This window comes from Amphiura filiformis, chromosome 12, assembly GCF_039555335.1.
Source record: "Amphiura filiformis chromosome 12, Afil_fr2py, whole genome shotgun sequence".
Lineage (NCBI taxonomy): Eukaryota > Metazoa > Echinodermata > Ophiuroidea > Amphilepidida > Amphiuridae > Amphiura > Amphiura filiformis.
In genome coordinates, this window is record NC_092639.1 from 17,655,078 (window position 1) to 18,231,793 (window position 576,716).

The 576,716-nt window shown below is 37.1% G+C and overlaps 10 protein-coding genes and 1 non-coding gene across 12 annotated transcripts; 6 read left to right on the forward strand and 5 right to left on the reverse strand.

Annotated features, from left to right (window-relative positions):
• The first annotated feature begins 2,360 nt into the window (after positions 1 to 2,360).
• On the forward strand, positions 2,361 to 6,094 carry LOC140166677 (uncharacterized). The gene is made up of 3 exons (XM_072190175.1): positions 2,361 to 2,486; positions 4,182 to 4,306; positions 5,095 to 6,094. Exons 1-3 carry the CDS (start codon positions 2,361 to 2,363, stop codon positions 6,092 to 6,094), a joined length of 1,251 nt encoding a protein of 416 aa, XP_072046276.1.
• Positions 6,095 to 20,261: 14,167 nt separating this feature from the next.
• LOC140165328 (uncharacterized) lies at positions 20,262 to 50,449 on the reverse strand. Its single transcript, XM_072188661.1, has 12 exons — positions 50,338 to 50,449; positions 49,282 to 49,404; positions 47,150 to 47,386; positions 43,366 to 43,665; positions 37,110 to 37,204; positions 35,810 to 35,908; positions 34,198 to 34,299; positions 27,715 to 27,780; positions 25,051 to 25,158; positions 24,553 to 24,602; positions 21,310 to 21,373; positions 20,262 to 20,617 (listed from the first exon to the last, which is right to left on the reverse strand). Exons 1-12 carry the CDS (start codon positions 50,393 to 50,395, stop codon positions 20,498 to 20,500), a joined length of 1,422 nt encoding a protein of 473 aa, XP_072044762.1. The 5' UTR covers positions 50,396 to 50,449; the 3' UTR covers positions 20,262 to 20,497.
• A 14,105-nt stretch (positions 50,450 to 64,554) lies between these two features.
• On the forward strand, positions 64,555 to 64,626 carry Trnav-gac (transfer RNA valine (anticodon GAC)). Its single transcript has one exon. It is a non-coding gene; the product is annotated as a tRNA-Val (tRNA).
• A 12,682-nt stretch (positions 64,627 to 77,308) lies between these two features.
• Positions 77,309 to 81,244, reverse strand: LOC140165884 (zinc finger protein 593-like). The gene is made up of 3 exons (XM_072189228.1): positions 80,943 to 81,244; positions 78,605 to 78,667; positions 77,309 to 77,725 (listed from the first exon to the last, which is right to left on the reverse strand). Exons 1-3 carry the CDS (start codon positions 81,134 to 81,136, stop codon positions 77,581 to 77,583), a joined length of 402 nt encoding a protein of 133 aa, XP_072045329.1. The 5' UTR covers positions 81,137 to 81,244; the 3' UTR covers positions 77,309 to 77,580.
• Positions 81,245 to 84,754: 3,510 nt separating this feature from the next.
• Positions 84,755 to 258,875, forward strand: LOC140166678 (fibronectin-like). Its single transcript, XM_072190176.1, has 11 exons — positions 84,755 to 84,994; positions 128,774 to 128,816; positions 168,433 to 169,410; positions 177,808 to 178,200; positions 178,594 to 178,857; positions 195,628 to 195,903; positions 234,558 to 234,854; positions 244,686 to 244,949; positions 247,677 to 247,958; positions 252,441 to 252,716; positions 258,865 to 258,875. The coding sequence occupies exons 1-11, from the start codon at positions 84,950 to 84,952 to the stop codon at positions 258,873 to 258,875; spliced, it is 3,129 nt and encodes a 1,042-aa protein (XP_072046277.1). The 5' UTR covers positions 84,755 to 84,949.
• On the forward strand, positions 258,873 to 345,216 carry LOC140165895 (tyrosine-protein phosphatase 10D-like). The gene is made up of 21 exons (XM_072189240.1): positions 258,873 to 259,131; positions 270,653 to 270,955; positions 275,826 to 275,968; positions 279,437 to 279,569; positions 285,033 to 285,166; positions 285,826 to 285,924; positions 288,749 to 288,815; positions 290,086 to 290,232; positions 291,793 to 291,930; positions 296,530 to 296,683; positions 297,651 to 297,718; positions 299,939 to 300,047; positions 303,315 to 303,416; positions 309,144 to 309,225; positions 320,007 to 320,097; positions 321,905 to 321,981; positions 323,673 to 323,807; positions 325,318 to 325,440; positions 339,650 to 339,798; positions 340,663 to 340,798; positions 343,796 to 345,216. Exons 1-21 carry the CDS (start codon positions 259,029 to 259,031, stop codon positions 343,913 to 343,915), a joined length of 2,613 nt encoding a protein of 870 aa, XP_072045341.1. The 5' UTR covers positions 258,873 to 259,028; the 3' UTR covers positions 343,916 to 345,216.
• Positions 345,217 to 359,271: 14,055 nt separating this feature from the next.
• On the reverse strand, positions 359,272 to 367,107 carry LOC140166679 (arrestin domain-containing protein 17-like). The gene is made up of 6 exons (XM_072190177.1): positions 366,936 to 367,107; positions 365,248 to 365,412; positions 363,882 to 364,123; positions 362,489 to 362,689; positions 361,403 to 361,615; positions 359,272 to 359,460 (listed from the first exon to the last, which is right to left on the reverse strand). The coding sequence occupies exons 1-6, from the start codon at positions 367,105 to 367,107 to the stop codon at positions 359,272 to 359,274; spliced, it is 1,182 nt and encodes a 393-aa protein (XP_072046278.1).
• A 33,580-nt stretch (positions 367,108 to 400,687) lies between these two features.
• On the forward strand, positions 400,688 to 428,503 carry LOC140165885 (uncharacterized). The gene is made up of 22 exons (XM_072189229.1): positions 400,688 to 400,818; positions 402,547 to 402,713; positions 405,851 to 406,051; positions 408,347 to 408,543; positions 408,685 to 408,958; positions 410,713 to 410,913; positions 411,013 to 411,212; positions 412,207 to 412,477; positions 412,876 to 413,079; positions 413,744 to 413,940; positions 415,122 to 415,395; positions 416,619 to 416,735; positions 417,452 to 417,549; positions 418,124 to 418,273; positions 419,399 to 419,548; positions 420,023 to 420,245; positions 421,062 to 421,246; positions 421,884 to 422,021; positions 422,477 to 422,604; positions 425,242 to 425,486; positions 425,706 to 425,772; positions 426,333 to 428,503. The coding sequence occupies exons 2-22, from the start codon at positions 402,608 to 402,610 to the stop codon at positions 426,820 to 426,822; spliced, it is 4,116 nt and encodes a 1,371-aa protein (XP_072045330.1). The 5' UTR covers positions 400,688 to 400,818; positions 402,547 to 402,607; the 3' UTR covers positions 426,823 to 428,503.
• Positions 428,504 to 442,192: 13,689 nt separating this feature from the next.
• LOC140165886 (uncharacterized) lies at positions 442,193 to 476,982 on the reverse strand. Of its 2 annotated transcripts, XM_072189230.1 has the most exons (8): positions 476,613 to 476,981; positions 473,407 to 473,488; positions 472,631 to 472,683; positions 468,463 to 468,591; positions 464,424 to 464,623; positions 459,039 to 459,113; positions 457,349 to 457,559; positions 442,193 to 442,961 (listed from the first exon to the last, which is right to left on the reverse strand). In XM_072189230.1, exons 1-8 carry the CDS (start codon positions 476,797 to 476,799, stop codon positions 442,915 to 442,917), a joined length of 984 nt encoding a protein of 327 aa, XP_072045331.1. In that variant the 5' UTR covers positions 476,800 to 476,981; the 3' UTR covers positions 442,193 to 442,914. The 2 variants fall into 2 exon arrangements, with proteins under 2 accessions (XP_072045331.1, XP_072045332.1); XM_072189231.1 differs by lacking the exon at positions 468,463 to 468,591 and having other exon boundaries at positions 476,613 to 476,982.
• Positions 476,983 to 478,650: 1,668 nt separating this feature from the next.
• LOC140166680 (uncharacterized) lies at positions 478,651 to 534,519 on the forward strand. Its single transcript, XM_072190178.1, has 10 exons — positions 478,651 to 478,747; positions 483,156 to 483,237; positions 484,306 to 484,358; positions 502,561 to 502,689; positions 506,983 to 507,182; positions 508,510 to 508,566; positions 526,010 to 526,084; positions 527,104 to 527,140; positions 527,731 to 527,919; positions 531,030 to 534,519. Exons 1-10 carry the CDS (start codon positions 478,651 to 478,653, stop codon positions 531,074 to 531,076), a joined length of 966 nt encoding a protein of 321 aa, XP_072046279.1. The 3' UTR covers positions 531,077 to 534,519.
• A 104-nt stretch (positions 534,520 to 534,623) lies between these two features.
• On the reverse strand, positions 534,624 to 557,989 carry LOC140166681 (plexin-A2-like). The gene is made up of 26 exons (XM_072190179.1): positions 557,981 to 557,989; positions 557,243 to 557,383; positions 554,209 to 554,324; positions 553,370 to 553,502; positions 551,361 to 551,523; positions 550,952 to 551,048; positions 550,095 to 550,215; positions 549,156 to 549,287; positions 548,004 to 548,099; positions 547,369 to 547,462; positions 546,731 to 546,924; positions 546,478 to 546,632; positions 545,965 to 546,082; positions 545,314 to 545,447; positions 544,530 to 544,700; positions 543,533 to 543,626; positions 542,867 to 543,136; positions 541,273 to 541,449; positions 540,962 to 541,166; positions 540,629 to 540,769; positions 540,008 to 540,088; positions 539,467 to 539,648; positions 538,796 to 538,911; positions 538,178 to 538,340; positions 537,608 to 537,744; positions 534,624 to 535,851 (listed from the first exon to the last, which is right to left on the reverse strand). Exons 1-26 carry the CDS (start codon positions 557,987 to 557,989, stop codon positions 535,395 to 535,397), a joined length of 3,897 nt encoding a protein of 1,298 aa, XP_072046280.1. The 3' UTR covers positions 534,624 to 535,394.
• Positions 557,990 to 576,716: the final 18,727 nt, after the last annotated feature.

A 576,716-nucleotide genomic window follows, 5' to 3' on the forward strand; every position in this document is an offset into this window, starting at 1 on the left:
CTTCCACAACTGGAGTGAGTATTTCAACTGTCTATTCTATTTGAAACTCATACTCCCCCTGTCGAAGATTTTAGCTAAATCTTCCACAGGGGTAGTGTGGATTTCAACTGGAATAGCCTATTATAGCATCATATTGCAGTTATATGCTAAAATTAAGTTTGAGGCTAAGCACTCTTAAGGTATTTGCATTCCTTGCCATGTTTTGATTGGTAATGGCTGAGCATATATAAACAGAACCTACAATAATACAGGTGACTTGTGAATGTTTAAATAAACATTTAATTATACTATTGTACTTTATTCAAATGTTGCATTTGTATCAAATGAGCTTGCAACCAAGACTTGCGCATGATAAGCTTGATTCCTGATAAGACCAGATACCAACCAAAGACCAACTTCTCACTTGTCACAACCTTTTTCCTGTTCTTCTTAAAGTCAAAGTAACATTTGAATCCTTTGGTGATTTCTACCTACTGGGCTTCTGATCAGTTTTTCAGTTCTGTGACATGCACATTATTGCTAATTACAGACCTTACAAAGTCTCCACAGAAAGGATTTATACTTGATGTACTTCTAGGGAGGATGTTTTTGTGGATACTCAGTCTTGTATGCATGCAGGTGCATATTAAAGTAAGTCGATTTATTGTTTCTCATCCATTTATTTTGACATCAGTGGTATTCGCAGGGTCGAGGTATTAGGAATTTCCCTTTTATAACCCCCTGTCAAAACTAAAGCAAAACAATATTGGATCATTCTACTACTTTGGGCAAAGATTTTTACCCCATCCCCTGGAATCTACTGCATTAACTTTGATGCCTTCCACCTAATCCAAGATGTTAAAATGACAGGCATGACACATCTTGTAAGTTGAAATCACATCGTGTTGCATATTTAACCTTTATTAAATGGAATGCATTACATGGACATGTCCTTAAAAATTGTACTCAAATTTTACCCCAATAGCCAGTAAAAAGGGCTAATAAATTTTCTTTCTCCATCCTTATTTTCACATCCTGTCAGCAGGGGAGAAGAGCAATTAAGGCTTATTACACATGGCTTGGTTAGTGTTCCCCTCTGCTGACAGTGGTATGTGAAAATAAAATCAGGGAAAGAAAATGTATTACCCCCTTTTACTGGATATTCAGGGGTAAAATTTGAGTACATGTCCATGACAGAATTGACTTTTTAAAAGAGTTAATATTTACATAATTATAAATAATTCTAAGTTTGTTCTACATTTCTCTCATTCACCTGAGGAGCCTTCGGGCGAAACGAATCGTAGTGAAAATGGAGTAAATTTGTTTCTTTTAATGTTATGTACACGCTCTCCTTCACAGGATCGAGCACTCTATTTAATGAAAGAAGAAACACAACTTTATGTACATAATTATATATATATATATAATTCTATTTAACTAGAGAAAGGTGCTAAAATCAGGAAATTCACACACTTCTGACCAACATAATTCTGAAAATTGTATTAAAGACACTCACTGTAAAGAGTTTACATTCCTCACAACTTCCGAAAGTTTTAAACTGACTTTCAGCACAACAAATTCAACAAAAGGGCAAGCCCAACACTACATCATAGGACTTGCTAAAGAAAGATGTGTGTCACACTTAAAATAATAGGTTAGTTGATTTTGTTGTGATGTTCAGAGCTACATGGAAAAGAATAATACTGTAAAAGCAGAAATGTTCGCACTACATTTATTTTCACGATTTTGGCGTTCCAAGCTGTCACCGTGAAAATAACAACATGCGAATATATTCCTTTTGTGTTTTAGGTCAATACAAGGAAACATAGAATCACAAATTTAAAAACAAGGGAAACAGTTGAAAATTGGCAAAGCGCAAACAATTAATCGCGTGAAAATGTCCAGAATTTAACAAACATTACAAATTTCTTAATCTATTGTAGACCAAAATGCATGACAGTTTTAGTCGCTATTCCGTGGTCTACTTTATGGGTGTGAATGGAAAAGGTCTTATATGAAAGATAAAATTATTTGTTTGGGCCAGACATAAATCCCTAAGAAAATAAGTAGCCAATTATGACCAAAAAAACCCAAAAAAATCAGTGCATTTAGTTGCACATTGAATATGTGTGAAAAAGGACATAAACTTAATCCTTGTAATTGGATAACTGTAGGCAGTGCATACATGCCTATATACTTTCACACGAGGGCAGCAAAACATAGGCTATTGTCATTGACAACAAGATGGCTGCCCCCACAGCAGCCAGCAGTGATTCTGAAACTAAACATGTTTGTGCTATGCATGTTGTTCCTGGCACAACAAGTGATTTTCTGAGGTTTTCGGAAAAATGTTGGAGCAAGTATATCTCTTGTGCTGAACGATGGGTGAAGCTGGTGGACCGGGAAGAGCACAAAGTAGCTCAAAATGCTGGGGAAGTCCTGGGTGTCGAATTCGACTCCAGTGCTGTCAGAACTGTAGACTACAGATTTCGGATGCAGAATCCAAGGTAAGCATATTTTTATTGTCATAATTTATATACTATAAAAATATAAGCTTACAATATATAAGTGTTGCCACACAATCATGACAATCAAGTCTGTTTAGTGTGGCATCATGTATTCACACCCCCGGTTCACACCCCACAGTGCATCCATGGACCATGGCTCGTACTTGTACATTTGCGAGAAGGCATCATCAATATTATCATGTACACTGATAATCATAATACTTCCGAGGCCTGTGGTGAAAGTGCAGACTACTGGGCCAACGCTATCGCGTGATCACTCACATACATAGCGGGTAAACGTGCGCGCCTAATCGCGCATTTTACGCGATAAGAACAAAGGCCCTGTAACCTGCACTTTCACCACAAGCCTCGGAAGTATTATGATTATGGGTACGGTACATACAATCATGTCAATGGAATGGTTGCATGAATGTGACGTGTGGATACGGGACAGGTAATGAGTCAGTATGTAGCAATTAGTTATCACTGTACCCAAGTTATGTGCCAGGGTGGATTTGATTCACATGGGGTAGGCACATTAGTGTTGCATGTTGTTTTATTACACATTTGACACTACCGTTTGAACAATTATCAGTGCTCACTGCTCAGTCAGTGGCAGTGCAACTCGTAGATGCAGTAATTACAACACCCATACCCAGGGGGTACACTTGACATGGCCCTAATATGTGTGAGTATTACCAAATCATAATTGTTCAGAATTCCCAACATGAATATGCCACTGATAGCTGACATCCTGACAAATTTGCTGTTAGAGCAAAATTGTAATGTATCATATCATTGCTTTGTAGTACGGTACCTGTGTGTAATGTGACGGAGTGTCCACCGTGACACAGCGTCCGTAACAATGAAATTCTATTCATTGCTATTCATGCACGGAATAAGCCGCAATCAATATGATCAATGATTCATGAACATATGAATAGATTCTCTTTGTTTATAGGACACTGTAACACTAGGACAATTTATGTTATGATACTGATTACTGGCGGTACACATGCATAGTTTGCTACGTGTTTATGAATACTAACTCGTTCCATCCCCCGATCATCACAGCTGTCGATGCCTGGTTTGTGGACAGATATTTCGATCAACAGTCCGATTAAACCCCTGGATAAAACCGTTGCCAAACAATTCAAAACAAGAATTTTTGTAATAAAAAAATGGGTCAATTTATAAGAATATTTCGTTATTAGGATTAGGAAATTAAACTAAAGCAGATTGTCAACAACAAAAATTATTGACAGGTTCACGTAAGCAATGTGCCCAATTCAAATAGTGCTAGAAAACCCATGAAACAAGCAATTGCCAAGATTTGCGATTTTCAAATTAAATGTTTGATCTATAAATTTGTAATATCTTTCTTAAATCAAAATGTTTTGAAATAATAACTAGGGTGTGCTGACTTGCACAATGCCCATGTGCAATTCATCACCTGAATACGGTGTCTTAATTGTCAAATTAAGAAAATACCGGCATATGCTTTTTATTCTTCATAATCAAGATTCTTATTCTTAATTCTAACGTTTTACCAGTCGATTGACCGGAGGTCACTGACTGGTTCTTTTTCTCTAACTTCAAGTTGAAATGGTTCTGTCAGGCAATTATCATATCAGTTGTCTTCTTGCTATTAATAGTACCCTTTACATTTGATTTCTCTTGTGTTGTTTATTTTAGAATATGCATATTGGCTTTCATTCTGATTGCCGAGAAGATTCTGCGATGTGTCCAAGATTGATTTGGCAGAGCAGGGGTAGAGAGAGCAGCCCAGAAACGCACAGCCACCGCAAGTACAAGTACAGGTACAAAACAAATTGTCTGTAGTAGTAGTACGTTTACTCTACATTCATGTTAGTTTAATATCATTTTAACTCATAATATTTTTAATCTAGTCAACCACACAACATAAATGACAGCCATTGAAAAAATCACTGACCATCCAGGATTCAAACCTGGGATCTCCGCTTTAGTAGTGCGACGCCTATGAACTGGATTGTCAATAATTTTTCACTGGCTGTCATTATGTAATGTGTGGTTGACTAGATTAAAAATATTATTTCATGTTTATTTACCCACACGTTTGAGCTTTCTCTCTGTGTAATGTTAACTCAATTATTCTGAAATGTATTAAAGGAACATCACAACTTTGACCAGGTGTTTTTCATCAGGGGAAAAAAATGTTTCTGCTGACATCGAAAATGAAAATAACTTCCACTTACAGGAATCGAACCTGTCCGAACTATTGGGATTGAAGTCACAACAGCTGGAACCACTACTAGTACTACATTGCAATATTGATTACTTGTCATGTATAATTAACACATGTTTTTCAGATCAATCTAAATTTGATTTTTCTGCTGTATGCATATTGAGCTGATGATGACAGAAATGTTTTGTGCAAATACCATCACATCTTGAGATATTGAACATATAATGTACCTAGATATTTTACAAAAAATATTGCACCAGAAAGTATTTCTACCAGGACATAACACTCATTTTATGCACCATACCAAATATTATTATTTTCAAAAGAATTTTTCCTCCATTTGTTTATCTATTTCTGCAGATGTTCAAAATCTTGGTGAAGGCTCGGGAGGCAGCACAAAGCCCAAGGTAAGAAGGCTGCGTTCTTCAAGTTCATTTCCATCTTCCTCTACTGTAATAGCACACATACTCCCCCAATCTGTATAATTTGCTGCAAGAAAGATAAATGGCTGAAGCATCAAGGTAAGACAGCACGTGACAAATATTCTAAGTGTGAAACTTACTCTGCTGGTAGACTGCTTGAGGCTGCAAGACAGAAAGAGGATGAACGAATACTACTACATGTTGAAGGTAAAGATCTCATTGCAATTGAAGTACGATACCATCAGTCATGTTACAAGGACTATGTCCGCTTTCTAACACATGAAGAGAGAAAAGATGATGGAGAATCTCCTTTCTACAACAAAGCATACAATGTGCTATGTGAAGAGGTTATCAAGAAGAGGCTCATCAAGGGAAAACAAATGATGCTGCTAAGAAATATCAAAGCTAAGTTCATCAAATTGGTCAAGTCATTGGAAGGAAAAGAGTGTGGAACTAGTTCAAGCAGACTAAAGCAAAGACTAAAGAAAACCTTTCCTCAGTTGGTATTTCAAACACCCCACATGCGCAATATGAGTGATATTGTATACTGCGAGACATTAGCCACTGCAGACGTGGCAGAAGATGCTGTTGACTCTGATACAGACACAACTGGAACTGATGACACAGATACAGATACAGATGCAAATGAAAGAGAAGATCAGCAACCAAGACATCTGGCTAGTAAGCAACCAAACCTACACACTTTGTACACTACTGCCTTGGACCTCAAAACCATCATGAAGCAACCAAATACAGCTAAACTTCCATGGCCTCCATCTACCAGTGATGTGACATTGAGCAGAAGTGAAGAAATTGTGCCAACACCATTGTATAATTTCTTGGCATGGTCAACTGGTCTCTCTGATGATCCAACAAGGGGACTTTCGAGTGGAAGTAGATCCAGATGGCCACAGAAAACTTCTTTCCGTAAGCCAGGACTTGCTCTATTTATCAAGTAGAGGTAAGTTTGTCACCCCCAAGCATGCTTCCTTGACAATGGCAGTCCGGCACCTAACTGGCTCAGCACAGCTTATTGGGATTCTGAATGGTTTGGGTCACTGCACATCAAATTCATCTGTTCTTGAACATGACACAGCCTTGGCAAAACAGCAACTCAAATTAGGAGACCACCCTATTCCACCAGACATTCATCCATCTACATTCACAACTCTGGTATGGGACAACATAGACTTTGGGGAGGAAACATTATCAGGGAAGGGCACAACTCACAGCACATCTGGAATCATCATTCAGCGTAGTAGATATGACTCGTCCCATTCACAACCTTCACCTGGCAATCCTACATCACAGAAGAAGACTAGAGAGCGCACTCTTGAAGCACCACCATCTAACATAGTTCCATACTTTGGAGGCAGAAATCAAGGACCTAGAGTACCATTGGGTAATGTCAACATTGAGAATATGCATTACAGACAGCAGCAGAAACCAGCATCGAGAATAGATTCGCGTATTTCATGCTAAGAGGAAATCAGTTACCAGTAGCAGGATGGACAGGGTTCAATACCCAATTAGACACCATGTTCCCTCCACAGTCTGTTGTCAAGTATTTGCCCTTGATTGATGCAAGTCCTACTGATTATGACACAGTGTATACAGTCCTTCTGAGAAGCTTGGAATATGCAAACAGGTTAGAGCTTGAAGAGATTGTGGTAGTATTTGACCAAGCCATATATGCGAAGGCACAGCAAATCAGATGGCGAGAGGATGTTTTTCTCAAGAGGATTGTTATTAGGCTGGGTAGCTTCCACATGTGCATGTCTTTCCTTGGGACCATAGGAAAGCGTTTCCAGGAGTCTGGTTTGAATGATATATTCATAGAATCTGGTCTAGTTGCACAGGGTTCCATAAATGGTGTTATGAGTGGCCATCAATATAATAGGTCAGTACGGGCTCACAAAATAATGTGTGAAACATTGAGACGACTGCAGTGGGAGTGCTTCATTGGTACAATTTCTGATGAGAGTGAAAGGAGCAGTATCAAAGTTTTACTTCAGCAAATGCATGACAAATTTCCAGGTGATGGTTTCAAAGAGATACTGAAGAAAGAGAGGTTTGCCAAACTAGAAGCATCATTCCAAGCTTTCATTGATGATGCTTGTGCCAAGAGCAAGACCTTTGCCTTCTGGAACTCCTACATATCTATGGTCCAACTCATGTTACTGTACATAAGAGCTACTAGAGAAGGAGATTGGGAACTTCATCTATCCACTGTTAGAAGTATGTTGCCATGGTTCTTTGCTTATGATAGGGTGAACTATGCACGCTATGGATCAGTCTATTGGCTTGAAATGTGTTGTCTTCCAGAAGCACACCCCTCTGTGTACCAGCATTTTTTGTTGGGAGAATTTGCAGTACAAAGACAAGAAGATCATGGGTTTGCACAGATACCATGTGATCAGACTATTGAGGAAACATGCAACAAGGATTCCAAGTCAAAGGGAGGGCTCACAGGATTTACAAGAAAGAAAGGTGCAGTTCAACGGTGGCTTCTTTCCCAGCATGAAAGGGCTGGTATCACAAATGAATGTAAGAAGATGGCTGGAAAATCTGACAAAACAAGACCACGAAAGGATCTTGACAAGACCCGTACTAATAGAGATGAACAAGACACCCAGCATGTCATGGAGACAATAAACAACATGATCAATCCTTTCGAAATTGAGGAATCGGAACTCCTTCATATAACAGCAGGTTTGGTTGCGCCTTCAGATGTTCAGGCAGATCTTGAACAAGCTGAACAGATGGGAGATGATGCCTTTGTTAGTTTCTGCAATGAGAGGCTTTTGAAGACTGACATAGACCTATTCGATGCTCTCAAGAGAAAGAAGCTAAAAACATTTGCCAATATGGGGAAGAAGGTCAACTGCCGAGTAAAGGAGAAAGAGGTTGTCCTCAAAGCCAACAGAGACCTGTTTGCCCGCCTAATTCTGTTGGGCAAAGTGAGAAATGCGGATATGAAAGAAGTCCTTTCATATTGCTTAGGACCCGAACCGCTACCCATAGCAACAGAGAATGGCACTTTGTATAAGAGCAACAAGGCATCATTGATGCATCATTTGGAGGCACTACCAGACACATCACCAGTCCTTAAGAGTATCCCTCACAACTCAATTTGGGTTGTGGATGGAATGGCTATGTTCCAACAGTTGCGGGCTAATGAACGTCCATCCAAATTTGGTCTACTGGCTGAATGGCTTCTGAAGAAACTGGTGTCCTTGGCACAACGTACACAATCCAAGCAGATCCACTTTGTCACTGACCAGTATCCCTCATTAGTATCAAAAATACAGAACGGAACAGACGGGCTTCGAGTGGAACTCAAGTGATCAAGATATGTGGAGATGAACAACGTGTTCCAATTCAATGGAAGAAATTTCTGAGCTGCAGTGCCAACAAGGAGAACCTGGTAGAGTACCTGTTCAATCACTGGAAGAAGCAACCTACAAGCATACTTCAAGATGTGAAAGTGTACATAGCCCACAAACAAGAGTGCCATGCAATCTTTGCTTCAGATGGAGTAGTCATGTGTGAGGAAATAGATGACCTACACTGCGACCATGAGGAAGCAGATACCAGGATGCTACTACACTGTAAGTATATAGCAGCTACATCAGTGGAACAAAACCAAGATATCATCATAAAAAGCCCTGACACTGATGTATTTGTCTTAGCCATATATTTCAGCAGCGTATTTGAAGAAATGGGGGGACGTGTGCTTTTTCATACAGGGAGGGGGAAGAATTTGAGAACTATTGATGCCTCATGTGTGAACCGCTTCCTTGGGCAGGAAAAATGCAATTGCCTCATAGGTCTCCACTGCTTGACAGGATGCGATGCTGTTAGTAGCTTCAGAGGAAAGGGGAAAGTTAAACCAGCCAAGCTACTCTTCAAAGATGTTGCTGAATTTCCAGTCTTCTCCTCTCTTGGTGACAGCTTTGAAATTGATGAAGACCAGGCTACTCAAGTGGAGAAGTTTGTTTGTCGACTCTATGGGCAGCACGACGGTGATGATGTAAATACTGTCAGGTGAGTAAATTGAAAGTTCTGCAGCTTGGCTGGTTTAACTTTCCCTTTTTCTTTGAAGCTACTAACAGCATCACATCCTGTCAAGCAGTGGAGACCTATAAGGCAGTTGGGTTTTTTTCTTGCCCAAGGTTCACACATGAGGCATCTATAGTGGAAATTAAATTTTAATAAAAAATCGAATCCATCCAAATTCAATTCTTGCCTCAGGGAGCAGTTCACATACAAGTGAATAACTATGTGCAACGGAGAACAAGAAATCATGTGTATAAGCAACAGACTGTAAAAGGAGCCTTGATCACTTTCAAACTGGAAAAAATGGACACTTAAGTTCAGATTGAAATCCTTGTTGTATCAGTTTTTTCGAGGTACGGTATGCAAAATGTTTTATTTTCAGATTTTTACTTTCTATTCTTTCAGGTATACCAAGTTCAAGATGGGCAAGCACAGAGAAGAGGCCATGCCACCAAACCAAGACTCCCTAAAGCAGCACATTATGCGAGCTAATTACCAGGCAGCAGTGTATAAATCAGCCCTTGACCAGTTCCCTGACATTCCATCACCCCATGGAAGAGGATGGATAGTAGACGGTGAGAGTATTGCTATACATTGGACTGACCTAGCACCAGCACCTGATAGCATACTAGAATTTGTGCATTGTGACTGTAAGAAGACAAAATGCATACAAGGTGGATGCTCTTGTTTGGAAAAAGGACTCCCATGCACTGATCTGTGCAAGTGTGTGTCATGTGAGAACACTCCTCAAGAATGTCTAACAAATGATGGGGATGACAATGATGAAGATGATGACAGTGATAGTGAAAGTGAAGACTGAAACCCTTTAAAGTGCCTTGATTTCAGGAGAATTGGCCAGTTTTGTCCTACAGACAAGTACAATTTCAAGTTATGCATTAACAGTAATGCATAGTCATCACATCCAACTAGTTGCATTTCGATTTAAAATCAGTTTATTGTGATGCTGCAATGTGAATGTGGTGTATCATGATCAGAGCTATAGGTCTCTAATGCATAGTCATCACATACAACTAGTTGCATTTTGATTTAAAATCAGTTTATTGTGATGCTGCAATGTGAATGTGGTGTATCATGATCAGAGCAGTCTCTAATGCATAGTCATCACATCCAACTAGTTGCATTTCGATTTAAAATCAGTTTATTGTGATGCTGCAATGTGAATGTGGTGTAAAAATACATCATGATCAGAGCTATGGACCATGTCATGCATGAAGATCTATCAAAGTCACTTTTAGGTATAAAAAAATCAAGACATGTCTGGATAAATGTGTAAGTTATGGTATCTGTATGATATGGCAATATCTGAATCAGAGGAACCTCTTTGACACAACTTATGGGGCACACATTTTAGTTTGTGTTTTCAGATTCAGAGGTAGAGGTGGTTGAGCGGTCTTGCGCACTGTACCGTCGGCCGGGTGTTTCAAAAAATCGTGGGTTCGAGCCTCAATCGAAACCAGGATTCTTTGCTACCCCAAAAGGTTCCTATCTAGCTCAGAAATGCTGTAATTATATCATACAAAATTCAGTTGGGATACAAAGATTTTTTTCTGAGGCTTTGGGCTATAAATTTGATATAATTACAGAATTTCTCCTCTACCCCATCCACTGTGTGTAATGTACAGGCTAGTACATGCAGTGAATGACCGGTCGCCGTGGTTCGGGAAGTCACGTTAAGCTGTTGGACCCGTGTATTTGGCAGTTGCCTTGAACATGTTTAAAGTTACTGGCCTTCGTCAGTAGGGAGTTATCCCAGATCAGTTACCTGTACAAGTACCCGCAATTCTAGGCTCAGGATCGTGCATAGGTAAACTTTCCACATAAAGCCTAGGTTGCAACTAAAGCTCATCACCAGGAAGGAAGGATTGTGTGTTATCATTATCCACTTATTACATACAAACTCAGTGCCAAGGATTTGAAAAACAAATCATTGTAATCAAATGTTTTGTGTTCACAAGGTTCCACTGTATTCTCAAACAAAAGTGTTTTCAAAAACATAAAAATGATGTTCAATGCTGTGAAACTTTGATTTGGTGCAAAGAAGATCAAAATGATAAAGAAGAAGCAAAAATAAAAACAACATAAAGTGCAAAGTAAGATATTGTTGCCTCTGTATGTCTCATTTTATTATATACTGTATGGTAAGTGTTAAACATATACCAATTGCTTGGAAAAATGGTGAGCTTGAGTGGTATGTTGTATTTAACTGCCTGTAATCCTACCACAGCCCCCCTCCTCCCACACATACCACCACCACCAAAATACTCTATTAAGATAACAAAAATACTGTAATTATTGATAAAATATATTATAAAGAACAATAATTTATTTTTTTCTATGTTTTTTGTAGAAGCAGTAATATTTAGTAATATTTTTAATACCGGTGCTCCTTGAAAAAAGGAATTTCCAACATATTATTAAAAAGCCCGATATCGTTCGAATTGGCCGTTTTTTTCTTTAGGGATTTTTACACTGCTAATTGTACTCATTTTGTCCATTGATTAATGTGGTTTCCAAGTACACCCAGCAAGTGGACCACGGAATTCATTTTCTGGACATATATAAATACCATGCATTTTGGTCTATTTTGCACATTCAATATTTTCTTCTTTTTTCAGTTGTAATACCAAACGTTTAATGATGTTACGCCGACCCATCCTACCACCAATAGCTCCTGATGACCGGGATGTAACATTTGTATGCATCCCTGGCCCCAAAAGAGTATGAAAACTTGGAACTCCTCAAAGAAAGGTTCACATCATGTGTTATTCTCAGACAACGTAGAACAGAAATATCAAAATAGAGAAGACGACAAGTTGCTGCTGCAACAGAAGATGAGCCAGTACATTTGCTGCAAACAGAAACCTGAAGATGATGTCGCAGAATTATCTCAGCGTCTAACCTCCAAATATCATCTTGAGGAGCGATATCCCACCGCCAGAAATGAGTATGCGACAAATGCCAACATGAGGAAACTAAACTATTCAAGCAAGCAATGTCCACCTGAGCACAATTACAACAGACTCAAGCCAACTTTTCTATCCAGTGATGGTGATGCACTGTTGGGACATAAGGAAATCGCCAACTTTCCAGAGAGGACCATAATTCAAAGGACCACTCAGAATGAGATGTTGAAGAGGATGTTTCCATGAATTCCCAATATTCGTCATGGCGATTCATGTCCAACTCAACTTTATAATAGATTTAGGAATCTGGATCCTGAGCAATTTAATGGTTTAATTCAGTTCGATCATCACCTTCAGCATCAGAAACAAATTGTTCCTTTGAGTCAAGTCAAGCGTGTGAAGAAAAGAAAATATAAATCTGGGAAAAGCAGTAACAGATTAGATGAACAAGCTGGGCAACTGTCTGTGCCTCCAAATTCTGCAGTTACTTCACACCTACAAGAATCGGAATAGAGTTGAATTCTGCAGCATATGGTAATAATTCTATAAAAGTTTTAAAAATATATTTGTGGGAAAAGATATATAATGTAATTGTCAAAGGCACTAGGGGTGAGCGCCAAAGGTACAAAAAGTGCCGAAAGCGTTATCAGATGGCGAAGCCCGGCAGTGAGGGTGTTAGCATGCTATATATACTCCTCCACATGTTTGTTGCTCATGGTAGTAATCAGTTTCCCTGTTTGTTCATGCAATATGAAAAATATCACTGGTTTGAGGTCATATCACACGAGGCTGCAGGCCCTGTGTGATATGACCTTAGGACTTGTGTGATACGACCTCAAACCAGTGATATTTTTGTATTGCATGAACACACAGGTGGTAACAAATTTATCATTCAGTAGACATGAATTTAATATAAACAAATAAAATAAATAAATAATACCACAATCCTAAAATAATCAAGCTATACTCCAAACTCCATGCATGTTTCTGTCATGTGACTATACAGCCATCCACATGTAATTGCCATCTCTACCGCATACACGATCAGCACGGTTACAATACGCCGCAAGTATGCAGGCCCTGATTGCCGGTGCTGAATTAAGAGCTAATTAATACTGCTATATATTGCACGGTAATTTATGAAAGGTGAACGATACGGAATTATATTATTTAGCTATTAACCAATGGAATGTTGTTATTCATGTCTACTGAATGATCATAAGTACTATCATAGTTCCTTGTCCAGGAGCTTTACAATTTAATTTTGCTCAATGAGAACAGATAACGATAATGTGGGCTCAAAATTGTACAGTCACACACCAGAGTCTTAGGGCCCAACCAATTGTGCCAACTTGATCATTTCCAGTCAATGTAAACTAAGCAGTCACAAACATTGCAGGGACATTTTGTGATCCATATCCTCATTAGTCCCCCACTTTTCTCAAAAAAAGGTGAGATTTTTATACCACCAGAAACCTCTGGCTACATACATAATATTTGTCAAATTTCTATAATGTTCTGTTAACAGAACAAAATTACAGCACATGCAGTGGCCCATGGAGCAATGTACATGTAATACATATCTACCAAAAAAACGTTGACAACGTAAAGAAATCAGCAAGTTCAAAAAAACCCACCTCGGCTCACTTTTTGAAACTTGGTCCCATTTGTAAAACTTACTGATTTAAACTTTATCATATTTATATAAATTTAAAACATTTCCAGAAGTGTTAGGTATCTTTAATGTGCAGATGCGATATTAATTTGTAAGCTTTCTGGAACGACCTGAAAGGTTATTATCTTGTTTTTGCATGGTAAGCCAATATCCTATTGTGTTTTGTTTTATAATAATCATGATTAATGATTGAATTAAACAAATAGCACGTAGGCTTGTAATCTTGTTGGAAACGCTGTGTTCTGTTGAAATAAAATAAAACACTGATTTGCTGTTGGTGTTTAAAATGGGACCAAGTTTCAAAAAGTGAGCCGAGGTGGGTTTTTTTAAACTTGCTGATTGTGGTTCTTTATAGCCCTGCGGGCAATCTAGTTGGATATCAATATTGAGCGGCAGTTGTTGTTGTTGTTGATCTTTTCGCGGTTTGTGGTCTTAATTTGTTGGATATCCATATTTCGCGGATTGTGGTTCTTTATAATCGATAGGCCTGTGGGAAATCTGGTTGGATATCCAAATTGCACGGTTTGTGGTTCTTTGTAGCCCTGCGGGGCAATCTAGTTGGATATCCCTATTAAGCGGCGGTTGTCGGCGATCTTTCGCGGTTTGTGATTTTAATTTCCCTTATCAAGCCCTGCCTTCTATCGGGAGCTAATTTATAGTTTAAGCTTGTTGGATATCCATATTTCGTGGTGTGTGATTCTTTATAGCCCTGCAGGGCAATCTAGTATATATCCAAATTTCGCGGTTTGTGGTTCTTTATAGCCCTGTGGGGAAATCTAGTTGGATAACAATATTCAGCGGCAGTTGTTGGCGATCTTTCGCTGTTTGTGATTTTAACTTGTGACAATTTATAATATTTATTCCAAATATAATTTCAGTCTGAGCTGTGAACAGAGCCACTGATAAATGTGTTTTAAAATGACGAAGATATCATGATAGTCAGGCATGGTGAAAGCATCTGGATGGTGAAAGTAGGCCCTAGGCCTAGGCCTAAATGTGAATAAAAAATCAAACATGTTTGTTTGATGAAAAAAAAATAATATCACAATAGCAATGGATGTTCGAAATGGTGTTATTCTTGATTTATGACAATAAATTGGTTAATAAAACATAAATAAAAAAAGGTGGTGGGAAGTTTCGAACTTGGGCAAAACTTCATAAGTGGATTAGAAGTCCATGGCCTTAACCACTTCGCCATGGGGACGTCCCGATATAACGACGTATGAAAGTGGAGTATTTATTAATATGAATGTATGCTGTGGTCCGGAAAGAATAAAAGAATTGTGAAAAACTTGATTTTTTTGGCGAATGGGATCCAGAATTTGTATGTATGGTATCCAGGAAAATGCTAGGGTATATTTTGAAAGTGAATCTCAAAAAGTAGTGCGACAGTGACAGCCATGTATGGCTGTAGCAGTGACGAAAGATTCTGGATATCAGTATGATTAGCTATGATTTTACACTAATTTTGGCTATGAAATACCGCATGAAATAATACAAGAATGTTTGTTTATTATCAAACAATCGGATTGACTGTAAGATTGGTGTAACTTTTTGAATTAATGAGTTTATTACACTTTGGACAGTAAATAAGATTTAGCATGGTTTTAGATATATTTTGTACCCAGCGAAAAATATCACAGAACAATAGCGTTTTGTTTCGTGTAAATATAGTCCGCGGTGCATCTGTTTATTCTTCTTTATCAGTCGTTTTTTTTAAACTTGCTGGTCATGCTACCGCTTGACTCTAATAATCATACATATCTCGCAAACGCAAAATCATAATCAACTGACATTTCAGGAATAAACTTTTCCCTGGATATCTACTAAAACATAACATGAAAACATACCATCAATTGTCAGTAGTGCCCTTTCTATAGGACTTGCTATATTGTGGTATGCAAATATTGACTGCTATGAGGGGCATGGTTAAAATTATAGGCCCGCGGTGATCTCAAAACCATGCTTTGACCCAAGGCACAGCCAAGGGTCAAAACATGGTTTTGAGATGATTTTAACCATGTCCCGGAAATACAACAGTCAATATTTGTTTTATGTACCGAATGGATGTATGTGGATGTTGCGCACACCAGTCAATAATAGTTCATTTCCATGACCAGGTAAAGTTCATTTTGAGGGCATAGCTGATTCAATGACCGCACTTTTAACCAATCAGATGACAGGAATCGATATATAAATAAGGTATATAATAAAATATATTAATTTCCAGCTTGACCTGCAATAAGGTATGACTCATGGTAAAGTTTCAACATCTATGGTAAGTGGTGACACATTTCAAATTGTCAATTTCGTAAAGAGTGTTTACCTTTAACATGCATTGTATGTTTGTAAGCATTTATATCAGGAACCCATCATATAGTTACAAGAAGTTAAGAGTACTTGTGACTTTACAAAAGTTTCTTATAAATATTTGGAAAAAGGCTGACTTCAAGGAATTATCAGAGATTTAACAAGGCGGTTCTCGAACCACGAGTCTCGCCTGCTTTCGCAACCGCCTGCTTTTGTGATTACTTTTGGTAGAGGTAAATGAAATTGGCGGTTATCGGCTAGGCACGATTATCTGGCTGATGGTGACTGTGCCCACCAAGTTTCATACCCATGAAACAGTTTTTACTAATTTGACCCCTGGTGACCCTGAAATGACCTTCCAAAACTTTGGCTCTAAATGTTGACTGTATCCAATAAGTTTCATACCCACACCACAGTTTTTACTAATTTGACCTCAGATGACCCCCGGTGGCCTCGAAATGATCTTCCAAAGATTTGGCTTTAAATGTTGACTGTACCCACCAAGTTTCATGTCCATCGACAGTTTTTACTAATTTGACCTCAGATGACCCCTGGTGACCTCGAAATGACCTTCCAAAAATTTGGCTTTAAATGTTGACTGTACCCACCAAGTTTCATGCACACCCGATAGTATTTACTAATTTGTCCTCAGATGACCCCTGGTGACCCCGAAATGACCTTCCAAAAATTTGGCTTTAAATGTTGACTGTACCCACCAAGTTTCATGCCCATCCGACAGTTTTTACTAATTTGATCTCAGAAGACCCCGAAATGACCTTCCAAAAATTTGGCTTGAAATGTTGACTGTACCTACCAAGTTTCATGCCCATACGACAGGTTTTACTAATTTGACCTCAGATGACCTCTAGAGGTCCTCAGTGACCTTGACCCACTAACCAATACAAACTGGTTTTGTCTCGGGTCAAGATGCACCCACCCACCAAGTTTGAGAATCGTGCGACTCCTAGTCTCCGAGAAAATAGGCGAAAACCAAAACTTTAATCAAATTTGTCACACACGCACACACCCCCACACGCACCCCCCTACATACGGAAAAGTGATTATATAGTCTCCTGCCTTATCAGGCGAGCAGACAAAAATAACATGAATAAGTGCAGTTGTAGTACATGTATACTACAAATTTCGAATGTTGAGGACTTGTTCTCAAGTTGTAGAATCTTCTGTGCAAGTGACTATGGGATTTATTATTGCATTAGTAATCTAGTAAAATATTACTATTGACAACCTGTATGACCCCCATCCATACATCATGTGACATTGCTTACCTACATGTTCATATCATATTTTGAGGTGAAAAATGATAACAAATGTGTTATTTGCAATCATTTGTAGAGCAAAGATTTCTTCGTTCCACCGCTAAGTACAGTATGAATGCACACTAAACGCGGTGACACATACACAGCACTTCTTGAACTCCCGGTCGGAGCTGTGAGTTTATTGGAATTATTGGAACTGGAATAAAGCATTTATATCAGGAACCCATCATATAGTTACAAGAAGTTAAGAGTACTTGTGACTTTACAAAAGTTTCTTATAAATATATTTGGAAAAAGGCTGACTTCAAGGAATTATCAGAGATTTAAAAATAACATGAATAAGTGCAGTTGTAGTACATGTATACTACAAATTTCGAATGTTGAGGACTTGTTCTCAAGTTGTAGAATCTTCTGTGCAAGTGACTATGGGATTTATTATTGCATTAGTAATCTAGTAAAATATTACTATTGACAACCTGTATGACCCCCATCCATACATCATGTGACATTGTTTACCTACATGTTCATATCATATTTTGAGGTGAAAAATGATTTCGAATGTTGAGGACTTGTTCTCAAGTTGTAGAATCTTCTGTGCAAGTGACTATGGGATTTATTATTGCATTAGTACACTGCAAGATTCTCATCTGTGTGACGCCGATGTCACCACAATGTCACTCCATCGGAAACTACACCTCGGTTTTCCATATCGCCGGTCCGAAATAGCCGGGTAGCCAGCCTCCTAGGTTTCTCCAGAGTGACTTCGCGGCGCGATGACTTCGCAGGAGAGTCACACCGGTGTGACTACGCGACTGGGCCTGGGTGCTCAGTACCGGGGTTCTGGGTTGCCGGTTTTGCTTTTATTGCCATATTGTTTATATTCTCTTGATTTATTCAATTAATATTCTTTATTTCTTGCTTTTTTTAAGGGATTAGGGAGGGGGAAATTGCAAACTGAACTTTCAAAATAAGGGAAATATTAGATGAATAAAATAAATTTGTTAGTAAAAGAAATAAACATGATAAGTAAACAAAGTATAATTCATAAGATACATTTTTGTTAATTGGTGGTTATTTGAATAACTAAATAAATTAAAAATTAAGAAATAAATAAACATGAAGAAACCAATAAACATGCAAAGAATGGAAGAAACAAAGAAACACTTCGAAAGAAAACAACTTGAGAAAAATTGCAAATAAAGAAGTTAAAGTAGGAATATTATAAGAAGAAGCAAATGTAGGCCTATTGATGAATTAAAATATTAAATGTGTAAAATAAAATAAATTAATAATTATAACAAGCATTAATATTTGCGTGATAAAAAATAAGACACAATTTCAAACAAACACTGCAATTAGGCCTATTTTAAAATTTAGTGAAATATATTTAAGCGAATATCAAACTCAAGCAACAAAAACAAGTTAGCTATTTAAAAAAAGTGCACGCATCAAGTTTACAAAAATACACAGCAAAACAAAAGTTTACCTACGAGTCGCCAGTCGACAAAATAGCAACAAAATACAAATAAAAAAATTCCCCTATTTATAGGCATAATTTGATAACGTAAAAAAATCAACATGAAAAAGAAATCAAACTAATAGGCCTATAAAAAACACCATTTTGAAAAACGGAAAAAGAAAATAACATACGCCAAAGTTTTGCATGAACTTACGGCAGTAAAAGTATAAATTGTAGTAGGCCTATAATATTCAGGAAAGTGACAAGAAGTAAAACAAAATGCATGCTAGGCCTATAAATCAATTTAAAATATAACAGAAAAATTCTTGCTTCAACATAAGTGAAGCTTTGGCAAATCACTAGGCCTATAGGCATAGGCCTACTTTGCGAACTTCGGCTGAAAATAAAATTAATATCGCTTTTAAAACATTTAAAAAGACAATTTATTTTAAATAAAAAAAGTGTCAATAGGCCTATAACGTTATCATGCAAAATATGAAAAATATGCCTAATTTGATTGCAAAACATGCCATCTAGGCCTAACCACTGAAGTAAACAAAGCAATGATATAAGTTTTGTGGGAAAACAAGCAAACAAAAGATAAAAACGTTTGAAATGAAACAAACAAATAAACCAAGAACAAGCTTGAACTGCAAATAAAACACACACAGTTGATGAGATTATTAAACAGACAGCACGAAAAGAATTAAAATATATAAAAGAGAACAATAAATAAACGAAACAAAATTAATCGTAAGTCTCACAGTTGAAATATAAATGATAAAGAATGCAAAAGCACGATAAAAAACACAAAGACGGCAGTACAGCAAGTCACGGACCCAGTGTACAGCATGCATCAATCAATTAATTATAAAACCAACTCATTCCATTCATGAGCGTATGCAAGCAGTAAACAAGCATGATACGCGTATTTTGTCATCATCAGCGAGTATTTTGTGGATATACGCGCGCGTCCCCAGAGTGTTCGAACTCATAACAGGGTTCGGTCAACGACCTTTTGGCAGTGTAGTCACCTTGAAGTTCACCGACTGGGCACCGAGCAGGCGACGCATGGGGCACTGACTACGGAAGTCACTTTGATGTGACTACAAGATGTGGACCACTGTCGGAATCTAGTCAGTGGTGTACAACATGAGTCGCCGATGCGGCATCGAGCAGGTAACACATCGGAGGCTAGCAGTTGTAGTCACTGCGTGATGACACTGTTGCATAGTACCCTACTGCCTTGTTTCCGATGTTGTCACTCTCCTGTAGTGACTCCGTCGGCCACCATAAGGTAGGTTATTCTGGAGTGACGGCGGTAGTGACTTTAGAGTTCCAGTGCGATATAGTCACTATGTCGCCAGGAATTTTGCAGTGTAATCTAGTAAAATATTACTATTGACAACCTGTATGACCCCCATCCATACATCATGTGACATTGCTTACCTACATGTTCATATCATATTTTGAGGTGAAAAATGATAACAAATGTGTTATTTGCAATCATTTGTAGAGCAAAGATTTCTTCGTTCCACCGGCTAAGTACAGTATGAATGCACACTAAACCGCGGTGACACATACACAGCACTTCTTCGAACTCCCGGTCGGAGCTGTGAGTTTATTGGAATTATTGGAACTGGAATAAGTGCACATATTCAATGATTTATTGAAGTTCTTCTTTTGACATGCACACTCGATTTCTTCTTCACCAGCTTCTGTTGGTTTCCTTTCATCAATTCCTCTTCATCGAAAGATAACTTCCTTTTTTGAGGACCCTGGACAGTTAAAGAGATTATTTATCCCAAGTTAAAAACTACTGAGAGAATACAAATCAACAATACATGTGTGTTGAGATTTGAGATGTATGAGCTTGCAGGGGCAAGTGCACTGCACAAGCTTCAAGTTTTAACAGTCAGGGCTAAAATATGTTCCACATCTGCCCCCCCCCCCTTATAGAGGTGAAGTTGATATTCTGAGCAAACCTGGAAATTAGAAGATAACAATTCTCCATTTTCAAGAACATTGCTTGTTATCTTATGTAAAGTGAATAAAGAGTGCTGCTGAATGTGTTGTTTATGTCAGTCAGTAGGCCCAATCTGTTTACTTATTCATGGCCTTAGGGGCTATCATTTTCTTCCAAAGGGGGGCCCCAAATTCACAAAAAGTCGGCATCAATAAAATTGCTACCCCTCTATTTTGGCAACAAAAATTTTATGACCCCCACCACCAATACACCTTACCCCCTAAACAAGCTCAAATTGTATTGAAATCAGTCTTTTTGAATAAAATAAACACGCTATCTGTGGTCATCTTGGGACTCCCTACATTTTGGTCATTCAAAAATTTTATGACCCCTTAGTATATTTGGGACCCCCCCCCCATCTGAAGAAAATGATAACCCCTGTGAATTGGACATTAATCACAGGGAGAATATTTCTACATGAAATATTAGGCTACCTAAACCTACCATTTTGGGGATTTTTTCTGGCTGTTCTTGATATCCCATTCCAAGCTGAAGCACTCTGATAGAGCTATAGTAAAACAGACATTACAGAAACATGGAATAATGTTACCTAAATCACAGAGTTTGTAAATCAAATTGTGCAATATTTTGTTATATTTAATTGTATTTTTATTTGCCTGTAGAAAAGTAGACTGCAAGCAAATTTTTCGGCAATTTTCCTATGGGATTTTCTCAATTTTCATTGATTAAGAGGGGATGTGCCCCCCCCCGTCTCCCTATGATGATACGCCACTGGCCATACATTTTCTCATTTGAAATTTGTTTGTCTTAATGTTTGTTTGCACATATTTTGAGATATTGAAATGGCAATGCATGAAGCTGGTTAACTGTGTAATTTTGTCATTGCTATCAGCAATAGATAGCAAAAAATGATACCATGTAAATTAGCTTATATATCTATCTATCTATCTATACTACTAAAATAATAAGCGGTCTCTGTCTGTCTGTCTGTCCGGCTATGCGTTCCGCCGCGCTGCGACGCATCAATCCGATATTTGGGACATGGGTAGGTGCGGGGAAAAGCATGTTGACCGCGTGGTTTTGAAGGTCATCGGAGGTCAAGGTCAAAGGTCAAATTCTCAAACTTTGTCCGATCGGGTCCAAACTTGGTGGGTGGGATCCTTGATACGAGGGGAATATATGGGCGAAATAAAATCGAGGTCAACCGAGGTCAAAGGTCATTACGGAGGGGTCAAATTTCAAACTTTGTCCGATCTGGCTCAAACTTGGTGGGTGGAATCCTTGATACGGGGGGAATATGCGCAAAGGTCACTAATAGCTACAGGGCCATTACAGCTGCAGGTGCACTAGTACTAATAAAATAATAAGCGGGCTGTATCTGTCTATCTGTCTATCTATCTGTCTGTCCGGCTATGCGTTCATTGCGTGCTTCGGACGCATCGCGCTGAAATTTCGCATATAGATAGGTATCGGGAAAAGCATGTTGGCCATGTGGTTTTGAAGGTCATCGGAGGTCAAGGTCAAAGGTCAAAATTTCAAACTTTGTCCGATCGGGCCCAAATTTGGTGGGTGCAATCCTTGATAGGAGGGGAATATAATGCGCGAAATAAAATCGAGGTCACCCGAGGTCAAAGGTCATTATGGAGGGGTCAAATTTCAAACTTTGTCCGATCGGGCTCAAACTTGGTGGGTCAAAACCTTCGTATGAGGGGAGCATGAAAAACATTATATGGAGGTCATCCGAGGTCAAAGGTCAAGGCCAAATTTGGTGGGTGCAATCCTTGATACGAGGGGAATATATGCGCAAAACAAAATTGAGGTCAACAGAGGTCAAAGGTCATGTAGGGGCTAAATTTAAACTTTGCCCTATTGGGCTTAAACTTGATAGGTGGAAGCCTTGTATGACTGAGGGGAGCATGAAAACATTGCACCAAGGTCATCCGAGTTCAAAGGTCATCTGGGGTCAAACAGTATCGCTATCATGCCAGTGCTCTCACAGCATCTGGGCTCTCACAAGCCGCATAGGTGCACTAGTACTACTAAAATAATAAGCGGTCTCTGTCTATCTGTCTGTCTGTCTGTCCGGCTATGCGTTTTCGCCGCCGCCGCAGATCGAACCGAAATTTGGGATATTGATAGGTATTGGGAAAAGCATGTTGCCCATGTGGTTTTAAAGGTCATCGGAGGTCAAGGTCAAAGGTCAAAATTTCAAACTTTGTCCGATCGAGCGAAACTTGGTGGGTGGGATCCTTGATACGCTGGGAATATATGCCCGAAATAAAATCGAGGTCGATCGAGGTCAAAGGTCATTACTGAGGGGTCAAATTTCAAACTTTGTCCGATCGGGCTCAAACTTGGTGGGTGGAATCCTTCGTATGAGGGGAGCATGAAAAACATTATATGGAGGTCATCCTAGGTCAAAGGTCAAAGGTCATGGATTTCAAACTTTGTCCTATCGGGCTCAAACTTGGTGGGTGGGATCCTTGATACGAGTGGAATATATCGCAAAACAAAATTGAGGTCAACCAAGGTCAAAGGTCATGTAGGGGCTAATTTCAACTTTGCCCTATTGGGCTTAAACTTGATAGGTGGAATCCTTCGTATGAGGGGAGCATGAAAAAAATTGCACGCAGGTCATAGGTCATCTGGGGTCAAACAGTATTGCTATCATGTCAGGGCTCTCACAGCTGCAGGTGCACTAGTTATATAAACATGTAAACATAAAAATTCTCTAGAGTGCACACCAGTAAATAGGATCATATACCCTTTGGAGGAAAAATCAGTGTTTCAAACAAGGAAAAGTGGCATGGAACTTTATTTAAAACATTAGAAGATTAGAAAAGGCTTAAAACCCAAATATTAGGTCCTGATTCATATTTAATCCTCATTTAGGCCTGGAATTAGATTGTCTATGAAAAATGAGTAGGATCAGACTTTTTATGAAGATTTGGCTAAGCTTTCAAAATGTGTTACATTTCAGAAATACCAAGCTATTTTCATGCTAACGTAAGCTGTATGGCATATAGAGTGATCTAGTCGGCAACTTCCTGCGAAAAGTCACTGGATTCTGTATGTTTTCTCTGCACTGGCTGTCTTTATCTGAGTGTAAGTTTAAGTTTTAAAGAGTTGCTCTCATGTCAAGAAAATTATATTTTCCTGGTTAGTCCTTCATTATGAAGGAACATAGGGTTAGGGTTAGGGGTCAGATATTATATTTGCATGTTCCTTCATAACGAAGGATATACCATTTTCCTGGACCCTGTTTGCACCCTTAGAGTTGTAGATATAATCATTTTGGTGATCATGACATGCATTTTTCTCATTTTGCACACAATAAACATTAATTTTTTTCTGCATTAATTCAACTTTTACAAGTTACTGTTTGCTTTTATATTCATGTTTCATATCTTATTTATGGGCTCACACAACAGGAATTAAGCACGAAATGACTTGTGTATTCCATTGTTTGAGTGTTTAAAAACATTTTGTTACATAACAGCAGATGTCATGCCAATAATAATTACCAGAAGTGAGTGAAGTTGCCGGCATACTTAAATACGCAATGTAATACTTAAAATTAAAGCCACACTTGTTTCAAAATATGCAAAATTGCACAAGACATATACAAAAATTTAAAAAAATATATCTCAACTAAAAAAACATATCCATTGCATTTTCTGGAATACATTATTGAAAAATAATCTATACAGAAAGTTATACATGTACCTGGAACTGGCATATGAATAATAGCATATTTCCGTCTCTGCTGCGAGATCCTTAAACATAAACAAAGTAACAAAATACATCAAACTCGTTATTATAATATTGAAATATTGAGGAAGTTCTACTTTGGCAAAAAAATATCTTTTGTTGAAAATCTGATATACAGTCTTTTTTTACCATTGAACTTCAATTGCAGTAATTTCTACTAAGCCTGGCATTCTTGGGTAATTTTTGTATCCTGGTACCCAACACATTTTTCAGGCGGGATATCGGGTACCTGAAATTACATAATCTCGGACGGGTACCCCAAAAACCTGCCAGAGAATGCCAAGCTTAATTTAAGCTTTTTGACCGCCCCTCGTAATTCCAACCAAAATTCTACCCAAAACCTGCCATAACCTTAAAGGCTCATTGTCCGATCAGGTTCAAGTTCAAAATATTTATGGATCGCATCATATTTTTGAATGGATCACATGCCACAAATACTTCTTTGGGACATACCTGTTCCATCTTTTTCATTGATGCATCTTTTATCTTGTCAGCAAGACACTTTTTTTTCTTCATTCTGCATTCAAACTCCTGTTTTTTCATTCTAATTTCTTCAAAGACCTGGAAAATAAACAAAAATTTTGTCTGGATTAAATTATAGCATAGTTCAGTATAATGTGACAATAACCAGAACTTATGAAGTGAAAATAGCCCTGGAAAAATAGTTGCCAGGCTGCCTTAAAGTACCTGCACAGAAGCTGCATCCATGGTGTACTCACTACTCATTATGTCAGCAGTGAAGTACCAGTAAAGGTGCTCTTCCGCATACATTCTCTGTCACCAAAAGCCTTTGATCGTTAAGTTCATTGTCTCACATGCCCATGGTTCAACTACGCAGACTGACCAAGCTGACTACACGTTCATCAAGACTTGCACACAAAGGCGTTCACATGGAATTATTCAATTTGTTATGATGGATGCAATTACTCAATGAGATTTTATGACACCCACACCCTTAATTTGGTTGGAGTCCAAGACATTAATGTCCAAACACAGAGTACTAACAATACATCTCTTATTTTCAATTTTATAGATTTGTGTCCATAAAATCTTGCTGGTATGCTCTCTGAGTAATCAACCTATTCAAATAAAGCAAAAAATTTCTCACTTCATTTCCCTGCAAAATCTCTCAGAGCCTCTTGAAGGTATCAAACTGAATTCATTTAGGGATTCAATCATGTTTCGCCGTTGTTCATCACTAATCAACAACGATGCGTCCATGTCGTCTGCGTGGTTTACTTAGCGAGCAAAGTAAACCATGAAGACGCGCCGAAAGCGAGTTGTTAATCGGTGATGAACAACAGTAAAACATGATCAAATCCCCCCGGTACCCCAGGTCAACATAAAAAGTGGTAACCATGTGTGTTCTAAATTTCGCGGAAAAGGGCTATTTTGTTGACTGAAATCGCGGACCCTAAATCGCGAAAAAAGGGGTATTCTGAGCATTGTCTCCGCGAAATTGAAAAAAAAAAAGGGTATTTCACAGGTTCGATTCGATCGATGTCTTCAGCCCGAGTCTTCAGCCTCCATCCTCTGGCATTTCATTGATTCCGCCCTCAATCGTCACAGCGAGAGCGTCAGAAGGCAGCTTTTTTACTATTGGCACGGCGGTTTCCCGATATAGTTGTCTAGTGGGTGTTGCACGTATGCTCCCGCACGTTTTGAAGAGAGCTGAATGAGCGACGCGAACATCGACGGTGTCAGATGTAACCGTTTTGGCTGCCGTATACACTTTTCCATGTGGTGAATTGAAAACATTGCGGGAAACATTGGCAGTGATTGGAGCGAATTCTACGACCGACCGAGTGATATTTTTCCTTGGTTTTTAATTCTGTTCGAATTATTTTATTTTGTATCGTTGTTTCTCTTCCCTGTTGCACTTGAAGTTTGGCGTCGGCCGGTTCGTTCGTGAAGTAAATAAATCAAAGTAAGCTTACCGGGGCATTTTCAATTAAAATCAGTATACAGGCATTGTAATTACCCCAGTTAATAACACAGGATCATCTGGGAGTACAACAGACACAAAGTAATGTTCATACTTGCACATTTTGTACTTAATATATTAAAATATTTGGAGTCATTGAAAAGGGGTGTCTGGAAATCTTCTCATTGAAAACCTTGAAAAGGGGTATTTTTTACCCTGATTTTGTCAGTGATTTGGCAAAAAAAGGGGGGTAAAATCAATGAAAAATCAGTGAAAAGGGGGGTTTTGAAAAAAGGAAGAACACACATGGTTACCACTTTTTATGTTGACCTGGGGTACCGGGCAAATCCCTTTGAACAACAAAAATAAGCTAAAAAGATTGTCTAATTCACATGATTCTTTTATTCGGAATTTCTGTTTGTCATTGCCACTCAACCGTACAAGAAGATCAGTGATTTCTCTGTTGATATCAGCAATAAAACTAAAGATAATGCGATCAATAAAACTAAAGAATAAAGCAGTAATGATTTAGCTGCTGCCTCCAACATAAGAGAGTTTTGACGCATAAGTTCCACGCATGACAAATTTTACGGGCCCATTCATTACGTGTACGCGTAACCTTGCGTTCGCGTATTTTGCTCCTGTACAAAGGTATAGGAAGAGTTGTTGAAAGGCAAATGAATAATGATATTAAATGCTGAAAACATTGGTTTTGTAAGTCCATTATGTAAACTTCTAGCTTGATGTATAGCTTTTACATAAGTACACATTGGACTTACAAAATGTGTCCATCTTATTTTTTTAATTGCATTTAAGGAAAGCTCTTCCAAATTTTTATATTCATCAGCTTCCAGGAGTATGACCCCAAACCATTAGATAACATTATATATTTATCTACAGCTATACAAGCCTCGAAATAAGCAGGCACCCAGGAGCCATTTACCCAATGGTCATGACATTTTGGCTCCTGGTCCACACCAAAATCATGTGAACCAGGCTCTACTTTTTTTTTTAAAGAGAGCCTGGTAGTTAAATTGGTTTTTGTATTTAACATGTACAATTAACAATTAAATGACTCCTAGCTCTTTAAAAATGGCTCCTGGTTCACTAGATAATCACAGGACCAGGAGCCACTTTTTCCAAATGTGTGGCTCCTGGTCCATATCTGCTTATTTCGAGGCTTGCAGCTATACCTTAAATAATTTGATTATTTCTTCATGACCTTCTCCTCTTGCTATAGTCACTGGAGTCATTTGTTCCTATAAAATAGAAGGAACAAAATGATTAATACATGAAACATTGTTGTTGTTGTTATTATATATTATTATTACTAATACTATTAATAATAATAATAATTTAGGTAGCAATTAAAACAAAGCAAGTGGTACAGTGCTCAACCATGAAGCTGAATTTATACTTGATCGCCGAGCGATTGCGATGTACCACTTTTGCAAAGCGTTGGGTAATCGCTAAATTTTTTTTTATATTAAAGTTATCGCTTTTGCATTTATATTTATCACAGTGATAGCGATTACAGACGACAATTAAAATGTTCTAAATGTCACAAAATGCATTTTTAGAACATCCATTGCTGTCAATAATTATTGCTTTGAATTAATTCATTACTGAAAGTTAATAATCAAGAAAGAGAAATTAATTAGCAAAATCGGTGTTGATCCGGGGTAAATCCCACCCAATATTTTGCCAAGGGAGTGATTCATTCAATCATCCCCCCAATGTTGACTGCTGTATGTGGGTTTCTAACCAAATTAACCTCATATTTGGCCATTTTAGCCCCCAAAGTGCAAATTTATACACGCTTCGCACAAATTGATTCCACTTTTGTACCATAAACTTGTTCTGTCACCAAAAGGTGCTGGATTTACTATACTTTAAGAAATTTTTTCCAACCCCCCCAATGTCAAAAAGAAATCTACGCCCACTGGATCCAGTTGGTTGGAAATGATTGGTTGATGCATTTAGGTCACTGAGGTTAGTGTCACATGTCAAGTGACATCGCTGGGAAGTGAGATTTCTTCAACTCACAAAAGTGACATTGTTTTTGCATAATAATAGTAAGATTAAACAAAATTTCAAACTCAGCGGATACTACATGATGTTATTGTGCAGTACTTTGGGCCTTACAAAACAGTACTTTAAAGGACCATTGAAAGAAAAACATATTTGGTATTAAAATAAAGCTAATAACACGAGAGGTGCTCGCGCCGCGCCGTAACCGGCACATCATCAGGAATTTATGTGTTGCGGTCAATCTTGGCGATATCCCCTTCGTCATCGTCACTATCATATCATAATCATAATTAGTTTTATGTAATGGTTTCATACATGTCATGTATAGGGCCTAAATAAAGTCATTGGAATCATATCTTGGTCATGTTGACCGGGGGTTGAATTTATGAATAAGTAAAATAAGATCTGCATGCTTGATGATGATAAAAAATAACAATTGATCGTCCCCCGCCCACTTCCTTTTGCAGGGCATTGCCATTGAGGGATTCTGAAATTTTCTTGCTATTTTCTTTATTTAAGGGGAAAAGTTAATAATATTGTCAATTGATTAGATTTGCTTCTGTCCAGTTAGCATTTCAATTTACAGGATTTGTTTTAAGGCAGCTGTGTACTCTCAGACATGCATGTAGTAAAAGTGCAATAACTTTGTAATTATTCGCGCAAGACATATAAAAGTATACATTTTTAAAAAGGCAAGACATCAATGAATCTTAATATAGATATAGATTTGGTGTAAAATCAACAGTTATGAAGAAAATCACAAAAAAGTGAGTTTTTGGCAATATTTGTTTGGTACATCATAACAAAAATACACTCTTTCCAAAATATTTTATTTTGTTTTTATCTCAATCTTGAGGCTCCATTCCAAAAACGGTTTATTTAGTTTTTTGATATTGGCCTTATTTTTTGAGATATTGACCATATGTGAGTGGACGCGGCGAATCAGCCGTAAACTCGGCAAATTGTATTCTGAGTAAAAGTGTAAAATGTATGTGAAGGTCGTATTCATAGGTGTATCAATTCGTCAAACGCTGTTTAAATCAATCAATAATACTACTGCTGAAGAGGATAATAAGCTTCTACCTATTTCTATAGAATAGTTCTTGTCTTTGTTTGCTTTGGCTAAATCCTGTTTAAGTGGTAGATAACAAAGCATTGTATTTTGTCTAGGTATGTATAATCACCAATGAACAATGAGAGGATATTTCTGAACCTCGTTGACTTGGGGATGATTTGAAATGACCGCCAATTATGACTGTTGGATATTTATTACCAGAAATGTAGAAAAAGAGACACACGTAGAACCGATAAAAAATACAATTTTGTCGAAGGAACATAGTTCAACAAATCATAACCCCGCTTTTGGATATCGTTTGAAGTCAAATGATATACCATTTTAAAGCTTATGGTATATATTTTCTAAACACGAAATAAAACTAAATTGACGGGGCCGACTTTTACGGCTGATTCGCGCGTCAGTCACATATAAGGCATCAAAATGAACTTTTAAAATTCACAAACGCCTATTTGCACAAAATGATGCCTAAAATCGGAAATAGACCAAAATATAAAAAAATGGGAAAACCGTTTTCGAAGTCGGTCATGCTTCTTACGATGATCATATTTGCTTACATATAGATGCTGTATTTATTGAGTTATCGTGTACCTAAATCGTCATTTTACCGAGAAAATGAACATTGAAATAATGGCAGTTGAAGTTTAAAGTGGTCACATTTTGCACTTTCATCGAATCTCACAGGAGAATGCGGCAGTTTTCGTTTTTCTACCTTACATTACATGAACATCGCGTAAATCCACGGCCCCTTGAGAAGTTTGAGCGAAATCCATTCATAGCTTGATATTTAAATCGGGGAAAGAACTTGAAAAACCCCACATTTTATCAGCTAAAACGGAGCGGTTTGACCACTAGGTTTTTGTGAAATCAGTGTGGAATCAGCGTTAACAAATTGCGCGATACGCAACGCGATGCGTTGTTGCGCGCGTGTACCCTGCTGGTACAACAAAGATTTTCTTTCCTTTTCAATTTCAAACACGAGTGGAATAGTGAAATAAAATCATTAAAATATTGCAGTTGGAGTTTACAAATATGGATTTTCATTTGTTGTATTTATAAAAAACATAACAAAGTACAAACATATCAAAAAAACTCAATTTCGCGAAAGAAACAATGTCTAGAGTACACAGCCGCGTTAAATCATCCTCTCAGACAACCATCAAATAACAAGAGCCTCGATCCTATCATCTTCCTCTACAAGTTACATGTCCGGGAATAATATAAAATGATCGATTTGCATTGTACAAAAAATAATAAATGATAAATAAAAATGCCCTCCACTTCCTCTTGTGGACAATCAACTGGTATTTTGACCTTAAAATATATAAGTCCCGGCAAAAAGGCCAACACAACACAAAACAAGTAACCACAATGACGTCATCAGGGAAAGCGCTCAATTTTCTATTTTTGATAAACGATGCACGATGTAGCGTCGGAAGGGGGTAAATCAAGTACTTTGATTTCATTGTATTTTATTTCTAAAATAGTTAGTTCTTCAATTGTTTTAGATATTGATTCTATATTTTAAGGGCTTTATTTTGATACCAAATAATATTTTCTTTCAATGGTCCCTTTAAAACAACATATCGTCAGCCTGCTACGCTAAATGCCTAAGTCATTCTTACATGTTTCTCATTTGCAATTTTGATTTTCTGAGTAATAAGGGGCTGTGCAATAATTATGAGCCCCCCCGGGGGGTAAAATTTCCAAACGGCTCGCCAAAAATCGCTTGCCCCCCCCTCACGGCTTGCCAAAAATCGCTTGCCCCCCCCCTCTCAGCCTGCCAAATTTAAAAATTCTTTGCCCCCCCCCCTTGCGCATGTCAAATTTTTGGGATCCCAATTTACAAACCTTAAATGGTCTACATACCTGTTGCGAGCGCAGCGAGCAGGAAAATTTGCATATTTAAGCGTTTCCGTACTGTCTTCCTAAGCCTTTTTAGAGCGTTTTATTAAAAAGGCGCCCCATGAATGTGTGCCAAAAATCGCTTGCCCCCCTCTCGGCTTACCAAAAATTGCTTGCCCCCCCTTTTGGCTCGCCAAAATTTCTTGCCCCCCCAATTTTACCCTCCCCAGGGCTCATAATTATTGCACAGCCCCTAAACCCATAATCTATCAAATTTCCAGCAGCGTTTTTCATTAACTTGTGGAATACATCTCTTTTGATGTATTCCACAAGTTTCAAAAGAGAGCTCTCAGAATAATCTCAAACAGTTCTTATTTGAGTCATACAAAACCATTATTTGAAAAGTATAACGCATTGAACATTTTTGAGATGTATGACAAAGAAGTGGGTATTTTTATGTACAAGTATAAGAACACCCTTACCATAAATGAAGGCCTTCAGTTAGCTGTTTGAAAGCCTTCACTGAACAGGTAATTTAGCCTTCAGATAGCAGCTGTTATCTAGCATGTACTAAGCCTTCAAAATGATGAATTATGTAAATAAGGTACACTAAGTGACAGCCTTCACTAGCTGTTCAATAACAGCTATCAATGGCTTTTCAGTAACAGCCTCCACTAGCTGTTCGATGATTATAGCCTTCATTTAGCATGTACTAAGCCTTCAAAATGATGAATTATGTAAATTAGGTACAGCTAGTGCAATAAGAGCTATCACTAGTTGTTCAGTAACAGCCTTCACTAGCAGTTTCATGATTATAGCCTTCATTTAGCATGTACTAAGTCGGCAAAATGAAAAATTATGTAAATTAGGTACAGCTAGTGCAAGCCTTCACAAGCTGTTTCTAACCAATCTACATCATCATATTATTTTTAAGCTTACCTTTACCTTGTACATGCATGTACATCCATACCTGGCCTTGCACAGGATTACAATTAGCTCCATGGATCACATATATTGTAACAGTCCAAGTATATATAAGTTACAGTCCAATAGTGAAATCCAAAATATAAATAAAGTTGAAAACTTCAAAGAAACAAGGAGTCCACATTTATCTCTGCATTAGCAGAATTCAAAATGGCAGGTAGAAATATATCCCATCATGCACCTGAAGCAGTTTAAAAAGTATAGCTGTTCAAAAATGTGAAGGCTAAATTATAGCTGTTCAAAATGTGAAGGCTGAGTATAGCTGTTCAAAAATGTGAAGGCTAAGTTATAGCTGTCCCAAGCATGTAATAATTAAGCTATACTGGCTGTTCAAACTTAAACTGCTAAGTAACAGCCTAGAGAAGGCTTAATTAGCTTTTCAATTTGGTAAGGGCAGTTTACTTCCACAATCATTTAATCATGTATTCACTGATTTAGAAAGCGTCCATAACTATGATACAAGATATAAAACAAATTACCGACCTGAAATTCACAAAATGAAAACTGTCCTCACCACAGGACCAAAGATTTGGAATAATTACCTGAATTCGTTAAAACAGCTGTCAGTGTAAATTCTTTCAAAAAAATTATTTCATCTCTCCTTCAGAAAAAATGAAAAATGATACCAGTTTAAATTAATCTAATTAAAAGTATTAGTAATACATTCATTTTTATTACTTTGTCACTTCAATATTTGCAGGGTTTTTCTTCCTCTTCTAATTTGGGCTCTTTGACGCTGGTGGCTCTGGGGCCATTTGCCTTCTTGTGAGGTACATGGCCTACCTGTCCGAACCAACTGGCGTTCCGGAGTTCGGATTTGAATGAGTTAATTGATCAAATGTCTGTAATGTAAATGTAGGGGAGCGTGGCCGAGTGGTTAACTTGAAGGCGTTGGACTGTGAATCCAAGGGTCACAGGTTCAAATCCGAGGTCCGCCTTAGCTCGGCTGGCTCTTTGTGTCCTTGAGCAAAGGCACTTCACTCTACTTGCTTAGTGCTTCGGAGGGCACTTTAAGCCGTCGGTCCCGCGTACATGTATTTCTCACATTAATGCAGTGTGCACGTAAAGAATGTCACAGGCTATTCGAAAAGAGCAGGGGATCATCCCGGTACTGTTGACTGTACTTCAAAAATACACTAATCTACTCTAGGTTCCAGAGTAAACATAAGTACAGCTTGTCTGTACGCAGTGCGCTAATACTCATACATATGAGGCCAGCACTAATAAGGAAGAAGAAGAAGATTCTTTTCTCATATATTTATATTTTTGCTTTGTGTTTGTGTTTGTGTTTGTGTTTGTGTGTGTGTTCAATGCCACCGCTCTTGTCATGTCTTGTTTGTATGTCTGTTTGGTTTTTGATTGTTTAATTTAATTGTCAGGTGGTGCAACGGTTTCTCAGGCTTTTGCTTTTAGTTGCACCTCCTCTATCTTGGTTTTTTTTAAAATAAAGTTGTTGGTGTTATTATGTATGTGATTTTTGATGGAAATAAATTGAATATGAATATGAATAACTTTTTATTTTTCAGGAAATTGGACCGTTTTAATTTTTACGATTATTACACTAAAAAATCAGAACAAATCTGATTAATTTGGAACGGTTGGCAGGTTTGTTTTAGGGCACACACTTATCGATCACCCCTGGTAGTGCAATGTATCATTTATTGAATGATACATGACCTATATTCCTCAGATGAAATGACAAAGATCTACTAACAGGTGTTATATAATAAATAATCCTTACCTTATCCTCTGGAAAACGATGTACTCCTTCGGTGAGAAGAAGCGTCTTGCAGAGTTTTGGTAAGGCTAAGAAAGCTACCTTGTGTAGAATGGTGCAGCCCATCTATTCAGAAAATAATTACATGTTGTTAAGGTGACACAACAATACAATACAAAACAAAATTTAAATATCTTATTTTACTGCTTCATTTTTAACAGACCATAGATTGAACATACAATTGATTTTCTGATGTGGAAAATATGACCAATTCAGGAAGAAAATTGTGTTTTTTGTATTGGGGCTGCTATATACACACACAGACATTTTTTATTAACTCATGATGTATATTGATCATTTTTAATTTATAGGCATGTAGCTAGGCCTATATAAATAAAATAAAATACTACTTGAAAATTATTATTAGGGGGTAGTCTTGTTGATCCCTTTACAATTTTTTGGCTTATAATAGGCAAAAAAATGAATATTCATAACATCATGTATTGATATAGAATGGCATGCACAGTTGGGTGCAACACTTAAACTAGTTACATGTAATGTTGGGACTTTATTGACTCACCCAGTAATGAAAACAAAATAATTTTCACCTATTATAAGCTGAAAAATCTTTAGCCCCCCCCCCCCCCCTTTAACATATATTCACAGGGCACGGTGGCTCAGTGGTTACGACCTTGGACTCATAATCTGAGAGCTTGCTCGACGTGCATGGGTTCGATTCCCCATCCCACCACCGTGTTGCGCCCTTGGGCAAGGCGCTTTGCCTCGCTTGCCTCACCCCACCCAGGTGCAATGGGAAACTGTTAGAGGTAGTCACAGTCGTTGTACTGATGGACCCTGTGCCACTTGTAGGCTGCAAACGTGGTTCCAACTTATTCTAATGACAGCAGAATAAATGTAAAGCGCTTTGAGGCTGTTTACGGCATAAAGCACTATATAAATATCTACATTTATTTTTTTATTTAATATGGCTATGTACTCTAAGCATTGTTTCTTTCAAGGAATTGAACTTTCTTGATATGCATGCACTTTGTAATGCTTTTTATAAATACATTTTTTGATGAATTTTATTTTAATGTTTCACTCATCTTTGCAATTAAAATTGACCTTTGTTGAACTAGCGGGGCATAATCGACTCTCATCTGCATGCTTGGCGCAACCTAATGGAAGCACTGATCTCACAAGAACATTGTGGTCGATTGGCTCTATTTTAGCTGATACAATGTGTTTTTTTCCCAAGTTCCATTTTAATATCAATTTATTAATGGATTTTGATCAAACTTCTCATGAAGGGGCTGTGGAGTTACTCGATGTTCATGTAAGGTGCGCTTCGATCAAAGTTCAAAATGTGACCACTTTTAACTTCAACAGCAATTATTTCCATGTTCATTTTCTCTGTGAAATGACTATTAAGATACACGCTAACTCAATAAACACAGCATTTATAGGTCTTGGGAAAATATATAGTAAGCTCATGGTCTCCAGTTCACCACAGGGACCAATAGATTCCACCAGATCCCTCATGAGCAGTAACTATTTGTATACTATATATTTAAAGGTCCAAACAAAATCATGAGATGTCTACATCAGAACAGCTAATAGTAGCTCCGCAACTCACCTCATCAGTTTTATTTACATCAGCACCGTGATCTATGAGGTACTCCACCCACTTCGTCTTATTCCGTTCACATGCCCAATGTAGAAATGGCTTCCCACCCTGAAATATACAAAACAATGATGGCTTTTAATAAATTATTCATAAAATACATTGTATATCATAGTTGGATTAAGCATAACAAGTTAGTTCTCCGACCAAAAGTTTCACATGTTTGCTTGAGGGGTTTTTCCTCTACAACATCTTGGTGATTATGAAATTGTAAACAAAGAATTTTCTAGATTGCGTGAAAGGGACTTCCCAGCTCACACCGAAACAATTTAAAATGCCAATTAACCAAAATGAATGAACAAATTAAAATACTATAAGACCTAATGAACTGAAACCTTGGACATTTGGAGTTTGTTGTGGATGATTGCATGGGTGCGTTCCTGGGAGATACCCAGCTTGGTAATGTAATGATCTCCTACTTATCAATCTGCCATGACGAGGTCAAGAATCTTGGCAATCAAGCATAGTTGAACTAGCAGAGCGGTAATGAAGAGCTCCAACATGTTGCCGCCTATTTTCATCCTTGATTGTAACACTGTTCTTGAGGAATCACATTATTACTTTATATTACATGTTCTATTATCGTCACAATCCACAATCGCACACTGTGATTTGTTAAGCACATCACATGAGAGCCCTTTATTCGGCAATAATGGGTCAAGTGCCATAACACATTCTTCACATAGCATTACACTTGGTTAAAGCCATGTTATAACATTTCCATAAAAAAATAAATTAGTATTTCTTTTCCATAAAATGTTAGCTTTTACTGTCAGATATGATCCCTTTTAATTTTGAGCCGGACAACTGAGGCAAAGCAAAGAAAACTACCATGCAGTCGCCAATGCGTGTCACTCCTTCAGTTGTGCTACTGCACAGGCCTTTGATGTGTGTGTATGCACTGTGATGTAAACATCGTGTTTGACTAATATTTTCATAATAATAATAAAACGACGGTTCCTGCGTTTTATTCGAAATCGTGAATTTTGACAAAACTACAGCACCTAAAGTCTTGATTTTTGCAGGGGATGTTAGTTTGATAAAGTATATTACAATCGTGTAAAAAAACAGAATTTTGAAATAACATGAGGGTGTTCTCCTCAGCAAATGTTATAATATGGCTTTAAGCATACAAGATTTTAGCATGTATACACTCCATCTTGAAGCGCCTCACCAATTATTTATGTTTTAACATAAAATGTGGGTTTTTTTCTTAGGTGCTCACAACAAAATATGAGACATGCAAACTTACCACAGCAGAGTTGACTAGATCCTTGCTTGGCATATCTTCTTTGTCTCTCGGTTCACGGGTCAAAATGCTCAACAGCAACTGCACACGATCTTGAGCTTTTATAGAAAAGAGTTTAAGTTTAAAAGGAATTTATTAAAATGACTGAAAAGTATCATATAGCAGAAAAGAGTTTAAGTTTGAAAGGAAATTATTGAAATGACCGAAAAGTATCATTGTTTGATACAATATAATGAATTATGAACCTCCTAATTATCAATGATACCACACATGGCAGCTATAAATGATCGATCATAGTATTAAATCTTGTTGAAATTACTTAAGGTGGGTTTAGATGGGTTAAATATGCCCAGGTTCTTGTGAGATTTATTTGTGTTTTTGTGATATAAAGTGATGAAACATTAAAGCTATCATTTGACACAAAAAAGTGAAAAAGGTTGATTCATGCTAGTTTGACTGATTGGTTGAGCGATTGAATACATGATTAATGGATTGGAATGATTAATAGATTGGATTCATTATCTCATTGGACAATTGGTTGATTGGTTGATTAATTGACCTTATTGAGTAATATGCTTTTATATTGATGATTGGATAGTTGATTGATTGATTAACCCATTGACTAATTGATTGAATAATTGAGTATTTCATTGATTGATTGAAGAAATTATTGCTTGATTAATGATTGATTACTTGATAGATTGATAAACTGATTGGGTAATTGGTTGATTGTCTTGAGACAGCAGGAAAAACATACAACGCAATAATTAAACTCCACAAACCGCATTGTACCACGATCATGAGGACCATTTAATACGTGCAAAATATTTATAACAATTCCACATTTTCATAAGACTATATTGAAATTATTAACAATCGATTTCATATAAATTAATACAAATATATAAATTGAAATCAATAATTGGAGCAAGCATTTTAAATTATTTATCTCCATATAAATAAATAAATACAAGAATTATTGGAAAAATGTGTACAAGTCAACCATACAGGACACAAAAGTTGACTTCTGAATCACATTTGTGAGTGGACACTACGAATGAGTCGTAAACTCGGCAAATTGTATTCTGAGATACAGTGCAAAATGTGCCGCAAGTCGTATTCATAGCTAGGTGTCTCAATTAGGCGCGACATGTCTCTCATTTGATAGCGTTTAAACCAATCAATAATCCTATTGCTGAAGAGGGTAATAATCTTCTACATATAAAATCATTAAATAGCTCTAGTCTTTGTTTGCTTTGGCTAAATCCTGTTCAAGTGGTGCGTTACAATTGCATTGTGTTTTAACAATGAGAGGACATTCCTGCACCTTGTTGACTCGGGGATGATTTGAAATGACCGCCAATTATGACTTTATTACCAGCAAAGTGGAAAAAGAGACACATATAGAACCGTAAAGGGTACAATTTTGTTGAAGGAGCAGAGTTCAACAAACCATAACCCCGCTTCTTGATATCGTTTGAAGTCAAATGATATACTATTTTAAAGCTTATGATATATACCGTATTTCGTCAAATAAACGCCCCTGGGGGTGTTACATTTTCCCAAGGGGGGCGTTTATTAGAGGTCATTTTTAGCACGACAATTCCCGTTAAAATCATTAGGTAAGCTTAAAAGTCACGCTAAAATGACGAACTATGAACTTTTGACACTGACTTTTGGTTCACTTCCGGGTTTCTGATGCAGATTTTCGCCATTTATTGCTGCTATTACCGACCATGTGAGCAACTTGGTAAGCTTACTACACAAGATAGCATGGAAATATCGGAATTTTTGAAACATCTTGGTTGAAAAAAAAAGTGGTGGGGGCGTTTATTTGAGGGGGGGCGACTATTTGACGAAATACAGTGTTTTATAAACACTAAATAAAACAAAATTGACTAGTTTACGGCTGATTCGTAGTGTCCAGTCACATTTAACCAAATTTCCTCTTTAGCAAAACGGATACATCTTTGGATGAAACAGAGGATTGGATTGGAAACAACATTTTATACTCGCAATTAAGGGATCTAAAATGAGCGTTTATTGCGTTTCGATAGTATTTTTTGTGGGACATGAGAGCACCTCAGACCTATCGAATTTCATTCTGAATACGAAGCATGTCTTTCTGATATCAAATCATTTTCATTTTTGAAAATCACAATATAATACAAATTTTATGACAAATTATAAAAATGTGATATTTTTCAAATTTTGATATATAACAGTCCTCGAAGTAAATTATATAAATCTAATGATATATTCTTAAAGTGTATGTAGCAGGGAGGAAAAGCCGACGGTCAATTGAAATTTTGACCTTTCATATTGAAGATATGGATTTTTTCCCAAAAAGACCTAATTTGTTTTGGTGTTTTGGGAAAAAAATCCATATCTTCAATCTGAAAGGTCAAAATTTTCAATTGATCGTCGGCTTTTCATCCCACCTACATACACTTTAAGTATAAATCATCAGATTTATAAAGTTTACTTCAAGTACTGTTAAATATAAAAATATCAATTTTTAATGATTTGCCATAAAATGTGTATTACATTCTTAATTTCAAAAATTCAAAATTATTTGATATCAGAATGACATTCTTCGTATTCAGAATGCAATTCGATATGTCTGATGTGCTCTAATGTCCCAAAATAAATACTGTCTAAACGTTCATACCCCTTCCCTTAAATAATTAGAAATCTCCAAACGAAGAAAAAATGCCAGCAATTAAATTTTTGTATCCAACAAGAGCCAGCAGTTATGTATACACTATTAATGATATATAGATATTATTAAAACCACCGATATTTATAGTCAATTAACTAAAGATACTCCAAACAAGCAATTATTAGCTACATAAAGCATTCAATCACACTCTGTAAAACGCAGTAGAAAGTGGAGACAATCTACTGACGAGATTCTTCAGGTTTTGAAGAAACTCCATACCAAGCCTTTATTTTCGAAGCATTGAAGAAAAGCCTGTTTTACTTAAATTATATTTACCTTCATTTAAATATTTATGACACTTTCATCAAAACAAATATTCAAACGATGATAATGTGTAGTAATATAATAAACGTGAAATTTTAGTATTTTAAGAGTTTTTGTATATTTTAGATGTCCTATGACTTTTGTTTGCTGTGTAGAGGCTGAATTGCACATGCGTACTCTGACCATTGAGGCCAGTGACCCGTCAGTGATAGTCATGGGCAAATTGATATCGACATTTTTCTTACTGCTGATTGGTTATACACATTTTGGACTCTTCGATTAATGTAGGTATTAGGGGTGTTTGAGGTTAATACGGTGTACCATTAGGGACATGCACACTTAAACATTAACCAATGATCCTAAAGAGCCGTGTATAGTCGTGCGATATGTCAAACTTTTCCTCTAATCATCAGATATAGTCACTTTTTTCTACTTTGTGCATTTAAAGCCTTAATGTACAATCTTTTTAAATTTTTAGATTTTTCTTTTTTTCTTCTAAAATGATAATATGCAATCATTATGAAAGTTCCCAATACATTTGGACGCGCAAAACATTGGGAATTTGCAAAGAAACAACATCATAAACTTCACCTCTATCACTCGAAACATCTCGCACGATTTTGATTAGGACAGCGAGTGCGGCCTCAGAGTTAGTCTCCCACGCTGCCAGTTTGGTTACGTTCCTCCACATGTGGAGGGGCGTAACTCAAGCTAGTTTTGTAGGAGACTACGGTTTATGATCGTGGCCGACATAAAGTCATAATCTAAAATTATGACTTTATGTCGGACCAACAGAAAATCGTCCCGTTTTACTACAAATAGGACGAATTTGACAGTTTGCTCATAGATTTAAATTAGAACATGTGTAAGTATTACAAACATGCCAAAAAATCGGTTTTGAAAAAAATAAAGGTAAATTCTGAAAAAAGATCGTACATTATGACTTTAACCCTCTATCTTGTTAACCAAATTATGCACCACAGAGTCGTGCGATATGTTAAACTTTTCCTCTGGTCATAAGGAACAAAAAAGTCAGCGTCGCATATCTGTAGGATCATTGGTTAATGAGATATAGTCACTTTTTTTCTACTTTGTGCATTTAACCCTCTATCTTGTTAACCAAATATACCACAGAGTTGTGCGATATGTCAAACTTTTCCTCTGGTCATAAGGAACAAAAAAGTCAGTGGTCGCATATCTGTAGGATCATTGGTTAATGAGATATAGTCACTTTTTTCTACTTTGTGTCAGTGATGCCAACGCCGCGCCTTAGGCGCACAATTGGGCTACTTGGCAATCACTTGCCGCTACTCAAAAAAGCATGCTGCTACTTGTCTAAAATTGGGCTACTTTTGCCAGTCTCAAGCCGATTTATACAGGTTTTGAGTCTTTGAAGCTCCAAATTGAAATTACAATGGGTTTTGTGACCATTTATTGATCGGTCAGTAACTTCCCAATAAGTACCGGAAGTTTCAAAGTCAAGTGCTTTTCCGCCCAATTGGGTGTTTTGCGTTCTAAATTCGGGTAAATCCGCCCAAATATCCTTTTTCGAAGCTTAAAAAATTGGGCTTCTTGATAATCCTTTACCGCGGCCTGGCGAGTCAATGCGCCGCGCCTTGACACTGAAAAGTTTTGGCAACACTGCTTTGTGCATTTAACCCTCTATCTTGTTAACCAAATATACCACAGAATTGTGCGATATGTCAAACTTTTCCTCTGGTCATAAGAAACAAAAAGTCAGTGGTCGCATATCTGTAGGATCATTGGTTAATGAGATATAGTCACTTTTTTCTACTTTGTGCATTTAACCCTCTATCTTGTTAACCAATTATACCACAGAGTCGTGCGATATGTCAAACTTTTCCTCTGGTCATAAGGAACAAAAAAGTCAGTGGTCGCATATCTGTAGGATCATTGGTTAATGAGATATAGTAACTTTTTTCTAATTTTTGCATTTTACCCTCTATCTTGTTAACCAAATATACCACAGAGTCGTGCGATATGTCAAACTTTTCCTCTGGTCATAAGGAACAAAAATGTCAGTGGTCGCGCATCTGTATGATCATTGGTTTATGAGATATAGTTACTTTTTTGTACTTTATGCACTTAACCCTCTATCTTTTTAACCAAATATCCCCGAGTCGTGCGATATGTCAAACTTTACCTCTGGTACATGAAGACGGCCCGATTGGCGCGAGGTTCATATTGGTGCGTATGCACCAAATATGTATCTTGTTAGAGTATCTTTGACAATATTTAGTTAACTGAGTTACCCTTCCCACTATTGGGAGGGTGGTGGGATTTTTTGGTCCATCATGATCGCAGAGACATTTGTAAGTGCATCACTAAGAGAACTATGGCCATAACAAAGGAATGAAAATATAAAACGGAAAACCTGATTGGATGCACACCACTAAAGGGACAGCTGACTGATGGGCAGGAAAGATGAGCTTGTTGCTATAACAACATAACAACAACCCCTAAACTAAAACTGAATTGACTGGTGACCAAAAACTTTTAAGTGTGCTTGAGATGACTCAAGTGGGAATGAGAAGATAAGCCTCTGCACTTAGATGCACATGACAGCCCATGCTCGCCTGCTGCTGAGACAATCTGGTTTTTAAAAGATTTACAACTTTAAAAAATGGAATTATTTGAATAATTGGTTCATTAATTGATTGCTTGACAGGTTAATGCGGCTGTGCACTCTAGACATTGTTTCTTTCGAGAAATTAAGCTTTTTTGACATACTTTGTGATGTATTTATTTTATAAATACAAGCAAAGCAAATCCAGATTTGTAAACCCCAACAGCATTTTTTATGAATTTCACTATTTCGCTTGTGTTCGTAATTCAAAACAAAACAAAATCTTTGTTGAACCAGAGGGTTACATGTACACGAGCAACAACCCATCATGTTACGTAATCATGCACTTTGTTAACACGAACAAGACATACTGGCTTGTAATCTATCAGAACTGAAAATGAAGCTATGGCCGTGTTTAACGTGTGACTTGTTCATAGGGGTAAAGTAGTACCAGAGCCCTCAAAACACTCTTGGATAAACATACCAGATGGTCCTCTCCTTTCGGTGAACATTTAGTCACACTTCAACATGACATTGACTGGGAGGGTTTTTAACACAACATTGACTGAAAGGCTGTACCAGTAGTTTGAGAGATTCACGGACTGACACAGGGGCACAAAGAGTATGTAGCCATAAGGTCTCCCTGATTAAAATTTGATAAATAAATACCTGCTTATTTAGCTTACCTGGAGAAGGTCCTGGTTGCACAATTTTGGGAAGGTTTATAGGTTCCTCTCCATCAACACAAACTTGAAAAATACCATTGCTAGTTAGCCATTCTGCATTATTTCTGGCATCCTTCAGAAGCACAGCTTTGCTGCTTGATGGTATTTGAAATGACAGCTTCACACACCCATTATTGATACCTGTTAAGTTGGTGTACTTAACCATGTTTCCACAGTTTTCTGAGAGAATTTGTCTGTATGCTTCAACATCTATATTTAGAAAATGCTCAATATCACCTGCTACTTTGAGCTGAACAGCTCCTGCATGCAAAGAACAATATAGTGATGAAATTAAAAAGTGATCATTAACAACTTCTTTCTGTGCAATAGGCCTGATGCAGGTGCGTAGCTGGGGGGGGTAAAGGAGGGATGAGGGTCATTCAAAAAGTTCCACCTCCTTTGTCATGTCTCTATTATCTTATGTGCCAGAATATCAAAATTAATCATGCCTATACTCTTAAATCTTAGCTACAAAATTTGATGAAAATGTTATTTTTGGTTGTTTAGATATGTTAGTTAAAGCAAATGCGAATTTGGTAACAGTTTAGTAAGCATGATCATACTGTTGCTTTGGATAAAACATGCATAAAAAATGTTTTTAAGATACAGTTGTCCAACTGCTTACTCAGGATAAATATTTTGTTCCTATTTGAGCTCCCAGACATGCATCTGGACTTCAAAACAAAATAAGATGAGATGAGAAAACATTGAAGGGTTCAACAGACACACATAATAATGTTAGTGACATTGGACAGATTTGGGCTAAACCACATCTTACTATAAATAGGGGAATGTTGTATGTATCTATCTATCTATATATGTGTATAAAGGCTCCGTCAGTTTTGATCCAAATGTCGCCAAATTCATACGAGAGATCGAGGAATATACCGAGACAGTAATGCAAAAATTTGGTTGAAAACGGGCAAGAATTGGCTGCAAAAAGAGGGAAAATATGGGTAAAAACAGGGTTTTTGTTATAAAAATCGGTTGCCAGACTACGCGTCACTGCAGCTGGCGTAAACGGCGCAGAGCCACATGACTTGCGAGCCAGAGACCAGTGGACATGATAATACGAAAAGAAGGAAATATAAAAGGACAAAAAGGTACATGGACGGGTCACGGGATACGGGGTGAACACGGCCGCAGACACGATACGAGAGGACGTAATAAATACGGGAAAAAGATGTGTGTTGTATAAACAACATGAAGCGGTACTATAAAGAAAAATTTAATTAAATTGAGGACAAAAAAGGTACAAGTAATAACGGGTTAAAGTAACTAAATGAAACGGGAACGAAACAAAGGAAAGAAACTAATCAGGAAATTTTATAAAAAAGGAAGCTAAAATAATGAGAACAGAATTAAATAAAAAACATGGAAACGGAAAATCACAAGCTAAGCAGAAGAAACTAAAAAAGAAAATGTAAGAAGAGACAGATTTAGATAAATAAAATGTACCTTTTCAATTATTCTACCTGTTCAGAAATTCTTCCTGTTATAGTGAACGCCCCCATTTACTCATCTAGCGGGTATTCCGCTAGTTAAGGGTAATTCGTAATTACGTTCTTAGTTTTTCTAATGGATGCATCATGACATGGAAATATGATAAACAGTTTGTTAAGGGATCCAAAATGGCGTTTATTGCGTTTCGACAGTATTTTTTGTGGGACATGAGAGCACCTCAGACCTATCGAATTGCATTCTGAATACGAAGCATGTCTTTCTGATATCAAATAATTTTAATTTTTTTAAATCACAATATAATACAAATTTTATGACAAATTATAAAAATTTGATATTTTTCAAATTTTGATATATAACAGTCCTCGAAGTAAATTATATAAATCTAATGATATATTCTTAAAGTGTATGTAGCAGGGAGGAAAAGCCGACGGTCAATTGAAAATTTTGACCTTTCATATTGAAGATATGGATTTTTTTTCCAAAAAGACCTAATTTTTTTTGGTGTTTTGGGAAAAAAATCCATATCTTCAATCTGAAAAGGTCAAAATTTTCAATTGATCGTCGGGCTTTTCATCCCACCTACATACACTTTAAGTATAAATCATCAGATTTATAAAGTTTAGTTCAAGTACTGTTAAATATCAAAAATATCAATTTTTAATGATTTGCCATAAAATGTGTATTAAATTGCGAATTTCAAAAAATCCAAATTATTTGATATCAGAATGACATTCTTCGTATTCAGAATGCAATTCGATATGTGACTGGACGCGGCGAATCAGCAGTAAAGTCGGCCCGGTCAATTTTGTTTTATTTCGTGTTTAGAAAATATACCATAAGCTTTAAAATGGTATATCATTTGACTTCAAACGATATCCAAAAGCGGGGTTATGATTTGTTGAACTCTGTTCCTTCGACAAAATTGTATTTTTTATCGGTTCTACATGTGTCTCTTTTTCTACATTTCTGGTAATAAATATCCAACAGTCATAATTGGCAGTCATTTCAAATCATCCCCAAGTCAACGAGGTTCAGAAATATGCTCTCATTGTTCATTGTTGATTATACATACCTAGACAAAATACAATGCTTTGTTATCTACCACTTGAACAGGATTTAGCCAAAGCAAACAAAGACAAGAACTATTCTATAGAAATAGGTAGAAGCTTATTACCCTCTTCAGCAGTAGTATTATTGATTGATTTAAACAGCGTTTGATAAGATACTTGTCCCAGCGAATTGATACACCTATGAATCGACCTTCACATACATTTTACACTTTAACTCAGAATACAATTTGCCGAGTTCACGGCTGATTCGCCGCGTCCACTCACATATGTCTGATGTGCTCTAATATCCCAAAATAAATACTGTCCAAACGTTCATACCCCAGCCCTTAATAACCTTGTATAATGTATATACTTACAAAATACAAAAACCGTACATATGACTTATTTTAACTTAAGGAAAAGGGTCAATGTGAAGGACATTTTGAACATGTATAGGTTTTGTTGCACAAAAGACACAATGCCCAATAAAACTATACTATATGCAAGCATTATATGTTCATTAAATTATTTGAACAAATTTTAAAAATAAAGCAGTTTTATCAATTTTATCATAGGTTTTGTTATGCAAAAGACACAGTACCCAGTAAAATTATACTATATGCAAGCATTAGATATTGATTAAATTATTAAAAATAAAACAATTTTATCATTTTTAGAAATAAAGCTGTAATGCATTAGATGTAAGATGTAGGTGACCATTTAATCAAAATTAGCCTTTCTTTTCACACCGTTTCTGACGTACCAAATTTGTATTCGCTCTAACCAATTATAGGTTAATAAATGCACACCAGTTATTTGGAGGGCATTATGAAAAATCTAAATATTTTGCCTTTGGAATCGAGGAATATCCCGAGGAGCGCAGCCAGGAGGGATATTCCGAGGTCCAAAGCAAAATGTTTAGATTTTTCACAATGCCTGATATAGAACTGATGCAAAGTTATAAACCACATTCATAACCGTTAATTTTAACTCATCAGAGTGCATAGTTCATTGTATTTTCCAAATACAGTAGACCCCTTTTTTTCTCCGTGGTGCGGTTCTCGAGGGACAGTGGTTTTCAGAGTGGGCCACCATAGCTAAAAATTTATAGCTGTTAGATCAGATCATCAGAGGGAATACATGGATGATAAATTAAAAGGGTCTACTAAAGTAGACTACATTCTTTCACAAAAGAAGTTAATATTTAACTTGTGGCCTTCCAATCTTCTCACCTCTTAGTTCAAGTGGTTCATAAACGCAAACTGGGTGTTCTGCTGTCATGCGTTCAACCATGAAGTCTAAGGTTTCTTTGTATATTTTCTTGTTTCTGGCACAAAATACAAGAAACTGCAGGAACCATGTATTATTCACACTCAAAAGTTTGTTGTCCTGTAAGCAATCCAAAAGGTGTTCATTTGTCTTTATGCCATTTACTTGATCTCTAGAAATTCCAAATCCAGTATCAGTATCTGTGGAATAGATGACAAATGTAAGCAAGATATGCCATGATCTGGTTCAATACGGCCAAATGCGGCAATTGTAAATTTGTAATACAGGCTAAAATAAGAAGCAAATAAAAATGCCTTTAAAAAAGAAATTGGGCGCCCAATGGGAGCTTTGATATGATATGCTGAAATGTAACTGTTTGGATGAATTTTTCTTCTTTAAAACAACTGTAACATTAGCAAAGTAATCAATATAGATTAGGAAATGTACATGTAAAGCATATCTATTGCAGTAGGACAGGTGTAAAATCATACAGCATAGGATGCAACAAGATGATTGGTTTCAAGTAAAAAGAAATAAAGCTCAGGTTACCATTTCGGTTAATATTGTCAGGCAATGATATAACATGTTGGGGGGGGGTTGTTGGAGCAGAATTATTCTATTCAGAATATAACTTTGCATATTTAATTCTTATGGATTGATTTCCAAACAGGCCCTTTATTTTATATCTTATGATTGACTGCATTGGTAAAGACAAGAATAAACAAGAATAAACAATCTGAACTAGTTAGTGTTATTTAGTACTGATATCGAAAAAAAGGAAACAAAATATATTTTCCAGTGCAATATGTACATATTCAAATTCATTTTTTGTCAACCATCCTGAGTGGTGGAATGAGGAGTGTAAGGCGCTTCAAACACCCGAGTCTCGCCTTGAGTATAATCAGGCATGGAACACCTACACCTCTATTTCCCAAAAGGCTATATCCTCCTATAAAATACAGGTGCGAGAAAAGATGACTACTGAACTGAAAACAGGGTCAAAGAGCTGGTGGTGGACAGCACGTAGACTAGCTGGGAAGAAATCTATCCTGCCACTACGAATTGCACTAGCCATATATAGCAGTCTCCTCAGCAGCAGCTCTCTCCAATGTTTGGGTGGAGGGAACGGAACCAAACTAGCTGCTGTGTTGTTTTAATGTCAGATATTGTATAAATTTCATATGTTGCTATTTTTTAACACATTATGATTGATCCAAAAAATGCCAAAATCTAATTTTTAACGAATTTGAAGCTCTGGTTTAGCAAAAAATCACTGAACGTTATTTTAATCATTTCTTGCATCTAAATGTGTTAAATTTTTTTTTTAAAGCGCAGTGATTTATAGTGCGCTACGCACAGGCACAACGCATAGATGTTGATCCACAAGCCTCAGCACACTTTATAGGTTGTCGCTGACATCATTCCATAAACAGCATTTCAGGGACTTTGCTGCTTCAAGAGCGCACATCCTAGACATTCCACAAATAACCTTCGCAACCAGGATCAGCTCCCCGAGTTTCGTATGGGTTACAACGAGACAAATCAGCAGTGAGTTCCTTGTCTAGGGGAATTTCAAGCTAACTCAATTTTTCCACGAGAGCGTACTTAACTAGGCACCGCCAGGGTTCGAACCCGCAACCTCTCGCACCATAGTCGAATGCCTTATCGATTGTGCTAACTTGACTGTTTTGACTATCTATGTATATTTTATCCACAGACAGATCATTTACCAACCAGGCAAAGTCCTTGTGCTTTGTATGCTGTGAATTCTTGCATATTCATAAGGGCCAATCATTCTATTGTACATATGTAACAAATCACATGCATGCCATTTGTGCGTATCACTGTGTTGTATTTGATGTTTACAGCTCTAAGGTCCCCATACGTATGCATGAAAGATGTCAAGACTGTGTGTTGAAAAAATTTGTAGTACACTGTAACATCAGGCGCAGAATGGGGGTAGCATTTTTGTGAGTGTGCTTCATGAAACAATTGGCCCTCATTAACAGATGATGCTGGACTTTCCCATTTGGTGAATAGTCTGTATATTTTATGGTCTGTGATTTTATCACTTTTAAAACATCACATTACTCACCCTTGCGCAAAAGTATTTTGATGTGAAAGAGCTGCTGATCAGTTAAATATCTTGCTAAACACCACAGCACTCTTTCATTGAAGTGTACATGTGGGTAACTTGCTTTTACTTCTTTATTTCTAGCTGGAAATGATTCAAAAGAGAACACATCCGGTATCAAAGACGGAATATATTTAACAATAGATGAAACCTCATAACATGAGAACAGGCAGCAGAAAATAGAAAGATTTTTAAATCAACACATTTTAGGTTAACAAGTTTGAATCCTATGATATATTTTGTAAGCAGAGAGAGGGGAGAGGGAGAGAGCGAGAAAGAGGGAGAGAAAGAGCATCTAGAAATTTCCTTGTGAATCTTTAGCTTGAGCTTGAGCAGTGGATGAGAAGTTAATTCTATATTCTGTATGCTTCCTGGAAAATATCTGATGCTGCCTGATGCATTAATAGAGTATGTAGGATATCAGTATGATGGCAACTTTGCTCACTTCTGGTAATTTTTACCGGCGTGATCTCTGCTGTTACGTAACAAAATGTTGAAAATAAGATGACAAATAGCGTGTTTATACTGAGCACCTCGCATTACCGCGCTTTCACATTCACCTGCATTTTAATCCTGTCACCTTCATCGGGTTGTTTCTACTGCGCTGTAAATGCAGGGTAACAATTCACTACCCACATATAGTCCAGCAAATAGTTTTTGTGACCTTTCAAGGTCAGATTTTGAATGTTCACACTACATTATAATAGGCTAACTTCCGGTGTCACCCGCAAAATCGTCACCCGAACTGTTTCTACTGCGAGCGTTACCGCGTATTCACCACTATTAACCACCTCAATAGGTGGTTGACGGATTCACTCGCATTACCGCGCATTCACCTTCACCCAATCTGTTTCTGCTGGGGCTGTTACCGCGTATTCCTCGCATCACCCCAAATTTGCTCGAATTCACCCGCAACCGTCTGCTCAGTAGAAACATGCTAAAAGACAGTATTTTGGAAAACACTCAAAAATGGAATATGCACTCTGATGCTTTGATTCATTGTGTTTATGTTCTTACCTGGTACTGGTTCTACAGCTTCTTTGGGTCTAGAAGGCGAGGTTTCGGGATGCACCATTATGTTAATAATGTTGGCCTTTTGTCCTGCTGTGGTGATGATATTTTCATTTCCAACAGCCTGTATGAATAAAGTGTTATCAGGTCTGTTATTTCAATTTTGTTTTTAGCTTTTTTTACTGCAGGGTTGGGAAGCTATATTGGCATATATAAAATAAGATAAGATAAGATAAGATAAGATAAGATAAGATAAGATAAGATAAGATAAGATAAGATAAGATAAGATAAGATAAGATAAGATAAGATAAGATAAGATAAGATAAGATAAGATAACGTAACAGGTATTTGGGTAGTGCTTTACCAAGAAGCTGAACAAGGCAAATACAAATAATCAGAAGTATGGAAATAATGCCCTATTCCACCAAGTACTTTCCCCAGGGAATGTGGAGATATGATGAGACTTGTAATCCTAAATCTTCAGACTAATGACATCTAAATACTTCCCTGACCCATTTCTACCATTGCCAAGGGTAAGGAAATTACATGTTACAAAGTGCTGACATCCCACCCCTGGGGTGCACTAACCAGTTAATCCCTAAATAATCCCAGCCTACAATTCCCACAAGTGCCCCACATTTGCACTGGGGGATAGGGGAAGTCTTGTTCATTCTGGTTCATCCCCATTCATTCTGGTTCATCCCAGTTCATCTTGGTTCATCCTGAGCTATCCAGATTCATCCCTGTTCATCCTGGAACTTGAATAGTGCATACTGTTGGTCAATGCCTACCAACCTCCAAGTCCAAGGGCATGTTCACACTATGCCTGTTTGCCCTGAGCCCGGGTTGATAATAAGTGTGAAACCTCAAAAAAATTGATCAATTAAACCTGGGTCTGACCCGGTCAATTGTAGTGTGAACAGAAATTCACTGTTTGACCCACATTACTAGAACTTCTAAAAGTAAAAACAACCATTATCACTCCCTTTCTATCATTTCTATCTGCACTGGGAAAAGAATGATTCAGTTCTTTGGCAATAAAATCAATAAACATCCATTCCTGAGATAAGAAAGTTATTTTCATAAAAACATGTGAGTTTTTAACCCAAAACTAGATAAGATTACATTTATAAGTGGAATCAGAAAATAAAATAAACTAGAATTACGCAGTTTGTAATTAAGGTGGCCCCCACACAAAGGTGTAATAACATTGAAGGTTATATGCAAATAAGTTCATTTATATTCAGAAATATGCAAATAACACAACACAAAACTATACAGCACATCAGGCCACCATATCCAATCACTGTCATAGTTTGAAGTTGATCGGTTATTGCGTTTGAGCTGCAGATTGGATTAATGAATTTGTTTCCGCCCGGACAGGCAGGCAGCCAGGCAGCCAAACAAACAACCAGACAGGCAACCATCTGGTTGATAACATAAGCCCCACATATGTGTGGGGGCCAAAAATTAGCATAATTAGGCCACGAGCCTGTTATATACCAGTAATAGTCAATGACAGAATATATGGTCATAAGCAAGATTAGACCAACCAATTGCATTATGTACACACCCCTGATCTTTTAATTGGTAGAATTCAGTCTAAACTATTATTAACATCAATTAATTGTTTCTATTTATGAATAAGATACTAAGGTATATATTTCAGCAAAAAAAACAAAAAACAAAAAACAAAGTTCTTAATTAACTGCTTAATTAGCACTTAATTTCTTAACGAGGCGCTCATATTAGCCTGTAATGTGTAACAACCGAGCTCATGTAGCCTCGCTTATTTTCAATTTTCTAAGAGAATTTGAAGATAATTCCTAACAAATAGGGTATCACAGAAAAGCTAAGACTCTAAGCAATGTCCCAAAGGCAATGATTAAGTTATGCAAGGATCTATTTTTTGTGAATGACGTTTTTGTTGTTGAGTAATGTTATGTAATGGTTTCCAAAGAAAGTGAATGAAAGTTTGTTAAACTCAACCCTGGATGTGAAAAGTGGGAAAAATTCAGCTAAAACCATATCCTATGAAATGAACAAATGATATAGGTCAAAATAAACATCTCTAGGATGACAAAAAAATGGACCAGGAGTTCAAAGGAGATGATTTTCATGATCTGTCCACTTCTCAAGATTGACTACAACAGTGATTACAAGCTAAGTTTCTGCTTAAATTAACTCTGGTAGCAGCAGTATAATTAAATTGTTGTTCTTAACACTTTAACATATTAATGAACATGTAAGTGGCAGTACGTACTGAAAAAACAAAGTAGATAGCTCTTTCCAATTTTTTTTGACACCATTTTTTACCAGATCAGTCCATTTTCCAAGATGTTTGTTCAGAGATATTTAACAATGGACCAATAGACAAAGCATGTAATGCCCTTTGATTTCTATAGTTAACATGGTTAACATGTATAGTATTATAGGCCTACGTTATATTTCATCAGATTTCTTATGTTAAATGCTGTCATTATGATTTTCTTAAATGACATTTAAGTTTCAATATCAATTCTAAGGTTTCATGTTAGCAAAAACATAGATTTTTCAATATAGATATAGATGGAAAAGCTAAAATTGCAGTGCGCTTCTTAGTGCATCTGCACACAAGGTCACACTTGCACAATAGGCATACACAAAAGAATTTGGTCATTTCTTTTAAGTGCTTACATACACACAAGCAGTGTGTGCTATTTCTTGTTACTTCTGGTTGTTACACATTTGGTAGGTCTGATCCAGACAGGGTCTAATTCTGCATAAAACCGGCAAGCGTTATTTCTATAGATCTGCTGCGCATTCAAATTGCATTGTATTGCATCGTAATTTCATTTGTGTCTATGCTAATTATGTTTATACAACATGAACTCACGTGTTTTCAAGCAAATTCGCCGATAATAGGTGATCAAAAGCGATCGGAATGTTACAAAAGTACAGATCGCATTCAGCTTACTTCATATGAGATGATCTGCGGAAAAATACGGCATAATTTGTCTTGGTGTTTGCGGAATGCCATGCAGTAAAATATTTTAATATTAAAATATGTTGCGGCAATTCATGATTGACAACTAACAATCGGCGTGTCCTTCGTATCCTCCACTGTCAATTTCTTATCCACTCACTAATCCTCACAAAAGCTTTGTGTTGATTACGTAATGTGTGGAGGCAAATTGCAATAAGTACAATGAAATAATGAGTAGGGCGGGCTCCGAGGCGGGTTTCTTCTTCATCTTACGTAACAGTATTGTTCTCCAAAAAACCCAGAAGCTTGTCGTTTGGAGCTCTAGCTGAAATACAGCAAGATAATGTAAGATAGTAAATGTAAACCTGTATTTTAGCTAGAGTATCTCGAGCTAGTCTGATCTTGCCTGCATAGCTTAGCCAAAATAATCAACCCGGGTCGATTTTCTTCATGAGAGTGGCTATAGTGTGAACACAAATGTTTTCAACCCGGGACCTGGGTACAACCTGGATTAACTCAGGTCCCAGGTAAATAATTTATATGTGAACATGACCCAAGTGTCCCTTTATGGATAACTTTTCATAATACTGAATGTCATTTAACGATGCTAACTGGAGTAAAATATCACTGTGAATAGAATTTTTAGCAGACAATAATGCTTTATCACACTCTTTCTTTCCTTGCCATTCATGTAGGATTGTAGGGTGCATGGACATCTTTTTTCATGTGCAATGTATGCAGTGAGATTTAATGATACATTGTACATAATTATGATTTGTTTTGTCTATTTCCATATCATTGTTTCTCATTTTAAGAACCAAAATTTAGTACCCATAAATATAAAGATTCACACTTACAGTTGCACATGCACCCTCATTGGAGTTTTCATATTCATTCTCATTCCGTACAATAGCTATAAGAGATTAAAAACATTAAAGAGACAGAATTAAAGTAGGAAATACTATAGAGATACATTGTACACATACCCTGGCCATGATTATTTGAGGTAGATTTTTACAAACTCTACAATTAATATGACCAATATGAAACAGTTGAATTTTATTTCAGTACATTATCTACCTTCCAACTGGTTGCTTGGAAATCAAGGTGATTGGTGACCTTGCCAAAAGCATGGGGTAACACTTACCTCCATTGCTACTCTTGGCTGTTGCAGCATTGACAAGCGCCACAGCTTGGGACGTAAACTGCTTGGCTGAATTAGCCACTGTACATGCTTGTTTAACAGGTGACTTGCTCTTGTCATCTGATGGATCCATTCTACCCAAAGGTCAATCTCAATAGCAACAGCACCTGTAAAAATAGGAATGGTGGTCAAAAATAGGTCATCACAATGGGTAATGAGCACCACAAATAGTGCAGCTATGACCAATAGTCTAGTTGCAAACTATTGTTTTATCAGATTAGAGGATTTTACCAGTTAAAGTGTTTTTCTTTGCTGATTATTTTTTTATGGGGCTGCAGAATTGTTACCTCAGGGGAAATTCAAGATTTAAAGGTCAAAGTTTAAACAAGGGTTAAAATTCAAAACTGCTCAAATGTTGATTAAAAAAACCCATACCAAAACGCTCCTCTAATCATAAGGATTCAGAAAATGTTTACTTCGACCTACCTATGACTTATCGTTCTGGAGTTATAAGCCAAAAGGTCAAAGGTATCAATTTGAAGATCCACAGGGCTAAAATTTTGATGAAAATGGTCTCAAATTGTTAGCTTGAACTACCTGTAATGACTCCTTACCGATGTAAACGTTCAGGGAACTACACTGGCTATGTTGCCTATAAGTAAGGAGTCATTCTAGGTGGTCCAAACTATTCTCTATTAGAGCTAGCTGTTACACAGAAACTGAAGAACAATCTAAGACCATTTTCATCAACATTGTTTTCTGTTTTAACCCCTGTGGAGTTCACTACCTTTGACCTTTTTGCTAATAACTCCACAACAATCAGCATTTTCTGAATCCTTCATAACAGCTTAGTTAGGACAATACTTTTCAAGTATTAGCCCCATGTCATGGAACTTAATGGTATATGGCAACTCAATTCATTACATTGATTTCCGGATTCAGTGATTAAAATTTCCACATTTCCACATATATAGATACAATACAATACAATACAACTGAAATTTATATAGCGCCTAAAACCAAACAATTGTACTAAGGCGCTGATAAACACTTAAACCAAATAAAATTACAGTCCATAGGCAACATTAAACAAATGGCATTTCAAGAGTCTTTTGAAAATGAGAAGAGAGTTTGCATTTCTGATATGTTTTGGTAGCGGTTCCATTGACGAGGTGCGTAGCATGTAAAAGCACGGTCTGCAAATGTTCGGTGGTGAGTTCTGGGTTGAATAATAGTGGTGCAGAGGAGGAACGAACGGCCTGCGGTCAGTCTGTATCTGGAGCATGCTTGAAAGATATTCAGGAGCCTGTTGGTGGAGAGATTTGTATGTAAGAACCATGATCTTAAAGTCAATTCTTTGCTTAACAGGCAACCAATGCAAGTTGATGAGATCGTCAGAGATGGGGTCGTATTTTCGCTTTCTGGTGATGTGGGCAACCCCTACCTCTCTAACCCGGAATAGCGTTATCATAAGCCGCGCTTTAAACAATAAACCCTGCCATAAACAAAACAGATATATTTGCATAGCGACACCCATTCATCTCTACGTCACAGCGAATGTCGCATGATCAATTTGTGTTTCTATAACCTGATGGAAATCGTGAATAAAAACCCCCAGCATATAACATAAGAAACAAATAAAAAACAAGGAAATGGAAGATAACAGATGCTTTTACAGTCAGTCGTGAGCAGGGTCGCTAATGAGCTGAATCGTCTAGTTGTGAAATGAGGATCTCGAAGAATCTCATGGTTTCTCGCTCGCAATCCGTGTACAATAATTTAGACAAAAACACGCTGAGCACTGGCTGACCCGAAAGATAAGGTGTATACTGGCAGCTGTTTTCTGAAAAACATTTCAAAATTGCTTCCAAATTGCTAAGGAGGCATGTACATTTAATTCTGTGATAAAAAACGAGACCAAGTTTGCTTTATTTTTGTTGTTTTTGATCATTTAAATGACACTAACTTTTTGTTGAATTTTTCCAAATTGAAAACCTTAGGCGACATTCGTCTACCTCCTCTCCGATTTACCTAATCATGAACTTTTTTGACGTCATTTTCATGTAGTTCACATGATTCCGCTTCGTTTGGTATATTTATAGGTATGTGTTATTTAGATTAATTGTCTAAATTGTTCTTCAAAAATGATGGGAAAATGCGAATTTTACCGAATTGCAGGCCTTTCTCGTGACATTTTTTGCGTCACCTATCAATCAACATTCGGATTGTCCGCGCTCTAACGCAAATACCGCACCGGTGCGCGGTTAACTTTGCGTGACGCTCGCGCTATGCAAGTGGTGTGCAGTGTGATACGCGTTTCAATTCGTCATGGCATAAAAAAGTAAACAAAAAGTGTTAAAAAACCTGAATATTTTCAAAGCTCATTTCATCTTCACCAATAACTGTCTACCTCCCGGTTGATTTATGTCAATTTGTACAACATTTTCGTGGCATTTGTGTACAAAACCGTTTTATCTTTCATATTTGTGATTTTTAAGATTGTGTTATTTAAATTACATATACAAAATTAAGTTTAAATATGGTGCTTTTTCCCAACTTTTTACTGAAATTGTTTAGTTTAAAACACACATTTATTTTTCATCTAAATAATTTTTGATTTCCTTCTTTTTTTTTTGTGACATGCAAGTTCACTAGTTTGGTATGATAATTTGAGAGAGTGATAATTTTTCGGGTTAAAAAAAAAAGAAATTAGAGCTCTTCAAACAGGGAAATATCATGGGCTGATTGTTCTCGAACCTCATTTGACCTTCGCAAAAAAGTGTCTACCTCCTGTCGATTTACGCCAATTCGTATGGATTCTTCGAGGTATTTGTATTAAAAACCTTTGTATCGGTTATATTTTTGAATTATAAGAATGTGTTATTTGAATTAGCACCGAAAAATGGAATTTAATACTGTGTTTTTTTCGACTTTTGAACTGAAATTTACTAGTTCGAAACACACGCTATTTATCCATCCAAATAAAATTAGATCTACTTCTTTTTTTGCAAAGTGCAAGTTTACTGGGTTGGCATGATAATTTGAGAGAGTTTCGTAATTTTTTGTGTTTAAACAAAGAAATTAGAGTTCTTCAAACAGGGGAATGTCATGAGCTAATTAGTATGCATAATTGGTCACGGAGCATTACGCGCACTGGTTGTTATGCATATTTACTTTCACACAGAGCAGCGTTTGAGCATGCTCACGACTGACTGTTTAATATGAAAGTAAGTCGATTCTTGCATTAATTTAGACAACAGTGAAAAAAGGAGAAGCAAATCAACCGATAATCACGCACGCTGTATGTGCACGATGAATGGTGATGGTATCCATGAATGGTGATGGTATCTACTAACTAAGGTAATTCGATCAGGATAATCATTTACATATGACGTCCTTATATATTCCCACCATCCAATCGTATTTCTTTTTCATATTCCATATAAGGATATAGTGGGCGTGCCTGAAGAAAAATCCCAGGGATGTAGGTCAAGGCATTATCAAGGCATTATCTTTCCACATCCTGATGAATATAGCAGTACTTTGGGGCAAATTATATGTGCAATTCCAGAGGAGGCTTAAAGGCATTCCTACAATACACTATGATTGGGAAATTTGATCAATATAACCTAAAAGGCAAAGTCCCCATTGACACACACACAAAATGGTAATTTTAAAACTTCAGCCAACAAGCTCATAGTTGAGGCTTATAACTTATATTTGACTTTCTTACAGAAAACAATCATATTGCCCCACTGCATTCATTTTATTCATAAGTCTCAATGTTTTGAATGTTAAATAAAAGGATGAAAACACCAGATATTTGCACACAATCCCAATGCAAGGTATGGTCAACTGTGCCAATGTGTACAAAAGCCAGACATAGGTCAGAAACTCCACTGCTGGTTATGGGAATGTCTTTAAACATCCTCTGGTGCAATTCAAACACTTTTCTGAGATTGATTGTTTTGACATCGTCTCATAAATGTAAACCTTCCCTATTCTTCTGAATAATATTTTTTTATGAAAATTACAGGTGTCTTAGAATAGTATATTTCCTAGATTATTTGAGAATCCCAGTTAATTTGAGCATAAAGTTTTCCAATGACGACGTTAACTTGAAACTCCCCTATTCTGGTCCCCCCTCCATGCAAAAAATAATTCTGATAAATGCAAATTTATATTAAGAGGGGTGGTGTCTTTACCTCAAATAGGAAAGAATCCCCTTCCAGTAAGTCTCAGACCATTCAAGCATATTTTATATTCATAATACCATTTTTAGCTCATTATTTTTCTTAGTATAATTTTGTTATTGAAAATGCTCCTTCTCAATATGTGCATCTTTTGTAATCCTAGCTGGCCTAGGTATTTAAATGTATTTTTACATAGTGTTTTTATTAAGTATATTGTATGTGCAATTCTATGTTATTATCTGTATTTTTCATATTCTTATTTTATTGTACCTGTACTGTTTTAAAAGTATTTTAATGTATTTTGTTTTGACCCCTGGGCACCCCTGGAAAACAGTGCTTGCACTGGTGGGGTTTCCTCAGGCGAAATAAGATCTAAATAAAAATAATAAAATAAAATAAAATAATAATAATAATAATAATAATAATAATAATAATAATGGAGCGTATTTCTACCGCGCAAATTCATCAAACAGATCTCAGGGCGCGAAAACAAAAAACAAGGACACACAGTGAAACACAAAAAACCTTAAGAATCAGGGAAAGCATGTTGGAAAAAATGAGTTTTAAGACTACATTTGAATTGAGCGAGAGAAGTGATATTGCGGATGGTGTTGGGAAGGAATTCCAAGCTACAGGGCAGCATAACGAAAGGAACGATACCGGCAGATGATAAATTAACACGCTGGGTCCTGAGAAGTTTTTCAGATGATGAGCGGAGGGGTCGTTGAGGAACATAAGTACAGAGAACTGAGGAGAGGTAAGATGGAAGGGTACCCTCAAAGTGCCGGTAAGCAAACACACATAATTTAAACTGAATCCGGAATTTTATGGGTAGCCAATGAAGCTCATAAAGTATGGGGGTGATATGATCATATTTACGTTTTTTAACAATGAGCCGGGCAGCAGAGTTTTGGATCATCTGGAGGCGAAGAATTTGATCAGAAGTGATACCAGCCAAAGCGGAATTACAGAAATCAAGGCGAGACGTAATAAGAGAATTAACAAGACACGACGTTGCTCTCTCAGACAAATATGGACGGATTGTGCCAATTTGTCTCAAGGATAAAAATAGAGAGCGACATATATCACTTATATGGTCAGACATGGACAGTGTTTGGTCCAGCCGAACACCCAGGTATTTAACAGATTGTTGGAAAGATATATCAGAATTCAAAATCTGGATGGTATCATCTTCTGTTCTGTCAACTTGTTTGATGCGAGAGGACGTTCCAACGGTTAAGATCTCAGTCTTGTCAGTGTTTAACATAAGTTTGTTGCTATTCATCCAACTCAAGATGGAACTAATGCAGTTTTGAATTGAAGATATGGTAAGCTCAAAGTTCATGGGAGAGTCAGATTGCGAGACTTCCGTGTCGTCAGCGTACTTGTGGAAATCACTTTTGTGCATGATAATATACCTATAACACATAGAGCTACTCAGTGTAAAAGTCACGCTCTATTGTGTGGGCCATGTGTATTAAGTATTGAAAAATGGACACTAGCTGCACAATGAAGCAATAGAGGTAGTCATTGTGACGTCAACGCCGCCATCTTGTGGGTACGGAGTGCCTTGTTGCTAAGATCACCGCGTTGACGCTTGACTGAAGAGGGTGCGTCACGCGCTGCGACTTCCGCATAATCGGGGGCGTAATGACTAACGCATGACATGCAGAACGGCAGTACCCATAAGATGGCGGATCGCGTGGAAAAGGCTGACGGCCTCTATTGAACTTTTTCACAGCTAGTTTTTCATGAACCTGACAGTCCATGGTGCAGCGCACATGCAGTGCATTGTTTGTCATCCAGCAAAACCCGCCAAATCATGGATCAATATTAACTACGCAAGCACTCTAGTACATTTGGTGTCAGTTTTATTCACTTTTTTTCAGAGTCTATCGGGGTCAATAATCGGGGGCGTAATGACTAACGCATGACATGCAGAACGGCAGTACCCATAAGATGGCGGATCGCATGGAAAAGGCTGACGGCCTCTATTGAACTTTTTCACAGCTAGTTTTTCATGAACCTGACAGTCCATGGTGCAGTGCACATGCAGTGCATTGTTTGTCATCCAGCAAAACCCGCCAAATCATGGATCAATATTAACTACGCAAGCACTCTAGTACATTTGGTGTCAGTTTTATTCACTTTTTTTTCAGAGTGTATGGTTTATTAGTTGTTTGTTATATACACATAAAAAAACAGCAGTAAAAATTCTATTTATATAAAGAGAAAATATGCACAAGTTTTATACTTAACCAAAAGCTACACTCCACCGATTCCAAATGGCTGCAAACGAACGTGTAAATAAAATAAAAATTCCCAGTTCTATTTTTAGTGCCATCATGGAAGTACATATACACAGTGTTGCCACACTTTTTCAGTGCCAAGGTGCAGTGAACATGCCAAGCCATGATGAACGACTCAGAAGTAAGCACCCAATGCACCGAATATTTGGCCGGTTTCACCCAAATTTAGAACATAAATCACCCAATTGAATGATAACATTTTCAGTAGTTACCAACTGATCAATAAATGGTCACAAACCCCACTGTTATTGCAATTTAGAATTTCAGAGACTCAAATCCCTTGATAATTCAGCTAAAAGAAAAGAAAATACATCAAAATTACTGTCAAAAAAGTAGCCTATAGCACAATTTTCTGAGGTGTGGCAATAAGGGATCTTCTAGTCCAATTTGGCTCAAAGTTGCAACATTGGCATCACCGGTCATACATCCTTATCTTGTCATAAGGTGTGTTTAAACTGTGTGTGAACCATAAATAATCATAATACAGTATACAAATATTGAATGGTTATGAATACAATATGGTAAGAATATTTTCATGTGGTGATTTCATGGAGGCTTTATAATAACGTTTTGAACCACTTGGTTAAAAACTAGTTTTGACCCCTGCAGAAATAATGGTTTGGTCCCGTTAGTTTATTGTTATAAGATCAATAGGAGGTGATACATGTGTACAGTATATGTTTATCATGGGCACCATCAGCGATCGTTGGGCCAATCAGCGATCACCTTTAACAAGGCTTGATCTTGTGCGTGTTCTTTAGGCATTTTGCTGAAGGGGTATTTTCAAATTTTTTTTACCCTTTCAATTGTGAATTTTTCCTCTGAAGGAGTCAAAAACATTGAAGGGGTATTTTTATAATATTATTTTGGAAGACATTTTTAACAATATGTGTGTTTTTGGAGCCATAGGCGTAGATCCGGAGGGGGGTGGGGGAATCTCCCTAATATATTGCCAGGGGATGGTCCATACAATCATCCCCAATGTTGATGCCTGTATGTGGGTTTCTGACCAAATTAACCTCATATTTGGCCATTTTAGCCCCCAAAGTGCAAGTATTTTTCCGCACTTCGCGCGAATTTATTCTACTTTTGCACCATATTTTAAACTTATTCTTTCTCCAAAAGGTGCTGGATTCACTATACTTCAAGACATTTTTTTCAACACCCCGAGTCAAAAAGAAATCTACGGCACTGTTTGGAGCAGTGGCGGATCTAGAGCAGTCAGAAGGGGGTGGGGGCAATTTTAGAAGAAAATAATAATATTTAAAAATGCCCCCTGAGAAGTAAGAAACTTTTGCAAAATGAAGACCTAATTGAAGCAATTTGGTGGATCATTTTGGCACTAGTATTAATGTGTAAAATTAAAAGCCGAACATTTGTGAAATGAGCAGTCCATGGAGTCTTTCGTGGACGGCAAGTTTTCCCTATTATGGTAGGCCTATAAATTGTGTTAAACATAAATTGGCAAATGTCGAAAGCAGAAGTGAAAGTGGCCATTTGTTTATCAACTATGCAGGGTGATGTTCCCCCCTTAGAACTTGGAAAATTTTGCAAAATGAAGACCTAATTGAAGTGATTTGGTGGACCATTTTGGCACTATTACTGTGTAAAATTTAAGTTTGAACAGTTGAAAAGCCGAAAATTGTGATATGACGGTCCATAAAGCCTTTCGTTGTCACATTTTCCCCATTATACCTATAAATTGTGTTAAACATAGGGCCTAAATTGGCAAATGTCGAAAGCAGAAGCGAAAATGGTCACTTGTTTATCCACTATCACTATTCTTCACTTGTTTATCTGAGGGGGATGTTCCCCCCTGAGAGGGAAAATTTTGCAAAATTAAAGTCCAATTGAAGACATATTTGGTGCATCATTTAAACAAAAAAAAGGACCCGAACCCAATTTGCAAGATTTCAAACTGACACTATACAATTTTAGAGACTCGCAATCACTAAAACATACATGGATCGATGCTGACAAAATGTGATGGGCCCTACATATTGGGAGTAGGTCCTAAATGCCAAAAGCCGAGAACAAATGCACAATATCGGGTGTTTCGCTATTCAAATCTGGCAATATCTGAACGCGTACGATTTTGTACGCATTGGACTTTTGGAACTATGGATTTGAAGGAGTCAGAAAAGTGCCTGAACGCGTAAATATGCGTGTTTTGTGTGTTAAAGTAAACCCTGGTACCACCATTATTCTGATTCTGTCAACATTCATGCAGACAAGTCATATGAAGTAATGGGACAGTTCATATTTCACCAAATGAAAATATTCTTTCCATTGAATGAATAAAAACATTCAGTATTTGCTTTATATAACTCATATATAAATTCCTTTTCTTACACATAATTTTATAAATCATAACGAAAACAAACTTAATTAAAATATAAACTATATTTATTTTAGAATCGAGTTGAGGTGGCCACCACGCGCTATACGCTCACATTTGTCAGCGTTGCGTGTGGGTGCAATGGAAAATTGACTATTCACTGCCGTAGAACACATTAGTAACCATTGGTTACTGGTTCCGAAGTTCCGATTTTGATATGCCATAGCCTTTGTGTTGTGATCATTTCGATCAGTGGTTCGTAACAAAGAAAGCGTGAGCCAGTTGACCTAGCAACAGTTTTTACTAATTTGACCTCAGATGACCTTGACCCACTAAACTTGTTCTGTATGGGGTCAAGATGCACCCACTCACCAAGTTTGAGCAACGTGCGACCCCTAGTCTCTGAGAAAATAGGCGACGACAGTTTTTACTAATTTGACCTCAGATAACCCCTGGATGACCTCGGGTGACAGGTATAGAATTAAATGTAGAAAAACAGGTTCACTTCAAATTGTATGCATATTAATGAGCTAATTTGCATATTCAACAAGTAGACCGCCTAACGTGTCGTACGCTATTTTGTGCGGTTTGTATTGCAAGGAGATCACTGGCTTGTGCAACGTTATTTTGTGTGGTTTTCATAATTCATTGACCTACAATTTACTCATAGACTAATTTGCAGTTGTTTATAATTTTCTCCAGCCAGGGTCAACATGATTTTTACTGTTTTTTGTTGTTTTTTAAAGGAATTTTTTTATTCTATAATGATAACGACACAATGCCATAAAGGATACTAAATTGATTGAAAAAATGATACCCCCTTGCCCCCCCCCCCCAATTTGACATTGCAAAGGGCAAAATGTACAGAATATGGGGTCACTGGTTGAGAGAGTAGATCCGTTGTTATTTCAAAGTCTTTGGGTGATAGATCTAAAGGAAAAATATGGGGTCTTTGGGTTACACAGCATGTACTGGTAATGGGGTCTTTTGGTGACAGCGATGGTGAAAAAGGGGGTCTTAACAGCCCTACATACGCGTCACCTCCAAAGTGGGAGTGCCCTCCCCCCTCGGAATGGCATAATATAAAGGATACTAAATTGATTGAAAAAATGATACCCCTTGTCCCCCCAATTTGACATTGCATGTATAATGTTCTAGAAGGCCAACCCAAATATCTGGAATTTTACCATTTTAATGGCCATTATCTATCTGTTTACCCCGCATGACTGCTCATATCCATAAGTACCAGACTTGAGTCCTGTTTATCAGGGACAGTCTGTGTAGCTCAGTGGTAGAGCGCTCGCCCGACAAGCGAGAGGTCTGGGGTTCGAGTCCCCGCACAGGCAGGTATGTCCGGAGTTTTTACTCTGGTATATCTGCCTATGCATGTAATATTTCCATTTGTAATTTCATGTTTAATTGTGCTAGTGTGCGATGCGTAATTCTTCTTTCCCCTGTATAATGGTATTAGTTTTATGAGCATAGATTAGTGGCTAGACATGAGATTGATGGCACCATATCCCACAATGCAAATTGATTAAAGTGACTTTCTGGTGCAGGTGGTGATTACATAATTTGGTAAAATATCATGAAAACTCCCACTGCACGATGGGTAGGTGTATTATAAATTACAATTTCCCTAACAAATTTGCCTGGCCTAATTGAGTGTATTTAGCTCTCATTAGGCTTGTTCAGACGATCGCTTGTAAAGTCGCTTGTAACTACATTCAAATGTAAACTTGTATGTAGTGCCCGTCTAAACGCACTCGCATGTAGCTACATACAAGTTACAAGTGACAATTTTACATGTAAGATATCTCACATGTAGCGAGTAACATTCAAATGTAAGGCCAGTGTGAACAAGACTTGCATGTTTAGCTCACTTGTAAGCATGACCTTGATGACCCAATCCTATTCTGATTGTGCATAATCATGGCATAATTTACCAGTGAAGGTTACTCTTACAAGTGAGTTGGCTTACAAGTAAGTCCCGTGTGGACACACACTCGCTTTTAGCATAATTTAATTGCTGGCTCGCTTGTAAGTAACATTCAAATGTAGGCTACCGTCTAAACACACCTATTGTATTTACTCAGGGTATATTAGTCAAAGACATAACAATAGGTGCTAATAACCTGTACACACAGAGTGTGTACTCAATTGAAAAATCAGGAACAATTATATACAGTGTTTCTAAATTAATGGTATAGTTTTACAGTTTCTCTCTACTAAAAGAAACTTTAACCATTAAAACCAATTAACAAACATATACATGTATAACATCAAAAGTAAAACATAATCCGATATAATTTTTCTGTTGAACAAACTTTAACAAAAACGTCACACAATGATACCAACTCTATTACATTTATTCCTGTTTATAATAGTGACTACAAACACAATTTGAGAATGTGGATAGGCCTATAATTTTTCACAAGGAAGGACGGACGGACGGATCTTCAGACGGAAGCGTTCTTATAATCTTTACTCTATTCCATGGCGTACGACAATTAGCAAATATCAGCTGTTTAAAAAACAAGAGCACCAATGGTGCTGTAGCTCATTTTCCCTAATTAAATATGCAAATTAGTTAATTAATATGCTTAACATTTGAGTATTTTTTGTTTATATCAATTACTTTGTACCAAGTTTTAAATTTCTATGATCTTCACACAAAAACCGATTACACCCGTCTCACCTTAATATAAAGCAGGGCCAAATTTTTACGAGCGGCATAGTCAATAAGATAACAATAATGTCAATTGGACCACTAAGTACTTATCTTGGAGACAAACAACTGGGTGAGAAGGAAAACAAGAAACAATTATATTGAGGGTTTAGGACCATACACTGCAAACCCAAAGTGCCTATATTTCAGCAGATCCTCTAAAATTGGTTTGGCAGTAACAATGAGGGGATTAATTACTAAATATAGGCACAAATTTAGACCACTATTTGGGGAGTATACAATCCAGAAGATCAGACCTCAAATGTAGTCTGATAAATAGACTCAAAATTAGACACTATAAGCCCAAAACAGCATAGGGTGCATTTTACACATGGGTGGTTCTGGAATAAGAAGCAAACATGGGTAACATTATGGGCTCTTATAAATCATTGCAAAGGAGCAATTTCCAGTTCAGTGAATTGCTAGCAAACAATAAGCATGGATTTCAATGGTGATGTTATTAATAGTATTATTTGAGCAGTAATTTTACATATAGTTGTACAACAATCAACATTGAATAATAGTGTATAACAAACCAATTGGGAGGGAGCTAGCAGACCATGAATGTGTCTATAATAATTGTTTCCATAAGTAATTTTGTCCAGTATCAGTTTAAGGGATCTAAAATGAGCGTTTATTGCGTTTCGACAGTATTTTTTGTGGGACATGAGAGCACCTCAGACCTATCAAATTGCATTCTGAATACGAAGCATGTCTTTCTGATATCAAATAATTTTCATTTCTTGAAAATCACAATATAATACAAATTTTATGACAAATTATAAAAATTTGATATTTTTCAAATTGTTGATATATAACAGTCCTCGAAGTAAATTATATAAATCTAATGATATATTCTTAAAGTGTATGTAGCAGGGAGGAAAAGCGGCGGTCAATTGAAAATTTGACCTTTCATATTGAAGATATAGATTTTTTCCCAAAAGACCTAATTTTTTTGGTGTTTTGGGAAAAAAATCCATATCTTCAATACGAAAGGTCAAAATTTTCAATTGATCGTCGGCATTTCATCCCACCTACATACACGTTAAGTATAAATCATCAGATTTATAAAGTTTACTTCGAGTACTGTTAAATATCAAAAATATCAATTTTAATGATTTGCCATAAAATGTGTATTAAATTGCTAATTTCAAAAACCAAAATTATTTGATATCAGAATGACATTCTTCGTATTCAGAATGCAATTCGATATGTCTGATGTGCTCTAATGTCCCAAAATAAATACTGTCCAAACGTTCATACCCCAGCCCTTAACAAAGGCTAATACTCTAGATTCATATCTAATCTCCAATACTAGAAGTGTTGCTGAATTAAGACGTTCTGGGTTTGCAGTGATAGCTGCTCCATAGACATTTGGGTAATTTCTGCATTCTATATTGGGTTTTTTTTACGACATGGCATAACTGGGCATTAACAGCAGAGACAAATAAATCATTTAGAAGCTGCTGACGAGGATGCACCCAGAAAGCGATTAACCTCCCTGCTAAAGCTGGCCCTCGATCTAATGGCTGGAATTTGGCAGCTATTGCAGATAGGGTTTTCTTGCCCTAAACCCCTAATGTGTACTTTATCTCTTATATACTTAAGTCCTTTGGCGTCCATAGTTAGAGAATGTAAAATTCATGGAAGCTTTGCCACATCTTCTAAAAATTTCAAAAGTTATTCTTTCGAAATAATTATTTACCATCATAACTTTGTACAAATTTATTTGACATTTGAATTGTTGAGGCCAGATAGTGGACTTTCTTATCTTACTTGACTCCAGGCATACTGTGCACTGCAGGGGTAGTGTTTAAGCAAAATGCCCACCACGCCCACCCCACAAGGCACACTTCCTCCCTTAGTAGCTCATGTTGCCAGCGCCAAGGACTTGTAGAGTTGGTAATTGATTACATAATACACCATAGGAGGCTTTCAGTTATTTTTTCAAAATATGGGAAAGTCCATTTATTTTAGTTGGGTTGTACTGCAAATTATACACAAAATGTAAAAAGAAATATATAATATTTATACAAATAATGTCACTTCATTTGTGATGGGTAAGCTTGATTTCCCAGGCTATAGTTCTTCCTTGTTGAACATTTCATAACAAAAGCATTATTTTTTTTTAAATGAAATTCAAAGTTGGTCCTTTTTTAAAGTTATGATTCCCAAATAGCAGTGACTTAAACAGGGTAAGCCTGTGATCGGGTGCTTCAGAACTGTGTTGCAGAATATTTGCTATCCCATTCGTTTGTGTAGGGCCAGATTTAATCCAATTACAAACCCATCAAGGCTTTCGTCCTTCACAAAAAATCTGACCTGACTAAAAATTTTAGAGAGTCCAGTATATGATAGGCCTACTTCTACCACTGATTATACATGGGTCCTATGAAGAGCATGAATAGAGAAAAAGTAAGGAGGAAGCCTTGATTAAGGCTACTATATACAAAATTGTAAAAACACATCTAGGTAGGGTTTATGCAATAGCTGTCAAGTGCTTTATTTTTAAGATTATGTATAGGGTAGCTATTGCAGATACGACCTTCTCGATATAATTACTTTCACAACATGTTTGCCTGACCTAATTAAGTGTATTTAATTAGCTCTCAGTTTATTTGCTCAGTATTTTATGACTGCTAAGCCTTTATAGTTGTTTACTGGTCCCCCAAAAACCTCCCAATTGGAAAGATTACACATTATTAGCACATAGCAGCACCATTGAGTTATTAGTTAGCCTTGGTGCAATATCTATGGACTTGCAAAATGTATGGCAAGCAACACTGAAAAGCAAACATTGAAGCCGCACGGAAGCAACAAAATTCAACATCTCTTTTACAAAATCGCCAGATCAAGGAGTTTGAACAGTGTTTGTAATATGATCAGCACCACAAACAGTCTGCAAAGGAGACTATTCTATGAAATTTGGTAAAAATTTTCGTAACAAAATGCTCCAAAAATCACACTTTCCGTCCGAATTTTCCTTGCTAAATAAGTAACAATCATGAACGATCATGCAAAGATCGCTCCCTCAAATTACCAGATCCATTGCTAAAACGATGTAGCAAGAGAAAGTAAAAAACATACAGAAATCCGGACTATGCCTATAGTTCATTGCTTATGCAATGAGCTAAAAGTAGCTTCACTATACAATGCCCTATCAAGACACTTGAGGTGTCAAAATAAAGCTCTTGCAAAGATATAGTGCATGAGCCTATTTCAAGTAACATCATTGGGGGTAGGAGGTGTAGCACCTATGATTTTGGGATAAAATGACATCTTGTGTGTACCAATTTAGGCATATTTGGTCATCTGATTTTATCAATATCCATGAAACATTTCAAATTAGGTTCTTGCACTAGAAAATGGTTTAAAGCAGGCCTTCTCAACTAGTTTAATCAAAGTGCCAACTGGAAAATTTTAGTGAGCTTGAAGTGCCAACATGTCATTAAGGGAGGACTTTGCGAGGTAGTGCATATGCATAGCGGGTAAGGTGTAGTGGTGCTTTATCGGGGATTCTGGGGGAAGCGCCCCGGAAGCTCCTGGAGTTTATTGTTTTTTAAAGGCCCAGATTGGGTACTTTCAATGTGATTTTGTTCAAGATTTATGTGAAAAAACTATTAAAATTACCATGTGCCACTTCGACTGACTCCAAGCGCCACAAGTGGCGCGCATCACCAGTTGAGAAGGCCTGCTCTAAAGAACATAAATGCCAACTTTCAGGTCTATATGGGGTATACTTTAGGAGCTGCATTTTTTTCAAATGTCGACTTTTGGTCAAAAAATGAAATGTGTGAAAAACGTCATGGCAATGGATTCAAAAACAAAGAAAATAATAAGATTCTTGTTGTAATTAGCACGTTTTTTTATACAATTTGCATAATTTATCTGGATTTTTTTATGTTATGAAAACTACATACATTAATAATGTGTCTAAAAATGATAAAAACTAATTTTTGATGAAATGATGATTTTGGCTTAATTACACCTGTCCCACCTTTTTATACACTGTGTACTGATAGGCCCTTCACATTAAATTCTTAGTTTACTGTTCAAGTTAAGATCTTTAAAAAGGCACATGGTAATTTTTAATTAGTAATTACTTATACTAGGCAGTTACCCGTATTTGGCGGTTCTCGGCTGGGCGCGATTACCTGGCTGATGGTGACTGTACCCACCATGTTTCATGCCCATCCGACAGTTTTACTAATTTGACCTCAGATGACCCCTGGTGACCCCAAAATTACCTTCCAAACATTTTACATTATGGCTTTAAATGACGACCGCATCCGAAGTATATGCCCTATGGACCCCTACCAGGAGCACTATGGTACGAAAGTGGGCCCTTGCACATTAAACTACAAGGCGCCTTGAACTGCACTTTTCGCTACATTACTCGCACATCACCAGTCAATTAGCTAATTCTGAATTCTAAATTTTCATCTCCCGCTTTTTACAAAATATCTGCAACACTGACCTGTATTTAAGTAATAGAGTGAGGGATGTCAAATATTTCAAGCTGCAAATTGAGTAAATTCATGTACTTACATCTATGCATGCTTTCCACATCAGCAGTTTCACAATGTCCTATCACAGATCCTGGGCTGGCCATCATCCTCTGAACCAGTCTGAATTCCTTCTTGACCATGTTACACTTCCACTGTGGTCCTAAAAGCCAAAGCAATATAATTGAATTAAACAAGTAGATAAGTAATTATGTGACACGTAAATAAAAATAAGAAAAAGTGAAGAATTTCCTACATTGATCCAATTTGGATTACAATTGCTTAACCCCTTGAGCACTACCTGCCGATCTAACATAGCCTCTGATTGGTGAATTACACAATATTTTCACTTTAATCACCAATCAGAATGGAACTTTGCAAATAATTCACCTCAATTTTTTTTGGTGGTGAAATTATTTTAACAAGGTTGCTGATTGGGCCAATTGATAATGAAAACTTCTTTTTGGCCAATCAGCAGGTAGCTCTCATGTGGTTAAGAGGCTGAAGAGGAAATAGCTCTCTATTTTTCATAAATCAGTATCACACCATAGAATATCACATTCAGATGATGGATTCCAAAAGTACTGTTGCCCACCAAGAGTCGCCTTTGCTGACATTTAAGTTTACAAATTCAAAGGAAACATTCCATGTCAATTAACTTGCTTTTAACCAGAATATAAATGCATATCCATAGAAGAAATTTTAATCAATGTATCATGGTTATTTATGCTGTAATAAATGATAAAGTAGTAATAGTTCATAAAACATTTCAAAGTACACATACTTGATATCTTTTTGAAGTCTTTGTGTTCCTGCCTGGTTCCTTGATCATATAGGATCCTTGATCAACTGCCTTTGTCCACTGCTTCTATAAGTTGCGTGTTTAACTGCTCTAGCCTCTTAGTCAAATGGTTATCAGCAAGGATTTTGATTTGATTTGCTCAGGTTCTGACAACTCTGGATAACCCAAGAAACCTCTATTTCCATTGGGGTCCATTTGAACACCGGGACAGGTTGGGAACAGTCAGGGGTTAACATCCTACTCTTTTCTAAACTGGCTACGAGATACATGTACAGGTATGGCTCTCTGTACATAGGGCCGACAGCTTAACATCCCCTCCAAAGGACGGAGTACTTTCATGATTCATTTACCCAATTCTAAATGAACCATGGGGAGTGTGGAAGTCTGAATTTAATCTACAGAGGTTGCCAATTATTTTCAGACATTTTTCCCCCAAGTCAATATCCCAGCGAATCTCCACCGCCGGAAATTGAACCCGGGACCTCATGTACTAAAGGCAAGTACCCTAACCATTAGGCCATGCTCTCCCCTCTTGATGAATCTCCATGCTGTTATCTTGATCCTACATTTAGGATGGAGACCACTTGCTTCTCGTTCACAAAAAGCCACAAAGTAGACTCAATGAAGCAAATACGTTATTACGTACTGCAACCTTACATCAAATATCATCACATGAACACACTCAGAGTTAATTATACTGTAGTGTATAAATAGTTAGATAATAAAGGTATTGTTTTTAGCTGCTGTCGTGCATCTATCATCTCATATAACACGGGCGACATCATTAAAGTAAAACAACAAGGGGAAGCCGAGTTGTTTATACCAAAAATAATGATGTCGCCTGTGTTATATGAGACAATAGATGCACGACAGTGACTAAAAACAATACCTTTATTCTCACTCTTCGACACTTCAATTCAAATAAAAAAATACGACTCATTATGTCTGGAGTGGTACATGGGAGTGCTACATGGGTTTTGACTCCACTCTAGACAGAGTGGTACTAGGCAGTAAAATCACCAAGTATGGTACAATAATAAATAGGCCTATACCAAATTTTAATCAAATTAAATCCTACATTTTACAAGGAATTACCTAGAGGGCTTTGAATCTATCAGTCCCGTTGTTGCTATGCACCTGATTGGTTCAAATAGCGTGTACAAGTATTGCGTCCACTCGCATGTGCTGAAGCGTGTTATAGCGTGTCATATCACACAGCTAAGAACCAATAAGATTGCAGGAACTTTCTAAAGTGTTTAAAAATTGATACTTATTTCACCTGTATTGTAACTTACCTACCTATGGTTTTTTTCACCTTTCCTAATTATGAAGCATCTTTGCCCTTTCGAGTCTACACCTAATTTGCAAAACCTTTCACACTGCCTGATTTGGCACAGTTTAAGGTGTATAATGAAGTTGGGTTCCTAATTGAATCACGTCATCATCATATCAGCTCCTCGTTTACCACACAATATGCATAGCATCTCGTAACACAAAAGTGATCTAGTTCTTTTTACGCAATCGGTCGGCCATTGCGAAAGGTCTTTGAAAAATAGTGTAGCAAGTGGTATTTCCTTGTGAAAACATGGCCCAGGATGGTTACAAACTGATCTACTTAAAGTGTATGGAGCTATTGAAAATATTTAGCTTTCATATTGAAGATATAGATGTTTTATCCCCAAAAGACCTAAAACATTTTTGGTGTTTTGGGGAAAAAATCTTCAATACGAAAGGTCAACATTTTCATATGATGGACAGCTTTTCATCCCAGCTACATACACTTTAAGTACATATCATTAGATTTAAATACTTTACTTTGAGGACTGTTAAATTTCACAATTTCAAAAAATCAAAATTATTGATACCAGAAGGACATTCCTCATATTCAAAATGCAATTCGATATGTCTGATGTGCTCTTGGGTCCCATTAAAAATACGTGAAAATGTCGCTATCCCAGCCCTTAAACATATAAATTTGAGTCATTTTCAATGGCATGTATAAACAATAGAGTATACACTATTATGCAAGTGTCCTCAATCATGCTAACAGACAGCTTCAAGAATGCAGACTGAAATTTTCAGTAGACTGAAATTTTCGGCAGCTTTCTAGTTTCTTTGACATAGGAAGTTCCAATTGTTTTCTTTTTACCTCTACTGATGGTTTATGGTTATTACGGATTTTAAACTTTTAAATTACAATAACCTCAGATCTTGAATCTTAAAAGAATCCTAGTTCAGAAAAACTTGTTTATTTGATTTCACATTCACAGGAAAATCTCAGTTCAAAAATGCATTTAATTCAAGTATATTGCATGTTGCAAACTTATTTAATTCAAGTATATTGCATGTTGCAAACTTTTTATTAAGACTCAATTCAGTCAGAGTCATCTTCTTACAATGAACAGTATATATCATGACCATGATGTTAACTATTAATATTTAGGACATGTGATGTTATTGATTTATTCAGATTTATTCAGATGTAATGAATTCCATGTTCAATGGTATTGAATTTGTGTTACAAAACCATGTCCAAATATTCACTAAGCTTATCTTTTACTTTATTAACTTATTTGTATTGTATCTAACATTTACTCAAAGTAAAAGTTCCAAGAAATTTGATGTCTTTCAGCTCTGTGCAACAGATTTACATGTATTTTATATTTACCGAAGTGCTGTGAGACCTTCAAAACGTAATATATATTTATGGGATTTTTTCTTAAATCTCATAGGTTTCAAAAGAATAATCATTCAATTTCTCTTCAAACCTTAGCAGGTTATTGAATTGAATTCATATAACTTCTGGAAAGTATAATTCCCATGGACGAAAAAGATAACAGACCGTGTACAAGCAGTCAAAGTCTCAGCATCACCCGATAATGAGGGACGATTGTTCCATGAAATGTGACAGGCAAAACTGCTACGAACTTATACCGCGTATGCATGCGCGTACGCAGGAATTTCTCAAGGGGGGTGTGATGATTAAAAAAAACGAAATAAAGAAAATACCGCGTAGCGGTCATCCCGTCGGGCTTGCGCGACGCAGGGGGGTGTCTGAGGGGGGATGTGCCCCCCTCAGAATTTAGAAACTTTTGCAAAATGAAGACCTAATTGAAGCGATTTGGTGAACAATTTTGGCACTATTAGGCCGTATAAAATTAATGTTTTGGTTCTCGTCCAGAGGATTTTCATGAATTGATGAGGGAGGGAGGTGTTTGTTTTTTTTTTGTTTTTTCAATGTAAAATTAGCGCTGTTTGTTTTTTTTTATTTTTTCCAACAGTGCTCGAGGAAGCGATGAGGCCCTTTTTTTTTTTTCAAATGTGAGATTCTGAGGGATAAACCCCCTAGAGTACCACAAAAAGACTTGGAAGTGATGCGTGTTCTCTAATAAACTTATTTATATGTATGAAGATTTCATAAATCATTCCAAAGTCTTAAAAATTGAAAAATCTAAAAAAAAAAAAAAAAATCTGACAAATCCCAGAAATTGAGGAGGGAGGGACGAGAACCAAAATATTAATTTTACACGGCCTTAGTGTATAAAATTTTTATTTGAAAAAGCCGAAAATTTGTGAAATGACGGTCCATGAAGCCTTTCGTGAACAAGTCTTACTTAAAGTTGTAGGCCTATATATAAATTGTGTTACAAATTGGTAAATGTCGAAAGCAGAAGCCAAAATGGCTACTTGTTTATCCACTACACAGAATGTCTCCCCTTCAGAATTAAGAAACTTTGCAAAATGAAGACCTAATTGAGGCGATTTGGCGGACCATTTTTGCACCGTAGTGTGTAAAATTTTAGTTTGAAAAAGCCGAAAATTGGTGAAATAACGGTCCATGAAGCCTTTCATGAACAAGAGTTTTCCCTCCTGCAGAAGTTGGAAAAGTTTGCAAAATGAAGGTCCGATTGAAGCCATTTGGTGCATAATTTTTACACTATTTAAATCATTGCTTCAAACAGAAAAAAGGGCACGAACTCAATGTGCACAATTAAAACCTTTACGTACGTATGTTGCCGGGGTAGGGGTGTGACGATATGGATGGAGAGGTGTTGGTGTTAACATGTAGGCCCTATATTCATGTCAATTAACAATTAAATGGGGGTGTGTGTGGGAGGGTGTTAACATTAATCGACATATTTACGTACGTTGTCGGTCAGTCTATACCGGGTATAGGGGAGAGAAAAATTTGAGTGGGGGTAGTTAAGACATCTAGGCTATAGGCCTATGATAATTTGATATTATGTCCCCTATGCCATGCTCATCTCCCCCCTCCTCTCCTCTTCCCCCTCTCTTCCCCCCCCCCTCCTCTCCCTCTCTTTCTCTCTCTCTCTCTTTCTCTCTCCCTCTCTCTTTCTTTGCCTTTTCTCTCCCCATTTTTTATTTTTGGACAAACCCAAGGGGGGTGTTTCACACACGTAACACCCCCCCTGCGTACGCCAATGCGCGTATGGCACGATCGAACAATTATCCCTCATGAATATGCAAGAATTCACAGCATACAATACACAAGGACTTTGACTGTTGATACATGGTCTGTAGTAGTATGTGATAATTCCATGACTTTAGTTACCCCCCGTTTGTTCACGAAATACAGGAAAATATCTACGGTCTGGTGCCATATTCCATGAAGCCGAAGGCTGAATGAAATCTGGCACCAGACCGTGGATATTTTTCTGTATTTTGTGAGAACAAACAGGGGGTAACGATTTTATCATTTAGTGAAAATGAATTCTATTATCTTCTGACTGTAAACTTTGCTGAAGGAATTTAGTTTGATAATCTTACTGAAAAGTAGGCCAGTTTCTTCCTTGCTTTTTAACAGTACAACCATGCTGTGCTTGAAAGTATGCGTGTGAGTCTTAGGATGTCTTGCATGTCATGTTATGCAGACGTGTGCATGTTACGACTATGCAGGTAATACGGGAAATATTACCTGCCTGTGTATTAATAAGGAGTGCAGGTAATAAAGATTTTTATCCAAGTGGTATAAAGACCAATGAGATTACAGAATTCTTATCAACGAAAGGATAAAATAACATACATGGCACAGGATATCTACCGTATTTCCTTGAATAGTCCCCCACCCCCCCCTCAAATAAATGCCCCCACCACTTTTTCAACCAAGATGTTTCAAAAATGACGAATTTTCCATGCTATCTTGTGTAGTAAGCTTACCAAGTTGCTCACCACATGGTCAATAATAGCAGCAATAATTGGCGAAAATCTGCATCGGAAACCCGGAAGTGAACCAAAAGTTTCTAGTTCATAGTTCGTCATTTTAGCATGACTTTTAAGCTTACCTAATGATTTTAACGGGAATTGTCGTGCTAAAAATGACCTCTAATAAACGCCCCCGTTTGGAAAATGCAAAGCCGTCGGGGGCGTTTATTCGAGGAAATATGGTACATAATATTAAGAGAAATCTGATTCCAACAAATGATAACATTTTTGCAAGATCCTGTGCTGCCAGATGGATTGGTAGCATTTAATATACCCCTTTGCCAGAGATTAGCAAATTAAAATTTCAGTATTGTGTCCAGATTCTACCTTAGAATCTCCGATGTACCATACATAATAATACATGTAGGTTTTTATGTTGAAAAATATGTTATATACATTTTGCAGCACAAAAGATTCAGGTTTCCATAATACATTGGCCCATTTCTATGGTAAATTGGACATTTTATTTGTATACAGCAAACACAAAACGTTTTAAAATGGTTATATTTTGGGTTTTAATTTTGGTAACATTAAATGTTGGGTCATTAAAACATTTAAAAATCTTTTGTATGAAAACAAACTGCAACAACATTTTCAAAATGTTGTAAAATATTACAAAGTTTTTCATAGTATAATTCCAAGAAAAAAACTCACTTTTTTCCCATACAGTTTCGGCAATCCACTCTGTTGCCTTTCTCAATGGTGTCTGCCAATAGATCCTTTGTTGGATGGTATGACCTGAGACTATTATAGTCTCAGGTATGACGTCATCAGAAGATGGTTGTAAAATATTTTTTTGTAAATATTTGTACAATTGGTTGTAAAATATTTTTTTGTAAATATTTTTATGCCAAATATTTCATCAATGCTTAACAGAATATTTTGCAGTAAGTTTTCAAAAAATTCTTTTGAATGTTATGGAAACGTTTCATACCCTTTATATAACCGGAAATTTACATGTTTCCTGGCAACCTTTTCTAACATTTTGTATATAATCTTCAAAACGTTCATTTTGAGCTTATCTGTACACCTGTTTAAATATTTAGTCATCTTTTTCGTCCATCTTCTTCTCCTCTTCCAGAGGTTGTGTTGTGACTTTCTTCTTCTTTGGAGCATGATATGATCCCATCCCAGCGGCAGCATCAGCCTCCTTCTGTGTGTATGGTTCCATCTCCAAGGCCTTGAGTCTTGGGTAAAATAAGATAACAAAAGGGCACAAGTTACGAATCAATCTTATTACCAAGATAATGCAATGGACTGATTGACAATGGACTGAAACCATCTCTGCAACAATAACTTCAATAAGGCCAAAAAAATTGTATGCTTGCCATCAAATGAATTTTAAAAATTGGGTCGGTCGGTCAGGATTTCTTTCTTTTTTTAAATTACTAGCAAACTCTCCTGTTTGTATTAATTAGGCTCAAAATAATTTTTTTTACATCTTCAAAGAAAAAAAAACTTTTTCAGGAATTTCAAAAAATAGGTTCAGTATTCTTTTGTACAGTAAATCGAAGAAAAACAACAACTTTTTTCTGATTTCCAAAATTAGGGTCGGTCGGTTGGGTTGAGGGCAAGCAAACATTTTTTGGATTAACTGATGAAGTTTATCAAGATTGCTACAGGTTTATTTGTTAAGTTCCTAGGAAACCCTACTCTAATATCACTAATATTCAGAGTTACTTGCTGTGCGTTGATCGAACAATTGTGTACATGATCATATGTGACTTTGTGCCTTTTTGCATTAACTGGGTTTCTTATGATTCACATGTGACTTGTGGGACTTTACTTGAAGGTGGGACTATACTCGCGTCAGTACGGTAGTAATATAATAGGGTGCACCCCGTCAGTCCGAAACCCTGTCAGTCCGAACCACCGCTAGTCCAAATTTTAAGCTTACCTAACACTAAACCTAACCTTTAACCTTACCCTAACCCTAACAATTCGGACTAGCGGTGGTTCGGACTGACAGGGTTTCGGACTGACGGGGAGACCCCATATGATAGGCCTACTCTTGGTTAAACTTGAAATTATAGAGTGGGAAATATAATCAGGGTGATATATCTTACCTTCTTTTATGTAACTTGGTCCTGAAATGTTCCTTCAAGGCATTCTGATCTATAAAATACCTCCTGCAGAAAAAAAACAACAACACAAGCATTTATATTAATTGATATTAAATAAACCAAATACAAATCAACACTATAATATCATGATAACACTTTTTCTTAACACATTTTATGGGCCTGTGGAAAACACCTTTAACCCTAATAACCGAACCAGGGGCTTTTTGATGAGGGGGAAGGAAAGAAAGAATGAAGAAAGAAATTTTTTTTTTTCTCGGGTGCAGTTTTGAACCATGGACCCCTCGGGTGCCAGACATGCACAGGGATCGCTTGCCACGGGGGTGCAATTTTAACAACACTATGATTTGATCACCCATCATTATTTGCTGACATCCAAACTTCCACTGATATGCATGCACAGCACGATGTCATCTATTTCTACTATAGCTTTGGACTATAGCCTTGAATGTGAAGCTATCTGTGAGCAAATTCAAAGCTAGACTTTTTTTACTTACTTGAGAAGTCAAGCCCCAAATTTGCTTAGCGGTATTCAAGGCTAGAGTTTATTGAATATCAACAGAATATTTAACTTGCCTTGCAAAAAAAAGTGCAACAGAGACTACTTGAAATTTCTTGTTCGAAAATTTCTAACTTTCGTATGAACAACCGATAGCTTGTGATACGAAAGTTAGAACGTGGAAGGATTTGCGCTCATGTAACGTACCTTGTTTGGTACATGTACACTGTTGGCATGCAGGTCCCAATATCATGCATGAATAAAACTTCTTCCTCAAGTTAATTATTGTCTCAAAAATATGAGGATATTATTCTTGACATATTAGTGACACCATGTGCTATATATTCCTTCATCAATTCATCATGACTTTGCTCACGAAAAACGTCATTTTGTGCCAATTTTTCTCGAGTGATCGCCAGACATCGCACAGTCCCCATTGTAAATAGGTGATCAACACGTGTAGTGCTGGGCTCACATGTTTAAGAACCGGAAGGGTATCACCATCAGTTTGCAATGACAAGTCAACCTTTGCAAATCGGGAGATGGATTGATTTGCCCAGCACTGGATTTTCTCAAATCTTTAATCACCGACGCAGTTGGCAGTTGTCAAAAATCTCTGATCAAGCAAGGTTGCAGAATTAAACAGACTTATAATATGGTCAGAATTTGTACTTCAGCGCCTGTGTTGCCGGTTAAAAGTAAGCAAACACTTCAGCTAAGATACATAAATGTTAGCCAAGCTACATTGTAAATTGAAGCCAAACTGGACAATCTAAAAAATTGTTTTGATGCGTTTTAAAACTGAAGACCCTACGATGACTGACCGTGTTATACTAGCAATCTCTATCTTCTATTCACACATTAACTATCGTGTCGTCGTGGATAGTAGACAGATTTCTCGATCAAGAAATTTCCTACTTATCGGGTTCATGATGCAAAACGGCAGACTGTCGTTTTGCATAACTCTAATATTTCAAACAATTCTAGACATGCTTGCAGTTTGTTCTGGATAGTACAAAATAAGCAACATACTCTAGCATCAAATGCGTAACTATCATGTGCGCTGGGAAGTATTTGAATTGAACAGAACGTACAGAACAGTGTAAACACATACGTGTGATTGTAAATTGAGCAACTTTTTCAGTGGGCAATCGTAAAACAGAGGAGTATCTTTTTGGTGCTAGTAATACTAATCCAGTGCAATTACAAGTGATACATTTACAATGAAAACATGGTAAATTATGTTTGTACGTAATTTTATTTCAAAAGCTTGTCATCTCGTGGTGGTGGTGTCACGCTTCACTGATTTTGACACAATTGTCAAGCTTCCACTATATATCAGTCACCCAGCAGGGGGAAATACAGGTGACTGAGTTCTTGAGTATTAAAATTTAAACATTAAGGAAATTTAACAAAGTAATTAACTTACGCGCAATGCAAACAATAGTGTTGGGCACAGAACGTACAGAACAGTGTAAACACATACGTGTGATTGTAAATTGAGCAACTTTTTCAGTGGGCAATCGTAAAACAGAGGAGTATCTTTTTGGTGCTAGTAATACTAATCCAGTCAGTGCAATTACAAGTGATACATTTACAATGAAAACATGGTAAATTATGTTTACATGTAATGATGTACGTAATTTTATTTCAAAAGCTTGTCATCTCGTGGTGGTGGTCACGTCACGCTTCACTGATTTTGACACAATTGTCAAGCTTCCACTATATATCAGTCACCCAGCAGGGGGAAATACAGGTGACTCCTTGAGTTCTTGAGTATTAAAATTTAAACATTAAGGAAATTTAACAAAGTAATTAACTTACGCGCAATGCAAACAATAGTGTTGGGCACAGCCTGGTTTGTCTAAATCCACTTCCTGGTGCAACATTTTCTCAGCCGTTTCTGGCTTCATGTCTTCATGAATTTGATCATGGTCCTTCGTTTTTCGTCGAGTCCTATACTTCTTCTGAATGTGCGTATAGCCTCTATGATGTCTTTTTCTTGCTTGACGAGTCATTTTTTATATTTAAAATGCTTGACAAGGAGTGGAAATTACGCTCTTTTAACGCTAAAATTTGACACACATGCACCCAAAACATGCGCTTCGTCGAAAATAAAAATTATTGCGACACAAATGACTAACGACAACCCGTAACCCTTTTATATTTACGGGCGCTCACCACTAAATGTTACACTAAATGACAACCAAGTAGTCCTGTGAGCTGTGAAGTTGGGTATAAATAGAGTAGTATAGCTACAAAATGTAGTAGGCCTATTATTTATTATGAACCCTGGGTAGGCCTATTAATAAGAATTTTTGGCTTTTATATTGACGCTTGAAGTACGTGGACGAACAAAAGTATCTATTAAAAAAAGCAATAGGTGCCCAGTATTACACCGATTTTGGTCGAACTTAGTTCTAAAATATTTCCTCTGGTCATAAGGATTCAGAAAATACTTACATCCCGACTTACATAGCTTGACCTATCTGGAGTTATATTAGTGACAAGGACTAGGTTAAGGTCAACATTTTGGCTTCACATTGTTAAAATCTTAGTTCAATCAAATGGCCTCAAAATGTTCGGCTTGTAATGTTAAATATAACTATGTAAATAAGGAATAGTTTGCAATAACTAATGTTTTGTAACCTAGTTAACACATCAAAACGGATCGATTCGATACCCCTCCAATCCTATAGAGGTTATCCACTTTACTCATGCGTGACTTCTAACAAAAGGCACTGGTTCCCGTAGTATTCCTCATTCAAACTAATTCAATGCACGACCTCGGAGTTACCTGCATGACTTTGGCGGGCTATTTTGAAATAGTCATGGTTGCACATGCAGGTACTTCTTTTGAAAGTCCTAAACAAGGTATAGGAGTCGCTGTTAGGATATGCAGCTTATAGAACACGGATAACCTCTATTGATTATGACCTATCGGGCATTGTGTTTCGTATAGGTATTGAACAAAATATCCTAATGGTTTAGGAATTACAGAGATCATTCCTTAAGTGATTTGGGGATGATTTGAAGTGACCTCCACTTTAGATGAGTCTGGTATCTATTCCTAACTATTATGTGAAATGAGACACATGTAGCATCCGACAAGTGCATCGTTTTGATATGGATGTGCACCTATAATATAGAGCTATATAGTGCAAAGTATTTTTATTTTATTTTTTAGATTGCAACAAGCGAAAAATTTGAAACTATTTTCATCAAAATCGGAGGAAATTTTCCATTTTGACCAGAGCGGAGCCTTTAAAATTTTGATCTTCGATCTTTTCCAAAATAACTACATACTGATGTCGTAGATAGCTCTAACTATACTTTACTGAATCCTGTAATAATTTGCAGTTGGTTTTAACAAACTTTGAGCAATTTTTAATATTGCAGATATACTTTGAACTTGGGAAGTTCTTGGATTGCTCAGTAAGACACCCGTCAAAATCGGAGGAATTTTTCCGTTTTGCCCAGAGCGGAGTCTAATGTTGATCTTCGATCTTTAAAAAGAATAACTACAGACTGATGTCGTAGATAGCTCAAACTATACTTTTCTGAATCTTATAATAATTTGCAGCTGGTTTTAACAAACTTTGAGCAATTTTTAATATTGCAGATAAACATTGAACTTGGGAAGTTCTTGGATTGCTCATAAGACACCCGTCAAAATCGGAGGAATTTTTCCGTTTTGCCCAGAGCAGAGCACGCATGTTGATCTTCGATCTTTTAAAAAATAACTACAGACTGATGTTGTAGATAGCTCAAACTATACTTTTCTGAATCTTATAATAATTTGCAGCTGGTTTTAACAAACTTTGAGCAATTTTTAATATTGCAGATAAACATTGAACTTGGGAAGTTCTTGGATTGCTCATAAGACACCCGTCAAAATCTTCATTTACACACCTGTCTACTTGACAAAATCAACAAACTGCACATGCGCAAAATTGCCGCAAAAAGTGGAAATTTTCGTAATTTTGTGTTTTTACTGGGGCAACAGGGGGGGGGGGCAAGAGTTCTGACTGGGGGGCATTTTCCCCACTGAATATAGGTACTAATGTAATTGAATGAGAAAATGTCAAATGAAAATCAAATACTATAGTAATTAATGTTATTCTCAATTTTTAATGCGGGCGGGAAACATTGGGACTGAACTCAAAATCAATTGTGAAGTTCAACTTAGACTTCTCCGTAGTCCACTTGCCCATTTTGCATACTCTGGCTGTCTTACATTTAAGCATAAAAGGCTGATTTGTATTAATTTGTGTGCAATTGATAGATTTACATCTGATATTTTCAGTCACCATACTCCCTCTGTTTGTTAGCTCCCAAGTGGATTTTTTACTCGGGCTTCAGCGGTCAATAAACTGGTAGATTCCAAAATCCAAAAATTGTTGAGTATTGAAGTGAGCCATTATAATTTATGCAAGATAGTTTGCATTCAATAACTTTAACTGTGGTAATCATCTAATTATATGTGACCGTACAGCACGAATGAGCCGTAAATGTCCTCAATTGTATTCTGAGTTACAGTGTATAAATGGGCATGAAGGTCATATTTAATGAGATACACGTACACTCAATTGGGTGCTATGAATATGACCATTTCATGCCCATTTTACACTGTAACTCAAAATACAATTGAGGACATTTATGACCTTCATTCGTGCTGTACATCACATATAAACTCCTTATGACCATTTTACTATTGAACACTTTAATTTTAACATGTTTAATAAACATCAGTATAATTTTGAGTTCAACGGAATGCGTTCATCATGATTAAATAATAATAATATATTTTTTAAATCAAATTTCGACTATGGCATAGTCTAAGTTCAATAGTAAAATGGTCATAAAGAGTTTATCATAGGCCTACTATATTAGATGATTACTAATGCAAAATATCTTGCATAAGGCTAACTGGTTATAGGCTAACTGGTTATAGGCCAAGTTGAACTTAGACTATGCCATAGTCGAAAACTTGGCCTATCATCATGTTCATGTAATCATGGGATAATCATAATACTCTGGAAAATGTAAGGGATTTATTTGCTAGTTGAAAACCTACACTGCACTGATAGGAAAACATAAACAACGCCACACACGCTCTGCACCAGTCTGACACATCACTACCATACCATTTCATGTTTATGTTTCGTCCTTATCAATCATAAACACGATAACAAATTCGTGCCAACTATTCAAGTGGGGTTCTACTTCTCTATTTCTATACTTGAGAATGCTGAAAAATATGTTTGGATAAAGGATCATCACAAGGTTTTTGGGTAACAAAAACCACCGTTTTATCCGGGATTTTATCTTGTTCTTCAGTACAGCTTTCTTGTGAAGTTTTGGAAAAGACCATCATATCGCGTGAGGTTGGTGCAGATGCAGTAGCGCTACTGATCTCATACACATGTGTAGTTTTGTGTGGAATATTTTCAAGGTTTATTATCTACGAAGACCATGATATCTTTGAATTATGTTTGACAATCGCTAACTTTCTATTTATATGGACTTTGGAACATAATTATCTTATTCTCAGCAATCATATAAAAATCTACAAATCATTGTGAATGTGCGGCTACCATGTAATTGTTCACTGTGTGACTGAAACCCGGGACTGAAACATTTTGATTTTGGTTCTAAAGGATAATTTTAGTGGTGTTTTTATGTAACCAACCAGGATTTTAATAGTTTCTTGTGACCGAAAGAAGATACAACTTTTACAAGCAACTGAAGACATATATTGGCCGGTCTACCAATGCGGTTTATCATCATGTGATTATTGTTACGGGATACATATCTTATAATTGGAAAATATGTCTGGAATTCAACGAGGGATCTGGGTGCTCTTCGTGATACAGGTAAATTACAAATAGACTGCACATAATTCATAAACACCGTTTCAGGCAAATATAAATAGTTTTTAGATACACTTTTAATACCCCGGGACTTTACCATGAATACAGCTGAGACAAGAATAGGCCCTACCTTGTCGCAGCTTTACAGGGCCGGGATAAATGAAATAAGTCATTTTATATTTTAATACTCATAAATGTATATCGATGAAAGGAATTCTTAAAGTTAATTAAATTACGCGAACTTTGGAAATCCTCCTGGTACAATTTAATTTGTGGTTTGTTGCCTGTTTCAGATGTAATTTATAAAATTAAAACCCACAATTTTAGACATTACAATTTAAAATTCACAATAAAACTGAAGTAAATTCAGATTCAGGAGCATAGCCATACATGCTCTTTGACGTTTGAATGCAGCAGGTGAATGTAGGCACCCTATAATTTCACTGACGGGTAGACATAATATAGGCATAATTGAAGTTCACGTTCGAAAATAAACTAGAGAGCTAAAATATGGTATAGTAAAAAAAATTCCAAATTTTTTTTAAAAGCCATATATTTGGTTAATAATTATGTTGTTGAAAATAAAATTTGTTGGCAGTAACACGACCATGTTGGAATTTTTTTATTTATTTATTTAGGCCTATTTATTTTTTGGCATCGATGGGACACCGTATAACCATGGCTGTCAGAAGATTTTAAAAAAACTTCTAAAAAAACAAGGCTACCTGATCACACGTTCTCATTAAAAAATATTTGTAGAATAGGTCCGGAGGTGTAAATTAGCCCGACAACTCTTATGTCACGATTTTCACTTCTTCACCTTGGATAAGGCCAAGAACATAAATATTAAATGGATGAAGGGGAAAAATACGGGTTGTGTCGGAATTATGGATTAGTATAAAGAGGATATGCAATTTTTGTTTTGGAGGGGCGGGTAGGAGGGGTGAATTTCAAAACGACGCGGCGTGTAGAAATTGCTACAGACACCCCTTCTCGCATCTCGGACTGTCAAAAATTGCGAGCGCCGAGTAAGATACTTTAAAAGCATTTCTGTAGCCTACCGTTTTTCCTATATTAGCCTTGTTAATATAGAGCGTTTTGTTTAAAAAGTGCCTCAACTGTGCTCCCTTTCGACTTGCCACAAATTTCTTGCCCCCCCCCCCCCCTTTTTTTTTTCAATTTGGCTTGCCAAAAATTCATTTCCCCACCAACTTCACCCGAACTCATAATTAATATTTACTACAGCCCTATTATCATGATATGTATAAGCCTACGTGCACTTATGATATAGCCTACTCATTCTAAAGATGTTTTTACCAAATAGAAGTATAAAAGTATGATATATACCGTAGCCTACTCATTACTCATTAGAGATTTTTTTACCAAACACAAGTTCTTTCTATAAGCTATTGCCAGAATTTGTTTAGATTCAAATTTGCTTAACACAGTTTTGCAGTGTACCAATTAAAGGGTTTTATATGTTTGCATCTAGGGCCTATGTACAATAACTTCTATACATGTAAGGCTATATAAAACCTGTTGCTTCCCCATATCAATATGATTGACTTGGTGAGTGATGGATATATCCTACCAAAGACTCTTGAACATAAGAAATAATATAGAGTTCAAGTCCACTGTGACGAATTACAAGTACATGATCCCTCCACCACATATTAGGCTTACCTTATCGATGTGAGTCATAAGTTACGGTCATTATACTCTGAAAACGTGGGATTTATAACGAATTTTGTGTATTTTTTTATCTGTCAATCTAGACTTTGGTTGCCACAAATATTCAAATAGGCCCTACATTTTTATGTACATACATGTAGTAGACCTCTAACTTCACATAGTTTACATTCCATTCATACAAGAACCATGTATAATTTATGTAGAAATGCAGGATATAGAGATTTTTTTTTTAATGCCTTTGCTCGAGTGCCTTTGTCCCGGCTATATGTAGGCCTGTACATTTTTAATTTAGAATAAAAATGGAACTAGTGGCAAATGATGGTCATAGACCACAAACCTAGGTGGGGCGTGTTGGTGTTGTGGAGGTATCTGACCCCTGCAAAATTTTCCAAAAATTTTCCCTGGTCATGTTGTTTGTTGTCACCGAGTTTGAGTCCCTTTCTCCTTACGGATGTCCAGAAAATGCAATTTTAAAATTTGACCCCAGATGACCTTTGACCTGACCCCTGCAAAATGTTCAAAAATGTTTCCGTGGTCATCAAGTTTGTTGTCACCGAGTTTGAGTCCTGTACCCCTTACAGATGTCCAGAAAAGACATTTTAAGATTTGACCTCTATACGACCTTTGACCTGACCCCTGCAAAATGTTCCCCTGATCATGAGATTTGTTGTCACTGAATTTGAGCCCCATACCCCTTGCAGGTATCCAGAAAGTGAATTCTAAGATTTAACCCCAGATAACCTTTGACCCAAAATGTTCCCCTGATCATTAAGTTTGTTGTCACCAAGTTTGAGCCCCGTACTCCTTACAGATGTACAGGAAATGCATTTCTAAAATTTCACATCTGCATGACCTTTGCCCTGACCCCTGCAAAACGTTCCCCTGGTCATGAGATTTGTCGTCACCGACTTTGAGCCCCATACCCCTTACAGATATCCAGATAATACAATTGTAAGATTTTACCCCTTAATGACCTTTGACCCCAATTCTTTTTTCAAGTTATAGGCGTGTGGTATAGCCGATGCATATATGTGACTCCTCGCCACAACTGAGCCCGGATGTCGCCAGTGCCACTATTGAGATATGCTCCATCGAACTTAACAATAAACAATAGGAAAGAAAGGATTTATTGACTGTTTTATTGATTTTTCACTACTTAAATGTCAAGTACTATAGACATGATATACATCATTTTAAAGCTAATTTCAAGCAGAATATTTTGGTTGAATATCTCAAAAATGATGATTGGCGACATCCGGGCTCAGTTGTGGCGAGGAGTCACATATATGCAAATGACATCATTGTACTATATATATAATATGTGACAGAAGAAGCAGTTTGAAGGTATTTGGTTAAATACCGGAAATGCCCTCTTAATGACCTTTGACCTCAATTACATGTAGGAGGAGAAGCAATTTGAAGTTATTGTCAGAAAAAAAAAGAAAAAAGAAAGATTGGATAGCAAAACAGTACCTAGCTCGGGGGGTTGTAAACCTCCCAGATAGGTAAGAAAGATCGAATAGCAAAACAGTACCTAGCTCGGTGGGGGGGGGGTGTAAATCCCCCCGCTAGGTAATCAACATGATCAATGCTCATCATCTGCACATTATTATAATATCCACAACAACCATGACAACCGCCAGTGAACTTCTGAATGGTGAAATCGGAGTAAGTGGCTGACATCACCTGCTTGGAGGTCAGTGAAATTAGAGTTGTGACTGGGTTGCAGCAAGGGGTGGTTTTATTACCCAATTGGGAATCAACTTCCAGCTGCAAGTCTGATTCTACTTTTGATCTCTGTTCTGACCATGCTCACTATATAGTATACTTCCATGATTATATGTGCAAGTGACATAGCATTTTGAATTTGTTACAGAGTATGAGTTTTTTGTACCCAAATTTGTCAAAGGTTATTCAATGAATATACAAATATATTGGGGTTCAAGAACTGGGCCATGATAGGTGAGTCTCTGTTGCCAGCGGAAGTACAACACGACTGATTCTAATACCTAGGTTTGTGTAAACCCACCTAGGTAATTAGTGTGCCATGTCTCTGATATCAGTATTAGGCCTATCTGTACAAGATTTTTCAATTGGGACATTTTGTATAGGCCTACATGAATTTGTATTATTATTTTTTCATGATTCAGTGATATAGAGGGTATAAACACATTTTCCTAGTGAAAACTACTCCACTGGATATGCCATTATTTTCACATCAAAGACCCTGGGTCTAGATCGTTCATGTCATTGTACCCTGGCTGGGCTAGCAAGTATTTAGTAAACCTCAAAATTATGCTATTTGTCCCTGTCCCACAAAATGAGTACAAATTCAAAAAGACATACTACAAGTATGCCTGCAATTGCTGCAAAGCCGCGATTTGTTAGCAAATATGTGCAATTTTGGAAAAGACATCTTTAAATTTTAGAAACCAAATCAAAAACCAATCTACAAATGTTTGGGGCACTGACTGAAAAGCTATTGAAGTAGCTACAGCAAAGAACAAATACTTGCAACAAGTTATTTTGTCCTTATTTTCAGAAAGCTGGACCACAGCACATAATTCCAAACTGTCACCCACAAGCATTAAATCACTTGAATCGGCTCAACAATTTGAGCATCATCATGATAATAGCTGCTGCAAACAAACATCAGATGTTAGACATGTTAAAGAATTACAAAAACAAATTCCACTTTCCTCATAGCAGCTATCCCAGAGGTGCCATCAGTTATTTATGGTTTTACTAAACTTTCTTTGCAAGTCACACCGAGACTGCCCACAATATTAACCCTCACAGGTTCTAACACACACTATTACCACAGAGGAACAGCCTCTAGTAAACAAAGGCAAAACAATTTTCCATGACATCAACTTGGGTTTCATACTTTAACCCTCTCTGAGTCTCTGTTGCCAGCGGAAGGAATGGACTAAAAAAGAATACCTAGGTGGGTGTAAACCCACCTAGGTAAAAAATTGTCTTCAAAATGCTCTAAGATTAAAATGTTGTTTCTCTATTCAAACTGAACAATTCACTGTTTATGTTCCATCCCCCGGCCCCTTCGATCAGCCATGGACACAAATCGGCTTGTTATACCGATGTCTGAATTGGTCACTGTGGGTGATCGAAGTTTCAAAGTTGTCGCAGCAAATGCTGGAACTCTTTGCCGAGATCGAGACAACTGCGGACTGCTGGATCTACAGACATTTTCAAGGGAAATCTTAAGACTTTTCTATTTTAAGAACTTTGTACTTCATTAATTTGTTGTAAACGCTATGGTACCTTGTGAATAGCGTCCTAAATACCTGTTTGTTGTTGTTCAAAGTAATACACCGATAAGGGATATATACTAAACACGTTTTAAAACAGAGCATATTTATTTTCCAGTATCTGATTGGATTTACACTATTACAGTGCGCTGAGTGGAGTGCTTTGCAGCCCTATTCATCATGCAGGCTTCTATAAACACAAAACATCCCCAGTACCAGCTCTGCCCAGAGAAAAAGTAGTATAATTTTCAAAAGGGGGCTATGAAGTAGACTATGCTCTGTGAAATTGGCAATCGTCAATAATCCATGCTCTATAATAAACTTGGCACCTAAAAGGGAAATTCCCTAGTGTAACCGCATAGCCTGGTTGTGACTTGTGACCGTGAAACCATCGCAACCCTGACCTTAGATGACTTGAACAACTATACCACCAGAGTGGAAAACAATGATGTTTTATTTCTTTATTGGTTGATCGTGCTATCTCCGGAAAACAATGTGGGGATTAATTTCTTTCCTTATTTGACCACGATCTTTATATAGGTTCTGCAACCTTGATATACATTGTACAAAGAACAATTTGTTTTATGAAAAGTAAAACCTTCCAATTTGATTGAAAATTCGGAACACGTTAGCGGATGTTTTAAACATGTTAAATGAAAGTTTTAATTCTCATCTGGAAAATTGCACTCCGGGGATTTCACTCAACTCCAAGTGGTCCTATAGTATATGATAGGCCTATCACTCTGAAAGCACAAAGAGTAGATTTAAAATACAGGCCAAATATACCATGAACATAGCATATATATATAGGCCCACATATTTCTAGATTGAAAAATCAAAACGAGTGTTGGCCCATTCACCATACCATGACAGATTGATTGGAAGTCAATCCATAGACTATACATGTAGGTGGACTTTCCGTCGAGTCTATGGTGATACGCGTTGTCCTAATTTCACACTATTCACATTTTTTTGAATAGAATCCCTATTAATTTATTTTTGATCCCATAACTATTCGTTTTGATGAGATATAGTATACTATTCATTTTTTATTAGGTATATTATCATTTTGAACCGACAATCTTATCAAAATGAATAGTTTCCGTTTTATTTTAATATAAGTAACTTTTCAAATTGACAAGGTGTCCAACTCATTATTTATTTTTTTATCTTTTCAAGGCTGTCAGGTTATAAGATTACCCACAGTGAAGATTACCCATTTCATTTTGAAATGATTCTGTTAAGTCCCCCTCTGACAAGACAAACTGTTCAAATTTCATTTTAAAGTCATTTTTGATAAGAACCTATTCAATTTTTAACAAGAACCTATTCATTTTTTAGAACGACAAGGTAATCATATCAAATTTGATGAGTTCCTTGTCATTTTGATGAGAATATCCGATTCATTTTGAAGAGAAATCTGTTCATTTTGAAGAGAAATCTATTATATCCCCATCTGAATAGTTTCCCTTTAATATCAAATTTGAAAAGTTTCTATTCAAAGATGATATTCGTTTTAAGAGTGTATCTATCTAAAATAATAGCCTCTGTCTGTGTGTGTGTCTGTCCGGCTATGCGTTCCGCCGCACTTCGACGCATCGTCCCGATATTTCACACATAGATGGGTACCGGGCGGGCGCTGTTTACCGGGTAGTTTCGAAGGTCATCGGAGGTCAAGGTCAAAGGTCAAAATTTCAAACTTTGTCCAATCGGGCCCAAACTTGGTGGGTGGGATCCTTGATATGAGGGGAATATATGCCCAAAATAAAATCGAGGTCGACTGAGGTCAAAGGTCATTACGGAGGGTCAAATTTCAAACTTGGTCAGATCGGGCTCAAACTTGGTGGGTCGAAACCTTCGTATGAGGGGAGCATGAAAAACATTATATGGAGGTCATCCGAGGTCAAAGGTCAAAGGTCATGGATTTCAAACTTTGTCCTATCGGGCTCAAACTTGGTGGGTGGAATCCTTGATACGAGGGGAATATATGTGCAAAACAAAACTGAGGTCAACCGAGGTCAACGGTCATGTAGGGGCTGAATTTAAACTTTGCCCTATTGGGCTTAAACTTGATAGGTGGAATCCTTCGTATGAGGGGAGCATGAAAAAAATCACACCGAGGTCATCTGAGGTCAAAGGTCATCTGGGGTCAAACAGTATCGCTCTCATGCCAGTGCTCTCACAGCATCAGGGCTATGTCAGAAACATGTCATAAAGTCATAAAGGGTCTTCAGGGGTCAAGCAGTATCTCTATCATGCAGCTGGAGCCCTAATAGCTACAGGGCTATTACAGCCACAGGCGCACTAGTCTATACTAATAAAATAATAAGCGGTCTCTATCTGTCTATCTGTCTATCTGTGTATCTATCTGTCTGTCTGTCTGTCCGGCTATGCGTTTCGCCGCACTTCGACGCATCGTGCTGAAATTTTGGATATAGGTAGGTATTGGGAAAAGCATGTTGGCCATGTGGTTTTGAGGGTCATCGGAGGTCAAGGTCAAAATTTCAAACTTTGTCCAATCAGGCCCAAATTTGGTGGGTGGAATCCTTGATAGGAGGGGAATATAATGCGCGAAATAAAATCAAGGTCAACCGAGGTCAAAGGTCATTACGGAGGGGTCAAATTTCAAACTTTGTCCAATCGGGCTCAAACTTGGTGGGTCGAAACCTTCGTACGAGGGGAGCATGAAAAACATTATATGGAGGTCATCCAAGGTCAAAGGTCATGGATTTCAAACTTTGTCCTATCGGGCTCAAAATTGGTGGGTGGAATCCTTGATGCGAGGGGAATATATGCGCAAAATAAAATTGAGGTCAACCAAGGTCAAAGGTCATGTAGGGGCTAAATTTAAACTTTACCCTATTGGGCTTAAACTTGATAGGTGGAATCCTTTGTATGAGGGGGCCATGAAAAAAATTACACCAAGGTCATCTGGGGTCAAACAGAAATGCTATCATGCCAGTGCTCTCACAGCATCAGGGCTCTCACAGCTGCAGGTGCACTAGTAGGCCTACTATAATAATCATAAGCGTTATCTGTCTGTCTGTCTGTCCGGCTATGCGTTCCGCCGCGCTTCGACGCATCGTTCCGATATTTCACACATAGATGGGTATCGGGCGTGCGCTGTTTACCGGGTAGTTTCGAAGGTCATCGGAGGTCAAGGTCAAAGGTCAAAATTTCAAACTTTGTCCGATCGGGCCCAAACTTGGTGGGTGGAATCCTTGATAGGAGGGGAATATAATGCGTGAAATAAAATCGAGTTCAAAGGTCATTACGGAGGGGTCAAATTTCAAACTTTGTGTGATCGGGCTCAAACTTGGTGGGTCGAAACCTTCGTATGAGGGGAGCATGAAAAACATTATATGGAGGTCATCCGAGGTCAAAGGTCATGGATTTCAAACTTTGTCCTATCGGGCTCAAACTTCGTGGGTGGGATCCTTGATACGAGGGGAATATATGGGCGAAATAAAATCGAGGTCAACCGAGGTCAAAGGTCATTACGGAGGGGTCAAATTTCAAACTTTGTGTGATCGGGCTCAAACTTGGTGGGTCGAAACCTTCGTATGAGGGGAGCATGAAAAACATTATATGGAGGTCATCCGAGGTCAAAGGTCATGGATTTCAAACTTTGTCCTATCGGGCTCAAGCTTCGTGGGTGGGATCCTTGATACGAGGGGAATATATGGGCGAAATAAAATCGAGGTCAACCGAGGTCAAAGGTCATTACGGAGGGGTCAATTTTCAAACTTTGTCCGATCGGGCTTAAACTTGGTGGGTGGAATCCTTGATACGAGGGGAATATATGCGCAAAATCAAATCGAGGTCAACCGAGGTCAAAGGTCACTAATAGCTACAGGGCCATTATAGCTGCAGGTGCACTAGTAGTATTTAATAATTAGTATTAGTAAATACCCCATTCTTTGTATTAAAAACACACAAACAATATTAATAAAATTTGTCATATCATATATGTGGAAAACAGATCCTGGAAAGAAAGGATATGTGGTCAGTACATATTGAGGCCAGTGGATCCAGCCGTGATCAAAATGACAGTATTGAGGCCAGCGGATCCAGCCGTGATCATAAATGACAGTATTGAGGCCAGCGGATGCAGCCGTGATCATAAATGACAGTATTGAGGCTATAGTGGATCAAGCCCGATCATTTAAATGACAGTATTGTTTTTTTCAGAATACGCCGTCATTGTCAAGTTCACTATATAGTTCAAGGTAAAATCATGGCTCCGTCAAGGTGTGTGATGGTTGTTTTAATGATAATTGTTCAGAACCTTGAATGTACACCCAGCAAACGCAAAACGTTTTCGACATCTTTCGCAAAAGGTTTAATATAAAAGGTTGTCAGAAAACGTTTAAATGTCGGGTTATATAAAGGGTATATTAAGAGTATAAAACGTTTTCATAACCTTAATAAAAAATTTGTGATAATCTACTGCTAAGCAAACAAAAATGTTTTATAGAAAACGTTTTAATGTCGGGTTATATAAAGGGTATAAAAACGTTTTAATAACATTCCAAAAACATTCTTGAAAACTTGATACAAAACATTCTAAACAGAATGTTATTTTGCGGTTGAAAAAATATTTTGTGAAAAATGTTTGCCCCAAATATTTTCAATAACGTTTTAAAAACATTTTCATGACCTTTATATAACCCGACATTTAAATGTTATTAAAAGGTTTTGAAAAAACATATCTGTGTTTGCTGGGTTCAAATATTTTAACATAAATGTTAATTTAAGTATTGACACAATATTTGGCAAAAATGTTTGCAAAAATAGTTTACAATAACATTTTTTGAAAACATTTAAAAATATTGTTGTAGTGTGTTTTCATACAAAACGTTTTAAAACGTTATCGTGACCTTTATATAATTTTAATGTTATTAAAACGTTTTTACCTAAACCAAAAGCCAAAATATAACTTATTTAAAACGTTTTTAAAACGTTTTTGTGTTTGCTGGGAGGTGTATGAATAGATAGAGAGTGATGATTATTTTAACAACATCGAGGTTTTTTAAAAAAGCATCCCACCAAGCACACAAATCCGTTACAAACTGTCAACACGTTTTAAAAATATTCCCGGAAAATATCACTTTACTTAAATGTCTGGTTATTTTTAACGGTCATTAAAACGGTTTTAAAACGTTTTATATGAAAACAAATCGCTACAACAACGTGTTTAAAATGTTGTAAAATCTTATTGTAAAATATTTGTTGACAAATATTTTGGCAACAGTTTTAAATATTAAAATTAATTATTTATTAAATAAATTTATGTTATGAATGTTTTGCAGCTACTTTTCAGATATGTGTTTGAATCTAAGATTAAGAACGTTTTACACCCTTTTTACACCCTACATTAACATTAAATTAACGTTTGCTGGGATGTAAGCACTTTATACGTCTGGTCCAGGCTAGGCTATACCCAAATTCGTTTCCGAACGGACGGAACTCTTGGACGGAACGGTCGGCTTAATGTTAGTCCTTAAATGACTCTCGGCTTGAGAAGTTTAAAACCATATACTAGTTCTAGTATTGAGCATCGGCCTCGCTACTCGGCCTTCGGCCTCGTTGTTGGCTTCGCCGAGCCCCCCACATAGCCGTGGGTCATTCTTGAAGGACTACTTAATGTTTCAGGGGTCTTGTTCCCAAAGTCATATGACTCTCCCAAAGACCCTTAGCCGTACCGTGGAATCGTTTTTTCCTTAATATAAGTAAATGAAGGCATGACGTTGTGCATAACTTATTCCAATCCATGTTGCCCGTGTTTAAAGGCCTATGCCGTACATGTATGTTGCATTCAATTTGCTATAAATATAGCGTTACATAATACCCGTTCATGTACTGTTGACAATGCTCAGTTGCTCGCCCTCTTCCTTTTTAAAGGAATTTTTTTATTTGTAAGGAATCTGTCAAGTTTACAGACAAGTTCGTAAGTTCAAGATTTTATCATGTCAGCCTCATGTCTATCATGACCTGTATTCATTTAAATCACATTAACTGTTTTATGCTTTATACCACCTACTTGTGCTCCTGTAGAGCTGGTATAACCTGGGCCATCACCAGCTGCTAGACCATAGACAGCTTGGACAGAATACCTGCCCTGTTTCATTTGTATAAACGGCAATCAAAGTTGATTCATATAGTTCCTGTTTCCCTCCCATCAATTATCTTTAATAGCTTCTTCAAACTTTGATTGATGGAAAATCAGAAAACGGGGTAATCATGCATGGTTATTCATGACTTGACAAAAATTTCATTTGTGTAGGTAATTTATAGAATGCTATTCGTGGACTTGGGGCAACGTCTATAAACTGCTCTTTTCAGAGCCATCACTTTTTGTGAATTTTTTTTGCTCCTCACTTTTTCAAACCACCAAAAAAAAACAACTTTTCGGGCGGTTGAGGAAGGGGCGCCAAAATTGAATTTTCTTCAGCCCCCCCGGGGTAGGAGCGGCCACTGGCAAGGATGGTGGCTATCAACATTTGAATAGACAAAGTGAATCTAAATTTTGAATTTGATGTACAGATGGTACAGATGTGATGTTAACAGATATGTAGATGTCTATACTTTAGTTCGCCAAAACCAGGTTTCCTCATATCTTCAGTCAGTCAGTCAGTCAGTCAGTCAGTCATCATCAAAGTCGCGACTCTGTGTTCCTGGGTTCGCGTCATGCACTGAAGTCCAACGAGACGGGTCTTTTTTTATAGCTCTATATTCCTGTTATTCCAGGTTTATAAAAACCTGAATTTATTCAATTCGGGCAGAAAAGAAGCCATCCGTCCGACTATACGCATCAGAGCAGACGAACAGACAAATCATATGGGAGCCGAATTCAGCAGCAGACAATGCTAGCCGTGGGCATTTTGTTTTCAGTGCAAACAGACTCTATGAACTCTTTGATATCCTGAATATTTAGCCATTCGTCCCTTTTATCTCCTGCAAAATCCGGGGGGGCAAAATACGTCTTCAATGTGTAAAGTAGATTGTAGAACAAAGAAGACGAAGAAGAAATGAGTCTAAAGCATAACAAACTTTTAATGATTGCATGAGCAGTAGCCTATATACGAATGTTTTTGTTTTTTGTTGTTGTTTTGCATTAGATTCCCATGGGAGCACATTTTCAAAAGGACACACAAAGGTTGTCAGAAAACGTTCAAATGTCGGGCTGTTATTGTTATAGAGGTTATAAAACGTTTTTTATAACATTTTCAACAGTTGCCACAAAATATTGTAACGTAATTTCATTTATTTTTAAATTTAGAACATCTTTTACAAATTACAATAACATTTAATTTTTAACAACATTAATACTGATACAACTTGTGTGATAGCCAAACCCGTTTTGTGATTATTCTGGTCTTAGACTTCTTCTTCCAGGGTCTGTAGGTCTAATTCATAAATGCCTTATGCGTCGGCCTTTAAGTTTCCACATGATTTCCATAGCAAAATGGTGATAAAAAGGTAATGTTATTATATTCAGATTTGTAAAGAATATTTTTATCGCCTTCATCCGATTTCATCGTCGATATGTAGGCCTAACATGCATATTACATAAATGTATGATCAGGCGTGTCGACGTCGTCATTATTGTTTTCTTTAATTGACTGTTTTCGTAGTATAATTTTGTTGTTGTCTCATGTTGGTTACATATATGTTACTTTCGTTTCATTTAATGTTGTCATGATAGCTTATATGTTCTAAGCATGCGTGCAATTTGTCCAATTATAAAAGCAAATGCGACATATTTGCCATTCTGCTGTAAAAACAGTGAAGATAATCTTCAATTATAAGTCTGCAAAGCATATGCTATAGCCAAATCTACCTTTCTTGCATGACATCAAAACATGCACTATATAGCGCTACACCATGTACACTGTAAAAATGGTGTCTTGGCGTCATATATAAGACATGTCTTGGCAATAGACGTGTCTTGAACACACTGCAAAAACAAGTGTTTATATTTAAACACCATATTGTGTTTATCAGAGCAACACTTAATAAACACATAATTCATGTTAATGGTCTAACACTAATGTTAATTTTCTAACACTAATGTTCATAAATTAACACTTGGTGTTATATTACAAACATTAGTGTTTGTAATATAACACCAAGTGTTAATTTATGAACATTAGTGTTAGACCATTAACATGAATTATGTGTTTATTAAGTGTTGCTCTGATAAACACAATATGGTGTTTAAATATAAACACTTGTCTTTGCAGTGTAGAAATAAAAGAAAATACAACCAATAAAAACATAATCTAAGACACAAAGACACGTCTTCCAGCCAGACATGTCTCCCTATTGATGACAAAAGACACGTCTTAGAAACCCGAAGTGTCTTGCATAAAAACATGACTTGGGAATAGGTGTTTTGCAAAGAGACGTTTACATTTAACATATCTTGTACAGAAACATGACTTTGTGTCTAAATAGATACATGTCTCCAATTGATGACACATAAAATGTCTTTTGCCAAGACACCATTTTTACAGTGTAGCATCCACAACATGCTCATCTCTCAGGGGCACAGTTCTTAAACCCCAATTCATTTGTACAGTAATTGAATGACCTGAAAATTTGGGTACAAAAACTCATACTCTGCAACTTGAGGTCAAATTTTACACTATGATTTATGCAATTGAGGTTAATGGACTTTGCCATTGGGATGAGGCTATTGTGGTCCATATAATATAGTGATGCATGCACTTTCACGCGCATTATCGAAGTTGGACGATGGCAAATATAAACCTGCAAAGATAATATTCAATTAGCGGTAGGGTCCCTAAAGTGCCGTGACAGCATGTCCAAGTATTTCTTTGTTTTCCTTTCATATCTCTCAAGTTCCCTTGTCTGATTTTAACACCTTTTCTCAATATCCCAACAAATCTGGGAAGTTTCCTCTAAGAAAAACAGTCGGTTTGAAAAGGAGCAAAAGACGGAAATCGGAATACGGACGGTCAAGGTGCAGGATTTAAGGATGAATTCTCTTCTGCAATTACGTGTTATATTTTATTTTCAAAAAGGCATATAGCTGCAGTTTAAAAATGCGTTTTCCTATACTTCGGTGATTTCCTCACAAATTTAACGACAGGAGACGTTGGTTAACCATCCCACAAACCCGTTGAAAGACATGATGGTTTTACCGTGATCGATGGAACCTTTTAACCTTTGTTTTTGAAAGAAAACCTGAGTATAATTTTAGCATTGTGATTTTGAATCAAATTTGTAGGTTTCATTAAATTTCTTGACAAAAACTGGTTTGGAGATGAAATCCCGTCCGGTCGATTCCCTGCTTGTCTCTCCCCTAGGCCCTTGAATCATAGACGGTAGAGTCTGCTTGAATAAAGACAACATTTTTTAAAAATTGTCACGATAGATGATATTGTAATTTAACATGTTTAGAGAGCTCTTCCAGACTTCATTTGCTAAAGAACTTTTTGTTTTTACATAACGCGTTATACCATTATGCTGACCATTATGATGGTATCCAAAAGAAATACGGGAGAACGTCATGCGTGACATGCCACTCATTGTGTTGATTGGATAACGCAAGTTGGCACTGTGTGTTTGTGGCTAGATTTGCGTTTCTCCTGTAATGATTTATGGTAACGGAACAATATTGGCCCGGAATTTGGGTTGTCAAACGGATTGTCATCTAAACTTCAACATTCTTCCCTATATATGTATCTTAATAGTTATCACGTCCATTGATATATGATCGTAACCCCCTGGATTGTGATAAAATCTCAATTGTAGAATCCTTTTGCTTTTAGTATATTTATTGCGGTTAGCACTTTAAGCATTCTTAGAGGCCGTGTTTTGGCATTTTGCGTATTATGTCTTTATGCCATTTCTTGCGGCCCCTTGGAACATTCTCCATATTAAATTGAAATCGAGTCTCAACACAGCGTGAAGAAGCCGTTTATGCCATCAGCCATAAATAATTATGGTTTGAAGAATTTATTAATGAGTTTCTTGTCAGCTTTGAAAATGTCCATCTGCTTGGCCGTTGTCCGTAATAAAGTTCGTAAGTCACAAGCCCGGGTCGGCCTTAAGGGGCATTTAGTGATCCACAGCCTCATCCCCCACTTTTCCCAAAAAAGTTGAGATTTTTACACCACTGGATACCTCTGGCTACATAATGTTTATGTACAAAATATTTCTTGCAGATTAATTCGTTTAGCAAAAATATTGCCAAATTTGAATTTCGTTCTGGTGCACCAGAACGAAATTACAACACATTGTCTATGGAGCAGTGTAATACACATAATCATGCATAACTCGCAAACGCAAAATCGGAATCAACTGAAATTTTGGAAATAAGCTTTTTTCGTGGATATCTAAAAAAAAATGTCATAAAAAGAGGATGCTAGGATCACGAAATCCTCCTTTAAGTCAAATTCAAAATATACAAAATATTCATGTCAAAAATTGTTATGGAACGTTTAATATTTTCCACGTTTTTTCTCATCGAGTTCCCCCAGCTACCCGGCTCGGCTATCATGGCTATGATGTACCGATTTTACAAATAGGCCTTTATATATCATATATGCATAGCATAAAATCTATGATTAAATGTTTGTTTTTGTCATAATTTAGGGTGCATATGTAATTTTGTATTTTTTAGATGGTTGTCAATGGTTGTGATTGGTGTTAAATTCTTAGAATTTATCTGAATATTGTAGTGATTCTGAGTTAAACTCACACTACATGTAAAACCGATCTCATCTGGCATGGCATGTTTTGTTTTTTGGTTGTTGTTTTTTACCCCGGCATAATTGTTGTCCCGTATGGAGTTCCGTCATGATCTTAATTCCTTTTAACGAATATGCAAATGGCGGGATTTTCTTTCCTTTAAATGAAGAGGAATTACGTGTGAAATAGGCTCATAGCAGATTCAATCGTTGTCAAATTATACGTATAGACGAATCCAATTTCACGCATTCCTACACCTCAATGGCAGCCATTAGCTGGGCTCTATCTCACCTAAAATGTGAAATGATGCGGCCTTGGAGGGTATTTTAAACTGCATTCTATCACCCGTGTTACACGTAGACAAAAGAATGATGACAGTTTACAACACAAAAGAATCTAACATCGAATTTAAGCGGCTTTAATCCACCCAATTGGGCACTCACAACACCTGTATGGTGCATGCGGGGAACCAATAATGGCCGATCAAATCCTGACCATGACTTGGCTCGTTGGATTCGTCTATAACTAGGTAATTGACCGTCGAGCATGTATGGATCATGAGAAATGAAGTTTCCATTTTCCTTGTTCGAAAACACAATGTTGGTTGAAGCATAACCTTTGTTCCAGACCACCGATTGAAATGAAATAAAAATTATTTACCATTATTTAAAGTTTGATTTCCTCTTTATGGTATAGGCCCCTATACCCTTATAGGTTTCACCGTTTTTCTAAAATATGTAATTCGCCATGAGTGTTGAAGTGTTTTTGGGACACCCTGTATATAGAGTGTTGCAAACGATAACACGCATTTTCTTGTTTGTTTGGTTTATTTGTTGTTTGTTTAAATGACATAAAACAACACCTGACAAACAGTGAATTTTGAAGAAAGAATGAATGACAAATGCATTTTGTTTGGAATAAAAATGGCATTACACAGCAACTCATATAAAAACCATTTCTGAAGTTTTACTTAAAATCATGAGAAAAGTTATCCTTGAAAAAAGTGCAGTAAAGTCCGATCATATACGTTTTACTTTTGATGTGATTGCTATACTTCATGATAGAATGAGTTCAAATCATGATATTCAAAAAGGATTGCTAAAAATACTCAAATAGTGCCATCATGCATGCACGATCCAATAAATTGCTATATATTAAAGGCCCATTCAGTGATTTGCTCATTGGGACGATCATCAAAATTATCAAAATTCAGGTTTTGGCACCTTATAGTCATGTTAGTCATAAACGCTAATAGCCCAGTGGCGGCGCCACGGGGGCATTGCCCCCCCATTTTTCTTGCCCCCCCAGTTTTGAGGCAAACCCCCAAATTACGTAAATTTCCGCTTTTTGCGGCAATTTTGCGCAAAATTTGTCGATTTTGCCCCCCGAAATTCACTTTGCCCCCCAATGCCCCCGAAAAAATTCCTGGTGCCGCCACTGTAATACTAATAGCCTGCCAGTAAACCCGTGTATTAACGACAATAGAAGACATTTTACAACACAGTATGCAATTTCTGTACTGCTGTTTTCTTCGCTTTTTGCCAAATTTTTCATTTCAAAAATACCTAATGACAATTTTAATAATATATCCTTTACTTTTAGGTAATTCATAAACATTTAAAATTTATTACACTTACGCTGGTGGGATCACTGAATGGGCCTTTAAGTTGTCTGACACTGGATTTACTTACTATCATATTCAGCAAAATCAAGATCAGTACCAATCATGATAGAACACGTGGGTTACAATACTGCTATTTTCTTCGGGTTTTTTTTGTCGATTTTTTCGTCCCCAAAATACCTAATGCAATTTGAATGACTTATCGTTCACTTTTAGGCAATTTTAACTTTTTTTTAATACCTCAGCGGGATTACTAAATGTCCCTTTAAGTTCGGGCAATCTGGCCTAAAACCCCCGATCCTGCAATGTTTCTTTCCATGATCTGTGCCAAAAGGGAAACTGTTCTTGACGTCCGTTTCCCAAAATAATTATGCTGTTAACATATGGGCTGTATTTAAGTTTAAAAATACAAAATTTTGGATTCAAGGTTATAATGTGACAAATACTATTACTATTTATCGGGCTATTTATACTTCAGACTCACCTGTACTTAAATATATATAGAAGTATATATAGTATGTTTCTGTATTATCTATCATGTCTATATTTGATTGACGCAAGAAATGTGGGCGCATCTTAATGGCTGGTCTTAACCCTGGAATGGTGGAAATGTTTGGGCTTCAACTCCTAAATTGTTGGTCTTTTTACATAAAAGTATACTATAGACCTATATATTTATACTTGAAAAATCCATCTCAGTGGTCAAATTTTGAAAAAAAAATGTTGAGTTTGGGAGAAAATTCCCCCAAGCGGATTTTGTTCACTGAAATTTTTCGGGCAACGAGTAAAAAAAACATCTTCCTTTTTTTTTTTATATTAATTTTTTTAATTTAAATATAAATATGTAGGAAATGTTTTTTATTTTGTTTGATTTTTTCCTAACTTCGCCCAAAATGGCTGAAATTTGGGCGAAAATCGTGTTTTTTTATCATTTATTTTTGCAAAATTGTGCATTCTTCAACCATTTTTGATGACAATTTCTCCAAAGTTGGTCAAAATTCAACCGAAGCAAAAAAGGGTTTCCTGCATATTTACCGAAACGCCTCTTTTGTGCGAAACTACAAATTGTTACACAGCACAACAACTTTAGGAGTTAAGAGTAGGCCTATTTAAAATTTCAAAATATTATAAGTGCTAGAACCAAAGGTTGCGGGTTCGAGCCCCGGCGACGCCATCGTGTTGTGCCCTTGAGTAAGGTACTTTATCTCGATTGCTCCTCTCCACCCAGGTGTATAAATAGGTACCGGCATTCTTTAATGCTGGGAAGGTAACAGACTCGCTGTGGAGGAGGTGTAGCGATCCCCCTATAGCGGCTTAAATAGCAACATTACGTAGAGGAGTCTGGCCCAATCGCCAATGAAAGAGATGGGCACTCAGCCCCGGTTACCTGTTTAGGCCTACAGGTTCGCCTCCTTTGCCTTCCACCTTAGAAGCAAAAATAAATATTCTTCTTTGTTTTGTGTGCTTTATAAATTGATGCAAGAAAAGTTCACGACACACCTTCACAAAATAACACGAACACACTATTGTAGATGTCACATGTTTCGTTACTATGGAAATTCATTTGTTGAGCGGAAGATGTAGTCTCGCATGCCTTAGAATTGTCCATCTCATGTCATACGTGCATTTTGCTGCGGGCAGCGGACCACCTTTCCAAAACTGAATGGGGCCGGACGATGCATGCATTTGCACGGTTCCTATTTTGTTACGGGCGAACTGACATGGGGCGGGGCGGCGGATGAGTATATGGGTTTTTGACATGCATGCTATCAAAATAAGTTATTTTACCCATCCTACATGTAGTGACCATAGTACGGAGCCCCGAAGGGACATGAAAAAAAAATCTCCAATGATCTCGGGGTCTAAAGTGTTATAATGTTGCAGTCATCAGCATTAGGGATGTATAGGGTTGACTGGTTGAAGAGGTTATAGGGTTAGGTTGCACCGCGTGGGGGGGGGGGGGGGAGGTGTCTATAGATGGTTACTGGAATGCAGCAATACTTGGGGGGCTTTTTTGCGGTTTTGGTAAAACTTTGGGTTTCAATTTTCAGAAAACTGGTTTAAAGATGGGGTTTAATTTGGAACTCCAATAGTTGCAAGTCCTCACTATAGGGCCTATATGGGAGTTTCCTCAGCCCTACCGACCGGGCTGCGGCTTTGATGTTTTTGCTTAAAAACGTCAAGGCCGCGTTTGGCTGGCAAAATTTCCACAAAAAATTTGGAATATTCAAAGTGAAGAAAATTGTCAAGAATTTGGCAAATTTGCTGTAATCTTGAACCGGGAGAAATAACCAAAAATTGGTTAACTTTATTTGTGTGTCTCTTTTTCGTCAAATTTGGCATAAACAGGGACTGGTTTCGAAATAGTCGCACATGGTCACATCCCAACCCAATTCAAAATAAGGGCATTATATTATTGGTATAAAGCAATATAAAGCAATATAAAGCAAAAAGTTAATTTATTGTTATTCTATCTTGGTCCAAAACCTGACTAAATTTACCATAGCATGTCTGTTTCCCGCCAAGCATATAAACACCTATAAGCACAGACCGTGTTAAGGGCTTTCCTCATACTAAGTCCACAGTTAATCCAGTACTATCCTGTTGTTTTATTCAGTTATAACGATTTCTTGTTTCATTTTTATGCCTCCACCGCGAGGCATACTGTTTTTGCACTGTCCGTCCTTCCGTGCTTCCGTGCTTCCATCCTTCCGTCCGTCCGGATGCTGTATCTCGGGCATGGATGGGCGGATTGACTTCAGATTTTCAGGATAGGTGGGTCATGGTCAAAAACTATGGATACTTTTTTTGGGCGAGGTTCAAGGTCATATACTGAGGTCAAAGGTCATTTGAGGTCAAACAAGGTAAACTTGTAAATTGGGTCTCATATGAACAGTTCAAATCCTATTGCAACCAAACTTGAGTCATAGCTGCACTTTGTGAACCCTCATATATTGGTGGTGATATAAGGTCATATACTGAGGTCAAAGGTCATTTCAGGTCAACTTGTAAAATACCATTATTTTGAGACTTTTGGTTAAAATTTGGTCTCAATTGAACAGTTTAAATCCTAATGCAACCAATCTTGGGTCATAGCTACACTATGGAAACCCTCATTATTTATTTATCGGGGGGTGGGGGACCTTTTTATACTTTGTTGCATGTAGTCCTACAGGGGGCCCATTTTCCTTATTTACCTCTTTTCTCAGAGACTAGGGGTTGCATGTTCCTCAAACTTGGTGGGTGGGTGCATCTTGACCCCATGCAGAACAAGTTTGCATTGGTTAATGGGTCAAGGTCACATTAGGTCATCCAGGGGTCATCTGAGGTCAAATTAGCAAAAACTGTCGTATGGGCATGAAACTTGGTAGGTACATTCAACATTTAGAACCAAATTTTTGGAAGGTAATTTTGGGGTCATCTGGGGTCACCCAGGGGTCATCTGAGGTCAAATTAGTAATAACTGTGGTATGGGCATGAAACTTGGTGGGTACGATCAACATTTAGAGACAAATTTTTGGAAGGTCCTTTTGGGGTCATCTGGGGTCAACTGAGGTCAAATTAGTAATAACTGTGGTATGGGCATTACACTTGGTGGGTAGGCCTACAGTCAACATTTTGAGCCAATTTTTTGGAAGGTCATTTTGGGGTCATCTGGGGTCATCTGAGGTCAAATTAGTGAAACTGTTGTATGGGCATGAAATTTAGTGGGTACAGTCAACATTTAAAGCCAAATTTTTGGAAGGTCATTTCAGGGTCATCAGAGGTCATCCACGGATCATCTGAGGTCAAATTAGTACAAACTGTCGTATGGGCAGGAAACTTGGTGGGAACAGTCAATATATAGAGCCAAATTTTTGGAAGGTCTTTTTGGGGTCACCAGGGGTCATCTGAGGTCAAATTAGTAAAAACTGTTGTATGGGCATAAAACTTGGTGGGTGCAGTCACCATCAGCCAGGTAATCATGACAGCCGAGTCATCCAGGTGTCATCTGATGTTAAATTCAGTCTGCCCTTGAGGCTTGAAACTTTGTATCAACTTTTGAGTGCCACATTGCTCCCTTTGGTGGAGGCATCACGGTCGACGCTGTGCGTCGAAAACCGCGACATCCAAGAACCGCGGTCCATCTAGTTTATTTTGTCATGACTAGGCTCTATTTTTTCAAAGTCACAGGACATGATGTTGAAGATGGATAGGATTTGAGATTTAATGAAGTTGAACATATTATTGTGTCTTTTGTCTGAACATCTATATCTAGGGCCCCTATAGCTTAATTGACTATAGGCATATACCATGTATACGGCTAAATTATATAGACTTATTTTAAATTTTGGAGGTTACCACGGTTACCAGTGGCGTAGATTTATTTTTGACATGGGGGGGGATGTTGGAAAAATGTTCTTGAAGTATAGTGAATCCAGCACCTTTTGGCAAAAGAATACTGTTATGGTAGAACAATTTGTCATAGTGAAGCTAAACTGGACAAATTTGGTGTGAAAGTGTAATAGGCCTAATTACACGCGGAGCGCGCAAAAATTTGCACTTTTGGGGCTTAATGGCCAAATATGAGGTTAATTTGGTCAAAAACCCACATACAGGCGTCAACATTGGGGGATGATTATGTATATGGACCACCCCCTGGCAAAATATGGGGGGGATTTATCCCCCCGTATCTACGCCTATGATAGTTACCTATGAACGATAGTGGTGATGGTGACCGTGATGACGCTGACGACGGCATATTGTGGTTGTGGTTGTCTTTATGTCAAGTGATGTTTTGTCGTTGCTGTCATCAGCGGTATACATTGATAGCTGTTGATGTTGATGCCCGGTGTTGCTGCTGTTACTAGTAATTGTTCATATCATGGTTGCTGTATATGGTTGAACATTCTTTTCAACCCAATTGCACTTTTCAGTTTCAATTTTTCTCATAACATGGCAAGTAGCCTATATATTCCCGCCCACATATGACTTAATTTGAGTAAAAGATTTTTTCTCACCTTCAATTTCTAGTTTTATAGCTCAAGGTAATTCGGGAACATTGCAATGTATTGTTGCCATATTTATCTGATTGTTTACCTCATTTTCTAGTCTATGCCGATTTTCCCACCGTACACATTATCTTGCTTGCAAATCTTTCTTGCATTAAATTTATACAAGTTGGGTAAACGATCTTGGATAAATATTGTACTTGTTTAATGTTGTACACCATGCAGATTGTTGAGATATGTTTAGAACCCGGTTTAGAACATTCATTACAATTATAGCTTTTAATTTCTCTGAAAGAATTAATGCCCTGATTTTGATATACAAAGTGACTGGGGCGCCAGCAATATTGAATCCGATATAGGAAGGATCTGAGTAAGAGTTCGAGTACCTAAGAACATGTTGAAGGATATTTTCATTCCTACCTACCCTTGTTTTTAAATGGCACGGGCCACGTTTCTTCAAGTGATTTAGAGGATTGTTCACCAGTGCAGTTCACTCTCACTAGGATCCACAACATGCTCATCTATCAGGGGAACAGTTCTTAAACCCCAATACATTTGTACATTCATTGAATGACCTTTGAAGATTTGAGTACAAAAACTCATACTCTGCAACTTGAGGTCAAATTTTGCACTATGATTATGTAATTGAGGTTATTGGACTATGCCATTGGGATGAGGCTCTTGTGGTCCATAGTGTCTCGTATTTTAATTAGAATAATGATATCACTAACGAACGTCGTCATGAAAGAGGAACAGAAAAACTTCATGTATAGGCCATTAGGTGGGGATGGTGGGACGAAGTTATATGGCGGTTTCATCAGTCCAAAGCATTTTAACATGTTAAATGATGAGGTTCTTGCCTTACCGATAATAGCACCACTATATCCTGCGGTATAATTATGTTCTAGGTCCTAAAAAAAGTGACTCGTTTCATCAAGTCCTGTCTCGCATACTATAAATAGCACATTATGTAAGTCGTGTTGTGTATGATTATACATTACTGGGTGGGAGCGTACCCCTATTACGTGTAGGCCTAGCTGTGTTTTGAACCCTACCCCTCCTTCACATGTTGCACTCCGTGTCATCCAGTATTTTCCATGCGCAATATAGGACCTATACAATTGGGGCAAGTTTCCACCGTGTGACCTCGCCTTAATATAGGCCTACATGACGAGCGCGCTTCTTATAGGCCTATATGGTCAGTGGCATCTTGCCCCCCCTTCCCACATGGCCCCTGTTAAGTGCTGACCGCCGGATTTATATATATTTTATATATTTTAAAGCCTTTTTTTTGACAATTTGTGATCATTTTGTCAACTTCCCCCCGCCCACCCGCAAGTCACCTTGCTCCCCAACTTTTCTTCATCATGTTCATGTCCCCTCTGACAAAAATCCTATACGTGCGCCACTAGCTATATATTGTATATGCTTAGAAAGGTAGGCCTATAGGTTTATGAAACGTGTCTCGGTATACATGAATGATTTAAAACTAAACAAGGTCGAGCCGAATTTAACATTAATTTGGTTCAATGTCGGAATTGAGCGAAATATCGGCTTTATTCTGATTTAGGTTTGTAGGTCACCTTTTCCGGTTTTCCTTCCCACTCGCAATTCATGAAAGAAGCATCCGACATTCATTATAATATTTATAGGTTGTCAGGAAAGGGTTTCTTCCCGGGGGGGGGGGCACTCCAACTTTGGAGGTGACGCGTATGTAGGGCTGTTAGTGTTAAGACCCCCCTTTCAGCATCGCTGTCACCCAAAGACCCCATATTATTTTACGAACACATGCTCTGTCACCCGAAGACCCCCTATTTTTCCATTTGATCTGTCACCCAAAGACCCTTACAAGTTCAATCATTGAACAGCAACTTTCATTTATCACTGATTTTGTTACTTATTTTGAAAAAAAACAAAGAAAATTGAAGCCATTTAGAACTAGAATTGCGATTTTCGAGGTTCTGTGGCGCTGTTTCGGTTCTCACCCAAATATTCCATTTAAAAAAAAGTCATGTTCTCACCCAATGACCCCATATTTTGTTCATTTTGCTCTCACCGAATGCCAAAAATCATGCTCTTACCCAATGACCCCATATTTTGTACATTTTGCTCTCACCGAATGCCCCATAGTGCGAAAGTGCCAGCCCTACACCTATATATCCAAATTGAAGTGCCCCCGGGGGTTTCTTTTCTTGTAATTTCACCTAATAATCGCTCAAAGTCGATATAAAAAAAGTTTTTTGTTTTTTATATAACAATACATAAGCCACACTATAGCAACCAAACTGACAACAAGGTTGTAGGGGGTTACACCCCCGGGAATAGTGATTGGGGAGGGAGTACATTTTTGAGGCATCTCTTTCTTTGCCCTATGCATATCTTCCTCGATTGCTTAGGGGTGGGGGTCGGGTGGCAATACTTGGGTTCCGCCCGTTCTGGCAAAATTTGCTGTTTGAATGTATAGCTCCTCTATGGACTTTTAATAGTAGCATGTCAGCTGAGCTGGTCCCTACTATATTGAGATTAGGTCTCTATAGGCCTAAATTTTATTCCTTGGCAAAGAAAAGTTTTGTCTTTCGAAACGTCGGGTTTTTAACTTTGTTTATACGTTTTATGTTATTCCCCCATTGGATGTTGTGTCATATGTTCACTATCATGTGATAGCTAAAATAAAGGCATAGGCCTAGGCCTACACATGAACTTGACTCGAAAAATCGCATTTCACAATAAAATAGACCCGCGAATGATGGCCGGATTTGCAGGCTTCCGAACAAGTCAAAAATGGCAAGGGCCTGTGTATGAACGGGAACACCCAACATAACTTGAAAAATAATCGGAAGATTGCACGTACCGATACAGTGGAACATTTTCATCGATTATACCATGATTATACGCAAGATTTCAATGGACGCTTAATTGGTGGTGTGCGCCCGTAATAAAGAGAAAATAAAAGATGAAAAGAAAATGGAATAAAAAATGAATAAAAATTAAAAATAAAATAAAATGAATAGAATGATGGTAGAAATGAAATAAGAAGGAAAAAAAGATAAATAAATAAACAAACAAACAAACATATATAGGCCTAAACAAAATCAAGGGAAGAAAAATATAGAAAGGAAGAAAATGACCAAGACAGAAAAGAAAAGAGATGAAATAGACCTATTTGTAGGATGAAGTAGGGGGATATGTTTGCATGCAAATACTGAACTTTGATCTTTTGTGGTGATTAACCGACTCAACGGAATCAAACGATCAATCGATCGATCAATAGGCCCTATATGCCTATCAATCAATCAATCAATCAATCAATCAATCAATATATCAATCGATCAATATATCAATCGATCAATATATCAATCAATCAAAATAAATTTGAGCAAATCAGATCTCAAAATTAGCAACCCCCAAAATATAAAACTTGATAAAAATTAAACCAGGGTCTGAAAGAAACGCACCCCCAATGGGTTACGGCTGTTAATAGCTTTATTAGCATGCGCAATGGCGCAACACTAACTTTTGAGACTGAGAGCCCCGACTTTTGCAATGATTTTTGGACTGTTTTCACCCAGGATTTTCGTTGACATTGGTTACCTGGTATACAATAAACTTTGCTCAACGTATGTACACGGTCGTATCTTGAACTATCTTCAATATGAAAGTGTTCAAAAATACGATGTAGGCTAAATAGAGAAGTGCTCTGAGTGAAGTAGGCCTACTGTAAGTGGATGAGTGGCGAAGCAGTGAAAAGCTCCATCGTGTATAGGTATGCTAGGTGAATTCAAATTTGCCATCAAACTGCATCATTTTATATATCAAAATAAAGCCCTTGAGTAAAGAAAGCCAAAACTGAAAACATTTTTGGCATAGCACTTTCCGTTACATCTTGTCAAAGATTGACTTTCATCAAAAAGATTCTGCTAGCAAAATTCCCCAAAACAGCATTTCGGTGGTGTTTCTAGATATCTTAGTCTCATGATGATAGCAGCTTTTTTTAATGGAACTGCTATCAAAATTCCTCTAAAATTCTATGTGCGAGTGTCTCATCACCATAAAAAATCATATATTTGGGTCAAGTGAAGTATAGAAAACATATTTATGTAGGTTTCCTTGACCAGCCTGTCCAATCTATTCTTTTAAATTTCTATGTAAATATGTATTGTGTTTGGGCCCCGGTCTAGGCGAATTTGTTAACTAAGGTTTGCCTCTCATACCTACATAGTAAAGGTTCCATCTGGCCTTCTCGCCTGGTAGTTAGCATCGAGGAGTATCTTTAGGGGTTGTGCACCGGGGTGGTGAATTCTCAATGATTTTTGGACTGTTTTCACCCAGGATTTTCGTTGACATTGGTTACCTGGTATACAATAAACTTTGCTCAACGTATGTACACGGTCGTATCTTGAACTATCTTCAATATGAAAGTGTTCAAAATACGATGTAGGCTAAATAGAGAAGTGCTCTGAGTGAAGTAGGCCTACTGTAAGTGGATGAGTGGCGAAGCAGTGAAAAGCTCCATCGTGTATAGGTATGCTAGGTGAATTCAAATTTGCCATCAAACTGCATCATTTTATATATCAAAATAAAGCCCTTGAGTAAAGAAAGCCAAAACTGAAAACATTTTTGGCATAGCACTTTCCGTTACATCTTGTCAAAGATTGACTTTCATCAAAAAGATTCTGCTAGCAAAATTCCCCAAAACAGCATTTCGGTGGTGTTTCTAGATCTTAGTCTCATGATGATAGCAGCTTTTTTTAATGGAACTGCTATCAAAATTCCTCTAAAATTCTATGTGCGAGTGTCTCATCACCATAAAAAATCATATATTTGGGTCAAGTGAAGTATAGAAAACATATTTATGTAGGTTTCCTTGACCAGCCTGTCCAATCTGTTCTTTTAAATTTCTATGTAAATATGTATTGTGTTTGGGCCCCGGTCTAGGCGAATTTGTTAACTAAGGTTTGCCTCTCATACCTACATAGTAAAGGTTCCATCTGGCCTTCTCGCCTGGTAGTTAGCATCGAGGAGTATCTTTAGGGGTTGTGCACCGGGGTGGTGAATTCTCAAAGTGGTCTGCCAAAAATCGCTTGCCCCTCCCTTTGGCAGTGCCAAAAATATCTTTGCCCCCCCTTTTGATGTGCCAAAAAACCTTTGCCCCCCCCTTTTGATGTGCCAAAATCTTTGTCTTCCCCTTTACACACCGAAATTTTGGGGAACCCGAATTTAAAACCTTAAATTGTCTTATCATATAATGCGAGCGCATCGAGCAGGAAATTTTGCATATATATTTGAACGTGTTCCTAATGTTTTCCTACACCTTTTTAGGGTGTAATATAGAAATGGTGCCCAAAATATCTGTGCCAAAATCAAAAATTGCTTGCCCCCCCTTTTGACCTGCCAAAAAAGCTTGCCCCCCCTTTTGGCCTGCCAAAAATCCCCATGATAATTCACCACCCGGGGGTACACATAATTATTGCACCACCCCTTACAAAAGCAGAAGCAGCCTGGGCCATAGAAGCTTGGTGATGGTCAGTGGCTCCATGACATGGAGTAGGCCTGCAAGCAAGACTTCAGCCTTCAGGTTCAATCATAATGACATCCAGGGAATGACATCAGTCTGTCAGTATTCTGCTGAGTAGGTCATTGAGTTTATGCTATTACTAGGCGTAGATTGGGGGGGGGGGGCACCTTTGTTTCCAATAGACATTTTATTGTGAAATTTCATTGTACAAGGAATTAATACATTTAAAAAAATTCCACATAGCCTCTGCATGAAAAGTATTTAATTATCTTTGTAATCACTCAAAAAGCATTTTGTGTGAATTTTACATCCGAACTAGGTGCTATTAAATTTTTATTTTACATGTAAAGTCTATGGGGGTGACGATTGGAAATGGACGGCAATATTGAAAAACACTCATTGTGGGCTATTTTAGACACTAAAATGCCCATAAAAAAGAATAGCACTTAGTTCGGATGTAAAATTCACACACAATGCTACCTGAGTGAGTACAAACATAATTAAATACATATCATTCGGGGCTATAAGCTGCTATAGCAAAAACAAAAAATGTCCTGTACCTTAATGGTTATGGAACAAAGGGGGGGGGAGGGGGGAGGATTTTTCTTGAAAAAAGAGGGTCATTCAGTATGAGCTTCCAAGAAAATTGTATTGGACCACTAAAAATTGAGTGTCATTAAGGGGGTACTACACCCCTGCCAAATTTTGTGCCTATTTTTGCATTTTTCTCAAAAATTATAGCACATTGGTGACAAGTAAGATACGTATATTATAGGGGCAAGGACTACAACTACTGCACTGGAAATTTTATTTCAGCACAGACAATAGTTGTGGAGTTACAGTCAAAAATGAGGGAAAACCAATATTTGATCAATAAATCAATAACTACTTACTTTGAGTTGCTGAATTTTCAGTACAGTAGTTGTAGTCCTTGCCCCTATAATATACATATCTTACTTGTCACCAATGTGCTATCATTTTTGAGAAAAATGCAAAAATAGGCCCAAAATTGGCCAGGGGTGTTCCCCTTAACAGTGAAAAATGGTAAAAATGTGCAAAATTTTGTGAAAATTTACAAATTGTACCACATTGTTAAATGTGTTCAAAGTGCGTGCTTTGCAGATTTGGTGTAAATTTTAAAAAAAAGGGGGGGGGGAGTGTCATTAGGTGTAAGCTGATGAAAAAAGAGGCTCATTAGGTGCAGAGTTTGCCTCAAACAAGGGTTTTTTTTTTGACAGGCTCATGAAGCATACCGGTACCAATATATGGGAGAGTGCTCCCCCAGTGCTCTTTTGTAACTTGAATGTGTGAACATGGGGTGTTTTTGATAAATGTGACCATCCACCACAACTGAGCCCGGATGTCGCCAGTGCCACTATTGAGATATGCTCCATTGAACTTTTAACAATAAACAATAGGAAACAAAGGATTTATTGACTGTTTTATTGATTTTTCACTACTTAAATGTCAAGTACTATAGACATGATAAGGCTATGATATACATCATTTTAAAGCTAATTTCAAGCAGAATATTTTGGTTGAATATCTCAAAAATGATGATTGGCGACTTCAGGGCTCAGTTGTGCTGGATGGTCACAAATAAGCTTACCCATGCACTGTCCAGTGGACGGTGCCCATGAAACTATTTGACCACAGATCATGTGCTTTCCAGGATCTGTGATTTGACAGAACTTTAGGTCACTAAAGCCCAGGTTGTAACTTCCATTGAACTTGTGAGTCATGCCTTACAATTAACATGGCTTAGTTTTAATTCAATGTGTCTCTTTTACATCAATGTCAAACACTTAACCCACACCTGCAATGTATGTCTACATAATAATGAATAATTAATAAAGAAAGCTCAAGGTACCGGTAACTACTTAAGATATATTACAGGTAGGGATAACAGCAGCTGATAGGTGTATCCCATCATGCTCTGCGATACCAAAGTAGGACTGCACACGCCATAGAAAGTGTACACAAAATCAAAATCCCTCACTTCAACTTTCAAGTACTTGCTTATATCAGAGGAGCTTAGACTTTTGTTTGAACCCGGGGGGCCACTCACATAAATGGTCTGTACGCATGCGTGACAAAAAAAACAAGGAAAAGGGGGTGGTTTTTTTAGGCAAGGCAAGTTATGCGAGTGACGCATTTAGGGTCTAAAAAACACCGATTTTCAAGAATAAGGGTGGTTTTCTGAAACTGAACAACTTGTTTAGGGTACCTTTTCAAATTTTGGGTAAATTACGAATCCAAAAGGGTACATTTTTTCATTTCTACTAGCCAAAAAACTTATTAGGGGGTAAATTTTATATTAAATTACCTTATTCAGGGCCTAAATTTGCTGGTAGGGTAAAACTCGTTTAGGGGGTGGTTAAAGAAAATTTGGTCACACATGCATACACTATCATACTTGAGTGCCCCCCCCCTGGGTGTTTGAAAAAATATGATCTCTAAAAGTATTGCGAAACTATCCATAGCACTCAATATTTAAGCGGCTCTTACTAATGTTTTGTATGTATTTGCTATGGAGCAAGGAGATAGACTGCAATGCATGATGGGATACTCCCTTCAGCTGCTGTGGGTAGGGATGACATGACCGAAGACTTATGATGAATTTATTTTGGCTTAGGGATTGTGTCAGAACAAAAGTCAAAGTCAATTTCAGATGGTCATTATCATGATCTGAGGGAATTGATCAAATTCTAATGCTAGTAATGGTCATTAGTTTGGACAAGTATAGCATTGTGGCGGAAATCTATCTGATATCAAGCATCTTATACTCTTATAGCTTGGTGATGTGGCGTGGGTGTGCGGTCAGTCCGCACAGTCTTACGAATACTGTTCGCACTAATGAGTTATACAAGAAGGAATCGGATCTATTCTTTCATGAGTCTTATTTGTTTATTTAGGGTTCTGGGCTGATCCAGGTGATGAGGGTGGGAGTGATATATACTGTAGTAGCTTATAGTACAGGGATTCAAATTCGAGGAGAACCTGAGAACCGGTTCTCCTGAAGGTTCTTCTCGTAAGCTTCCAAGTCTCCGATCACATGTTGCATTTATTTTAACTTTCTGCAACGGAGATATGATTTAATTGGATAAAAGGCAAAGTTTTCTTCACTTTAGCTGTCAAAGTATTGTACGACCATGAACAGGAATCCATGGCCCATGCATGCATGTACTTTCAATGTTTATATTACTTTTTCATTCCATAATAATAGATGTGACCTCGCTAGTATAATAATAAAAGTGTCTCCTTTGGCTGTATTCCCCATAGAAGTGATGATGTAACAGGATTGACTACCATAGCAATACAATTTTTGAATATATCGCCCTGCACTATAATGTTCACGCAAACTGAAGGTTTTCGCAAAAGCCCTTTGCGAGAACCTAAACGGGTTCCCGCAATTGATTGCGAATTTGAACCCCTGTAGTTTAATATGGAATTGATGCAAAAGAGTGGTATGAGTATGACCCTTCCTGGTCGGTTGCCTGGTATGGAAGTGCCCTGAATGATCAGGCACACAGGTTTATTCACCCTTGATATAATGATATATCACATGACCCCAAATAACTGAAGGGCATCATCTCTCTTCTGGATCTATTTCTGCTGCAGTATGGATGTGTAAAAAAATGAGGACATTTGATGAAAGTTGACAGAGTCCCAATAAGTTGTTATGTGATGATGTGTGCTAACTGGGAGTGGACTTATAATAAGATTTTTGGTTTATTATCTGCACCATTTGTGCACTGACAGTGCTTTGAGATTCTTGCTGTTAGTACTTAATAAATATGTGTGTATTAACTATTATTATTATTATTATTATTATTATTATTGTTATTGTTATTGTTATTGTTATTGTTATTGTTATTGTTATTGTTATCGTTATTATTATTATTGGAAGAGTTAAGAAATCCTTTGTTGTCTACTGTATTTTTGAGTAGTTTAAGGTTAAACAAAGTGTTGAGGGGCTTTAAAAAAAAAAAAAATATATTATTACCTTATACGTAAGAAAATATGTCTACTTATCATGTGAAATAAAAAATCCGGAAAAATTGTGTGAAAATGTGTTTTTAGCCTATTTTTTAGCTGTTATCAAGCACTATTATTCGATTTGTTTACAAGCGCCAAGCAACTGTCGTCTGGGAGAGTGATTGACATCTTTATTATTAGAGAAGAATGGAATCTGTATAGTTCATGAATATTCATGTAGTATTTACACAACCTGTCCCGGGCAACCTGTATCCCAGCCATTTTTGCCTAGTTATCGTAATCGTTCATATAAGACGCCCATATGATCCATGGTGTTAAACTGATATTCAACAACTTTATATCTCTCGATCTTTGCGATCCGAAATATTGAATTTCAACTTTAGGCACATCTCTAGCAAGATAATAAATACCTGTCACAAATAGAGGTCTTGAAATGTTACTTGCAACGTTAAAAATGTGAATAGAGAACAAATCGGGTTCAAACATGCTTCAAAAATATGAAGGTAATTGTCAACGCCTACTACCAGAATAGCCGGAAGAGGGCAGACTTCATAAGGGAGTGTTCATATATTTTAGTGGGGGACAAAGAATTTGGAACTTATTTCGGGAAATTTCCTGGGTTTTTGGTTTTGTTTTTTTATTTTATCTTCCTGTTCGGGTGTTTCGGTTGGCACATTTTCGGGGCATTTTCATGCACTTCACAGGAGTTTTTCGTGGTTTCTCTGTAGCTGCCGTGTGTACTTTTCCCCACGTACAGGGTATAAACCCGGGGTATAAATCCCGGGGTATAAATAAATAAATGAATAATAACATATAAAAAAAAGAATCTGGAACTTCAACGTCAAAAAACAAGACAAATTGTACCCTGCTAAAAATATCAACCCATATCCTCTCTGAGAATAAAAATAATAAGACTCCAACCTCACCTGCAAAAAAATATTTTTTCGGGGGATAGGGTAAATTGGGGTAAATGGAACGCTTAAGCAATAAATCACTTTCTGTGGTCAGGAGGGTATCCATATATGATTTTTGTTTGTTTCAATAAGTAGATAATATGTTTTTACAACTTGTTTTAACAGATAAACTCCCATTTTATGGCTTTGTTTCTTGTATCGGTCCAAATACATGCATGGTCATGGTGTTCCAGTTACCCCAACAAATTGGGGTAAATGGAACAGTGGGTTGAGTAATTGGAACAAGGGGCATTACTTGCAAGGAGCCTACATTCATAGCTATATTTACATTGAAAAGACATCAGAATATTTTATTTAACATATATTTTGTGACTAAACAAAAGATTAACAAAAATAATTTTGTTTTCATGTTTTTTATAAACATGGTAAAATACCACGTAAAAAAACACTTTCTCTCGGTACATAACAGAAAAAAATGGTTTTCAGATTTTTTAAAAATCAATAGGAGGTCTAATCTACTATGAATTAGTTATTTGTAGTATATAATTTCATAATAATTAAACCAATTAGTAAAAAAAATATTAACATGTTATATATATTTGAAGTCAGTCAACCGTGTTCCATTTACCCCAAGTAGATCTGTTGTGGGGTAAATGGAACACCAAACTAATTAATTAGCTAATTAGCATATTAATTTGCATAATTTCATCATTAAAATCTGCTATTTTATTGTTTAAAACATTTATGTTATTGTAGAAAACAAACATATGGCCAATATTGTAAGACAACTCTCAGCACAACATTCAAATATTTAGGAATCAATACCCTTAAATTAGTAATGTTCACTGAACCGTAGCACCACTTCAAGGTCAGTGACAACATTTGAGATTTTCTTCCACTCAAATACCGAGTAAACCCACGCTTGGGGTATGAAACGAAAGCAGAACCTATGGCGTTGGGGTAAATGGAACAGTCGGTATGATGTTGCCAAATTTTTTTCTTGATTAAGGGAATTGTATTCTCAGCGTTCCATTTACCCCACCGTTCCATTTACCCCAATTTACCTAATTTGGGATAAGTTCGGGCCTATTTTATTGCGACAATTTTCAAAATCTATAAGGTGAAATGTGTCGTGGGGATGTGCGGCAGATTTGGGGTGCATTTTCAGCCATTTAGTTTAGACTCTGTTGTATTTTTAGCCATGATTTTATTGACCCTCAGTGTCATGAAAATTAGGTTCAAGAAGGGTATTTTCAATAATTTTCTCGAAAAAGTAAAAATTTGCGAAAACTTTCAGTCCAAAAGTTGATACAATTTTGGGTCTGTTTTCTTCAAATTTGGTTTAAAATCGTACCGTAGTTTTTCGGAGTCACAGCCTCACATCCTTACCCAAACCAGCTTGAGAAGGTTCCCCCGGGTGTGTGCAAATTTGTAATTTATAGGCCTACACTCGTTATTTAAGCCTAAAATCAAAGTGTTAATATCATTAACACTGCCATGGCCGTTTTGTCGTGATGACTGGCTTCCAAAATGTAGGCCTATTTTAAATTATAAATCTGGTCCCGCTAGAGGTGTGTTTTTACCCGCGGAGGTCTCTCCCTCGGGTTCGTGGATGTGCCACAGTTTTGGGGTAGGCCTACCTTTTCAACGACTATGATGGGTGGGTTTACAGCGAAGACCAACTTTTGGGCGCATTTTGGCAAAAGTGCCCTTAAAAAAGCGTCAAATTAGGCCAAATTTCGATGACTTTGATCCCCGCGGTACAAATGTTTTGAAGAGACCCGCCCGAGGTGTTTTTATTTTAAAAAATGGTCGGGCCTGCTAAAAAACCTCCCGGAATCAAGCATGGGTAGGCCTACCAAAATGCCTTGAGACCCCCCCCCCCCCCAACCCAGCGCCGTGACCTACATGACATGATATTCTCCGCGAGTCCACCAGAAAATATAAAAATACAACATTTTGATAGGCCTACTATATTTGTCTGTATAAAGAGCTAGGCGTACCGGGATTTGCCGACTCAATGTTCATTTTGAACCATTAATATTTGAGCCACGGCGCTCGGGAATGTGAAAAGGGGGGGGGGGGGGTAGGAGCAACAAATTATTCAGGACGATGCGTGAGATTTTACTCATTTTGCAGCTTTTTGCGTGAGATTTATTACCTAGGCGTGAGATTATACTACCTTGGCGTGAGACCGTGAGAAAGTGACCCAATGCGTGAGACTCACGGCCAATGCGTGAGAGTTGACAGCCCTGCTTGTAGGCCTACCGCGTATGTCTACCGTGATGACAGTAGCGTAGCTGCCGGGGGGGGCAATTGCAAAAATTGCCTATTTGGGCCCCCGCCCCTAGTGCAAGGAAAAAAGAGGGAAAGGGGGGGAGAAAGAGGAAAAAAGAGAGGAGAGGGTGAGAGGAGGGGCAGAGAGATGGGGAATTCAAACGATATGCAATACAGCTCAATAGGCCTACCATATATACGATTATGATAAGCCTGGCAAAAATTGTCTATTTGGGCCCCCGCCCCCAGTGGGAAATTTGGTGGATTTGGGCCCCGCCCCATAGGGCCTACAGTCTTGCCCCTCCTGGAAAAAATCCCAGCTACGCCGCTGCGTGATGATGTTGCAAAGTTGCGGAAGTTCATTCATAAATTTCCCATTTCCACTCGACAACAACAGACCAGCACGCAGCGCGCAGTAGCTAATCCCCGAGCTAATCAGAGACATGTGCGTTTCTCTTTCAACAGAAAATAATGTGACCATGTGACTGACACGATGTACGCTTCAAATAATTATGCTCTCGGCGTCAAAAGTATGATAATGGAAAATATTTATAATGAACACTCCCTTATTTCGCCACACCTTTCTCGTGTTGCCTGGTATATCAGCAAAATCCTACACTATCGCCTTCCCTTGGTAAAATCCCTGATAAAAACTCGTGATATTGAAATTGAATTTCAGCGCCAGAACTTCCGTCATTCTAGCATCATGGATGGATATGCAGTGGCGCCGCTAGAGGGGGCAGTATTTCCCCAATATTTGTTCTTTCTCATCCAGTTTTAGGCAAAATCCCCACAATTATGTAATTTTCCACTTTTTGCGGCAATTTCAAGTGCAATAAGTGCCCTGTCTCAAATTCACTTCCCCGGGCCCCATGCCCGGAAAAAAATTCTGGTTCCGCCACTACGGGTATGGCCATAGCTAGGGGGCCCCCCCCCCCCCCCGTTGCCCTTGGTTATGCTGGACGTATGAGAAATTTAGAGCTTGTTCAATTCCGCCAATTTTAGACATTTTAAAGGTAGGCCTATATAGGCTACAGTGTAGGCATGTAGGCCTATATAGCCTATAGAAAAACGGATCACAGTCAAATAAAATATAAAAATCGTAGGCCCAATAATTTTACTAATGGCATTTATTGAGCTGCTCACTTCTTGAAAATCCTATGGTTTAATATTGATATTATATAATTGAGCTCCTTGTCAAGCTCCTCAGTAGGCCTACACATAGGAGAGTGACTAACTGAGCTCCCGCTATTTTCAGAAATGAAGGCCTGGCCTATTAAATGAATAATTAGGATTGAGGCAGCCTTTGTTTCATTTTACAGAACTTTTTTAATCCCCCAAAATTAGTGGGTTTTTTTAATGGGGAGTAGGCTTTTAAAACGAAATTCAAATTTGGCAATATTTTCCATTGCTTAATGAATTGATCTGCGTGAAAATGCCTAAACATGTGGCCAGAGCGGGCTGACTGGTATAAAAATCTTAACTTGTGAGAAAGGACGTAGGCCTATGGGGTTGTATGAGGCTGTGGATCACGAAATGCCCCTTTAATGTGTGCTAGGTAAAGTCATTCTTCCTTTCGACCTGCCAAAATTTAATTTTATTCCCTCCCCCGGCCCCGGCTTGCAATCAGTACCGGTATTAGCCTACTAATTATAAGCCAAAATTTCCAAGCGACTCGCTAAAAATCGCTTGCCTCCCGTCTCGGCCAGCCGAAAATCGCTTGTCCACACCCCCCTGGACTGCCAAATTTTTGTGGCCCCCTCCCCCTTGGCCTGCCAAAAATGCCCCATCCCCTTTGCATATAGCCTATATATAGGCATATGCCAATTTTTTGGGATCCCCAATTTCCATACCCATACCTTAAATGGATTTCTAAATATCTACCTGTTGCAAGCGCAGCATTGGCGCTGGATTTTAAGCTAGAAAATACCTAAATATTTTAAAATCCAAACTCGGCAACACCACTTGCCCTCGGCAACACCACTTGGCAAATACAGCCCGTCGTAACAATGTCGTACGTAAACAGCGTGTTTTAAAAAGAAATGAGAGTGTCACTTCTGTCCAAAAATTTCGAATTTTGGCCTTGAGCAGCGACAATCAGAGGTAAGAAAAACACAGTATGACGCAGCTTGAAATATAGAATCACTATATCAATTTTGAAGTTTGTACTTCAAAGCACAAGCCGAAACGAGGTGAAATGGTTCGAAAAAATAATTGATTTCGCTGTATCTTTTTATCGCGAAACTAGACAATTTGGCAGCAGCGAGTCGGAAAAATAGCAAATATCTCAATTTTCTGCTATCGAAATGAAAATTTAAATAGCACCTGCATGCAGAAGAGGGTTTATAGAAATAATGTAGGTCAGAATTTTGTCTATGAAATCTTGCACGGAATTATTATTACTGGTTACAAAACGACATACAAGTGGAGGCCATTTTACTTCAAATTCGGCCAACATTTTAAGCTTATATAAAAAATCGAGACAACCAATATCAAGAATGAATATGCACATTCTTTTATTGACTTGTTTGTAATGTGCGTCGAAGTTCCCAACAAAATCGCCACTTCCAATGAGAAATTATGGCCGTGTTCCCAAAAATCTTGATGCTCCGGATATTGAAAAAAAATTGAAATGTTTGAAAAGTACATTTCATTTTGAGCCAAGTGGAAAATTCAAGCATAATAATGACCCTTACACTTTCAGCTTTTAGACGTAGTTTGCGTTTTCTCTCTCCGATATTTATTTCCAGAAATAGATAAGTTTAAAGGGGGCTACGTGCATCCCATTTTGCTTCTGAAAATGGCAAAATTGTGTATAACCTTAATGAACCATATCTCAAAACAAGTTCTGCCGATATTTAATACAGCCCATTCATGGTGAGTAGTCACATTATGTAGGCCTACATGTACTCCTGAGTCCCTGCCCCACTTCCCTGATTGTTTTGTTCTGAATTTAATCTTAAGTTTACAACTGCATTAATCTACTCACAGCCTTTTGGATTTGTAAGGTGAAAATCCCAAGTTTCCTGCATTTGCATTTGAACCATATAAAGTAATCTGTACCCTGGACATTAAATGTCCAGGGTATCCTGGTCTTGGTTGTACTGCTGCAGCCAACATGAGCTGAGCCTTGTGTGTGAAATTGTAGATTTTGGTTTCTTTGTGTTATCAGAATTTTATCAAAAAGTGGCCTAAAAATGCAATAGAAAGAAGGAAATTGCACATTTCACATTACTATGCCTTTTTGACCATGCATGTTGACTAAAAAGGCCCATGACACCGTTTACAGTTTTTACTCAATTTTCTTCCATGCGCATATTTTTTTGGGGGGCTTTAGAGGCGTGAGCCCCCAGGGTCAAAGTTAGGCGGCCAAAGCGAAGGGGCGACGAAAGAAGAAGAAGGCTGACAAAAAGAAGGGCGGCTGAAGAAGAAGGGCGGACAAAAAGAATTAGTAAAGAAAAAAGGGCGGAAAAATTTGAAAAAGTATAAAAAAACTGTGAAAAATGGTACTATACATTGCTTTTAGGGTGCTAGCGCCTACAATCCTGTCTTCTATGATGAACCTGTGTTAAAAATGTTAAAAAATTGTCTGAAGAAAATTGCACAAATCAGAAATCATAAGTGATATTCAAGATTAAGAGTCTAATGGAAATATATATTTGATGTGATGGGGATGATGATGGCCCAGGGAGGAGAGGAGGAGGATAATCTATTGTAATAACGCTAAAAAAAAAGAAGCTATGTCTCAAAGCCGCCGCACACATTTGTTTTTCTTAGCGTGTCTATGTCAGCTGAAACAGCAAATTCATTTTTTAGTCCCCCCCCCTTTTTTTATAGCTTTTTGCCGTAAAATCATGAAATTCTGAGATATATTTTGTAGAAATTTACTTGATTTGATACTTGCATTGTTTAGGTATTGATATTTGTATTTCAGTTGTTAAATCAACCACAATTTTATGTTGTGTACCATTGAACACCCAAAAATTACATCATACTCAAAATTAAGTTTTAAAAAAATCTTTTTAACGAATATAAAAAAACCACATTCCACATTTGTTTTTGAAACTGCCATGGCTTTGAAACATAGCATTAAATTTTTTAGCATAAGGCCTAAAAAATATTTGTTTGATTGGCGTAACATGAAAAAAAAAATTAGGGTAGGTCGGTCGGCATTTTTTTTTTTTTACACACATTTTAAGCTAAAATTTTTTTTTAAATTTTAATTTTTTTATTTTTTAAATTCATTTTTTGAAAAAAAAGAAAAAAAAAGTCTAGGGTCGGGCCTATTTTTAGGGTCGGTCGGGTTACGCCATTCAAACAATTTTTTTTAAGGCCTAATGATAGGTTTACTGTCAGCTTTTGGGCTGCCTCATACCAAATGAGGTATCAAAATATGCAGAACAAAATCATCCATATAATGATTACTTTAAGTTAAGGGGTGGGGTATGAACGTTTGGACAGTATTTATTGTGGGAGATTAGAGCACATCAGACATATCAAATTGCATTCTGAATCTGAAGAATGTCCTTCTGATATCAAATAATTTTGATTTTTGAAATTAGCAATGTAATACACATTTTATGGCAAATGATTAAAATTGATATTTTTGATATTTAACAGTACTCGAAGTAAACTTTATAAATCTGATAATTTATACTTCAAGTGTATGTAGGTGGGATGAAAAGCCGATGATCAATTGAAAATTTTGACCTTTCGTATTGAAGATAGGATTTTTTCCCAAAAAACACCAAAAAAAATTAAAAGAAAAAAAAAAAAAAATCCATATCTTCAATATGAAAGGTCAAAATTTTCAATTGATCATCGGCTTTTCCTCCCAGCTGCATACACTTTTACAATATATTATTAGATTTATAAAATTTACTTCGAGGACTGTTATATATCAAAAATGTTAAAAATATCAAATTTTTATAATTTGTCATAAAATTTGTATTATATCGTGAATTTGATATCAGAAAGACATTCTTCGTATTCAGAATATTCAGATATCAGAAAGACATTCTTTGTATTCAGAATGCAATTCGATATGTCTGAAGTGCTCTCATGTCCCAAAAAATACTGTCGAAACACTCATTCCAGATCCCTTAAGTGTCTTCAAGATATTGCTTTTGTTTTAAGGGTTTGGACACTTTTTGTGTGCAGTATATACTTATAGGTACTGTACCCAATTGCATGTACACCCGGGGGGTCACTCCCATTGTGGCCTGTTCACCATCCGCGATAATCAACTTTTGAAAAGCACCCTAAACAAGGATTTAACCCTTGGCTAAAACGACACCCTAAACAGGGATTTCATTCCTAACATCAAATTTCATACCCTAAATTTCATTTCAGCGTATTTAGAAATTGCAATTTTGCTACCCTTTTTCCAATTTTTCATGTTTTGACACCCTAAGCGCGATACAGCGTATCGTGCCTACCCACGAAAAACGGCCCTTTTTACGCGTTTTCATTATCGCGGATGGTGTACAGGCCACAATGACCCCCCGGGCATGTACACCATTCTATTTCTATCCACAATGCTATGATGAGTTGTGCCTCCCAGGGACAGATCAATATTCACGCTCAGGGGGGATCAAATGGTGGCATTCACAATTTGTGGGACAGCAAATTTTGTGCTTATCCTGCACATTCGCTCCATAATTTTGCGTTTCCCCTGATTTCTAAAGTTAGTTCATTTAAGTGTTTCCCTTATTTCTTAGCTTTCTCCAATTTCCCCCATTTTCCCCAGTGTACATGGGTCCCCAGATGGGAAATTTAGGTGGATGAGGGGAGGGGGGAATTGGTTCTGTTCGGTAGGACTATGCATTGCCATGGCAACCGTTACATTGAAGGAAGTCAATTGCTTCCTGGTCAGGTTGGTAAAGTGCTTAATGATTCATATGATAGTAGAGAGAACTTTCATAATTATTTATAGTTTGTTTACTTTCCTAGGGTACTGATAGCTACTGATTTAAGTTCGATGGCAAGAGATTTGTCCTATAGAGGGCAGAATTCAGTGTTACTGTGTGGAACCTTTTGAAATGGAACTGGGCGAGAGCATAGGCACTCAAGTCTATGCAAAAGCTTGTGCCTGGGGATTCTTGGATTCCTATGCTAGGAGGGTCGTTCCGTGCCTAATCGTGGGAGTGTGTGATAAGTTCCCACGATTACGCACGCCCCCGTGCTCCTAGTCGGAGCCTATTCACCAGCGGATCCAGGATATTCAAAATACGAAATAACCCCCATACTTCTAGTTTGAGCCTAGTCAGCCGGGATTCAGGATGCTCAAAATACTCAATGAATTTCAGGGGGGGGGGCAAAATCAACAAATTTTGGGCAAAATTACCACAAAAAGTGGAAATTTGTGTGATTTTGGGTTTTTCTGGGGGGCAACAGGGAGGGCAAGAGTTCTGACTGGGGCATTTTCCCCATGCCCCCCCGTGGTGCTGCCACTGGGGCCAGGACCCAAAAATTGTTAAAAGTGGACCGATTTTGCAAAAACCTATGGGCTGCAGCGCGCCTTAAAACACCCACTGGATACGCTAAGTCTGCTAAGGGACTATTGGTAGAAGTGCATGGAACTCCCTGATAGGATATAGAAATCCACATCTTTTCAATGTGATTTTAGCCATGGAGAGGGTATACTGATTTATTGCATATTTATTTGGTATTACTTACAATTAATGTGAAAGCCACTGAAAATTGAATGGAAAGATATTTTTTTTGCAAATAGCCCCAGAAAAAAATTAGCGACGTATTTGCATGATGTATTTGCGTGACTTTGTCATTGCACGGTAAAATTGCTGTTTTGTCCTTTTCACATAGTGACGTATTTGCGCAACTGTTTCACATAGTGACATATTTGTACGATGTATTTGTCATTTGAATGGCAAAATTGTCATTAGTCCTTTTCACATAGTGACATATTTTTAATATTGAATTTTTGCAGAATAAGTTTTGCTCTGATAGTAATAAGTGAATTATATTGAAAATATGGTATATTAACATTACTTTTAACCTCTGTTAATAGACAATAATATTTTAATCAAGATTATGCAGCAAATGATAATCGCTAAATATTCAAATTTGATTTTCTCGAAATGCATATTTTGCAAATATGTCAGTATGTGATACGGCCAACGATATGTATTGCAACAAAGCAACAAAATGATTACTGCCAAGCTGCTACTTTTCCCTTTTCCAATTTCCCTTTTCATTTGACAGCAGTTTGATTTCATATTTTGCATCATCATGATTATTATTAAAAATGGACTCATTCAGTATACATCTTCTCAAATCCAGTGACAGCAATTTGGTTCCCTTCATCAGTGTCTTATTACAATCGTAATAATCCAGTATTAATTTCAGTCCACTGCAAATGGAAATACTCATTTGTGCCCAGGGGGGTCACTCCCATTTAGGCCTGTACACCATCCGCGATAATAAAAAACGCGTGTATCATTTTTAGGGTGTCAAAAACATGAAAAATTGGGAAAATGGGTAGCAAAATTGAAATTGCTAATACGCGGAAATGAAATTTAGTGTATGAAATTTGATGTAAGGAATAAAATCCCTGTTTAGGGTGTGAACGTGTTACCTCTTTAGGGTATCATTTTAGCCAAGGGTTAAATCCTTGTTTAGGGCTCTTTTCAAAAGTTGATTATCGCGGATGGTGTACAGGCCACAATGGGAGTGACCCCCCGGGCAACTGTGTCATCTAAAATATGTATTTTGTGACCCATCATATTGTGGCAGTTGTAGCATAGATACTGTTTATTTTTAGTATCTATGGTTGTAGGAACAAATCTGTAGGGGGGGGTGCTTACATAGTGCTGAGGTCAGTTCATTTTACAGACACTTGAATAAACTTTTAAATTGTCCAGATTGTGCATCGATCATCAGTGATATCTGGTCCAGGTCAGTAGAGCTTTCAGACTTTGGGTCTTCACTGAGGACTCTCCATAAAGCTCGGCCATAAGGAATAAAACTTGTGGGATTTATTTAAGGAAAATCCCGGAAATAATAATGGAGATTTGGGAAGTGATTCTAAAAAGAGTCTCCTCTTCAGGGATAAAACAAGAAGTAGTATATCAATATCAGTGGGTACTGTTGATAGATGCAAATCTAACCTTAAAAGGGGGAAATTAAAAGGGAAATTAGCTGATAGGTAATTTGGATGGTATGCTGGAAGGTTAAGGACATTGCAATAGGCTAAAGTCTATTTTTAAAATCAAATGTCTAGTTAAATATGAAAAATTTTGATATGAGGACTCTATGCTCTTTATTTGTACTACCAGGAACAGTGGGTTGCCATGGGAGTGGGGTAATTCCCCATCCCCCATTTCACTCTGTCCCACCTCCCATTGCAACCCCAGAAAAAACATTCCTATCACCCCTACTGACCAGGAAGGGATCAAAAGAGATTGTAGCAAACATAATGAAGTTCAATAAAAAATTATGGTAATTAGTAAGGGAAATAAATATACACAAAAGGATAAGAATTCATTAACGGAATGGATTACAATTTTACAAAAGTTCTGTTGTTGAATGCATTCTAACTATAGCGTACTTTGAATGTGCCTATTAAGATTTTTGGTAAATCCTGAAAACCTTTGCGATTGGACCCCTACATAAAATGTCACATGGCACGCCTTAGCAAACACGCATTCCACGACCACCACCGTCTTTAAACCTCCATCTTAGGACAAAAAGCACCATTTCCCTGTAGATGTCATCTCAAAAGTTAACTTACCCTTTGTATTTCTGTTTTTTTAATTTACAGGTCCTTGCTGTTAATGTATGGGTGTCATCAGCTGCTTTATCAGGTAAGAACATCAAACTTTCATTGCAGTAGGAAATATTTTGTTGGTCTTTTTTTAGCACAGGCTCTGTGCTGGACTTTAATATATGTGCCTGTATGACGATCTAAGGTTTTCCAACAATAGTACATGTAGCTCGCTTTGCTCCCTATTCGTGGGAGGCAGCCTCCAATAATTTTGGTGGCGATGGAAAAGTACCATTGGCCCCTAATAACTTGGGCCAGGTACCATTGGCCCCCTAGATATTGGGCATTAATTCTTCTCCAACTGAGAACTAAACTTTCACAATCTCACTGCGGACACAGCTGGTCAAACCAGCAAACCATGGACCTTTTATTTATATTTTACATTTGCAACTATGCAAAAATTAAGGATTTTTTCATAATATTAATTTGTGTAGAGATAAATCCAGTGTTCGATTTTCATCTATTTTTTTGTGTAGCAAAAACTGCAACTCACTTTCATATTTGAGTAGCAATTCCAAAATTGTGAGTAGCAATTATTTTCACCATATTTTGTGGATTTTTTTGTATACCTTTTACCATCGCCAAAACATTCCTACTTTCAGGGGAATTCCTGCCATAACTGTGTCTATCATATTTTTTCTCCGTTCTTGCAAGTTCGTAGACAAATACAGTGGCCAGTGAACGATTTTCGTATATTTTTTTTTGTGTAGCAAAAACTGCTACTCACTTTCAGATTTGAGTAGCAATTCCAAAATTGTGAGTAGCATTTTGCTACACTAATCCAGGTAAATCGAACACTGGATAAATCTGGTGTATGTCCATGTTTACAGACTTGTAAAGACCTCCAACCGAGGACCCTGGTTTAGACAACCGAGGATTTATGACTTGTTCTTATCTAACTGAGGACCTCCATTGCCCAAAGCTAAGGGCCAAACCATGGACCCACTTGACTTTTTACAAACCAATCGAGACATGACCGTACACCCACAAACAAACAAGATGTGTAATCTTATGCATTTTTATGTCATTTGTGACAACCTGCTAAGGTAGAGACAATGGACATCCACAGTTCCTGGATGTCCTCGGTTTTCTGGATATTTTTGCGGGGTATCCCTGTTTGCCTGTCTTTACAAACGCGCACACACACCCCTACACATGCACTAGCACAATATCATTTTGTGTAGCTTTAATTATTAAAATTAATTCATTTAAGCGCCACAATAAATATGATATTTCCCAGAATTGATACATGTGTGTGTCATAACACTTGATGATGTGTATTGTGAACAGACAACATAACACAAGTTACATCTAGACTGATATAAAGATATTAAATGGGCATGTCTCACTTCCAAAATCCATGTCTATACTGTAGACATCACATGATAAATATTGTCTATTATTAAGGTGAATCTTTGGGCATTATTGTCTTGTGACCATTAGTATAACATAGTTTAAGATTTTATGTGCGCATCTTTGTTTGGATTTAAAAAAAAAAAATTTACAATTTTTCAAACTTCATGTTTCATAGCAGAAAGGATTTCAATTTAAGGTGGCAAGATGCTGACCCTACCCCTACCCTTAACCCTAACCTAAAGAGGAGGTAGCCATGATTCATACCAAGGAACCGGCATGCGTGACCAAAAAAACAAATAAAAAGGGGTGTTTTTTTAGGCAAAGCAAGTTACGCGTGTGACACATTTAGAGTGTAAAAAACACTGATTTTCAAGAATAAGGGTAGTTTTCTGAAACTTGTTTAGGGTACCTTTTCAAATTTTAATAATTATGAGTCCAAAAAGGATACATTTGTTTCATTTTTAATAGCCAAAAACTCATTAGGGGGTAAATTCTATATTAAATTACCTTATTAAGGGGCTAAATTTGCTGGCAGGGTAAAACTCATTTAGGGGGGTTTCAAAAAAAATTAGCTCACACTATCATACTTGAGTGGCCCCCCTGGGCCATGGATGAGCTTGATATACAGTTGAAAATACTGATCCTCGGGGAGGGGACTTGAAGTTTCACACCCGTACACATCCATGACCAGATAAACACAAAAAAAGGGTCCTTTTCAGTCAAGGAATGGATGTGAATCGTGAGAATCCTGTTAAGGGGTAAAAAACGTCTGTTTTCCAGAAAAAGGGTTGTTTTTGAACTAAATAGTTGGTGCATTTAGGAGTCATTTTAGTGTACCTAAGTTAAGTATGTTTTGTTTTTCTGATTTGCACCATTGCCCAAACATTAACATTATAAATTTTAGAAAATGATTAAAAACATGTAATAAGGGGTGTATTTTATCACAAACATGTAAAGGTGATACATTTTTGTACCTTTCAGATCAAATCCTGCTTAGGGGTACCTTTCTGTTGAGTGGTAAAATTTGTTATGAGACCATGTTTAATTCCTAAAAGGACAAATCCTGCTTAGGGTATATTTTGTCAATCTCTGGTCGCGCAATTGTAAACTATGAAATTGCAGCGCCCCCCTCCTGCACTGATCAGGAAGGAATATGAATTGAAATTGAATTCTGTTCTCTCTTCTTTAATGTTAACGCTTCAAGCTTTTCTCTACTTGTTGTATTTATACTGAGAGCTGGTCTGCCTAGAAAAAGGAGGTTTTGTCATTTTGAAATGTCATGTTTTATAACTCAGTTTATACCTCATTTTGTATTCACCCAATTGAATGTTGTGTCACATTTGCCCTGTTTGTACTTTTATTCTGTCATTAAGTAACTATCAAGAAAATGGGGATGGTAATAGTTACTAATACCTTTAATTTCCCCTTGAAGCTCGGTGACTTAAGTAAGTCCATTGACAGACAACAGTGCAACTGAGCCCTATTATACTTACCCATTTAAAACAGCTCAGAGATAGAGTAGGTCATGGTTTCATTTAAGTGTTTAATTGAGGATTCAGCTGGCTGGGCTCAGAAGCTTGGCTAACTAATAATATCCTCTTCCAACTTTCATTCAAAATAGGAGCATGTATTCAACAGAAAGAGTTTTGGGTGAAATTTTGATTCGGTCTACCTTTCTCTGCTATACCATCACATACATAAACATTTAATTTTCAAAATAATCAATTTTAATTTGAGTAAGCTGTTACCCCTAATGACATTGACAAAACTAAAACCCCTGGAATAATAGGCGTTTGATTTTAAAGGACCAAATCAATTGACGATTTAACACTACTGTCGGGTGAGGTCATTCTCGTTTGAACGCCTAGCGCTACGCACTCGGTTGCTCGTGCTACATGCTTGCTAAGTCCGTGATATTAGATCATTTGACATATTTATATACCATTTTCTTTCTTTTTTTTCTTTCATAGTACACTGAATATAAACACAGCCAAAATAAAAAGTCTTTTTTTAAAATTGCACGAATTTCCAAACGGCGGCTGCTATGCTCACGATGATTAAACTTTTGATATCAAATTTGGTATCAACCTTCGAAGGAAAGTGTATAGAAAATTATTATATAAATTATTTTGCCATAAACTCATCAGACTCTGATCAAATGGGGATGGAACTAGTGGAGACTTTTTATTTTGGCTGTGTTTACATATAATTTACACAGCAGTAAGTTACGTTATTTAAACTGAGAGTTACAGTGGCATAAAATGGAATATAATAAAAACAAGATGCTTGGATCATGATTTATCTGGTGGTCATGGCAACCAGGAAACCTACGTTTTCATAATAGCTACGTGCCCCTTTAAACCGAGTCCCCCATCAATGGAATAAAGTAAGCACATCAAATTATTTAATTATTCCAATAGGATACTGGGGTGATCCTGCGAGTTCCTGAGGGTTAAGGTTATCAGTGTTGTGAATGCTGGTGATAGAGGGAGTTATTCAAGGAATGTAATGGGCCTAAAGTCTCACAAAAAGTACTGTAGCCATTACAAATTTGTCTACGGCTTCAGAACTATTAATCGTATTCATAATACTTTAACATAGGAGGAAAGGTAGTTTATGTACGAACATTTTGATTCGTCATTCGCCCAATTCCGTTCAATATTTACAAACACGGCAGTATTTCTAGAGAAAAATATCTGAAGTTAAAAGTTGCACAATAGCCTTCAATGGTTATTGTACAGACTTGACATTTAATATGGAATATTTTTCGCAAAGTTCCAAGACTGGTCGGGACGGAGTCTGCATAGACCGCACGGGATAAATATTAATTGGGGTGTGTCGGGAGATGGTGTAAAATAATTGTTTGATAGAAAATGTGCTTTCTATATGTTTACATTATGGTGCTCATAATGTAGCGAATTTGCCTAAAATGGCGGATTTAGGGATGCTGAATTTGAGCTTTCTGGGGACACAATTTCGGACTTTATGCAGCGTGGTTCTGTTATTATCAAATTTATAGGGGTTTGAGGTGATATTTCTTAAACTTCGTCAGCAACTGGCATTCATCACAGCTGAAATACACTTACAATGTACCAAGTTTTTGAACAGGGGAGGAGATTAAAAATAGGGCTCTTAAAAGCTGTGCGTACTCAGAAAGTTTGAATGGCCCCTGGGGTCAATTGTTATAAACTTATAAGGCATGATCACACGGGAGCTTACCTCCGTGTTACCGTAATACGGAGGTAGTGCAAGGTCATGACTTAACACGGATACTTGTCCACACGGTCCTTCCTCATGGTCTAAGCACTCCGTGTTAGCTGCACGGCTCGGTCTTTACTTCGTGGTAAATATAGGAATTTCCTGGAAGTTTTAGAGCCGTTTGCTATACTGCAAGTACACTGTGAAAGTCGATGTCTCTTATAGTTTCAGGGCAATTATGTCCTACACGTGTTTTTTAGCTGTTATTTTCTTCTCCACTCAATTTCTTTGTCTTTCAAGACACTAATATCAGCTCTTCCGTTTCTTCTTTTGACCAGTTTAATGTTTTGTTTTGTTAGGTTTTTTTTTGTTTGTTTTTTTTTTCGTTTTTGTGGTGTTTCTTTCATCATGTTCATTCTCGGTGAGAAACGGAGATAAATTATTGTGAATTTATGCTAAAGAAATTTAAAATATTGCGAAATTGTAAGTGTTGTACATCCATAAGGTCAAGCTTACCCCAGAATCTTGTTCATACGGGCACTAACACGGCCCAACGATCGCTTCGTGTTAGCGCGCTACCACAGAGATTTCTCTGTGGTAAATCTTCCGTGTTAAGCTTCAAGGTAGTTAACACGATACTTGTTCAGACGGTCGCTAACACGAAGCTACCTTAGAGGTAGCTTCGTGTTAGCTTAACACGAACTTACCCCTAAGCCCGTCTGAACACGGCTATAGTACAGAAACAACTGTGCGGATTCCTGGTTGTCCAATGAGCTCACACTGTTTCTTTGTGTGCAGTAAGTTTATAAAATTTGGCCTCAGGGGACCATTCAAATTTTCTGAGTGCATACCACTTTATTGAGCCATATTTTTAAAGCTCCTCCCACTTTCAAAACTGGTAGATCACAGGTGCATTTCAGTTCTGATGAACACTTATTGGTATTTAAGTACAATAAAATTACCTTAAACCTCAATAAATTTGATAATATCAGAATAATGTTGCTCAAATTCAGGAATTTTACCCCCAAAAAATTCAAATTCAGTCTCCTTAAATCCGCCATTTTAGGCTAATTTACAATATTATGAGCGCCATAATGTAAACTAATGGAAAGCACATTTTCTGTCAATCAATTATTTTACACCATCTCCCGACACACCCCAGTTAATATTTAGCCCGTGCCGTTTATGCAGGCCTCTACCAGATCAGTCTCGGAATTTTGCGAAAAAGTATTCCATATTAAATGTCAAGTCTGTAGTATAGCATCCCACCATTATCTTCCCTCTGAATTCCAATCAGTACAAATTAACTGCAACTTTTAAATTTGGGGTTTTTTTCTTATAGAATACTGCTGTGTTGTTAATATTAAATGAAATTGGGTGAATGGGGTATCAAAATGCACGCACATAAACCACTTTTGTTCTATGTATTATGAATACAATTAATAGTTCTGAAGGCTTAGTAAGTCACAGATTGTCTCTTTTTAGCAAAATTTCAATTGATGTCTGTCTGAAATGCATCACATTGCCAATTATGTGTGACATAATTGTATCCTGAACTTGACTGAAGTATCACTTCTGAAATCTGGTTTGACTTTCAAGATTTGTACAAATAGCTAATGGAAATAAGTTCCATCCATAGGGTGTGCCACAAGAAGTGGTACAAGATAAAATTAGGAATGATCAAAATGTGTTGCAAGGCGACTTGTAAATTCATGCCATCCTATGCCAGGATGAGACTCTATAATCAAGATGTCTGTCTATGATAGTAAATGTTTATGTTTATTGAACACATGATGGAGTCACATTATAAACATTTTCTGGGTTATATATCAATGTTTTAACAAAATTATGATAACATGTTGGCATTAAAGGGGTGCGGTCTAATTTTTTTTCCATGTCATGTTTTATATCTTACATTGAGGATTACCATTAAATCAATGTGTTTCCATAATTCGAATTATATTGCTCAAGTGGTTTTGAAATGCCATGCGCCATGGGATAGTACACCCCTACACGTTTACACCTACAACCGTGGACCTGTATTGTGTGTGTGGTTGTTTAAAACATTGAAACTGTGGAACCACACACACAGACATATCATCCAAACGTAGACTTCTGTGATATTACACTGCTAACCGTGCACCTGGTATTACACCTACGATAGAGAACCCTACTCCATATGCAAAGTTATGCTGTATAGCTGCTGTCTTACGAACGTGGACGTCCACGGTTCGCTATGTGTGGTTTTTCACTACATAAGTGTGGACGCAAAGTCCACGTTTGTAGGTGAAAACAAATGCTTACTTTTGGTTGTGGTTACCACAATTTACCACAAGTTTATTATCACTAGTATCTAAACTAAACATATCTCTGGCGTTATATCTTACTGGGGTAATGAGAAAATACAAGCTTTCTTCTGATACCAAAATCTCAGTTTTGATGAAGAAAAATGAGAGATGAGGCTGTCGATAGGGTTGCATCCCTTTAACTTCATTCTCAGGAAATGGAGCATAAACATAATAGATATTGAATTGCTTGTTTTTTTTTGATGTGGCGACACATTTTTGGCATCCTGTTTCAAAATTTGTCATTTTACACATTAAAAAGGAACTTCTTTGTAGAAAAATGTCTGCGTAATTGGCGACTAGGCTCGAAATATCAGGAAACAACTCTCAATAGCTGAATATATATATCAAGGGTTAGCCAAGCTTTGAGAACTTTTAACTTTTTTTTTTTTTATAGCAAATGACTCTAAAAATATATTTTTTATTTTTTGCAATTTGCCCAAAACAGCTGATTTTACATGCATACAGAAATTTCCGTAAAACTCAGTCTAAACAACCGCTGATTTTACAATAAACAAATGTGCAAAACAGGAAATCTGGGTTGGTTTCCCCCTGTCAGCTTAGAAGAGACTTTGTCCAACATATAAGATACCAAAGGGTATTTTTATAACATGTGTGCCGCCATAACAACACCACCAGGTGATCAGGTGATGGACCAAAATACTCGGACAGACAGTACAGGAACCTTTCAGGCAATTTCTTCAAAGTTACTAATATGTACAGCTAAAATTATACTCATTGGGAGATTCTGAAAGGACATTTATCAACAGCACAAAGTTGTAAAACAAGTTGCAGCAAAATCTGGTTAGAAAACTTCTTTTTTTGGGGGGGGGGCAAAGGGAATTTCAGGGGGTGGGGAAATCACAAATTTTGTGCAAAATTGCCACAAAAAGTTCAGCTTTTCGTAATGTTGGGTTTTTACTGGGGAGCATTAACAGGGGGAGCATGTGTGGCAGATATAGTTCATGTCTTCCATAGGGGTGTATGGATATCAACTGGAATTGCCCAAGATCAAGGCTATACGTGATGCCAGCTGGCACATTGGTCCATTTTAGCGTGACATTTCAAGACAAAACCTGTAAGCACATAATCATTACATGTCTCTCGTAATCACATAATCATCACATGTCTAATTGGTGTAATTAAAACCAGGGGTGTATGGATTTCAACTGGAATTGCCCAAGATCGAGGATATCTGTGATGCCAGCTGGCACATTGGTCCATTTTAGCGTGACATTTCAAGACAAAACATGTAATCACATAATCATTACATGTCTCTCGTAATCAAATAATCATCACATGTCTAATTGGTGTAATTAAAACCAGGGGTGTATGGATTTTAACTGGAATAGCCCAAGATCAAGGCTATCTGTGATGCCAGCTGGCACATTGGTCCATTTTAATGTGACATTCACTATGCACCACAATGGCCTCAACCCAATGGCATAGTTCAATAACCTCAATGAAACAATTATAGCGCAAAATTTGACCTCAAGTTGGAGAGTATGAGTTTTTGTACCCAAATTGTCAAAGGTCGTTCAATGAGTGTGCAAATGTATTGGGGTTAAAAAACCGTGCCCTGCCCAGCAAACACAAAACGTTTTCGACATCATTCGCAAAAGGTTATAAAAGGTTGTCAGAAAACGTTTAAATGTCGGGTTATATAAAGGGTATATTAAGAGTATAAAACGTTTTCATAACCTTAAAAAACATTTTTGATAATCTACTGTTCAGGAAACAAACATGTTTTACAGAAAACGTTTAAATGTCGGGTTATATAAAGGGTATAAAAACGTTTTAATAACATTCCAAATACATTCTTGAAAACTTGATACAAAACATTCTAAACAGAATGTTATTTTGGGGTTGAAAAATATTTTTTGCGAAAAATGTTTGCCCAAAATATTTTCAATAACGTTTAAAAACGTTTTCATGACCTTTATATAACCCGACATTTAAATGTTATTAAAAGGTTTTGAAAGAAACATTTCAAGAACATTTCTGTGTTTGCTGGGTTCAAATATTTTAACATAATGGTATTTAAGTATTGACACAATATTTGGCAAAAATGTTTGCAAAAATAGTTTACAATAACATTTTTGAAAACATTTAAAAATATTGTTGTAGTGTGTTTTCATACAAAACGTTTTAAAAGCGTTATCATGACCTTTATATAACCCGACATTTTAATGTTATTAAAACGTTTTTACCTAAACCAAAAGCCAAAATATAACTTATTTAAAACGTTTTTAAAACGTTTTTGTGTTTGCTGGGTGATAGATGGGCATGTTGTGGATCCTAGTGATTCAAGCCAAAATGTGCATGTAATCACATAATCATCACATGTCTAATTGGTGTAATTAAAACCAATAGTTCATTGTGTACAGGATGCTATCTTCTTATTGCCAAGTTTTGAAACTACAAGCTTACCTCTCTCTGCGCGGGTATCAACTGCAGATGACAAGTTTCAAACTTTTTAAAAAATTCAAGAATTGTAAATTTTCATGACCATATTTGGAAGCAGCATGAAAAATGCATCAAAATGAGTACAAACAAGCCTAGTAATGGTTCGGTGGTTCTTGAGATAGCTCTTGAGATTTTGAGAAAATCTTTTTATGTTGATGCCTATGGCTAGCATGCAGAGCATTAACAAGTTATTGGTTAAAATGGTTATTGCAGTGTCTGTTTCTTTGGCTTAAGGAATAATGCTATGTCTCAAAGCCCTTGGCAATCTCAAAAACGAATGCGGAATGCATTTTTTTTATTTAGATTTTCAAATATCAAATTTGATCAATTTTCTTTAAAATATTTCTCAGAATTTCATGATTCTATGGCAATTTTTTTTTAAACTACGAAAGGAAATATAAGCTACTGATCAGTGGCTCGAAACCGGGGGGCCCCAATAATTTGGATGCCTATGGAAAATTACCATTGGGGCCCCCCAATAATTAACATCTTCTGGAGCCCCTGCTGATAATTATTCCCTTTTATTTAGGAGAAAATTCAGTGGAATCACATGGGTCCAGGACTGGCCAGGTGTTTACCCAGGACTTGAACTTTTAAACCAAAAATCCACGGCCCACGACCTGGCCATCCCCGGGTCCCCTGGGCCCAGGTTTGCATTTGATATGTGCATTATGGGGAAAAAAGTTCTTTTTCATCCTGGTATATTTACACACTGATAACTATATGTGATCATGTTGGTCAAATGTCATTGGCAAGGCCTCATCTTATGAAATCCATGCATTACTACCAGCACAGCTGAAGAGATCAAATGAAGGCATAAGTGCAATGATGATGGTTTGGTCCGGGCGGGGGGGGGGGGGCACTCAACTTAAATTTTGGTAGAGGTGTAGGAACTTTGGGAACTAAGAACCGATTTTCAGGCAAAATAGGGGTTTGAAGAACTGAAATTAGGGCCAAATTATAGGCTGTTGAGCTAAAAATTTCTAAATTATTTCCAAATTTGAGCTTAAAGAGCTACAATTGTCAGAGTTTGAGGCTCAAAGAACTGGAGCAGATCCAAATGTGGGACTTAAGGAACTGCTGGAGAGCCTGAAAAAGGGACCCTTGAGCGCCGCACATACCCGTACCACCTTAACATGTGAGTCCCCCCCCGGGGTTTGGTATACTCAAGTTTAAACCAGGAGGAAAGATGCATTACAGTGTGCATAAGAATAAGGTCCCAGTATTTCCCTTGTCATACCACCATTACTAAAAAATGCCATAGCAAATGATTATATTTCTGGGAACTTCTGGGAACTTGAATATAAAAATGCTATTCATGCTTGTTAATCAACCATCAAAATAGACCCTAAACTGCTTAACTGATGCCTAAATGGATATTTTTACCAAAATGGCATATTCTCAAATTTAAATTTTTTAAAATTATGATGGTATTAGAATATTTTAACTTGGGAATGTCTCAGACTTTGATGTTCAAATTACAATATTATTTACACTAATTTAAAGTGTTAATCAAACAATTTGTCCAAAAATGCATCATAACCAGAATAAATGGCAAATTTTGAGGTTCAAAAGAGACATAACCAAAAATGGACCCCTAAACATGGGCATGGCCAAAAATGGACCCTTAAACGCTGACAACAATGTATGCTGTATTTTTTCCATACCGTACTCAAAAAGTAACACATTTTCAAGTAATAGGCCTACCCCTCAGGTGAGCTAAGTTGTTCACTATTACCTGACATGCCTGAGTACCTGGGCACTTCTTGAGATAGGAACAAAATTTAGATCCATAAGACTGTTTTTCTGTACAGAAAATAGACATAGGTGGATGTCAGAAGTTGATTCAATATCTACCCAGCATGCATTGCAATATTACTGAGGAATGCACAGAATTGGAGAAGGAGACAGTGGCGTAGATTTCTTTTTGACATTGGGGGAGCTATGGAGTTAGAAAAAAAATCCAGCAACTTTTGACGACAGAATAAGTATATGGTACAAATGCGCGCGAAAAATTTTGCTATTTTGAAGCTTAACTGATGAAATATGGTGTAAAAGTGCACGAAGCTTGTAGAAATTTGCACTTTTGGGGCTAAAATGGGCAAATATGGAGGTTAATTTGGTCAGAACCCCATTATCAGGCGTCAACATTTGGGGGATGATTGTATGGACCATCCCCCTGGCAAAATATTGGGGGGTTTATCCCCCCATCTCCACAGGATCTACACCTATGGAAGGAGAATTGGGACTGTCTTGACTACCATCTTGATACATGCATTGAGCAAAAATTGGGGGTACTCGTCGTGATTAAGCGTGCTTGTATGTGTGTGTTAAGAAACTATATGCAAATGCAGGTTATTTATGTGCAAGATTGGAACAAATATGCATTTTGTAGTCAATTGTGAAATATTAATGATCTACATTTGCATCCGTGTGTTTACAAATAACAAGATATGATTGGATCACACGCATCGTGTATATTCATGAGGTTATGAATTCTGGTTGGTGGCTGCAATAGCTTGCAATGCAATCTGGGATTGGATTGAATCGATCTCTAGGTGGATGTAAGATATTTAAAGTTGAGCAAAGTAACATCCTCCAACCACCTTGGTCTTGTAAGATGGGGAAGTCGCTGCGTGTTTGGGAGGAAGCTCTCCTCGCCATTTCTGACAAGTTTAGCATGTCATGTATATGTTTTTGTAGTATAAGGTGATCAAGTGTCAGAGTTAAGTCAACTGAGAAAAATGAGGAAAGATATATTGCAGTTTTCTCTGCTTGTTTTAAGGCCATGTGGTGGTTACACCCTACATAGAAGAAAGGTTGATGAGGTATCATTCTTAAAAATAAATTTGGTCCAAAAAGATGAGTAAAATTGTTAACCAAAGTTTTTGACCTCATGCAGCTTTTTGCTTGATAGTACAACAAGACCTCAGTCTTGTGAAATTGTGAAAGAGTGAAATTGTAAATTGTAAATTGTCAATTGACATATAGGTTTATGATAGTATGGTGCACCCTTAAAAAATATCATGTGGACCCAATTAAAATGAGACTACTAACTAGTGATGTGCACCCTGAACCATGTGTCAATATTCGACTTTGTGAAGCCAGGCATGTAGGCCCTAACTTGGAGCAAAAATGACATGTAGAGATATGGACCTGATTGAAATGAGAATAGTCCTACTAATTACTATATAATATAGTGATGTGCACCCTGAACCCGGTAACAATAGTTCTAACAATAATCAAACTTTGTGAAATATTGTAACTGACATGTAGAAATATGGACCCAGTTGAAATGGGAATGCTAAGGAGTGATGTGCTGTGCATCAATTCATCTTTGTAAAATCATGCATGTTAAGGGATCTGGAATGAGCGTTTCGACAGTATTTTTTGTGGGACATGAGAGTACATCAGACATATCGAATTGCATTCTGAATACGAAGAATGTCTTTCTGATATCAAATAATTTTCATTTTTTGAAATTCACAATATAATACAAATTTTATGACAAATTATTAAAATTTGATATTTTATAAATCTAATGACATATTTTTGAAGTGTATGTAGCTGGGAGAAAAAGCCTACGATCAATTGAAAATTTTGAAGACCTAATTTTTTTTAGTGTTTTGGGAAAAAAATCCATATCTTCAATACGAAAGGTCAAAATTTTCAATTGATCGTTGTCTTTTTATCCCACCTACATACACTTTAAGTATAAATCATCAGATTATAAAGTTTACTTCGAGTACTATTAAATATGAAAAATATCAATTTTTAATCATTTGCCATAAAATGTGTATTACATTGCGAATTTAAAAAATCAAAATTATTTGATATCAGAATGACATTCTTCGTATTCAGAATGCAATTCTATATGTCTGATGTCCTCTAATGTCCCACAATATAAACTGTCCAAACGCTCATACCCCATCCCTTAAGGCAAGTGGGATAGCAGCCCATTTTTAGCCATTTAACAAAAAAATCTGCAGTAGGCCTATATATTATTATTCAAGGAATCAAATAGTCATATTTATATTTCCATAGGTCTTGTGCAGAGAAGATTTATAAGCAGTCCCATGATACTAATGAAACATCCGGGTATTTGAGAACCAGTCTGGTAATCACAGAGTTTCACACCATTCTTCACTGTTGATTCCTGTTCCAGAGTCCCTATTTTCAAACACTCAAAATATGTCCCAAATGTGGGTCGATAAGCATTTTGAGATGATCCCTGAAAAGAACATCGTACCCTGTTCAAATGAGATCTTTGTTTATACTCTCGACCCACATTTGAATGAGGAATATCAGTCTGAAAGTACAAGAAATCGATATACAAAAATTAAAAATTCCAACAATGAATGAACACAGCTGCCAACAGCTGTACGCGATGCAACAGCGATCGTATGTCGCGTATTTCAAAGTACAACACGAACGCACAACCATGGATACAATAATGAAAATACTAACCAATCACGAGTGAGTTGGCAAGGTTGGATTCACCTCGCGTTACGCACACACAGGCGCTTATCACACAGTGTACACAGAGAATCATCACGATGTTGACAGCCGTGTTCATTCAATTGAAATTCTAGACTGGTTTTCAACGTGAGTACCCGGATGTTTCACTAGTATCTTCTCTGGGTCTTGTGGTTCTTGAGTTATGGCTGAAAATATATTAAAACAAAAGTATACTTCTTAATAGTGATAGTGATAGTATAGGAAATTAGTCAAGGAAGCAAATGATGTTTTCATAGGTCTTGTACGTGATCTTTGAGTTACGGTTGATAAAGGTTTTGGTATTTACCCCGTCCCAAGAAATATCATGCCGGAGAAGATGAGAATTAGGCCTATACCCATCCAGCCTTGGGATCTCCTTTATGGAAACACAGAAGATGATTGAACCCATACCACTCCTCTTGTGTGTCAGCTTTATTTGCATCAATATTTGAGTGAAACACAGCTAGGACATGCCCCCCTCCCCCCCTCTGTCCTGCCTTAAAGTCAAACTGACTGTGCGGACATGTAGAAATATCATGTGGTCCCACTTGAAATGAGAATGGTAACCAGTCTAGACCAGGGGTGTCTATTCTTCCAGAAAATTGAAATTATTCCCTCACCCTACCGCGCGGTGTCACATCCGTCCCCAGATTCTTCCCCAACTGAAAACCCCAAAATGGACCATAAAGGGAAAATTTTAGGTTGGTTGCTATCTCTGGGGGGGGGGGCACTCCCATATAATGACATACGTCATGAGCCCTTGAAAAGACCCCGTTATTTTTGGCAAATCCTACACCCAATGACCCTGTTTTTTTCAGTAGCCTACACTGAATGACCCCCTTTCTTGAACAATTAGTCCTCAAAATTGAAATTTCGGCACACTTCACACACATTTTGAGCAAAATAAATGAGTTTTGTCTATGTTGTACTGTAAAATTGGGTAAAAAGCTAATTTAGATTGTCAATGATGTGAAATTTTAGGCGCCCCATACAAAAATCACTCCATTTTTACATTGCCAACACCGGATGACCCCCTTTTTTCTGAAAATTTCCACACCGATAGACCCCTAGTTTCATACGCTGGTGGGCACAGGTACGTCACTTTCATAGTGCCTCCCCCGGGTGCTATCTACTTTTCCTTACTTTCTTGTTCCCTCCCTTCCCTGACTGAACATAGGTGTGTTGTGAGTTGTTCTATTCTGTCTTCCCTAAAAACATCAAATTCTTTCCTAGATGGTACAGTCTGGACACTGAACCATTGAATCTAAGGACTAATGGTTCAAAGGGAAGACAGGCTGGTAAACACCTCTAGGCTCTTTATTATTTTCAGAGCTAGCTGTGATTTATAATTTACAGGGGTGTGAGAGTTCAGCTTTTTTGTTTTGATTTTCAGCTTTTTTTTGTACCAGTACACTTGCTCTGTATAAAAGTATAGGATCTTCCCAAATTGCAGCTTTTTGCTAGGTGTTTTGAGCTTTTTGCTATCTGGTTTTTGCGTCTTCAGCTCTTTTATAAACTGAAGAAACTTATAATTTTTACAACTTGTGAATCACAAGGTCATATCTTAAAATAGTGTCAATCGAAATGAACCAAAATTACACACAGGATTACTTTAATACTTACTCAAAACACATGTCAGTAACCAAGCAGTTGTCCAACTGACACAACAGCAAAATGCACTGTCATGGGACAGCTTCCTGGACTTCGCCCACTTTCACAGCCCAACATTTGGCACCCAGCACATAAAATCTGTGAGAATGCACACAAGATCCTTGCACAGATGATAAAACGGTGCTGCTTTCTGCTTTTCATACACTTTTTTCATGAAACAGGGCTGGGCTGTGAATGTGGTCCAGGAAGCTGTTCCATGTCAGTGCATTTTGCTGTTGTGTCAGTTGGATAAATGCTTGGTTACTGACATGTGTTAAGAGTAGAGTATTGAAGTAAACTTGTGTGTAATTTTGGTTCAATTTGATGGACAGGATTTCAAGATATGAGTGAAAAATTATATGTTTCTTTTTGAGGCCAGTTTATATGTGGTGACTCGCATGCCCCTGATTTATAAAGCCTTAGAATTAAAATTCTTCTGTTGCAGAGTTCGGAAAATGCCACTGAACTATTGCATCTAGGGAAGAATAATCAAGGATTTGGATCTGAAGCTGAGGTTTAAAAGGGAAGATAAACTTGGACAATAGAGCTGTTAACTAATTGATGGTTCTTCCCTTAGAATCCCAAATGCTTCCCTAGATAGGCAGATGTCCAAACTGAAAAGAAAATGGATTTTGTATGAAATATGCAAAGCAGAGCTCCCTTAATCCTAGTGTGCAAACTGTGCAATATTACTAGATAGTATGACCACTAGTCACTATTGCCCAGGCAGGGAAGAATTACTGACCCAACTTTTCCCTGTTTTATGATCCATGGTTTCCCTCAAATAATTATTTTTGGGATGGGAATGGGTAAAAGCCAAGGGACCACTACATAAACATGCTTATGTTATGTACCCATTATAATTCTTCCCTAAATGACACTTGATGAATTCACCCACCCTGTAGAGCAGTCACTGCCAGCCAGTGACCATCTATTTCATTCCAAAAATACCATAAAACATAATAATACATGTTCCAGTTATACATTTTCCCCCAAATTAGTTTATTTAATTTTAAATTTTCCTTGAATCCTGTTGACTTTCTTCTGTTTTTCCCCTCTCTTTTTTTTTCTTTTTCAAAATGCAAAATTCTTCCCCAAAGGGGTAAAATTATTCCCGCCCCTTTGGGGGTGATTAACGGAAGAATAAACGCCCCTGGTCTAGACAGACAGGATTTAATGCAAACAAATGTAAAAACATGCATGAAATTCCACTGACACGATGTGTCATTGCTACTATAATATAGGCAGATCTGTAACAACTTAAATAAAAAGTTGCCCGTTTTTGATATTAGGGGAGCTCAATGTCACATGCTATAATACTCCTATAATGCCGATGTGGAAGCATTCAAATTTAGAGAGGGCAAGCATATTTTTGAGTCAAAATTTGATTTCAGAATATTTTTAATAGCCCATAATGAAGGTGAATTGCGGTATTTGATGGACCAGTGAACGCAAAGTGCACAAAATGGTGCAATTTAACCCATTTTGGCCCAAAACACACAGGTTTTTTTAAGGTTAAAAAGGAAGATGAACAGGGCAAATTATTGCTTTATTTTTTTTTGTATTAGGATTTTAGGGGGGCGAGATATGCATGAGTTTTAAGCATAAATATTTTTAACACAAGAATAGGAAGCTTAATACGTGCCAGGATTATGTGGCCTGGGGTCCATTTCACTTTTAACCCTTCGTAATTCAAGTAACCGTTCATAAAGTTACGAATACCCAATACTAGATGTAACTTTACAAAGGGTCCCTATAGTGAATCCCTATTACTTATGCACAAATCAATTGTAGTCCCGGCCCCCAGGGCCTGGCAATAGCTTGGGTCCGAGCCGGGACTTGGCCGGGATGTAACAGCTCAATGTGTCTCGCAGAAAAGGGACATAGTGGGGAGTGTACGGGATGTATTGCCTCTTAAACAGGCGGGATCTACCCGGGAGTGTACCCGGGACGTAATAGAAGAGTACTCACAACTGTGCCGGGTCAGATGCGTGGGGAAACACTCGCAGGGACTTGAACATGGTGCACGGGCTAGGGGTGGGGGACTTGGCCGGGATGTACCCAGGATGTACACAGAAATAGTGCCCGCCCTGGGACTAAGCGGGATTGTAACATGTTTGTAACAGTTTCCAAAATTACATCCCCGGGTAGGTCCTCGCTATCCCCGGCCCCCGGGGGGCCGGGACTACAATTGATTTGTGCATTACGACAGGTACTGTTCATAAGTGAAATGGAACTTGCGACTAATAAATTACAAACAATTTTGAGACTTACATAGCTTTGTAAAGTTTAGTGAAATGGACCCCTGAAACCTAAATGACATGAGGCAGCCTTGATAGATGTGACATGTGATTCACCATGAAGACAATAAAGTAATGATTCAGCTGAATGTCAAATTTGCTCTTTCCAATAGCAGAACAAGTATGGTTTGAAAGAGCAAAGAAAGCTGACTCCAGCTTGTTTGCTTGAGATTTCTATCATTCACTGTCCTTCATTTCAGACGGTTTCATATTTGCAACAGAACATTAGTAAGCTTTATAATACAACTTTCATTCAGATCTTACAATCAAGGTATTTCTTGTCACTATCAACTTGTGTTGCACTGAATAGCAAGTCAGTACAGGGAAGAAATACATTGTGTATTTTTTTGGAAATATCTTCCACAGGGGGAGTATGATTTCGAATGGAATGAACACATTAGCAGCTCCATTTGAAACTCACTCTCTCTCTGTGGAAGATTCAGATTGAATCTTTCTCAGAGGGTGTATGGAATTCAAATGGAGCTGTCTAATGTGGCCATTCCATTTGAAATCTGTACTTCCCCTGTGGAAGATATTCCAAAATCTTACACAGGGGTAGTGTGCATTTTAAATGGAATAGCCCGATTTCAAAACACATTGTATAGTTGACCAGAAGAATTTTGTTTTATCAAAATGTGAGTAGCAGTAAATTGTGAAGCTGTCCATCTAATTTTCCTTACTAAGTCCTTAGCCAATTCGAGGGATGGAAAGAATAAAGTATGATCAATTTTACAAGTTGAAAAATGTATTTCTCAAATCCAGGATGATCCAAAATGCCGCCTTCCATTCAAGAAGCTCTACATAGAAAACTGAATATATAAGGCAGTTCAGTTTTGATTTAAAATTACTAGCAGTATGTGACAGACAATCAGAATTTGGTTCCATCAAATATTATGAAACAGTGCATTGGGTAGTTGAAAGATTAAACTCAACAAAAGTGGTAATTTCAAAGTAAAATGTGTATCCATCGGACAGGGGCTATCAAATACAATTGAGTTCCATCCTTTTTATCAACTGTTGTACTTATTACCGTAAAAACTCGATAGTTAACATTATGTGCTTATTATACTGTTCAACTTTTTTGCATCGCGCTGCTATATCGCAGCCGTGCACGCTTATGATTGGCTGCTGGAAAATCAAGGTCGGTAGAATGACCATAAAAGGAGATGCAGACCCCGCATGCTTTTCAAACATTGTAACATTGCGCGATGAAATTATAATGTACATTTTTATTTCATAGCGCGTAACCGCAATGTTTGAAAAGCATCGCATCGCGCTGCAAAGTGGAGTCAGGATCGGACTTTAGTCCTTCAGGTGACTGTCCTGTTCACGCAGGTAGTCTATGGTGGCTGTTTTAAAGTGATCTGGGTTGGATATTGATGAGATGGTGTCAGGGAGATTGTTCCAATCCCTTATTGTTCTGTTTATGAGTGAAAATTTGTGGCAATCAATCCTTGCTTGCTGTTCAATATATTTGTCTTTGGAGGTGTTTACCGGGTATCCGCGCTGCATCACTCCAAACCAATTTTTTACCACTGAGCACATAACCGGTGACACACTAAACAAAAAAAGCACCACTGGCCATCCATACACTCAGTTAGTTTTGTGGGGTTCATTATTGAACCCCAACGGTTTTAGCTTGTATTTATATTATTTATTAACATAGGCCTATTTGTTTGTGATATTTCAAGCGTTTTAAAATTTCAAAATAATCCCATTCAATTACGCGGTTGACGATGAAAATTTACTGAATTTAGAGAATGCACGGCGACCACCACCTGAGAATTGAGAATAGCTCAGAATGAGAGAGTGCAGTGATTTAGTTAAATTTGTAAATTTTCATAACCATATTTGGAATCAGCATGAAAAATGCATTAAAATGGTTACAAACAAGCCTAGTATTGCACTATTGGTTCAGTAGTTCTTAAGATATATAGCTTCTGATATTTTAAGAAAATATCTCAAAACTTGGGACTTTTTATGTTGAAGCCTATGACTAGCATGCAGAGCATAATGTCTTTACAAAATAAATTGTGGCTGAACATCACTTGTCTATGACCCTGATGACATTTTAAGTTTAACTTTTGTACTGTAGGCACTTCACATCAGTTGTCTATAACTATGATGACATTTTAAACTTTTGTACTTTAGGCACTTTATTTTATTTATTTTTGTGTGTGAGATGATCTGATAGTTGTAGACAATCACCAGCAAAGGGTAGATATATTCTCATAATCCATGAAAGGACTGAGAATGGATTTTGGCATGCCATCAGGAGTTATTATAGAAAGTGCTTGCCTCAGGTTGAATTTGTAACCCACATACCAGTTTATAAGTTTATTTCAGCGTCTTTAAAAAGTACAACGATAATCTAAGAGGAAATTAGAGAAAACAAGAACGATGCGAAGAACCAGGCAGGGTAGTGTCACAGATTTCTTTTTGACATCTGGGGCATGGGGTTGGAAAAATTTCTTGAAGTATAGTGAATCCAGCACCATTTGGCGACAGAGTAAGTTTATGGTACAAATGTGCGTGAAGCAGGTGAAAAAATTTGCCATTTTGAAGTAAAATGGTCCTATGGTGCCAAAGTGGAATAAATTTGTGCAAAGAGCACAAAAATGTGCACTTTTTAGGCTAAAGTGTCCAAATATGAGATTAATTTGGTCAGAAACCCACATGTAGGCATCAACATTGGGGAGGGGAGATTGTATGGACTATCCCCTTATCAAAATAATGGGAGGATTTATCCTCCCAGGATTTATGCCTATGGGCAGGGGGCACCCCAAAACGTCGGGGTAAATATTTTAAATACAGGCATGAGAATTTTCCTTTTTTTTTAAGGAATTCCCTTTATCTTTTGCCCAAATTTGCATGTTTTTTATTCCTTTTTAGCCCGCTTTTGAGCATTTTTGCCATATTTTATGTGCTCTTTCCTGTTTTTCCAGAATGTTCCTGTTTTTTTTCATTGAAATGTATTCTCATGTATTCTCAAATAAGGTCCAAATAAGAAAGAAAAATTAATAAAGGTGGGTGACCGACCCCATGACAGAACAAAATGACAGCAGAGAGACCTATATGATGCAATGTAATATACATATTATGCATAAATCGTAAACTCAAATTCTGAATCCAGTTTTAAAAAAAACTAAATAAACAGAGGATGCTCCTTTAAAGTACTCTTTTAAACATGTGAGTAATAAAATATAGGCCTATACCTCGATATGACAAACAATTAGCATCTTCCTTTTTCTGTTATGGTTTTCAAAATCTTATCTTGTGTCAATTTTTTGGCAGAATACTAACACAATTAGTGGTTCCTTCTTCAAGGGCAAATAATTTTTTCTACAGCTTTTCTCAAACTTGGCAAGTCTGATCTGATACAGAGGATGATTTAAGCACTACCCATCACGCCACTGTGTTGACTTGCGGTTTAAGCACAGCTGTGTGAGTGAACATGACACCACTGCTCGTACACTGCATAGACATGCATGGTTAAATTCGAATTGGGACTGATATATTTACAATAAAAACACATTCAAAATGCTGGTCGATTTCACATTTTATGTTATCTGCAGAAGGTGTGAATTATCCTTTATGCATACATCACTTTTGTTCTGAAATCGACCAAGTAATAATGACACACACACAATTCTTAAACAACATCTTTTGCACAGAATTCAATGGGATTTGAAAAGTAAAGTGGCAGTTGAAACTCTAGTGATAACACTTTTGCAGTGCATGATGGGGCTTCCTTAAATCATCCTCTGGATCTGATAAGTGAAGACTAGAGGAGGAAGCACTCATTTACATTACAGCTGCAGTTAATCATTTTCATGGAAATTTGCATAAAAACAGATCTTCAAGATAATAAGAAATTTGCTCAGACAGGGCCTAAAATATTGTAGAATTTATGTCAAAGAAAGTTTGGTCTAATTTGGTAGATAGAAACAATGGAATGTTTCATCCATATGATTTAACATGGGGTTCATCCATAGGATTTATTTTGGGGGTGAGGAACTCCAAAAAGTGGACTTTTTAAAATGAAAAGTGCACTTGCACATATTTTTGTGGAAAGTTGACCTAAATTACCCCCCTAAAAATCCCCTTTTTGTAATGCCTTAACCACCAAAAAAGTGCACCTTTTTGTTAATTTTTCTCCCACTTTAGACCTTTTTATTGGAAAAAATAGTGCACAGTGGACCTTTGTGGATTTTGAGGGGTGCTGCTGTACCCCCTGTGTATGTGCCTCCTGACCTCAAAATTGATCATTGGCCTGGATCCAGGGTAGCTGGGATGCATAAAGTGCAAAAAGTGTCCCTGCATTTTTATCAGATATTGATCTTTTGCAGAACGGAAATACAAAGAACATCTCCAACATTATCAAGCTACAGAGTGAAAAGTTTGTTTCAAAACTTTGCATATATCATCACTCAGAAGTTCCTTTTCTCTGTCTCACTCAGACAGGGAATCTTCTCAGTCCCAGTAGACCTATACCTTTAATTCTGAACTTCCTTCTCAAAGCTCTGACAGTTCTCAGTTTGGAGTGTGTCGCTTAGACACGGGAATGTTTTTTATTTTCGTTACTAAGCCTTATCTCGAGAAAATGATTTGATAATTTTATTTCGATAACGTGACCCGTATTTATTGATCCTTCTGTCTTAATAAATTGTGTAATTAAGACAAAAAAAGCGTGTGTGAATATTTTTGAGAGGATTTTAAAGATTTTTGATTATTATGAACTTGTTTTTAAAGAAGTCTGACTTTTAGTAGTCTGTGCCACAGCCGGTGCGGTTTAGGTTGATAAAAGTTTGAGCTGGTCTCTGCCTCGCCGCTCACTGTCACGCCTTTGCATTCAACTACTAGTGCCTTTGGGGTTATCCCAGATCGCTAGGGTCTGTAACAAAGACTGTTAAACCCTAACCCCCTTGCCGCTTTTATTGCTAGGGTCTTTAACAAAGACTGTTAACCCCATGAGAACTATCTGCCGATTGGCCAAAAAGAAGTTTTCATTTTCAATTGGCCCAATCAGCAACATTGTTAGAATAATTGCACCATACAAAACAATTGGGGTGAATTATTTACAAAGCTCCATTCTGATTGGTGATTAAAGTGAAGATATCATGTAATTGACCAATCAGAGGCAATGTTAGATCGGCAGGTAGTGCTCAGGGGTTAACCCTGACTGCTGCTTTTGTAGGCCTCAAACCGATCTGCTTTTGTGGGCAAGGTAGGGGGAAGAAGGATAGAAGGAAGAAAAAAGATGAAGGGAAAGAAAAGTTTTTTCCCTCTTTTTCTCATCCCCCTTTCTATGCGGTTTGAACCACTGACCCTTTGGCCGACCCTTTGGCCGGGTGTGGAGCACTGCACCGGGGATAGTATCGCTCATTCTACAAAATCCGGTGCCAATCCACTATAAAAATTGAAAAAATAAAAGTTGTTCAAAAAGACCTGCTTTTTGTGTTTTTTAAGAGTAAATGTATCACTACTTTCAGATGTAAAAAATTGCCAACACCACTTGCATATTTTTCTTTCAGGAAGTCATGATATTTTTTAACACTAAAACTCAATGTAATGTGAGCTACGTTACCGACTACAAAATGGGCTGGTTTTATTCAATCCAAGGTCATAAAAAGCAAACTAAAGATCACTTGAGTGAAATGTAAAACAGATTTCACCATTTCATAGAAGTTTTGAAGATGCGTAAATGAGTGTGTAACGTAGCTCACAGTAACGTAGTTCACTGGTTTTTAATGTTTTTAATGTGATTTGCGAACGTTAGAACGTTATGTCGGTTAATTCTAACATAAATGGGGTTCGACCACTGGTAGCTTTCACATATTATTAGGAAGTACATGTAACACAAGTGCATACTATAGAATCCTGGTAACGTAGCTCACCAATCTTAACATGGTCAGTCGAAATTTCAATGTTTACAACATTTCTATGCCAAAAATGCTACAGCATCACGATTTTTACTGTGATTTTTAAAAACCTATGAGTGTTTCCTTTCAAAAACCGCAAATTACATTGATACCTCTGTTTTACTTCTGTCCAATAACGTGTGTTAAAAAGGGGTAACGTAGCTCACAGCGTTTTGGTGGAAAGTGCAATTTATTTTAGAATTACACAAAGACGTTTTAATCACTAAAAAATAATGTTGATAAACAATATGATGGTGCGTTATCTAATTAAAAACAACAAATATGTAAAGAAATCGCATTTATTCAAAGAAAATATTCAGGGTTAGATGTGACACTTGAGCAGTGGAAACGCATTTTTAGCGATTTTTGAGCCTTTGTAAGGGTTAATCAGGCTGAAGAAAGCATTTAAAGTATGGAAAACTATATATGTCCGTGTAGATCTCGTTGAGTTCTACCAGAAAAACAACATATTTGATGCCCTAAATGCTCGACAAAGTGTTTGTGGACCAAAGAATGGAAAAAAAGGCTATTTGCACCGGATTTTGTAGAATGAGCGGTATGCCACAGGCTTTGATATGGCCGGCCAACCTTTTCATGCCCTTTTCTGTGCTTGGATCATTTGTGCGATTGCATTACGTGGGATATTTAAGGCTTGTGTTCTAGTATTCTGCTGTGCTGTAGGATTTTGTAGGGTTTTTTTAGGATTAGGGTTAAAGCTTTTAACATGATGACTTGATGAGTAGGACTAGCTGCGTCAGGGAGAATTATAGGTAGATAAAAAAGTTTCAAAATTGCTGCTCACTGTACAGTGTTTTCATTATGTTAAAACAATTTAATATGTGTTTATTAATTTTTCAGTTTTGTAAAGAATCTTTTTTTCAGCTTTGTAAAGAATCTTAACATTCCTTAAGGGGTACTACACCCCTGTGGTAAATTGTGTCTATTTTTGCATTTTTCTCAAAATTAATAACAAACTGGTAACAAAATTTATGTATATTATTGGGGCAAGGAATCCAACTGAAATTTCAGTGACTCAAGACAAGCGGTTCCGTATATATGATAGGAAACAAGGTACACCCTAGCGGTACCTTATTTCTTATCATAAATAACAAACCGCTTGTCTTGGGTAACTGAAATTCCAGTGTAGTAATTAGATTCCTTGCCCCTATAATATACATAACTTTTGTTACCACTGTGTTATTAGTTTTTGAGAAAAATGCAAAAATAGACACAAATTTATCGAAAGGTGTAGTACCCCCTTAAAGAGGAAGCCCCGCCAGAGCAGTTCTTCTGGGTGAACAAACCTGCTTGGTTATCAAATTAATGACAAGGTTATCTCTGAATTTGACATGTGCTAATTGATGCAATAACATTAAAACATCAATTAGAACCTGTCAAATTTAGAGATACCCTTGTCACCGATTAATTTGATAACCAGGCAGGTTTGGTTCACCCAGACGAACTGCTCTAGCGGGGCTTCATCTTTAAGTTTTTGAACAAGGGCTGTTTCATAGCATGTTCAGTGGACATAGGCCTATGTTAACATGTTAATGTTGATCAGCATTGGTAAAACTGATATAAACATGTTGGTTTATCCTTTGTGTAAGAGAGCACAAAATATAATAGGGTTAGGATTTAGGGTTAGGGTAAGGGGTAAAGGTTGGGGTTAGGGTTAGGATTTGTTTCGTACTCTCTTACACGAAGGATATACCAACATTTTAACAGTGCATGTATTAAAACAAACAAAAAGTCACTATTATGAACAAATTAAGTGCTGGCAAGCTGCACTTGAATGTCAAAAAATAAAAAGCCGAATCTGAAGGTAAAAAAGGAAAGGTACACGCAGCTGCTGGTCACCTGCCAATGCCTTAAGGGACCGTTCACAAGCACTTGTTAGGGGGGGCCTGATGCAAAAAAATTTCATCACAAATTTTTTTCGGGCCCCCCTTTACAGACCTCAAAAATTTCAGGGCCCCCCTTTTTGATAATGTAAATTATGGGTCAACCCCATAGAAAAGCAAACTCAATTTTCCCAGGAAAATTTGTGGTCATTTTTTGGCTCTGAGCGGAGCTTATCAGTGCCTTTGTCATGCGGTATGGAAACAGGACGGTTCGCACCCTTTCAATTTCGGACCCGTGCACTTTCGCCCCTTTCAATTTCGCACCGTGCACTTTCGCCCCCTTTTTAAACCGCGGGTAATGTGCTGCTGTTGATTGATGATGCACGATCGATCGCTTCAACTCCCGGCGGTACAGTGGGGTGTTGTATGTCTATAGTATTGGTTGACTGTTTGCAGTACCGGTACTGAGTCCAGCGTGTACAAAAGCAAATAGTAGGTTTACCCGGGATGTTGATGGACTCTCCAGTTCGATTGAATTTAATAGGCCTATATTATTACAATATATTAAATGTGCTTCGACTGAAGATTGGTATTCATTATGTTTTTGATTTATTTTATTTTACTTAGGCCTATTTTATTTCATTTCTATTTTATTTTATTTTAGGCCTATTTATTATTTTTATATAATTATTATTACTATTATTATTATTATTATCGTATTATTATATTATTATTATTATTATTATTATTATTATTATTATTATCAGAATTATGTTACCTTATTAGTACTTTATTAATAGCTATATAATTTAGTGTTAAATTATTTATGGCCTATCAAATTTATATAGGGCCTAATATTGATATGGCCAAATATTTGATGGCTTATAATTTATAATTTTATCCCATCTTTATGTTGCCGAATTGATCTTCTTTGACATGAAACTAATGGGAAAAAATATTTAGCAAATTTCTCAAAGACAAATGCGCACAAGCAAAACAAATGCCTGGCAGCAGCTTTGCGATAATGCTGTGCTGACTTTCGCCACCTTTCTTCACCGCGAGTATTAGCTGCCACTAGTACGCTGAAAAGCGCGGGCGTGACATGGGTTCAATCAATGCAATGGTAGCCCTACGGTGACTAGGCAGTAGCACGCATATATTCGTCCCAGAACATATCCGCATCGGATCGATTGCTTGACAAGTCTCCGGGCCGCTGTGCGCGGCGTGACTGTATACATAAGGTGTAGGTGTGACTTCGTCAACCCATTATGTAATGAATGACTTACGGGAAAGCGCCGGGTATGGTGTGGGTTCAATCAATGGTACCGTAAACAGACTCGTAAAAGTGCAATATGCCTAGTGACGTACGATCGATTGCTTGACAAGCCCCGGGCCCTTGACGCGTGCCGGTATAAACTTGTCAAGAAATACATGCATACAAAGATATTTAGTTACGAACAATATGTTACGATTGCACATTGAGAAATATTACAATTGCATCCTTATTCTTTGCCAAATACAAAATATTATTACTCAGGAGAGTTTTCTGTTCGTTTTAATGAGAAATGTAAATAATGAACCAAATGTTTTAACTTTTATGTCTTTTAATGAATGATGTATTTCGTCTGTGTTCTTAATTAATTTAATATATATATATTTCTACAAGTGTTACATAAATTGTATAAAACAAAGAAATGTAAATACTTTTAATGAATTTTGATATATTTGATGTATGATTTTTTGATGTTTATGTTTTAAAAATTCTTACATATATAGGGCCTATGTATAATTCTACAAATTGTTATGTATATTGTTTTCATGACACAGGGCAGATTTAGCAGATTTATCTGAAGGGTAACCCTGTATAAATATGGTTTTAATAAATAACATAAGTAAATAAACAAATTTGTGGAAAAAATGCTATGCAATTCTGCATTGTAAATGATTGACATTTATATGTTCATGATTCATTTTGTTTACCGGCCTGTCAATCACAGACTCATTATGACGATGCTTCATTAACACCACGGCATATCTTACGCGGTATCTTAATCCGCTTTATACTTTATAGTATACCGACAATTTTAAGGCAGGATGTTTGAACTCGAAGATGTCAATAATGTAATATCCCAGCAAACACAAAAACATTTTAAAAACGTTTTAAATAAGTTATATTTTGGCTTTTGGTTTAGGTAAAAACGTTTTAATAACATTAAAATGTCGGGTTATATAAAGGTCATGACAACGTTTTAAAACGTTTTGCATGAAAACACACTACAACTCTATTTTTAAATGTTTTCAAAAAATGTTATTGTAAACTATTTTTACAAATATTTTTGCCAAATATTGTGTCAATCCTTAAATAACATTATGTTAAAATGTTTGAACCCAGCAAACACAAAAATGTTCTTAAAATGTTTTTTTCAAAACCTTTTAATAACATTTACAATGTCGGGTTATACAAAGGTCATGAAAACGTTTTTAAAACGTTATTGAAAATATTTTGGGCAAACAATTTTCGCAAAATATTTTTTCAACCCCAAAATAACATTCTTTTTAGAATGTTTTGTATCAAGTTTTCAAGAATGTTTTTGGAATGTTATTAAAACTTTTTATACCCTTTATATAACCCGACATTTAAACGTTTTCTGTAAAACATTTTTATTTGCTGAGCAGTAGATTATCAAAAAATGTCTTTTAAGGTTATGAAAACGTTTTATACTCTTAATATACCCTTTATATAACCCGACATTTAAACGTTTTCTGACAACCTTTTATAGCCTTTTGCGAATGATGTCGAAAACGTTTTGTGTTTGCTGGGATCATCTATTTCTTAGATATTAATAAAGAAAATCGTGTAAAGGGGATGACTTTCTTTCTTTTTTTTTTTTTATAGTGCCTTTTTTTTTCTTTTCTTTTTATCAAGAAAGCTGCTTTGTCTTTTGAAACATGTCTTGTTTTTGGATGCTGCTGCACATAATAATTTATTTCTATCAATTAGATTTGTTCAGTTCGTCTTAATTTCTTTGTATTTATTTTATTTTTATTTTTGTTCTTTTTTATCTTTCTTTCTTTCTCTTTCTTTCTTCTTCTTTCTTTCTTTGTTTTTCTTTCTTCTTTCTTTCTTACACTTACACATTAAAGTATTTATTTTGGAACTTAGCTACAAATATTATGAATTGCAACTAAACACAGAAACGCTATATTCAATTTATTATTATAACTATTATTGTTATTATTACTGTTATTATTATTATCATCATTGTTATTATTAGGGGCTGTGCAATAATTATGAGCCCTGGGGGGAGGGTAACATTGGGGTGGGGTGCAAGAAATGTTTGACGAGCCGAAATTATTGCACAGCCCCTTCCCAGCAAATACAAAACGTTTTCGACATCATTCGCAAAAGGTTATAAAAGGTTGTCAGAAAACCTATAAATGTCGGGTTATATAAAGGGTACATTAATGGTATAAAACGTTTTTATAACATTAAAAAACATTTGTTCGTAATTTACTGCACAGCAAACACAAATGTTTTACAGAAAACATTTAAATGTCGGGTTATATAAATGGTATAAAAACGTTTTAATAACATTCCAAAACGTTTTTGAAAACATAGTGCAAATAATTCTAAACATAATGTTATTTTGGGGTTGAAAAAATATTTTGCAACAAATGTTTGCCCAAAATATTTACAATAACGTTTTATAATAATTTTTGTGACCTTTATATAACCCGACATTTAAATGTTATTAAAACGTTTTGTAAATAACATTTTAAGAACATTTCTGTGTTTGCCTGGTGCAAATATTTTAATATAATGTTATTTAAGTGTTGACAAAATATTTGGCCAAAAATGTTTGCAAAAATAGTTTACAATGACATTTCGAAAACATTTTAAAAATATTGTTGTAGTGTGTTTTCATACAAAACGTTTAAAACGATTTCATGACCTTTATATAACCCGACATTTTAATGTTATTAAAACGTTTTTACCTGAACCAAAACCGAAAATATAACTTATTTAAAACGTTTTAAAAACGTTTTTGTGTTTGCTGGGTTATTATCATTGTTATAATTATTATTATTCTTATTATTATCATATTATTATTATTATCATCATATTATATTTTTAAATTAACTTTGTTTATATTATTATCATTGTTAGTATTATTATTATTATTATTATTATTATTATTTATTATCATATTATTATTATCATCATATTATATTTATTAATGTTTATATGTTTTGTGTTACTCCCCCATTGGATTTTGTGTCATACTTTCATTGTTTTTAATTTTATCCATTGCTTGTTGACACTTGTATGATCCTTTAGGATCCATCCTTTGGTCGTCAGTTGAAACAAATTTCCCTGTTTTTATACATTATTATAATTAATAATTAAATATAAATATATTATTATTACTATTTATTATTATTACTATTTTTATCATTGAATTCTAATTATTTCATTATTTCGGGTAAGCCTGCTGCTAAAATATCTGGCCTGTAATATATTCTGAGAAAAAAACAACGTTCCTCTATTTTGTTTTAAAATATCCTTTCTTTCCTTCCTTCCCGGGTTTATCATGACTTAATAAGTGCATGCCCGACGGCCCAGTACTATAAACATACTACGCCGCATTGCCGGGAGTTCAAGCAATCGATCGTGCATCAATCAACAGCACGACAGCAGCACAATACCCGCGGTATAAAAAGGGGGCGAAAGTGCACGGGTGCGAAATAGAAAGGGGGCGAAAGTGCACGGGTCCGAAATTGAAAGGGTGCGAACCGTCCAGCATTCTGTCATGCAACTAACTAGCATTCATTTTCAGGCCACAATACGCTGTTGGTTTTTATGCTAAGGATCATTTAATGACTGATATGAAGACTTAAGTTTCGTTTCTAAGTTTGGCTAAGTTATTTTCGAATCGATTGCACTCCAGATTTTATTGAAATTCAGGCGATAAAAGTATTATTTTTGGGTAAAAAAGACCAAAATAGTCACGATAATCGAGTTATATCTTGGTTCCCTGTGTGTGCTAGAGATTATTCTGGTCTGTATAATTTAAGATGCGTAATACAGACGGAAACCAATGGAGGTACATTTCTTAAGATTTAGTTCAGATCAGAAATTATTTGACTACTTCTTAACTTTTCTTCACTATTTCTTTATAATTTAAATAAAGAGATAGGTAAAAAAAAAAAAAAAATAGTCAAGAACATGTCTGAATCTTGAATAAATCCCCGAATAAATCTGAACAAATGACTTTTCTGGGGGACTATTTGGCTTGCGCAAGTGCAGTACGAAAGCACTGTGCCGATTTTTTTGTTAAAGGTCACGTTTTTACCGATAAGCTGCGATGCTCAACAAACTTCGTACTTTTCTATGAGGCTATTTTGAACCAATAAATCGATTAGTTTTTCTTGATTGATGACATCACCATTTCTGAACCAATCAGCAAACAGTTTTGTGTGATTGATCGATTCTTGCAGTAGTCTCCACAGCAGCCAGTTTGGTTCCGCCCTTCCACACAAACATTTTTGTGGAGGGTGCGTAACCAAACTGGCTGCATAGGAGACTAAGTTCACTGACCCACTGACCTTGCAAACTCAACCACAGAGAGCTACGGTGTATAATCGAGGTGAAAATACGCTAGTTTGTTTACCATTCTGAGCTCATGAGCTTCTGGTAAATGTCATTCCGAAGCATTTACGAGCATACCATAATATTTTTTTTATTAAATATAAAGATGTTTATTTAAGTTATTTGTAAAATTCAGCGATGGACTTAATATAGAAGTGGTTTGATTTTAGTTGTAAACGCGGGACTCGACCGGCATGTGGCATGACAAGTTGAACATGTGAAGTTCCAAATTCGGAAGCCATGTACTACTATTCCATGTACGTAGGTCTCACACGAACTGCTCCGAGGTTATACTGACTACTAGATTGTCTACTTTTGTACTTTCGTAAGTGATGAAATTGAAGAAAAAATCATGAAGTGAAATCTATCAGAAATAAACACTGATGTGATGTAGGCTAGTCCTGCTTAATCGGAGTACAGCATCCAGACCAGGCAGATCCAGATCCGAACAGAACTTACGATTGTTCGGTTGGACGGGTTCAACACATGACACAACAGACATGTCAGGACAGAACAGTTTTGGTGTTTACAAAAAAATGCAAATGATCTCAAGTCACAAAAATTTGTTATAAAATTTCATTTTTTGTCTCGCCTCAGTATTTCTGTCTGTCCGGGGGTGTGGATGTCCGGTCATGTCCGTGTGTCCGTCTGGAGCTGTATCTGGGAAACTGTAAGACCTACGCAGTACGTGGACGTTACTTGGTGGGAGGAAGGGTATCTAAGTTTGCTCCGTAATTGTATGTTTTCGGTGAAAAATAATGCAAATTAACATAGCTAATTTGCATAATTTATGCAAAAATCAGCGCAAATTGATAAAATTTCATTTCTGAACTTTGTTCAGGATGGGACTTAGTAATCACTATTTCCGTCTGTGTGTGGGGGTGGGATGTCCGAATGTTTGTCCGGAGCTGTATCTGGGGAACCGTAAGACCTACTGGGACGCTACTTGGTGGGAGGAAGGGTATCCAAGTTTGCTCCGTAATTGTATGTTTTCGGTGAAAATATGCAAATTAACATAGCTAATTTGCATAATTTATGCGAATATCAGCGCAAATTGATAGCGGTGCATGGTAGCGAAACCTTGTGACAGGAATGATACACACCTGCTGATCACCTGATTAGTTTTTGGCGAAAAGTATGCGCATTTAGTTGTTAAGTTGCATAATTTATGCGGGCACGCTTCTACAAAATGGTTGGAAATCTGAAGAAATCCGCCTTGTGAAGCTGTTTCTGGGGATCCGTAAGAATGCTAAGCCCTATGATGATGAAACGTGGTGGGGGTAGCATGACCAGAGGATCTCGACCTGATTCGATTTTCAGCGCAAAATATGGTAATTGCCTACCTAATTTGCATAATTTATGCATAATATGCAAAAACCTTTTTTCTCGGAGACTAGGGGTCGCACATTCTTCAAACTTGGTGGGCGGGTGCATCTTGACCCCAGACAGAACAAGTTTGTATTGGTTAGTGGGTGAAGGTCACTCGAGGTCATCCAGGGTCATCTAAGGTCAAATTACTAAAACTGTCGTATGGGCATGAAACTTGGTGGGTACAGTTAACATTTAGAGTCAAATTTTCTGACGGTCATTTTGGGGTCATCCGAGGTCACTTAGGGGTCATCCGAGGTCAAATTACTAAAAGCTGTCGTATGAGCATGAAACTTGATGGATACACTTAACATTATGAGTCAAAGTTTGGAAGGTAATTTTGGGGTCATCCAAGGTCACCAAGGGGTCATCTGAGGTCAAATTACTAAAACTGTCGTATGGGCATGAAACTTGGTGGGTACAGTCAACATTTAGAGTCAAATTATCGGACGGTCATTTCGGGGTCATCCAAGGTCACCAAGGGGTCACCTGAGGTCAAATTACTAAAAACTTGTATGGGCATGAAACTTGGTGGGTACACTTAACATTTAGAGTCAAATTTTCAGACGGTTATTTCGGGGTCATCTGAGGTCACCAAGGGGTCATCTGAGGTCAAATTACTAAAAACTGTTGTATGGGCATGAAACTTTGTGGGTACAGTCAACATTTAGAGTCAAATTTTTGGAAGGTCATTTCGGGGTCATCCAAGTTCACCCAGGGGTCATCTGAGGTTAAGTTACTAAAAACTCGCATGGGCATGAAACTTGGTGGGTACAGTCAACATTTCAAGCCAAATTTTTGGAATGTCATTTTGGGGTCATCCAAGGTCACTCAGGGGTCATCTGTGGTCAAATTACTAAAACCTCATGTGGATATGAAACTTATTGATGGATGTATTATGCTCTGCAAATAAGATATAGCTACCAACCAGCAAGATGTAGGCTTGCATATGATCTGGCACATACAATGTATATGATTTCACCTGTTGCACATTCGACTGCAATTACTTTCACATTCAAAAAAGCACAGAGCCACAGCGCCATTGGTGCTCTTGTTTCAGGTCCCCCCTTAGGAGGGTCAAAATTTTCAGGGCCCCCTTTTTGCATCAGGCCCCCTAACAAGTGTTTGTGAGCGGTCCCTAAGTAGCCCTAACATCACTGTACCCTACAAATTACTACTGGAGTGCCTTTGGTGCGGAGGGTAACTTATTTTTCGATAGGGATGTGCAGGTCGAGCTTCCGAACCCTTACCCATTTCTAAGGGTAATTTTACTGGAAATAGTGACCCATTTCTAAGGATTTTCAGGAAGTAAGGACCCATTTCTAAGGATTTGAGCTTGAAAATAGTAAAAGCAACATGTTTTTCACACATGGAAAATTTTAAAAGGGAGACCCACGTCAGTGGAACCATGATTTTTGGTGGAAAACCTACCCATTGGAGTGGCATGTTTCCATGTATGTGAGTACCTCCCCCTTCCCGGGTGCCTCCCACCTTCAGCAGGTGGGGTGGTCAACTCATAGATGATAGAGTGCCTCTGACCAAACCACCCTATTAAAGCATGTTAGGGTTTAAGGTAGTCTTTTAAATGATCACAGACACGCAAATACCACAAAAATATTCCTTAAATAGTACCTTTTATGGTAGGCTTTTGAGGATCACAAAAATATCACAAAAGTACATTAAGGATGCAAATAATGCTATAAGTGCACCCTGAAGTTTTACAGAAAAAAGCTAAGTGCTTCTTGTTTCTAACTTTAAGGGGTCACAAAAATAAATCGGAATGAAATACAGAAAAGAATCACAAATATGTAAAGTGGGCATAGAAATATCATAAAGTGCTCCTTTAAGGGATCACAAAAATTGAACATATTCACCTATAAGGGATGCAGCTGTTCTGTGCTGAATGCTTGGCATTTGTTCCCAACTTGAAGATGGATTTTACTTTCTTGGACTATGAGTCACACACAGACTGTAATACACAGACCACAGACCCACAGACTCAGACCATTATTGACATTTGGGCGACTGACAGGGTTGCCAAACTTGTGATTTGGTAGCCCAGTTGGGTGACTTTAAAATATGGTGACTTGAAAATGGTTTACAGTGATTTCGCAACTTTTGGGCATCTTCGGAGCTTGAGTGGATGGAAAATCAATTATATTATATTAGCCCCTTTTCAGTGAATTTTGCTACAAAAACAACAAATCTTGATGTTTTGAAGATAATTTTTATATTAAAAATTCACAAAAAATCATACAATTTTGTCTGAAAATTTCTGACAAGCTATAATTAGACTTATATTTTGGGCTGATTTTTGTCCATTATGTTGAGTGTTGAGGCTGCAAATTGGGTTTGAAAAGTTGGCAACCGGGGGCAAAGAGCAAAGAAAGTTTTCTGAAGATGGTGGGAATAATGGCGTTTAGGACCATGCATCCATGTAGACTGTTTTAAGTCTGATTGAAATGTGATGAGAGGGGAGACTCATTAAACAGAGCAGGATTTTGTACTAATTACTTGTTGTAGACAGTAATTAGTTGTAATGGGAGACCAGTCTGATTCATCAAATAAATTGATTTGATGATACAGATTTGTAGTCTATTTGTGGGGCGTAATTTTAGATTAGTAGCGACTGAAATCTTTATTCATTCTCCTTTAAGGTTGAATATGGAAACTTTCGAGCCTCATAACTTTTAAATTGTTGGTCTAAAGTATATAAAAGTATACATATTTAGAATGGCAAAGACTTGATAAGTTCATCTGTGAGGTCAAATTTGGGCCAAAATGGCATTTTGGCCCAAAATCCCAAAAATAACGGTTTTTGGCCCACTTCTTTTTCGTGCATCTCAACAACAAAATTCTTGGGCCAAAATTTGTTTTTATATTAATTTTTAAAAACTAGATTAAAATATCTAGGACCCGTTTTTTCATTTTTTTTGAATTTGAGAAATTTGCGCCAAAAATGGTCAAAAAATGCTGATATTTTAAAAAAAAATCATAAAAAAGCCCGATTTTGGCCCAAATTTCAAATATTTTTGGTGAAATTGGTCAAAATTCAAAAAAATGAAAAAACGGGTCCTAGATATTTTGATCTAGTTTTTAAAAATTAAGAAAAAAGAATTTTGGCCCAAGAATTTTTTGTTATGATGCACTAAAAAGAAGTGGGCAAAAACCATTATCTTTGGGATTTTGGGCCAAAAGTGCCATTTTGGCCCAAATTTGACCTCACAGATGAACTTATCAAGTCTTTGCCATTCTAAATATGTATACTTTTATATACTTTAGACCAACAATTTAAAAGTTACGAGGCCCGAAAGTTTCCATAATTCCAGGGTTCAGACCAACCTTAAGGTATCGGATGACGGATAGCAATGTTTGCAAAGTATTTTTGTGGGACTTGAGAGCACATCAGACACACCAAATTGCATTCTTGTAATTTAAGGGGTCCAAACCGTTGAAAAAAAAAGTAAGGGGTCCCGGGATGCGCATACGACCCCTGCTCTCAGGTCCCACAAAAATACTGTGCAAACGTTGCTATCAGATCCATTAACACTGTTTTGCAAATATTCTTTCGCACTGGCCGACCGATCGTGTAAAAAGAACTAGGTCACACCTGCATCTCGTGATGCTATGCAGCGTGATCGGTGAATGAGGTGCTGATGTGATGATGACATGATTCAATCAGCCAATCAGAACTCGCCTTCATGTTTACACCTAAACTGCGCCAAATCGGGCAGTGTTAAAGGTCCTTACAAATAGGTGTTATAGTCAATCAAAGTTAGCCGTGCCTTTGTGTAGCAGACAGGAGTTTGTGAAGCATAAATTGATAAAACCTCATAAATATCTGTTAAGTTGCCTAAAATTGTACAAAATTTGCTGTAATACATTTCACTAAGTTGCATAAAATTCTGCAAAGTTGGATAAAAGTCAGCAAAAATTAATCAAAATATATTATATAATTGTTTTATTCCTTTAGGGGCTGTGTAATAGTTATGAGCCTTTGGGCAAGATACAAGGTTTGGCCGGCAGAGGGATGGAGGGCAGGCGTTATTTGGCAGGCCAAGAAGGGGAAGCAATTTTTGGCATGCCATTTGGAAATTTTATCAGGGGGCTCATAATAATTGCACAACCCCTTAGGCTGAGTTCACATAGAAGTATACGGTATTAAGCTATACTGAAATATGCTCATTCGATCAGGCTGAGTTCATATAGGCGTATGCTATGTGAACTCAGCCTGATCGAATAAGCGTATTCGTATAGTGAATATGACAGGTCAGTTACCAATTTTCTTCGTCTAATCAAATGCTTGTAACTTTACTTCTTGAGGTCACATTGCATTCAATGAGGTGTCATAATGTGCAGAATTAGATAATGCATCTATTTAAAAAAAAAAGATTTTACCCACATATGTTTTTAGTTATAAAATTAGGACGGTATACGCTGCACTAAAATCAAACATGCACGATTCCCACTATACTACTATACGCAGGTATACGGCCTTTTCGAATAGTGCCTTCTTATGTGACCCGGTACTATGAAATTACCTTGCTCGATTTAAGCTATACGCGTACACCTGCAAAACGTGCACCGTATACCCGAATAGTTTACTTCTATGTGATCGTAGCCTTATGTGACCCGGTACTATGAAATTGCATTGCTCGATTTAAGCGTGTACCTGCAAAACGTGCACCGTATACCCGAATAGTATACTTCTATGTGAACGCAGCCTTATAAATACATTTTTGCCAATTTGAAGCAAACTATCAAAATTTTTCATGCATCATAGGGCCTGGTTTACTCTCAGTGATGTTTGCAAATTTATCTCCTGTCTACTTACTTCCTCAGACTAAGGACCATCACTTATTTATACCACTTAATCACTTAATTATTGACCAAAGTTAATCCTTAACTGTTTTTTCTTTTACTATGTTTATTAACTGTCTAACTGTCTGAGCTTCTTCCTACATGTAGAATATACAAGAATGAAATACTGGTTGCAAACTCCACTAAATATGCTATAGTGTCTATATTATGTGTGTGTGAAAAAATGTTTCACTGTAGTTGGACTAGGATGAAAACTTAAGCCAACTTATGAGGGCACTGTTCACTTTCAACTGTTGCTCACACCCAGGCCTGCTCACACCCATGTCGGATGTGACCATAATAAACATTTGGTTGTGAGGATAGAAATAAATTCAAAATTACTGTTTCAAGTATGTTAATCATTTATTAGTAATCAGTGTAAAACAATGTTTATTTGCAATTCCTTTACCTTTTTGCTATTATTGAATTAGAGGAAGAATCCTTTTCATGTCATATAAGACAGGTTAAATATTTGATACAGTTATACCGCTATGGAGCACTACTTTGCAACAAGTATTTAAGGCATATTTCTACAGGTCCTGGGTACAGAGAAAAATTGATTAACTTTTTATTCATGTACAACTTATATGTTTGTGCAACTTTTAGCATTGTCGAAAAGTTATGTATGTTTTTTTTTTATTTTACTCCAATATGAACATTTTTCTCCTTGTCAAACTTCACATTTCACCCAACAAACAAGTGGTTTTTTTTATCAGAAAGTTTTGAAACATTTTAGATTTATGTTGGGTTATAAATGAAAATCAAAACATCTTATTTTGGTATCAAAAAAAATATACTACCAAATTGTTTTTCCAATGTTGATAAATTGTTACTGTAAAATATTTTTACAAAACATTTTGATAGAAAATGTGTTTCCAACATTTATATAACATTAGTTGCAAATATTTTGGCAGCATTTGAAAATGTTTTTTGAAATGTGATTAAAATGTTCTATAACAGTGTCTGGTGACCTTTTTGTGCCCATGTGAATTAAAAATGTTTTGTTCCCGCTCGTCACTCTGTGTATCTTTGAGTAGGCAAGCTTGCGTACGTGTTTGCCGACAAACGAGGACACACACAAGATTTTTCACCCTAAACTGTGGACCTACTTCCAACCGAGGAATGTCCTTGGTCTCAAACTGCTGCAAAAGACCTCAAATGCATGCTAGATGCTTTAAACGCTATTTGCCTGAAACCGAGGACCACACGTGTAAAAACTACCGTCCGCAGGGTGATGGCTAAAATTCCGTTTTGTATTATACACACAAAAAATCCGCCATTTTAGTCCACGGTTAGGCGATGAAAACATCATACACACGTCCTCGGTTAGATAGCAAAACACAATGTCCACGTTTGGAGGCAAACACAGAGGGGTGTGTGTAATTGTGTTTTCAAATGAAGAAACATGCACACAAATAAGGGGTAATTCGTTGAAAATACATGTTTGCAAAAATTTAAAAAGCTTGTAATTCATTTACAAATCAAATCTATGCATAAATCACTGCAGCTTCATTTTTCAGTTCAGCGCATTCTGGTAATCACTGCAGAAGTTATCACCACAATAATGCATCTTTGTTCAAAAGAAGTATCATTGAAATGTTGCTCGTGTTGTAGCAAAAAAATGGGGGGATGATGAGGGCTGAATCGCAAGAAAAAAGGTGTTTTAACCTAAAATGAGATGCAAAAGTGGGTGTTTTCAAACTTTGCACAGGAGCATGCCTAAGCAAGAATACACAGAGCGATAGGCCCTGGGTTTGTGTTTATTGGGTTTGGTTCCCATGACTTTGATGACATGGATTCAACACAACTATCACTGGGCTATTCCACTTGAAATCAACACTATATCTATATCTTCCACAGGGGGAGTATGTTTTTCAAATGTAATTGGTCAGAGTTAATCATTTTGAAACCTATACTCCCCCTGTATTATGGCTTTACCTATATCTTCTACAAGTGGAGTGAGTATTTCAAATGGAAGTTACCCAATTGTCTATTCTATTTGAAACTCATACTCCCTCTGTGGAAGACTTTAGTAAAATCTTCCACAGGGGTGTGGAAGACGTTAGTAAAATCTTCCACAGGGGTAGTGTGGATTTCAGATGGAATAGCCCATTATGCTCAATTCTTACCGTGAATATTATTTTTTAATGTTAAGTTTAAACTTACATCTGATTTACTTTTCTTTTGTATCCTTCAACTTGCAGATCTTACGACAGAAGCAGACATCACAGTTCACAACAGAGGAACAGACCATTCCGCACAACCAATAAACACAATCCCTACTGATGCCAACATCTACCAACATACACCCTCAAAGAAGGACTCATCACCGGAAACCTCGCCAGTCGAGACACAACTCACCGAAGCAATAACTCAGGCTAATACAGTTGCCACAGCAGAGTCTAGCACATCTTCAACATTAGGGACTGATGCTATAGGATCTAAAACATCGAATGTTAATAAACAGACTACAAATGAGAAAATTACTGATGTGAGGAATCCAACAGAGCAGGTCATTGACCTTAGTTCAGAACATAATGTGAACGAGCGAACCAATGAGGTGTTAACAGATAATACACCTGTCCAAACTGAGGTGAATAGAGATTTTACAAATTTAGTCGAATCACCAGATTCAGACGAAATTGTGAGCACACAGACTAATGTTGTCACTAATGAGCAGACGACAGGAGGTGATTTACAAAGTGATAAAGGCACAACATCAACAGAATATTTGACAACAGGGAAAGATCCTGTCAGTCAATTACCAACAGGGAAGGATACTGTTGTCATTGAAGAAACAACGAAAAGAGGAAGTGTGACAATACCTGATAGGCCTACAACAGATGTAGCCACCTCAGTGGACGAGAGGACATCGGGGTCAACCCATGAAGCATCGACCAATCAGAATGCACCTGCTGTACAGGAAACACCTGGCGTGTCAGGGACATCATCAAAAGATTTACCTGCTGATGGAGTGACATCACGTGATAATGTCATCGGTACAGATGTTGTCACAGATGTTGTCACAGTGACTGAGACTCCTGGTACAAAGGGAGTTGAGGTCACGGAAGGGTTGGCAGGGAATACAACTAGCAAGGTTGCAGAGAAGAATGTGACCTACCCAGATGTGTTGACAACAGTTGCTCCGCCAACAACTGAGATGCAAACAACATCATCTCCATGTAAGTAAACGGTTGATGTGTGATGGCAATAGTATCTGGCTTTCAGTTTGTCTTTTCTAGTCATGTATAATGATGTATGCTTCAGAATGTTAAGGCAAATTGAGCAGGGCCCTCTTGGGTACCACCAAAATGAAATAAGACAGTCATGGGGTTTCACAAGACCCTCTTGGGTACCACCAAGATAGAATAAGATAGTCATGGGGTTTCACAGGACCCTCTTGGGTACCACCAAGATGGAATAAGACAGTCATGGGCTTACACAGGACCCTCTTGGGTACCACAAAGATGGAATAAGACAGTCATGGGGTTTCACAAGACCCTCTTGGGTACCACCAAGATAGAATATGATAGTCATGGGGTTTCACAGGGCTCTCTTGGGTACCATCAAGATGGAATAAGACAGTCAAGGCTTTCACAGGACCCTCTTGGGTACCACCAAGATGTAATAAGACAGTCATGGGGTTTCACAAGACCCTCTTGGGTACCACCAAGATGGAATAAGACAGTCAAGGCTTTCACAGGACCCTCTTGGGTACCATCAAGATGGAATAAGACAGTCATTGGGTTTCACAGGGCCCTCTTGGGTACCACCAAGATAGAATAAGACAGTCATGGGCTTTCACAGGACCCTCTTGGGTACCTCCAAGATGGAATAAGACAGTCAAGGCTTTCACAGGACCCTCTTGGGTACCATCAAGATGGAATAAGATAGTCATGGGGTTTCACAGGACCCTCTTGGGTACCACCAAGATGGAATAAGACAGTCATGGGGTTTCACAAGACCCTCTTGGGTACCATCAAGATAGAATAAGACAGTCATGGGGTTTCACAGGACCCTCTTGGGTACCTCCGGCTCCAAGATGGAATAAGACAGTCAAGGCTTTCACAGGACCCTCTTGGGTACCATCAAGATGGAATAAGATAGTCATGGGGTTTCACAGGACCCTCTTGGGTACCACCAAGATGGAATAAGATAGTCATGGGGTTTCACAGGACCCTCTTGGATACCACCAAGATGGAATAAGATAGTCATGGGCTTTCACAGGGCCCTCTTGCATACCACCAAGACTAGAGAGTAAGACAGTCACAGGCTTTCATGTGGCCCTCTTGGGTACCTCCAAAGTGAAATAAGATGGTCATGGGGTTTCAATCTCTACCCTAATTTAACTTATATGACCATGGCTGATCCCCACCTAAGGACCAAGCACTTTCATGCTCCCATTGTCGTAACTCCACTGTGTAGTCATTACTTATAGTCAAGTTGATAAGGTCCAAAATTTCCCATGACTTTCTCAACAAGATAAGATCTTCCCTGACTATTCTGGCTTTTCAGATCTGGTGCAACAGGAACAGCCACAATGCTAATAATGGCTGAAAATCACACATGACATTCTAAACTGATCTTAATCTAGATTACTGGTACGGTACAGCTCATCAGATTGCCACAGACACCATGAACCACAATGGCCTCATCCCAATGACACAGTCCAATAACCTCAATTAAACAATCATAGTGCAAAATTTGACCTCAAGTTGCAGAGGATGAGTTTTTGTACCCAAAGTTTCAAAGGTCATTCAATGAATGTACAAAATGTATTGGGGTTAAAGAGCTTTGCACTAATAGATGAGAATGTTTTGAATCCTACTCCCCATTCCAGAAAATACAGAACTATTTTTTTTGGATTAAAAAAATATTATCCTGTTTTGCCAAATGAAACATAGCTAAATCCTAATCCTTAATAGTTAGTCCTAACTGGTAATGAAAGTAAAATTTAAATGTTTGGTCAATATTTGGAAATAAGGGCCAAAAACATGCATTTTTAGGGCATTTTTCGACCTTTCGTATTCTGTGACAATCAAGCCCAAAGACTTGACCAAAGTCTAATATCAAGTTATGCATCCTAATTTTTGGAAAACACATTTTTCAATATTTTTCATAACCAATTAGTAAAAATAACATATAGGACTAACTAAAGGATTAGGATTTAGCTATGTTTCATTTGGCAAAACAGGATAATATTTTTTAAATCCAAAAAAAATAGTTCTGTATTTTTCTGGAATGGGGAGTAGTGATAAAACGGCCCATTTAAGGTGCATTACCCCGTCTATCCTTGTAACTGATGATAAATACTAACAAGGTTATCACTTATGAGATATCAGGAACAAACTAATGTAATAATTGTCAACAGCCATATCATATTCCATCAGAAATAGACCTATGACTGGAACCAAAGGGGTATATTTGGGGAATATTCCTTGAAGAAAAAAGAAGAGCTGTCGAGCTTTGTAGACAGCGATTATACCCTTGGTTCACATGAGCATGGATAGCAAAAGATTTTCCTTACTTAAGGGGTGGGGTATGAACCATTGGACAGTATATATTGTGGGACATTAGAGCACATCAGACATATCGAATTGCATTCTGAATACGAAGAATGTCCTTCTGATATCAAATAATTTTGATTTTTTGAAATTCACAATGTAATACACCTTTTATGGCAAATGATTAAAAATTGATATTTAACAGTACTCAAATTAAACTTTATAAATCTGAATGTACTTAAAGTGTATGTAGGTGGGATGAAAAGCCGACAATCAATTGAAAATTTTGACCTTTCGTATTGAAGATATGGATTTGTTTCCACAAAACAAAAAAAAAAAAAGGTCTTTTTGAGACAAATATCCATATCTTCAATATGAAAGGTCAAAATTTTCAATTGATCGTCTGCTTTTCTTCTCAGCTACATACACTTTAAGAATTATCATTAGATTTATAAAATTTACTTTATTATACTAATTTTCTTTGTATTCAGAATGCAAATCGATATGTCTGATGTGCTCTCTGTCCCACAATAAATACTGTCCAAACATTCATACCCCACCCCTTAAGGGTGATATCCAGATAATCCATCTGAATTCTAAGAGCTTCTAAGGGAGATATTGCATCAAGATAGTGGAAGTAAAGTATTTGTGAAAGAGGTGCAAACTTCTCCCTGGCCTTAAAATACTGAGATCTTCTTCTTCTCAGGTACCATCCTCATCATGGGGGGGGGCTGCTGATGAGCCTCCATTCGCATCTGTCTTGTGCCGATTGGGATGCAGTGTATGTGGTCATTCCCGTCCAGGATTTGATGTTTGATTCCCATGATGTATGTGGACGTCCTCTGCCTCGGTTACCTTGTGTTTTTCCTTGCAACAGGGTTCTATAGTGGGAATTCCAATTGAAAGAACGCAGCTTTCAATAGCGTGACGATTTTTTTGCGTACACTGCGCGATGTACTTCAACCTGTGTGACTGTGCATGAGTCACGCGGGAGTGAATCCAACCATGCCAACGCACTCGTGATTGGTTAGCATTGTATCCAAGGTCGTGTGTTCGCGTTGTAATTTGAAATACGCGATATACGATCGCGGTTGGATCGAGTACAGCTGCTGAAAGCTGCATTCATTCAATTGGAATTCCTACTATAGCAAGATTGCCTGCACTGCCTCTTGCTATGTGACCAAAGTACTGTATAGCTTGTGTTTTTTCACTGTTGTCAGGAGTCTTACTTTTGGATCGATCTGGGCAAGAACCAAAATTTGCTCCTAATCAGACTCCATTCGGGGGAACTGAAAAACCTGGCCCCCCACTTTCAATGTGCTGCGCACGCCACTGATTTAGAGCCCACCGCTTATAAACAATAAGCTCTAGCACCCAGCACTCAAGTGTCAAAAATTGCAAAATCACATAAAATTTGGCCAAATTTAGGCAATTTTCAGTAAAATTGTCAATTAAATACAATGTACTACCAGGCACTAAAATTTCTGTAGGTACAACCATGATAGTTCGTTATCATGTGCATTTGTCCCAGAAATGTCATTCTATGAGTGGGTCTGTCGGACAAATGTCAATTTTACCCCACCCCAAAGGAAACTTCACCCAATATGCATCTGATGACAAGGAAGTAAACCATGTAAAGTAGTAGATCCAGGGGACTTTACATCCCATTATTTCTGCAATATCATGCATGAATAGCCATTTTTGTTCACTATTTGGTGTACTGAACCACACCTCCCTGGTAAATGTGACCCCTTTCTAACATTTTGTAACTTGTGGGCCCTATCACTAGGATCCACAACATACTCATCTATCAGGGCACAGTTCTATAACCTCAATACTTTTGCACATTCATTGAATGACCTTTGAAAAATTGGGTACAGAAACTCGTACTCTGCAACTTGAGGTCAAATTTTGCACTATGATTGTTTCATTGAGGTTATAGAGCTATGCCATTGGGGATGAGGCCATTGTGATCCATAGTGTATAGAGGGTATGCAATACGACGTCACACATAACATTTAAATAAAATTCTGTCCTCCATAAGGTACCACGGGAAAATTCGCATGATAATACAATAAAATGTGTGATAGGTATGAATGGTTGTGGAATCGATCTAGAGACCTGTCTCTCTGTCATCTTAAGTTATCTTAGAACTGTCCTCCAGCATGGCTGCCATTTCAATTGTTATACCGTTCCGGTTGGTTTATTGCATACACTCTATATACTTTTAGTTTTCCTTCACTTAGGCCTATAAAAAGTTTTAAGAAATTTAAAACTTTTTGCTTTGAAATCTTTACCTCAGAGTAAAATCTCAAGATTCCCCACATCTTAAGATGTTTGTCATCGTATGGATATATGACTGCAGTCGCCAATGTTGCTCATTCTTAATCATACTGTCTTGGGTCTCATTGTACTTTGTGTGGATCACTTTGCTGTCTTAAATGCCTTCAGATTTGCTCTTATCTCTAAATCAGTTGAGAATGACTCTTTGGAAGAGTAAGTAAAGAAATTAAAGGGAAAAAAGAAGGAAAAGAGAAGAAAGAGAATAATGAAAAATATCTTATTTATATATTGGTTTTTTTTTAAATTCTTTAGGCTGCGATCACATGGAAGTATACGGTATTCGCTATTCGCTATACGAAATACGCTCATTCGATCAGGCTGAGTTCAGATAGTATAAGTGAACTCGGCCTGATTGAATGAGCATATTTCGTATAGCGAATACCGTATACTGTATACTTCTATGTGATCGCAGCCTTATGGTCCTATATTTTAGTGCAGTAAGGTTCAAAGAATTTCTTAGCTAAAAATCTCTGATAAATGTTTTAAAAACACTTCATGAGGTTGATATTGGATGTTTCAAATCAGGCCAACCAGGAGATTTTTTGTAAGGGCCGCTACAGACTCTGAGTAAGTTCAGCCTAGAATATTTGATGTATCATGTCCTCGTTATTTAATCTATTCCCATCCTATTTCCAGTAATTTGTCTGGTGGAAATATTTAATTGATTTTATGTCATCAAACATTCATTAGAAGTTAATCATTACTAGAAATACAGGCACGTATACAGAACTTCAGAAACGAGGGAGGAGGGGGTGCAGAAATGAAAGGGGCGCAAATGTTTTGGTGAGCTAAGAAAGGATCAATAACGTGTAAATATAACATATTGAAGCTCAAATGGAACAAATTCGCATGAAGCGCGCCTAAATTTGCTTTTTAAAAGCTAAAATGGCCAAATATGAGATTAATTTCATCAAAATCATATGCACATAGGTGTTTCTCTTCTCTTTTTCTCCAATTTCTTGTCTCTTTTTTTTAAACCGGGGGGGGGGGGCTCATGCCCATTTGTAAAGTGCTGCATAGGTTACTGAAATAGAACGGGAATATATTAAATAACGAAGAAATTATGTCGAATATTCTATAGCCACTAAAAGTCTGTAGCGGCCCTAATTGTGTGTGTGTGTTTTAACAACAGCAAGCTGCTTTGATCAGTTGGGTAATGAGTTGGTAACTTGGAAATTTGTCTGAATGTTACATCATTTTAGAGTGAACAAATCTTACCCAGCTGAAGTCACAGTTGCTGAGCTTTGCTGTGGTAATGTGGTATAAATGTTTTTAAATAACAATTACAATGCATTATACTGGTTGATGTACTATAAAAATTCTAGTATGATTCACTTTTTCTGATGAATGATAATATTCTTCAAGTGTTCTTCATATTAATGTAATACTATAGCTTCAGGGATCTGGAATGAGCATTTTGACAGTATTTTTGTGGGACATGAGAGCACATCAGACATATCGAATTGCATTCTGAATACGAAGAATGTCTTTCTGATATCAAATAATTTACATTTTTTAAATTCACGATATAATACAAATTTTATGACAAATTATTAAAATTTGATATTTTTCACATTTTGATATATAACAGTCCTCGAAGTCAACTTTATAAATCTAATGATATATTCTTAAAGTGTATGTAGCTGGGAGGAAAAGCCGACGATCAATTGAAAATTTTGACCTTTCATATTCAAGATATGGATTTTTGTCCCCAAAAGACCTAATTTATTTTTGTGTTTTTGGGGAAAAATCCATATCTTCAATACGAAAGGTCAAAATTTTCAATTAATCATCGGCTTTTCATCCCACCTACATACACTTTAAGTACATATCATCAGATTTATAAAGTTTACTTCGAGTACTGTTAAATATCAATTTTTAATCATTTGCCATAAAATGTGTATTACATTGCGAATTTCAAAAAATCAAAATTATTTAATATCAGAAGGACATTCTTCGTATTCAGAATGCAATTCGATACGTCTGATGTGCTTTAATGTCCCACAATAAATACTGTCCAAACGTTCATACCCCAATCCATTGGTCCATGAAATATTTCCAAACTCTTTTGGTTTCAATCATTCAAATCCAAAGTATTGCCCATGTGATCATTATTATCTAAAAAATTAATAAAATTCCAATTACATTGTTATTTCTGACACCTCAAGGATTATCAAAATATTTACCAAAATCTTTTTAGTTTCTTGGATAAACTTCCAATAATAAAAAAAAACACTCATCAATCCCCAATCAAGGACAGCAATTTAATATAAATTTTCTACTCCATTTCACTGATCATTTATTATATGATATTTATTGTTGCGGTGTATCTTACAAATAATTGCATATCTAATCAACCACAAGTCCTGAAAATTGACAATGCTTGACATTGTTGTGTGTGATAGAATATTTGACTTTACACTAGATTTACAACATTTATTGGGCTATTCCATTTAAAATCCACAATCCCGCTGTGGAAGATTTTGGAAATATCTTCCACAAGGGGAGTAAGTTTTTCAAATGTAATTGATCAGAGTTAATCCCCGGAGTTAATCATTTTGAAACCCATACTCCCTTGTATAATGGCTTTACCTATATCTCAACTGGAGTGAGTATTTCAAATGGAAGTTACCCAATTGTCTATTTGATTCAAAACTCATACTTACTCTGTGGAAGACTTTAGCTAAATCTTCCACAGGGGTAGTGTGGATTTTAAATGGAATAGCCCATTAGTTTATTTCAGCAGCAAAATATGAACGCTGTACAAAAGAGAGCAAATTACAGAATATAGTGTTAGGAGCCCATGGAGCTTGATGAGCTTTGCAACAAACATAAATTTTTACTTAATTAAAGAACCAAAATTTAATACAGAAAAAAAAAGGTTTCTAAAATGACTTATTATTTCTACACCTGCACTCATTTGAATCATAAGTTTGGATATAGAATCAAGGGACTTAAGTTATAATATGGTCTATGAGTGCAGAAATGAAAGGAAGAAGAACTCAAGATTGTAATCAAAATTTAATGGAAAGATAAATTACTTGATATTAATCTCTAAAAGTATACCTTGTGCATCACATGCTTTATGAGCGTATACTGAACTGGGTAGTGAGTGGCAAATGTCAGAAGTAATAAATAAAAAACTGAAATATTATGATGTGATTGTACATTTACATTAATGTTCTTGGATTTTTGACCTTTAATATTTTGTACTTGTTTCTTATTGCAAGATATTTTGTAGGGTTTGTACAAAATAGATTGTCTATTAACTGGGAAGCGAGCGAGAGTAGATCTACTCTCACTTCTCTGATTAAACCTAGCACTACTAGATCATACAAAAGCATTGGGCACTAAGCAAGTGCAAGCATCCCATGTGATGCTATTGCGCACATATCGGAGCACACATGTCGTCGGTCGCAATACATAGTAGCGATAGGGTGATTTTATCCAAATCTTCCGTTTCACATAGTGACGTATAAGTTTAGAGCTAGCTATATCCTATAATATTTAATCCTTTTTAACCATTAAAGATGCAGTTTAATAGCTTAAACCTTAAACTTTTTAATTTCAAATGAAATTAGGCCACAGAGATAACAGTGGAGGAGTATCAACTCCGTTATTAGTAACATATCAAACATGTTTTTCTCAGAAATGAATTCTATGTATAATATCCCTGTGCTTTTGTTTTAATTAACATGCAATATTTTGATGTTTGAATCTTTTTTTTGACAGATCTAGCTGTGCCATGCATACAAGAAAACCCTAACATAACTGAAACTTCTATCAACTTGTGTCTGTGCAAACCAGTAGAGGGCGCCATGCATTATGTCGCCATTGCCAACGCTGTGGATGGTCCCAGTTTTTACTTAAGGGCAGGACAAAATGAAACTGACATGGATGACGACTTTGACATGTTGACGGAAGATTCAAATGAGTCTAATAAAGAAGTACGGTATAGCTATCACCGGGAGCACCATAATACAACTGTGATGAGTGATGGCGCTTCACTTTGCGCACATTTTATGAACCTCACGTCTGGACGACAGTATAACTTTACCATCCAGGCTATGCGTAGTCCAACCCTACCACCAGAGTCTATCAGTATGCCTCTATTAGCAGTAACATGTAAGCTATTTTGTTAAATTCAGGAATGTTGAGGGATCAATTAAAACCTTTTTTCATGTTCACCCTGTAGTTATTTCATGTAAGGTAATCATAATCCTAACCTTAAGCATAATCCTAATCCAAATCCTAATCCTAACCTTAATTGTGTGTAAAATTACATGAAGAAATAATCCAAGGTGAGTCTAAAGAACTGGGAAAAAATTCCCTAATGTGGGTTTTCTGAACTGTACGTTGGAGAGCCTGAAAAAGGGACCACAGTCTGCCGCACATACCCGTACCATCTTCTCATGCGAGTGCCCCCTCCTGAACTGGCGTTGATAACTTACTTAGGGTTTCTTTTGCAAAGAATTTCACAAAATGGTAAATTTCAATTTCTTGTTTTCTAAATTTCAGTGGCAGCATCACCAGTACTGCAACCACCAAGAGTGTTCCATACTAACATAAGGCTACGTTGGTATTTTGATTATCCCATCTTTGTGGAGTATTACAACATTACCTACAGGTGGGATGATCAAATCGGGTTTGCGGCTACCAATCTCCCTGGATCTCAACTGGAATGGGACATCTATGGACTAATGCCAGGTGGAACGTACACATTCCGAGTGATCGTTGCAACGCAATGGACATCTGCCTTTTCGGAAGTCACCAGGACAATGCGTAAGAGATTTTTTTGTTTTACCCTGTAGGTTGCTTCAAATAGTTGTTGGAAATATTAGGTTACAACCTGGTGCAGGGGTTGTACTATAATTATGTGTACCCCAGAATCTTTGCTTCTTTCAACCTGCCAAAGTCTGGCCCAAATTTAAATCATTTTAGATTTAGATTTGTCTAATCAGGTAAGTGATTGCTTGCCCCCACTTTTAACCTGTCAAAAATCTTTGCTCCACGATATAATTCACCCATGGGGTACAAATAATTATTGCACTACCCCTTAACATGCTTAATCTGTAGGAATGATATGGAGTACCATCAGGAAATCCTAGATAGGAATAGTTGACATTGGGCTATTCTAGTTGAAATCCATACACCCCCTATGGAAGACATGACCTTAATCTCCCACACAGTGGGTCTAGATTTCAAATGGAGTCGCCTAACCCCATTTGAAATTCACACTCCATGTGTGGAAGATTAAGGTCATGTCTTTCATAGGGGGTGTAGGGATTTCAACTGGAATATATCCCATTGTCTTTGCTCGAACAGCTTTTGGTCTTACTCTTGCATCAAAGCGTTAGAAGTCTGTGTGAACAATGGATGGACAACTATATAGCCCGGGGGGTACTCAGTACAAATGACCATACAGGGACGTGCCGCAAATATGGGTAGCATTTTCAGCCTTTTGGTATATCAATGACCCCTTTTTTAAAGCCTATTTTGGTATATGAATGGGTCCTTTTTAAAAAAAATTCTCGAAATTTTCCCAAAATTTTCCCAAAACTAAGACAATTTGGGTTAAATTCGGCTGAAAATTTCGACTTTTGGTATATCAATGGGTCCAAAATTCTTGTAAAATTGGTATATTTATGGGTCCACTTTCAAATTCTCAGCGGCACGTCCCTACCAAAACCAAACTTGAGTACCCCCCGGGCTATATAGCCATCAACTACGGTTATTGGTGTTTGGTCAGTCCTCACTTCGATAGTGGATACTTAAAAAGAGTCTGCACTTAAATGTGTGTATCCACAGTTGGATATCGAAAATTAAACGTGTTGTATGTGCAAGGTTGTCGGTTGTGCAGGGGTGTATCTGTGAGTTAGTGTACGGAAGCACGGTGGCCGAGCGGAACGGGCTCCAACTCACAATCGGAAGGTTGCGGGTTCGAACCCCAGCGACGCCATCGTGTTGTGCCCTTGAGTAAGGCACTTTATCTCAATTACTCCTCTCAACCCAGGTGTATAAATGGGTACTGGTATTCTTAAATGCTGGGAAGGTAACAGACTCGCTGTGGGGGAGGTGTAGCAATACCACTACAGCATCATTACACTCAGTGGCATGCGCAACACATTGAAAGTGGGAGGGGCCAGGTTGTTCAGTTCCCCCGAATGGAGTCTGATTAGGAGTGTAAACGAGCGGAATGACTGATTTTCCCCGATTTCCCCCCGAATGACCAACAAAAGTAGGGGGCATCTGCCCCCCCCTTTGCGCACGCCACTGATTACACGGAGGAGTCTGCCCCAATCACCAATGAAAGAGAGATGGGCACTCCGATCACTGTTTATGTACATGATTGCCTCCTTTACCTTTACCTTTACCTTAGTTTATGTTGTGTGTGGATGTCACTGATCAATTCACAAACCTTTGGAAATTTACTTCCCCATCATGTGTCAAAACATAAACTTACTGCACATGGGTGTGGCCATCTTATAATGACACATGACATTGACAACCTGTACGTCATCAGAGCTAATCAAGGAGAAAAGTTGAGAGAGTGTTAACTAAAAACTTTTATATTTTGTTTATTTTTAACACCTTAGCATGGTAGTTGACACTCAGTTGTGTTTAGATTTTAATTATTTACAGCTAGTTGATGTTGTTTTAAAGTTTTAAAGTGAAAGATTGGGTAATTTAACAATGTCATTGCCAGATTTCATAGGCTTCTATATATAAAGGTTGTGAATGTGGTCAACTATTTACCTTTTGTGTGTTTTATGTAACTTATACATCATGGAGGGATAAAGGCTCTTAGTTTTACATTCTGGGTAAAGACAGTAGTAATTAACATTCAAAATTGTCCATATTAATAATTGAATGCAAAAATTGCCTAATAAATTTAGGGTTCCCATGGAGGAGAAAGGAAAAAACCCATTTGCCTTTTTGGAGGACTAATTTGTCTGTCTGTTCTGGATTGTACCAAGAAAAAAAGAAGGATTTGCATTTGAGTTCTGCTCATCTTAAAGGGGCACTTCGTGATCCACAGCCTCATCCCCCACTTTTCTCAAAAAAAAGTTGAGATTTTTATATCACTGGAAACCTCTGGCTACATAATGTTTATGTACAAAATATTTCTTGCAGATTAATTCGTTTAGCAAAGATATCGTGAAATTTGAATTTCGTTCTGGTGCACCAGAACGAAATTACAACGTATTGTCTATGGAGCAGTGTAATACACATAATCATGCATAACTCATAAAACGCAATATCGGAATCAACTGAAATTTTGGGAATATGCTTTTTTCGTGGATATGTAGGGGAGAGCGGGGAGTGTTCGCCCTAGGGCAGGTTCGCCCACCCCTTGTTTCTCAGCACTACGGCTATCGAGGAATTTGGTGATGGCAAAATTAGGTGACATAGGTCATGATAAACTTCTCATATTAGCTACGCGACATATAGGGACGTGTTCATCGAACTGCAGCCAAAACAAAAAAATTACACCAAAACGTAATTTTTTCTTGCATTTATAATGTTGTTTTATCATTGATACATAAATACAGATGGTTTTAATGGAAATCTGTATTTGGAACATATGGGATTTGTTTAAGATTTAATGTAGTTATAAACTCCTTATTCGATTTGTTTTTTGCATACCCTGAAGAAAATACAAAAATGTGCACAAGGGGCACGTTCGCACTTTTGAGGATGGGGCGTGTTAGCCTATATCTTCCCAGGCGGACTTGCCCCAAACTGGAGGGCGGACCTGCCCCATCAGCCTATTATGCAAAATATTGATAATTATACCATTAAACAAGGTAAAACTACTGAAAAGCATATTTTTTTAAAGTTATGTGGTATCAGTATTACACATACCACCGTTTATGTCCTAATCCATAATCCCCGAAGTTGTAAACATTATACGTTTAAGCTCACTTTGGACCCCTACATTTTGCCTTGACCCGACCCCTGCAACAAATTTAGTGATTCCCCAGAAGAGACTGAATGCCCTGTATACTCTTGCTAAATGTTTGCATTGAATATGTTATTGTTACGCAATGTTTAAACCTTTTTTGTGATTAGGGTGAACTTACCCCACCAAATGGGCGAACCTGCCCCACTGTGGGGCAAGTTCGCCACTTTGCAAAACTTTTTTGTTTGCTCTATCCTGTTGCTATTGTAAGGCCTATAGTTCTGAGATTGTGGCCATATATAGCTAAGACATAGGGCTTTCACATGGGCTAATCTGGTCATCCCTAACCTTAAAATTGACATCGCTAGGCTGGTCAGAAAAAAATAGGGCGAACACTCCCCGCTCTCCCCTACTGAAAAATGTCATAAAAAGAGGATGCTAGGATCACGAAATACTCCTTTAAGGGTGAAAGTAGTTTTATAGGTGAAAGTAGTTTTATAGAAAGGTCACAAATTGCAGACTACTCATCATTTTTTCCTGCACTCGTTACAGAGTACCTGGTGCATCATGTGTCCAGATGTAATTACTGGAAACATGTTCTATTTACGGTTTAACCAAGTCATACAGACCTGAAAAGCAACATATTACCATAAGGACTGAAAAGAAAAAAGAATTTAAGATAAGCTGCAAGCGTGGAAAAAAAATGTTGGCACACTTTTTCTGTCTTTTGGTGAATCTGCCCACGCTCTGATTTTTCGTGTATTAAAGTTGTAAGCATCTGCGTGAATTGACTTTAAAAAATGACCCTAAGCGAGGATGTCAAAATTTTGTCAAACTAACCCTAAACAAGGATTTTAACTCTCTTCACACGGGTACTGGCGCCCCCCCCCCACTGGCTACGCCACTGATGGCTAGCACGGAGAGCATTAATTAAATAAAACACCTGAAGCAAGGAATTGGTTTGAAATTTGCCCCTAAACATGGAGAGACATTATAAAAATAGCCTAAGCGAGCAATTGGTTTGAAATTTGCCCCTAAACAAGTAAAGACATTGCATGTGTCGGTATGAGTGGAATTCAGTGATGATGATCGTCTATCCCGGGTGCAGGTGGTACTGAATTTTTCAATGTTGAACAAAGCTATGTTGGTATTGGTATGACTTGCAGTTGAATTGTTTTGAGCAAGTGTGCCAACTACACTTTTTGCACTAGAATCTGTTGTGATTAAAAAAATTGAGATTAACACGATAACATAAAGTGAGTTTTATGGGGAGGATATGAATTTTAAGAGGAAGCCAAAGTTTACTAAAATAAGAAACATTCTTTGTTTGAAAATGTTAGAAAAAGTTTTAGGAAAAAAATCACATTTTTTTGGCCAAATGTGTAAAAAAAAGGAAACACCAATCATTTGATGTTAAATGATCATCTGACTTCAGCCTGTATGATCATTGACCTCATAGGCAAGGGGCAGCCTATTTATTTACCGTATTGGTCCGAGTATAGTCCCACCCATTTTTTAGGTGAAAATTTTTCACAGTTGGGGTGGGATTATACTCAATTTCAAAAAAAAAAAAAAAAAAAAAATGTTTAGTTTTTATTTTTTTTTTTTTTGTTTTGGAGTGTCCCTGGACCTAGACCTAGATTTTAAAATAATTTATATTTAACCTAAAAAAAATTAAAAAAATAAAAAAAATTTTTTTTTTTTTTTTACAATTTCTGGAATTTTTGAAAAATGGGGGTGGGACTATACTCGAACGTGGGACTATACTCGGATGAATACGGTAATTATCACACAAAGAGGTAAGGGGAAACCCATTTATTGCAAACTTTCTGCAGTTGTATCAGAAAGGTAAGCGAGGTCTGCTTGTTCTCTGTTAACAAAGGCGGTATTCAGTGAACAGCTCTTTTCAGAGCCACCAAAACCTTTTACATTAGCAGATAGGCAGGGTCTGCTTGTCCTCAGTTAGCAAGGGGTATTCTTCAGTGAACGGTTTTTTTCAGAGCCACCAAACCTTTTACATCAGCAGATGGGCAAGGCCTGTTTGTTTGAAAGGGCAATTTTCAGTGAATGGCTCTTTTCAGAGCCACCACTTATCTCTGTTGATAAGCGACGGTCTTCAGTGAACGGCTCTTTTCAGAGCCACCAAAGTTTAACATTAGCAGATAGGCGATGTCAGCTTATTATCTGTTGAAAAGGGGCAGTCTTCAAATAATGAATTTTGTGATTTAGTCAACTTTGAATACTTGTGTCAACTAATTATGGCTATTCTGTGCTTGTGCACTCAGAATGTGCAAATAATATAATAACAGTAAACTATGCAGTACCTTATAAAATCATCCAAAGTGCATTACAAATCATATAAATTATGTTGATTGAAGTGTACAATTCAGTTTATTTTCTTTCAACCTAATTCTTTCAATCTAATTCTTTCAATCCATGATGTATATAGAACAAGTTGATCTGACGTCAAATGAAAGAAAACAGATGAGCATGTCATTTCAAACATTATTTATATAATATGGCTTAAGATATATATAGGATAAAGTAAAACATTACAATTTCATGTATTAGTCATGATTCGTTTTCCCCTGCTAATGCATGCAAACTCTGGTTAACATCAGGTACTGGACCAACTGTGCCATTTGCCATATTTGCACTCCCCTGTTCTAAATTCACAACAAGAAATGTCTTTAAAAAGACAATGCCACGGATGAAGATCATGTTTCATAATTTGCATGGATAGTCCCTGATATGCTACCTAAAGACAATATTTTTAAGACATATATTCTTTTTTACTAATTTCTTGGAAAAAAAAAGAGTCAAACACATGCATTTTCGGCATGTTTTCTGACAATCGAGTCAAAAAAATCAAAGGCTTGGGGTCCTAAGCATTTAAAATCTTGAGTATATGCTGAAATTTTGCTATAAATTTCACTTTTTTGTGTTACTTTAATTAAATTATTGGTTATATAATGAAACATGTATTTTCCAAAGATTAGAATATATAAAATGAGATTGGACTTTGTACAAGTCTTTAGATTTGATTGACACAATATTTTTTTAGATGGTTTGAAAAAGTGAAGAGCAAAAAAAAAAAAAAGGATGATAGGCACTAGGAATCTAAAAACAAAAAAACAACATTTTTTATTTTTTCAATTTTTCTGCCTAATAATTCTTTTTTGCCACCCTGATTTTTCTGCCAGTCCTTCCTTTTGGTCTCCCCCTGCTTTTAACCTGGGGGCTCTTGCCCCAAAGCCCCCTCAAATTACACGCATTGATACGCATTCTTGATTACCACAACAGGGTGATCAAGATTTTTGATAGAAAGTTCGGTAATTGAGTGACTTAATACTTCGATCTGAAAAAGAACCTTTTCTACTTAAGTGATTCATGTATGATCCTATTGAATTGGTTTCTTAGGATCTTGATAGCTGTTGCAATTGTAGGGAAAAAATAATTTTGTCTAATGATTTGAACATTTTCATACCATTTGGTAAGATAATTTTACTGTGTAACATGACAAGGTGCCTCAAAGATTGTGTGCTAAAAAATGGCTTCCCCGCATTTTGACCTGCCACAAAGTGCTTGCCCCATTTCAAAAATGACCCGTGCTCAAGGACACATATAACATTGCACCATTAGTAATGTTAAATCAGAGAAGTGCTAAATGAGTTGGTCAAGGCATTCTCATCTAGTTCAGATCTTGTTCAGATGAGCTTAGAGTTGAGTTTGTATTATTTCTGAAATATATTGTGGTATAAATGAATACAAAAAAACACGCTTAAAACAAAACATTTGTCACTGAGAAATCTCTGTGGTAGCACACCAAGCGAGACTGAGACTGCCACTATTAAAACAGTATCATTTAAAGGTCCGTAACCCGATCGACAGCATCATCCCCGATTTTTTTCATTGTTGATGAGGTTTTGGTATCACATAATAGATACTATTTTTCTCATTACTATCCTGAAATTTGACGCTCCAAGTCGATGTATTTCGGAGAAATCATGAATCACGGCGGTTTTACAGGTATACCAGTTTGTAAACAATGGTAAATACTTTGGATTTCTGGGAGGGAATTATGAACGAAATATCAGTCACCGCAACAGCTACTTTGGTTTCGCGTCATACACATTCTGTGAACCACACTAACTGCTGAGGAGACGGTGCGCCGTATATAGTTATAAAAACAGCAACAGTAAGCGTGGGGTGCTAAATAGCTCAATTGACTAGCGCGTTTGTTTTTTACCGAGAGGTACCGGTTCAAAACCCGGTCTCGGAAGGTTTTTTTTCCTCTCCATTTTACCCAAACTTTTTTATATTCATTTGAAATGTACATATTGCAAGGGAAATATATTTTGTTTCCTTTTTTTCTGAAACGGTACGAAAAAAAAAAATTTCCGTTCAATACGGGCCGGGCATTGTACAGCATGTCAGCATTCGTCATTGCCTGCCCAGAATGCAATTCACGTATACCAAGGTATTGGATTGCAAATTTGGCTATTTATTCACATTTACGCTGAAAATGCTCTCGTTTTTTCACAAAGCAGCATAAAGGAGGCGATATTTGATATTATTATGTAATTTTAAAGACAATCCATATCCAAAACCAATAGGGTTACCCCCCTTTAAATGATGACCTCAAACTACCTCCGTGTTATGGTAACATGGAGGTATTAGCTCCTGTCTGAACTAGCCTTTAATGTCAAGAATTAATGTACCAATTTGGAGTTAGTATACTCATACTCGTTTGATTTAGATTTGATCAAAAAACCTGAATTTCATCAAATTTTAATAGTTTTCTAGACATTGTCCTCAAAGAGTAGACCTATATTGGACATTGCATGCATGCAACAAGACAGAGTTAACTAAGGAAGCTTGTGCCCCTGGAAATACTAGGCTATAATTGGCTTGTCCACACATTACAACATATCGGGTAATTGTATTGACAGAATACGTGTGGAACAAATTCAAACATTGTGAGTCATTTCTTGTTACTTTGAAAAAAAGTTTGTATTCAAAAGGTTGCAATTTTACATTGTTTCCTTTTAATTTTGTGATTTTTGAATGATCCTATAGACGAATCCCATTTCACGCATTCCTACACCTCACTGGCAGCCGTAACTGAGTCCTCGTCAGCTACAATGCACCCAAAATGTGAAAGATTAGGCCTTGGCGGGATTTTAAAACTGCATTCCAACACCCGTTTTACACCTGCGGCGAAAACACACATAGACAAAAGAATGATGAAAGTATACGACACAAAACACACAGCTTATAGTACATGGTATATTGCCTTTTACATGCGGAATCATCCCTTTTGTATATATTAATCTATTAACCCTCCTCGTCCTTGCATCTTCTCTAGGCGTTAGGCGGCTTTTATTCGCACAATTGTGCGGTCAAAACACCAGTTTGGTGCAGCGGGGACCCAGTAATGGCCAACCAAATCCTGACCATGACTTGGCTTGTGGGATTCGTACCGTCTATACACACATTTATGAGATATATTCATGTATTTGTTATTGAGTGGCAGCTTGTAAGCCGGGGGCACTTGACTTTGGAAGTGACGGGGATGTGCGGACACCAGTCAAGTTCAAAACTAAGGGTCTTTTGGTGAGAAATTTGACAAAAAATGGGGTCATGGGTGAGAAGGCTAAAAAATGGTGGTCTTTCTGTGAGACTGAGGAAAATTTTACCACCATCTGTAAGATGGTCCAAATGTAAAAATTGATAAAACCTTTATACAAAATTTCCAAAAAGTCATCAGAATTTGCAATTTTTGCAGAAATTTGAAGAAAAATAGCGAAATTTGTGAATTTTAGAGAAATAACGGTAATTCAATGAGAGATTATCAAAAATGTTCTTCACAATTCTGGTGAAAGGAGGTCTTTTGGTGACAGTAAAACAAAACAGGGGGTTATTGGTCCAATCATTGGGTGAAAGGTAGTTGAAAAATGGGGGTCAATGTGACTGCAGATTCCCTCACCCATTTTTAGTGAATGCCCTGTGGGAAAATACGAACAGCATTGCAGTGCAGATATTCCTAGACATTCCTAGAAATGCACCCCCACATATCTTTAAAAGGTCTGCTTTGTGCATAATAAATAGCAAATTTGGGCCAAAAAAGTGAAATTTGTTAAAAAATAGGATACAAATATCAATTGCAGAGGGGATAAAGGTCTACTTTGTGCCAGAATGAAGATTTCTCTTGAAAAGATCTGCATTTGGAAAATCTGCACGCGCGCCCCACAAAAAAATTCTGGGTACTAGCCTGATCTTGATCTTGGGTGTAAGCTTCATGGTGTTATAAGACATATGTACTTTCAACATATCTAAACCTTGATTTGTAGATGTGATCAAGTGTTGACTGATGTCTCATTTGAAAAGCAGCTCTGCAGAAATTAGAAACATCTCTGAAAAACGGCTTTTCATAAATAAAAAAAACCCCAAAGAAATTAAGTAGAACTAGAGCTAATTGCGCATACACGTATACGCGACCTTAGCAATAGCTAATTAACTAGGCCTATGGCTAATTAGCCCAGCTAGCTATCTAGCATGCATGGATGTATTAAGGCATAAACAGCCAGCAGAAGTATAATATGCTGATTTTACTGAGAGGTCTTTTTTGAAATGCACTGTAATTTGAAATTGACCATAGGGACAATGGGAGCAAGGTTAATTTGTTAGCTCACCTATAGCATATGTGAGTTCAAAAGGTCCAGCAGTTTGGTGTAATTCATTGGAATATACATGTATAACTACAACAAAAGTTTATAGTATCATATAATTAGGCCAAGTAAAATAAAAAACATGTTTCAAGTCCGGGTTTTTGTAAAAAAGGAGGAAGAGGGGGCTTTTTATTTTATATTTTCATGGCAAAATCGGTGTGAATACCCATAATTTGAGCTGTTTTAGCATACACAATAATGCCTGGAAAAGAGGAGGCCTCTTTTTATTTTTGTTCTGAGGATATAGGCCGGCTCCTCTAATTTTCATAAAACCTTCCAAAGTGTTTCTTGTATATTAGCAAGGCTATAGAAATATTTCTGCTTCCTAGATATATTTTTTGAAAAGTTATAACTGAATAAATATATAATTGAAGAAACCTCAAAAAAGGAAGCGGGAGGGTACATGAAACATGTTTATTTTTTTTATTTGGCCTTATAATTATTAATTATATTACATAATTATTTTCCATAGTTGTGAAATCATTTTGTTAACCAAAATTGTTCAATATTCATGTAAATATTTCTGTGCAACTTTGGTCATGCGCTATTTAGTGCGACTTCCTAAGGTATTTTTCTACATACCGGAAGTTATATCTGCATGACCTTTGACCCCAATGACCTTTGACCCCAATGGATGAATACAATGTGTAATGTTATCATGCTATATTATAATTTGTGGAATGACTTAGCATTTTTAGTAACAGAACAGAAAATCACATCAGCCATAATGACCTTCGTATGACCTTTGACCTCAAGGCTAATGCATGTGTCAAGTATTACTGTGTAAATCGTGTAAGGAGTAGCAGTTTTAGTAAAAAAAACAGGAAATAACATTTTCGGCCATAATGACCTTTCCATAACCTTTGACCTTGAGTTGGTCACGTGACATTTGTGCCACCAGCTATTGGTCCTGATGACCAAGTAACATTGTTGTACCATATATATTTGCGACAGCAGCAACATTTTAGGGTATTTGGTCATATACCGGAAGTATCCCCTTAATGACCTTTGACCCCAATTCTGGACAATAACTTTTAGACACTGGGTATAGCTGATGCATGTACCCAAGTGCCATCATCGTGCTGTATAATTTGTGGAAGAAGTAGCATTTTTAGTGAAATCACGTTTTTGGCCATTGACCAGAAGTGGATGACCTTTGACCTGAAGTTGACCATGTTTAATTTGTCCCCCACCCAATGGTCCTAATGACCAACTATGGTCAACATGGATCAAAGCATATGGCTACTGTGGCTCATTATAAGATTGACAGAAAGAAAGAAAGAAAGAAAGAAAGAAACAAAGAACTTGACAGAAACAGACCTTAGCAATTTTGCAAATTGCTAAGGAAAAATACTAGTTTTGGTTGTTACCATTTGATCGTACATGTATCACATATTCCCCAAACTGGAAGTCACTTATACTGTAACAAGCTACAATGCAGTGGCGGCGCCAGGGAGGGTCCATCGGAGGGGGGGGGGGAATTCACCCCAGTCATAACTCTTGCTCCCCCTGTTTCCCCCAGTAAAAACCCAAAATACTTGATACTTACGATTGGGCGTGACTTTTCTGTTATATATAGTCGTGTTCACATTTTGAGTTAAACCTGTCGTAAACTTATGGTAACATTGATAAAATTTCTACAAACATTTTCCCTACTCCTACCATGTGTCCACACCCATCTACTCCTAACACTACGCCGACCAATTCCAGCATTCATTTCTGGTAGGCGTAAACATCGGCTGCCACTTCCGGTGTCTGTGACCTTTTTCAACCACGCTAAATGTAATTATTGGTTCCTACCAAAAAAAGGTCAAACTTACACCGGGTGCCAGGCGTAGAGGCGTAGCAGCGTTCACATAATTTGCAACATATGCCCAGCATAGATTACACCTACTCATGGGCGTCAATCAGGGCGGGGGGCAGGGAGGACGTGTCCCCTCCACCTTTCGGCAAAATGGCAAATTTTTGTTCTTTTCAGCCTCTTTTTGACAATTCAAGCTGATTGTCCCCCCATGTTTCAAGCCGGATTGGCACTAATGCACCTAGCTCGCTTCTCATGAATTATTGGACGTACGCCTGGCAGAACTTACGCCCACCATTATTCACACTACTCCTGGCAGCGCATACCGCTATTCCTAGCAACTTGTGAAGACCAGTTCCGCCGGTCGTGCGTCCGACAATGTGAACACAGCTTAAGTTACAGGGAAAGGTGCTAATCAAACTTAACATGACCAATTTTGTACAGATAGCTATCAGGTGCTAAACTGCTAATCAGACGGTTATTAATTTTGATTTAAATGTAGTGCTAATAATCAATTGGTTGATCACTTCCTAGGCCCCCTATATTTAAATGTAGTAGACAGTGCTCCTCCTATTCAATTATGTATCAATTTGTAAGATATAATTGCAGACTTAAATTCATTATCAGTGATCCTTGTAAATGCATACAAAATATTTTAAATTCATATGAATAGCTTTCATTCCAAAATTTAAAAAGCAGCAGTGCATGTTAGGACTAGGGGGATACTCATGTTTGGTTTGGGTATAGCGATGTGCTGCTGAGAATTTGAAAGCGGACTCATCCATATACCAATTTTTAAAGAAATTTGGACCCATAGTTAAAATATATATGCAATTCCCAGAATGTTTGCTAAATTTCAAAAATTTTAGCTACAAATTTGGCTATTTTTCTGGAAAAAACGGGAAAATCTTGAAAAAATGTCTGACTCTTAACCAAAATTGGCCTAGAAAAAAAGGGGTTATTGATAAACCAATTGGCAGAAAATGAGATACATGTTTATGCACATCCCGTGTGGTCATTTGTACCCCGTAGGCCCATTATCCATAGGCTGTTCCCTTGTGGCGTGTGCCCTTGTTCCGTGTTCACTTGTTCCCATGTGACCTGCCATACAGACAACCTATGGATACGGCCACTAAGCAAAAGGTTTGTTGTCTGTGTGGCAGGTCACATGGGAACAAGTGAACACGGAACAAGGGCACACGCCACAAGGGAACAGCCTATGGATACAGGGCCTTACAGCCTATGGATACGGGGCCTTAGGTTAGCACACCTATCCTTTTACAAAAATCTGATTTTGGATAATTTTTTTAAGAATCACTGTATGATTGGAATTTTTTGTTTAATTTTTGCTCATTTTGCGGTTAGACAGGCACCATAAATTTAGAATCCAGCAAAAATAGTTTTAACCCATAGGCTTTAATTTGTAGCTGTTTCAAACCGAGACTAAAAGAAACCATAAACCTGTTCGGAACAGTTAAAATTTTGAAAAATTAAACCCTTTGAAAATAACCTGTTATACAGTATGAACATAATGGTGTCCATATTTTTGGATGGAAACACCACACCCGAATTGTCTAATTTGGCATTTACTTCTGGCAGTACTTGATTAATATTTGAATAACCCTTTTCCGGCCCTTCAACAGAAACTTACAGTTGTCCCAATCCTTGAACATTTGCTTGGAAGATGACCAAAGTAAATCAAGGTATTATTATGTCATTATTTTGTCAGCAAAGCCATTGAAATTAAGAATAAAGTACTAAACGTTTTGACTAGGAACTAAATTTATTAACAGGCATGAAGATTAACTTATACAGGGGCGTAGCCAGCTCCCGGTGGGTTCAGTATGTAGGACGTATGACCGTTCCAGGATTTGAAAATGACCCCCTATTTCACATGAAATCAAGGTGTGGAACTACTAAAAAACGGCCAGAAAAAGTACATAAAACAAAAACTGTAGCGGTAAAACATACATAAAATGCGGACGAAAGTCCTAGAAATACACCCTATTTTTCATTTCAAGAACAATTTTGCTCCAAAACACCCCTAATTTGAACAATCGCGAACACTTTTGTCCTCGAAAATTCTGCGGACATTTCTTGAAATGTACCCCTAATTGGAACCATCATGCGTACACATTGTCAGTGAAGACTGAACCCACCAGGAGCCAGCATTCTTGATTGGGGAAAAATAAAAATTGCAGGTTCAAATACAAAAAAATTCTCCGGTTGCATCATTTCATCCTGGTATTATTGGTGGGATATATACATATACAGGGTGTATCAAAATGATTGGTACCCATCAATATCCAGTGAGTATGGCCGGCCAAGAGTGCCACATCCAAATTCAATAAAATATCCACCTTATTTGTAGATTAATGTTATAAAAGGTCAAAAAACAATAAATTGTAGTCATTTCAAGAGGATCTAATGTTGAATTTGGAAGAGGCACTTGTTTCATTAGACAAGGAAGCTGATGGGTACCAATCATTTTGATACACCCTGTATTAGTTTTATTTAGAGAGACTACATAATATGTAGTCTATATGTAGTACATATTAAGTCTTTGAGCTTAATTATTTGAGACAATGTGTACGCATAGCGTGGACAAAAATTGGTATTTTACACTATTTTGGCCCATGATCAGCGTTCGAAATAAGGCGCGTCCTTGCGTCAAATACCTGTGAAAATAGGCGCAGACCCGCAAATTTACTACGGTACGGGTCAGCGTGACCCGTAAAAATTTAACCAAGCAAAGAGCAGAAAATCCTAGTTTAGTTGTTCCACTGGAATATTTGGTTCACGTAACACATCCAGCTCCCCGAGTACAATTTTTATTTTAGTTTCCCTTCAAGTTTTCAACCCGGGTTTACAATTTTCTACAATCTACATACCGTGATCGCCGTAGCTAATTCTCTTTCTTGAAGTTTCAAAGGCAAGGGTCCGGGTTTGGACCCATGAAAATTGGCGTGGACCCTTCAGTGGCAGCCCAACGGGGGGGGGGGGTGCAAATGCCCCCAGTCAGAACTCTTGCCCCCAGAAAAAAAACAAAATTAGGAAAATTTCCACTTTTTGCTGTAATTTTGCACAAAATTTGTTGATTTGCCCCCCCCCCCCCTGAAATTCACTTTGCCCCCTAATGCCCCCCCCAAAAAAAAAATTCCTGGCGCCGCCACTGGGACCCTTAAAATTTCAAATGCAAGGGTCCGGAAGAATCAGGGTTAATTTTGGTGGGATAGCAATTTAGACTTACAGGGCAAGTGATTTGCAGTGTTTTAATGAAATAGACATGAGATGTTATGATCAAATAATTCTTGGCCTGTTTATAATTGTTAATCATTTGGTGGAGCAGACAAAATATTTTGTACATCAAATCTTTGAGCCAGAATTCGTAATCCTTTCCCTGAAACAAGGGTATGAGACAGCATAATTCCTACCAATATCTATAATGGTACATAGCTGTAACTAACCCATATATCAGAAACGCAAAGCAAATAAGTAAATGCGTTATAAATAGGTTGATTTTATCGCAAGGAAATTATGCTAAAGCCCTTTTGCAGAGAATAGTTTTTCAACATTCCACCTGACAGACACATTGTGGTGTGATTTGCAGATTTTAATCAAGTCATGGCTGCAAAATTCACCGAAAACTTAATTTAAAAGACTTAAATTTTGATCATCATGGTCATTTTCAAAAGTTTATGAAATTATAGTTCTTAAAGGCGGTCCAACTTTATGTTTATTCTGCAAATTGACAAATATGATTGACATTGTTTTAGTTGCAAAGAATTTAGTAAAGTATGTAAAATTGTGATGACGTTGCGCAATCAGTGTCTTCAACTGAGAGTTTTTTTAATTAAGTCCCACTGTCACTTAGCTTATAAGGAATAGTTTGTTAAAGCCATTTTAAACTAATTCATTCACAACTTTGACTAAGCAGTGGCTTGTTTTGGATAAGATGAGCAGTCATAAACTTATGGACTTTAAAAAGTGTAAAGAAGAACTGATTATGGGAGCCAGGTACACCAACTTGATGTGAGGAAACATGTATAGAAGATCTAGAGTATTTCTTATCACATCAGTGAAAATCATGACAAAGCTTAAATATCTAAACTTCTGAAATATATTTTGACATTAACTGACTTCTTTCAAAGTACAGCATTTTAGTTGCTTTTTTTTTATTCTATGACATATTCTATAACATTATTTCAGTTTTATTTACTTCTAAACCTTCAGGATGCCTGTATGACATTTAAATAGGCCATTCCAGTTGAAACCCATACACCCCTTAAGGAAGACATGGCTTTAATCTTCCAAACAGAATTTCAAATTGGGTTACCTGAATGGGTGACTTCATTTGAAATCGACACCCCCTGTGTGGGAGATTAAGGTCATGTCTAGGGGGTGTATGGATTTCAATTGGAATTGCCCAATTATACGATTTTCTCATCTTTCACCCAAACTTCCTTCGTTATCTGCAAAGCAGGTGTAGAGAGAATCCATTCTCTAGGACCTGTTGGTCATGTTTATGTCACACTACGTAATTATGAACAAATATTTCCTTTGTAGTACCCATAGCAACTTATTAGGTGATAATCTTACTGTAGGATATGGCCTCTGCTCTCCCAACTCCTGTTCACTGGGGTTTACGGGACTCGTTAACGAAGTTCTAATTTACTTCTTTGAAAAGTTGACTGTGTAATGAATCTGTTTATATTAGATTAGGCTTACAGGAAGAGAGCCTGCTTTGAGCATGTGGTATATGCCTCTGCATTACGAAACAAGCGCATGTGTATGTGCGTGTGTGTTTACAAGGCAAACTGACTAACTAGCCAAGTGAAGTCATTCACGACTACAAGTGCCATGCATTGTTGTTTGTGTGTTTGGATCCTAGGGTGTATACTATGAAAAACTGGCGGTTGAGCCAATTGTATAATTGTGTTAATGAATCACTTAGTAGACTCGTCATGATTTGAAATGCAAGTTTTGTGAAGCCTGTGGATTTTATAAGCAGTTTTGGTGCTGTGTAGTATCGTTGCTCAGGAATGTGATACCCCCTGCCTTTACCATGTGGAATATATGGATTATACTACTTTTTGTTATATCTTCTATTTATGCAGATTTACACCAACTTAGACCGTTCATCAGAACACAGACACCGTCGAGCGTTAACCTCGCATGGGTCTCTGACGGCGACACACATTCAGGTGGAGCACTACACGATCAATTATCGTTGTTAAACACCAATGAATCGAAAGTTGTGATGTTGCCAGGACCATGGGTTGAGGATAACAATTTCAATATTACAGGATTAATGTCTGGTGGAACATACCGTTTCAAGTTGATCGCTGAGAGCGGGAATCGTGCCAAGTCTGCCGCAATACGCATGCATACAGGTAAGGCCTACAGAGATGTTGCGTCAAACGTCAAATTACTATTAACCCCCCGAGCACTACCTGCCGATCTAACATTGCCTCTGATTGGTCAATTACATGATATCTTCACTTTAATCACCAATCAGAATGGAGCTTTGCAAATAATTCACCCGATTTTTTTTGACTAATCGGCAGGCAGTTCTCATGGGGTTAAGCAATTTGTCTGGTTCTATCTGCATTTACTCAAACCGACATGATTTTGCCAACTTTGTGTCATTTGCTGAAACATTTGCTATTATTGTTTTGGAAGAATTTACAAAGTTTGCAAAATATACTGTATAATTTTTGGTTATATGAAAGATAATAGAAAGAGGTTAAAGGTCAAATTGGAAATGGAAGGGTAACTTCCTAAATATGATAGGTTTATGATAATATCAGGAAGATAAGATACAAGAAGGAAAATGGCTAAATCATACTTCCAAGGAAACGGCTCCATCCCGATTCTGGTTTATGTCACCATACATCTTTTACTTATTAGACTTAAATTGGTTATCATATTTTTAGCCTTTAACCATTTTATTTGGTTTACGAGCAATTAACTGGTTACAGAATGAAGATTAAGGGCTATTAGTGTGGAAATAATGTAGTAAGAATGGGGTCTCCCCGTCAGTCCGAAACACAGTCATTCCGAACCACCACTAGTCGGAATTTAAGTTAGGGTTAGGTTTAAGGTTAGGTTTAGGGCTAGGGCTAGCGTTAGGGTTAGGGTTATCAAACCTAACCCTAACCCTAAAAAGTTGGACTAGCGGTGGTTCGGACAGACGGGGTTTCGGACTGACAGGATGTACCCGTAAGAATAGGGTTAAGATAGCATTCTCTTGGTCAGACTGACGTCACACTTGAGAAAAACCTTTGTAACACCAGTGTGCACATGTGTAGTTCCCCTTCATTGAGGCTGATTGCTATTCGTGCGCTTGTGCAAAGGGGACAATGTTCTTGCCTGACAGACCGAATGGTAGCAAGTGAAAGTCAAACCCAGGACCTTTGGTTTACTAGGTTGATGCTCTTAAACTGAGCTAAGAAAAGTAAATTGTGTTTTAATCTTTGATAGATTCCCAGGGTTTTCACTTCATGCCATTTCCAGGATGATTCAAAATTTACAAAAAGTATGAATAAACAAAAGTAGTAAAACTTTCAATGGAAACTAATGAAGGAAAATTTTCATTTTACCTTGCAAATATTTTCGATAACGATCTGTTATCATCCTCGGGCAGTTGTGACTGGCTGATTGTCTTCTTCACAGCTGGGTGGTTTAGGTGTTTCTAGAAAAAGACTTTCGTAAATCTTCGGAAGATCTCTGCCCCCGTCTCTGTTTAAAAAGTATGAAGTTTTAATGTTATCAAAGATTCTGACTGACTGGGCAATATCATTTAATATTGCAGACGATTGTTTGTTTTGGCCTGATTATTTTCCACTAAAAGTTTACAACTTGTGAAGTTCTATTCACATGACAGTTAAGTTACATATTGCCTTGAACATTTCTATATATGTTATATTATCAAAATCTATGTAATATTAGACTATTTAAGCAAGTTGTGACACCAGAATGAACACACTTCTTTAAGGGGTGGGGTATGAACGTTTGGACAGTATTTATTGTGGGACATTAGAGCACATCAGGCATATCGAATTGCATTCTGAATACGAAGAATGTCCTTCTGATATCAAATAATTTTGATTTATGAAATTCGCAATGTAATACACATTTTATGGCAAATGATTAAAAATTGATGTTTTTGATATTTAACAATACTCGAAGAAAATTTTATAAATCTAATGATTTATACTTAAAGTGTATGTAGGTGGGATGAAAAGCCGACGATCAATTGAAAATTTTGACCTTTCGTATTCAAGGTATGGATTTTTTCCAAAAACACCAAAAAAAATTAGGTCTTTGGGAAAAAAAAGCCATATCTTCAATATGAAAGGTCAAAATTTTCAATTGATGGTCGGCTTTTTCTCCCAGCTACATACACTTTAAGAACATGTCATTAGATTTATAAAATTTACTTCGAGGACTTTTATATATCAGAAATGTGAAAAATATCACATTTTAATAATTTGTCATAAAATTTGTATTATATCGTGAATTTCAACAAATGAAAATTATTTGATATCAGAAAGACATTCTTCGTATTCAGAATGCAATTCGATATGTCTGATGTACTCTCATGTCCCACAAAAAATACTGTCGAAACGCTCAAAACGCTCATTCCAGATTCTTTAATACAGCAATGTTCTTTCAAGAATGGGAAAGTCTGTCTCCTTTAAGTGGCCATAGATGTCGTTATGTTTTTAGCAAATTCATGAGTGTTTATATCCAGGTCACAGGTGAACTGTGCCTAATTACTAGGTTCCGAGCATATGCTTCACATGGCTGGCCGACATACCATGTGGTAATGGGACTTATATCCTAGACCTTTATGTTGTGTACATACAAGGCCTACTTACCAATATATTTGTCACTGATATACTTCAATGAAGGGTCCTTCACAAACTATATGGTTTGACCACAGATATTGGAACACAGTGGTTTGACCTGCTTCTACATCAGGCTTCCTCAAATAGATTTGTTGAAGCGCTACATGAAATAAAAGAAAACTGTAATGCGCCACTCAATGATTTAGCATCGCCGGGGGAGTCAGAGGGGGTGTCCCCCCTCTGTAGCTATTGATTTTAAAAAATTTGAGGTGCAAATGACGTCATTTGGTGCATTTTACTATTTTACAAGGATAACATGGTAATCGCATTGTTTAATGTTGAAATGTAGAATATTGGAGATATTCCTGATGGATGAAGTTTGATTTGATTTGATATAAGAAAAATTAATTTAAAAAAAAAATCTAAACGGCACCGCGCACCACTCAGGAAGCCACGGTGCGCCATAAGTGGCGCACGCGCCGCTATTTGCGGACTCCTGTTCTACATTATGGCTATTCCAGTTGAAATCCATGGGGTTACCTGAATGGGTGACTCCATTTGAAATCTACACCCCTGTATGGGAGATTAAGGTCATGTCTTCCATAGTGGGTGTACGGTTTTCAACTGGAATAGAATTTGTTTCCTTAAGGGGGTACTACACCCCTGGCCAATTTTTTGTCTATTTTTGCATTTTTCTCAAAAATTATAGAGCATTGATGATAAGTAAGATATGTATATTATAGGGGCAAGGACTACAACTATTGCAGTGGAAATTTTATTTCAGCACAGACAACAGTTGTGGAGTTACAGCCAAAAATGAGGGAAAACCAATATTTGATCAATAAATCAATAACTACTTGCCTTGAGTTCCTGAATTTTCAGTGCAGTAGTTGTAGTCCTTGCCCCTATAATATACATATCTTACTTGTCACCAATGTATATACTTTTTGAGAAAAATGCAAAAATAGGCAAAAAAATTGGCCAGGGGTGTAGTACCCCCTTAAACGGGTCTTTCCATATATGGAAACACACTTTGGTCTTGATAGGACCTAACTCAAGCTAATTGACAAAGCCAGGTTTTATAAGTATGGCCTTCATTGAAAGAATAGAATAAAATAGAAGATGGCAGACTGTAGAAAATAATTGGGTGCTCCAACTAATCAAGTGAACCATTTTACGGTCAGCCATTGGGTCAAGAGAAAGGAAATTCATAATCCAACCTAAATGCTGCTTAGGCAATTGGATTTCAGAGGGTTAACCTATTAATTATACACAGTGCTAAATAAAATTTTGATGTGAATTTGAAAATTAACTCTGGCATCAAATTCTCTGGGACAGATCTAGATTTGCACAAATCAATTTGAGTCTCAGAAGTGCAAAGTTTTTAAAGTTGGCATTGGCAGTAATATCTAGATATTGATTTGTGCAAATCTTTATAAAGAACTCAGTTTTGTAATATTTTTTAAGGTATAGGCCTATGTTGTGCTAAACAAATTTGTTGTCATTTTGAAGCTTATTTACCAGTATTTATAGCAGGAGTGACTAACTTTTTTGAACCTGAGGGTTGCATTGTGAAGTTCAGACTAGTCCTTCAAGAATGACTATCGCTTCTCGGCCTTCGGCCTCGTTGTTCGGCTTCGCCAAGCCCCCCCCCACATAGCCGAGGTCATTCTCGAAGTACAAGTTCAGACAGTTTGAAAGGCCATGCACATCAGCGTTAATTTTGCTATCAACTTTTGTTTTATAATTTGCATAATATTAATTTGTGTAGGAAAAGTGTTGCAGGCCTTATTGGGCATTGACGGGGGCTGCATATGTTCCATATACCGCAGGATGGCTATCCTGTTTTACAGCTATTATTTATAAAGCGAAATTCAACATATTGACCCTGCTTTCATCCATGGGAAAGGGTCACATATGTGAGAATTGCATGTTTCTTGCACAAATTTGTCTGTTCAGTGGCAAGAATCAACTGGAATCTTGTACATGCAGGCCTACTATTCAACAAAGTTTACCCCGCTCATGTCAGTGGTGTGCGCAAAGGGGGGGGGGCAGGGGGGCCATGACCCCCCACTTTTGTTGGTCATTCGTAGGATTCGGGGGGAAAACATCAAAATTTGCCCCTAATCAGACTCCATTCGGGGGAACTGAACAACCTGGCCCACCTGCACTTTCAATGTGCTGCGCACGCCACTGGCTCATGTAGTGTGACAGTGCTCAACGATATTTCACAAACAATGATTAGGCATAATGTGCATATCTATGTAATACTCTGCTACCTGTTATGATAATTATACCAACTGTTTTTCCTCTCGCTTGACTGGCACCATACCATCCGGTATTAAACTACCTTGACTACTAACTTAGCATTTCTAAACAATGTTCTATGACAGCCCCCGGGTGACAGCCTAAGAACAAACATAGCACATTATCGTTTGCGCCGTGCGTGTAATACTGGATCTTTTCCAATACAATTTTGGATCCAACTGGAAATATATTTATAGCTTGTGATCCACCCTGTAATTATTAGTGGTTGAAAGTGGATTTGAGGTATGGTATATGCAAGGCTTAGGAACCAGGGGGCTTGGGGGGCTCAGCCCCTCAATAATTACAGTGCGGGGCTGGAGTACCTTTCAGCCCCCCCCAATAATCATAGGTGAAGTAAAAAAATTGTGATAAAATAGAGGGAAAATGGGTGTTTGTGACCTATATTTTGCAAAATTTTCTGACTCACAGGGGGAAACCTCGGGCACCCCCCCAGAGTGGCCCACCAAAATGTTTTCAATTTTCAGCCCCCCCCCCCATGTTGAAAATCTTCCTAAGCCAATGATATGTGTGTGCAAAGTATCATTATTTAGGTGAAATTAAGCCTAAGAACACACCAAAGTGCCTATATGGTGCATTATCTTTTGCACCATGCATGTAATGCTGGATCTTTTCCAATTGGATCTAGTAAAAAAATATGATACTAGTATGGTATTATATGTATTAATAGCTAATAAGTTATTTGATGAAGCGAATTTTTGGGTATGGTATAGGCAAAGTGTAAAGTAAAATAGGTGAAATTAAGAACACACCAATGTGCCTACAAAGACCTACATAGTGTATGTCTTTTGCACCATGCGCACCCGGGCATGCGCATAATACTGGATTTTTTCCAACACAATTTTGGTATTATTAGTTCTTAGTTGAATAGAATTTGAGGTATGGTACTAAAGGCCTAGGTAGCCTTTGTGCAAAGTATCGATTAGGTGAAATTAAGAATGCACCAATGTGTTCTAAATATTGCATATGTGACATGATCAAGGGGAGTGAGTCGCATGTCGACCCTGGTCGAAAATGAGTTTTACATACGTTTGTAAAGAGGACATTTAGAGCTTTCAGAAACTGAAAACCCCAAGTTGATACACTTTCTTTGCCAATATCTCAAAATCAATGTTAGCAACATCCGACTCATTTCCCTTGATCATGTCACATATCTTTTGCACCATGTACAATTTTGGATCCAATACTGGAAATCAATTAATATAATAACATTTAGAACCACCTAGCATTATTAGTTTGCAGGTATATTCAAAGTATCATTATTAATATTAGGTTAAATTAAGCCTAAGAACACACCAAAGTGCCGACATAGTGCATTATCTTTTGTATTATCATAATACTGGATATTTTCCAATGTATTAATAACTTTGGATCCACCTGTACAAATTTTTTGGTTATCATGGTATTGGGTGAAAATGAGGACTACACATAGCATCGGAAATAGTTATGTACACATGCACCTGTTATTTCTGCAGGTGCTCATATTGTATAGGCTGATTGAACTTAAAGGAAGTGTCTGGCAATCACAACATTAGGTCTTATATGTTAGAGAAATAATTATCAAGCATGAATCACATGGTTTTATTTAAAACAAACTCATAGTGACCATAAAAACGAATAAAAATAGCCAAATCTCAACACGCGATATTCAAAATTCCTGCGCCGAAATTGTCTAGAGCAATGACGTCCCAATAATTCAATGAAGTCTGACGACAAATGAGCACAAATAACCAAGACGTCATTGCTCTTAAAATTCTTTTGTTTTATATTGTTTTTCAGCGATTGATCAATTTACATAACTTAGCAAAGAAAAGTTGTACCAACATGGGGTTTTCAGTTTCTGAAAGCTCTGAATGGTACAAGACAGAAAAGGCAAACAGATAGAAATTTATAGAGTTTCATCTGAGGTGGACTAAGTATATATTTGGATTGTCAGAACACCTTCCCCAATCAAACACATTTCTCTTGCATTTGATCATCTTCTACTCTTCCCTAGAAAAATCATTATAATACCAAATCTACACACCATGGAATTCACCATATCATGTCCAAGCTCACATTGGGTGCCCCATTCCTTTTTTAAAGGAATTTTTATTAGAAACATGTCTAAAACTCATTTTTGACCATGCAGGGTTGACATGTGACTCATTCCCCTTGATCATGTCACAATTATTTTGTGTGCTTTAAATGACAAAATTGCCCACAATTTGTTCTTTATCAGCGTGACAAATTTATGTTCGTATAAATGTAACCACATTCAATGTAATACATATAATATCCTCAAAGGCTTTTGAATTCTTCCTTTCTATTGTCCAAAAACAATTTGGGACATTAAATTTATTCTATTTACATTTTATAGACAAGTTTATCTCTGTGTCATTGTCCTACATCTAAAGTAATGCTGATTTGGTGCATATCATTGGCCTGCAGATACTTAGCCAATTAAAGTTTGATTCTTTACATATATATGCGGCGTGACCGGTACAGTGCGTCCAGTGTCTAGACCCGGTCTAAGCCTGGGCTCAGTGTACACTGCCCATTGTCTCAGACATTTATGTTGACACCCACATTGAAAAATAATATTATACCCTGGCATTATACATACTCTCAACATGATTGTATAACATAACATTTTCAGGGTAGAGAAAGACATGATAGAGAATAGTGAACTAAAGTGTTTCAGCATTGAATATCACAAATTATTTTTTTTATTTATAGAAAACATGTCTTGATATAAAAGAAACTAAATGTAAACAAAATAAAAATATGACATTCTTTATAGGTATAAACTTGCCACACCACTTTTCTTGATATTTGAATAATGCGCCAAATTAAAAGAATATAGCCTTGGACAACTGCAAAAATGGACCGTTTTGTTCCATTTGTGTTGATTTGGATCATGTTGGTCTTAACCTCGGTTTAGACATTGATATCAATAATTTTACATAATTGATAGATTTTATTCTGATCTCTATGTCTTGCCCACCTCTGCTGTAAATAGATCTTTACTAGCTTTCTTGCACAGGCTTGAGAATTTTCATGTCCAATTTTCTGCACTTTCTTTTAATTTCAGGCAGTTTTTAGCCAAATTTCACACACTTTTACAGGTTTTTTTTTTCAAACATGGATGATCATCCTCATGCCTGCTTGCTTGCAAGTGGCTGTGCTGTCTTGGTTATCATGGTGTACAGGAGTAGACGAAAATAACCAGAGAAAATTGCTGATCCCATAACTGCTCTCAACATTACAAGCTCAAAATCGTTTGCGGCAGCTAGAAAGATTACTTCAGAGCCTATAATACTATAGAACCAAGACAAGTTGGTCTAAAAGACAAACAAAATACCAAACCAAACCATGATCTTCTGAATTGTAAACATTCAAAATGTCAAAATCATGATCAGATCTAAAAATCACTCTCTAAATTCTAAAGAGTGAAAAAGTCAATCCTCCTCGGAGTGACTCTTCGGGTCAATCGAAAAGATTGATATTTCAATCTACCAAGAGTGAAAATCACATATTTTCCTCCATACGAGTAAAATTTTCACTCTGCAAAGAGTGAAATTTCAATCTTTTAAGTGAAATTTTCAATCTTTTCACAGAGTGTTCCCTCAGCACAATCTCTCTCGATTGAAGTGTGTTTAAATTTAATAAACATAAATAAACTTCAATCGAGAGAGATTGTGCTGAGGGAACACTCTGTGAAAAGATTGAAAATTTCACTCTAAAAAGATTGAAATTTCACTCTTTGCAGAGTGAAAATTTTACTTGTATGGAGGAAATTATGTGATTTTCACTCTAAGTAGATTGAAATATCTATCTTTTCGATTGACCTGAAGAGTCACTCCGAGGAGGATTGACATTTTCACTCTTTAGAATTTAGAGAGCATGAATTGGTCGGTACAATTAATGTTCTTTTGACTCACGTGTATATGATTCAGGTAGAAAACCTTTTTAAAAGTACTACTATCAATCAGTAATCAAATCACTCGTAAATGTCCATACTAATATATCAATAGATCATGACTCGTTAGAAAGCATTTTATTTTTACACTTTTAGGTCAATATTGTTTTAAAAAAACACTTTCATATGTCTGCACCTGATACTGTATGCAGTCTTTCCCCCTTAATCAGGCATTGCCAGCGGGTAGTGATAAGTCAAGCAGATTTTCTCTGCAGAAAATCTACCTGTTAACGAGACATGTTCAAAGGAATCCCGCCTATTATAGGCGATCTATAATTGAAAACAGAGATAATAAAAAAACCTTTTTAAAGGGTTAAGCAGCGCCAAGGATTTATCATTTAAATATTGGTGCAATGCACTTAAAACCCACCCATAATCATATACCAAAATCGCTGAAAAGGTACGGTACCCTAAAACCGTGGCACATCCCCGTATATACCTCCAACCAGGGAGACCCCTCCCCACGTGTATTTTGTATCAGGGGCGGCGCCACAGGGGGGGGCAAGGGGGGAAATTGCCCCCTATGATTTAAAAAAAAAGAGGTAAAAGGAAGGAAAAAAGAAAGAGAAAAGGAAAGAGAAAAAGGAGAGAGAAAAGGGAGGGGAGAGAAAAGGAGGAGGGAGAAGAAGAAAAGGAGCCATTCCCCCGGGCCATTCCCCTCCCTGGCCATGGATAGGGAAACTCCCCCTTCGGACCAAGAAGATAGCATAAAGAACCTAATCTTTCGTTCGCTACACTCGCGAATGGGCAAATTTGGTCCTTTTCTGGCCGAAAAAGCATTAAAAAAGCATTTTTTCGATCGCGGCGCTCGCAAAGTGCCCCCCCCATATTTTGATAGGTAGATGGTCCATACAATCATTCCCCAATGTTGACGCCTGTATGTGGGTTTCTGACCAAAGTAACCTCATATTTGGCCATTTTAGCCTAAAAAGTGCCAACTTTTTTTTTGTTTGTGCGACTTTATTTTACCGTTTCACTTCGTGCACATTTGTACCATGAACTTATTTTTTTGCCAAAAGGTGCTGGATTTACTAATTGAGTAGGTCCATGCCTAAAACCAGCGGGCTGAAAGTCGGGCCCGTGAATGAAATCCATGAAAATATGCGGTTGGAAAATAAATAAATAACCCTAAAAAGGGTGAAAATGGTGCATCAAATGGCTTCATTTGTGCTTTCATTTTGAAAATTTTCCAAATTATGAGGGGGGCACATCCCCCCTCAGACAACCCCCTGCGTCGCGCAAGCACGACGGCCAGCGCTAACGCGCCGCATAAGGAATTTCAAAAATTGTTTTGCCCCCCCTATCAAAATACCCTGGCGCCGCCCCTGTTTTGTATCGTGTATGATCATGAGAATTGAATATTTCGGATAACCTTGCTTTTCCTTGTGTTTATAACACTTTTTAAGTCAAAGTTTTTACTCCCGTCCTCTATCAAAGTAAGTTGACAGCCCTGTTGTCGACTCCGTGAATTTGTTTATTTCACTGAATACTGCATGTGTGAACTACATCTAGGCCTATATACTCACACGCAAAATACGGGAGTTGTGAAAGATAAGACTAATTACATCAACTGACCATGCTGAGTGACGACCAACATCAAAATACCGTACCTGGGAACCAAGGGAGAACAGTAGCTAACAGTGCCAGTGCATTGATTGGTCACCCCAGGTTAAATAAGAAATAAATAAATAAATAAATAAATAAAATGATGACGTAACAGCTGTTGATCAGTCACTAGTATCCTTGACTCGCAATGCATTATGGGGGTTTCACTCTCATGTAATCTCTTTCTCAGTCAGTTACTGACATGTAAAACAAACCCATGACAAATGACTGTTAAAAAGACCAATATGTTTAATCTCTTTCTCAGTCATGTACTGCCATACAAAACAAACTCATAGCAAATACAGAATGTGCATGCGCTTAACCTACATTTTCGATCTCATTTGAGCTCGATTATCGTATGTATTTTGGTGTATCAACAAAAGTTGAGGTATATTACCTATCGTATGCAAGCCATTTCGGTGAAATTAAATAGGGAAGCATCGCCTCAAAAAGACTAGTTTGCGTCTGACGTCACTGTCAATCAAATTGCCTACGATCCTTGATTGGTTAATAGCGCGTAAAAGGAAGGTCAATTTATCTGGTGTCGATCAGAGAAAAGGAATAGCACAAAATGGCAAAAAATAACATACTTTAACAAGGCAAAGAGTAACTTTTCTAGGCATTGTTGACATGGTGCCTTTGCAAAAGAAAGTTTGCTACTATAAAGAACTAACTTTTGAGATGGTTTGTATGTTTGAAGGTGCAAAATTAACAATAAGGCACCCGGTTTTATCGCCGCGTTCAGCAACTCATATCATCATGACACTTGTAAACAAACGTGCTCGAGTTTGATTGACAGATGACGTCAGACGCAAACTAGTCTTTTTATCTCTGTCTTCCAGTATAAGGAAAAATAACAAAGCAAGCAACACCCATGTATGCAATGTAGGCACGGCTATGCAAATATGGTACGCATTTGTCAGAATAAGGCAAGCACAATGGGGCACGGTGGGGTGTGTCTGTGGTTACCATGGTTACTCTCTGATTAACAGATATCAAAATACACGGGGATTTGGTTGGTAGATTTCTGGGCGCAAGAAAAATATAATCAAAATATCTATATAAATCAAGTATAGCACACACAAAACTATGGCAAATATAAAAGGTATGATAGCCCACCCTGTCTGATAAAGTCTGGTTTTCATTATTTTTTTTGCACAGCTATGATATATTATGATATAAAAATGTTCATGATATTGAAGGATGGGCAAGTGGAAAGTTTCAAGCCTGTCACACAGGATTCCTGGGTTCGAATCCTGGCAGAGGATTTTTTTCTATCTATTTTCAACCCATTTTTGTAAATATTCATGTGAACGTATATATGTGACCATCCATCTCAAACCGCTCGTAAAGTCGGCAAATTGTATTTCGAGTTACAGTGCAAAATGTGCATAAAGGTTGTATTCATATGTACCTAATGTTTGTCCTACATGTATCTCATTTTAGTGTCAGTCAAATGTCAATCTTTAATCCTATTGTTGAAGAGAATAATAAGCTTATACTTATGTATAGAGTTAGTAAATAACTCTAGTCTTTGTTTGCTTTGGCCAAATTCTGCTCAAGTGGTGGGTTAACTAACAATCAACAATGAGAGGACATTCCTGAACCTCGTTGACTTGGGGATGATTTGAAGTGACCGCCAATTATGACAATTTGATATGTAATACCAGCAATGTGAGAAAAGAGAAATAATGTAGCACCAAAATAATATACCCTTTTACTGAAGGAGCAAAGTTTTTAAACTTCAAAACAAGCCATAACTCCGCTTCTGGATATTGTTTAAGTCAAATGATATATCATTGTAAAGCTTATGATATATATTTTCTAAACACGGAAGAAAACAAAATTGACTAGGGGCCGACTTTACGAGCGTTTCGACGTGACGGTCACATATTGCCCTGGGTAATATTCTTTTTGCACTTCTATATATGTCTTATATGGGTTAAATAAATTGAGGTGATAGAATTATAATCGATAGGTGAAATAATAGATTACTTCATTAATTAAATGAATTAGCAGTGGATTAGATCTTACACTTCCCTTAACTGTTTTTGACAACTTGGTTATGTCATGTTAGCATTAATAGTCAGTACAGGGTTCCATGTGCAAAGTACAGGGTTCTCTCTGCTAAATAAATAAAATAAATAAATTTCGGTGTTTTATATAGCACTTTTTCCCAGATCTCAGAGGGATCAAAGCGCTGTTATTTCGCTGCCATGGTGAATCATCACAATCAGATCGCATCAACTAGGCTGGTTGCAGCCGAACTTGGCGCAAACCTATCCGGACTTAGATTGTAACATCCACCAATTATCTATGCAGCTCCCCAAATTACATTGGGGGAAGGAAGTTTTTGATAACCAAACAACTAATCACCAGAGAAAACCTGCGAGAGCGAGCATGGAATTGGGATAAACCAAGTGCACATGAGTCCTTGGGCCGCGCCGGGGCTTGAACCCGGGACCTCAGTAGTGCAAGGTGAGGGAATAACCGCTGCGCCAACTCACCCTCCCAGTTAACTCGCTAACTCATCAAATGTTGAAATTTGCTCCCCAAAATACTGTAAACTTTATCTGAAATGGTGCTGAACCAAGGCATGTTTGTACTCATTCAAATGCAGTATGATCACTAAACTGATAATTCTCATTTTTGTTGCTGCTGAAACAATTGCATTCTTTCACTCTGCACAAGAAATTGGTTAGTTAATAAGTTATGTAAAGTGAAGTGTGAAGCCAAGTGTGGAATTTGATTAAATTCATTAATTGTTATGTCATAATTGATTATAATATTAGTCAGAAGCTTATCAAATTTATTTTTTAGTCAAAGGATGAAGTTTTAAGTGGGGTATTGGTGCAATGAGCTTGGTAAAATGCAAAATCAAATGAATGACAGAGATATCGGAGTCAAGTTAGCTCAATTGTTACGGCGTTCGACTATGGTGCGAGAGGTTGCGGGTTCGAACCCTGGCGGTGCCTAGTATCGTCTCGTTGTAAACCGTACAAAACTTGGGGAGCTGATCCTGGTTGCGATGGTTATTTGTGGAATGTCTAGGGTGTGCACTTTTGTAGCAGCAAAGTCCCTGATTTGTTGTTAAATGGTTTATGGAATGATGTGGGCCGTAGTGGTCAGTGACAACCTGTAAAGTGTGCTGAGGCTTGTGGATCAACGTCTAGGCATTGTGTCTGTGCGTAGCGCACTATAAATCACTGCGCTTTTTAAAAAAAATATAATTTTCAACTGCAAAATAAACATTTGAACAGGATTTATGAAAAGCAGTAGAACTAACAAACTGGATCATTCTGCAACTGAGAGGAAGAAACCATGTTCTTTTATCTTTAAGTTTACAAAACTTGTTTATTATTTATTTACTTGCATTAGTGATTCAATCATGCGTAATTTTAATTTGGGTGTTTCTTAGGATTTTACAAAAAAGACAGGAAAGAAATTATAAGACTGAGTGACCTAAACAAGAACAGATCCGGTAACTAGTCATCATGGTCATAAGGTGTATTGATATTGAATCATTATTGTTTTAATTATTTTAATATAAGTTGATTCATTGATGGAAAATTGAAAGTAAACACACATTTGTCATTTTTACTGATGACTGTATTCAAGATTTTGACTATAGTGTGTATCATCTCTAGTTCAGAGTAACACGATGTTGGATTTCTCAGTGGCAGATCCGAATCATGGACTGTTTATTTGTACAGTCCATGGACAGACTATAACAATTATTAGCCAAATGCATGAAAAACTTATTTGGGGATGAACTGATGAAAATGATAAGAAGGCTTGAACAAATTTTTAATCTTTATCCAGAGCAGCCAGCACACATTAAGGTTGTAAAAAACAAACAAAAAACACCAGTGCATGTGGCTGGATTCGAACCGGTGACCCCATTGTAATGCTAGTACAATGCTTTAACCAACTGAGCAATTGAGACATACTAGAGAAGAGTGGAAGATTGAAATCTGTAGGTGCTTGGTTCAAATGATTTGAAATGTGTTTTCATTCAACCTTTGCAGAACCACTGATCAAAATGATCACAACACAAAGCCTATGGCATATAAAAATTTGGGACAGTTTTATAAGCCCAGGCTTGGAGCAGTAACCAATGGTTACTAATGTGCACTACGACAGCGAATACGGCTGAAGTAATGAGAATTGGTCTGCACAGTGTAACTAAATATTATGATGCTTTATATCAAAAGGTATATTATGTCAGCAAAAGATATTATGTCAGCAATACAATGCTAGTCCCAAGTTTTAATGAGGATTGAAGTTGGCCAATAAGTTTCCTGATTGAATCAGATCATGTCACATGATAATAATACTGTAAATGGGGATATTTCGTGAGGGTTTAATTTTCGTGAATTTCGGGATTGGAGCTCCAACCGCGAAAATGACACCTTGCGAATATATGCAACAATGTATTACAAGTATAGGGCAGGACTTAGTAATCGCGAAAAAATATACGCGAAAATGTCTAAATTACGAAAATAACTGCTCGCGAAAATATCCCATTTTACAGTAAACAAAACAGACCAGCAAAGGAAGTCAAGCTGTAACTAATACTTGAAAAAATGTGTTTATTATTTGTTTACTTCTGGAGTTGATTCAGTCATAGGTTTATAAAAATAGGTAGAAAAGTATCAAAAGTAGAAAAAAATGGCAAAATACTGGATTATTTCATGCAAAATGACTTTCTGCTGTGGCATAAAAAAAAGGTGACGCAGGCAGGTGACGGCCCAGGGGGGACCACTCGCATAAATGGCCTGTACGCATGTGTGACCAAGAAAACAAGGAAAAATTGGTGTTTTTTTAGGCAAGGCAAGTTACACATGTGATGCATTTGGGGCTTAAAAAACACTGATTTTCAAGAATAAGGGTAGTTTTCTGAAACTGATGAACAACTTGTTTAGGGTGCCTTTTCAAATTTTTGGTAAAAAAGTCCAAAAAGGGTACATTTGTTGCATTTTACTAGCCAAAAACTGGCTGGGGGTAAATCCTATATTAAATTATCTTATTTAGGGGCTAAATTTGCTGGTAGGTTAAAACTTGTTTAGGGGGTGTTTCAATAAATTTGATCATGCATGCATACACTATCATACTTGAGTGGCCCCCCTAGGGATGACAGGACACTCAACATCAACTTTTATTAGCCTTATTACATCTCACCTTAACACCAAAATCAAATTTAAATGCAACTTGTATTAATTTGATCAAGTAAAGATTAACTCAAAAAAAATCCCTCTTTTTTGTAATTCCCATGAGAAACATTTTGTTGTAAAGTGTAACAAAAAACATATATATGGTTTCTATTTTTAGGGAAAAAATAAAAACCTAGCCAATAAAACCTTGAAACACTGGGTGTTGCTCCAATGGGCTATTCCATTTAAATTTCACACTACCCCTGTGGAAGATTTAGCTAAAGTCTTCCACAGAGGGAGTATAAGTTTCAAATAGAATAGACAGTTGGGTAACTTCCATTTGAAATATTCGCTCTGGTTGTGAAAGATATAGGTAAAGCCGTAACACAGGGGGAGTATGGGTTTCAAAATGATTAATGCTGACCAATACATTTGAAAAACATACTCCCCCTGTGGAAGATATATCCAAAATCTTCCATAAGATGCAATTAAAAAAAAAAATTTTAAACACATGTTAAGCTGTAAATTGCATAAATTGGAACATTTTTTAATTCTTTTTGTAAATTTCAATTTTTTAACAATTTTTTTGCAAAAATAATAAAAAGAAACAAGTCTAGGGTCGGGCCTATTTTTAGGGTCGGTCGGGTTACGCCAATCAAACAATTTTTTTTATGCCTAAGGGTAGTGTGGATGGAATAGCCCAATTTCAAAGTCACTGAAAGACTTGGCCTTAAACTTGGCCTTAAATCAACGCTTAATCACTTGGCATGGGAATGCATGTCTGCAGCTTGTTTTACCAAATTCAACTTCCGTTTTGGGAAACTGTTTGTCACTTAGCCACCTTCGTATACATTGTAGTATCTAAATATATATATTGGCTGACATTTTGGCTACTTTGTTTAACCCTCATGCCCTATTGTGCTTTTTGGCGACTGGAAAAGAAAGAAAGAAGGAATATAGAGAGGAGATGAACAAAGAAGGTGTTTGTTTTAGTCGGGATTCGAACCCGAGACTCCTCGCATGCCAAGCATGGGTCGGCGACTGCCATGGGTGTTTTGCTGACCCAGCCAATGAAACTGTGTGTGTATATCAGTTGTGGTGATTTTGTCATTGCATAAGGCCCATGAAAGTAAATTCCGAGTTTATCATCACTTTTTTTTTCCAGGTTGGTGAGGTGACTTTTTCATTTTTCATTTTTAATTATTTCATCAGATTTCATTATTGACCTAAAATGTGTGTTGATTTAAAAGCCAAACTCATGTATGTGATTTATAAACATGTATGTTTTTTTATATGGGTAGGGACTGGAAAAGTTAGAATTTATGTTTTACAAACAAAAATATATGTTTCCCATTGCTAAAACTGGTGAAAACACTGATACTTTGAAAGTAATGAATTATTTTGGCATTTTTGAAAATTTGACGCGGGTATTTTAGGTTTCCAAAAAGTGACGCGGACGGGGGATGATAAACTCGGAATTGACTTTCACGCGCCTAACATGGGATGCAGGCAAGTGTAGTGTTTATATATCACATAATATTTTGCAGTACCTGGGTCCTGTGAGTGTTGGGGTTAAGTGAATTTGTCAAACAATCAAGTGGCTTGTGAAGCAAAATCAAATTTTAAATTTAATTTTGAGACAGTGCAACATATTAAACACCTTCTTATTATGTTACCACAAACCCTAAGAGAAATCCCTTATAGGATCTGTGAAGTTACTAACTGGAATGTTACAAATACTACACTTTGTAGTGTATTTACTCCACATAACTGGAGGAACTGCATGTAGCCACAAACACACAGTGCCAACTTGTGTGATCCAATCAGAGAAGGTCTTCTGACACTATTGGTGTACAAGCCAATATGGAATCAATTTGAGCCAATTTATTTATGTTATCTCTCATTTTTGCCTCTATGATATCTCACAGACTTTTTCAATTTATGTGTGCATGCTGACAAATATGTGATCAAAGTGGATTATAACATCTCCCAAATATTTTTCTCTGAATCTTAATGTTTTGGGTTATAGCCTACCCCCATGTAATGTTGTAGAAAACAGGTATTGTTTTGCCATCAGTGACAAACCTTTGAGATGTGGTGTTACAGGAGGCTTCTGCAAGTGACATGGAAAGACAGGAGAACAAATTCCTGGATTCTAGACAAGATTGGTACATTAGTCTAACCATGGAGAGAAAGCAGAAGTATGGCCATATTGTCAGGAAACAGAGAGGTGTAGAAAAACAAATTTTGCAAGGGGCTATGGAAGGTAGACGAGGAAGGGGACATCCACCAACATCTTGAACTAATGACGTGAAGCTGGTTTCTAACCAAGAATGCAAAATCAGTTCGAGTGATATAAAGACCACAGTTGTGCTACAGAGCACCACCTGACAGAGAGAGAGACCAACCTTAAACTTCAACTGTTGGGTTGCCGTAATAAAAATTACATAGATAGAAATTGTCCAAATTTAATTGTTTTTCGCTGAAAATGAACAAGTTATATTGTGAGAATTGCCAAGAGTTTACTTGACCTAAATTGGCGTAGCCACTGCCATTGCTACAATCCACGAAAAAAAGGTTGGCACACTTTGCCTGTCTTTTGGTATATCTCAGCCCCCGCTCCCCCCAATTCAATGTTGGACATAGCCATGTTGTCAACAGGTCCGTGAGACCCTCCAACATTGAAAGATGGGGAGTGGGGAAGGGTGAGATATAGGGGGGAGTCTGTACTTCACATATATTGCATGCATGTTTCCCTCGCCTCCCCAATTTTAATAGGGCACGCATTTCTATTGTTTAGTGCAAGTGTGCCAACTATTAATTTCGTGGATTGTAGCTTGGTCTGCATTGTTATATCCAGCAACTGTTGCCATGCTTGATCACTGACACCCTGGTTACCTTTGGATATTTGCCATGGTAAGTTGTTCCAGTACCACCTTGGTTGCATGCTTGAATTAGCTATGTTTTTACACTCATTTGTATTCCAGGATGCCCTTGTTGTTTACAATGCGATCTGTGCTTAGCATGTGAAGGGTCTCAGGTTCGAATCCTGCTCAAAACAAACAACCTCTTTCTTTGTATTCTCTCTTTAGTCCTTCCTTCTTTCCTTTCCAGTTGTCAAAAAGCACTTGGGACATTAAGAGTTAGTTAACCACTATCAAAACCATTAGGCTATATATCTCTCTTGAGGCAACACAATTATATTTGGCCCAAGGCTCTTCATAGATGATATGAAATCAGGAAAGTGAGAAGGATATCAAACAGCAGAAATAAATTATAGTATAACAATCCGTTGATGACACTAGCAAAATAAGTGAGTGGGGAATGAATAGGCATTTTGAAAATACTATTAGGCAGGTATGACATTTAGGCCAAAAATAAAAAATTGTTGTGTTGCCCTCAACCGCCCGACCCTAAATCCTGGAAAATCAGGGGAGCAATTTTTTTTTTTTTTTTTTTTTTTGAATGATGATTTTTACAGATTTGTTCAAAAAAATCAAAGTTTTTCACTTTAAATTAATATTTTATTGAGAGACTAGTCTTTAATTGATGTCTAACAGGTATCCAGAAGTCAAAATTGACCAATGTCACCTAATTGAAGAAGCATTATTTAATATTTGAGGGGATTTTAAAAACTGAAGGTTTGAAAAAAAAAAAAAAAAAATCCGACCGTCCTACCCAAATTTCCCATTTTCCCACTTGAGGGCAACACAACAATATTTTTTTTTTGGCCTTATGATTTGAAATTACTTGGTACTCTAGGTCGGTAAACATGAGTAAGATTTGATCTCTCCCTAGAGAAGTCCTTTAGAGAGGGCTGAGCTCTAGCGAGTGCCATCTTCAGAGTTAGAGTTCCGAAAGCTCAGCCCTCTCAAAAGGACTTCTCTAGGGAAAGATCAAATCTTACTCAGTATGACTTTTGTTTGAAGAAAATGAGACATTTATGCATTTTAAATGTATTTGTATTGTATTTATATTGTTTTTACCAATCATCAATGTAGTTATTGAGCTCAAATGACTTAGGGATGAAATCAAAACTTGACAGGCAGTTGACCATCGGTTCCGTCCACTTGCTATTGTTCCAAACAATGGTAACCGGGCGGAAGCGGATGGAACCGCCGGTAGAGTTTTGATTTCATCCCTTAAAAGTTCTCATGAATGTGTCATTTTTGCCTCATTTACTTCAATGATAATTGGTTTAAAAATAAGACACAAAGAAAATATAACAGTATATGTGGAATCTGCTTCAAACGAAAGACATGTTAATTACTGTACTTATATATTAATCTGTTCAAAACATGCACAGAGCATTTCTTATTTAGAGAAAATGCCTACTGATCCATTTTAATTCGTGAGTGGGAGAGCATGGATAATCAATTCATCAGATTTAATACGAGGCGGCTTACCCCAGGGGCCACTTATGTATAAAAGTTATAAGCATCCGTGTGAATTGACTTTCAAAAATGACCCTAAGCGAGGATGTCAAAATTTTGTCAAACTAACCCGAGGATTTTAATCAAATAAAAACACCCTAAGCGAGGAATTGGCTTGAAATTTGCCCCTAAACAAGGAGAGACATTGCATGTGTCGGTATGAGTGTAGTTCAGTGATGATCGGCTATTCCGGGTGCTGTTGAAGTTGGCTCCAATTTTTTTTTAATCTAGCTTGAAAATCGCTTGGAAACCATTCTTTTGTGCCAAATAACTTGATAAATATGTCACTACTAATGGCTGTTAATTAGGTAATTTTAAAAAACTACACTAAGCGACGATTGTTCTTGTAAAAACACCCCTTCTTCCAGTAAAATGAGTGTTTTGAGACCCTAATCACGGATCCGCGCGGATCCTCGTTTTGCTTTTCAAAACCACCCTAAATTCACGTTTTCTTTCACGCGGATGCTTCATGCAAGTATAATTCTGAGTGGTACCCCTGGGGAAAATGACTACTGATCCATTTTAATTACTGAGTGGGAGAGAATGGATAATCAATTCATCAAATTACTAGGCAGCTTGTAAACCTATTTTTGAAAAGTTTACCAAAGGTTTGGTAATAATAACTTCATGATGTGTGTAAGCATGGTGTAACACTTTATTGAAAAAATGTTACTAATGATTCCTGTTGTGACCAAATAAATTCAGTCTGATGTTTGGAAAATACGATTATGGAAAGTAAATTGGGCATATTAAACTAACTTCCTCTAATTTCATGCAGCCCTATAGCATCAAATCTGGTGAATCATGAGTTTAAATATGAGAAGTTCTGTTTTATGCGCCATTACAGAAAATTGAATATCAACCTTATAGCCAATAAACATTGCTGAGTTGATGATATGAAATAAAGAGGCATGTAAAGTGAGTACTTTATATTAATTTTATGTTATTTTGCAGGGACTGCCTTTTGAAAATCAGGTTAAGAGCTGTAAAATGCTCTCCTAGTTTCTTCAAGAAGAGCTTTAGAAGAGCTGTTTGCACCTGTGACCATTAAAGCATAAAGAATTAAATGAGTTATTAAGAGGAGCTATTAATCACTCTTGCAAATGCAACTTAAGAGGAGCTGTATGGAGCGATAGCTCTAGCTCCTCTCAAAAGGCCGTCCCTGTTTTGTGTTCATCATGTCAAGTTCAAGTTTTATGAGTACTTTGTGGTCATTAGTTGGATTTTAGTGTACTAAATTTCAGAGTCATCTGAAATTAATGGGATTTTCAATTAATGTTACTGCTTGATATTTTAATATAAATGCTAAGGAAACAACCCAAAAGTTTGATTATGTCCTGTAAACAAGGGTCCTTTCGTGAAAAAGCTGACCGCTCCCTCCCTTAGTTTTTTCTAAAAGGTTTTTAAGATTTTTTGCTTCAAAATTAACAGTAAAATTATGATAGCTATATCTTGGTGCATGTCTCATAATGGAGGAAACCTGTTCTGTTATTTCATATTTACGATATATGATGTGAGTATCCTCAGCACTCATCAAATCTGCTATATCATGCATATCATACAATATTATTAATGCTGAAATACCAATAGTTCACTGTTGATGTTTAAAACATGTGTTTACCAATCAACTGTCAAAGTTATAATATAAGGCTCATGGATTAAAGTGAATAAAGCAAAATTTTTGCAATGGCAATCTCAGAAGCGACTAGTGGCAAACAAAGCAATACAAGCAAAGAAAAATAGTTGGCAAGGTATAGGCTATGTGGTTTATATATATATTTGGTCAAGTGCTTTGTCTCAGGCCAAAACATAAAATAAGAGGGAATCAGTTTGTCTCTGATGAAAATGTGAAAAACATAACCTGTAGTATTCAGGGTTTATAGTTGCAAAAAAAAGTGACCAAACATTAAAGCATAATAATATCCGTGTTCTATAAGCTGCATATCCTATCTATGACTGCTATACCTTGTTTAGGACTTTCAAAAGAAGTACCTGCATGTGCAACCATGACTGTTTCAAAATAGCCCGCCAAAGTCATGCAGGTAACTCCCAGGTCGTGCATTGAATTGGTTTGAATGAGGAATACTACGGGAACCAGCGCCTTTTGTTAGAAGTCACGCATGATTAAAGTGGATAACCTCTATACATCAAGGATACAAATGACAATGATCTCACCAAAATAGTCCATTTGGCTTTCTCAAGACTATCATCCGCTTTTGATACATGCGCGATCAAAGGCGGTATTAAATACTGTGCGAAGTGACTGCTCCCTACAGAAATGCCATCTTTGATCGCACTTGTATCACACATGGATGGAGAGACAAATAGATACAGACAGGGACAGACCTGAGACACAGACAAACAAAAAGGGAGAAAAATAGACAGAGAAATCAGTGGCATTTCTAAACCTTTATATGAGGGGGGGGGGGTGGCTACAGGGAAGAAAGGGGCGAAATCTGTACCCTTGAATCTGCATAGACATGTGTATCATAATGTAAAAACTGATGAGACTTGCTTCTCAAGATCTATGGACAAAGTTGCCATACTAGCTCTATACTACCAGGTTTCCTGCGGTCTTTGAGAGTCTTTGAAACTCCTTGAATTTGAAACACCTTTTCAAGGCCTTGAAAGTCCTAGAAATTTGCACATGGTCCTTGAAAGTCCTTGAAAATTGGAATTTTACCTTTAGTATAATTTTGACCAAATTTGGGGAGTGGACAGGAGCTGTCACTTTCATTAATACGTGTATATGGAGAGCTGCAACATGATTTCTTTGTTGTGGTAAGTCCTTGAAAATCATGCTTTTGGACCTTAAAAGTCCTTGAAAAGCCCTTGAATTTGAAAGGCTTCGGGCGCAGGAACCCTGTACTACATATAATGGCTACAAATCCTATAACAACATTTTCTGATGGTTTTGCAGGAGGCAGAAGTAGTATCGTTCCGGGAGGGTCACTCCCATTGTGGCCTGTACACCATCCGCGATAATCAACTTTTGAAAAGTACCCTAAACACAGATTTAACCCTTGGCTAAAACGATACCCAAAACAGGTAACACACACCTTTTTTTACACCCTAAACAGGGATTTTATTCCTTACATCAAATTTCATACCCTAAATTTCATTTTCACGTATTAGCAATTGCAATTTTGCTACCCTTTTTTCAAATTTTTGATGTATTTGACACCCTAAACACGACACGTGCGTATCGTGCCTACCCACGAAAAACTACCCTTTTTACACGTTTTTATTATCGCGGATGGTGTACAGGCCACAATGGGAGTGACACCCCGGGGTATCGTTCCATACTCTAAGGACTTCAAAACAAACATGGAGAAGGAAGCATCTATCACAGTATTCCTTTGACAACATACATATTTCCTCTTTTCCATGTAATATGTATTGAAATAACTATATTCGGTCAAATACAATAGAAAGTACATACCATGACCGGTTAAACGCAGATGCATCCTTCTACCGTGCACATGTAGTTCTACATTATTATGGTTATCTGGTGCAAGATCTGGACGTTTTTAGACAAGGATGCTAGACATTTACAGTTTGATTCAGCGTTTCCTCCGTGCGTGGTCAAATATATTGTTGTTTTTCTGTTTGAGACATAAATTGAAAAGATTAAGTTATTTTGTGGTGGAAATTAATAGTAATCTGTTAGGTATCTATAAATCAGGTCATTCCATACAGGGAAACAGTGAGTGAGTTTGTAGGGTTTTTTTTTCACTTCGTTTTGCTTTGATTTATTCTGTCAGCATTTCATAAATATTTTGATGGAATCATATCCCATGATTGTCATCAATACTCATCATTATTACCTTTTCGCTTTTGGATGAACAGTCCGGTCCGACTCCCTGATCAGGAAGTACTGCCGAATCAGGCAGCATGTTGCCGAGTTAGGCAACACAGGCTTTGGTAACCCTTCCGAATTCGACAGACTAAGGACTAAATTGTTCATGGTGATTTTATAAAAGATCGGTGGAAATTTTACTTTGCCACACATGAGCTACATGTAAGTTGACAACTTTTCACCGGGCGAAAAAAAATTCCACCGAGAAAAAATAATTTAAATAACAAAACAATTTCTAACGTTTTTTTTTAAAATTTGATTTAAAGGGCATTTCGTGATCCACAGCCTCATCCCCACTTTTCTCAAAAAAAGTTGAGATTTTTATATCACTGGAAACCTCTGGCTACATAATGTTTATGTACAAAATATTTCTTGCAGATTAATTCGTTTAGCAAAGATATCGTGAAATTTGAATTTCGTTCTGGTGCACCAGAACGAAATTACAACGTATTGTCTATGGAGCAGTGTAATACACATAATCCTGCATAACTCGCGAACGCAAAATCGGAATCAACTGAAATTTTGGGAATAGGTTTTTTTCGTGGACATCTAATGAAAAATGACATAAATAGAGGATGCTAGGATCACGAAATACTCCTTTAAATATGCAAATTAACTTTATTTCACTAAAATTGATGAAAAATTACTACCAATTGTACATTCATTGATAATTTTATATATTTTACCTACTTCTTTACTCTAAACCTAGAAATAACGGTATATTAAAAGATGCTCTATTTGAAATAGAGCATTGCATTGTGGGATACCATACTGCCTGACTCGGCAACATGCTGCCTGATTCGGCAGTACTTCCTGATCAGGCAGTCGGACCGGACTGATGAAGGGAAGGAAAAGAAGGAAGGAAGGAAGAAGATGAAGAGAAAAGTTGTTTGCTTTGGTCCGGTCAAGAACCACAGATCCTTCAGGTGCAGAGGACAAGAAGAGGGGTAGCAAGCCATGAGTGTGATCATGGCCTAGTCAGTATTTTCCTGTGTATATCATTATCAAGGCTTGGATGATTGTGCATTTTGCTGAAGAAGTGATGATGTAACTGGATTAACTACCGGGTACGGTAGTAATAGGTTTAATAGCCCGAGATACCCCAGCTAAAATACAGGTTTACATTTTACTATCTGACATTATTTTATCTTGCTGTATTTCAGCTAGAGAACCCGGGTTTTTACTGAGAACAATACAAATATGTAATCCATTCATGATTTCAGTGATGCGACCTTGATGGCCATCATTTCTATTCACCATGTCCATTGAAGTGAGAGAGAATTGAATAGATGTGTTATCGTCACAACAGAAATTAGCATCTCATGAATGCGCAACCAATCTTTAGAAATAAGAAAATCCGCTTTCAGACGAGATGAGCTTGTGTCTGGGTTTAAACAATTTTTTTATGTATCACCCTGCACTACAAGCAGGTTGCACTCATCACCTATGTTTGCAATTATAGATTGAATACAATATCGCTCTTTTCAAAGATACTAATCTTCCAAGTGCGAGTGATTAGCATAATATGAATATTCTATATAATAGAATTATATGATCTCTGTTCTTTGACATCTATGGTTCAATGCAGAGAGTACACGGGTAATTCAAATTAAGTATATGAAACGAGTGAATCTAAGCTACCAGAGCCACTATTTCTTTCCCGACTATTTTTATTTTATTTCTTGGTAAAAAATACTTTGAGGACAATTATATTCCCACCAAAATCCTGACCATAAACATGCGTAAAGTTAATATGCTGTGACGTTAAATGTTTATCATGGGTTTCAATAGTGACCTTTTAAAAGGGAAATATTGGATTTATAACAGAGGAAACAGAATGAACTTATTTTACCAAACATGATTTTATGAAAATGAAATCAGGAAACGGTTTATAGGTCAAACCCAGAGGTGAAACCCTCAGTGATGATACTGATGGGTGATATGATCAAGCAAAATAAATCTGATGTGAAAAGATTTGATGGTGATAACTAAAATTATCTGTGGAGAAGGAAAGGCACTCAGGTGAAACCTATGAAGTATAGGGGAGAGCGGGGAGTGTTCGCCCTAGGGGCAGGTTCGCCCACCCATTGTTTCTCAGCACTACGGCTATCAGGGAACTTGGTGATGGCAAAATTAGGTGACATAGGTCATTATAAACTTCTCATATTAGCAACGCGACATAAAGGGATGTGTTCATCGAACTGCAGCCAAAACAAAAAAATTACACCAAAACGTAATTTTTTCTTGCATTAATAATGTTGTATTATCATTGATACATAAATACAGATGGTTTTAATGGAAATCTGTATTGGGAACATATGGGATTTGTCAAAGATTTAATGCAGTTATAAACTCATTGTTCGATTTGTATTTTGCATACCCTGAAGAAAATACACAAATGTGCACAAGAGGCACGTTAAGCCCTTTGAGGATGGGGCATGTTAGCCCTACATCTTCCCAGGCGGACTTACCCCAAACTGGAGGGCGGACCTGCCCCATCAGCGTATTATGCAAAATATTTATAATTATACCATTAAACAAGGTCAAACTACTGAAAAGCATGTTTTTTTTTAAAGTTATGTGGTATGAGTATTACTCATACCACCGTTTATGTCATAATCCATAATCTCCCCGAAGTTGTAAACATGATACGTTTAAGCTCACTTTGGACCCCTACATTTTACCCTAACCGACCCCTACAACAAATTTAGTGACTCCCCAGAAGAGAATGAATGTCCTGTATACTCTTGCTAAATGTTTGCATTTAATATGTTATTGTTTTGCAATGTTTAAACCTTTTTTTGTGATTAGGGTGAACTTACCCCACCATATGGGCGCCCCAATATGGGGCAAGTTCGCCACTTTGCAAAACTTTTTTGTTTGCTCTATCCTGTTGCCATTGAAGGCCTATAGTTCTGGGATTGTGGCTGTATATAGCTATGACATAGGGCTTTCACATGGGCTAATCAGGTCATCCCTAACCTTAAAATTGACATCGCTAGGCTGGTCAGAAAAATATAGGGCGAACACTCCCCGCTCTCCCCTACTCTTACGGGTTCTGTAACCCACCTTTGAACAGTATTTGTTGTGGGACCTGAGGACACATCAGACATCAGACAAAAATTGAGACAAAAAGGTAATTAGTTAATGAGATACATGAAATATGTGACATGATCAAGGGAATGAGTCACATGTTGGCAATTTTGAAGTTTTTCATTTTTGGTAGTTTACGAATGCTACATTTTGATGCAAACCCCATCAAATCGGACATCTGGTTACCGAGTTATGAGCAATTTATCAATGGCTGAAAACAATGATATAAAACAAAAGAATTTGAACACCTTTTTTGCCAATATCTCAAAACCGATATTGATGACATCCAACTCATTCCCCTTGATCATGTCACAAATATGCACTGCCCAACTCCAACTTGTTTTAACACTCTCTACTCGGGTGTCAATTGCAGACGACAAGTTTAAAAACAAAATTCAAATATTTTAGAATTGTAAATTTTCATGACCATATTTGCAATCGGCATGAAAATTGCATTAAAATGAGTACAAACAAGCCTAGTATTGGTCCAGTGGTTCGTAAGATGAAATCATTTCAAAACTTGCACATTATAGGCCTATGTTGAAGGGTATTGCCAGCGGGCAGAGCATTATACAATAAATAAAAATTCCTTGAATGAGGCTCCCAATGGGAGCTTTGATGTGATGTGCTAAAATCCGGGGGGGAGACTCCCACTTTGGAGGTGAAGTGTATGTAGGGCTGTTAAGACTCCCTTTTCACCATCGCTGTCATCCAAAGACCCCATTACCAGCGCATGCTCTGTCACCCAAAGACCATTCACATGGAATATTTAGCATTTCACATGTAGTAAAATTATATATTGGCCCTTGCGTTGCACATAATCTATCAAACGAGTGCTAACTATGGTAATCAAGTAGTTGCACCAGACCATTACTATCTAGAGTAATGGGGGATTTAGACACCAAGTGGTGTATATATGAAAATGATTGCCGATGTTCATTTGAACTGTAACATGTGTACAGATGTATAGGCAGTGTGGTTATGTTTGGTAGTTTCCATGTATTTCATTATACAATGATTATTTCTAGAAACTATCTGGAGTATTTGGGATTTAGGGACTATTGCGAATTAGACCCGCAGGTTTTTGCAGGTCGGACGATCAAGCTAGACGAACACATAATCGGGCCGTGTTCTTTACATCATCGTCCCCTGGAATCACTGAAGATTGAAAAGGTCACTCATAAACCAGATAATTGAGATGAGCGTCACGACCGCCCACCGTGAGAATCGATCTTGTAAATTGCCGGTACTCAATGCTATTGTTATAATTGGTAATAACTTCTAGTCCAGTTAAGCGCGCTTCAGACTCCGACTTCGAAAATCGATAATATGTTACATACAATATCTAGCAGAAATATATTATCGATTTTCGTCATCAAACATTCGTTAGAACTTAAACATTACTGGAAATAGAATGGCAATAGATTAAATAACGCATTACATATTGTACATACAATATTGTACGTACAATAAAAAGTCTGTATACTGCTTTACGATCAATGTAATCGATGACCAAACTAATTGACCACTTGAACAAAGCACTTGAAATTGGTCACCGCAAATTGCTGTTTGAATGCACAATCGATCTCGAGGTCATGTTTCTCCATCCAGGTCTTTGAATTTCATCGGGTAGCTAAGCTTGTTTCATCCCGGGTCGTCCTGGGCAGCTCTATCGAGTCTAAAACGCAACTCTCCCTTAGATATCAAGTGGCGTATGACATGATTGCTGATGTTCAGTCATTTGGAATGTAACACAACATGTGTACAGAATTAGGCAGTGTTGTAGTTTTCATGTATTTTCATTAACAATAAAAATCTCATCTCCTTGACTAATACATTTAAAGTGTTTTTTCATCAGTTTTAGTATCATTATAAATAAGACATCAAAACTTCATATAATATAAACTAAAAAATTCCACATGTCATTTTGGTTCACATTTTGGTGACAAATATGCAAATACCACTGCTGTAAAATAACTGCATTTTGCAAGCATTATCAAAATTGTAAAAATTAACAATTATGCATGTACTAGATTTGAAGGTATAATAACCAGGTGTTTAATGGGCTAAACCAAGTCATGTGTCTTATGGCCAAACATCCAGGTCTGTAGGGGTCCGTATGCACAAAACAAGTTAGACCTAGTCTAAAGTTAGAGCAGGTCTAACTTATTTTGTGTATACGGACCGTGGAATTGCTAAACACCATTTATGCTTAGTGAAACACTATTTGTGTTTGGAATGATTAATATTTAGCTGAAGCTGTGCCCTCACGAATTAATAGCGAGCACTAGGCCAGCCTGAAGAGCTGGTCCGAGTGCAAAGTGTGAAGTTTTGCTGACGCAAGCTCTTCTGATATGTAACAGAACCTGAAAGTAGTACTTCGTGCAAAGTAGTGTTTAGAAAAGTGTAGAATCTATAAACACAGTATTTTCAGCGAGTCTCATGATATTTAAAGTATGCATTTTTTTCCTATTGATGATTCATGAGCTGCACTGTAGACATATAAACAGATTAGGCATAGCAATCAATTATTGTTATTTAGCTGTTTAGTGTAGGCTTGTATGTGCCGGTTTATGCCATTTCAAGTTATCTTTTAAATTCCATTGGAAACAGTTTTGAACAAGGGGTACCTTTGCAATTAATTGCCAATGTTTATCGCATGAAAAGAACCATGTTGCGCAAGGGTCATGCGTTGATATGTGATGTGATCCAATTAACCAATCGACCGTATTTACGCAGTACGTGACACACACTACATTGCCACAAATGGACAAACATGAGTTCCGGTAGATAAATGCAATGTCAGAGCCACCATGGGTAGTTCCTTAAAGTAATAAATAATTATATGATTTATCTCATTATATCTAATTTATCTCATAAATCATTGATTATCACATATTTTTTAAATAAATTGATCTATTTGATGAGAGCATGTGGCCTAACAAATTAGAGTTTGCTGGGTTTGAACCCTGTCAGGGCCAACATGTTGTGTCGTTGGACAAGACATCTGGCTTGCCCCACTCCGCCCAGATGTAAAATAGGGAGCTGTTGGGGGTATATAGTGTGTCTCGTCTCAAATTGACAGTAATGCCATATTGGATTTTGCAGTATCAGATTTGAATCATATGTGGGTGTGTCACCAGCGTACAGACAAATCACCCTTCTACGCATTTGTATACACATTGCGGGATTAGATTAGCACATGTGATTCAAAGTTGCCACTGCGAGATCCAGCATGGCGTTACACACTTAAAACTACGGGGTCAAAAAATGACCCAAACGGGGTCATTTTTGACCCCAGCATAGTTATCAACTAAACACCATACCACTAACGGGGTCATTTTGACCCCATTGGTGAGGTCATTGCAATGACTACGTATTTGGGTCAAATAGTAACCCCATTGGGGTCAAAATATTACCACATTTGGGGTCAAATGAAATGACCCCTTCAAAAGGGTTGCCTTATTGGGTTACTTAATGACCTCATTTCGGGGTCAAATGAAATGACCCATTTGAAAGGGTTGTTTTATAGGGTTACTCAATAACCACATTTAGGGGTTGTTTGGATTTTTTTTAGTAGGTCTATGGTCATGCTGGTCCCACCAGGACATAGGCCTAAGTGTGTTTCTGCACAGTGAAAGCATTACATAAACAGCAAACTGCAAAATGCATCTGTGTATCACACTCACACACAGTCAGTCATCGCCTATGACAGTTCACGTATTATAAGCTTACATGATATAAGCTTAATATAACAACTGCAGCCAAGACACCAGCCACGAGAGCATGAAATTGGAATGAATCTGCGTGCATAGACAAGGGTCTATGCATCCTTGCAGTCTCACTTTTCAACTAACTTTTCATATATCATCATGCAGACAAGTACACACGACAATCCGCTGAGCTGCACAATCAGAACAAATATGGCGCTGATGTGACCACGTGAGCCGATGCACACCGTGTGTGCAAATAGTTCCGAAATGCAAGTCATTATAAAGTTGACAAATTGTGTAACTTCGGTCAAAAATTAGTTTTATTTATTAATCAACAAACATTAATTGCAGCTCATGTTTAAACTCATTTATGAATTGAGATTTTCAAAGCGGAAGATTGAAACTGATATCAATGCGCCGACGGTATCGGCAAAATGACCACTAAGTTTTTGACCACGTTCGTCAGTGGCTAAAATGACCTCGTGAATGTGGTCAAATTAAAACAGTACAACCCCCTTGAAGGGTCAAAACAACCCAAAATGTGGTCAATTCAAAATGACCACGGAAAATATAACCCCGTAGTTTTTAGTGTGTACCCTCAACTTGAGGTGCGACAGACTATAGTCATACTACTGTAGTGTCATTATTGTTGGCTGCCAAATGGTGTGATATATCCTAGTCCTACAGCAGAATAAATGTAGAGCCCTTTGATATCCATCAGTTAATTACGCTTCAAAGGTGCTATATAAATGCCTACATGTTTACTAATTGGGAAACAATAAGGCACTACAAGATTTCATAAACCTTTATTGCTCAAGGCAGCTTCATATACATTGTAAATATGCGATATGCTTTTATACTTTTCAGCGTTGCTTTCATATAGCAAGTTAAGTCCCTGTGACCGACTGTAGCTTGTAGTAATTAATATTCTGGTCTGCTCTTCTGATTATTACAAAGCCCCATGTGTAATTGGCACAGTACATTTAACCATACGTGGATCAGGTGGATAAAGAACTGCAAAATTATCTACCTGGAAAATGTCTCCAAGATTTGATATGATATTAAGGTCATACTAAGGATTCATCTATATGAGTTTTCAATTTCTATTGTAAAGAACTCAAATATATTGCCCTTGTGCACTTGCAGCATTTGGAAGGCTTGTGTTTCTTGGCATATGGGTGAAAATATTTACTTACGATGAGTAAGTCACAACAATAAAGGGTGTACAAACAGCCAGGCATTACCTTGATTGGAACTGCCGGTGAGATCTTTGTCATCACCTGCATCTGCCACACAAGTCAAATGCAGTAATGGTGAGAGCGGATAATTTAATATGTTGTTTTTTGCCTCAACCTGGGATTAAACCAGGGACCTCTCACACCAGAGTGATAACAAGTGGACCATGCTGCTCTCTCTGGTATTACTCTGGTATATGAAAGATGAATAACATATTTCTATTAAAATCATTTTGATAATCATTAAGATAATTGAAATAAAAAAAATTCCTTTGTAGCATAACCAACGCATAACCTTAAATGACTGCATGTTTACTGTAAAACATTTATGATGTTGTGATGTACAGAAGCAGTCATATGGGAGAGACTAACTTGCTTAATGAGGCATCAATATTTTCATTTTGCATCAGTTAACATTTCTCTGTGCGCATTATTAAAACAGTTGAAAGCTTTAAAGGTATCATATTATGAGTTATTTAATTTATAGCTATGTATAGCCAGGTATTGGTAAATATGTAGTTATAAAAAGACTAGGTCAAATTAAAAAGCAGTGTGTAGCGTGCTATAAGCATCAGCACTCAGCAGCACACTTTTTATTTATTGATGCAGCTCTAAACAGGTGCAGAACCCTAACCAGCCTACATGTAACCATCGCAGCCAGGATCAGCTATACATATTGGCCTGTTGCATTCAGGATATATCAAAAATGCTTATTCATCCTTTTTTTCTGAATTTTAAAGTATCCGTCCAGAACATTTGCACAAGTAGTAGAATGTAACAGATCTTCTCTTGGATTCCATCTTTAGAATCCCAATTATACCTATTATTTACAGGTCATAATATATTATTGCCATTTTGATCAGTGTGAAACAACATCGTATGCAGGGAATTTTGAGTTGCGAGTTCTACAGAATTTGATTGCCATTTGCACATGTTTCTAAAGCATTATCTGGTTCTTTGTTTCTTTAAGATTGTATAAGCCTGCTGACCCTCATGTACAGTGGTAGCACCTGAGGGAGGGGGCATGGAGTGGCAAATCCCCTACCCAGTCAGAACTCATGCCCCTCCAGTTATCACTTTTGTCAGCAATTTTGCACAACATTTTTAATTTTTACCCCTCTCCCAATTTATTTTGCTCCCAATACCCTCCCCCCCCAATATCTATGAAGAGTAGATAATTATGAGTTCATGAAATCCAAACAATATGCCTTTAATCACAGACTGTTTTTGTTCCTTCAAAAAAAAGTGGTATACCCATAAAACCAGAGGATGATTTAAGCACTACCCAACACCCCACTAGGTTAACTGTGCAGTGAGCAGAGCTGTATAAGTAACATGACACCACTGCTCTGCTATACTGCATAGACATGCATGGTAAAATTTGGAATTTGTACTGCTATATTTACAATAAAAACACTGTTAATTTGTTGTCGATTTCACATTTTATGTTATCTACAGAAGGTGTGCATTATCCTTCATACACACATCACTTTTGTTCTGAAATCAACCAAGTATAATAATGACACACACACAATTCTAAAATAACATCTTTTACACAGAGTTCAATGGAATTTGAAAAGTTAAGTGGCAGTTGAAACTCCGGTGATAACACTTTTGCACTGCATGATGGGGCTTCCTTAAATCATCCTCTGCATAAGAACAGTGACATTTATTGCACGTACGCTGTACAATCTTGATTCTACGCTCCAGTACACAAACCTTTGACTAGACGTGAATTGCCAGTGGGCAGATGATAGTATTGTTTATGAAAGCTACATGACAATGATACTGATATTGATAAGTACTTGGCTGCGTCTGTATGCGGATATACTCGCACAGTTAATGTTAAGTTGTGCGTGTGATAGTGAAAGATTTAAACAAGGGACTCTGTTGCTACCCAGCTGCAATGTATACTAAAATGATTTAAATGTTATGAAGGTGATATAAACACGTTTTGGTTTTGGTCAAAATGTTTTAAAGGGGCATTTCGTGATCCACAGCCTCATCCCCCACTTTTCCCCAAAAAGTTGAGATTTTTATATCACTGGAATACTCTGGCTACATAATGTTTATGTACAAAATATTTCTTGCAGATTAATTAGTTTAGCAAAGATATCGCGAAATTTGAATTTCGTTCTGGTGCACCAGAACGAAATTACAACGTATTGTCAATGGAGCAGTGTAATACACATAATCATGCGTAACTCGCAAATGCAAAATCGGAATCAACTGAAATGTTGGGAATATGCTTTTTCGTGGATATGTACTGAAAAATGTCATAAAAAGAGGATGCTAGGATCACGAAATACTCCTTTAATAACATGTTGGATGAAATACAGGTTATGAAACAAAACACTGCAGCAACATTTTAAAGATGTCAGAATGTTATTGTAAAATATTGATGGCAACATTTTTTCAAGCATAATACCGGGGCATAATATAGTCGTCAATGAAATGAAATTATGTTAGAATGTTTGCAGCAAGGTTTCAAAAATGTTTTTGAATGTTAATAATGTTTTATACCTTTATACGAGGGGCAGTCAGTATGTTTTAAGAGTGGACTCGTGACGTCATATGTGGATTGTTTTCATGGCATTTCTCAATGATTACATAAACACTCTACCTTTGTCTTTCAAACAACACATGTAAAAATTATATCATACACATGATTACGTAACAGCATTAGCATAAAATCAATATACTAGGGACACTGCCAAATCATGCAAAAAGGCGGGCCTTTTAAATTACAGCAAAGACATGTGTTTAAAATGTCCGAGAACAGAAAAAGTACAAGGGGCATAAGGCTAGTTTTTGGCAGGAATAAACACTAGGTCCTCAGTTTGCATTTGGTAAAATATGAGACTTGTCATTAAACTGTGGTGGAAACGGGACGTCTGGAAACTTCAACAACTTTAGGGCTTGAATGGAAGCAAAATTATTCTGCAAAAATGGCGTTAATGAAAAAGCAGTTATTACAAATGACATTAATTATCTCCAAAATGACACAGACTAAAATATAATGACTGGTCACGTGTGAGAGCTAGTACTCAGTGCGATGATAACTGGTGCAAATCAAACAATAATCTGCGCATGCGTAGGTAGGATGACCGATACAACATGGTGGAAATGCACGAAAATGACAAAATTCCATGTAAATAGGGCCTAAAATATTACAAAATGCTATGAAAATTTTAATTTTTATATTTATATGAATTTTTATGGATGATCTCAACCTGAAATGAACAGAAAAGTTTTAAAAATAAATTTCTTATTAAAACGATGGCCTCTCTCTCTGTACCACTACTTTTTGTATAAATGTAACAATGGTAGAATAACAGTTATATTTTAATCACAGATTCAAATATTTTCTAGGGAGACTCCCGTTTTAATTTTTTGTTTTTAGTCAACAGAACTGGCCAAAAAAATTAAATTTCCACGTTTGCTATTTTTGGCAATATCAAGATTTGTATAGAAAGAAAAGCCTTGCTTTTGTCAAAAATAAGACATATTTGACCATGCATTTTAAACAAACTAAAACCTTTAGAGCCCAACAAACATGGTTTAATGAACTGGAAGTTTGTGTTCTATTACTGTTCCAAAAGGCAGCATTCTCCATACTTTGATTCCCGAGAAAATATAGAAAATACAAGAATACCTCATTTCAGCCTCTTATTTCCCTTAACAAAAACGACTCAATTTCGCCAGGTGACTCTAGACCATTGATTTTATGCTAATGCTGTTACGTAATCATGTGTGTGATATAATTTTTGCAGGAGTTGATAGAAAGACAAAGGTACAGTGTTTATGTAATCATTAAGAAATGCCATGAAAACAATCCACATATGACGTCACGAGTCCACTCTTAAAACATACTGACTGCCCCTCGTATATCTGTAACCCTTTGTGTAACCTGACATTTAAATATTTTCTATAAAAGCATTTTGGCTGGTTTCTGCCCTCAGTTGTGGATCTTGAACATTTGGGGATGGGGTTGAGAGATGATGAGCAGTATTGACACCTGGTGGAATGGGGTGGTGGGACCGTGGTGGGCATTAAGAATATTAAAGGCAATCTTGTCTTGAAATGTGGGGGGGCATTGGGAAAAAGTGGCTTAAAAGAATTGGTCATTTTCCCAAACTGGGCCGGGGGGGGGGGGGGATATGGAGGCATATGTCAAAGTTCCCCTGTCAGAACTAAAGTCATGATAAATTCCAATGTTATAACCATTTATGAAACCAAGTTCCAAGTTGATATACAGACCAGTTTTTGAGATTATTGATGGAAACCGTTAGTTGTAGGTCAATACAAGGCATGGGCGTCAATCCCTGGGGAACGCCCCCCACCTTTCGGCAAAATGACCTACTTTTAAACAATTTTGGCCTGGTGTCCCCCACATTCACATTTCGGATTGGCGCTAATGATACAAGGTACCACTTTCTTGGTATGGATGACTATGTGGACTTTGTGTATTACTCACGTGTTAGGAAATAAGACATTATACTCACTAGTTTGATGTAAATGTTACAGAATTGAAAAAGCATTACTGGCTCTATAGCATGTGACATTTGTGTCTATACAAATTAAGGGACTGACAAGTTTAAGAACTACTTTCATACTCATAATACAATTATGTATGGTTTGTAAGAGTGAGTTGTTAACCCAAATCTTTACTACCTTTTTTATTTTCATAAGCAACCTCAATTATATTCGAGGTGCATTATACTGTCAGAAAAAAAGAGTTCTTAGCTCTCCTGTAGAACCCTAAAAAAAATCTGGAAAATTGAAAGAACCTTGAAATGGCTCTTTTGGGCCTTTACAGAACCTTGTCAGGCCTAAATTGGTTCGTCCTGGTCTTTCTGGAACTCTTTTGACCCTTTTATGGTCTACTTTTATAGGACAGCTCAAAAACTGTATTTAGGTTTTATTTTAACCCTTTATTCTAAGAGTAATTGTGACACGATCAAAGGGAATGAGTCGCATATCAGCCCTGGTCGAAAATGAGTTTAAAATATGTTTCTAATGAGGACATTTAGTCCTTTCAGAAACTGAAAACCCATCTTGATACGACTTTTCTTAAAGTTACGTTAATTTATCAATCATTAAAATCAAAATAATTTTAACATTTTCTTTGCCAATATCTCAAAATCAATAGCGACATCCGACTCATTTCCCTTGATCGTGTCACAAATGAGCACATCTTTTTTGGATGATATAGAATTGTACAGGAAAATTATCAAACTTAGACCATGTCCTGTTGTTTGATGACAGAAAGTTAAGTGTGATATGCATTTAGTACTGTATTGTAAAGTGGTATGGGGGTGTATAAGAGGATAAAATTGGAAAGCTTACAGATGTTGATGATGTGGGATAGTTGTAGGTCTTGACCTATAGGAATGCACTGGTTTATCTGAATTACTTAGTTTAGGATCAAAACAAAAACATGTTGTTATTACTGGAGTACCGTACTGGTAGCCAATGTGACCAATCACAGCAAAGAGGGCACCAAACTCATTTCTCTACATGCATTCCCAGCAAACACATAATGTTTTTGAAATTATTAAAAGGTTAGGAAAGGTATAACCTGTTTCCGGGACCTGTTTAAAACATTTTAAAAATGTGTTGTGTTTACTGATTCAATGATGCATATGCATAAGATGTGTCAGCCATCACTCGATCAGCATTACAATCATGCAAAAAGTAGAAATTAAAGGGGAAAAAACACATATTGGTGCAAAAAGCTTGGGCGCCAAGGTACAGCCCTTTGGTGGGCTATCCTCAATCACATTTGTGGCACCTGAGTGGCCTGTGGCACAAAACAGAACCTGGTTCTTCTTTCTTCCATGTTCTTTCGTCCTTCCCTTGCCAAAAAACACCCAGGCTTTAGGTTTAACATAATTGTCTTATTTATTAACTAACATGGTATACAAATTCTTAAGGGGATACTATACCCCTGTCCAATTTTGTGCCTATTTTTGCATTTTTCTTAAAAATTATAGCGCATTGGTGACAAGTAAGATATGTATATTATAGGGGCAAGGACTACTGCACTGGAAACTTTATTTCAGCACAGACAACAGTTGTGGAGTTACAGTCCAAAGTGAGGGAAACCAATATTTGATCAATAAATCAATAACTACTTGCCTTGAGTTGCTGAATTTTCAGGGCAGTAGTTGCAGTCCTTGCCCCTATAATATACACATTTAAAATCCTGGTCCTCGTTTACAAATCTTCTCACAAACAAACTCCGGATTACATTTCTGATATGCTTCATGAACAAACTGATACTTGAGACGCCTTCGCTCCACAACATCAACAACACTATTCATTGAACAAAGAACTCAACACAACATTCGCGGACAGGTCTTTCTCCTGCTATGGACCCCGCATCTGGAACAAACTGCCCAAACACATCAGAAATGCAGAATCCATTGTCATTTTTAAGAAACTGGTTAAACATCACCTGTTTGGAATTGCGTATAAGCATTAGCTTTCTTTGTTATTGTGTATATTTTGAATTCGTTTTTCTTTTAATTTGTTTGCATATGATGATCTTTGTATGTGTCCAGCGCCTTAGTGCAAGTTTTCTTGGTTTTAGGTGCTATATAAGTTTCAGGGATTGATTGATTGATTGATTGATTGATACATATCTTACTTGTCACCAATGTGCTATAATTTTTGTAAAAATGCAAAAATAGGCACAAAATTGGCCAGGGGTGTAGTATCCCTTAAAGACATCTAATATGATGTCAATTCATGCCAGATGATTACCAGTAAAATGATGAATATTTATTTTTACAATTTATTTGTTCTTTTACAGAGCTTGTAAAGCCCACCATAAACTTCACGCACACCAATGAAACAACTCTTGGCATAAACTGGGCATTTCCCCAACCAGTCATATTTGAGTACTACAATTTCTCCTACGCTCTTTTACCAACCAATTACACCACCTCATCTTCGCCTGGTAGCCATGGTGGCCGCATCGAGAGCATCCTGCCTCTTTGGCAAAATAACTTGAATCTGACGGATCTTACCCCAGGTGGGCGGTATGCTGTCCAGTTACAAGCTGTAGGGGAATTGACATCATCTATGGCACAGATGGTCAAAGGAACAAGTAAGTACCGTAATTTCCGGAATATATTAAAGCCTTACTGAATCAGATCTCACTAAATCTCACTATTAAAACCACTCTTTGTGCATGCATTGCACGTGACTTGATACCCAGGGAATCATTATAAATATATACAAGATGTGGTCAATTGCATGAAATACCAGATATAGCAACGAAATATATGGATTATGGAATAAACACCAGACAAGTACCAAGGATAGCCATTAAAAAGCCTCAATAAAATTGAGGCTTATTTCCATTGGGGTCCTTAATAAGACCTGGTTTAACTATGGCGATCAGTCCTAGGGAGAAGGAACTTTTTGGTATTTCCATACCTTATTCTATAATATTGTAGATCCTGTTAAGGGGTCGGTCACCTACTTTTGCACAGTATTTTTTGTGGGGGCTGAGAGCACATCAGACACACAAAGTTGCATTCTGAATACGATGAATATCCTGCTGAAATCAAATAATTTTGGATTTTTTTAATACAAATTTTCTGACAAATTCTTGAAAAATACTATTTTTGACATGATATGTACTAAAATGAATGTAGCTGGGATGAAAAGCCATTCATCATATGAAAATTTGACATTTTGTATTGAAGATATACATCCCCCCCCCAAAAGACCTAAAAAAAAGGGAGGAAAAGAAAAGAGCAAAAGGATCCTGTTCTAAGTTGAATATCCATAAGTTAAACCAGGCCTAATGCTAGACCTGGTCTAACTTGTTTTGCGCATATGGAATTTGAACATTACTTCTGGCTATTTCCACCAAGCCAGGCAAATGGAAGTTGCTGTTGTTGTTGCTGTTTTGTATTTTTTGTCAATAAATACTTTTTAATACAGTTGAACATAACCAGTGACCCTATTATCATCTGTGACTTCTCTCTAGTCTGAAGGGTTGCTAGTCCGAAGCTTAGGTTCTCTACTCTGAAGGGTCGCTAGCTGAAAACGAAATTACGTTCGCTAATCCAAAGGTTCTCTAGTCTGAATATAGAATAAGGGTTAGTGTTAGGGTTTAGGGTTAGGGTTAGCGAGTCTTATTCTATATCTGGACTAGAGAACCTTATATATGATTCGGACCAGCGAATCCTAGGACTAAAGAACCCAATATTCAGACTAGCGAACCTTTTTCAGAATTCGGACTAGCGAATGGTAAATCACGTGTTCGGACTAGCGAACATTCAGACCAAGGAGCCTTCAGACTAAGGAACCTGCGGATTAAAGGATTGTCGCCTTATCATCAAGTTGGGTTGGTTCACGTGATTGCTTAGTAAATTACTTAAGGGATGGGGTATGAAAGTTTGGACAGTATTTATTGTGGGACATTGGAGCACATCAGACATATCGAATTGCATTCTGAATAATGATTTTTTGAAATTCGCAATGTAATACACTGTGACATTTTATGGCAAATGATTAAAAATTGATATTTTTGATATTTAACAGTACTCGAGTAAACTTTATAAATCTGATGATTTATACTTAAAGTGTATGTAGGTGGGATGAAAAGCTGACGATCAATTGAAAATGTTGACCTTTCGTATTGAAGATATGGATTTTTTTCTAAAAACACCAACAAAATTTCGTCTTTTTGGGGAAAAAATCCATATCTTCAATATCAAAGGTCAAAATTTTCAATTGATCTTTGGCTTTTCCTCCCAGCTCTATACACTTTAACAATATATCATTACATTTATAAAATTTACTTCGAGGACTGTTATACAGGGTGTCCCCCCAAAAAAGAGGCCCCTCATTGCGCCTTCTTTTTCTCCTATTTTAGAAAAGTTGATCAAGTATATGTTGGTATGTAAAGAAGCCTTTACCCGTTAGCTTTAATAAACCGAAACAATTATTTCAATCGGCTCATAACTTTTGAAGATATGCCCTTTTAAAGAAATGTATCTGTTTTCACTCTGTCCACGGAGGAGGTTTGGCTACTTCAAAGATTGAAAAGTGCATATACCATGCATGAATATAAAACATTCCTCGGTGATAACTTTATAAAATAACAACTTTATGTTAGGGAATGGGCTTTACAGGTGGGCTTTTGGGTGATGGTCATTAATTTGGAAGAAATTGATGTGGGATGGGACCTCTTTTGCTATACTTGCAATTACTTACGTTTTTCTCGGTTATTTTATGCCTTTTTGTTTTATTATGTTTCTTACTAGACTTTCTTACTTTATTGTTTCTTGCTTTCTTTTTTATTGACAACATAAGTCATTTCTCATTCTTTTTGGAATAAAAAGTAGCACTGAAAAGGGCTGTTTAGTTTGTCTTTGGTTCTTTTGAAATGAGTTTACTGTGCTGCTTTGCCCTCTACCTGGTTGCCTCCTTGACGACTACAGGTTTCAGCCCTATAGTCCTCATTGCATCAATTGCGTTATGTACCAACCTTGTGAGCGGATACTTGCGAATATAGCAGTAATCGTTTGCAAAGATCTTGGATTTTGACACAAATGAAGAAATCAAATGGTGTGAGGTCTGGTGATCTTGCAGGCCACTCCACAGCATGACCCATCCCAACGAGTCTGTTTGCTATCCGTGGACAGAGTGAAAACGGGTACTTGTCTTTAAAAGGGCATATCTTCAAAAGTTGAGAGCCGATTGAAATATTTGTTTTGGTTTATTAATGCTAACAAATAAAGGTTTCTTTACATACCAAAATATATTTGATCACCTTTTCAGAAATAGACGAAAAAGAGGGCGCAATGTGGGGCCTCTTTTTTTTGGGACACCCTGTATATCAAAAATGTGAAAAATATCAACTTTTAATAATTTGTCATAACATTTGTATTATATCGCAAATTAAAAAAATGAAAATTATTTGATATCAGAAAGACATCTTTCGTATTCAGAATGCAATTCGATATGTCTGATGTGCTTTAATGTCCCACAAAAAATACTGTAACAAGAAATGTCTTTAAAAAGACAACACCATGGATGAAATTCATGTTTCATAATTTTACATTGACAAGTACTTGGAATGCTAGTAATTTTTTATGTGTAGCACATTCCAGATCCCTTGAAAGCACACATTGTGAACACAGTGACCAAGGAGCGAAAGTTTGTCCAGGCACAGGATCTTCAATTAGACCTGGGTGTCAAGATTTTAAGCCATAAAAAAGGAATGGGGAAGCTATAGGGTAAACAGGTACTACCAGTTGTCACTACTTAGCAACAGTCCTAAGATGTTACTGTTGTTGCATGGTGTTCATATAGCAAATTTGATCAATCAAAAGTGAGTCTGAAGATTGATCACTTTAGACCAACAATTTACGAGACGTAAAAGTTTTCGTAATTCCAGGGTTAAGACCAACCTTAACTGAGCCATGTCTAGGATAGCTAGTGGTTAGTATTTAGTTTTATAAGATTCATGAAATTAGGGGTAAGTGATATGTATTTCCTTCGGCCTGTCCTTAGGTTTCTTGTAAAATCTATAAATAATCTCCAGGAGATGCAACAATAAGGATGACATCATTGAAAAGGCTTTAAGAAAACTTAAGATCAAAACTAGGACACTACTTTATCACCTCGACGCCTCAGAGTGCTAAGCTCATTTCCCTTTTTCTGTTGGTGCACCCTGGGAAGGCAAAGGTATTCCCCTGATTATATTGAGTCATCCAGGGTCATTTATGTATGTACTGATCAAAGGTCTTTGACAGTGGCGTATGCAGGTTTTTAAACGTATGGGGGTACAGGACCGGGGTGGGGGGGGGGGTCTTCGAAAATTTGTGTACAGGGGTGTGCCACAAAGACTTTCGGATACTGACTTTCTCTATATCTACTTTTTACTGTTTTTGCTACCTATCAGTATACCAATTTTCAACAAAAAGCACCCAAATTTGCCATAATTGGGCACTTTAAGGGCACATTGGTCTCCACTGAAAACCCACCCACTGATATACCAAAATCGCTGAAAAGGTACCCCAAACCTGTGGCACATCCCTGTGTACCTTCAACCAGAGGACATAAAAAACTGCATTCCGCATTGGGTTTTTAACTTGGGAAGGGCTTTGAGACAAAATTAAGATGATTGAGCAAACTATCTTACATTTGTGTGTACTATTCATGATGTGCCAATCCCAAATGCAAAATTGTGTAACATGTATGTACCATTGCTGGTCAGCTCAGGAAGTTTGACCAGTTCGCCTTTCCTTACTGATCAAAGCTGCTTCAGTTTTGGGCATTTTGCCACAATTTGTAACATTGGGCTCCTGCATTGAGTTGATATTTGAATTTTGTTCTTCAATTTTTCAGTCAATTTTATCGCTGAAACTTGCATTGATTATTTGACCCAGCACACATTATCCTAGGCCATAATGCCACTAGCACAGTAAATAATTTGACCGACTGTAGTTATCTCAACTGATTGTGCGCCCACTAAAAATCCCTTATTTCCTGTCAAGATCATTCTTAAAATAGCTCAACACTTGGCAAAGTCAGGTGTAATATTAGCGATGAATTTATTTTCATTTTACAGGCCTATCTAACACCTAACATTCTAACATATGGCAATGCATTATGATGAGTAGACAATATTGCTTTGATTCTTCAAGGTCTGTGACCCGATCGACAGCCTCATCCCCCATTTTTATTCATCAAAACTGAGATATTGGTATCAGAAAGCTCATATTTTTCTCACTACCCCATGAAATTTAACGCTCGAGATATGTTTTGATTTACCATATTTTAGTATACCACTGGGCATTACAATTATGCAAAGAGTAGAAATCCGAGTAAAATTGAGGGCATCGCTGTGAAGCAAATCACGCATTATGGCTTTAATCTATTTTGAAGGTTTAATTGCATGCTTCAATTTCATTTTCTGTCACTTTCGTGTTATTGGGGTTTTTTTTAAATTTATTTTTGTGTGTTTTAGTTTTTTAGGGTTAATTATTTGTTTGTAGTTTGTTTGTTTTTGTCACTCTGTGCCCAAAGCACTAAAAATCTAAAAATGTAATAATTTATAAATATACATTAGATTTGCTTCAAAAATACCAAATGACTCATTGAGTTTAGATAACATCACACCTTATATTACATTGGACTGAAGCTATTTTAGAAATACGGTAATACAAAAAATATTTTGAAGTGTATTCACGCTTAGATATACCTAGTGTTTCATTGCACCTACTTCCTGCTGTATGCTGACTAACAGCGTGTTTATACTGAGCACCTCGCATTACCGCGAATTCACCTTCACCCGCATTTCAATCCTCTCGCATTCACTGGGTCGTTTCTACTGCGCTGTTAATGCAGGGTAACAATTCACTACCCACATATTTAGTAGGGAAGGCGGAAGTCCAGCAAATAGTTTTTGTGACCTTTCAAGGTCAAATTTTGAATGTTCACACTGTATTGTGATAGGCTAACTTCCGGTGTCACCCGCAAAATCGTCACCCGTACTGTTTCTACTGCGAACGTTACCGCGTATTAACCACTATTAACCACCTCAATAGGTGGTTGACGGATTCACTCGCATTACCGCGCATTAACCTTCACCCGATCTGTTTCTGCTGGGGCCGTTACCGCGTATTCCTCGCATCACCCCGAATTCACTCGAATAAACCCGCAACCGTCTGCTCAGTAGAAACACGCTGTTACACATCCCTAGTGACATCAGCACAATGATTAAGGTTATTAATTATTTTAAACTGTTGTGATTTGGTAGTTCACAGCATCTTACGAATGGTAGTGAGCTTTGGCAAAAACTGCATTGCTCAATTCATAGCGAAGCGTGTAGAAGAATTAAAATATCACAGATATATTTTATAGGTGCTGCGGTTCTTGAGTTACGTTGTAAAGAGGGCTGAAACAACAACACTTTTGTAAAACGTACATAACTAGTTAACAACAATAAATTAAGCAAGTTTGCAAAGTATACGATTTGTAAAATGAACTTTTGCAAAACATCAAGGTGTTAATTTTCAATAATATATTGATCTAGATAATGAAAATCGATTTTTAGGTTGCTTCGACCAACAATACCTCGTCTACCCTTAAAGGGACAGTACAATGTATTAAGCCATATTGTAACATTTGATGAGGAAGACGCCCTCAATGTTCTTTGAAATTCTCTTTTCTACACAATTGTAATGTAAGAAAGAATTAACAGTTTAACCAACCCAAAGTGTTACAATTAAACATGACAACAAATAAACACAATTCCCAACCGGCACACAACCCAACTTGAAAAAAAAAAAGCAAGGGAATGTGCTGGCATGGGAATCGAACCCACAACCTTCCGATCTCTAGACGGACGCCTTATCCATTAGGCTACCAGCTCCCACTGATAAACGGTGGTTAAAGCTGGGTCTAATGTTATAGCAGTCATGGTATACAATACACACAAACAAATATTACGCAAGTACACAAGTGAAGGAGATCATTACTGATGCTTAATCGTTTCCCCAGTATAATTATAAGTAAAGTAGGTAATGGGGATACGCATCCTGCACAAGAACAAATAAACACAGAGGGGAACAATTGCTCGCTACAAGAGGAAACTGAATATATTTAATAAGAAAGAATTAACAGTTTAACCAACCCAAAGTGTTACAATTAAACATGACAACAAATAAACACAATTCCCGACCGGCACACAACCCAACTTGAAAAAAAAGCAAGGGAATGTGCCGGCATGGGAATCGAACTTGTAATGTACTTTATTAAAAGAACATAACCTGTAAAAATCAAGACTTAAAGGAGTATTTCGTGATCCTAGCATCCTCTTTTTATGACATTTTTTCAAAATTTCAGTTGATTCCAATTGTGCGTTTGCGAGTTATGCATGATTATGTGTATTACACTGCTCCATAGACAATGTGTTGTAATTTTGTTCTGGTATACCACAACGAAATTCAAATTTCACGATATCTTTGCTAAACGAATTAATCTGCAAGAAATTTTTTGTACATAAACATTATGTAGCCAGAGGTTTCCAGTGATATAAAAATCTCCACTTTTTTTTGAGAAACGTGGGGGGGGGGATGATGCTGTGGATCACAAAATGCCCTTTTAATAGGGTGCTGTAGTTTTGTCAAAATCTGAGATTTTGAATAAATCGCAGGAAATCGATGATTGTTCCTTTAATTCATCATTTCTATTCTGGTGATTGTGTCACTGAAAGTGAAAGTAGTAAACACATTAATCAAGGTCTTTATCAGTTAAAACAGACTCAAATCATAGGATCTACATGCTCAACTGTACATGATGAATAGGCTTCGAAAATAGTGCCTAACTTCAGGAGTAAACATCCTGTAAAGAATACAGTTAATTTGTCAACTAATTGTGGTACTTCGATATCCTGATAGGCGTGTCAGTGCATGGTTGTAGGCCGAATGATTTTGTCAAAAACTTAATGAAGGAAAATATCTTAACCATATCCTACTCGGCATAATTTGTGATCGGAGTGCCACCTCAATATAAGCTAAGGTAGCTTATTTAGGGTGATACAGTAACATTTGCTGAAGAGGACACCCTCATTTTTTTTTAAATTCATATTTTTTGATGGAAATGTTACAGTATTGATTTAAGGGCGCACCATTAGATTTCCAGTAGATGGCATGGGAGTTTATTGAAAAAAAAAAAACTTTGCCCACAAGTGAACAAAAAAAAAAATTTGCCAAAAAATTTTGCCTTCCTGATTAGTAAAAAAAAAAAATTTCCCTACCCAAATCTGTATAAAGGTATACATTAAATTTTTTTTAAAAAGATGTAGCAAAAAGAACCATTCTGCCGCCTTTGACGGTGAAAAAATAATAAAAAATTCCACCTGACCCAAACTCCCATGCCCCCCTGAGAATCAACAAATTTTATACAAACTTGCCTCAAAGAGTGGACATTTTGCAATTTTGGATCTTTATGCCCCCCCCCCCGCGCCATCACTGACTATACCCGGAGAACCGCTAAAAGCAAGTGACCGCTGCACCCCGGTTAAGCAGTTCTCTGGATATAGCCAAGGTATATGGCATGGTTTTTTGGATTGCCACCGAAGGCCCTAGCCCCAGCATCAAATCGCAGCAAATTGACTTATTGAAAGCAACTTTGTCGTTAGCCACGACTGGACGCTGGTAGTGATTGCTCAAATTCTACAAGTGTTTGATCACTAATTACACACTGTGTGTGCTAGTTGATACTGGCTTATGGATGAGAACGCAAGTTTTCAATTTTGTATAACCCTAACCCTACCCGTGGCTTTTTTGCTATCGGAAGGGAAAGAAGAAACGAAAAAGGAGAGAAGATGAGGAGAAAAGTCACTTGGCACCCCCGAGATTTGAGCCTGGGACCCCTCGCATGCCACGCAGAAGATCCCCAGCTTGTAGCCACACAGGTGCGTTGGCCAACCAGCGATTCCCTGGGTATATATGACTTGGGCTGATTGCGTCATCAAGTCACATGGAATGATGTACGCAGAGCGGTTTTAATAGTGAGCTTTAGTGAGACCTAGTTGGGTTAGGGTTAAGGAGGCCTAAGTCTAGGAAAAACATGCATATTAACCCTAACCCTACCTGTTTAATGAATGCTCACATGGAGATAACACTACTGAATGCAGACAGTACAGATAGATTTATGATCTTTTCCGCTTCATGACATTTACATTGGCATGTACAGAATATCCCGAAAGTATCTATGACTAATAATTTTGTTTGGAAATGTCTAAAAATATACATGTAGGCAAGGTTTCTTTTGTGACTTCATGCTAAATTATGTCAGTTCACATTCATTTTAAGTGTGGGCAGTGATGTTATATAAAATAGTCTCAAAATATTTATTAACCCTAACCCGCCTGTATACTACAAAATAGTACTACTTGATATATGCGTTGTTCTTGCGTGCATCCCACGTGGTGTGATGACGCAATCACCCTAAGTGATATATAGGCACGGTTTCGCTGGCTAGCGAAGCCCCAAGACCCGTGGCAAAGTGTCGCCGACCTAGTGCTTGGCATGCAAGGGGTCTCGGGTTCGATTCCCACCCAGAGCAAACAACTTCTTTCTTTCTTTTCTCTCTTTATTCTTTCCCTTCCCTTTGCCAAAAGGCCCTTAGGGGGTTAGGGTTAACATAATGGGGTAAAATAATATTGATGTTTTTAAGAGCATAGGAAAAATTTATGACATTTTTAACCCCTCGCTCCCGAACGAAACTAGTTTTAGTTTATGGAAAACAAATAATAAAAAATAAATCCTTTGGTTTGTTCTCTTAATTAAGGTTAATTTTTCAATGCACACAAATTCTGAAACAATATTGTTTTTTTGTAATAAGCAGTGCCCTTTGATTGGTTTGGTTCAAAAGTGAGGAGCTGGAATTCTTTTGTTTCATCCCCTCTTTGTTCCAACTTATAATTTCAGGTTGTAACCATGAATGAGTATTACCATAAAGGTTCACCTAATGGCGCTATAAGTTCCCCCCGGGGGGTTCCCTTGATATAAGAGGGATTTTAAGCACAACCTAAAAGTGCCCTCCCGTAAAATTCCCAACAGCAAATAAGGGCACGGATCCTAAATTCTTGTTGGGATTTCAGAGGAGGGAGTTCTCTATTTGCATATGAAATTTACCCCAAGGCAAAGGAGCCAAGTGTGCCATTAGGCGATTCTTTACGGTATTGTTACATGGTTTACTCTAAGATCCACCATGATATTGTGAAAAGCCACATATCTTGTAGATTATGTAGACATTATTGTAGAATGATGATAGAAATCTTCGAGAAATTGAGACTGCCCAGAAAAATTGTCCTACAATCATCCAAAACATGCAATAAATGATCAAATTTAAGAATATCATTGAGTAATGAACTAACAAAAAGGTTTTTTTTCTTTTTCTTCAGGACCAGAGAGACCATCTGGGGTGAAGGTACTCAACTTTGATGCAACCTCCATAGAACTAGGCTGGAATCAGACCTTCATAGACCATGTAGAATTCTTTCAGATCAACGTCCGCTCTATGAGGACCGGAAACATAAGAGAGGTGAAATCACTGGGGCCATTCAAAAAGATAAACAATCTATTACCAGGTGATAACTACAGGATATGGATCAGGACTGTGAGTTATGGGGAGGAGAGTAGGGCTGCATTTGTAGAACAAAGAACAAGTGAGTATATAAACTGGGCTCAAGAAGAAATTTATAATTCTTCACAAGGTCGTATCTTAAAATCCTGTCCATAAAAATGAACCAAAATTACATATGCACAGGATGACTTCAATACTTTCTTCTAAACACATGTCAGTAACCAAGGAGTTGTCCAACTGACACAACAGCAAAATGCACTGACACAGAACAGCTTCTTGGACCACATTCACAGGCGAATAATCGGCACCCAGCAAAAGAAATCTGTGAGAATGCTTGCAAGATCCTTACACTTGTGATAATTTCCAAAGAGTAAGTGGAACGGTGTTGAATGGAGCTACTTCTGCTTTTCACACACTTTCTTCAAGAAATGGGTCTTGTTCCGCACTATTCCACTTACTCACATATTTTTTTGTGTTAGGTGCTTATTATTTGGATGTGAATGTGGCCCGGGAAGCTGTTCCATGTCAGTGCATTTTGCTGTTGTGTCAGTTGGACAACTGTTTGGCTACTGACCAGTGTTTAGAGTATAGAGTATAATTTGTAGTAATCATGTGTGCAGTTTTGGTTCATTTTTATGGACAGGATTTTAAGATATGGCCTTGTGAAAAATTATTTATTTCTTTTTGAGCCCAGTTTACATCTTGGTCCCCATAGGATGCTGTCTCTTCTGTCCACCAGAATGTTTTTAGATTTTTAGGCCTTTTTTGGCCATTTTTGAAAATTTTATCAAATGTTTTCACCTTGGGCTCCTTTATTAAAAATGCTGGCTATGCTTATACGTAATAATTATGACAGATAAATAGACATTGCGTGTTGTATAAATGAAATATCAATTCTACATGGAGGGAGCGGCCTATCTGCATTTAGACTGCTTAGTGTCATGTGTAGCTGCCATGTGTATGTAGATGAGTACAATTTACTGTATTACATACTGCCATAGGGCAGCTATTGCACTTGCCCACTTCTGGCACTCCACAGTTGATTTGTCCATTGCTAGGACACAAAGCTGATAAACGGCTCCCTCTATTTATAATTAACTTTACTTAATTGGCTGTGAGATATTTTCGACAGAATAAAATCATACATGTTTAATTGGCTAGCAGATCAACCATGAGCTGTTGTGGCATGTGGTGGTGACCACATGTAATCGTGAGTGCTCACTGGTTCAAATCCAAATGGTTCTGATTTTTTCTCTCCTTTAGGGACTGTGCAATAATTATGAGCCCTGGGGGCGGGTAAAATTGGGGGGGGCAAGAAATTTTTGGCCAGCCGAAAGGGGGGGAAAGCAATTTTGGCAAGCCGAGAGGGGGGAAGAAATTTTTGGCACACATTCATGCGGCGCCTCTTTACTCAAACGCTCTAAAAAGGCTTAGGAAAACAGTACGGAAACGCTTAAATATGCAAATTTATATATAGTGCCAGTTTGCCTTTAATGAAATATCAAAGTGGAAATTGAGATATGATGATTCATAAGCTTATACATTAGTCCTGTCCACACTCCACACGGAGGATTATTTGCTCGAGCACTGCGTTTCTCGAGCACAGACTCTGGGAAATCTGCCGTCTGAACGCTTTCGAGGATTCCAGTCCTCGAGTTTTTCTCCAAATTTATCCCCAAATTTATCCCCTAGAAATTTAGGGGATTTCACAAGTTCCCCGAGTGATGCTGGAGCTCTACTGCCGTGTGAACGATTCATTTTGCGATTCTCAAGCACTGAGATTGACCTGTGACCTAATTTTTTTTTAATGATCTATTCTTATATCTCCGATTTCATTCACTTTATATAGCCTACATCTCTTATATTTTATACTATTTCAATTTTCAAATACCAAAGTAATTGTCTACCAATACCAACTAAAGCTAATTTATTAATTACTTATGAACTTTCACGAAGTTTCATCTAGGCCTATAACATACTTCTCTGTCTTATTAATTCCCATTAATTCATACACTTTTAGCGTCTCTGAATACAGGGACTGGAGCCAACCCCATTATGATTTAGCTTGCGGTTGTAATTCTAAGGCTGACGTCATCAGGCATTGCGAAACTCGAGGATTACAGGCCTCGACAGAGTCGTGTGGACACGCACTCGGGGATTGACTTGGGAATCGCAATCTTCGAGCACGCCGATCCTCAAGGATTCTTTGAACGTCTGAACAAGGCTATTAAGTGATGCTTATATATTTGTATGCTGACCATAAAGAGATATTTGCAGTGAATTGATTTATGGCTAATTGCTAAATAATTGACCATAAAATAAGAGTCTAGAAGGAAATCCCTATTCATACAATCTTTCATAATATTTCATGCTAGAACTGAAATGCTTATGCTGAAAATATTGCACTTTTAATACTCATTTTTTCTCTCTTTGGCTAATAAATATTTTCTATTGTATGTAAATTAGATAAATAAAGAGTTTCTGTATTTTTATTGTTTTCATCGCATTGGTAAGTGATCCGATTTAATGGCAAACTGGTGGGTGGGCAAGAAAAATATGGGTAGGGGGGAATCCCCCTGTAGCGCTGCCACTGAGCATCTCTTTATTTGCAGGAAAACAATCATGATGGTTCAAGAATGGGTGGTGGCATTCAGATAACTTCAGTGTTTCATATACTATATTTCAGAGCTCCAAGTTTTGTACTCATCAACATATTCAAACACTTTCTGCCACCATCAACAACAGTTGATATTGCATTAGCTGAACTTTAAAATTTTAATAATATTTTTGTTAATTTTGTTTCTGATAGAATTAAAAGGACCTATGACCGTCAGTGTGAATGCGTACACAGACACCACAGTAACCATCAGATGGCACATTCCACACAACAACGTTGTCACCGACTGGACGCTGTGGTGCGAAGGTCCCGGTTGCAACCTCGAATCAGCCGATACGTACATCTACCTGAAATCCCGCAAGACTCGCGGCCAGCACACCTTTGAAGGCTTAATTTCGGGAGAGAAATATCAGTTTGTAGTGAACGTGTGGAGTGATTTAGAGAACTTGGAAGGAAGCGTGTTCCAAACTACAGGTAAAGAAAATTGAGTGGCAATTTCCTGATTTATGACTATTTATGAAAAGTTTATGTTTAATATGTCTAAAATGGTGGCATATATATGTAATTGCTGCCTTTGGGTTCATTTTTGTAGACAGACATGCAGGCAACAATTTATTTTTTCAGTTTCAATTTTTCTCTAAAATCAGACTTTAGTGTCTTTTAGGCATAGACATTTAATTGATTTGGGAACATTTGAGATGAAAAAGATCATACCATTGGGTTATATGACAAGTCAAAAGTTGATAGTCTGCTTGTATGACATACTTTTCCTTTATCTGATTTTATAAACTGCTCTGAAATATTTTTGGAGACTTACTGAGAAATTTTCATCCTGAAGAATCTGCTAAACATTTGAATAAGAACATCTTATAGTTTTAAAATATTAAACAACATTTATTGTCCATAAGCTCAGAAGGTGTCAAACTAGTAAAACATGTCTTTGATCAGTTTGCATGTGACCATCATAATCACAACAGTGATGTGATCAAGCAAAATGAGTCCCGATATAGAAAATATTGATTTTGAGATATAGCTAATAATCATGCGCATATTTGGGGGGCTTTGGGGGCATCAGCCCCCGGGGTAAAAGCAGGGGGCGGCCAAAACGAAGGGGCGGCAGAAGAAGAAGGCGGCAAAAAGAATTAGTAAAGAAAAAAGGGCGGAAAAACTTGAAAATGTATAAAAAAAATTAACTATACATCAAAATGTGTTGCTTTTAGGGCGCTATCGCCTATAATCCTTTTTTTTTTAAACTTTGAGAATGGCTTTTGAAGAATTTTGATTGACATCAGAGTCATTTAGCTTGATTATAATAAATATAAAAAAACCAAAACCAGATCATTGATTTGCCTTATGTTAATGCTACACATGTTAGTGCGTATCTTTGCTAGCACTTTCATATTTATTATCCCAGGTCTAATCAGTATTAAATTACACACCAAATCCTCCCCTCCCCAAAAAATACCACCATCCAACCAAAAACAAACCTCTTACAAAATGGTGAAAAAACGACCCTCCCAACAAGACAGAAATGCTCACATAATGGGCTATTCCATTTCACATCCACACTACCCCTTTTGAAAATTTTGGGAATATCTTCCACAAGTGGAGTATGTTTGTCAAATATAATTGGTCGGAATTAATCATTTTGAAACCCATTCTCCCCCTGTTTTATGGCTTTACCTATATCTTTCACAATATAATAATAATAATTTATATGGAATAGCCAAATTCATATCAGTCTTAATCAATTCACCTGCCCTATTTATGATTTTTATTATATGGGTACGATTCCTGCCTCTCCCTACTTTTACACTTCCTTAGAAGCTCAACTTAGATATCCGGATGTTTGGAAGCATATGCCATATTCGGCATGGGCAGAGGTCTTGTCAATTGATTCTCAATGAATTGGGCTGTTCCATTTAAAATCTACACTACCCCTGTGGAAGAATTTGAAAATATCTTCTACACTGGGGGAGTATGAATTTCAAATGGAATTAACACATTAGCAGGTCCATTTGAAACTCATTCTCCCACAGAGGAAGATTCAAGTTGAATCTTCCTCAGAGGGTGTATGAAATTCAAATGGAGCTGCCTAATGTGCTTATTCCATTCGAAATTCATACTCCCCTGTGGAAGATATTTCCAAAATCCTCTACAGGGGTAGTGTGGATTATATATAGCATTTTAGCTATGTCACCTTGAAATCTATTTTTATGGTAATAAAAATAAGAAAAATTGAAGTGCTGATTTTTTTCTTAAGTTTATTGGGAATGACGAGATCAAGTAATTACCTTTCAGCAATGTCATTCTGTATAGAAGAGTGTGGCTTAAGGGATCTGGAATGAGCGTTTTGAGCGCGTTTCGACAGTATTTTTGTGGGACATGAGAGCACATCAGACATATCGAATTGCATTCTGAATACTGAAGAATGTCTTTCTGATATCAAATAATTTTCATTTTTTGAAATTCACGATATAATACAAATTTTATGACAAATTATTAAAATTTGATATTTTTCACATTTTGATATATAACAGTCCTCAAGTAAATTTTATAAATCTAATGACATATTCTTAAGGGATCTAAAATGAGCGTTTATTATGCGTTTCGACAGTATTTTTTGTGGGACATGAGAGCACCTCAGACCTATCAATTGCATTCTGAATACAAAGCATGTCTTTCTGATATCAAATAATTTTCATTTTTTGAAAATCACAATATATACAAATTTTATACAAATTATAAAAATTTGATATTTTTCAAATTTTTGATATATAACAGTCCTCGAAGTAAATTATATAAATCTAATGATATATACTTAAAGTGTATGTAGCTGGGAGGAAAAGCCGACGGTCAATTGAAAATTTTGACCTGTCATATTGAAGATATGGATTTTTTCCCCAAAAAGGCCTATTTTTTTTGGTGTTTTGGGAAAAAAATCCATATTTTAATCTGAAAGGTCAACATTTTCAATTGATCGTCGCTTTTCATCCCACCTACATACACTTTAAGTATAAATCATCAGATTTATAAAGTTTACTTCAAGTACTGTTAAATATCAAAAATATCAATTTTAATGATTTGCCATAAAATGTGTATTAAATTGCTAATTTCAAAAAATCAAAATTATTTGATATCAGAATGGCATTCTTCGTATTCAGAATGCAATTCGATATGTCTGATGTGCTCTAATGTCCCAAAATAAATACTGTCCAAACGTTCATACCCCAACCCTTAAAAGTGTATGTAGCTGGGAGGAAAAGCCGATGATCAATTGAAAATTTTGATCTTTCATATCAAAATTTTCAATTGATCGTTGGCTTTTCATCCCACCTACATACACTTCAAGTATACATCATCAGATTTATAAAGTTTACTTCGAGTAGGGCCTACTGTTAAATATCAAAAATATCAATTTTTAATCATTTGCCATAAAATGTGTATTACATTGCAAATTTCAAAAAATCAAAATTATTTGATATGTCTGATGTGCTCTAATGTACCACAATAAATACTGTCCAAACTTTCATACCACATCCCTTAAGGTATATCCTAATCATTCAGACTCGGGTCTAGGTACGCGATGGCAATCATTGAGTATGTAGAAGACATGAAGTCTAAGCCCCTTCTATGTATTTGATGACCAATGGGCAGGACTCAATGATTTCCTTGGTGTGAAATCCTGCAATGCTCCATCCAATTCGCCCTTCTCTATATTCAATATTTGCCCTTGACTTTGACACAATCTACCAATTTCATGCCAAATATGGGGTTTTTCTACATGCTTTCTGCCATTTTGCTCACAAAAATGATCTGGCAACCTTGATGTAAACCTTGCACAAGCAATGTCCTCCTTTTGTCAAAACTCCAGTCAAATCCCCACAAAATTACCCATTTTTTATGCAATTGTACGTAAAATCAACAGGTTTCTATGCAATTTCCCAGCACAATTTTGCTATTTTTGGCTCAATTCCCCTTGAAATTGGCAATTTTTTATCGGTGCAATTTACCATTTTTTTCGCGCAATTTTGCTATTTTTCCCCACAAATCATTGGGCCCTACCAATGGGTCATCACTCTTGTTGTCGTGATTGTTGATCAATCAATCATCATGATTGTTTATCACTTTTATGTTCATATGTTAAATTCTCTATGTTTCCTGTATTTTCATTTAATGACTTTGTATCTGTCATTTGTCTTATACCTGTCAATAAAATTCTGATTCTGTTCATGCTCATATACACTTGACACACAGCACATAACAATTAGGAAATGAAGCCTCCTTCATCTACCAACTCACTAGGATCCACAACATGCTCATTTATCAGGGCACAGTTCTTTAACCCCAATACATTTGTACATTCATTGAATGACCTTTGAAAATTTGGGTACAAAAACTCATACTCTGCAACTTGAGGTCAAATTTTGCACTACCAGTGTTTAATTGAGGTTATTGAACTATGCTACTGGGATGAGGCCATTGTGGTCCATAGTGACTATTCATGTCACAAGTCCAATCAGACAATATTTTAATCGGTGTTAAACCTTTTATCCAAGCATTAATTAACTGATTATACATATATAGAAAGACACACTTATATTTTCCTGGCTTTACTCGTTAGCAAGATTATAAGATGATAATAATACATTGCCAGTCTAAATTTACTTCAACAAGACATACTTTTAAAATGCCCCCAGTCAGAACTCTTTCTCCCCCCAGTTGCCCCCCCCCCCAGTAAAAACCCAAAATTACGAAAATATCACTACTTTTTGCAGCAATTTTGTGCAAATTGTGTTGATTTTGCTCCCCCCCTCTAAAATTCACTTTGCCCCCCTGAAAAAAATTCCAGGTTAGCCAATGGGGTATATTTCGGTATATTTCTTTGATATATATGAACAAATACTATTATTTTTGTAAATGCATAATGTTATTTTGGTACCCTATCTCCAACAGCTCCAAAAAGACCAGTCAACCTCAGAGTCATAGACTACTCTTCTACATCAATCAGCATCACCTGGGAAGCACCCACCAACAGTACTGTCCAAGAATACCAGGTGACATATCAAGGCATGATGGAGACGGTAACCAACAACAACAGCTTCTCCTTCGTGAGGCGGTCGCTAGGCGCAGACATCGAGAATCTCATCCCGGGAGATTTCTATGTGATCAAGGTGCAGTCGATTACCAATGGAGCTAAGAGTGTACCAGTGGAAGAAGTGCAGAACACAAGTAAGCTTAGGGTTTGATTGGGAAATGAGATGGAAATAAAATGGAAATTATTTGTGTTCTCATTTCTAAATTCTGTCAGTCCCAAAAGAATCTTACTAGCATATGTGCATGATGTACATTGGAAATAAGAGAAATGAGTCCAGTTAATCATGATATTGTTTGTGTGTTAACAAGAAGGGACAGACAAGGGGCAGTCTTCAATGAACAGCTCTTTTTCAGAGCCAACAAACCTTTTAAATTTAGTAGATAGGCGAGATCAGCTTGTTTTCTGTTGACAAGGGGCAGTCTTCAGTGAACGGCTCTTTTCAGAGCCACCAAAAATCTTTAAATTTAGAAGATAGGCGAGATCTGCTTGTTCTCTGTTGACAAGGGGCAGTCTTCAGTGAACGGCTCTTTTCAGAGCCATCAGTAGACAAGGGGCGGTCTACATGTCTCATTCTTAGGTACTTTGTCCTGAAGAAGTCAGAGCTGTTCCTGACGAAAGCTTGACAGTTCTAAACTTGTCCGACGGCGAACCCGCTAAAAACCCACTATTGTTATGAATTCCCGTCGTAAAAGCCTATCCCACAATAAGAAGGGAAGACAAAACACTGGGCCATGTTACCTGTGTATTTGAAATACCCACAGAAAGAACCCAGACTCCCTATACCGCCATGTACATAGCGCCGTCAGCTATGGACAGAAAATTAGGGGTATTCAGATCCTGGCCGACGGTGCACAGAGACAAACGAAAACAATTCTGCGTCTGATCTGAAGCATCTTTGTATTGCGTCCAGGTTGCATCAAGTGCATCTCTCAAATGCGCCCATCATCCATGTCGTGCTTGTATGACAATGATTGCCTCAAGCACATTCCGAGGGAAATCAAATACCCTACTTTTTACTCCATGCCTGTATCAAGATGGCGGTCGAGGCCTGGTTCTCCTCTAATTCTGTGGAAATACCATTTCTGTTATTCAGAACAAACAATCAACTAAACTTGCACCATTGTCTCATCATAAACACATTCTTTTAGCTTTTGGTGCACATTATCATTAGAACCTTTCAATCCATTGTTTTCGATCCATAATTTTGAAAAACATAAAATTCTGTCAAAACAGAATATCCACCTTCTTAGAATTTTCCAATGCCAACACAGATAAATTGTCAAAAACATGTGACCCTTATTGTTAGCATACTAACAATAGTGACATATCATAATATATTTGTTTATTTCACATGTCAAAATATTATCAGTGGGAAACGATTGATAAAATTTTGGTCAAAAGGTGGCATAAATAAGATTTTCTTCCAATTAGCTCATCATTTAGGGGAATTATCAATGATTTGCTACCAGAACACCCTTAAATTCATCAAACATCAAAGTTTTTCATTCTTGGAATAAGAATAAATAAGATAATGAACCAAACAATTGGCAAAGAAGAAAGCAATATGTGACATGACCTGGCCCATGGAGGCCAAAGGAGACATTTATAAAATCGAGTTACTATAATTATTACCTTATACAAACATATACTGAAAGCATAAAAGATCTAGCATACTTGGCTCTAAGTTTTGGGATGTCTATTTATGTATTTTATTGTTTTTACTCCATATTTTTACCTTTATCGCAATTTCAAATTTGTCGCCTCAGGACCAGATTGTGTCCATTACGTGTTGTTACCTGGAGAGATTTGATCATGTCTCACCTCCTTTTTCAACCAAATTGACGGTAATATAACTCTTGTAGTGAGGGATCACCATTTAACCACAAATTGCCTCAGGCAAAACACACATCCTGGGAACCAAATACCACACAAGGTCATTTTTATGTAACCCATTGACCCATTTGTGTTATAAACTGCTTCTAGCTATAATGACATCATTATGATCTGGTCAACTCATTGACAGATACGAACCTCAGGAGGGAATTCAATTTTTGATCAATTCTCTCCAGGTAGTGAAACCTAAAGTCATATAATTATGATAAAATCTAACATTCAAATTGGAAGATATGGTGTTAGACATATTTACAGGGGTGTGATTCTTCAGGAGTCCAGATTTCCTGGATTTGTTGTGACCAAAATTCACACCCCTGTATTTAAATTAATTATTAACAGGCTGAGCTTTTGATCCTAGCAGAATCTTTATCAAATACAAATGACACCTTTGTATAACTGCTAAGGGTTAGGATTAACATTATTACACCTTTGTATAACTGCTAATGGTTAGGATTAACATTATTACACCTTTGTATAACTACTAAGGGTTAGGATTAACATTATTACACCTTTGTATAACTACTAAGGGTTAGGATTAACATTATTACACCTTTGTATAATTGCTAAGGGTTAGGATTAACATTATTACACCTTTGTATAACTGCTAATGGTTAGGATTAACATTATTACACCTTTGTATAATTGCTAATGGTTAGGATTAACATTATTACACCTTTGTATAACTGCTAATGGTTAGGATTAACATTATTACACCTTTGTATAACTACTAAGGGTTATGATTAACATTATTACACCTTTGTATAACTGCTAATGGTTAGGATTAACATTATTACACCTTTGTATAACTACTAAGGGTTAGGATTAACATTATTACACCTTTGTATAACTGCTAATGGTTAGGATTAACATTATTACACCTTTGTATAATTGCTAATTGTTAGGATTAACATTATTACACCTTTGTATAACTACTAAGGGTTAGGATTAACATTATTACACCTTTGTATAACTACTAAGGGTTAGGATTAACATTATTACACCTTTGTATAACTGCTAATGGTTAGGATTAACATTATTACACCTTTGTATAATTGCTAATGGTTAGGATTAACATTATTACACCTTTGTATAACTGCTAATGGTTAGGATTAACATTATTACACCTTTGTATAACTACTAAGGGTTAGGATTAACATTATTACACCTTTGTATAACTGCTAATGGTTAGGATTAACATTATTACACCTTTGTATAACTGCTAATGGTTATGATTAACATTATTACACCTTTGTATAATTGCTAATGGTTAGGATTAACATTATTACACCTTTGTATAACTGCTAATGGTTAGGATTAACATTATTACACCTTTGTATAACTGCTAATGGTTAGGATTAACATTATTACACCTTTGTATAATTGCTAAGGGTTAGGATTAACATTATTACACCTTTGTATAACTGCTAATGGTTAGGATTAACATTATTACACCTTTGTATAATTGCTAATGGTTAGGATTAACATTATTACACCTTTGTATAACTGCTAATGGTTAGGATTAACATTATTACACCTTTGTATAACTGCTAATGGTTAGGATTAACATTATTACACCTTTGTATAACTGCTAATGGTTATGATTAACATTATTACACCTTTGTATAATTGCTAATGGTTATGATTAACATTATTACACCTTTGTATAATTGCTAATGGTTAGGATTAACATTATTACACCTTTGTATAACTGCTAATGGTTAGGATTAACATTATTACACCTTTGTATAACTGCTAATGGTTAGGATTAACATTATTACACCTTTGTATAATTGCTAAGGGTTAGGATTAACATTATTACACCTTTGTATAACTGCTAATGGTTAGGATTAACATTATTACACCTTTGTATAATTGCTAATGGTTAGGATTAACATTATTACACCTTTGTATAACTGCTAATGGTTAGGATTAACATTATTACACCTTTGTATAATTGCTAATGGTTAGGATTAACATTATTACACCTTTGTATAACTGATAATGGTTAGGATTAACATTATTACACCTTTGTATAATTGCTAATGATTAGGATTAACATTATTACACCTTTGTATAACTGCTAATGGTTAGGATTAACATTATTACACCTTTGTATAATTGCTAATGGTTAGGATTAACATTATTACACCTTTGTATAACTGCTAATGGTTAGGATTAACATTATTACACCTTTGTATAATTGCTAATGGTTAGGATTAACATTATTACACCTTTGTATAACTGCTAATGGTTAGGATTAACATTATTACACCTTTGTATAACTGCTAATGGTTAGGATTAACATTATTACACCTTTGTATAACTGCTAATGGTTAGGATTAACATTATTACACCTTTGTATAACTGCTAATGGTTAGGATTAACATTATTACACCTTTGTATAATTGCTAATGGTTAGGATTAACATTATTACACCTTTGTATAACTGCTAATGGTTAGGATTAACATTATTACACCTTTGTATAATTGCTAATGGTTAGGATTAACATTATTACACCTTTGTATAACTGCTAATGGTTAGGATTAACATTATTACACCTTTGTATAACTGCTAATGGTTAGGATTAACATTATTACACCTTTGTATAATTGCTAATGGTTAGGATTAACATTATTACACCTTTGTATAACTACTAAGGGTTAGGATTAACATTATTACACCTTTGTATAACTGCTAATGGTTAGGATTAACATTATTACACCTTTGTATAATTGCTAATGGTTAGGATTAACATTATTACACCTTTGTATAACTGCTAATGGTTAGGATTAACATTATTACACCTTTGTATAACTGCTAATGGTTAGGATTAACATTATTACACCTTTGTATAATTGCTAATGGTTAGGATTAACATTATTACACCTTTGTATAACTGCTAATGGTTAGGATTAACATTATTACATGGATTATGATTAGATTAGCACAGGATAAGGGTCACAATTAAAGGCCCATCAAAATTCAGATTTTGGTACCTTTGTCATTGTCATAGATGTGCTTACATAGCCTGTGAGTGGTTCAGCTGAAAGCCGTGTATCATTCACTATCCTGTTATATGATCCACTATTTTCACCTTAAACATTTCACAAACTATATAGTGTAGATTAACCATTGTTATATCACAGGTCAGGACAATTAAGAGAGTTGTCAAAATCAATGTACTATAATATAACATAAATATCAATAATGATAAAAAACCATTATAAATATTATTATATTGTATGATGTAATCTGTACCTGCAGAGAATAATTTTTAAAAAGGAAATAGGTGTGAAATATAGTGTGAAACTGTTCATACTTTGCAATATCACAGGAACAAATTAATTATGATTTGAAAGTTCAACATTGGTGATATTTAATATATAATTCCCCTATAGGTATATGGAAAGTTGTTACAAAGCGCTTATTTTCTTTATTTTTTTCTTAATGATAATTCACACATTTTTAATCAGAAGTGTTGATACAGAGTGTGACACAGCAATTTCAAAGTGTTTTATATCAGTTTGCATATATGTTCATGGAAAATACTGTTACATCGTATCAAATTTTGTATGAATTTTAAACCAATGTGGACACTACCGATCAAATTATCGGCCTCTAAGAACTATTTTGATTGGTTACAAAGAGGGCTATATCATGTATTGAGCCAATCAGAGATATGGTAACAAAAGGCAGTAGGGCTGAAGGGGATTAAGCTTAAAATTGCTAAGAGATCTAAAAGCTCGATTTTGACTGGTTACTCAGATGATTATATCATGTAATTAACCAATCAGGGGCACTTTAAGAAAGACAGCAGTACCCATGTGTAAAATATTTTCCTTACAAAAACCGATTTCAGAAAAAGGTGTAAAAGTGCAACATTTTGTTTAAAGAAATGTTAATATTTGTATCTTTGATGAAATTAAAAAAATTTAAAATCTTGTAATCATAAATTTATAACCATGGCAATGACAAGACTCCAATGATCACTATCATTGGGCTATTCCATTAAAATCCACACTGCCCCTGTGGAAGATTTTGGAAAAATCAAAAAAAGAAAAAGTATGAATTTCAAATGGATTGAACACATTAGCAGCTCCATTTATAACTCACCCTCCCTCTGGAAGATTCAGGTTGAATCTTTCTCAGAGGGTGTATGAAATGGAGCTGCCTAATGTGTTCATTCCATTTGAAATTCATTCTCCCCTGTGGAAGATATTTCCAAAATCTTCCACAAGGGTAGTGTGGATTTTAAATGGAATAGCCCATTGCAGAACAAAACATACACAATAAAAGTTGAATCAATTTATCGCAGACTTATTTAAAAGAAAACAAGATTGTAGCATAATATGCTAATCCTTTTTGTTTATATGTTTTCCTTTTTACAGAACTTAGATAAGTGACTGGCGTCTACTCTCATTCTATTACCAATAGTTCTTTCATCTTAGAATGGACGGGTGCTGCTGGATACTACGATAATGTGCGTGTCCAATGTAGCAACTGTTCGTACACTCAAGTATATCGCTCTGTGCCAAAAACGTCCAACAGGATTATGTTTACCAATGTGAAATCCGGTGCCATGTATGTAGTTAAGATGATTACTATGAGAAATGGATTTATGGATAGTGAACCGGTGGCTTTCAAAGTTTCAACATGTAAGTAGGCTTTTATCATAAGCAGAGAAGTTGGCTGGGAACCTGATTGCTTCTGGCAAGTTGTCACATTTGATGTAATATTTTCTTATAAAAATGTGACATTTTTAATACATGGAGCCACTTTCAGTAATGACTACTATGTTTGCCATGAGGTATACAGGGTGTCCCTGAAAGACAGTAGCCGCACCAGGATTTTTTTTTTTTGGGGGGGCAAAGTGAATTTTCGGGGATCAACAAATTTTGTGCAAAAAGTGGACATTTTCGTAATTTTGAGTTTTTACAGGGGGAGCAAGAGTTCTGACTGGGGGAATTCCCCCTTCCCTGTGGCGTCGCACTGCTGTTAGCTGTATCATCAGAAACTTAATTTTGTGGGTATTTTAATGCCCAAACCAAACATAACTAAAGAGATGATGAGGTTGGGAAATAAATCAACCATCACATACTTTTTGAATTTTGACAATTGACCACTCCGATCTTGAAATATAAGATCTTGTCAAATTAAAAAAAGGATGTCATTACTGAAATTCCTTAACCCCATCAACTACATGTAGTTAGTTACACTGGTTTGGACACTTAGATTCCCTAAAAATGAACGTTTCCGACGATACAGTTCTTTCAGGGACGCCCTGTATCAAGTATATTCCAGTTATTTAGTAAATTATTTAGTTATTTAGTAAATTGCAGCAAATCTGTTTAAAAGTGCAGCAACCTTTATGAGATTACAATTTTAGGTTGGAATGGTGCGTATTGGAAGAAAGCATCAAAATCCTAATTTAAGTTTTATAATCTGAGGCATGTACATACATGCTCAAAAATTGCCAAATTAATATTCCAACTGAAAACTAAGAATAAATTCCACATACTATAACCCTTTCCTCTAAGTTGAAGCCTAATGCTAACTTTAACCTTAACCCCAACTGTCAGTCTTGCCTAAACCCTAACCTTAAATACACAGATACATAAGAATGCAGTCTGTATTGGCAACATAATGGTGGAAAGAAATGAAATAGGGGAAAGTGTTGCTTTACATAAAATTATCAATTCAAAATTGTAAAAAATTTTTTAAAGGTGTCCAGTTTTATCTGATTGAGATAGAATTTTGATTGGATTGGATTTGTTCTTGCTAAGATTATTTCCATTGGGGTCCATTTAAACACCAGGACAGGTTGGGACACTCAGGGGTTTACACCCTACAGGCTGAGTCAAAAAGAAGTTAACTTATGTTTGAGGGGATGTAACTCGAGATCTGTAAGGAATCTACAAAAATGGGTGGTTGTATTCAAATAAGTATAACTTTAGTTTGCTGTGAGCAATTGCAACAATTCTTTTTTTTATTTAGACGTGTAGAATTTGCTCTTTCCAGTGGTATTTTTATTTTCAGCAGATTCCTTGCAGATCTCGAGTTACATCCCCTCAAACATGAGTTTACTTCTTTTTGACTCAGCCTGTACTCTCCTCGAAACTGACAGTGAGCTACAAGTATGGCTCTCCTGAACATGGACCGAAATATTTTCACTCAGTATAGCAAGAACAAACATTTATTTATATTTCCTCTAAGGAAAAGAAATTAAACTAAAAATTAGTTTCTCTCAAAAGGAATTGAAAAAAAAAAGACGACTCTTGAGTTATCTCTTACATCTTCCTTTCTTAATTTCCTGATGCTTGCATCTGTCATTACATATTACAGTGATGACAAGTCGACTGCTCAGTGCCAGAAGTGGGTAAGTGCAATAGCTGCCCTGTGAACATTTAGCAATTTACACATAGTATATTGTATTCATCTAAGCATTACAGCTACACATGGCAGCTATTACACTTACCCACTTCAAGCACTGAGCAGTTGATTTGCTCTAGATGTCTTGATATAAGAACTATTGCACAAATGCTAGACATGTTTGTACTCATCAAGTTGTTATAACAATACTTGATATGTTATATTAATGTGGCTAGAACTAGCTCTAGTTCCTCGAAGGGAGGGGCGGGGGCGGCAGCAAAGCGGCCAACAAGACGTGCACCAGGACTGGTGGATTATGTAATTTCAAAGACACCGGCACTGAACAAGTGCTAACTGTGGCTTCATGTGGATGGCCCATAGCTAGGCATCTTAGTTTGGAGTTTCCACTGTGGTACGTAACAATTAATACCATATATGTTAAGTCCATACTGCTCAAGGGGGTTTGGAAAATTTTGAAAATAAGGGTCAAAATATTCAATTTCAGTAGTGGACAATGTTATCACAATTTCTGTATTTATTTTTAATGCTCCTTTTCCCTCTCTTCCTTCCATTACTGGCTCATTAAAACAATCTTGGTGTCCGATCAAACCCCTCAAACCCCCTGGCTACGGGCCTGTGAGGGTTATATGTAAATAACATGGTGGTAAAGCAAAGCATGATCCTCTGAGACAAATAAGCATCCCTGGTTTATTGATAGCCCCTTGACTGGAGCTGCATTTGATACAAATTACATCCAAGTGTAGTATCCACAATGTATAGGAAGGGTGTTAACTAGACATTTTCACATAGGACATGGTAGTGCATCGGTTGAGGTTTCTAGAATCCCAGTAGTACCAATGTGTTGTGCACAGTGGGCAAGGGACTTTACATTGCCTGCCTCACCCCACCCAGGTGTAATATAGGTTGCTGAGAGGATCTACAGTTGCAGCCTCATTCAAGTGAAATGGTTCTGATCAGGAAAGTTGAGAAATCTCAATTGATAGAGAAAAAAATTGTGTATGTAGTGGTGCCCAATGGTGAATCATCTTAATTTTATAAAGTTTTAAGATATGTCAAAACCACCAAAATGCAAGGTTCTTTATAACTTTTGTCACTGAACTGATTTGTGTTGATACAAATCTCAGCATCATAGATGAACAACATTTTATTGATTGTAACAGGGAAAAGTGTGTGGGTGGGTGCCAATGTTGTAAATCTGGTGATTGACAAAAGTTCACTGGACTTTTCTTTGAACCTGTTACATTACACTGCCATGTTAGGATCACATTAAGCTGCATTTGGAAAAGTGCCAGAGATTAATCATGTATTTTGCATTTTTCAATCAATTTTGTGATATGAAGAGGCAAGTCTTCATTTGAGGCAAGTTTTGTTTTGGAAGAGGTTATTTTACCATGACATTGAGTAACCTTGATAATGAGCTGTTCTTTTTCAAAATGTACATGCACTATGGACCACAATGGCCTCATCCCAATGGCATTGTTCAATAACCTTAATTAAACACTCATAGTGCAAAATTCGACCTCAAGTTGCAGAGTATGAGTTTTTGTACACACATTTTCTAAGGTCATTCAATGAATGTACAAATGTATTGGGGTTAAAGAACTGTGCCAAGATAGATGAGCATGTTGTGGATCCTAGTGATGGTACATATAACAACAGAAGAACATTGATTTGGAATAATGCCCAAAATGCCAATTATCATTTAATATTACAAGTTCTTTATTAACCCTAGCACTGAACACTGCTTTTTGCTATCAGAAGTTAAAGAAGAAAAGAAAAAAGATAGAAGATGAACAAAGAAGTCACTTGGTTACCCTGGCATTCGAATCTTAGTGCACGACCACTGATCGGTAGTCATGGGGGTTCCACCGGCCCGGCCAGTGATTCATTGAGCATATAGCACTTTAGGATGATTGCGTCATGGCATCATGTGGGAGTCATGCATGCACAGTGGTTATCCTGGTGGTATTTTGTGGTCTTTAGCTCTGTTAGATTAGTTCCTATTCTTGAACATGATAATTATGTTAAAGGGCATATAATTGCTGAAGATGTCCATTGAAAGAAAATAATTATTGCATTACAAGTTAACACTAATTGCAATTTTTTAAATTTTGCCTTAAAAGGTGCAGGGGAAAACTGAGGGGAGAAAAATATTTGACCCCTTCCTCCCCCGTGCTGTCACTGCATTCAACAATCGGAGTACCCAAAGCATTTGAAGGTCAGTCTATGACTGCAGAATGCTATAGGGTGAAAGAACTATGCCCAGATAGATGAGCATGATTAAGATCCTAGTCAGTGGTGTCAGGTTTGATAATTTGTGATCACTTTCTCTTTCTATGCCTCAGTAATAGTACACACCATAAAATGCTATCATCAACAAATGTGATCAGAATTACATCCTGTATGACCCAGATAATAATAACTATAACCTATATAGAAAGGCGTTATTAAGGGATGGGGTATGGACGTTTGGACAGAATTTTTTGTGGGACATGAGAGCACATCAGGCATATCGAATTGCATTCTGAATACGAAGAATGTTCTTCTGATATCAAATAATTTTGATTTTGATACGCATTTTATGGCAAATGATTAAAAAATGATATTTTTGATATTTAACAGTCCTCGAAGTAAACTTTATCAATCTAATGATATGTACTTCAAGTGTATGTAGCTGGGAAGAAAAGCTGATGATCAATTGAAAATTTTGACCTCTTGTATTGAAGATATGGAATTTTTTCCCAAAAACACCAAAAAAAATTGGGTCTTTTTAGGAAAAAAATGTATATCAATAATATGAAAGGTCAAAATTTTCAATTGATCGTCAGCTTTTCATCCCAGCTACATTTTTCAGTACATATCATTAGAGTTATAAAGTTTACTTCGAGGACTGTTAAATATCAAAAATTAAAAAAATATCAAATTTTAATAATTTGTCAAAAAATTTGTATTATATCGCGAATTTCAAAAAATCAAAATTATTTGATATCAGAAGGACATTCCTTGTATTCAGAATGCAATTTGATAGGTCTGGTGTACTCTCAGCTCCCACAAAAAATATGTGAAAACATTGCTAAACGTTAATACCCCATTCCTTAAAGGCTGATGACCCTTTATATATATATATACAAAACTGAACATTCAAATTATTCAACTAAGTATGTATATGGTTTAAATGACATAAACAGTCTAAGCCATACTTTCCTGTGTAGTCACCCTATAAGGTGACATTGTTGGTCATGATCATGACACTTTTCATTTTTGCTCTAGACAATTAAAACTTGCTTTATGTGACAGAATGGTGTTGCAGTTCCCTGTAGCCATTTCAGTCACAGGGGTAATTGACTCCTAATACATTGAATGATTAATGGGATTAATTTTAGCGCATCAATTATGATATAGTCTAGTTCTACTCCATCATTTTGCTGCTTTTCGAATTGCTTGTGTAACATGCTTTACTCTCAGGCTTATGAAAATATGAGAGTTGAGTTTGAGTTTCCCTGTCATATTCTTCTTGCAGAGTGATGAGACGATTCTTTCATTATTCATTGTGTTTTGCACATTCATTATTGAGCACATATTTATTACGCTTTTTAATGGTAACTAAGTAACATTGAAGGCAAGAAAATGACAGGTTAACCCTATGAGAACAAGTACCTGACTATTGGTCAAAAAGGAGTTTTCATTCTCAATTGGACCTATCAGAAACATTGTTAGAATAATTTCACCATGCAAAAAAAATGGGGGTGTATTATTTGCAAAACCCCATTCTGATTGGTGATTAAATTGAAGATATCATGTAATTGACCAATCAGAGGCAATGTTAGATTGGCAGGTAGTGCTCAGTGGGTTAATATAATATGAATTATTTAGTATATTGACCTCTGTGTAGGAGGTGTTTATACAAAACACTATCAAAAGTAGAAAAAAGACTGAAATGTGCCAGTTTTCAATAAAAAGACAAAATAATTTTTTATGCATCTGCATAATGACTTTCTGATGGTGCATGAAAAAGGTGGCGAGGTGGAAGTGATGGAAAACTCAAGATATGAGTTATCATAGCAGTTCAACTGACTAGTTTTGTACAGCTAAGTTACTGATTACTTGAACATAAAATACTGCCCTCTGTATAGACACTATCTTTTCTGCAAAGATTTTCTACAGCAGCCACATTTCAGATTAGTCAGTTTGCACAAAAGAGCAGCAAAATGTTAGATAGAGATTCAAAATAGAGACACAAATAAACATATCATTTATTTCACATGGACAAAATACACAATGCAATTTCTGTTGCAGACCAAAATACATGATGCAATTTCCCAAGCAATTGGCTGTTGCAGACCAAAATACACAATGCTATTTCCCAAGCAATTGGCTGTTGCAGACCAAAATACACAATGCTATTTCCCAAGCAATTGGCTGTTGCAGACCAAAATACACAATGCAATTTCCCAAGCAATTGGCTGTTGCAGACCAAAATACGCAATGCAATTTCCCAAGCAATTGGCTGTTGCAGCAATGCAATTTCCCAAGCAATTGGTTGTTGCAGACCAAAATACACAATGCAATTTCCCAAGCAATTGGTTGTTGCAGACCAAAATACACAATGCAATTTCCCAAGCAATTGGTTGTTGCAGACCAAAATACACAATGCAATTTCCCAAGCAATTGGCTGTTGCAGACCAAAATACACAATGCTATTTCCCAAGCAATTGGCTGTTGCAGACCAAAACACATGATGCAATTTCCCAAGCAATTGGCTGTTGCAGACCAAAATACGCAATGCAATTTCCCAAGCAATTGGTTGTTGCAGACCAAAATACACAATGCAATTTCCCAAGCAATTGGCTGTTGCAGACCAAAACACATGATGCAATTTCCCAAGCAATTGGCTGTTGCAGACCAATATACGCAATGCAATTTCCCAAGCAATTGGTTGTTGCAGACCAAAATACGCAATGCAATTTCCCAAGCAATTGGCTGTTGCAGACCAAAATACACAATGCAATTTCCCAAGCAATTGGCTGTTGCAGACCAAAATACACAATGCTATTTCCCAAGCAATTGGCTGTTGCAGACCAAAACACATGATGCAATTTCCCAAGCAATTGGCTGTTGCAGACCAAAATACGCAATGCAATTTCCCAAGCAATTGGTTGTTGCAGACCAAAATACACAATGCAATTTCCCAAGCAATTGGTTGTTGCAGACCAAAATACACAATGCAATTTCCCAAGCAATTGGTTGTTGCAGACCAAAATACACAATGCAATTTCCCAAGCAATTGGCTGTTGCAGACCAAAATACACAATGCTATTTCCCAAGCAATTGGCTGTTGCAGACCAAAATACACAATGCAATTTCCCAAGCAATTGGCTGTTGCAGACCAAAACACATGATGCAATTTCCCAAGCAATTGGCTGTTGCAGACCAAAATACATAATGCAATTTCCCAAGCAATTGGTTGTTGCAGACCAAAATACACAATGCAATTTCCCAAGCAATTGGTTGTTGCAGACCAAAATACACAATGCAATTTCCCAAGCAATTGGCTGTTGCAGACCAAAATACACAATGCAATTTCCCAAGCAATTGGCTGTTGCAGACCAAAACACATGATGCAATTTCCCAAGCAATTGGCTGTTGCAGATTTCCCAAGCAATTGGTTGTTGCAGACCAAAATACACAATGCAATTTCCCAAGCAATTGGTTGTTGCAGACCAAAATACACAATGCAATTTCCCAAGCAATTGGTTGTTGCAGACCAAAACACATGATGCAATTTCCCAAGCAATTGGCTGTTGCAGACCAAAATACACAATGCAATTTCCCAAGCAATTGGCTGTTGCAGACCAAAATACACAATGCAATTTCCCAAGCAATTGGCTGTTGCAGACCAAAATACACAATGCAATTTCCCAAGCAATTGGCTGTTGCAGACCAAAATACATAATGCAATTTCCCAAGCAATTGGCTGTTGCAGACCAAAATACACAATGCAATTTCCCAAGCAATTTCCCAAGCAATTGGCTGTTGCAGACCAAAATACACAATGCAATTTCCCAAGCAATTGGCTGTTGCAGACCAAAATACACAATGCAATTTCCCAAGCAATTGGTTGTTGCAGATCAGATGTTGCGAGGTGAAATTGATACCGGAGTAACATGCAAAAGTTAACTCCCTGGGTACTACTAGTCATCTAACAGCATTTCTGATTGGTTGATAACTTCAAATGCTCATTTCAATTGCCAATTATGACTAGGCGTTAAAACTATTTATGGTCAGAGTTGCATTTGCAGATGATCTTATTAATACCCTCCTTGATTGGTTCAAAATTGAGCACAATATTCATTTTGGCTAATCGGCAGGTAGTTCACACGGTGTTAAGGGATGGGGTATGAACGTTTGGACAGTATTTATTGTGGGACATTAGAGCACATCAGACATAATTGCATTCTGAATATGAAGAATGTCCTTCTGATATCAAATAATTTTGATTTTTTGAAATTCGCAATGTAATACACATTTTATAGCAAATGATTAAAAATTGATATTTTTGATATTTACAGTACTTGAAGTAAACTTTATAAATCTGATGATTTATACTTAAAGTGTATGTAGGTGGGATAAAAAGCCGACGATCAATTGAAAATTTGGATTTTTTTCCCCAAAACATTAAAAAAATTAGGTCTTTTGGGAAAAAAATCCATATCTTCAATATGAAAGGTCAAAATTTTCAATTGATCGTCGGCTTTTCCTCCCAGCTATATACACTTTAAGAATATATCATTAGATTTATAAAATTTACTTCGAGGACTGTTATATATCAAAAATGTGAAAAATATCAAATTTTAATAATTTGACATAAAAATTTGTATTATGATATCGTGAATTTCAAAAAATGAAAATTATTTGACATCAGAAAGACATTCTTCGTATTCAGAATGCAATTCGATATGTCTGATGTGCTCTCATGTCCCACAAAAAATACTGTCGAAATGCTCAAAACGCTCATTCCAGATCCCTTAACAGTAGCGTGTCCAGGGGGGGGGCTTTGGGTGCTGAAGCCCCCCGCACTTTGTTAAAAATCATGTAAAATCAGCCGTTTTTTTGGCGATTTTAGCCATAAAGCCCCCCGCATAAATCTGAAAAAGGGGCTGAGCCCCCCGCAGGAAAAGATCCTGGACACGCCGGTGCTTAAGTAATGTTATTTGAATGAGTAGGGCAGGTGAATGTGTGGTTTATGTCTGTCAGTAGATACATAATTCACCAACTAATTTATGGGTCTTACAACTAAAATATTGCATAGTGTATTTTGGCTATTACATAATGACAGTACAGCTATGTATAATAATTGCAGTGTTGATGGCTTTATTGGTCCAACCAAAATGTTTTCACAATTAAAATATCACAATATGATTCATAAAGTCAATAATTGGCATAAATCATCGCTTTTGGATTAGGTGATAAAATGTTGTGGCTTGGTACACAAGTTCTTGGTTCAAAAGTTCAGATATTATGTTTTAAAATGTCAATTCACAGTGATTAACTTTATGCTGGTTTCATACTTTCCTGCCACCCGGGGGGGGGGGGGTACTCAAGTTTGGTTTTGGTAGGGATGTGCGCTGAGAATTTGAAAGTGGACCCATAAATATACCAATTTTTCAAGAAATTTGGACCCATTGATATACCAAAAGTCAAAATTTTCGGCCGAATTTAACCCACATTGTCCTAGTTTTTACAAATTTTCCCAAAATTTTGGGAAAATTTTGAAAATTTTAGCTAAATTACTGAAAAATTGGGCTATTTTCGAAAAAATTGAGAACATTTTGAAAAAGGACCCATTCATATACTGAAAATAGGCTTTGAAAAGGGTCATTGATATACCAAGAGGCTGAAAATGCAACCCATATTTGCGGCATGTCCCCGTATGGTCATTTGTACTGAGTACCCCCCCCCCCGGGCCTGCCACTTGTCGCTCTGAAGATGATTTTACTTCACTGCACAATCGCACCAAAAATGCTAGCGGTGACCAGCGGCGAGCCGATATATCAATCACTCCACCGCTTTGCCGCGGCGGCAGTACCGCTGAAAGTTGAATTCAAGTCAACTCGGAGCGGTGCCGCTCTGACGTATGAGAATAAAATACGATTTTGGAGCAGTGCTTAGCGGTAAGAGAGGCTTTCAGAGTCATGCCGCTGCCGCTCAGCGGTGTGCCGCTCAGCGGTGTGCCGCTCTGCTTGCAAAATACAAGCGGCATGATGAAGCGTCATGCCGCTCAGCGGCAAGCGGCAGAAAGTATGAAACCAGCATTACAGATTATATTTCACTTAATGGTAACATTTTTTTGTTTTGAGCTTTTTGTATGGCAAAGAGCATCTGTCCAGGAACCAGTAGGTCCATAGCTGAAGTATTTGTCTTCCTTGTTGATTATTGTTTGGCATTTGTAAAAAGAAGTTATTATTCTGTTATTGGTGCTAAATATAGGCTCCAAAATAAAACATTTGAAATATTCACATTTAGTATGTCCCAACACTATGGACCACAATGGCCTCATCACAATGGCATAGTTCAGTAGTTAATTAAACAATCATTGTGCAAAATTTAACCTCAAGTTGCAGAGTATGAGTTTTTGTACCCAAATTTCCAAAGGTCATTCAATGAATGTACAAATGTAATGGGGTTAAAAACTGTGCCCTGATAGATGAGCATGTTGTGGATCCCAGTACACGGTTCATGTCATGACTCAGTTAAAACCTGATTAACTAATCACAAAAAAAGCAGTTTTCCAATTTACAGCTACGTATTGAAATGCGAATACATAACTGATATGTATAGGCCAGATTAACTTGTAGGCAGATCATTAAGATTGTATTGGAATGGCGGAAGTTGATATTTTAAAAAGAGAAATTTCAATATCTGGTTACCAGCATAGGAAAGCTGCGTTATCAGATATTTATCTGAGAGGGGCTTCATATTTCTTGTAATTAGGCACAGACTTGATCATTTGGACTGCATGCCTACTTGTTATAATTTTTTGGAAAGCTTTTGGGGGCCCAAAACAATGAGGATGTATTCGCCAAACCTCACCCTTAGGGACCATTCACAAACACTTGTAACAGGGGGGGAGCTGATGCAAAAGGGGGCCCTGAAATTTTTTATCACTTGTGAAGGGGCCTTTAAAAATATCACCTTAATTTTTTCTTGTAGAACATTACACTATTTTCTATGGGGTTGACGTTCATTTTCATGGCTAAAAGGGGGACCTGAAAATTATTTTAGGTCCAAAAGGGGGGGGGGGGCCTGAAAAAAATATGTCGGTGAATTTTTCCTTTTGCATCAGGCCCCATGCTACAAGTGTTTGTGAATGGCCTTTTACTGTCTGAATGTCAGCACCACTGACCAATATGCCAAAAAAATGCAATATATTGTCAGCAAATAGTTCTTGTCCTAAGATAATTGTTTTAACTTTTTTGTTCTTCATATTTTATACTTGAATTTTTTAATTAGTGAAGTAAAATACTTTCTCCTGCCCAAAAGGGAACAATTTTGAGCTGTCTAAATAGGAGCATAGATGTGGATATTATGTGGCAAAATATATATATTTTTTAAATACCGCCCGGCCCTAACTGTAGAGCTTTAAGGGCAATATAAACTTTCTTTGTTTAGCCCATGGGTGTAGATGGTTGTCATGTTGAATGAATGCGTTTTACTACAGTACTTTTAATTGCATGTTCTCTAGCAATGTCTTAATTTGTTTATTTCTACTCTTTAAATCTCAAACAGACCCAGATAGCCCAACCAAAATACACATCATAAGCTTAAGCGACAGACAAATGACACTACAGTGGTCTGGTACCCCGTGCGATGGCTGCAATGTTGATTTCTACTACATAGACAAGGTCAGCGATGCCGGAGAGGTACTCCATAACGACGGAGTGTCATGTAGTCCATCTGCCAATGGTCAAGAGAAGATCTGCACAAAATCCTTCAAGAATCTTCATCCCGGTCATCTCTATACATTTTCCGTTACTGCGGTCAGTTTTGGATTGCGTAGCCAGAGGCCATTTGTGTATCAACAAAGAACAAGTAAGTTTGAATCATAAGCATGATACCACAATATTGACCTGTTTGGTCAATCCCATAAGCCTTTGCAAGTACACCTGAGATGTCGTCATTCGACGTCATGCCAATGCGCACATCGTTAGTGTACAATGTTACTGCGCAATGCAAGTGCATTGGGATTTACCGAAAAGGTTAATAGGGAATAGTTTGTATCAATAAAGGACTGTTCCAGTTGAAATCCATACACCCCCTATGGAAGACAGGACCTTAATTTCCTACACAGGGAGTGTGAATTTCAAATGGAGTCACCTGTTCAGGTAACCCCATTTGAAATTCACACTCCCTGTATGGAAGATTAAGATCATGTGTTTAATAAGGGGTGTATACATAGTTCCACATTTAACCTTAAAAGTACAAACAAGGGAAGAGCCCCGTGCATCGTACACTGGAACATAGAAACATTCAAACAATACCAACTAGCGCACAAGATCAAATTAACAATGCTTAATCGCAATTCTTAATACAGGGAACGAAGAACCATGCTTGAAATTACAATGGAAACATAACATGCATGGGCAGATAAACTAGAGAAAAAACTTCGGACATACCTACCTGTGCGGGGACTTAAACCCCAGACCTTCCGCTTGTTGGGCTGATGCTCTGACAACTGAGCTACACAGACTGTACCTGATAAATAGGGTCATAGAATAAATAGTACTCAAACCAGATAGGGAATTTGACATTTAAAAGATGTAAGGCCAAGGAAAGTCGATTTTGAGTTCCCGTCATCCGCCCTCACTTCATTTTCTGACCCTCACTTGAATTCATTATTGTGATTTTCCAAAAAATACCAATAAAAACTGGTTATATTTGTAAAAAAAAATATAAATATCCCTTTATTTTTTTGTGGAAAAATCAAAATCAAAACATATATTTTGCTGTCAACCTTGCAGACTCTTTTTAATATACTTTTGAATCTCATTTGGGCTAAACATCCATCTTCAAGTGAGTGAGTGGCAAATAACAACACATTTTACATGCGTGTTGGTCATATAATGAAAGGCAAAAAAATAATGAATAATGAAAAAGTTACCTCACTTGTTTTCAGAAATTATGTGACAGGAAACTCAAAATTGACTGTTAGGGGCCTAATAGACTTAACTTTATTTATTGGTGAAAAGTATGAAAAAGTGACACATGGCAACTTGGTAAAGAAAGCACACAAAATATTACAAGGAAGGAAGTAAATCACTGCGGGATATACACTACATTGTCAAGGCCAGGGTAGCTACCAACAGTAAAAATAAATATCCATGATGAAAGAGTTATGCACTTAAAGGTACTCTCTGGGATCCTGTGAAAACATTAAAATATTTTAAGTTTGTAGCAGAGGTGTCATTTTTACTTTTATTTTCAGCCCCTTTTTGTTTTTTTTAGCCTGAATTTGCGTGCTTTGTCAGGTTTTCCTCAACAATTTCAGGTTTTTGAGTGAATGAGAGTGGCATCTTTGTGTAGGAATAGATTAAATGCGAGGAGAAATAAAGCCTCTTAGTGCGTACAATGATTTCTGCATCATTATTGCCCATGTTAAATGGGATGTGTGGACATACCGTAAAATTCCGTCTACAAGCATATATATGCCTCTAAACGAGTTTTTTTGACACAAGAGACAAGAGGCAGACACTCTCAACAAAAACGTTATTTTGAGTTTGAACAACTATATTACTGATAAAGGCGGCTGTACAAACATGTATATTTGTAAGACCAATCTATTGCAATGTTTTTGAGAAGGGTATTGGTCTTTCATATCTTTCGTTAAAAAAAACCCTCGTTTAGAGGCATATATGCTTCTAGACGGAATTCTACGGTATGTGTGTAGACAGCACAGGACATGTCTAAAATGAAGGACGTGCTCGTTTGCATCTTTGAGAACATTGTTGCTATTCAGTACACTGTTGACTTCACTACACACACAGAGCAAAGTCAGGTAGTCTGGGGTTGACAAAATAAGAAGCACCACTCAATTGCATGTAGCTGCTGTTTGATAGTGTCGGCAGGGACGGACTCTTCCAAAATTAACTAAAATGGCAAATTTCACTCTTATTATGTTATCTCTGACCTTACCACTTGCAGGGTTGCACTACATTTCTTGCAAAAATGCAAAAATCTTTGATTATTTTATAAATTTGCTGATTTAGCAAATCGCCGGCCGAAAATGATAATGTTCATTTTACTGGGGAAGTACCTGATTTTACTTTAAAATGACATCATACCAGAAATGTGCCACTAAGTATGCTCAATAAAAATGGAAATGATCTCGGTACTAATGCATTTTGACAAGTTCCTCAAACATAGCTGTCACCTTAAGGGATCCAAAATGGCGTTTATTGCGTTTCGACAGTATTTTTGTGGGACATGAGAGCACCTCAGACCTATCGAATTGCATTCTGAATCTGAAGCATGTCTTTCTGATATCAAATAATTTTCATTTTTAAAAATCACAATATAATACAAATTTTATGACAAATTATAAAAATTTGATATTTTTCAAATTTTGATATATAACAGTCCTATATAAATCTAATGATATATTCTTAAAGTGTATGTAGCAGGGAGGAAAAGCCGACGGTCAATTGAAAATTTTGACCTTTCATATTGAAGATATGGATTTTTTTCCCAAAAGACCTAATTTTTTTGGTGTTTTGGGGAAAAATCCATATCTTCAATAATGAAAAGGTCAAAATTTTCAATTGATCGTCAGCTTTTCATCCCACCTACATACACTTTAAGTATAAATCATCAGATTTATAAAGTTTACTTCAAGTACTGTTAAATATCAAAATATCAATTTTAATGATTTGCCATAAAATGTGTATTAAATTGCGTATTTCAAAAAATCAAAATTATTTGATATCAGAATGACATTCTTCATATTCAGAATGCAATTCGATATGTCTGATGTGCTCTAATGTCCTAAAATAAATACTGTCCAAACGTTCATACCCCAGCCCTTAAGTTCATCATTGTATAAATTTAGTAACCCCATGTGCATATGACATCATTTTTAGCTAATTTCATGCTTTTATATAAAAATAGACTGGGTAATACAATTTAAAGGCCCATTCAGTGATCCCAGCGAAAGTGTAAAAATATAAAAATTGTGCATAAATTGCCTAAAAGTGAAGAAAAAAATCATTAAAATTGTGATTATATATTTTTTTAATGAAAATATTTGGCAAAAAAACAAGATTAACAGCAATATTGATGAAGTTGTAGCCAAAGTCAAATGCATGTAGCTGCAACTTAATATTACATTGTAAAAGATCCTCTTTTGCCTTTAATGGACAGCTTTTGGCTTAACCAGTAGCAGGCTATATTAGCAAATACTACTAACAAATGTTAATAGAATTTTGATGATTCTCGGAATGAGCAAATCGCAGAATAGGCCTTTAAATTCCTTACTCAACTAATAAGCAGCAAACAAACATATAACAACAAGCATAGCTTTATTAACAAAGATTAAGTATAGTAATAAAACAAAATGCGCACTCTAGAATGTACTTTTGCAAAAGGAAATATGGTAGAGGGATTGCCTTCTTTCGAGCAGTATATTCTAAATGCATCAGTGCACATAATTTTTATGCGGAATGCATTTTTACGTGTCTACAGGATTTCAGACAAGCATTTTGTGCAAATAATGCCCAATGTTGTAAATATTGGAATAGCAGACAAAAAGTCACTGCTACAAATTATTATTCTTCTCTTTTATTATTTTTGTGTCCAAAATTTGCGAAAATTTTTTTGTTTAAAAAATAAAAAAGAGATAAAAATCTAGAATGTACTGTTGCAAAAGGAAACATGGTAGAGGGATTGCCTTCTTTCAGTCAAGTAGAGCAGTATATTCTAAATGCATCAGTGCACATAATTTTTAATCTGTGTACTTTTTTTGCCCAGGGTTGTTTTTACATTATATCATGTGGAAAATTTAAAGTGCAGAAAAATTATGATGGTGATAAAAGATGATATGGGTGAAACTTAAGACGGGAGCATGGGGATATGTGTATGGTTTGTAAACAAATCAACAGGTTGTTTTACAAAAGTAATATTTTGTGAGCAGGTCTAGCCTGGTGTAAAGGTTGAATGTCCCTTAATTTTGTAGGATGAGATTTCCCTGGAAATTGATATAAAGAAACAACTGAAAGGTAAAAAATGAGAGACAAACAAATAACAAAAGGGCCACAAAAGAAAGCAAAATTCAAATAAGTAAAATTAGTATGTTAATAGCTTGTAACCCGTACAAACCTCGGGGAGCTGATCCTGGTTGCGATGGGCATATGTGGAATGTCTAGGGTGTGCGCTCTTGAAGCTGCAAAGTTCCTATGTTATTGTTAAATGGTTTATGGAATGATATGAGGCCATATTGGTTATAGCAACAACCTGTAAAGTGTGCTGAGGCTTGTGGATCAATGTGTACGTGTTGTGCCTGCGTGTAGTGCATTATAAGTCACTGCGCTTTTTTAAGGAGAGTATTGTGTGCATCTTGACTGCATTTTCAGCCCAGTTCTTTCTTCTCTCCTGCAGAAAACATTACTCCTTTCCTCCTAGAACTTGACAGTTTTCCATTAAGTAAAAGAGCCTTACTTTGAGCATTTAAAACATTGTTTTAGATGATTTGGATAGTTGTTAAGGGCAAAAAGCCTGAATGGGTGACTCCATTTGAAATTACTACAGCCCCTCTGTGGAAGAAGATTAATGTCATGTTTTCCATGGGGGGGGGGTATGGATTTCAACTGGAATAGCTAAAGGATATGCAAAGAACTATCCCCATGTTTACCCTTAAATTAACATTATTGATAACAAATTATTGTTTGTTCACATTTATTTCTATTTGCAGAGCCAGGAATCCCAGGCGATATCACCTTTAATTTGATTGATAAATGGCGAGTCATCTTGTCATGGTTTGCAGCAGAAGGTTTGGTGGATTCTTACATCGTTAACATCCGGTCTGGAAAAGGAAATGTGGATGAAAGCAGAGAGGTAAAGAATATTTGTGTATCTCAACTTATTTAAAGGTGTTTTCAGAGATTTGTCATGGACCAAAAAATCTGTAATGCTTAAAATTCATGTGGATAAATCTGTACGTACGGCCATCTTAATTAAATCCTGTGTTTCAAAGCTTGTGAGAAATTCAAAACCTTATGCTGAATGCGGTGTTTTTTCCTGTATTTTTTTTAATTTAATTTTTTTTATGTGTCTACAGGATTTCGGACAAGCATTTTGTGCAAATAATATCCAATGTTGTAAATATTGGATTAGCAGACCAAAAAGTCACTGCTACAAACTATTATTCTTCTCTTTTATTATTTTCCTGTCCAAAATTTGTGAAAAAATCGAAAACTTGAAATCAAATACAAATTTTTGAGTTTTATTTTCGGCTTTTTGAAAGATGAAAAAATGAATTTCTTGATTTTCAAAGAGGACTACACGCACGATTTTACTAACGCGCACGGCAGCTTTGAGACACAGGATTTAATCAAGATGGCCTAAGTGTGCCAGTAATTTTGCACTTGAGTGTAGTTTATTCATACAAATATTCTTATATTTGTTTTATATAACATGAACTAGATCATTATCATTAAGCTTACTTAAAATGTAGTCCTAGGCTCATGCTTAACTTCAGCCTTACTCTCTAAATGTAACAGAGTGAAAACCAATCAAAAAGAGTGAATTCTTCACTCCCACAGGATCATTCATAGGAGGGTGGTTCCTTTTTTAGGCGAAAGTCACTCTTTCAGAATAGTGATAAGTTTCACTCTTTTTGAAATAATTCACTCTTTCTAAAGAGTTAATTTCACTTTAAGTGAAGCTGTCCTCCTATGGCTCAAAGGGGAGTGAAGAATTCACTCTTTGTGAGTGGTTTTTCACTCTTTTACATTAGAGAGTAGATACACTACAAAATTCCTATTGGGGCTGCCTGCAAAGGTACACCCTCACCAAGGTACTTGGCTGGTACTGTGCAGTACCAGGGGAGTACCAGTGTAGTATCAGTGCAGTACCACTACTGGTGGGTCCTGTGCAGTAGCAGCATTGGTATTATGTAGGTAGTCTGTGTGCATCAAAGTCCTTGAAATTTGCACAAGGTCCTTGAAAGTCCTTGAAAATTGGAATTTTACCTAAAGTATAATTTTGACAAAATTTGGGGAGTGGAGAAGTGCTGTCACTTTCGTTAATACGTGCTGCATGGAGAGCCGCATCATAATTTTTGTGTTGTGATAAGTCCTTGAAAATTGAAAATCATGCTTTTGGACCTTAAAAATCCTTGAAAAGTCCTTGAATTTTAAAAAAGGTTTCAAGGTGCAGGAACCCTGCTCGTAGCCCCGAGGTCAAATGTATGACAGAGTAAACTCCCATCTCCTCTGTATATGCTTATACTTCTCACCTGAGTTTCCTGATACAGGTTATTTGAGTGGGATGTTAGGATTAAGTCTCCCCTTAACCATGACGCGTAACCCAGCCCTGCAGACATTTGTCATCTATTTTGGTATGGTACTTGCCCTAGTGTAGTACTGATAAAGGTACATTAGGAAGCACCTGTTAAGACTTTGATCTATTTTTCCAACAAGTGTATTTTAGTTTTACCATTGATTTGACCATGCAAATTAACAATGCAAATTAAATATTATTGTTTAATGTAAATTTTATGTCAATGTGTAAAATATAAATACACTGAGATTTACTTGCATGAAAAAATTATCATTAATGGTAACTTAAACAATAAAGTGTCTGTAATATCAATAGATACATTTTGCTGCACATAATGCTTATGATCATGCCTTGTGTTCATTCCATAACAGTTTTCAGCTAATGTTGGCAAGAGGTTTTAACCCGATTTTAAGCTGGGCATCAGAGATCAAGTTTTAAGGTGCGCTTTAATCACACTCCATTGCACACCTAGTTAAATTGCCTGTCAGCGATTTATAGAACACCTAAATTCCGAAGTGCGGTTTGTAGCACACTTGTTATTTTCAAAACTCAACCCCTGGGGCATTTCCAAATGGAGTGTAGGTCTATCCATTCAATTTTGTTTCTTTTCATAACTGCAAAGGTAACTTCTGAAAATGTTTTAGTCTTGTGTTAACAAATTTTCTGGAGGTGGGGGTGGCTTGTTTCCAAACCAATTGATATAGTTTGTAAATCTGACAATATGTCACATGTAGGCTATTTATCAAAATGAATGACATCATACCAGGGTCCATCATAACCATCGGGTATGAGTGTACGGTATTATGTGCGCTCTAAATATGTTTTTAATCAAGTTTTGGTCTCTTGTTATTTCCGCATAATCCTATCAGGCCCGGTGCATCAGGTGTACTTGCTAGTTATGTTTACTGACAACATGCTAGTGTAACATTACGAGGAAACATTTGCCTATGTGTCATTGGCTTTATTTAGATTGGTGTTTGTGCTTTGCTGGAATATTTTTCACTGTTGGTTGTGAGTCTCCCTCTACGATAATAAAAAAAAGATTGGAAAGCAAAAAATGATGTTTTGCTTTTGAACTTTGAAGGAATTTGCAGGGACTTCAAGCCAATGGGCTATTCCAGTTAAAATCAATTTGAATTTAAAATTGGATTACCTGAATGGGTGACTCCATTTGAAATATTCACTCCCTCTATTAAGGTCATGTCTTCCATAGCAGTCTATAATACCGAATTTATTAATTCATTTTAAACAATTCATTGATGTTAGCACTGGCAGTAGCCATTACTGCCAGTAGACAGGAAGTCTAGAAAGTTGACCTCAATGATGTGGGTGGTCTTCCTGTGCTTTTGAATGGGACAGCAGTAACCTTGGCCAATTTTTAAAACAAAATTCTGGATTTCATAACATATTAAAAAGGCAGAGACCCCTGCTGCATAATAATAAATTAGCTAGGTAAGTTTTTAGTAACCTTGATGAAAATGATCAAAAAAGTGCCTATTCTTTTGTGTGTGTATGGTCCATCACCTGTCACTTGGTAGTCTTGTAACATGTCTTATGGGGCTGCCCATGGCCACTCGATGAATTGTTTAATTCGAATTAATCAATTCGATCTTATAGACTGCATAGGGGGTGTGTGGATTTCAACAGGAATAGTCTAATTTAGTTTTCTTGAAATGTTTTAGATCTCACTGAATCCCATCCAGATTTTTTACTTTTGAGCACTACCAACCGATCTAACATTGCCTCTGATTGGTCAATTACATGATATCTTCACTTTAATCACCAATCAGAATGGAGCTTTGCAAATAATTCACCCCAATTTTTTGCGTGGTGAAATTATTCTAACAATGTTGCTGATTGGGCCAATTGATAATGAAAACTTCTTTTTGGCCAATCGGCAGGTAGTTCTCATGGGGTTAAATTTACTGAAAAGAATACTGATCAACACAACTGTTACATTTTAAGCTTTATTTTAAAATCACAATGATAACTCAGAACCTTTTTTTTTTTTGTCTCTTTCAGATACCATACAACAGAAGGCGGCTAGACTTTACTAACTTGAGACCCGGTAGACCATATACCATCAGTATTATAGCCAATGTAGATGGGTTAGTCAGTAATGCAAGGAGTATTGTAGTTCACACACTACCCGACAGTAAGTGAAGTTATTTTTTTATTTCTTCCGTGGTCTGGTTGTGCGTATGGCGTACACGAGCATAAACACACAGGCGATAAACAGTGATTGGCTGATCAACGGTCTTGACAACAAGACGGTTCATCCATTGGTCATCAGCGTTTAGAAGGAGAGGAGACCCTGTCGCTTCCACGTGATCACCAATCGCCAGCGCATACCTGGACCATGAAAGAAAGAAAAAATTAACTTTAGTATTGATAATCACAAGTTTGGTATTTAGTTTGTTTTACAACGAGCTCTTCCAGATTAATTCTGCACCCCCTATGGAAAATACAGCAGGAAGTAGGGTGAAATGGACAGCTGTCAGCAAAACCCTTTTGGAAAGACAGTTGTAATTAAAAAAATTGAAAGCTTTGATTCCTGGAATTCCAACTAACAATTTGCTTGGACTTCTCATAAATATGTTGCTTTCTCATAACTTTAAGCAGCCAAAATGTCTGGCTTCCTAGCCCTTTTATCAGAGTCGATGCTAAAAATGCCAGCCCAAATTTCAAGTTTGTTCTCAATCCCAACTGAAATTGGGAGGGGGGATATTGTCATAATTCATGTTATCAGAAATCAGTTTGTGATAGAATGAATTTTATTAAATAGGAAGATCATGGAGTATTAGGCCTATCAAAAAATATGATTCAGTCTGTAATTGTGGGCAGAATCCGGGGGGGGGGGGGTCTTAGAAAAAATTTGTACGGGGGTGTGCCACGCAGACTTTCGGATGCTGACTTTCTCTATACCTACTTTTTGCTGTTTTTGCTACCCATCAGTAAACCAATTTTCAAGAAAAAGCACCCAAATTTGCCATAATTGGGCGCTTTAATGGCATTTTTTGCCCAAATGCGCCTAATTGGGCGATTGGTATCCACTGAAAACCCACCCATCGATATACCAAAATCGCTGAAAAGGTACCCCAAAACCGTGGCACATCCCCGTATACCTTCAACCAGGAAGAACCCCCCCCCCCGGCGGCAGAATCAGCTCGGAATGTTAAGCTATATGTTCAAGACATTACATAGCTTTGCTTTTATCTCGTCATTGATTGATGGATTGATATAAAGTGAAAAGCCTAAAGGTGAACTTATTAGCTGGCTTCCTGTTTGGGAGGGAGTATCTCAAAGGATCCGTAGTCTATATTCATAACATGGCTGCTGGAATTCTACATATGGGCTAAAACTGAACATTTTAAACAACCTTTGAATGCTCTGCGTGCTAGCCATGCATAGGCTTTAACATAAAAAGCTCAAGTTTTTAGATATTTTCTCAAAATATCAAGAGCTATCTCAAGAACCACTGAACCAATCCTAGGCTTGTTTGTACTCATTTTAATGCATTTTTCATGCTGATACCAAATATGGTCATGAAAATTTGCATTTAAGAAATTTTTGAATTTTTGAAATAAAATTTGAGACTTGTCATCTGCAGTTGACACCCGTGTGGAGAGAGTTATCTTGAATTTTGTATTTCAAGACATTGAACCAATACTAGGCATGTTTGTTCTCTTCATCAAATGGATTTAACACATTATACTTTAATTTAGAAATTGAAACAAAATTGTGAAACAAAAATTTTTGATATGTTTATTTACTTCAGCAGATATGGGTGTGAGTCCACAGTGTGAGAAAGGTTAAAAGTGTCTTGAAAGTGAAGATTGTTTTCATATGACAACATTTGAACTTTTAGTCACAGCTATATCAAGGTGTCAGAGCCAAAAGGCCCTAAGTACAAAAACAACATGTAATGATACAGGCGTTTTTGTAGTTACAGCCTTCTGGCTCTCACACATTTCATGCATAGCATTGCACTTAGGGACCGTTCACAAACACTTGTAAGGGGGGGGGGACTGATGCAAAAAAATTTTATCGCGAAAATTTTTCGGGGACCCCTTTACAGACCTCGAAAATTTCAGGGCCCCCCTTTTTCGACATGAAAATTATCGGTCAACCCCATAGAAAAGCATATAAACTCCATTTTCCCAGGAAAAATCGTGGTCATTTTTTTAGGGCCCCCCCCCCCCTTAGGAGGGTGAAAATTTTCAGGGCCCCCTTTTTTTGCATCAGGCCCCCCCTTACAAGTGTTTGTGAACGGTCCCTTAGGGCTTTACATTTTTGCTGATAACAATTTCTGTGGTTATAACTTGTTATGGCTATACAATCCTAAGGTACCAGTCAGACAGCCTTATGTGCAAAAACGCCATTTTGAGTTACAGGTTTTTTCGTACTTCAATTGCGACATCAAATTCAGATTGCGATAAAGGATTAGCATAAATTATTTGTTGATGGGATGTTTACATGGTAGTCGACTTCAAAACAAATTGTGGATTTGACATTATGCTTCAAATAATCATTATGAAGTTGACTTCTAATTGTGTGTTCGATTACACTGCAAAAGTTTGAATTTGAGTTCAAAATGCAGCACCCCTGATTATACACAAACAAAGTTGAATTCAAATTTGACTAAAGTCGACTTCAGGCAGTGTGCAAACAGGCCTTTTTAAAAATGCCAGTGCACATTCAATTACAAATTTATAGAATTCTAAATCTATTACAAATTTGAGGAAACATTCTGACAAATGCATTAAGGGATCCAAAATGAAGCGTTTATTACGTTTTCGACAGTATTTTTTGTGGGACATGAGAGCACCTCAGACCTATCGAATTGCATTCTGAATACAAAGCATGTCTTTCTGATATCAAATAATTTTCATTTTTTTAAAATCACAATACAATACAAATTTTATGACAAATTATAAAAATTTGATATTTTTCCAATTTTTGATATATAACAGTCCTCGAAGTAAATTATATAAATCTAATGATATATTCTTAAAGTGTATGTAGCAGGAGGAGGAAAAGCCGACGGTCAATTGAAAATTTTGACCTTTCATATTGAAGATATGGATTTTTTCCCAAAAGACCAATTTTTTTGGGTGTTTTGGGAAAAAAATCCATATCTTCAATAATGAAAAGGTCGAAATTTTCAATTGATCGTCGGCTTTTCATCCCACCTACATACACTTTAAGTATAAATCATCAGATTTATAAAGTTTACTTCAAGTACTGTTAATATCAAAAATATCAATTTTAATGATTTGCCATAAAATGTGTATTACATTGCTAATTTCAAAAATTCAAAATTATTTGATATCAGAAGGACATTCTTTGTATTCATAATGCAATTCGATATGTTTGATGTGCTCTAATGTCCCACAATAAATACTGTCCAAACGTTCATACCCCAGCCCTTAAAACAGCAAATCAGATACAATTGTGGTATGTTCTAAATGAAAATGAAAATTGATTGGAAGAGAAGATGTGTTCTCTAGCAGCTGTCAGATTGTTAACCAGTATGTTGCTATAATGTGACATGTCTGATCTACTCAGTCCAAAGTTGGAAATCTTGAAAATGAAGTTATTGCCATTATTAACTTATTCAGTACCTAAGCTTACTGATCTTGAAACCTCCAAGTCTCTGGCATAGAGGTTGTGCATATGACGTATCATACTGTAATTATGACGGACTATTCAAATGCATTCAACAAAAGCATGTTTGCAAGTACCACAACAGTTCGTCTCATACATCACATAACACACATAACAAATGCACTACAAGTCTACGACCAAATAGGTTGATGACAACATTTGATTGAATGGACTGCACTGCGTCATGATTATGATGAAGGACATCGGTTCAAATCCTTTGTTTGGAGCCAATTGATAAAAGCATGCAGGGCCTCTATAGTTTAGTGCAAATTTTTGAACTTTTTTATGTCCATGTTTTTATTGTTTTTTGCTTCTTATTTGGGTCTATATGTATCTCAATTTCATTATTTCCAACTTCGGTCTGACTAGATCAGATTGTGTCATATATATCAGAGGAAACAGATATTTACTTTGTAACAAATCCTAATAACCATCAGTATGTATGGAGTGGATTTTGTTGTCAACTGCACACTGAAAAATGTCAAAGTTATATATTATCTTTGATTTTTGATTGATATGATCCGTGCAAACTAATGTCAGAAGTTTTACAATCTTACATGGAGTATATGGAAGTCCATTGATATGAGGAATCGTCCAATGGGTGAAACAATTGATGGGGTGGGTATCCCCCTCCCGCACAAAACTTTTGATATGCATGACTTTTACCTTTAGTTACACAGCTCTATATGGCCAAGGGGTTACGGCCTTCAAATCATGAATTTTACCTTATTATTGATTGTGCCTTACTTGGCCCCCACCAAAATTATTGGGTGATGGCCCCCAGTACCCTCCCACTCCAGATTATTGTTAACAAAGTAGAAGTTTCACAAGTTCTCTTTAAGTGAAACTCTTTAACCTATAATCGACTTGCCCTTTGCAAGACCCCACAAAGAGTTGATTTTTACCTACATTCAGAGCTGATTTTATTTTCCAATGTTGATGTGAAAACAAAATTGGAACTTCTTAATGACCCTGTTAATTAATTAATTTATTCATTTTCATCAGATTGAATGAATCACTAAAGGTCACAGAGATGCTTTCTATTTTCAGATATTTTCCCCCAAAATTTCTTACAAAAAGTACCCATGATCCAGTGGTTAACTTTTGGATTTACTGCCTGATTTGATGAGATCAGACACATCCTAATAAAATGAAACATTTCCTTAATGACACACACCGTCTAATGGTTTCTGTTGGGTGACAAAATTGTATGGCTGCCTCATTGGAGTCATATGGTTGGGGTATAGTGTACCAGTTTGTACCCTGGCTCTTGCCACAGTCAGAACCGGTTACCTGTATACACCTCAACACCCTCCCCAAATACGCAGATCATATTGTGATGTGCTATATTACCTAGAATATTTATTATGAGTGTAATATTATGAAAGAGGGGGAAAGAGGAGAGAGAGGGGAGAGAGAGACATCATTTCTGATGAGACACAAAAGGGAACTATCGCATATATAGCCATCTTGGGTTGAGACAATGAGATATGTTACATTATGTCATGTATTTTGATCTCTACTAATGGTGATTCATGTGAAATATTGCAGTTGTCATGTATACACTAATTTCCTCCAGGAGTTGTTCAATGTGTTTCGCACAATGTAAGACAATGAAGCAAAAACCCAAGCAACAACAAAAGCTAGTGTCTTGACATTAAACACTTTACTTGTGGTTATTATGTGAATATGTTTAAAATCCAAATGGTAATTTGTAAGCATATGCTTAAAACCTCAACACCAAGTTTTAGGCTCTAATCATGTTTAACATCCAAGTTTGCAAACACAAAATATCAAAACTGTAAACATGTTTAGTTTTTGATACATTTGCAAATTTGGTTGTACAATTAATATACAATTTGTTTGAAAAAAGATTTATTAAATCTGTTATATGATGAATTTTGATATCTATATTCTAATGTCACCATGCCTTTTTTATCATCTTCTACAGTTCCAACTAGAGTGGAAAATTTTCTAGTGAAGGCTATCTCGCCAGTTGAAGTATTAGCAACCTTCTCAGAGCCTAAGCAACCAAATGGCATCATAGAAGCATATCATATCAGCTATTATGGCAGTACTAGCCTGGTAAGATACCATATATTCAAAAAGTATGTGATAGCAGTTGTATTCCTTAACCCTATCAACTATTTAGTTCAGGGTGGTTCAGGCACTAAAATACCCATAAAAAGATATAGCAATTCTTTTTCCTCTGATCTATATAGAATGTCCCTGTCATAATATGTCACATTTAGTGGACCAAAATGACATTATGAGCAGATCAGCATTGGATTTTCATAAGAATTTATTAACTTAGTTTACATTACTACTCCAATGATACAGATTGTATTAGTGTTTACAAGAAATCTTAGTATATATTACCGTAAAACTCGATAGTTAGCACATGTGCTTACTATTGAGCGCTTTTGAAAACATGAAATTGTATCATAGTACCAACTGAGCTAATGGGATTGAGACACACATTTGCAGGTTTACTTGTTCCTATACAACTAATATAACTATGTGTATCAATGATTTGCTCAAAACCCTTAGTAAGCACGTATGCTTTTTATCTTTGTCAAAGTGGGTAGCTTTCATGCATGAGGCCTGATTGTTATCCAAGACTATCTCTGATGCCATCCATTTATCTGTTTTCCATATTTGTATCAATTAACTCACATATATACCAACATGATAGGTCCTTTATCACCAAACTATCATACAATTTTTCTTTGACTTCTTTACAGGGTAAGCCATGCCCATCTGTGCTGGATAGGAGGTTACCAGGGACTAGCACTAAAGTGGTCATTGGAGACTTGTATGCTGGATGCAACTACACATTGACTGTAAGTATTTTACATATTTATTTGTGAAGCAATCTGATCCAATCAGGCCAATGGAGGCAATTATGAAAAGTTTTCATCATCAACTTTTATAGACTCAGGGTTTTGAAAACACCTTTTCAAGGCCTTGAAAGTCCTGGAAATTTGCACAAGGTCCTTAAATGTCCTTGAAAATTGGAATTTTACCTAACGGAGCTGTCACTTTCATTAATATGTGCCGCATGGAGAGCCGCATCATGATTTTTGTGTTGTGGTAAGTCCTTGAAAATCATGCTTTTAGACCTTGAAAGCCCTTGAAAAGTCCTTGAATTTTAAAGGCTTCAAGGTGTGGGAACCCTGTATAGTAAAACTGTAATATTGCTGAAATGTTTACACCCCAGCATACTTGCAAAGTTATGAACAGTACCAAATTTCTTATGTATTTATTGTTTACTCCTTATTTTTACCTGTATCTCAATTTTACAATTGTTGCCCTTTGGCCTGGTTGGTTCTGGTATCATCGCATTTATTCTTAAAATTTGACATTTGTATTGAATTTAAATAAATATTTTACAGGACCATTTTTAAGTTGAGCTTTTTTCCATGTAACAATGATTTTCTTAATATTTTCATATATTGTAAGCCATAATAATATGCAGGAAAATGAAGAATTAAGTCAATTTGAGAGCAAAAAGGTTAACATTTCCCCTCCTGCAAGCTCAAGTGGAAATCTAGTGTTGAATCATCAGAGGTACACAGGATTGCCAGAATAGTGCACAAACAGCATCATTGGGCTGATTCATATGTATTGCCATGCCTTAGAAAATATAGCTCGCTAGCTAAGTATGTACCTGTATTTGTATTTCTCGAGATATGGCAATATTTTACTACCCTCTGCTAATTCCAAATTTCTTGATTGAGCCTGTGAAGGTTGCTACAAACCTGATCATATGAATTTCTCCAATACAATTTTGTTCAGTGAATCTGTAGGCCTATAATTTGGTTCACCTCAAGTTTGGTAGTGACGTATGTGCGTCTTTTGCTCGCCGCAATATCGAATCGCTCGCGGAAAGTTAAATTCGCTGAGTGTACACGCACACGTACTGAGGCGGTTTGTTGGCACGCTTACGGCGCAACCGCAAAAAAGCATTGACGTCACTACCAAACTTAAAGTGAACCAAATCATATAATGAATTTACTGAGCATTCACTGAACAGAAAAAATTAAATGACGGCAGATTTTCCCAATCTTACGCCATGGTTACTAGGAGGGGGCAGTCACATGTCATCAGTGATCAGAGGGTTTGCGCCCTAGTTAATTAAGAGTTATTCTTAAATCCCATATTTGGGTAAGGTAAGAGTAGAATCCATTTGAAATCTGACTGCAATAATGTGGTATGTGCTGCATCTTGGCCTGAAAAATGATGGCAACTCCGCCACATAGACCAAAATTAGACTGTTGTATGGTTAGAAATGTGATCGTTTTGTACCCAAGGGTCATTGCAAATCTTCAGAAAGTGAAATGTTGTCTACTGCTGACCTGCCACTTGCTACTTTCAATTTCCTTGACAAAGTTTTGAGTTGGCAGTGGCACCATAAGACCTTACATCAGGATCTGTGCTTACACTGAATTGGTCACCAAGTCTTGATATTCTAGACTGAGGTGGCCACCAGCACCAGGTATATGAAGTAGCATTACCTGGCCAATAGTTTGGATCTCCCTATAGACTACTTGACATGTGGTTTCATTGCGCACAAATTATGACAATTTCCATTGTTCTTTGCCCTGCATTGTGTGTACAGATCGTAGTTTGCTCAAGGCACATGCATTTTGAATTGCCCACCACATTTCAATATGTCATATTGTTCAAGAAAGCCATTGCATCAGTGTAGCGGTTCATTCAAACATATCGATAGACCAGTCCCTCGCCTTTGTTGATAAACAATGATGTCAAGTGGTCTATAGGGTGATCAGGTAATGATCTCAAAGATAACAGAGCCTGAGTAATGGCTATCAATTGTATCACATGGGTTACAGAGGGTCAAGGCAGTATTTAGTGTCAGTGTGACGTTTTGGAATGTCTTTTTCTGTTGTGACAAACATTATTTTTTCGGCTATGATTTTTGGCTCTCAACTTTGATTTTCTGCTCAAATTTGTTAGATTTATTCAAGGCTTTGTTCTCCTGATGGACGTTATTTCCGCAAAAAAAAACTACTGCTGCATTTTGTTGCAATGAGTAATACATGCAGCATGTCCAGGTCCAAACGCAGGATTATTTTTTGGTTGTAGAATTTGGCTATTTCTTTTGAAATCCGTTAAAAAATGCCTCATATGGAACACACAGACATTGACCTTAATCTTCCACACAGGGAGTGTGAATTTCACATGGGGTTGCCTGAATGGGTGACTGCATTTGAAATCTGTACCCCTTTTGTGGGAGATTAAGGTCATGTCATGGGGTGTATGGATTTTAACTGGAAGCCCATGTCCAAACCAAAAATTGCTTGCATTCAAAGAGTGGGCTTCACCCCACAAAAATTGGACTTGTTGGGCATTGAACAGTTTAAGGTGAAAAACTGGTCCCCTTTTTCTTACTAATTTAAGACCTTGGACATTTTGACCCTGTTTTTACCTGGAATAATGCATTTGTTGGAGGTTTACCCCCACAGGTGTGAGTGAGACATACATGAACACACAGCATTACTACAGAATAAAGACCATGGTACTAATGATAGATGGCAGTATTCAACGAAACAGGACAGGACATAAAGTGATTTCCCCTGTGACTATTCTCACCCATTACAACGTAACTTACTGTTTACTTTCCCCCTTTAATCTTGGCTACAGATCGCTGCAAGCACTGGGGCAGGAAAGGGATCACCTGTGACTCAGTATGTTAGGACCCCTATCGGAGGTAGGTATGGTGGGCAGACATGATGCTTGCACCACACATCAAAATAAGTTGGCTATATGTGACACGATCAAGGGAAATGAGTCGGATGTCGTTAATATTGTTTTTGAGATATTGGCAAAAAAAGTGTTAAAATTCTTTTGTTTTATTTTGTTTTCAGTGATTGATAAATTGACGTAACTTTGCAAAGAAAAGTCGTATCAACATGGGGTTTTCAGTTTCTGAAAGCTCTAAATGTCTTCTTTAGAAGCATGTAAAACTCATATTCGACCAGGGTCGACATGTGACTCATTCCCCTTGATCATGTCACAAATAGGAAAACAGACAATATATTAATAATATTTTGATCATTATGTGGACAGTGATTCATATGTTGATATGAAGGAGTAATATGTAGGTCTTTATGAATTTGCATAGATTTGTTCAAAATAATGAAAGATATTTTCATATTTATTATAATTATAAAACCAGAAAACATGTTTTTAATTATAGCCGGAAGTCTTGTCTGGACAGGAGACAAAACAATATCAAAAACAGAATATTATTATTAACTAAAGAGACCCAACTTGATCCACCCAGTCTGGGGGGAGAAAGTTATCTCATATAAGTTATTCTTGTCATTAGAATCCCATGGGTGTTCCTCGTTGGTTGAAGGTGTATGGGGATGTGCCACACTTTTTGGGGTACCTTTTCAGCAATTTGATGTGGTTATTTTGAAGCGGTCTTGTCGCAGAATTAATTACACTTTTGTAGGTCTTGTGGTTCTTGGGTTATGATGTAAAGAGTGTTAAAACAAAACATCTTCATAAGGCTGCGATCACATAGAAGTATACTATTCGGGTATACGGTGCACGTTTTGCAGGTGCACGCGTATAGCTTAAATCGAGCAAGGTAATTTCATAGTACCGGGTCACATAAGAGGGCACTATTCGCTATACGATATACGCTCATTCGATCAGGCTGAGTTCACATAGTATACTCCTATGTGAACTCAGCCTGATCGAATGAGCGTATAGTATATCGTATAGCGAATACCATATACCGTATACTTCTATGTGATTGCAGCCTAAAGGACACATTTCTCAAGAACCACAATATATTAAGCAATTTTTGAAAGTGCATGTTTTGCATTCCGTACGCATTCAAATCTTCAAGGTGTAACTTTTCATTAATCCCCTAATCTAGACAATGAAAATGGATTTTATTGGAGTTGAACGCCCATGACTACTCTGACACACCTTAACAACAAAGTTTATGTTTTTACTTTCCACAGCTCCAAAAGCCACAGGTCGCCAGCCAGGTGTACCACCTAGCAATGCTATTCATAGGAATTCGTTTACTGTGACCTTTGACACCACATTCTTTGATGAAGCTTATGGGGACATCCAATCATATGCCATCTTAGTTGCAGAATCCACAAGTAGGTCTAAAATGCAAATATTTAATTTTGTCTGCAACTTGTGGTCCAGGACCACAAAGGCTGGAAGCCCAACAGGGCTGAGGCCGCTGACTCCCTTGCAACTAATGGAATTGCGATATAGCATTGTGGTTATGGACCACATATTGCAGACAGAATCAGATTTTTGTGATCTAAAATGTTCCTCATCATCAATGTAAAGCCTCTCACCCCTGGTGAGGGAATCCTTATGTCAAAGTTGATGTAATGTGTTTGTCGAAAGACCCTCTTTTCAGAATGAATCATTTATCAAATACCCTGTTTTGCATAATTTTGCAAAAAACTCTAAATATTTTGCAAACAATGTATTTTAATTTGTGGAACCTCCTTGTAATTGTAATGTTTATGAAATGGTTGCAACAATATTTAAATTTACATTGCTATATTGGGGTATTCCATTTAAAATCCACACTCCCTCTGTGGAAGTTTTTGGAAATATCTTCCACAGGGGGAGTATGAATTTTAAATAGAATTAGCACATTAGGGAGCACCATTTGAATTTCATACACCCTCTGAGAAAGATTCAACCTGATTCTTCTATAGAGAAAAGGCGAGTCTCAAAATGGAACTGCCCAATGTGCTCATTCAATTTGAAATGGAAGATATTTCAAAAATCTTCCACAGGGGGAGTGTGGATTTTAAATGGATAACACATTCTTTGTTTCACCTTGAGTTTGAAAGTGACGGAGGTTCATATTTTACTGGTTGCAGTGCGTATCATGCATGCTAAACTAATCCTGCAGAGCATAATGTGACCACATATGGTCCAATCAGGCTAAAGTCGGCAATAATGAAACTGAGATATAAGCAAAAAGTAAGGAGGAAAAAAACAATAAAAAGCATAAGAAAATTGACCTATAAAACGTTTATAACTTAGCCAGCAAGTATTCAAGAGTCCAGAGGATTCAACAGCAGTAACTGTATGTACTGAACAAGTTAGTAATGGTAGTGACTCTTATTTTCAAAATTTCCAACTTTGGCCTGAGTGGATCAGATTGGATCACATATGCGCACACATACAACTTGTGATTTGTCAGCTTGCTTGCGGCGCAACCATGTAAAAGCACTTACGTCACTACCAAACTCACTTGAGGTGAAATGATGCGTATGTCTACTGATCTAATCTTTAGTTCTTTCTGATCTGAACATTTATTGAATCATTTTTGAAAATAACCATGTTCAAAGATTTTTGCTACTTCCGCATGTGACAAGAGTTGCAATATGTGCCAAATCCAAGTGTTATGTATTATGTAGTGTTTTACAACAATAAACTATTCCCTGTCCAAAGTCTGCAGAGGAAATTAAGCAACTTTCAGGATGCTGTTGTTTCTCAGAATAAACCTACTCAGTCTTACTGACATAGTTCAAAACATAATGTCCACCCAATCTAGACATTGTACAAACGTGCATCATATACTGTACCTAGAGTGCATAATACTATGTTAAAACTATAGCTGTTATAAGACCTGTGCCATTATAGGATGATGCTAATCTTGTGGGTTTTTATCTTGCTTTCTGTTGCAGCCATCAATAGCCATACAGTGGATAGTAAGAACATCACTACTCCCCCAGTCATGATGACATGGGCAGAAGCCTTTGAGTATGACATCATACCAAGATATCAGATCGATGAACTGTACCATTATGCAGAATTGTTTGAAGGTGGGTGAACAACAAAGTTTGTCCTCAGGGATAATGTATTAGTCCTTGAAGCTTTGGGGTCCAGAAAGGGGGTCTACAGACTCTCATGGAAAGTTACAGTTTAAAGGTCCCACCCAATACAGTTTGTCCACTCTGAAGTACAAAGTGACAACGATGCGTATACAGCGCTGTAAGCAAAAGGCTGTGCTGCGTCTCTCTGCAGGTATGTGTGCCTTCAAAGTCGACACAATGTGTGCGTCCGCATCGGCACTTTGTACTTCAGAGTAGACTGACTGTAGTCCGGGATTCCCAAACCAATAACTATAATTGTGACATGTCAAAGTATTGTCTTCTTTGATGTCACTGTCAACTTGTCAAGCCCAATCATTTTCCTAACTTTGCAACCTACCACTATCAAAGCATAGCTCTCTTGTCTGTCATTTGTAGATATCAAATCAATGAGTCCTTGAACTTTGTAGAATTATTTGAAAGTCTTTTATCTACTGTGTGAAGAATAGAAGCAGGTAGTATATTTAAAATTATATCAAGTATATCTAGGCATTAACAGCTGCAATCTAGGAGATAATGCTGAAAAAACTTAGGCAAGGCACAAGTGACCTGGTGAAGGGTATTGCAATACATAGCTGGTCAGGGCATTCTTACAGGATAGGCAAGTGTAGTGAACAACCAGGCTTATTACCCTGATCGGAACCGACTTTAACAAGTTATTTTATCATGGGTTATCTGCCCCGCCTTTACCAGAAGAGCCATGGTGATAGCAGAATTATATTTTTTGACCTTAAGGGAAGGGGTATGAGCGTTTGGACAGTATTTATTGTGGGACATTAGAGCACATCAGACATATCGAATTGCATTCTGAATACAAAGAATGTCCTTCTGATATCAAATAATTTTGATTTTTTGAAATTCGCAATGTAATACACATTTTATGGCAAATCATTAAAAATTGATATATTTGATATGTAACAGTACTCGAAGTAAACTGTATAAATCTGATGATTTATACTTAAAGTGTATGTAGGTGGGATGAAAAGCTGACGATCAATTGAAAATTTTGACCTTTCGTATTGAAGATATGAATTTTTTCCCCAAAACACCAAAAAAAAATTAGGTCTTTTGGGAAAAAATCCATATCTTCAATATAAAAGGTCAAAATTTTCAATTGATCGTAAACTTTTCCTCCCAGCTACATACACTTTAAGAATATATCATTAGATTTATAAAATTTACTTTGAGGACTGTTATATATCAAAATTTGAAAAATATCAAATTTTAATAATTTGTCATAAAATTTGTATTATATCGTGAATTTCAAAAATGAAAATTATTTGATATCAGAAAGACATGCTTCAGTATTCAGAATGCAATTGACACGCCTGAGGTGCTCTCATGACCCACAAAAAATACTGTCGAAACGCCATAAACGCTCATTCTAGATCCCTTAAGGACAATTTTCTCCCCATAACTGATGGCGCTATTGTATGTGGCAGTGTAGGGAGTCCAAGTTCTCCTCTAATTCTGTGGTATTGACTCACCATTTCCAAAATGGATGCTAAACTCCCCTTTAACTCTATTTTAGCATCAAGTTTGTATGCAAAGATACAGAGGGTGGTGATATTTGGATGACACAAATTTACAAGTTAGAGTTGATATCATCCATAAATGGAGTCTCTTGCCCCTATGCAGACTTCTTAGAAGATTGGTAGATATCCAATTTTGTTGTAATGTGCATCATAGGAAATGGGGCAGATTTGATATCAATGGAAATAGGCTGTGACAGCATTACTATACACCAAATCAAGATGTGAGTTTTGGGCTATTCCAGTTGAAATCCTTACACCCCGTATGCATGGGCGTCAATCCGGGGGGACGTGTCCCCCACCTTTCGGCAAAATGACCCATTTTTTGTTTATTTCAGCCACTTTTTGACAATTCAGGCCGATTGTACCCCCACATTTCAGACCGGATTGGCGCTAATGCCCGTGTGGAAGACATGACCTTAATAATCACCCACATAGGGAGTGTGGATTTCAAATGGGGTTACCTGATTGATTTTGAAATCTACACTCCCTGTGTGGAAGATTAAGGACATGTCTTCCATATGGACTTCAACTGGAATAGCCCATTTTTGCATACCAAATCAAGATGGTGGTATTTTAATGCTCTGCGTGCTAGCCATGCGCTTCAATGGAAAAAGTTCAACTTTTGAAATATTTTCTCAAAATATCAAGATAAGCTATGTTAAGAACTACTGGATCAATACTAGGCTTGCTTGTACTCAATTTAATGCAATTTTCATGCTGATTCCAAATATGGTCATGAAAATTTACATTTCTGAAATTGTTGAATTTTAAAATTTGAAACTTGTCATCTGCAGTCGACACCCAGTGAAGAGAGTTAATGACACACTAATTTAAGTCCATGAGATGCCACCTACCCCTGAAGAGATGTGTTGCTCTTCAGTAACTAGTTGTGTTATTCAGAGAATATGTGTGATATGTGTACACGTCGTGAATAGGAAGTAGGGAAGATTAGATGTAATTTGGAAAGAAGCGTGACGCTGTTCCTAGATAATGGATTCTTGAGTCTTATCAATACACAGACTCGCTTACAATGTTAGTCGTCATCCATTATTCCTGGGGGTTCACTCCCATTGTGGCCTGTACACCATCCGCAATAATAAAAACGCGGAAAAAGGGTAGTTTTTCGTGGGTAGGCACGATACGCGTGTATTGTGTTTAGGGTGTCAAAAACATGAAAAATTGGAAAAAAGGGTAGTAAAATTGCAATTGCTAATACGCGGAAATGAAATTTAGGGTATTTGATGCAAGGAATAAAATCCCTGTTAGGGTATGAAATCTGGCACGTGTTACCTGTTTAGGGTATCGTTTTAGCCAAGGGTTAAATCCTTGTTTTGGGTGCTTTTCAAAAGTTGATTATCGCGTATGGTGTACAGGCCACAATGGGAGCGACCCCCCGGGCCATTATTAAAAGTGTAGATTATAATATTGACACATATTCACTTCTTTGTGCCAAAACATTGTGAAATTAAAAAAAAAACTTATGAGAGTATATTCAAATATGTTTAGTATTGGTATGTTTCTGAAGACAATGACCCTTTAAATGAACATTGATTTATTTAAAGGAGTAATGGGGTTATACATCCTGCACAAGAACAAATAAACACAATGGGGAACGATTGCTCGCTACAAGAGGAAATAGAATATATTATGTAGGAAATAGTGAACAGCTAACCTAATTAAACTAGACAAAAACAAAATCCCGTGCGGTGCACAACTCAGCAGAAAAAGCCAAGGAAATGTGCCGGCATGGGATTCGAACCCACAAACCTCCGTTTTCTAGTCAGACTCCTTATCCATTTGACTACCAGCTTCTCTAAGAATTTATGAATAAAGGCATACAAATATCTGTCCAAATATTAATATCTGATTCAATGCCACTTTAAATGATGATATCATTTCAACATAATACAATGTGCCAAGATCTCTGGGCTTGGATTGTACAAGAAGGGACTGTGTACTGAAGATTGAATGTTTACTTGGCTCAGTACCAGATTTAGCTTTGGGGAATGCTGTCTCGCCCTATATACACAACCATAATGACGTAGGCTTGTTAAATCATAAGGATAAATATAGAAGGTCAGAAGCGAAAATGTTTACAATAGCCTAAATGCTACATTTTAGTAGAGTTTTAATATTTTTTTCTTTGGTAGTATTTTTTCATTCTCATTAAAGGTGGTTTGGACCATATATCTTTTAACTCAAAAGAAAACACATACTTCTATTTTCCAATCTTCATCTTACACTCCCTCAAAGACTCCTTACTTATTGCTCAAAAAGACAGAATTTTGCATAAGACCAAATGTTTTGAAACAAAAATGGGAAATGGTCACCAAAAGAAGTAAATTTGTTCAAGTCTTTTGGCAAATGTCACTCCCAAAGACTCCAAAATCTTGACAAAAGTTGCCTGCCCCAAAGGTCCCTCTAAATTGGTACTATTTTGTATACTCCTAACAATGGCCATTGTTTTTATCAGCACATTGTCACTGACTGTTACTTGGTTCAAAGTTATGATCGTGACCTACCTCCCCATATTCGTTATGAAGGTTAGTTACCCGGTATACCCCTAGCCCTACTAGTATAGGGCCTTTTGACTGTGGTGATCCAAAACCATGCTATATCATAAAACCTGGCTATATATCCAGAGAACTGCTAAACCAGTGACTGGCTAATCGAGTGGAGCGGTTAGTGGGTTTTAGCGGTTCTCTGGTATAGTGTGTTTAAAAAGCCCTATAGTAGGGCTAGTATACCCCAAGACATTGGTCTTTCATTAACTTCATAAGTTCATGACCAATTAGAACTGGTATAGTTTGAGAATTAATTTGAATGAAAGGGACTTTGATTATTCATTTTCAGACACTGTGTACAAAGAAAACAAACATCTGCTTGTATACAATCTTCATATGCCAGTATTATTGGTTTACATCAATAACCATAATTTTCATTTCCTCTGAGGACTGATTCAGTTGCTGAGAACCAATTTTGAATTATAACAATGACTTTAAATCTTCATTTTCAGGAGATACACACTATGCAAGAAGAAAGAGAGAAGCTGCAAGAGGGAAGAGAGAAGCTGTATACAGTCGTGATATACACATTGGTAAAGAGAAATGCTCCAAAACAGATAAAACAGAATTCTGCAATGGTCCACTGAAATCAGGAAGAACTTATGTGTAAGTGTTACAAAATGCATAACTAGGGTTCAGGGACAAGAAGGCCCTATTTGCAATAGTTGCCAGATGTTAGGTTGGGCATGTTGAATACTTGATAAGAACACACATAACAAAGGACAGCTATTGTGGTTCAGTCCAAGAATGCTCCATTTGCAATAGCAGCTAATAGCTGTCAGGTATTAGATTGGGCATGTTGAACACTTGATAAGAACACACATAACAAAGGGCAGCTTTTGTGGTTCAGTCCAAGAATGCTCCATTTGCAATAGCAGCTAATAGCTGTCAGGTATTAGATTGGGCATGTTGAACACTTGATAAGAACACACATAACAAAGGACAGCTATTGTGGTTCAGTCCAAGAATGCTCCATTTGCAATAGCAGCTAATAGCTGCAAGATGTTAAATTGGGGGAGGGGGTTGCTGGGCACTTGATAAGAACACAAGTACAAATGGCAGCTATTGTGGTTCAGGCCAAGAAGGCCCATGATTTGAAATAGCTGCCAGATATTAGATTGGACATGTTGAGCACTTGATAAGAACAAGAGAAGTGGATTTTTTTAAAAACTTACTAAATTTGTAAATACTGCCACCTGTTAGTGCATGTTACATAGTCCCAGATGCAGAGGAGAAGGGGGCAAACAAAGGCCCATTTTAGCTCATGAGAACCCATTTTATGTCCTCAAAATCCATTCAGGAGTCCGCATTTGAAAACACCAAATGTCTAGTATAAGTTATGAAGTTTTTTGATGTCTATTTTCTTATGTATTTTTTTAATTTTTTACTCCATATTTTTACATTTATCTCAATTTCAAATTTGCCACCTTTGGCACCCATGGACCATATTGGTCACAAATGATAAAATATATTGAAATATGCAGTTTACCAGCAAAATGAAAATTGCAAACAAAGTATTTTCCAGCTCAGATCAAAAGAATGTTTATTTGATACATTATGTTCATTTTTGCAGCTACCAGTTTAGAGGCTTTTCAAGCAATGGTTATTCAGACACAGAGTTCTCACCACCGATCCAACTACGTAAGTTGAGTATTAAATGGTCCAATGTTTTATTGTATATGAAATTTTAACTGTTCAAGTCTTCTAGTCTAGTACCCCAACTCAGAACATGTGTATTTTTGCTTCATTTTTACCAACATTTGAGTAAGAAATCTTCCTTTATCCATGTTATATCCTGTGAGATGGAAAAAGAAATTAAATCATACATTTTATGTTTTTGGTCAATTTCAATATTTAAATGATGAATGCCTAAACAGCTTTTGATTGTACATGAAATGTTAACCATTGAAGTCAAGTACCTACTCAAAACATGTCTATTTTTGCTTCATTTTTACCAAAAACTTGTAAGGAAGGAAATCATCCTTTGTCCATGTTGTATCTTGTGAGGTGGAAAAAGAAATTAATCATTTTGTGTTTTTGATCAATTTAGATGCAACAGAAAATTAATAAAAACAGCCGGCTCTCAACATGCGATATTAAAAATTCCCACGCCAAAATTGCCTGTGGCAATAAAGTGATGGTTATTTGTGCTCAATTGTCATCAGCCTTCATTGTGTTACTGGGACGTCATTGCCACTGGTGATATCAGTGCCCGGCAAAATTTGAATATCGCGTGGTGAGAGACGGCTGTTTTTATTTGTTTTTAAGGTCAATATGAGTTTGTTTTAAATAATACCATGTGATTTGTGCTTGATAATTATTATTCTAACATTTAAGGTTAAATACAATTGATTTTCAAGGCTTGATTCCAGAGGGGCGTAAGTTAATAATGGAAACAGCCATGCAGAAAAGAATGAACTCACGCGCACAATAGTGTTTCAATCTGAACTAGGGCCACGGACAAACCGCTGCTCGTGAGTCATCCTATATGTTGCAGGGATAGGGAAGGCGACCATGATAGGACCATATGGGCTGATGGGGGGGTGATTGTGGGCAGCCGTTTCGGCAATTTTCCTTTGGATTTTCTAAATTTTCAATTTTAAAATTATCCTGGATGATATCTGTCGTGAAATAAATCAACTTGCTTCTATAGGCTATAAAAGGCCTAGTATGCCTATTTATACCCTGATTATGCAATATATAGGCCTACAACCATAAATACAACAACAGTAACAAAACCAACAACCAATATTTTGTTAATCTAATTTGTAAAAATATATTCATATGCCGCGCCTATTAGACTAGTATAGCCTAAAAATTTCTAAATTATATAATGAAAAAAAAAACGGGCAAAAACAATCAATCGCTGCAGTCAGAAAGAAAGAAGCGAACAAGAAAAAAAAAAAAGTGGGAGAAAAAATAAATAAAATAGATGGAATGGACCACATAGGGACTCGAACACGCACCAAAGTTTTCCAGCTCAAAACTATAGTATTATATAGTCGAACGTGAGTCTGAGCGCTAACCGATTGAGCTACTGAGTGATCTGTGAAATCGATTGATCTCAAACTGACTAGTATGGAATAGTGCATACCAGGCTCTTATGATAAACAATCTTATCACCGCTGTAAATGTCGGGGGTATCGATGGCGAAAACCTCGATTTTTCCAAAAGTAGCTTATATTTGGAGTGAAATTCAAATGGTAAAGGAATCGACATACTTTTGAGAAATAATGTAGGCAGTTAGAAATCAAAATCAATGTTCCACAATCCAGATATCGATAATGTAACATAACAGTGTTTTGTGGTACAAGATTCTCGAAAATTGTTCCCAAAAACGGGCTAATAAAATTTAATCTGTACTGTTTTTGGTTCTTCCCCATGGCAACATTATTTCTTTTGTCGATTTGTAGTACAATACAAAAAGGAGAAAACAATCACTCGGCGTAGTTTTATACGGATAATATTTGAAAAAACTGCATGGAACGTGTTTTTGATCTTGTGAACATGGTGCGTAAAAATGATTTAAACAAAGGATTTTCAAACGGATTCTAAAAATTTGTATAAACACACAAAAATAATGTTAAGATACATCCATGCACCAACATTTGACTCACTGCGATATTTGATTGCTGAGAAAACGCGGTTTTAGAGAACAACTTTATACGTCTTTTATACGTTTTTTATACGTTTCTTCGTGTAACCTTAAGGCATAATGTTGTGATTGCCAGAGTGTTCCTTTAAAAGATATAGGCCTAGATATAAACATACTTTAATCTATAACCAGGTTGTTAATCAACCTATGCAAGTGTAAATGACTGAAATCACAATTTTTCTCTGTTTTGTGGGTTTTTCTTACAGCATCAGACCAAACAGGTTTAATTGTTGGCATCAGTGTTGTATTAGTAGTACTCTTTATCATAGTACTGGTCCTGGCTGTACTGGTTATTGGAAGACGATGGAAATATGTGTAAGTATACAAACAAACAAACAAACAAACATTTGAAGATAATGGATCCTGTACAAATACTGTATACATGGAAGCAAATAATAAACAAATCACAAGAAATATGTCCTCCTCTCAAAATCGAGTCATAACGTCGTAAAATAAAACCTTGAAATAATTATATGACTGTTTACTAAGTGCTGTGTGAAAATGAAAGATGTCCATGACTTCAGGGCTGAATGAGCCCAAATTGAAGACAAAAACGGCCGTTTCCAAAAGTCACAAAGTAAGCCTATACTTGTTAACTGAAAGGTGTATTGGGACAAGGAATGCATGGGACTGCTCATCTTAACTCACTGTAGTCGTGTTCACATTGCCGGACGTACGCCCGGCGGAACTTGGTCGGCGCAAGTTGCTAGGAGTAGCGGTAGGCGCTGCCAGGAGTAGGTGCAGTGTGAACGATGGTCAGCGTAAGTTCCGCCAGGTGTACGTCTGACGATTTACTCCTGACAAAAGTCAGGAGTAGCGAGCTGGGTGTAACCTCCGCCAGGCGTAAGTTGCAATGTAAACGCAGATTACGCCTGGCACCCGGAGTAAGTTTGACCTTTTGTTGGTCAGAACTAAGAAATTACATATCGCGTGGTTGATAAAGGTCACAGAAACACCGGAAGTGGTAGCCAATGTTTACGCCGACCAGAAGTGAATGATTGGTGGAACTAGTCGGCGTACTGCTAGGAGTAGGCTAGGTGTGGACACGCGGTAGGAGTAGGGAAAATATTTGTGGAATTTTGATCAATGTTAGCGTAAGTTTACGCCAGGTGTAACTCAAAATGTGAACACGACTTGTGCTGAACTCTGCTCCAAGAAGGAGATTTGCATGGCTGTGCATGGCTGAATGATCAAGAATCGATACACATTAGAGTAAATGTTCCCTTGGTGAGGATTTTAAACTGTACTTAACCACATGGGTTTTTCCATTAGTAACAAGCCATGAATCAACTTTTGTGACAAGCATAGACCTACTTTGTGACTTTTAAAAAGGCAGTTTTTGTCTTTTAATTTGGGCTCATTCAGCCCTGAAGTCATGGACATCTTTCATTTTCACTTTCATTAGTAAACTGTCATATAATTATTTCAAAGTTAGTTTTATTGGTACAAAATGAAACCTTGTAATGTTATGACGAAATGTTGGGAGGGGGACTTATTTCTTGTGCTGTGTTTATATACAAAATAGGTAGAATGGGCTGTTCCCCTATGGAAGACACGACCTTAATCTTCCACACAGGGAGTGTGAATTTCAAATAGCACTACCTGAATGGGTGACTTCATTTGAAATCTACACCCCCTGTGTGGGAGATTAAGGTCATGTCTTCCATTGGATTTCAACTAGAATAGCCCAGTTAAATTTCATAAATCTTTATTATTGGTAGTGGAAACCAAACAACAAAGTTGGTGTTTTTAAAGATGTATATTATTTAAGTTTTATGGAACTTGAGAATGATAAAAATTTGAACAAAAAAGAAAAGAAAACAAAAATCAAAAGAACACTATCATTTGCATGAAATATAGACCATTATAATCATGTATCTTTAATCATGGTAAAAGATTAATATTATGGGAGTTAATATAATATTTTTTACTGATAAACATGATCCCTTTTACATTTACGCAGTAGGAGCATGATATATTTTGATTTTTTTTAAGTAACTTGTAAATCAAGAGTCCACTGTTTGTGTTTCACGTTGTTAACAATGTGTTGTGAAAGTTGTCTTGAAATTTACACCGTGGGAAAGTTTCGAATGTAGCAAATTATATTTGTCTGACTGGATTTACTAATTATCATATTCAGTACGATCAAGATCGGTATCAATCATGATAGAGCATGTGGGTTAGTACATGTTTATGGGAATATTTTGAATGTTGATAATTAATTAATTAGACCTATTCATTTTAAAGTTAGGAGCAAATCACATGAAGGGCATCTCCAAAGGTCATATTATGTTTACCTCCAAAGGTCACAAAATGTAAAAAAAATGTTTTTGTATTTTATAATTTATTAAGTTTTGTATTTTTCAGTAGCAATATTAATGAAGCAATTCAGCAGTCTATATTCCTTCTTTAAAAGGCTGAGCACAGAAGCACCCAAAATATTGCCCTTTAAAATGACCTTGGAATTAGGAAACAAAATAACTTCCATTTCTAAAATGAGAGAACACTTAAATAAGTAATTGATTGATTAATTAATATTACAATGATTAAAAAAACCTTCACCAGTTGCAAAATATTTTTTAATCAATATATGGTTGTAAATTGTTATACAATATAGAATTTTGTTATTAAGGGTATACGAGGTATTGTTGGTCGAAGCAGCCAAAAAAATTGATTTTCATTATCTGAATCAATATATTATTGAAAAATAACAAATCATATACTTTGAAAACTTGCTTAATTTATTGTTGTTAATGAGTTATGTACGTTTTACAAAAGTGTTTTTTTTTTCAGCCCTCTTTACAACATAACTCAAGAACCACAGGACCTACAAAAGTATATCTGTGATATTTGAATTCTTCTACACGCTCGCTATGAATTGAGCAATGCAATTTTTGCTAAAGCTCACTACCATTCACAAGATGCTGTGAACTCCTTTTTTCTGCTGCTTCGACCAACAATACATCGTATAACCTTAAGTGATCAGCTGATCAACATAGATGGATCATAATTTATTAAATAATTGCTAAATCAAAACCTTCAAAATGTCAGCTACGCAATATGTTGCCCATTATCATTAAGTAGATGAGATATTACTAAATGATCAGCCAATCAATTTAGAAAAATACCCATATTTTATAGTGCAAGCTTCATGTAATTTAATTCACTTTAATTTACTGTAGGTTGAAAGCTTGTGTAAGCATGCATTATGCTCTGATATTTTTGTGAAAAAAACCACTTGTTTTACCGTATATAACATCTGTGATATGTATTGATTTATAAAAATATTTCTGGGAATGTTTTGTGCGATGTTGATATTGATAGAATCTAGTCACACGTAGAGTATATTTACAGGTTTGAGTTTTGATAATTGAATTGTGGCTAGAAATTGAATTCCATGTTGATGTTCAGGATATTTGGTCAGGAGAGCTGTGAGTAAATCCCAGGATTAGGAGAGTTGTGGATCACACCACCGACTTTGAAATGAGCTATGTGTGGTAATTCTTCCTTCAAAACTCGTAATTGTGTGAGAATAAAGCTTAATGATTTGATTATAGTTATGGTGTTGTTTTTATTTTTCAGGCCATACCGTGGCAAGTACATGTTAGCCAACACAAGTGAGCCATTGACATCAGGTACCATGAACAGTAAAGGATCCAGAGCATCCAAAATTAAGTTCTCAAGGTAAATATTTGTGTGTGGGGGTGGGGGGTGGGGGTGTGTGTATGGGGGGGGGGGTGTCGTTAGCCAACATAAGTGAGCCATTGATATCAGGTATCATGAATAGCAAAGGATCCAGAGAAAAAAAAAGGCCCAAACATGGAATTTTTCTGTTTACACTCTGATAAACTGTGGACACACAACCAACTGTGGATATCCATGGTCTGCTTCCAACCTCACAAAATCATGCAAAGTCCACAACTCTTGTCCTCTATTGGTAAGCATATATAGTTAGTTCATGGTTGACAAGGTGTAACCCAATTGTGTCCACAGTTTGATATTTTGATATTAAATGTCTGTCCTCATTCCCCCTTTTTTTTTTTCCGTTTGACAGATGGTACATTGTGTGGGTGTGATGTATGTGCATTTCAGCCGGGGTGTGTTTGTATTCATACGTCATATATGTGTCTGTCCTAGCCGCTTTTATTTTTGTTGGTTTTGAAAATTGAAGGGCAAAACATACCTTCATTCAATACCATGAAAACAGACAAACAAGTTTTGACACCTAAGTGCATAGTAGCATTTTAAAGAACTTTCACAACCAAAGTGAACTGAATTTACCAGATTTATTTTGTTCTCATTGCAAAATGTTACAGCATGGAAATGTCATAATTTATATTTCAAACTGGCAGTTTGATTCCCATATCTAAATTTTTATATTCAAAAATTTAATTAATTGGCGCAGATGAGCAAGAAGGTTGCCATTTAAGTTTAACATGAAAGGCCCAAAAATATAGTAAGTGCATGGATATGATTTAAATTTAAGGAAATACTTTTATCATGTTCATAACCAAATTTGAGATGAACTCTCAAAATAAATTCTTCTGTGATGAAATACTAGGATCTGAAACATTCTCATCTGTCAAGATAACATTATCATCTTTCAGGGCACAATCCATTGATCTCAATATGTTTGTACATGAAACCTTTGATTATGTTTGGTACAAAAACTCATACCCGAGGTCATATTTTGAGCTATGATTTGTGATAGGTCAATGAACAGTGCCACAAGAGTTGAGATGGTATTAGCTTATACTGAAACTTTACATTAATGTTATAAGTATTAAAGTTTCAGTCCCACACAGGCCTGTACGCAGGGGGGGGGGGGTTGTCCGCATCCCCCCCCAAATTTGCCAAAGTGTACAAAAAGACCGTTTTTTTACGCATTTTTTGTCAAAAAAGGTCCAAATTTGGGGGGAAGAAAGTCCACTTTTCACAAAATTGCCACCCCCCTTGGGAAAAAAGTCCACTTTTTCAAAATCAGCACCCCACCACATGCAGATTTCTTATGTTCAATGTCAACAAATTAAGTGTGTCATGATTAAGCACTAAAGTTGATCCCAAAACGTCGGATGAGATGAAAGTTGAACGTGTTGTGTGATGTATGATTCAGTGTTTTTAACATGAATATTACTACTTTGGTAATGTTTTTTATGTGTCATGTATCACAAGTATATCAAGTTATGCAAACAGGGGGATCTATGCTGGAAGTTGAAAAGGTTTGAGTGTCAAGTACGTTTGATGTCATAAATGTGTTAAGTAATTGAACGGATTGATATGTCATATGGAATTTGATGATATAAAGGTGTTTCAGAAATTGTAGAAGTAGGAAAGTACATTAGCTGGGGTATGTGTGTCTTTGGATAATTTCAACAATGTTATGTCATTTCACTGTCAAATTACTTAGATTAAGATAAATAATTTAGAATAAGACATGGTGGACCCCTTTACATTAAGGGTTCCCAATCTGCAGGTATAACCCAATTAAGGGTTGAAAGGCATTCCAGGAAAAAGGTAGTAAAGTACAGGGTGTCCCAAAAGTCTCGATACCTTTTTAAACCTTTGTATCTTTAAGAAGAAATGGTATACAAAAAATTTGAAAACATATTTGGAAAGAAGACACTTTGGCATTTTTTTGGTACCAAACTTGCCCCCTTTTGTGCCTCCTACTTAAAAATAATGTTAGATGAATGTATAGGCACATAACGCGTAGTACCATACAGCAGTCATTCCTTTTCTGAACACTCACAAATCTTCTTGGGCTTGCTGATACAGCACGTCTTACGTCATCAATGTTTCGTGTATCGCCTTGTCTTCCTACGTCCATAGCGCACTGAATCATGTACTGATCCTGTCTTAAAGAATTTGTTGACAATGTCTTTATGCAGCATTTTGATGGTGCTCGAGCATGTCCAGTGAGTTGACTTCTTTTGAGTAAGTTTGACCGATTTCGCTTCGGCATAAAACCAAAGAATGTGAATTTGTTGTTGAATATTGTAAGTCATGTAATTGATACAATGCCATTTATCACTTATTCGTGCATACAAAATGTCAGCCCTGTGCAAAAACAAACCGCTTGAATGGAATGGGGGGGTAGCAGAGCAAAACAATGGTTTCAACAGGACGGTGCGACTCCACACACAGCCAAAGGACTCTCCAATGGCTTGAAAATCGTTTCCATGAGAAGATCATGTTCCTCAAAACTGATCAAACATGGCCACCTCATTCTCCGGATTTAAGTCAACCTGATTTTTTTTCTGTGGGGTTATCTCAAAGACCGAGTGTATAGCACAAAACCTCGCAGCATACCCGACTTGAAGGAAGTCATAAAGAGTGAGATAAGAAAACTTGAAAGAGACACTTGCAGAAGCGTCATTCAGTACCTCACCATCAGAGTACGCGAGTGTGCGAATTTATATGATGGACATCTTGAACATATTCCGAATAGACTATATACTTGCAAAACAAAAACAAAGTCCAAACTACGGAAGAACAAAATAAAAATAATGTGAAGTTGTTGGGAATAGTGTTTCAATTTGACAATGTTCCTGGTGATTTGTTCCCATTAACCATTTTTGCATATGCGCTATATTCATGCATAATGTCTTCTGACTTGAAAAGGGGAGTTTCAATGTGACAATTCAGTAATGATAGGGGTATCAACTCAATCAAAACATTATAAAATCCTTGAGATAAGGAATATTACTTTACCAAGTCACTTTGTTAGGATTGTGAGCAAATGCAGAAGAGGGTGTTAATTTGACAATTCGTTTGCATTTAATTAAGTGTTTTTGTTTCTCCGGTTGAAAGAACGATTTTCCAATATGATAAACATTTGCTCGCATCTTCATGCTACAACATGCAAATATTAGCAAGTTTGGTAACAAAAAAATTGCCCAAATGTACTCTTTCTAAATATGTTTTCATATTTTCTGTATACTATTTCTTCTTAAAGATACAATGGTTTAAAAAGGTATCGAGACTTTTGGGACACCCTGTAGATACACTTCATCATTGTGCAGGAAAAAACTCCTATGTGTCATTGGCCATGTTCAAAGCAAAAGCTCTTAGTAGTTTTGTTTTGACAAAAACAAAGGGCCACAAGTACATAAAATGTTTTGCAGGGGGGGGGCACACGAACAGAGGAAGTTTTGCACCCAACAACAGATTGATGTGATGATGTGGGGTCATGACTGGTTGACTTTCTAGAAATTTTTAGTTTGAATATTTAAAAAAAAAAAAAATTTGGACAGGTTGTGCCACCGCAATTTTTACTGATGTATAAATTTAGTTATTTTGGGGTGAATTTGTTTCAACATGGACCAACATCCAAAGATTTCTGTAAAAACATACACACCCCATTTTTACTGTTTTGGACAATTTTTCAAAACTGGACCCATATCGAAGGATTTTTGGTGAACACCCTACCCTAATATCTAGGGATTTATTGTAAAAAGTGATGTCACATCCCCATACATATCAACGTAGAAGTACCCCAGATCTTTATTTAATCAATTATAACCATAAAGTGGACAAGTTTGATGGCTATTTTTAAAACTTTGTTAAACCGCATTTGATACGCAACTATATAGCTTAATGTCTTCACCTTCTGATTGGTGAATCAGATTCTTTTCAATTTTGCAACTATATGTTACCTTCCCCTTCCGAGTTGTGAGTCAGAATCTTTCCAATTCAATACCATAAATGGAGAGTATATTATATAATTGTTAAGATACAATTTAGTCTGGGATTTAACAGAATTTTGACATACATCGGCGACGGTTATTTTGTCATATGGGACATCATGATGTCACTTTTATGTGTTAACATAATGCATGTTTTGTGAGTGATTCAGGTTTATTTTGTCACACAATATCAAGGAAAAGAACACTCTGTAGGCCTATATATTTATAAATCCAGAGCTTAAAAACGTAAGATTTATTTGAAAATTTGTTTCAAATCTCATGTCATGTTATGAGTGATATATAATTTCTAATATTAAGTGTTCCATATCATGTTTAAGTATACATGTCACTCTTCAAACAGGATGTGTGAGTTTGATATTCCCATCACTAGCACTAGCCAGTTGCAGGGTTTCAACCAGTGGTGGCGCCAAACCTCAAATCCTGTTGTCGTGCTTTTCTCCTACCTGCTTCCTAAGAAGGATGTGTACATGATTGTGTTACAATTTTGCCCGGGAGTCACTCCCATTGTGGCCTGTACACCATCCGCGATAATCAGCTTTTGCACCCTAAAGAAGGATTTAACCCTTGGCTAAACGATACCCTAAACAGGTAAACGTACCTGTTTTCACACCCTAAACAGGGATTTTATTCCTTGCATCAAATTTCATACCCTAAATTTCATTTCCGCGTATTAGCAATTTTGCCACCCTTTTTTCCAATTTTGCATGTTTTTGACACCCTAAACACGATACGCGCGTATCGTGCCTACCCATGAAAAACTACCCTTTTTACGCATTTTTATTATCGCGGATGGCGTACAGGCCACAATGGGAGTGACCCCCCTGGGCATTTTTGATTGAGATTTTCTTAATTTTGCAGTAAATAGTACACTTGTCAGAATTTCACAGTCACTATTTCTCTCACATTGATATCAAATTTTGCTTGTTATAACCAGATTCTTTAACTTTGTAGTTGGTATTGAAAATGTGACATGATCTGGTCCATGGGGGCCAAAGGCAGCAAATATGAATGTGAGATACAGTCAAAAATATGGTGTAAAAAGCAATAAAATATATAAGAAAATAAACATAACAAAACGTCATAACATTAGAACCAAGTATGCTAGACCTTTGGTGTTTTCAGTATATAATATTTGTGTAAGGTAATATTTATAGTAACTCAATTTTCAAAAATGCCTCCTTTGGCCCCCATGGACCAGATCGTGTCACAAGTGTAACTTCTTTCTATAGTGGGAATCTCAAATGAATGAACACAGCTTTCAATAGCTGTACTCGATCCAACCGTGATTGTGTATTGTGTATTTCAAACTACAAAACAAACGCACAACCTTGGATACAATACTAACCAATCACAAGTGTGTTGGCATGGTTGGATTCGCTTCTGCGTTACTCAAGCACAGTCACACACGCTGGCTTGCATCGCGTAGTGAACGCAAAAAATCGTCACGCTATGTCAGACTGTGTTCATTCAATTGAAATTTCCGCTATAGATATCCATGTGTGTTTGTAGGATCAAGCTAAAAAATAAGTAAATTTTTAGTGTAAGAAAGTAAACAAATCTCTGTAAATTTATCATTTTTAATTTCGGCTTATAAATTTTATAAAACTAGTCATATGATTGTGTAATTCTGAATGTAGTGGGGCCCGAGTGTTTAACTGGTATGAGACTGCCTATGTTAACATTTTGGTCATTTGTTTTATTTCAGACCGGTACTTTTGAGTGAGTTTTGTCAAGATTATCACACCATGAATGCACACAGTCACTACGGCTTCTCACAAGAATATGAGGTAAGATTATCACACCATGAATGCACACAGTCACTATGGCTTCTCACAAGAATATGAGGTAAGATTATCACACCATGAATGCACACAGTCGCTATGGCTTCTCACAAGAATATGAGGTAAGATTATCACACCATGAATGCACACAGTCACTATGGCTTCTCACAAGAATATGAGGTAAGATTATCACACCATGAATGCACACAGTCACTATGGCTTCTCACAAGAATATGAGGTAAGATTATCACACCATGAATGCACACAGTCACTATGGCTTCTCACAAGAATATGAGGTAAGATTATCACACCATGAATGCACACAGTCACTATGGCTTCTCACAAGAATATGAGGTAAGATTATCACACCATGAATGCACACAGTCACTATGGCTTCTCACAAGAATATGAGGTAAGATTATCACACCATGAATGCACACAGTCACTATGGCTTCTCACAAGAATATGAGGTAAGATTATCACACCATGAATGCACACAGTCACTATGGCTTCTCACAAGAATATGAGGTAAGATTATCACACCATGAATGCACACAGTCACTATGGCTTCTCACAAGAATATGAGGTAAGATTATCACACCATGAATGCACACAGTCACTATGGCTTCTCACAAGAATATGAGGTAAGATTATCACACCATGAATGCACACAGTCACTATGGCTTCTCACAAGAATATGAGGTAAGATTATCACACCATGAATGCACACAGTTGCTTTGGCTTCTCACAAGAATATGAGGTAAGATTATCACACCATGAATGCACACAGTCACTATGGCTTCTCACAAGAATATGAGGTAAGATTATCACACCATGAATGCACACAGTCACTATGGCTTCTCACAAGAATATGAGGTAAGATTATCACACCATGAATGCACACAGTCACTATGGCTTCTCACAAGAATATGAGGTAAGATTATCACACCATGAATGCACACAGTCACTATGGCTTCTCACAAGAATATGAGGTAAGATTATCACACCATGAATGCACACAGTCACTATGGCTTCTCACAAGAATATGAGGTAAGATTATCACACCATGAATGCACACAGTCACTATGGCTTCTCACAAGAATATGAGGTAAGATTATCACACCATGAATGCACACAGTCGCTATGGCTTCTCACAAGAATATGAGGTAAGATTATCACACCATGAATGCACACAGTCACTATGGCTTCTCACAAGAATATGAGGTAAGATTATCACACCATGAATGCACACAGTTGCTTTGGCTTCTCACAAGAATATGAGGTAAGATTATCACACCATGAATGCACACAGTCGCTATGGCTTCTCACAAGAATATGAGGTAAGATTATCACACCATGAATGCACACAGTCGCTATGGCTTCTCACAAGAATATGAGGTAAGATTATCACACCATGAATGCACACAGTCGCTATGGCTTCTCACAAGAATATGAGGTAAGATTATCACACCATGAATGCACACAGTCGCTATGGCTTCTCACAAGAATATGAGGTAAGATTATCACACCATGAATGCACACAGTCGCTATGGCTTCTCACAAGAATATGAGGTAAGATTATCACACCATGAATGCACACAGTCACTATGGCTTCTCACAAGAATATGAGGTAAGATTATCACACCATGAATGCACACAGTCACTATGGGTTCTCACAAGAATATGAGGTAAGATTATCACACCATGAATGCACACAGTCACTATGGCTTCTCACAAGAATATGAGGTAAGATTATCACACCATGAATGCACACAGTCACTATGGCTTCTCACAAGAATATGAGGTAAGATTATCACACCATGAATGCACACAGTCACTATGGCTTCTCACAAGAATATGAGGTAAGATTATCACACCATGAATGCACACAGTCACTATGGCTTCTCACAAGAATATGAGGTAAGATTATCACACCATGAATGCACACAGTCACTATGGCTTCTCACAAGAATATGAGGTAAGATTATCACACCATGAATGCACACAGTCACTATGGCTTCTCACAAGAATATGAGGTAAGATTATCACACCATGAATGCACACAGTCACTATGGGTTCTCACAAGAATATGAGGTAAGATTATCACACCATGAATGCACACAGTCACTATGGCTTCTCACAAGAATATGAGGTAAGATTATCACACCATGAATGCACACAGTCACTATGGCTTCTCACAAGAATATGAGGTAAGATTATCACACCATGAATGCACACAGTCACTATGGCTTCTCACAAGAATATGAGGTAAGATTATCACACCATGAATGCACACAGTCACTATGGCTTCTCACAAGAATATGAGGTAAGATTATCACACCATGAATGCACACAGTCACTATGGCTTCTCACAAGAATATGAGGTAAGATTATCACACCATGAATGCACACAGTCACTATGGCTTCTCACAAGAATATGAGGTAAGATTATCACACCATGAATGCACACAGTCACTATGGGCTCTCACAAGAATATGAGGTAAGATTATCACACCATGAATGCACACAGTCACTATGGCTTCTCACAAGAATATGAGGTAAGATTATCACACCATGAATGCACACAGTCACTATGGCTTCTCACAAGAATATGAGGTAAGATTATCACACCATGAATGCACACAGTCACTATGGCTTCTCACAAGAATATGAGGTAAGATTATCACACCATGAATGCACACAGTCACTATGGCTTCTCACAAGAATATGAGGTAAGATTATCACACCATGAATGCACACAGTCACTATGGCTTCTCACAAGAATATGAGGTAAGATTATCATACCATGAATGCACACAGTCACTATGGGCTCTCACAAGAATATGAGGTAAGATTATCACACCATGAATGCACACAGTCACTATGGCTTCTCACAAGAATATGAGGTAAGATTATCACACCATGAATGCACACAGTCACTATGGCTTCTCACAAGAATATGAGGTAAGATTATCACACCATGAATGCACACAGTCACTATGGGCTCTCACAAGAATATGAGGTAAGATTATCACACCATGAATGCACACAGTCACTATGGCTTCTCACAAGAATATGAGGTAAGATTATCACACCATGAATGCACACAGTCACTATGGGCTCTCACAAGAATATGAGGTAAGATTTACACTTGACACAATGTGACATTATCTAATCCACTAGATCAGGCTATGGCAGCGATCTTGAGTTGAATTTTGCTGCATTTTTGGCAGGTGCGGAGCTAGGAGAAAAGGGGACATGTACTCTGGGAAGTTCTTGGGGGAACTGAAAAGGGGCTGGTGTAAAAACATAACTAACATCATTGTCACTTTTTCACAAAATATAAGATGTAACACAAGTGAACACAACTCCACAAAAGTCAGTATATTAAATTAATCTTTGTGTTTTACTCTTTTTTTTCTCTTTTTTTAAATATTAAACAGTCAAAAAGTTTAAGACCCAAACTTTTACTACCAGTATGGCTTGTGAGTACCCATCTGTCTGAATACTACTGCTAAAAGGCTAAAACCAGCTGTTTGTGATTTCAAAAGTAATAATATTTCACAAATTTTCAAAATGTCACAGCCTGTGGCAATTAAGCACAGGAAAGCTGAGTACTTCTCCTAAATTCAATGGTATTTCCTGTCACTTAGTGGTTATCATAATAGGAATATAATTTTAGAAGGGTGAAATTGGACCAAAAAACATATGCAGGTCAAAAATCAAGCTATTTTGGGCTTCTTTATCAAAAGTCAAGACCTTTCTTTCAACATCAATTGCCTTGATTCAATTTTGTAGTGGCACCAAAAGTTCAAATAGTTTTTCCTAATCTAAGCAATACTGTATTGTATTTCAGCAATAGAAGATATTGAAGTTGTCAGAGGAAATTGAGATGAAACATTTCCAGATGCATAACCTCCTGGACACTACTGGTCATCTTACAGCATTTCTGATTGGTTGATAGCTTGAAATGCTCATTTCAATTGCCAATTATGACTAGGCTTGAAACTATTTATGGTCAAACTTGCATTTGCAGATGATCTTATTAATACCCTCCTTGATTGGTTCAAAATTGGATACAATATTCATTTAACCAATAGGCAGGTAGTTCTCATGTGGTTAAGAATCTGGTACACTACTCCTGTCATACACTCTCTGATTATTTTCAGAATGGTGAATACTCGCACGGGTTGTGGGTGACCCAAAAAAGCTTTTTGGAAACAGTCTGTTGCCATCATCAGACAGTAGTAACATTCATTATCAAATCTTATCAAGGCTTGGGTGATTATGGCGTTTCTAGAAGACAGTCGTAAATTTTTGGTAGATCTCAGCCTCCATCTCTTAGTACAGGAGCAGCAACCTCAAAAAAATGACTTCGTTCATCCCCCACTACATACAAGGTTTGACACCATAGGTAGTTAGTATGGACCCTCTAGATCACTGCTAGGTAGGTAGTGGACTCAAATTGTGGTATCACTTTTTTTTTACAGGTCATTTTATGTATGGACGTATAATCGCATAAAATCACAAAAAATAGGACAAAATTAAGGGGTAGGGGAGATATAAACTCCAAGAACTCAACTTTTACTCATGATTTTGAATTCATTTTGGTATCAATATGTAGCTAAATGATTTTCCTAACTTTCTAGTATTATTTTTAAACAAAAACAGGTTTCATTTGAGCATATTTGGAAGTATATAGTCCATAAATGAGTGGTAATCTGATTTTTTAAAACCATATGTGTAAAGTTTGACATTGGCCTCAAATCTCACAACTATAGCACTTTATATTTTCAAAATTGATTCAGTTTCCATTTTTAATGTTTTAATTTAAATTTTAATGTTTTATTTTGTTTTTAATGTTAAGCATATCAAGGGAAACATTATTGTAACAGTTCCAATCATTATAATATGTATGAGTTCGTTGGGGTGTCTGTGGGACGAGGTGTGTGTGGGTGCTGGGTGTACATAGGGTATGTGTGGGGGAAGGGGATGAATGTGTGTGTACATGTCTTAATATGTCACTACACTGCACCAACTTCCATTTACAAAATCCGTTAAGTTTCCATTGATGTAATATTTTGAATATTTATGTGTAGGACGTGAGTAACCACTGGGAAAAACACAAAAAAATGTTTAAAAAAACCCAAAAAACCCAACAAAAACTGATGTTGGTTTCCTTCGTATATCAGCATTAACATAGAAAAATATTAAGGGGTAGGGGAAAATAAATCATCAGAACTCAATATTTTACTCATGATATTGACTTCATCTTGGTATTAATTCTATTTAATTCAATTCAATATATCTAATTGATTGTTCTAACTTTTTAGTATTATTTTAAAGCAAAGCGACCATTAGTTGTCAGGTAGATACACAGAAACTGTGAGAAAAGGGTACGTTTTCTATGTCTAACAGCGTAAATATGACAATATTAAGGGGTAGGGGAAACATAAACTGCCATAACTCAACTTTTACTCATGAAAATGAATTCATCTTGGTATCAAAATGTATCTAAGTGATTGTTCTAACTTTCTAGTATCATTTTAAAGCAAAGCAACCATTAGTTGTCAGACAGATATACAGAAACTGTGAGGAAAAGGTAACTTTTCTATGCCTAACAGCGTGAAGATGACAATATTACGGGGTAGGGGAAATGTAAACTGCCATAACTCAACTTTTACTCATGAAATTGAATTCATCTTGGTATCAAAATATACCCAAGTTATTGGTCTAGCTTTCTAGTATTATTTTAAAGCAAAGCGACCATTATTTGTCAGGCAGATATACAGAAACTGTGAGGAAAAGTTAAATTTTCTATGTCTAACAGCATAAAATGACAATATTAAGGGGTAGGGGAAATTTGTAACTGCCATGACTCAACTTTTACTCATGAAAATGAATTCATCTTGGTATCAAAATGTATCTAAGTGATTGTTCTAACTTTCTAGTATTATTTTAAAGCAAAGCGACCATTATTTGTCAGGTAGATACACAGTATTTGTGAGGAAAAGCTAACTATTCTATATCTAACAGCATAAATAAATATGACAATATTAAGGGGTAGGGGAAATATAAACTGCCACAACTCAACTTTTACTCATGAAAATGAATTCATCTTGGTATCAAAATGTATTTAGGTGATTGTTCTAACTTTCTAGTATTATTTCAAAGCAAAGCGATCATTAGTTGTCAGGTAGATACACAGTAACTGTGAGGAAAAGGTAAATATTCTATGTCTAACAGCTTAAATATGACAATATTAAGGGGTAGAGGACATATAAACTGCCATAACTCAACATTTACTCATGAGAATGAATTCATCTTGGTATCAAAATGTATTTAAGTGATTGTTCTAACTTTCTAGTATTATTTCAAAGCAAAGCAATCATTAGTTGTCAGGTAGATACACAGTAACTGTGAGGAAAAGGTAAATATTCTATGTCTAACAGCTTAAATATGACAATATTAAGGGGTAGAGGACATATAAACTGCCATAACTCTACATTTACTCATGAGAATGAATTCATCTTGGTATCAAAATGTATTTAGGTGATTGTTCTAACTTTCTAGTATTATTTCAAAGCAAAGCAATCATTAGTTGTCAGGTAGATACACAGTAACTGTGAGGAAAAGGTAAATATTCTATGTCTAACAGCTTAAATATGACAATATTAAGGGGTAGAGGACATATAAACTGCCATAACTCAACATTTACTCATGAGAATGAATTCATCTTGGTATCAAAATGTATCTAATTGGTTGTTCTAACTTTCTAGTATTATTATAAAGCAAAGCGACCATTATTTGTCAGGCAGATATACAGAAACTGTGAGGAAAAGGTAAATTTTCTATGTCTAACAGCGTAAAATGACAATATTAAGGGGTAGGGGAAATTTATAACTGCCATAACTCAACTTTTACTCATGAAAATGAATTCATCTTGGTATCAAAATGTATCTAATTGGTTGTTCTAACTTTCTAGTATTATTATAAAGCAAAGCGACCATTATTTGTCAGGCAGATATACAGAAACTGTGAGGAAAAGGTAAATGTTCTTTGTCTAACAGCGTAAAATGACAATATTAAGGGGTAGGGGAAAGTTATAACTGCCATAAATCAATTTTTACTCATGAAAATGAATTCATCTTGGTATCAGAATGTATCTGATTGGCTGTTCTAACTTTCTATAAACAAAGCGATCATTAGTTGTCAGGTAGATACACAGAAACTGTCAGAAGGGACCGTTCACAAACACTTGTAAGGGAGAGGGGCCTGATGCAAAAAAATTACATCGCAAAAAAATTTCGGCCCCCCTTTACAGACCTCAAAATTTAAGCCCCCTCCCCTTTTGACATGAAAATTATGGGTCAACCCCATAGAAAATCATATAAACTCAATTTTTCCAGGAAAATTTTTGGTCATTTTTTCAGCCCCCCCTAGGAGGACCAACATTTTCAGACCCCCCTTTTGCATCAGCCCCCCTTACAAGTGTTTGTGAACGGTCCCTAAATATGACAATATCAAGGGGTAGGGAAATATAAACTCCCATAACTCAACTTTTACTCGTGATAATGAATTCATCTAACGTTCTAGTATCATTAGTTGTTATGTAGATACAAAGGAAATGTGAGAAAAAACTAACATGTGTAACAGTGTCAAATATGGTAATATTAAGGGTAGGGGAAATATTACCATAACTCAACTTTGGCTGCATTAACTGTGAAGGGGAACACGGGAATACAAATCGTTGCACCAAAATTTGAATGTAGTATACGATTGAGGTTTCTTATGTTAATTGGTGCAATTGGACCATTTTTAAAATTTGACCTTTATTTGTGATATTTTTGATATATTCGACGTTATAACCCCTGAACTAAGCTTCGTAGAACTATGACAATTGTCTTCTTTTAAATTCTTAGCGATGAGAGGAACAATTTGAGATTACAACATTACAACATGATAGGATCATTTTTTAGTATTGGCCCAGTTATATGACCTTCAACCCCTCGTGGGAAACTTAATTGCTTTTAAAATAATGCCAGAAAATGAGAACAATCAAATAGCTACATATTGATACCAAAATGGAATTCATTTTCGTCAGTGAAACTTGTGTTTTGGTGATTTGTATCCCCTTACCCTTAATATTGTCATATTTTACGCTGTTAGACATTGAATATTAACATTTTCATACATTTTATGTCTATCTACCAGACAACTAATGACTTAATTGCTTTTAAAATAATACTAGAAAGTTAGAACTATCAAATAGCTACATATTGATACCAAAATGAATTAATTTTCATCAGTAAAACTTGAGTTTGGGTGGTTTGTATGTCCCCTTACCCCTTAATATTGTCATATTTTACGCTGTTAGACATGGAATATCAACATTTTTCTCATATTGTATGTTTAACTACCTGACAACTAATGGTTTAATTGCTTTTAAAATAATGCCAGAAAATGAGAACAATCAAATAGCTACATATTGATACCAAAATGAATTAATTTTCATCAGTAAAACTTGAGTTTGGGTGGTTTGTATGTCCCCTTACCCTTAATATTGTCATATTTTACGCTGTTAGACATGGAATATCAACATTTTTCTCATATTGTATGTTTAACTACCTGACAACTAATGGTTTAATTGCTTTTAAAATAATGCCTGAAAATGAGAACAATCAAATAGCTACATATTGATATCAAAATGGAATTCATTTTCGTCAGTGAAACCTATGTTTTGGTGATTTGTATGTCCCCTTACCCCTTAATATTGTCATATTTTACGCTGATAGACATGGAATATTAACATGTTCGTACATTTTATGTCTATCTACCTCACAACTAATGGTTTAATTGCTTTTAAATAATACTAGAAAGTTAGAACTATCAATTAACTACATATTGTTACCAAAATGAATTCATTTTCATCAGTACAACTTGAGTTTTGGTGATTTGAATGTCCCCTACACCTTAATATTGTCATATTTTACGGTACTACACATGAAAAATTGACATTTTTAAACATTTTATGTCTTTCCAGCTAACAATTAATGGTTATTTTGCTTTAAAAGATTACAACAACCAAATAGCTATATATTAATGCCAAAATGAATGAATTATAATGAATAAATGTCGAGTTACGTTGGTTTGTACGTCCCCTAACCTTTAATATTGTCAAATTTTACGCTGTTACACATTGGAAAATTAACATTTTTATCATATTTTATGTCTATCTTATGGTTTTTCTGTTAAAAATAATACTGGAAAGTTAGAGCAATCAATTAGCTACATGTTGATACCAAAATGAATTCATTATTATGAGTAAAGGTTGAGTTATGGTGGTTTTATTTCCCTACCCTTAATAATGCCATATTTGACATGGTTATACATAGAAAAGTAACCTTTTCTCACATTTTATGGCTATCTACCTGACAATTAATGTTTGCTTTGCTTTAAAATAATACTAACACGTTTGAACAATCAATTAGCTACATATTAATTCCAAAATGAATTCATTATCATGAGTTGAAGTTGAGTTATGATGGTTTATATTTCCCCTACCCCTTAATATTGTTATATACACACGCTGCTACATGTGGAAAAGTAACTATTTTTTTACATTTTCAGTCTATTTTCCTGACAAACAGCGGTTGATCTCACCCCACACATATAAATATTCAAAATATTACATGAATGGCAACTTACCAAACAAATTTTGTTAATAGAACTTATATAGTTCAGCCGAGTGACATATTAAGACATGTAAAACACCCCAACCCTGAACCCTATATACACACCCCGCACCCACCCCCACATACCCACCCCACCTACCCCAAACCCACACAACACAAACCAACATGCAAGCAAACATGCACATACATAAATATTTGAACCAGAACATCAAAGTTTGCCTAGATATGCTTGATATTAAAAACAAAATTAAAAAATGAAAACTTAATTAATTTTGAAAATAGAAATTGACACAATAGTAAAATTTGAAGCCAATGTCACAAAAACACCCACCCTACGCATTGTTGTGAAAAATCTGATTTTTCACTAGTGTATGGACTGGCCACTTCAAATCATGATCAAATGAAACCTAGGTTTGCTTTCAAATAATACTAGGCAGTTAGAACAATCAATTAGCTACATATTCATACCAAAATAAATTCATTATTATGAGTAAAAGTTGAGTTCTTGGAGTTTATATTTCCCCTACCCCTTAATTTTGTCCTATTTTTGGTGATTTTATGCGATTATACGTCCATACATAAAATGACCTGTAAAAAAAAAGTGATACCACAATTTGAGTCCACTACCTACCTAGCAGTGATCTAGAGGGCCCATACTAACTACCTATGGTGTCAAACCTTGTATGTAGTGGGGGATGAACCAAGTCCTTATTTAGGCCCCCTGTGGGATCTTGCTCCTGGACTATCTGTTTAACGTGACATATTTCTCCCATAGAATTCCATCTAAAAGATGAAAGGCAGACACCCTCCTCAAAAACATTACCTTGGGTTGGTCTTACAATAATACATGTTTGTACAGCCACATCTATCACTAATATAGCTGTTCAAACTACATATTATGTTTTTGTGGATGGCGTGTGGTTTTCATCTCTTCGTCAAAAAAAAACCTCATTTAGATGCATGCTTAAAGAGGGAACTCTACAGTATTTAGATATGTTAATTATAAAATGTTATTCCATTGAGAATATTAATATTGAGATTAACCTTACTGAACTTGCTTTTCTTTCATTGTTTTTCATCTTTTTTTTTCAGACAATAAGAAAAGTTGGTAACAAAAAGAATTGCAATGCAGCAGTATTAGCAGACAATGTCAGTAAGAATAGATACACCAACATACTCCCATGTAAGTACCGGTTAGAGGTTAATAACTACGCATTAGTTATTTGGAGGGCATTGTGAAAACTCTGAACATTTTGCCTTTAGAACCGAGGGATATTCCGAGGTCCAAAGCAAAATGTTTAGATTTTTCACAATGCCCGATATATTACCGATTCAAAGTTATTAACCTCATTCATAACCGTCACTTTAATCTCTTCACCTTACAAAATAACACAAAATTTTGCTCAAAAGTTTATAAAAATAGATGATTTTTACATCTTCCCTTTCCAAAAATCGATCAGGCTAAAACAGGACAACCGCAATCTGCGCAAATATGGTAGCGCGCAATCCAAATACAGCAGCCAGCACAACAACACGCAAACGCCGGTCAATTGTGTGCGACATTGGAACAATTACGCATTTTGTGGTCAATTGTGAAATATTAATGACCTCGATTTGCATTCGCGTTTTCACAAATAACTAAATGTAATTGGATCGCATGCATCGCGTTTTTATTAATGAGGTTATGACTATTCAATAAGGCCAAGAAAATAATATTTGCTTGTCCTTTCCCTATTTTTAAAATTTTGTTTTCTAAAGGTCATAGGCAAAACATTTGTGGGCCTAAATAATTAGCTAAATAATAATTAGAAAACTTTCCATAATGTCAAATATTCTAAAAGATAAAAAAAAGTTTTTCTAAAGGAACAATCTCTTTTAGTACAGTAAAACTTTCCAGAATTTCAAGATTTGGATGGTTCGGATGAGGATAAGCAAACATGTTTTTGCCTATCCCCAAAATTCCCCAGTCAGAAATCTAACCCCTTCCCCAAAGCATCCAGTAAATACCCAAAATTACCTCTCCTGAAATTCACTTTGCTCCATTTTGGACACCTTTTAAGGTGCTTTGATTTTTTTTTTAAAGTGAACAATTTGGATGCAAAGTTCATTAAGAATTTGGTACAAATTGCAATAAATTAGAAAAAAAAATTAGGGCAAAAAGAAAAGAAATCATATAACACAGGTCTTTGCTTCATGTTTCCGAGACCATCTTTATGGACCTTATTACTTTTTGTGTGTGATTCATGTTAAGTTTCTGTGAAAGGTTGCAACTTATACATTTAAAGTATTAATAAAATATTATTTTTCTGTTCTGAATGCCAATAAAAATTAAGTTTGGTATTTTCCAGTTTCCTCAGAAAGATATGTTTCAGATATGATCACATAAAGCTTTAAATATTAATTTTATACAAATTTGGCGTGCCTGTAATAGTTCAACTAATTGCTTTTAAATGTTGGTGAACTTAACCCCATGAGCACTACAAGTACCAGCCAAATTATTAGCCATGTAAGAACTGTTTTGATTAGCTGTAAAGAGGCTTATATCATATATCGAGCCAATCAGAGATATGGTAAGAATGGCTAGTAGAGCTTAATGCCCTGCATGCTAGCCATAGGCTTCAACATGAAAAAATCTCAAGAACCACTAGACCAATACTAAGCTTGTTTGTACTCATTTTAATGCATTTTTCATGCTCATTCCATAGATGGTCATCAAAATGTACAATTCCGAATTTTTTGAATTAAATTTTTTTTTAACTTGTCGTCTGCGTTTGACACCCACATGGAGAGAGTTAAGGGGATTAAGCTTAAAAGTGTTAAGAGATCTAAAAGCTCTATTTTGATTGGTTACTCAGATGATCATATCATGTAATGAACCAATCAGACATGCTGTAAGATATGCAACAGTTCTAAGGGGTTTAATTTTATGTGACAAGTGGATGTGGAAGTAAATTATATGTAATGTGCATTGCTTTATTTCTTGATTTCAGATGATAAAACCAGAGTGAAGCTAAGTTCAATAGATGATGATGAAGGGTCTGATTACATCAATGCTAACTATATTCCTGTAAGTTTCTTGATAAAATATTTTCTTGAAATATGGAAATGACTATAAATTCTCTGAGCAGAGGCTGTGTAATAGTAGGAGATACATTTCAAATTTGTATTCTTAAGTTCTTGTGGTTGGTGGCATGCCCAAGGGGTGGATTTGGGAGCTCCAAACCCTTGGTTTACCGTAAAATCAGCCTATTTTGGGCATACATTTTCAGCCATTCATCCCATCAGGCTCCTAGTTTCTGGGCATTCATCTGACATCCATATTCCGTATCCTGTTTCATTCTTATCTAACTGATTTTTTGTGTGTGTCTGATTTTGTTTGGTATATGATGTGAAATATGATGTCTTCTTTCATGGTTGGTATTGGGGGACTTCTGTACCAAATGTAATTAGTAAAATACTTGACTAGCATGGTTGACAGAGGATTTTTTGACACATGAGAGTCCCATATTTGAAACCTGGTTTGCACTTGAATCAGCTTTGGGCTTCTCTAGTTGAAATCTATACACCTATGTAAGACCTGACATTAATTAGAAAATAAAGGTATTGTTTTTAGCCGTTGTTGTACATCTATCGTCTCATATAACACAGGTGACATCATTATTTAAAGTAAAACAATGAGGCCAAGCCGAGTTGTTTTATGTCAAAATAATGATGTCCATTAATTTATTCTCATTCTTAAACGCTTCAATTCAAATAAAAAAAACACAAGTATACCAAATTTTAATCAAATTAAATCCTACATTTTACAAGGAATTACCCAGGGCTTAAAAACCAGTCCACTCTTTCCCTACACGACGCTCGTCCGATTGGTTCAAATAGCGAAGATGCGTAGCCTATCGCGTCGATGCACACATGCTGAGTCATGTTATATTGTGTCATATCACACGGGTAAGAAGCAATAAGATTGCAGTAAGTGTTTAAGAATCTCCCATACAGGGGGTATAGATTTCAAATGGAATCACCCATTCAGATAACCCCATTTGAATTTCACACTCCCTGTGTGGAAGATTAATGTCATGTCTTCCATAGGGGGTGTAAGGATCTCAACTGGAATAGCAGCCCTTTGCATAAAGTTTGTTATGGCCAATCACCTTTTATCAATTAAAGTATGTACATAACTGGTGAAGAATCTAACGTTACAGGAAGTATCATGCTGCAAATTAAGGTGGTGCGCTATACAATCTAGTGTTTCTATTTATATATTTTCAATAAAATGTCATACGTGAATACCTGAAAGAAATCTAATACCTTGAGCTACGGGAGTACTTGCTACATTAAAATTAAGTTAAGTGGCAAATTAAAAATATTACCACAACATCCTCTGCCTGTTGCCATAGTGTTAACATCAGTATTGGGCTATTCCATTTAAAATCCACACTACCCCTGTGGAAGATTTTGGAAATATCATCCACAGGGGGAGTATGAGTTTTGAATAGAATAGACATTTGGGTAACTTCTTTTTGAAATACTTACTCCTGTTGTGGAAGATGTAGATAAAATCATAATACAGGTGGAGTATGGGTTTCAAAATGATTAACCCCGACCAATTACAGTTGAAAAAACGTAATCCTCCTGAGGACGATATTTCCAAAATGTTCCACAGGGGTAGTGTGGATTCAAATGGAATAGCCCATTATATATTTTTATAGTTTATATATTTCAAGAAAGAAACTTAACTTTTGCTAATTGTTCATGCAGGGATTTAATTCACCAAGAGAGTTTATAGCGTGCCAAGGCCCGCTGCCAGGAACAACAGACGATACATGGAAGATGATATGGGAGCATAACGTAGCAACCGTCGTCATGGTTACACAATTAGTGGAGAAAGGAAAAGTAAGCAAAAAATGTTAACTTATTGAAAACATAGAACTATATGAAGCATATAACTGTAGTTTGCTGATTCAGCTAATTTGAGAAAGTGGTACAGAAATTAACCGCATACGGTAGACTTAAGGGGTGTGGTATGAACGTTTGGACAGTATTTATTGTGGGACATTGGAGCACATCAGACATATCGAATTGCATTCTGAATATGAAGAATGTCCTTCTGATATCAAATAATTTTGATTTTTTGAAATTTGCAATGTAATACACATTTTATGGCAAATGATTAAAAATTAATATTTTTGATATTTACTAGTACTCGAAGTAAACTATATCAATCTGATGATTTCTACCTAAAGTGTATGTAGGTCGGATGAAACGCCGACGATCCATTGAAAATTGTGACCTTTCTTATTGAAGATATGGATTTTTTTTCCAAAACACCAGGTCAAAATTTTCAATTGATTTTAATAATTTGTCATAAAATTTGTATTATATCGTGAATTTCAAAAATTATTTGATATCAGAAACACATTCTTCGTATTCAGAATGCAATATGTCTGATGTGCTCTCATGTCCCACAAAAAATACTGTAGAAACGCTCAAAACGCTCATTCCAGATCCCTTAAAGGGGTAAGGAAGAAACACTCTCCTATTAAGCTACTTGCACGGTTCCGCATTATTATGCACTACTATGTGCGGGGAGAGCCTCGAACTGGCAGCATACATGAATGGGAATTGAACTAGTCATAACGTTCTGTGTAAGGGTACATAATTCTTCCTTTCATGTATGCTGCCAGTTCGAGGCTCTCCCCACATAGTGCATAATGGCGGAACCGTGCAAGTAGCTTAATTGCATGAAATCAAGACCTTTTATCTTGGTAATTGGAGTAATTATCAGCACATTTGGGATATTTACATAGATATTTGTGATGAAATCAAGCAGAATGAGTCGGATGTCGGGAATATTGTTTTTGAGATAAAACCAATAATAATAATTAATTCAACTTCCTTTGTATTTTATTGTTCTGAGCAACACTAAAATGGCCATAACTCTGGAATCATAAATCTAATTAGGATGGGGTTTTCAGCAAAATAAAGCTCGGAGAACAGCTGATGTAGTGAGATTAAAAACTGAATTTTGATTTTGATCGACATCAGACTTATTTTGCTTGATCGCATCACATTTTAGGGAGAAACTCAACTTCTCTTCCAACTTGCAGTTGCCATCCTCACATACATTTACATACATGCTTTCCCCCATACACGCCCCTGTTTTTAAATACCTGCAAACGGTGGACCTCATTCTTTCTTAAATAAAACCATGTGGTTCGTGCTTGATAATAGTTTTTCAAATGTATAAGGCATAATGTTGTGATTGTCGGATCAAAGGTTATCTCTGGATCAAATTCTAAATCCATTACATCATAACAAAACATTTTTACGCTGCTTTAAAAATGTTTGGAATAGAACTTGAATTAGATGGTATTTCAATGTTTCTTCCTATGTTCTTTTGTAGGTCAAATGTGACCAGTATTGGCCAGAAGACCACAAGCCAGTGATGTATGGTGACGTTCAAGTAACAATGACATCATCTACTGAACAGCAAGATTGGAATGTCAGGGAATTCACATTGCAAAAGGTAAAGATACTGAGATGATTTTTACAGGAAACACTTTACCAAAGGTAAAGATACTGAAATACCAGTGTGCACTGTCTTAGTAACTTGGAGTTGTTATGTCATGGTTCAAGTTTAATATTTAGGTACATGCTGGAAACAAGAAGGTATAGGGTGCACCAAGGTTAAAAGGTTGATAAAAGTGATCTGCATAGAGAGTCAGTCAAGTGCGGTGGAGGACAAACAAACTATTATCATCCTCTGTGAATCTTTGGCGCGTCATTCAAACCCATGCTTTGTAAGGAATACTAGCACTCTGTGGGTCATATTTCATTTTCACGTGCTCCAATATCGTTGTTGTGCCTCCAGGGCTAGTGACCTGTGGTGTACATGAAACCTGCCTATAGAAATGGCTATGTACAAGATCTTGCATGGTCCAGGGCAGCGTGTAAACTGTCAATGCACAGTGGAAGTAATACATGATCAATTGTTGATGTAAATTTAGATAAGCATATCCCAAATATTGTCAGTTGTTGATTGTATCTCAAGTCCAGGGCAGTGTAAGCTGTCAATGCATAGGGGAAGTAATACATGGTCAATTGTTGCTATGTCAGTTGTATATCAGGGTTACAATGATAGCTTTCCAATATATACTGACTCATTGTATGCCTGGCTAACCTTGGTAGGGTGTGCAGGCAAGTATTGGCATGGTTAATGTTTACAAAATGACTTTTTTAAATGACCATATCCATATCGGACAAGTAGGCAATTGTTGATTGTATCTCAGCTGACCAAGGCAAGCAGGTCAGGCTGTCAATCCATACAGCTTAAGCAAAATATTGTCAGCACGTTAAGTCTCCCTGTCTATGTGTAGCTATATAGTCAGGTTTGCAAGCAGTGTGCTTATCCATGGCATATGTAATAAATGACCAGAAGGGTCTGAATCTTGATTGCAACCTAAACTTGCAACAGTACAGATGATGATCATATTATACGCTTACCAGCAAGGGTAATGTACCAACGTGTAGGTATTGTAGATTATGGGAAATACAGACCAGGGGTGCATAGTTTTTCACTCCAGTAGTCCACCTCTGGGCAGGACCTAAATATTCAACAAAAGGTAACACATATATATATATCCAAATCCACCTTATCCCACATGCATAGTTTGCACGTTAATGAGTAATTTTGATCAGAAGTTGGGTTCAAAACCCTGTAAATGAATAGGAGTGGCTCAAGTTCAACAGCCCCGGCCCGACCGATTCAGTCCTCAGAGCCTATTAGACAGCCGAAGTTACGGATCTGGCTTGCCGACTTCCCTTACCTACATTCTTCTATTAACCAGAGGCTGTTCACCTTGGAGACCTGCTGCGGTTATGGGTACGACCTGTGGCGAGAGTCTACACAGGTCCCCTGGATTTTCAAGGGCTGGCCAGTGCAACACCGGACGCCACTCCAGACGCGGTGCTCTACAGGCCGCAGTCCCTATCTCCTAGCCAATCGGTTTCAAGGAAGCCCGCCCCTTACAAAGAAAAGACAACTCTTCCCGGGGCTCTGGCCAGCGTCTCCGGGCTCCATAGCTTCGCAGCTCTGACCACCTAAATGGTGGCAAGCTCCGCCATCAGGTTCGGGAATATTGACCCGATTCCCTTTCGGCCAGGGGGTGCTGACCCACACGAGATAGGCTCGCACTGCTGCTCAGAGCAGAATTTCTCTAGGCCTTAGGATTGACTGACATGGAACCCTTCTCCACGACTCGACCCTCAAGGCTCTCACTAGAGTATTTGCTATACCACCAAGATCTGCTTTTTTCTATACATCTTTTAACTTTTGATTAAATGTAAACATCCTGTACAAGGCAGCTATCATCAATAATACCTTGATGTGAACAACTTCCTCTCTTCCAAGTCTGCAATGTATCTCCCAGGCAATCTTGACATTATTCTGATGTAGATATGAACTTGCCTGACAGGAAGCATCACAGGCAGGAAGTCGATTAAATGGCTGGCAATTTTACACCTGGATCTTTACGTGCCATTGCACATGTATACATAGAAATGTATGTCAATGGCTACACAGCTGGATTCTACCTCGGAGGTGCATGTCCTCCATTGAAATCAGTAATTTTAGAAGGAGCGCATATAGCAATAAGTAGACCTCGTAAAGGGGTTCTCTGGTTGTGTATGTAGATATATTAGCATTTCTGTTACGGAATGATTTCTTCTGTCAGATATTATGACGTATGTTTGACTGACAGTGACAAAATATGAAATATCATCATAATGCAGCATTGATAACCTTGTGATAAAAGATTATGTCACAGGCATGTCAAGAGTACTTCCTAATGCGTTGGGCTATTCCAGTTGAAATCCATACATCTTATGGAAGATACTAGACCTTAATCTTCTAAAGAGGGGGTGTAGATTTGAATTGGAATCCCCCATCCAGGTAATCCTATTTGAAATTGATACCTCCTCTGTGGAAATTTAAGGTCATGTCTTCCATTGGGGTGTATGGATTTCAACTGGAATAGCCCATTGAGTGGGTAGTGTGGGAAAGAAACACAAACATTCTATTTAAAGTACATATATCCTATTTGGTTTGCAATGTTCTCTTAGGATAGAAGCAACTGGGAGCTTTATGTGACATTGCACGTCACAAAGTCACAACATCCCATTAACAATATTCACCCTATTGGCCAAGGCATACCGTCGAAACATGTCATGTTGCCTCAGGGGATCGACGCTAAGTCAGGTACCGCGTGAGCAAACTCAAAATAGCGCGAACGTACACAAAAGAAACTTCGTGCGTAAGATAAGCGATGCCGCCAGGTCTGTACGCTGTACCGGCGTCAGCTGAATTCGAGTATGCTTAGAGGGCACATAGAAAATTCCAATCTGTGTATTAATAATCTAAGGGCCAAGGTATTCACCCATTGCATGGTTCCGCCATGTGCGAGGAGAGCCTCGATCTGGCAGCATGCATGAATTGGAATTGAACCAGCCATATAACATTGCGTAAAGTTATGAAATTCTTTCTTTCATGTCATACCAGTTTGAGGCTCTCCTTGCTTCATGGCAGAACCGTGCAATAGGTGAATTCCCTAAACAAGGACAAGGAATTTTCAGACAACATTTTGCTCTGTAATGTTCCTCCGTTTCTTAAACTCTTCATACAGAGCATGAAACCCAGCAAAATGCTTAAACATGGCTTCAAAGATTAAGGATGGCACCCTGGCGGAACCAACAGGTTACCCGGGGGTTTACCCATGTTCTATTGTCCCCATGTGTTAGTAGATAGTTAAGATGTAGGCCATTCTTGTTCTATTATCCCACTGTGAGTGTGATTTTGATTGTGTTTGATCAAAGCAATATGCATTTGCTCTTTTTCTTCACAATTTGGCATTTTACTACACACAAGATCCAGGTAAGATGATGTTGCAATTTTGTAGTCATGGCAACCATTCCTCTTTAGGCAACACCTTGTCTGATTTCCCATCATTCTCTGGAGATGAAACGCGATGCATTTTGTTTGGAGTACGCAAATTGCTGTGTAACTGAATGAAAATGAACTGGAAGGAAGAAATAAGTGGAATCAGACAAAGTTTTTAGACTCCTAGAATATTATATTTAGAGACCTTTTTCCTGTGACATCACCTTGATTCAATTAAGCGATATTAGGATTGAGGGAACTGCACATGTGAACCATGTAATACATGCTAAATTTTGTGTATAATATACAATGCAGCAGTGTTGAAATTAAGCATATACGTAGGTACATTCACATACTTCAGTGTGTAAGTCTATGGCATAAAAATGCTACTCAACTCCAAAATTGTTCGCAAATTAATAAAATTGTGTAGCATCTTGCTATGCGATACCAGCTATTTCCAACGCTGCACTGCAGTGCTAATTTTCTTGGTTTTCTTTCATCTCAGCTTTCGAATCGCAAGCTTGCACTGTATAAATTTTGTTTGGCAAAATAAAAGAAACAAAAAGTGAAGTTTGAAATTTGACATTGTTTTTAAAATGTGTCACTACAGGTCGCAGCGTAACTGGCCACTCCACGCAGAGTAGCACATGTAATGTGAGTTATTCACTGCCATTACACACATGGTAGTATGCGCCTTGCAACATTGGTAGCTCGTGTAGGTGCAGTATATTTCACTTGTACCTACGAAGGATATTTTTGCATGCCAGTCCCAAATTGTCTGCTTGGTGATGTTCAGTAAAAAGTGTTGGGTTATTCCAGTTGAAACCCATACACCCTCTATGGAAGACATGACCTTAATCTCCTACACAGAGTCTGTATTTCAAATGGAGTTACCTGAATGGGTAATTCCATTTGAAATGTATGTTGTGTGGAAGGTTAAGGTCATGTCTTCCATAGGGGGTGTGTGTATTTCAACTGGAACAGCCTATTGGTCATGTCTCCCAAACCCAAAGTGTTTCCTGCAGCTTTAGTACCAACAAATTGTGTGATTGTAGTAGATGAGCATATTTCATGTATTTCATACTAGACTAATTTATGTGTACCAATGTAATATATAAGCATGATGCAGACTAATGAAATTTTCCAACAGCACTCACTCCTTAGCAGTGTTATAGCTAGAATTTTGTCGGGGGGGCTAATGGGGAGGGAGACTTTGCAAGGTGACTTCAGTGGGGGCAAAATTTGATGAAATGTTCGAAAACAACTCCTTCTAGCTCTACCATTGCTCATGGTTATTAAGATATTGACAAAAGAGAGCCCATTTCATGTTTTTTTACTAAAATCACAGATTTAATTAGACACAAAGAACAAATAATTTCAATTAAATAATTAGAAAGCAAAATTATACTTCTATGCTACTCAAATTTGGTATACTAACCGGAGCGCTTTCACCGGGTCAACCAACATCACTAGCAACAATAAATCTTTAGAGCAATAACATCTGCTAAAGATGCTGGTTAGACGTAGAAGTATAATTTTGCTTTCTATTTACGTTTACCGCTACATATGAATATTTATCATTAAATTAAATATACTTGTTACTAGTCCAAAAATATGACCTACATGCTATTTTGTTGTGTAATAAAATTGGGCAATTTCTGAATATTTTGGCATTGGTGTTTCCGTAAGGCATCCTATTTGATTTGCAATTTTCTAACATGTGATAAACAGGAAGCAATCACTGACAAACTGCCCTGAACAAGCTTATATAGGCCTAGATTTATAAACCTTGTGTATACTTCAGGCAAGCACTAGACCTATTTATATTCTGTTTGACCCCTTGGCATAGTTTGAATAGACAATTCAATTCAATTCAAGTTTATTTGGTTTATTCTCACATACAAATTATTCTGCCTCCGCAGGAGGTAGTATGCTTTGAAATTTACACCTAAAATGCCGCACATTGAGCGGCATGTAGGCCGATTGTACAAATTTATATTCTGACAAGTACTCTAATTTCCGCCCAATATCGAGAGCCCAATATATATCCCCCACCTCTTTGCGCCATACATAAATTCGCCTATCGCCATTTCGAATGTTCAAAAAGGTAATCACGCTTCCTCAGCATGTGCAATAAATTAGCATTAAAATTAATCTTATTCTATAGGGATTCTAGAAACGCCTAGCACGTGGCGCCAATGGCGTGGGTCTATCAAGTTAATGAATTATGCATTAGAATATTTTCAAACTCATATGTTGTATAATTGAAGACCGAATTAAAAAGACTAGCTTGCGTATGCCGTCCTGTAAACCAGACCAAAAATGCCATACTGCGCAGGTCAGCAACCAATCACGGGCGCGCCTTTGTCATGACGTCAGACGCAAACTAGTCTTTTTTAATTCGGTCTTTAATTATAGGTTGTAACCTCAGCGCTCATCAGCAGCCACACCACCTCAATGCCTTCGGTGTGATCAGCAGCTTTATCGTTGAAGACAAGTTGGAAAACCGTTATGCTGTGGCAATGGGAATACACCTCAAACAAGGTTTAATTTCATGATTACATGAAACCTGATTATTAATGCAAAAACTTTGGCTGGAGAAGTTGAAGCTGACGTTCATGGCGACACTTTGGATGTGATAATTTGACATCATGGATTGTTTTGTGCAAAATTGGAGGTATTTTTGTGCCACGGCGAGTCAGCAGACCGACGGGGATATGGCATGCATGCTAGGCTCGACTAGGCCACAATCATGATCCGATGCATTTGAACTGCAATGTATGGTATGATACGCCTAGCCGCGCCTATGGCGGCTTCATTGCTGCCCGGGCATTGCTGTTCAAATACATGTACTAAAGTATTGCAATTTTATTGCGTTGATATAATTCGGAATAATTCGTTTTAAAGTATTTGCTTCCCCAATTCCCATGCGTGGTTGTGTTTTATGTTCTACTGAGTACTGTTGCAATATTTTTGCATGCATACCCATGACCGTTTCAAGACTTTGACTGAGAAATTTGCTTTTTGTTTGTTAAGATAAAAATAAAAATAAAATGCAAGAATCATCTTTCCCACACAATACTTCTTACAAACAAGGTGTTGATATTGGCCCTTCGATGCAAGACAAAGCACAAATGAAGGAAACAAAACAAAACAATAATGTTTTTGATTTTTTATTCAATTACACATACAAAAGAGTAATGACCTATAAAAAGACCCCCTAAATATAATAATATTAATATTATTTTAGTCCTGAATACAAAATATAATAAACAAGCATTAAAAAAATCTGAGACGTTACAATCGTAATTTTCAGTCAAAAAATCCACGAGAAATGACTCTTGATACAACTTAGGCATATATGCATTTAAAAAACAAACGGCTGCCTGCATCTGGAACTCTTCATATCTGTTTGAAGGTCTTATTTCATACATCAGAATTATCTGCAAGATTGCAAGATGGCTTTAGGTGACCGTGGCCCTATTGGCTAATGCACAAATTTAGATTTTCTTTCTATTTAAATATATGTTAAAGCTTATGCCCTGTAGATTACATTCGGTTCTTGAGATATGGCCTATCAAAATGGTGCGAACCCAAAACAAAAAATTGGCAACAACTTTCTTTCTATTTTCTATATTTTGACAAGTCCAGTTGCCAGATGATTTTCTAATTACATGTATGAATTATGCAAAGTAAAGATTTCAGATACAATTAAAAGAGCTATTCGCTACTTGCACGGTTCCGCCATTATGCACTGTGTGCAGGGAGAGCCTCGAACTGGCAGCATACATGAAAGGAAGAATTATGTAACCTTACACAGAACGTTATGACTAGTTCAATTCCCATTCATGTATGCTGCCAGTTCGAGGCTCTCCCGCACATAGTGCATAATGGCGAACTGCAAGTAGCTTAATATAGTAGGCCTACTGAGGCATGGTACATGGGTAGAACACACACTGTAGACCTACTACAAAATTACGGTTGCGTTTTGGCAAATTTCAATTTGCATAATTAATTTGGGCCACTTATTAGAAAAGAAAAGTTGATTAGGGCCCTAATTAATTATGCAAATGGAAATTTGCATGGAAAAAGGCATTCATGGGTTTATATCTTATTTTGTAGCCGATCTGAACATCTACTACTTTGTACAATTCTTGCATATATAATTAGAAAATAAGGCCTACCTGACATCATTGCATATCAAAAATAAAAGAAATTTGTTGCCAACTTCTTGGTTTCGCGCCATTTTGACAGGCCATATATTTTGGTAACCGAATATCCGATTAAAATAAAATTTTCAGTCTTGTAATCAGGAGAGAATGGACTCACATATTTCAATCAGACAAAAATCTATATCCAATAGCGTTACCTTAAAGCTAGCATTATAAGTGTCTCCTTAACTAATAACAAAAGGTGCCCACTGGTATCTTGGAGGCATTGTCTTTTTTAAAGACATTTCTTGTTATTATATACATACAGATAATCAAATACATTATAAATTATATGAGATGTGGATGCCATCAAGAACGCTGAGCGTGTGGCTGATGGCACCCAAGGTTACATGAAAATATTACAATGAAAGACATAGAATTTAATATGGTATTAAATATAAAATAACATTTGTGCATAGAAAAGAAAAACAGTAAATTAACAGCAATTAATTATCAAGGATGACATTTTCAGGAAATTTTTGATTTCTGGAAATGGAATTATTTTTCATTGGAAAAAGATCCTGGTTTAAGAGTGGTAAATAGTTTTTGAAATATTTTGGCATGTCACATCTCTGCTAACTCCCCTTTCATCCTAGTACTTGATAGCAAGCTCAAGGTTTACACATAAGGCCAAGAAAAGAAAATTGTTTGGTTGTACTACAACTGGTCCAAAAAGGTCGGTCGGTCGGTCAGATTTTTTTTTTTTTTAAATATGGCCTTGTGGAAGCCAAAGAGGCAAATTAAAGATAATGTTTAAGGTTGTTACATGGTAAAGGTTTATTAAACACTTATGCAGTTGTACAGCAACATGAATGCATTTATGAATTAAGTCAATTCCGTTTACTGTTAAACGGTGAAAAAAAATTGGCTGTTTAAACGTTAAAAAACCCAGCTAGCAATGCATACTAATTCAATGGCTGTTCAATAGAAGCAAAAGTAATCAAAAAACACATCAAACTAAGAAAAAGAAATAGTAATTTTTTTTCAGTAGCAGTATTTCTCCAGTTTCCAAGCTTGAATAAAAAGTAATATAGGGCCTATAACTTCTTTTTTTTTTCAATTTTTGTAAAACAAACAAAAAATAAAATGGGTAGGCCTCAAACATTGGGTTGGTCAATGGAGTACAACCAAACAACTTTTTTTTTGGCCTAAGACTAAATTGAGCTTCAGATAGGCAATCCTGATAAACATGCCTGGCGGCTGAGAGTTGTAAGAGGTGCTAAATTAGGCCTTGATTTTACGTGTGATAATGCATATATTTAGATCATTGAGATTGAATGCTTGATATTTGCTTCATCACTTCGAATAATTTCCTTTACTAGGAGCAATGGGCTATTCCATGTAAAATCCACACTCCCCATGTGGAAGATTTTGGAAATATCTTCCACAGGGGGAGTATGATTTTCAAATGAAATGAACTCATGGGCAGCTCCATTTGAATTTCATACACCCTCTGAGAAAGATTCAACCTGAATCTTCCACAGAGGGAGGGTGAGTTACAAGATGGAGCTGCAGATGTGTTCATTTCATTTGAAAATCATACTCCCCCTGTGGAAGACATTTCCAAAATATTCCACAGGGGGAGTGTAGATTTTAAATGGAATAGCCCAATTCTTAGGTGCACTGGATGTCTTATGTCTCTTTTGATTTCACTGAGTTAAACCAGGGAAGTGATTAAGCAGAATGTATTAGTGTAATTGTAACATAATTAATTCTCTTCACGCGGGTGTTGACTGCAGACGACATGTTTCAAAAAATTTTTAAAAATTCAAAAATTTCAGAATTATAAATTTTCATGACCATATTTGGAATCAGCATGAAAAATGCATTAAAATGAGTACAAACAAGCCTAGTATTGGTTCAGTAGTTCTTAAGATAGCTCTTGATATTTTGAGAAAATGTTTCCAAACTTCAACTTTTTCCGTAGAAGCGCATGGCTAGCACGCAGAGCATTAAATCTACACACTTAAAACTACGGGGTCAAAAAATGACCCAAACGGGGTCATTTTTGACCCCAGCATAGTTATCAACTAAACACCATACCACTAACGGGGTCATTTTGACCCCATTGGTCGGGGTCATTGCAATGACTACGTATTTGGGTCAAATAGTAACCCCATTGGGGTCAAAATATTACCACATTTCTGGGTCAAATGAAATGACCCCTTCAAAAGGGTTGCCTTATTGGGTTACTTAATGACCTCATTTCGGGGTCAAATGAAATGACACATTTGAAAGGGTTGTTTTATAGGGTTACTCAATAACCACATTTAGGGGTTGTTTGGATTTTTTTAGTAGGCCTATGGTCATGCTGGTCCCACCAGGACATAAGTGTGTTTCTGCACAGAGAAAGCATTACATAAACAGCAAACTGCAAAATGCATCTGTGTATCACACTCACACACAGTCAGTCATCGCCTATGACAGTTCACGTATTATAAGCTTACATGATATAAGCTTATAACAACTGCAGCCAAGACACCAGCCACGACAGCATGAAATTGGAATGAATCTGCGTGCATAGACAAGGGTCTATGCATCCTTGCAGTCTCACTTTTCAACTAACTTTTCATATTCCATCATGCAGACAAGCACACACGACAATCCGCTGAGCTGCACAATCAGAACAAATATGGCGCTGATGTGACCACGTGAGCCGATGCACACCGTGTGTGCAAATAGTTCGAAATGCAAGTCATTATAAAGTTGACAAATTGGGTAACTTCGGTCAAAAATTAGTTTTATTTATTAATCAACAAACATTAATTGCAGCTCATGTTTAAACTCATTTATGAATTGAGATTTTCAAAGCGGAAGATTGAAACTGATATCAATGCGCCGACGGTATCGGCAAAATGACCACTAAGTTTTTGACCACGTTAAGTCGTGGCTAAAATGACCTCGTGAATGTGGTCAAATTAAAACAGTACAACCCCCTTGAAGGGTCAAAACAACCCCAAACGTGGTCAATTCAAAATGACCACGGAAAATATAACCCCGTAGTTTTTAGTGTGTAGAGAACCCATACTCTACCTCCATCTTGATACAAGTATGGGGCCAAACTCTGAGGTACTCATGTTTTGCTTGAAATTCATCCAAAACTAATCGGTGCTTGTGTGCGATAATAGTAGGCATGTCCACTAAAAATTGAAGTACTTTTAAATTGATTCAGACCTAACTTATTGGATGGGAATTGATGAAAGAAACATTTTGGCGTTTAAATAATCTTAATCGGACGTTTCATTCCAGAGATATGGCCTTTCGAAAGTGTCACGGTTTTATATAGGGCTGCTAGAACATGTTAAAAAGTTAAAGTCCAAAAAGGAATACTAACAGAAAGTGCAACTTTAAGGTACTTTTTCTTAATGTATTTATTAACTATCTGATCTGGAACATTATATTTGCTTATAACAACATGAAAATAAGATCATCCTGACAATTTTATCGATTTTGTTGACATACAACTAAAAATATAAGACCTCAAAACCCATGGTTTGTTTGGTGAAACCTCAAGCATGATCATAGATGGCCGCCATGGAAAATATCTCCATAGAGGAGATGAACAATAAGTGCATTATTTCAAATGAAAAGCGGTAGTCTTAAACATTGTTCAATCTTTTAAGGTCAGCACATTTTATCTTCAAAAATTATTATATTTCATCATGGCATAAGTTTGGTAACATTAATCACTACCAATTTTGAGAAATTTGCTCCAACTCAAAGGTTATCTTTACTACATTGAGCAATACTGTGTGTGCATGGAAGACATGATGGTCCCCGGTTTTTATACTCCCTATGAAATGGACATGGTAGTGAGAAGTGCACGGGAAGTGCATGATTTGAGATGGGCGCATGTAGGCTTAAACATTCTTAAATTTCTTAACATCCTACACATTTTGTCTTCATAAATAGTTAAATTTTATGAGTATGTAAGTTTGCTTGTCTGATTCACTCCAAATTCGGAGATAATTGCGTTTGAACACCTGATGCACGGAATGGTGTCACTTCAACCTGTTGTAGTTCTCATCTCATTAAATTTTTCATTAAAAAAGTTGATCTCTTCATGCAGGAAGGTCCTCTCTATTTACTGACCAAACAGGAAAAAGTTTGGTTAATGTTTTCTGGTGGAATCAGGAATTTCTTGAAACACCCTGATATAGGCCTACATTTGGATCAAAACAAGTATGTACGCCATTTAACAGGCCTGGGATTTCTTGTATCGATCAGTTTCTCCATAGACAATACGTGTGTGAGAGCACGCACACAGTAAATGAAAAATCGTTCTAGTGGAAACTGTATTGAGAGTGGGCATCCCTAATAATAGATGTGCTTCTTCACGCGATGCATTGACTGTATCGAAGGATTGGTGCAATTGTGTGATTATCATGCAGAACTGTTTCCGTTTGTTTCCGCGTATCATCGGTAAAGACCCGGATACCCCAATATTGTCTCCATGACCACGCTATTGCATGTGGGGTATAGGAAGTCCTGTTTCTCTTGTTTTAATTGTATGGTAAATAATATCAAAACCAGCATGTCATTTCCCCTTCCACAACAAAAACAATTTCTGTCAACTTTTGGGCTACAAGCCTACAAGTTGAGAACGCATTCAGTTTGCCCACATGCATAACATTTTGCCAGATGTTTAATTCCACTATGTAACATGTAATTTTAATAATTCCAAATCCCTCATTCTATGATACCTCTTTTCCCCTTGAAATCAGTAAAACATCACACCAGTACTTACTTTAAATTTGAGTACAAATTTGATGCCAGTGCATGCTGAATAGCACAAAAGTGCAGTTGTAGATTATTTTAACATTATAAAAAAGTAATCTAGACAAAATTGTACATATATATATATATATTTGTGACCATCCTCCACAACTGAGCCCAGATGTCGCCAGTGCCACTATTGAGATATGCTCCATTGAACTTAACAATAAACAATAGGAAACAAAGGATTTATTGACTGTTTTATTAATTTTTCACTACTTAAATGTCAAGTACTATAGACATGATATACATCATTTTAAAGCTAATTTCAAGCAGAATATTTTGGTTGAATATCTCAAAAATGATGATTGGCGACTTCAGGGCTCAGTTGTGCTGAAGGGTCACATTTGTATTGTAGCGAGTTATGCTAACAAGATATTACTAAAAAAAATCTTAAATAGTTCTCACTTGATTGTAATTTTGATAGCACCAGCCTAATCATATGTAAACCTTGCTATACCTGCACAAAACTAAAACATACTGATTATCAGATGGCTATGTGTACAGTGTCATAAATAAAGCAGGCCAGTAGCATAGCCAGTGGCAAGGGGGGCAGTTACCCCCATGATGGCATAGCCAGGGGGAAAAGGGGGTCAGCTACCCCATGAGAAGTCTTGCCCCCCTGTGGGATGCTGGCTGTCCGGATTCTTATGCCTTTATATTTTTTACTTTTAGTCCATTTTTACAATTTTCATCAAATTCCCCCTGAAAGTTGCCTTGCCCACACCCCCCTTGCAGCTTTAAGGGGGTACTACACCCCTGCCCAATATTATGCCTATTTTTGCATTTTTCTCAAACATTATAGCGCATTGGGGACAAGTAAGATATGTATATTATAGGGGCAAGGACTACAACTACTGCACTGGAAATTTTATTTCAGCACACACAATAGTTGTGGAGTTACAGTCAAAAATGAGGGAAAACCAATATTTGATCAATAAATCAATAACTACTTGCTTTGAGTTGCTGATTTTTCAGTGCAATAGTTGTAGTCATTGCCCTGATAATATACATATCTTACTTGTCACCAATGTGCTATAATTTTTGAGAAAAATGCAAAAATAGCCACAAAATTGGCCAGGGGTGTAGTACCCCCTTAATCCACCCATTCTGAAAACCTTCACTGAGGCAGGCCCTGAGATGAGGTCAAAAGCAGGTGAAAATCAGCATGGGCCAGACTTATCTTGCGGTCTCATAAAATAAATGAGTATCAAAGTCAGCAAGGCAAACTAAATGATAATTTCAACATCTATTCTTCCCTGTCAAGACCAGTATAACTGAGAATACCATATTACTTGAATTCATAAGAATTGATAATTTGATCCACCCGCTTTTTAAGAAGTTTCTATAAAGGAAAACCCCTGATAGACCCCTCAGTAAAAGTCAGTGCATAGTCATCCACTATGCTTGGCAAAAACAAGGAAGAGGGAAAAAATCAACACATTAATTTATGTATGTTGTTGAAGTGACATGCATAGCACAGATAATACCAGAGATAATAGCAGATTCATAGAATTGTAAACTTTCAATGCAATAATATGTTTGTAACCAGGCCCGTAGATAGGATTTTTTTTGGGGGGGTGCTGATTTTGAAAATGTGGACTTTTCCCTCCAAATTTGGACCTTTTTTGACCAAAAAAACGTAAAAAACCTGATTTTTTTTGCTCGCTACGTTCGCAAATCCTTTAATTTTGGGACTTTTTGTGTACTTTTGCAAATTTGGGGAGGTGCGGTCGCACCCCCGCACCCCCCCTGCGTACGGGCCTGTTTGTAACCAACACCTTTTCTATTACCCTGTCTTTTCTCAATTTCAGGCTGAGAATACCAAGAAAGTGCGTCATTTGAACTACGTGTCATGGCCAGACCATGGTGTGCCTGAGTCTAGCGATGTATTACTATCATTTATTAAATTTGTAAGACAACAAATACCAAGGAACGGAACACCAACTATTGTACATTGCAGGTGAGTGTGATATGTCGTCGTCCGCATCACATACGATCTTATTTCAAAAGGCTGCCTTGTGTGATTTTTTTACAAATTTTCATCTAATTGTGATAAGATACACTGTAAAATTAACTTGATACATTAGTTTTGAGGTAATATTACACTTACAATCCCATGTCCATTCATAAAAGAAAAGAACATGCTGAAATATAAAGTAACAATATGAAATAGCTCAAGGATGATACCAATCACTCAAGGCAGCCTTTTGAGATAACATTAAATGTCGGGTTATATAAAGGTCATGAAAACATTTTGTATGAAAATACAATAAAGCAACATTTTAAAAATGTCAAGATGTTATCGTAATTTTTTTTTTGCAAACATTTTATTGCCAAATATTTTGCAATAAGTTTGCGAGAAATGACTTTGAGTTTCATGAAACGCGTTTTCTGGCAACCTTTTTACAAATTATGTTTTTTGATTGCTGGGAAGTGAGTGTTATGTGATATTCTCACCTGCACCAGGTAGTTGAAATATCACATTTATATTTCCTATGTTAACATGGCTTTATTGTCTTTTTATAGTGCTGGTGTAGGAAGGACGGGTACATTCATATGTCTAGACAGGATATTACATCATATCATAGTAGACAACAATTTTCAAAAATTCAAAAAATTTCAGAATTGTACATATTCATGACCATATTTGGAATCAGCGTGAAAAATGCATTAAAATGAGTACAAACAAGCCTAGTATTGGTTCAGTGGTTCTTGAGATAGCTCTTGAAATTTTGAGAAAATATCTCCCAAGTTGGGACTTTTTATATTGAAGCCTATGGCTAGCATGCAGAGTATTAACATGGCTTTATTATCTTTTTTATAGTGCTGGTGTAGGAAGGACGGGTACATTCATATGTCTAGACAGGATATTACATCATATAGAAGACTTTGATTTTGTTGACATCATGGCATTTGTTTCCGAGATGAGGATGCATAGGAATTACATGGTTCAAACAGAGGTAGGTCAAATGTGTCGCAAAATGTGGACCAAAATGACGAAGGGTCTTTTTAACCCCCCTGAGCACTACCTGCCTCTGATTGGTCAATTACATGATATCTTCATTTTAATCACCAATCAGAATGGAGTTTTGCAAATAATTCACCCCAATTTTTTTGAAATTATTCTAACAATGTTGCTGATTGGTCCTTTTTGACCAATCGGCAGGTATTTCTCATGGGGTTAACTTTTCCATTTCTAACAGTAACATCATTAGATCTTTTGTTCTGGTTTAGCATTGCTATTGTATAATATATTGGTGTCTCTGTCTGTATTCGGTTGCATTCACAGAATTAGAGGAGACAGTGGGGGCGCAGAATCAACAAATTTTGCGCAAAATTGTCACAAAAAGCGAAAATGTTCGTAATTTTGGGTTTTTACTGGGGGGGCAACAGTTCTGACTGGGGGCATTTTCCCCATGCCCCCCCACATGGCGCCACCACTGGAAGGAGAACTCGGATTCCCTATACCGCCATAAGGGCTGTCAGCTAAGGGGAGAAAATTGGGGGTATTCGGGTCCTTGTCGATGGTGCACGTAGACGAACAAAAACAATTATGCATCTTATCTGAAGCATCTTGGTATCGCGTGTGGGTGGCATCAAGTGCATCTCTCAAATGTGCCCATCATCCATGTCACGCTTGCATGACAACGATTGCCTTGAGTGCATTCCGAGGGAAACCGCCCGCGTAAATACACATAAACGCTCCTCAACTGCGTGCATTGACTAAACGCACAACTGGCGTAAGTGCGCACCCAAGAACTGCGTATGATGACTTCGGATAACTTTGATATGAAAAGGTGTATTGTAATTTTTTTTGTGGAGGGTGTCTGCCTTTTGTCTCTTTCATAAAAAACCACGCTAATTTAAAGGCATTATGCTTGTCGATGGAATTCTACGGTATCCACAAGAGGAAGTTTCGCACTTTCTTGGACTAAAGTTTGTTCGACCTATATAAGGCGGAAAAAATAAGACTAATAACACTGTGTATCGATATAGAATTTATGCGAGCGTGAGTTGGGACTATATCGACGCGTGCAGTAACAAAAGCGGAATAATTTCCGCCTTATATAAACCGAACAAACTTTAGTCAATGGAACTTGCAATAGAAAATTGGAAAACAGAAACTGATAGTATTGTTATTTAATACAAAAAGTTAAAACTGCCATTTGACATTATCTTAAGGGGGTACTACACCCCTCGATAAATTTGTGTCTATTTTTGCATTTTTCTCAAGAACTAATAACACAGTGGTAACAAAAGTTATGTATATTATAGGGGCAAGGAATCCAATTACTACACTGGAATTTCAGTGACCTAAGACAAGCGGTTCGTTATTTATGATAAGAAATAAGGTACCGCTAGGATGTACCTCATTTCCGATCATATATACTGAACTGCTTGTCTTGAGTCACTGAAATTTCAGTGTAGTAATTAGATTACTTGCCCCAATAATATACATAACTTTTGTTACCAGTGCATTTTTATTTTTGAGAAAAATGCAAAAATAGTCACAAATTTACCACATGGGTGTAGTACCCCCTTAAAGCAATTTCAAGCATAGAATATCAGTATAGACTTTTGTTCCAGATTCTTTTTCATCAATCAATCATTAGTCCAATCAATCAATAATCAATCAAGCAATCAGCCAAAGCAAACATACAATCAATTCGCTATTACGCAATAAGGCGCGCCATAGCAGTTTGCGATGTAATCGTGATGTATCATGGGAAAAGGTCGACATCCAAGTCCGCTTAATCTGAATATTACCATGCTATTACATAGGAACCGTGACAATATTTTTTAGTTTGTCAAAATAAAGGTGTTACACGCGAATCGATACTCAATAATACTTAATAATGTGATTTGAAATGTGCACAATTAATTTTTCTCTATCGATTTGCGTGTAATACCGTTATATTGACAAACTAAAAAATATTGTCACGTGTTCCTATGTAATAGCATGGTAATATTCAGATTATGCGCGGACTTGATCGACCTTTTTCCCATGATACATCACGATTTTCCCATGATACATCACGATTACATCGCAAACCGCTGGCGGCGCCCTTATTGCGAATAGCGAGAATTAATTACTGTGTATACTCACAAAGTGTTTAAATTACCCAAACTGAGGTCCATTTCACTAAACTTGGTAAAGTTACGAATGCCCAATACTAAATGTAACTTTATGAAGGGTCCCTGTAGTAAATCCCTATCTCTTACGAAGGGTATCGTTTGTAAGTAAGTTTAGTGAAATGGAACTTACGACTCATAAGTTAGGGAGGACAGTTTTTATGGTCTACTTAGCTCAGCAATGCTTTGCTGTCTTCGATAATGGTTCATGTACGCTAGAGCGTTCGATAGGAACAAGCGAACAGTATACGAGTTTGCTGATATCTATCGGAGCGTTCAGCAGAGCAGCAGGATTATAAACAGAATCGATGGTAAAACCAAAATCAATTTCCTTTGTGTTCACTAAGTACATAACGACCCACTCATCAACTACTCAAGTGGTCATTAAATAAGCATGTCCTGGGTCGTGTCTGGGGTCAATAGAAAGTAAATAATGTGTGTAAGTTTATGTTTACATAAAGTGGTGTAATTAAGTTTCAAAGGGTTGTTAATTCAAGCATGGTCGTAAAACTGATTCGATCGATATTTTGGTCAATGCGTTGTATCGGAGCAGAGTTGTCAATTGAGCGGAGCCTAAAAGAGTTTGCTACAGGCTTTTTGGGTTTGGGCTTTGATAAAAGCCAGGTACCTCTCCGATACAATGCGCTATCGAAGACAGCAAAGCATTGCTGAGCTCAGTAGACCATAAAAACTGTCCTCCCTTATGAACGATTTCGAGACTTACAAAGCTTCATAAAGTTTAGTGAAATGGACCCCAGGCAAATGAAATCAAATCAAATAATTTCCAATCAATCATATTTTATTTCATTCTTTTCTTTCCATAGCAACAATATGTATTTATCCACCGTTGTGTGCTGGACATATTAGAAGAGAAAGGTATAGCACCGAAACAAACACCAAGCTCCATCAATGGTGATGCAGCAGAACACAGCTGTAAAGTATGACCACAACAACAGTGAAGTGCAGTATTGGTGCTAATTATACAGTCCAACCTCTCTTACCCGGTCATGATGGGACCGTGCATTGGCTGGATTTAGTGAAAAGTCCGGATAAGTGAATTTTGCTTTAAAGGGGCCCTGAGAGATTTCTTGGGAAAATCAAATCAGAAAATGTCACTTTATTTTGATACATTGAATACTCAGAGAGTCTACCAAGCAGTAATTTAGCGGACAAAATCTATAGAATTGACAATAAGAGACATTATTGTGAGCGCTGTGTTTAAGCTTTTCTCCTATAGAACTGTGCAAGGGAAATAATGTCTGGATCGAGACATTAATTACAAAATCGTACAATTTTACATGAAAGATGCTGATAAGCTTAACTAGTTCAGATACTGTTTAGTGTGTGGACAAACATAGCTTACATGATTAAAACTGGACTGATTGAGGGCGCAATTTTTGTGAAATTTCACAAAGCCCCTTTAAGTGCTAACATGGAGATGAAACGGCAAAAAAATACTCAAAATGTAATCAAATGTGACCCATCACATCGAAACAGACCACTTCGCGGCTAGCTTCATTGGCAGATAACAATGAAAGAAGATGGAAAAATATAAAGAAAATAAAAAGAATTCTGTTTTCACTGTATCTGATTCCAACAAGTAAGGTGTCATTTTCAAGCTAAAAAGTAGCAGTTTATCCTAGTGTTTAAATCTCCATTTTCATTTCTGCCGCGAGGTGGTCTGTTTCGATGTGATGGGTCACAAATGTAAGTTGAATAATGCCGAGAGATGCTACATTGTATGCGAGTGCTGTATGCCATGTCATATTTTGTCCCTCTGAATGCTTTAGTGCATGAAATTAAGGTCTGAAAGTTAAGTAGCACCGGCTTCTGTGCTGTACTCTGATACCTGTATGATGATTTTCCAACTGTAGGCCTCGCTACGCTCGGTACTCGCTCTGCTCGCTATTCGAGAGGTGTCACGGTTTGTGGAACGGGGCTAGTTCTAGCCTGAACGCATTAAAAACATTGTTTCTATGAATATCACATGTCTGGATAATCGAGAGATCCATCTGTATAACAGAGGCCCAGATAAGGGTAGGTTGGACTGTACTGTAATTTGTAGAATTTAAGCAACATGCCTTATTGTCAACAGCCTCAAAATCAAGGAAAAGTGCAAGCTAAACATTGAGAAGAATTTGTGCTAATTCTACCGTAATTTGTAGAATATAAGCAACATGCTGAATTATTGGTGACAGCCCCAAAATCAAAGAATAGCATAGGCTAATGATAGGCAGTGGCAGCACCAGGGCATTGGGGCAAAGTGAATTTCAGGGGGGGATCAATAAAAGTTTGCGCAAAATTGCCGCAAAAAGTGGAAATTTACGTTATTTGTGGGGTTTGCCTCAAAAGTGGGGGAAAATGGGGGGGGGGGGCAAGAAAGATATTTGGGGGGGAAATACCACTCTTGCCAACAACACCCCCCTGTAGCGCCGCCACTTATGATAGGACATATTAGTGCTAATTCTACCGTAATATGTAGAGTATAAGCAACATGACCTATTGGTGGCAGCCCCAAAATCGAGGAAACAACAGGCTTACAATAAGGGTTCAACATTTTACAACAGTGAAACTGTCGAAACCTTATAATAGCCCCAAATTGCCAAACAAGATTTTTGTATGTTGACGCTGTTGCCGGGCGCTGTTGCTTTTTATTCTAGAATTCAGGGTAGGTAATATATGTAAATAGGATGATATAGTCTGGATATATTTTGAGGATTTGAATAAAAATATGAATTAAATTTGTTATCAATGAAATATGTAGTGAGATACTATGATAAAATTCAAGCATTGGATCACTTACATGATCCAATGAATGGAGACCAAAGGAGAGAATTTGAACAATTTATTTTGCTCAAGATCATGGTTACTCCCACTTCATGGATCAAAAATTAATTGATCAACAATTGTTTTAAGGGCTTGGATAGTGATGATTTTACATATTTCACTTATTTTTAATGGGACCTGAGAGCACATCAGACATATTGAATTGCATTTTGAATACAAGGAATGTCCTGATGATATCAAATAATTTTGATTTTTTGAAATTCGCAATATCATACACATTTTATGGCAAATGATTAAAAATTGATATTGTTGAAATTTAACACTCTGTGAAGTAAATTGTATAAATCAAATGATATGTACTTAAGGATGCACACAGGATCACTGAAGTGTTACATGGCCAAAATTGAGTTTTCATCACTAATGTCATCTTCAAACTGTATTTTATCTTGTCATTAATAGATTTTAAAGAAATCTTAACATTTGAACCATAAGAAAAGCTATTTTAAATACCCTTTTTCATTAAAAATTCGTCAAAATGCAAAAGCAAAAAAATAATTGTTTTCCCGCAATAGATCGCGTTCTCGTAACACGTACTGTGGCGTACAGCTAGCAAAGACACGCACACATGGTAAACTGGATGGGCGAGGTGATTGCTGATTGAGGCGCTGGAGTCGCCAATCGCGATGTTATCGTATTGATCCCTTCCAAGGTAGGTAAAGCTTGCACCATTGCATTGCGAAACTGCGGGCCGACAGACCACCACCGTCCCCGTCCCAGAATCAGTAGGCCTACTCGATAAATTTCGCTAAAAAGTGCTGGTATAGTGGTATAAATAATTGGTCTTTTTTATATGAACATAATAGTGAATTTTTTGTTTGTTTTTGTTTTGTTTTTCAAGTTTCATTCTGAACTTGAAAAGATGAAATTTATCTGTAATACCGAAATGATCGATCACGAACATGAGGCTCAAGTAGTTACCCGTAAGAAGCCCTGTAATGATGGCGCAATCTGGTAGATACGATAGAAAAGCGTAGGCCCTAAATATTTTGCTAGTAGGATAGACTTAGCCCGTATAGTACATCATTAGGCTTATTATTTTATGTTTAAAGATTTGTTTTATTTTATTCATTCATTCATTCATTCATTCATTCATTCATTCATTTCATGACCATTTAACGCAATGTCAAAAACGTTGACATTTCAATACATCATATCGACCATCTAGGCATAGGCCTAAAACTCTATGTCAAAAATTTCTATATTTGAAATCGGCATAGCGAGCACGCGTTTATGAAAGCATTTTCATGAATGTTTTAATGTTAAATATAATAATTTCAAACGAGAAATATAATCGAAAACGCAAATTCGTGCTTTTTTCATAACCCATTTTAACTACATTTCCAATAGTAGGCCTATTAGGTCTACCATATGCCATGATTGCGATAAAAGCTTTTGGTTTTACAACACTTTTTGCGAATGTTTTGGCCGAATGCCTTTTTATTTGCAATGTTTGTCTGGCTTTCAACTTTCACGTTTATAATGTTTTCTGCATACTTTAAAAGGTAAACTGCTTTAAAGCATTTTCGTGAATGTTTAAATTGCAGTGTTTTAAAACGCTCTTTATAGCATGATGCCTATATCCTACGGTAGGCCTACTGCATAAACCCCAATCTAATTTAAAGCCATAAAGTGTTCCGTTTTCTACTTTTGAAATTCGGTTTTGTTAGGCTATGTCAATTTCCGTGTTTTTCAGTTTTCTTGTGACCTCTCCGTGTTTTGCCCGTTTAACATTATATATAGGCCTACTTTTTGTCCGTTTTACAAGACGTTTATTCAAGACACATTACAACTTTTACCCCACTTTTTACAGGTTTATTTGATTGAAAACAAGAACAGACACACTTTTTTTTATTTTTGTTGTTGTATTTTATTCACTTTTTATGCGGTACAAAATATTTTACAACTTTATTGTGGCTTTAGGCCTATAATAGGCCTATGACTTTTGTAACGTGTTTGATATTCCGTAAAAAGTTAAAAATAAAATATGATAACAACAAACAATTACAATAACAAAAACGGAATATTGAGTAATGACACATCAGAATCTTTTAAAATTTTACTTGGGATTCCTGTGGTGTAGGCCTAGCTATAACGGGTGTTAAAATGCCTATCTTTGGCGCGGACGGGCCGCTGTGGTGCCTCTCAAGCACCAACTAAAAAGAAAAAGCAACGAGAAGTAACAACATCATGTTTGCGGTTCACAAAAGGACAATGAACATAAAAATGCAATATTTGTCAACACCAAAAAAAGAAAAAAAGAAGAAAATCACCAAAAACGATCAATTAAAAGCATTTTTAAAGCAAAATTATGAAAATTAGGACAAAACAGAAATCGCAATTATCATGGTTATGTCTCAATTTATTCTTCATTTCATAAAACTTCCTGATTATCTGCAAAATAATTGCTTGTCAGTTATTCTATGCTACTTTTAATGTTCTGATGTCCGCAAATTTTAATACAGAGCATGATCTTTTTTTTATATGTAACAGGACAAAATTGTGCTTAAATAATCATGGTTTCGTTCGCGGCAACACGACCATGCACTGTGCAATTTATTCGCGTAACCTGTCTGTCTGTCCGCGCGCCCTGTCGCTCCTCAAACGCTAACGCGACGCCGCGGCCATGCCGGACGCTCTGCTGCACCATGGAAACAAGACTGCAGTAAATAAAATGGCTGCTCCATGTGGATAAACATCTGCCGAATGTGCACGGATAATTTTGTCATATTGTATATTTTACCTTCTAAATCACCAAAAAATGCCAATCTGCTGCAGTTGGGACGCCCTTCTCATTTTCTTACTTGACCAAACGTCACAAGTCACCGGATTATATATTTATGGAATAATCTTCAAAAATGGACCTAAAATCCGCTGTATTTTTCTAAATCGCGATTTTCGGCAAGTTCACTTTTGACCACTTTCAACCATTTTTGGACTGCCATAGCGTCTAAATGAAGCATCACTGAGGTAAGTTTTTAAGTCGAAAGTTTAGATATGGCCAAAATCTAGATAGTGTTTTTTCATTTTTTTAAATTAGGGCCTAGAACTTTTTTTTATCACCCATGATTCAAAAATTTGAACACGGATCACACGTTTTTTACTGATTATTTGCCTATATTTTAAAAACTAAGCAAAATTTGAAAAAATAAAAAACACTTTCTAGATTTATTTGTCTAAATTAATAAAATTCATGTTTTACAGTTTTTGATTTTCAAATAATTTTTTATGGCGGACCAAAAATGTTTGGTCAAAAAGCCGCTTTTTTGAGATTTTCTCGAAAATTGTACTTTTGACCCAAAACTGACATTTTAAATGGATGTATGAGCTCATTTCCTTTCAAAAAATGTATACTTTTATATACTTTACATAAATAGTTTTCGAGTTATGATGTGAATAATAATGGATAATTAGTGATCCTGTGTGCCTCCTTAAAGTGTATGTAGTTGGTATGAAAAACCGTCCATCATATGAAAATTTTGACCTTTCGTATCGAAGATATAGATTTTTTTCTTAAAAACACCAATAAAATTCAGCTCTTTTGGTGGAAAAATGAATGTTTTCAATATGAAAGGCCAAAATTTTCAACTGATCGTCGGCTTTTCATCCTAGCTACATACACTGTAAGTACATATCATTAGATTTATAAAGATTACTTTAAGGAATGAAAAATATCAAAAGTTTAAAAAATATCAAATTTTAATAATTTGCCATAAAATTAGTATTATTTTGCAAATTTGAAAACATTAAAATTATTTGACATCTGAAGGACGTTCTTTGTATTCAGAATGCAATTTGATATGCCTGATGTGCTCTCATGTCCCACAAAAAATACTGTGCAAATGTTGATATCCGATCCCTTAAAATTAAATTAAATTTGTGACACAATCTGATCCAATGAGAGCAAAGGAGCACAACTACAAAAAACATGAAAATGGGCACATAAAAGTTTGTAATTTTGAAACCAATTATGCCAGGGCCTAAGAGATTTCAACACCAGTCAGTTTAGGTTCTGAGCAAGTTCTTAATGACAATAACAAAATTGCCTACTTCGGTCTGAGTGGATCAGATTGTATTACATTTAAGTTGTTTTAAAAATATTTTGCTCATGTTTTTAAAAGCTTAAAAATGCTGAAGGGCAATATTTTTTTTTTAAACTAATAAATCATTGCATTTATAAACTTTCTAGAACATTGATGTATTATATTGAATATTCGTAAGCATTGTGTATATATCCATAAATGTAATATTAAACAGGGCTGTGATGTGCAATTTTATAGTATTGTGGAAGTATTCTTAGAAAATGGAATACACAAAGGCCTTTGATGCTGCAGAGTGTTTTAAAAATTAAATTGTGTATAATTTAAGACTTGTACATAGCATATTATTCTGTTTTTTTAATTTGTACAAATTCGACTTGTTTTTATGCACATTCCATTAACATGGTAAATGCGATGTGATAAAGCCAAGTGAGTCATTTGTTGTTAACCCTATGAGAACTACCTGCCTATTGGCCAAAAAGAAGTTTTCATTATGAATTAGACCAATCAGCAGCATTGTTAGAATAATTTCACCATGCCAAAAAATTGGGGCGAATTATTTGCAAAGCTCCATTCTGATTGGTGATTAAAGTGAAAATACCACGTAATTGACCAATCAGAGGCAATGTTAGATCGGCAGGTAGTGCTAAGAGGGTTGATAATTGATTTTGTTTATAAATGAATCAGTTTGCTTGATCGCATCACAAATACTTCCCACCTATTGTATTGCACTTCTCTCTGTTTTATTTGCTAATGATATACATTTTTTTTTCAGTTATGTATATTTTGTAAATTGTAAATAATTTCTATCTTTAGCAGACAAGTTGCAAATTATTTTATTTAATTTTAGTTTTAAAACCAAATTCCTATAATATGCCGGCTTGTGTAAACATTAAAGGAGTATTTCGTGATCCTAGCATCCTCTTTTTATGACATTTTTCAGTACATATCCACGAAAAAACCATATTCCCAAAATTTCAGTTGATTCCGATTTTGCGTTTGCGAGTTATGCATGATTATGTGTATTACACTGCTCCATAGACAATACGTTGTAATTTCAAATTCAAATTTGGCGATATCTTTGCTAAACGAATTAATCTGCAAGAAATATTTTGTACATAAACATTATGTAGCCAGAGTATTCCAGTGATATAAAAAATATATATAAAAAAACTTTTTTTGAGAAAAGTGGGGGGATGAGGCTGTGGATCACGAAATGCCCCTTTAAGCAGGGACTTGGGTAAGTTTTGCTGTTGTCGTGTTTGTTAATGTTACCAGGAACGGGTACTAAATCTGATACCGTACTTCAATATCTGATCTGGTACTAATGAAGCCCATATTTGCAAACATACTTTTTAAATTCAAATGAAGCCTAACTGAGACCAAAAATAAATGCAGCTTTCTTGACAGAAAGTTGTTTTAAAATGAATTATACAATTCTGTGACAAAAGAATTAAGTTAAATTTATTACATAATCATATTAACACATTAACATCAAGACAAAATATGAAAGGCTCTCTGAACCTCAAAATTATGGATTGACATGGGGGATAAAATTCAAGTGTTATCAAATTCTAGTTCACATAATAGTTCCAGATCCGGTAATTTGCCCAGACTGATAATATGTCATTCTAACGTCCCAATCAGCAATTGCAATACCTGTCAAGATTCTGTACACTGTAAAAAATATTTTACTCAACACTGCGTAGGTCACAACTCAATAAATGAGTAAAAAATTACTCAATGTTGAGTAATTTTTTACTCAACAGTTGAGTTGTGACCTGTAATGAGCTCAATGTTGAGTAATTTTTTACCCAACTGTTGAGCTGTGACCTTTTTACTCAGTGTTGAGTAAAATATGTTTTACAGTGTAACATGTAACATACTTGAGTCAACTAAAATGCCATCTTCCTAAACAAAATTTTTACCTCATGATGGGCCCGAATATTTGAGTCAAATATAAATGTACATTTTGGTCAGTGTCATATCCAGGACTCTCAGGGTTAACCTGAAGTAGACAAAAAGATTGACAGTTTTTACTGACCATGCTGAAACTGAAAGAGGGGGTATTAAGGATTGACACAAAGTAAAAAAAAGGGGTGTCTTTGGGATTAGCTCACATCTCTATAAAATGGGGGGGTGTCTAAAAGGGCAGAGCATAAATATATACACCACAGTGTTAATGATGTATTAGAAGCACAGAATTGGAGAAGGACAACCCGGACTCCCTATACAGCCACATACAATAGCGCTATCAGCTTATGGGGAGAAAATCAGGGGTATTTGGGTGAGGTCCTTGCCGACGCTGTGCGTAGATGAACAAAAACAATTCTATGTCTCATCTGAAGCATCATGGTATCATGTGCAGGTCGCATCAAATCATTCCATCATCCATGTCGCGCATGCATGACAACGATTGCCTTGAGCGCATTCCGAGGGAGACCAAATACCCCCAATTTTGCTCCATGCCTGTATCAAGATGGTGGTCAAGTCCCAATTCTCCTTTTCTAATTCTGTGATTAGAAGCAAGATATATTTTTAACATAATGAGTTGTTGGTATTGTCATTATACATGAGGTACATTTTCTGGTAGAAATGTCATGTTACTGTAGCCACTTACAGGCTTTATTATAGCACATATGTGTAATGATTTCTGTTTGCTGAAACTTTCCAATAAATACAATGTTTGACAGACATGTTGTAATTTCAAGTATTATAATTTTTTTAGTTTGTTTTGAGTGTTTGACATGAGTAAATAACCAGGGAGGGGGCACTGATATACCTATACCATAGATCAGGGTTCGAATTTCAGGGAGGCCACTGAGACCATTGCCTGCCCTTTTTGGCTCTGAGCGGAGCTTATCAGTGCCTTTGTCATGCAACTAACTAGCATTCATTTTCAGGCCACAATACGCTGTTGGTTTTTATGCTAAGGATCATTTAATGACTCGGTGGTCGCCGTATCATTAAAAAAAAAAGGCTAAGTTATTTTCGAATCGATTGCACTCCAGATTTTATTGAAATTCAGGCGATAAAAGTATTATTTTTGGGTAAAAAGACCAAAATAGTCACGATAATCGAGTTATATCTTGGTTCCTGTGTGTGCTAGAGATTATTCTGGTCTGTATAATTTAAGATGCGTAATACAGACGGAAACCAATGGAGGTACATTTCTTAAGATTTAGTTCAGATCAGAAATTATTTGACTACTTCTTAACTTTTCTTCACTATTTCTTTATAATTTAAATAAAGAGATAGGTAAGGAATGTCAAAAATAGTCAAGAACATGTCTGAATCTTGAATAAATCCCCGAATAAATCTGAACAAATGACTTTTCTGGGGGACTATTGGCTTGCGCAAGTGCAGTACGAAAGCACTGTGCCGATTTTTTGTTAAAGGTCACGTTTTTACCGATAAGCTGCGATGCTCAACAAACTTCGTACTTTTCTATGAGGCTATTTTGAACCAATAAATCGATTAGTTTTTCTTGATTGATGACATCACCATTTCTGAACCAATCAGCAAACAGTTTTGTGTGATTGATCGATTCTTGCAGTAGTCTCCACAGCAGCCAGTTTGGTTCCGCCCCTTCCACACAAACATTTTTGTGGAGGGAGCGTAACCAAACTGGCTGCATAGGAGACTAAGTTCACTGACCCACTGACCTTGCAAACTCAACCACAGAGAGCTACGGTGCATAATCGAGGTGAAAATACGCTAGTTTGTTTACCATTCTGAGCTCATGAGCTTCTGGTAAATCTCATTCCGAAGCATTTACGAGCATACCATAATATTTTTTTTTATTAAATATAAAGATGTTTATTTAAGTTATTTGTAAAATTCAGCGATGGACTTAATCTAGAAGTGGTTTGATTTTAGTTGTAAACGCGGGACTCGACCGGCATGACAAGTTGAACATGTGAAGTTCCAAATTCGGAAGCCATGTACTACTATTCCATGTACGTAGGTCTCACACGAACTGCTCCGAGGTTATACTGACTACTAGATTGTCTACTTTTGTACTTTCGTAAGTGATGAAATTAAAGAAAAAATCATGAAGTGAAATCTATCAGAAATAAACACTGATGTGATGTAGGCTAGTCCTGCTTAATCGGAGTACAGCATCCAGACCAGGCAGATCCAGATCCGAACAGAACTTACGATTGTTCGGTTGGACCGGGTTCAACACACATGACACAACAGACATGTCAGGACAGAACAGTTTGGTGTTTACAAAAAAATGCAAATGATCTCAAGTCACAAAAATTTGTTATAAAATTTCATTTTTGTCTCGCCTCAGTATTTCTGTCTGTCCGGGGTGTGGATGTCCGTGTGTCCGTCTGGAGCTGTATCTGGGAAACTGTAAGACCTCATGATACGTGGACGCTACTTGGTGGGAGGAAGGGAATCTAAGTTTGCTCCGTAATTGTATGTTTTCGGTGAAAAATAATGCAAATTAACATAGCTAATTTGCATAATTTATGCAAAAATCAGCGCAAATTGATAAAATTTCATTTCTGAACTTTGTTCAGGATGGGACTTAGTAATCACTATTTCCGTCTGTGTGGGGGTGGGATGTCCGAATGTTTGTCCGGAGCTGTATCTGGGGAACCGTAAGACCTACGGGACGCTACTTGGTGGGAGGAAGGGTATCCAAGTTTGCTCCGTAATTGTATGTTTTCGGTGAAAATATGCAAATTAACATAGCTAATTTGCATAATTTATGCGAATATCAGCGCAAATTGATAGCGGTGCATGGTAACGAAACCTTGTGACAGGAATGACACACCTGCTGATCACCTGATTAGTTTTTTGGCGAAAAGTATGCGCATTTAGTTGTTAAGTTGCATAATTTATGCGGAACGCTTCTACAAAATGGTTGGAAATCTGAAGAAATCCGCCTTGTGAAGCTGTTTCTGGGGATCCGTAAGAATGCTAAGCCCTATGATGATGAAACGTGGTGGGGGTAGCATGACCAGAGGATCTCGACCTGATTCGATTTTCAGCGCAAAATATGGTAATTACCTACCTAATTTGCATAATTTATGCATAATATGCAAAAACCTTTTTTCTCGGAGACTAGGGGTCGCACATTCTTCAAACTTGGTGGGCGGGTGCATCTTGACCCCAGACAGAACAAGTTTGTATTGGTTAGTGGGTGAAGGTCACTCGAGGTCATCCAGGGGTCATCTAAGGTCAAATTACTAAAAACTGTCGTATGGGCATGAAACTTGGTGGGTACAGTTAACATTTAGAGTCAAATTTTCTGACGGTCATTTTGGGGTCATCCGAGGTCACTTAGGGGTCATCCGAGGTCAAATTACTAAAAACTGTCGTATGAGCATGAAACTTGATGGATACACTTAACATTATGAGTCAAAGTTTCGGAAGGTAATTTAGGGGTCATCCAAGGTCACCAAGGGGTCATCTGAGGTCAAATTACTAAAACTGTCGTATGGGCATGAAACTTGGTGGGTACAGTCAACATTTAGAGTCAAATTATCGGACGGTCATTTCGGGGTCATCCAAGGTCACCAAGGGGTCACCTGAGGTCAAATTACTAAAAACTTGTATGGGCATGAAACTTGGTGGGTACACTTAACATTTAGAGTCAAATTTTCAGACGGTTATTTTGGGGTCATCTGAGGTCACCAAGGGGTCATCTGAGGTCAAATTACTAAAAACTGATGTATGGGCATGAAACTTTGTGGGTACAGTCAACATTTAGAGTCAAATTTTTGGAAGGTCATTTCGGGGTCATCCGAGGTCACCCAGGGGTCATCTGAGGTTAAGTTACTAAAAACTCGCATGGGCATGAAACTTGGTGGGTACAGTCAACATTTCAAGCCAAATTTTTGGAATGTCATTTTGGGGTCATCTGTGGTCAAATTACTAAAACCTCATGTGGATATGAAACTTATTGATGGATGTATTATGCTCTGCAAATAAGATATAGCTACCAACCAGCAAGATGTATGATTGCATGTGATCTGGCACATACAATGTATATGATTTCACCTGTTGCACATTCGACTGCAATTACTTTCACATTCAAAAAAGCACAGAGCCACAGCGCCATTGGTGCTCTTGTTCAGTTTTGGCCCTGGTGCCCTAGATCTTTTATCAACTTCCAAGGCATTCTTTATCATTTGTTGGCCTTGGTGCCCTTCTTTGTCTTTGCCCAGTGGCCTTGAAAATTAGTGCCCCAGAATTTGAGGCCTGCCATGTCGGATGTGCTCTCAGGTCCCTAAGTCGCTATCTGAGCCCTTAAAGCCATATTATAACATTTGCTGTTGAGGACGCCCTCACTGATTTTTTAAAATTCATTTTTTTGCACAATTATATTGTACTTTATTAAACCAATATACCCTGCAAAAATCAAGACTCTAGGTGCTGTAGTTTTGTCAAAATCCGATATTTTGAATAAAGCGCCGGAACCGGCGTCTTATTATTACGATGGAATTATTAGTCGAACGCATACACGATGTTCATAACACACAGTGCGGGACGGTGATCTACACAACAAAGGGTCGTACCATAACATGACCGAAGGAGTGGTACGTATTGGCGACATACGCGCTGGTAGTAAATTCCAATTTTCTTTGCTTTGACGTAGTTGTTCGGCTCAAAATAAAAGGGGATATATCTGACAGTAAAAACTAACATTTTATGTCAAAGAAATGCTAATCTATTTTGTATGATAATGTTATAATATTGCTTTAATGTCAGTATCCGAATAAAATATACAGCACAGAGATAGCTACTGTGCAGGGACTGGGGGCACTCAACTTTAGAAGAGACGGATATGTGCCTACGCGGTGTTGCGAAGTAGGGGCCTATCGGTACAAAACATTGTTTTAAAGAAAGGGGGTTATTGGGTACAAACAAATCAAAAAAGGGGGCCATAATATTTTGAAAAAAGGGGGGCCATTGTGTATAAAATTTCAAAAAAACGGTCATCAGGTAGAAAATTTTGAAAATATAAATGGAGTTCAATTATATTGTTTGTTCCAAATTTACAATGCAAATTTGCAGAAATAAGAGAATTTGAAAGTTTTTGCATTATTTTGTGGCATTTTGATGAAACAATATATTCTAGAAAAAAGGGGGTCATTGGGTAGCTGCACCAAAGGGGTTCATCGGGTATATTTGACTTCAAAATGGGGGCCTATTAACAGGTACATATACCGTCGCTTCCAAAGTTGAGTGCCCTCCCTAATACCATACCATCAAAATGTCTTCGGGTCACGTAGGCCTATTATTCCCTAAACCCAATGCATTTTAATGTCCCTTCATATTACCACCACCGCATTTGCGATGCATTGGCTTGTGATGCGGTGTATTGCCGCACTGCATCGTGCTGCAAACTACGGTACTGCATTGCGATATCGCAATGAAGTTAAATACATTTTTTTGGAAATGCGACGAGCTGCGCTGAGTTGCAGTAAAAAGTAACCGATATATCAGCATCGCAAAGCAACGCATCGCAAATGCGGTGGTAGTATAAACGGACCTTAAGTAGGAAACCGTTCTAGCATATAATGTATTAACAGTGGCCATCCCTATATGCCATACCACCAAAATCAAAATGTCTTTTTGGGTTTTTGTATTCCCTAAACCCAATGCATAATGGCTGTAAGGTCCGTTCATACTATCACCGCATTTGCGATGTGTTACTTTGCGATGCCGATATATCGATTACTTTTTGCCGCAACTCAACGCAACTCGTCGCATTTCCAAGTTGCGATATCACAATGCAGTAGTTTGCAGTACAACCCAGCAAACACAAAAACGTTTTTAAAACGTTTTAAATAAGTTATATTTTGGGTTTTGGTTTAGGTAAAAACGTTTTAATAACATTAAAATGTTGGGTTTAACGTTATGTAAAGGTCATGAAATCGTTTTAAAACCATTATATGAAAACACACTACAACAATATTTTTAAAATGTTTTCGAAATCTCATTGTAAACTATTTCTGCAAACATTTTTGGCCAAATATTTTGTCAACACTTAAATAACATTATGCTAAAATATTTGCAACCAGCAAACACAGAAATGTTCTTAAAATGTTTTTTACAAAACGTTGTAATAACATTTAAATGTCGGGTTATATAAAGGTCGTGAAAACATTTTTAAAACGTTATTGTAAATATTTTGGGCAAACATTTTTTGCAAAATATTTTTTCAACCCCAAAATAACATTCTGTTTAGAATGATTTGTACCAAGTTTTCAAAAATGTTTTTGGAATGTTATTAAAACGTTTTTATATCCTTTATTTTATAACCCGACATTTAAATGTTTTCTGTAAAATATTTGTGCTTGCTGTGCAGTAAATTACCAACAAATGTTATTTAATGTTGTGAAAACGTTTTATACCATTAATGTACCCTTTATATAACCCGACATTTAAACTACTGGAAAGAAAAAAAAGCAAGGTACACCATAGACTATGCCATAGTCGAATTTTATTAAAAATATGTTATTATTAGTCATGATGAACCCATTTCGTTGAACTCAAAATTATACTGATGTTTATTAAAATTAACGTATTAAATCGTAAAATGGTCATAAAGAGTTAAAGATATCAGACGATTAGTGACAATAAAAGTAATTGAATGCAACATTATCTTGCATAATTATAACGGCTCACTTTAATACTGAACAATTCTGATTTTGGAATCTACCAGTTTATTGATAGCGAACCCCGAAATTTAACAAACCGAGGGAGTAGGGTGACTGATCAGATGTGAAAATCTATCAATTGTGCACACATTAATTAAATCAGAGTTTTAAGCTTAAATACAATATCCAGAGTATGCACAATGGGCAAGTGGACTACGGGGTAGTCTAGGTACACCAACTAGACGTGGGGGAACAAGTAAAATACGGACTAGACAGTATGAAGGGGGGAGGACAAAATAGGCATTAGAAGAAAAAGTGTACTAGAACAAGCGATGAAAATCACTGAGCACATAAGACAAAAACCAAACAACCAATGTAGGCCTAAAAACAGGCAAAGTTCGGTGCAGAGTGCCAAATTTAATGGCCAACAATTGCCAATTCCAGAACCCACAGAGGTGTCAGAAAAACAGTACAAAAGTACACTGGAATGATGAAAATCACTGTGTACATAGTCGACAAACAAAACCTAACAGACAAAAAACATTTAAACGTTTTCTGACAACCTTTTATAACCTTTCGCGAATGATGTCGAAAATGTTTTGTGTTTGCTGGGAATGCAGTGCGGCAACGCATCGCACATGTGGTGGTAGTATAATGCTAGTTGTCCACATCCAACTTACATTGACTGTTATCATACTGACATTTTTAACAGAATGCTACATTGTTGCAGCAGACAATCCCACAATGGGATGATATTCAATGTTGGGATGCTTCAAACTATATGGGTCTACCCTACGTACGGAAAGGAACGTTAACAGGCCATGCCATATCTCCACAAGACTGTAGGCCTTCATGCCTATAGCTGTTGTTGCTTGCAGGTGCGACGATAGCGAGATCCAGAGGTATTTTCTCACTGCTGAATGCACTACCGATGATGATTGGGTGGATGAAACAACCAAGTCCTTTCACATCGGCTTCAAGCTGATAAATGCAATAAGACCATAATAGTGTTAGCCGCATATGAAAAGGTTTGGCTACAAAATGAATCTCTTATAAATGCATCTACGCACAGTTCCCTCTCGATACATCTGATCACACAGATATTTCCAAGCACAGCGAGTTTAGTCTCTACCCAGTCGGTGTTTATAGGCTGCTACATGGTTCAGTACATAGCATCATAAGAGCTGTGTGAGATCTAGTGGAAAATAGGCATCTGTGATTGGTTTTTGTCAACACTTCAAGTGTTCCCTTCATCCAATTAGAATTTGTTTATATTGAACGAAAACTGACACTTCCCCCTAAAAACATTTTTTCATTACGTCAACAGATAAAGCAATTCAATGTTTATAGGAAGGCGAATGTGGTAAATCTGTTGAGAAAAATCTGGGCACAATTTTTGACTAAAATGTAGGTTTTAAAAATCAAAACCTCAAGTGTTCCTTACATTGTTTTTAAAATTTTATGTCATTAAATGAAAGAGCACACTTATATTATACCAGCTTCATTTCAATGAGAAATGACCAATTTTTCTCTTTAAATTGCAAAACTTGTGCAAAAAGTTACTATTTTCGTCTGTTTTGGTTGTAAATTCAATGAACTATGACTTTGCTAAAGATCATCAAGAGTGCTTACAAATTTATATGAAATGTCCAAGGGCAGTCTAAAATTCTGCGGGCCATTACCAATTATTTACGAGCTCAAATTTGGCAATTTTACATGTGTCTAGATACGCCTATTTCAACGCGTGCACTTTTTTTCGTGATATCCCATTCCCCTATAATTACCGCAAAGAAGTTGATATAGGCCTATAAATGGTTGAAAGCGAATTCATCAAGCACCACTATCCAGATTTGCGGTGGGGATCCAGCGGTGAGCATGGTGAGGTCCAGGAGCGAAGTCCAGGTGCAAGAGCTCTTACTAGGCATCCACTACTCAAAATATTGGCCAGCCCATCCATTATGACACGATATTGTATAGGCAAAAGACAAAATCCTATCATTTATTCTCTAATTTTAGCTTCAATATATATGTATGGCATTTTTTTCGCGCGCCAGAATCGAGGGAGGCCCTTTTATTTTATTTTTTCAAATGTCAAATTCTGAGGAAAACCCATAGAGCCTTATATTATGACAATTCTCCATTGACTGACGTAAAATAGATTTTACTAGACAATCGGAATGATGATATAATAATTTAAGAAATAAAGGGTAATGCATTATCCTTTACACGCAAATAATGTGTCTGAGGCAGTAAAACGTAAATAATGGGTGAGGCGCAGCCGAACCCATTATTTAAACGTTTTACTGCCGAGGACACATTATTTGCGTGTAAAGGATAATGCTGCACCCTTTATTTCTATTCTATTACCAGAAAATAGTGCGATTTAAAGAGAAAATATCATTTTTTGGAACAAAAATTTTAAGTTTTTACTTCAAGGTGGAGCGAGTACGCGTAAGTGACAGCGCGTATCGCAGAAATGTTGCACGCGCAACCAAGCGTAATGCTGTGCGTAGAATGTGTTACGGCGCTTGACCCATTATTGCAGAATAATGGGCTCTCACGTGATGCGTTTTAACAAATCACAGTGCGCGATTTTGAATAATGGGTCGTAAGAGTAATAGAATATTAAATATATTCACTGGGCGCGAAAAACCTCATGTACTTTTGGCCCTTGAACATGGATAAAGCCTTGTAGGCCTATGTGTAGACTTTATATTGGAGAGGTTGCTTCATCCATGTTTAAGGGCCAAAAATGCATGCAGGAAACATCTCATATTTACTTTTGGCCATTGAAAATGGATAAAGCCTTGTATAGGTGTTGACTTTATATAGAATGGTTTGCTTCATCCATGTTCAAGGGCAAAAAGTACATGAAGTTTTTCCCGCCCTGACGATATACTTTTAACTCCAATAATACACTCACTTTAACACAATAAACTATGTCCATGATACAACAGCCATCTTGGGCATGGACACGAGCTGGAGGGCAAAAAGGCGAAATCGTCAGCGGAATGCGATCAAACGTCACCTCGGCATGACCATCACTTTCTTCCACTGTGTGTTCCACCAGTACTTTTAAGATGTATTTATCGTGTTCTCCACCTTTCCCATCACGCTTGGCTCTTGCGATTGTGATCTGTGTTGAAAATAATTTTATTACCATTTTGCTAAACTGGTGGGGGGAGGGGGTGCGGTTTTTTACGCTTTTTTGGACAAAAAAGTCCAAATTTTGTCCACTTTTCACAAAATCGCCCCCTCCTGGAAAAAAAGTCCACTTTTCAAAATCAGCACCCCCCAAATGGAGACTAACTTTAGTCCAGATCAGATGTGAAAATCTGTCAATTGTGCACACATTAATTAAATCAGAGTTTTAAGCTTAAATGTAATAGCCAGAGTATGCACAATTGGCAAGTGGACTATACCATGTATACGGAGAAGTCTATTTTTTACCACGATGGGGCAGTGACGTCAGTGCGTATTTCATTAGGCGCAGTTTCAAATCGCTATCTTTCGCTCAGTGCGTTGGTGCGCACCCGCTTAAAGACGCTGCATATAGGCGTGCTTTGAACATGCAACTGGTAAAAATAGTATAGGCCTATATACTGTTTGTGTGCAAAAACATCTTGCAGATTAATAGCAAAAATATCGTCAACTTTGTATTTATGTTCTGTTAGCAGAAAGAAATGACAGCACGGAGCAATATAATAAACATAAATCATGCATAACTCGCAAACGCAAAATCGTAATCATCAGAAATTTGGGAATGTAAAAAGAGGATGTTATACTTTTCAGTAAAATTACTTCAGCGGTGTCCGTCTGCTCTGTCAGATTATTGCGTAAAAAACTAGGTCACGCGATGCTACGCAGCTTGACTAGCCGAGTGCCGATGTGATGATGACGTGATTCAATTAGCCAATCAGAACCCCACTTTCGACAAATTGGCAGACAAATTGGCAGACCGCTGAAGAACTGTGCTGAAAACTATAGAATCACAAAAATGACATTATACCTGCTGTAACGAAATTTTGACAGAAGGTTTGGTGCGGCGAGAGAAATACCCCACAGAGCCGGATACAAACACGGTTTCTCCGGGAACACAGCCGCGTTTGTCTACTTGGAATGACGCGTCTATTGGAACGGACGTGCGCCATGGCCAGCAGCACACTTCTGGGGTTTCTTTTACTTTCGTTGAAGGCAGCCTCAGAGTCCTCTACATGAAACCAAAAACAAAACAAAAACAAACATCAAGCCATTGGCCCTTTTAGCATTGTTGTTGGTTAAGAGAAAGAGTTTGAAATTTCAACCTAATTTCAACTAATCTCTACAGTCTGTCCACTTAGAAGTACAAACGAAATCTGTGGCATCGGGGGGTCGATGCTTTGCGTCACACACGAGCGCGACGCGACGCGTCAAAAGCGTGGTGCACAAATCGCGCAGCAGTTGGCGCGCCAAAGAAGCATTGCACTGAAATAATTATTCTCATACCTCCAGTTTCCGAGGTCTATGTACTTTGTACTTCTATGTGGACAAACTATAGGTTGAAATCAGGTTGAAGTCCGTCAGGTTGACGTCCATTTGCAAATACAACGTGATTTCAACCTGATTTCAACGTCGAAATTGATTTCGATTTCAAAGTGATTTCAACATCAGGTGTGCCCACTGGCAGTGGCGTGCCCTCCCCGTGGCCGTCGGAACATGTAAGGCTGTCGGAAGACTGAAGGCGTTGGTGAAAAAAAAATTGGTTTAACAATAGACTATATTTTATACCTAGGGTGACAGAAAAAAGTGGACAAATTGTGAATGAAATGGAATTTTACATTAAAATTGTGTGTTTTTATGTTGGTACCGCCTAATATCCTTTTTTTTTCTTCTTCTTTTTTTTGCTCTTCACTTTTTCAAACCATGCAAAAAATTTTGGGTCAACAAATCACAACTTCCGTCGGCAAAACTATTTCCGTCGGTATACATTTACAAGTTGTGCCCCCTCGGTTTCAAAATCCTGGCTACGCCACTGCCCACTGGGCAATCTTTAAAGATCGGGGAGAAAGGGAGGGTGTGAGAGAGAGGGTGAGGGGCCGGATGGGGGAGAGAGTGAGGGAGATAGCAGGGGGAAAAGAGAGAGATGGAGAGAGAGAGAGGAAGAGAGAGAGAGAGAGAACGATAAAGGGGACGTGGAGAGAGGCGGAGTCAGCCATCATTGGGCGTGCGTGCGGGGGAGCACAGATTCTAAAGGTGAGGGGGGGGGAGAAAGAGATGAACACTACTAGCCACCCATAAGCCTACATTCCTCGTTTTAAAAATGCAATTCGATATGTCTGATGTGTGCTCTCAGCCTCTCAGGTCCCACAAAAATACGTGGGAACGTCGATATCCGAGCCCTTAATTGAAGGAAACAAACTCACTCCCTGCTTAGTGTTGGCTTTGACGTTGGTACCAGATCCCAGCACGGTAAATAATCTCTCCTGCGTTGTCAAATCGTTCTCACGTTTCCTTACAATGCTGGCGAACACTTTGTACCGTATGTAGCCATATTTGCACTCATACGACTGCGGTAGTAGAATGGCGGGAATTTGAAACTTGAATGGTAACACGTGTTTGCCGATATTCAAAGACAGCCGGTACTCTTGTCCATTGTGTCGGTTATCTGCAAAAAAAATGTGTCGTTAATATAGGCCTATGCCTCATAGACTACTCCCTATTCCAGAAAAATACAGAACTATTTTTTGGGATTAAAAAAATATTATCCTGTTTTGCCAAATGAAACATAGCTAAATCCTAATCCTTTAGTTAGTCCTAACTGGCAATAAAAGTCCAATTTTAATATTTGGTCAATTTTTGGGAAATAAGGGCCAAAAACATGCGTTTTAGGGTGTTTTTCGTATGCTGTGACAATCAAGCCCAAAGACTTGTACCTAGACTAATTTCAGTTTATGCAGTCTAATTTTTGGAAAAGACATGTTTCATTCCGATAACCAATCATTTAATCACCCAAAAAGCGAAAATTATAGCAAAATTTCAGCATATACTCAAGATTTTAAATGCTTAGACTTGTTCCAAGTCCTTGATTTTTGTGACTCGATTGTCAGAAAATATGCCGAAAATGCATGTTTTTGGCTCTTTTTTCAAGAAATTAGTAAAATAGTGAATTTTTTCTTTTATTGCCAGTTAGGACTAACTAAAGGATTGAGCTTTGTTTCATTTGGCAGAACTTGATAATATATTTTTAATCCCAAAAAATGAGTGCTGTATTTTTCTGGAATAGGGAGTAGGCTGAGGTTACTCATTCATTTTCAGTGACAACAAATCACACCTTCGATCGACAACAGAGACGTGATTTTAGACAGCCTATAGACGAATCCAATTTCACGCATTCCTGCTCCTCAATGGCAACCATTAGCTGCGACAGGTACCCAACTATCCCACCTAAAATGTGGGATGATGTGGTTTTGAAATGTATTATAAACTGCATTCTATCACCCGTGTTACACGTAGACAAAAGAATGATGACAGTTTACAACACAAAATAATCTAACATCGAATTTTAAGCGGGTTTAATCCACCCAATTGGGAACTCACAACACCAGTTTGGTGCATGCGGGGACCCAATAATGGCCGACCAAATCCTGACCATGACTTGACTCGTTGGATTCGTCTATAGAATTCATGTGGTAGTCGAACCCGGGTACGAATGGGGAGTGCGATGCACTTACTGTTTTATACATCATACATCTATTTTCAAAGAATTTTGTTTGTTAAGGGTAGGCCTACCTTTTTCTACAATAAAGATTTTTTCTTTGAAGTATGTTTCTCTTGCAAAATATTTGACATGACGTGTCGTTTTGTAATTTTCACCAGGCCCTGATAAATTACGAGGATTAAATTCTTGTTCTATCCACTCTGTCATGGCGCTGCCTTCGTAGTGTAAAGCAATTCCTATACAACAACAAATGATAATGAAAATCACAAAGACGAATAAGATTTAACAGCGATATTCAACAATAATTTTCTTATACAAATGATTCATTTTCTTATCATATCTATCATATAGCCGATTTCGCCAAACGTTTGCCAAACATTTAGCGATCGCAAACGTTTGCCAAACGTTTATGAAAATGTTGAACAAACGTTTGGCTCCTTATCCGTTTATAAACCGTTTGACTAAATGTTTGACAAACATTGTGATCGGCAATTGTTTGACAAACGTTTAATTAGCAATGTATAAAATGAATTAAATAAATGTATGGCAAACAATTAAAATAAGTTTTGTTAATAATTTGTAGAAATTGTTTGATAGTAACTTTTTGTCAAGAAAATCGTCACATCGATGTTCGTAAATTTTCATCAAACAAAAACAAAAATTATGACCAAAAGTCACATTTTTGACCAAAAGTCACATTTGACTAAAAATCACATTTTGAGTTTGACTAAAATCACATTTTTTAACCAAGAATCACATTTTGTTATCAAATATGACCAACAATTTTTTTACAAATTTACATTTTCACCAAAAATCACATTTTATATCAAAAATCACATTTTAAACCAGAAATTTAAAAAAAAACCCGTTATTTTTGGCCAAATTTCATTTAAATTCAACATAAATTTCAAAAGGTGTGGCAAACATTTTAATTGTCAAACAAATAAAAGATGATTAAAATGAAACGTTTGACAAACAATTTGCTCCATAAACATTTGACAAAGGTTTTTAAAAAAACTAACGTTTGACAAACGTTTGGCGAAAACAGCTGAGTAGTGCAGGAGTTCTCAATTAAAAAAACTCAGTCGAGTTTGCTAAAGTTTAAAACAAAAGATATATAGCCCTAAATAAATAACGGATAGTCAATGAAATGAAGAACTGCGTACAAATTTCTTCTTGCCTGGTTCCGTATGAAGCATTGAGAAGTATTTGAACAGTACAGAACATAACATACCCTGGAGTTGGTGTAACATGGAATTAAAAGGCCATTTCGTGACCCACAGCCTCATCCCCCCACCTCACCCCACTTTTTTCAAAAAAGTTGAGATTTTGATACCACTGGAAACCTCTGGGTACATAATGTTTATGTACAAAAAGTTTCTTGCAGCTTAATTTGTTTAGCAAAAATATCATCAAATTTGAATTTCGTTCTCATGTTCTGGTATACCAGAACGAAATTACAACAGTGGCCTATAGCATGAACGCCGTGTAATACACATAAATCATGCATAATACGCAAAATCGGAATCAATTCAAATTTTGGGAAAAAGTTTTTTTCGTGGATATCTACTGAAAAATGTCATGCATGCATTAAAAGAGGATGTTAGGATCAGGAAATCCTCCTTTAATGCAGTTAATCCATGAATCGGTTGATACCGACTCAACTCACAATTGTATGCTGAATTTGTTTACCTCATTTCCCTTTTTTGTGTGTTTGTTGAATGGCAATTTTGCCTAATAAATAAACAAATAAACCTACCTTCAATGTTTTTCAGCGGAGCTTCGGATACCCCAACTTTTACAAGTCCGGTAACCCATTCACCTGCTTTATACTGTTTATCACTGTCGAATATCACTTCGAATTGGTGCAATTTACACTCTTTTTGTCTCAATACTCTGTTCTGATGTTTGTTTTGCTCAGACCTATCCATTCTTGATACAATTTTAATAATTCATGAATTATTTTCAGTCATTTACAAAATTGCCTCGTCTTTATCGAATGGAGCGGTATGAAGGTTCGCGTCGCGTTTGTCGAATGCGCGTCTATGATACTACGCATTGCGTAGTACGCAAGCTACTACGCGTGTACGTGTCACTGTGAGCCAGCAGCTAGCTCTTTCTTTCTTTCTTTCTTTCTTTCTTTCTTTCTTTCTTTCTTTCTTTCTTTCTTTCTTTCTTTCTTTCTTTCTTTCTTTCTTTCTTTCTTTCTTTCTTTCTTTCTTTCTTTCTTTCTTTCTTTCTTTCTTTCTTTCTTTTTCTTTCTTTCTTTCTTTCTTTCTTTCTTAGTCTTTCTTTCTTAGTCTTTCTTTCTTATTAGATTTCTTATTAGATTAAAGATGAGTTGACCATTGACCTCAATGTTTATCAACAAAGGCAAGTGACTGGTATATCTTAATGCTTGAGTGAACCCCGTGCGACCACTACAGGGTGTATGTTATGGCACAAATGTTATATGCAATGCAATCAGTAATAGCTTGGCTAAAAGAAGACGTTTAGTTGGTTTCTTTACTAGCTTGGGTTCAAAAGTTATGTCCGATTGATTAAATCGTCCAGAAAACGTGTTGGGCCACTTTTGCCATGTTTGCGCATATCAAGTTTGAACCGCGTAGATATGCTTATCGTGCATTAAACATCAAAGAACTGACACAAAAGAATTATAAGTGTTGTTTCTTCATATAAATTAATTAACATGAACTTAATAATAGATTCTTTAAAAGCTATAAATGAAGTCATGAAATTTCTTTCAAATTATCTTATTTGTCATATCCCTGAGATATCATTGGTAAAACTGAGAACAGTTTTTGCATCCATAAGTACAAAACAATAACATTTTTGGCGTAAAATAACACGGCTTCGTCTCGTTGTTTTACTTAAAATAATGATGTCGCCCGTGCTAAATGAGACGATAGATGCACTCCAGCGGCTAAAAACAATACCTTTATTCTCTAAATATAATACGGTTCAGCGCTTGTACATCGACGCGGCTCGTAGGCCTACTCGCTATTTGAACCAATGCCCCAATCGGAGACAAATAGCAACAACGGGCCTGATCGATTTTAAACCCTAGGTAATTCCTTGTAAAATGTAGGATTTGATGTGATATTTTTATTTGAATTGAAGTGTTAAGAATGAGAATAAAGGTACTGTTTTTAGCCGCTGTCGTACATCTATCGTCTCATGCGTGTTTTCCGTTCAAGGTCAAATTATTAACGTTCGCGACCTTTGCAAAAATGACCGTCTCACTCTTGGGTGATACCAGGTACTTTATCAATGCCCACATCTACTGCTGATACTAGGTACTTTATGAATGCTCACATCTACTGCAGATTGCAGGTAGTTTATTTATGCTCACATCTACTGCAGATTACAGGTACTTTATCAATGTTCACATCTACTGCTAATATCAGGTAGTTTGTCAATACTCACAACTACTGCTGATACCAGGTAGTTTATCGATGCTCACATCTACGGCTGATACCAGGTAGTTTATCAATGCTCACATCTACTGCTGATCAAGGCAGTTTATCAATGCTCACTTCCTCTGCTGATTTCAGGTAGCTTATCAATGCTCACAACTACTGCTAATACCAGGTAGTTTATTTATGCTCACATCTACTGCGGATTACAGGCAGTTTTTCAATCCTCACATCTACTGCTGATATCAGGTAGTTTATTAATGCTCACATCTACTGCTGATATCAGGTAGTTTATCAATGCTCACATCTACTGTTGATATCAGGTACTTTACCAATGCTCACATTTACCTAGTTTATCAATGCTCACATATACCGTGATATCAGGTACGGTAGTTTATCAATGCTCAATTCTACTGGCCGATATCAGGCAGTTTATCAATGGTCACATCTACTGCTGATATCAGGTAGTTTATCAATGCTTATATCTACTGCTGGTATCAGCTACTTTTATAGCAATGCTCACATCTAGTGCTGATATCAGATAGTTTATCAATGCTCACATCTACTGCGGATATTTGGTATATCTACTGTTGATACCAGGTAATTCATCAATGGTCACATCTACTGCTGATATTATCAGGTAATTTATCAATGCTAACAACTACTGCTGATACCAGGTAGTTTATCAATGCTCACATCTACTGCTGATACCAGGTAGTTTATCGATGCTCACATCTACTGTTGATATCAGGTACTTTATCAATGTTCACATCTATTGCTGATTACAGGTACCTTATCAATGCCCACATTTATTACTGCTGATACCAGGTATTTTATCAATGCTCACATCTACTTGCTGTCGTCAGGTTATTTATCAATGCTCGCATCTACTGCTAATATCAGGTAGTTGGGCAATGCAATGATGACCTCTATTGATGATATCAGGTAGTTTATCAATGCTCACATCTACTGCAGAGGATGTTTAAAGACATTCCCACAACCCAATGGGGTTTCTGACCTTGTATGTCTGGCTTTTGTACACATGTGGTACAGTTGATCATACCTTGCATTGGGATTGTGTGTTAATATCTGTTGTTTTCATCCTATTATTTAACATTCAAAACATCGAGACTTAGGAATAAAATTAACGCAGTGGGACAATATGAATGTTTCCTGTAAGAAAATCAAATATCAGTCATAAGTCTCAACTATTAGCTCGTTGGCTAAAGTTTTAAAATTACCATTTTGTGTGTGTGGCAATGGGGACTTTGCCTTTAAAATTAGGTTATATTGATCAAATTTCCCAATCATAGTGCATTGTAGGAATGCCTTTAAGCCTCCTCTGCATCTACTGCTGATATCAGGTATTTTATTAATGCTCACATCTACTGCTGATATCAGGTAGTTTATCAATGCTTATATCTACTGCTGGTATCAGCTACCTTTATATCAATGCTCACATCTTCTGCTGATATAAGGTAGTATATCAATGCTAACAACTACTGCTAATACCAGGTACTTTATCAATGCTCACATCTACTGCTGATTACAGGTAGTTTATCAATCCTCACATCTACTGCTGATATCAGGTACTTTATCAATGCTTACATCTACTGCTGATAACAAGTAGTTTATTAATGGTCATATTCTGCTGCTGATATCAGGTAGTTTACCAACGCTTACATCTACTGCTGATATCAGGTAGTTTACCAACGCTTACATCTACTGCTGATGTCAGGTAGTTTATCAATGCTAACATCTACGGCTGATACCAGGTAGTTTATCAATGGTCATATTCTACTGCTGATATCAGTTAGTTTATCAATGCTCAATTCTAATGCTGATATCAGGTAGTTTATTAATGCACACATCTATTGCTGATATCAGGTAGTTTAGCAATGCTCACATCTACTGTTGATACCATATAGTTTATCAATCAATTTTCTCACATCTACTGTACTGCTGGTATCATGTAGTTGATCAATGCTTACATCTACTGCTGATATCCGGTAGTTTATCAATGCTCATACATACTGCTGATACCAGGTACTTTATCAATGCTCACATCTACTGCTGTTATCGGGTTCTTTATTAATGCTCACATCTATACCTGATATCAGGTACTTTATCAATGCTCACATTTACTGCTGATATCAGGTACTTTATCAATGCTCACATCTATACCTGATATCAGGTACTTTATCAATGCTCACATTTACTGCTGATATCAGGTAGTTTATCGATGCTCACTCCTACTGCTGATATCAGGTATTTTATCAATGCTCACATCTACTGCTGATGCCGAGTGGGTTATCAATGCTCACATTTACTGCTGAAACCAGGTAGTTTATCAATGCTCAAATCTACTGCGGATATTTGGTATATCTAATGTTGATGCCAGGTAATTCATCACGTAGTTGATCAATGCTTACATCTACTGCTGATATCATGTAATTTATTATAATGCTGATATCAGGTACTTTATCAATGGTCACATCTACTGCTGATATCAGGTAGTTTATCAATGCTCACATCTACAGCTTATATCAGGTAGTTTATCGATGCTCACTCCGACTGCTGATATCAGGTAGTTTATCAATGGTCACATCTACTGCTGATATCAGGTAGTTTATCAATGATTACAACATAGTACTGCTGATGTCGAGGAGTGGTTTATCAATGCTCACATCTACTGCTGATACCAGGTAGTTTATCAATGCTCACAACTGCTGCGGATATTTGATATATCTACTGTTGATACCAGGTAACTCATCATTGGTAACAGCTACTGCTGATATCAGGTACGTTATCAATGCTCATATCTACTGCTGATATCAGGTACGTTATCAATGCTCACAACTACTGCTGATATCAGATAGTTTATCAATGCTCACTACTACTGCTGATACCAGTTACTTCATCGATGCTCACACCTACTGCTGATATCAGGTACTTTATCAATGCTCAATTCTACTGCTGATACTAGGTAGTTTATCAATACTCACAGGGAGTTATGATGAGATCAAAAGCAAGATGGGTAGAACACGGAGAAAAACCGTCAAAGTATTTTCTGAACTTAGAAAAAAGAAATCATGTTAATAAGGCAATTGCCCACTTACAAAACCCAAACGGTGATAATATAAATAATCAAGAACAAATAATGGAAGAAACTCTGAAGTTTTATTCAACATTATATGCATCTAAAGATAATGATTTAAATTTGGAGGAATTTGAACAACATTTATCTAGATCAGATTTTCCGCTGTTAACTGATGATCAGCTCCAAAAACTTGAGGGCGTCTGACTTATCAAGAGCTATTATTTGCTATTAAAAAAATGCCAAATAACAAAAGTCCTGGTTCCGATGGATTCACTTCTGAATTTGGGAAGTTCTTTTTTCAAGATCTAGGTGAGTTTCTATTACGTTCTCTTAATTACGCTTATGAATCAGGGGAGCTGTCAGTGACACAGAGATTGGGAATTATTACACTCCTTCCAAAAGGAAATAAAGCAATACAGTTTTTTAAAAAATTGGCGCCCAATTAGTCTCTTAAATATAACTTATAAATTAGCTTCTTCATGTATTGCTGAAAGATTGAAACATATCCTACCGAATTTAATAAATGATGACCAAAAAGGCTTTATGAAGGGGCGGTATATTGGGGAAAATATAAGGTTACTTTATGATTTTATTTTGTATACCGAGTTACACGACAAGCCAGGTATGTTACTCTTAATAGATTTTGAAAAGGCTTTTGATTCTGTTTCTCACAAATTTATATTTAAAACATTAGATTTTCGCAATTTTGGAACTTCTTTTAAAAAATGGATTAAACTCTTCTACAACAATAGTCAATCTTCAGTTCTGGTAAATGGCAACGCTTCAAAACAATTTAATTTGGGTCGAGGCTGTAGACAGGGTGACCCTTTATCCCCCTACATCTTTTTAATCTGTGCGGAGATTTTGGGCTGCCTTATTAGAAAAAATAATTATATTACTGGTATTGAAGTCGAAAATATTCATTGTAAAATTTCTCAATATGCTGATGATTCCACAGTTATTTTAAATGGAAGCGATGAGAGTTTGGTACAAACATTGAATACTTTGGATTTGTTTGAGAGATTATCCGGTTTGAAAATAAATGAAGACAAAACCAATGTTGTTTACATCGGTTCACTTCGAGGTAAAAATCAAACCCCGAACTAACAAACAAAAAAATTGAATTGGGTGAAAAATGGTAAATTTTCTGTTCTGGGTGTTGATTTTTCAACAAATTTAATGGACATGCCAGAGATTAACTACGAAAAAATTATGGAGTCGGTGACAGGTTTAATAAAACACTGGTCTAAAAGAAATATAACTGTATTGGGAAGAATAACTGTTGTTAAATCTATTTTGATGCCAAAGTTTAACCACCTTGTTCTTTCTATTCCAAATCCATCTAAAGAATTTATCAAGGCCCTGCAAAAGCAATTTTATGATTTTATTTGGAGGGGAAAGAGAGATAAAATAAGTAGAGATCAATTGTCAAATGATTACTCTGATGGTGGTTTAAGATTGGTAAAAGTAGATTTGTTTTTTGAAGCACTTAAAAGTACTTGGATCAGACGAATTGCAAATGGTAATATTGATGAAAAAGGATTGATGTTTTTAATAAGCTTACCGGCATGAACATTGATGATCTGGAAAAAGGAGCAAATCATACTTTAACAGTTGCGAAAAGGATACAAAATATTTTCTGGAAAGAGGTTCTTTTATCGTGGTCCCATATAAAAAGAATCATACTCCTCAAAAACTTGATGACGTTTTAAAATCATGTTTGTGGGACAACGAGCTATTCAAAATTGGTGGAAAAGAAATTAATTACAAGAAATGGCGCACATCGGGAATTTGTTTCATTCGGATCTGGTTCATGCCGATAGTAGTCGTTTTCTTTTCTTGAATGAAATTGAAGCTAAATATGATTTGAAAATGAATCCTTTAGAATATAATGGTGTACTTCGTGCAATTAAAAGCAATTTTAAGCATATATTCCAGGCAAATATTCAAATGTACCCGATCCCAAAACCTTTTATTCCTTTTCATTTGAGTCTGATCCTTCAGGATAAAAAAGGTTGCAAATCACTTTGTAATCAACTAATGAATATAAAGGTTCCAAAAGCAAAACAAAATTGGAGCGAAAAATTGGGCTTCCCTTTTCAAGATGATGAATGGAAGATGCACTGTTTGATACCTTTTAAATGCACAATAGACGTAAAATTGCGGTGGTTTCAGTATAGAATTCTAAATAGAATCTTAACCACCAATACCTGTATAAAATGTATAAAATCAACCAAAGAAATAACAATTTGTGCACATTTTGTAATGAGGAATCTGAAACAATTAAGCATATCTTCACAGAATGTAAAAAGGTGAAACCAATTTGGGTTCAGCTACACACCTGGTTTTTACAAAAAGTTGGTATTCCTGTTACCTTAAATCAAAACCATATTCTTTTTGGAACAGACATAAAAAGGAGTAATCATGCTGTAAATTTGATTATTATCTTAACCAAATTTTATATTTATAGAAGAAGATGTCAAAATTCGTCACTCTCCTTTTTACCTCTTCAAAAAGAAATTGAAAATTATCACATTCTGGAAAGATTTATTTATTTAAAAGACTTAAATTACCAAATATATCAACGTAAATGGCAGGTTTGGAGGGGCTTATTTAATTAATGCATTATTATATTTGAGAATTGTGCTGTGATAAATTGTTCTGTCTATTTGTTTTGTATTGTTGTTGTTTTGTGTTGTATTAAAAACCCGGTAGAGTAAGATATGTAATATGTTTAAGGAATGAAAATTTGATTTGCCGGAGAAAAAAATAATAATAATAAAAAAAATACTCACATCTACTGCTGATATCAGGTAGTTTATCAATGCTCACTTTTACTGCTGATACCAGTTACTTTATCGATGCTCACACCTACTGCTGATATCAGGTACTTTATCAATGCTCAATTCTACTGCTGATATCAGGTACTTTATCAATGCTCACAACTACTGCTGATATCAGGGAATTTATCAATACTCACACCTACTGCTGATATCAGGTAGTTTATCAATACTAACATCTGCTCTTGATACCAGGTAGTTTATTAATGCTCACAACTACTGCTGATATCAGGTAGTTTATCAAAGCAATGCTCAATTTTTCTGCTGATATCAGGTAGTTTATCAATACTAACATCTGCTCTTGATACCAGGTAGTTTATCAATACTCACACCTACTGCTGATATCAGGTAGTTTATCAATACTAACATCTGCTCTTGATACCAGGTAGTTTATTAATGCTCACAACTACTGCTGATATAAGGTAGTTTATCAATACTCACTACTACTGCTGATACCAGTTACTTTATCGATGCTCATACCTACTGCTGATATCAGGTACTTTATCAGTGCTCACAACTACTGCTGATATCAGGTAGTTTATCAATGCTCACATCTTCTGCTGATATCAGGTACTTTACCAATGCTCACATTTTCTGCTGATATCAGGTAGTTTATCAATACTCATATCTACTGCTGGTATCAGGTAGTTTATCAATGCTCGCATCTTCTGCTGATATCAGGTACTTTACCAATGCTCACATCTTCTGCTGATATCAGGTAGTTTATCAATGCTCACATCTACTGCTGATATCAGGTAGTTTATCAAAGCAATGCTCAATTTTTCTGCTGGTATCAGGTAGTTTATCAATGCTCGCATCTTCTGCTGATATCAGGTACTTTACCAATGCTCACATCTTCTGCTGATATCAGGTAGTTTATCCATGCTCACATCTTCTGCTGATATCAGGTACTTTATCAATGGTCACATCTACTGCTGATATCAAGTAGCTTATCAATGCTCATATCTACTGCTGATATCAGTTAGTTTATCGATGCTCACATCTACAACTTATATCAGGTAGTTTATCGATGCTCACTCCGACTGCTGATATCAGGTAGTTTATCAATGGTCACATCTACTGCTGATATCAGGTAGTTTATCAATGATTACATCATAGTACTGCTGATGTCGAGGAGTAGGTTATCAATGCTCACATCTACTGCTGATACCAGGTAGTTTATCAATGCTCACAACTGCTGCGGATATTTGATATATCTACTGTTGATAGCAGGTAACTCATCATTGGTAACAGCTACTGCTGATATCAGGTACGTTATCAATGCTCACAACTACTGCTAATATCAGGTAGTTTATCAATACTCACTGCTACTGCTGATACCAGTTACTTTATCGATGCTCACAACTACTGCTGATATCAGGTAGTTTATCAATGCTCAATTCTACTGCTGATATCAGGTACTTTATCAATGGTCACATCTACTGCTGATATCAGGTAGTTTATTAATGCTCACACCTACTGCTGATACCAGGTACTTTATCAATGGTCACATCTACTGCTGATATCAGGTAGTTTATCAATGCTCATATATGCTGCTGATACCAGGTACTTTATCAATGTTCACATCTACTGCTGTTATCGGGTTCTTTATCAATGCTTACATCTATACCTGATATCAGGTACTTTATCAATGCTCACATCTACTGCTGATATCAGGTATTTTATCAATTCTCACATCTACTGCTGATGCCGAGTGGTTTATCAATGCTCACAACTACTGCTGATATCAGGTACTTTATCGATGCTCACACCTACTGCTGATATCAGGTACTTTATCAATGCTCAATTCTACTGCTGATATCAGGTAGTTTATCAATGATTACAACATAGTACTGCTGATGTCGAGGAGTGGTTTATCAATGCTCACATCTACTGCTGATACCAGGTAGTTTATCAATGCTCACAACTGCTGCGGATATTTGATATATCTACTGTTGATACCAGGTAACTCATCATTGGTAACAGCTACTGCTGATATCAGGTACGTTATCAATGCTCATATCTACTGCTGATATCAGGTACGTTATCAATGCTCACAACTACTGCTGATATCAGATAGTTTATCAATGCTCACTACTACTGCTGATACCAGTTACTTCATCGATGCTCACACCTACTGCTGATATCAGGTACTTTATCAATGCTCAATTCTACTGCTGATACTAGGTAGTTTATCAATACTCACAGGGAGTTATGATGAGATCAAAAGCAAGATGGGTAGAACACGGAGAAAAACCGTCAAAGTATTTTCTGAACTTAGAAAAAAGAAATCATGTTAATAAGGCAATTGCCCACTTACAAAACCCAAACGGTGATAATATAAATAATCAAGAACAAATAATGGAAGAAACTCTGAAGTTTTATTCAACATTATATGCATCTAAAGATAATGATTTAAATTTGGAGGAATTTGAACAACATTTATCTAGATCAGATTTTCCGCTGTTAACTGATGATCAGCTCCAAAAACTTGAGGGGCGTCTGACTTATCAAGAGCTATTATTTGCTATTAAAAAAATGCCAAATAACAAAAGTCCTGGTTCCGATGGATTCACTTCTGAATTTGGGAAGTTCTTTTTTCAAGATCTAGGTGAGTTTCTATTACGTTCTCTTAATTACGCTTATGAATCAGGGGAGCTGTCAGTGACACAGAGATTGGGAATTATTACACTCCTTCCAAAAGGAAATAAAGCAATACAGTTTTTAAAAATTGGCGCCCAATTAGTCTCTTAAATATAACTTATAAATTAGCTTCTTCATGTATTGCTGAAAGATTGAAACATATCCTACCGAATTTAATAAATGATGACCAAAAAGGCTTTATGAAGGGGCGGTATATTGGGGAAAATATAAGGTTACTTTATGATTTTATTTTGTATACCGAGTTACACGACAAGCCAGGTATGTTACTCTTAATAGATTTTGAAAAGGCTTTTGATTCTGTTTCTCACAAATTTATATTTAAAACATTAGATTTTCGCAATTTTGGAACTTCTTTTAAAAAATGGATTAAACTCTTCTACAACAATAGTCAATCTTCAGTTCTGGTAAATGGCAACGCTTCAAAACAATTTAATTTGGGTCGAGGCTGTAGACAGGGTGACCCTTTATCCCCGTACATCTTTTTAATCTGTGCGGAGATTTTGGGCTGCCTTATTAGAAAAAATAATTATATTACTGGTATTGAAGTCGAAAATATTCATTGTAAAATTTCTCAATATGCTGATGATTCCACAGTTATTTTAAATGGAAGCGATGAGAGTTTGGTACAAACATTGAATACTTTGGATTTGTTTGAGAGATTATCCGGTTTGAAAATAAATGAAGACAAAACCAATGTTGTTTACATCGGTTCACTTCGAGGTAAAAATCCAAACCCCGAACTAACAAACAAAAAATTGAATTGGGTGAAAAATGGTAAATTTTCTGTTCTGGGTGTTGATTTTTCAACAAATTTAATGGACATGCCAGAGATTAACTACGAAAAAATTATGGAGTCGGTGACAGGTTTAATAAAACACTGGTCTAAAAGAAATATAACTGTATTGGGAAGAATAACTGTTGTTAAATCTATTTTGATGCCAAAGTTTAACCACCTTGTTCTTTCTATTCCAAATCCATCTAAAGAATTTATCAAGGCCCTGCAAAAGCAATTTTATGATTTTATTTGGAGGGAAAAGAGATAAAATAAGTAGAGATCAATTGTCAAATGATTACTCTGATGGTGGTTTAAGATTGGTAAAAGTAGATTTGTTTTTTGAAGCACTTAAAAGTACTTGGATCAGACGAATTGCAAATGGTAATATTGATGAAAAAGGATTGATGTTTTTTAATAAGCTTACCGGCATGAACATTGATGATCTGGAAAAAGGAGCAAATCATACTTTAACAGTTGCGAAAAGGATACAAAATATTTTCTGGAAAGAGGTTCTTTTATCGTGGTCCCATATAAAAAAGAATCATACTCCTCAAAAACTTGATGACGTTTTAAAATCATGTTTGTGGGACAACGAGCTATTCAAAATTGGTGGAAAAGAAATTAATTACAAGAAATGGCGCACATCGGGAATTTGTTTCATTCGGATCTGGTTCATGCCGATAGTAGTCGTTTTCTTTTCTTGAATGAAATTGAAGCTAAATATGATTTGAAAATGAATCCTTTAGAATATAATGGTGTACTTCGTGCAATTAAAAGCAATTTTAAGCATATATTCCAGGCAAATATTCAAATGTACCCGATCCCAAAACCTTTTATTCCTTTTCATTTGAGTCTGATCCTTCAGGATAAAAAAGGTTGCAAATCACTTTGTAATCAACTAATGAATATAAAGGTTCCAAAAGCAAAACAAAATTGGAGCGAAAAATTGGGCTTCCCTTTTCAAGATGATGAATGGAAGATGCACTGTTTGATACCTTTTAAATGCACAATAGACGTAAAATTGCGGTGGTTTCAGTATAGAATTCTAAATAGAATCTTAACCACCAATACCTGTATAAAATGTATAAAATCAACCAAAGAAATAACAATTTGTGCACATTTTGTAATGAGGAATCTGAAACAATTAAGCATATCTTCACAGAATGTAAAAAGGTGAAACCAATTTGGGTTCAGCTACACACCTGGTTTTTACAAAAAGTTGGTATTCCTGTTACCTTAAATCAAAACCATATTCTTTTGGAACAGACATAAAAGGAGTAATCATGCTGTAAATTTGATTATTATCTTAACCAAATTTTATATTTATAGAAGAAGATGTCAAAATTCGTCACTCTCCTTTTTACCTCTTCAAAAAGAAATTGAAAATTATCACATTCTGGAAAGATTTATTTATTTAAAAGACTTAAATTACCAAATATATCAACGTAAATGGCAGGTTTGGAGGGGCTTATTTAATTAATGCATTATTATATTTGAGAATTGTGCTGTGATAAATTGTTCTGTCTATTTGTTTTGTATTGTTGTTGTTTTGTGTTGTATTAAAAACCCGGTAGAGTAAGATATGTAATATGTTTAAGGAATGAAAATTTGATTTGCCGGAGAAAAAATAATAATAATAAAAAAATACTCACATCTACTGCTGATATCAGGTAGTTTATCAATGCTCACTTTTACTGCTGATACCAGTTACTTTATCGATGCTCACACCTACTGCTGATATCAGGTACTTTATCAATGCTCAATTCTACTGCTGATATCAGGTACTTTATCAATGCTCACAACTACTGCTGATATCAGGGAATTTATCAATACTCACACCTACTGCTGATATCAGGTAGTTTATCAATACTAACATCTGCTCTTGATACCAGGTAGTTTATTAATGCTCACAACTACTGCTGATATCAGGTAGTTTATCAAAGCAATGCTCAATTTTTCTGCTGATATCAGGTAGTTTATCAATACTAACATCTGCTCTTGATACCAGGTAGTTTATCAATACTCACACCTACTGCTGATATCAGGTAGTTTATCAATACTAACATCTGCTCTTGATACCAGGTAGTTTATTAATGCTCACAACTACTGCTGATATAAGGTAGTTTATCAATACTCACTACTACTGCTGATACCAGTTACTTTATCGATGCTCATACCTACTGCTGATATCAGGTACTTTATCAGTGCTCACAACTACTGCTGATATCAGGTAGTTTATCAATGCTCACATCTTCTGCTGATATCAGGTACTTTACCAATGCTCACATCTACTGCTGATATCAGGTAGTTTATCAATACTCATATCTACTGCTGGTATCAGGTAGTTTATCAATGCTCGCATCTTCTGCTGATATCAGGTACTTTACCAATGCTCACATCTTCTGCTGATATCAGGTAGTTTATCAATGCTCACATCTACTGCTGATATCAGGTAGTTTATCAAAGCAATGCTCAATTTTTCTGCTGGTATCAGGTAGTTTATCAATGCTCGCATCTTCTGCTGATATCAGGTACTTTACCAATGCTCACATCTTCTGCTGATATCAGGTAGTTTATCCATGCTCACATCTTCTGCTGATATCAGGTACTTTATCAATGGTCACATCTACTGCTGATATCAAGTAGCTTATCAATGCTCATATCTACTGCTGATATCAGTTAGTTTATCGATGCTCACATCTACAACTTATATCAGGTAGTTTATCGATGCTCACTCCGACTGCTGATATCAGGTAGTTTATCAATGGTCACATCTACTGCTGATATCAGGTAGTTTATCAATGATTACATCATAGTACTGCTGATGTCGAGGAGTAGGTTATCAATGCTCACATCTACTGCTGATACCAGGTAGTTTATCAATGCTCACAACTGCTGCGGATATTTGATATATCTACTGTTGATAGCAGGTAACTCATCATTGGTAACAGCTACTGCTGATATCAGGTACGTTATCAATGCTCACAACTACTGCTAATATCAGGTAGTTTATCAATACTCACTGCTACTGCTGATACCAGTTACTTTATCGATGCTCACAACTACTGCTGATATCAGGTAGTTTATCAATGCTCAATTCTACTGCTGATATCAGGTACTTTATCAATGGTCACATCTACTGCTGATATCAGGTAGTTTATTAATGCTCACACCTACTGCTGATACCAGGTACTTCTTTATCAATGGTCACATCTACTGCTGATATCAGGTAGTTTATCAATGCTCATATATGCTGCTGATACCAGGTACTTTATCAATGTTCACATCTACTGCTGTTATCGGGTTCTTTATCAATGCTTACATCTATACCTGATATCAGGTACTTTATCAATGCTCACAACATCTACTGCTGATATCAGGTATTTTATCAATTCTCACATCTACTGCTGATGCCGAGTGGTTTATCAATGCTCACAACTACTGCTGATATCAGGTACTTTATCGATGCTCACACCTACTGCTGATATCAGGTACTTTATCAATGCTCAATTCTACTGCTGATACTAGGTAGTTTATCAATACTCACATCTACTGCTGATATCAGGTAGTTTATCAATGCTCACTTTTACTGCTGATACCAGTTACTTTATCGATGCTCACACCTACTGCTGATATCAGGTACTTTATCAATGCTCACAACTACTGCTGATATCAGGGAATTTATCAATACTCACTACTACTGCTGATACCAGTTACTTTATCGATGCTCATACCTACTGCTGATATCAGGTACTTTATCAGTGCTCACAACTACTGCTGATATCAGGTAGTTTATTAATGCTCACACCTACTGCTGATATCAGGTAGTTTATCAATACTAACATCTGCTCTTGATACCAGGTAGTTTATTAATGCTCACAACTACTGCTGATATCAGGTAGTTTATCAAAGCAATGCTCAATTTTTCTGCGGATATCAGGTAGTTTATCAATGCTCACATCTTCTGCTGATATCAGGTACTTTACCAATGCTCACATTTTCTGCTGATATCAGGTAGTTTATCAATACTCATATCTACTGCTGGTATCAGGTACTTTATCAATGCTCGCATCTTCTGCTGATATCAGGTATTTTACCAATGCTCACATCTTCTGCTGATATCAGGTAGTTTATCAATGCTCACATCTACTGGTGATATCAGGTAGTTTATCAAAGCAATGCTCAATTTTTCTGCTGATATCAGGTAGTTTATCAATGCTGACATCTTCTGCTGATATCAGATACTTTATCAATGGTCACTTCTACTGCTGATATCAAGTAGCTTATCAATGCTCATATCTACTGCTGATATCAGGTAGTTTATCAATGCTCACATTTACTGCTGATATCAGGTAGTTTGTCAATGTTCACAACTACAGCTGATACCAGGAAGATAATCAATGCTCACATCTACTGCTGATATCAGTTAGTTTATCGATGCTCACATCTACAACTTATCTCAGGTAGTTTATCGATGCTCACTCCGACTGCTGATATCAGGTAGTTTATCAATGGTCACATCTACTGCTGATATCAGGTAGTTTATCAATGATTACATCATAGTACTGCTGATGTCGAGGAGTGGTTTATCAATGCTCACATCTACTGCTGATACCAGGTAGTTTATCAATGCTCACAACTGCTGCGGATATTTGATATATCTACTGTTGATAGCAGGTAACTCATCATTGGTAACAGCTACTGCTGATATCAGGTACGTTATCAATGCTCACAACTACTGCTAATATCAGGTAGTTTATCAATACTCACTGCTACTGCTGATACCAGTTACTTTATCGATGCTCACAACTACTGCTGATATCAGGTAGTTTATCAATGCTCAATTCTACTGCTGATATCAGGTACTTTATCAATGGTCACATCTACTGCTGATATCAGGTAGTTTATTAATGCTCACACCTACTGCTGATACCAGGTACTTTTTCAATGGTCACATCTACTGCTGATATCAGGTAGTTTATCAATGCTCATATATGCTGCTGATACCAGGTACTTTATCAATGTTCACATCTACTGCTGTTATCGGGTTCTTTATCAATGCATACATCTATACCTGATATCAGGTACTTTATCAATGCTCACATCTACTGCTGATATCAGGTAGTTTATCGATGCTCACTCCTACTGCTGATATCAGGTATTTTATCAATGCTCACATCTACTGCTGATGCCGAGTGGTTTATCAATGCTCACAACTACTGCTGATATCAGGTATATCTAATGTTGATGCCAGGTAATTCATCAGGTAGTGCTAATATCATGTAGTTTATTAATGCTCATATCTACTGCTGATATCAGGTACTTTATCAATATGCTCACATCTACTGCTGATATCAAGTAGTTTATCAATGCTCATATCTACTGCTGCTATCAGGTAGTTTATCAATGCTCACATTTACTACTGATATCAGGTACTTTATCAATGCTCACAACTACTGCTGATATCAGGGAATTTATCAATACTCACTACTACTGCTGATACCAGTTACTTTATCGATGCTCACATCTACTGCTCTTATCAGGTACTTTATCAATGCTCAATTCTACTGCTGATATCAGGTACTTTATCAATGGTCACATCTACTGCTGATACCAGGTACTTTATCAATGGTCACATCTACTGCTGATATCAAGTAGTTTATCAATGCTCATATACTGCTGATACCAGGTATTTTATCAATGCTCACATCTACTGCTGATACTAGGTAGTTTATCAATACTCACATCTACTGCTGATATCAGGTAGTTTATTAATGCTCACTACTACTGCTGATACCAGTTACCTTATCGATGCTGACACCTACTGCTGATATCAGGTACTTTATCAATGCTCACAACTACTGCTGATATCAGGTAGTTTATCAATGCTCACTACTACTACTGATACCAGTTACTTTATCGATGCTCACACCTACTGCTGATATCAGGTACTTTATCAATGGTCACATCTACTGCTGATATCAGGTAGTTTATCAATGCTCACTACTATTGCTGATACCAGTTACTTTATCGATGCTCACACCTACTGCTGATACCAGGTACTTTATTAATGGTCACATCTACTGCTGATATCAGGTAGTTTATCAATGCTCACATCTTCTGCTGATACCAGGTACTTTATTAATGGTCACATCTACTGCTGATATCAGGTAGTTTATCAATGTTCACATCTACTGCTGATATCAGGTTCTTTATCAATGCTCACATCTACTGCTAATATCAGGTTCTTTATCAATGCTCACATCTACTGCTAATATCAGGCAGTTTATTAATGTTCACACCTACTGCTGATACCAGGTATTTTATCAATGGTCACATCTACTGCTGACATTAGGTAGTTTATCAATGCTCACATCTACTGCTAATATCAGGTAGTTTATCAATGCTCACATCTACTGCTGATATCAGGTGGCTTATCAATGCTCACATCTTCTGCTGATATCAAGTACGTTATCAATGCTTACATCTACTGCTGATACCAAGTGGTTTATCAATGCTCACATCTACTGCTGATACCAAGTGGTTTATCAATGCTCACATCTACTGCTGATACCAGGTTCTTTATCAATGCTCACATCTACTGCTGATACCAGGTAGTTTATCAATGTTCATATCTACTGCTGATATCAGGTAGTTTATCAATGCTCACATCTACTGCTGATATCAGGTGGTTTATCAATGCTCACATCTTCTGCTGATATCAAATACGTTATCAATGCTTACATCTACTGCTGATACCAAGTGGTTTATCAATGCTCACAACTACTGCTAATATCAGGTAGTTTATCAATGCTCATATCTACTCCTGATATCAGGTACTTTATCGATACTCACGTCTGCTTTATTATCGATTAATCAAAGGTGGTGACTTCACAACGCATGCCCGTATATAAAAACGATGTTCGTGTGTTTACATCCGATTAACTCCAGGTGCCCCAAAACCAGCCCTGTGTGAGTAGTTGATAAACTTGGCCAATGATTTTGGTTTGGAACAATTGGTGGACAGGCCAACAAGAAAGCGTAGAACTCTTGACCTCTTCTTTGCAACAAATCCTACTTTGGTTGTTATATCAACTACAGTGCCTGGGATTAGGGATTATGATGGAGTTCTATCAATTGTCATTGATACCTGGGTCTAGAAAGTTAAGAAACAACCCAGAAAGGTGTTCATCTATCGGAGAGCAAACACCGAGGGTCTGATAGCAAACGCGCAGAAGATTAGTGATGAATTTGCCAGAAAAGATCTTACTGAGGCGAACGCTAACGACCTTTGGGGTTAAGTTCAGAGATAGAGTTACTACATTCATTGAACAAAATGTTCCCTCCAAATAAACAAAACACATGGCCATGGAGATCCCATAAAATATATACAACGCTACCATAGACTTAAACAAAGAACTTACAACACAGCAGTAAAGACAAACACAAAGGAGAACTGGAATAAGTATTATGATCTAAGGAAATGTGTTAAGACAGAAACAAGGAAATCGTACAGGAAATACATACGGGAGAAGTGTTTAGAATCCACAAAGCAGCTTTACAGCCTTATGCTTCTGTCACACTACACCGAATAGGTCTTCCGTACAAGAAACAGATGGTATTTTAGTAAATCCGTTGTTGTTCGTCAATGATCGTTTTATGTTCTTTTTATGTCCTGCTATCATCCGCCAAATGCGTTTCGTGTTAGGTGATGTTCGTTAAGTCCGTCGACATGCACAAAACTTGAAACGGAGTGTACCGAATACACATGTTCGGTATTTATCCGATGTGTGTTCGTATGGTGCTGAATATTGCCGGAGTTTGTTCGCTCTCCTTTCGTTCATGTTCGTTCTTTGTTCGTTGCACTCGGCCCGTGTTCGTTGCAAATACGTTCCTGTCAGGCCGTCACCACCGGATAGCATATTTTTGCATTCGGTGATGTACGTTGACCCAGACCGTGTTAGTGTCACACTACACCGGATCGGTCTTCCGTATAAGAAACGGATGGTATTTTAACAAATCCGTTAGTGTTCGTCAATGTTCGTTTTATGTTCTTCATATGTCCTGCTATTATCCGCCAAATGCGTTTCGTGTTAGGTGATGTTTGTTTAGTCCGTCGACAATACGTTTCAAGTTTTGTGCATGCACAAAACTTGAAACGGAGTGTGCCGAATACACATGTTCGGAAGTTGTCCGATGCACACCGTCGACGTCCTATACGATAAATATAAATTTAATACTCCGTTGGTGAGCGACGGGCGAGTGGTAGTGAGCGACAGGCGAGTGGTATTTCACTGAACGCAAGAAAAGGAGTTCTATCTGATTGGCTAGCAATCGATCGCTTAGGTCGCTCAGTAGTCAACTACAAACTCATGCATTCAATTCGATTGAAATCGATTATTCTATTATTGACGAAGATAAAGAGCGTGATAGTGTGTCAATAATGTACATTGTATTGCACCTGGTTTTACCAGCATTCCTTTATAAAATAATTTTCTCAAAGAGTTGAATATTATCAAAATTTTTACCCAGGATTTCAAATTTTTACCCGCAAATTGCAGTTAAACATATCCACAGCAAAATACCGGTCCTCACTAATTAGTACATTTAATTTCCAGTTAGTACATTTAAACGAAACCTGTGATTTACGTGACAACAAATAAAATTTTCTTACAATAGAAATATCATATGGGATACTAATATGGTAGGCCGCAACCGCCACAACGTGGAGCTGCTACGCGTAGCTGACTTTTTGTTCCGTGGAGCCAAATTGACCAATCATGTTAGAGTTTTTCATTACTCGGAGGTAAAACTGACCAATCAAGTACGACTTACTCATTACGTGAAGCGAATTTAGTCATTAAGAATTTGCCAGACGAGCTTCACGTAGTTGCAAGATATCCTCGGTCACGATAGTTATGATTCAAAAAGTAATTTATGAAAAGTACGAACCGACTTATTATTAAGATGGACATGCACTCACAAGAAACTCATACAGTATTGTACACAACTATATAGCTAGGCAGAGTGGTGGTAAACCATGCACACAATTCTGCGATCTGCAGTGTATCGCCGGGAGCTGATTTGTACATCTTGCGCGGCGTGGCCTGCGGAATTCGACCTTCAGCAAACCAGTTCGGATTTCTTTATATACTAGTAGTAGGCCATACATACTGTAGTTACGGTACTGCCCGTTTTCCTATACACAATACTCAGTGCGCTCACCATTGACGCGTGACCTAGTGTATGTTAGAAGTATTATGCCATTGCCTATATGACGTCACTGTGTAAAAAATAACCAGTCAATATTTAAAGTATTCTCTGAAATTCTAGAAAATATAGTTTTGTAACATTTCCTACATTTTTAGCTAATTTAGGTGTTTGGAAATATTGGTACTTTTGTGTTTTAGGAAGGATATGTAAACGACAGATAACACCAAAAAATATGAACAAATTATTTCTAAACCGTGTTAAGTCTGCAAACCATTATGCTTCTCATTTTCAAGAACGCTGGTTAACAATAAGCAGACTATTGTCTCATTTCGTAAACAAAAGCCCAGACAGTATTGTTACCTTGCGTTCGCTTTATAATCATTCACCCAACTGAAACTATAATACCAGCTCATTGTTCATTGCACAGGTAAAACAGACACAAGTGCAGTGTGTATTTAACCAGAGAAGATCTGATGTAACATAGTTGAGCTGTTTTCATTGAGTGTTATCTTGGTTTAATAGCTTTTAATGGGTAGTCCTTCAAAGGTCGTGGTGAATTCTACTGTAGACATGACTGCATCATGATTATTTTAAAGTCAACAACATTCAACAATATGATCACCGTGATAGTATGACAGTATCAGTACCGTGGGTGTCAGTGATCCTGGCCTGACACAGTAGACAAACAAACAAACACGCCACACACATGGCACATGCATGCAAGGTAACATTGACTATACACTAATCAAACAATGGTATTGATCCTGTACAACTGTTTGTGGTTTATTTACATTCGATTCATTTAAAATCCACATAGTAAACATTAATTTTGGCAAGAGATGTCTCTCTCTGGAACGATGATGCATCAACTGGATCCGCGTAATGAAAAGATCTAACATGATTGGTCAATTTAGCTCCGCGAAGCGAAAAGTAAGCTACGCGTAGCAGCTCCACGTTGTGGCGGTTACGGCCAGCCATATACTGATCATGCGAAAATCGTAAAATATAGAATAGAAACAGTGTGGCCGGCTCTCAAAATCTCAAATTGTATGCATAGCCTGAGTCGCACGGCCTATCTCGAACAAAATAGCTCAAAATCACCATGCGTAGTTGTTGAAAAACGTGAGGATTTATCGTACTACCACGGCAATTTTTAACACGAAGATATAGGGATGACGACGGTGTGCGATGTGTGTTCGTACAGTTCTGTATATATACCCTGGGTTTGTTCGTTATTCTTTCGTTTATATACCGCAGGTGTTTGCAAGGTTTCGCAGGTGCTTGTGCCGGATGTAGGCCTTTGGCGAACATGTGCATCAATCATGGGGGGGGGATTTTTTGAAGGGTGTGTGACGCAATATCATATTTCTCCCAGTAGTTTAGTGACTGACAAGTAGAAAAAAGGGGGAAAGGAGAGAAAAAAGAAAAGAAAGTGAGAAAAATTGAAGAGAGAAGAGAAGAGAAAAAGTTAAATTACACGTAATTTAGTAGGCCTATGCATGTAAGTAGTATTGAGCATGTTGAGGGAGGGGCACTTTCTGAAGGGTAGAGGACGCAATATCAAATTCCTACCAGTTTTAGTGATTGACAAGAAAGAAAAAAGAGAAAACATGGAAAAGGTTAAATTGTATGTTATTGAGTAGGCCCAGGATAGTATATAGTAAGCTTAAGTATAGGCCTGTGATTATTATAGGTAGTGCTTTAAATGTCGTTCCTTGGCCCAAAAGCCTGTGAAAATTACTGCCGGCCCGTCGATATGTAGGGCCCGTGACATTTTGTCACCAAAATCAGTATTTTAAGACGGGCTTAGGTCTATTACTGACTTTAACATAATCAATCCATGCATGCTTTACCTGAAATTACGAGTCTGAAGTCTTATATCTTAAAGTGTCAGTGGATCAGTGTAACATTTTAAATTTTGCAAATTCAGTTCGGGCCTTCTTTGTTTTTTGTTTAAGGCAATAATAGTGTAAAAATGATGCACCAAAACAATTGTCCAAATTTTCCATTTTTAAAACTAAATTTTACACACTAGGCCCAGGCCTAATAGGCCCTACAGTCCCCATGCAAATGGCTTCAATTGGACCTTCATTTTGAAAAATGGACAAGTCTTCCTTTTGCTTCTGCTATGGACATGCACGTGTTATTTTTAAAACAATTGTTTATATTATATACCGTAATATACAATAATTGTGAAAACTTTTCAATGGCTTCAATTAGGCTTTCGTTTCACCAATTTGCGGCTGTTTCAAACTAAAATAGTGAATAATAGTGCTAAAATTGATCCAAAAAATGACAAAGGGCTTCAATTGGGCCTTCATTGTCCAAAGGTTTCTCACCTCTATTGCCCCCGGACGCTGGTTGCCCTGATATATCAGATTTGTAGCCCTTTTGTACTTATTAGCCAATATTTGACCATTTTCGTCAAAGTTTTCCCCTTAAAAGTTGTCTTTCCCCACTTTGTTCACCCTCTGAAAAAGTGTTTGCTACGTCACTGCCTCTAAGGGGTCAAAAGCCCTCTCAAACACCCTCTCCTCCCCCACTTTTCTGATAGTGTGGACGTCCCTGTTGGTGCCACATGCCACGGATTCGCCGGTTATTTGTCGGACGTTGAACGATTGAATATAAAACGCCTGCAGGATTATTAGCGGCCACAACGCATAGAGAGACGAACGGGAATCGGATCCCAAAATCCGGACATTTGTCGGACGTTGACCCCCAAATCCGGTCATTTGTCGGACGTTGAACGATCGAATATAAGACGCCTGCAGGATTATTAGCGGCCACAACGCATAGAGAAACGAACGGGAATCGGACCCCAAATCCGGTCATTTGTCGGACGTTGAACGATCGGATATAAGACGCCTGCAGGGTTATTAGCGGCCACAACGCATAGAGAGACGAACGGGAATCGGACCCAAAATCCCACCGAATCTTCGGCCGGACTGGTGATTTTTCCACCGAATAAAATATTTTTGTATTCGGTGATGTACGTTAATCCAGTCCGTCGTAGTGTGACAGACCTATTATCAAGTCATTGAACAATCACAACACAGTTATTGAAGCCTTGAACATATTGAAAGACCAGAACACATGTCGCCTTATTTCTGACAGTAAGCAAAAGCTGAGCTCCTGAATCTTCAATATAAATTCCAGTTCACTGAGGAGGACCTGAGTCAATTGCCCGAAATGCCTGCAAGCATGATACCATCCATTCCAGAGTTTGTGATTCATGAAGAGGGTGTTATTAAGTTGTTAGAAGAACTAAATCCAAACAAAGCAAATGGCCCAGACCGAATTCCGTTCAAATATCTCAAGATAACAGCAAATCATATTGGGCTTGCACTCAAGATCGTGTTTCAACTTTTATATAACACCCGTGTGGTGCCTAATGATTGGTTATTATCAAATATCTCGCCGATCTTCAAAAAAGGAGATAGGTCAACGCCATCGAATTACAGGTCTGTTAACCTTTCCGCAGTCTGTAGTAAGATATTTGAACACATACTAAAACACAATGCATCACCTTGACAAATACATCTTGTGTACAAATCAACATGGCTTCCGAAAGAAGCATTCATGTGAAACCCAGCTCATAAGTACCATTCAGGACATAGCCACTTATCTTGACCAGAAACACCAGGTCGATGTAGTCATAATGGATTTCGAAAAAGCCTTTGACATGCTAATGAAGATGGAAAGCTGTGGCATACAGTGGAAAACATTAAACTGGACTAGAGCATTTTTGACACAAAAACAAACAAACAACGGGTGGTTGTTGATGGCCTGAACTCTGAATGGGTAGATGTTAAATCCAGCGTTCCACGGGGGACAGTGACCGGCCCATCGGAATTCTTGATATTTATAAACGACCTGCCTCGCAACCTAACATCAAGTGTAAAACTCTCTGCAGACTCTCTATTGATGTACGGTATCTGGTAAAACATTCACCCTGGTTAATATTTATGCACCAAACGATGATTGTCCTGAATTTTTTAGAGCAATTGATGACCATCTTAATCAATTCCAGTGTGATTCAATTATATTTGGTGGCGATTTTAATTGCGTGTTAAATATAACATTGGATAAAAAAGGTGGTAGAATGAAAACTAATTTTAAAGCTCGCACTGAAATTCTGAAGTTAATGGAAAAAAGGTGTCTATTTGACATTTGGCGTGAAATGAACCCTAATAGTAAAAGTTTTACTTGGAAGTCGAACACAAATCCACCAATCATGTGTCGTTTAGATTATTTTTTAATTAGTAAAACACTTAGAGGATGTATAGAAAATAGTGCAATTTCACATGGTTATAGAACTGATCACAGTTTGGTTTCTGTAAAACTCAATGATAATTATGAAAAACCAGGTCGTGGTATTTGGAAGTTTAATGTTTCCTTGTTAAGTGACATTAATTATGTAAATATTGTTAAAGAAAGTATTGAGAACATTGTTAATGAGAACAAGGATGCCAATCCTCAGATTTTGTGGGAAACAATTAAATGCGTTGTTAGAGGTGATACCATAAGATACTCTGTAAGGAAAGCAAAAGATCGTAAAAACACCAGGATGATCTTGAAAAGGATATTACAAGGCTAGAAATATTGTATTATCAAACAAACGACCCAGATACTCTTGCTGATTTAAATATTAAGAAAAGAGAACTGGAATCAGTGTATAGCTACAGAGCCAAAGGAGCTATGATACGTAGTAAAGCTAGATGGGTAGAAGATGGAGAGAACAATTCCAAATATTTTCTGAATCTTGAAAAACGTCATTACTCAAAAAATGTATCATTAAATTGTAGGGGACAGATGGTAGCGTCATAACTGGTAACGATGCAATTTTAGAAGAAGAAGTTAATTTTTATTCTAATTTATATGCTAGTTGTAATGAACATGGTAATGAAAATATTCTTCATAAAATTGGAATCACTGAAAATGATATTCCCAAAGTGTCCAACCAGGATTAAAAAATGTGTGAAGGTATTATTTCATATGGTGAGTGTATGAACGCTATCAAATCTATGCCTAATGGGAAAAGCCCAGGGTCTGATGGGTACCCCATTGAATTTTATAAAGTGTTTTGGAACCAAATTGGGTCTGTTTTAGTCAAATCCTTTAATTATTCTTTTAATTTAGGGCAATTATCTGTTAGCCAAAGAAGGGGTATCATTTCACTGATTCCAAAAGATAGTAAAGATGAACTTTTGTTGAAGAATTGGAGGCCGATTTCTCTCTTAAATGTAGACTATAAAATTGCTGCTAAGGTAATAGCAAATAGATTGAAAAAGGTTTTGAGCTCTGTAATTTCAAGTGACCAAACAGGGTTTTTGCCAGACAGATACATCGGTGAAAATGTCAGAGTAATTCTAGACATTATTGAGCATACTGATACAAATGATATACCAGGCACACTTTTCTTTATTGATTTTGAGAAAGCGTATGGTAAATTAGAGTGGAATTATGTGCAAAAGTGCCTTGATTATTTTGGCTTTGGTAATGATTTGAAAAGATGGATTAAATTATTCTATACACAAATAAGCAGCTGTGTAATAAATAATGGTTATGTTTCAAAATATTTTCAGTTGTCCTGTGGCGTTCGTCAAGGATGCCCATTGAGCTGCTATATTTTTGATTTTATGCGCGGAACTGATGGGTATTGCCATCAGATCCAACAACAACATTAAAGGTATCCAAATTGGTGATGGTAACTGTGTAAAAATTTCCCAATTTGCTGATGATACCACTCTTGTCTTAGATGGTTCAAATGAATCCCTTATGAATGCTATTAATGTTATTGAAAATTTTGGCTCAATTTCTGGTTTAAAATTGAATGCTTCCAAATAGCCACCATGTCCCTCGCGAAAATCCCGGCATTTTTCGCTAGAGGCAAAAATCAAAAATGGCCGCCACCACCATTTTGAAAATTTAAGTTTTGAACCAGAGCACCTATAATCATGCACAAAGACACTTTTTCGGATATGTCGAGTACAAGGATTCCGATTCTGACATTTTGACATTACGGCATCATTTTCACCCATAAATCCATAATGGTGGCCGGCCGGCACCATCTTGAAAAATTTAATTTTGAACAAGAGGACCTTAAATCGTGTACAAAGACACTTTTTTGGATAAGTCGACCACAAGGATTTCAAATTTGACATTACTTTGACATTACGAACTCATATTTATCCAGAAATCCAAGATGGTGGCCGCCGGCGCCATCTTGAAAAAAATAAGTTTTGAACCAGATTACCTAAAATCATGTACAAAGACACTTTTTCCGGTAAGTCGACCCCAAGAAATCCGAATCTGACATTAATTTGACGTTACAAAATAATTTTTGCCCAGAAATCCAAGATGGCCCCCATTTGGTAGAGCGTAAATGTGATTTTTGAATGAAAACAGAAGCATAAATGTGTCATTTCCGCCTTATCTGGGGTTCATGTCCCTTATATGGGGTTTAAACTGCCTTATCTTGGGTTTACATCCCTTATCTAGGGATAAGGCGCCTTACCTGTGGTTTAGACGGCCTTATCCTGGGTTTACGTTCCTTACCTGTGGCTAAGATGCCTTAACCTTAGCATATCGCAGTCTAAACCCAGATAAAGCATTTAAACCCCAGATAATGCGCCGTAACCCCAGATAAGGGACGTAGACCGCCGATAAAGCAGTCCAACCCCCAAATAAGGCGCTTTAACCCTAAATGAGGAACATAAACCTAAGTTAAGGCATCTAAACCCCACATAAGGTGCCCAAACTCTAGATACGGGTCGTTAACCCCAGATAAGGGTCGTAAACCTCAGATAAGACATCTAAACCCAAGATAAGGCGCCTTTACCCCAGATAAGAGACGTAAACTCAGATATGACAGTTTAAACCCCCGATAAGGCGCCGTAACCCCAGATAAGGGACGTACACCTCAGATAAACCAGTCCCAACCCCAAATAAGGCGCCTTAACCATAAATAAGGAACATAAACCTAATATAAGAGAAGTAAACCCCAGACGGCGCCTTATCTGGGGTTTAGACTGCCATATCTGAGTTTACGTCTCTTATCTGGGGTTATGGCGCCTTATCTTGGGTTTAGATGCCTTATCTGAGGTTTACGACCCTTATCTGGGGTTAACAACCCTTATCTAGAGTTAAGGCACCGTATGTGGGGTTTAGATGCCTTTTCTGGGGTTTATGTTCCTTATTTAGGGTTAAGGCGCCTTATTTAGGGTTTAGACTGCTTTATCTGGGGTCTACGTCGCTTATCTGGGGTTACGGCGCATTATCTGGGGATTATATGCTTTATCTGGGTTTAGACTGCGATATGCTAAGGTTAAGGCATCTTAGCCACAGGTAAGGAACGTAAACCCAGGATAAGGCCGTCTAAACCACAGATAAGGCATCTTATCCCTAGATAAGGGATGTAAACCCAAGATAAGGCAGTTGAAACCCCATATAAGAGACATGAACCCCAGATAAGGCGGAAATGACACACTTATGCTTCTGCTCTCATTCGAAAATCACATTTACGCTATACCAAATGGGGGCCATCTTGGATTTCTGGGCAAAAATTATTTTGTAACGTCAAATTAATGTCAGATTCGGATTTCTTGGGGTCGACTTACCGGAAAAAGTGTCTTTGTACACGATTTTAAATAATCTGGTTCAAAACTAATTTTTTTCAAGATGGCGCCGGCGACCACCATCTTGGATTTCTGGGTAAATATGAGTTCTTTATGTCAAAGTAATGTCAAATTTGAAATCCTTGTGGTCGACTTATCCATAAAAGTGTCTTTGTACACGATTTAAGGTCCTCTTGTTCAAAAACTAAATTTTTCAAGATGGTGCCGGCCACCATCTTGGATTTCTGGGTGAAAATGATGCCGTAATGTCAAACTAATGTCAGAATCGGAATCCTTGTACTCGACATATCCGAAAAGTGTCTTTGTGCATGATTATAGGTGCTCTGGTTCAAAGTTAAATTTTCAAAATGGTGGTGGCGGCCATTTTGGATTTTGGCCTCTAGCGAAAAATGCCGGGATTTTCGCGAGGGACATGGTGGCTATTTTTTTTCTAAATGGTCCATAGAAGTCGAATCAATCGTCAAACCTTACTAGCCAGAGAGTGGTCACCAAAGTGAACTTTTTCACCTAACTAAGTATAAATGCTCCTTTTGTAAGGAGGAAGAAGAAACCATGAAGCATTTGATGTGGTCATGTAAATTTGCCAAAGCAATGTGGAGTGATATTTTTGGCTGGTTGAGAGAATTAAATATTACCGTGAATATTACCTATCGGGAAGTATGTTTTGGTATTTATGATGACAAATATGCCACTTTTTTGAACTTGATTCTATTATTGACAAAAGTTTTATTTATAAATGTAGAGTTCAAGAAATTAACCCTATCTTTAATGATTTTAAAAACTGGGTTTTTTTCATTGAAAAAGTAGAGAAGGAAATTGCAAATAAAAAAGATACTTATGGTTATCATGTAAAGAAATGGGAACCATTATTAATATTAAGATGAGTTCTGTCCAAAAGATGTCAGAAAAAAAGTTGTTTGTAATAATGTTGGTATCGTGTTTGATGGTTGTTTGTAAACTTGTGTGTTTTATTTCATTTTGTATGCAAATAGAAATATTAAGGTGCATTGTATTTACTTTATGATATTATTGTATTTGCATTTTATGTAATGTTTGTGAGTTAAAAAAAAAATAAAGACCCTCACGGGCTTTGAAAGACAAAAAAAAAAAACTCTCTGCAGATGATTGCATCGTATATAGGAAGATTACTGTTCCAGAGGATGCTGGTAAATTACAGAAAGATTTAGATGCTCTCAGTGGCAAACAAAATGGCAGATGAAACTCAATACCCAAAAATGCATTGTGTTAAAAATCATTCATGCTCGCAACACATCAAACAACAATTCTATTAACAACATAATTTTATGAGTATCCTTACTTCGGAGTTCAACTTACATCAAAATTAACTTGGAACTCACACATCAACAGAATGGTATCAAAGGCTAATAGAACTCTGGGGTTCACAACTCCCGGGTTGTACTGGAATCAAGAATATGGAATACATCTCTAGTACGACCACGTTATGGAGTATGTATTGTGGGTCAGTTTGTGACCCACATACCAAAGAACTCACACAAAAGATAGAAGCAGTGCAAAAATGAAGTGCAATATTTGTACTACGAAAGACAAACTGTCCGCGTGGGTGTCTGTCCCACAGTCCATGTCTTTGTATATTGTTTGTATTGGATGGAAATCGTACATTATGGTGTCAGAGGGATATTTGGTAAGAGGACAAACTGTCTGTCTGAGTGTCTGTCGTGGACGTGGTCTTTGTACATGATTTGTGTCGTTTGTATCTTGTCCTTGATATATTACACGATATGTAATTCTGGATTGTCACAGACCAGAACATTATTGCAATGTTTTCTATTTTTGAACTAGCGCACAATCATTTTCACACTGACCCACTTAAGTATATATAGTTTTGTGTTGTCTAACTAGTGGCAGAATGGCGGCTAGACTTCTCCACAGTCCACTTGCCCATCGTGCTTACTAGCTAGTGCCTATCATCTTAAATATAAATCCCGATTTGTATTAATTTGTGCACAATTTATAGATTCTTTTAAGAATCTATAAATTGTGTACAAATTAATACACTACCGAAGTGGATTTTCGGTGTTTAGTGGTCAATATGGTAAGCTAGATCCTAAATCAGAATTGTTTCATAAGTGAGCTTGCATTATAATCATACCGAGATATGTTGTATTCGATAACATATGCCTTCGTATACTTGTATTACGACTTATAAATAAACCTCTTGACTATTATTTGAATACTTTTTTACTCGAATCTGTATAATTAACGCTCATCTTGATTAATAACATTTTTTATTTCTCAAAAATCGACTATGGCATAGTATACAAATATTAACTGTCTATGAGTGTGATGGTCGAAATATAATCACGAGGTGAAAGATGGATTGTTTCATTCCACGAGCCGGAACGGAGAGTGGAATGGAACAATACATCTTTCACCGAGTTAAGACAGTTAATATTTGTTTTATATCACTCATGCATAAATTCTATTAATAAAATACTATTTAAGGTAGGAAATACATTTTTTCATCAACATAACACCATGTTTTGCCGTGATATACTTCACATTTTGGGGTCCACCCCATAACTAAATCGGCGAGTCTAAGAGTCAACGCACGGCCTGGCGCAGGCGCACTACGGCAGAGCACTATGATGGTAAAGACTATCACACGGAGAGTGTGATAGTAAAAATGATAAATGGTAATCAACCAATGAACTGTCTAGAATGGCGGCATGTCGGGCGGCGTGTTGGATTTGCTCCATTTACCGGTTACCCAAAATAAATGTGTCATGGAGGGTAGAGATAATAATAGATGTTTTGGTATTAAAATGATTGAAAATGATACCAATTTTTTCTTCCATAAGCTTTCATACATAGTGCAGTTTTGTCCACGGCAAATTCACCGTGACCTTTACAGCCATAAACCCGCTTAGTGAAGATTAAACAGAGATATGCAGTACTAAACCATTATAGTAATCGATTGTCCAATGCACATTTCTTACCATATAATATTAATCCAATGAGCGATCGAATTGTCCGCTACGGTCGACTAATACAATCGATAATGACGCTATTGACATGTACGGGTGGAGCTCCACTGACTGAGTTTCGAGGATTTTTCACTGGTTTGCTATCATTTACTCATCAAGGCGCTCCACCGTTATTATAAGGACTATGCTAATAATTCAAAGATTGACATGTAGAAAATAAACCATACTTGATTGACAGAACGTACTAAATTTGTACCTATTACGGTTTGGTGGCACTCCTCTTCCAAACGCGACCAAGTCAGGGCGGCCCGTTGAAGCACAATGTGGATTGGATTAACACGGGAGTTTGGATAAGATGGTAGATTTCCTTTTTCATACAAATGCATGCTCCCCCGTTATTAAAGCTTGTACCGGATTAAAAATTCAGTTATTTTGAAAAGAATAAGTAATTGAAACATAGAGCAAGTACTAAAATCAGAGCTTTTATACTTTTTGATATATGACGCTAAGTAGTTCATCTCCAATACCCACAGCACAGCGCTACTAGTACGGGTCAATTACCTATGTGAGTGCCCCTGTGTTGTGTGCATACATGTAGTTAACAATAACTGCATGATGAATTGATATTTAGGTAGTTTCAGCCGCAATGACGTCTACCGCTTGAATTGTAGACATGACATTGGAGACTTCCTATTATCTTTTGTGTCAGTTAAATAACTTCCACATGGAAGTGATCCACAGTGGAAGTGGTCCAAAGTAGGCATACATAACACGCTACTAAGATTCGACTATAAGCGTTTGCTTTGTTATTATAATTTTTTTTATTTTAATGCTCTGAATGCTAGCCATAGGCTTCAACATAAAAAGTTCTAGTTTTGAGATATTTGTTCAAAATATCAAGACCTATCTTAAGAACCACTGAACCAATACCAGGCTTGTTTGTACTCATTTTAATGCATATTTCATGCTGCTTCCAAATATGGTAATGAAAATAAACAATTATGAAATTTTTGAATTTTGAAGAAAAAAATGAAACTTGTCGTCTGCAGTCGACATCCGCGTGGAGTGAGTTAATATAAATCATTAATTGTTGATAAAATATAGAAATATATTGAAAATTGCGCGAGGTACGGGAAAAGAGTTAGTTAGTTTCAATATTGTATAATATCAAACTGATATAAGTCTGGGGATAAATTTGTTATCTTTTGGCATGTGGCTCTCTAAGGCCCGGCCTCGGGGAAATGCCCTCCATCATTAGCCAATACCCAATCTAATGCCGTCCATAGACGTTCAATTTTATTGGACAATATCAAAGACTTCATATGCAAAATCTTTCAATGTGCACTATTAATGAACGTGTGTACAGTACACAACCCAGTGGGCACACCTGACGTTGAAATCAAGTTGAAATGTCGACGTCCGGACGTCGAAATCAGGTTGAAATCACGTTGTATTTGACTTCAATATGGTTGAAATCAGGTTGAACTTTCAACGTTGTTCAGCGTTGAAATTTCAACCTGATTTCAACTAGGCTTAAAGGTGGGTGACCTGATTGACAGCCTCATCCCCAACTTGACCGAACCAAAATGCAGATTTTGGTATCAGGTGAAAGCTCATATTTTTCTCATTAACATATTGAAATTAGGCGTTCCAAATCGGTATATACGAAGTGATCGTCAAAAACCCAGCAAACACAAAAACGTTTTAAAAACATTTTAAATAAGTTATATTTTGGCTTTTGGTTTAGGTAAAAACGTTTTAATAACATTAAAATGTCGGGTTATATAAAGGTCATCATAACGTTTTAAAACGTTTTGTATGAAAACACACTACAACAATATTTTTAAATGTTTTCAAAAATGTTATTGTAAACTATTTTTGCAAACATGTTTGCCAAATATTGTGTCAATACTTAAATAACATTATGTTAAAATATTTGAACCCAGCAAACACAGAAATGTTCTTAAAATATTTTTTCAAAACCTTTTAATAACATTTAAATGTCGGGTTATATAAAGGTCATGAAAACGTTTTTAAAACGTTATTGAAAATATTTTGGGCAAACATTTTTCGCAAAATATTTTTCAACCCCAAAATAACATTCTGTTTAGAATGTTTTGTATCAAGTTTTCAAGAATGTTTTTGGAATGTTATTAAAACGTTTTTATACACTTTATATAACCCGACATTTAAACTTTTTCTGTAAAACATTTTTGTTTGCTGAGCAGTAGATTATCAAAAATGTTTTTAAGGTTATGAAAACGTTTTATACTCTTAATATACCCTTTATATAACCCGACATTTAAACGTTTTCTGACAACCTTTTATAACCTTTTGCGAATGATGTCGAAAACGTTTTGTGTTTGCTGGGAAACTGCCGAATTAGTCTCAAATGTGGTATACCATATTTTTACTACTTCAGCAGTTTCTTGATGATATCTTCGGAAATACACCGATTTGGAACTACTAATTTCAGTATGTTAAAATGAGAAAAATAGGATCTTTTATTTTGATATCAATTTATTACATGATCATGATGATTATCATTAATAAAAGCAGTGTAGACTACCAGTTTTACGCTGTATTAAATGTCAGTAATTCCATGATCTTTTTGCTTGAATGCTTGAAAGGGACAACAGCTATGTTATACATAAGTTTAAAGAATTTGATTTTCCAAATATATCAGGTCACCTTCCTTTAACCTCTAGGTTGAAATTAGGTTGAAATCAGGTCAGGTTGAAACTTCGACGTTGTATCAACGTTAATTCAACGTCGAAATCCTAACATGTGCCCACTGGTAATGGTGGATTTTGTATCTAGGGCATTTGATATTGCCCAATAAATTGTGTGGTTTACTGGGATATATTAATGGCTCCTTTCCTTCCACCATCATGACCATAATGCCCTCTTCAGGAATTGGACCGGACATACGTAGGCCTATAATACATGTAGGCAACATTAGCAGGCCTATTATATATAGAGCTCAATTTCAAGTTCATCTCACACCAATATCACTGTGCTTCTGTTAAAGGTAAGAATTTATTCCTTCAAACTTGTTGTTATGTTGCATGGTTTGTTTCTCCTTCTTTTCATATTCTTATATGTTTCAATACACTGGGTTATTCTACACGGGAAGCCGGATTTGCATCAATGTGTATACTCCTGGGATACGGATCAATGTGATGTGCTTTTGTGCGCTACATTGCGAGCAGACAGTCGCGCCCGGGTATTGCGACATGAGTGTTGCTTGGTGGCTGTAGCGCACAGTGTCATCGCCCCGATATCTTCATGGCAGAAATCGCCACCGCCACGCATGGGCATTTTGTTCCGACCTGTTTAATAGTTTTGAGACGCATAATGGGCCGAAGGACATCTGACTAAGGCTACTGACAATGGTCGCGTTTCACAATACGATGCGCCTCCAGCGGTCGCTGGGCTGAGGCCAAAATACGCAGTGCATCATGGAAAAATGAGTCGACATCCAAAGCCCGCGTAATACGAATACAATACAGGAACATGCATCATTGTGGGTTTAAATGTCATTATAATGATGTTACATGCGAATGCACACTAAAACAACAATTTACAACTATAGTAGATCCATTTTCTATCTATTGATCACAGGGAATCCTTCGTGGAGCTGTTTTCAACATATTTATTATCACACTCGCGTGAAAATTCAATAGCAGCTAGAACGGCGATGTCGACTCTGGAGTCGAAAATTTGACTGCTAAGAGCAACCGCTGGCGGCGCATCGTATTGTGAAACGCAATAATTGCCCGGTGACTGACCTCGCGGTGTGTGAGTCGAGCATGGTACGCCATAGGTCATATGCTTTTAGACTACCCACGATTGGCCTATACACTGCGCTATATAATTCGGCACATATAAAATCAGAATTATTGTCAGTTTTTGAGTTCAAGACGCAAGCTTCTTTCTCAAGACGCAAGCTAACGACTATCATATCTGTTCAACACATATATTCAAGTGCAAGGAACCACATCTGGTTTCTTTAGACGAAATCATTTACGGGAGATATTCATCATTTTCTACCCCGGTATCCAAAGATTGTCGTCTGAATATCAAAATAGGGCATAGCACATTCACGTGTATCGATCCCGGGTATTGATTTTAGTATCTCTGCTTTACCAAGTAATTATTAGCCAGGCGATGTCGGTGTGTGGCGGCCAAGTGGTTTCACTTTTTCGGTCGCCGCCCACTTTGCTCGAGAAGTCTAGCCAAGAATTTGCTCACCGATAGCTTCACATGCGTAACTATCGTGTGCAAATTCGAAGCTAGAGTTCTCGAGTAACGCCCGCTGTCCATGTATACATATCATTGCTTATAACCTACTTGACAAAACAAAAGGGAGACATTTTGATGCAGTCGCTTACAAGTTCTTACACATGCCCTTCTTTTGATCGCCCCGAGTTTAAAGCGACAACACGCCGTTAGTGCAGTAACCATTAGACGTTTGCGTTGAAGTCAATTTGAGCATGATATTTGAGCAAGAATTTCTGAAGTTGCCGTTGCGCGTTGAAGTAAATTTTCAAACTTCATCCGGATCGCAAACTCTCTAATATCTCTGTGAGTTGTCCGATGGCAAGAATTTGGTAATAATAACATCGTCTTTAAGTTTATACAATAAATGAAAAAAAAATTGTTTGTATCACCACGAGCTACCACAATTATGTTGCTATTCGTCTACAGAGTCAAATCTGAACTAATATTTACCATAAAATTAATCCTGAAATTTCAGCTATTGTCGTACTTCCCAGATGAATTCCGAGTAGGCTGATTTCGTGCATCAGTGTGTCACAATGATGATGGCTATGGAAGGCCGAACTGGTCATTTTATCACGGTCGTTCTACTCACCTGCCTATTCTTCGCACCATGCAAATCGCAATCTGCTATTGCTAGACTTAGTATGTATAAGAATTTTTTATAAATATTTGGATCAGCCTAGACAATAGGCCTACATACGGCCCATACACGATCAAAATATCGATCAATATTGGGGACCCTAGATGCAGGAGTGGATACAAAATCTACCATTGTGCGTGTTCAATGGTAGATTTTGTATCCACTCTTGTATTTAGGGTCTTTGATATTGATCAATAACATTGAGCATGTATGGGCCGCATTACAGTAAGGCCATAGGGATTACACGGCGACCGAGGTGGCGTAAGGTTAACGTTAGGTTAGGGTATTGCGTTTTGCGTGTTTTCCATAGTGACGTATAGTTTTGTGCTTTTTGAGTTCAGTTTGCCAGCAATATTATGTATTTATTTCTCTTGAAAAATATATAAAAATAAAATCTATTTAGCTTACTACAGAAATTTCACATCATTTACAAAATATAATGAATGTCTGATTTACACAACTCGATTTTAAATTGGCATTTCTTCAATCCCGATTTTCTCGAAAAGTTGTTTATTCGCGGCGCCCCACTATACGCCACTATGGAATACAGCCGACGATACACGATCAAAATATTGATCAATATTGGGGACCCTAGATGCAGGAGTGGATACAAAATCTACCATTGTGCGTGTTCAATGGTAGATTTTGTATCCACTCTTGTATCTAGGGTCTTTGATATTGATCAATAACATTGAGCATGTATGGGCCGCATTACAGTACTTATTGTACCTTTGTGTCGAATATTCGGTGTACACTGTAAAAAAAATTGGCTGTAATTTTTATGGTAGAATACCTGCCAACCCAGCACACACAAAACGTTTTCGACATCATTCGCAAAAGGTTACAAAAGGTTGTCAGAAAACGTTTAAAGGTCGGGTTATATAAAGGGTATAAAACATTTTCATAACATTCAAAACATTATTGATAACCTACTGCAAATATTTTAACATAATGTTATTTAAGTGTTGACAAAATATTCGGCCAAAAATGTTTGCAATTTTGAAAACATTTTGAAAACATCGTTGCAGTATATTTTCATACAAAACGTTTCAAAACGTTTTCATGACCAATGTTATCAAAACGTTTTTAGCTAAACCAAAACCCAAAATATAACTTGATTCAAACGTTTTTGTGTTTGCTGGGAATTAAGTTGCTAGCATTACCGTAAAAAACGACGTTTCAAAACGTTTTCATGACCAATGTTATCAAAACGTTTTTACCTAAAGCAAAACCCAAAATATAACTTGATTCAAACTTGATTGCCATAAAAATAAGGTAGAATTTTGACGGTAACATACCTGACCACTGGGTTGCCAACATTCTACCGTTAATTACTACAGTTATTGCCGTAACTATACAATGTACATTCATACGAAATAGCACTTAAACACAATTTGTCGGTACAATCACCTTGGTCTGGGGCGGACATTTTAAAAATGAATTTAGAAGAGCAGCAACGACATCACTTGCATTACATTCCAGATGTTAAATCTACATCATATGCAAAATTTGAGGAAATTCGCACGAGTCCGTTTTATTTTAGGGCCATTTGTCTATAACTGGTCTTTACATGTAGCCCTATGGAGAGAGTGCCCGTTGAGGGCGCTATAACCCCCATTTTAGGAACAAAAATGTGATTTTGAAATGATAATGAAACCTAGGTGTACGGCTATTGAAAGATTAGACACACACACACACCCACCCCACCCCCACACCCCCATACACTCACCCCCACACACATCCACCCCCCACACACACACAATAAACAATTGCCCCATGTCCCTTCAAATTCCAAAACTAGTAAAATTTAACTGTTATTCCTAGTTAAAAAACATTGTGCTGTACTTTTCTGGAATAGGGAATAGTGTGACTTGCAGGTCTTGATTCATCAATGTCATTTTGGGTGTGCCAAGTATCATGTAATTTGTTTTGGTGGCATTAATTGACAAGTTATTAGCTTTAAACCAATTTTCTTCCTTTAATTCTTCATTAACAATGTTTGTCTGGCGTTTTTATGGGAGTATAAAATGGTGGTATCTTCTGCTAAAAGGACGAATTTGAATACTTTAGATGCAGTAGTTATATCATTGACATAGAGTATAAATAACAGTAGACCCAGGATTGATCCTTGCGGAACACCACATATAATTTCTATGTATTCTGATTTATAAGAGTTATGCTTATATTGTTTTCTATAGAAGCTTCATACTTTATATTAAAAAAAAAGAAGACATGTATGTAAAATACAAATGCCACGAATGCCGGTTAGCTTGAAAATATAAAATACTTATTAATTGTAGCAGTAGTCTCCGTATTATGCCAGATGTAGTAATACCGTATCATGAATACCCTTTTGTCCTCTGTCTTAAGATAGCAACGACAGAGAGAGCGGTACAAGCAAATGAAACCCAATGAAACCTTGTTTATTGGAAACATTAGGGTTTTGTACTCAAAATTGGTAAAACCATAAATGGTTAATAAACCGTAAAACCATGTAGGTGTTGATACTCTTCAAAAATATGTAACAAACGAAAAATGACTTAACTAATCTCCATCATCATATGCTACATCCCTTTAAAGCGGGTGACCCGATTGACACCCTCAGTCCCCACTTTACCCCCATCATAAATGCAGATTTTGGTATCAGGTGAAATCTTATATTTTTCCACGGAAGTCATTAAACATTATTCTATGTATTTTTCCCCATTAACATAATGAAATTAGGCGTTCCAAATCGGTATATTTCCAAAGAAAAACTGTCGAATTAGTCTCGACTGTGATACGACGTTTGAAACTAATTCAACAGGTTTTTGATGATATCTTCAGAAATACACCAATTGGGAACTCCTAATTTCAATATGTTAATATGAAAACTAGGGTCTTGCATATGTAAATATATTATTGCAAGATCATAATGGTTATCAAAATGCCAGTAATTCCATAAGGAATAAGTCACATTTACTAAAAACATTTACGTGTTCTTTCGATTGCTTCACGCCGGGACACTTGGATAGTCATACCGGTGCCGTTGTTGTTGACAGCCATATGGTGATATCCTAATGGTACCGGAATTAATAAGTGCTTTATACAAATTTAAAGGTGCTATAAAGATGCCGACATTTATCTATCTTATAAATAGGTAGCAGTGCCGGTGGTGGTCTTTTGGCATGCAGCTACAGGGGAACGCTAATGCTCCATGGTGGAGACCTGGTAATAGATGAATGTACGACATGTACTTGTGACAACAGTACAGTGAAATGCGACATCAAAAGTTGTGCGCCAACGTTCTGTGACGAACCTTTAGTTGATCCAAATATATGCTGCGATCTCTGTCCGTACTGTAAGTATACATCAGGAGTTCGTTGGTCGCAAGTGGCAAGATGTTATCAATTGAAATTTATAATAATATAATTATGATAAGATGCAGCTGATGAGTATATTAACAGCACACAATGCATTCAATATTAAAATCTTCTAGAATAACGTCTAGATTCTCATGCCTACGGAATCAGCAGACAGCGAACCTGTAATATCTGATCATAACAGAGTCTACAGAGATGGAGCGCATATATTGCGTTAAACAACCTATGCCCCCTAGACCATGACCAGGGACCAGGGACATATGATTTGCGTGAAAACAAATAACCAATTGCATAAAAGAATTGCGCGGAAATGCGTGGAATAAAACAACCAATTGCGCGGAGATCGCACGGAACTTGCTCTGACCTTGCTTTGGCAGATAGGTGGTTGTTTGAGGCATAGTGGAGATACTGCCCAGCAAACGTAAAACGCTATAATAAAGAAAACATCAATATGTCGGGTTATATTAAGGATATAGAACGTTTTAATAACTCTCAAAAAACACTTTTAAAAACTTTATGTAAAATATTCATAATGTTATTTAAGTGTTGACAAAATATTTTGCGAAAATGTTTGCCAAAAATATATATTTTTTGCGATAACATTTTGTCACAGTGTTTTTTATATAAATGTCTAATGTCTAAATGTCTAAATATATTTATAACCTTTATGTAGCACGATATTCAAATGTTATTTAAATCAAAAAGGGTTTTAACCATAACCAAAACTCGTTTATAACATGTTTGTAGTTGTATAAACATTTGGGTATTGCTAGGTGGTCAGAGTGAGTGGGTTTTCTATACAGTATAATAAAATAAATCGTTTGTGAAGTATTTGGTCAAAACACTCTAGTTGATAGCCAAATCAACATGTCTAAACTCTAAAGTCATTGGTATGTGATCATTTATAAGGACTCCTGTGAACTGAGTATGCAGTTGCGCAAAATCAAAGCAACAAGAAATGTTTCACTATTTTCTTGTTAGGCAATGGTGTCATTGCTTTGAATCTCATGATCTTGCTCCACTGGATTTCATCTTGTATGGCTATCTGAAATCAAAGGTTTTTACAAGTCCTCCTGCAAACATTGATGAACTCTAAAAACGCACAATTGCGCAAGTTGACATGCTCTGGCAGGACAGACCTCTCATTATACGTGGTGTAAATGCCAAGTTGAGGAGAGCTGAAATCTACATACAGGGGAACGGTGGTCATGTAATTAACAGCCTAGGTCTTCCACATTACAACTATTTGTAAAGAAAGTTGTGAAACAATGTGCTTTTCACGTTGTTTTAATTTCAATTGAATTTTCGCAACTGCATTTTTACTCGGCTCACAAAAATAACCACTGCGTCCTTATTAAAGGTACACGCCAGTGAATTTACAGTTGTGGGAGGACAAGATGTTGATTCAGCTATCAGCTAAAATATTTTAACCAAATTCCTCAAACTTTTTAAACCAGTAGCATTTTTCAAACTTTTTACGTTATTTTGATACAAACTGCAGATAAAGTAGGTCAGATCAGATCCAGCTATCGGTACTTTGACCTCAAGAAATGGAATAAAACCATTTTCCAAGTTAAAGATCTTGACCAATTCATCTTTGTCATGTCGCCCATGCAAATGTATCATCGACATACCTGAACCACGCAACTGGTTTCAAAGGATACGAGTTGAATGCTTTTGTTTGAAGGGGTTCCATAAAGATGGAGGAGGTTGGAGATAAGTGACAAAGGAGATCCAATCACATGACCTTCTCTTTGCTCATAATATTCTCCATGCCAGTTTTGGGTTCACCACGGAGGAGATGACCAATGACATGGGAAGCAACAGCAACAGGCAAATTTGAAAATAGAGAAACAATGTCAAAACTGACTAATATATCACCTGGTCATATTCTTTTAATAAAGTGTCGAGAGTTCTCGATTTAAGAGGTTGCTTTGACAGCAAGGGTTATCAGTATATCAGCAAGATGCTTTGCCAAGTTGTAGCATGGTGAGCTTACAGTGGCGCGCCAGTGTTGGAAGCATGAACATTTAGGGGGTACTAGTACTGTATTATGTTCCCGGATTATGCTATGCCTGTTTTTTAGACATTTGTGTGCGAAAAACTATCAATGTCAGACTATTTTTAGGAAAAAAAGAAGATGAATTTTAGGGAGAACGTCCCCCATGGAATACTTTAGGGTGGAGTGGGTTAAAATTTAAATCGCTAGACATCCAAACAATCTTTTTCAAATAATCAATAATATAATCAATGAGAGTTCAATATCTCCACAGATGTACCTGTATGGCAGATTATCCCAGACACTTTGGACATCATATTTGAGAGTGCCATCAACGACCTGGTAATTAATCTTATCGTGAAGGTCAATGACAAAGGTCAGGGAGTTGAGGGCGAGGGGCTGTGGAAAGTCGGTGTGTGGGGCAGCGCAAATAATGATGGTTCCGGGAAAAGAATTGGATATAATAAGCAGGTGAGAAAGACAGGATGAATGTTGGTACTAGTGTAATATATTACTCACTTCGTTAATAAAGATTATTTGGAGAACATCTATATTTCTATTTTTCGCATTGGTTTAAAAACAAGTTTGAACCCCTATTTATTTCTTTTGCAGGTCTTAACAGAAACACAAGCTGCACATAGAGTGACGAGACCACCATTTTTTGGAGGTTTTGAATTCACCATTCCAGGCATCGAGTACGCTTTTAATGGTTTCAATACAACCTGTTCCCAGATGGCATATCTTTGTATGGAATTCGGCAAAAGAGATAATCCTTATCCAATCTACCCACAACTGCCTTTCGATGTACTGGGTGTCGAGTCTGAGTATGATAACTCACCAAATCCACGTCATTTAATTGGATGTTCACCATTTATAGATTGCATAGGTATTATAATATAATCCTTAAGGGATGGGGTATGAACGTGTGGACAGTATTTATTGTGGGCCATTCATAACCTCCGCGTATTACGCCATATGTGCGTCCCAATCATATTGCTCTTTAGATGATATACGCGTGCGCATCTGTTGCGCCGGAACACTTCACTCGCACGCAACTACCATATTTGCACATGGCGTGATTGCGCAGTGCTGTAATTGGTAAGTCCGTTTTAACCTGTTCGACTTTTTGAAGGGCGAAATATAAGTTTTGATAAAAATTGTTTATTTCAACAAATTTCGGAGAATAAAATTTTGAGATTTGGTTAAGTGATGAGTTAAAAATGACGGTTATGAATTCGGTTAATAACTTTGCATCAGTTATATGTCGGGCATTGTGAAAAAAATCTAAATTTTATTTTGCTTTGGTTCCAAAGGCAAAATGTTTAGATTTTTCACAATACCCTCCAAATAACTAATGCGCAGTTATTAACCTATAATTAGAGCACATCAGAACTATCGAATTGCATTCTGAATACGAAGAATGTCCTTCTGATATCAAATTATTTTGATTTTTGAAATTCGCAATGTAATACACATTTTATGGCAAATCATTAAAATTGATATTTTTGATATTTAACAGTACTCGAAGTAAACTTTATAAATCTGATGATTTATACTTGAAGTGTATATATGTAGGTGGGATGAAAAGCCGACGATCAATTGAAAATTTTGACCTTTCGTATTGAAGATATGGTTTTTTCCCAAAACACCAAAAAAATTAGGTCTTTTTGGGAAAAAATCCATATCTTCAATATGAAAGGTCAAAATTTTCAATTGATCGTCGGCTTTTCCTCCCAGCTACATACACTTTAAGAATATATCATTAGATTTATATAATTACTGCGAGGACTGTTATATATCAAAAATTTGAAAAATATCAAATTTTAATAATTTTAATAATCTGTGTATTCAGAATGCAATTCGATATGTCTGATGTGCTCTCAAAAAAAAAAAAAAATACTGTCGAAACGCTTAAAACGCTCATTTCAGATCCCTTAAGTGATATTTAATCTATTTCTGGCATCATTTGCCAAGCATCAGATGATATGATGTACTGGCTGTGCACCATGTTCACATCGTATACATATTTAGCACTAAATAACAGCACAAATCGTAATTCAGATAAATACTTGGAAGGGAGGGTGTATGTTGAAACCAACTTTCGCATTGTCAAGATTCAGTCCACATTAACATTATATACTATTCTATTACCCCCACGACCCATTATTCAAAATCGTGCACTGTGATTTGTTGAAACGCGTCACGTGACAGACCATTAATTAGCGATAAAGTGTCAAGGGCAACAAACTTTATGTTTTTCTATCATCACAGCGCACAGCAGAGCGCACAGCACACCTGCTTATGTAGGGGAGAATGGAATGTCAGGGGTGTGTTGTTGTATGTGCATACCTGCTTATAGGGAGAATGGAATGTTAGGTTGTGTTATTGGAATGTGCATACGCTTTGGCTACGCGTATGCGCTCCACCTTGAGGTAAACAACTTGAAATATTTGGGCAAAAAATTTGATATTTTCTCTTTAAATCACACTATTTCGGCAGTAAAAACGTTTAAATAATGGGTTCGGCTGCGCCTCACCCATTATTTACGTTTTACTGCCTCACACATTATTTTCGTGTAAAGGATCATGCATTACCCTTTATTTCTTAAATATAATAATCGTGTTGTACTTGTCATTACAGGTAACACTTCAAGTATCAATAATGGGTCGACATGTAGCTATAAGGACAAATTAATTGAGCATGGGGATGAAGCGATAGTTGAATGTGTAACATGTAGTTGTGACAACGCTAATTTGATTTGCGAAGACCTAATCTGTCCACGGGCATTATGTGACGATCCTATCCCGTATCCATCTGTATGCTGTGATCTCTGTCCATACTGTAAGTATAATTCTGATGAGTACGGAGCTATATGTAATTCGTCATAAGCTGGTGTCAGCTTCAGAAACATATATCATTATTTTGTTATTACCTCCTCAGATGTTCCAGTACATAATATCAATATTCGATCAACTTTGCCAGTTATTATCGAGAATGCGATCAACGATTTCTCCTTTAATCTGAGAGTGAGGCTCAACCGCAAGGGACAGGGAGTTGAAGGTGAGGGACTATGGAAGGTCAGTGTGTGGGGCAGTAGCTTTCGTGATGGCTCTGGAGAACGATTCGGTTACGTGGAGCAGGTAAGGGATATGAACTGGGCTGTTGCATCCCAGCAAATACAAAACCCATTTTAGTTTTCTTTGTGTTTTTTAAATGGTTAACTTACAAAGGTTACTAGAAAAAGTTGAAGCATCAACTGCAGCAAATCTTGTAAAACGTTTGCAGTATATTTTTTTATAATGTTTAAGTAGAAAGATTTCAGAAAACGTTGTTCATAACGTTCATAACGTTCAGAAAATTTTACAATAACATTTAGACAACATCGTTTCAACATCGTTTCAACATTTTGATAAGAGTTTATTTTAGAACGTTTTCCTAATCTTTCCTAGATTTTACATGTATATCATTTAACGGCCTTTTCATTAATTTGCTCATCCGGATCGTAAAAATCATAAAAATTTAAGATTTTGACACATTATTGGTGGCATAGATGTGCTAACATAGCCCGCTAGTGGTTAAGCCGAAATCTGTTTATTAAAGACAAAATACGACATTTTACATGAAATTGTAATTTCTGTACTTTTAAGTAGAGAAATTAACTATATGTATTTGAATGGAACTTCCACTCTGTCAGCACTTGTGTTTTCCTCATTTTCTAAAATACCTCATGGGAATTTGAATAACATATCCTTCACTTTTAACCAATTTCTAAACAATTATTTTGCACTTTCAATGGGATCACTGAATGGGCCTTTAAAACGTTAAGGGGAAATATTTCAAAACTTTTAATTTACGTTTTGACCACTTCCCCCACAAAATCCAGCTTATATCTTATATTTTCGTAATGAGATAAGCTCTGGTGCACGTCCGTCCCGAGGATGGTGGTGGTGGGGGGGGTACTCAGGACAATGGCCATACGGGGACGTTCCGTAAACATGGGTAGCATTTTCGGCCTTTTGGGCAATTTTTTTTGAAAATTGGTACCCACTTGAGTACCCACCGGATGTCAGTAACCTGTATTGTCATTTTGATATTTGGTGAAAATGTAAACACAATATTTTTCTTCTTCGACAGGTTTTAACACAGGAACAGTCTGGAACAGACTTAGTGAGGTACCGTTATAGATCATTTGAATTCACTATTGAAGACATTTTGTACACTCTGAATGGTACCAACGCAACCTGCGCTCAGCTGATCCATCTATGTGTGGCATTTGGCAAGGGCGATGCCCCTGTTTTAACCTATCCTGACCTGTCATTCGATGTAGAGGGTGTCGAGTCTTATATTGATAGCTCACCAAACCCAGATCACTTACTTGTCTGCTCACCATTTCCAAATTGCATAGGTATGTCACAGGTTTAATCAACAACTGATAAGAAAAAACTAATTGTGAAAATGAAAATTCAAATTGATGATGTATATAGCCTTAATACCACACTATAATTGAAGTCCGAATTAAAAAGACCAGTTTCCGCATGACGTCCTGTCAACCAGACCAAAAATGCTGTTCTGCGCAGGTCAGCAGCCAATCACGTCGCGCCTTTGCCCTGACGTCAGACGCAAAGTAGTCTTTAATTCGGTCTTCAATTATAATGTGGTATTAAGGCTATATACATCATCAATTTGAATTAGTTTCAGTTGGTGGTATTAACAATAATTTTGTCTTACCATATAATTGCGAACTTCAGATATTCATGTTTGAAAATAAACGTATTTTATAATCTTATATATTTGCTGTTGCAGCTAGGACGCCAGATGGTAATGGTCTCTTACCATGTTACTTCAGGGGAACCAGAATACTCCACGGCGGCGAGCTGGTAATAGACGAATGTACGACATGTTATTGTGATAACTCAACTGTCAAGTGTGACATCAAGAGTTGCCAGCCTACGTTCTGTGACGAACCCATCGTTGATCCAGCTCTATGCTGCGATCTCTGTCCATACTGTAAGTATAATTCGGAAATGTAGTGTAGGTGCGAGTCATGAATGTTGCCGTCTCTGCACACATAAGTATAGATTGAGAACTAGAATAACAACACATGTTTGTATCATCTGCCTAAACTTTAGGAACTCATCATGTTTATGCGCTCCATATATTCATTTCATATTTTAATACATAAGGAAAATAATGATGCGAATAAATACATACAATTTGGATCCTATGCAGTGGCGTAGCGTGAGTCACGCTGGGGTGGGGGTGGTGGTCACTGACAATGATGGGGGAGGGAGGCACTGGGCCTGATTGAGGAGGAGCGCAAGCCGTTTTTCGAAAAATGTTCAATTGGATTTTCAAAATTTTCAAATCGAATGAAAAAAAAAACTTGATTCATGGGAAATTGATTGATTGATTATTACAAGATACACCAACAACTATAAAAGGGGCCCATAGTATTTATCAGGACCTTCGACATGGGACTTGAGAGCAAACAGAGTGTTAAAATTGATAAGAAATTGGCTAACTTGAACACTCTGTTTGCTCTCAACCAATTGTAAAATTATAATGTGTTATTTGTTTTCGGGTGCATTTCAGAAACCAAACAGACCCTGTGGGCAGCCCTTGCCAGTCATAATCATATATGTTATAAATTAAACATTATTGCACCTTATAGACGTACCTGTGTGGAAGGTAACTCCAAGAACGCTAGCTACCATCTTTACGAATGTGGTCAATGACTTGGTTGTTGATCTTAACCTGAAGATAAACGATCAAGGTCAGACAGTTGAAGGCACGGGATTATGGAAAATCGGTATGTGGGCCAGTGCCAATGACGATGGCTCCGGAGAACGCAAGGGCTATAAAGAACAGGCAAGAAAGCATGTATTAATTACCGATTACTAATCAGTAATGTTTACAAATCATAACCAATAAAGTTGCGCATAATTTTACAGACAATAATATTATTAGAAACACAACTATCTCAAAATTCCATGCATTGATTGCTCACTTAACTTTTTACTTCCATAACTTATGATCGATGCCCGTTGGAATACACCTATCCGACGTCGCCATTACTGCGGTGTCCCCGATGTAAAACTGCGGTGTCCCGAGGTCGGGGGTTCCATCCATTATTTATTGTGTGCTATACAGAATTGTACCCGGGAATTGTACACAACAGTGATATTCAATACATAATCATGAGTATTGAATTACGAATTAAATCTCCCGCTCTGGTACATCTGTGTTGCCGTCAATAGAGGGCCAAATACAGTAAACGCTTCTCGGATTGGTGTATAGGACGGAAGTTAGATAATTGGAATTTTGAGAAGGTTGAACCCATAATCTCTGTTTTGATAGAAAAGTTGGAAGTAGCTAGTAGTTGACCTTGCAGGTGGAAAGGATAAGGGATCGGATAACAACGTTTGCACAGTATTTTATGGGACATCAGTGCACATCAGACATATCGAATTACATTCTCAATACGAGAAATGTCCTGATATTAGTTATCAAATTATTTTTATGTTTTAAAATTGGCGATATAAAACACATTTTATGGCAAATTATTAGAAATTAATATTAAATTTTCTAGGTCTTTTGGGGGAAAATCTTTAATACAAAAAGTCAAAATTTTCAAATGATCGTCGGTTTACTCCTCCCAGCTACATAAATATCAAAAATATAAAATTTTAATAATTTGCCATAAAATTTGTATTATATCGCAAATTTCAAAAAATCAAAATTATTTGATATCAGAAGGACATTCTTCGTATTCAGAATGCAATTCGATATGTCTGATGTGCTTTCATGTCCCAGAAAAAATACTGTGCAACAATGCTATCCGAGCCCTTAATATTTTTAAAAACATGATTGACCAGAAAATAGCTCATTTTTAATTTAAGTATACGATAAAATTAAATCTGTACAGATGTTTAAAAGGCGGTTACAACATAAATCAAATATAAATACATTTGAGGACCAGGCTAAGTATTATTTCCCCTCCTCCCCCTTTAACACCGCCAAGTAACAAAAATTGTGCATTCTTTTAAAAGGTCCTAAGTGAAAAACAAGCTGCAATACCTGCAGTGAGGCCGCCGTTTTTTGGAGGATTTGAGGTCACCTTCCCAGACATCGAGTATGCCCTTGATGGTTCCAAAGCAACTTGCACTCAGATGGCCTATCTTTGTGCGGAATTCGGCAAGGGAGATGCTCCTGTTCCAATCTACCCACAATCGCCTTTCGATGTAGAAGGTGTCGAGTCTGAGACTCATGGCGCACCAAATCCACAACATTTAATTGGATGCTCACCATTTGAAAATTGCATAGGTATGCATATTTTAGTTAGTGATAGGCTAATTAATCGGTGTTTGGAGTACATCGTTTAAATCTTAGACCTATGTTTAAATGAATATGAAAACTTTATAAATCTGATGATTTATACTTTAAGTGTATGTAGGTGGGATGAAAAGCCAAAGATCAATTGAAAAATTTGACCTTTCATATTGAAGATATGGATTTTTTCCCCAAAACACCAAAAAAAAAGGCCTTTTTGGGAAAAAATCCATATCTTCAATATGAAAGGTCAAAATTTTCAATTGATCGTCGGCTTTTCCTCCCAGCTACATACACTTTAAGAATATATCATTAGATTTATAAATTTACTTCGAGGACTGTTTTATATCAAAAAATGTGAAAAATATCAAATTTTAATAATTTGTCATAAAATTTGTATTATATCGGGAATTTGGCGAAAATTATTTGATATCAGAAAGACATTCTTCGTATTCAGAATGCAATTCGATATGTCTGATGCGCTGTCATGTCCCACAGAAAAATACTGTCGAAACGCTCAAAACGCTCATTCTAGATCCCTTAACTTAGACCTAATTTATTTTTAACTTTGTGACAGTTGAAGCACAAAATGTCAATACTGTAGTTACAACCATTTGCCAAATCACAAGCAAACAAATATTCATTTCCAAAACCTGTAAATTCATAAACCTATATACACATTGGGTTTCTTCAAGTTCTTGGTTTTTGATATCTCTATTGTTCAAAAATGAAATTTGAAAAGATATTTAGATATTAAGAAACATCAGTTGTCTACTGTGAGCCACGCCTTTCGAACCATGACAATTTGACACGACACCAGCACAAAACAAATGAAAATAAGTCTGTAAAGACAATTCTTAAAGTGTCGCAGAAACCAAAACCAAAACAGAATCCAAGAACTGGAAAAGGCAGACTGCCTTTATTCGCACGACCACCTCAAGGCTGTCAAGTATCTGCTCTGTTGTCATTTTGAAATCATTCTAGAACAAAGCATAACGCCAATCAGTGATTCATAGAAACAGAATTGTATGTGAGTGCAATCTGAGGGTTTATATGGAAATGTCAAAGCCATATTCTTAAGTTCATATCTCAACAGTGAGTGTTACTAGACAAATCCAATGGCTACTGTAGGAAAGTTTTAAAGCAGTCTAACATAACATGGAACACACTTATTAAAATAATTACTAAAACTGAATAATGTGTCTTTCTACTACAAGGAAATGTGTGTCTTGGACAACAAAAAGACTCAAAGTATGGACTTCTAACGTGGCCTACTGTGTCACCAGGTGAAGCTGCATTTTCTCTGGAAACTTGTCCTGGCAACACGTCGTTACGTAAGTAGTATAACTATATAGCCCTACTCCGTTCCCCACTCACCAGTTTTGCTAGCAAACATTGCAGACAACGCGGGCGTCTAGTCGTAGAGCGTTCTAAAAACACATTTTGATTTTAGAGCGCGCAAGCACGAGATCGAGTGAAAGACCAAAAGCTGTACACATTCTTAAGTACGACATCTCTTTTGGTCCTATAGTACTATCAGTGCCCCAATAGGTATCGTGCCGTGAAAATTTGCGCAATGCTTTCGTTTTTTATTTAATTGAAAAATGATAACACTATGCAAAATTAATGTTCATCATTACGTTTGATAGAATATATTATATACATCATCAGGGTATGCTAGAAAGAGTTCCTAACCGGACACCGATAGTGCTATAGGACCAAATTTGATGTGGTGCCTTAATAGTAAGACATACTGAAGATACGAGTAACAATCTACATATAAAACTTTTCCAGGAGGTTAATTTTTTGATGACTTGGGCTGTGATACTTCTCAGAACTGGAATCTTCTCTCAGAGATGTATATACAAATATACGATCAACAAACGATTAATCATTGTAGGCTGAAGCAAGTGTCCTCGGCTTGCGTTCATATGTAAACCACGATTTCCGAATTCAACAAAGTGTTTTTTTCTTTTGTTCTGCAATGTGTGCCTAATGATTAAGATTGCCATTATAGCTTGCATTGAATTTGTTGTTTTTTCTCATTCAGATGGTCTGCCGATTGCTTTTCGCCAATGCAAGCTTAATGATATGGGAGTAGCAAAATGGAAACATGTGAAATATCTTGGCTGTAGCGAAAATACAACGGTAATAATAATGATATGATATAGTGTGGCGAGGGTGTGTGTGGGTGGTGATGTTGGTGGGTGGTGATGTGTGCTTATTATTATTATTATTATTATTATTATTATTATTATTATTATTATGGATGAAATAAAAACTCGAGTTTTGATTTCATCCCTTATTATTATTATTATTATTATTATTATTATTATTATTATTATTATTATTATTATTATCATCGACACAATCTTGGTGTCTTTTGCCGAGTCAAATCCCAATCTGATGTGCATTTGCCCAAGTCATTGCCCAATTATTCATACATATTTAAAGAATAATGAGTAAAAATATACCATATTTTTGTCTGTTTCCTCAATTTTTCAACTTAACGACACAGCTCTTAATCGGACTACAAAATACGACATTTCGACCAAACACTACAATTTGTCAATTTTGGTAACACATAACTCTAAAGACTTTACAACAGCTATGTCACAGAATACGAATGATACGACGTCAGGTTGAACTCTTCAACAGACTGTGGCCGTTCTTATGAAAGTGATAATAAAATCAGTTTGAAATTGTATTGATTCTTTGTTAGAACTCGGGATTAACGGATAGTGACATAGAAGCCGTTGCCAGAAAGTTGGACCACTTCACCAACAATATCAAAATGGTTGACAAGAATGACATTACTGCGGTGGCATGGATGGTTCAAAACATCGCGTCTGCGGAATCTCCATCTTCAGAGGTATGTATTCCACCCCGCCGCCGGGATGATCTTTTCTTATGTGTTTCGTAAACCACATAAATGTGTTATATATTCGCCAAAGGGGTATGCAACGATTGCCAAACATACGATGTGTATAACGCGATTACAATTATACCGCAGATACTATTTAGGGTCTTTTATCATACCTAGTCAAGAAATTTTTTTCTTAAAACTTACTGCGGACGACGTCCTAAATTTTTAAAACAAAATTCTAATTTTTACACCATTGAAATGTACTTGAATAAACTAACTAACATAATCTGCAAAAATCTATACCTTACTGGGGTGCCGTATATGTGACCAAATCTGATTTTAGTTTTTAAATCTCAAAACATGAAGGATAGATTAGTCGCACTTGCTGAATCATTGACATACAAATGGACGTTTTATTATTTATAATTAATATACATCTTATTACAACGCCCATGCGTTCATGTCACATTAAGCTGTTCGACATAAACGATCGCCTGGAATGAATGGACGTCCATTCTTTCAACACCCATGCGTGGATATGCGCTGTTGAATGAATAGCGATTTTCTTTGCGTTACCTCATTTGGAGGAGATTGAAAAGGAGTGAAATAATTTAAAAAATAAACATTTAAGAAAACGTTATCGCTATGTCGCTAGGCATGACTGTATGCTGGTAGCTACTGTGAAACATCAACGAAGCCAGATTTCTTGGTGGGGGGGGGGGGCAAAATAAAATTTCAGGGGCACAGCTGGAAAAAAATTGCAGTTGCATCATGCACTTTTTGTTTATTAGAGAGACTGTACATATCTCCGAGCTTCCCAAAAAAGGGTTTATTAAGACGATGTGCGCGTGTAGCGCGCAACATTTTGAATTTGACAGTATTTGCCCGTGATCGGGATGAAAAAGGCTTTATTGTAACAATGTGCGCGCGCAGCGTGCAAAAAGTTGTATTTTACACTATTTTGGCCTTGATTGGGATGAATTTTGATAGCAAAGGGGCTCCTTGCCCTTTTTCTTTTCCTTGGGTCTCCAGATTTTCTCTGCTATAAAAATGCTACCGAAACGCCATGACCACTCATATTAAATTGGCCTTAAGAGATAAGAATGTTTCCTTATTTTACTTCTATTTTAGGTTTTAAATTCTATATCCAAAGCTGTCAACAAATTAGTAGATTCCGTGCACCCATCTTTGAATTTCACATTCGCTGTAGCGCCATCTACGTCTGAAATCGTGCAAGGTTTGGAAAAGCAGGTTAAAACCACACTGGCGCAGCAAGATGAGGTAAGCAATACTACAATGACTAAAATTGCTCAATAAATATATTTTGTTGTGAACATAGCAAATGAGTAAGTACCGTAAACGTTTGCCTAATGGCGCACCTGGGCTCCTTTGCCTGAATAATTTTCATGTACAATAGAGAACTCCCTCCTCTAAATATCCCAACAAGAATTAAGGGTACGTGCCCGTATTTGCTGGTAAGATTTTTAGGGGAGGACACTGTACTGTTAGTTTGTGTCTAAAATTCCACTTATGGCAAGGGAGCCCATAGCACCATTAGGCGAACCTTTAGGGTATATTAGTTATTCATACAATTTGACGACACACGTACCAATGCTTACAGGAAATAAATTAATATTAAACGCAACTTTTGAAAGTTGAACTCATAATCAGACAAATTTACAATACCGTATTATCATAAATAACCAATAAGGGTATAGTCTTGATAATGTCACAACTGTCTTTTTCATCTCAAAGATAAAACTAGTGTTACCATCTCTAGTTATTATGGGAGTCGGCGTCAACAATAATATTGTAAACCCTGTGCAACTCAGTGTCTTTGAAACAACGACCGGAAATGAATCAGTCTCATTTGTAGATGCCACAGTCACGCAACAGAAAAATGAACCAATTGACCAAACATCAGGATCACCAGCCGTATCTCTACGTATACCTGTCGGTGTAATTCCACCAGAGCAAGGTACCGAATATTATAATTATAAAGCAATCACATACTTACACCCTGAGAGAAATAAAACGAAAAATACCCACCCCACAACCCCACAACCCCACACACCCCCACACACGTAAGATACATCAGATGACCCTGTTCCACCCAGCTAAAATACAAGGTGTCTTAGGTAATCAGTCGTCAAATGTTGACAGTTGGTAACAGGCTTAGAACATATATCTGGCAAGAGCTTTGTTGAATGAACTATTACCCGGATACACCCTTTCAGCTCAAATGGATGTAAAATGCAACAAATTATTGAAGGAATGTGTATCGTAATTGCCTAAATCAATATCTCTTGTACAATGAATAATTTTATGGCACAGAAAAGGTATGAATTGTGTGATTGCTACATGAGGAAGCAACTGCAGCAGCGCCCATTCACCACTGTGGTGGCACGGCTATGTAGGTGGATGACATACATTGTGAAAGCAAACATGTTTGTGTTAAAAGTGTTATTAACATTAATAGATTTAAATCTTGCTTATATACAATGTACAAATTTATTATTGCCTCTGTTTCAAACATGAGCGCAACGTTTAGTTCACAAATGATATTCCTACTTGGGGGAGAGAAGAGGCAGATCAAGCTGGAGAGTAAATATGAAACCAAAAATCGATGCCTTTCTACAATTTATTTATAATATTTATTTATAGATGAGCTGCTTTGGAAACATTAGGCAAGAATATCGACTGCGAGGCATCCCCTTCTCAGTGCCGTCAGTGTTTCATACAACATGTACATATATTTCCAACATGATGTAATTTTTGTTTCCCGACATTAAAGGAAAAGCTGGATTCTTCGCATACAAAGACGACTTCTTATTTCAATCGAATTGGCTGATGTCGGAAATGCTGAAAGTTGATGGACCAGTTATTGGTACTACACTTGTAGCCTCAAACCTGCGTCAACCTGTTCTGATTAAAATAAAGAGCCGCTTAGGAGGAAACCCGACGAATAATGACGTACCGGTGAGAAAAATAAAGGAAATAACATTTTTTTAAATTACATTGCTGAAATTTGTATCATCAAATCATATTCAGTATTATCTTGTATTTTTGTAGGTTCCTCTTTCCCTCTGATTTACTCGCGTCATAATTTTGTTATTATTGTCACTTTTCATTTTCTGTCTTTTCTTAAAGCCATATTATAACATTTGCTGAGGAGGACGCCCTCACTGATTTTTTTTAATTCACTTTTTTACACGATTATATTGTACTTTATTAAACCAATATACCCTGCAAAATTCAAGACTCTAGGTGCTGTAGTTTTGTCAAAATCCGAGATTTTGAATAAAGCGCCGGAACCGGCGTCTTATTATTACGATGGAATTATTAGTCGAACGCATACACGATGTTCATAACACACAGTACACACGGCGTGCAGGACGGTGATCTACACAACAAAGGGTCGTACCATAACATGACCGAAGGAGTGGTACGTATTGGCGACATACGCGCTGGTAGTAAATTCCAATTTACTTTGCTTTGCCGTAGTTGTTCGGCTCAAAAATAAAGGGGATATATCTGACAGTAAAACTAACATTTTATGTCAAAGAATTGCTAATCTATTTTGTATGATAATGTTATAATATTGCTTTAACTTCAGCCCAAGTGCGTGTTTTGGGACTTCCAGCTGGAAAACGGAGTCGGTGATTGGTCAGAAGAAGGATGCCAATATGTTGAAACCAAAGATAACGTGATTAAATGTCGCTGTTACCATATGTCTACATTTGCCGTTTTACAAGTGAGATTTCAATTAATTATGTCCCTATTAACAAGTCCTGCTTACAACATTACAATATTAATTGTCGATCGAGGAATTTCGTTTGCCGGTAAGAAACCTGCGTTGTCCTGTATAATATTTGATGTTGGCACACACCATTATTGGTAGGAAAATAACTGTTTGAAGAGATATTTTCCGTACAAAACATTTTGTATAACTTCCAGACGATGAACAGTTATATTCATCCTGTATATCAGAAACAAAGACAAATTTTATGTCAAAATTAAGCAACATTTAAAATCATTCCGGTATAGACAGCCCGGTTGTCTATAGAAAGATAACTGCACTAAAATGCTCCAATCATTTTAAGATAAGTTGTAAATCATTTTACGAGGGAGAATAGGTTAGTATATTTTCAGCAGACCCGCCAAAGTTACCACAAGGTTGATTTCTATTAATCTATATTATTGTTACAGGACGTTTCTCACTTATTTCCTGCTGGGCCAGAGGCATCTATGGCAGTGATGTCATCAGGTACAAAAGCGGCAATTGCTGTGACACTTATCACTGTTGGAATAACCTTCCTGATACTTGTAGGATTCAGGTAGGTTAAGTTTTTTCTCAGTAGTTGCACAATAAATAACTTAAAAGGTTACTGAAGTATTGTGTGCAAATGTTGTAGTTAATAATAAACCGTAATTTCCAACAATATGTTCGCAATAATATTTATTAAAATTTACTGTTCCTAATGATATAAATTAGGCACAAACTATAAACCGTACTGTAAACTTTAAAACTGAAAATGTAATCTGCCAAAATGAAATTAAAACAATCTAAACTCAACCCAGAAAGTATCGAAACGATTATAGATGGTCAGATATATCGGGAACTGAAATATATAGCAAAAACTTATTTAATGTATATAAAGCGCAGTTTTCTCCTGCGCATTTTGATACCTCTTTTGTTGCTCTACGATATCATTTGGTCGAGTTATGGGCGCTTGAGTGGCTTCAAGTTGGATTTTGAAAGTTGCACTAAGCTCCTATTCAAGCCAAATGCGTTCGTCGTGTACACACACACACACAAAATCAAGACAAAGGACACCGATGTGCTCTGTTTACTTAACCACGAACTTTACTTTATTTTACTCCTTGGACTTCGACTTCCAACTTCAATACTTGCTACCCTTTACTCTGACTTATCTTATGAACTCTTTCTGCTGACATCTCAATACTTCATGGTGTGCCCACCATCACTGTCTAACACTGCCTGGATTCGTCGTCTAGGGCTTGAATAGGAGCTAAGTGCAACTTTCAAAATCCGACTTGAAGCCACTCAAGCGCCCAGAACTCAACCAACTGATATCGTAGAGCAACAAAAGAGGTATCAAAATGCGCAGGAGAAAGCTGCGCTTTATATATACGGGTATTTCTCTGAAAAGGTGTACTATTTGAAGATAGGCAAATATGAATTTGAAAATGATTATAAAAATGTTTCCTTTACATATCTGTAAGGATGTAAGTCTCTAGTGCATGAAAACAATATTTGGCGCAATCTTTAGGGCGCCCTCTATATTATAGAGGGCGTAATCTGCAGGTTGTGCCAGGTGAGCATTTAGGCCAAAAAAGAAATAAGGACAAAAAATTTGTTAAAACTCTTAATTATGAGTTTTATGGATAACTTGTAAGTTGCTTGATTCATGTTTGCTTTTTTCATTTAAAAAAGATATGATTTTGTACTTTCGTCATTTAGTTGGGACAATGAGAGGCAGGCTGTACGGAAAATGTCATGTCTGTTAGTATTTTTTTTATACAAACTTAAGTATATTCATAATTTTGCTTGAAATAACTAAATAAATTTCTATTGACATAGTAAACACATACAATATCAATTACATTTCCAAATAGTAAATTCCATGTTGTCTGGGTCAAAGGTCAAATAAAGGTCAACAACAATTGTGATGGAGATGACAATGCTGTGATGGAGATGATAGTGATGTGACGGAGATGATATTTCTACACAAATTCCTATAGAGAATCATCTCCGTCACAGACATTTGATTTCAGTAATGTTTTCACACTACTTGAAAATTAAATTCATACAGATGAGAAGGTCTAGAATTGGTAAGCATTTTCTGATAAACTAAACTGGACTTCGCTGTATCTCAAGATCCGGTGATGTGATGGAGATGATGGTGATGTGACGGAGATGATATTTCTACACGAATTCCTATAGAGAATCATTTCCGCCACGGCAAATTGTGACGCCAACTGATGTAGCGGAGATGATGGTTCAGACATTGCTTACGATTAATAGCAGGGTTAATCTTACCCACGTGTTACATATCACCACAACAGCTTGTGGGACATATTCAACCATCATTATTTTCCGGAAAATTTCAACAATAAGACTTATATCAAATTGATCAGAAATGTTTGGAGATGATGTTGAATAAAGGTACGCGCGTGTATACTTGAAGATACCCTCAAAATTGGCAGGAAAAGAGTGCCAATGTGCACCTATTCCGGGTTGATGTTTTTCGTCGTCTTTAAAAGGCATCGTACAGGGTCAAATTATTGACCTCTGATATTAGTTCTTCACCTCCAGTCGTTTTGATGCCAATGTGACGGCAATGATGCAAAACCAAGGGACAGCAATTTTTTGACACAAATTTTGAATTATTCCATAATATTGACTTTAGAAGTGGTTTTAAGCATTTAAACCTTCTTAGACATGATATTTACCCCAGTCAGTGGTAATTTTCACTTCCCACACTTGCTCACAAAAATACTACAAAATCACTAAAATTCGGTGCGTGACATCGGGACATGGGGTTTTCAGGGGGGTCGTCAGATATTGAAGAATTTTTTGACTCCAAGAAATTAATTTTTCCCCACTTGGATGTTCTTAACTATTTTTATACATACAAAAGTCCATGACTAAGCCAAAAAAGAAAAAAAATCCTCTTTTAAAACTTTTATGAGCGCCGGAAGTCGCGGGACTTAAAAGTTACTCTTTTCAGAGAATCACCCATACATTAAATAAGTTTTTGCTATATATTTCAGTTCCCGATATATCTGACTATCTATAATCGTTTCGATACTGTCTGGGTTGAGTTTAGTATGATGATTCAACATTTGAATCGTAGCATGACAATTCAACTTTTCTGAAAAGAACTCGCAAAACAAACTGGACTTTTTGCACACGTATATAATAATGTCCATTATTTTGCTTATTACAGACAACTTCGGAATAGCAAAGAATATCACACATTTAGCAATTTTTGCTTGGCAACTTTCATTCTATACCTTGTGTTTGCATCTGGAATCGACGCCGCACCTAATTCCATTGGCTGTATTTTAGTGGCTGCCCTCTTGGATTACTTCACGCTGGTACCGTTACTTTGGCTTGCTGTTGAGATTCGATATGCGACAAATGAAGGTGCCCCATCGAAGGCATTAGTGAAAGCATATGCATTATCATGGGGTAGGTTTATTGCTTAAATAATCTTCTTTCTTTTTTCTTTCTTTTTTCGTTCTTTCTTTCTTTTTTCTTTCTTTCATCATTTCTTTCTCTCTTTCTTTCTTTCTTTCTTTTCTTTTTTTTTCTTTCTCACTTCTTTTTATCTTTCCTTGCCTTTCATAAACTTCCCATTTGACGGACTATGTAGCATCACTTTTCTTTATAATTATGTAATTTGTTTAGGACTTCCACTAGTTGTAGTAGGACTAGCTTTGGCAATTAGCACCAATGACTACCGGAATCCCGAGGGGTAAGTATAGTCTGATTAAGATTTAGTTGGTTTGCGATTTTATACTTTACCGAAAGCGTATATAAAGTTAATACCATATATTCATATATATGGTATTCATATACTATATGAGAAAATTTGGAGCCGATCTTGCTCTTTTACGATGAGCATAATTGCGTATCTATGGATGCTGTATTTATTGAGTTATCGTGTACCTAAATCGTCATTTCACCGATATTGGACGAAAAACTTGAAAAAAACCCAAATATTTTATCAGCTAAAACGAAACATTCGACCACGAGGTTTTTGTAAGATCAGTGCTTCCATAATTTTTTAAGGTTCAATACCAATTTTTCATATGATGGTCGGCTTTGCCATAAAATTTGTATTATATCGCGAATTTCACAAAATTAATATTATTTGATATCAGAAAGATGTTCCTGATATTCAGAATGCCATTAGTATATCTGACGTGCACTCAGGTTCCACAAAAATATTGTGCAAAGGTCGCTATCCGATCCCTTAAGGAAATAGATTGACTTTATTTAATTGACACACGTTGTGTTTCCATTCTTGTATAGATGTGCTGTGACTGTAAGCCCTGCATTGTTTTATGGAGCAGTGATACCAGTGGTGGTAATTGTTCTTCATAATCTTGTCGCCTTTGTTTTTGCTCTCCGTTTCTTGAATAATCGCTCATACAACGTTGAAAGCGAAGATGAAACCGCTGAAGATGATAGTTACATAAAAGTTCGAAAAGTTTCGCAACGATTGTACGCCGCCATGGCCGTCTTTAGCATGTTCACCTTATCGGTGTGCTTGGGATATTTGCATCTTGCTGAACCACAAACAACCGCTATCGTGGCCGTTTTCTCCATCAGTGTGGTACTTACTGGTCTTGTTACTTTTGGAATGTTCTGCCTCTATTTGGAAGACGTTCGCCATGCAATCGTACCGAAGAAATACAAAAGGCAAGTCCCAGAGATGGAAGCTCCACTTCATTTTGAAAATAAATACCCTTCAGTAGGTGAGCAAGAGGACGCGGTAGAAAAGGTTGATAATCAGAACTAACCATGACGATTACTGATATGAACAATTAACTACGGGAACAGGATCTTTTAAATGTACTTGTTATATTTCGATAAGTCCAATACTTCTGAAAGATAATCTATACAACTTTATAGAAAAGATCACTAATATTTCAAGCACTGGATGACTTGTAGCATGAACAGGTAACATATTCTCTTTATACATATATGACATACATTATGTGTTAACGTGTTATACATGTGCATTAACGTACAAGACAGCAAAAGAATAATGCAACACAAAGACAATTATGTCAAAATTAAACCCAGTTGACAAAATCTGTAACTCTTAGCTCGTGTTTTTTTAAAAGACCTCATTTGTTGAAATCGGTTGAGAATTAAAGAAACTGTGAATGAAAGAAAATTCAAGGAAGAAACTCCAAGGAAGAAACAAAATAAAAGTTGTATTTTAATATTCTAATCAATGGAAGTTCGATAACACTTTGTGTACAAATCTATAGGGCATCCAATGGAGCAATCTGCAACTTTGCATCTTTCTTGGGATTTGGGATCGCCGTGTCTTTATTATCGATTTCAACGAATGAGGTCTTGTGGTTCTAATTATGACATATCATTGTTTTGTTAGATATACAGGGGTGAGAATAACCGGTACATTTTGCTGCCTGTGTAATAAATAAACATGTGCCATATACGTAAGTACATTTCATGCTCTAATAATGTTAAGGACGGGAACGCTGTAATATTATATTTGTGTAGGAAGCAATTAGTCTGGATAAAATAAAGAGTACCGTATTTTGGTATACGCTGTGGACCAAACACCCTCTTTAAAAAGTAGCAGGTAACACGCATTCTTTGCACAAGAAGATTTGCGTAAGAAACATTAATAGATACGAATAAGTATATTTTGATAATACAGTGTGATCCAAAATCATTTTTGTTAAAAGTAGCTGGTAGCACAAGCATATTTGTACCATACATGATGTGTAATGCATAAGAATATTAAGGATTGGAACGCTTTATATTTTGGTAGGATGCAACAGACATGATAGAATAAGTTCATGTCAATATATAATGGCACTTACTGTAAATGATGATAACACAAGTTTCAAGCTTAAACGTTATGACATTTGTGTGTTATCTGCTACATAATAATAAGTTTATGTTAATATATACTGGCATTTACTGTAAATAACGGTAACACACTTTTCAGGCTTAAAAGTTATGATATTTGTGTGTTATCTGCTACATAATGTGCAAGGCTTAAGAATATTAATGGTTGGAATGATGTATATGTGCGCACGCACTGCGTAGGAAGTAATAGACATGACAGAATAAGTTTATGTCAATATATAATGACATTTACTGTAAATAATGGTAAAACAATTTTCATGCTTAAAAGTTACGACATTTGTGTGTTATCTGTTACGTAATGTGCAAGGCACAAGAATATTAATGGTTGGAATGATGTATATGTGCGCACTGCGTAGGAAGTAATAGACATGAATAAATTCATGTTAATATTGGCATTTACTGTAAATAATGGTAACACAATTTTCAAGCATGATCTTAAGTTCAGATAATTTTTGAATGGATGTGACTGGCTTACTATTTATAGCACTACTTATGTGCTATAGATAATGTTGGTTTTGTGTATAACAAAGATGGTTACCAGTGCTCAAATAAAATTTGTCTAGAACAAATTACACTATTGAATGTTTATTTATTTGATTTTTAGGGCATTTCAAGAACACACGTAATTCAACTTATCCAAAGGCCTAACGATGAATTGAAAGTTTAGATTTCACATAATCATGATAATTTTCACATTTTATTTTGGATGCAATAATCGTACTTGCATTTTAACAAAGGAATAATGTCATTGCCATTTGGAAGAGCTTCAAAGGTGGTGATGACATCACTCAACACAACTACTGACAAGAGTACTGATATCTATAAAGACAGACATAGAAGATTATAGAGCGTCCTAGCAAACACAAAATGTTTTACAAAAAACGTTTTATTGTCGGGTTATATAAAGGGTACAAGGCGTTTTAATAACGTTCCAAAACATTTTTGAAAACTCGTCCAAAATATTCTGACATAACGCTATTTAAGAGTTGACAAAATATTTGCCAAAATTATTTTTCAATAACATTTTGTAAATGTTGCTGTAGTGTTTTGTATATTAAACATTTTAAAACGTTTTTCATGACCTTTGTATAACACGACATTTAAATGTTATTAAAACGTTTTGAATAAAACCAAAATGTATTTATAACACCTTTTTAACGTTTTAAGAATATTTTTTGTGTTTGCTGGGGTGTCCTCAGCAACACACAGAGAACCAACTAAACAATAGTGATATAAAAGAATTCTTCTTTTAATTTAACTCTATATTGACTGTTTCACCTATCATGGTTGGTAGGCATCATCAGAATGATGTACGTTGACCCTTACTTCCGGTTGAACTATCCCGACTGAAGAGGGTGTATTATCAGCTAGGAGAGGATCATACACGTGACTATACAATAGTTTTTGTACCATGGAGCTTGTATAAACATGGAGGGAAATAGATTACGCAACACTATTTGATGGGAATTCATACTATCAAATCTATTTTTGTTGGTGACATACCTTGTTACATGCTGCTGTGCAGCAATTCATCAGAATGGCGACCTTGCTTCTTCTTTCCTGAAGTTGCTGCCGTGGCGGCGCTAGAAGCTGGTCGAATATATTCCAGTAAGAAATAGTTCTTCGTCTCTGTTCATGGTGTTTCGCCCTCGTCCCCTGATCCAAATTGCCTCTCTAATCTGTCTTTTGTTCCTGTTGGCCTCCCTTGATCTAATATTAGCGTGCTCCTAACTTATGACATGGTTGTTTTGCGCAACGTGGTCTGTAATAGCAGATTTATTTACTTATGTGAGCGATTGTTTTCTCTGTGACCGAGTATGTATCCCAAGTGCTGCCTTCTCTGCTTCTCCTTGATGTTCTTTGAGATGTATTCCAAACAATCGTGAAGTTTCGCAAATGTAGATCTTGTAACAATTTGTGCAAATTTCATAAATACAGTCCGAGGTTTGCGATATGTCCCGTTTGTCCTTGGGGTGAACTAAAATATTGCGAATTGTTTTGTGCGGTTTGAAGGCTGTCGCAACATCGTGCTTGTTAAAAATCCTCCTGACTTTGTGTGACAATCCTTCAACAAAAGGAACCACGACCAACCGACTTTTCCTGTTCGTTTCGCTTTTCTGTTTTGACTTTTTCTGCTGACCGGTCTTGTCCTTGCGTTTCTTGTTGAAGGCTTAATCAGGGTATCCGCATTGCTTCAGCGCATGTTTTGTCCCCTCTTCGATAACCGTGTCCGCTGGTTCTGTGACTACTTTTTCTTTCCTGTCCATGAGCGTATTCACAACACTGATTTTATGTTCTAATTGATGGCGAGATGTGAAGTGCAAGTACTGGTCCGTATGAGTCTTTTTGTGGTTCACAAGTAAATTGATCCGTCTTCTTTGCGCGTAATGAGACGAAGTGAACTATTTCCTACCAAATATTATTTTTCGACCAGCTTCTAGCGCCGCCAACGACAGCAAGAAAGAAGAAGAAGCAAGGTTGCCAGTGTGATGAAACTATTGACAATCCAGATGAACCTAATACAACAGATTACGTAACACATTGTTCCTTTGATGCCGATTCGATTTGCCGACAAGTTATTCATAAATTGATACCTTTTTCAGGACAAAGGGATTCCGCCATTAAATCGGTAACTGATCTGACAGCTTATTAACGCTTTTCAAGGCAGGTTACTGCCAATAATCGATCAAAAGAAAGTCATGTGAAAGTGCCTACTTGAACAAGTGGTACCTTTTGTTCCCATACAGCCCACGGGTGTGATTGAGTCGTCGCAAACACAAAAATATCGCACTTTAGCGGTCGGCGTACAGTTATTTACTACCCTTCTTAATTTAGGCTCACCATTGAAATAAATTGAATAGAATTGCTGATCGATCACCCGTAACAACGTGCCGGAACTGCCAGGTATGTGTCCATGTCCATCTCTGTCACTTTTTATCTATTAAATATTTCGCAGTATATTTGGTTATCTCGGTTATAGGACTATTCAATGACGTCAAATGTTTTATAATCTAACAAATTTCCATTTAAAAACTAGAGGAAAGTGAGGGAGGGGTGAAAAGATGGGAAGCGGAAGGGAGATCGAGTGGGAAGAAAGAAAAAAAAAAAAAAAAAAGAAAGAGGGAGGGAGGTAGAAGGTCGAGAGGGAGAAGGAGAGCGATGGAGTGATAAAATGTAGGACTAAGAATAAAAGTGCAGAGAAAGGAAAAGAAAGGAATGAATAAATAAATGTAATAATAATTATTACAGAAACTAAACAGCACTAGGCATCCATTCGATAGCTATGATTGGGATTCAAGTTCGTCTGGTACGACTGTACGAGTACTACAAGTCTGGTAATATCAAACCCTTTTCAGGCTCATTCTCCGATAAAGCGTTCAAGTTTGGTCTCGGTAATTGCAAAATTCCAACCACGAAGAATTCATGAAAATCATTCAGAATCGTAAACTTTAATAGTTTCAGAGCACAAAACAATGCATGGGTGATTTTTCAACAATACTTCATTTTTGAGCAATATTACTTGTACACATTGGTGGTAACGTATCAGTGGTAACGTATCTGTGAAGCCCTTTCACACCTTTGTCTTAATCTTGCAAGTGTAAAAACTTACCGACTTAATACTCATATTGATCAGTCATCACCCAATGTACTAAAGTCTGGTATGGTATTTGGCTTCATTTATTACAGCGTTTTTTCCGAGGGGAGTAGAATTTAGGTAACGTATCTGTGACGACATGAACGTAACGTCAGGATTTTTTGCCATTAATATACCTGATTTTTTTTACTTTGAAACCATTGTGTTATATACCACATATATAATATAACTATGGAGCCTGCTTGATCCATCACATATGAGAACATTCATATAGGTAAACATTTTGGATTTTTTGTTTGACAAAACCAAGTGAATACTCACTACAATATTTCGTCCTACTCGTCGGAGGACTTCATCAGGTATGACTGATATGGTCATCTGATCCACTTTCCCGGCAAACAAGTTTGAGTGGTTTCCGGTGTTCCTTAGTCTCTTTTGCAGACTTCAGTAGTGGATCATAGACGTGACTTAAGAGGTATGTGCCCTCCTCTCTGTTTAGGGTCTTGGTGCCCCGTCGCCTTATTTCCATTGCTTCCCGCACTTCTCTAGACCTTTTATCGTGTTCCCGTCCAAGGATCTTAGATTCTTCCCAGTCTATAACGTGGTTTGCCCGTGCAACGTGATCTGAAATTGCTGATTTTGTTTGTTCCATTTCGGATGTCCTTCGTTCAGAGCGGGTGTACTTTTTCTCACCCGCCTTTTTGACTTCTGCCTGGTGTTCAGCTAACCTGGTACCTAACATGCGTGAAGTTTCTCCTACATAACTGAGGTCACAATTTTTGCAACCAATTTCATATATGCAGTTACCGGTTTTTGCTTTCTCCCGTTTGTCTTTTGGATGTACTAAAATTTGCCTGAGGGTGCGGTGGGGTTTCATAGCCGTGTCAACTTTGTGTTTCTTGAGGACTCTTTGGATACGCTCCGAAAGGCCGCTGACGTACGGGATGACCACCATCCCCTTGCTCTTTTCCTCAGTGGTCTTACTTTTCTTTGATCTTGATTTTCAGCATCTTTGTTTTTATTATGCATTTGGTTTTGACTCTGTCCATCGCCCAATCTGGGTAGCCACAAGTTTTTAAGGCTGCACGTACACGCTCTTCTTCTTGGGTTCTGTCTTCCGTTTCTGTTACTACAGAGTTCATGCGATCGAATAACGTTCTGATCACACCCATTTTTTGGTGGAGAGGATGTTCTGATTTGAAATTAAGGTACTGATCAGTGTGCGTTGGTTTGCGGTACACTAATAGCTTAACTGATCCGTCTGGTTTCCTAACAATGAGTGTATCTAAAAATGGGATTTGGCCATTTTTCTCTTCTTCAAAAGTAAATTTTATGCTCTCAGTTTCATCTATGGTGTTCAGATGGTCGGTTAAGTTTTGCACTTGTCCTTCTTTTACTATCTCTAGCACGTCGTCGACATAGCGCCGCCAATACCGTGGCTTAAACTCTAATGGGGCAGTCGCAATGGCCTGCTGCTCTAGGAATTCCATGAAAAAGTTGGCTATGATGGGGCTAACTGGGCTGCCCATCGCGGCACCAAAGCGTTGCCTATAAATGGTGCCCCGAAATTCAAAGTAGGTTGTTGTTAATATGAATTCAAGCAGCTCCATTATGTCGTCGACTTCAAGTTTTGTGCGCTTCTTAAGATCTTTATCTTCAATCAGTCTTTGTTTAACAATGCCGAGGGCTTCTTTGATAGGTGTATTTGTAAAAAGCGACACTACATCGTGAGAGTTAAAAATTTCATGTTCTTCAATGAAAACTCCACTGAGCTCTTCTGCCAAGTCTTTGGAATTTTTAACATGGTGCTCAGTGTTTCCGATGAGCGGATTGAGTAAGTCGGCTAGCGCTTTGGATGTTTGGTAACCAAGTGAGTCGGTGTAATCTACTATGTAGGAGAAACTTCACGCATGTTAGGTACCAGGTTAGCTGAACACCAGGCAGAAGTCAAAAGGCGGGTGAGAAAAGTACACCCGCTCTGAACGAAGGACATCCGAAATGGAACAAACAAAATCAGCAATTTCAGATCACGTTGCACGGGCAAACCACGTTATAGACTGGGAAGAATCTAAGATCCTTGGACGGGAACACGATAAAGGTCTAGAGAAGTGCGGGAAGCAATGGAAATAAGGCGACGGGGCACCAAGACCCTAAACAGAGAGGAGGGCACATACCTCTTAAGTCACGTCTATGATCCACTACTGAAGTCTGCAAAAGAGACTAAGGAACACCGGAAACCACTCAAACTTGTTTGCCGGGAAAGTGGATCAGATGACCATATCAGTCATACCTGATGAAGTCCTCCGACGAGTAGGACGAAATATTGTAGTGAGTATTCACTTGGTTTTGTCAAACAAAAAATCCAAAATGTTTATTTACTGAACAAACCTGATGAATCTATTCAATGAATTCATATAGGTAGTTATTTTGACAGATTGCTATCCATTAGAAATATGGTAACGTATCTGTGAACAATATTGGCGACATAGTCTCAAAGACCTGTTGGAAAAATTTAATAACTTGCGTTGTGATGTTTTATACTTTATAATTAGGGCATGATACCAGCTATTGAAAAGTACCTATAATCCATTATTATGCGCGCATGTACAGCGAACAGGGACACATTATACGGAACGCACCTTTGCTGGCGACATGGAGGAAAACAATGGATATACATAATCAGCTTTATTGTTTTATACTTTCTAGGCATGTTACAACCTCTAGCCCCACACATTTTAAAAAGCAACTCCTAAGTATTAGTTATATTAATAAAAGTCATTTCTTTCTGACAAAACAAGTCTGAATACGACTTGAAACTATGGGCGACACAGATTTGGCTTTTTGGACACTTTATCGGAGAATGTGCCTTCAGTTTTCGAACTAGCGAACATTATAGGATAGCCTAGGATTGCATTGTTAGAGATAGCGAACCTTAGCGCTGGCAAATCTTTACTTAAGAGCCTATGGAGGTAGCGGGGACGTCACAAGAAGGTGATTGTCATTTGGACCAGTGATTTGCGCACTTGACCAAATCATGGTAAAAGACTTATATAGTTAGTAAAGGACGAAAAGGCAAATGGACCATATGGCCGAAGGACGAAGTAGCATACATGGACCAAGTGGTTAAAGGGGAAATGATCAATATTTTGGTATGGTTAAATAAGGACTTTTGGAAGTTATGGAAGAAAAAAGTCCCTTTACCCATTGAAAAACATGTCAAATTATGGAAGTTTAAACATGTTTAAGCATGGAAAATATACACACTGTTGTAGAGAAAAATATATAACTCTATTAAAGGGGTATTTGGTAAGAAGACAAAGAGTCTGTATTGGATATTTAGAAAGAGGACAAACTGTCTATGTGGATGTCTGTCCTTGTCGTTGTCTTAAACATGAAATTATGGAAGTTTAAACATGTTTAAGCATTTTGGCCCCGGTCAATTTTGTTTTATTTCGTGTTTAGAAAATATATATCATAAGCTTTAAAATGGTATATCATTGACTTCAAATGATATCCAGAAGCGGAGTTATGGTTTGTTGAACTCTGCTCCTTCAACAAAATGGTACCTTTTTCGGTTCTACGTGTGTCCCTTTTTCCACATTGCTGGTAATAAATATCACACAGTCATAATTACTGGTCATTTCAAATCATTCCCAAGTCAACGAGGTTCAGGAATGCCCTCTCATCATGCTCATTGTTAATTGTTGTTAACATTCCTAGACAAAATACAATGCTTTGTAACCCACCACTTGAACAGGATTTAGCCAAAGCAAACAAAAAATAGAACTATTTAAGGATTTTATAGAAATAGGTAGAAGATAATTATCCCCTACAGCAATAGGATTATTGATTGGTGTAAACGCTATCAAATGAGAAACATGTCGCAACAAATTGAGGTACTTATGAATACGACCTTCACGCACATTTTACACTGTAGCTCAGAATACAATTTGCCGACTTTACGGCTCATTCGTAGTGTATGGCCACATTTGAAAAGAGGACAAACTGTCTATGTGGGTGACTGTTCTTGTCTTTGTCTTTTTATATTGTTTGAATTGGATGGAAATCTTAGGTCATGGCTTCAAAGAGATATTTGGTAAGAGGACAGATTGTCTGTGTGGGGGTGTGTGTGTGTGTGTGTGTCTGTCCTTGTTTTTGTATATTCTTTGTATTGGATGAAAATCTAACGTCATTGTCTCAAAATGATATTTGCTTAGAGGATAAACTATCTGTATTGGTGTCTGTCCTACAGTTTATGTCTTTGCATATTGTTTGTATTGGATGGACATTGTACTATAGCTTCAAAGGGATATTTGGTAAGAGGACAAACTGTCCGTGTGGGTGTCTGTCCCACAGTACATGTCTTTGCATATTGTTTGTATGGATGGAAATCGTACATAATGGCTTAAGGGATTAGGTAAGAGGACAAACTTTCTCTGTGTGTCTGTCCTTGTTTTTGTATTATGTTTGTATTTTGTATCATGTTTGATGAAATGCTGCATAACAGCAACATAGCAGCGTGAAACTGTAACTAGGTATATCACCGAAAATAGATTTGATAGTATGAATTCCCATCAAATACATGTACGATCGAACTGGTAGGCATATTATAAATTCGGGATATTAAATATCTTCCTGACCAGCCAGACCTGCTCATGGTCAAAGACGATTCCTTACTAGCCACAGACCGACCACTGGAATTAGTTAGAACACGAACCATTCGTTATAATGAACAAAATGGCTGTTGGTTGGACCCCATCTCTTCGCATCGAATGTGACGTCATGACCTTACGGTCCCCGATATTGCCCTTATGAACTCGCATCCTCCTGATAAGATGTAATTACGATAATCTGGAAAGCCTTCACAAACCGAACGCATTACATGAAAAGAGTTAACATAATAAAATTGATCATAGAATTCGTCGGCCGTATCACATACTGACGTATTCGACATTTTTAAAATTTTTGAGAAAATTGGTATATTAGTTTGTTATGTTCTACTCTATATATTCACCAAAAACCATGCCTCAAAGTAGCTTAATTAGTAAGATATTAATTAATTTAATTTTGACGTATTTACAAAACCTTGAAATGTCTGTATCACATAACGACGTATTTGCCGATCACCTATACTGCGCAAGCCCAGTATGTCGTATCTGCAATTTGAAGGATTTGCCGTTTCACATACTGACGTATTTGCGCGACGTATTTGCGCGACTTTGTCATTACACGATAAAATCGCTGTTTTGTCCTTTTCACATACTGACGTATTTGCGCAACTGTTTCACATACTGACGTATTTGCGCGACGTATTTGTCATTTGAACAGCGAAATTGTCATTAGTCCTTTTCACATAGTGACGTATTTTATTTAATATTGTTTTTTGCAGAATAAGTTATGCTCTGATAGTAATAAGTGAATTATATTGAAAATATAGTATATTCGCTTTACTGCTAACCTGGTTTTAATCGACAATAATGTTTTAATCAAGATTATGAAGCAAATGAAAATCTCTAAATTTTCAACTTCGATTTTCTCGAAATGCGTATTTTGCAAATACGTCAGTATGTGATGCGGCCGACGAATTGTACCATGATGCAGTCATGTCTACAGTAGAATTCACCACGACCTTTGCAGGACTTAAACCCCATTAAAAGCTATTAAACCAAGATAACACTCATTGAAAACAGCTCAACTGATTAAATCATATCTTCTCTGGTTAAATGCACACAACATATGTTTCTGCTTTACACGTACAATGGAGCAATGAGCTGGGATTATAGTTTCAGTTGGGTGAACGATTATAAAGCGAGCGCTAGAGAACAATAATTCTGTGTGGGCTTTTGTTTACGAAATGAGACAATACGTGCTTATTGTTAACCAGCGTTCTTGAAAATGAGAAGCATGGTGGTTTGCCACGGTTTAGAAATAACACGGTTTGGAAATAATTTCTTTATATTTTTTGGTGTTATCGTTTACATATCCTTCCTAAAACACCAAAGTACGCATATGTTACAAAACTATATTTTCTAGAAATTTAGAAGAGTACTTTTAATATTGGCCGGTTATTTTTCACACAGCTACGTTAACTAGGCAATGTACTATTACCTATAACATACACTAAAACACCAAAGTACGAATATTTCCAAACATCTAAATTAGCTAAAAATTTAGGACATGTTACAAAACTATATTTTCTAGACTGACTTTAGAAGAGTACTTTTAATATTGGCCGGTTATTTTTCACACAGCGACGTTAACTAGGCAAATCCCCATACTTCTAACGTACGCTATTTGTAGAGGTCACGCGTCAATGGTAAGAGCACTGTGTATTGTGTATAGGAAAACGGACAGTAACTGCAGTATGCTCTACAACAAGCAAGTTTGCAATTTAAAGAGTATTGTTGACCATTGCTCATTGAAATGAAGCTAGTATAATAGACAATATAAGTGTGCTCTTTCATTTAATGACATAAAATTGAAAAAAAAAATGTTATGAGGAACACTCGGGGGTTTGACTTTTAAAACCTACATCTTGTGCAAAAACAATTCTACTAATTGTTTTTAATAATTTATGATTGGTTTAGTCTAGAAATACAAACTTTTCCATACAAAACTACCCGTTGTCATATTAAACACTGTAGTAAGTAATGCAGATGTCTTCAAAATCTAAAAGTTACTGTAAAATTTTAATTACTTATCCTATCATAGTCAAAGTATAGATTTTCTGAAGGGAAATTTGACGGGGAATCTAAATATGGACATATTTTTTCTGTATGTTTAGGGGGAAAATGTTTAGGTTCAAAATATGTTGAATTGTAAAAAAATCTAACATACTTTGGGACACCCTATATTCCTAGATTACCAAACAGCTGTGATTTTGGTTCTTCCAAAGTCAGTTGGCTCTCCATATCCTCTAACCAAATGAATGTTGTTTACTTCCAGTTTATTACTGTAAGTTGGTAATAAGCAATGCATTGAGTGACCCATTTTTTATCAAAATTTTTATTCCACCCTGTATAACTTGCAGGTCACCCTCTATAATAAGTTGAAATGTATATATTTCTTATGCCTTCAGCTTTCCAAAAATGTATACTTTTGCTAGTTTAGGGCTGATGATTGTCGAGATAATCTAATTAGAAACCCAGTTGGTGTAAAAATTCATAATATTTGTCATGTAACGCTAAGGGTGGCGAGTTCAGGACACACGGCCATGTATATTAATACAAGATACTAAAACAAAACAATATTTATAGATTGTTTTCAATTATTTTGATTTTCACAGTTTCATCGCATGAAGATAGCGCAAATGGCAGCTGAAAACTAAGCCTCACCTCGAAGTAATCTGAACGTCAAATTACCTTGCAATGTGACGCGCAAAGTACTGCAGAGATTCCCAGTTAGCTGAACGGGAGATTCATTAAACACAAATAGATTAAAAACGGAAAATAATTTTTATCAACAATTACTTTATTTCACAAAATTCGTTTTTGCGTGACAGAATGTGCATGTAAATTTATTATGATATTCTAATACAGCTTTTCCGTCCAATTTCGAACTTTGTTCATTCATAAAGTGTCGTCGAATACAAAGATACGTTTAGAAAGTTTTTAATCAAATTAACCGTTTTTACAGTGAAGTGTTACAACTTTAAGAACGAGCCATTTTGAGATGGCAAGTTGGATGAGGTAAACACTCACAGAAATTAGTTTTAGCAGGCCTACTATGTATACGGTATGCTTATATAATTGAAGACCGAATTAAAAAGACTAGTTTGCGTCTGACGTCATGCAAAGACGCGACGCGATATAATACAAATTTTATGACAAATTATTAAAATTTGATATTTTTCACATTTTGATATTATAACAGTTTTATACATCTAATGATATATTCTTAAAGTGTGTGTAGCTGGGAGGAAAAGCCGACGATCAATTGAAAATTTTGACCTTTCAATTAAAGATATGGATTTTTTCCCCAAAAGACCTAATTTTTTGGGTGTTTTGGGAAAAAATCCATATCTACAATACAAAAGGTCATCATCCCACCTACATACACTTTAAGTATAAATCATCAGATTTATAAAGTTTACTTTGAGTACTCTCAAATATCAAAAATATCTATTTTTAATGATTTGCCAAAATGTGTATTATATACATCAAAATTATTTGATATCAGAAGGACATTCCTCGTTTTCAGAATGCAATTCGATATGTCTGATGTGCTCTAATGTCCCACAAAAAATACTGTCCACACGTTCATACCCCATCCCTTAACAGGACATCAAACACAAACTAATAGTCTATTTAATTCGGTCTTCAATCATAGTATTTTTTTAAATAATTGTTTACAAAGTTTACAAAGAGATATAATAGACTATAATAAGACACATTCGTCACGAATGAGCACAAGCCGACTGGGATCGAGACCAAGGACCACAAGCCGACTGGGATCGAGACCAAGGAGCACAAGCCGACTGGGATCGAGACCAAGGAGCACAAGCCGACTGGGATCGAGACCAAGGAGCACAAGCCGACTGGGATCGAGACCAAGGAGCACAAGCCGACTGGGATCGAGACCAAGGATAAGCCGACTGGGATCGAGACCAAGGACCACAAGCCGACTGGGATCGAGACCAAGGACCACAAGCCGACTGGGATCGAGACCAAGGACCACAAGCCGACTGGGATCGAGACCAAGGAGCACAAGCCGACTGGGATCGAGACCAAGGACCACAAGCCGACTGGGATCGAGACCAAGGACCACAAGCCGACTGGGATCGAGACCAAGGAGCACAAGCCGACTGGGATCGAGACCAAGGACCACAAGCCAAGGACCACAAGCCGACTGGGATCGAGACCAAGGACCCTAAGCCGACTGGGATCGAGACCAAGGACCACAAGCCGACTGGGATCGAGGTCCAAGGACCTAAAGCCGACTGGGATCGAGACCAAGGACCACAAGCCGACTGGGATCGAGACCAAGGACCACAAGCCGACTGGGATCGAGACCACAAGGACCACAAAGCCGACTGGGATCGAGACCAAGGACCACAAGCCGACTGGGATCGAGACCAAGGAGCACAAGCCGACTGGGATCGAGACCAAGGACCATAAGCCGACTGGGATCGAGACCACAAGCCGACTGGGATCGAGACCAAGGACCACAAACCGACTGGGATCGAGACCAAGGACCCTAAAGCCGACTGGGATCGAGACCAAGGAGCACAAGCCGACTGGGATCGAGACCAAGGACCGCAAGCCGACTGGGATCGAGACCAAGGACCACAAGCCGACTGGGATCGAGACCAAGGACCTAAGCCGACTGGGATCGAGACCAACACTTATGCTAGCTTCAGGAGGACGACAAACAAGACAATTAGCGGTCTCTAATAGAGGCCCTGCATGAAATTATCGATTGGCTCCAAACAAAGGATTTGAACCGGTGTCCTTCACCGTAGATATGGCGGAGTGCAGTCCATTCAATCAAATGTTGTCATCAACCTATTTGATCGTAGTGCAGGGTTATGTGTGTGAGACGAACTGTCACGGTAGATTGCAATCATGCTTTTGTTGAATGCATTTGAGTAGTCCGCCATATTTACGGGATGATACGTCACATGCAAGGCCTCTATACATTTAAAACAAGATAGTAACAGCTTTTCTTGAAATTGACTCGGGACTACACCACATTTCGCCATACTGCATTTTAGAAACGCTTGCTGTTAGAATAAGAAATTTGTAATAATTGCACAGGTCACGGCAGCCCTGTGACCTTTCCGGAAAAAGCCGAGTGGCAGGTTTTTCAAATAAATATTTTCTGTGTAAAAACTGTACAATCAGATAGGTAATGGAATATATGAATATTAACTGTACATCTATCATAACAATTTTTGATAACAACTTGCGTCAAATTTGATCTAGTATAGAATTTATTTCAATCTTATATATGCCATTTTAAGTGAAGTGAAAATAAATTCTGTTAAAACGGTAAATTTTTTATGTAAATTTTACATTAGACTCCACACAAGATTAACGCTTTGTTGTTATGATAATCTAATCTTTTGATTTCATAAATAAAATTAGGGGTCTAATGTGGATTTTGAATGCAAACTGGAACAATCCAATGCCTTGTTAAAAGCATTTACTTCAAAATGGAGTTCGGATGCAGTTCGTAATACAACTTCCGCCAACTTGCGGGAAACCACAGCAGGGCACGTGACCGAAATCGAAATCGATTTTATGTATTTTGTATGTATCATAGGCCGCTCGTATTAATGGTCTCTATGCGCTTGAGAATTTAACAATATAAATAATGGTAGCTCTTTTATAATACGCATTAATGTTTTAAGCAGATACAATTCCAAAATATGATACGTTTAATGTCTTTGCTTGTCACATGGTATGTTGAAGTAATGAAGTTGTGATTTATTAATATTATATGTTTAAATTTTCACGATGACATTATCAAGTTTTCGTCGCCGAGCGGTCTAAGGCGCTGGTGTTATGGTATATGTGATAGCGGCGCAGTGCAGCAGCGTGGGTTCGAGCCCCGCCGGTGCCTCTGACAATGTAAGTTTTTTTTAATTTCATATTATGTTAGGGAAATGCGGCTGGGAGAATGTATGTATGGCGAAGAGTGGTGTGACTCGGGACATAGGGTTGAGATATGAGGTACAATCATAACAATGTTAAATTGGGTTGAGATGAGGTACAATCATAACAATGTTAAATTGGGTTGAGATGAGGTACAATCATAACAATGTTAAATTTATAATTAAGAATAATCTTGGGGGGTTGCCAGTTAGGGAGTGTCTTGTTTTAGTTATTATTAGTCTATGGGGGGTAAAAATAAGATTTGGTTAGTATAAAATTGTCACCCTTTGGTAATTCGAGAATTTCAATGTCAAAGTTGACAAAGGGGTAAAACATTTCTCAGGTCACATATATTCCGAAAATGTATAGTTTGACGTATCTGCAACTTATCTTTCCCGAGTAACAAGCAAGAAGGTAAAACTTTTTGGGGGCTTTACAGGCGGGTATCAATTCTTAAGAATACATTCCCTTTTCGACGGGAATAAGTTCACTCCGTTTAAAATTTTTACCACCCATATACTTTCACCCCTTTTTAGATTGTTTACACACGATGAAAAATCTATTTCGGTATTTTAATTTATCGAGAATTTCAATGTCAAAGTTGACAAAGGCGTCAAACATTTCTCAGGTCACATGTATTCCGAAATGGATAGTTTGACCTATCTGCAACTTATCCTTCCCGAGTAACAAGCAATAATGAAAATTGCAGACACCAGTGAATTATTCTTATTTATCTCCCTGCTTCTACTTCTATATGCATACTTTTATTATAATTTTTTATTGTAGCAATAATTTAGAGACCAATGCAGAAGTCTTCAAGGTCATATCCAGGCTGGTGACCTGTACAAATAAAAGAAAAAAATACTACTGAATATGAAATATTATTGTATACTATAATGAAGAAGAAATGTTATTGTATGTTATAATGAAAACATAATGATCACCCAAATTTGGCATAAGTATGCAGCAAATGTGGGGTGTGTGGTGGTGGTGGCGGGGTGTGGGGGTGTGTGTGGGGTCGTCTTTGACTTACAGGCGCAGGGCCTGTTGATCCGTGGCTTTCATCTGAAAGCGCCGCGCCGCCTCCAGTCATGCCCGGGCACTTCAATATGAAATGGATATAGGTGTAGGGCTGACATTTTCGCTGCAAGGGCATTCGGTGAGAGCAAAATGTAAAAAATATGGGGTCATTGGGTGAGAGCATGATTTTGTCATTCGGTGAAAGCAAAATATAAAAAAAATTGGGGTCATTGGATGAGAACATGATTTTGTTTTTAAATGGAACCTTTGGGTGAGAGCTCTAAATGGCTTCAAAATTTCTTCTTCTCTTTTTCAAAATTAGAAACGAAATCTATGATAAATGAAAGTTGCTGTTCAAAGGGTCTTTGGGTGACAAATCAGATGGCAAAGGTCTTCGAGTGACAGAGCATAATGTTCGTAAACAAATATGGTGACAGTGCCCCCCGGGCATTCATGTCCGTTGTTTGCAAGCTGTTCTGCCCCCGTTCTGCCTTGCCGATGGCCGAGGAGCTGAGAATCCTGTTGTATTTGCTCCTTCCAACGAGGTGATGGACGGGCTCTTCCTCTTGGGTGTGTGGAATCCTGGTGATAGACTTGGTTTGGTAATCTATTTGCTAATCATGGTCAAACCATGTGAGACGTTGTCATATTAAGTTGCAATCCAGGAAAATAAAGTTGGCACACTTTGCCTGCCCCGCTTCCCCAATTCAATGTTGGACCAAGCCATGTTGTCCGTGAGACCCTCCAACATTGAAAGATGGGGAGTGAAGAAGGGTGAGATATAGGGGGGGGGGGTCTGTACTTCACATAATTGCATGCTTATTTCAGTCGCCTCTCCAATTTTGATAGGGCACGCATTTCAATTGTTTAGTGCAAGTGTGCCAGCTATTTTTTTCCTGGATTGCAGGCACGATAACCTCCTCTTTTATCATCCCATCTGTCAATGATACACCACGTATGGAGCGGAGTGAGCTTAATAGATGTTGTGAGGGTCCAAGAACTTGATCCACATGTTGCAATTTGTACATCTTAGTCTTGGTCATGGTGGGACCAGACTGTATAGTGTCTTTTGGAGATCCAGACCTGGACTGTTGATCTCCAATCTCCATTGCATACATGCTCATCCAATTCATCTTAACAATTGGAGCTTATCAAAAAGCATATCCAACAGGGTGGTGTCATCCGCGTTGTGGAAGTTGTTGATCCTTACATCATACATCTTGGCACCTGTATCAAGTTGTTGTAAATCTTTCATAACCATGATAACAAGCTCCAGGTAAAGGTTGAATTAGGCTGGTGACAGCATAGCAGGCGTCTTTACCTTCTATCACTTCATATCTTTGACAATATAGCACACTTGATCTAATGGTACATGTATGACTTCGATGAGATCAATCAGCTATCAACAAGAGCTTCGCGCCGAATGGTGTCGCATTTTTTTAAACTTTATGTTCTTAAGGGCAATTCCATGGTAACTCGTGCTACACTTTTGGGCATCCTTTTGCAAACTTGATGCTCCAGCTTTTTTAGGCCAATAGTATTTAGATGGACATTTTTTGTAACAAGCTGTTTTTTTTCCAGATATAGGTGTAGTAACATGTGTAATATCACTGATAAAAAGTCCCCGCAAATCCACTGTTGGCGTTTTTCAAAATCCAAGATGGCGTCCAATATGGCCGCCATTTTCATGTTATTATCATAATTTCCAAACCATACTAGCTAGAAACACAAGTAAGGTATCTAAACATATGTTTTGAGATATGAGGAATCTTAATAAATCCATATTAAGATGATGATTCAACCCTTGCAAGCATCCGAAACCCAACATTTTTTTTTTTGGGGGGGGCAACTTCTCAGACCAGACCATAGAGCAGTTCTAGATGCGGACACTGAAAACAGGAGGAATGACACATGGATAGGGCATTGCAGACATCACGTTGACCAAGTAGGTTCATGCTCTTGCTCATTGTGCTCCTATCTGTGACACATTGGAACAGTTCACTGGAGTTCACACTGGCACATCAGAGCAACGCAAAGATCTACGGCAGAATTCACAGGTAAGAGACACCAAGGATTGCGGAATTTTTGAAGGATGGTTAAATGCTCATCTACCATTTGCTGGTTATGAGGCTAATCAGCTCGTGTCTGATATAAAATTGGATCGATTGAGCCCATATTTATTGGTCGAGCTATGAGTTTTAAAATATTGGACGAGACCAATAAATATTGGGCGTAAAGCATCCAATTTTATCATTATTATGTGTTGGATCCAATATTTTCACACACAATTGGATCCATCAAAACATAATAATGTGTGAACATGGATCGTAGCAGGTGAATCTGTAAACTTTGACAGAGCTGTTGAAATTGGTAGTAAAGGCACCACCAGATATGAAGGACAAGAAGTTCACAAATGTTTCACTACGCCGAAATGAAACAACAATGGGATCAAAGGACACCGTCAGAAGTGAATCCAAGTCTTATTTAATAGAATCACCTTGGTGCTAAACAGCAGCACTGAGATGGAGGCATTTCTGGCATATGAACTCGCTCCTCAGCCACCCTCTCTGTTTGAAGATGGACTGATGCGCAAACCCCCTAAGAGTGCCTTGGGTCTTATGCTGAAATCGTTGTATTTGATGGCTATGGAAGCAATACATCCAAAAAGCAGGCAGAGTAACGTAGAAGAGTTGAGAAGTGCACATCGAGTGATATTATATTTGAGAGCATGCCTACCTCGACAACCCAAGCTGCATTTCTAGCAAATATAGCAAGAACAAACTTAACTTACATAACTGCACAGGACGTTGTGTCCCTTCTGAGTAAGCCTCCTCCATTAAGTTTTGTCTGTTGCTTGTGTCTTTGCTTCATGTGGGGTCATTCCCAGGTCCCTCTGAATTTGGTCCTTCCATCTGAATGGTGGACGACCTGGTGGTCTTTTCTTGCTGAAGTCATTAATGTAGGTTTGGTGGGGAAGCCGATGTTGAGGCATCCTGAAGATATGCCCAGCCCATTTCAAACGTCTCTGGCAGATAACATCGTTGATGGAGCTAGTGGTGTTGAGACTCTGTCTGATAGAATTGTTGCGGATTTTGTCAAGTAGGGAACTCCAAGCATTGTCCTTAGGCATCGCATTTCAAAAACATCCAGTCTGTACTGTGTCGATCGGATTCATGTAACGCCCAGGATTCTGACCCATATGTGGCAGTAGGGAGGATGAACGACTGGTAGATCCTCACTTTCAGCGAAAGATTGAAGAGGCATGGTGAGAGAAGACATCCCTGTCTAACACCAACTATGGCTTTAAACCAATCGGTGAACTTTCCATTTACCATGACTGAGCATTTGGTTTGCTCATACATTTTTGCAATGAGGTTCACCAGTTTGGTGTCTACTCCTACTGATCGCAGACAAAGGGCTTCCCTCCATATGGTGTCAAATGCTGCTTTGAAGTCTACAAAGTTCCAGTGTATTGGAATGCGTTTTTCTTTAGCCTTTTCAAATATTTGGGGTACTGTAAATACCGCATCTGAGGTTCCTCTGGAACTCGTGAACCACACTGTTCCTTTCTCAGATGGTTATCCCGGGAGGGTAATAGCTCTGTAGTTGGCTGGCTCCAGTTTGTACCCTTTTTGTACACAGGGGTTATTAGACTTTTACTCCAGTCTTCGGGGATTTTTCCTTCAGCCAGGCGGTATTGATGACCTTCAACAACATCAATTGTTGAACAAACAGCGACTTGTATATAGAAATGATCAGTGAGAGGATGCGTATGGCTGGAATTCATGTCATCCAGGCTGAAGCAGATGCCGATACATTGATTGCCGATACAGTTGTGGTGGTGTTGTGGTACAGACACTGACCTACAGGGCAAGTTCAGCATGAAATGCTGTAGTATTCCTGAGATAGTGTTCCGAGTACGTGATATCCAGCAAGCATTGGAAGCTTGTTATCACTTCATGGCATCACAGGGTATGACACAGTCTCAGCCATCTATTGCCGGGGAAAGTGTAACCCTTTCAACATGGTACACAAGAAAGGCAAAGATGACTTCCTAGGGATTGTTCGCAGTTCTCTTAGTTCGTCATGTGAGCTTACCCCCCAACGAGCGCAGCAGCAAGGCAGCATTCCTACCGTACCTATCTCACAGTGCAAGAGTGGCTGGGAAATAAACTGGATCCGACTAACTGGGGTTGGAGAGCACAAGAAGGCATCACGACACCAGTAGGAACAGCTCCCTGCTGTACCTGACACTTTGCTCAACATGTTGTCTTGTGGATGTAAGCCTGATGGATGCAACACTACCGTATTCACTCGATAGTTAGCACATGTGCTTACTATCGAGGGCTTTTGAAAACGTGCAAAAACGAAAAAATATGAACAGCGCCATCCACAAAAGTGACAAAAGTGTAAAGGGTTTTGAGCAAATCATCGATACACATAGCTATATACGAACAATTAAACCTACGAATTTGTGTGTTAACTACATTAGCTCAGTTGGTAAAGCGACAGACTTTGAATCATCTTAAGAAGAGCAAACTGAGCAGGAGTTCGAGGCTCGTTATAAACTTTTCCGTTGCTTTATTTTTATTTTGGGGTTTGAGCTTTTCTTGATAAATTTAATCTTTGTTTTTCATTTTGTTTCTTTGTTGTTTTTTATTTGCTTTATTTTGTTTTGTTTTTTCTTTTCTTTTCTTTTTCTCCTTTCTTTCTTTTTTGTTCTATTCATACTGGGGTCATGGGTTATTTATTCAAAACATACCTATATACGAACAATTCAACCTGCAAATGTATGTCTGAACCCCATTAGCTCAGTTTGGAAAACGCCGGACTTCGAGACTCGATGAAGTTCAAATCTGTTCAGTATTTCACTATTTAGATTATTTTTCTCTGCCATGTTTGTTTTACAGGTCTTTTTTAACTACGAATATAGGCCTACATTTGACAATTCTTGAAGGTTTTTTTGCGGGCTTTTTATTTATTTATTTATTTATTTTTACCAAAGGAACAATTAGAGATCAGTTGGATTAAAGTGGAGTGGTTACATAACTCCTTGGTAACTGGATCACGCACCTTTTTGAAGGCAAATAAATACGCTCATTTCGTTGTAATAGACAAAGTGATAATCGGATTACACGTAACACTTCGCTGGCGAATAATTGGATCAACTTTAAAATTTCACCCCTACATCCAATTTCGTGCATTTCTACACCCATGCATGCTACACCTCAATGGCAGACATAGCTGCTGGGACACAATAGAACAATAAATGGCGTTGAATGCCATAGACTTTGTGTTGCGATCATATCGATCGTGGTGCAGAACTCAAGCCTGATCCAGCTGACAGTGATAATCGGATTACACGTAACATTTCCCTTGCGAATTGTTACGCATAGTCGTGCTAAAAGTCGGTCGATACATGTTGAACTCAGCACAATTCAGAAATGCGCGTTTTTGCTTTGAAAATTCTCGGTCAAATAAAAAACTTTTTTTTTTTTTTTCAGTTTTGAATAAAAAATGTTGAATAAAAACATAGTTCTTGGATATACATTTGAAAAAAATCCCGGTGTTAAAATTAGGCACGAAATTGTTTTCTGTTTGATTTTGATAGGACTCAGCTTCGCCTAGACTGCTGAACTTAGTTCTCAATGATAGTCAGTCATTTATCTTTTGGTCGTTATATGACTATCATGATACATCTCCGAGGAGCAATTTCAGACAATTGCTTGGGATTACTGGTGCAGAGGTTAATTGAATCCTTTCATGACCACTGATGCATAGTCAAGTCTGACACGAATTGAAAGACCATGTCACTCTCGACAAAAGAATGCATGCATGTCAAAGGTCATACGACACCATTTGGTGTTTGTTATGCTCATCGAAATATGTACAGTAGGTCCCTTCATTGTAATGTCCTTCCATACTTCTCCAACCCACTTGGTGATCAGAATTCGTCTTTGGCTTGCAGTTATGTCATTGTTGGCGTATTTTTGGCCATTTAATCAGGGACTGGAAACAGATTATTGTCAAGCTATTGTTATCAGATTATCTTTTCGACCTTCGATTGTATGCGAGTTGCGCCGAGTGCGCTATGTTTGAATTTTATTATTTACTCATGTTGCCCAACTAAATATAAAAAAACCATCAAAATATTCCGATATCTTTTTTAAGTTATGTCAAATTGTGTAAAATGTCTATCCTTTGTCGAACACAATTTCTGTGTAGCATGGAAAATCATTTACATAGGATTTTGAAGACAAAATGTGATAATTTTGTGGAGATACAGAATGCTAGAACAAACAAAATTATATTTTTTCTGGAATGTGTACAGTACACCGTACGCTTGGTATTCCTACTGATTTCGATACTGAAATAATTCTTAAGGGGGTACTACACCCATCGCATTTTTTACGGGTTTTTTGCATTTTGTGAAGAAATGAGAAAATAAAATTGGACATAGTGGTATGCAAAATGAAGGGGCAAATCTTCTCGTTCTATTGGTGGCATCGGTATCAATGTAGCTTACATGCTTTTGAAGGTAGAAGCCAAAAGGTGGTACATCACTGATGTTTTAAATTCACTTCATTTTGGAAAGCTTGATATCAACGGATTTCGTTAAAATTTTGGATATGTGTTGCTAACGCATTAGAGAAATAATGTTGATATGTAAAATGGGAATAAGTGGTTCCTGATGGCTTCATGAACTTGGTGATTTTCAGTGCTCCACATCTATCAAAAACGAACTGGTTAAAATGCTTCTATTTTCAATGTTGAGCTATATTTTGTATTTTTAACTAGCGACATTATTTCACTGAAACTTAATTAAGCCATAGGTAACAGGTTACCACAACCATACTACAGCAATGTGAAAAAAATTGCATTTCTCGTCACCTATACCCACCATATTTCGTAAGTGCGTTAAGCTTATATTTGCGATTTTGGTAACTATTTTACCTTTTGTTTTCTAACCCATTTCAACTAGGAACTCCAAAATTGATACAGTGATAGCATATTTTAAGCGGAGTCATATCATTTGTAACTTACCTATGATTGTCGCTATCCAAGGCAAAAAATCAAATATTGTGTATATTTCCATAGAGTTCTGCACGATATACGGTAGCCGAATTTTGACACACGACAATTTTGACAAGTGTTCACCCACAATCCATTGCGTTATACGAGTTGCCGAGTTTTGGTATATATTTAGGTATTTTTAAGATTCCGGCGTATGGGGCAATCCCAATACGGAGCCATGGAGAAGGAAAAAACAAATTTTAGACAAGCCAAGACGGGCCGGGCCGAGGGCACAGGAATTTGGGAAAATTTGGCAGATCGAAGGGGGAATTTTGGCGCACATTAAATGGGACACGACTGATTTTTAAATAACACGCACAAGGCTTTGGAATCACGTCACGGGTATGCCTACAGAATAGAAACGCAGTCAAAATCATGAAAAAATTCCTGCACGTTATCCGGCACGCTCAGGCCTATAACGTAGGCCCTACGCTCGAATTTAGACATTGCCATCATCCCAGCAAAGTGTGAAAAATTAAAATTGTTTATAAATGTCTAAAAGTGAAGGATAAGTCATTTAAATTGTCATTTAATATTTTTGAAATGTATTTGGCATAGGATCCTAACAGCAGTAGGCCAATTGACAAAGTTGAAGCCCGATATAAATGTAGGTGGCCTATCATAGGCTTATCCCGGCTAGTAATCAGATTCGTGTAAAATGTCTGATGATTTTTCCCGGGATGAGATTTTGTCTTTAATACTCAGCGTTTGGCTAAACCACTAATAGGCCTACTATAACAACAAACAGGGACAACAAAGGCGATTATGAAGGCCGGGGAAATGGTAAGATTATAAGAAATTCAGTTGGTAGGCCTACACCATTTGGAAATCCCCCAGTGAGCCCCTTATCATGCTTATTTCATCATCTAATATATTAATTAGGCCTATATGACTGCCCCGGGCTATAACCTTTAACTTTCATTTTTCCGTGTTACCTTTAAAATGTAGGCCTACGCCTATTATTTTGCGGAATTGTAGGCCTATAGGCCTACTCGTGCTTTTCACCGCTGATTAAGTTTATATTATCGCAACTCGCCATCTGGGGTGGTGAATTTCTTTCCCCATGCCAACAAATCTTTGTCCTCCCCACTTTGACATGCCAACCCCCCTCTATCGACATAGGCCTACCAAAACATTGTCCCCCTAGGCCTAAATGGCAACCGGTATACTTTTAGGCAGGCCGAGAAGGGGCAAGCAAGTTTTGGCACGTAGGCCTATATTATTGCAAAAGCCAAGTATTAATATACTCCTTTAAAATGCCTCTTCTGGCACAAAAGAAATACCGGTAGCAGAGTGATGCCACGTGCACATGTGCATTGACATTGGCCAATATCTATGGGGTGTAATAGGTCTACTATTATTTATTATTCACTTTTTCTACTCACTTTATTAGGGCCTAGGCCTACCATTTAAAATGTCTAAAATTGCGGAATTGTTAAAATGTCTTAATTTGCGGAAATGAGCAAATTTCTCATACGTTCAGTGCCGTACATAAGGGGGGGGGGCAATGGGGGAAGCTACCCCAACCCCCTGTGGAAAGTCCGCCCCCCCCCTTTGGATGCGGTCGCCCTGAAGAATTTTACTAGGGTCTTTTTTGTACTTTTGAGCCTATTTTGTTTTGTTAAAGATTTCCCCCTTGAATGAGGGTTTCCCCTTTCACTCCTTTGCCCCCCCCCCCCTTAAAAAGTCCTAGCTACGCCCATGATCCCCCATGACGCCACTTCACGGGGAGGGGGGGGGGGGGCACAACATACATTTCTGGTGGGTATGCTCCTGGGGTATGCTCCCCCAGAATTTAGTAGGGTCCGGGGACTGAGCTCCCGGGGGTGCTGACGGCGTACCGGGGTAGGCCTATATGCCGGAAAGGGATCATTTTTGGAGCTGACAATAAATATAAAAGGTGGTCTTTTGGAGCTGCGAATAGTCAAAATTGGGTCTTTCTTGGCTTTCTGGGTGAATAACGCCTGAAAAAACCAGACATGTGAAGAATGATCGAGCGATGTAGGTCTTAGAGTTGAAATTGTCAAGTTTCCGTGTTTACGTATGCCTGCGCCTGCGCCTATAGCTCTATTTTGGTCACGGGTCTTTTGGAGCTGCGGAATCCAAAAATGGAGGGGGGGTCTTTCCGGGAGAGCATACCCGTATGGTCTTTTGTGTTAAGTCCAACGCTTAAAATTCAATTTTAATAACACGACGGTCACAATCTTGATTTTATCAGGGATTTTACCAAGAGAAGGTGCTAGGCATACATGCTCATGTTTGAATCTGGCAACTTTGAACTTATGCGGTAGTCTTGTAGCCGTCCGGCCCTGTTCAGTTTTATACACGCATTTGAATAGGAATTGTTTTGCGCACTTACCTAATGTTTATGGAGCACATTTTCTTCATTAGTTTGTCAAGTTGATGTCAAATGTTCTATTCTATATTATTTGGCAATAGTGTTTTTTTTGCCTATAGTATGTCCAAACATGGTCCAATGTTGTAATTTGTTGTTTTTGATCGCAAAGGTCGGATATTTTTATTCCCGATTTAACTGTGCACCCGCCGGAGGGCTTCGCAAGGGTGCAGAATTCGGCGAAAGTTTGACGGTAATTTTGCCTTTTTGACACTAAACGCATTCGATCCTTAATTTTATTTCAACAAAATTTTTGATTAGGTAGCATATTAATGAGGCGGCTACAATTTTTTTTACCAAATCTTAAAGAATTATTATTCTCAAATGTCTGACCTGTGTATTTCCTATTGGTAATACAAATTGACGTGTCAGCTCTAAACATACATAGGCAGGTCGTATTTTGGACTGGTAGCAAGTCTAATACTGTATGTGAATATCGATGAATGTTAGAAACGGCAGAAACCGGTTGTGACGGAGACTACGTGGTAGCGTCCTTAACAACCAGTCAACTTTAAGACAAATAGGTGAAAAGGACACTTTCACGATGTTTTTCATATTTTTTTTATTTCACATGATCAGTGCATATATCGCCTAGCTTGAAATGATAAAATATTTTTTTAGACCAATCAAACCAATATATGGGTGTAGTACGCCCTTAAGATGATGTTCTTTGAAGATTTATGTTGGCATTTCTATAGAGTCTGTCATTAAGGCTGCGTTCACATAGAAGTATACTATTCGGGTATACGGTGCACGTTTTGCAGGTGCACGCGTATAGCTTCAATCGAGCAATGCAATTCCATAGTACCGGGTCACATAAGGCTACGATCACATAGAAGTATACTACTCGGGTATACGGTGCACGTTTTGCAGGTGCACGCGTATAGCTTAAATCGGGCAAGGTAGTTTCATAGTACCGGGTCACATAAGGCACTATTCGAAGGTATTCGAAAAGGCCGTATACCTGCGTATAGATAGTATAGTGGGAATCGTGCGTGCTCGATTTTAGTGCAGCGTATACCGTCCTATTTTTAAAACTAAACCATATGTGGGTAAATTCATTTTTTTTGTAATAGATGCACTATCTAATTCTGCACATTATGACACTTCATTCAATGCAATGTGACCTCAAGAAGTAAAGTTACAAGCATTTGATTAGACGAAGAAAATTGGTAAACTGACCTACAAATGTATACTCGCTATTAGCTATACGAAATACGCTCATTTGACCAGGCTGAGTTCACATAGTATACTCCTATATGAACTCAGCCTGATCGAATGAGCGTATTTCGTATAGCGAATACCGTATACCGTATACTTCTATGTGAACTCAGCCTATAGACAAACATGTAGGCTCATTTCGCAATGTACAAGACAAGCCACGCGCTGTGTTGTAACTGTGCTTGGATTCGTACCAGGGTCTATTGATCAACGTATTATTCATGCTTGCTCAACTGAGGATAATTTGTAAACCAGCAACTCGCATGGTACAATGGGTGGAAGCCGTTTACAGTCTCTCCATATAGAGGCCTTGCATGTGACGTATCATCCCGTAAATATGGCGGACTACTCAAATGCATTCAATAAAAGCATGATTGCAATCTACCGTGACAGTTCGTCTCACACACATAACCCTGCACTACGATCAAATAGGTTGATGACAACATTTGATTGAATGGACTGCACTCCGCTATAACTACGGTGAAGGACACCGGTTCAAATCCTTTGTCTGGAGCCAATCGATAATTTCATGCAGGGCCTCTATACAAGGTCCCTGATTCAATAAAGCACACAATGTAACAGGCACAATTGAATCGGAGCGGGGTATTACATGTTACACAATGAGCGTGTTTATAGTGAGACAATCTTTCCGTTATTTAGCTAAACTACCGCGCAGTCTAGATTTGCAATGGTTAGTAAAACATAAACAAATATAGACTGCGTGGCAGTCCAACTAAATACCGCATAATCTGGCTCACTATAAACACGCTCTTTGTTTTTTTTTATTTTCGTATTGCACAAAATCATAAAAGTATAATGGATAAGGTTAAAATTATAAAATGCAAAAGATTTCTTTGCGGTTAAAAAGCATGTCCATATCACGTTTAAGTCGCAGTTATTGTGTCCTTCTTGATGTAAAACGAAGTCAGTATTTTGAAATAGACTGCGGAACTCAGTCTTCAATGATAGTCATTTGATAGAAGGAACCATCATCAGAGCCTTTGAAAAATATGGAATTTCTGTAGCGTGTAATGGCAAAGAGGACCATGACCACCTCATTTTAACATTGAGGGCATACCCAACTACATTGTTGAATAAACAGCCCATGACCCCAGTATGAATAGAACAAAAAGAAAGAAGAAAAAGAAAAGAAAAGAAAAAACAAAACAAAATAAAGCAAATAAGAAACAATAAAGAAACAAAATGAAAAACAAAGCAAAAAAAGATTAAATTTATCAAAAAGCTCAAACCCCAAAATAAAAATTAATCAATGGAAAAGTTCATAACGAGCCTCGAACTCCTGCTCAGTTCGCTCTTCTTAAGATGATTCAAATTCTGTCGCTTTACCAACTGAGCTAATGTAGTTAACACACAAATTTGTAGGTTTAATTGTTCGTATATAGCTATGTGTATCGATGATTTGCTCAAAACCCTTTACACTTTTGTCACTTTTGTGGATGGCGCTGTTCATTTTTTTTTTCGTTTTTGCACGTTTTCAAAAGCCCTCGATAGTAAGCACATGTGCTAACTATCGAGTGAATACGGTATGACATGTAGTTGCAAGAAACTAGGTCTTCACTGTACAACAATGTGCAGAAACTGCAGTGGCCATACTTGTTGCAACACAGCACAAATCGTCATAGAGGATAATGAAAATGGAACAGCGATCACGCCACAGAGCCGGCTGATGAACTTTAGAATTAAAGGTATTTCATAACTGGAGCAACGTACCTCTTCAACCACAAATTTTCAATCTGTTGCCATTTTTAGCCAATTGAGGTTGGTTTGTATAGTGGGAGGTTTCATCCAAATCCTATGGCTCCAGATGCCCGAGTTTGGTCTCAAATTGACCTTTTGATTTTGAAAATCCAGATCCGAGATTTAGAAAGGCGGCAAATTTGGGGCGCCATTTTGGATTTCGGATACTTGCAAGGGTTGAATCATCTTAATATGGATTTATGAAGATTTCTCATACCTCAAAACATTTGTTTAGATTACTTGTGTTTCTAGCTGGTATGGTTTGAAAATTATGATAAAAACATGAAAATGGCGGCCATTTTGGACGCCATCTTGAATTTTAGACACTTGCAAAGGTTGAATCATCTCAATATGGATTTATAAATATTCGTCATACCTCAAAACATTATGTTTGGATACCTTATTTGTGTTTCTAGCTAGTATAGTGTAAGTTGGGAAATTGAAAAACGCCCACGGGGGATTTTCGGGGACTTTTTATCAGTGATTCTACACATATTTCTGGACCTATTCCAAAACAAATTAGCTTGTTACAAAAAATGTCCAGGTTAAAACTAATACTATTGGCCTATTTAAACTCATTTGAGTGGAACTTTTATTTTTTGGCTAAATCCTTTTGATATTGCTACATGAAGATATCAACTGTTGTGCGTTTGGGACAGCTGTGAAAAACGGTAACTCGTGCAAGAGCAGAGGACATGCTAAAATATCTCTCACTTTTATTTTGATGGTGTCCTAAAACTAAACACCCTATAAAGCCTAATTGATTATGATAAGTAACAAGTGTGGTAAGGTTTATCTTGGTATACCTTAGGCCCTGTATCCTTAGGCTGTTCCCTTGTGGCGTGTGCCCTTGTTCCGTGTTCACTTGTTCCCATGTGACCTGCCACACAGACAACGAACCTTTGTTTTCCTTAGTGGCCGCTAGACAATGGATACAGCCTATGGATACAGGGCGTTAGGCCTCGTATCCATAGGATGTTCCCTTGTGGCGTGTGCCCTTGTTCCGTGTTCACTTTTTCCCATGTGACCTGCCACACAGACAACGAACCTTTGTTTTGCTTAGTGGCCGCTACGGTTCGTTGTCTGTGTGGCAGGTCACATGGGAAAAAGTGATCACGGAACAAGGGCACACGCCACAAGGGAACAGCCTATGGATACGAGGCCTTAGAAGGATTTGCCCTTCATCATGTTCATAGTTTTACATTTGCTTGCAAAAAACACGGTAACTCGTGCTACGGTAACTCGTGCTACAGCTTGTCCGGCCAAAAAGATGGAAACGAATTACGTAATAAAATTAATACATTATCAAGATAAAAAAAATGAAAAAACATCATAAAATATGTAAATTTAGAAATTCCTTGAGCAATTTCAAACAAAAAAAATGAAATAAAACCTTAATCATGTTAATAAAGATGTGCAAAAGAGATCAAAAATTTAGGTCTTTTTTCACTCAAAAACAGGTTTTTCCAAAAACTTTCATTTGATACCAAATTTGCCATTGTAGCACCTGTAGTTTTAAAGTTCTAAGCATTTTTCATGTTTTGGGCCATGTCCACTTTTGCATGGAATTGCCCTTAAACAGAATGGGCTCTGTAAAAAAATATTGGAGATGTAAATAGCGTATTATCATGCTTGGTTGTTCATTGACGTTGCCCAATGCCCATTCACGTAGCTACCTCTTCTGAATGATTATTAATTACCCTCGGGCTCATAATTATTGCACAGTGCCTTACACGTTCTGTGATCCATATATGCTTACCGTGCTTAACTTTGACGTCATTGCATATCTCATGGTATTCCTTGCTTGCGATCAGTTTAGCCTGGGCCGGATTCCACCAATCGTTGAGTTTCGAATCGTACCGAGTCATCAGAGAGTTGCCGCTGACGGGGCAAACCTGAAGGTGGTCCGTTACCTCCTCTATTCCTGTCTTATCTTTCACCAAGATGGCATCCGCAAATAAAGCATCTACCTACACAGAGGAATAAAATAGCCTACAGGGTCTAAAAGAAGTGTACTCGGCTCGAAAAATATGTTGCTTGAAAACTAAAATGACCCGCACAGGAAATCGTGTGCGCTGTAATAAATCAGCTTACACATAGGCCCCTACTTAAAAAAATCCAACTGACCTTTGCATATAGGCCTAATATCACATTACTGCGTGTTTCTACTGAGGGCCAAATTCCGTGCCATGCCGTGCCGTGCCGGGTCATGGCGGGTAACAAGCCCAGTAGAAACGATCTGGGTAATCGGTTGCCGTGTCATGCCGGGTCATGTGCTCGCCTTTCGTGATCCATATCTTGAGGTGGATCATGCCGGGTCAAAGCGTGTAATACGCTCAGTAGAAACGAGCCGTGTGATCGGTTGCCGGGTCGAGGTCATGTGTGTTGCAAAAATAACGCGATTTATATTCTATTTGTATTAAAGTAGGGGCATTATAGGCGTATAATGTAGTAGGTTCCTTCTTTCTGATATATACACTGGCCACATGCATGACATGTGTGACTCGTATGAACTTGATGAAGTAAAGTGGATATGACTTTACTTACTCTAGGCCTACTTCTTTATAGTTACTGAGTTGGTTATATTTTGGCTGTAAATTAATTATCATAATAGCCAATTACTAGATCCACTGGTAAATTAATGCAATTTGGATTAACGAAAACACTAAATTGTGATTAGGTCCTATGCCATGAGCTCATTGAGCTGCCATACGTAGACATTTAAATTTAGGATACAACCGTCATGCCTTGCGCTCGTTGAAATCTGTTTTCCGTACTTCCGGTTTACAGGAAAAAATTCCGTGCATCGTGCGAGACCCGGCTTTCTTGTCTCAGTAGAAACAAGCTGGGTAACGGTGGCCGGATTATGATCGGTATTTTGTGCCCGGAAAATAGCGGGTCAAAAAGCCGTACGCTCAGTATAAACACGCTATTTGTTTCAAACTAAAGAAAATACAAATACGCAACCAGTGTCGGGGAGGGCAAAATCGAAATTTTAGGCAAAATTGACGCAAAAAGTGGAAATTTATGTTATTTTGGGTGTTTTTTTAATATCAAAATCTGGGGGGTGGGCAAACTGGGTGGCAAACCAGCAAGAAAAATTAATTGGTAATGAATATGCTAGAGGCACTTATAACTTTCCGCTAATGTTCGGCTGAAGTTTATGTTCGACTGTCTAAACCTTCGACATGAAATTTTTCAAAGGGAAACACAAGGACCAGTGTCAGAGCACAGCGTCTTAGATCTCCTGGTTACGATTTCATGAGTAGCAGACTGAACAGAGTCACCCATTCAGTTAACCTCATTTAAAATTCACACTCCCTATGTGGGAGATTAAGGTCATGTCTTCCACAGTGTGTGTGACTGTGTTTAACTGCAATATCCTATTTATATCATATTATGAAACCCACTGCGGATCTCTTAATGAAAGACGAATTCATTATTCTCACCGTTTCGTCTTTCAGCCATTCCAAAATCTGTGGAAATCGGCCACGTCGTATGTTTTCTGTTGGAACTACTGCTCCCTGAAGTAAGAAAAGGGGTACGGTAATTATCACAAGCCTGAATCTTATGAATTTTAGTTTTAAGTTTGACCAAGCGTCTTATGGTATTTTACAAGTTGACCTCAAATGACTTTTGACCTCAGTATATGACCTTGAACACCACCAATAGACGAGGCTTCGCATAGTGCAGCTATGACCCAAATTTGTTTGCAATAGGATTTGAACTTTGAACACCAGCAATAGATGAGGGTTCCCATAATGTAGCTATGACACAAGTTTGATAAAAATTTGAACCCAATACTACAAATTTATTGGTCGAGCTATGAGATTTAAAATATTGGACGAGCGTAGTCGAGTCCAATATTTAAAAACTCAAAGCGAGACCAATAAATTTGTAGTATTTGGTGAAACAAACCATCCAATTTTATCATTTTTATGTTTTCAGAATCTTTACTTTAAAATAAGTTTAAAATTAGTCTGTGTTAAAATTGGTTTGTGTTTATCGTAGAACTCTACTAGGTTCGCAGGCATGCAGCTTCCAAGTTCATGATGGCCAGCAAAATATAGTAACATTCGGTGCAGATGCAATATTTGAAGGATTTACCAATGCTAGCAGTAGAGTCTAGAGAGACTGACACCTGTGTTGGCACTATGCTGGATTCATACTTTCCTGCCACTTGCCGCTTTGGCAACAATTTTACAGCACTGTGCAGTCGCACCAGAAACCCCTACGGTTACAAGCAACATACACTACTCCGTAGTCCACTTGCCCATTGTGCATACTCTGGATATTACATTTAAGATTAAAACTCTGATTTAATTAATTTGTGCACAATTGATAGATTTTCACAACTGATCTTTTCAGTCACCATACTCCCTCTGTTTGTTAGCTTCCCAAGTGGACTACTGACTTTGACTTGCGGTTAAGATTTTTAACATGGGACTCTATGGAGAGAATTTAACTAAAATTGGCCATGACTAAAATGCATTTTTAATGGGTCTGGCTTGTGATTGGTCGCCCAGATCTCGTTATGGTTTAAATCCTCCGGGCACCTGCCATTACCATTAATAACTACATGGTACACAACAATGCGGCCGTTGTGTTGGCGGAAACATGAAACTCCCAGTACGTGCATGAGCGCGTCTTGTACCATGCTTGTATTTCCAGGCTTTGTGCGTGCGGTTAAATTGGATTGATAAACAAGTATGATTGACAGTGTTCGTGTTAGGAACTTTGCCCGATCAAAGTCCCGTTTAAAAATGCAATGTCCATAGTCGATTTTAACTCGGGACTTTCGCGATTAATAAACTGGTAGATTCTAAAATCAGAATTGTTCAGTATAGACGTGCTAATATAAGTATGACATTATGATATGTTGCATTCAATAATATAAGCCTACAAATACTTTGCTTTTACTGTCACTAATATAATTATATAAACTTTTTCATAACAATTTTATACTAGTATTTTGATGTAATAAATATCAGTATAATTTCGAAATTAAGTAAATGCTTTCATCATGATTAATAATATGTTTTATTTATCAAAAATCGACTATGGCATAGTCTACAAGCAGCAAGCCAATAGCCTATATCAATCACTCTACGTGTTTGCCCAAAGCGACAGATCGCTAGGTCTAGGAGTTCAATGTAATTTCAAATCAACTTGGGTTTCATATTATCATCCTGCTGCCGTTCAGCAGGGTGCCGCTCCGCTTGCAGAAAAGCACAAGCGGTGCATGAAACGACAAGCGGCAGAAGGTATGAAATCAGCATTAGGCTAGGTCTAAGACTAGCATGACTAGGCTTGGGGTAAAATTCAGGCCTAGCTGATGAATGCAAGAGATTTATATTCAAGAAAAAAAACCTCCTCACATAGTCATCTATCTGGCAGCTGTATCGGATAGCAGTTCTAATGCTACTAATAGAAATAGCACCAAGAGACGTTGGGCTGATTAAGGCCTAGGCTAAGCTTGGTGATTTGTGTTGTCTAATCACCTCTAGAGAATAACCCTACCTTTCAAGCTTCACACAATGCAAATTGCAAGCACATAAGCATGTCTTGTGCATGTGTGCAACTTCCAAAATAAGCTTACTTTTGTACTCTCTTGGCCTTGATTCTTTTCTCATGCATTCTACTCTAAAAACATGAACAATCTTGTAAAATTAGCTCAAAACACTGGCTGTCATCTTTTTTCTACTTCACTTTCTAAAACAATTTTTGAGTTGGAATCTTGGATACCACCAACACGAGAAGGTACCCATATTCATAATGCAGATGAGGATTCAGATATATAGCGCGGATGACCCAAATTTGGTTGCAATATGGATTTTAACTAAAAGTCTTAAATAATGGTATTTTACAAGTTGACCTCAAATGACCTTTGACCTCAGTATATGACCTTGAACACCACCAATAGATGTGAGTTCCCATAGTACAGCTATGACCCAAATTTGATACAAAGTTGGATGGTTTTAACCCAATACTACAAATTTATTTGTCGAGCTATGAGTTTTAAAATACCGTATTGGACGAGACGTAGTAGAGTCCAATATTTAAAAACTCATAGCGAGACCAATAAATTTGTAGTATTGTGTGAAAACAAACCCATCCAATTTTATCATTATTATGTTTTCAGAATCTTTACTTATCGTAGAACTCTACTCGGTTCGCAGGCATGAAGCTTCTAAGTTCATGGCCAGCAAAATACAGTAACATTTGGTGCAGCTGCAGCAAGGATTTACCAATGCTAGCAGTAGAGTCTAGAGAGACTGACACCTGCGACACTATGCTGGTTTTATACTTTCCCGGATATTTCCCTCAGGCTGCCGCTTGCCGCTTTGCTGCTCTGACAACGATTGTATTGCACTGTGCAGCCGCACCAGAAACTAGGTATGCCAGGCAAACCTTAGTTAACACATTTGCTAGTCAGCCAAATTCGCCAACAATGTCAATGCATATTTATATAGAAATTTAAAACAACTGGCCGACGAAGGAAACCTACATAAATATGTTTTCTATACTTCACTTGACCCAAATATATGATTTTTTATGGTGATAAGACAATTGCACATGGAATTTTAGAGGGATTTTGATAGCAGTTCCATTAAAAAAAGCTGCTATCATAATGAGACTAAGATCTAGAAACACCCCCGAAATGCCGTTTTGGGGAATTTTGCTAGCTGAATCTTTTTGATGAAAGTCAATCTTTGACAAGATGTAACTTTGCTACGGAAAGTGCTATGAAAAAAAGGTGGTCAGTTTTGGCTTTGTTTACTCAAGGGCTTCAATTTGATATATGTGACTGGACGCGGCGAATCAGCCGTAAAGTCGGGCCCGGTCAATTTTGTTTTATTTCGTGTTTAGAAAATATATACCATAAGCTTTAAAATGGTATATCATTTGACTTCAAACGATATCCAAAAGCGGGGTTATGATTTGTTGAACTCTGTTCCTTCGACAAAATTGTATTTTTTATCGGTTCTTTATGTGTCTCTTTTTCTACATTTCTGGTAATAAATATCCAACAGTCATAATTGGCGGTCATTTCAAATCATCCCCAAGTCAACGAGGTTCAGAAATATCCTCTCATTGTTCATTGTTGATTATGCATACCTAGACAAAATACAATGCTTTGTTATCTACCACTTGAACAGGATTTAGCCAAAGCAAACAAAGACAAGAACTATTCTATAGAAATAGGTAGAAGCTTATTATCCTTTTCAGCAGATAAGATACTTGTCGCAACGAATTGATACACCTATGAATACGACCTTCACATACATTTTACACTTTAACTCAGAATACAATTTGCCGAGTTTACGGCTGATTCGCCGCGTCCACTCACATATAAAATGATGCAGTTTGATGGCAAATTTGAATTCACCTAGCATACCTACAGAAACCCCTACAGTTACCAGCAGCAAGCCGAGATATCAATCGCCGGGATCAATCGCTCTACCAGTTTGCCCAAATCGACTAGGTCTAGGCCCGGGGTCTAGGAGTTTAATTCAATCAAGTCAACTTGGGGCTGCGCCACTCTGACGTACCGTATGAGAACATTAAATGATTTCTGGCGGCGCGGCGCCGAGCAGCAACATTGGCTTTCATATTCACGGAGTGCCGTTCTGCTTGCAGAAAAGTACAAGCGGCAGCGGCGGCGAAACGATTTTGAAAGCTGGGGGGGGGGGGGCAGTCAGTGTGATGTAAAAATATCGAAATTTTGGTACTATTATTATGTACATTTTGAATTTGAAATTGGTGAAATGAAGCTATTAAAACCACTCGTGGATAAGTTCTCACTATTATTAAATGTGTAAATTATTACTGTGAACATTAAGTGCCGAGTGTCCAAAGTTCAGAAGTGAGAAACCTTTGCAAAATGAAGGTCCAATTGAAGCCATTTTTACACTTTCTTTAAGCATGTTATGGTTCTAGAATAGAGATTTGATTATTTATGTTCAATCAGACATGGTCAAAAAAGTGGAGGGGCCACTGGTCCCCTGCCCCTCGCCGGTTCCGCCGCCGTTGACAAGCGGCGCATGAAAAGGCAAGCGGCAGAAGGTATGAAATCAGCATTAGGCTAGGTCTAAGACTAAGCTTAGGCTAAGATGAGTTGTATGCTCAAGAATTAATTGCCAACATAGTGCAGTTCATTCACAGCTCAGTGACTCAGTTTTCAGTTTGGTTGTTGCCACTGCCAGTGTTGCCAGAACTTCATGGTGAGTATGGGCCCAATTGGGTAGGTTTTGTTAGTACCGCTATGTAATACCAAATTTTACATTGTGTATGGCACCCAATTGGGAAACAAATTAATGAAAGCAGTCCAAGTTGTAAAATACTGTAGTTGGATCCATTTGTGAATAATTGGGCCCAAGTGTTGATTATGTTAGATTTTTAAAATCTGTACAAACTGTAGGGACTAAAATTCTGAAAACATAATAATGGTTGCAATAGAATTTGAACTGTTCATATTATGGGACCGATTTTCACTAGATACTACTGACGGACATTGCTAAAACAGTATGCCTCGCGGTGGTGGCATAATAATTATGAACTAAATGGCTTCTATTAGACCTTCATTTTGCAAATGTTTCCAACCACCTGTGTAGACCTATGGATAAACATATCCTTCCTTTTGCTTCTGGATTTTTCAAACTAAAATTGTACACAATAATAGTGTCAAAATGGTCCCCTAAATAGCTCCCCACTTCCAAATTCGTTCCGCCGCCGCTACTGTGCGAGTAGGTTGGCCAGGCTTTTTAACCCTACTTACAACTATTCCTTTAGCCTGTGCGAGTAGGTTGGCCAGGCTTTTTAACCCAACTTACAACAATTCCTTTAGCCTCTGCAAGGCAATCTGGATTGCTATAGGTTCCTCTGTCGAAGAAAGCAATGGTCTTTCCGGTTATATTTCGCCAGTCGAAATTCCTGGGATTTCCTGGTAGCGTGACAAATACCTCGTGCGGGGACACGGTAAATTGATCGGAAAAGGCGAAGGTACGTCGTCGCTCAGTAGTAGATCGATATCCTAAAGTAATAATAATAACAAAAATAATAATATATAACTATCCGTCGTTTTATCTTTTCAGTTTCTGTTTCCGTATCCGTATCCATTTTTTTTGTAAGTCATTGTTATTCTGAAATGGTATCTTCCCAGGTCACCAATCTTTTATTATAGCCTTTTGTTAGTTACTAATAATTTGAAGCTCGTGAATTTCAGTTTTCGTTTTGGTAAGTTATGTTAATTTTTGACATAAAACCTTGAGATTAGAGGTTGGGTGCTAATCTAGACAAAAGAAGAGTCTAAATTTTACGGTCCTAAATTCGCGGTCAATTGTACGGCTTCAATTGACTTGTGTTTGGTGTATATGCACTAACGCCTAGGCGTAAGTAGCTCGTAAAAATAGTCTTGCATTGAAATATATACTAAGAATGTTGCCAAGTTATAAGCAGAGGTATTTCATATTGGTGATGAAACCAGCGTCTGAAATAGCCAAATATCTCCCAATGAGGCGCGTACAAGTGGCGATTTGGTAATCATGTTTTATATTTAAATGCAATTCAAAAGAATTGCATTGGAGCAAAGATAATGTATTCTATTCATTCGTAACAATGGCAAGCTAATCTGATAATTGGTTGGGCCTATAGACGAATCCAACGAGCCAAGTCATGGTCAGGATTTGGTCGGCCATATTTGGTTCCCCGCATGCACCAAACAGGTGTTGTGAGTGCCCAATTGGGTGGATTAAACCCGCTTAAATGCGATGTTAGATTCTTTTGTGTTGTAAACTGTCATCATTCTTTTGTCTACGTGTAACACGGGTGATAGAATGCAGTTTAAAATAACCTTTAAGGCCGCATCATTTCACATTTTAGGTGAATAAAGTAATGTAGTTACACAATTTGAAACATTGAAGCCGTTCTAATTTTCAAAGATAGCTGGGTTCGTGTCGTGGCTATGGCTGCCATTGAGGAGTAGGAATGCGTGAAATTGGATTAGTCTATATACAAGAATGTTTATTTTTGCAGAGCTTATTTTCAGTCATGGATCATACTGATAAATTTCGCAAGGAAGGGGGAGGGAGGGGATAATTGAGACTGAACAAGTGAGAGAGGAAGAGAGTGAAGAAGAAAGAGAGGAGAGGGAGGGACGGAAAGACTAGAAAGAGAAGAACTCGAGAGGAGAGAGAAGGGACCGGGGAGAGAGTGGGGAGACTGATCATTCGGAGAGGGGGGAGGAGGAAGCAACATAGGGAGATAGACATTGATACGAGGGAAGGGCGACACTGTGGCCCTGCACAGGTGCACTGGGGTGCAACATGCTCATAAGGGGACCTTTTGTGATTTAATGGCTTATTTTCAACGTTTTTACAGAAAAAAGTGGACCTTTTCATTCGGATTGGCATTTTGTCATAATAATGTAAATCAATTTAACAGTGTCAAAGACGAGAGGCGCTAGACCATTAAAATACCGGTGTTCCACAATATTTTCTCTCCAGCCTTTACTGACACAGGCATTCACTTCTAAAAATAAGCTGATTGGTACTTCAAAGTTAACAATGAAGTCAGATTACAGTAAACTTAATCCCTTGCGTTTTAGTATCTGAACAATAGACTTACGGAAACTGAAAAGATAAAACGACCCTATTTGTATATGCTTATTAACAATAAGGAGGCGGAGCAGTGGCGTAGCCAGTATTTGAACGAGAGGGGGAGTTCGTGTAAATAATTGTAAATGTACCGGCGACCTAAAGATTTCGACAGGGGTGTACATGATGCAGTCATGTCTACAGTATAATTCATCTCGACCTTTACAGGACTTAAACCCCATTAAAAGCTATTAAACCAAGATAACACTCATTGAAACAGCTCAACTGATTAAATCGGATCTTCTCTGGTTGTGCACATGTGTCTGTTTTCATGTGCGATATCGCAATAAAGCTGGTATTATAGCTTCAGTTGGGTAACCGACTATAAAGGAAACGAAAGGAAACAATGGTATGTGTACCTTTGTTCACGAAATGAGACAATGGCCTGCTTTTTGTAAACCAGCATTCTTGAAAATGAGCAACATAATGATTGTTGACGGTTTGGAAATAATGTCTTCATATTTTTGGTGTTATTTGTCGTTTACATATCCTTCCTAAAACACAAAAGTACGACCCTCTCCAAACACCTAAATTAGCTAAAAATTTAGGACATGTTACAAAAGTATATTGTCTAGAATTTTAGAAGAGTACTTTTAATATTGGCCGGTTATTTTTCACACAGCGACGTTAATTAGGCAATGTACTATTAGTCGGGTATCTACCAGGTTTTAATGTGCATCCCCCCCAGGACTCTACCAAACCAACTTTTTTATCTTCCTTTTATGGTCCTATAACACATTCAAGATGTTAACAAATAATAATTTCCGGCACTCCGGCCATATTCAAGGTTAAAGGTCAACACAGGGGTCAAATTTCAAAGTTGCTCAAATCTGGTTAACAAGCACATCAAATTATTCCTCTCATTGCAAGGATTCAGAAAAAGTATAGTTTGACCTACCTGCGACATACCGTTCTTGAGTTATAAATTTTAGGCGGTGGTCAGTTTTTTTGGCCACACAGGGGCCAAAAATTAAAAATGCTCCAATTTGAACGAAATTGGTCTCAAATTGCTTGTTATGTAAAAATAAGTCAAATAAGGAATAGTTGTAACCATGTAGGATGTTTCGTTACCTAGGAAACGTCACAACATAGGTTGTGGTCAATAGGCTGTAATGGGGGATTGACCTTTATGGCCAATTTTGTCAATAACAAAGCATTTTAGACAGTGCAAACAATTCCTTTTTTGACTTTCTTTTGCATGACGAGCAATTTGAGACCATTTGCGTTGAAATCGGAGCATTTTTAATGTTTGGCCCCTGTGTGGCCAAAAAAACTGACCACCGCTCAAAATTTGACCTTTTTGCTTATAACTCAAAAACGGTAAGTCGCAGGTAGGTCAAACTATACTTTTTCTGAATCCTTGCAATGAGAGGAATAATTTGGTGTATTTTTTGTTAACATCTTGAATGTGTTATAGGACCATAAAAGGAAGCTAAAAAAGTTGGTTTGGTAGAGTCCTGGGGGGATGCACATTAAAGGCTGGTAGATACCCGACTATATTACCTATAACATTAACTAAAACACCAAAGTACGCATATTTCCAAACATCTAAATTAGCTAAAAATTTAGGACATGTTACAAAACTATATTTTCTAGAACTTTAGAAGAGTACTTTTAATATTGGCCGGTTATTTTTCACACAGCGACGTTAACTAGGCATATCCCCATACTTTTAACGTAGGGCTGTTTGTAGAGGTTACGCGTCAATGGGAAAGAGCACTGTGTTTTGTGTATAGGAAAACGGACAGTAACTGCAGTATGAGGGATCATTTTTTTTTGTATTTATAGCAGTATTAACCCTTCAATATGACCAAATGTTGGTTAATTTTCATGCAAACAGCCAAAAGCCAAAAGAGAAGAACTAAGTCGCAAATTTTGGCAACATATTATATCAGTATCAGTACACACAGAATTTTTAATGATAACATGCAGAAAAAACGGACAGTTTATCTCAAAAGCAATTCTCTGTAGCGGATTAAGACAACTTCCGATTTTAAAATGTGAGTGGTGAGTTTAGTGTATTTTTAGGCATTATTTTTGCACCGCGAAATAGCGAAAAAAGTCAACGGTCATCGATAGGCCTATATGCCGACAAAGGTTTTGGAATCTACAGAAACAAGACAATAGACCCAGGCTACATCTTCCGGTTTGGTTACGTCATTTCAGATGCCCATCCCATTGTCCATTATTACTGATTGTTTATGCTAGCATATCTTACCACTGCACGCGTCATACCACCCTGCCATCAGCCCGTTCCCTCCTCGTGGTGTCTCTCCCTCCACGACTCTCCAACAATTTGACCAGGGGTCGGCCACAATCTTACAATTCTTATTGGCTATTCTGCAAACTGTTACAAAAACGAGATAATTGAGAGTTTTGAAAACACGCGTTTGAACTAAAACCATGCTATCATACAGCTCCAAAACCGGGAAACTGTATGCTATCTATCTAAGCTATGTCAATCCACGGTTGGATGTAGCCCTCCACATGATCACTCCATACCTTTCTATCTAATGCTACTCTCGCCCATGTTGTACCAATATATGATGTTATATCATCTCTCCACCTCCTCTTCAGTCTACCTCTTCTTATACCCGCATGCAATAGCATGCAGGGTATCTTCCCATCCTGTGGTTTCTTATACCCGCATGCAATAGCATGCAGGGTATCTTCCTATCCTGTGGTTTCTTCTTTTCCTCCTTCTCCATCAAACACATCATTCTGTCAAGGCTAGCGCTAAAACTACAAAGGCCCTGGGGCCCATATGCCGTGGTACACTTATGGGCCTTACCCTGTAGAAGTGCCTTTTGCCCATCTTGGCCCCAGAGGTCAAAGGTCACGGGCCCCAGGGGCCCAAATGTGAAAATACAAAGCACACCATTTCTCATCAAATGAAGCAGCCTCAGGGCCCTGAGTTGGTACACTGATAGCCCTAGGGGTACTCTATATTTACAAATATACAAGAGCCCCATATGTTATATATTATGGGCCCCAGGGGCCCAAATGTTAAAATATGGTGCAACAGATTGACAAGCCTAGCTCTAAAAGTACAAGATCACTAGGGCTCATATGTGGCATATGTATGGGCCCTAAGTTGTAGATGTGCCTTTTGCCCATTTTGGCCCCAGATGTACAAGGCTGGGGCCCCAGGGGCCCAAATTTTAAAACAAAAGGCTGGCCGTTTCTCAACAAATGAAGTAGCTACAGGGTTCAGATTTGGTACACAGATAGGTCTTTAGTATTATATTGTCATATGTATATATAATCCCCATATGTCACATAATATGGGCCCCAGTGCCCCAAACGCTAAAACATAGGGCCGGTCGTTACTCAGTAAATAAAGCAGCTACAATGCCCAGCTTGAGTCTACTGATAGCACTTGAGAATCATACTTCAACATATGTACATGAGCCCCATAAGTCATATATATTGGGCCCCAGGGCCCCAAATGTTAAAACAAAGGGCCGGCCGTTTCTCATCATATAAAGCAGCTTTATGGCTCAGAGTTGGTACACAGTTTGCACCTGAGAACTTCATTGTTATATGTACATATGAGCCCCATATATCACATAATATTGGCCCCAGGGCCCCAAACGCTAAAACACAGGGCCGGCCGTTACTCAGTAAATAAAGTAGCTACAGTGGCCAGCTTGAGTCTACTGATAGCACTAAGAAATTATACTTCAACATAATTATGTACATGGGCCTCATAAGTCAAATATTATGGGCCCCAGGGCCCCAAATGTTAAAACAAAGGGCGGGCCGTTTCTCATCAAATAAGGCAGCTTCGGGCTCAGAATTTGTACACAGATAGCACCTGAGAATTATATTGTTACTAACACCCACACACCCATCCACCCCACACACGGAGGACTAAACAGACAGATCGTATGATATCATAATTGGAAATACCAGCGTGATGCGTTAAGGCTGTTCCAGTTATATTACATACTCATTGGCTGTTCCATTTAATTTACATACTCCCTCTGAAATGGCCCCCAAAAAAAGGCTGTTCCGTTTAATTTACATACTCCCTCTGAAATGGCTGTTCCATTTAATTTACATACTCCCTCTGGAATAGTTTCCCCTGAATCATATTGCATAGCCTCACTGTGAGTAAGAGAGACTGACAACAGCACTCTATGGAGAATAAGAGAGACGACTTCCCTGGGAGGGAACTTTTTACAATATATTTATTTTAAGTGCTACGACAGTGCAACCTACATTCAATTAAAGCTTGTGACTTGGACTTTCACTTTTTACACATACAATGTCTTTATTTTAAGGCCTCAGCAAATAAGGACTGTATAAAGTTTGGGTACACCGATAACATGCGGGTATAGCCGTATTTGTGTACAAATATATAGCCTTCTAGTTCTTTTTCCCATTCTTGGTTCCCATTCTAACAATCTCTTTGTCCATCTGTTATTATTTCTTCGGGCAACATGTCCAACCCATCTCCATTTTGATTGTTTGATTGATTTTTCTCAAAATGTCTGCAACATTTAACACCGGTCAGCTGTCTGATGGTTGAGCACCTTACTTTATCTCGCAGTGAGATGTTTATTATTGGTCGTTCCATTGCTCTTTGAGCGGATTGTAGTTTAGTGTCTAAGTATTCAGAGCCATACATCATTATTGGAAGGACACATTGATTATATACTTTATTTCTAAGTGACATGGGTATATTTTTGTTGCATAAGATTTCTTTATGTCTTCCAAAGCAACTCCATGCTGCTTTTATCCTTTTCAATACTTCTTCCTTCGAACAATCCTTTAACCTCAATGTTTTGCTCATATATTTATACTCCTCAACTCTTTCAATTTCCTGATCTTCAATAATGATCTTTTCATCTGTTGCTATATTTGTCATATATTTTGTTTTTCCTTTGTGCATTTTCAATCCCACCTTCTTGCTTTCTTTATTCAAGTCATTAAGTTGTATTTCCATGTCCTTCACTGTTGAGGTAGTAAGGGCAACGTCATCTGCAAATCGGAGGTCTGTTAATTTTTCTCCATCAACATTGATTCCACTTTCATCCAAAGGTAGTTTTTTAAAGATAACCTCCATAGCTGCTGTGAATATCTTTGGTTACAACGTATCTCCTTGTCTAACTCCTCTGGATATCTTAACAGTACCCTTCATTTATACCTATTTATCTCAGTGCTTGGAAGAGATCCTGATGTTCTACGGAATCAAATGCTTAATCGTAATCAATAAATCCAATACATAAGTCAAGTTGGTATTCGTTTGACTTTTCTTTGAGTTGGTTTATTGCAAGTAGGTGGTCCATGGTTAAGAAACCTTCTCTAATAACACACAATGTTTTAAAAACGTTTCGTACGTTCTAGAAACGTTTTTAAACGTTTTTAAAACGTTTTGTGTTAGTTGCCAAATGGATTACAATCATTATATAAATCATTTCTGAAGTAATTCGCAAGGATTTATGTATCTTAAGATCTTTCACAGGAATTTATTTATCTTAAGATTTTTGATACGTGAGTCTGTCTGTTCGCCCTTATTCTCGGAACTGACAGGTCTCATGGCCCTCAAACTTGGTGGGTATGTACAACTTGGTCCGTCAGAGCACATTTGCATTTGTTAGGACATCTGAGGTCAAAGGTCAGGTCATATTTAAAGTAGCTCTGATCGGGGGAAAATTCCTGGCGGAGTGCAAAACTGCAAAGGTGATATGAGGTCAAAGGTCAGGTCAAATTCACAGTTGCTCCCATTGGGCTGTAACTCATGGGAATATAATACCTGACACTTTGGCAGTTTGAAACCGCAAATGTCATCCGAGGTCAAAGGTCAGGTTTTGATAATAATCATCACCGTTTACCGTGTCTACTAACCACTTCGGTTTACTAACTGTTCCCGTTTACCCAACTAGCGGGGTCCACGTGAAGCGCGGGACTCCCGCTAGTATTACTTAAATACAATAAATTAGAACCAATGGCCGATCTGCGAACCGGAAAGTCTATACAGAAAGTCATAACAGAAAGTGCATAAAACTACATAATCCTGCATAAAGAAATGCTAAAGATTCTCATGCTAAAATGAGTCGCATTATATAGCGTTCTCAAGGTTGAGGAGTTAATTGCATTTCTATGCCTAGTTTTAGAGTCATGGTGTTAACATCTGTTTTCTATGATAATTGTTAGACTTGTTTCAAGTCTTTGGAGCCAAACTGGTCTCATGTCCAATGGCATAATTCAATAGCCTCATCCAACAGTAAATGCTCAAAATGCAAACACAAGTTGGGAAGTATGATAAAATTGTCACTATGAATAAAAGAGTCCAAAATGATCTCAAGTGCATAGTTTAATAACCTACATTTAACAAGCATCACAATTTGAGAGATACATATTTCGAGTGTATAACTTACCTGCATGTATAATATCCGGGACAAATCCTTCCAACTTGCCAGTTTTCTCGCTTCTGTATATTAGGAAGAAGTATTAGTAGAATTACATAAAAGTAATATAATTATAACTTATTGTTTTTCTTGTATTGGTTTATACCAAAGTTATTGTAGTAGTTGCATTTCTCTCATTTCTTGCAATAGGCTGTGTTTGTGCTGTCTCAGGTACCGTATTTGTATTTCTTTGCATCATAGTATTAAATATACAATGATAACTTTATTCGCCATCGAAGTGACGTCATAATCGGATTAACTACCATAGCAATAGATGAATACAATTTTTTAATAGATCGCCCTGCATTACAAGCAGATTGCACTAATCACCTGTGTATGTCAGCAAACACAGATTGAATACAATACCATTCTTTTCAAATATACCAACCTTACAGGTGCGAGTGATCAGCATTTCTTTGACATCTATGTTTCAATGCATCGGTACCACGTGAACGTTGTAGTGCAGGGCGATATAGTCAAAATTGTATTTATCTATTGCTATGGTAGTTAATCCGATTATGACGTCACTTCGACGGCAAATATGTTACAATATTCGCATAATTTCAAAATACATTCATTTCTTATTAATTGGTTTTGTTTCTCTTGTATCATTAGTGATTCCTGATGAAGGTCACTTGGACGAAAGCTTCATTCAAAGGGATAAGTATTGCAACGTCTTGACCCGGGATGGTGGGGTGGAGGGGGGGTATGTGTATTGTTGCTTACAATAATAATTGGATACTTGCATATAATAGTGATCCCACCCGGCGTGTCCACCTTGTATAATCCAGACTTTGTCATCTTTGTCGTAATCTACAGATGTTAAACCTACGAAAAATAGCATGAATAGACTTGATGTCGCAACATTTACAAACGCTGGTTTAGTATAAGAGATTGCCGTAACGATCGTGCAAATCATGTTAAATTTGCCATATTTGGCAGAGATACAACAAGTATAGCTAATCATTATAGGCTATGGAGCCAATTCAACGGCACCATCATTTTGTGGGGAAAAGGTCACTGAACTTTCACACGGTGGTCAAGTTCAAAATTGCTTGGACTTGGTTACAAACAACAATAATGTATGCATCTACAGTCGGTCTACTCTGAAGTACAAAGTACAGACGCGGACGCACGTATTGTGCCGACATTGAAGCCACGCATACCTGCAGCAGAGACGCAGCATTACGCACTGTTAACGTGCTGTATACGCGCGCGTTGTCACTTTGTACTTCAGAGTGGACAAACTGTAGTCATAAGGATTCAGAAAAAGTATCGTTTGATTATCTACGACGTACGGTTATGGAGTTATAGGTAACATTGTGATGTCATATATGTGACCGTACACCACGAATGAGCCGTAAATGTCCTCAATTATATTCTGAGTTACAGTGTAAAATGGGCATGAAGGTCATATTCATAGGTATTTCAATTTGGTGATACGTGTATCTCATTAAATGATGTACAAGTAGCACCAAATTGAGGTACCTATGAATACGACATTCATTTGACATTTTTGACTCCACAGGGGGCGAAAATGAAAATTGCCCCGATTTTATTGACAATGGTTTCAAAGTATTTGTTTTGCCATAGTTTTCCCTATGTATGATGTTTCGTTACCATGGTAAAAAAGCAAAATAGGGAAAATATCCACTAAATCGCATTGAATTCAAAATTGAGTCAATTTCACCTTGACAATTCTTGTATTACCTGGATAAGAAGCACTCTTGGAGAGTTATAACTATTTCTCATTTCTTGTAACAAGAGTAATAATTTGAGACCATTTTCAACAAAATCAGACCATTTTCATTTTTACCCCCTGCGGAGGTAAAGTGAGCAGAGACACATTATACGGAACGCACCTTGGCTGGCGACATGGAGGAAAACAATGGACACGCATAATCAGCTTTATTGTTTTATATTTTCTAGGCATGTTGCAACCTCCAGCCTCACACATTTTAGAAACCAACTCCTAAGTATAAGTTATGTTAATAAAAGTTATTTCTTTCTGACGAAACAAGTCTGAATACGACTTCTAACTATGGGCGACACATATTTGGCATTTTGAACGCTTTATCGGAGAATGTGTATTTTAACCGTCATCAATTCTCGCGTTTCACAATACGATGCGACGCCAGTAATAAAATGCAATACCGACATTTTTATACGTCATATTTAGTTGGAACCATTGATGTTACGACGTGTTCATACACCCCCGTCGTACCTGACCCCAAGTCTCTACAGATTGGTTTGTCTTAGTTAGGGTGGCCAAAACCGTCACTTTAATCGTTTTTCAACCGTATCGTTCCCCTGTGGAATCAACTTCCTCTCACAATTAGATCCACTGTCAACATGTCCTCTTTTAAGAGCCAGCTCTCTGAGTGGTACAAGAACAAACTAGAGGAGAGTTTTGATCCTTACAACACATGCTCTTGGGTTACATGTTGCTAGTGTTCTGGTTGTAGGCTTGTGTAGGTGTTTTTTTTCAAATTTTTTGGGAGGGGGGAGGGGTGTCCTCATTGTTTTGATCCTTGGTGGGACTGTCCTAGAGGTGCTTTGCACCTGTTAGTCCTTGCCTTTCACTGGTGCAAAATTTTATTTATACTTCCTTATTTTTGTATGTACTTTTGAATATTCATGTGCAATATATTTTTATGTTATATTATAATTATTGTATATACCAGTGATAAAGTGTAATAAATATTTTTTTTATAAATAAATTTTTTTTTAAATGGTACAGCTGATTAATTCACAGGAATGTGGTTGGTAACGGTAACAAATAATGAAACTAACTAGTTGGTATCAATACTTGGGCCACTTAATTCTGTAAACAGTCCTTCTAACATGAACAATGTAACCTGTATGTACTATTTGCGCATCATGATAAACCCCTTCTTGTACTTATGAAAATCCAACTATTCTTGATATGAGCGTCAAATTCATGGTGTTTATAGTACACGTCATTCTTTATCAAAATTGTTATGCCTAATTTTGACTAATTGTATCCCTGTTTGGTTAAGTTGTTCAAATGAGCTCTCAAATGCCTCAAAGGTACTGCTCCAACATAACTTTCCTCTCAGTTTACCGTCATGCACTCTGTTCATTCAAAAGGTATCAATAGTCAAAATTTGAATTTGTTATCTGAGCCATCTTGGAATAAGAACTTTTCAAATGAGAGCAGTAACCTGTGGAATAATCTTCCTGCTAGTATTTGTAATAATTTTGATAACATAAGTATATTACAACTAAAGGACGTCACTTTTGTTAAAAATGCCTTGTACGAGCGTAATAGTGTTATTGTAAAAATAATGTTAATATCATTGTACATGAAGATGTCATGTAAATTAGTTTTAATTTATATTATTATATACAAATCACACTTTGCTATATTGTTTCAATTATACTTGTGGGGCCTCCGTGGAAATCAGTGCTTTGTCATTGAAGGGGCTACCCTTCCTGAAGAATGTCACCTTGGATACTCTACCATGGTGACGGATCCCATGCAGCATTATTCTGTATATTTAATTATTTAGTTAAGGTATTTAGAAGAGAAAGCACTGTCTATACCTCCATTTCTGTTGGCAAAATGAACACTCATCTTGTTACAACATAGTCTCTGTGACCCTCGCGATCCATAACGAGGGGTGACAGGGCGCGAAATGCCGACATGGAGCGTCTAGTCTTTTTTTACATTTGGGCCTTATGATCCTAAACTTTACAGTTGTGCCCCGGGAGCCAGTATAATTACCGTTTGGCCCCTGTCCCTGGCCACTGTCTTAAGACATGTGAGGCTCAAATGTCCTACTGCTCGTACTGCGAAGAATCGCAATGTCAATATCTTCTTTCGTGTTGCGATTACCGTTATTAGCTGTTATTAATTTTTTTTTTAAAGCCAATAATAGCAAAGAGACTGCTGACTTGCTGACAACAAACATATTGAATCATAGCTTACCTACATTAACCACACTAGGTGATGCTGATGATCCGGTCTGTTTGGACAGACTGACAATGGCAATAACGAAGGCGGCAAAGGCAAAACATACCGCAGCAACTAACAACACAAGATACAGTTTACCATTTCCAGCACGCCCCGAGTTGTCTTTTCTGTACAGCTCCTTTTCTGAACTAGCAGGTTCCATGATTGCAGATAGATGTTGTCCTCTTGTAATACTTCTTCTGTTCAGGTACAGCAAAATGCTTTGTCTGTCTGTCGGGGTGTATGGGTGTCTGTCTGTCTGCCCGTCTCTTTGGGCGTGAAAGCTTGTATGTGACCGTTATACATTCACACTTCGTTGATTGATTTTCGAACTGCAGTCAAATTAATTGAAGCGTATAAAGGTTATATGAGTTGTATGTTGTGTAAATTTGACTCATTTTAATTTCACATGATTCGAGATATTAAGGCCCCATTTAAGGTTAGCAACTATTTTAAACTGTTGCGATTTGGTAGTTCACAGCATCATGCAAATGGCAGTGAGCTTTGACAAAAATTGCATCGATCATTTCATAGCGAGCGTGTAGAAGAATTCAAATATCACAGATATACTTTTGTAGGTCCTGTGGTTCTTGAATTATGTTGTAAAGAGGGTTGAAACAACAACACTTTTGTAAAACGTACATAGCTTATTAGCAACAATAAATAAGTTTTCAAAATATATGATTTGTAGAATGAACTTTTGTAAAACATTAATGTGTTATTTTTCAATAATATATTGATTTAGACAATATTTATTGTTGCTATAGCGATCAAATCAAATTTGATACCTTTTAAAAAGATTAAAGATTAAAAAAAAATCACATAGCCAAACGGCTTTTATTTTCCTGTGCTCAATGGGAGAAAAGACATACAAAAATAAAAACTACACATATTTTACAAAATGCAAGAGAACATTGAAAAACAAAATAAGATTTGATACAAACGGTAAAATCGTGAAACATTTACATGCACATAAATGTGTGCATCCCTCCTACGAGATTAGCTCGATGCAAGTGTTATGTATATGTATACAACGGCCACATACGAAATAAACGTACGTCTCACAAAGAGACGGGCAGACAGACAGACAAAGCATTTTGCTGTACCTGAACAGAAGAAGTATTACAAGAGGACAACATCTATCTGCAATCATGGAACCTGCTAGTTCAGAAAAGGAGCTGTACAGAAAAGACAACTCGGGGCGTGCTGGATTTGGTAAACCATGATGCAGTCATGTCTACAGTAGAATTCACCTCGACCTTTGCAGGACTTAACCCCATTAAAAGCTATTAAACCAAGATAACACTCATTGAAACAGCTCAACTGATTAAATCGGATCTTCTCTGGTTGTGCACAAGTGACTGTTTTCATGTGCGATATCGCAATAAAGCTGGTATTCATAGCTTCAGTTGGGTAACCGATTATAAAGGAAACGAAAGGAAACAATGTTATGTGTGGCTTTGTTCACGAAATCAGACAATGTCGTGCTTTTGTAAACCAGCATTCTTGAAAATGAGCAACATAATGATTTTTGACTTAACACGGTTTAGAAATAATTTCTTCATATTTTTTTTGTTATCTGTTGTTTACATGTCTTTCCTAAAACACTAAAGTACGACCCTCTCCAAACACCTAAATTAGCTAAAAATTTAGGACATGTTACAAAACTTTATTTTCTAGAACCTATTTAGAATAATTTAAATGTAGCTTTTACCGGTTTTTTTGTGGCATCCTTCAGAAGTGAGCGGTCCAATACCAATATTTTCGGTCAAATCTCCATTCAAATAACACGTGGAGTTGGCTAGCTATGCCTTGCCCTCACTCATATTTTACAAAAGTACGACCATTTCTGAACATCTAACCTAGCTGTAATTTTAGGTCATGTTAGAGAAATATATTTGCTAGAAGTTTTGGAGAATAAATAAAATATTGGCTGGTTATTTTTCACACAGTGATGTTAACTAGGCAAGTGTCCATTCTCCCAACATACATCATTTGTAGGGGTCACGCGTCAATGGTGAGAGCACTGTGTATTGTGTATAGGAAAACGGACATTGTCAGTCTTTCCAAACAGACCGGGTCATCAGCATCACCTAGCGTGGTTAATGTAGGTAAGCTATGATTCAATATGTTTGCTGTCAGCAAGTCCGCAGTCTCTAGACGCTCCATGTTGGCATTTCGCACCTCTGTCACCCCTCGTTAATGGATCGCGAGGGTCACAGAGACTAGTATGTTGTAACAAGATGAGTGTTAATTTTGCCAACAGAAATGGAGGTATAGACAGTGCTTTCTCTTCTAAACACCTTAACTAAATAATTAAATATACAGAATAATGCCGTATGGGATCCATCACCATGGTAGAGTCAAAGTATCCAATGTACATGTGTACCAGATAGCTCCAGATGACCAACCAGCAGCCACTTTACATCCAACAACGACAACCACCAGATGAGCTAATCAATATCTATGCTCTATAGGAAGGGTAGCCCCTTCAATGACAAAGCACTGATTTCCAAGGAGACCCCGCAAGTACAATTGAAAGAATATAGCAAAGTGTGATTTGTATTATAATAATATAAATTGTAACTAATTTACATGACATCTCCATGTACAATGATATTAACATTATTTTTACAATTAGACTATTACGCTCGTACTTTTTAACAAAAGTGACGTCCTTTAGTTGTAGTATACTTATGTTATCAAAATTATTATATACAAATACTAGCAGGAAGATTATTCCACAGTTTACTGTTCTCATTTGAAAAGTTCTTATTCCAAGATGGTTCAGATAACAAAATTAAAATTTTGACTATTGATACCTTTTGAATGAACAGAGTGCATGGTGGTAAACTGAGCGGAAAGATATGGTGGAGCAGTGCCTTTGAGGCATTTGAGAGCTCATTTGAACAACTTGTGGTAAACTGAGCGGAAAGATATGGTGGAGCAGTGCCTTTGAGGCATTTGAGAGCTCATTTGAACAACTTAACCAAACAGGGATACAATAGTAAAAATTTGGCACAACAATTTTGATCAAGAATGACGTGTACTATAAACATAACGCAATACTAAATGCGGTTCATTTTGTACATGTAACCTATCATGGGACACCTTGTATATGCAATACAGGCAAACACATTTGACCTGTCATGGTGCTTTGATATGAATATAATTTCACAAAAAAGATTTGTGACGACGATATAGAAGCAAGCAAACCATGAATTTATTTCATTCATGCTAGGGTCATCCAAAAAGTTCTACCTCCATCATCACATCTCTGTTATCTTACGTGTCAGGATATTGAAATTACCCGTGATTATACTCTTAAATCTCAGCTATAAATTCTCGCGTTTCACAATACGATGCGCCTCCAGCGCGCTGCAGCGGTTGCTGGGTCGAAGCCAAAATACGCAGTGCATCATGGGAAAATGTCAACATCCAAAGCCCTCGTAATACGATTACAATACAGGAACATGCATCACTGTGGGTTTAAATGTCATTATAATGATGTTACACGCGAATGCACACTAAAACAACAATTTACAATCATAGTAGATCCATTTTCTATCTATTGATCACAGTGAATTCTTCGTGGAGCTGTTTTCAACATATTTATTATCACATATTTATTAAAAACTGAAGCCAACAGTTTAGTAAGCATCATATTGCAGCTTTGGATAATCTTCATAAAAATGTTTGTAAGATGCGGTTATCCAACTGCTTACTTGGGATAAATATTTTGTTCCTATTTGAGGTCCCTGACATGCCTTGTGACTTCAAAACAAAATAAAACACGTTTTATATGAGAAAAAACATTGAAGATTGAACAGACACACAAAATAATGTTTAATGTTTTGTGAAATTTGCCAGATTCCCAATTAATCCGCGTTTAAGGGTAATTCGTAATCACGTCCTTATTTTAAGTATCTTGACGTGGAAATAAGATGAACTATTTGTTAGTAACATTGTATATACTTACAAAATACAAAATACGGCGTATATTTGATTTTAATTATGACCCAATTAATACGACTTGAACAAGCAAGTGCTCACCCGATCGAAGTCAACAACCTCCGGGAAAAGGTTCAATAATGAAGGCTATTCTGAACATGGAGGTGGAACTTTTTGAATGACCCTTGTACTTAACACAGTTTTTTCTGTTATTTGCCATTATTGAAGCACATCGTATTGGCAATGTGTCACGAGATCGCTGGTCTATTCAACATGCCCGGTCAACATGTTAAACTATACAATATAACTAAATTATGGGGTCATTACTACAAATTTCAATGGCAAACACAATGAATTTGACTGATTCAATTTAGGTGTAAGTTATTTATTAACTGTAGATATAATCATCACATTGATGCTACTTTGTGATTATGTTGAACTTTTAAACAGGTAGTAAACATGTTTAAGTTGTATGCGGTTGAGATTTACAAACTAGTCCAAGATATTTCAGTTCATACAGTTTGTCCACTCTGAAGTTCAAAGTGACAACGCTCGCATATACATCGCGTTGCAAATTATGTTGAAGATGCCATAGAGTAATAGTACTTATATACGGTATGTGATTAATTTAGGCTATGGAGCCATTTCAACATCTCTCTTTTTTTAGTAAAAGGTCATTGAACAGGAGGTCAAGTCCAAAGTTATTCATTATTATGTTTTGATGGATCCAAGTGTGTGAAAATATTGGATGCAATACATAATAATGATAAAATTGGATGCTATACGCCCAATATTTATTGGTCTCGCTATGAGCTGTAAAATATTGGATCCAATATGGCGCAACCGATCCAATTTTATATCAAACTTGCTCAATCCTCACACCATCGTCATCCTCTGGTCATAAGGATTCAGAAAAACTATACTTTGACCTATATATGACGTACGATTATGGAGTTATAGGCATAAAGTTTCAGTTTCTTATAGGATAGTAAAATGCATTTACAAATATGGATTTTGTACAAAACACCATTGAAATTGAACAACTAGTTCCAAAGATATGAGTAATTAAAGAGTTTCCAAAACAATATGAAACGAAGGAAATATTTCCTTTGTATGGCTATATCTCAAAATCAATATTTCCGAGTTCCGACTGTTTTTGGTTGATCGCATCACATGCAACGTACGTCTAACTTTGGCTCCGCAGGGGGTAAAAATGAAAATGGTCTGATTTTGTTGAAAATGGTCTCAAATTATTAATCCTGTTGCAAGAAATGCAAAAAAGAATAGTTATAACTCTATAACAAAGAGTGCTTCTTATCCAGGTAATACAAGAATTGTCAAGGTCAAATTGACTCAATATAGAATTCAATGCGATTTAGTGGATATTGTCCTATTTTGCTTTTTTTACCATGGTAATGAAACATCATACATAGGGAAAACTATGGCAAAACAAATAATATGAGACCATTTTCAATAAAATCGGGGCAATTTTCATTCTAGCCCCCCGTGGAGTCAAAATTTGATATATGGCACACACCAACATCATCCGGTTAATAACATTATACAGCAGAGACACTGAAATGAACACCCGGGATCGATACACGTGAATATGCTATGCACGATTTGATATTCTGACGATAAATCTTTATATACCGGGGTAGAAAATGATGAATATCTCCCGTAATTTATTTAGTCTGAAGAAGCCAGATTTTGTTCCTTGCACTTGAATATATGTGTTGAACGGATATGATAGTCGTTAGCTTGCGTCTTGAGAAAGAATCGTGAGTCTTGAACTCAAAACGGACAACAATTCTGATTTTATATGTGCCGAACTATAGCGCAGCGTAGGCTAGCTGCACTCACTCGTGGAGGCAGTATAGTAGATGACACACAGAGAGGTCAATTACCAGGCTATTGTCAGTAGCCTTAGTCGGATGTCCCTCGGCTCATTATGCGTCTCAAAGGTCGGAACAAAATTGCCATGCATGGCTGTGGATTCAACCTACCATAGCGATTTCTGCCATGAAGATATCGGGGCGATGACACTGTCTGACATCACAATGTTACCTATTTGCCCATAACTCCATAACCGTACTAAATCAAACGATACTTTTTCTGAATCCTTATGACTACAGTTTGTCCATTCTGAAGTACAAAGTGACAAGGCTTGCGTATACAGCACGTTAACAGTGCGCAATGCTGCGTCTCTGATGCAGGTATGTGTGCCTTCAAAGTCGGCACAATGCGTGCATCCGCGTCTGTACTTTGTACTTTGTACTTCAGAGTAGACTGACTGTAGATGCATACATTATTGTTGTTTTTAACCAAGTCCAAGCAATTTTGAACTTGACCACCGTGTGAAAGTTCAATGACCTTTCCCACAAAACGAGGGTGCTGTTGAATTGGTTCCATAGCCTATAATGATTAGCTATAAGTGTTGTATTTCTGCCAAATATGGCAAATTTAACATGATTTGCACCATCGTTACGGCAATCTATTAGACTAAACCAGCGTTCATGTCATGTACAAATGTTGCGACATCACGTCTATTCATGTTATTTTTCGTAGGTTTAACATCTGCAGATTATGACAAAGATGACAAAGTCTGGATGATACAAGGTGCAAATATCGGGAACAATCAGTATTATATGCAAGTATCCAATTATTATTGTAAACAACAATACACATACTCCCTCCCTCCACCCCACCATCCCGGGTCAAGACGTTGCAATACTTATCCCTTTGAATGAAGCTTTCGTCCAAGTGACCTTCATCAGGAATCACTAATGATACAAGAGAAACAAAACCAAAATAAGAAATGAATGTATTTTGAAATTATGCGAATATTGTAACATATTTGCCGTCGAAGTGATGTCATAATTGGATTAACTACCATAGCAATAGATGAATACAATTTTGACTATATCGCCCTGCACTACAACGTTCTCGTGGTACCGATGCATTGAAACATAGATGTCAAAGAAATGCTGATCACTCGCACCTGTAAGATTAGTATTATTTGAAAAGAACGGTATTGTAATCAATCTGTATTTGCTGACATACACAGGTGATTAGTGCAATCTGTTTGTAATGCAGGGCGATCTATTCAAAAATTGTATTCATCTATTGCTGTGGTAGTTGATCCGACGTCACTTCGACGGCGAATAAAGTTATCATTGAATATTAATACTATGATGCAAAGAAATACAAATACGGTACCTGAGACAGCACAAACACAGCCTATTGCAAGAAATGAGAGAAATGCAACTACTACAATAACTTTGGTATGAACCAATACAAGAAAAACTAGACTTACGTAGCTGTGGTCTAAGACCACGAACACAGCCGTGTTGTGACCCCTTAAGGATACGATACGGAAAACTGATCTTCTCTATATCAACTTTTTTTGCCAAAATGAGACCCGACTCATCTATTTGGACCTAAGGCTAAAAGATAATGCTATGTCTTAAAGCGCATGGCAGTTTCAAAAACGAATGCGGAATGATTTTTTTCTTAAAATTTTGATTTTGCTTTTTGTTTAAAGATTTTTTATTTTTATTTTTATTTTTATTTAAAATGTAATTTTCGAGTGTTCCAAAGTACACAGCATAAAATTGAGTTTGATTCACACAATTGAGGTACAAATATCAATACCTATAAACAATCCGAGTATCGAATCCTGTACATTTGCTGCTCCGTTCTTCTTCCTAATATACAGAAGCGAAAAAACTGGCAGGCTGGAAGGATTTATCCCGGATATTGTAAATGCAGGTAAGTTATACACTCGCAATACCTATCTCTCAAACTGTGCTGCTTGTTAAATGCAGGTTATTAAACTATGCACTTGAGATCATTTTGGACTCTTTTATTCATAGTGACAATTGTATCATACTTCCCAACTTGTGTTTGCATTTTGAGCATTTACTGGTGGATGAGGTTATTGAATTATGCCATTGGACATGAGACCAGTTTGACTCCAAAGATTTGAAACAAGTCTAACAATTATCACAGAAAACAGATGTTAACACCATGATTCTTAAACTATGCATAGAAATGCAATAAACTCCACAACCTTGAGAACTTGGGATGTACCAGAATGTTACGCAGAGTGGTCATGGGCTCCATTGCCCAAAATAGAAAAGGACAAAAGAGAAAAGGATAAAATCACAGACTGTGTATATGAAATTCCATGCCAAGGTTGTGAAGCTACATTATGTTGGAGAAACGGGCAGAAACCAGAAAACAGGAACATGTGAAATCAGTGGAAAAAACATCGAAATTTACCAGGGCAAACAGAAAACATCTGAATCAGAATTTCTCACTTCTGCATTAGCTGACCACGTAGCTCAAAATAACCATGTTATAGGCTGGGAGGATAGAACAATTCTAACAACTGAAAATGACAAGTATATAAGATGGGTCAATAAATCCATTTGGACCCGGGGGCGGGGCACCCAATCTATGAACAGAGTTGATGGCACATTCAAATGAAGCCACCTTTATGATGTATTGATTTGTGGTAATGAAAATGTTACTTCAATCAATACCAACAAGACGTCAACTGGTAACCCAAGCAGATCAGTGCATCATCTGGCTGATGAAAGAGCAGACCTTAGCTCTTGAAACGTCCCATACAGGAAGTGTTTAAATTGGACTTGTATAGAAGAAAATGCTGAATTAATGGTGATGATAATTAACAAAACCTGACCTTTGACCTCGGATGACCTTTGCGGTTTCAAACTGCCAAAGTGTCAGGTATTATATTCCTCATGAGTTACAGCCTAATGGGAGCAACTGTGAATTTGACCTGACCTTTGACCTCATATCACCTTTGCAGTTTTGCACTCCGCAAGTGCCAGGGAAGTTTGAGGGCCATGAGACCTGTCAGTTCCGAGAATAAGGGCGAACAGACAGACTCACGTATCAAAAATCTTAAGATAAATAAATACCTGTGAATACTACATGTTACTTCAGAAATGATTTATGTAATGATTGTAATCCATTTGACAACAAACATAAAACGTTTTAAAAACGTTTTAAAACGTTTCTAGAACGTACGAAACGTTTAAAAACGTTTTTAAAACATTGTGTGTTATTAGAGAAGGTTTCTCAACCATGGACCACCTACTTGCAATAAACCAACTCAATGAAAAGTCAAACGAATACCAACTTTACTTATGTATTGGAGTCATTGATTACAAGAAAGCATGAAGTATAAATGAAGGGTATGTTTGTATTCTGGAGGATATATACACAGATGCAACATCTCGAATCCATCTGGATAGTGATGTTTCTGAAATTGTTAAGATATCCAGAGAAGGTAAGACAAGGAGATACGGTGTCACCAAAGATATTCACAGCAGCTATGGAGGTTATCTTCAAAAAACTACCTTTGGATGAAAGAGGAATCAATGTTGATGGAGAAAAATTAACAGACCTCCGATTTGCAGATGACGTTGCCCTTACTACCTCAACAGTGAAGGACATGGAAATACAACTTAATGACTTGAATAAAGAAAGCAAGAAAGTGGGATTGAAAATGCACAAAGGAAAAACAAAATATATGACAAATATGGAAACAAATGAAAAGATCATTATTGAAGATAAGGAAATTGAAAGAGTTGAGGAGTATAAATATCTCGGCCAAACACTGAGGTTAAAGGATTGTTCGAAGGAAGAAGTATTGAGAAGGATAAAAGCAGGATGGAGTTGCTTTGGAAGACATAAAGAAATCTTATGCAACAAAAATATACCCATGTCACTCAGAAAAAAAATATAATCAATATGTCCTTCCAACAATGATGTATGGCTCTGAATGCTTAGAAACTAAACTACAATCCGCTCAAAGAACAATGGAAAGGCAAATGTTAAACATCTCACTGCGTGATAAAGTAAGTGTTCAACCATCAGACAGCTGACCGGTGTTAAATGTTGCAGACATTTTGAGAAAAATCAATCAAACAATCAAAATGACGATGGGTTGGACATGTTGCCAGAAGAAATGATAACAGACGGACAAAGAAATTGTTAGAATGGCAACCAAGAATGGGAAAAAGTAGAAGAGGTAGACAGAAGAGGAGGTGGAGAGATGATATAACATCATATATTGGTACAACATGGGCGAGAGTAGCATTAGATAGAAAGGTAGGGAGTGATCATGTGGAGGGCTACATCCAACAGTGGATGGCAGACTAGAAACACCTGACTGATGCGCCTGTGTTTGGCAGTCAGCTCCAGAAATGTGTTTGATTTCTACTAGATGCAATTGAAATTCACATTTGAGATTTGTACTGATAGTCATTGGATGCCTACTGACTATTTTGAGCAACTTTATGTTTGTGTTTGCAGCAGACTTTGCAAGTATTTTCCATCCTTATTTCTTCATGCTAGCTACTGTACTCAATGCGCATGGCTACCATTGCTTCTTTTAGACCAATGAACTACACTGTGATTAGCTTCATTGGACTGGTGCTAGTCTATATTGATTTGGTTCTAGCACCTACACAACTGTTAAGTAATTACCCCATCAGCACGTCACCTTATACAATGGGAGTTTCTGAGTTGAGCAATGCTAGACTGCCCCAAGACACTTGGAGAACTGTTTTGTCATTGGGTATTGAAAAGGGCAAATTTCAGCCTACTCATCGAGGCTGTAGAGCTGGTACACAAGTGAAACAGAAATGTTCGACATCCCCATCAAATGACCCTGTCTAGTCTTGCCTAAACATAGGCCACTGGAATGCAAGAAGTATAAGAAAAAAGACTACAACTTCTCATGATATTGTTTTAGCCCGCCGCATAGATGCTTTGTTCCTGACAGAGACATGGCTAAGTGTTGACTCTGATCAAGTTGCCATCGGAGAACCTGTCCCTCCCGGTTATGACTTTTTCAATGTTCCCCGGCCAAATGATAACCATGGTGGTATTGGTATCGTGTATCACAAGTCTCTAAAATTCAAGCTTTTACCCAAGACATTTGACTCCATCTCATTTGAACATGCCATCATCCTAGACAATGTTAGAAAGATCAACTTTGTTGCTGTGTATAGGCCAACTCCGTCTAAAGTGAACAAGTTTACCACCAGACAATTCCTTACCGAGTTTGACGAATTTTTAATGTACATCAAAACATTGTCTGGCAAGGTCATATATGTTGGAGATTTTAACATACATGTAAATAAACCTGCCAAGTATGATGCGAGTCACTTCTTGTCCTCGGTGGAAGGAGTTAACCTGCAGCAACATATTGTCGGTCCCACCCACAGGGATAGTAACACCCTCGACTTGATACTCTCACGACAAGAGGAGAACCTTGTTGCAAGCTGGTCGATAGGTCCAAGGATGGGTTCTGATCATCACATCATCTACTGTAAACTCAAAGTTCCGAGACCAGAAGTCCAAAAGGAGGAAATCACGTCCAGGAATTTCAAGAACATCGACTTGGATGCCTTCAAAATGACTTTTGGTCAACAATGAACTGTCAGAACGAGAATGCTCTTTCTGCCACTGTAGATAAACATGCTCCTGTTATAAAGAAAACCCGTAGCAGTCGTATTCATCAACCATGGTATAACAACGTGATCCATGAGGCAAGGAGAGTCCGCCGTAGGTATGAGAAACAGTGGCGGAAAACATGTCTTGAGGTACACCACCAACTCTACCTTGAACATCTGGAGCTCGTGAATACCATGATTGAGAATGCTAAGAAGGTTTATCTACAAGTTGAAAGATGCTGACTCAAAATCAATGTTCAGAACTGTAAATAGCCTTTTGAAAACAATAATAAGATTCTTCCATCTCATGACTCTCTACCAACTTTATGTGACAACTTTGCTACAAAAAAAAAGAAAAAGTTGATAAGATCCAGGAAGGTCTGGAGCAGCAATGAAACAGTGTCAATGATTTGAGTGTAAATGTGTATCAAAGTCATGTTTCATGTACTCTTTCTGAGTTTGATCAAATTAGTTCAGATGATGTTATGAAGATTATTAATGGATTTGCAGCTAAACATTGTATTCCTTTCTAGAAACACCTGACTGATGCGCCTGTGTTTGGCAGCCAGCTCCAGAAATGTGTTTAATTTCTACCAGATACAATTGAAATTCACATTTGAGATTTATACTTATAGTCATTGGATGCCTACTGACTATTTTGAGCAACTTTATGTTTGTGTTTGCAGCAGATTTTGCAAGTATTTTCCATCCTTATTTCTTCATGCTAGCTACTATACTCAATGCTCATGGCTACCATTGCTTCATTTAGATCAATGAACTACACTGTGATTAGCTTCATTGGACTGGTGCTAGTCTATATTGATTTGGTTCTAGCACCTACACAACTGTTAAGTAATTACCCCATCAGCAGTTCATCTTATACAATGGGAGTTTACACTAGAAGTGACTTACTTAAGTTCAGAGGCTCTGAGTTGAGCAATGCTAGACTGCCCCAAGACACTTGGAGAACTGTTTTGTCATTGGGTATTGAAAAGCCAAATTTCAGCCTACTCATCGAGGCTGTAGAGCTGGTACACTTACTTACTTACTCTCTTACTCCGTCAACTCTTGCTGTCGGGCATCAATGATGGCTCGCCATAACCGCCTGTCCTGCATGCTGGTCTCAATTTCTGCAACTGTGTATCCTGTGTCTTGTTGAAGCAGGTCCACATAGGTCTTCTTGGGACGTCCTTTGGTTCGTTTTCCTTGGGTGGGCTTCCATGTAACCAGATCAGATGTAATCCTCCCTTTGGCTCTCTTACAGTGTCCCGCAAACCGTAGCCGTCTTGTGCTGATTTTTGAGGTCACAGGTGGAATGTCCCCATACAATTCCTTATTGGTCATATGCATTTTCCAGCTCACATTTAGTGCTGATCTTAACATTCTTGTATAGCAGCCATCCATTGCTTTGCCAATTTTCTTGGTAATGGTCCAGGTTTCACAACCATACAGCAGGACGCTTTCTACAGTAGCTTGGAATAGGTGTGTTTTGAGGTGTCTGGGTAGAGACGATTTCCAAATATTATTGAGCTTGTTACAAGCTTTCCATGCCATTGCCTTTCTTACTCTGATGTCTTGCTCAGTACTTCTGACCCACGACCCCAAGTACTTGAAGTCTTTTACTTCTTCCAGGAAGCTGCCATCCTCGGTTTGGATTTCAACATCTGTTGAATGGTTGTACACCATGAATTGTGTTTTCTTTGCATTCATGTGTAATCCTACACGAAGTGCAGCGTTTTCTACGTTTTTGAGCAGTTCCTGTGCTTGGTTGGCAGTATCAGATAGTAGCGCAATGTCGTCTGCGAAGTCAAGATCAGTTATGTTCAGTGGACCAACTCGTCGGCTTCTTCTAGGTTTTATTGTGAAGCCTAATCTCTCCTCCCTGCCGTCTATTGCAGATCTGAGGCAATAGTCTAGGACGATGATGAACAGATATGGTGCCAGCGTATCACCTTGTAACACACCTGCTAAAATTTCAAATTCATCTGTGTCACCATCTGGGGTCGTCACTTTAGCCTCTGTACCTTGGTAGGTGTCTTCAATTGCATTCACAATGATATCTGGGATGCCATAAGCTTTCAAGATCTTGATCATTTTCCCTCTGTGGACGGTATCGAAAGCTTTTTTGAAATCAATAAATGTTACCACTGCAGAGAGGTTCTTTTCTTCAATGCCCTCAATAATCCTTCTCAAGGCAAGAATCTGCTCAGTGGTCGATCTCTTTTCTCTAAAGCCACATTGATTCTGTCTGAGCTTATCATCAAGGTGTGGTCTGATCCTGTTCAAGAGCATCCTGTTGAATGTTTTAGCAACTATTGAGCTTAGGCTGATTCCCCTGTAGTTGGCTGCTAGGCTAAGATCGCCGCTCTTAGGTACTGGGATGAGATTCAAGATGGACCACTGGTTAGGTTTTTGTCGGTTTAGTAGTACTTGATTGCAAAAATCAAGTATGATTATGTCAATATTGCATCTCTTGATCACCTCTGGTGGAATACCATCTTCTCCATAACTCTTGCCTTCCTTAATAGCCATCTTTGCTTTCTGGTATTCCTCCATATCAAAAGCATCTGTTCTGATGGGTAGTTCATGAAATATAGTTGGTATATCCTCATTTTCCATTGTCACTTGTGGTGGATTCCCTAGTAGGTTCTTGAAATGGTCATGCCATTTCTTCAGTCTTTCTTCTTTGTTGTCATCCTTTAGTCTTCCACTCCTTGCCTTTTTCCTACCACTAACACAATTGATGATACCCCATGCTAGTTTATGTCTGTGGTTCAGATTGGCCTCTTCATATTCCTTCAACTTGTTCTCTATGAACTCCCTATTTGCTCTTTCATATGCCTGGTCAAGTTCATCCTTGCTCTGCTCAAATTCTAAATGAGTATCATTGGTATTCTCTTTGACGTGTCTCTTGTTGACTTCTGTTAGGTGTTGTCTAGCTTGTTCAACTCTTGAGTCAAAGCAAAGTGCTTTTCTTTGCTTCTTTGGCAGTTTAGGCATTACTTTTTCAGCAGCCTCCTTGTTGGCCTGAATCAGGTTATTATATTTGTGTGTTTGGTCTGCACAACTATCATCAGATAAAACAGAATATCTGTTTTTAATCTCCAGAGTATACCTGTCCTGAAGTTCAGGGTCTGTTGCTAGTTTAGCCCAATCATATTTCACTCTCTTTGAAGGTGATTTGTTGTTGGCTCTTAGACTGAGTCGGATGTTTGCAGTCACTATCCTATGATCTGAACCTGTGCTTGCGAAAGAGTTGTAAGCTTGTGTATTAATTATACAATTTTTCCACTTCTTCCTGATTAAAACATAATCCAGTTGTGCCCTGAATCCACTCGGCAGCACACATGTCCAAAGTTTTGACTTCTTCTTCTGAAATGTGGTATTGGTGATGATAAGGTTGTTCTCCTGTGCAAACTCAAGTAGGAAGTCTCCGTTTCTGTTTGTGTTTTGGTGGTATGCAAATTTTGCATCATCAAGTCCAATTCTTGCATTAAAATCTCCTGCAATTATCAATACATTATGAGCAGGTACAGATTTTGTAGCTGCATTCAGCTGTTTGTAGTGTTCTTCAACATCTTTTTCATCCGAGACGTTCGTTGGTGAGTAGGTAGTAATTATGGTAGTCTTTGGATTTCCACCCAGTGTAACTTGTAAAATTCTTGGTGTTATGAATCTGACAGATAACATTGCTCTCTTAGCAGATGGACTAAGAAGAATGCCCACTCCACCTATTGATGCTCCTATCTTATTTCTGTAGGCAGAGGCTGTTATCAGTTGGAAACCTTCTGGGAGATCTTCAAATTGGAGTTCACTGTTGTCGCTGTGAACTATCCTGTGCTCCTGGATAGCAAGTACTTCAATTCTGTATTTCTTGGCTAATGCACACAGTTCAAGTTGTTTGTGCGGGTTTTTCAATGTCCTTGTATTCATTGTAGCAATATTAATTGGTTTCTTACATTTCAGAAATTGGGCTCCCCTGCTGATTCCGCCATCAGTTGCCACCCTTCCAGTTGGATTTGAGGTACCAACGTCATGACTTCCACAATTGATGTGAAGGGCTTCACCAGCAGGAAGATTTGCAGGGCTTTAACCCTGGTGCTTTTAGTTTTCGCCATCATAATGTCTTTCATTTGCTAAATACTGTTGATGGTCGCAACTCCTATCAACAGGTGTCCAGTGGCCGTTGAGAATGAAAGAAAGATCCCTTCTTCATCCGCCCTCAGCACTTGCTGCTTCTGTCTCCAACCAGAAGCTCCAAGTTGTTGCTCAGGTCTCAGGACTCCCTGATTTTGTTCACTGGCTGTTCGATGAATTACCTTCAAAGCACCCTCTTGCCGTTGTAGAGATTAAATCTCTAATCCGCCTAAGGTAGTGGACTACCTTAACTATTTAACCCATAGCTGGGACAAGCGTTGGTGAGCACCAGAGCGTATCCACACGCCGGTGGGTCATGCATACTGCACCTCTAGGGCCGCTTGTTGCTCCGAGATCCCTACATATCTGCCTGGGGTCGCAAGATCCCAGTTACCGGTAGTGACCGACGTGGAGGTTATGTAGAAGTCTTGAGATAGGAGAGGCTATGTACTGGCAGGAGAAGACTTACTCAATCTGCTTCTCTTTTCACCTTTCGGCTAGCCAGCGGCAAGTTGGGTTCATCCGTAGTATAGGAGTGTTTCAAGCAAGCAAGCAAGAATCAAAGCGAAGCAAGGAGAAGGAGAAGGTAAAGGAAAGGAAGGGAAGGAATGAAGGATAGGGAAACAGCAACTACAACTACTTCTACAACTACAACTATATGCACTAGACGCATTCCTAACCCCATCAATTGACACTGTCCAGTCTTGCCTAAACATAGGCCACTGGAATGCAAGAGGTATAAGAAAAAAGACTACAACTTGTCATGATATTGTTTTAGCCCGCCGCATAGATGCTATGTTCCTGACAGAGACATGGCTAAGTGTTGACTCTGATCAAGTTGCCATCGGAGAACTTGTCCCTCCCGGTTTTGACTTTATCAATGTTCCCCGACCAAATGATAACCATGGCGGTATTGGTATCGTGCATCACAAGTCTCTAAAATTCCAACTTTTACTTAAGACATTTGACTCCATCTCATTTGAACATGCCATCATACTAGACAATGTTCCATCTAAAGTGAACAAGTTTACCACCAGACAATTCCTTACCGAGTTTGACGAATTTTTAATGTACATCAACACATTGTCTGGCAAGGTCATATGTTGGTGATTTTAACATACATGTAAATAAACCTGCCAAGTATGATGCGAGTCACTTCTTGTCCTCGGTGGAAGGAACCTGCAGCAACATATCGTCGGTCCCACCCACAGGGATGGTAATACCCTCGACTTGATACTCTCACGACAAGAGGAGAACCTTGTTGCAAGCTGGTCAATAGGTCCAAGGATGGGTTCTGATCATCACATCATCTACTGTAAACTCAAAGTTCCGAGACCAGAAGTCCAAAAGGAGGAAATCACGTCCAGGAATTTCAAGAACATCGACTTAGATGCCTTCAAAAATGACTTTTGGTCAACAATGAACTGTCAGAACGAGAATGCTCTTTCTGCCACTGTAGATAAACATGCTCCTGTTATAAAGAAAACCCGTAGCAGTCGTATTCATCAACCATGGTATAACAACGAGATCCATGAGGCAAGGAGAGTTCGCCGTAGGTATGAGAAACAGTGGCGGAAAACATGTCTTGAGGTACACCACCAACTCTACCTTGAACAACTGGAGCTCGTGAATACCATGATTGAGAATGCTAAGAAGGTTTATCTACAAGGCAAGTTGAAAGATGCTGACTCAAAATCAATGTTCAGAACTGTAAATAGCCTTTTGAATAACAATAATAAGATTCTTCCATCTCATGACTCTCTACCAACTTTTTGTGACAACTTGTGTGCTACATTTTTCAAAGAAAAAGTTGATAAGATCCAGGAAGGTCTGGAGCAGCAAAGAAACTGTGTCAATGATTTGAGTGTAAATGTGTATCAAAGTCATGTTTCATGTACTCTTTCTGAGTTTGATCAAATTAGTTCAGATGATGTTATGAAGATTATTAATGGATTTGCAGCTAAACATTGTATTCTAGATTCAGTACCCACTTGGTTTCTGAAAAGCAACTGTGAGGTTTTTGTCAATGTCATTACCAAAATTGTCAAATTGTCTTTATCTACAGGTGTGTTCCCGGACACTTTAAAACATGCCATCATAGGTCCGTTGATTAAGAAATCATCTCTTGATAGGAACATTTTAAAGAACTATAGACCTGTATCGAACATTAAGTTCCTATCTAAGGTTATTGAGAGAATTGTTTAAATAGCATTACCAAACATAATTATGCAAGATAATAATTTGGGTGAGCCACTGCAATCGGCATATCGTGCAGCACATAGCACAGAGACGGCATTATTAAAGGTCAAAGATGATATTATGACATCTCTTCATCATCGACAAGGGTCTTTCTTGTGTTATTAGACTTGAGTGCCGCCTTTGACACAGTCAACCATAACATCCTTTTTCAGCGAATACATCAAGAACTTGGTATCAGTGGCACTGCCCTTCAGTGGATGAAATCATATTTCAGCGGACGAACCACCAGTGTATGTGTAAATGGGTGCCAATCAGCGAAGTGTGCCCTCGACTACGGTCTGCCTCAGGGGTCAATTGTTGGTCCCATATCTTTCAGCATCTACACCATCCCAATTGGAAGAATCATACGCGAACACCGCCTTTCTTACCATCTTTATGCAGATGACGTGCAACTATATACCAACTTTGACCCGGCATGTCAGTCGTCCATTGATCGTGCACTCTCCTCTCTGACATCATGCATTGGTGACATTCAATCATGGATGACGTGCAATATGCTTCAACTCAATCGTGAGAAGACTGAATTCCGCTTCATCTCATGTTAAGAACCAGATGTCTGCTGTCACACTCCAAATTGGAAGTGAGGCCATTGAACCATCGGAAACAGTCCGTAATCTTGGAGTTATCTTCGATAACTGCATGACCATGTGTAACCAAATTTCTTCACTCACACGCAGTGTTTCATTCCACCTTCGCAATATCTCTCGCATTAGACGATTCTTGGACTTTGATACTAGTAATGACATTATCCGCTCACTTATCTTATCCAGGCTTGATTATGGCAATGTTCTCCTCATGGGTGCCAACACTACTGATATCGCTCGCCTTCAGACCCTCCAAAACTGGGCTGCAAAAATCATCTTTTGTGCAAAGAAAAGGGACCATGTATCGCCGCTTTTACATCAGCTCCACTGGTTGTCTGTAGAGCATAGAATAACATTCAAAGCCACGCTGTATGTTTTTAAATGCCTTGCCGGCATTGGACCAGAATACCTGTCATCATGTCTGGAACTTAATAATCCTCGCGAGGGCCTTAGATCCGCCTCAGATCGCACACGTTTGAATGTGCCGATCATACGCAGTTGGACTTTTAAATCCGCTGCCGACAAGGCATTTACCTACAATGCACCTCTGATTTGGAACAATTTACCGTCATCTGTGCGAAGTGCTCAAACAGTCTCTGCCTTTAAAAAAGGCCTCAAAACCCACCTGTTTCCACAAACATTATTTTGCTTTCTTCATTTTTCTTTTGTTTTTCAATTGTTTCTTGTATATATTTTGCACATGTTTTGGTTTTTCACGCTGTGATCTTTTGAAATGGCGTGTAACTAAAGCTCTCATGTATGTATGAAAAGCGATTTTTCATAGTGAGGATGAGCCTGATGTTGCTTTGTTTGGGAATTGTGAAGTGGATGGAGAGGGCAGAATAGTCAAAAGGGTAAAGTCAACTGGCCTAAATCCATTTGGGTTGAGTTAAATGAGCTATGTATGCGTGAGAAGCTGAAGTTAGAGTTTCATAATGATGTGTATGCATTTGTGTCTGAACAGGATGACGTTCAATTAGTTTTTCGGTCACATACTGCTCTTTCCACCTACCTCAAACAGACTCATACCAATAAACGCATAAACAGACTTAGCAACCTGGAATCACAAGGCAGAGTATTCAGAACTAAGTGCGATAAGGTTTTGTCTTCAAAGTATTTGTCAAATCTGGCTTTAGATGATAATCTTGTTCGTTTTATATTCAAATCACGCCTACAACTTTTAGAGTGTAATTCTCTCCTGCACAAATACTATCCCAACACGTACCCAAAAACATGTCGCATTTGTAACAATCCAGCTGATACTGTATCCCACATCATGAATGGTTGCATGCATTTCAGAAACATTTATGTTGCTAGACACGACCGTATTGTGGCTCTTATTAGGGAGGAAATTATGAAACTACACCCCCAGTTTGATATTTTCAGTGACCAACCCATAACAGGTGACTTTCTTGGTACTCAATCTGATTTCCAATATATCCATCACAGAAAACCCGACCTCCTTATTTGTGATCGTCAGACCATGCAAGCTTTTATTGTTGAAATATCTTGCCCATTTGATGCTTTTGTGCACACCACATTTCGCCATAATACATTCTAGAAACGCTTGCTGTTAGAATAAGAAAAATTGTAATGCTAATTTATTGCATATTCTAGGGAAGCGTGGTTACCTTTTTAAAATAACCGAGTGAGAGGGTTTTCAAGAAAATATTTTTCCTGTCAAAACTGAAGCATCCTCTGTATAAAAGAAAATATGAATATTAACTGCACATCATATATAACGATTCGTGATACCCAATTGTGGCACATTTGATGTCGTTTATGAGGTAGAGAATTTTATTTCAATTTTATATACGCCAAAATATTTTTTAATTGAGCAAGAATAAAGATAGAAAAAACGTTGAAAATTTATGTATAAATAACATTAGACCCGGCAAAAGATTACTGTTTCGTTTTTATGGTAATCTAATCTTTTATTTCCTGAAAAAAAATTTGGGTCTAATGTCGAATATTCACATACCTGATCAAAACATCGAACGTGTATACAAGAAAATGGTAGGTTTTTCTCTATAGTATTTTACTGACCATGCTGACCATGGAAATGTACTGAGACACAAGCACGTGTCAAAATCGATATAATGGATATTTTTGTATAAAACACGCAGTTAACAGCAATTGAGCGCTAATAATACACATAAATGTTTTTATTTGAAATAAAATTCCAAAATATGGTACGTTTTCTGCCTTTGCTTGTCACGTGGTAGGCCTATGTTGAAGTTGCGATTATATCTTCAAATAAGTTTCAAATGAATTCCAACAAGACAAGTGGGCGAGTGGTCTAAGGCGCTGGGTTCATAATCATAGTGTGTCCAAAGCAGTCCGCCGCCGTGAGTTCGAACCCTGCCTCCGCCAAACTTTAATGAAGAAAAATTGAAATTAAAATTTTACTTTAAAAAAATTTCATATTGGGGAAATGTGACTGGCAGAATTTATGTATGGCGTGGAGTGGTGTGGCTTTTGTGTATGTTATAACACCAAATAAATGTATACCAACCGCTCAATGAGCACATCACCCTGGACACACCGTATTCATGCAAAACAATTGTCATTATTATAGGTAGTCTCGGAAGTGTTCACAACAAAGTCACCTCCGGACTAAAAATCCTTGGCTTTTCAAATAGGCGGTGTAAGGCGATCGTTAGATACCTCAGCATTAGCGCAGCCATTGGCTCAAATATTATCTGGAAGCAGCGCGCTCGCACTATTTTGCAGCGATAATGGCTTGCCGATTTGCTGAGGTATCTGGCAATTGTCCCAACCATAATAATATTGGTTTCTCATCATTTTATTCGTCTTTTTCATTGTTGCGTATTTATTGCATTACTATGCTCCGCTTGTATTACATATATATACTGCGCCAATAAAGTATCCTTACACTTTTTTTAATAGATGCACTATTTAATTATGCACATTATGACACCACATTGAATCCAATGTGACCTCAAGAAGTAAAGTTACAAGCAATTGAATAGACGAAGGTCCAGTTTTAAAAGTGACAAACTGGTCTATACAAGGCGCAAAAAAGATTCCAACAAGCGAAACAAAGAGGCAACACAGTTTCTTCAATGAAGCGTTATTTAAAGCAGTTTTTATTTCAGTTTTTACTTCTCTGTACTTTTCATAACTTTCATTTTATTTGTCAGTTCTTTTGTTTCAGTTTTCTTTTGTTCTTTTTGTTTTAAATTAAAGCCAAACGCATAAAGTAGCCATTCACCACTCTCAAACCAGATGTCTAGTCTGTATTCGCTACTTGCACGGTTCCGCCATTATGCACTATGTGCGGGGAGAGCCTCGAACTGGCAGCATACATGAAAGGAAGAATTATGTAACCTTACACAGAACGTTATGACTAGTTCAATTCCCATTCATGTATGCTGCCAGTTCGAGGCTCTCCCCGCACATAGTGCATAATGGCGGAACCGTGCAAGTAGCGAATAGTTTTGAATAGGCCAGTTTGTCACTTCGTCTAATCAAATGCTTGTAACTTTGCTTCTTGAAGTCACATTGGATTCAATGTGGTGTCATAATGTGCAGGTTCAGATAGTGCATCTATTAAAAAAACAAATTTACCCCAATATTGTTCAGTTTTGAAAGTGTGATTATTTTTCCAAGTGTAAGGATATTTTATTGGCGCAGTATATATTGTATTTTACTGTGGTTTATATGCAATAAAAGATATGAATATATGTATGTATGTATGTATGTATGTATGTATGTATGTATGTATGTATGTATGTATGTATGTATTTAAATTTCTTTTTCAGTAATATTACGATTCCTTTGAAGACTCTTATGGCCATGGAGGATGGCATTGTAAAACATTTTCGTGAATGGTTTAATTTAAACAATTCTTCCAATAGGGATATCATATTTATTCCTTCTTGCAAAGGGGGGATAGGAATCTTAAGTCCTATTACAATGTATGTTGCTAAAAAGGTGTCTTTTTTATTACAATGTCTAAATTCTGATGATCCCCAAACAAAGTACAGTGCTCGGTCGTCCTTTCAGCTGCATATGACTAAACGAAAAGCGGTTTTTCATGCTGAGGATGATCCTGATGTTGCTTTGTTTGGGAATTGTGAAGTTGATGGAGAGGGCAGAGTAGTAAAAGGGTAAGGTCAACTGGCCTAAATCCATTTGGGTTGAGTTAAATGAGCTATGCATGCGAGAGAAGCTGAAATTAGAGTTTCATAATGATGTGTATGCTTTTGTTTCTGAACATGATGATGTTCAATTAGTTTTTCGATCACATACTGCTCTTTCCACCCACCTCAAACAGACTCATACCAATAAACGCATAAACAGACTTAGCAACCTGGAGTCACAAGGCAGAATATTCAAAACTAAGTGCGACAAGGTTTTGTCTTCAAAGTTTCTGTCAAATCTGGCTTTAGATGATAATCTTGTTCGTTTTATATTCAAATCACGCCTACAACTTTTAGAGTGTAATTCTCTCCTCCACAAATACTACCCCAACACGTACCCAAAAACATGTCGTATTTGTAACAATCCAGCTGATACTGTATCCCACATCATGAATGGTTGTATGCATTTCAGAAACATTTATGTTGCTAGACACGACCGTATTGTGGCTCTTATTAGGGAGGAAACCATGAAACTACACCCCAGTTTGATATTTTAGTGACCAACCCATAACAGGCGACTTTCTTGGTACTCAATCCGATTTTCAATACATCCGTCACAGAAAACCCGATCTCCTTATCTGTGATCATCAGACCATGCAAGCTTTTATTGTTGAAATATCATGCCCATTTGATGCTTTTGTTAACTCATGTTATAACACCAAATTCAACATTTACCAACCACTCAATCAGCACATCACCCTGGACACGCCGTATTCATGCAAAACAATTGTCATTATTATAGGTAGCCTCGGAAGTGTACACAACAAAGTCACTTCTGGGCTAAAAATGCTTGGTTTTTCAAATAGGCGGTGTAAGGCGATCGCTAGATACCTCAGCATTAGCGCAGCCATTGGCTCAAATATTATCTGGAAGCAGCGCGTTCGAACTATTTTGCAGCGATAATGGCTTGCTGATTTGCTGAGGTATCTGGCAATTGTCCCAACCATCTTTGGTTTCAATCAATTTTTATGTCTTCTTCATCATTGCGTAATTATTGCATTGCTATGCTCCGCTTGTATTATATATATTGTATTGTACTGTGGTTTTATATGCAATAAAAGATATGAATATGGATTGACAAAGGGTCAGTCCATGTCGAAACAGATTGAGTGTACACCCACCCTCTTTGATTTTGCTCTCCTTTGGCTCAGGGGTACCTTTCATGGATCCCTAGGTGAGGTCACAAGAAAAAAATTCAAATTCCATTTCGTTTGCGAATGGCGGGCAATCAAAGTTTGGCGACCTCGACCAAAATTGTGAATTTAAGGGTCCAAATGACAAAGTGCTCTCTTTGAGGGGCACTTTCTTCTTAATTGAATCAGTTGTGATCCTCTTTTGAATGTGGTCACTCACTGGCTGTGTCTGAAATACCTAATGCCAAAAAGATAGATTTCGGAATTTCGTTGGGATTTCAGAGGGGTCAAAATCAACACTTCGTACTGTTCAATCAAATTATCTTGATTTTGAAGGACCCATGATAATGTCACAGTGCACTTATAGGTCCTAATTATGTTCAGAATGGATTAACCATATGCCAATGTCTATGAGCAATTAAAAAAAAAGAGACATTTCTAGACCCCTACAGAATTTTAGGCCACCCCTAAAGTGGTTCAGCCACAAATGGCACTTAAAGTCGGCAAATTTTGACCCCTAATAACTTTAGGTGTACACCAGATATGAATTTCTAGTCTTTTGCATCTGAAAGAATGTAGTTTAATGTTACTAGGAACATAAGATTTGTTTTGTATTTTTGTGTTTTAGTATTAAGTTGACGCTTTCAAAAATAGTCATTTTTGCCTAACATACCATGCATACAGGATACGGTACAAAATGCCAATTTTAGTATGATATTTTTTATATTTTGATCACTTTATAGCCATTTGTATTATTTATCCTGATATTTCAAGTTGCTCTTGAGTCAAGTAATAAGAAAAACTACTTTCTAATCCTCTGTATGGATTTTTAAGGGGGTCAAAAATGCACTTCCTGGCAACGATGCACATGCAAAGTACAGGTTATGGGGGTCAAATTTTCAGAATGCTCCCAATTATGTCAAGTAATATATCAAATTACTCGTATGGTCATGAGGATTCCAAAAATGTATAGTTTGTTATGTGTCAGACCTTTCAGGAGGGCGCTATGACGAAAAATGTTCATAGGTCAACGACCTTTTTGAAAGTATCAAAACACAAAAAATACAAAACAAATCTTATGTTCCTAGTAACATTAGACTACATTCTTTCAGATGCAAAGGACTAGAAATTCATATCTGGTGTACACCTAAAGTTATTAGGTGTCAAAATTTGCCGATTTTAAGCGCCATTTGTGGCTGAACCACTTTAGGGGGGCCTAAAATTCTGTAGGGGGTCTAGAAATTTCTCTTTTTTTTTATTTTTTTTAGACATTGGCACATGGTTAATCCATTCTGAACATAATTAGGACCTATAAGTGCACTGTGGCATTATCATGGGTCCTTCAAAATGAAAGATAATTTGATTGAACAGTATGAAGTGCTGATTTTGACCCCCTCTGAAATCCCAACGAAATTCCGAAATCAATCTTTTTTGGCATTAGGCATTTCAGACACAGCCAGTGAGTGACCACATTCAAAAGAGGGTCACAACTGATTTAATTAAGAAGAAAATGCCTCTCAAAGAGAGCGCTTTGTCATTTGGACACCTTAAATTCCCAATTTTGGTCAAGGTCGCCAAACTTAGATGGCCCGCCATTCGGAAACGAAATTGAATTTGAATTTATTTCTTGTGACCTCACCTAGGGGTCCATGAAAGGTACCCCTGAGCCAAAGGAGAGCATAATCCAAGAGGGTGGGTGTACACTCAGTCTGTTTTGACATGGACTGACCCCATAGCTTAGATAGATAGATAAATAGATACAAATTCAAAGTATAGACCTCTGGAAAAGGCAACCGTTACTACTAGTTTCACAGCATACCCTCACTTACGATCATTGGGTATACCGATCATCAGACAGATAAATAGATAGATAGATAGATAGAGTGTTATGGCCCAAATGTAACATCACTCTCACTGTAAGCTTGGTTTTGTGTAATATCAGTGTAGCTTTGAAGTTCAACTCTGGAACTTACAAAGTACTGCCTACCTGGTATGGTCATATAAAATGGTAACGTTGAAAAAGTTCCCTGACCTTTTGATTAAATTTCAAATTAAACATAATTAATTACCCTTTCATGAAATATAAAGTAGCAGATTGTTTAAGTTATGACACAGTTTCCCAGTTTTGGAGCTGTATAATAGCATGGTTTTAGTTCAAACGCGTGTTTTCAAAACTCTCAATTATCTCGTTTTTGTAACAGTTTGCAGAGTAGCCAATAAGAATTGTAAGATTGTGGCCGACCCCTATTCAAATTGTTGGAGCGTCGTGGAGGGAGAGACACCACGAGGAGGGAACGGGCTGATGGCAGGGTGGTATGACGCGTGCAGTGGTAAGATATGCTAGCATAAACAATCAGGAAGATGTAGCCTAGGTCTAGACAAAAGGCGGCCATTGAGGCCATATGATGCTATTCACGTGTCACTATACGCTGGCGAAGTTACGTAATAATCGGATTAACTACCATAGCAATAGGTGAAAACAATTTTTGAATATACCGCTCTGCACTGATACGTTCACGCGGTACCTTTTCATTGAACCATATCATGCTGATTACTTGGACCTGTAAGATTTTTTAAAAGACCAGTATTGTATTCAATCTATGATTGCAGACATACACAGGTGATGCGTGTAACCTGCTTTAGTGCAGCGCGATATGTTCAAAATTGTTTTCACCTATTGCTATGGTAATTAATCCGATTAATTACGTAACTTCGCCAGCGTATACTTCAGTACACGAATATATAAGTTAACAGGTTTGCAATTTTTAAATTATATTTTGAGCATACAATATATTCTGTAGTAAATCGATCAAATGACGGTGATTGTTCAGGTATTATACATGTATATTAAAAACATCGGTCGATGTTTTGCCAAGTTTAAAAATAACGGTTACTTAATGAAATAACGGTTAGTTCATGAAAAGAAGAAGTGAAATTTAGCAAAACGCGACGAGGTTTATTTGCCCGTAAGAGAGCTCTATTGTTCCGCTATTGTATCCGCTATTGTATCCACTATTGTATTCTATTCATAAAAGCTACTGCAAGAATCGCGGCAATCCCTGATATTGCTGGTGTTTACCGCTGGCGTTTCGCATTTATTAACATTCAAAATGATCCGATACTCTTACATTTATAGACTTATTCGTGCTTTTTATATAATATTCAGAAATTGCAATTATGAAAACTACAAACTTTGAAAGTGAAAATATATTACCATCGAAAATATATTATACTTAAATTCTATAGAATCTATAGATACCCAACCCTAAATTTTTGAGTGAACACGATTATGCGATTGATTTTCGTACACGTAAAAATACGGCCAATTCAGAGAGAAACTCTTGTTTCTCGTATAGAACCTGCAATAGACATTTTTTTGTTGGCTGGCCGCTGAGCTACATCTTTTACTAATTGTAGATACGTCAAAACGTGTTCCCATGTTGAAAGTGTACAAGCTATTTTTACTTGCTTTAAAGAGAGCACAATTGAATGAAGACGATTTATTTGTGCCAGGATTTCATTTAATATTACTATTTTTTATTTTAATAATACCCCATACCTAACAAGAACATAAGAAAATATTATTTTAAAGGTCATAAATATACGCACTCATGCATATAGAGACAAACATGATAAAGTTAAGCTGTTCTATTCATTCTAATTAACCTTTGGAACATTTCACATGCATGATGTTTGCATCAATGCCTTCTCGGCAATCTAGGGCGTAGGCCTATTCGCTGTCGTAGTGCACGTTATAATATGACCGTTGCTAGGCCAACTGGATCACGCTTTCTTTGTTACGAACCACTGATCGAAATGATCACAACACAAAGCCTATGGCATATCAAAATTCGGAACAGGTGTATGAGGTGTATGCTTGGAGCAGTAACCAATGGTTACTAACGTGCACTACGACAGGGAATAGTCATTTAAATCGTGAAACCGATCAGCTAGAGTCCGACGCTGCATTGCACTAGAAATACCTTTTCTGTGAAATCGCTATAGAGCCAACCGGGAACACGTATTCGTTTTGAAAATATAGCATTAAAATTAGTATCGCCCTTGTGGTCCCCGTGCAGTGGAAACCTTAATTATTTCATTAAAAGGAAATGAAAAAAAAAAAAAACACGGATCTACCTGTGCACCTATAAAATGGGCACAGCAATTTGTCTCAAATATGAATGAATTTTAAGAAACATACGGGATATGATGAACATTGACCTGACGCCATGATAGTAGGATCTATTAGTCGTTTTATATACGATGTATATACCGTATTGTCATATTCAGTGCATGAACTCACCGTATTGCTATTCCAAGTACTTTGATAATACAGATAATATGTATTAATAGGTCGAGGCGATTGCATTGAAAAACCTAATAAATTATTCATAACAGTTACGTAATCAATCGATAGTGCGGACACTTTTCATTTGCAAACCACCAAAATTCGTGATCTTTTAGCGTTGGAAAAGAAACCACGTGAATAGAGTGCCCTCTCAAGAATATCTACTCTCTGATACTATATTGAATAAAATTGAATCCCATCACATCAATTCATAGCTACACCATTTTTGGAAATACTGGTTACCAGCGGCTTAAAATGAATTGACAATAACTTGAAATTTGGACATTTTGAGATAAATCCATATCATTTCGAAAGCGGTGCAATATGACGTAGGCTATGTATTATCAAAAACATTTGAAGGTTTATGTTTCATTATATTGCGTGTTCATAAAGAGTAGTAGAGTATTATTATATACTTAGCAAATTGACTGTCTGTCAACCTGCTACATATGCCCTACATCTGTACATAAGGCGCATAATCGCACAAGACGATGAAGAATTTAACAAAGTGAGTATTCGCTACTTTTGCTTAAATCAAAATACATTATAACGTCTTTAGGGAAAAACTTCCACCAAGCACGAACATTAATTAATTTACACTACAAAATGAACACTGACAACTAAGAAAACAAACAAGTAGCCTAAAGATGACTTCGTATGGGTCTTTAGAAACCTTCATAGATGGGACCAAGTTTAAAAAAGGGTGAAAAGCCACACAGGAAAGAATTTTAAACTTGGCCCCTTTTACGTTTTGAAACGTTTTTGGTAGATATTAATTCTTTTTTGAGGTAAAAATATTGCGCGGTAAGTGGTGTTTTGTAGCCATGCGAGGCGAACTAGTTGGATATCCGTTATTTCAATAGAAGTGGATGCCTGTGTCAATAAAAGATTATGGAACACTGGTGTTAACACCGGTGTTTTTCATGGTCTAGCCGTTAACACTGTTAAATTGATTCACATTATTATGGCAAAATGCCAATCCGAATGAAAAGGTCCACTTTTTCTGTAAAAACGTTGAAAATAAACCCTTAAATCACAAAAGTCCGCTTATGAGCATGTCGCACTCCAATGCACCTGTGCAGGGCCGCAGTGTCGCCATCAATGTCTATCTCCCAATTTTGCTTCCTCCTCCCCCCTCTCCGAATGATCAGTCTCCCCACTCTTTCCCCGGTCCCTTCTCTCTCCTGTCGAGTTCTTCTCTTTCTAGTCTTTCCGTCTCTCCCTCTCCTCTCTTTCTTCCTCACTCCCTCCCACTCTCACTTGTTCAGTCTCAAGTATCCCCTCCCTCCCCTTCCCTTGTGAAATTTATCAGTATAATCCATGACTGAAAATAAGCTCTGCAAAAATGAACATTTAAAATAAACCCAAGTCTCAGTTGCATACAGACGAATCCAATTTCACGCATTCCTACTCCTCAGAGACAGCCATAGCCGCGACGGGGACCCAGTTATTTCACCTAAAATGTGATATGATGCGGCCTTAAAGTGTATTTTCAACTGCATTCTATCACCCATGTTACACGTAGACAAAAGACTGATGACAGTTTTCAACACAAAAGAATCTAACATCGAATTTTAAGCGGGTTTAATCAACCCAATTGGGCACTCACAACACCTGTTTGGTACATGCGGGGAACCAAATATGGCCGACCAAATCCTGACCATGACTTGGCTCGTTGGATTCGTCTATAGGCCCAACCAATTATCAGATTAGCTTGCCATTGTTACGAATGAATAGAATAAAGTATCTTTGCTCCAATGGAATTCTTTTGTATTGCATTTCAACATAAAACATGATTACCAAATCGCCACTTGTACGCGCCTCATTGGGAGATATTTGGCTATTTCAGACGCTCGTTTCATCGCCAATATGAAAGACTTTTGCTTATAACTTGGCAACATTGTTAATATATATTTCAATGCAAGACTATTTTTACGAGCTACTTACGCCTAGGCGTAAGTGCATATACACCAAACACAAATTGAAGCCGTACAATTTACCGCGAATTTAGGACCGTAAATTTAGACTCTTCTTTTGTCTAGATTAGCACCCAACTTCTCATCTCAAGGTTTTATGTAAAAAATTAACATAACTTACCAAAACGAAAACTGAAATTCACGAGCTTCAAATTATTAGTAAAGGCTAGAATAAAAGATTGGGAGGCAACCACTTCAGAATAACAATGACTTACAAAAACGGATACGGAAACAAAAACTGATAAGATAAAACGACGGATAGTTATATATTATTATTTTTATTATTATTATTACTTTAGGATATCGATCTAGTACTGAGCGACGACGTACCTTCGCCTTTTCCGATCAATCCACCGTGTCCCCGCACCAGGCATTTGTCACGCTACCAGGAAATCCCAGGAATTTCGACTGGCGAAATATAACCGGAAAGACCATTGCTTTCTTCGACAGAGGAACCTATGCCAATGAAGATTGCCTTGCAGAGGCTAAAGGAATTGTTGTAAGTAGGGTTAAAAAGCCTGGCCAACCTACTCGCACAGTAGCGGCGGTGGAACGAACTTGGAAGTGGGGGAGCCAGTCAATGGGTTCGCGGCCCCCTCAAAATGAAGGCCGACCATATTGAAGCTATTTAGGGGATCATTTTGACACTATTATTGTGTATATTATTATTTTAGTTTAAAAATCCAGAAGCAAAAAGAAGGATATGTTTATCCACAGGTCTACGCAGGTGGTTGGAAACATTTGCAAAATGAAGGTCCATTATTGAAGCCATATGGTTCATTATTATTATGCCATCACCGCGAGGCATACTGTTTTAGCAATGTCCGTCCGTAGTATCTAGTGAAAATTGGTCTCATAATATAAACAGTTCAAATTCTATTGCAACCATTATTATGTTTTCAGAATTTTAGTCCCTATATTTTAATCAACACTCAATTATTCACAAATGGATCCAACTATTTTACAACTTGGACTGCTTTCATTAATTTGTTTCCCAATTGGGTGCCATACACAATGTAAAATTTGGTATTACCATAGCGGTACTAACAAAACCTACCCAATTGGGCCCATACTCACCATGAAGTTCTGGCAACACTGTCAGTGGCAACCCGTTGAACAACCCGTCCCAAAGATATGAGCAATTAAAGATTTCCAAAACAACAGGAAACAAAAGGAAATATTACCTCTGTTTGGCTATATCTGATAATCAATATTCCCGAGTTCCGACTGATTTTGCTTGATCGCATTACATTTTTGGGTCAAATTTAGGTCATTTTGTCTTGTAGTCATGTATATCAGAACATGTAGTAAAATAATTATCATATGAACAGGGCAGCTCATTTATGGAATACCTGTACATAAATGTAATTAATTCCAGTGTGTACATAATTTAAGCAAACAATGGCGTTGTGTGATTTTATAAGTGCCTCCCTCATATGTATGAGTATTATCGCACTGCGTACAGACAAGCTGTACTTATTTTTGTGTATGGCTGTTCCATTTAATTTACATACTCCCTCTGGAATAGTTTTCCCCTAATCAAATCTACCAAAAAACGTTTCAAAACGTAAAAAGGGGCCAAAGTTTAAAAATCTTTCCTGTGTGGCTTTTCACCCTTTTTTAAACTTGGTCCCATTCAGAAAAGTAGTAATAACATGAAGAACGAGTCCTAATTTCTACAATTAGGTTTAAGACTGTTAAAAGCATAGGCTATGTATTATCAAAACATTTGAAGGTTTATGTTTTATTATATTGCTTGTTCATAGAGAGTAGTAGAGTATTATATATACTTAGTAAATTGACTGTCTGTCAACTTGCATATATAGGCCCTACATCTGTACATGAGGCGCAGAATCGCACAAGACGATGAAGAATTTAACAAAGTGAGTATTTTATATTTTTTCATATACTAGTCCAGTTAAAACACACTTACGTGCAGACGTTTCGATAGCTATCAGCTATCTTTCTCAATCTACTGTTGATGTGATGATCGTTGAACAGCTGTTGTTGATTGCTGCTTGGCAACAGAGTTGCCAGACGATGTTCTCCAGGTTGTATTGGCCCTCGTCTCAGTTCATTGTGGTGCCTTGTTTTCGAGGGCCAGTACAACCTAAGTCACATCTTTGACGACCTGTTGATGGAGAAATCGTCTGGCAACTCCGTTGCCAAGCAGCAATCAACAACAGCTGTTCAACGATCATCACATCAACAGTAGCATTGAGAAAGATAGCTGATAGCTATCGAAACGTCTGCACGTAAGTGTGTTTTAACTGGACTAGTATATGAAAAAATATACAGTTTTATGGAACAGTCCTGATGAATTTGTTCAAGAGTCTTCGGGATATTTATGGAAAAACCACCGTGAAACATCTCCGTGACTTAGAAAACTGTGAACGTAAAATCGCCCGTCATCGCAACCATCTTGTGTACACTCTCAGATGCCGCGATCTAAGCCTCACACCGCCTCAAACTTAAGTGCCCGATCAACACCAAGAAAGCCAAAGACATTATTTTGCAAGCTCAGCGCAGTCTACTTCGTGAAAGAGTAAGAGTCATAAATAATAAACTGGACAATTTAAAAGGTCAAAAATCGGATTTAGAAAAGAAATTAAAGGCCGTAATTCCCGCGAAATCGGAGCTGGACAAAGAAATCTCGTCCCACCTAACGAGAATTCGCGAGAACACTTTGAGAAAACAAAAATGTCGCCATGTACGGAAGCTGCAGAATTTGGCAGAGAGAGACCAAAACAAGAAGTCAAACACACGGCTTGCCTACTGGTGCTTCGGAACCCGACCTCACTGGAACACAGCTTAAAAAGTGGGTAGTTAACCTATCTAAGTATAAATTAAGTCATAATCAGAATAATGTGCTTGCGAAAGGGCTGAATTACGCGGTTTCGCCGACTAATGTATGTAGCGATGAGTTTGTTATTGCCACTGAGTTAGCGTGTAGAAAGCTTACGCACCCGGAAGCGATTCAACTTAGAGCTAAAGTAGCGAGTGCGCTCAAATCTACCAAGCCTCCCAAGTCAAATCTAAGTAAAGACGAGAGACAGGCGGTTAAAGATCTAAAGAAAGAAGATTCCATCATTATTTTGCCTGCCGATAAGGGGAGCGCCACTGTTATTTTAGACAAAGATGAATACAATGAGAAGGTCAACAACTTGCTCGGTGATACAAAAACTTATGAGGAGTTGCCATCAGACCCAACACAGAAATATAAGAGAAAGCTTGTAGCCATTCTTTCTAGACTAAATGAGGAAGATAAGATCACGTTTGGAAAATATAAACAGTTATACCCGACTGCCGAGAATATTCCCAGGCTGTACTGCACTCCAAAAATCCACAAACCAAATGCACCCCTTAGACCCATAGTGGACTACACATCTACGATTGGCTATGCCACATCGAGATGGCTTGCGGATATCCTAGCCCCTATGGTAGGGAACACAGTGCATCATGTTAAGAACTCAAGTCATCTTGCAAAAGAGCTTGTGGATATTCTCATAGACGAAGGGGACATACTTAATTCCCACGACGTAGTCGCGTTATTTACTTGCACTCGCATCAGCAAAGTATTAGAAATAGTGAAGGAAAGAGTCAAGAAAGAACGCTGGCTCAAAGACTATAACCAATCGCAAGGTTTCAATCTGACTGCGGAGGATGTAGTTGAGCTCTTAGACTTTAATTTGTCCACCACGTACTTTACGTTTCGCGGTAAGATTTTTTAGACAGCGCTTCGGAGCGGCGATGGGTAGCCCGGTATCCCCATTAGCAGCCAACATCTACATGGAATTCTTAGAGCAAGCAGCCATCATGACAGCCCCATTGAATGTAAGCCCAAGTTTTGGAAAAGATACGTCGACGACATCCTGGAAGTAGTAGCCAAAGACGCAGTTAAGCCGCTTACTGACCATCTCAACCAAGTGGACGATACGCAGTCAATCAAATTCACTTTTGAGGAGGAAGTCGACGGAAAGATACCATTCTTGGATACGCTTATCGTTCGCCGCGAAAATGGATCCGTGAAGCTCTTAGTATATCGGAAAGCCACACACACCAACCAGTACCTGAACTTCAAGTCCCACCACCCCCTTCACCAAAAACTTGGTGTAGTTCGCACACTGCTTGACAGGAAAGATAAAATTGTCACGGAAGATCAGGATAAGGAAGATGAGGAAAGGATAATTAAAGGTGCTCTAAAACAGTGTGGGTACCCGGACTGGTGTGTGTAAAAAGTCAAGAGTAAAATGGCCACCCCAAGCAAAAAGCAAAGAAATCTAGTAAAGACGACAGTGAAAAATCCAGAGGTTTGGTGACGCTACCGTATGTAGAAGGGTGTCCGAGCGCGTTGCTAGAATCATGAAATCGTACAACATTCATGCCGCAATGAAACCCCACAGTACTTTACGCAATCTACTCGTCCATCCCAAAGATAAACGCGAACCACACAACTCTACCGACGTCATTTACTCAATTCCGTGCAAAAACTGTGACCTTACTTACATAGGTGAAACCGGCAGAAAATTCGGTAAGCGCTTAGACGAACACAGAAATGAGGCAGAGAAAGTTGCTACTAACATCCGCACTAGAGCCAACAGGAAAGCATCGCAGTCAACCATCCACAAATCAGCGATAACTGACCATGTTGTGGACAATAATCATGTCATCAATTGGGATGAGGCAAAGATCGTTGGTAAAGAGAGCGACAAATACACAAGATGGATAAAGGAGGCCATCACTATCAGAAAACAAGGCACCACAATGAACCGAGACGAGGGCCAGTACAACCTAAGTCACATCTTTGACGACCTGTTGATGGAGAAATCGTCTGGCAACTCCGTTGCCAAGCAGCAATCAACAACAGCTGTTCAACGATCATCACATCAACAGTAGCATTGAGAAAGATAGCTGATAGCTATCGAAACGTCTGCACGTAAGTGTGTTTTAACTGGACTAGTATATGAAAAAATATACAGTTTTATGGAACAGTTCTGATGAATTTGTTCAAAAGTGAGTATTTGCTACTTTTGCTTAAATCAAAATACATTATAACGTCTTTACGGAAAAACTTCAATCACGCACGAACATTAATTCATGTACTCTACAAAATAAACACTGACAACTAAGAAAACAAACAAGTAGCCTAAAGATGACTTCGTATGGGTCTTTAGAAACTTTCATAAATGGGACCAAGTTTAAAAAGGGTGAAAAGCCACACAGGAAAGATTTTTTAAACTTTGGCCCCTTTTTACGTTTTGAAACGTTTTTTGGTAGATATTAATTCTTTTTTTGAGATAAAAAAATATTGCGCAGTAAGTGGTTCTTTGTAGCCATGCGAGGCGAAATAGTTTGATATCCATATTTCGCGGTTAATGGTTCTTCGTAGCCCTGCGGGGCAAACTAGTTGGATATCCATATTTCGCGATGAGTGGTTTTTTTTAAGCTTCGAGGGGCAAACTAGTTGGATATCCATATTTCGCGGTTAGCAGTTTTTTGTAGCCCTGCGGGGCAAATTAGTTGGATATCCATATTTCGCGGTTTGTGGTTCTTTTAAGCCCTGCGGGGCAAACTAGTTCGATATCCTCATTTCGCGGTTAGTGGTTTTAACGACCCGTAACCACCCCAATCAGCTGCATGGGGTAAGAATTATTAAAAATAATAGCTGAACCCAATAGTTCAGCCAGGGACTGGAAACGACATATTGATGACTATATATAGAGTGTATTCAATAACCCCAAGCAGAACGAGAGCTGCTAAGTAACCGCTATCCGAACCATAAACACATGCATGATCAGACAACGAGTGTTCAATTTCCTCATAGCTTCCCACGTTGTACACACGTCAGTCGAATTTGGCGGTGTTGGTTTGTTAGCCCTCCAAGTTATAACATCGTTCACTTTGTGTTGAACATTCTATGTGGGCCTCACTGTAATAACATAAAGATCAGTCTGATCAGTGTGATATCATTTCAAGAGGTCACTTCACATGATTAAGCTAAACAGCCTAATTCGGCCCTGATTTGGTAAAATGATCTAACTTGAAATTAAAATCGCTGTTTCGAGAAAAAGTTTGAACACCAGATGTTTTTCTTTTTGAATAAAATAAATTATTAAACAGATCTAATGTCTTAGAAAATATATAAATCTCATTATTTGGTGCAGAAAAAGTTAAGAGTCCCACGTAACATCGCATGGTAAAAAGTGAAAAGTAATTGAACAAAATGGTGTTGTTCAACGATGTTTTAATATAAAATTATACACTGACGTTTCGTACAAAAGTACTTTATCAAAGTGAGCAAAAACAACCGTGACACTCCCATCACGCGCCACAAAAACGAGATTCCCCATATTCCGTCTGATCTTAAAGTCACTGGCCTTCTCCAAACCCTTATTTCTTCTCATTTCCTTTTCCTTCCTTTCTTTCCTCCTTTCTTTCTTTCTTTCTTTCTTTCTTTCTTTCTTTCTTTCTTTCTTTCTTTCTTTCTTTTCTTTCTTTCTTTCTTTCTTTCTTTCTTTCTTTTCTTTCTTTCTTTCTTTCTTTCTTTCTTTCTTTCTTGCTCTTTTCTCTTTCTTTTTCATTCTTTACTTTCTTTCTTCCTTTATTTTCATCACTCTCTCTTCCTCTTTCTTTGCATTTCTTTTAATATCTAGAGTTTGTCTGCGACCGCTTTCGCTCGCGCTGCTTTAATTTGCGTGTTGCGCCATTTCTAGTACGCACCTTTTAACATCGCGTTTCTCATTTTTGTTTTCCGCGCTCGCAGACATTCTCTATTTTGCTCACTTTGATAAAGTACTTTTGTACGAAACGTCAGTGGAGAATATACAGTGATTTTCTCTGGGGGCACAACTCATGAAAGGGGAGTAGCAGTTTTTGCTGGATAAAGTTACTACGAGGAGTCTGATAGGTCATTGGGGTGTGTCAGACAGAGTAGTGCTTGTTAAACTAGCTGCAAAACCTTTCAATCTTGCAATCACCATTAAAAAGAGGTTTAGAAATGCAGTGAAGGAAGCAAAGACCTACCCGGGTGCAGATATCAGCAGTGACCATGTGCCAGTTATCAGTCAAATTCATTCGCAGCTCAAGAAAATACGGAAGCAAATAGGTGCTAAAAAACTTGACTTCGCAGCATTAAAAGAAGACAGCAACATCAGAGATATGTACAAACTCAAAGTGAGCAACATATTTGAGGTGCTGGAAGATGAAGGGGACAAAGACAATACCAAATGGCAGATTTTCCTAGAGTCGATCGTGGAAACTGCAAAAGAAGTGATTCCACCAAGGAAAAGGCAAAATAAACATAGCTGGATGACAAAAGACATTCTAGATTTGATGGAAGAGAGAAGATACAAAAGGTCAAAAATTAAAACAAGTACAAGGAACTTGATGATATGGTCAAGAAGAAGTGTCTTGATGCAGAAGAATCATGGTTCAACAGCAGATGCGATGAGCTTGAGAAGCAAGCCCCAAAGAAATGCACAGGATTATTAAAGAGGTTTGTGGAAAGAAGGGGTGTACCTCAGCTGGATGTATCAAGTCGAAGGATGGAGATATCATTGTGGAGAAGGACCAGCTCATCAAAAGATGGACTGAATATATCTCAGAACTATTTGATAATGAGAGAGGTGAAATGCCAACTATCAATCGGAAAATGGATGGCCCAGATATTCTGCAATCTGAAGTGCAATCTGTGGTTCACAATATGAAGAACAACAAAGCAATTGGTCCTGATGAGTTAGCAGTGGAACTGATTAAGAACTTAGATGAGTTGGGGATAGTGAAGAAGTGTTGAATGAGATATATAACTCAGGTGAAATTCCTCCAGAGCTGAGCAAGTCCATCTTTATCGCTTTACCAAAGAAACCTGGAGCTATATTATGTGAGTTACACAGGACAATAAGCATAATGAGTCATGCAGTGAAGATCCTGCTGAAGGTGTTGATGAAGAGAGCAAGAAATAAAATCAGACCAGAAATACCAAATCTGCAGTGTGGCTTTGTGGAGGATTGTGGAACCAGGAACACAATTTTCATGCTGTGAATGTTATGTGAGAGGGCGATAGAAATGAAGCAAGACCTGTATATGTGTTTTATTGATTACACCAAGGCATTTGACACCGTAAAACATGAGGAACTGTAGAATATTTTGAGTGAGATTAATAGCTATTAATATTGATGGAAAAGACCTGAGAATTATCAGAAATTTGTATTGGAACCAGACAGCAGCCATCAGAGAGCGCAATGATGTAGGGGAGCTTGTTGAAATCAAGAAAGGAGTGCGGCAAGGATGTGTTTTTTTGCCAGATTTATTCAATTTGTACAGCGAGTGGATACTAAGAGAACTGGAGGATTTACCAGGAGTGAAGATTGGTGGGAGAAATATTAACAATCTAAGGTACGCCGATGACACTGTCCTGATAGCTACATCTGAGTCAGATCTTCAACAAATAGTCAACAAAGTTGTGACTGAAAGTGAGAAGAATGCACTGTTCATCAACTGCAAGAAAACTGAGTGTCTGGTAGTTACAAAGCAAAAGGATGCTCCTATCTGCAACATTAAAATCCATGAGGGTAATCTGAAGCAAGTTGATGGGTTTAGCTATCTGGGAAGCTGGATCACAACAGATGGGAGGTGTGACAGAGAAATCAATAGGAGAATTGCAATAGCAAAAGAGACTTTCACAAGGATGAGCACCCTCCTTTGTAATTTGAATATCACCATGGTTGGGAGAGCTGGCTAGTCTCAAAGGCAATGGAAGATCGATTGCAAGCAACGGAAATGTGGTTCCTCAGACGAATGTTGAGGATCCCTTGGACTAGTCACACCACAAATGAAACAGTATTGCATAGAGCTGACAGGCAACGGACGCTCCTGAGGAAGATCCGGAAACTGCAACTTGATTTCCTGGGCCACTGTATGAGGAAAGATGATCTTGAGTGTTTGTTTCTTACGGGGAAGATTAATGGAAGGAGAGACAGAGGGCGCCAGAGGACAACATATCTTCAGAGTATCGCAGCCTGGACGGGTGTAGATAACATCAAGCTGTTGAGATTGGCAAAGAACAGGATAGATTGGCATTCCATGGTCGCCCACGTCACTGGATATGGCACATAGAGAGAGTCAGTGTAAAATTTTTATATTAAAACATCGTTGAACAACATCATTTTGTTCAATTACTTTTCATTATTTGGTGGCATGGTGGTGATTTGAGGATGTCACCAATGAAAAGAGCGCCCTCACATTACCCATGATATGGGTTTATCTCAAAATGTCCAAATTTCAAGTTATTGTCAATTCATTTTATGCCGCTGGTAACCAGTATTTCAAAAAAGGGTGTAGCTTTGAACTGATGTGATTGGATTCAATTTTATTCAATATCTATGCTGACCAAAAGATCGTTCTACGGTTTCACGATTTAAATTACTATAGGCCTATGGCCCTAGATTGCCGAGAAGGATTGATGCAAACATCATGCATGTGAAATGTTCCAAAGGTTAATGAACGAGAATGCAAAGAACAGATTAACTTTATCATGTTTGTCTCCTTAATGCATGAGTGCGTATATTTATGGCCTTTACAATATTTTCTTATGTTCTTGTTAGGTATGGGGTATTATTAAAATAAAAAATAGTTATATTAAATGAAATTCAATTGTGCTCTCTTTAAAGCATGTAGAAATAGCTTGTACACTTTCAACATGGGAATACGTTTTGATGTATCTATAATTAGTAAAAAGATGTAGCTCAGCAGCCAGCCAACAAGAAGAAAATGTCTATAGTATAGTAGGCCCTATACGAGAAACAAGATTTTCTCTCTGAATTGGCCGTATTTTACGTGTAAGAAAATCAATCGCATTATCGTGTTCACTCAAAAATTAAGAAAATAAATGGGCACTTCTGGGTTGGGTATCTATAGATTCTATAGAATTTAAGTATGATATATTTTCGATGGTAAATATATTTCACTTTCAAAGTTTGTAGTTTTCATAATTGCAATTTCTGAATATTATATAAAAAGCACTACTAAGTCTATAAATGTAAGAGTATCGGATCATTTTGAATGTTAATAAATGCGAAACGCCGGCGGTAGACACCAGCAACATCAGGGATTGCCGCGATTCTTGCAGTAGTTTTTTGAATAGACTACAATAGCGGATACAATAGCAGATACAATAGCGGATACAATAGAACTCTATTACGGGCAAATAAACCTCGTCGCGTTGCTAAATTTCACTTCTTGTTTTTCATTAACTAACCGTTATTTCATTAACTAACCGTTATTTTTTAAACTTTGGAAAACCTCGACGTTTTTAACTGGATTGTGAATTTCAATCTATCAAATTGAATAGCTTCACTGTGAAAGAGTGTGTAAAATCGAATCTGTGACGTCAATATTGATATCGATATCAATTAGGTTGTTCCAGTGAAATTACATACCCACTGGCTGTTCCATTTAATTTACATTCTCTTTTCACTGTGAAAGAGAGAATTTTTTTAACATTTTTTTTTTACTTTTAAAAAAAAAGTTTTTTAATTTTTTTGTACTTTTCTGCAAGCGGAACGGCACCCCGCTGAAAGGCAGCAGCATGAATATAAAGTCAATGTTGCTGCTCGGCGCCGCCAGAAATCATTTAATGTTCTCATACGGTACGTCAGAGTGGCGCAGCTCCAAGTTGACTTGAAATTGAATTCAACTCCTAGACCTAGCGATCTGTCGATTTGGGCAAACTGGTAGAGCGATTGATCCCGGCGATTGATATCTCGGCTTGCTACTGGTAACTGTAGGGGTTTCTGGTGCGGCTGCATAGTACAATACAACCGTTGTCAGAGCAGCAAAGCGACAAGCGGCAGGGAAGTATCCGGGAAAGTATAAAACCAGCATAGTGTCGCAGGTGTCAGTCTCTCTAGCCTACACACTACTGCTAGCATTGGTAAATCCTTCAAATATTGCAGCTGCACCAAATGTTACTATATTTTGCTGGCCATGAACTTGGAAGCTTCATGCCTGCGAACCTAGTAGAGTCAACTTCTACGATAAGTAAAGATTCTGAAAACATAATAATGATAAAATTTGATGGGTTTTTTTTTCACCCAATACTACAAATTTAATTTATTGGTCTCGCTATGAGTTTTAAAATATTGGACTCTACTACGCCTCGTTCAATATTTTAAAACTCATAGCTCGACCAATAAGTTTGTAATATTGGGTTCAAACCATCCAACTTGGGTCATTGCTAAACTATGGAAACTCACATCTATTGGTGGTGTTCAAGGTCATATACTGAGGTCAAAGGTCATTTGAGGTCACCATCATTTAAGACTTTTGGTTAAAATTTGGTCTCGTATAAACATTTCAATTCGTATTGTAACCCAAATTTTACATTAAAACCTGATCTCATATGAACAGTTCAAATCCATATTGCAACCAAATTTGGGTCATCCGCGCTATATATCTGCATTATGAATATGGGTACCTTCTCGTGTTAGTGGTATCCAAGATTCCAAAAATTGTTTTAGAAATTGAAGTAGAAAAAAGATGACAGCTAGTGTTTTGAGCTAATTTTTGTTCATGTTTTTAGAGTACAATAAATGAGAAAGGAGTCAAGGCCAAGAGAGTACAAAAGTAAGCTTATTTTGGAAGTTGCACACATGCACAAGACATGCTTATGTGCTTGCAATTTGCATTGTGTGCAGCTAGAAAGGTAGGTTTATTCTCTAGAGATGATTAGACAACACAAATCACCAAGCTTAGCCTAGGCCTTAATCAACCCAACGTCTCTTGGTGCTAGTTCTATTAGTAGTACTAGAACTGCTAGCCGATGCAGCTGCCAAATCGATGACTATGTGAGGAGGATTTTTTCTTGAATATAAAACTCATGCATTCATCAGCTAGGCCTGAATTTTAGCCCAAGCCTAGTCATGCTAGTCTTAGGCCTAGCCTAATGCTGATTTCATACCTTCTGCCGTTTGCCGTTTCATGCACCGCTTGTGCTTTTCTGCAAGCGGAGCGGCACCCTGCTTAACGGCAGCAGGATGATAATATGAAACCAAAGTTGACTTGAAATTACATTGAACTCTTAGACCTAGTGATCTGTCGCTTTGAGCAAACACGTCGAGTGATTAATATAGGCTTTTGGCTTGCTGCTTAAACCGTAGGGGGTTCTGGTGCTGTAAAATTGTTGCCAAAGCGGCGCGGCAAGTGGCAGGAAAGTATGAAACCAGCATAGTGCCAACACAGGTGTCAGTCTCTCTAGACTCTACTGCTAGCATTGGTAAATCCTTCAAATATTGCAGCTGCACCGAATGTTACTATATTTTGCTGGCCATCATGAACTTGGAAGCTGCATGCCTGCGAACCTACTAGAGTTCTACGATAAACACAAACTAATTTAAACACAGACTAATTTTAAACTTATTTCAAAGTAAAAAATCTGAAAACATAATAATGATAAAATTGGATGGTTTGTTTCACCAAATACTACAATATGAGTTTTAAAATATTGGAATCGACTACGCTCGTCCAATATTTTAAATCTCATAAATTGGTAGTATGCCTATTGGTTTCAAACCATCCAATTTTATATCAAACTTGTGTCATAGCTACATTATGGGAACCCTCATCTATTGCTGGTGTTCAAAGTTCAAATCCTATTGCAAACAAATTTGGGTCATAGCTGAACTATGTAAACCCTCAACTGCATTATGGGTATTCATTCATTCATTCATTTTATTTTTTCATCATCATCAATACATACATAATCAGCATAACAGATATAAACAATGTTGAAAATAATGATGTGATGAGGTAGATGCATTACAAAGCCAAAGGCCTGAAAGACAATGCATCACCTTTACATTAAATAATATATAAGTTTAGATATTTACACAAGAAAGAAAAAAACAATCAGTAAAAAACAGAAAAAAAAGAGACAGCACAGAACCCATCTTGAATATCACTTATATACATTAACCAGGCAAATTAATGCGATTTTTTTAAAAGTGTTTATATGTAACAACTTCAGTAACTTGTACAATAGAGTAAAAACAGAATTATTACATGAATGCGATAATCAAGAGTTAGTGATCACCTTTAACGATTCTAATAATACCAGTTTTGAATTTGGAGATGCAATTTGCTTCTTTGACTTCCTTTGGTAAGCTATTCCACAGCCTAGGGCCAAGTGACAAAACATTATTAAGTCGATGGACCTCGGCCCGATAATCATTTTTACCTCTTGTATCATAATTGTGGATAGACTTCATATTGATGAAAGTATTATCAAAAGATCTTGGTAATAGACACATGTGGTATTTGTACATAAATAGACCCAATTCCTTATTATAAAGTTGATACACATCAAGAATATTAAATTTTTCAAACAATGGCTTTGTATGACACAAATAGGAGCTGTTAGAGATGACCCTTATACAGCTCTTTTTTGAAGCTTTACAATTCTATCCAAAATATTTTTATTGGCATTGCCCCACAATATTATACCGTAAGTTAAGAATGGTAAGATAAGGGTACAGAACAACTGGTACATGTTGGGTTTTGGTAAGAAATGTTTGAGTTTGTTTAGTACACCAATATTCTTACAGCATGTTTTACAAATACTATTTATATGCGACCTCCATGTGAGGTTATGATCTAGAGTAATACCAAGAAATTTTGCATTATATACACGTGTCAACTTACATTCATCAAGATATATTTGATAATCATTGGTAATATCATTAGTCTGATGAGGTGTTCCAAAGAACATAAGATTTGTCTTGGTGGCATTTAAAGACAGTTTGTTACATTTGAACCAATTTACAACCTCTTTTAACTCTCCATTCATAGTATCACATAATCTTTGTATATTACTAGCAGAGTAGCATACTGTTGTATCATCAGCAAACAGTATAAATGATAAAAGTGTTGATGTGTTACATATATCATTCATATATATAATAAAAAGAAGAGGACCAAGGATAGACCCTTGTGGCACTCCACAAAGTACATTTTCATATGATGATTGAGCACCATTAAAGGATACAAATTGTTTTCTGTTTGACAGGTAGTTTTCAAACCATTTATGAGATACACCACGAAAGCCATAATGATATAGTTTGTGTATAAAATGTCATGGTTGATGGTATCAAAAGCTTTCGATAAATCCATAAAAATACCAGCAGTGTACATATTATCATCAATAGCATTATTTACATCTTTAATAAAATCCAATACCGCCATATATGTTGAATGATTATGTCTAAACCCATACTGTCTGTTGTAAAGAATATCTTTGGCATCTAAAAAGTTACAACATCTATCATGTATAATTCGTTCTAGAATCTTGGAAAAACAAGGCAACACAGATACAGGCCTGTAGTTACCAAATGATTCAGGAGATTCTTTCTTATAAATTGGCACCACCTTTGCTATTTTTAAGGTATCTGGAACAATTCCATCTGAGAGCGACTTATTGAATATTAATTTAAGCGGATACACAATCTCAGCTGCAACCAATTTTACTAAGTCAGATTTTACAAGATCATGACCCGGGCTTTTTCTGTTACCCAGTTTTTTGATGATTTTCAAGATTTCATTTTCATCTGTTGGTTGGAAAAAACATGTAGAGTTACAACTATTAGCTAGGTACTGGTTAAAATCTTTACCTTGATGTTTGATTGATCCAGCTAATGTTGGTCCAATGCTGGCAAAAAATTCATTAAAATTGTTTGCAATTTCTTTAGGCTCAGTATAGGTCTTATTGTTACTTACAAACTTTTGACATTGTACCTTTTTTGGACTTCTGAGTATTGAGTTCAGGATTTTCCAGGTATTCCTCATATTGTATCTTTCTTTATCCAGTTGAGAACTGAAGTAGTTTTGTTTTGCTCTCCTTAATAGGGAGTTTAATCTGTTTCGATACATCTTATATTTAGATACATTAGTTTCAGTAGGTTTTTGCATAGATTTTTTATACAACCTGTTCTTCCTGCGTATACATTTCAACAATGAGCAGGTTATCCAAGGTGCCTTTGGCGTCTTGTTTTTAGCATTATGTTTTTTAAGCACTTTTTTGGGGATACATTCTTCAAACACTTCTTGGAATTTATCTATAAAATTGTTGTATGATACATTAGCATTTTCGTTTTCACACACATTATCCCAGTCAACCTGGCTCAGTTTGTCTTTAAGTACATCTATATTATGTTTACTCATGTCCCTGATTTCTATATCGACAGTACTGGAATTTCTGTCATAGACACTTACATCTGTAGATACAAATATAGGTAGGTGATCACTTATATCACTTATTAAGATACCAGAGGTTTGCTTAGCATAATTGTTGGTAAATATATTATCAATAAGAGTTGCTGACGTACGTGTTATCCTAGTTGGCTTGATGATACTCGGATACAAGGAATATGAAGACAAAATGTCAACAAATTCGCCAGTTGATTCATGGACGTCATTATTTAACAGGTTTATATTAAAGTCACCCATTATATACAGAAGCTTATTTTCTTGACCTGTGATTTTAGACAATATCGTATCAACACATTTGTTGAAATCTTTCATATTCTGGTCAGGTGGCCTATATACCACACCAATGACAATGTTTTGTGATTTGTGCTTTTCAATTTCAATGAACAGAGATTCTGTGTCTTTGAGGCAATTAAGCTCATTGATATCATTTCTCATATTATAAACAATATTCTCCTCAACATGCATACACACACCACCGCCTTTCTTATTAATTCTGTTACATACTTCAAGGTTGTAGCCTTTAAGATGATAATAATCATGAGGCTTGTCTTCCAACCAAGTCTCAACAAGTCCAATGACTTGAAAATTGATGTCGACTTCTGACAGTAACTCTGTGAGTGAATCAAAATTCTTTTTTACACTTCTTACATTACTACAAAGCATTGTTAAATTGTTACTGTTGATACCAGCAGTATCTTTTAATTCATCAGCGAAATAATATTTCGAGTTACTATTACAATAAATATTTTCAGGTATACCTACATTGTCATCAACAGGATTAAACTTCATGTTCTCAAAGTGAGTTTTTACATGGTCAGTGTTTAGATCACCATTTTCAAAACACCTGTATAGTTGAAGTTGGAATTCACATTCATTGGTTATATGATTAAAAGGTAATGTAAGACTTTCGTTACAACTAGCACAATGCCAATATTTAGTAGTGTCACTACATCTAAACTCTTTTGCGGTTAGGTTACTACAGCATTTATGAACATATTTCATACATAATTTACACGTTAGCTTTCTATGATTTCTTTTAACAAGATGGGAACATACACTGCATACACAAGACATAAAGAAAAATAGGAAAAAAATTACTCAGTGATGCTGTTACTACAGCGATCAATAAGATTTGAATTAGATTTCACTTTACCTGCATCATACAGAAATAAGTTTTAAATCTAACACCATACTACAAGCTGAATTGTTGAAGTACAAAGGTATGTATACAACAACAAAGTTATAACATAATATAAGTTATATATTGTCACACTCATCAGATATTCCAAACACATAAGCAGTATTTGCAATCATAAATGTGTTTAACCATAACAATGTCAGCCTCATCATTTCAACCAAATAATTATAACATTATAATAATTAACATAGCCCAATAGGCCTATTTAGTTTATCATTGAGAGAAACATAACTGTAACAACATGACCATTAAAGTGCACCATTAATATCATGATATGATTTTAGAGAAAAGCTGTACAGTATAACAACTTTGTACTGTAATACCACTAACTCGTCATCTCAGTCTACTAGTGATGGCAATGTAACATACACACTTCACAAGTCATTTTCATCAAAGATTACTAAACACATTACCAATACATTCGATATTTCCTGGGATTACCCACATCATTTAATATCATCAATTTCATCTTACAATAATATTGGTACTTACAAGAACCCAAGATACATGTTCATGTAGGTGGCAATTTTTCAACAAAAAAATAAATAAAATGATTCTCACAAAAGACATGGTCCTCAACGTGTCTGGTTGTCAATCATTATGACAAATGATGGCACAACTAGAACGACTTAGGAATATAGAAAGATAATTTCATGTGTAAAAGACAAGTGAGGAAGATAGAAACAATTCATTTCAGATAATATTCATATTCAACCAGAATATCATATATTTGTAAGAATTATCATATTATCATTTTATAATAGTTGACAGGATTATTGTATTAGAGATGTCATACAACAAACATTAATGTGCATGTACACAAACAACACATTTTAGAAAACCATTAACTCTCCAATAGATGTACGAAACATACCCAATTTCACCTGTCATATTTATCATAATTTACCAAACACATTATCAAAATTCTCCTGAGATAATCTAGGCAAATTCAACCTATTATATAAAAACATATATTGATAATGGCAATATATTGTACACAATCATACATCTTGCGTTATATAGGCCCATGTTAAATTTCTCATAAGAAACATAATGGTATAACATCATTCATAATGCGTGTCTGGTTGTCAAGCCATAGTAGAATGAGATACAAGCAGTTCAACTTGGGAACATGACCAACAAACAATATCATATATTAATAATGGCAATATATTGTACACAATCCTATACCATATAGAGACAAATATTCTATTTTTCATAAGAAGCATAAATTGTAACAACACTTAAAAGGTGTGTCTGTTTGTCAAGCATCATGCTACAATGAGATACAAGCAGTTCCACTTGGGAACATGACCGACAAACAGTATCATATATCAAAAAATTTGATACATTGTACATCATATATATATCATTCATCATATTGGTACACAATCATACATCTTGCGTTATATAGGCCCATATTAAATTTCTCATAAGAAACATAATGGTATAACATCATTCATAATGCGTGTCTGGTTGTCAAGCCATACTAGAATGAGATACAAGCAGTTCAACTTGGGAACATGACCAACAAACAATATCATAATTAAATGGCAATATATTGTACACAATCCTATACCATATAGAGGCAAATATTATATTTTTCATTAGAATCATAATTGTAACAACACTCATAATGTGTGCCTGCTTGACAAGCACCACACTAGAAGGAGATACAAGCAGTTCAACTTGGGAACATGACCAACAAACAGCATATATTAATAATGGCAATATATTTTACACAATCATACATCATGCGTCATATAGGCCCATATTATATTTTTCATAAGAATCATAATTGTAACATCATTCATAATGTGTGTCTGTTTGACAAGCACCATGTTAAGTGGAAATATATAAAAAGTTAAACTTGGGATCATGACCAGCATATAATATCATATTATATCAATAATGACAAAATATATACAAGAGAATGGAAATACATCATTTCATATCCAAGACCATTATTACATGTCACATGTATAACCGATTATCAAATGAATGAAGATTTCAATAATACTTTCAATCATTCAGGGTAATTTAACTTTCAACCATCAAAATATAATAAGTATTATATCCAAATATTATGAATGCATTGCACACATCACAGATCAGTAATACTATAAACTTTCTACTTCAGACTACCAGTGACAATTTGAGCTTTTATGGATGTATGGGCTATTTACCCCTTTCATGTGTCACATTCATCAAAACAACCACCATTTTTAATCACACCTGATACCACCAGAGTATTTCAACTTTACCAATTTCAATAAACAATTTTTATTTAAATATAATAGATTACATATCCTATGAAGAAGGGTACTATCAAATATACAGTGTGTATTTGATTGTCAAACTGTATGATAGGAGATTGACAATATAACATGAGAAATATAACATCATCTCATTATGCACAATAGAATATGAAGAAATAACAATTTCACATAGCATGACAGTTCCATTCATGTAACATAAATGACAAAATTTATTTTCAGGATATAACACGATTTTGTTGTCTGAAAAAACATGAAGGATGCATATGGTACACCACAACTTCATTTTACCATAAACACTTCTTGTGTTGGTGGTATCCAAGGTGAAATACTGAGGTCAAAGGTCATTTGATGTCAACTTGTAAATTAAAAGTTGGTCTCATTTGATCAGTTCAAATCCTATTGCAACCAAATTTGGGTCATAGCTGCACTATGCGAAGCCTTGTCTATTGGTGGTGTTCAAGGTCATATACTGAGGTCAAAAGTCATTTGAGGTCAACTTGTAAAATACCATAAGACGCTTGGTCAAACTTAAAACTAAAATTCATAAGCTTCAGGCTTGTGATAATTATCGTACCCCTTTTCTTACTTCAGGGAGCAGTAGTTCCAACAGAAAACATACGACGTGGCCGATTTCCACAGATTTTGGAATGGCTGAAAGACGAAACGGTGAGAATAATGAATTCGTCTTTCATTAAGAGATCCGCATTTTGTTTCATAACATGGTATAAATAGGATATTGCAGTTAAAATCAGACCCTGTGGAAGACATGACCTTAATCTCCCACATAGGGAGTGTGAATTTTAAATGAGGTTAACTGAATGGGTGACTCTGTTCAGTCACTGGTCCTTATGTTTCCCTTTTGAAAAATTTCGAAGGTTGGTGTGAAGCTTGACAACGACGCCCATCACCCTTTAGACAGTCGAACATAAACTTCAGCCGAGCATTAACGGAAAGTTAAGGGGGTACTACCCCCCTGCCCAATTTGGTGCATATTTGTGCATTTTTCTCAACAATTTTAGCGCATTGGGGACAAGTAAGTAGTTGGGGACAACTACTGCTCTGGATATTTTATTTCAGCACAGGCAACAGTTGTGGAGTTACATTCAAAACTCTGGGAAAACCAATATTTAATCATTAAGTCAATAACTAATTGCTTTGAGTTGCTGAATTTTCAGTACAGTAGTTGTAGTCTTTGCCCCTATAATATACATATCTTACTTGTCACCAATGTGCTATAACTTTTGGGGAAAATGCAAAAATAGGCACAAATTGGCCAGGGGTGTAGTACCCCCTAAAGTGCCTTTAGCATATTCATTACTTATTTTAAAAATATTATGCCGTTACGTACAGTGGTGGCGCTACGGGGGAGGGATTAATTTTTCTTGCCCCCCCATTTTGATACAAAACATCCAAAATTACATAAAGTTCCACTTTTTGCGTCAATTTTGCCCACAATTTGTCAATTTTGCCCCCCCCCCCTTCTTAGTTTCAAACAAAAATGTGATATTAGGCCTATATGCAAGGTCAATTGGATTTTTTTTAAGTAGAGGCCTATGTGAAAGCTGATTTATTACAGCGCACACGATTTCATGTGCGGGTCATTTTAGTTTTCAAGCAACATATTTTTCGAGCCGAGTACACTTCTTTCAGACTCACCCTGTAGGCTATTTTATTCCTCTGTGTAGGTAGACGCTTTATTTGCGGATGGCCTCTTGTTGAAAGGTAAGGGTCCTGTGTCACAACCTGGGGTACCTTTGTATTACATAGTAAAAAAAAATGAAATGTTTCAAACATTTTACCTACACGTCTCATTTGAAGTGGTTCATCCTCCTGATCATTTTGACACCGTTTTTATGGAAATCGGTTAAAAAATGAGAGAGTGCAGGCAATAACAATCACAAAGTAGGTGGGATTTAACCTCACCTCTTTTTTCACATTTACAATCATTCTGAATAAGTATTAGTCTTTTAAATGACCTTTTGTATTTATTTACTTGGTACAGATGTCTGGGAGTTCATTTAGACATTGTTTTACTAGATTCATATTTTTAATGGAGGTATTAGATCAAATTTAAGATACGAATCCTCCTCCTAATCCTCCCCTCTTAATCCTCAACCACCCTTGGCACATTTCATGCCAACGTCATAAGAAAATAATTAAAATTATTTTAAAACATGAGTATTGTAGAATAAATTTAGCCTCAATTTAAGACCTAATTGAATCTTCTAAGTGAAGGAATACTCAAGAGACATTGTTTTGAAATCCAAGCTGCACATCAACATGTAACAAAACCACATTTTTGGGTACCCCAGTATATGACACAGGATCTAAGACAGGAATAGAGGAGGTAACGGACCACCTTCAGGCTTGCCCCGTCGGCGGCAACTCTCTGATGACTCGGTACGACTCGAAACTCATCGATTGGTGGAATCCAACCCAAGCTAAACTGATCGCAAGCAAGGAATACCATGAGATATGCAATGACGTCAAAGTTACGCACGGTAAGCATATGAATATATGAATACAAAAGCCACCTAAGTCCATACTTAAACCAAATTGTGTTAAGCATGGGAAAGTGTTCCTTTACATAGGCCTGTCATATGTATGAAAGAACAACTCAAATTCATCCTCTGTGTCTATTGAGCATGTGAAAAATAGCATGTATGAAAGAATCACCCAATTCCATGATTTGAGTCTTGTAACACATTGATTAAAATCCAGTATGTATAAAAGTCCACTTGTAACACATTCATTGCTAGAGAGTGACTTTTGAAAAAAATGGGTTTAATAAAGGAAAGTGTGTGGTTTATATTACATGGCAGAATGCTTATCAACATTATACATACCTGTGCGCTTTATTTTGTATTATCTTACTAGTGGTAATCTCATTCTAACATTGTTGTCTTTGTATATGATTCAAAAAGTCCAAAATTTAAAATGAACCCCACGAAGTCCCTGAAATGCTAATCGTCATACCTAATACAGGTTAATCCACTCATTTGCACGTAAAACTTACAATATTGACCAGGTAAATCTAACTGAAGGAATTAAAATGATACACAGGTTTTTCTCTCAAAATCACTTCCCATGGACTTAGGTGGCTTTTGTATTCATGTATTCATATGGATCACAGATCGTGTAAGGGACTGTTCAATAATTATGAGCCTGAGGGTAATAAATAATTATTCAGAAATACTTTAAAAGAGGTAGCTACTTGAATGGGCATTGGGCAACGTCAGTGAACAACCAAGCAAGATTAAATGTTTGTTTTCACTGATCACATTATCTCCTTTTAATTTCGAGCCAAATAAATGAGGTATAACGAAGAAAATTGCGATTTCATTCCAGCAATAACAATGCGTGTACTACGCTCGCCGATCGTAACATGTAGGCCTAATACTACACGGAGCATCACGCTCGACGTGTGTACACATAAGCTGACATCCACGGGAGATGTTAGCAAGCAGTCGATCGATGAACTCTGAAAAAACCTTCAGGCTTAGTCTTTTACGTGGTATTTTAGTACACCACGGGGCATTATAATTATGCAAAAAGTAGAAATCCGAGTAAAATTGAGGGCGTCGCTGTGAAGCAAATCACATATTATGGCTTTAAGGGCAATTCCATGCAAAAGTGGACATGGAAAAATGCTTAGAACTTTAAATCTACAGGTGCTACAATGGCAAATTTGGTATCAAAATGAAAGAGGTTAATATGCATTCTTCTGATGACGATGTGTGTCCACGATGTGTGTCACACATCGAAAATTCAAGGTTAGTGAATTTTGGTGCTGAAAGTCAGTTTAAACTTCTTGAAGATGTATGATGTAAGGATCAACAACCGTCACAACGCGGATGACACCACCCTGCTGGATTTTTTTTTGATAAGCTCCCAATTGTTAAGATGAATTCAGCATCGAAGTGGTTACGTAATTCTCTTGGTTACCGGATCACGCTACTTTGGTATGCCTTCGAGTGCCATATACTTTATGTGGTGATCATTTCGATCGTGGTTCATTACTCTAGCGCGTGATCCGTTGACATAGTAACATTACGTAACTTCGATACTGAATTGGATGAGCATGTATGTAATTATGCAATGGAGATTGGAGATCAACAATCCAGGTCTAGATCTCCAAAAGTGCTCTATTTTTTCTAGTTACCTTCACTCACATACTGGAAAAATGACTTAGTGTTTTTTTGGTGATAAACGACCCTCGGGATATCATTGTCAATGACGCACCAGTTGACAAAGTCCAACAGTTTGTAGTCCTGTAGTTTGTAGCAATGTTCCTTCCGTGAAGATGTAAAGACACTTGTCCCACCATGACCTGAAAAGATCCTTTAATAGTAAGATGTACCATGGATTGTCTCATATCCCTGGATGTACCAATTGCAACATGTGGATCAGATTCTTGGACCATCACAACATCTATTAAGCTCACTCGCTCACTTGACAGACGGGATGATAAAAGAGGAGGTTCCAATCAAAATTGGAGAGGCGACTGAAACATGCATTCAATGTGAAGTACAGACCCCTACTCCTATATCTCACCCTTCCTCACTCCCCCATCTTTCAATGTTGGAGGGTCTCACGGGTCGACAACATGGCTTGGTCCAACATTGAATTGGGGGAGCGGGGCAGAGATATACCAAAAGACAGGCAAAGTGTGCCAACTTTTTTCCCTGGATTGCAACTTAATATTACAACGTCTCCCATGGTTTGGCCATGATGTTATCAGGATGCCTGCCAATAGATTACCAAACCAAGTCTATCACCAGGATTCCACACACCCAAGAGGAAGAGCCCGTCCACCACCTCGGATCGTTGGAAGAACCAAATACAACAGGATTCTCAGCTCCTCGTCGGCAAGGCAGAACAGCCTGCAAACAACGGACATGAATGCCCGGGGGCACTCCCACTTTGGAGGTGACGCGTATGTAGGGCTGTTACGACGTCATTTTTCAGCGTCGCGGTCACCAAAAGACCCCATATTTGTTTGTTCTGTCACCCGAAGACCCTTTGAACAGCAACTTTCATTTATCACTGATTTTGTTTCTAATTTTGAAAAAAGAAGAAATTTTGAAGCCATTTAGAACATGATATTCAATGTTCGAGGTTTCTGTGGTGCTGTTTCGGCTCTCACCCAAAGGTTCCATTTAAAAACAAAATCATATTCTCACCCAATGGCCCCATATTTTTTACATTTTGCTCTCACCGAATGACAAAAATCATGTTCTCACCCAATGACCCCATATGTTTTTACATTTTGCTCTCACCGAATGCCCCTTGCAGTGAAAATGTTAGCCCTACACCTGTATCCATTTCATATTGAAGTGCCCCCTCCGGGCATGAATGGAGGCGGCGCGGCGCTTTCACAGGAAAGCCACGGAGCAACAAAGCCCTGCGCCTGTAAGTCAAAGACGACACCCCCCACGCCCCCACACCACCACCACACACACCCACAAACCTTTTGATTTGTTGCATACTTATGCCAAATTTGGGGGATCATTATGTTTTTATTATAATATACAATAAGCAATAACATTTCTTCGTCATTATAGTATTCAATAATATTTCATATTCAGTATTTTTTCTTTTATTTGTATAGGTCACCAGCCTGGAGATGACCCTAAAGACTTCTGCATTGGTATCTAAATTATTGCTACAATAAAAGTATGCATATAGAAGTAGAAGCAGAGAGATAAATAAGAACAATTTACTAGTGTCTGCAATTTTAATTATTGCTTGGATAAGTTGCAGATAGGTCAAACTATACATTTCGGAATACATGTCACCTGAGAAATGTTTTACCCCTTTGACACTTTGACATGGAAATACTCGATTATGAATTACAATACCGAACTCGAAATAGATTTTCATCGTGTGTAAACAATCTAAAACGGGGTGAAAGTATATGGGTAGTAAAAATCTTAAACGGAGAGAATTGCTTATTCCCGTCGAAAAGCTACCATGTCCATGTTAAAAGAGGTGCCCAAAATTCAACCACGTAAATATAACGTCACCGGCCATGTCGTCTCTTTTTATAGGTAAAAAATGTATTCTTTTAAGAATACATTTAATTGAATGGGGTGCCTTACCTCTGAATATCCTAAACAAAAACCTCATTTTTGATGTGACCTGTGACGTGAAAACCCTTCACATGGTGGGCTTTGTAGACAAAAAGCATGGACATTTAGAACTGTTTTTTATTTTGAACCTGTGACTTCAAGTTTCATATCAAAGATTTTGAGTAAAGAATGATTAAAAAAAAATAGTTAGCCTTTATTATCGTCATAAAACAAAATAGGATAATACGACATCTGAAGAGTTTTTACATCACATTTCGATGGTTGAGAAACAGAAAGCTTTAAAACAAAAAGGAATCGTTGTGAGTTAAGGCTTTCTGGCTCTCAAATTGGTGATGTTGGTTGAGCTTGTTAAAGAATCTTAAGCTCAGCAAACACATGTTGGTTGTTTAAAGGTCATGGAAACATTTCGTAAAACGTTTTATATGATACGAAACAACACCAACATAATAACAGTTTAAAACTCTTGTCAACATGTAATTGAAAAATATTTTTAGGCAAATACTTTTTCAAATATCTTGTCAACACTAAATAACGTTATGTTACAATGGTTCCAAAAATGTTTTCTGAATGCTATCAAACGTTTTATACCTTTTATATAACCAGACATTGAAAAGTTTTTTGTAAAACGCTTTGTGTTTGCTGGGAAGATGTGAACGCTGTATATTTGTGTAGGAAGTAATTTAATAGGCATGATAGAATAAGTGTGTTTTGGTAATCATGGTAATATTAAGTATATAAAAAGTAGCAGGTAACACACTTTCTTTGAACAATCACAGTCATGTGTAGGGCATAAGGATATTAAATACTGGAACACTGCTAGAAAGTATATTTTAGAATTCAGTGACGTCCAAAAACCCTTTTAATGTAGCAAACACACCCCAACACATGTTGTTACATATATAATATGTATAAGTACACATTAAACTGTATATTTGCATTGCGCATAAAAACAAAGAAACAAGGACGAGGGGGCCTACTCACTCAACAACATCTTTGACCAACTCATCACGCCCTCTATAGCGGTTCCTGTTGCATATAAAAGGAAGCAGTCAGATGTGATGAGTTGCCAGTCTGATGAAACCACTAGTGTAGTGGTGAAACGTCACTAAAATGCGAGTTTAACATCTTCATTTTTATTGGATTTGTACAAAAAAAAAAATGTCAACAGTAAAGTTCACTTTATTTTTGAGAATCACCCTAATTGATATCCATGTATTGCGAATTCATATTTATATATTGCAATAAATCTTTGAAGCTATAAATACAAGCCGAGTCTGGATAGATAGTAAGAATAATATAATAAGAAAACGGAATTGCAATATTATTATCCGTTGGAAAAGGGTATTTGTGACGATAAATTGCTTCAATAATAGATTAAGCTCAGCTCAGGCCTAGATGTTCTGGTCAAAAGCGCTTAAAGCAAAACAAAAAAAAAACCAAAAAAAAACCAGGTTTTTCCTTAAGGTCGTGTGTGCGACGTTACATTTTGCCAAAGTCGACTCAAAACAAATGATGATATCTCTGTCAAGCAAGAAGGTATTGTCATGCTTGTGGTCTCATTTTATTGCTAAATAAAATGCTCTTTCAACCCTGTAAAAAGAAATACTTGAACTTTTTTAATACTGACACTGTGCTTCATAGAATTCAGAATGGGCAGGGTGGCGGTGGTGGGGGATGTGGTGGTGGGGGATGTGGTACACACAAACTCTATGGGATTGATATTTTTAGTGCGTACTCTGCTTCTGTAAATGCTGTAAATTGGATTTGGACTTAATTTAGCATCTAAAACACTCATGGCCTTACAGCTAAACAATTCTACTTATTGTTTTTAATAATGAATGATTGGTTTAGTCTAGAAAATATAAACTTTTCCATACAAAACTACCCGTTGTCATATTAAACACTGTAGTAAGTAATGCAGATGTCTTCAAAATCTAAAAGTTACTGTAAAATTTTAATTACTTATCCTATCATAGTCAAAGTATAGATTTTCTGAAGGGAAATTTGACGAGGAATCTAAAATATGGACATATTTTTTCTGTATGGGTCAGGGGGAAAATGTTTAGGTTCAAAATATGTTGAATTGTAAAAAAACCTAACATACTTTGGGACACCCTATATTCCTAGATTACCAAACAGCTGTGATTTTGGTTTCTTCCAAAGTCAGTTGGCTCTCCATATCCTCTAACCAAATGAATGTTGCTTACTTCCAGTTTATTACTGTAAGTTGGTAATAAGCAATGCATTGAGTGACTCGTTTTTTATCAAAATCTTTTTTATTCCACCCCGTATAACTTGCAGGTCACCCTGCATATAACGAGTTGAAATGTATATATTTGAATTGCTTATGCCTTCAGCTTTCCAAAAATGTATACCTTTGCTAGTTTAGGGTTGATAATTGTCGAGATAATCTAATTAGAAACGTGGTTGGTGTAAAAATTCATAATATTTGTCATGTAACGCTAAGGGTGGCGAGTTCAGGACACACGGCCTTAATTCTTCCTATACCTAGTATAATAGAGAGAAGTTCCTACAACACCGCTATTTAACTCGTAACATAGAAAATATGATGCCTAAATACAAAATGTATGTAAATGTTACAATAAATGTCTAAATATAATCATGATAATAGTATATAATAATCAACAGTACTACAGTAGCTCTCCTTATGCGTATATTTTACACGATGGTGATTTTTAACATTGTGAAATTAGCATGGTGCACGGTTTAGGTGTCTTCTTAAAAACAACATATTTTTTCGTAGTCAAGTATGATGTGAATTAGTTGCAATAAGTCTTTAAAGCTAAAATTACAAGGCTAAAGCAACGGTGTCAAAATTACAAAGAATCTAAAAATCTTCGCGTGTTAGTAAACAGCCAGTACAAGTTACTACCAATTTCATCTTACCAGATTTAAAGCCATATTATAACATTTCTGTAAAAATAGATTAGTATTTATTTTCCATAAAATGTGAGCTTTTACTGTCAGATATGTCCCCGTTTAATTTTGAGCCGAACAAGTGACATAGAAAATTGGAATTTACTACTAGCGCCCATGCATGTTACTCCCGCGGTTGTAATACGGTACGATCCTGGGGGTGGGGGGTGTATGTGTATCCCGCACGCCCTGTACGTACCTGTGCATACGTGTTCGACTAATATTTCCATTGTAATAATAAAACGCCTGTTCCATCGTTTTATTCAAAATCTCGGATTTTGACAAAACTGCAGCACCTCAAGTCTTGATTTTTGTAGAGTATCTTTATCGACTAAAGTACAATACAATCGTGTAACAACCAGAATTAAAATTTTTTTGAGGGCTTTCTCCTCAGCAAATGTTATAATATGGCTTTAATACATAAACAGTGTAGCAATATGACATGCACAAACAATGTTACATCTTACTCAAGTTCAACATTCTAGCATTCCCATTGTCATTGACATAATATTTTTAAAGTTTAGTTTACGATCTTAATATATTTCATTCAAGGACATCACAAAGACACAATTGGAATTGTCAAAAAATGCAATGTTCTATTACCCCGGTCTATTACCATTCAGGTAGGCCCCCTTATGTGTTAAAATTATACTTTAAAGGGAATATCGTTAATCACTATAACCAATTTGTTTCATTCCGGCTCAATTAGATCTCGGATCTCAACTTTGTCCAAAGAGACAGCCATCAAAATATGTGTAACCGTTCTGATCCAATATCATCGTCTAATGTTCAAGTTGTTACCCTAAAACATAATTATCGAAATCGAGCTATTACTATTGCTTCCAACAATGACTATTAGTTGAAAAATATTTTACAATGACAAATAATGATTAAAAAAAAAGGGTCCCTGGTCGCCTATACAATATGAACATAGCCGCGCGATGAAATTAAGTGGGTGAGGCATTTTTACGAACTTTAATGACGCTTTCGTTGACGTAGTCTTCTGTAGTGGTCTCCTGCGTGATGAGGTTGTCATAGCTGCCATGTGGCACTGTAGTACCTTCAACGACCACATTACCAGTCGCTCTGGTATCCATCTCTATGGCGATAGCATTATCAGCGGCCGCACCAGATGGTAATGGTTCCAGAGAGATCTCGGCTGGGTTTGTACCAGATGACATCGGCTCTAAGTAGTAGTCGTTCGGGTCCTTGATCTCCAAGTATGATGAAGTTACAACCACATCATCTGCTTCACCTTGGCCTTCTTTATGACTTTCTTCGTCAATAATAGTGGTAGTATTTCTCTCTTGCACTGCCTTGTGATCTGTTATGTTGTGCACAAGGTCACTGAAAGTAGGCCGCTTTTTTGGATCGGTTCCCCAGCAGGTCAACATCATATCGTACCTATTTCAAGAAGACAAGTCAAAAATTTGTAATTTGGTGATTTGTGACAAATGTTTTGGTAAGCGCGTTCTTCTTCTATCGAGTGGAATATAAGGACTTAAATCGAGTCATTTACATTATTCCAGGCGGCGAGCCGGCAACTTGTGAAACCACCCGGCCGTATGGCACTTTCCATATACTCGGTTAGTTTTGTGGGGTTCATTATCGAACCCCAACGGTTTTAGCTTGTATTTATATTATTTATTAACATAGGACTATTTGTTTGTGATATTTCAAGCGTTTTAAAACTTCAAAATAATCCCATTCAATTACACGGTTGACGATGGAAATTTACTGAATTTAGAGAATGCACGGCGTATACCACCTGCATTATTCCGCTCATCAACGCATTTTTGCGCCAGCTAGATATTCTGTACAACGTTCTTGGTGGAGCAAACCTATTGCTATCTAGGTGCCAGGCGGTATAGGACACGAGACATGTGATGTATGAAGCTAAGCTGGCGAAACTAAAAGACGGTTAGCAACTACAAATGGAAGAACAACATACTTATACTAATGGACGCATTGGCGTGCTCCAACGGTTTTAGAATAACACAATTTTGCTTCGACAACACAACACATTTAGAATTGTTTGTGATGATGTGATGATTACGTGTTAATCAAATGGGACTGCAGAAATGACGACATCGCATCCTACCCCCTCCCCCTGCTGGGAGCGACCAACACAATGAGGATGCGGTTGAGGCATTGTTATCTCAGCCGTGGTTCCTCAGTTCCTAGTAGACCTATATAATCAACCCAACTTAGTAAAACCATACATACGCCACTGTTCTGCGTTCATGGATTGTACCCTGATCCCCCAATGGCAACAATTTCAACCTACGACACTGACTTTATTTGTAGGCATCATTAACATTAGGGACGAGTCAATTATATAGACATTTATTTCTCTTTATGATACATTGAAATTTTACACCATGTTGTACATGTTGTACTAGACTATGCCATAGTCGAATTTTATTAAAAATATGTTATTATTAGTCATGATGAACCCATTTCGTTGAACTAAAATTATACTGATGTTTATTAAAATTAAAGTATTCAATAGTAAAACTCTTTTAAACTTAAAGAGTTAAAAATATCAGACGATTAGTGACAATAAAAGTAATTGAATGCAACATTATCTTGCATAATTATAACGGCTCACTTTAATACTGAACAATTCTGATTTTGGAATCTACCAGTTTATTGATAGCGGACTATGAACTTTGAATTGTAAGCAGTACTTTACCCCTTGGGCTGTGTTCTCTAAACACACACTGTCAAGCATAGTTGTTTATCAGTCCATTAACCACAAGTACGCGCTAGATGTTTGATGAGAGATTAACTTTCGCGTCTACACAAAAGCGCCGCAATGGTAATGGCGCGGGCCCAGACGATTTAAACCATAGCGAGGTATGGGCGACCAATCACAAGGCAGATCCATTTAAAGATGCATTACATCATGCCCAATTTTAGTTAGGCCAGAAATTGGCCTAACTCTCCATAGAGTCCCGTGTTAAAAATCTTAACCGCAAGGCAATGACAGTAGTCCACTTGGGAAGCTAACAAACAGAGGGAGTAGGGTGACTGATCAGATGTGAAAATCTATCAATTGTGCACACATTAATTAAATCAGAGTTTTAAGCTTAAATACAATATCCAGAGTATGCACAATGGGCAAGTGGACTACGGGGTAGTCTAATGTTGTACTTACATGTCTTGGCTGCAAGCTCGTGGTCTTTGTAATCGATTTCCTTGTTCTATGTAGTAATACATCTCTCTGTTAGCAATATTGGCATATGGTCTTGCACCATGAGAGAAGATTTCCCATAGTAACACTCCAAACGACCACTGCAGCAAAATAAGCATACGATAGTAATTGCTTAACTACAATAACACCTATATACTATACAAGGTAAAACTATTATTATTACGGTATTCTGCTATGCTCCGACGAACTTGAGATGGCTTTACAGTGGCGGTAATTTTACCAGAGGAAATTTCAACAGTGTACTTCGGTTATATTTATAAATGCGCTTTTATAAATACGCACGTGACCACCTCCGCGCTGCCATAACAGCTTATAGACAGTAAGTCTCGAAGTGACCTTCTATATAGCGTGTGGTCAACATATACATTTGAATACAAAGGCGGAACAACATGAGACTGCTGCGCATTAAAATTGTCTGTTTTGTTCAACTTTGTGATTATATTGTAAACGTTTCCGTCGTTGAATATTATTTCCGTCTTCAAATTAGTAATAGAGGGGTAATGAAATGCATACCACATCTGTCTTCTCATTGTAAACTCTTCTATCCAGACTTTCTGGTGCCATCCATTTCACAGGCAACTTGGCTTTCACATCCTTGCTGACGTAATAATCAGATTCAGTCATATCACGGGACAATCCAAAGTCGGCAATTTTTGTGACAAGATTCTCGTCAACCCTAAAAATAAAGAGAGGTATCTAAATTTTCATTACATCATTACAAAATCACGAACAGACAAAACGTATGGCCTATGTATCTTAAGTATGTTAAGGATACGTATCGTTTAACTACCACACATAAATACTGTCTCATAAAAAGGACTATGCACTACCATTCCAACAAAAACTAGTAGGCCTATGTAGCACGTTAGAAGATAATTGTCAAGCGAAAGCATTTTGAGATATTTTAGTCGGTATCGTGGTACCTTTAGTGGCGTACTGGGTAATATTTTTAGGAGTCTTTTAGTATTCCCACTGATCTGCTCCAAACTGACTTTACCTGGACTATTGTATGGATCGCGCACGAAAATTGGCGATATTACACTATTTTTCGCAATCAAAGTGGATTTCGGTACTCTAGCCCCTGGCTTTATACGTCAATCATATGACTATTTAATTGGTATGAAGACTTACATGCAATTTCTAGCTGCTAAGTCTCTGTGTACAAAATTTCTACCAGCAAGATACTCCATCCCCGTGGCAGCATCCAGAGCAAATGATGTGAGCTGGACAGAATTGTTCTTTACTTCCTACAAAAACAATAACAAAGTAGGCTTCCTGATTAGTCCAACGATTATCGGAATATAATATGCTGCAGATTGGTACCGCGTGGTTTCTACAAATTGGAGGTTTTGGACGCTTTTATGGTATTTCCTTAAAAGAGTATAAAAAAGGGTTCAACCCGAAATTTGCAGGTGTCTCCTATCCTCTGATATACTTAAATGAACATAGTAATCCCTTTGGCGTAAAAGTCGATGCCTTCTGTAATTTGTTTGCCAAAAAGTTTGACCTTGGGTTACCTCGGGGAATTTGTGTGATTGGTCCATTATTTAGTCCCGGTATTTAGTCATCTGTGGACATTTCAATATTGCATTAAGCTAAACTTGATCTTATCTTGGTCTCTATACCTATGCGCCCAATTTTTGTTTGCAGAATATGTGATTGACCCACATCTTACTCACGTGTGGGCATTTCGATATTGCACTGCGCTATACTTGATCTATCTTGCTCTGTATACCTACGAGCACAGGCAGTCTATGTAAGGAAAATATAAAAAAAAATCAAAATAGCTGATAGAAACGTACCGTGGGAGCTTTCTTGAGAAATGATTTCAAGTCCCCGTTCTTCATAAGTGGAAGTATCACTAACGGATTGCCTTGTGGGTCAAAGGTCAATCCAATCAGACCTAAGACATTGTTATGGTTGAAGTCCTTCATGATAAGTCCCTCTTCAAGAAACTTGATAGTAACTGAAGGACCAGATGCATCTTTACAAAAACAAGAAACACACAAAAACCGATTTACAGGTACTAGATGAAAAACATGCGATAATGACAAAAGAATTAGAATATTTGTACTTCGGAGTAAGACATGAATCGGGACATGAATCCATGTAAACAATGGTGTTCTGTGGAGTATGGAGGTTTGACCCTCTACCATTCCATGTAAAGTACCATATCCTGCTACCATTTGTTTGCCAATACAACTGTAAAGGTGCAAACTCAAGCAATCACCTAATTAATTAGACATTTACATTATTGTCATCTTTTTGTTTGCTGGGATTCAAATGAAACTTGTTATTTTTTAGTGTAAAGAGCTGAAAATACTGCAGATGGTTTAAGATTACCTTTGATTGTTTTAACAGCAACTCTACGAGAGCTGCTGTCCTCCAACTGTAGTGATGCCTCAAATACTTGTCCAAAGGCTCCTGCAATACGGACAGAATTGTTGAAAGTGTGGATCAAGAAGTGGACAATATCTTGTCTGCCTATTTTGTTTAAGTAGAGATAGGATGAGATCTGATCCGACACTTTTATGGCACCTTTTAGTGAGCTGATATCATTCAGGTCTACTAGCTAAAATATTTTACCATCTCTGGTCCAAGGGAAAGGAACCCCCTTTAACCATCAGAGATTCTCCCATAATCCAGGTTTTCATGGTTTTAGAAAGTTTTCTTTTTTTGCTGCGTTCTGATAATTGGTAGAGGACGCTTTATAAATATCAGTATTATGTATATGTATGCTTGTCATAGTCGCCACAATAACAGTACGATAACAGACAATAATATTATTAGCATGATTAGTGTGCGGATGTTTTCCGGGAGAGTGTTAACATGGTATCAAGAAACTCCACCCCGAGAAACTCCTAAATTGGAAATTTCGTATCTGAAGCAATATTGGTCCTGTTCAAGTCACGATAGGTATTATATTATTATACTAGTATATGCAGCTAAAGTTTTAATGCCTACCATTTCCGAGAGGTCTTCCAAGTGTGAGTTGACTATATGCTATCTTAACATCATCTGCATCGATGGTGACATTGTTTGGTAAAACTACAGGCTGGCTTGTCGAGGTCTTGTTTTCACCCAACATCTGGATTGATAGTATGTCTTAAGTAAAAAGTTGTCATATATAAATACCATTATTTGACTATTATACATGTACAATACTAATAGGCTATTATAATAATGAATATAAAACATATTTCAAAATAGAAGCAACACTTATCTGCTTATGCTTATAATGGTTTAAAACAGCTACGATTATTTAGATATTTTATTTCATTGGCGGCGGCAGCTTACCTTGTTGTAAAGTTCTCAATCGATCTAAAAGCTCCTGTTCTCTCTTTATAATCTTGTTGTATTTTATCTTGTACAAGACAACAACAGTAATGGCCACTAAAACAGCAATTGCGATTAGGACACTAGTAATGATGATTACAATTGGTACCTCTTCTTCAGGATATTTTAATCTGCCAATTTCAAACTCCAAGTTTCCATGTACAACCTTGACAAGAATTAAAACACGTAATTAATTCATTAAAATTTAAAATTGTATTATCTAAAGTAATATTGTTTTTTGAAACGACATTATCATTATACATAGTACTAACATAGACGTATGGTAGTCCTTGCTTTGTTTGGTTTCCTTTGAAGTCTCCAGGGCCTGGATTTGTTTCTGGTATAGAACATGTCAGAGTCTGTTCGTCTAAACTATAAACAACTGCCTCTTGAGGGCCAACATACACTTTCACATCCTCTTCACTGCTAGCAATGTCAAGATTCCGACCCTATAAAAGAATAAAAGATACTGATTTTACTAACTGCATCCAAGTTATTAGGTTATTAAAGGATGTCTCCGGCAATCACAACATTATACCTTATTTGTTAGAAAAATAATTATCAAGCATAAATCACACGGTTTTATTTAAAACAAACTTATATTGACCATGAAAACAAAAAAAAAACAGCCGCCTCTCAACACTTGATATCCCGGGCACCGAAATTTGTCTGTGGCAATAACATCCCAGTTATACAATGAAGACAATTTCGGTGCGGGAATTTTGAATATCGCGTGTTGAGAGCCGGCTGTTTTTATTCGTTTTCATGGTCAATACGAGTTTGTTTTCAATAAAACAATGCTTACATTAAAGGGGGTAACCCTATTGGTTTTGGATATGGATTGTCTTTAAAATTACATAATAATATCAAATATCGCCTCCTTTATGCTGCTTTGTGAAAAAACGAGAGCATTTTCAGCGTAAATGTGAATAAATAGCCAAATTTGCAATCCAATACCTTGGTATACGTGAATTGCATTCTGGGCAGGCAATGACGAATGCCTGACATGCTGTACAATGCCCGGCCCGTATTGAACGGAAAATGTTTTTTTTTTCGTACCGTTTCAGAAAAAGGAAACAAAATATATTTCCCCTTGCAATATGTACATTTCAAATGAATATAAAAAAAGTTTGGGTAAAATGGAGAGGAAAAAAACACCTTCCGATACCGGGTAAAAACAAACGCGCTAATCAATTGAGCTATTTAGCACACCACAATAACTGGTGTCGTTTTCATAACTATATACGGCGCACCGTCTCCTCAGCAGTTAGTGTGGTTCGCTTTTTTCACAGAATGTGTATGACGCGAAACCAAAGTAGCTGTTGCGGAGACTGATATTTCGTTCATAACTCCCAGAAATCCAAAGTATTTACCATTGTTTACAAACTGGTAACCTGTAAAAACCGCTGTGATTCATGATTTCTCCGGAAATACATCGACTTGGAGCGTCAAATTTCAGGATAGTAATGAGAAAAATAGTATCTATTATGTGATACCAAAACCTCATCAACTATGAAAAAAATCGGGGGGATGATGCTGTCGATCGGGTTACGGACCTTTAAATGTAAAACCCGGTATCGATATTTCGTTTTGTACATCATATTTATAAATTTTGATTTTTTTTATCCCGTTTTTAATAATTTAACACGGAATAAAGCAAAACTGACTAAAAAAAGATTTTATGAAAAATCAACTGATTGTACCACATGCCTTACAAATATGGCGTACGAACAAAATATCACTGCCCGTCATTAAGGATAAAATGATGGCTTAGGTGGAGCCAAAATGTTGCTCCTTACTTGTGCTTAATAATTATTCTTTATCACTGTTTATTGTTTCTATCTGTTAGTATCACCATTGACTTACATTCAAAATAAGAATTGAGCCATTGTATTTTTCTGGGTTAGCTTTGAATGGTTCATACACAGGATCTTCATAGTAGTCAAGCGTCATATTGTTCTTTGAAGACCAGCTTTGGAGACTGTGGACATCGGCAATAAGAAATCCAAAAATCAGTTTGATAGGATCATTTGCTGCACGTTTCTTTATGTTGTATGGGTTGCTTATTTCTTGGTACTTCATATCCACCTTCGGTGTTTTACACGTCATCATAGTATCATTCATAACCTTGCATATCTGTTGACGAAGATAGGTATCAAATAAAATCATCGATTTCTTGTTATAAACACATTACATTAAACATGATTTATTGATTATTTTTTGGGTGGCAATATATTGTGGGGTGGTAATGTGTAATTATCAGTTAGTAGTTTAAGGCCCGGTCAATTATTGGTATTCTGTTGTAATGTATGTTACTACTTTATTATTGACAAGATCTGATCCTCTTACGCCAATATTAATATGAATTCCACTAAGCAGAAAATAAAAGGAATACAATTAAAATAAACAAAAACCATGCTTATATTTTTTCTCACTATTTTTTTATCTTAGGTACGACCATTGTTTTCAGTTTCTACCGGAAGGCCGGAACAAGCCGTAATAATTTCCTATTACCATCATGTTTTTACTTACGTCCGTAAAGTTCGCCTCTCCAGAGTACACTATCATCATTGGATTCTGTGCCAGCCGTAGGTTTCTTCCTGTTATAGTTACCTTTCGACCACCGCTGAAATAAGGCAAAGGTTAATCAGTTATTTGGTTTGTGCCATATTGTTCTATAACATTTTTTATAAAGTCAAATTTTTATTGTTTTAAAATGAGTTCAAAATTGATAGTTATATCATAGTAACTAATACTGACTACTATAAGTAGTACTAACGTAATCGACAAGGTATGTATGTACGACATTCAATTTTAAACTCATAACATTTATTATAGTTCACAAGTTCTCAAAGCTTTCTCAAATTTAATGGGGGGGACTATTAAGTACTCTCAATATGGATTTTGGTTGCTATACTTCCTCCCGCAAATAAATGACCAGGGCTTGTAAATTAGCAGTTGCTAACAACGCCACCTACGTCAGTATCCAACAATAAGCAGTAACAGTAAGGCTGGTCGTTCAAATTGCGAAAGTGATGTGATACCAGGCCCGTACGCAGGGGGGGGATGGCGTTAGGGTGTTGTACCCCTCCCCCCAAAATTTGCCAAAGTGTACAAAAAGTTACAAAATTTCAGAATTTGCGAGCGTAGCGAGAAAAAAAATCATGTTTTTCGGGTTTTTTATCAAAAAATGTCCAAATTTTGGAAAGAAGGTCTATTTTTCACAAAATAGTCCCCCCCCCCCGCTTGAGAATAATCAGCACCCCAAAAAAATCCTGCGTACGGGCCTGTGTGATACAGCACGGAAACGAAATTATCATTGATGTATGTGACACCACCTTTATTGGATTTGTTTACAAAAATTCGAACTATAATTAAATGTTTTCTTCTTTATTTATTTCACAGCTGATCAAAAACTTTTCTGTAATTACTTTTTTTTCTCTCATTTCTTTTCTTCATTATTCTTTCTGTAAATAGAAATAATTATACTATTATCCTACTCTATACTTTAGAATATTGCAATGCATACCTTTGAATGCTGCTTCTCGGTTGAATAGCAACTATTTCAGGATTAGGCTGGAAAGTAAACCTGCCTTCAGATTGTCGTTCTGCCTCATCAAAGAACATCGTTACGTTATGTGAGCTGCCTACAGTACCACTTCCTGTACGACATGTTGCTGATGTCTCAGTCACACTGTCTCTTTAGCAGGACAAAACCAGTTCAGAAATTATTAAAGGTTGGTAGTGTTAAGGGTACACATGGTACTGTTGGTCGAGGCAGCCAAAACATATCGATTTTCATTATGTAAATCAATATATTATTGAAAAATAACACTTCGATGTTTTGCAAAAGTTCATTCTACAAACAATATACTTTCAAACCTTGCTTGATTTATCGTTGTTAATGAGTTATGTACGTTTATGTAAGTGTTGCAGGTGTTCCAGCCCTCCAAAAACATAACTCAAGAACCACAGGACCTACAAAAGTATGTCTGTGATATTTGAATTCTTCTACACACTCGCTATGAAATGAGCAATGCGAATTTTGCCAAACCTGACTATCATTCGCATGATGCTGTGAACTACCAAGTCGCAACACTTTAAAATAGTGTCAAACCTTAAGTTCACCAAAAAGAAACATACAGCAATCTTTATTCCCCTATACAGATTTATATTTATATAATTATATTAACCGTGTGTAAAATACTTTTCAACACTCTCTTTTTGTCACACCTTATTATACCATCCAATGTTCGTTTGTAAAATTATTACTGTGTTAAACTTTTCAAATATTTCGTATGTTATTTGTTTACCTTTCTACAACACAGTTGGATCCGATCATGGCACTAATATTATATCCTGCATCCAGATACATGCCTTGTATATAAACGAAAGTACCTCCATCGGCTGGTCCTTCAACAGGTTCAAATGCAGTAATGACTGGATCCTGGGTAATAATGTGATGTTCAGTAACGAAGGAAAATGTTACCTGCAATAACAACTTTCAGCTACACAATAATCTAAGATTTGAATGGCTTCAAATAACAGACTAACAACTCTAATGCTTCAATCTTATCAAACCCTGTCATGTTATATAGCCTCCAAGGACCGGTTTCTCGAAATATGGCTAGTGACCAGGCTTTCTAAGTCATCAGGCGTAAGCACAGTTAGCAGATTAGTCATATGTACCAGTGTTTACAATTTCACACCAAACATAACCTAGAAAGATAAGTCAATCAAATGTATCTACATTGGTAGGGCTAGCCTACTTACTTAAGAAGCCCGACCACTAGCCAAGCTTCAAGAAATCGGAGTGCACCAAATATATTTCCTGTAAATGTCCAGTAGCGAGTCCATGAGAGCGGTTAAGTATGCAAAATTCAAACATTTGCCCTCAACCCTTGCAGTGCATACCATGATTACCAAAGGATTGTAGTGATCATATTTTATCAGATGGTACGTACCCTGTATGTAAAGAGAACATTGCCAGTACTGTCCTGCGGATTCCCATCAGATCCCATAATTTGAACCGCAATTTCAACTTCAGCATCCATGTCACCTGCAACAGTTCTACAACTAACACTACAAAGGTCAGAAAAAGTCATTTCAATTTTTGAAATATTATTTCTTGTTACTTCAAATACAAACATGGATTATTGCATTATACATCTTAATTCACAAACCAAACTTATGACAATAATATCGCCATGGCTTCTGCCAAGTAAGATACAAAAATGTTTGCCATGGCTTAATTTAAATAGCGATTAAATTAAATTAACCGATTTCAAACAGTAAGGAATTAGAGTCAACATAACATGAAATATGATAGTAAATTCCAACGACTGGTTAATCAGCAGTGTCATCTGTAGGAGTTGATATGCAAAAGATGTAAGACCGAAAGTAAATGAACTAGTGATAAAATTTCTTAAGTGTTCCTACAAGTTTTTGTTACTATATATTTTGGTCTAATATCCTACCTATTGCCAACTATATAAAAATCATACAAGCTTTCTGTACTGCAAGCCTTTCCGCCAACCGTCACTAAAAGTATATCAGAGAATTGTTGTCCTAAATCTGTCCCATAAACGGTCACGACGGTATTACCTTCGAATGGACCAGATGACGGGGCGACCTGTGGAAATATAACAACGTTTATAATCGTAACCTGTTCAAAGCAGAGTGGAATGAATTAAAGTTTGCTCATAATTCCATGAAAATATTATTCCTAACCTTAGTTAGCACTGGATTTGGGCAATTGGTATCAGTGTTTGAAGGTATCCAGCCTCCAGTGCATTGTAAGCTGTCTTCTACGCTACAGATGTCATCTGTTTGACACCAGCCACATTCAACCTCTGGTATGGTGGTGAGACTTGAAAGACAACGACTGCAATCTGGACGTTCAGCCTCACATTTGTATAAAGTAACTGGGAAAAAATTGCCGATGGATTTCATGTAAGTAGAATGTATTCAGTGTTTATAAAAATGCATATTGGATATACAATGACACTATTGAAGATGAATATAATGTTTGAGGTTCCTAGTATCGTTTTATCATTAGTTCTTAATATAACGTCATCTTACTTGAAACATTCATAATTTGGTTGCGGTTGTAAAGGCACAACGTCAAATTTGGTCCTATAGCACTATCGGCGCCCCGATAAATACCGATGACTCTTTCTATCGTTCCCTGGACATTGCGCAGTGTTTACGATAAAACAATACAAATGTCAATTATTATGCGTTATAGCATGATTCTTCGGTACCTAACCGGGAACCGCTAGCGCTATAGGGCCGAATTCGACGCGGTGCCTAAGCGGTGTTTACTTTCTTTTTGTTTGTTTGTTTATTTTATTGTGGTCTTTACACACCTTCATATCCATATATGTCATCGAGGATTCTGTCTCCATTCCAAACCACAGACAATCTTACATCAAGCATGTGAGTCATTTCATCGTAGGAATACTGTTCATTGTTGGAAAGATAGATATAAAACAATAATGCAAAACCATACTCGATAATATTTGGCTATTTATGTGACTGTATATTCTCTCGGTCGGTTGAGCGGTCTTGTACTTGGCAATTAAGATATAATAATGACATGTCTTTCAAACGTAAAAACAGCATTACAAGATTCTTGGATTTGATTCATCGCGACATTATAAAGTGTACATAACTGCCCATCCTCTGACATAATCCTTTCACTCCCCTCCCCGGTAGCTCTCCCCCAAAGTAGTTCTTGTAGTACCATGAGAAAATGCAATGGCTAGATTAGTGCATTAATTAATGAAGAAGCAAAGCTGATGAAGTTTATCGCACTATCATTACAATGATTTAGCTTTCAGTAAGAAATGTCATGTAACCCAGGACAACAGAAAAACAAGATACGGTAAACATGGTAAACAAACGCTGTCCTCCTTTTATTCCATTTTTTGAATTGAGGTTATGGATGTTAAGACATCCATTGTCAATTCTAACAGTTGTATTGCTGAAAATTAAATCTTACAATTCTTGCGTCACATATAACAACATCTTCCGTCCGTAAAGCATTCGATTTCATCTCGTCTCCGTCAACATGAAGTGTACACTGATAGCTAGTAACCTGGTACCAAATTAAAAATAAATAATACGAACACGTCCTTAAATTAGACAAAATTTGAGAGTATTACCACGACGACAGTGGCGCTATACAAAAAGCATTTTAAGCAATGATTGGTGGCTTATATGTAATTATCACATCTTTTAGCGACGGTTAGTACTCAAGAGTTTATTGGATTAAATAGTTGAAGGTAGGTGACGGTGTGCGAACGTAAATCTTGTCGCTAGATCAATTGTGTGATGTTCCGTTGATTCTATTAACCCTAACACTGACCCAGGTTTTTTGCTACCAACCACACGATCGCGGACCGGTGCTAAGTATGTACTAAATTATGCTATACCGGGAGCTACACGGCTAATTGCTGCCCGGCCCGCAATTCCGTGAGCATTTGACACTTAGGGTGATTGCGTCATCGCAGACCCTGGGATGCATGCATGCGCTGAATTTTTCATCGTGGTATTCTGTGGTTTTTTCTGGTGTAAGGGTTAAAGCCATAATGATTGTCGGGATTTGACACCAGTGGCGTAGTCAGTGGGGTGGCAAGGGGGGTGGGGGCGGTGCCCCCGCTCGTCATGGCCATCAGTTCATGTATGAACCCAGTGTGACAGAAAAAATGGAAAAATTGTAAAAAACTGTTTACAAATTGTGAATTAAATTGAATTATACCTAAAAAGTTTATGTTTTTAGGTTGCTATCGCCTATTATCCTTTTTTATTTGCTCTTCACTTTATCAAAGCAAGGAAAAAAATTGAGTCAACAAATCACAACTTCCGTCGGCAAAAAATATTTCCGTCGGTACATTTACAAGTTGTATCCCCCCTTCCGAAATCCTGGCTACGCCATTGATTTGAACATACGTAAAGCATTGCTCAACTAATAAACGAATATATTGAAGTTTCCACTGATATTCCCATCTATCTTATTTATAGATAAACAATTGATTAAAATTAAGTTGCCTTACATACACACCCCTACCCCACATATCCTTACACCCCAACAACACGCTATCGAGATTTATACAAGTAGACCATGTAGACCTAAATCGAAACTCACACTCACCTCATCAGATGGCAGGTTTTGGATTGCCACTTGCATGGATCGTTCAACCCCAACAGACACTAGAACATCTTTAGTTTGAGGTGCTAGTTGTGGACAGTACTCAAAGCCTTGTTTAGGATTGCTTTCTGGATTCTAGAGTTACCAAAAGAGATCGAAATGGAATTAATCGGGAAATACAGTATTGTCAACAAATGACTTCTGACAAAAGGCGCAATATTGTAAATGTTAGGTTGAAATTCGCGGGGTTCATCATTATAGTGAGGTATCGTGATTTTTGGTATTTTAGCTGTTTTTGATATATAGGTAACAAAGATCGTTCTCTTCAATTACGTTTCCGTTTCATATACTGACGTATAACGCACGAATCGTGTTTCACCCATTTAAAGGGGCATTTCGTGATCCACAGCCTCATCCCCCACTTTTCTCAAAAAAAGTTGAGATTTTTATAAAACTGGAAACCTTGCTACATAATGTTTATGTACAAAATATTTCTTGCAGATTAATTCGTTTAGCAAAGATATCGTGAAATTTGAATTTCGTTCTGGTGCACCAGAACAAAATTACAACGCATTGTCTATGGAGCAGTGTAATACACATAATCATGCATAACTCGCGAACGCAAAATCGGAATCAACTGAAATTTTGGGAATAGGTTTTTTTCGTGGATATCTAATGAAAAATGACATAAACAGAGGATGCTAGGATCACGAAATACTCCTTTAAAAGCTAGAATATGAAGTAAAAATAGTACGAAAAGGTGCTTTGAGTTTTCATGATAGTAAAAACGCCACTATGTGATGAACCCGACGAATTGCGACTTAACATTGATTTACCGAGGCTTCGTCATTATACTTTCAATGAATGGCCCAAAAGATAGTGAACGAATCCCTTTTTCTGTTTTTTGTATGACAAATATTTGAAACATAACAATAATATTACATTCACTCCGCTGATGATAGTATTCGAATCATCCCCAGTGCATATGCTGTTGTCATGGGTACACTTGTTGCTATAGATACACCAATCACATGCCCAGCTACTAATGGTACACGAAACACACCTGGACAAAAGACATTAAACATTGAAAATTAAGAAGTTTGTTTTAATCATATAATTAATCATGTCAATTTTACACCGCTCGGTTTTTTGTTGTAAAACAGTCTACATTATTCTTCGCCTATCTGGAACGTGTTGGCTAACTCGACAAGCGTGTTTAGCAGATCATGAGCAGATGGTGTGCAGACCTATTAGTCTTGTCTACAATAGGGATATTCAATTCCTTTTATCAGTGCTGCTGCTGAAGAGGCTATACGATCTACAATCCGCGAAATTAATAGTTGGCACACTTGCACTAAACAATGGAAATGCGTGCCCTATTAAAATTGGGGAGGCGAGGGAAACATGCATGCAATATATGTAAAGTACAGACTCCCCCTATATCTCACCCTTCCCCACTCCCCATCATTCAATGTTGGAGGGTCTCACGGACCTGTTGACAACATGGCTTGGTCCAACATTGAATTGGGGGAGCGGGGGCAGAGATATACCAAAAGACAGGCAAACTGTGCCAACCTTTTTTTCCTGGATTGTAGCTGAAATGTTCCAGGTGAGCGTACAAATTGAGTAGATTTGAAGTTAAATCTCTTCTAATCAGTACATATTTACCACCAGTATAAATATTCACTTGTACAATTTAGATGATACTTTTCATAATTATGTTTGTTGAAAGTTATTAGTTTAAACAGGCATGTCTTCATAATGTAATTATAGCTTATTTTATACAATAATAAAGTTACATTTTGTGACTACTGCACTCATAGAAGACATAGCTTGTTGAAACAAACGTCACATCTGTGTCGGTTGAATAAACACTCAACGTCATAGCTACATGATCTGAAATAACCAAATACATCATCGAGATTATAAAGTTACTAAGGAGTAAAGACATGTCGTAATCAGCTTTATGGAGACAAGGGTTTGAAAGTGACAAATCAGAGAAGATCATCTTCTCTGGACAAATGTATGCAAAGGCATAAAAAGTTATTAGTAAATTACCGGAACTAAAAAGCAATATACGGAACGGAACCATATGGAAGTTCGTTACTGATGTTTTCGACTTTAAAAATGAAAACCTTTTGGTTGTCATTTCTAATAAAATCATACTCTGTTTTAGATATTTGGATGCGATATAACATTTACACTCACCACTATCAGATGGTATCAGAGGCCTTTTTGCTACTTCTGGAGTGACACATGTTAATTGGTTGCCATTTTTAGTGGCCGAGTACCGCTCATCGTCAAAGACACACTCGTACATGTACTGTTTATCAGTGGGCAGGTCTGGGAGCTGCTCAACTGTCAGCACGATCTAAACAAAAGTAGACAACCGTTAAACAAGATAAACAAGAAAACGCATACTGCAGATTAATCAATTTTGATGGCATAATTGAGCCCAAGATGACACGACACAAGCAACAGAATTGGAGCTAATTGGTATTTATTCTTCTTGTGGTTGTGGGTCACTTTTTTTGACAAAAAACAGAACAAAAGAGACTAGACACCGATAGGTGAACAAACGTGAATCCGGTAGTGAACGCGTGATATCAATTTGGCCATTTAAAAGTCCCGATTGGTTAAGCGATATTATGTGACATTACACGTTTACGTACCGTGATCACGTTAATTCCTCTTTTAAAAGTTTTTCCACCATGGGTTAATTCTGAATTGACACTTATTTGGGTGTAATTTGTCTTGGGTCCAATCTCTATCATGGAAAGTAGACCAACTGGACAGCACTATTAAAGTAGTAACAATATAATCAACACATTCAGAAAATAAAGATTGGATTGAGCCCGGGAATCCCTGGGATTGAGAAATCAATCTTTTTGATTTATGTGATTGTAACTACCAGTAAACTATACATTGTGAATAAATATGTCTTAAATAAAATACCATGCTTTTAATGGATTTTAACTATAATTTACTAAATATTGATATATAAATGGTAAAACACAGAAAAAGTAAAAGGACATAAATTTGGAGTTGAGAGGAATTCGAAAGAGTTAGATTGTTATGGACATGATGGGTTCGTAAGCGGGAAATGTTGAAGGTCAGATCAAGGTCATCCGAGGTAAATTGAGTATAGATTAGATTGTCAGATTGTGGATATTAATTCTGCCCCAAATTGTTAAAGGTCATTTGAGGTCGACTAAGTATATATTGTGTTGGATTGTCAGAATGTTCAAAGTGGTGTCAAGCGCATTTGATGTCAACTGAGCATTGATAGTCTGATTTTCATAAAACGTGGTGCATGTAATCACAATTAGGCGCTAAGCGTCAAAACATCAAGGTCATATCAAGGTTAACAGTTATTGATAATAGATAGTTGGATTATCATGAAACTTGGTTGATATGAAATCCCTTAAGCAGCAAACATTCTTTTAGGTTGTCTGAATATAGATTGTTAGATTGTTGTAAAACTCAGAGGATGCGATTTCAATTGAGCCGTTTGTTACAAATATGAATTAAATGTAGACCTATTTAGCACACATTTTTCAATTCAGCTTTCGACATGAAAATTTTGAGTATTTCCTAGTATGTCATTGGTGGTATTTACCATTAATGCCAATATTTCGCACCCGGTTAGTTGTGCCAAACATTCAAATTTACTAGCATTCCAAGTACTTGCAATGCAAAATTATAAAACATGATCTTCATCCATGGTGTTGTCTTTTTAAAGACATTTCTTGGTTCGGCTTATAATAGTTGGCGAAAATTATTCGGTTTTTCTTACTGCACTAGTCAATAAGTCCATACTTACGCTCGAGTAAATTAAGCGCACGCTAATCAGGCATTACGCAACGGCCGTAAGTGCTTCTGCAACTGCGTGCACACGATTTTATATCAATACACGGTGTTATTAAGTATCAATTTTTTTGGTCAATAAGTCGAACAAACTTTAGTGACGTCTACTTAGTTTTCGTACTTGGACGCAGTATATGAACACGTGACGTTTAATCAAAATATAGTGAACTTTTTCAGCACTAGGCTACTTCAGCTTGACAGTTATTCCTAACGCTGAGATTGGTATACCTACACAAAATACTAATGATGTCACGTAATATACTTTTCGGACGTCTACGTACAAAACTTGTTAATTGTTTAAAGAAATCAGGATTTCAGAGGCGGCATCGTAATTATATATATCGACTTACTTCACTTGGAGGCGTGGTAAACGGTTGGTGAGGGTACGGATCTACACTACTTATTCCGACACATTGTGCACTGTTATATGGCAGCCATCTTGTAGATACGCCAGCCATTTTACACTCATCAAAACCAGTGCACCTGTAAAAGATAATAATTTAAAGTTTATTTACGGCTTTTACAGCTTTATCAAAGTATCAAAAAGGTTAATTCCGAACAGGGGCGTAGCAAGAGCATCAGGGGCCATGGACAAGGAGCAATACGGGCCCTTTTAACCAGGGCAGGATTTACTTTATGGGGGCCCTGGGTCAGGCCAAAATTTGGAGGACCCGAACTCACGTGCCGAGGAAGGCATGTGCACGCAAGTCAGTGGCCAAGTTTTGTTACTAGGACATTTGCGCGCAAAGCACACGAAAAATTCAATTTCAGACTATTTTAGCCCCAGAGTTGTATGGTGCCCTGGACCCGGGCCCATCTGGCACAATGGTAAATCCGGCCCTGATCTCCATTATCAGCCCTTATTTAATTTTCGCATTGTACTCGGGGCTCCTGAACCCTTCGTCCACCCTGTCCCCCGCTTGCTACGCCCCTGATTCCGACATGTTCTTGGTTTCACATGAATGGCTCATATTTGATGGTTGGTAATGAAAGAAGATCACAATTCGCATAAACCCCCTTCGCCTTCGTCCAAACGATGATGGCGTACCTACTAAAACATCTGCGATTATGTGGTAGGACTATATCATAATAAGTAATGTTGACTTCAGTTTTAGCTTCAATGGTCATTATTACATTTTATGGAAGCATTTACCATTTTTGTCTATACAAAAGTGTTGTCTTCAATTACCTTTTTCCTAGCGTGCACCATCCACAGTATGGGTCTCCATAATGTATCCCACCTGCTGATACGCATTCACCACAGGTCTTGTACGCTTTACAATTAGACACTTTTAGTTTGATCACCTTTGTTAAAATAAGACATGCTAAATAATAATTGCACTCTTTAAATTGAAATGGTTAGTATACTTCATCATAGTCACCATCATGAATACCACCACCTTCAACACTATCAGTATGAACATGATTATCAATGAAGTCGTGATTATCAGACTCGTCCCCCACACACCGACATCGCCTGGCTATTAATTACTTGGTACACAAGAGATACTAAAATCAATACCCGGGATCGATACATGTAAATGTCCTATGCACGATTTTGATATTCAGACGAAAATCTTTGGATACCGGGTTGAAAATGATTTCGTATATTTTTGCACTTGAACATACGTGTTGAACAGATATGATAGTCGTTAGCTCACGTATTGAAATAGAAGCTTGCGTCTTGAACTCAAAAATTGACAATAATTCAAAGTTTTTATATGTGCCGAACACCAAGCACTACTATATAGCGCAGTGTATAGGTCAATCAAAGCAGTGACCTATGGCGGCCATGCTATAACACACGCACAGCGAAGTCAGCCACCTTGCTATTGTCAGTAGCCTTAGGCAGATGTCCTTCGGCCCATTATACTATTAAACAGGTCGGACAAAATGGTCATGCGTGGCGGTGGATTCACCCTACCATGGCGATTTCTGCCATGAAGATATCGGGGCGATGACACTGTGCCCCATTGATGAGATGTTGACCCCGCTCTTGACTCGTGTTTTGCTTTAAGGTGGAACTTAAGGGATCCAAAATGAGCGTTTATTGCGTTTCGACAGTATTTCTTGTGGGACATGAGAGCACCTCAGACCTATCGAATTGTATTCTGAATACGAAGCATGTCTTTCTGATATCAAATAATTTTCATTTTTAAAATCACAATATAATACAAATTTTATGACAAATTATAAAAATTTGATATATTTCAAATTTTGATATATAACAGTCCTCGAAGTAAATTATATAAATCTAATGATATATTCTTAAAGTGTATGTAGCAGGGAGGAAAAGCCGACGGTCAATTGAAAATTTTGACCTTTCATATTGAAGATATGGATTTTTTTCCCAAAAAGACCTAATTTTTTTTTTTTTGGTGTTTTGGGAAAAAATCCATATCTTCAATACGAAAGGTCAAAATTTTCAATTGATCGTCGGCTTTTCATCCCGCATACATATACACTTTAAGTATAAATCATCAGATTTATAAAGTTTACTTCAAGTACTGTTAAATATCAAAAATATCAATTTTAATCATTTGCCATAAAATGTGTATTAAATTGCGAATTTCAAAAATCAAAATTATTTGATATCAGAATGACATTCTTCGTATTCAGAATGCAATTCGATATGTCTGATGTGCTCTAATGTCCCAAAATAAATACTGTGCAAACGTTCATACCCCAGCCCTTAAGGCATTTTGTTTTAAACATATTAATTGAGTAGAGCAAAGTACACTTATTAATATGCGTTTTGTTAGAAGCTAATCGAACAAACGGTTTTCATGATACACACAGTTTAAATTCCTTTGTATTACATTGTGAATCTGAAGATTAAAACTGATACCTATTGGAAATCGATTTTTGAGCACCTCTTGGGCCAGGGGGATATCGCTAGATTGTTGGAAAAATGTGAAAACGATTTAACCTGGAAAACATTCTTTACCCAAAGGTGTGTTAAAATTCGCTATTAACACCTCCATGGATACCCTACCTCCTTTAGAAATTTAAAACACTGGGGCAAAAGACTTTTTGACACTTGTCCTCTCTTTAAGTGTAAAAGAGCATTAATTACACATACTTAATAATTGTCAAAATATGTTAGATAGATACTTATGGAGACATAATAATGTTATTCGTATATTCCTCTCCACATTCAAAGAGGCTGAATCGTTTCAGTGTGGCAATCTTCAAGTCTATGATGACATTGAATATATACCATTGGTGACGATATAATACCGCCCAACATAATTGCCGCATCCCAAACCTAGGCATTGATTTATTTTGGCCTACAGACAATCAAGGATTCTCTTTGAATTTTCGGTGCCGTTTGAGCCGAACATTATGTTAAGCCCATTTAATTGTATCAAACATGATCGGTACGCTTTCTTTGTTTCTGACATTACCGATATGATTGCACGTTAATTGCCATTGAAGACCAGTGGCGGCACCAGGGGAGGGGGGAGAGTTAATTCCAGGGGGAAAATCAAACACATTTTTAATGGTATTGATATATTTGTAGTGTTCTTTTGTTTTGCCTTAAAAGTGTGGGGGAGGGGGGCAAGATAAATATTTGGGCCATTTCACCCCTTGCCGCCCCGTAGTACCGCCACTACCGAAAATGGATCTGGAGGATTGATCGACACTGACAACAAAAATAGGCTGACTGGTTTGTCAAAACAGCTCAACATCCCTACAAAAAATCAAGGAATTGAAAGGCCAAATAACCAAGTCTGTTCTCATCCCATCCTACTCGATCTTTAATTCCAGACATGACCCAAACGGAATGTCCAAGAACTGTTTTTTCCCACCATGATGTATTTCCTCATTGTTTTTTGTATTTGCTGTGTTTTCCGTTGGCTGAGATCATTATGTTGATCTCAGTTGATCTTGGGGTTGTATGTTTCTCTTCTTTTGGTTAATAAAGATGATTGAATAAAAAAAATATATCAATAGTAAATATAGTTAATGAGCTAATGAGTTGAAAGTGCTCATCAGTATTTAATTTTTGCCAATATTTTGCTAAAGACAATGCATAAATGTTCATAACACCTTTCTACACCTTAACCTTAACTTATACCTAACACTAATCATATTCATATCCTAATGCATTATCCAGCTTTAATCGTATAGCTAATCTAATGTGCTGATTGAACTTGACACAATGCCTGTTACGGAGTAACTTAGGAAATTGAAATTCCAAACATGCAAACCTTACGAACCTTTTGTTCCGTCAGCAGAGTAACATGTTCTTGTTCACCATCAAGATGTGCATCTCTTAAAACTTGCCCTGCTGGACTAGAAGGACTTCCTAAAGAGAATCTTTCATACTCTTTGCCTTCATCTGCTTTAACAATGTGAGTCTGAGATTCAAAAGATACCGAATATTAAATGTCAAATCCATACCTCTGGTTACACACGTAAATATATACATTGCATACAAAAGACATAACGATAGGGTTGGACATTATTATATGCGTGGAAAAAATACATTAGAAAGATTGCGATGTTCCATACGCGTAACGTGGACCGTGCGTTTATTCATGTATTGGCTGTATACTCAACGAACGATTTTGGATACAGCATTCGGCTCTCTTGTGTGGCCAAAGGCAAATGTTTGCGACCAAAATCTGGTAAATTGTGGAGGGCGTAAACGTTTTTTTAACGGCGATCTACAACTTGAATAACGTTAATTTGACCTCATTTGATTTTAGGACAGGTCTAACATGTCTAACATGCCTCCTAAAATTGATTGTTTTTCAGTACTTCCCGAATACTATTATTAAGCCTAATATTTCTGTAGATTAAGTACCACTACATGCATATTTCATCAGTACGACGGCAACTCAGCTCACTTTCGGTAATATTTTACTAGCGTGACCTCTGCTGTTACATAAGAAAATGTTGAAAAGAAGTCGGCAAATTATATGGGTTTTGGAAAACACTCAAAAATGGAATACACAGGTCATGATGCAGTCATGTCTACAGTAGAATTCATCTCGACCTTTGCAGGACTTAACCCCATTAAAAGCTATTAAACCAAGATAACACTCATTGAAACAGCTCAACTGATTAAATCGGATTTTCTCTGGTTGTGCACAAGTGTCTGTTTTCATGTGCGATATCGCAATAGGGCTGGGATTATAGCTTCAGTTGGGTTACCGATTATACAGGATACGAAAGGAAACAATGGTATGTGTACCTTTGTTCACGAAATGAGACAATTGCCTGCTTTTTGTAAACCAGCATTCTTGAAAATGAGCAACATAATGATTGTTGACTTAACACGGTTTGGAAATAATTTCTTCATATTTTTGGTGTTATCTGTCGTTTACATATCCTTCCTAAAACACAAAAGTGCGACCCTCTCCAAACACCTAAATTAGCTAAAAATTTAGGACATGTTACAAAACTATATTGTCTAGAATTTTAGAAGAGTACTTTTAATATTGGCCGGTTATTTTTCACACAGCGACGTTAACTAGGCAATGTACTATTACCTATAACATTAACTAAAACACCAAAGTACGAATATTTCCAAACATCTAAATTAGCTAAAAATTTAGGACATGTTAAAAAACTATATTTTCTAGAACTTTAGAAGAGTACTTTTAATATTGGCCGGTTATTTTTCACACAGCGACGTTAACTAGTCATATCCCCATACTTTTAACGTAGGGCTATTTGTAGAGGTCACGCGTCAATGGGAAAGAGCACTGTGTATTGTGTATAGGAAAACGGACAGTAACTGCAGTATGTCATTTCTTAATTCCCGTATTGAGCCCATAGATACGATTTGAAACATGAGTATAAAGCAAACAGTAACGTGTAAAAGTTGAATTATTAAGGAAGAAATGTTTATTATGCGTGAAGTAGCCTAAATAATGGGAAATATGCCTGTCTCGATCACCAAAATGGTTATATCTACAAATGTGAGCAAACGTCGGTCGTATGCTTTTCGGTGATGATCGAAATTAACTAACGTCAGCTTGTATTAAATTTTCAGCGAATATGATTGGTGGAATAATTGAGTCGTAGGTTGAAAATTTGCTTTCAAAAAGGCCCCGTGTCGTAATTGTGCGTGACCAATGGTGACCAGTGTCACTGGGAAAATTAGCAGTCGGCTATATCGAATAATACTTGTCCAGTGATGTTTGTTTATTCATGCAAAATACTATCTTGTATTACAAAATATTTAAGTAAATAGAAAAAATTAAATCGACATAACGTCATTTGACTGAAGTACAAACATGCTTTAAAAGACTATTATTGAGTGAGACACTGAATAATTTATTATTGCAGGTTGGTAGACTTCTCCGTAGTCCACTTGCCAATTGTGCATACTCTGGCTATTAAATTTAAGCTTAAAACTCTGATTTAATTAATGTGTGCACAATTGATAGATTTTCACAACTGATCTTTTCAGTCACCGTACGCCTTCTGTTTGTTAGCTTCCAAGGTTTTTCGGATAATAAACTGGCAGATTCTAAAATTAGAATTGTTCAGTATTGAAGTGTCATTATAATTATGCCATTATGATATGTTGCATTCAATAATATAAGCCTACGTAGGGCCTATACTTTACTTTTACTGTCACAAATATAATTATGTAAACTTTTTCATAACCATTTTATTTTGATGTAATAAATATCAGTATAATTTCGAGTTCAACTGAATGCGTTCATCATGATTAATAACATTTTTATTTATCAAAAATCGACTATGGCATAGTAAGGTTGTGGTGGACGTGTAGTGGTATCCGATTCGCTTGAGTTTTAGTGCGAGAGGTCCTTACCGTTTTTTCTCTCTGGTTTTGTTTTGAGGGTTTGTAAGCCTGTCATTAATTTTGGAAATATCTATGCAACTTTTTTATTTTGACACGGTCTTCCCTGCAATGGTTTCTTTGTGCGTACATAAAAAATTATATCAAATCAATTATTTTTTCAAATTTGATTTTTTGGCATATTTGTAACTTTTGCATTATGTTACTTACAACCGGCTTATACCTAATTGGTGCCAAGTTCGTTGTCTAGAACAACTTTGATGGCTTGAGGATAAAGAACACCACATTTAAGCGGTTCATTTTTATCTCATTATTTCTGCTTCAAATATCCAGAAAACCTTCGTGATATAGATGTTTACTAATCATAAATATTTTCATAATTTTGGTAAAGAATAACTAAACTGGCCGAAATAGTATATCATGGCTTTAACAACAATATAGGACTTTAAAAAATACAAGTTAGTTGGTAAAGCAGAAATTTTACTAGGGTTCGAACCAGGGAACAGTGAGTCTAATACAGTTCGTGCGTTCAAATATTTACCGCTAAACCATACGAGTGGGTTGATAGAATCAGTGTCAGCAATGTTATTCCCACAATGACTTACTCGTATATGCTTTTTCTGGACTGAGTTAATATTCAATATCATCCAAACAATGCAACTTTTATGCTGACTTTCAAATTGTTTGAACATAGAAAGTTTTTTTTCAATGTAACTAACCAACAATGCAATGGACAATGAAATGAAATGAAAGTTTGTTTATAGGAAAAATATCAGCCGTGTAAATACGTCGCGTGATCAACATTTCAACATGTTCAATTCGCTGTAGAAATAACGTAATAATCGAATTAACTATACCATAGCATTAGATGAATACAATTTTTGACTATGCATTGAAACATATCATGCTGATCACTCGCACCTGTAAGATTTAGTATCTTTGAAAAGAGTGGTATTGTATTCAATCTATGATTGCAGACATACACAGGTGATAAGTGCAACCTGCTTGTAATGCAGGGCGATATAGTCAAAATTGTATTAATTTATTGCTATGGTAGTTAATCCGATTATTACCTCACTTCTACAGCGAATATACGACTCGACTAGGAATCAGGGCTGTCAACTTTTTGGAATTGCTTGGCGTGAGACAGAGGCGTACCGGGATTTGCCGACTCCAATGTCCATTTTGTACCCTGATTATTTGAGCCACGGCGCTCGAGACAGTGAAAAGCGGGGGTAGGAGTAACATATTATTCATGACGATGCGTGAGATTTTACTCATTTTGCGTGAGATTTACTACCTAGGCGTGAGATTATACTACCTTGGCGTGAGAAAGTGCCCCAATGCGTGAGACTCACGGCCAATGCGTGAGAGTTGACAGCCCTGCTAGGAATATACCCCAATCAAACTACATGACGTTTTCATGCAAGCTAACTTGAATTTAATATTGAACATGACAGTGATGACACCCATGTTTGAGTTTAGCGCTTTTTCTTGCTTGATGATATGAACATTTTTGTGATCGTGACATGCAATTTTTCTCATTTCCCCGTTTACTTTGGGCATGTTACAGCTTCTTTATTTTCCATAATAATTTAACTTTTACACATTGTTTTGCTTTACACAAAATTATCTTCTTCGTGATCATGGTACGAAATTTAAGCAAGACAGGATCCGTGTCTTTCATTTCTGGAGCTATTTTGTTAAAACGCGTTTGCCGGCTAAATTTTCAACAGTGTTACGTAACACCGTGCTCACCAACCCGTATTAATTTTCTGTAGAACAAACGAGGTCACGACGAGGTCACGAAGTTACCGTTGTACTGTCATGACTTTTATTATCAAAATGATACTTTTTCGTCGTGAATTAAAATAAGTCGCATTCATGAATCGTAACGCCGCGAAAAATGTCAGTTTCAACATGGACATTGCGTATGCAAGCCACGTTTGTCTCAAAAAGACACATTTTTTATACGGCCGATCACACATGCATTTGAGTGGACAATCTGTACGAATGAACCGCGCGTATGAATGAGGTCAAATTTTCACACCCCCCTGTTGCTTTATTGTAATGGTTTCTTACAAACAAAAAGAAACATATTGATAGTTAGACTTTCCTTCCTACGGTCATTATCCTTGACTGTCTTTAAAGTATTGTGAAATGGGCAAATTTTGTGCATTTTTAACGATGTCTCCACGTTAATTTCGAACGTGCGAAATCTGCAAAACTGGCTTCGCTTCGATACAGGAGAGTGGTTTTGAATAGATTGACGGGCGTACGATCACGTCGTTTGGAAATCGCAATCACTCTATTGCGCGGAATTGCACGGAACTTTTTAATAGGTATATCACCCCAAAAATAAGCGCAGCAGAAACATGTTATTTGACGCTTTTAATTGAATCATCGTTATGAATGCTTCAAAAACAAAAACTGAATTGAAATCGGATAATGCAAAGTGATGTAACGTCAACTTGAAGATACCCGGAAATCGGGTGAAAACATGCCACAAATTGCTATAAATGGCAAAATGGTAATTTTGGGATCTGTAATGCTTATTCGGACACTTACTTGAAAAGGTAGCATTGATTTAAGTATCACAGATTAATTGCATATCTTTCCGGACTTCGTTAAAGAAAACAAGAAAAAAAAAATCTCTCCTCGAATAAATGTAATAAATCCACCAAATATACAATTTTAGCCATTTTGACCAATCTGCAGACAAATAAAAGCTTAAAAAATGACTAAGTCCAGCTAATTAATATGCAAAAATAATGCCAACAGAGAACCGTACATGATATGAGCATGCGGTTTTTTTTGCACACATAAGTACCCAAAGTTCTTTCATTTGGTAACAAAAAATACACAAAAAGTCATTAATTATGCAAATTAGCTAATTACATCTAATTATATATTTATGCCATTCTTATGTTAATTAGGCATATGTAATTTTTACTTTTTGCAATGTTTTATTTATGTTTTATTCATACAGCATGATTTTGTCAAATATGAACCTGCTGTGATGTTGAATAAAGAAACTGCAGTTAATTGCCTAAGTGCACCGAGTTTTCAATTGGTATAGGGAAGTGTTTCACTCATTGTCTAAAAAAAAAAAAATACATGATAACAAACACTGGTATTTCAGACCGGTGGTACTAGGTCCTCTATTTCGAGAGACCTATATTTATTGATTTATGGACGATCTAAAAAATTCATAAAACAGGTCTTAACTCTTAAACTAGGCAGTGTTTAATTTCGGCGGAGTTGATAGTGATTTAGGAAATGTTTCACCTACCATATATTAAAAAGACAAATTATTGTGATCAATGAAACATAACGAGGAAATCGTTTTTTGACATGTATGTTTTCAAAAATTGGCCAACTTTGATCCGCGCGCTTTTTGATTCACTGTTATGTATGCGTGCACAGTATGACAGAATTATTGTGCAGCCACTGTGACATACCTATTTTTAATAGATGGAGGGGAACTGTTATAAAGAGTATTTGGATTATGTGTCGCATATTGTGCTAGATTATTACAAATTTGACAACTTGCACAGGATATATCCCGTGTAGCACAAAACATAGCAGGTTGTGAACAGGTGAGGTGATTTTGTTGATCGAATACAAAGTTATGATAAACACAATAAATGTCTTAAATGACAAACATTGATTCAAATTCAAAATAGTACTTTTAAGTATTTAAAAATCGTTTGTATACTAAATCTTTTATGTGTGCGTGAGGAAATTTATAAAGATCAATTAAAAATAGTTCTGACCTTTATAAGCTGCCCATCCGTTGTTCCGACAAATGCTATAGTGTGACTTCTATGTGTAGTTGTAATGATGGAAGCTGGTATGATATCTGACCATTTAATGACGCTAGTAGATACTAGGGGGTTGAATTCATCTGCATATGCCCAGTTCTGAGCATTACATTGTTGTCCGATGGCCAGCTCACGAGTAATACCCTTTGATAAAGACAAACAAAGTACTAATAAGGAGTATTCTACTGTTTGTGGCTTCAAGAGCATTTCCTAACATCTGAGCGATTTTCAAAAAAGTTTAATAATTTAATAATGTTATCATGGTTACGTAGATAATTAGTCAATATGACATGTAAGATGTCGCTTGAAGGGTCACGAAGTCAATTGGTTACGAAGTCAAAGGTTAGAGGTCATAGGCCATTTTCGGGTTAAATTCATGCCGCTAGAGACCGACCTCCCATGACCAAGAAGTGTCCTCGTGACCGGAAAAGGCCTTGTGACCTTTTGACTACAAAAAGGCATAATTTAAAAAAAAATCTCAACAAAAAACAACAATCAAATAGACTGGGAAAACGTAAATGTGCTGGAAAAAGAGCCCAAAGAATTTTCCAGAAGGGTCCTAGAAGCCATTCACATCAGGAAAAAAGGACCAAACTTGAACAGAGACACTGGACTGGATTTAGATCCAGTTTGGGACAACCTACTCACACCCAAGACCACCAGGGGGACGAGGACAACACCTTTGACGTCATCTTCTTCTAGTGTGACGTCATCGAAGGTTGTCAACAAGCCATAAATCATCAGAGCCAAACATCCGGCTGAGGACGCAGTTGGTACTGTGAAAGCGCTCCCGGTAATCGATCAAATTATAAGTAGTGTTGAAGTCAAAAAATTCTTCTAATTAAAAAAACAACATGTTTTTGCATCAAAAGAGCACCTTGTTAAAAATTGTAATCACACATGCATGTCACTTCATACTGTTTGAGTGCCTCACCGGGCACCACATGTAGAGGACAAAACTTGATACATGGTATATGTTTTACATGATACTTACACTATTCCCTAGGCAGCTATATGAACCACTCTGCAGATAAAACAAGCCATATTCACCTGCATCTCGTAGACATCCATGAATACCATCAATAAACTTTTCCTCTATGTCCTCCAACTTGAAGACGCATAAAGCCGATTGTGTACTGGGAATATTACCATCTTCACCTTGATTCTTAGCAAAAACTCCATAGAAGACATCATCACCAGCATTAAGACCTAAAGATGCAGCAAGATCAGCTCCTGCTGGGCCAACATAAGCAGCTTGTAATAGGTTATACTTATTTGTAGGCGTAGCACCTTGACATTCTAGAGTTACTTCTGCATAAGACCGAAAGTTAAAATCTTGGCACACTCTATTGATTTTTGAGACATACATGTAGTCTTCTATTGTGGTAAAGTCTTGTCTCTGTGAAGTCGCAAAATATGTATAATGTGTTGAGGTTGGTTTATGTGCATTAACAAAGCCATACACATAATTGATCAAAAAAGGGGTATTTGGAAAATTTGCTAGGTCCAACAAAATGGTAGCATCTCTTTCTGTGTTAAAAATAACATCAGATGACTGCGATGCTGCGTAAATCCTCCTCGACATGGGTTTAACTTCAGTATACCTACTCTCGTCATATGTTGCAGCTACGTAAAGTGAGTCAGCACCACCATTTTCCGGACCAGGTGCAATAATAGCTTCTGTAGAAAGCTTTTCTGGTGCAACTACTACAGAGTTATCATCCCTCAAAGGTGCTGCGATATCATCTAATGATCTTGTCTGACAAGTCCCTCCTACCGATGCACCAGAATTTTCTTGGATACTTTCACTACCGCATGTTACTAACACGCTTCCGCGATAATCCACAAGTAAAATCTTGTTATAATTTAATGGGCAAACATCTTCACCACATGATGTAGCAGTATCAACGCTTTCTTGTCCAACAAAATCTGCCGATAATCTATATAATCTATCCCCTCCTCCGATATAAATATTACCAGTTTGATTGTGAATGGCGAGTCTCGTGAATTCAAGATTCTGGTTCGGATTTGAGAATGATAACGTCTGATAATCAGGCATTTCGAGGCCATGCGACAGATAGGAATGCAATAATATAACAAAAATGGATAGAAGTGGTCCTGAAGAGCTACATACAGTTATCTGGTATTCCATTTTTATTATAAACATTTCACTTTGTCAGCGGCGACACCCTCATCTGCACGTTTTTTGTATTTCCTGTAAAAAGAACGAATATTATGTGTTGAGCGGCGTCAGAGCGTATACACGTAATTTTTTTAGAATTTTTCAAATTTTTTAGACTTTGGAATGATTTATGAAATCTTCATACATATAAATAAGTTTATTAGAGAACAAGCATCACTTCCAAGTCTTTTTGTGGTACTCTAGGGGGTTTATCCCTCAGAATCTCACATTTGAAAAAAAAAAAAAAAGGGCCTCATCGTTTCCTCGAGCACTGTTGGAGAAGACCGAAAACTACTGACAATGCTAATTTTACAAAAAAAAAAAAAAAAAAAAAAAAAAAACCCTCCCTCCCTCATCAATTCATGAAAATCCTCTGGACGAGAACCAAAACATTAATTTTATACGGCCTTATGCAGTCAGTAAAACAGCGCGCCTTTTCAAGTTTCTGGTTTTATTTTGGTCATATGGTTTCTCTTTGTTGTGGCTAAGTTATCACCAGCACCTTATATCAACTCTTTTGTTTGCCCATGCCTTTGCCACTTACATCGGAAACTGGAAAGAAAGTGTTTTTGGTTTGGTTTTAGTTTGTTTCGTAATCGTCTGACATATATAGAATCTTCATTGATCAAAGGCCATTGATCGAAGTAAACGTTTTCAGTATTTCGGGTTTGGCTTCAATTGTTCCGAAACCAATAATCAAGAGATTATTGTTCATAATACTAGAAAGCTGGAGAACGCTTGGCAACAGCTTGTGAAAGATTAGTAACAATATTGAAAACCACGTGACTTTACACCAAAGGTAAAGCCAGAAACTTTAAAAGACCCATTGTATTATCATGATTATGTGCCTACTCTTTTTTCTGCTACCGTATCACCTCAATGATATCTTTGGACTTTTAAATGTACTTCCGGTAAAAGGTGTAATATTTCTTATTGCAATTCAATCCAACTCTGTAGTACTATAGATGACCTCAATCTTGCCAATCAATATGCATCCTAAGAGATGGTAACTGAAAAGTTTATAACATTGAACGGGATAGCTCTTTTCGCCAGCCCATTCGCGGGCTGGTATCTATTTTCGCCAGCCCATTCGCGGGCTGGTATCTATGTCAGAGATCGGGTTTGTATGCTCAAGAGATTAACTTATTGGTATTGGAATGATTTATTTTATTTTACTTTTTGTGGTGGAATTTTTTTAAATTATTGTTATTTGATTTGTAAGGAAAAGAAAGTATGTTTTGCCGTTTCAACGAACGAAAACGATTGAGTATTGCCAAAGTTATGTTTGAATTAATTAGTTATCATAGGTTAGACCTACATATAACAATAACTTGTTCAGCAATCAGCATTATCAACATGGTCAACAAGATAATTACCGCGGGGTAATGAGGTCACATCAGTGGACTACCAGTACTGACCGTCGTTTTATCTTTTCAGTTTCTGTTTCCGTAACCGTAATAGTTTTTGTAAGTCATTGTTATTCTGAAGTGGTAGTCTCCCAGGTGTGGCCAATCTTTTATTCTAGCCTTTTGTTAGTTACTGAAAATTTGAAGCTCGTGAATTTCAGTTTTCGTTTTGGTAAGTTATATAGATTTTTTACATAAAACCTTGAGATGTGCGGTTGGGTGCTAATCTAGACAAAAGAAGAGTCTAAATTTTACGGTCCTAAATTCGCGGTAAATTGTACGGCTTCAATTGACTTGTGTTTGGTGTATATGCACTTACGCCTAGACGTAAGTGGCTCGTAAACCTTGTCTTGCATTGAAATATATACTAACCATTTGCCAAGTTATAAGCAAAAGTTTTTCATATTGGTGATGAAACGAGCGTCTAAAATAGTCAAATATCTCCCAATGAGGCGCGTACAAGTGGTGATTTGGTAATCATGTTTTATATTGAAATACAACAAAAGAATTGCATTGGAGCAAAGATAATGTATTCTATTCATTCGTATCACTGGCAAGCTAATCTGATAATTGGTTGGGTCTATATGCAAGGCTCGGGTTTATTTTAAATGTTTATTTTTGCAGAGCTTATTTTCAGTCATGGATCATACCAAAGAGCTTTTAAATAGAAATAGAGTCGCAATAGATTATATAATCTTTTGTTCGTTTGATGCCGATTAGAAGTTGCGACAGGCTATTCATAAAAGTGGTACCATTGTTTCGAATAAAGGGTTCCGCCATTAAATTGGTCACTGATCCGGCATCATATTAACGCTCTACACAACAGGCGAGTATCAATAAGTGACCACACTACAGTCATGTGTAAGGGCAGTCATGTGTAAAGTGGTACCATTGTACTCAATGTATCCCAAATGTGTGCTTGTGTGGGTCTGAAGACTATAAGGAGGCTTTAGCTGTCGATGCAGTCATCTTTACCACCCACCTGACGATAGGTGTTTCATTTAAATAAATTGAATGCTCTTGGTGATCGATTACACATTAGAATGTATGAAGGCTGCCATTTCCAGTCCATATATCTATATTACACTATAATGGTAATCGCTATACGTATACATGTAAATATAAGTATAGGCCTATAAAGGTTGTTTTTAAGAAATTTCCATTTAATGTTATTTTAAGAAGGAGATTGGTATAGAAATAGTGGCGTACCCAAAGAGGGGAGGGGGTTGGGGAGGGACAGATTCACCTCTGTGAGAAGTCTTGGGAGGGGAGGAGAGGGGAGGAGGGATATGGAGAATGAGAGAGGGCTGGAGGAAGGGATAATAAAGGCAAGTAGATAAATAGAAATATAAGGAAAATGATGGGAATGAGAGAGGGAGGTGAGAGGGACAATGAGAGCGAGGGAGTGATAAAATGTAGGCCTAGGAAAAAATAAGTACAGAGAAGGGAAAAGAAAGGAATGATGAATACATTTAATTATTAGGCCTATATAATAACTAAACACATAACAGCACTGGGCAGCCATTCGACGATGTCAATGCCTTTATTCGTTACGTAATTAAAACGCCCAGTCAGATGTATTTCACACCTACCAAACACAACTCACCCAATTTCGCAAACTGGACGTTGAATGTACACTCTCATGAATATTGATTGGCAACATTTTCCAATATGTCAGCGCTCTAATCGGAAACAATAGAACAATAGACCCTGCAGAGCGTTGGATCATACTGATAAATTTCGCAAGGGACGGGGAGGGAGGGAGGGAGGGAGGGAGAGAGGGAAATACTTGAGACTGAACAAGTGAGAGTGGGAGGGGTGAGGAAGAAAGAGAGGAGAGGGAGAGACTGAAAGACTAAAAAGAGAAGAACTCGAGAGGAGAGAGTAGGGACTGGGAAGGGAGGTGGGAGACTGATCATGGGGGGGGGGGGGCAAGAGGAAGCAAAATAGGGAGATAGACATTGATGGAAGGGCGACACTGTGGCCATGCACACGTGCTTTGGGGTTCGACAGGCTCATAAGCGGACCTTTTGTGATTTTAGGGCTTATTTGCAACGTTTTTACAGAAAAAAGTGGACTCTGTCATTCGGATTGGCATGCATTTTGTCAAATTAATATAGACGAGAGGGCGCTAGGCCATTAAAAACACTGGTGTTAACATAATCTGTTCTCTCCCGATTTTATTGACATAAGCAATCACCTCTATTGAAATAAGCTGATTGGTACTTCAGAGTTAACAATGAAGTCAGATTACAGTAACTTACTGAATCCCTTGCGTTTTCGTATCTGAACAAAAGACTTACGGAAACTGAAAAGATAAAAAGACCCTGAGCATAGCATGATGTTTGGTTGCCTGTGAGTGCATAATTGATATGTTGATAACAGATCTAATAATGTTGTAGAATCAAAATCTTCATTATATCATAGACTTGATATGATTGAAGTCAAAGTAATTATATGTCCTATCCTGTATCGTTTGATGGATAAAAATGACTCTAAATGTTATTGATGATATTATTGCTATCTTAAACATCAGTTTTGTCTTTTCAACGGGAAAATCAGATGGAAAATAAAGTTTTTAGGGGCTAGCTATAACATGGGCACAAGCCTATAGTATTGAACAATATTTTGACATGCACTTTAGGAAATAAATACATTATTGTCTTATTTTATTAATTATAAATACTGTAAAATGACACATAACTAAAGTGAGACCACTTTCTATCTTTTTTATTTGATTCATAAAATTACATTCAACAAAATCATTGAAGACTGAGAAAACACACAATGCAGACTATTACAGAATGGAGTAGGTAAGATGCCATGTCCATAGCTTTGCAGGAGTTTTGGACTAACCATGAACTAACAATCAACACATTCAGAAAAATACAGTTTAAAAGTGAAGATTGTAGTGAGTGATCAGTCCTTTATCATGTGCTTGCCACTAGGTACTTTATAGTAAACTATACATTGCGAATTAATATAAAATCATTTAAAAATAAAATGTGCATGTAAGTTGAGTTTATACAGGGTGTCCCAAAAAAAAGAGGCCCTCATTGCGCCCTCTTTTTCTTCTATTTCAGAAAAGTTGATCAAGTCTATGTTGGTATGTAAAGAAGCCTTTACCCGTTAGCTTTAATAAACCGAAACAATTATTTCAATCGGCTCATAACTTTTGAAGATATGCCCTTTTAAAGAAATGTATCCGTTTTTCACTCTGTCCACGGAGGAGGTTTGGCTACTTCAACGATTGAAAAGTGCATATATACCATGCATGAATATAAAACATTCCTCGATGATAACTTTATAAAATAACAACTTTATTTTAGAGAATGGGCTTTACCGGTGGGCTTTATGGGTTATGGATTTTGTGTTAATTTGTGCGAAATTGATGTGGGATGGACTTCTTTTGCTATACTTGCAATTACTTATGTTTTTCTCGGTTATTTTATGCCTTTTTGTTTTATTATGTTTCTTACTTTCTTACTTTATTGTTTCTAGTTTTCTTTATATTGACAACAGAAGTCATTTCTCTTTTGGAATAAAAGGTAGCCCTGAAAAGGGCTGTTTAGATTATCTTTGGTTCTTTTGAAGTGAGGTAAATGTGCTGCTCTGCCCTCTACCTGGTTGCCTCCTTGACGAATACAGGTTTCAGCCCCAGTCCTCATTGCATCAACTGCGTTGCGTACCAACCTTGTGCGCCGGGTACTTGCGAATATAGCAGTAATACAGAATACAAAGTTCATTTTTCAAAACCAAATAAGTACTGTTTTTCACTGACCTGACAGTTTCGAGTGTCTTGGGCGACACTCTTCTTCAGAGTGATCTATGTCCACACACCTCCGGCGAATTTCGGCCTGTAGAGGGCGCACTGCTCGCGGAGATGATTGGGTCTCCCCGGTTTCCCCGGTGGTGGCCAATTTATACATGGAGTTTTTGGAAGAAAAAGCTATCGCGTCCGCCCCTCTTGAGTGTAAACCGCGTATGTGGAAAAGGTACGTGGATGATGTTTTGGAGATTGTAAAATCGGATCAAGTTGACAACCTTACTGATCACCTCAACAGCACAGACCCCACGGATAGTATAAAATTCACCTACGAAAAGAACATGACGGCAAAATACCATTCCTTGACACACTCATAGTCAGAAAGTCAGACGGTTCAGTCAAATTGCTCATTTACCGCAAAGCTTCGCACACAGACCAATATCTGAATTTTGAGTCTCATCATCCAGTTCACCACAAGTTGGGTGTTGTCCGAACTTTAATGGACAGGATGAATAATTTAGTTTCGGACGAGGATGATAAACAACAAGAAGAAGAAAAGATCAAAAAAGCACTTAGTCTCTGTGGCTATCCAAATTGGTCCTTCAAGAAGGTGAAACAACAGATTGCAAACAAAAAGACTATGAAAACATCTAAGAAAAGTGAAAACAGCGAGAAATCCAAAGGACTGGTAGTTATACCTTATGTTAGCGGACTATCGGAGAAGGCCAACAGGATTTTTCGTAAACATGGAATCGCTACAGCGATGAGACCCAACTCCACTTTAAGGAAAATGCTCGTCCACCCCAAGGACAAGAGGGATCCGGACTCTACAACAGACTGTGTATACGAAATCCCTTGTTCTAATTGTGATCATTCATATGTGGGTGAAACGGGGCGACGATTTTCCACGAGACTAAGTGAACACATGAAAGAAACGGACAAAGTTACGGGTTTGAAAAAGAACTACACCCGTCAGACCAGAAAACAGTCTGAAAGCGAACTCAGCAAATCTGCGATAGCCGATCACTCTGTACAACAAAATCACGTCATCGATTGGCAAGGGTCCAAAATTCTCAGCAAGGAAGGTGACGCGAGATCAAGAAGAATCATGGAATCCATCTGGATAAGGAAGAAATCCCCGCAAGTCATGAACAGAGACGAGGGGGCCCATTTTCTAAGTCACATCTATGACCCAATCATCTCCGCGAGCAGTGCGCCCTCTACAGGCCGAAATTCGCCGGAGGTGTGTGGACATAGATCACTCTGAAGAAGAGTGTCGCCCAAGACGCTTGAAACTGTCAGGTCAGTGAAAAACAGTACTTATTTGGTTTTGAAAAATGAACTTTGTATTCTGAATTTCTGCAAACCTGATGAATTTATTTACGGACCATAGCAGTAATACGTTTGCAAAGATCTTGGATTTTACCACAAATGAAGAAATCAAGTGGTGTGAGGTCTGGTGATCTTGCAGGCCACTCCACAGCATGACCCATCCCAACCACTCTGTTTGCTATCCGTGGACAGAGTGAAAAACGGGTACTTGTCTTTAAAAGGGCATATCTTCAAAAGTTGTGAGCCGATTGAAATAATTGTTTTGGTTTATTAAAGCTAACAATTAAAGGTTTCTTTACATACCAAAATATATTTGATCAACTTTTCAGAAATAGGCGAAAAAGAGGGCGCAATGAGGGGCCTCTTTTTTTTGGACACCCTGTATAGCGAATTAACTAACAACTGCAGTATATATCTTGATTTTAATAATAAGCATGGGCAAAAAGCAGAAAAGACAAAAAGACAGAACAATTTGGAGTAATGAATTAAAGAGTTGACAGGAGTTATAGGAATTAATGTTTTTTACTATTTCGGTGTGCATGTTCTCATTGATGGTTTGGTGGACATGGATGTAAGCGTGATCCTAAAAATGCCTTTCACAGTGACCCAAACTAATTACAAGACCTCTTCTGCATTTTTATTTACTATGCGATCTCCCAATCCAAATGTCATCACAGTAATGAATAATATGATATTTATTTCAAAATCATAAATTAAATTACACTTTAAATGCCCATTGTTTAAAATTACCCATCTTAAGAGCACTGACCAGATAGTTCAAGCAACTCAATTCCGTCACTTTTGCTACATAAAGACACGAAGTGGCCCAAGCTGTTTTAGGACTACTTTACGCAATTGGCCATATCTTCGCTTGTAGACCACAGATTGAAACAAAGCTTATGGAATAGCTTAAGAAAATACCTTGACAACCAAGTAAAATTAAATGCAATCAATAAGTGACATGTTTGCCTAATACTATTTTCTAAATTGTAAAAAATTTTTTGTTACAACCTGTAGTTGTGGCTCAAAAAGAGGGTAAGTTTCCTATAGCCGATGCAACCTATCGTGTGATGTTTTCCAACTAATCCAGTCTACCGGTCAATCATCTGTACATCGTCTTGCGTGATATGCATGATCGCCCGGTAGCTTGAATTTGTTTGAAAAACGTTCCACGATGGGTTGAATCTGCTATAGGAAAATTACCCTCTTTTGTTGGGCCACAAGTACTTATTTTAGACATGACAAACATATTTCTCCTCATATTTTCATTTGTAAGATTTGCCGCCAATTTCTTAAATTAAGTTATGTTTTTGTTACCGGAGATATAGCGCTTATTGTCTTATTAGCGTTACTATTATCTGTTCTAACTCCAGTGACATCTCATGCATATTGTCCTGGGTAGGATTAGGTCAATGTTTACTGGATGGGCTTGAAAACTAGCAACTACTAGCACTACGGCCCTGTTATATTGATTTTTCAAAGTAGAATGCTAATACCTATTTCAATACATCCAAAGGCCCAGTGAAATTAATAAGGTGTCACTGGTAGTACAGGGCGCTAAGGGGTGTGGTTTGGGATCTTTTTTTCCTATATTAGTGGAACCAATGTTTTTTGGCATCCTTACACCTCATAGAATAAAACTAGAATTAGTTCCATTTTTTCTATGCCCCCTATACTTCCCACGAGACACGAGGGGGGTCCAATGTCACAATGCGGCCAAAAGTTAATCTCTATTCTATCATGCTGTACTATGTCTCAACTTGTTCCTCTCATTGTTAGGAATAAAAAAAAGTCAATTATCATATTGCACTAGGATGTTTAGTTCAGAAGTTATAGAGTAAATAAGGTCAAATATCTCATGCACAGAAGCCAAATTTTCAAAATGCACCGATTAAATCGAAATTTGTCTTAAATTACTCCTCTCGGCAAACCAAATATGTGACCCGGCAGCACAAATGAGCCGTAAATTCCCTAAATTGTATTCTGAGTTACGGTGTAAAATATGTACGAAGGTCATATTCATCGGTTACTTAAGCTGGCCCGACATCCGTCTCATTTCGATAGTCAAAACTAATCAATAATCCTATTGTTGAAGTGGATAATAAGCTTCTACCTTAGATGGCTATAGAACTTTTAATAGCTCTGGTCTTTGTTTGCTTATATTGCTAAATCCTGTTCAAGTGGTGGGTTACCAGGCATTGTATTTTGTACAGGTATGCATAACCAACAATTAACAATGAGAGAACTTTCTTAAACCTCGTTGACTTGGGGATGATTTGAAATGACCGCCAATTATGACTGTTTGATATTTATTGCCAACAATGTGGAAAAGAGACACATGTAAAAAGCTAAAAAGCTATAATTTTGTTGAAGGAGCAAAGTTTAACAAACCATAACCCCGCTTCTGGATATCGTTTGAAGTCAAATGATATACCATTTTTAAGTTTATGATGTTTATTTTTTAAACACGAAATAAAACAAAATTGACCGGGGGAGGAATTTACGGCTCATTCGCCGTGGACGGTCACATATAAAAATAATTTATTTGAGAAATAGATAACCTCTATTGGACTTTGGCTGCATGAACTCTAAAGGGAGACACGGCAATACAAACATTCATTTAAATTGTGAATTAAGTATGTTTGAGATTTCTAATGTTAAGGGGGTACTACACCCCTGTGGTAAATTTGTGACTATTTTTGCATTTTTCTCAAAAAATAAAAATACACTGGTAACAAAAGTTGTGTATATTATTGGGGCAAGTAATCTAATTACTACACTGAAATTTCAGTGACTCAAGACAAGCGGTTCGGTATATATGATTGGAAATGGAGTACATCCTAGCGGTACCTTATTTCTTATCATAAATAACGAACCGCTTGTCTAGGGTCACTGAAATTCCAGTGTAGTAATTGGATTCCTTGCCCCTATAATATACATAACTTTTGTTACCACTGTGTTATTAGTTCTTGAGAAAAATGCAAAAATAGACACAAATTTATCGAGGGGTGTAGTACCCCCTTAAGGGGAGTAATTTGACACCAATTTGAAATCGGACTATTTTTAGATTATGACATCTGTGTATGAAATTTTTGACATTTCAACTATTCGACCTTATAACTCCTGAACTAAGCACGGTAGAAAAATATGACAATTGACCTTTTTATTCCGTGTGATAAGAGAAACAATTTGAGTTACATTACAACATGGTGGGACTATTTTAAGGTTTTGCCCCCACAGTGACCTTCGATCCCTCGTGGGAACCACAGGGGCTTAGAAAAAAATAGAACCAATCAAATTGTTATCATTCCAAAAAACTCCACTAAAGTAGGAATTCACCTATTCTACTAATGTGGGAATACTAAATCCCAAACCCATAGCACCCTGTACCATGGAGCTGGAATAGATTTTAATAATATTACACATTTACACAAAAATAGCATTGGGTCGCTATTAGCGTTATTAGCGCTGTTTACCGCTAATACTGGTGATAATGTATATCGTGTATTGGTAATTACTGTTGCTAACATTACACAATTTATCATTTTATCATTAAGTAGACATGAATAGCGACATTTCATTGATCAATAGCCAAATAAAGTTTTTTTGCTGTACAGTGTGGGCTAAAAACAACTTACCAAATTTCAGAAGGTGGTTGCTCGAATTGTGGAAGAGCTATTCATGATATTGTTACATATTCTAAATGTATGTCTTCCTAAGAGTATGTGATGAAAAAAATGAAAGCAAAAGAATCTAAATTAACAAAATGGTGCCAGTTTTACGTCCGAGGGTCAAAAATCACTTTGTCCACACGTAACTCAATGGGATGTTTCGAATTGCTAAGAGTAAGGCAAACATATGCATACATGTAATTAGTAAACACGTTTGGCTTGTCTTTGAAAAGTGATAATTGTTTTACATGCATGAACGAAATTCAATCGATTTTAATCCCCACTTGTCATGTACTCGAACTTCACTCCTCTCATTGACCAACAATTACACAATTACAAAGGATTCACCTGGAGCAATTTTTGAATTTAAATAGGCCTTCGTGCATTTTGTGACTGCGTGGCTTATTTCTAAATAGGTTTGCAAAGTGTCAAGATAAGGCAATTCACAACACAAGAGAGGACTTTTATGGCAGAGGTATAGACCTACTTAAGAACAGAAAGCTTTTTGGAAGTGCAGCGTCAATTTCGGATTCGTTTCCTGAAGAGTCCCACCGCAACCCCCACCATAACTCTACATATGAACAACTTTCACAACTTCGGAAGTGTGCAACGGTTCAAAGGGAACTTGCAGCTAACAACAGAGCCAGTTCTCGATGCAACAATTTGCCGAACATACCACGAACGCAATAAGTGCAATAACTTCAAACTTTCTTTTAGATAAACATTTCGTAA

Bases quoted from the DNA above. Each gene is read 5' to 3' on its own strand.
- LOC140166677 (XM_072190175.1), top strand. From the start codon at position 2,361: ATGGGTGAAGCTGGTGGACCGGGAAGAGCACAAAGTAGCTCAAAATGC. The intron at 2,487-4,181 runs GTAAGCATATTT...TGTTTATTTTAG, and splicing joins TTTCGGATGCAGAATCCAAG to AATATGCATATTGGCTTTCA. The intron at 4,307-5,094 runs GTACAAAACAAA...ATCTTGGTGAAG, and splicing joins CACCGCAAGTACAAGTACAG to GCTCGGGAGGCAGCACAAAG.
- LOC140165328 (XM_072188661.1), bottom strand. From the start codon at position 50,395: ATGGTGCATCCCGAAACCTCGCCTTCTAGACCCAAAGAAGCTGTAGAA. The intron at 37,205-43,365 runs GTAAGCTAAATA...TTTCTATAAAAG, and splicing joins GCAACCAGGACCTTCTCCAG to CTCAAGATCGTGTGCAGTTG. The intron at 24,603-25,050 runs GTATGTCCCAAA...TTTATGTTTAAG, and splicing joins CAATGAAAAAGATGGAACAG to GATCTCGCAGCAGAGACGGA.
- LOC140165884 (XM_072189228.1), bottom strand. From the start codon at position 81,136: ATGACTCGTCAAGCAAGAAAAAGACATCATAGAGGCTATACGCACATT. The intron at 78,668-80,942 runs GTAAGTTAATTA...TTTTTTCTGCAG, and splicing joins CACTATTGTTTGCATTGCGC to GAGGTATTTTATAGATCAGA. The intron at 77,726-78,604 runs GTAAGATATATC...ATTTTACCCAAG, and splicing joins ACCAAGTTACATAAAAGAAG to ACTCAAGGCCTTGGAGATGG.
- LOC140166678 (XM_072190176.1), top strand. From the start codon at position 84,950: ATGTCTGGAATTCAACGAGGGATCTGGGTGCTCTTCGTGATACAG. The intron at 178,201-178,593 runs GTAAGCTATTTT...TCTAAATTTCAG, and splicing joins GCCTCTATTAGCAGTAACAT to TGGCAGCATCACCAGTACTG. The intron at 178,858-195,627 runs GTAAGAGATTTT...CTATTTATGCAG, and splicing joins GGAAGTCACCAGGACAATGC to ATTTACACCAACTTAGACCG.
- LOC140165895 (XM_072189240.1), top strand. From the start codon at position 259,029: ATGTTTACCAATGTGAAATCCGGTGCCATGTATGTAGTTAAGATGATT. The intron at 285,167-285,825 runs GTAAGATACCAT...ACTTCTTTACAG, and splicing joins ATTATGGCAGTACTAGCCTG to GGTAAGCCATGCCCATCTGT. The intron at 339,799-340,662 runs GTGAGTGTGATA...TCTTTTTTATAG, and splicing joins CCAACTATTGTACATTGCAG to TGCTGGTGTAGGAAGGACGG.
- LOC140166679 (XM_072190177.1), bottom strand. From the start codon at position 367,107: ATGGATAGGTCTGAGCAAAACAAACATCAGAACAGAGTATTGAGACAA. The intron at 365,413-366,935 runs GTAGGTTTATTT...GTTGTTGTATAG, and splicing joins TCCGCTGAAAAACATTGAAG to GAATTGCTTTACACTACGAA. The intron at 361,616-362,488 runs GTATAATGTCAT...TTTTCAACACAG, and splicing joins TCAAAATTTCGTTACAGCAG to ATCACAATCGCAAGAGCCAA.
- LOC140165885 (XM_072189229.1), top strand. From the start codon at position 402,608: ATGATGATGGCTATGGAAGGCCGAACTGGTCATTTTATCACGGTCGTT. The intron at 411,213-412,206 runs GTAAGGGATATG...CTTCTTCGACAG, and splicing joins GATTCGGTTACGTGGAGCAG to GTTTTAACACAGGAACAGTC. The intron at 412,478-412,875 runs GTATGTCACAGG...TTGCTGTTGCAG, and splicing joins ACCATTTCCAAATTGCATAG to CTAGGACGCCAGATGGTAAT.
- LOC140165886 (XM_072189230.1), bottom strand. From the start codon at position 476,799: ATGGAACCTGCTAGTTCAGAAAAGGAGCTGTACAGAAAAGACAACTCG. The intron at 473,489-476,612 runs GTAAGCTATGAT...TATTTTTCGTAG, and splicing joins ACCTAGTGTGGTTAATGTAG to GTTTAACATCTGTAGATTAC. The intron at 459,114-464,423 runs GTAAGTTGGGTT...TTCTTACTTCAG, and splicing joins CAGAGGCTAAAGGAATTGTT to GGAGCAGTAGTTCCAACAGA.
- LOC140166680 (XM_072190178.1), top strand. From the start codon at position 478,651: ATGGTGAGAGCACTGTGTATTGTGTATAGGAAAACGGACATTGTCAGT. The intron at 478,748-483,155 runs GTAAGCTATGAT...TATTTTTCGTAG, and splicing joins ACCTAGCGTGGTTAATGTAG to GTTTAACATCTGCAGATTAT. The intron at 527,141-527,730 runs GTAAGGGTCCTG...TGGGTACCCCAG, and splicing joins GGATGGCCTCTTGTTGAAAG to TATATGACACAGGATCTAAG.
- LOC140166681 (XM_072190179.1), bottom strand. The intron at 553,503-554,208 runs GTAATTGAAGAC...TATCTTTTACAG, and splicing joins TGGTGCACGCTAGGAAAAAG to GTGCACTGGTTTTGATGAGT. The intron at 545,448-545,964 runs GTACGTACCATC...ATTATTACCCAG, and splicing joins ATGTTCTCTTTACATACAGG to GATCCAGTCATTACTGCATT.